This window comes from Oncorhynchus nerka, linkage group LG2, assembly GCF_034236695.1.
Source record: "Oncorhynchus nerka isolate Pitt River linkage group LG2, Oner_Uvic_2.0, whole genome shotgun sequence".
NCBI classification, from domain to species: Eukaryota; Metazoa; Chordata; class Actinopteri; order Salmoniformes; family Salmonidae; genus Oncorhynchus; species Oncorhynchus nerka.
Genome location: NC_088397.1, coordinates 46,448,306 through 47,025,021, shown reverse-complemented (window position 1 = coordinate 47,025,021; position 576,716 = coordinate 46,448,306). Strand labels below are relative to the sequence as shown.

The 576,716-nt window shown below is 43.1% G+C and overlaps 5 protein-coding genes, 3 long non-coding RNA genes and 1 pseudogene across 21 annotated transcripts; 4 read left to right on the top strand and 5 right to left on the bottom strand.

The window, feature by feature from the left end:
- Positions 1 to 38,169: 38,169 nt before the first annotated feature.
- Positions 38,170 to 44,524, top strand: LOC135572580 (uncharacterized). The gene is made up of 3 exons (XR_010464421.1): positions 38,170 to 42,013; positions 43,604 to 43,657; positions 44,349 to 44,524. It is a non-coding gene; the product is annotated as an uncharacterized LOC135572580 (long non-coding RNA).
- A 130-nt stretch (positions 44,525 to 44,654) lies between these two features.
- Positions 44,655 to 49,023, top strand: LOC115145390 (uncharacterized). Of its 3 annotated transcripts, none has more exons than XR_003865952.2 (6): positions 44,655 to 44,747; positions 44,923 to 45,026; positions 45,136 to 45,229; positions 45,374 to 45,461; positions 45,552 to 45,736; positions 45,820 to 49,023. It is a non-coding gene; the product is annotated as an uncharacterized LOC115145390 (long non-coding RNA). The 3 variants fall into 3 exon arrangements; XR_003865954.2 differs by having other exon boundaries at positions 45,552 to 45,927; positions 46,090 to 49,023; XR_003865951.2 differs by having other exon boundaries at positions 45,552 to 49,023.
- Positions 49,024 to 87,458: 38,435 nt separating this feature from the next.
- LOC115136167 (macrophage-stimulating protein receptor-like) lies at positions 87,459 to 107,390 on the bottom strand. The gene is made up of 21 exons (XM_029671691.2): positions 107,231 to 107,390; positions 102,305 to 103,620; positions 94,970 to 95,146; positions 94,551 to 94,673; positions 94,108 to 94,278; positions 93,723 to 93,886; positions 93,462 to 93,597; positions 93,234 to 93,370; positions 92,866 to 93,045; positions 92,298 to 92,394; positions 91,932 to 92,150; positions 91,460 to 91,606; positions 90,598 to 90,754; positions 90,263 to 90,352; positions 89,963 to 90,163; positions 89,609 to 89,695; positions 89,311 to 89,492; positions 89,075 to 89,184; positions 88,798 to 88,963; positions 88,456 to 88,592; positions 87,459 to 88,266 (listed from the first exon to the last, which is right to left on the bottom strand). The coding sequence occupies exons 2-21, from the start codon at positions 103,514 to 103,516 to the stop codon at positions 88,035 to 88,037; spliced, it is 4,125 nt and encodes a 1,374-aa protein (XP_029527551.1). The 5' UTR covers positions 103,517 to 103,620; positions 107,231 to 107,390; the 3' UTR covers positions 87,459 to 88,034.
- Positions 107,391 to 244,954: 137,564 nt separating this feature from the next.
- On the bottom strand, positions 244,955 to 250,701 carry LOC115136160 (PAK4-inhibitor inka2-like). The gene is made up of 3 exons (XM_029671677.1): positions 250,556 to 250,701; positions 250,406 to 250,456; positions 244,955 to 246,031 (listed from the first exon to the last, which is right to left on the bottom strand). The coding sequence occupies exons 2-3, from the start codon at positions 250,406 to 250,408 to the stop codon at positions 245,084 to 245,086; spliced, it is 951 nt and encodes a 316-aa protein (XP_029527537.1). The 5' UTR covers positions 250,409 to 250,456; positions 250,556 to 250,701; the 3' UTR covers positions 244,955 to 245,083.
- Positions 250,702 to 252,199: 1,498 nt separating this feature from the next.
- LOC115136153 (guanine nucleotide-binding protein G(i) subunit alpha-2) lies at positions 252,200 to 419,316 on the bottom strand. The gene is made up of 9 exons (XM_029671664.2): positions 418,617 to 419,316; positions 300,186 to 300,228; positions 288,315 to 288,456; positions 279,399 to 279,559; positions 266,416 to 266,544; positions 258,017 to 258,146; positions 255,108 to 255,261; positions 254,475 to 254,704; positions 252,200 to 252,848 (listed from the first exon to the last, which is right to left on the bottom strand). The coding sequence occupies exons 1-8, from the start codon at positions 418,732 to 418,734 to the stop codon at positions 254,514 to 254,516; spliced, it is 1,068 nt and encodes a 355-aa protein (XP_029527524.1). The 5' UTR covers positions 418,735 to 419,316; the 3' UTR covers positions 252,200 to 252,848; positions 254,475 to 254,513.
- LOC135572484 (general transcription factor II-I repeat domain-containing protein 2A-like) lies at positions 343,359 to 345,610 on the top strand (annotated as a pseudogene).
- Positions 419,317 to 420,875: 1,559 nt separating the features above from the next.
- Positions 420,876 to 491,984, bottom strand: LOC115136143 (sodium-coupled neutral amino acid transporter 3-like). Of its 4 annotated transcripts, none has more exons than XM_065026864.1 (17): positions 491,917 to 491,984; positions 458,567 to 458,777; positions 457,760 to 457,780; positions 457,465 to 457,546; positions 454,974 to 455,089; positions 443,121 to 443,194; positions 442,563 to 442,655; positions 441,097 to 441,178; positions 431,085 to 431,167; positions 428,988 to 429,046; positions 426,301 to 426,483; positions 425,930 to 426,009; positions 425,505 to 425,605; positions 424,520 to 424,644; positions 424,041 to 424,185; positions 423,851 to 423,954; positions 420,876 to 423,649 (listed from the first exon to the last, which is right to left on the bottom strand). In XM_065026864.1, the coding sequence occupies exons 2-17, from the start codon at positions 458,680 to 458,682 to the stop codon at positions 423,545 to 423,547; spliced, it is 1,569 nt and encodes a 522-aa protein (XP_064882936.1). In that variant the 5' UTR covers positions 458,683 to 458,777; positions 491,917 to 491,984; the 3' UTR covers positions 420,876 to 423,544. The 4 variants fall into 4 exon arrangements, with proteins under 4 accessions (XP_064882936.1, XP_029527502.1, XP_029527511.1 ...); XM_029671642.2 differs by lacking the exon at positions 491,917 to 491,984 and adding an exon at positions 491,476 to 491,788; XM_029671651.2 differs by lacking the exons at positions 457,760 to 457,780; positions 491,917 to 491,984 and adding an exon at positions 491,476 to 491,788.
- A 43,582-nt stretch (positions 491,985 to 535,566) lies between these two features.
- LOC115136112 (RNA-binding protein 5-B-like) lies at positions 535,567 to 549,282 on the bottom strand. Of its 9 annotated transcripts, none has more exons than XM_029671555.2 (25): positions 549,148 to 549,282; positions 548,852 to 548,885; positions 546,006 to 546,213; positions 545,732 to 545,890; positions 545,488 to 545,557; positions 544,986 to 545,059; positions 544,051 to 544,134; positions 543,672 to 543,732; positions 543,125 to 543,187; positions 542,860 to 543,020; positions 542,534 to 542,631; positions 542,297 to 542,384; positions 542,133 to 542,204; positions 541,971 to 542,034; positions 541,789 to 541,871; positions 541,552 to 541,672; positions 541,301 to 541,392; positions 541,006 to 541,185; positions 540,675 to 540,815; positions 540,291 to 540,368; positions 539,974 to 540,168; positions 539,747 to 539,821; positions 539,526 to 539,629; positions 536,586 to 536,715; positions 535,567 to 536,219 (listed from the first exon to the last, which is right to left on the bottom strand). In XM_029671555.2, exons 2-25 carry the CDS (start codon positions 548,866 to 548,868, stop codon positions 536,094 to 536,096), a joined length of 2,544 nt encoding a protein of 847 aa, XP_029527415.2. In that variant the 5' UTR covers positions 548,869 to 548,885; positions 549,148 to 549,282; the 3' UTR covers positions 535,567 to 536,093. The 9 variants fall into 9 exon arrangements, with proteins under 9 accessions (XP_029527415.2, XP_029527432.2, XP_029527441.2 ...); XM_029671572.2 differs by having other exon boundaries at positions 540,291 to 540,365; XM_029671581.2 differs by having other exon boundaries at positions 542,133 to 542,198.
- Positions 549,283 to 570,091: 20,809 nt separating this feature from the next.
- Positions 570,092 to 573,860, top strand: LOC115145386 (uncharacterized). Its single transcript, XR_003865950.2, has 3 exons — positions 570,092 to 570,621; positions 572,696 to 573,302; positions 573,439 to 573,860. It is a non-coding gene; the product is annotated as an uncharacterized LOC115145386 (long non-coding RNA).
- Positions 573,861 to 576,716: the final 2,856 nt, after the last annotated feature.

The following is a 576,716-nucleotide window of genomic DNA, read 5'->3' as shown; positions in this document are numbered from 1 at the left end:
CGGACCGCTGATCGTCCTCGCAGTGGCAGACCACGTGTAACAACACCTGCACAGGATTGGTACATCCGAACATCACACCTGCGGGACAGGTACTGGATGGCAACAACAACTGCCCGTTACACTAGGAACGCACAATCCCTCCATCAGTGCTCAGACTGTCCGCAATAGGCTGAGAGAGGCTGGACCAGGGGTGATGGTAGGATTTGCGTTTATCTTCGAAGGACTGAGCGTTACACCAATGCCTGTACTCTAGAGCGGGATCGATTTGGAGGTGGAGGGTCCGTCATGGTCTGGGGCGGTGTGTCACAGCATCATCTGGCTGAGCTTGTTGTCATTGCAGGCAATCTCAACGCTGTGCGTTACAGGGAAGACATCCTCCTCCCTCATGTGGTACCCTTCCTGCAAGCTCATCCTGACATGACCCTCCAGCATGACAATGCCACAGCCATACTGCTCGTTCTGTGTGTGATTTCCTGCAAGACAGGAATGTCAGTGTTCTGCCATGGCCAGCGAAGAGCCCGGATCTCAATCCCATTGAGCACGTCTGGGAACCTGTTGGATCAGATGGTGAGGGCTAGGGCCATTATCCCCAGAAATGTCCGGGAACTTGCAGATGCCTTGGTGGAAGAGTGGGGTAACATCTCACAGCAAGAACTGGCAAATCTGGTGCAGTCGTTGAGGAGGAGATGCACTGCAGTACTTAAAACCTGTTGGGGCTAGCCCTGAATACTGCCCCTTCTGGAGGAATTCGGCACCCATATAAAACATGATACATTTTTGTCAAAAGTTGCTAATATATGCAAATAAAAATTATTATCGAATAGGAAACACTCTAAAGCTTCTAAAACCGTTTAAATTTTGTCTCTATGTAAAGCAGAAGTCTCAGGGCATGCATTCTCCCAAAGTCTCTCTTGTAATGAAAAAAGTTGCCACCACTTCAACGTCATCGTATACACACTTCCCAAGCAGTTATAACCATGGAAACAGTTTCTACGTCTTCAGCGTGAAGCCTGCTTTCGATGAGGCGTGTAACTGTGAGAATCGCGCGCTCACGAGACGTTCAGCGTGCCCAAACGTCCCGGTGACGCAAAAAAAAAGTTTCACCAATGCGAGCTGGGAAATTTCTCTCTCTTTCCCTCAGGATGGATTGAACAACGTGTGTTTCTCTGTTCGCCCTCACGATTGCTGTAGACCTTTATAACATGTTAAGGCTTAATTATAAACATAGTTTGACAAGTTTACTCGAAATATAATGTATACTTTCGACGTTTTGGTGCGCATCCACTTGAAATTTGCATACATTTCGACCGAAAAGTGGCTAGTTTGAGAACGGAAAGACACAGACTTGAAAACTGAACGCTAACTTGGTGAGTATTAACCCTTCCAGGTCTTCTGATGGAAGAACAGCCACGGTAAGGGAATATTTATGTCTTCATTTTGGGTTTCTGTCGACTCCAAGATAGAGGAGTCAGTATGCTAAATGGGAGCGCCGCCTCCCTATTATAGCCTAGTGAACGCAAAATGTAACGTTAAAAATAATTGTAACATAGCGATTGTATTTAGAAGAAGTTTATCTTGCCATACATATGTAAAACATGCATATTTAGTCAAAGTTTATGATGTGTATTCCTTGTTTGCTGACGTTATCTGCCGGAGCTATTTTATTTCTCCTGACATTGCAGTAGCATTTTTTGAACGATGCATAATTGTAAACAGAGATTTATGGATATATATTGCATATTATTGAAAAAAAAATGTACTGTGTAACATGTTATATTACTGTCATCTGATGAAGATTTCAAAAGGTTAGTGAAATGATTTTTCTTTTAATCCTGCGTTTGTTGATTGCATATTTTTTCCTACTTGGCTATGCTAATGAGGTATGTATGCAGTGGTGGTTGGACATAAATATGTGCTATGTTTTCGCCGTAAAACATTTTAGAAATCTGACTTGCTGGGTAGATAAATAACTTCTTTATCTTTCATTTGAGCCATTTTTCAAGCGATTCTGTGGAGGTTAAATATTTTTAGGATTATTTCTTGCGTTCCCTGCGCCACATTACAGCTCAGGGGGGATGGGGGGTGATCCCAAAGGGGATCATGTATCCCCAAAACGTTAATGCAGCCGATGGCCACACCAGATACTGACTGTCACTTTTGATTTTGATCCCCCCTTTGTTCAGGGACACATTATTCCATTTCTGTTAGTCACATGTCCGTGGAACTTGTTCAGTTTTAGGTCTCAGTTGTTGAATCTGGTTATGTTCATACAAATATTTACACATGTTAGGTTTACTGAAAATAGACGCAGTTGACAGTGAGAGTTTTTTTGTTTGTTGCTGAGTTTATGAAAAGAAACCCCACTACGATGAAACTAGGCTTATGTCGCAAGTCACGACTTCACAGGAGAGCCATTTGAACATTTCTTTACATTTTTTATCAAAAGGTGTTTTTTTTTGGCAGAAATGCCTTCTGGAACATATGTGAACTTTCATGTGCCATAACGAAAACTTGTATGCCATCTGTAAATATGAATACAATTGTTAAATTACGAGCCTTGTTAGTTAAGCCACAGAAAAAGTCAGCAACCTTCCCATTAGCCATGATTGGCTGAGAAAATGAGTGGGCTGGACATGCCGAGAGAGGAGTTTGGATTGGTTCTGTCTATTTGAACTGGTCAGTCTGTGTTGGTAATACTGTCGAACGCAGCTTTTAAAACAATTTATTGTGTAGTGGAGCTGCAAAAGTGTTGCTCTCCACTTTCTGGAGGATCGGGTTTTGAAATCAGTGGAATTAGAGTATGATAGCTAAAGAGATGGAGAAAACACCTGTCTCCGGATTACATGTTCAAACTAAGGGCAACCGTGGCATGGCATCCATGACAGGGAGACGCATCCATCATGCATGTTGACGTATACAGGCAAGATAGTCTAGCTAGCTACATTTTCATATATTACATGCTTCTAATTTTGACATAACGATGGTGTGAACGATGCTGAATGGGTGTAGACAAAAAAGAGCTCTTCACTAGATACCAAAACATTCAAAGGCCATTTCTCAAATGTGAGTTTACAAGTTTATCAACTTTCAAAGCAGAATTTCTTTCCCAGTGTTCCTCAAAAATTCAGTGTATGATATACAATTTTCTTGCTCTGAGTCTCTACTTTTATCCAATGTATAAAACACAATTTCAAATTGTGCTACATAAGACCAAATCCAGGTAGTGAGTCACATATGGAGAAACTTTGACCTATGAGAAGGAGAAAATAGCACCTCTTGAGAAAATGCTTTAGACAGTGGGTAGCTTGGTAAAATCATTTGAAATGTATTCACACCCCTTGACTGTTTCCACATTTTGTTGTATTACAAAGATGGATTCAAATGTATTTGATCAACTATCTACATAAAGTACTCTGTAATGCCATTATTTTAATTGATGGAAAATAAAACACAAATAGTGTACATTTTATCAATACTCTGACACACAAATACTGTATAAGTATTCAACCCCCTGAGTCAATACATGTTTGAATCACCTCTGGCAGCGATTACAGCTGTGCATTTTTCTGTTTAAGTCTCTAAGTGCTTTGCAAACCTAGATTGTACAATCTCTCCCCATTATTCTTTTTCAAATTCTCCAAGCTCTGTCAAGTTGCTTTTTGATCATTGCTAGACAAACATTTTCAAGTCTTGACATAGGATTTTAAGCTGATTTCAATTTTCAAGCTGATTTAAGTCAAAATTGTAACTAGGCCACTTGGGAACATTCAATGTCGTCTTGGTAAGTAACTCTAGTGTGTATTTGGCCTTGCGTTTTAGGTTATTATCCTGCTGAAAGGAGGATTTGTCTCCCAGCGTCTGTTGGAAATCAAACTGAACCAGGTTTTCCTCTGAGACTTTGCCTGTGCTTAGCTCTTTTCCATTTATTTTTATCCTAAAAAACTTCAGAACATGATGCAGCCACAACCATGCTTGAAAATATGTAGATTGATACTCAGTGAGATGTTGGATTTTCCCCAGAAAATAATGCTTTGTATTCAAGGCAAAAAGTACATTTCTTTGCCACATGTTTTGCAATATTACTTTTTGCAAACAGGGTGCATGTTTTCTATTCTGTACAAATTTCCTTCTTTTCACTCTGTCATTTAGATTAGTATTGTGGAGTAACTGCAATGTTGTTGATCCATCCTCAGGTTTCTCCTATTCCAGCCATTTTACTCTGTATTTTTTACTCTCACTGGTTTAAAATCACCATTGTCCTCACAGTGAAATCCTTGAGCGGTTTCCTTCCTCTCCATCAATGGAGTTAACCTCTTGCTTCTACTCGGGACGCTTGCGTCCCAACTAGAGCTCTGGAAATGCAAATGCGCTACGCTAAATGCTAATAGTATTAGTTAAAACTCAAACGTTCATTAAAATACACATGCAGGGTATCGAATTAAAGCTACACTCGTTGTGAATCCAGGCAACAAGTCAGATTTTTAAATGCTTTTCGGGGACAGCATGAGAAGCTATTATCTGATAGCATGCACCAATACACTACAACACAAAGGCCACGCAGGGGACGTAAACAAAATAATTAGCATTTCGGCGTTACACAAACCGCACAATAAAATAGAAAACAGTCATTACCTTTCACCATCTTCTTTGTTGGCACTCCTAGATGTCCCATAAACACTATTGGGTCTTTATTTCGATTAAATCGGGCCATATAAAGCCAAGATATCGTTATATGTAGACTGTGTGATAAACGAAAAAAACAGCGTTTTCACAACGTAACGTCATTTTTTAAAATTCAAAAAGTAGACGATAAACTTTCACAAAACACTTCGAAATACGTTTGTAATGCTACTTTAGGTATTAGTAAACGTTAATAAGCGATAAAAATCATCAGGAGGCGATGTAAAAATCATTAGCTGTCGTCTTGGAAAAAATTTCACGAGAGAGCTCTTCCAAATGATCTGGGCGGAGACTGGAGGTAAGTGGTTCCCCTGATTCGGTTCAACCAAGAATCAAAGATGATTCAATTCACAAGACTCTAGACAACATGGGGATGCTGTGGGAGTTGAATCCTCGGTCTTATCTAATTCGGCTCACTGTGAACAATTGCTGGAAGTGGCGCAAGGATATTTATTTCCATTTTCTGTGATCAGGTTTTCCTGCGCTTTCCGATGTAACGCACGTTATGTTATAGCCACAGTCGATTCTAACCATATGAACGTACTATATTCCTGGCATGAGTAGCAGGGCGCTGAAATGTTGCGCGATTTTTAACAAAATGTTCAAAAAAGTAGAGGGTAGGAGCAACAGGTTTTAAGAAGGACGCTTCTATTTGTGTAGCGACTGGGTGTATTGATACACCATCCAAAGTGTAATTAATAGCTTCACCATGCTTAAAAGGATATTCAATGTCTGTTTTTTTTCACCCATCTACCAATAGGTGCCATTCTTTGCGAGGCATTGGAAAACCTCCCTGGTCTTTGTCGGCTACCGCAGCATTCTGCAGCGATACGCCATCCCATCTGGTTTGCGCTTAGTGGGACATCATTTGTTTTTCAACAGGACAATGACCCAACACACCTCCAGGCTGTGTAAGAGCCATTTGACCAAGAAGGAGAGTGATGGAGTGCTGCATCAGATGACATGGCCTCCACAATCACCTGACCTCAACCCAATTGAGATGATTGTGCTCTCTCCCTCTCTCTCTCTGTGTGTGTGTGTGTGTGTGATTGTATGGGCGGAGACAGGTGTGCTGGAGTCAGAGCAGATTCCCACCAGCTGCAACCTGTTCCATAATCAAGACCTCTGCAAATACTCAGTCCTGCCACATCCACACTGCCAGATCGTAATCTCTGTCCATTCAGTCCATGTTTCTAGACGTTTGTTCCTGTTGTGCCTGGTTTCCCTTGCATGACGCTGTTTTCCTATCCGCTACAGTTCTGCCCGCTCTGACTCTGGTCCCTGTCTCCAGTTTGACTTCTCGTCAGTCCTATTACTAGCTTGTTCAACCTCTCTTTCGTATCGTCTAAGTTCCCCAAAGATTGGAAAGCTGCCGCGGTTATCCCTCTCTTCAAAGGGGGAGACACTCTAGACCCAAACTGTTATAGACCTATATCCATCCTGCCCTGCCTTTCTAAAATCTTTGAAAGCCAAGTTAACAGATCACTGACCATTTCGAATCCCATCATACCTTCTCCACTATGCAATCTGGTTTCCGAGCTGGTCATGGGTGCACCTCAGCCACGTTCAAGGTCCTAAACAATATCATAACTGCCATCGATAAAAGACAGTACTGTGTAGCCGTCTTCATCAACCTGGCCAAGGCTTTCAACTCTGTCAATCATCGCATTCTTATCGGCAGACTCAATAGCCTTGGTTTCTCAAATGACTGCCTCGCCTGGTTCACCAACTACTTATTTAGTGTGTCAAATCGGAGGGCCTGTTATCCAGACCTCTGGCAGTCTCTATAGGGGTGTCACAGGGTTCAATTCTCGGGCCGACTTCCACTGGATGTCATAAGGTGAAAGCACCAATTTGTAAGTCGCTCTGGATAAGAGCGTCTGCTAAATGACTTAAATGTAAATGTAAAAATGACTCTTTTCTCTGTATATATCAATGAAGTCGCTCTTGCTGCTGGTGATTCTCTGATCCACCTCTAAGCAGACGACACCATTCTACATACATCTGACCTTTTTTGGACAATGTGCTAACAAACCTCCAAACGAGCTTCAATGCTATACAACCCCCCTTCCGTGGCCTCCAACTGCTTTTAAATGCTAGTAAAACTAAATGCATGCTCTTCAACCGATTGCTGCCTGCACCCACCGCCCGACTAGCATCACTACTCTGGACGGTTCTGACTTAGAATATGTGGACAAATCCAAATACTTAGGTGTCTGGTTAGACTGTAAATTCTCCTTCCAGACTCACGTTAAGCATCTCCAATCCAAAATGAAATCTAGAATCGGCTTTCTATTTCGTAACAAAGCCTCCTTCACTCATGCTGCCAAACATACCCTCGTAAAACTTACTATCCTACCGATCTTTGACTTTGGTGATGTAATTTACAAAATAGCCTCCAACACTCTACTCAACAAATTGGATGCAGTCTATCACAGTGCCATCCGTTTTGTCACCAAATCCCCATATACTATCCACCACTGTGACCTGTATACTCTTGTTTGCTGGCCCTCGCTTCATACTCGTCGCCAAACCCACTGGCTCCAGGTCATCTATAAGTCTTTGCTAGGTAAAGCCCCACCTTATCTCAGCTCACTGGTCACCTTAGCAACACCGACCCATAGTACACGCTCCAGCAAGTATATTTCACTGGTTATCCCCAAAGCCAACACCTGCTTTGGCCACCTTTCCAGTTCTCTGCTGCCAATGACTGGAACAAATTGCAAAAATTACTGAAGCTGGAGACTTACATATCCATCTCTAACGTTAAGCATCAGCTGTCAGAGCAGCTTACCGATCACTGTACCTGTACACAGCCAATCTGTAAATGGCACACCTAACTACATCATCCCCATATTGTTATTTATCTTCTTGCTCTTTTGCAGCCCAGTATCTCTGCTTGCACATCATCATCTGCACATCTATCACTCCAGTATTAATGGTAAATTGTAATTATTTCGCCTCTATGGCCTATTTGTTGCCTTACCTCCCTAATCTTCTACATTTGCACACACTGTACATATATTTTTCTATTGTGTTATTGACTGTATGTCTGTTTATGTGTAACTCTGTTGTTTTTTTGTCACACTGCTTTGCTTTATCTTAGTCAGGTCACAAATGAGAACTTGTTCTCAACTGGCCTAAAGGTTAAATATTTTTTTAAATAAAGTCCTGCTACTCTGTCCTGGATTCCCCACTCTACGCTCCCTTGGATTCCCTTCCGGACCTACTTATCCTTTTACAACACCTCTCGCTCCAGCCTCATCCTCTGCACCTGGTTTCCGGCAACCCGCCCGAGCTTCCCCTGGCCTGCACTCAATCTTCCCCCCATGTTTCAATAAATATGTTGGTTACCTCATCCCAGTCTCCTCGTCTGAGTCTGCTCTTGGGTTCACCTGTTCCGTTTCGCGTGACATGTTGGATCGCAGAGTGAAGGAAAAGCAGCCAACATGTGCTCAGCATATGTGGGAACTCCCTCAAGACTGTTGAAAGCATTCCAGGTCAAGCTTAAGAGAATGCCAAGAGTGTGTAAAGCTGTCATCAAGGCAAAGGGTGGCTACTTTGAAGAATCTCAAATATAAAATAGATTTGTTTAACACTTTTTTTTTTTTTTTTTAACACTTTTTTGGTTACTACATTATTCCATATTTGTTATTTCATAATTTTGATGTGTTCACTAATATTCGACAATGTATAAAATTGTAAAAATAAAGAAAAACCCTGGAATGAATAGGTGTGTCCGAACCTTTGACTGGTACTGTATGTTTGAGGTCCATTTTTGCCGAGAACCCTCTGCGTGAAAGTGGCACATTCGTCAGTGGAGGTCAACGTAGGCACCAAATTTGACAGGAAAATTGATGCGACCATTCACAGCAAACTGCAATTATGTGGAGGTAGATGGAGAGAGTGGGCCAGCGGGGCTTTTAGGCGGATGGCAGGCAGGCAGCCTCTCTCTGAAGCTTTGTATTATATAACAAGTGTCTCTCTCACAAAATGAGTCATCCCGATGAAGGACTTTTAAGGTGACAGGAGAGAGTGGCGGAACACCGTTGACCTGCTCCCCACCCACCAACAGATGCCTCCTACTCTCTCCGCCCTCTGACCCTCAGCCTCGCCTCACCTCCTCTGACTGTTGTGGTTACCACAGCAACGTTCCAAGAGTGGTGTTGTTTTGTTACACAGGTGATTTTTTTTCTCTGCTCTTCATCCTCGTTTACATCCCCCTCTTTGTCCCACCACAGCAGTGCCCACTAAATATGTTCTGGGACAAGATGAGTGGACTTGTGGCCTACACGTGACCCTATTTGTGTTGCTTAAATTATATAGCAATATTTAGAATTCGATGTTCCTCTGCAGATACAACAACCCACCTCTCCTTCCTAAAGTCTGACACCTACTGTATGAAAATACTGACACCAATTCCCTTATTTCAACTGTTGTCCATAGATGGGCACAGGTTGTTGTGGAGGATGTCCTCTTAATTTGAATAGCAAAACAAAGCTACAGTGACATACATGTTTGTAGGCTTTTTCGTCTCCCAACCTGTTGTAGAGTCTGTTTTACTTTGAAGTGAGACACCTCTCTGTTGTTATGCAATCATAACTTACTCCAGGTATGATCTGTTCTTACACCTTACAATCAGGAAGGAAATATCCTAAATGTCTTTATTTACAAAAACAATACAGTGGCTCCCAAAATGCAATACAAAAGATGCAGTAGTTATCAGTGATAACTCATAGTCAAATTGCATTTACAGAGATCATCATCCCTTAGCTATTCAAACATGTATACCACTGAGTGTACAAAACGTTAGGAACACCTGCCCTTTCCATGACATGCCAACCAGGTGAATCCAGGTGAACGCTATGATCCCTTATTGATGTCACCTGTTAAATCCACAGGTCAACGGCATCATGAACCTTACCCAGTACCAGGGCATGTTTGGACCTGATTGTATATGAATATTGATTTCGGCCAAAAAGCTAATAATATTTTACAAAGAATACATATTTTGCAAACCTAGCTAAATTGGTTGTTATCTGCATAACTATAATACTTTTAAAATTATCATTAAGCATATTCCACCATATTCCTTCCGGCGCCGACAGAGATGGCCTCCTCGCTTCGCGTTCCTAGGAAACTATGCAGTTTTTTTTTTGTTTTTTACGTGTTATTTCTTACATTGGTACCCCAGGTAATCTTAGGTTTCATTACATACAGTTGGGAAGAACTACTGAATATAAGAGCAGCGTCAACTCACCATCAGTACGACCAGGAATATGACTTTCCCGAAGCGGATCCTGTGTTCTGCCTTTCACCCAGGACAACGGAATGGATCCCAGCCTACGACCCAAAACAAAGACGTGGTAAAAGAGGGAAACGAAGCGGTCTTCTGGTCAGGCTCCGGAGACGGGCACATCGCGCACCACTCCCAAGCATACTTCTCGCCAATGTCCAGTCTCTTGACAACAAGGTTGATGAATCCGAGCAAGGATAGCATTCCAGAGGGACATCAGAGACTGTAACGTCCATTGCTTCACGGAAACATGGCTCACTCGAGAGACTCTATCGGAGTCGGTGCAGCCAGAAACAAACATCTTTCTGGTAAGAAGAGGGGCGGGGTGGCCTTATGGTTAATGAGACGTGGTGTGGTCACAACAACATACAGGAACTCAAGTCCTTCTGTTCACCTGATTTAGAATTCCCCACAATCAAATGTCGATCGCATCATCTACCAAGGGAATTCTCTGAAAACATGCAGACTCTCCTTCACTGCAGCCGAAGTGAGTAAAACATTTAAACGTGTTAACCCTCGCAAGGCTGCAGGCCCAGACGGCATCCCCAGCCGCGCCCTCAGAGCATGCACAGACCAGCTGGCTGGTGTGTTTACGGACATATTCAATCAATCCTTATCCCAGTCTGCTGTTCCCACATGCTTCAAGAGGGCCACCATTTTTCCTGTTCCCAAGAAAGCTAAGGTAACTGAGCTAAACGTCTACCGCCCCATAGCACTCACTTCCGTCATCATGAAGTGCTTTGAGAGACTAGTCAAGGACCATATCAGCTCCACCCTACCTGAGACCCTAGACCTACTCCAATTTGCTTACCGCCCAAATAGGTCCACAGACAATGCAATCTCAACCACACTGCACACTGCCCTAACCCATCTGGACAAGAGGAATACCTATGTGAGAATGCTGTTCATCGACTACAGCTCAGCATTTAACACCATAGTACCCTCCAAACTCGTCATCAAGCTCGAGACCCTGGGCCTCGATCCCGCCCTGTGGAACTGGGTACTGGACTTCCTGGTGGTGAGGGTAGGTAACAAAATTCTCCACCCCGCTGATCCTCAATACTGGGGCCCCACAAGGGTGCGTTCTGAGCCCTCTCCTGTACTCCCTGTTCACCCACGACTGCGTGGCCATGCACGCCTCCAACTCAATCATCAAGTTTGCGGACGACACTACAGTGGTAGGCTTGATTACCAACAACGAGGAGACGGCCTACAGGGAGAAGGTGAGGGCCCTCGGAGTGTGGTGTCAGGAAAATAACCTCACACTCAACGTCAACAAAACAAAGGAGATGATTGTGGACTTCAGAAAACAGCAGAGGGAGCACCCCCCTATCCACATCGATGGGACAGTAGTGGAGAGGGTAGTAAGTTTTAAGTTCCTCGGCGTACACATCACAGACAAACTGAATTGGTCCACCCACACAGACAGCATCGTGAAGAAGGCGCAGCAGCGCCTCTTCAACCTCAGGAGGCTGAAGAAATTCGGCTTCTCACCAAAAGCACTCACAAACTTCTACAGATGCACAATCGAGAGCATCCTGTCGGGCTGTATCACCGCCTGGTACGGCAACTGCTCCACCCACAACCGTAAGGCTCTCCAGAGGGTAGTGAGGTCTGCACAACGCATCACCGGGGGCCAACTACCTGCCCTCCAGGACACCTACACCACCCGATGTCACAGGAAGGCCATAAAGATCATCAAGGACAACAACCACCCGAGCCACTGCCTGTTCACCCCGCTATTATCCAGAAGGCGAGGTCAGTACAGGTGCATCAAAGCAGGGACCGAGAGACTGATAAACAGCTTCTATCTCAAGGCCATCAGACTGTTAAACAGCCACCACTAACATTGAGTGGCTGCTGCCAACACACTGACTCAACTCCAGCCACTTTAATAATGGTAATTGATGTAAATTGATGTAAAATATATCACTAGCCACTTTAAACAATGCTACTTAATATAATGTTCACATACCCTACATTACTCATCTCATATGTATATGTATATATTGTACTCTATATCATCGACTGCATCTTTATGTAAAACATGTATCACTAGCCACTTTAAACTATGCCACTTTGTTTACATACCCTACATTACTCATCTCATATGTATATACTGTACTCCGTTCTGTACCATCACTCATTCATATATCTTTATGTTCATATTCTTTATCCTTTTATACTTGTGTGTATAAGGTAGTAGTTTTGGAAATGTTAGGTTAGATTACTCGTTGGTTATTACTGCATTGTCGGAACTAGAAGCACAAGCAAATCGCTACACTCGCATTAACATCTGCTAACCATGTGTATGTGACAAATACATTTGATTTGATTTGATTTCTTTTTGAAAGAGTTGTGGCAATGTCAGACCAATCCATTTAAAACCAATGGAGCTGAATGGCCGCCATAGTGGAAAATGTGTGGTTAAATCAGCAACAGCTAGGAATCAGTGTTTCGACTTTTCCAAGGTTTGTGTAAAGTTTGGTGCACTCATTATGAAGACATTTTGTGAAAATGGTTTACCTCTTTGCTGGACGTAATGCAATCCTATGGGATTTCATATAAGGTGCAATGTATGGAGCAGGTTTAACGTTCACATTTCTTGTTAACATAATGTATAGAATCATATTGCATATCATGTTAATTAATAGACGTCAGTGAATGCTTCTCGAACATTTAAGTGTTTTAATGTAATATATTGAAAACAGCTACAAAACTTAGCAATTCGGACAGCTTTTCTGTCAAATGTTTACTTAATTCTGGTAATATTTAGCTAAATACATATAACTGACATACTTGGGCCATCATTTTGTGTTGTCCTCATTGTAAGTTTCCCACCATTGAAATAAATGGTGGCCATCTTGCTGGGACTGATTATGTACAAAATCTAGGATGACTCTATATAGCCCCCCCCAAAAAATCACAATGGTTCTCCTTGTTCTGTGTGAAATGTGAAGTAGTTATCTGATGAAGGGTACCATGTGATAATAGAGTGCATCCCAATACTATTCTGTCTCGATGTACCCCAAAATGCTTACATGTATGACCTTTGATCCCATAGAGGTGGGGCCATAGTGATTCATGACCATTCCAATTGTTTCATATCTTAATTGGTGTTGGATTATGAAGTTCATAACATATCAATTGCCTTATTTTGAGAAGATTGTTGATTACATTTGATACCTTAAATCCTGTTGGTCCAGCTAACGCATAGGGGTCATAACATATAACGCAGTGGTAACCACATTTAGCTACCTCCAATACATGGGTATAATATCAAAATATAACCTAATGACCTTAATGATAATCATCATTCCGCTAGCGGAACCCCTCGACAACATTCCACTGAAAAGGCAGCGAGCGAAATTCAAAAATATTTTTGGGAAATATGTAACTTTCACACATTAACAAGTCCAATACAGCAAATTAAAGATAAACATCTTGTTAATTAATCTACCCATCGTGTCCGATTAAAAAATGCTTTACAGCTAAAGCACAACATATGATTATGTTAGATCACCACCAAGTCGAAAAAACACACAGCCATTTTTCCAGCCAAAGATAGGAGTCACAAAAAGCAGAAATATAGATAAAATGAATCACTAACCTTTGATGATCTTCATCAGATGACACTCATAGGACACAATACATGTATGTTTTGTTCGATAATGTGCATATTTATATCAAAAAATCTCAGTTTACATTGACGCCTTATGTGCAGTAATGTTTTGATTCCGAAACATCCGGTGATTTTGCAGAAATACGCATAATAAACATTGATAAAAGATAGTAGTGTAATTCCCAGAATTAAAGATAGACTTCTCCTTAATGCAACCGCTGTGTCAGATTTCAAAAAAACGTTACGGAAAAAGCATAATCTGAGAACGGAGCTCAGAACCCAAAACAGCCAGAGGAATATCCGCCATTTTGGAATCAACAAAGTTAGAAACCACACCATAAATAATAACTTACCTTTGATGATCTTCATCAGAAGGCACTCCCAGGAATCCCAGTTCGACAATAAATGACTGATTTGTTCCATAAACTTCCATCATTTATGTCCAAATAGCCACTTGTTGTTAGCGTGTTCAGCCCAGTTCCATTACACCCCTTTATAAACATGTCAAACGATGTATGGAATCAACCTTCAGAATGTTTTTAACATAAAACATCAATAATGTTCCAACTGGATAATTCCTTTGTCTTCAGAAAAGCACTGGAACGCGCGTCGGGAACGCGCGTCACGAGGCCAAGGCTCTCTGCCAGACCACTGGCTCAAAGAGGTCTCATGAGCCCCTCCTTTATAGTAGAATCCTCATTCAAGTTTCAAAAGACGGTTGACATCTAGTGGAAGCCGTAGGAAGTGCAACTTTATCCATATCTCAATGTGTATTCGGTAGGCCAAGCTTTGAAAAAGTACAAACCTCAGATGTCCACTTCCTGGTTGGATTTTTCTCAGGTTTTCAACTGCCATATGAGTTATGTTATACTCACAGACATCATTCAAACAGTTGTAGAAACTTCTGAGTGTTTTCTATCCAATACTAATAATAATATGCATATATTAGCATCTGGGACAGAGTAGGAGGCAGTTCGCTCTGGGCACGCTATTCATCCAAAAGTGAAAATGCTGCCCCCTATCCCAAAAAGGTTAGACTTTGCTACCCCAAAGTGGACAAACCTGTGAAATGTGGCCTAATGGCCCATGGACCCACCTACACCTCCCCACTCTGACAAGCATGATCAGGAAACATCAACAGTAAAAATGGCATTGTTCAACGACTTTTGCATTTTTCATCAGGGGACTTAAATAATTTGTGCTGGATATCAACATGTATTTTTGTAGCTGAGCATGTGTTACTGAACGCGTGAACAAATGAAATACTAACTTAATTTCCTGAGCACTTTGAGGCTCCACTGCTCACGGAAACATCCTGGCACATTTGGTCGCTTTGGAAGCATGCTGATGTGATGTGATCCAGCCAAGCTCCAACCAAACACAAACTATTAATACATTTTTCACAAGGTAAATGTAACAGCTTTCTAATGGTGAAGGAGAGTCGGACCAAACTGCAGCGTGTCTATTTCGATTCATCTTTAATAAACAAACGTAACACACAACAAAACACTAACACTACAAAACGATAACCGAAAACAGCCTATACAAGTGTCTACTAACCTCTAACCAGGACATCAAGACACACAGGACAATCACCCACAATACAACCAAAGAATATGGCTGCCTAAATATGGTTCCCAATCAGAGACAACGGTAAACACCTGCCTCTGATTGAGAACCACTTCAGACAGCCATAGACTCTCCCAGAACACCCCACTAAGCTACAATCCCACTATACACACATACCAAAAACCCAAGACAAAACACACCACAATACAAAAACTCTATGCCACACCCTGGCCTGACCCAATACATGAAGAAAACACAAAATACTTAGACCAGGGCGTGACAGTAAAATCAAGTCTGACCTTTTTAAGTAGATATTACAAACTTCAGAAGACTTTTTAAACCTCAAATGCACAAGTTTTAAATGTCCTGCGTTGCAGGAAAGATCTCCTGCGACAGGGTGATCAAATGACATCTGTAATATTTATACTGTTGCTTGTTTGTATAATTCATGACGACTTGCAGAGAGTGATGGTAAATTAACCAGCTGGTTCGCAAAGCCTGCTGGGAGTGAGATGGAGGGTTGGATGGTCTGCTAGCGCAGGCCACCTGTGCAGTGTATAAACACCGTGGGCGGAACCAACGTTGAGGCACATTTAATTCTGCTCTCAAGTGACGCAATCCTCACAGATGGTACGCCTGACAACTTGAGATGGAATTTTATTTCAGGCCATACTCATTTTATAAACAGTATAACCTACATTTGTTGGCCAAAGAAAAGTTATAATTTATTTGCAATTGATCGATTGTAGCAGGTTGAATGTTTTTTTAAATTCTTAAAAAAAAATCTCAACAGTAACTAAAATGCTGTTGGTGGTATTTGTTTTGTATTTGCAACACTGCAATTGATGTTTCAATTCGGGGGGGTGACAACACATTTTGGGGTCCTCTCAAATATGATTGAAATGTTGTTGGTTAGGGGATCGTAAGCAAGCATTTCACTGGAAGGTCTACACCTGTTGTATTCAGTGCGTGTGACTAATAACATTTGATTTGATTCTGTGTCTGACCTTTGGTAAAACAGGCATATTTGAATTAGAACGCCTGTTTCCCAATGTTGGCAGCTGTGCTCGATAGATGGGGATTCAGCTTGAAGAAATACACATTCCATCATTGTCATCCTTACTCTCCTCGTCTTTAATTATTTATTTTTCTATTTTCTTCTTTTTTATTTCCTTCTTTTTTACTTCATTTTATTTTAGGAAACAATCTCTGATGGGTCCCATATTGCTTCATTCAGATACACATTTTGTTTTCTCCTCCGCTCCTAACTGCATATGCTGCCATAGAAATAGAATGAATAGAATGGGCGTCCCCATTCAAGTCAACAAACGTATAATGGGGTGGACTGGTGGCCAAAGCGAGGAGCAAAGCAGGAAGTGTACCCTGTAGTAGTAAGTAGAAGAAATTGTTGTTTTCACATGTTGAGATTACATTTCACGTGAGGAGAATAACATGTTTTTACCTCAAATGCGAATTGCAGTTTCACATATTACATTTGTTGTTTCACATTAAAATCTCACTTTCACATGTAAAACAACTCCCCGTGAGAGTCTCACTTTCACATGTGGATTTGCAACTTCACATGTTAAAATCTAACTTTCACATGTGATTGTTTTTCGCATGTGAATTTGCAAATCCACATGTGAAAGTGAGATTTTCACATAAGTGTTTCATATATTCAACTGCAAATTAGATTTTTACAATGTGATTGTTTTTCACATGTGAAAGTGAGAACGATCTAATTTGCAGTTTCACATGTAAGAAAACTCCACATTTACTCCAATGTTTGTTTGCAAAGTAAATGTCAACAACAAAATCATTTTTCTATCATGGATGGTCAGCGTAGTCTATGGATTTGAGAGTGGTTCCATTTCTCCAGCCCCATCCATCAGCGTTTTACTGAAACTGTCAGAAAGAACACTTTGTTAATGTTTCAGTTAAGGATTTCCAATTTAAACACTTTATAATGGAGTAATGGTCTTACTTCTGTGCCATTAATATCAAACAAAACGTCTGAAGTCGAGAACAAAATTCTTACTATTGCAAACAAAAAGAATGAGCTCAATATTAGGATGGTGTTCCTAATGTTTAGTATACTCAGTGTATATGTGTGTTTCTGTAATACTGTAGGCTATGCAGTGTATATGTGTGTTTCTGTAATACTGTAGGCTATGCAGTGTATTTGTGTTTCTCTAATACTGTGTAGGCTATGCAGTGTGTATGTGTGTATATGTGTGTTTCTGTAATACTGTGTAGGCTATGCAGGGTATATTTGTGTTTCTGTAACACTGTGTAGGCTATGCAGTGTGTATGTGTGTATATGTGTGTTTCTGTAATACTGTGTAGGCTATGCAGGGTATACGTGTGTTTCTGGAATACCGTGTAGGCTATGCAGTGTATTTGTGTGTTTCTGTAATACTGTGGAGGCTATGCAGTGTATATGTGTGTTTCATTAATACAAGTGTAGGCTATGCAGTGTATATGTGTGTTTCTGTAATACTGTGCAGGCTATGCAGTGTATTTGTGTGTTTCTGTAACACCGTGTAGGCTATGCAGTGTATATGTGTGTTTCTGTAACACCGTGTAGGCTATGCAGTGTATATGTGTGTTTCTGTAACACCGTATAGGCTATGCAGTGTATATTGTAAGTCGCTCTGGATAAGAGCGTCTGCTAAATGACTTAAATGTAAATGTAAATGTTAGTAAATACTTTCTTAACACTTAACACATGTGACAAATACAATTTTATTTTATTTGATTGACCGGTAAAAAATGAATTCTACTTTCACCCGTTTTTTTCCTAACGTTCCTATGACTTAAGTCTCACAGTGGTGTTTCATGTGAAAAGTCAGGGTGATGCTTTCCTGCAAATGCCTGATACATTGGTAATCTATCACCATCGATGGGACAGCCCTTTGAGTTACGATACCGATATGCAACTTGTTTCCCTGTGGTTCCTTACACATCATTCAAGTCTCATTCAAGTCTTTTCCCAGCATTTATCCCATGGGTTTCCATGGAGATAACAAAACAAAAAAATCGAATTAAGATGAAGAAGACCCTTTGCTCAATTGCGCCCATTGGGAATAGTGTCTCCATCAATATCCCATGCAGTGTGTTCCTTTAATGTGATCTATATCTGTTAGCTATGAGATGGCTATCTATGCTGCTGGAGCAGCGGACATGAAAGTAGGATCTATCTGCGTCACACAGCCGCTGTGATGGCTAACTAAACAGCTCTGCTATCCCTACAGTACTGTATGTTACCATGGCTGTATACATCCAGTCAATGCAGGCCTTTTTTTCCTTTTTTTACTGCATACCAGTCTATTCATAGTACTGCAAGTTCTTAATTTATTTCATTCATCACAAGATTTGAATTAAATCTGCTCAAATGATCAAAAACGTATGACAATTACAGACACATACAATTGCGCTGCAGAGCAAAGTGGAATTTTCTATTTTTTTGCCCACTCTCACGCTCTCACACACAATGTATTCAAATTGAGCAGAGCTTCAATCTGTTATATTATTCTGAGTGTTTTTCTTCTCTGGGCTGTTATGATGCTCACAGAAGATGTCAACTTCGTTGTCATAAAAACCAATGGTATTTCCCAGTAGCTGTAACTTGTGTGTGTGACGTATAAACATTTCATTTCATTTGATTTTTAATGGAAACCGTTGATTGGTTGAAGCTAGGCTTGTAAAGAACAGGCTTAATGGTGGCCTTCAATGCCATCAAAGCCGTTTCTGAAGAGATAATCCCTGTTTTAAAGGTCATTGCCACTCTGTAAATCCATAAAACACATAACGCAGACAGTGAATCTTGACATTTGATTTGTGAACAGGGAGATATGTGGGTCAGTTCTGTCTGGGAGAGAGCACTTCATTCTTGTGCCTTAATTAATGTATCAGACATACTCATTAAAAATAACATCTCTATATACTGAAGAAAAATATAAAAACAACATGTAAAGTGTTGGTCCCATGTTTCATGAGCCGAAATAAAAGATCCCAGATATGTTCCGTATGCACAAAAAGCTTACCTCTCAAATGATGTGCACACATTTGTTTACATCCCTGTTAAAGAGCATTTCTCCTTTGCCAAGATAATCCATCAATTTGACAGGCGTGGCATATCAAGAAGCTGAATAAACAGCATGATCATTACACAGGTGCAATAAAAGGCCACTCTATAAAATGTGTAGTTTTGCCGCACAACACAATGCCACAGATGTCTCAAGTTTTCAGGGAGCGTGCAATTGCCATGATGACTGCAGGGATATCCAACAGAGCTGTTGCCAGAGATTAGAAAGTTAATTTATCTACCATGAACCATCTCTGTAATGGATTTCCTCCTCTTCGTCTGAGGAGGAGTAAGGATCGGACCGAAGCGCAGCGGGGTGTTCATGATGATTTTAATAAAGAAAGCACTGAACACTGAATCAAAACAATAAACGGTGACATGAATGAACAAAAAACCGAAACAGTACCGTGTGGCCCAAAACACTCACACGGAAACAAACACACACAACTCAAAAGTGAAACCCAGGCTACCTAAGTATGATTCTCAATCAGAGACAACTAACGACACCTGCCTCTGATTGAGAACCATACTAGGCTGAACTCAAAACCCCAACATAGAAAAACACACAGACACTGCCCACCCCAACTCACGCCCTGACCATACTAAATAAAGACAAAACCAATTAAATATTTTTGATTTATTTTACCTTTATTTTACTAGGCAAGTCAGTTAAGAACAAATTCTTATTTTCAATGACGGCCTAGGAACAGTGGGTTAACTGCCTGTTAATGGGCAGAACGACAGATTTATTCCTTGTCAGCTCGTCAATTTGAACTTGCAACCTTACTAGTCCAACGCTCTAACCACTAGGCTACCCTAAAGGTCAGAACGTGACAATCTCCAACATGGTTTTAGAGAATTTGGCAGTACATCCAACCAGCCTCACAAGTGCAGGCTATGTGTAACCACGCCAGCACAGGACCTCTATATCCGGCTTCTTCACCTGCAAGATAGTCTGAGGGGGGTGCTGAGGAGTATTTCTGTCTGTAATAAAGCCCTTTTTTGGGGAAAAACTCATTCTGATTGGCTGGACCTGGCTCCCTAGTGGGTGGGCCTATGCTCTCCCAGGTCCATCCATGGCTGCGCCCCTGCCCAGTCATGTGAAATCCATAGATTAGGGCCTAATTAATGTATTACCTTTTTACTGTAACTCAGTAAAATCTTTGAAATGGTTGCATGTTGCATATATATTAGAAGACATGGAAGCACAGAAGAGACATTAAGACTATTTTCTCCCACAGAAACTGTGATCGCTTTCCTTCACTGTATCCCTGTCTGTGAAACATTAGTCCACGTCTTGATTGATGAACTCCAATTAGTATCTTAAACATGTACCTGTATCAACTCATGTGGTTTAGGTTCATCTTCATTAGAATCTTTGTGCACTGCCTGGCAGTACCTTGTCTCTCTAGGTACATAGCTTGCCACTCTATAATTCATCAATGACTGAATGAGCAGTCCTCCTGGTACTGTAAATCCTTCAGCACTGTTTCTCAACAGTTTTTTCTTTGACACCTTAATTGAACCATTGCCTCAGTCATGGCCTAATGGCAAACGATTTATAATCCTGCATGTATAATAAATTCATAATAAATGTGTTCCTCAAACGTGTCTCATTTGTCCCATTGCAATCCCAACAGAAGCTCTTTTTAAGCTATTCTGAAAATCTGTTATATTCATCTAAGGCATACATGACCTCCCTCTCTCCTTGGGGGGGGGGGGGTACAGATGGGTCCCACCTCACACAGGGCTTCAGACCTCCGTGCCATGTTGGTTAAAGGGTTAGGGTCCCCTGACTGGAATGGACCAAATCTGTGCCAGAGTACACAGTTCAGAGATGGAGGACTCAGGGGAGGAGGCGCAGGCAGCACATCACGGATGATGGCCTCACACTTCCAAAATGAGCAGTTGGTGCTCTCAGCAATACACACGTTGCCATAGTTACCACAACACAGCTAGACCAGATGCCCTAGTTACATCCGATGTTATAACTAGTGGTGGCATATCCATGGTTTTCTTTGTCATTGTGAACATATCCTAAAAGGCAAACAGATCTGTGATAAGAGGTAGTTCTCTTTCAAATACTCATTTAGATGTATCATTGTGGGGATTTGCTCTGCGGCTCTACTGCAAGTAGTCCAGACACACAATGTCTGTTGGAGACAGACAGGTCAAGAGGCAAATGAGGTGAGCCCCTCCCTCTTTATAAGGCACCACTCGCCTGCCTTTTGGTCATTCTCGCCTCTCTTCCTTGCGGAAGTTTCACTACGGCTCCTACGAATCAACTCCTGTCTTCTTACTTAACAGTTCTCAGATGAACCGCAAGGTTAATAATGCTGCTGAACGTAGGACCCCAGCTCCTGTCTATAGTGCTGAGTACTAACTGAAAGGAAAGTTTTGCATCAAATAGAATTTGCTTCAAGTGTCATACGGCTAGCTATCGAGACTTGGTTAGCCCTCGCTGCAAGGCTTAAGCTAACTTGGCCAGCTTGTTGGAAAGCAAGCTAACCATACTCCTACCTGCACATATGGAAGTATTGCTAGCTCCCTTCTTTCATCTACCTTAATCTACAGTACGTTCACTCATTTGTGTTAACTAGATCGACCGGTTTAGCCTCACGGCTCTACGGCCGTGGGAGGACACCTACCCGAAATAGAACTCTGCCACCACCCGGTTCCCTTCAGCTAGCACTGTGCTAACTACAAAAAACCTTAGCCACAGCCAACTCCCACTAGCATCCCTACCTGCACACACAGTAGCATTGCTAGCTACCCTTTCTCACCTAGTTAACCTACATTCACTTGTTGGGTTAGCTAGACTGACAGTTTTAGCCTTTAGGCTTCTTGGTCAAGGGAATTTGCCAACCCTAAGTCTTATCCTGCACCCATGCAGTCCCCCGCATCTAGCACTGTGATAGCTAGAGTGCACCTTATACACAAGGTAGCTGTTAACTAGCTAAACGCCTCACTATCCTGGTGGCTACAGCTTTCTTATTGTGCTCACCCTAGCTAACTATTAGCCTCATGGCTTTTTACCTAAGTAGCTCATGCTTTTTACAGCAGATGTCTCTTTGTTAGCAAACCTTGTTCTTTACAATGGCCACTACTACCCCATCCCAAAATGAACAATGCCCAGCACTCAAACTCCCATGTTCTTGTACTTGCAGCTCCTTCTATGCATTGATTACTTGGGAAGGGAACATGCTGAGGCAGCACTCGATGACCCTGTGAGCAGTGTAAGACACTGACAAGGGCGGGTCTGCTCCGCCGGCCAAGGTTGAGATTCCTCTCCCCACAACTGAGCCAAGCTGGGGCGAGGTTATAGATAGCTTTGATTCCCTCCCCTCACTGTCTGACAACTTGCTGTCAGGGGAAGACAAACTATGTGATGGCGAGGATGACGACGGGATTATCTCATGAGTCGCCTCAAACTTACGTCTGAAATGGAGGGTGAAGACCCTCTCAAGTCTCTACGTCTCCCTGCCCTCAGGACGAAGGAGCTGCTCTTCCCCACTTGAAGTTTGGGTTCTTAGACATTTGCAAGTGAGCCATGGCCAGACTCGACATCAAGTGGCTGGCTCCCTTGGGTTGTCAGAATCCTGAAAGGGACCTGTACGATGGGAAGAGACTCCCTTCCCGTACGTCCCCTGCTAAACAACTGCTTCCGTGGTCCTAGCCTGCCTTAGGGAAGCTAAGGGTTTGTGGGATAAGCCCATCACCAGCAAGTTCCCTGCTAGGAGCTCCCCTTGTCTGGTCATAGAGATATGGGCCCCATGGCAGCCAGTTGGTTCCTGCAACTCGTTCCAGTCCCACAGCCTGTAAGGAAAAACAAGCTGGCTTTGGGAGTCCAAAACCCCCAGAAACGCAGCAGACTGCCAATACCCAGGTTAGGATCCTGAACCAGGGCACACATGAAGGTAAAAAGTATTTTGCTTTAGCTGCAGCAAGGTTCTGCCCTCTTAAACCCCTATTGGGGGGCAGGAGGAGCCGGCCAACTTAAGGCAAAGCCCTGGCGGCTGAGGAGGATAGCGCGCAAAGCCTCCGGCTCCCTTTCCTACCCTCTCTCTCTCTCTCTCTCTCTCTCTCTTGGGTTTATAACGTGAGCCATTCCTCCCTTTCCTTACCCCACAGCTGCACTTACTTAATCTGTCCCCTCGGTATCCCATTTCATTTGTTCCAGCCAGGGGTAGAAGTCAGTATGTCCACTCTCCCTCCGGTCTCTTTTTACAATAAAGCTGGCTGACAGATTGCCATTTATCATCGCCTTCTTGCCATGCATTTTGCCTCAATATGTCTATTGCGTACAAGCGAACACAATGAAACAGAGTCATGAGTGTACCCCCTTGGTTCTCCACAATGGGGTGCCATCACTCTAGGTGAGCGAGGCAGAGAATGAAACCTGGGAACAGGTTTTTTCTTGCTCACTGCGAGACTCCCGTAGCCCACTGGGTCTTTGGGGTTCTTCAGTGAGCCAATGGCAGCTCTGCTCTATCGAGCTAAAGAACAGTCAGTACAGTATTAATTGCTCATACTTTCTGGTTCAATAAAGGGGGAGGCTTTTTCTACTGTTAAGGTTTATTTAGCCTTTATCTGTCATATAGGCTTCGATAATAGCACAGTTGGAAAAACATCCTCTGTTATGTCGTTTCATGAAGGGAGCGCATCACTTACCCCCAGTCTCCAAGCCTTTAGTCCCGTCTTGGGACCTGTTTACTGTGCTTGACGTCATTTCACAGCAGCCTTTTGAGCTGTTCAAAAGCATGAATATTTTACATTTACATTTAAGTCATTTAGCAGACGCTCTTATCCAGAGCGACTTACAAATTGGTGCGTTCAACTTATGACATCCAGTGGAACTGCCACTTTACAATAGTGCATCTAAATCTTTTAAGGGGGGTGAGAGGGATTACTTTATCCTATCCTAGGTATTCCTTAAAGAGGTGGGGTTTCAGGTGTCTCCGGAAGGTGGTGATTGACTCCGCTGTCCTGGCGTCGTGAGGGAGTTTGTTCCACCATTGGGGGGCCAGAGCAGCGAACAGTTTTGACTGGGCTGAGCGGGAACTGTACTTCCTCAGTGGTAGGGAGGCGAGCAGGCCAGAGGTGGATGAACGCAGTGCCCTTGTTTGGGTGTAGGGCCTGATCAGAGCCTGGAGGTACTGAGGTGCCGTTCCCCTCACAGCTCCGTAGGCAAGCACCATGGTCTTGTAGCGGATGCGAGCTTCAACTGGAAGCCAGTGGAGAGAGCGGAGGAGCGGGGTGACGTGAGAGAACTTGGGAAGGTTGAACACCAGACGGGCTGCGGCGTTCTGGATGAGTTGTAGGGGTTTAATGGCACAGGCAGGGAGCCCAGCCAACAGCGAGTTGCAGTAATCCAGACGGGAGATGACAAGTGCCTGGATTAGGACCTGCGCCGCTTCCTGTGTGAGGCAGGGTCGTACTCTGCGGATGTTGTAGAGCATGAACCTACAGGAACGGGCCATGTTCATGATGTTAGTTGAGAACGACAGGGTGTTGTCCAGGATCACGCCAAGGTTCTTAGCGCTCTGGGAGGAGGACACAATGGAGTTGTGAACCGTGATGGCGAGATCATGGAACGGGCAGTTCTTCCCCGGGAGGAAGAGCAGCTCCGTCTTGCCGAGGTTCAGCTTGAGGTGATGATCCGTCATCCACACTGATATGTCTCCCAGACATGCATAGATGCGATTCGCCACCTGGTCGTCAGAAGGGGGAAAGGAGAAGATTAATTGTGTGTCGTCTGCATAGCAATGATAGGAGAGACCATGTGAGGTTATGACAGAGCCAAGTGACTTGGTGTATAGCGAGAATAGGAGAGGGCCTAGAACAGAGCCCTGGGGGACACCAGTGGTGAGAGCACGTGGTGAGGAGACAGATTCTCGCCACGCCACCTGGTAGGAGCGACCTGTCAGGTAGGACGCAATCCAAGCGTGGGCCGCGCCGGAGATGCCCAACTCGGAGAGGGTGGAGAGGAGGATCTGATGGTTCACAGTATCGAAGGCAGCCGATAGGTCTAGAAGGATGAGAGCAGAGGAGAGAGAGTTAGCTTTAGCAGTGCGGAGCGCCTCCGTGATACAGAGAAGAGCAGTCTCAGTTGAATGACTAGTCTTGAAACCTGACTGATTTGGATCAAGAAGGTCATTCTGAGAGAGATAGCGGGAGAGCTGGCCAAGGACGGCACGTTCAAGAGTTTTGGAGAGAAAAGAATGAAGGGATACTGGTCTGTAGTTGTTGACATCGGAGGGATCGAGTGTAGGTTTTTTCAGAAGGGGTGCAACTCTCGCTCTCTTGAAGACGGAAGGGACGTAGCCAGCGGTCAGGGATGAGTTGATGAGCGAGGTGAGGTAAGGGAGAAGGTCTCCGGAAATGGTCTGGAGAAGAGAGGAGGGGATAGGGTCAAGCGGGCAGGTTGTTGGGCGGCCGGCCGTCACAAGACGCGAGATTTCATCTGGAGAGAGGGGAGAAAGAGGTCAGAGCACAGGGTAGGGCAGTGTGAGCAGAACCAGCGGTGTCGTCGACCTTCTTTTCAAAATGGTTGACGAAGTCATCTGCAGAGAGGGAGGAGGGGGGAGGAGGATTCAGGAGGGAGGAGAAGGTGGCAAAGAGCTTCCTAGGGTTAGAGGCAGATGCTTGGAATTTAGAGTGGTAGAAAGTGGCTTTAACAGCAGAGACAGAAGAGGAAAATGTAGAGAGGAGGGAGTGAAAGGATGCCAGGTCCGCAGGGAGGCGAGTTTTCCTCCATTTCCGCTCGGCTGCCCGGAGCCCTGTTCTGTGAGCTCGCAATGAGTCGTCGAGCCACGGAGCGGGAGGGGAGGACCGAGCCGGCCTGGAGGATAGGGGACATAGAGAGTCAAAGGATGCAGAAAGGGAGGAGAGGAGGGTTGAGGAGGCAGAATCAGGAGATAGGTTGGAGAAGGTTTGAGCAGAGGGAAGAGATGATAGGATGGAAGAGGAGAGAGTAGCGGGGAGAGAGAGCGAAGGTTGGGACGGCGCGATACCATCCGAGTAGGGGCAGTGTGGGAAGTGTTGGATGAGAGCGAGAGGGAAAAGGATACAAGGTAGTGGTCGGAGACTTGGAGGGGAGTTGCAATGAGGTTAGTGGAAGAACAGCATCTAGTAAAGATGAGGTCGAGCGTATTGCCTGCCTTGTGAGTAGGGGGAAGGTGAGAGGGTGAGGTCAAAAGAGGAGAGGAGTGGAAAGAAGGAGGCAGAGAGGAATGAGTCAAAGGTAGACGTGGGGAGGTTAAAGTCGCCCAGAACTGTGAGAGGTGAGCCGTCCTCAGGAAAGGAGCTTATCAAGGCATCAAGCTCATTGATGAACTCTCCGAGGAACCTGGAGGGCGATAAATGATAAGGATGTTAAGCTTGAAAGGGCTGGTAACTGTGACAGCATGGAATTCAAAGGAGGTGATAGACAGATGGGTAAGGGAGAAAGAGAGAATGACCACTTGGGAGAGATGAGGATCCCGGTGCCACCACCCCGCTGACCAGAAGCTCTCGGGGTGTGCGAGAACACGTGGGCGGACGAAGAGAGAGCAGTAGGAGTAGCAGTGTTATCTGTGGTGATCCATGTTTCCGTCAGTGCCAAGAAGTCGAGGGACTGGAGGGAGGCATAGGCTGAGATGAACTCTGCCTTGTTGGCCGCAGATCGGCAGTTCCAGAGGCTACCGGAGACCTGGAACTCCACGTGGGTCGTGCGCGCTGGGACCACCAGATTAGGGTGGCCGCGGCCACGCGGTGTGGAGCGTTTGTATGGTCTGTGCAGAGAGGAGAGAACAGGGATAGACAGACACATAGTTGACAGGCTACAGAAGAGGCTACGCTAATGCAAAGGAGATTGGAATGACAAGTGGACTACACGTCTCGTCTAGAATGTTCAGAAAGTTAAGCTTACGTAGCAAGAATCTTATTGACTAAAATGATTAAAATGATACAGTACTGCTGAAGTAGGCTAGCTGGCAGTGGCTGCGTTGTTGACTTTGTAGGCTAGCTGGCAGTGGCTGCGTTGTTGACACTACACTAATCAAGTCGTTCCGTTGGGTGTGATAGTTTCGACAGTGCTGCTATTCGGGGGCTAGCTGCCTAGCTAGCAGTGTTGATTACGTTACGTTGCGTTAAAAGAACGACAATAGCTGGCTAGCTAACCTAGAAAATCGCTCTAGACTACACAATTATCTTTGATACAAAGACGGCTATGTAGCTAGCTATGTAGCTAGCTACGATCAAACAAATCAAACCGTTGTACTGTAATGAAATGAAATGAAAATGTGATACTACCTGTGGAGCGAAGCGGAATGCGACCGGGTTGTTGAGTGAGGAAGTTCAATTCGGTGGACGTTGGCTAGCTGTTGGCTAGCTAGCAGTGTCTCCTACGTTAAGGACGACAAATAGCTGGCTAGCTAACCTCTGTAAATTAAGATAATCACTCTAAGACTACACACTCTAAACTACACAATTATCTTGGATACGAAGACAGCAAAGACAACTATGTAGCTAGCTAACACTACACTAATCAGGTCATTCAGTTGAGTAGCTAGCCATTTCACATCCGTTACACTAACAATGGCCACATCAAGCATTGTGTAACCAATAACAATCTCAACGGTTAGTTTCCTTTCTCCTTACCTTCTTTCATTAATTATATCAATCACTTAAGGTTTTAGGTGTCAAAGGTGGATATGAAAATGACAGGAAATATCGACAGACCTATTCAATGTTTTTCAGTCCTGTTCTAGTCCACTAAACCCATCACTAGCAGACCCATTACAACTAATTTTAGTTGCATCGGATGTGCTAGTGCGTGCTGGGCTAGAGGAAAATATGTGGGTCCAGAATATAAAAATATTGTGGACATTACACCAAAAATAATCACCAAAATGACTCCTGAAACTCAAACATAATGGGGGCTAAAAAAAAGACATGTAAATACTGTCAAATTAGATTTTTACCGGATTGAAGAAGGGTTGCTGACAAGCCATGCTCCAGTGTGTCTGTGCGACTGTTTGGTGAATCTAGAGAGTGCAACACATCGAGGTCCGGCGGTTCTAAATATATCTCCTTTAAAACTGCTTCACTGCTTGCCCTTACATCCACAAAGTGAGTCAGTGAGCCGCACGCCCTGTCAGTTCCCCATTCATGCCTACAATTTCCCCCGGGGTTATCCAAGGTGACCTTGTTACCTAACCCGGCCTAATTTATGCAACAATTACAATTGTCTGGCCTTGGAGCTTGCAGCCTTCCATCCGCCTTCCATCCGCCTTCAATCACTTTTGCGTAGAAAAATGCATCTTCATTGACGCATACCGTCCTCAGTGTCGGATCTCTGAGGGGTGATGCTGTTGGGACTACCCTGGTTTCGGAGAGCATGTCTGCGATATGGGAGTCGGCCATATCCCTATAGTGATACATCGAAACAAGTATTTGAAAGAGAACTAAAAGTTCCTAGTGTAACCCGGTTCTCTGATAATATGAGTGAGATGTATCACATAGTGATGTGCAGTCAGGGTAGGCAGGGAAGGCATTCTAATTTTTAAAAAACTTTTTTTTAATTTAATGAAATGAAAATAAGCTAAAACTTCAGGAAAGGCACCAGGGTATGCACGCCTTCATCCCCAATGTTCCCATTCCATTCATTCCATTGTGATGCGAGAGGAGGTTCATGACTCCAGTAACATTGGTTCACGAAAAAAGACCCCGGAAATTACATGGTGGAACTAATGCTAGCCCTAAACAAAGTGCGCAGCATCGGATTAGCCCAAAATTAAATAGCACATTATCCAAAAAAGGTTGTCGAGGGAAGCATTTAGCATAGCGTATTTGCTTCACACAAAGTCGCCATAAATTCAAAGCGTATTCAAAATTGACACTGCCGGATTGCACACGAGACCCAAATGCAGTTAATAAACCCTACAGGAAACCCTTACAGTAGGCCTACTAAACATGTTGTGTTTAGTAGGCTTATGAGTATTGCCTAAATATGTTGTGTGGGTAATGCCTGGGGTGAGCTGTGCACATTTAGGCATCTATATCATTTGGCATCCCTTAAATTGAACGAAACTACTGTACCTAGCTAGGAAAAACCACCAAACAAAATGGAAACTACTACTGTACTGCACCTCAAATAACTTTCCAAATGTAATTTCCAAGGACAACTTGATATTATTCAGAGAGGGAGACCAACAGAGAGACCAAGATCTCCTGATCTTCATCAGAGGAAGAGAGAGAAAATCATCAGATTGTTTAAACAGAAGTGGTATGAATTAAAAGATTGTCTGTGTGGCTGCGCTACCAGTGTCTGCCTGTACGGTTTTCCCTGCCGGCACTTCTCAACTGGGGACAGCGTTTGGGAAAGAAGGTGTCTACTGCAATCTCAACAAACATGAAAAATATTCATCACACATGTAACACCAGATCACTCAAAAAATGTTTGGGAACGCACGGATCTATTTGGCTTTTAATGAGCATCAAAAACAATCCACAATGCTAAGGTAATGGAAAACTGTGAGATTTTAAAGGACCTTAATAGAAAATCATTCTACCTACAAATATATGATCTTAATTTGATCCTGAAATGCAGGAAATTTAAAACTTGTAGTGCATTTGAGGATTAAAAAGTATTTTGAAGTTTGTAATTTCCACTTTGAAATTTCAGACTTGATTTTCTCATACGGGAAATATAGCAATAGCTACAGAAAAATGTCCATAAATTGTAATCCACATTTCCTGTTGCTGCAGGATTATTTCATTATATATGAATTTAAGATCCTACAAATGTATGACTGAGCAGAACCTCATATCCTCCTTCCCTGTTAAGTCCCCTACTTAGCGGACTTTGAGCAGTTCTTGACTGGTTCCAACTGACGCAGGGTCCAGTGCTTTATAGTGCAAGAAAGCCCAATAAAAAGCCAAGAAAGCCAAGAAACACGAGCAATGGACATGAGACCGGTGGAAATCTGTCTGATGAGTCCAAATGAGAGATTTTTGGTTTCAACCGCCGTGTCTTTGTGAGACGCAGAATAGGCGTACGGATGATCTCTGTATGTTTGCTTACCACCGTGAGGAGGAGGAGGTGTGATGGTGTGGGAGTGCTTCACTAGTGTTAGCAGTTGAAGTTACTCTCCAATAACACAGACCCCAAAGCAAATCAGGGGGAGGAATATAGGTTTATTCAAAGTGGACAGATCATGCTTGGAAGTGGATGGTAGATATTCATGCTCCCCTGTCCTCAGTGATTCTCTTCTGTGGTTCCGATAAGCTAATCAATCAGTTCCATATTCTCCAGGCTCTGCTTTGTCATCAAAATGGACAACCATGCAATGAGTGACATGTATCCATTGTGATTTTTCCCTGGACTTCTACCGCTGACCTCGTTATGAACAAAACTTGAAAAGAACCTTCCCATTTTGGCCCTAATGTCTCTATTACATATTGTGGCAGATGGCAGGGAAAGGTGAGGAGAGATATCTTGGCTCCACCCCCAAGTCTTATATGGACTTCCTGCCAAAACAAGGCGAGGCTGTGGATCATTAAGCCAATGAGTGCTTGGGGGAAAAAAGAGGAAGCAACCTGCACAAAGCGGCAGAGAATGGAGAGAAAAAAAATGTGCGTTACGAAGGGTGGGAGAAGAGAGAACAATATCTGTGTGATAGCCCGTTGTGACCTGGACTGTCGGATTACCCCCCTTGTGTACCGAACCGTATTGGCTGAGGACCCGAGATTACCCCTGGAGAACAGAACGGACAACGAGAACAGCTTGTGGACTGTGAAGTAATTGGTGAATTCCCCTTCTTCCTCAGTGTACAAAAATCCGTAATAAACTCTCTATTTGCATTCTAGTTGTGCTACTGGTGCATGTTTTGTTACTGAACTTGGTGACGTGGAAACCCCACACCCTTGAGCCAGCTACATATGGTGGAGAATGTGGGTAACCCAAACCAAGCTCAATAACTAAACAGACACGGAGCACAATGGAAGCATTGGTGAAAAAGCTGGTGGAGGTGAACATAGCACAGCAGGCTATGCAGAGGGAGGTGCTGTAATAACAGCATCAGCAGACCGCTCTCCTGCGAGAGCTCTCCAGCAGACCGCTCTCCTCTCCTGCCGGCATAGCGGCAGCGCAGCATTCTCTCGTCCCAAACCCAGTAGGTTTAAACTGAAGCTGATGACATCGAGGCTTACCTCCAAGCTATCGAGAGGACGGCAACTAGGGAGATATGGCCCCATGAGCAGTGAGCCACCCTATTAGCACCCTTCCTGTCAGGGGTGGCACAGAAGACCTATCAGGATCTGCCGGTTGACCAGGCAACGCATTACGAGGTGCTGAAAAAGGAAAACCTGTGCCGCTATGGCTACACCCTGATTAGCAGGGCACAAAGATTCCATGATTGGGCGGATGATCTTACACCGTCCCCCGATCACAAATGCATGATCTAATTAGGCTGGCCAAGAGCAGGCTAACTGCTGAACCCCTGACACTCACGACCATCGAGAAAGTGGTCATGGATACATTTATATGCTCTCTCCCGTTCTAAACTAAAAAGTTAGCCAGCCAAGTTACCTGGCAGAGCGCAGATCAGCTGATGGAATTGGTGGAAGGACAACAGGTGACTTTGAAGGTCCTGCGCATCAGACAACCATGGAAGTCTTTACCCTCCCCTCGCCCGAAGGAGCAAAAAATGAAGGAGGACCAAGCTGGGACCCCGGCCAAGGATGGCGAACACCCACAGCCAGCTCCCCAAGATGACGCCCCTTCCAGAACCTGGACAGCAGGAAATGCTATGAGTGTGGCGAGCCGGGACACATTGCACGGAACTGTTCAAACCGCAATGTCCCGATGCCTTCGACCTCAGCCAGTGAGGTAGCCAACGGGTGTATCTGCGGCTTGCTGATGGAATGCTGGGCTAGGGAGAGTGGTCCCGGTAAGAGCCAATGGAAAGGACGGCACTTGTAGACTCTGGGAGTATGGTGACCCTGATCCAACCTGGCGGAGACCCTGGCCGTCACGTGCATACACGGTGAGACCAAGGACTACCCTACCACACTCCTCCACCTACAGACCACAAAGGGTCAACACATGGGACCAGTGGGAGTCGTCCCAAACCTGCCTGTGCCGGTCCTGGTGCATGTTTTGTAATTGTACTTGGTGACGTGTAAACCCCACACCCTTGAGCCTGCTGCAATAATTTTTTTACCATTACCCACTGTCCTGGTACTAAGTCATGTCTCCCCTCTGGAGTTATTCCCCATGCCTCTTTCACTTGTATGTTTGCTTCCCCTACTGCATTAGAGAGATGTAAGCAAGAGTTAACGCTTCAAATGGTCCCAAGTTTTCATACCCACTTCTCGCGGATGTTTCAACGTTTTTGACCATTCATCCAACTGTTTTGGAGATGCTGTTTTATGTGTGATTACTGTCACTGGAGGTTTGTATTCGCTACCTTTTACAGCCTGTGTTCTGGTTGGCCTTGGACATCGGGTCCACTTGTTGGAGCCAAGTCTGTTTTACCGACCCTCTCCTGTAATTGTTGAATCTCGACTTTCAAGGTTTTTATCTGTTCAAGAGATTTCAAACATTCTTTATTTCTCTTCAATGACCTGTCAGGATTCTCCAGAAAGAATTCCTCATCCCGTTTTCTTACTTCAGCTAAAACAGTTAAAGACAATCGTGTCTTTCTCAAGGAATTAGACATTCTCTGAATTTTTCCCTAAGCTTTTTGTATATCAGACATAGTCAATATTCCATCGTTGTCAACAATGACAGAATATTTCTTTATTATCTCTTGCCTACACTTCTCTACTTTGAAATGGTGCCGACAGTGAATTTAAAATATTTTTCATGCTCACATCCAGAGGTGCTGTCCGCCCTTTTCCAGAGTGGTTTTCTCAATTAACAATGGCATATTAATTTCAAAAGTTGTATACTGTTTATTTATATATTTATTTAACACCAAAATATATCCACTTTTGAGGACTCAAACATTTACATTTACATTTAAGTCATTTAGCAGACGCTCTTATCCAGAGCGACTTACAAATTGGTGCGTTCACCTTAAGACATCCAGTGGAACAGCCACTTTACAATAGTGCATCTAAATCTAAACCTCTTCTAGAACACCAATTGTTTCTGTAGGGCCTGGCTACCCATAACACTTATGTTCACTTCAAAAAGCTTGTTGAAGGCTTACATTAACCACACGTGTTAAAGTTGCTACTCAACTAGCAACGCACCTCTATGCATTAAGAAGGTTTCAAAAAAAGAAAGGACTCTAACCTTTTAATGGAGGATTCAAACACCTACAATAGAGAACAAAGACAAAGGCCTCAAACCTTTTCATAGAGAACAAAGGACTTGAACCTTATACATCACGTATCACTCATTGCATGCAGACATTTAAACCTGATTTTGTTCTTTTAAAATGATATTGCTCTAGACTCACCCAGCAATTATGCCATCAATCAAGAGATTAATAGTTAACTCGCCAAAGTGGGTTTCCGCTCAGCCTTCTCTCTTTCTTCTGGATCGACACACAGTTGAGTTTTTCTTGTTATTCAGACCAATTAATCCGGGTCACGGCACCAAATGTTAGCAGTTCAAGTGTCTCTTCAATAACACAGACCCCAAAGCAAATCAGGGGGAGGAAAATAGGTTTATTCAAAGCTGGAAAATCATGCTTGGAAGTGGATGGTCAATGTTTTTGCTCACCGGTCCTCAGTGAATCTCTCCTGTGGTTCTCTCCTGTGATTCTCGCCACAGAACAAAGGCACAGGATGTACTTTATAACCCAGCACTAGCCTGTGGTTGACCAATTAGAATTCATTCCAATAAAACTGGGCCAATTCCTCCCAATTGAGATGATCTGGGGTGAGTTGGACAAGAGAGTGAAGGAAAAGCAGCCAACAAGTGCTCAGCCTATGTGGGAACTCCTTCAAAACAGTTGGAAAAGGATTCCATGTGACTACCTCATGAAGCTGGTTGAGAGAATACCAAGAGTATTATGCAAAGCTGTCATCAAGGCAAAGGGTGGCTACGTTGAAGAATCTCAACTATAAAATATATTTGTTTAACCCTTTTTTGGTAACTACATCATTCCATATGTGTTGATGTCTTCAACATTATTCTACAATGTAGAAAATAGTTAAAATAAATAAAAACCTTTTGAATGTCTAGATGTGTAAACCTTTAACTGTACTGTATATACTGTATATGTATACACTACCGTTCAAATGTATAGGGTCACATAGAAATGTCCTTGTTTCTGAAAGAAAAGCAATTTTTTTTGTCCATTAAAATAACATCAAATTGATCAGAAATACAGTGTAGACATTGTTAATGTTGTACATTACTATTTTAGCTGGAAATGGCATATTTTTTTAAAATGTAATATCTACATGGGTGTACAGAGGCCCATTATCAGCAACCATCACTCCTCCAATGGCACGTTGTGTTAGCTAATCCAAGTTTATAATTTTAAAAAGGCCAATTGGTCATTAGAAATCCCTTTTCCTGTGACATCAGAAGATCTTGTACAAGGCTTTGTACTACTCCCTTCACAGAACAGCGCAAACTGTCTCTAACCAGAATAGAAAGAGGAGTGGGAGGCCCCTGTGCACAACTGAGCATGAGGACAAGTACATTAGAGTGTCTAGTTTGAGAAACAGACGCCTCACAAGTCCTTAACTGGCAGCTTGATTAAATAGTACCCGCAAAACACCAGTCTCAACATCAACAGTGAAGAGGCGACTCCGGGATGCTGGCCTTCTAGGCAGAGTTCCTCTGTCCAGTGTCCGTGTTCGTTTGCCCATCTTAATCTTTTCTTTTCATTGGCCAAATCAAAATCAAATCAAATCAAATTTGATTTGTCACATACACATGGTTAGCAGATGTTAATGCGAGTGTAGCGAAATGCTTGTGCTTCTAGTTCCGACAATACAGTAATAACCAACAAGTCATCTAACTAACAATTCCAAAACTACTGTCTTATACACAGTGTAAGGGGAAAAATAATATGTACATAAAGATATATGAATGAGTGATGGTACAGAGCAGCATAGGCAAGATACAGTAGATGGTATCGAGTACAGTATATACATATGAGATGATTATGTAAATAAAGTGGCATAGTTAAAGTGGCTAGTGATACATGTATTACATAAGGATGCAGTAGATGATATAGAGTACAGTATACGTATGCATATGAGATGAATAATGTAGGGTATGTAACATTATATTAGGTAGCATTGTTTAAAGTGGCTAGTGATATATTTTACATCATTTCCCATCAATTCCCATTATTAAAGTGGCTGGAGTTGAGTCAGTGTCAGTGTCAGTGTGTTGGCAGCAGCCACTCAATGTTAGTGGTGGCTGTTTAACAGTCTGATGGCCTTGAGATAGAAGCTGTTTTTCAGTCTCTCGGTCCCAGCTTTGATGCACCTGTACTGACCTCGCCTTCTGGATGATAGCGGGGTGAACAGGCAGTGGCTTGGGTGGTTGTTGTCCTTGATGATCTTTATGGCCTTCCTGTAACATCGGGTGGTGTAGGTGTCCTGGAGGGCAGGTAGTTTGCCCCCGGTGTGGCGTTGTGCAGACCTCACTACCCTCTGGAGAGCCTTACGGTTGTGGGCGGAGCAGTTGCCGTACCAGGCGGTGATACAGCCCGCCAGGATGCTCTCGATTGTGCATCTGTAGAAGTTTGTGAGTGCTTTTGGTGACAAGACGAATTTCTTCAGCCTCCTGAGGTTGAAGAGGCGCTGCTGCGCCTTCTTCACGATGCTGTCTGTGTGAGTGGACCAATTCAGTTTGTCTGTGATGTGTATGCCGAGGAACTTAAAACTTGCTACCCTCTCCACTACTGTTCCATCGATGTGGATAGGGGGGTGTTCCCTCTGCTGTTTCCTGAAGTCCACAATCATCTCCTTAGTTTTGTTGACGTTGAGTGTGAGGTTATTTTCCTGACACCACACTCCGAGGGCCCTCACCTCCTCCCTGTAGGCCGTCTCGTCATTGTTGGTAATCAAGCCTACCACTGTTGTGTCGTCCGCAAACTTGATGATTGAGTTGGAGGCGTGCGTGGCCACGCAGTCGTGGGTGAACAGGGAGTACAGGAGAGGGCTCAGAACGCACCCTTGTGGGGCCCCAGTGTTGAGGATCAGCGGGGTGGAGATGTTGTTGCCTACCCTCACCACCTGGGGGCGGCCCGTCAGGAAGTCCAGTACCCAGTTGCACAGGGCGGGGTCGAGACCCAGGGTCTCGAGCTTGATGACGAGCTTGGAGGGCACTATGGTGTTGAATGCCGAGCTGTAGTTGATGAACAGCATTCTCACATAGGTATTCCTCTTGTCCAGATGGGTTAGGGCAGTGTGCAGTGTGGTTGAGATTGCATTGTCTGTGGACCTATTTGGGCGGTAAGCAAATTGGAGTGGGTCTAGGGTGTCAGGTAGGGTGGAGGTGATATGGTCCTTGACTAGTCCCTCAAAGCACTTCATGATGACGGAAGTGAGTGCTACGGGGGTAGTCGTTTAGCTCAGTTACCTTAGCTTTCTTGGGAACAGGAACAATGGTGGCCCTCTTGAAGCATGTGGGAACAGCAGACTGGTATAGGGATTGATTGAATATGTCCGTAAACACACCGGCCAGCTGGTCTGCACATGCTCTGAGGGCGCGGCTGGGGATCCCGTCTGGGCCTGCAGCCTTGCGAGGGTTAACACGTTTAAATGTCTTACTCACCTCGGCTGCAGTGAAGGAGAGTCCGCATGTTTTCATTGCAGGCCATGTCAGTGGCACTGTATTGTCCTCAAAGCGGGCAAAAAAGTTATTTAGTCTGCCTGGGAGCAAGATATCCTGGTCCGTGACTGGGCTGGTTTTCTTCTTGTGGTCCGTGATTGACTGTAGACCCTGCCACATACCTCTTGTGTCTGAGCCGTTGAATTGAGATTCTACTTTGTCTCTATACTGACGCTTAGCTTGTTTGATTGCCTTGCGGAGGGAATAGCTGCACTGTTTGTATTCGGTCATGTTACCAGTCACCTTGCCCTGATTAAAAGCAGTGGTTCGCGCTTTCAGTTTCACGCGAATGCTGCCATCAATCCATGGTTTCTGGTTAGGGAATGTTTTAATCGTTGCTATGGGAACGACATCTTCGTTCTAATGAACTCGCACACCGAATCAGCGTATTTCGTCAATGTTGTTATCTGACGCAATACGAAACATATCCCAGTCCACGTGATGGAAGCAGTCTTGGAGTGTGGAGTCAGCTTGGTCGGACCAGCGTTGGACAGACCTCAGCGTGGGAGCTTCTTTTTTTAGTTTCTGTCTGTAGGCAGGGATCAACAAAATGGAGTCGTGGTCAGCTTTTCCGAAAGGAGGGCGGGGCAGGGCCTTATATGTGTCGCGGAAGTTAGAGTAACAATGATCCAGTCTGAGATATGGCTTTTTCTTTGCAACTCTGCATCCCTGAGTCGCCTCTTTACTGTTGAACGGGGAGTGATGACCTCTACAGCAGAGTCTGTTTTTTGCCCCCTCCAAAAAGACAGAATTTGTAGATAATTGGCCCTCTTTCTGGGACTCACCCACAAACAGGACCAAGCCTGGCCTGTTGAGGAGTGACAGACTCCATCCTAGCTGGAGGGGTGCTCTCATCCTATCTATGAACATAGACAGGGCTCTAACTCCCCTAGCTCCACAATGAGATAGGGTGCAGGCCAGGCAGCAGGCTGTTAGCCAGCCTGCCAGCTTAGTGGAGTCTGCCACTGGCACAGTCAGTGTTGTCAGCTCAGTTATCCCCATTGAGACCGTGTCTGTGTCTCGATCTAGGTTGGGCAAAGCTAAACATGGTGGTGTTCGCTTTAGCAATCTCACCGTAATAAAGACCTCCATTCCTGTCATTATTGAAAGAGATTGTGCTATCTAAAAATAGGGCTACTTAATGCTAGATCCCTCACTTCCAAGGCAGTTAAAGTCAATTAATAAATCACTGATCATAATCTTGATGTGATTGGCCTGACTGAAACATTTACTGTGTTAAATGAGGCCTCACGTCCTGGTTACACTAGTGACCATATCCCCCGCGCATCTCGCAAAGGCGGGGGTGTTGCTAACATTTACGATAGCAAATTTACATTTACCAAAAAAAAAAAAAAATGTTCGTCTTTTGAGCTTCTATTCATGAAATCTATACAGCCTACTCAATCACTTTTTATAGCTACTGTTTACAGGCCTCCTGGGCCATATACAGCGTTCCTCACTGAGTTCCCTGAATTCCAATCGAACCTTGTAGTTATGGCAGATAATATTAAAATGTTTGGTGACTTTAATATTCACATGGAAAAGTCCACAGACCCACTCCAAAAGGCTTTCGGAGCCAACATGTCTCCGAACCTACTCACTGCCACAGTCATACTCTGGAAATAGTTTTGTCCTGTGGAATAAATGTTGTGGATCTTAATATTTTTCCTCATAATTCTGGACAATCGGACCACCATTTTATTACGTTTGCAATCGCAACAAATAATCTGCTCAGGCCCCAGCCAAGGATCATTAAAAGCTGTGCTATAAATTCTCGGACTACCCAAAGATTCCTAGATGCCCTTCCAGACTCCCTCCACCTACCCAAGGACGTCAGAGTACAACAATCAGTTAACCACCTGAGGAACTTAGTTTAACCTTGTGTAATAACCTAGATGCAGTAACACCCCTAAAAACAAAAAACTTTTGTCATAAGAAACTAGCTCCCTAGACTTCCGACTTTCACGAGTCCGACCGAGGGTAGTTTCCCTTCCCGGTCGGGTGGCACTCGGCGGTCGTCGTCACCGGCCTATTAGCTGCCACTGATTGTCTTTCCTCCCCCTCCATGTATGTTTATTGGTAGCACCTGTTTGTGATGATTAGTTGGGCTTCTTTAGACAGCCGGCCCGCCTGTTAGTTGTGCGGAATTAATTATTGTAACCTTCGGCTCTAATGTAGAGGAACGTGTTTGTTCCTGGTCGTGATTTTTCAGTTGTACCTTTCTCATTCCCCGTGTTTGGGGCCGTTATTATTGTGAGCACCCTGTGGTGCGTTGGTGCATTAAAGAGCACAGCATTGCACTCTCTGTCTCCTGCTTCTGACTCCACACCCACGACACCCGGAGCATTACACCGACTAGCTTGGAAAGACGGTACGTGCAGTATCGAAGGGCCTTCACTGCCTCTCGATCATTCTATTTTTCCAACTTAATTGAGAAAAATAAGAACAATCCCAAAATAATTGTTGATACTGTCACAAAGCTAACTAAAAAGCAGAATTCCCCAAGAGAGGATGGCTTTCACTTCAGCAGTGATAAATTCATGAACTTTGATGAAAAGATCATGATCATTAGAAAGCAAATTACGGACTCCTCTTTAAATCTGTGTATTCCTCCAAAGCTCAGTTGTCCTGAGTCTGCACAACTCTGCCATGACCCAGGATCAAGGGAGACACTCAAGTTTTTTAATACTATATTTCTTGACACATTGATGAAAATAATCATGGCCTCTAAACCTTCAAGCTGCATACTGGACCCTATTCCAACTAAACTGCTTCCTGTGATTGGCTGTCCTAGGTTGAACATAATAAACATCTCTCTATCCACCGGATGTACACCAAACTCACTAAAAGTGGCAGTAATCAAGACTCTCTTGAAAAAGCCAAACCTTGACCAAAAAATATTTTTAAAACTATCGGCCTATATCAAAACTCCCATTCCTCTCAAAAAATATTGAAAAAGCTGTTGCATAGCTGCCTTCCTGAAGACAAACAATGTATACGAAACGCTTCAGTCTGGTTTTAGAACCCATCATAACACTGAGACTGCACTTGTGAAGGTGGTAAATTACCTTTAAATGCCGTCAGACCGAGGCTCTGCATCTGTCCTCGTGCTCCTAGACCTTAGTGCTGCTTTTGATACCATCAATCACCACATTCTTTTGGGGAGATTGGAAATCCAAATTGGTCTTCACGGACACGTTCTGTCCTGGTTTAGAACTTATTTGTCGGAAAGATATCAGTTTGTCTCTGTGGATGGTTTGTCCACAAATCAACTGTTCCTCAAGGCTCCGTTTTAGGACCATTATTGTTTTCACTATATATTTTACCTCTTGGTTATGTCATTTGGAAACATAAGGTTAACTTTCACTGCTATGCAGACGACACACAGCTGTACATTTTGATGAAACATGGTGAAGCCCCAAAATTGCCCTCCCTGGAAGCCTGTGTTTCTGACATAAGGAAGTGGATGGTGTGAAATGTTCTACTTTTAAACTCGGACAAAACAGAGATGCTAGTTCTAGGTCCCAAGAAACAAAGAGATCGTCTGTTGAATCTGACAATTAATCTTGATGGTTGTACAGTTGTCTCAAGTAAAACTGTGAAGGACCTCGCCGTTTCTCTGGACCCTGATCTCTTTTGACGATTATATCATGTAACATGTATGTAACATTGCAAAAATCTGAAATGTTCTGTACAAAAACACAGAAAAATGAATCCATGCTTTTGTCACTTCTAGGTTAGACTACTGCAATCCTCTACTTTCAGGCTACCCGGATAAAGTACTAAATAAACTTCAGTTAGTGCTAAACACGGCTGCTAGAATCTTGACTAGAACCAAAAAATGTGATCATATTACTCCAGTGCTAGCCTCTCTACACTGGCTTCTTGTTAAGGCTAGAGCTAACCTGCAAAGAATTACATGGGCTTACTCCTACCTATTTTTCCGATTTGGTCCTGCCATACATAACTTCATATACGCTACAGTCACAAGACGCAGATCTCCTTACTGTCCCTAGAATTTCTAAGCAAACAGCTGGAGGCAGGGCTTTCTCCTATAGAGCTCCATTTTTATGGAATGGTCTGCCTATCCATGTGAGAGATGCAGACTTGGTCTCGACCTTTACGTCTTTATTGAAGACTCATCTCTTCAGTAGGTCCTATGATTGAATGTAGACCGGTCCAGGTGTGTGCAGGTGAACAGAAAGTCACTGGAGCAACGAACCGACCTTGCTGTCTCTGCCTGGCCCGTTCCCCTCTCTCCACTGGGATTCTGTGCCTCAAACCCTATTACAGGGGCTGAGTCACTGCCTTACTGGTGCTCTTCCATGCCGTCCCTAGAAGGGGTGCGTCACTTGAGGGGGTTGAGTCACTGACGTGATCTTCCTGTCTGGGTTGGCACCCCCCTCGGGTTCCTGCCGTGGGGAAGATCTTTGTGGGCTATACTTGGCCTTGTCTCAGGATGGTAAGTTGGTGATTGAAGATATCCCTCTAGTGGTGGGGGGCTGTAGTTTGGCAAAGTGGGTGGGGTTTTATCCTGCCTGTTTGTCCCTGTCCGGGGGTATCGTCGGGCGGGGCCACAGTGTCTCCCGGCCACTCCTGTCTCAGCCTCCAGTACTTATGATGCAATAGTTTGTGTCAGGGGGCTAGGGTCAGTCTCTTATATCTGGAGTATTTCTCCTGTCTTATCCGGTGTCCTGTGTGAATTTAAGTATGCTCTCTCTAATTCTCTCTTTTCTTTCTTTCTCTCTATTACTTTCTTTCCTTCTCTCTCTGAGGACCTGAGCCCTAGAACCATGTCTCAGGACTACCTGGCCTGATGACTCCTTGCTGTCCCCAGTCCACCTGGTCATGCTGCTGATCCAGTTTCAACTGTTCTGCCTGCGACTATGGAACCCTGACCTGTTCACCGGACATGCTACCTGTCCCAGAACTGCTGTTTTCAACTCTCTAGAGACAGCAGGAGTGGTAGAGATACTCTGAATGATTGGCTTTGAAAAGCCAACTGACATTTACTCCTGAGTTGCTCACCTTTTGCACCCTCTACAAGCACTGCGATTCTTATTATTTGACCATGCTGGTCATCTATGAACATTTGAACATCTTAGCCACGTTCTGTTATAATCTCCACCCGGCATGGCCAGAAGAGGACTGGCCACCCCTCATAGCCTGGATCCTCCCTAGGTTTCTTCCTAGGTTCTGGCCTTTCTAGGGAGTTTTTCCCAGCCACTGTGCTTCTACACCTGCATTGCTTGCTGTTTGGGGTTTTAGGTTCTGTTTCTGTACAGCACTTTACGCAGACGACACCATTCTATACACTTTCGGCCCGTCATTGGACACTGTGCTATCTAACCTCCAATCGAGCTTCAATGCCATACAACACTCCTTCCGTGGCCTCCAACTGCTCTTAAACGCTAGTAAAACCAAATGCATGCTTTTCAACCGATCGCTGCCTGCACCCGCTTGCCTGACTAGCATCACCACACTGGATGGTTCCGACCTTGAATATGAGGACACCTATAAGTACCTAGGTGTCTGGCTAGACTGCAAATTCTCCTTCCAGACCCATATCAAACATCTCCAATCGAAAATCAAATCAAGAGTCGGCTTTCTATTCCGCAACAAAGCCTCCTTCACTCAAGCTGCCAAGCTTACCCTAGTAAAACTGACTATCCTACCGATCCTCGACTTCGGCGATGTCATCTACAAAATTGCTTCCAACACTCTTCTCAGCAAACTGGATGCAGTTTATCACAGTGCCATCCGTTTTGTCACTAAAGCACCTTATACTACCCACCACTGCGACTTGTATGCTCTAGTCGGCTGGCCCTCGCTACATATTCGTCGCCAGATCCACTGGCTCCAGGTCATCTACAAGGCCATGCTAGGCAAAGCTCCGCCTTATCTCAGCTCACTGGTCACGATGGCAACACCCATCCGTAGCACGCGCTCCAGCAGGTGTATCTCATTGATCATCCCTAAAGCCAACACCTCATTCGGCCGCCTTTCGTTCCAGTACTCTGCTGCCTGTGACTGGAACGAATTGCAAAAATCGCTGAAGTTGGAGACTTTTATCTCCCTCACCAACTTCAAACATCAGCTATCTGAGCAGCTAACCGATCGCTGCAGCTGTACATAGTCTATTGGCGACGAATATGTAGCGAGGGCCAGCCGACTAGAGCATACAAGTCGCAGTGGTGGGTGGTATAAGGTGCTTTGGTGACAAAACGGATGGCACTATGATAGACTGCATCTATCATAGTAATCTATTGGTAAATAGCCCACCCATTTTCACCTACCTCATCCCCACAGTTTTTATTTATTTACTTTTCTGCTCTTTTGCACACCAATATCTCTACCTGTACATGATCATCTGATCATTTATCACTCCAGTGTTAATCTGCAATATTGTAATTATTCGCCTACCTCCTCATGCCTTTTGCACACATTGTATATAGACTCCCCTTTTTTCTCTACTGTGTTATTGACTTGTTAATTGTTTACTCCATGTGTAACTCTGTGTTGTCTGTTCACACTGCTATGCTTTATCTTGGCCAGGTCGCAGTTGCAAATGAGAACCTGTTCTCAACTAGCCTACCTGGTTAAATAAAGGTGAAATAAAAAAAATAAAAAATAAACATCAGCTGATGCAAGGAGGGCTTTATACAATGTTTTGATTGATTGACGTTGAGACTGGTATTTTTTGGGTACTATTTAATGAAGCTGCCAGTTAGCTAGCTAGGTACTGTAACTGTTATTGTAGCTTTCTGTTTGTATGTAGCTTGCACTTCAATGGCATCCCTCGAGGAGATTCTTTTATCTTTCCAACCAGGCAAAGTACTATGAAGGCACCACTGATCTCGACAAGAGTCACACCATTCAGAGAAATTCACAATTCAGGGTAATGGAGTTAATGGAATGGTATCAAACATGTGGTTAATCCCATTCTATTGACTCCATTCCAGCCATTATTATGAACCGTCCTCCCCTCAGCAGCCTCCTCTGATATAGTTATATGTCTGTCATATTGAGGTATCTAGCTATACGTTAAACCTGATCAATCAAATGGATAGGTGTAAGCAATTATGGTAATTCCAAATGCCCTTAACTCGGTGTCTTCTCTAGACATACACAGAGAGAGGAAGAACGTGAGAAAGAAAGGATGAAAGTGAGAGAGGTTGGAAGAGAGTGGAAGACCGACAGAGAGAAGATGGAGAGAGTAGAAACAGAGAGCGAGAAAAGCAGCAATGCAAATGTACTTACACTTGAGTATTTCAACAATTCGTCTCTTTCAACTTGTTAGGCAATCACAGTACCTACGGGGGAAGAATGGCCAGCCACACAGGAGGGTGATTTTTACTAAAGAGGAGAAGGAGGCCGTGCTGACCGAGATGCATGCTGGCCAATTCGGATTGAATAGCATGATTGCCAAAATCAACCTACGCTTCTTCTGACAGGGAATTGTCAAGGTGGTGGACAGCTGGGCAAGTGAAATAACCTTTTGCTAATCAATCACATTCTATTATTCCTGAAATTATTATGATTTAAATTAATGTCATATCAGGGAGCACACAATGTTTAAATGTGTCACTTTTTGCTTAAAGGTCAGTACGCTGTGTAGGGTGCCAGAAGTTTGAGAGGGTAAAGACTGTGGTGCCGGAGTTGAAGCCCATCAAAGGTGTTTCACCATGGCTCATGATCGGTAAGTGTCCCAATTCAAATTCAACTGAAAATAGGTTGTTTTATTTGACCACCGCAGAGTTCAATATTATAGAGTGTGTGTGTCAGTATCCTTACGAATATGAAAATCTGCTTACTGTATGACATATATACGGATAAGAATAAAGTCATATTCTCTCCAACACTTTAAATGTTAGAGGTGGATCTCATCGGACCCTTCACGAAATCCAGTAATGGCAACAGCTGCTGTCTGACGGCGACCGATCACTTTACCAAGTGGGTGGAGGCAATACCCAGTAAGGTCAGTAAAGGAAGAGAACGTACTTAACTCTAAATTCCCTTCTTGTAACCCATTAAAAAGGGTGCGTGTAACCAAAAATGTATTTTCATTTTGTATGATACCCATCAAGGACGAAACTGGCGAGGCCACATCCAAGGCGATGATGGACATCTTCAACACCTGAGGTCCTCTTGAGTGACTGAGGTCATGAACGCTGGATCAAGGTACGGATGTCATAGGTTATATTCTGTCACCAATGGTTTGTTTTATTTTTTACAATTTGTTTTTGTTTATCCATGGTACATAATCAGACATATTTCAATATCTTACATTCTCAATAGATATCGCTTTCCTACCCCCTCCTCCAGGTTTGGTGAATGGACCAACGAGACCCTCAAGACTGCAATGGGCAAGTCCTTTGGCGGGTACCAGGAATGGTGGGAGAACAACCTGAAGGTAATTCACAGCATCGTCCAGGCCTCCACCAAGTAAGGAGGTAAAACATGATATGAAATATAATTGCATTTATTCCTGTTATCAATCAAGGTGAAACTGAACATCGAAAAGGTACAGGAGAAACAGAAGGAGAGCTACCGGAGCAGAATCAAGAAGGGGAACAAGTGATTCGATATCCGGGCGAATTACTTGCTTTGGAAGAAGTAGGAAAGGAAGGCGAGACCTGGGAAACCTCACTGCACTTTCGCTCCTAGCTGGGGTCACCATCTGTCAAAGTATGTTAAGCTTTGGTTGACATTCGAGAAAGCAGGAAATGGTAGTTATGCTGAGCTTATAAAAACTCTCCAAATGGTTTTAGGACCATCGACTGTCCAAGACCCCCAGGAGGTATCCCATCCACCAGAGCCAGTGAGTTCAGATCAGTCTGATTCTCTGTGCTCGTGAGTGTGAGGGGGACCAGCTTGCGGTAGGCTATACCATCCAAAACTCTTTAAAAGTACATACAGCATATGCCATTTATAACACTGCACTTAACCATCAAATATTCTCACAGCAAAGGCTAACTTGTGTGTTTGCTTGTTTACGTCTGTCTCCTACCCTGTTCCCTTTAACTCTGCCCCACACCCAGACATGGATCCACCTGATGTCCTCCATTACCAATCACCCTCCAACGTTTCATTCCATCATCTACAGTTAATGTCATTGTCATTAATTGCTAAGAAAGTTTTCTTGCTCTATCATACTGGGCACAGTACTGAGATACACAGACTAATTAAAAACACTAGCACTGCAAACACTCAGAACAAAGAGAGTAGCAGTGACTGGACTTTGCAGTCTCCCTCTTCAAGTCCCCCATCTGAGACTGGCTGCCTGTGGAGAACAAGTGACAGGCAGAACCTCAAACCCACACAGCAACCACCTCCTCTATATTCCACACACCAGAGTTCAGACTTTTAGTCTAAGATTGAGTGTTCAAAAAAATCAGTGAAAATAAATGAATGACACAACTGTACCAAAAATAATATCTAAGTTTATGTATTACAATCTTAAATATTGCCAGGTTGGTTTTCACAGATGTTGTAAGGTATCCTTTGGTGGAATTGATTTGTTCCACATTATTCTTTGTTGTTTCCTAGGACCTACAATAGATGCATATATATTCAACCACAAGGGTGTACTAATGAGCTATGCGAGATAGGGGGAAAAATGAATCGTAATAGAGGACTACTGAAAATATTATTTCAGTGTAGGGAAGGGCAGGTGAAAATAAAAACATACCAGCCAGACAAGCCAGTGTATGAATCAAACAGATTAGCATATGAATGGAGTGGAAATTAGCTGACTATTTCCAAAAACATAGCACAGTTTAAGACATGGATTTCATGTTAAAAAAGGTGCCCAAAAGTAGTTTGAAGTAATGTTTTCATTTTGTTAGCTAAACAAAACTTGTTTAAACAGCGGAAATTATCACGGAAATCAGCCTTGTTGGTATAGCGATGATGAAAAGAACGTAATTTAGGCTGTAATGATTTCCAAATTCGAATCATTAGGTCATCACACCGTTGATATAGCAACGTATGCTAATAGTTTATCGAATGCCATTGTGACGCACGGGGTGGGGGGGCAATATTTGGGATCACGTGCCCTGCATGTCCTGCCTGGTCAGTATTCGGCCATGATAGCTGGCTAGACTAACTTACCAATCAAAAAACTGTTAGCTGACATGGCTAATTGAGCGACTGTCAGTGACTGACATAATGAGGCAAAACCTTCTGATGCACAACAAAATTTGAGAGCCCGACAGAGTAGAAAAGAAAAAAAAAGCCTCGGGGCCTTTGATTTGTAATCCGACGTTACAACTGGGAGAAGGCATATGAAAAGGGAACAGCCAGCAATTTCATCAACCGTGATCTTGTCTCACTGTGATATTTTTTAGCCCGGAATTGGAACTCTCAACATGAAAAATTACTAAATAATTTAGTCGAATTGAAACGAGACCACTTTCCATTGGTCACAAAGGGACAAAATCACTTCATCCGCAAAGCTGAAGTTGTAACGAATTTGCAGACATTGGAATGGTATCTACGTCACTCAGAGGAAGCCTGGCAAAAAAATGCTTTGTCGTCAGTTGTGTGAAATGGGGCCAAATTTGTACTGTCACTAAATGTGATCATCTTTATTTTACAGTTATAAGAAAGGTAAATTGTTAATAATTTGTTACTATATTTCTGAAGCATTTCAGTCATTTTAAGCCCTATTACCCTTCTTTTGTTGAAAAGGAAAACAATTATAATTTTTTTTTTTACCTCTACTACGTTAAGGCAAAATATAGATGTCAGCGTAAATTGACATACCCTAAAGTAATAATTTTTCATTAGATGGCCATCAACAATAACTAATTCTGCATAGTTCTAGAAAGGTCTGGAACTCACCGTTCTGGTAACAAGTGTTATAAATTGCTGAGGTGTATTCTCTTCTCAGTGCACAAACTCAAGTACATAGTACTAATAATATGAGAAACCTTTGCTATGAGCACAGTGCCTAGACCAGCACCTTGAGGCAATTATGCTGAAGGAGTGACTTCAGCTGTCTGGTACAAGTACGCAATGCAAAAAATATATATATTTCACTGTCCTTACCCAAGACCACGTGAATACTCACAATGCTAAATAAATACTATGCAAAAGCAATTATGAGAACAGACCCACTCAAGTACACCAAACTCCAGTCCCATTGATGGGTTCCAAGTCCATTAGAAACACTTGCCCACTTCCATTATCTTACCTCAAACTTTTAGAAGATATGTAGCATAGCATGCAGTACTGCTGCAATTTCACCCTGGTACAGAACTCTCCTAAGATAGCTCAGTGGTTTGAAGCATCGGTTATCCTCTAAATGTATCTATACATCATTAAACAGATGTGTTTGTAAGAGTTGATTGATCTATCCAATGAACCATCCTTAAGTACTCTGATGGGTACAGAGAGACACAGACACAGAACAAAGGGGCTGCCAGCAGTAAAATGTTTCCCTGTCAAAAGGCTAGATTATGTGTATTGTTATGACACCACATTTCTAAATAAAAGGTATTCTCAGGCACAATTAGATGACCTATTCTCGGGGAAATAAATTCATTTAACGTTGGGATTTAAAAAATATTTTACACGTGAGTTCCTAAGAATTGTTTTATGTTCTTTATCATTTTAAATGTTTACTTGGCAGATCATTGACTTCTTTTGGTTGCTTTGTGTAGAGCTGTAGAAAGGTGACAAATGAAGTACGATGCATTCCTTCCTTGCCTATACACCAACTCAAATACCCACACACTACAATCCCAGTCCATTAGAAAATCATGACCCCCTTTAGTATCTCAGTAAACATGTATTTATTGTGGTTTGCCCGTTTTCAAGTGTCACTTCTGCCTATAGGGGGTCGCCCTCACTAAGCCACACCTCCAATATAATTTTTCAGAATGCCTTGCCTTTTTGAGTGAATTGTACCACCCATGACTGTATTTGTTAGTGTCATGGTTCTTGAATTCATCAGTAAAAAATAAAATAAAACTGGAACAACCATTTCATTAAAAAATATAACAAAATGATTGGATTCGTTTAGAAAAATATGTTATTTATCTTTGTGTAGCGTAAGATTAATCACTCAATGTATATGCAAAAACACAGATTTTAAAAACAATTTTAAAAAATCTACCTGCAGTAGCATGCTGGAAAAAACGTAATTTGTTATCATTAGAGTTGATATGACTCCTAATTTAGTTTTGAGTCAGTACCACATTAACATTTCAAGTAGTAATGCCTTTTCACTGACATTGTGTTCAACTTACTAGAAGTATTTGAGTTTAAAAGTCCTTGGGGATTACAGTGTAAACACCCTTGGTGTCAAACTGAGGTTACCATGGCAACAAACTCACAAGCCACAACAGCGCCTCTGGTAAATGAACACAAATGGCTGAGAGATGCTTTCAGCAGACTGGGGATCGGTGTAATGGAATTACTCTCTCTTATATCCACACTGCTCACACACGTCAATGAATGTCTACTTAGCCAGGCGCTAAAATAGAACTTGGTTCTATTTGTGATGCTTGATGCGCTGCAAGTCCCGCCTCTCCCATCTCCTCATTGGTTTTTAGGAGCATATACCCACGTGGGGGATTGAAAGATGAACTGAGGTGCACACTCCAGTCCAGTTGGTGATGGTAATGCACCTTAAAGTTGGTTGCCAACTGCCATATAAAGTCCAAAGAAGAAGAAGGAAGAAGCCAGAAGGAGGAGATTTTACTAGAAACAAATCCGGTTTACTATTAATTGTCGGAGTAGAGGACCTTGTGCATTTCAGGTAAAATAACAACCCAATGTGTATATCCCAGGACAAATTAGCTAGACATTTCCTGTCTGGAAACACTTCTAAGTCACATAGAAACACACTCACTGAGACTAACACGCTTTAGTTGCATGTTGTTTACACCGTTACATTTGTAAATACATCCTTGCCTATGGACTGATGTATTTAGATCACTTTCTTTGTCACTGCCCTGTGATCGGCAAGATAGTTGTTTTACTATTGTATTGGCTTTGGTTCAAGTATTCTATTCTATCAAAACCTGATTTGTTTTACCTTTTTTTTTCATGGGAGCGAATGTTAGGAATAGGAAGGGGATATCAACCTTCGTTGATCTCTTTAGTTTAGAATATGACGGTGAGTCTTGTAGATATCCCCTTTCTCTTGTTTTTCATTTGAAAGATGGCACAGCACTGTTAGAGTTCTCCCTGATGAGACTGTGAGGAGGATCAGGATACAGGCCTTCTTGACTGAGTAAACACCTCTTCTTTACCCCCTCTGAGTCTAAACTCACGTTGACCGTTTTTAGAGATACGGGTATGAATAACATAACATAATTTGGAATGTTGCTTACTTACACAGAGGCACATCACATACTGTAGGCATGCACTTACATACGCAGGCATGCACACGTTGACACACTGATTTGTGCATTTATGCACAACTAAACACACACCATGGATGCAATCCCATTATTGATCTGCTTTAATGTTAAAAATGAAAACAAACCAAGACTCACAGCAATGAGGCAAACACATCAACACTATTCGGTATGGAACACTAGTCAATGGATCTCATTTGCTGTCAGTCGGTGACTTAGACCATTCATCTATTTCATCCAAATTACTTTGGTGGTCTATCCCGGTTATGTGATTTAGTAGTTCCACCTTAATTGGACTCTACAGAACACAGACAAGACCTCTATCCTCGTCCCTGTTTTAATCATCCCCTTCAGCGTTGAGAGAGTGAATTAAAGTTTCATGATTAAAGTTTCCCAAGTTCCTTCTCAAGCTGAAAAGGGCTTTTACTACTCTCCTTTCTACTGGATAGCTTCTTGGAGCTGTTGAGAGGCCACCGATACTATACACTCAACCATTTAGATTGCACAGAAGACACATTTACGTCAGCGTTCGATAATGGACTAACAAAGTGCTATCCACAGCACTCTGTTCTTGCAGCTCACACTACAATTAAACTCGTAAATGAACACAAATCTGTCACTCGTAGAAAATCCTTGATGGCAAAAAAACGGTGCTTTCACCACAGAGGACCACTAGCTTCAGAAGAACACTGTTTCAACACCATAGGGTTCACTGAATGCAACAGTGAATGTGTCCAGTAGGCAGCTGCTTCCAGGACCTCCATGGTGAGACGTGTGGAGGCTCAGGCTGACTAGAGGCTCTCTGACAGGGGCCATGGTAATTGGAGTAGCTGCTGCTCTCTGGCTCTGGCCCACTTGCTGTTCTGGTTGCCTTGCACAGCAAGCTGATGGGGAATCATAGGCCAGCCTGTCACTGAGGGAGATGCTAGGTCAGGATCGTGCTCAGTGCTTGTGTTGAAAGAAGATGTGGCTAGCTGCTCCTGTATTGCAGTAGAACCAGCCAGCAGTTGGAGGAAACACAAAGAGAGAAAAGCTCAAACAGATCATATCGGCAGAGACATGTTCGCTAGGTGAGGACCTCCTAGAGCCTAAAGGTTACTGAACAACGATGAGGAACATCAATTCTACAGTACAAAATGTGGAACAGAGTGGTTCCTAAGTGGAGGTCAGTGTTACTTTACGCTACACCAAACATGGCTGCTTCATAAGAGGATACATTATATGGAACATAGAGAATCAGGCAAGTTACTGTAATACTAATTCTGCCTCGCCTTTGCTCTGTAATACACTGCTTCCCAGTCCTGGGAGTAGCTATCTGCTATTGCTGTTAGCTTGTTTTGTCTGATATTTGTCCAAGGACTTTCTTTTTTTTGGTGACAGGTTTTACTGGATATATGTCTTTGTTAAGTGGAGATCTTGATTAAAGATCCAGGGACCCAATGGCCCAGCTACTGTAATAGAAATTAATGTCTGTCATGCTGAAAAGATATCGAGGACTTTATTAAGCCCTGCTGACCAAGGGCTTGACTTCATCAAAAGTATCTATTAGAAGGGGATTGAAGTTCAAGAGGAGATATATTAATGAGGGAATATAGCTCGCCAGCTTCTAGTCCTTAAAACGGAAAATTAGTTAGCATTTTCTACCTCTGGTTCGTTTGCCATTCCTATGGTGGAAGTGATTTGGAAAAATAATGGGGTTTTTGGATATTCACCGAAAATAAGGTCATATGGTTAACCCAGGCTTAGGAGATTTTATACGTTTTGTTCTATGAGATAATATCAATCAGTTAACATGGCCTTTATGAATTATGAAGGCTAGCGCTTAAGAGCGTTGGGCCAGTATCCAAAAGGTTACTGGTTCAAATCCCAGAGCTGGAAAGGTGAAAAATCTGTCGGTGTCCTTGAGCAAGGCACTTAACGGTAATTGCTCCTGTACGTTGCTCTGGACAAGAGCATCTGCTAAATTATTAAAATATAAACATAACATGTGCTCAAAATCAATCAGTTGCTAACAAGTCGCTAACTGCCATAGAAATGGAACTACAGCATTAGTTGCAAAATGTTTCACTTCACTACACCGACCACGCAAACTAGTGTACACTACTAACACTAGTCCACCAAAAATCTAGTTTGCTCTATGCTTACTAAGTCGAACGAAAATGCAAGGATGGTACATTGTTCTGCTCCAGGTTGTAACCACATCTCTTCCACGGGAAGTTGCTTGTTTTATTGGTTCTCGAACGATGTTGTCCAGAAGAGACTTTGGGTCTGTTGGATAACGTAAGCTAAGCCTGTTAGCTATACGTCAAAGGTGTAGTTTTATTTTTCACATGCTAGCACTGCGTTAGCTTTTTACTTGTTTTGATTACATAAATGCTTAAAAAAGGTGATGTTAACTGATTAAGATGATCTCATAGAACAAAACATATAAGATCTTCTAAGGATGTGTTTTCCACAGACATTATTTTTTTGGCATTTATCAACAACAAAAAACATTCATTTCCCCATAGCCTTTGGCCAACGAGCCATGGCAGAGATAGCATCTGCTAGTGCCTATAAAAAATGACTATTGCTCTCTATTAGAACAACATTAGCAGAGATTTGTACGACACTTCAAAGCTCAATTAGAAGCCCTTAGTGCAGAAAAGCATGAGCACGTCTCCGTGAATTTCAGGGGTAACAGACTTTTCTTGCTGAAGGGTTTGATTTTGGGAGAGATTTGAAGAAACCTTGTAACAATGATAGAATAGTGTTCTATTTCTATAGTGTTAGATTGAATATAGAAAAGAATGCTGTTAAAAACCCGAGGGACTACTTTTGTTGGTAACGCATGAATGTATTAGTGTAAGTGTTGAGGGTTACCTGTGGGTTGGCGTGATCGTGAGAGAGCTGAGAGTTACAGGTCAAATCGGGTTGCAAGGTTGACTCAGTCAGACACAACATGTTTCTATTTACATTTGGATATTTACTCTTTATTGGTCTATGTTGGAGAAGGTTTTTAATAACTCCACGGTTACAAAATAAATAGGAATAGTCATGCAACAGGGATATTTTCATATCAGAATTTTGGCTAGCGGTTGAACCGGATGGGCTGAGAGGAATGGACTTGATCTTAGCTTAGTTTAAAGAAAGATGAGAGAAGTAATGAGGCTCAATGTGATGGAAACCTGTCATCCTTAAATGAGCCTGAATATGCCTGAAAGGGGAGAAACCTTCAGAAATACAATAGCACAGCAACACGAGTCAGAATGCTTGGAAACCCCGCGTAGCCATTGATTAGCAGCAATCTACTGTTTTACAAGTCCACTATTTCATTGTTTAACACTCAAAAATTATCATTTGTATATTCTCATCTTCCACTTTCATTACAATGTACGAGGAATTCATGGACATTATATCATCAGTGAAGAGAAATAGGCATTTGATAATCATTTGATGTATTATTCACTATAATTGCCATATAGAGATATTAGCAGATTTACCTTTTTTGAGACAGCAAATAAAAAACATCTCCAGGTTTCAGACAGTTGCTTAAAGCGTGACTTTTTCCCATATAACTGAATTGACATTAGGAAACTGAAACCACACCCTCACACACACACATTGACAAAGAAATTGTTACATTGTAACAGCAGACACACATAAAATGCACCCTGATTGACTAAAGAAAATCGACAACCATTCATTATTGCCCTCGTTCATGTTATGTCCTTGGGGATTGTCTGGTAGTTCAACATTTTGTAAGGCATGTAACATGAAATCGTATCACTTTCTCAAGAATCTCTGTACTTTTCTTCGTTCATCTTTCCCTCAACCCTGACTAGTCTCCCAGTCCCTGCCGCTGAAAAACATCCCTACAGCATGATGCTGACACCACCATGCTTCACCGTAGGGATCTTGGTTTCATCAGACCAGAGAATCTTGTTTCTCATGGTCTGAGAGTCCTTTAGGTGCCTTTTGGCAAACTCCAAGGGGGCTGTCATGTGATTTTTTACTGAGGAGTGGCTTCCGTATGGCCACTCTAGATAAAGGCCTAATCGGTGGAGTGCTGCAGAGATGGTTGTCCTTCTGGAAGGTTCTCCCATCTCCACAGAGGAACTCTGGTAGAGTGACCATCGGGCTCTTGGTCAACCTCCCTGACCAAGGCTCTTCTCCCCCGATTGCTCAGTATGACAGTGGCCAGCTCTAGGAAGAATCTTGGTGGTTCCAAACTTCTTCCATTTTAGAATGATATAGGCCACTGTGTTCTTAGGGACCTTCAATGCTGCAGAAATACTTTGGTACCCTTCCCCAGATCTGTGCCTCGACACAATACTGTCTGGGAGCTCTACGGACAATTCCTTTGACTTCATTGACCTTATATAGACAGATGTGTGCCTTTCCAAATCATGTCCAATCAATTGAATTTACCACAAGTGGACTCCAATCAAGTTGTAGAAACAACTCAAGGATGATCAGTGGAAACAGAATGCACCTGAGCTCAATTGAGTCTCATTGCAAAAGGTCTTAATACTTATATAAATAAGGTATTTTTTATCTGTAATACATTTGCAAAAATGTCTAAAAACCTGTTTTCGCTTTGTCATTATGTGGTATTGTGTGTAGATTCATGAGGAACATTTTGTATTTGGTCCATTTTAAAATAAGGCTGTGACATAACAAAATGTGGAAAAGGTCAAAGGGTTTGAAAACTTTCCGAATGCACTGTAATTTCTAATATACTTAAGTATCAAAGTAAAAGTATGAATAATTTCAAAAAAAATCCTTATATTAAGCAAACCAGACACAGCAATGTGTGTGCTTTTTTTATGTGTATGTATAGCCAGGGGCACACGTAGGGTGGCCACATTTAAAATACCCAAATGCGGGACAAAGGGAAGATTTTGCCGGACATTCACGGGACAGTGTAGTCTACATTAATTTTAAAAATGTGTGTGAATTGGATCATTTTCCTGTCCTGCTAAGCATTCCAAATGTATTGAGTACAATGTATGGAGTGCAAAGTACATTATTTTCTTTAGGAATGTAGTGAAGTGAAAGTAAATGTTGCCAAAAATATAAATAGTAATGTAAAGTACAGATACCCTCACAAACAACGTAAGTAGTACTTTAAAATATTTTTACTTAAGCACTTCACACCACTGCCTGAGGGAGATTTGTAACGGTGTCCTGGACTATAATGGAAATTAATTGTAGAAACAAACAGTATACAACTTTAAACTGGTAGGTCTGTATCTAGGTAATTGGCTTTTGATTGTATTTCAACCTATCCACATTTAGCTAGACATGTAGGCATGTATTAAGGGCTGTCTGCTGTCTTATTAAGAATGCAATAAAAGGTCCAAATAGAGAATGACATTCAGATTGCTTTAATATAAAGAAATGGTCAGAAAGAGCATGACTCAATTATTCTTCTGCCAGTACTATGGAGAGTTGGTAATATGCTAAACATTTTAATAGGGCACCAGGGAGAGAGATCTGGAGAGGGCATGGCCAACACTGCCAAGTTTGAAATTGTTCAATCTGTTGGTTTTAGAGAAAAATATTAAGGATCAATGTGATAGGGTTGCATTTCACATCAAGTAGCCGCCAGGGAGCTACAGATGTAGAATCTTAATTTGATCGTCCTGTTGCATGAGCTCTCTTCCTGAATTTGTTTTATCAGCCCCTAAAAAAATGTACATTAATTACAATCCACATAATAATTCACATTTCCTGTTGCTGCAGGATTATTTTCCTGCTGTAGCAACACACTGGTCACAGACATCAGTTCAACATCTAGTTTTCATTTATATTGGTTGAGTTTTCAACTAATGTTAATTCAAGGTGAAATCAACCAAAAATGTCACCAATCTCATTGGATTTATGTTAGAATTTGGTTGAAAAAAGACCAAATGCTCTTACATTGATTCCTTTTTGCAAATTCAATTCGTTTTCCACATTTATTCACTGTCATCACATGCATTTTTGGGGGGTTGAAATGATGTGGAAGTTGTTTGATCCCACAACTTACATATGTAGAACACAACGCCACCCCATACTTCATGGGTCACTTTCATATCATTTAAGAGTTTTTGTGACCTCAAGCCTGTTAATACATAACCCTATGCACAGCCACATCTGGTATGAACACTCCCATGGCACCTCATTTCAGCTGTGTCACAGACAGGGGCTGGGTCACCTCATGATCCTCAAGTCAAATGAAGCAATGTCACAATTACATGCAAAGTGAAGTCCCAGTGTTCTCTGGTTAGTTTGATGACTTCATTCATTTGACTTTGACGGTTATCAAAATAGCACCGTAAAGGAAAATGGAGGCCCAGTGTTCTTCAGATTTGGTGTTAATAATGGATATTGTGCTAATTGACCTATTATGTGCCTGCTAAGACAGTGGTTCTCAAACTGTGGGTCAGGATGCACTTGTGGGTCACAGCAGGGGTCTAGGTCGGTCACTGGATGACATTTTTGTGCATTGCACAAATGTAGAAATACATTTTCGGGATAGAAAAACTCTTTCAGTGTCAACATAAACGACTAAAATGCAATAGAAAGTATGCAGAAAAGATAATGGACCTATATATATTTTTTATAATAGCCTAGAACCTTTGAGAACTTACAATCAAACAAATTAAAGCTAGACAGTCTGGCCCCCATTGATTTTGTTGTAATGTTTGAGCATAAGAACATAGCATCAGCCATATCCTTGTCCCGGACCTGATGTTTTCACTCTCTCTCTCCCCCTCCCTCTCTCCATCCCAGTGGCAACCCGTCATGTTTTGAGCCCCACATTTTTATCAATAAATAAATGAAAATCCAATCCCCTTGGGTGCTGCCATAGAGTTACATTAGAAGTGCCCATGAAGGCTCAAGGTCATTGGCCACAGATAAAATGATGTCATATCACCTTATACTGTATCAACAGTAGTTTTAATTGGACTGATCATGTCAAAATCATATTTCAAAATCTTAGCTAGCAATCATCATCATAAATTAACCATCCTGCTGTGTTCCGGTCGAATTGGACTGATTCGACCGGTTTTCTCTCTGAAAAATGTAGTTAATTTAATCTGATTGTCATAAGGTTCCATTACTTTGTCCACACAGGGCATCTGAACACACAAAATACATTTAAATGATTTTCATTTAACTTTTGTACACCTGTGATGTTCCCGGTCAAAAATGACCGGTCATTAGGATGAATGGGTGACTACAATTAGTGTATTGAATTGAGTTCAGGCACATGTCCATTAATCAGATGGACACACTTCCTCTCCCAGACCCCCACATGCATGTGTGTTTGAGCGCACACACACATACACACCTCACTCCCCTTCTTGGCTTCCATGGCAACCCCCATGGGAATCTTTCCCCCAATATAATTTTTCCCCCACGGAAACCACACCTGTTGGCATTCAAACAAACAATCACAACATTGTTTCAATAATATATAGAACTTTTCTCACAGCTCTGGTATATAAAACTTTTTTGAGACCTTGCTCACAATGTATTATGTGGCAGCACAATGTAATGCTTCTCGTTGGTGGAAGGAGAGGAGGACCAAAATGCAGAGTGGTAAGTGTTCGTCTTGTTTTAATTGAACAAACTGAACACTACACAAAATAATAACGAAGAGACACCGAAACAGTTCTGCCAGGTGAACAGACACTAAACAGAAAATAAACACCCACAACCAAAATGGGGAAAACAGGCTACCTAAGTATGATTCTCAATCAGAGACAACAAACGACACCTGCCTCTGATTGAGAACCATACTAGGCCAAACACATAGAAATATAACAACCTAGAAAACGGAACATAGACTACCCACCCCAACTCACGCCCTGACCAACCTAACACAAAGACCAAAAAAGGGAACTAAGGTCAGAAAATGACACACAATGACCAAATTATATACTGTATGTGAGGCTCTTGATCACATCTTTGATCATGACACTGGTGAGGAGGAGAGAGTCCTTGTTAAACTTTGACACAAAGTAGCCTGTCATAAATACCACAATATGTTTCATCTGAGTATTTGTTATAGTCAAAATAATCCATACATTATGCTTTTTTTTAAACTCAAAAACGAGTTGTATGAGCTCAGGTCAATGAGGCCTACAGGTCATAAATAGCTAATAGAAGTTCAAAACTTGTAATGTTCACAAGACTTTAAGTTGATAAAAAGATCTAACGCAAGATTTGGTAATAATATATGTATTATTATGGATTTATAGTCAGCTATAATGGGCCGGTCATTTTGGACCGGGAACACAGAATTAATTAACATGAAACGAACACAACAGGAGGATTAAATTGACAATCTACTTGCAAATAATTTTTAATCCTTGTTTTATAAAAGAGAAATTATAGATTAAACATATCTGTGCTCATCGGCCATTGGACATAAACATTATGTACACAACAAGTTAGAAATCACAATTTCAACAATGAGTGGTTTGGAAATGGCTAACTGCAAGCATTGCAAAGCACTCACTAGTCTGCTATTCAGTAGTGGCTGTGTGGTCCCAAGTCTGGGTTTAAGGGTTTCTTTTCCAAGCTTAAAATTATAAACATTCAACATTGGCCATGCTGTCAATCCAGCATGATTTCTGCCGCGCTCAAAACAACTGTTAACTCGGAACTGGGATATCTGACTTCAGTGAGTTCAAGACAACTGGGAACTCAGGGAAAAACGAGCTCCGACGAAGGACCAACACCCCACCGTCCTGTTCAAGTGAGCACAGCACAACAAGGCGAGTCCAAAAATGTCCTGTATGCTGATGCGTAAATTATGTAATATGCCAGGGAGATATGTATACTGTAGCTAAGAAAGTAATACTAAGTGCATGTTGTGTAGTAAGCAGTTAATAGCCCATGTGCCTCACCCTAATAATTTAGTCTATTTTCCCCTCTTAATTTCGCCTACTGTTCTGACTTGGTGGTGCACATGTAGCCTATAACCTGTTTTAGAGAAATGTAATCATCAAATATTGCAAAGGCTTTCATTGTATACTTATATGCCCCCTTTATTTATCCTATGGTTCTACCTTGGTGTACAGGGAGAACTGTCGCTGTACATTTTCAAACGTGCTGAACAAATAGTTATATTGACTACGTCCGCCCTAGCTTGCTCAATGGTGTACAGGGAGAACGGACCATGTACTGAATTCTGTCGCTGTACATTTTCAAACGTGCTGAACAAATAGTTATATTGACTACGTCCGTCCTAGCTTGCTCAAAATTACAGATTGCCATAGTTTGTACATATCAATTTGTCAGAAGAAACCACATTTGTTTAAGCAAGTCAGCCATATCAGCTATGTTTTTTAAAAGGCAGTAAAGAGGCTAAATGAACTTTTTCACTGCCAGACAAGGCTCCGCTGATAGCCAGGTGTAGCAGTGGTAAGTTGTTGGGACTGCTGTTGGGACTCTGCTGTTGGGACAGGTTTATGTAGTCCCTATCAGTTTGTAGGCACTGTGTGTCACCGTTATAGTGCAGTTAATGTAGTGTTTAGTGTTGTGTTGTGGCTTTGCAGGGATGCATACCCACCCGCCAAAAATGGTTTGCCCCACCAGGATTTACATGCTAAAATCGCCACTGCTTTCTCCCAACCACACCTGTTGTCTCGACCTCAGGTTTACTCCTGAGGTTGGGCGGTCTAGCTCCCTAGAGCATCCCTCCTGGAGAGGGCATCGGCATTTCCATGGGCTGCACCTGATCTGTGGATGACAAAGAAAGCAAAGAGATGTAAAGATAGGACCCAGCAGGTGAAGCGGGCGTTACTGTACTTTTCCCGTGACATCCAAACCAGTGGTGCGTGGTCCGTTACGAGGGTGAAGTGCCGGCCCAATAAGTAATACTTCAGCGTTTCTAGCACCCGCTTGATTGCTAGACATTCTTTCTCCACCATTGAAGAGAATGGCAACAGCTTCCCGTGGCAACAGCTTCCGGCAAATGTGCATGACTGTGTGTTCCTCACCTTCTTGGAGCTGTGATAGGATGGCACCCACCCTTGTTTCAGACGCATTGGTCTGAACCACCAGTGGTTTAGAGAAGTCTGGTGTCACCAGCATGGGTCAAGAACACAATGCACCCTTTAGGTCCTGGAGGCTTTCTTTGTCTCCTCAGTCCACTTTACCTGGGCGGGCAGATGGCTCCTGGTCAGATCTGTCAGGGGGCTGGCTAGGGAGGCAAAGTGGGGAATAAATCTCCGGTAGTAACTAGTCAACCCCACAAACGTGCGTACCTGCTTCTTGGTGAGGGGGCGGGGCCAGTCCCGAATCGCATCCACTTTCTTCACTTGGGGTTTGACACATCCCCTCCCGATCGTGTACCCCAGGTACTCAGCCTCCCGCAGGCCAAGCCGACATTTCTATGAGTTTGCTGTTAGCCCCGCCTCCCGGAAGGGCTGCACTACCTCGCTCACCTGGTTTAGATGGGTCTGGAAGGTGGCTGGGTCCCAGTGCAGTCCAAATGACAGTTTCTTGTAATGGAACAGACTGTCCGGGTTGGAGAAAGCAGTTTTCTCCCGTGCCTCGTGAGCTAAGGGCACCTGCCAATAACCCTTCGTCAGGTCGAGCGTGCTGATAAATTGGGTGGTCCCTAGCCGTTTGATTAATTAATCAATTCGGGGCATGGGGTAGGTGTTGAACTTTGAGATGTCATTTACCTTTCTAAAATCATTACAGAATCGGATGCTGCCGTCTGGTATCTGCACCAACACGATGGGGCTACACCACTCACTATTCGACTCTTCGATTATATCAGATTCCAACATTGTTTTTACCTGGGTCCTGACAGCCTCTCTCCTTGTTTCCGGTATGCGGTAGGGTCTCAACGTCACCTTTTGTCCAGGTTCGGTGATGATGCGGTGCTGTACCAGATCGGTGTGTCTTGGTTCACTGGAGAACACATCCTGGTTTTGACTGACCAACTTCCTCAGCGACTGCTTCTGGACTTGGCCCAGCTGCTCCCCCATTGGCACCTCCGCCGGCTCGGTCTCTATGGTAGCCTTCTTCGTGAAAATAGAGTCGAGTACATCATGTGCATTCCATTTTTTTTTAGCAGATTCTCATGGTAAATCTGGGTCAGATACCTATCTGTCTGACTTCATCCACCTTCTCAATTACTTTGTGTGGCCCGCTCCATTGGGCCAAAAACGTATATTCTGAGGTGGGGACCAACACCAACACTTTGTCTCCGGACTGAAAGTCCCTTCGTTGTGCCCCTCTGTTGTACACCCACGCTTGGGCCTCCTGGGCCTCCAGCATGTGTTCCCATACCAGGGGCCACAGAGTTGCCTTCATATCTCTCATGTCTCCCACGTGTTTGACCAAGGTCTGGTGGGGCGATGGTTGCTGTTCCCAGGCTTCTTTAGCCATGTCCAGCAGTCCTCGGGGTCATCTCCCATACAGTAGTTTGAAGGGAGAGAATCCTGTTGAAGCTTGGGGCATTTCTCGAATCAAGAACATTAAGTAGGGTAGCAGCTGGTCCCAATTCTTTCCATCAGCCTATATCACCTTCTGTAACATCTGCTTCAGGGTTTGATTGAATCTTCCTACCAATCCATCGGTCTGAGGGTGATACACTGAGGTGAGCAACTGGGTTATTTTCATTAGCTTGCATAAATCCTTCATGATTCGTGACATGAATGGGGTGCCCTGGTCAGTCAATATCTCATCGGGAATGCCTACTCAGAAGAACAGCGTTAACTTCTTATGGCTGCCATCCCGTTAACGGGATAATTGTCATCAACAACCGCTGAATTGCATAGCGCCACATTCAAATCATATTACTAAAAATATTTATATTCATGAAATCACAAGTGTAATATAGCAAAACACAGTTTAGCCTCTGGCTGCCAAAACTCTGTTACGCATACAAAATGCTGCTGGCACCCGGGCATACAATGACGCGATGTTATCTTTCTTGTGCATTTTTCTAAATAAAAGCCTGAAACTATGTCTAAGACTGTTGACACCTTGAGGAAGCGATAGGAAAATTAATCTGGTTGATATCCCTTTAAATGGTGCAAAGGCAGGCTATGGAACATGGAGTTTTCAAAATAGAAGTCACTTCCTGGTTTGATTTTCCTCAGGGTTTCACCTGCAATATCAGTTCTGTTATACTCACAGACGATATTTTGACAGTTTTGGAAACTTTAGAGTGTTTTCTATCCAATACTACTAATAATATGCATATATTAGCAACTGAGACTGAGGAGCAGGCTGTTTAGTTTGGGCAACTTATTCATCCAAGCTACTCAATACTGCCCCCCAGCCATAAGAAGTTAATGAATATGTGGTTGATAGAGCGCTGCGTCACATGTAATGAAGGCTTATTTCCCAGGAGACAGTGAACAAGAAATCATTGCAGGGCTGGGAGTGATTTTTGTAGCGTCTCTGAAATTAATGGGCTCGAAGAGTTCAGTTTGAGTTAAGCAGAAGTGGCAAGAAATGTTCCTGCCTGCATAGAAGTTATTACACAACACTATTATCACATGTCAAACATTAGTTAAGGTGTGGACCTGTGAGGCTCAGTCGGTAGAGCTTGGCATGTACCACACCAAGGGGTTTGATTCCAGCTGGGGCCACCCATATGTAAAAAAATAAAAAAAATAATGATGTGCACACTAAAAGTCTCTTTGGATAAAATCATCTGCTAAATGGCTTATTGTGATGACATTGAATCTTCTGGGTTGATACGGTTATGTTTGATGAGTTTGGGATGCACATGAAAACAAGAGAAGCTGTTGAAGAATACATTTGAAGTGAGACCAAATCAAGACTGTAATATGATATGACATCGACAGCCAATTAACTATCCTAAATACATAAACAGGGTGATGGTTCCCGGGATGATGTTGTTTTACTGTTACCACTTAGGCATGGGAAAAACTATTAGTGTGATAGTTCACTTGACAGTGAATAATGGTGCAAACACAGTCCTAGAAAAGAATAAATGATCACTTACCTTGCATCCATGGTTCAGAAAAAGGTTCTATAGGAACATATTTCCTAGAAATATGGGTTGGTATTTACATCACTGGATACTATCTAATTTAGCTAATGTACCTCATGAGTTGGTAGTGGACTTACAGTATTATAGTGTATGTATTTTGCATAATGTATACTGTGCATGCTTGCATGTGCTGGTGGTAGGTCTTATTATACTTAATTTATGTTTGTACTGCATGTATGTGTATGACTATATGTCTAGGTACTGTAACATGCATGACGTCACAATCCCTAAGAGAAATTAATTTCCTGATGTATGTGTAAAGTCAATTCAATACATTATTTATGCCGATGTAAGCCTAGAGGACTGAGAATCGCTCCGGGCAGAGAATAGCATTTTTTGCCTGTGTGTATCTGTCTGTTTGTTTGTTTGTTTGTTTTAACTGAGAAAACAAGTCTACCTGTATGTGTTATCAATATGGTATGATGAAAATATATGCAATATCCGTTGTAAATATACAGTTGAAGTCTTTAAAACTTGTTTTTCAACCACTCCACAAATTTCTTGTTAACAAACTATAGTTTTGGCAAGTCGGTTAGGACATCTACTTTCTGCAAGACACGAGTCATTTTTCCAACTATTGTTTACAGACAGATTATTTCACTTATAATTCACTGTATCACAATTCCAGTGGGTCAGAAGTTTACATACACTAAGTTCACTGTGCCGTTAAACAGCTTGGAAAATTGTCTTGGCATTAGAAGCTTCTGATTGGCTAATTGACATAATTTGAGTCAATTGGAGGTGAACCTGTGGATGTATTTCAAGGCCTAGCTTCAAACTCTGTGCCTCTTTGCTTGACCTCATGGGAAAATCAAAAGATATCAGCCAAGACCTCAGAAAACAATTTAAGACCTCCACAAGTCTGGTTCATCCTTGGGAGCAATTTCCAAATGCCTGAAGGTACCACGTTCATCTGTACAAACAATAGTATGCAAGTATAAACACCATAGGACCACGCAGACGTCATACCGCTCAGGAAGGAGACGCGTTCTGTCTCCTAGAGATGAACGTACTTTGGTGTGAAAAGTGCAAATCAATCCCAGAACAACAGCAATGGACCTTGTGAAGATGCTGGAGGAAACAGGTACAAAAGTATCTATATCCACAGTAAAACAAGTCCTATATCAACATAACCTGAAAGGCCGCTCAGCAAGGAAGAAGCCATTGCTCCAAACCCGCCGTAAAAAAGCAAGACTACGGTTTGCAACTGCACATGGGGACAAAAATCATACTTTTTGGAGAAATGTCCTCTGGTCTGATGAAACAAAAATGGAACTGTTTGGCCATAATGACCATCATTATGTTTGGAGGAAAAAGGGGGAGGCTTGCAAGCCGAAGAACATCATCCCAACCGTGAAACATGGTGGTGGCAGCATCATGTTGTGGGGGTGCTTTGCTGCAGGAGGGACTGGTGCACTTCATAAAATAGATGGCATCATGAGGAAGCAACATAATGTGGATATATTGAAGCAACATCTCAAGACATCAGTCAGGAAGTAAAAGCTTGGTCGCAATTGGGTCTTCCAAATGGACAATGACCCCAAGCATACTTTCAAAGTTGTGGCAAAATGGCTTAAGGACAACAAAGTCAAGGTATTGGAGTGACCATCACAAAGCCCTGACCTCAATCCTATAGAACATTTATGGGCAGAACTGAAAAAGTGTGTGCGAGCAAGGAGGCCTACAAACCTGACTCAGTTACACCAGCTCTGTCAGGAGGAATGGGCCAAAATTCACCCAACTTATTGTGGGAAGCTTGTGGAAGGCTACCCGAAACATTTGACCCAAGTTAAACAATTTAAAGGCAATGATACCAAATACGAATTGAGTGTATGTAAACTTCTGACCCACTGGGAATGTGATGAAAGAAATAAAGGCTGAAATAAATCATTCTCGCTACTATTATTCTGACATTTCACACTCTTAAAAAAAAGTGGTGATCCTAACTGTCCCAAGACAGGGAATTTTTACTCGGATTAAATGTCAGGAATTGTGAAATTGTTTAAATGTACTTGGCTAAGGTGTGTGCAACTTCCGACTTAAACTTTATACAGTATAACGAAAAAGCTTAATATGTTAGAATATGTCATACCGTTGAAATTCTTCTGTAAGATCTCCACAAAGGACAGGAAATACGTATCATCTATGTAGCTATGTATTTTGACAATGTGACATGAATCCTGAAAGGCACAACATATTTTGAGCATTTCCTTCATCCTCACTGTTGGACATTGTGGCCCAGTGAATTGCAGGATGATAAAAAAACAAATGAACATGCACCGTCCGCTATGTGCCTTGCATGGCCTTGAGTCTCCAAAGCCTCTTTCAATGCTCTGCAAATCCTTTGCTTTTCAATTTCTCATCTGTGGACACATTTACTCTCTATCTCTCTCTCTGTCTCTCTCTCTCTCTCTGACCTTTCAGAGTTTGACATCGTCCCCTTCTCTCTCTGACATTCAGGTGTCTGCTGCTGACACACTAGCTCTAGGATAAATAGCAAATTGATTTCAGAAGACAAGTAGGTGAAGAAGGTTCCAAAGCCCACAGATGATAAGAACTAAAAAGTAAAGGTCTGAGAGAGGAGGCTTCAAGTCACCACTAATATTAAACTGAATGTGCAACTGACATGCACTTTAGTGACTAAAAACTATACTTGTTTGGTGTCCTTTTTCTTCCAAACAATTTAGTTTGAGGAAGTGCAAAATGGATCTTGAAATAGCATGTTCCTTCAGCATGGAAGCAGGCAGAGAATTTTACATTTATGATTCAGCGAGAGATATAACCAACCTGAAGATCAGTGACCCCGAGAGCTCCCCTAGTTATTCAACATCCCTAAATATACTGTATTTCCACTGACGTCATTGTGATCTGACATTGGAAAAATGTAGAGGGTGAATTAAATATTAGCCTTTTGTACCAGTCATGAACAATTACATTCTACAGCCTCTTATGTTTGATATTACAATGGTAGTGGTACACCACATTAAAAGTATGTGTGAGAGTACATGGACATGCATAAAGCATACAGTACAGACGTAGGATCTTAATTTGTTGATCCCTGCCTACAGGCAGAAACTTAAACAAGAGGCTCCCACGCTGAGGTCTGTCCAACGCTGGTCAGACCAAGCTGACTCCACACTCCAAGACTGCTTCCATCACGTGGACATGTTTCGTATTGCGTCAGATAAAAATATTGACGAATACGCTGATTCGGTGTGCGAGTTCATTAGAACGTGCGTTGAAGATGTCATTCCCATAGCAACGATAAAAACATTCCCTAACCAGAAACCGTGGATTGATGGCAGCATTCGCGTGAAACTGAAAGCGCGAACCACTGCTTTTAATCAGGGCAAGGTGTCTGGCAACATGACCGAATACAAACAGTGCAGCTATTCCCTCCGCAAGGCTATTAAACAAGCTAAGCGTCAGTACAGAGACAAAGTAGAATCTCAATTCAACGGCTCAGACACAAGAGGCATGTGGCAGGGTCTACAGTCAATCACGGACTACAAGAAGAAACCCAGCCCAGTCACGGACCAGGATGTCTTGCTCCCAGGCAGACTAAATAACTTTTTGCCCGCTTTGAGGACAATACAGTGCCACTGACACGGCCTGCAACGAAAACATGCGGTCTCTCCTTCACTGCAGCCGAGGTGAGTAAGACATTTAAACGTGTTAACCCTCGCAAGGCTGCAGGCCCAGACGGCATCCCCAGCCGTGCCCTCAGAGCATGCGCAGACCAGCTGGCGGTGTGTTTACGGACATATTCAATCAATCCCTATACCAGTCTGCTGTTCCCACATGCTTCAAGAGGGCCACCATTGTTCCTGTTCCCAAGAAAGCTAAGGTAACTGAGCTAAACGACTACCGCCCGTAGCACTCACTTCCGTCATCATGAAGTGCTTTGAGAGACTAGTCAAGGACCATATCACCTCCACCCTACCTGACACCCTAGACCCACTCCAATTTGCTTACCGCCCAAATAGGTCCACAGACGATGCAATCTCAACCACACTGCACACTGCCCTAACCCACCTGGACAAGAGGAATACCTATGTGAGAATGCTGTTCATCGACTACAGCTTGGCATTTAACACCATAGTACCCTCCAAGCTCGTCATCAAGCTCGAGACCCTGGGTCTCGACCCCGCCCTGTGCAACTGGGTACTGGACTTCCTGACGGGCCGCCCCAGGTGGTGAGGGTAGGCAACAACATCTCCTCCCCGCTGATCCTCAACACGGGGCCCCACAAGGGTGCGTTCTGAGCCCTCTCCTGTACTCCCTGTTCACCCACGACTGCGTGGCCACGCACGCCTCCAACTCAATCATCAAGTTTGCGGACGACACAACAGTGGTAGGCTTGATTACCAACAACGACGAGACGGCCTACAGGGAGGAGGTGAGGGCCCTCGGAGTGTGGTGTCAGGAAAATAACCTCACACTCAACGTCAACAAAACTAAGGAGATGATTGTGGACTTCAGGAAACAGCAGAGGGAACACCCCCTATCCACATCGATGGAACAGTAGTGGAGAGGGTAGCAAGTTTTAAGTTCCTCGGCATACACATCACAGACAAACTGAATTGGTCCACTCACACTGACAGCGTCGTGAAGAAGGCGCAGCAGCGCCTCTTCAACCTCAGGAGGCTGAAGAAATTCGGCTTGTCACCAAAAGCACTCACAAACTTCTACAGATGCACAATCGAGAGCATCCTGGCGGGCTGTATCACCGCCTGGTACGGCAACTGCTCCGCCCACAACCGTAAGGCTCTCCAGAGGGTAGTGAGGTCGGCACAACACATCACCGGGGGCAAACTACCTGCCCTCCACGACACCTACACCACCCGATGTTACAGGAAGGCCATAAAGATCATCAAGGACATCAACCACCCGAACCACTGCCTGTTCACCCCGCTATCATCCAGAAGGCGAGGTCAGTACAGGTGCATCAAAGCTGGGACCGAGAGACTGAAAAACAGCTTCTATCTCAAGGCCATCAGACTGTTAAACAGCCACCACTAACATTGAGTGGCTGCTGCCAACACACTGTCATTGACACTGACCCAACTCCAGCCACTTTAATAATGGGAAATGTTGGGAAATATATCACTAGCCACTTTAAACAATGCTACCTTATATAATGTTACTTACCCTACATTATTCATCTCATATGCATACGTATATACTGTACTCTACATCATCGACTGCATCCTTATGTAATACATGTATCACTAGCCACTTTAACTATGCCACTTTGTTTACTTTGTCTACATTCTCATCTCATATGTATATACTGTACTCGATACCATCTACTGTATGCTGCTCTGTACCATCACTCATTCATATATCCTTATGTACATATTCTTTATCCCCTTACACTGTGTATAAGACAGTAGTTTTGGAATTGTTAGTTAGATTACTTGTTGGTTATCACTGCATTGTCGGAACCTGAAGCACAAGCATTTCGCTACACTCGCATTAACATCTGCTAACCATGTGTATGTGACAAATAAAATTAGATTTGATTTGATTTTGATCACCCTGTTGCAGGATAACTTTTAAAAGTTTTAAAAATGATTCTGAAGTTTTTAATTTCCTCTTTGAAATATCAGACTTGACAAAAATGTATCAACCCCTAATGTCCATTAGTTCTAATCCACATAATAATTCACGTTCAAAATAATTAAATAATTCACATAATAATTCACATCCTGTTACTGCAGGATTACTTTCCTATTGTAACAAACTGGCTCAAATTAAGATCCTACGTTCGCACATGTATAATATTTGCATCCAATAAATCATCATCCCACTTTTGCATCCTCTCCCCGTCTCTCACTCTTCTACCAGACAGACTTATAGACAGAATAATTTTTAAAAGTCTGAGACCGTCAGCGGTGTAGATTTAGTGGCGTTAGAAACTTTCAAGACCACACAAAGCCCAGAGCCTCATACATACCATACACACAACCAACTCAAAGCAGATCCAAGGTGAACCGTAACAAAGGATCTTAAATTATTTTTACTATCTTGAATTCTCCGTAGGGCGTTTCCGTACCAGAGTGGTGCAGTGCAGTACATACACTTTCTGAAATATTTCTGAGCTATACAGTATACCCAACATAACACTGGCCTCCACAGTTTGGACAAAAATACAGTCATGACAATCGTTGAAAATAATTAATAATGTGTTTTTTTCTTCTTATGCTACGTGTACTTCTAAGATTAGTGTCGTCAATTGACCCAGCGTGGGTTTGGACGGTGTAAATAAGAATCATCATTGTAAATCAGAATATCTTCTTAAACTGACTCACCTAGTTAAATAAAGGTTCAATAAAAAATAAAAAATAATTGAGGGTAACACTTTTGTAATGCTCCGGGTGTCGTGGGTGTGGAGTCAAATGCAGGAGACAGAGTTCAATGCTGTGCGTCTTTTAATAGCACCAACGCACCACAGGGTGCTCACAAAAGTTACGTTCCCAACCACAGGGAATCAAAAAGTACAATGGAAAAAATCAGGACCAGGCACTAACACGTACCTCTACAACAGAGCCGAAGGTTACATAGAAATAATCCCGCACAACAACCAGGCGGGCCGGCTGTCTAATAAAGACAAACTAATTAAACATGAACAGGTGCTACCACTAAACATACAAGGAGGGGGAGGAAAAACAATCAGTGGCAGCTAATAGGCCGGTGACGACGACCGCCTAGCGCCACCCGCCCGGGAAGGGGAAACACCCTCGGTCGGACTCGTGACAACTTTATATTACATTATTCAATTATGATGTTCATGATCCTCTATCATGGTGTGTAGTGATGCATCTAGAACTACTGACAAATTATGAAAATAGTGTCATCTTATCTGTTAAATGAAATGATGCTTAATTTGAAAGCAGCATAGGATCTTAATTTGTGCCAGTTTGCTAAAGCAGAAAAATCATCCTGCAGCAACAGGACATTTTAATTATTATATGGTTTATAATTAAATTATTTTTTGTTAGCGTAAATCAAGTCTGACATTTTAAAGTGTAAATTACAAACTTTAGAAGCCTTTTAAAACTGAGATACATTACAAGTTTGTATTTCCTTCTGTGCAGGGAAATTCGCAGCAACAAAAGATGATCAAATTAAGATCCTACATCTGTAGGTCTACTCTACACTGTGCCTTAGGTATCAAATCAAAAGTTTCCCATCCAAACATGACAGCTGAAAAGAATACCAGTGACAAGTAGGTCTAATGAATAAAACATTTATGCATATCATACAATAATGCATTTACCAAAAAAATAACCACCGTACAGTAGTATTTTGACTGTATAACAATGCCTGTATTTTAGTCCAGGCTTGTTCTTGCTCCAGCACGTCTAAAGCAGCCACAGGTGACTCGCTACAGGGCCCCCCAAAGACAGTGGAGGAATCCTCCATTCTTTGGACATTTCTGGTAACCTGAAAGATAGGAAGAAGTATTTTTAGCATTCACCACCAAATCTGCTCCAAATGATTTCCTGACTTACTTAAGAGGTCCTCCTGTGTCAATGATCTGTGAAGTCTACATTCCCTTTAACGTTAGTCTACCTCCAAGCCCTTAACGCTCATGTCTGCCCCTACAGAATGTGTTTAATTTATTTTACTTTTATTTAATCGGGAGCCCAATGAGACCAGGGTCTAATTTTCAATGGTGCCCTGAGGACAACAAATTCAACACGGACATACCAATAAGAAAAACTCTATACATGTTTTTTTCTTCCTTTTTTTACTTCAAGAAATAACTAAGTTAAGTAAGTCGGAAGCTTGTGTCGTGGAGCTGTGTAAACTAAAAGGGAATAGTGAAGTGATCTACAAGACTTTCATGAGGACCAGACAATCTTTTGATGCAGGATGCTGTGATGCATATTAAAACTGTCACCATTGATAAAGCAGAAAAGCGCAATGGTAGATGGCATCCAAATGTTTAAGAGTAGTGGCTACTGCATTCTGGTAAATGGGGTCACCAGAGTCAAGACCTGGCAGGAAAGTTGACTGTACAATCTGCTTCCTGTTGTTATGGGAGAGGCAAGATCTATTTCAAAAAAATAAGCCCACTTTAAAGCTTGGCTTTTTAACTAGCTCATAAGTATGTTTTTTAAACATTAAATCCTTGTCCATCCAAATGCCCAGATATTATATGCGGGAATCCGATCGATGGGAGACACATTCAATGAACAAATATGTACAGTAGTCCATCAGAAAATATTTTGCGAGTATTAGCGACCAAAATATATTTAGTCTTGCCCACATGAAGTACACGTTTTAAACCAACCAGGTCTTTTTGTAAGGCAACAAAGTCAGATTGCAGCTCTAACGACACCTGGTCTACAGTGTGGATAATGGCATACATAATGGTGTTGTATGCATAGAGATTAATACACTCCTCAAAAAAATAAAGGGAACACTAAAATAACACATCCTAGATCTGAATGAATGAAATATTCTTATTAAATACTTTTTTCTTTACATAGTTGAATGTGCTGACAACAAAATCACACAAAAATTATCAATGGAAATCAAATTGATCAACCCATGGAGGTCTGGATTTGGAGTCACACTCACAATTAAAGTGGAAAACCACACTACAGGCTGATCCAACTTTGATGTAATGTCCTTAAAACAAGTCAAAATGAGGCTCAGTAGTGTGTGTGGCCTCCACGTGCCTGTATGACCTCCCTACAACGCCTGGGCATGCTCCTGATGAGGTGGCGGATGGTCTCCTGAGGGATCTCCTCCCAGACCTGGACTAAAGCATCCTCCAACTGCTGGACAGTCTGTGGTGCAACGTGGCGTTGGTGGATGGAGCGAGACATGATGTCCCAGATGTGCTCAATTGGATTCAGGTCTGGGGAACGGGCGGGCCAGTCCATAGCATCAATGCCCTCCTCTTGCAGGAACTGCTGACACACTCCAGCCACATGAGGTCTAGCATTGTCTTGCATTAGGAGGAACCCAGGGCCAACCGCACCAGCATATGGTCTCACAAGGGGTCTGAGGATCTCATCTCGGTACCTAATGGCAGTCAGGCTACCTCTGGCGAGCACATGGAGGGCTGTGCGGCCCCCCAACGAAATGCCACCCCACACCATGACCGCCAAACCGGTCATGCTGGAGGATGTTGCAGGCAGCAGAAAGTTCTCCACGGCGTCTCCAGACTCTGTCACGTCTGTCACATGTGCTCAGTGTGAACCTGCTTTCATCTGTGAAGAGCACAGGGCGCCAGTGGCGAATTTGCCAATCTTGGTGTACTCTGGCAAATGCCTGCACGGTGTTGGGCTGTAAGCACAACCCCCATCTGTGGACGTCGGGCCCTAATACCACCCTCATGGAGTCTGTTTCTGACCGTTTGAGCAAACACATGCACATTTGTGGCCTTCTGGAGGTCATTTTGCAGGGCTCTGGCAGTGCTCCTCCTGCTCCTCCTTGCACAAAGGCGGAGGTAGCGGTCCTGCTGCTGGGTTGTTGCCCTCCTACGGCCTCTTCCACGTCTCCTGATGTACTGGCCTGTCCCCTGGTAGCGCCTCCAAGCTCTGGACAGTACGCTGACAGACACAGCAAACCTTCTTGTCACAGCTCGCATTGATGTTCCATCCTGGATGAGCTGCACTACCTGAGCCACTTGTGTGGGTTGTAGACTCCGTCTCATGCTACCACTAGAGTGAAAGCACCACCAGCATTCAAAAGTGACCAAAACATCAGCCAGGAAGCATAGGACCTGAGAAGTGGTCTGTGGTCCCCACCTGCAGAACCACTCCTTTATTGGGGGTGTCTTGCTAATTGCCTATAATTTCCACCTGTTGTTTATTCCATTTGCCCAACAGCATGTGAAATGTATTGTCAATCAGTGTTGCTTCCTAAGTGGACAGTTTGATTTCACAGAAGTGTGATTGACTTGGAGTTACATTGTGTTGTTTAAGTGTTCCCTTTATTTTTTTTGAGCAGTGTATTATAAGTTTTAACAGATAGACCAATATTATTTACAGTATACATACTGAACAAAAATAGAAATGCAACATTGCAACAATTTCAACGCTTTTACTGAGTTACAGTTTCATATATGGAAATCAGTTAATTGAAATAAATGAATTAGGCTGTCACGTCCTGACCTTAGTTCCTTTTTTTATGTCTCTATTTTAGGTTGGTCAGGGCGTGAGTTGGGGTGGGCATTCTATGTTTTGTTCTATATATGTATTTCTATGTGTTTGGCCTGGTATGTTTCCCAATCAGAGGCAGCTGTCAATCGTTGTCCCTGATTGAGAACCATACTTAGGTAGCCTGTTCCCACCTGTGTTTGTGGGTAGTTGTTTTCTGTCTTTGTGTGTCTGTACCAGACAGAACTGTTTCGTTTGTTCCGCTTTGTTGTTTTTTTGTTCTGGTGTTCAGTTTCTTTATTAAATTGACCATGAACACCTACCACGCCGCACCTTGGTCCTCTTCACCTTCTTCCTCATACGACGACCATTACATAAGCCCTAATCTATGGATTTCACATGACTGGGCAGAGGTGCAGCCATGGGTGGGTATAGGCCCACCACTTGGAAGCCAGTCCCAGCCAATCAGAATAAGTTTGTCCCTACAAAAGGGCTTTATTACAGACAGAAATACTCTCAGTTTTATTGACTGTCCAGCTGGCTGGTCTCAGACGATCCCACAAGTGAAGAAGCCGGAAGTGGAGGTCCTGGGCTGGCGTAGTTACACATGGTCTACAGTTATGAGGCCATTTTGACGTAATGCCAAATTCTCTAATCTGACGTTGGAAGGGGCTTATGGTAGAGAAATTAACATTCAATTCTCTGGTGGAAATTCCTGCAGTCAACATGCCAAGTGCATGCTCTCTCATAACTTGAGACATCTGTAGCATTGTGTTGTTTGACAAAACGGAACATTTTAGAGTGGCCTTTTGAGAGGCCACATTTTATAGTGCACCTGTGTAATGATCATGCTGTTTAATCGGTTTCTTGACATGCCACACCCGTCAGGTGGATGGATTTTCTTGGCAAAAGAGAAATGCTCACTAACAGGGATGTAACCAAATTTGAAAGTGTCCAGATAAATATGCTGTATGAATATATTATCATTATTAGACGATGCTTACCCAGACACACTGGCCGGATTATTACATGACCCATAAAATTAGCAGGTGTGTCTGGGGGTGGTTACGGCCATCGATTGTATTTCATGAATATGTGTACATGTCTAGACAATAGTGACCCATCCACCTTGCTTGATCTGGGTGAGTGTTGATTATAGCATTTCCTTCACGACCCATCAATTTAGACAAGGGTGTCGGTTAGGAGTCATCTAATAACGATACAATTTTTATAAAATATTTTCACCAGGACACTTTCTGTGTGTGAAATTGCAAGTATGCAAGTACTATCACTGTACCGTTTACACCTTCTGTATCCTGTGCATGTGACAAATGAACGTTGATTTTGTTTTTCACGTGGCCTCACACATGAATCCTTAAAAAGGTGGGTGGGACTAAGGCTTAAAAGGGCGTGAACAATGCTGAATAGGTGTAGACAAAGAAGAGTTCTCCAGTAGGTATACCAAAAACTTCTAGGGACATTTTCTCAAAAGTGGGGTTACAAGTTTATCGACTTTCAAAGCAGAATTACTTTCACATTGTTCCTCAACTACTGTGTATGATCTACCATTTTCTAGCTCGGAGTCTCTACTTTTATTCAATGTAAAAAAACACAATTTCATATTTTGCTACATAAGACCAAATAGAGGCGATCGGTCACAAATAACACCACAGTTGTAACTCACTAAACAATGTATGTGACGAACAAACTCTAATACTTGTTATGAGGGCAGCTCTGCAGATTGGTCAACTAGCACAGACACAAAGTCATGAAATCAGATTTTAAACCTAACCTTAACACTATCCTTAACCACACTGCTAACCCTAATGCCTAACACTAACCTTAAAATAAGACCAAAAAGAAAATGTTTGTTTTCATGAATTTTTTTCAATACAGCCAAATTTGACTTTGTAGCTGGTCTAGCTAAGGGGAAATGTTAAGAATTAACACATTCAAAAAAACAAGGGTATGGTTAGGGTACAGTGTTGTTCCCTGGGGTACAAAAAAGGCCAAAGGTTCACTTCACAGCTACACATATAAACGTACATGTTTCATCGACCTGGCCGGGGTGTCCTGGAAGGATATTGATCTCATCCCGTCAGTAGAGGATGCCTGGATATTTTTTAAAAATGCCTTCCTAACAATCTTAAATAAACATGCCCCATTCAAGAAAATTAGAACCAGGAACAGAGAGCCCTTGGTTCTCCCCAGACTACTGCCCTTAACCAACACAAAAACATCCTATGGCGTTCTGCATTAGCATCGAACAGCCCCGTGATATGCAGCTGTTCAGGGAAGCTAGGTTATACACAGGCAGTTAGAAAAGCCAAGGCTAGCTTTTTCAACAGAAATTTGCTTCCTGCAACACTAACTCTAAAAAGTTCTGGGACACTGTAAAGTCCATGGAGAATAAGAACACCTCCTCCCAGCTGCCCACTGCACTGAAGATAGGAAACACTGTCACCACTGATAAATCCACCATAACTGAGAATTTCAATAAGCATTTTTCTACGGCTGCCATGCTTTCCACCTGGCAACTCCTACCCCGGTCAACAGCACTGCACCCCCAACAGTCGCCCAAGCCTTCCCCATTTCTCCTTCTCCCAAATCCATTCAGCTGAAGTTCTGAAAGAGCTGAAAAATCTGACCCCTACAAATCAGCAGGGCTAGACAATCTGGACCCTTTCTTTCTAAAATTATCTGCCGAAATTGTTGCCACCCCTATTACTAGCCTGTTCAACCTCTCTTTCTTGTCATCTGAGATTCCCAAAGATTGGAAAGCAGCTGCGGTCATCCCCCTCTTCAAAGGGGGACACTCTTGACCCAAACTGCTACAGACCTATATCTATCCTACCATGCCTTTCTAAGGTCTTGAAAGCCAAGTCAACAAACAGCGACCATTTGAATCTCACCATACCTTCTCTGCTATGCAATCTGGTTTCAGAGCTGGTCATGGGTGCACCTCAGCCACGCTCAAGGTCTAAACGATATCTTGCCATCGATAAGAAACATTACTGTGCAGCCGTTTCATTGATCTGGCCAACACTCTGTCAACCACCACATCCTTATGACTCGACAGCCTTGGTTTCTCAAATGATTGCCTCGCCTGGTTCACCAACTACTTCTCTGATAGAGTTCAGTGTGTCAAATCGGAGGGTCTGCTGTCCGGACCTCTGGCAGTCTCTATGGGGTGCCACAGGGTTCAATTCTTGGACCGACTCTCTTCTCTGTATACATCAATGATGTTGCTCTTGCTGCTGGTGAGTCTCTGATCCACCTCTACGCAGACGACACCATCCTGTATACTTCCGGCCCTTCTTTGGACACTGTGTTAACAACCCTCCAGGCAAGCTTCAATGCCATACAACTCTCCTTCCGTGGCCTCCAATTGCTCTTAAATACAAGTAAAACTAAATGCATGCTCTTCAACCGATCGCTACCTGCACCTACCCGCCTGTCCAACATCACTACTCTGGACGGCTCTGACTTAGAATACGTGGACAACTACAAATACTTAGGTGTCTGGTTAGACTGTAAACTCTCCTTCCAGACCCATATCAAACATCTCCAATCCAAAGTTAAATCTAAATTGGCTTCCTATTTCGCAACAAAGCATCCTTCACTCATGCTGCCAAACATACCCTTGTAAAATTGACCATCCTACCAATCCTCGACTTTGGCGATGTCATTTACAAAATAGCCTCCAATACCCTACTCAACAAATTGGATGCAGTCTATCACAGTGCTATCCGTTTTGTCACCAAAGCCCCATATACTACCCACCATTGCGACCTGTACGCTCTCGTTGGCTGGCCCTCGCTTCATACTGTCGCCAAACCCACTGGCTCCATGTCATCTACAAGACCCTGCTAGGTAAAGTCCCCCTTATCTCAGCTCGCTGGTCACCATAGCATCTCCCACCTGTAGCACACGCTCCAGCAGGTATATCTCTCTAGTCACCCCCAAAACCAATTCTTTCTTTGGCCGCCTCTCCTTCCAGTTCTCTGCTGCCAATGACTGGAACGAACTACAAAAATCTCTTAAATTGGAAACACTTATCTCCCTCACTAGCTTTAAACACCAACTGTCAGAGCATCTTACAGATTACTGCACCTGTACATAGCCCACCTATAATTTAGCCCAAACAACTACCTCTTTCCTAACTGTATTTAATTTATTTATTTATTTTGCTCCTTTGCACCCCATTATTTTTATTTCTACTTTGCACATTCTTCCATTGCAATACTACCATTCCAGTGTTTTACTTGCTATATTGTATTTACTTTGCCACCATGGCCTTTTTGCCTTTACCTCCCTTCTCACCTAATTTGCTCACATTGTATATAGACTTGTTTTTTTTTTACTGTATTATTGACTGTATGTTTGTTTTACTCCATGTGTAACTCTGTGTCGTTGTATGTGTCGAACTGCTTTGCTTTATCTTGGCCAGGTCGCAATTGTAAATGAGAACTTGTTCTCAACTTGCTTACCTGGTTAAATAAAGGTGAAATAAAAAATAAATAAACATGTGATGATTAGGTACCTTGTAGATATGGGAGATGTTTCACTATAAGTCATTAATATAGGTAGGGGGCAATGTACTGGTTGGGGCGTGGATAAATGTGTGCATTTGTGCCAACTGTCTGTGGAAGTGTTTGATGGTTATGCTGATGCAAGTTGAGCAACTCCTTTCACACTGTTTTGCAAAGTTTGCAAGAGAATGTGCCAGTAATAGCCTGCATTGTAAAGAGGTTATTGTGCATTTTCCAGTCATTTAATGGCCACATATTGCCAGAAGATGCTGTGAATTTGTCATCTTTGGCAGTAACCTACAGTGCCTTCACTGACGTTTCTGTTGACAACATGCACATCACCTGCTGGTTGGTAGCATACTGTAGCAGCGGCAGCCTATCAGAAGATCGCAGAAGTGTCTTATTTGAGGCTTCAGTCAGTTCTTTACTTCAGTCAGCTCTTTTTGCTCAACCATGAGAAGGAATATGGTTAATTTTATCCCAGCTAATGTGGTCTGTTCCTGAATATTAAGCTTGTATACTATCAGTTCTACAGAGTTGTTGAACCTCTTAACAGTGCAGCGCCTGATTGTCATAAGTCCTTGCAAGACTGCAGAACTGATAGTCAAAAGAGATGCTTAACCTTCATCAGCATAACAATTAAACCACTTAAACTGGTACAACACGTACACTAGACCATGCCCCCAAATATGCTAATGAACCCCCGCCAGCACATTGCCCCAGCCTACATTTCAAATTACAGTGATGAGTGTACCTAATCATGCGTTCACAACCAAGTGGGAAGTGGGAATTTATCACATACGACTGGGTAAAATCTCCCTGATCAGCCCTCCAACTGGTAATTACTAGTGGGAAATGCGTTTATCATCCCTGATATATGACACACCGCCCCAGACCACGACGGACCCTCCACCTCCAAATCGATCCCGCTCCAGAGCACAGGCCTTGGTGTTCCTTCGTCGATAAACGCTAATCCGACCATCACCCCTGGTGGGACAAACCCGTGGCACTTTTTGCCAGTCCTGTCTGGTCCAGCGAAGGTGGGTTTGTGCCCATAGGCGAAGTTGTTGCCGGTGATGTCTGGTGAGGACCTGCCTTACAACAGGCCTACAAGCCCTCAGTCCAGCCTCTCTCAGCCTATTGCGGACAGTCTGAGCACTGATGGAGGGATTGTGCGTTCCTGGTGTAACTCGGGCAGTTGTTGTTGCCATCCTGTGCCTGTCCAGCAGGTGTGATGTTCGGATGTACCGATCCTGTTCAGGTGTTGTTACATGTGGTCTGCCACTGCGAGGACAATCAGCTGTCCATCCTGTCTCCCTGTAGCGCTGTCTTAGGCATCTCACACTACGGACATTGCAATTTATTGCCCTGGCCACATCTGCAGTCCTCATGCCTCCTTGCAGCATGTCTAAGGCACGTTCACGCAGATGAGCAAGGACCCTGGGCATCTTTCTTTTAGTGTTTTCATATCTGTGACCATAATTGCCTACCGTCTGTAAGCTGTTAGTGTCTTAACGACCGCTCCACAGGTGCATGTTCATTAATTGTTTACGGTTCATTGAACAAGCATGGGAAACAGTGTTTAAACCCTTTACAATGAAGATCTGTGAAGTTATTTGGATTTTTACAAATTATCTTTGAAAGAGAGGGTCCTGAAAAAGGGACTTTTCTTTTTTTGCTGAGTTTATAATAAAAAACATGGACTTTAAGCATTTGTGGAAAACCCCACGTGGGAGATGCTCGATAAATATACAAAGGCGAAGCTTCTCGCCATTGCAAAGGATCTGGATTTATACTGCTTTGGAGGAGGAGGAAATTCTTTCAGAGAGGGAGGTTGATGAAAAGGGCGCTACAGGTAGTAGAGTACATTCCGTAGAAGTGCAGCTAAGGGAGTTAGAACGAAAGGCAAAGTTGGAGCTAAGAACAATTTTGAGCTTGAGCACAAGGAAAGAGAATGTGAGGAGAGATTGGAGCAACATAAATGAGAGTTGGAGCACAGGGAAAGACGTGGTTCTCAAGAGGTCAAGGAGGATTGAGGATTTAAAGACGCTCATACTTCTTGAGCAGTTCAAGAATTGCCTTCACAAACGGCTTGTGATCTACATTCATAAGCACAAGGATCTCACTCTTGAGAAAGCTGCAGTTCTTGCGTTTGTTTTGACACATACAACTACCTTCACAAACAAAGCACCCAGTAGTTATCCCTATGCAAAAAAAAATCAATCCAGAGAAGTCACCTCCTACTGCGAGGTTTCAGTCCATTTCTAGAGTGCCCAAAGAAAAAGATTGGCAGAAAACTTTTTTTTCGTATCCATCAAGTTTGTCACGACTTCCATGAGAAAGGACACATTGTCTCTCAGTGTCCTAAATTGAGACAAAAATGAGAGAGAATAAAAGCAGTTTCTTCTTGTGGGAGCACTCAAGTCCATTAAGTCTCTGGTTGGGACTGGTGTTTCTCCTAAACAAGATTCTGAATCAGATGTGTATGAACCCTTTGTTCAGGTTCACGGGTTCATGTCTCTGCAGAGTGGCAATGCTGTTAAGGAGCCAGTGAAGGCCAGCATCCTGGAGTCACCTCTTCACTGGTGACGTTGAGACTGGTGTTTTGCGGGTGCTATTCAATGAAGCTGCCAGTTGAGGACTTGTGAGGCATCTTTTTCTCAAACCAGACACTCTAATGTACTTGTCCTCTTGCTCAGTTGTGCACCGGGGCCTCCCACTCCTCTTTCTATTCTGGTTAGAGCCAGTTTGCGCTGTTCTGTGAAGGGAGTAGTACACAGCGTTGTATGAGATCTTCAGTTTCCTGGCAATTTCTCTCATGGAATAGCATTCTTTCTCAGAACAAGAATAAACTGACGAGTTGCAGAATTTCGGATCTCATAACCAAATACATCCGATAATAAGCACCGAGCTCTGTTGACAGAGCGATGCAGCTGTCTTGCAGAAACTTTTGAAAGCTAAATTAGCATGATGAGCTGAATTAAATGTACAAGGCTTTGAAAATACAAAGCTTGTGGTGGTACACTTAGTGCTCCGATGAATTTTCAAAGAGATACATTTGTTTTAGTGAGAAATCTTCAAAAAAGGACAGGAATTTCACATTCATATGGAAAGCCTATACTAAAATAAGAAAATACTACATGTCATCTTTCAAAATCAATATCTATTTCACCTCTACTGTATATCGTTTTATGTCCCATGGATTTGAGAAGAAAGATGACGAGTTCAACGGGAAAGTGAGCCTTAACCTTAATCCTCACACAGCATCTAGCCTAGTTGACAAGAAGCGGTGCAGTTTTCCTTATTTTTGGGTTGGGTTGTGTATCGGAGGACGCATGAGTTTCAACCTTCGTCTCTCCCGAGCCTGTACGGGAGTTGTAGCGATGAGACAAGATAGTATCTACAACAATTGGATACCGCGAAATTGGGGAGAAAAAAGGGGTAAAAACAAACAAACAATGTCTACACTGTATTTTTGATCAATTTGATGTTATTTTTTAATGGACAAAAAAATGTTTTCTTTCAGAAACAAGGACATTTCTAAGTGACCCCAAACTTTTGAACGGTAGTGTATACTTTTTTACCCCAAAAGTTATGAGGTCCAAATGGCACCGCATGGTAGTAATGACCCAGCTAACATTTTTCTGCATAAAGAAATAATTTGAATTTGATTAATCTTCTAGTTTTTCTTAAGTGTGCCTTTAGGTGATGATGAAAGAGAGGGACTCAGCATAAGTTTAATACCGAGGCCCATTGATCATAACAGAATGGATATAATTTCGATAATTTACCATTATACAGAATTCAATTCCCTGTTGCCCTTTTCTTTGCAGCTTTTCTGAGCTTTTAAAAAACCTTTTAGATGGCCTTTTTTAAGTGTTAAAATGTAAGCAGCTATTACCTTTACAGTAAAACCCCATTCATTCAGGTAACATGGTGTTAAATCAATAGTTTTAAGCATTGCTACATTCTTAGCTCGCCCTTCGCAGTCGAGTCCAATCTTGGCTGGTCATTGTAAATACCCCCCCAAAGATAGTGCAGGAGGCTGGATATCTCATCCTGGTAGGGCCCTGACAGTCTGAACACAAGACCCTGACAGTGTTCCTTTCTCCTCCACCTGCACAGAGTAGAGCTGGTTGAGGAGGCTCTGATGAAGACTCACTTCAATCCCAGCTCAGGTCACCATCCACCTCCTACTCCCTCCCGCTCTCCCTGCCTTCCATCCAACCTTTCAAGACCCCCCCACCTGCAAACTAACCTGCTTGTGTTACAATTAGCTACACCAAAAGAACAACACTGAAGAAAAAGCACTGCAGGAGTGATGGAACATTATTCTGCATCACCATTCTGTGGGTGCAAATGGCTTGCTTTCCTTGGCTGCCTAACAGGACAGTTAGTACACCAGTCATTACAGCATTAGCAGGTCAGCCAATTTCTCTGATCGTCATTCCAGATTGAATAAAAAAAAAAACACTTGTCTCAAGGACCATGTACCCACAGAAGAGCATGATTCAGTACTGCAGCCTACAACAACACTGTATAACACGTTTACATAACTGTTTATATAAAAGCCTCTTATACCAAGCTTTACCTATTTTGCATTCTGTCAAAATAAGAAATTGTAATATGATGTACTGTAGTGGTCTCCTCAAACTTTTTCTGTCTGAAGAATACTGAGCAAGCTGAGTGCTCAATTGTAGGGTGTCCACCCACTCTGCCCAGAGTGGTGAAAACTTGTTTTGGTAACGACGTTTCACTTCCTAATGTTATAAAATACATTTTTACCAAGACAAATATGATTATTCATGTTCTGAATAGTTCAGTGGGGTCTTTCTATAACATTTAATTTACAGTATATCCAAACAGTCGGATTTCATAACCAAATACATCCGATAATAAGCACCGAGCTCTGTTGACAGAGCGATGCATCTTTCTTGCAGAAACATTTGAGGATTTTACATGTCTTCAAAGTGGTGTTCGCAGGTCACAAAAAGCTAAATTAGCATGACGAGCTGAATGAAATGTACAAGGCTTTGAAAATACAAAGCATGTGGTGGTACACTTAGTGCTCCGATGAATTTTCAAAGAGATACATTTGTTTTAGTGAGAAATCTTCAAAAAAGGACAGGAATTTCACATTCATATGGAAAGCCTATACTAAAATAAGAAAATACTACATGTCATCCTTCAAAATCAATATGTATTTCACCTCTACTGTATATTGTTTTATGTCCCATGGATTTGAGAAGAAAGATGACGAGTTCAACGGGAAAGTGAGCCTTGACCTTAATCCTCACACAGCATCTAGCCTAGTTGACAAGAAGCAGTGCAGGTTTCCTTATTTTTGACCACTTTTCTTATCTGACAAGAGTTTTGGACCATTGGTTTTCTTCGAGGATTATCTACAAAATTAACATATTATTTTACCCATTGGTCAAAATAATAATTATGTTTTTGATTGAACGCCCTACCAATTGAAAAGGTTAACATTAACACACACACAAACATGCACACACACACTCACGTGCACACACATGTGCGTGGAAAACACACACAATGTGACGCTGTTTATGACATGTAAACCTATCATCACCTCAACAGTGAGAAAATCTCCAGCTCAGCTCAGTGAGAGGCTCAGAGGAGAGAGGTCAGATAAGTCTATGAAATACTTAGAACCCTTCAGTATAAACCACAATCTTTCTCTCATGAACACTATTCATAGCTACTGTACAGAAACCATCTGAGCTTGGCTGTGTTTAAAATCTAATATTTCACTATTCTCATGTTGAAACAAACACTCAGACTTGTGTTTTCAGATTGATGTTTCTAAATCCACCATAAATCCACACCGTTGGAGGTGACTGAATCCACATCTACCGACTGAAATAAAAGAAGAAAACAGAGGATATGGGGAGTGAGATTTCAGTGCCATTTAAGAGACCGACAACAGTCTGCCAGTGCCAAACAAACACCCTTCTCATCACCTTTCAGTTTCATAATCCCGGAGCAGACTGTTATAACAAAGGTCTTGTCTGTACCGTGGTCTCATGAGGTGCAGAATCCTGCAGCATAAGGACTGATGACAAAGGTTTTTACCGACATCTAGTGGTGGTTTTAAAGACTAACAAGCAGTAAGATATGGGTTGCATACTTTTACGTCAGAGTTAAAGGGACATCCATGTATAGTATAAATTTATTTTTTATTTTTCCCCCTTTTCTCCCCAATTTCGTGGTGTCCAATTGTTGGTAATTACAATCTTGTGTCATCGCTACAACTCCCGTACGGGCTCGGGAGAGACGAAGGTCGAAAGCCACGCGTCCTCCGAAACACAACCCAACCCAACGGCCGGCTGCGACAGAGCCTGGGCGCAAACCCAGAGTCTCTGGTGGCACAGCTAGCGCTGCGATGCAGTGCCCTAGAATACTACGCCACCCGGGAGGCCTATTTAACCATGTTTTGACGCTATACAGTGACAGTGTTTCTTTACGATTACATTGTTTACAAACAGTAGAGTAAAACAATCTATTATGGGTTCTGAAGGGGCATAAAAGTTGATCTAAGCTCATTAGTCATTTATAATTATATTTGGGAAAAGTTAAGGTGTTTAATTGTTCATTTAAAAATACACAAATGGATGTACCATTTGCAGATTGCCCCTTTAAAGGGACATTTTGTATCTACTTACCCGGAGTCAGATTAATTTATGGGTACCAATTTTATGTCTCTGTGCCAAGTATGAAGGAAGTATGAGGTACAGTGGGGAGAACAAGTATTTGATACGCTGCCGATTTTGCAGGTTTTCCTACTTACAAAGCATGTAGAGGTCTGTAATCTTTTATCATAGGTACACTTCAACTGTGAGAGATGAAATCTAAAACAAAAATCCAGAAAATAACATTGTATGATTTTAAGTAATTCATTTGCATTTTATTGCATGACATGAGTATTTGATACATCAGAAAAGCAGAACTTAATATTTGGTACAGAAACCTTTGTTTGCAATTACAGAGATCATACGTTTCCTGTAGTTCTTGACCAGGTTTGCACACACTGCAGCAGGGATTTTGGCCCACTCCTCCATACAGACCTTCTCCAGATCATTCAGGTTTCGGGGCTGTCGCTGGGCAATACGGATTTTCAGCTCCCTCCAAAGATTTTCTATTGGGTTCAGGTCTGGAGACTGGCTAGGCCACCCCAGGACCTTGAAATGCTTCTTACGGAGCCACTCCTTAGTTGCCCTGGCTGTGTTATTTTGGGTTGTTGTCATGCTGGAAGACCCAGCCACGAGCCATCTTCAATGCTCTTACTGAGGGAAGGAGGTTGTTGGCCAAGATCTCGCGATACATGGCCCTACATGGCCCCGTCCTGTCCCCTTTGCAGAAAAGCATTTAATTCATGGCAGCGTAGTGTGTTACTAATGGTTTTCTTTGAGACTGTGGTCCCAGCTCTCTTCAGGACATTGACCAGGTCCTGCCGTGTAGTTCTGGGCGGATCCCTCACCTTCCTCATGATCATTGATGCCCCACGAGGTGAGATCTTGCATGGAGCCCCAGACCGAGGGTGATTGACCGTCATCTTGAACTTCTTCCATTTTCTAATAATTGCGCCAACAGTTGTTGCCTTCTCACCAAGCTGCTTGCCTATTGTCCTGTAGCCCAGCCCAGCCTTGTGCAGGTCTACAATTCTATCCCTGATGTCCTTACACAGCTCTCTGGTCTTGGCCATTGTGGAGAGGTTGGAGTTTGATTGAGTGTGTGGACAGTTGTCTTTTATATAGGTAACGAGTTCAAACAGGTGCAGTTAATACAGGTAATGAGTGGAGAACAGGAGGGGTCCTTAAAACTTCTTAGGGACTTGGTTCCTGTGGCGGGATCAAATCAGCGGAAATTTTAGAGCGCCATCTATAGTTTTCGATAAAACTCAAACGTTCATTAAAACACACATGCAAGGTACTGAATTAAAGCTACACTCGTTGTGAATCTAGCCACCAAGTCAGATTTGTAAAATGCTTTTCGGCGAAAGCATGAGAAGCTATTATCTGATAGCATGCACCCCCCAAAATACTGGAACGTCACCTAAAACAACAGATTTTGCGGTAGCCGGCGCTACCCGAAACGCAGAAATAAAATATAAAACATTCATTACCTTTGACGAGCTTCTTTCTTGGCACTCCTATATATCCCATAAACATCACAATTGGGTCTTTTTCCCGATTAAATCCTTCATTGTATAGCCAAAATGTCGTTTTCCTTAGACCGGTCTGATCCAGGAATATTCCATTTTACAAGACGCAACGTCACTTTTTAAAATTACAAAAGTTTCCTAGAAACTTTTACAAATCACTTCAAACTACTTTTCTAAACCAACTTTAGGTATTAATAAACGTTAATAATCTATCAAATTGATCACGGGGCGATCTGTATTCGATAGCAGCAAGTCTTGAAATCATCCTCCATTGTTTTCAATTTCACAACATCCTGTGGTGAGACTAAAACAGGAAAGGCCAAAACGTCATCCAACCAAGGATTAAGTAGACTGGAAATGCCAGTACTGGCGACATCGTGTAGGCGTTTACAGGGCATCCTCATTTATTTTCGGTCGCCTTAGACAATACATTGACTGGCTGATTAATATATTTTTTGTGTTTTTGGTGAACAGTTTTTCGAGGGATTTTTACTCCTAAACACGTTATGTTATAGCCACAGACACGATTTAACCAGTTTTAGAGACTTCAGAGTGTTTTCTATACACACATACTTATCATTTGCATATACTATATTCCTGGCATGAGTAGCAGGACTTTGAAATGTTGCGCGATTTTTAACAAAAATCTGCGAAAATTCGCATGATCCCTAACAGGTTTTAAAGAAAAACTAACAGGTTTGTGAGAGGCGTAATTCTTACTGGTTCGTAGGTGATCAAATACTAATGTCATGCAATAAAATGCTAATTTAATTACTTAAAAATCATACAATGTGATTTTCTGGATTTTTGTTTTAGATTCCGTCTCTCACAGTTGAAGTGTACCTATGATAAAAATGACAGACCTCTACATGCTTTGTCAGTAGGAAAACCTGCAAAATTGGCAGTGTATCAAATACTTGTTCTCCCCACTGTAGTTTCGCAAGCCAATTCTAACTAGCGTTAGCGCAATGACTGGAAGTCTATGTGTATCTACTAGAATGCTAGCAGATAACCATAGACAACGCTAGTTTGGTTCACTGAAATATCCTCTCAGAAGTATCAATGAGAATGACCAGTTCAGTCAATGGCCACATTCAGAACCATACATCAAATGACCATCAACACAAATGACCATCTCTAAGGCATATCTTTGGATGCCAGCAAAAAAAGTGAGAAAAATATGACGTGTGAAAACCCATCTGATTTAACATGACATGTTCAAATCATAGTCCTTAGTTATTATAACACAAACACATTTCAGACATACAGTATACTGTACATTCAGTTGTTCATATTTACAGCTGTGCTTCAGAAATGGAGAAGGTTCACTTGGTGTCCCATTATAAATACAATTTCTTCATCTGAAAATCGTCCTTAAAAAAAAAACACAAGTGCATTGAAAGTATAGACAAATATGATATAGTCATAATTTGTGTACTCACAAGGAAGGGGAAACTACATTGAAATTCAGTGTCAATGCTCACACAAGTCAACACATTTCACAAGGTCTTCTTAGTCAATAATCAATATTCTATTCCTTGTCAATCCAGTCTTGAGTAACAGAAGTGAACAATTATTTCTGTGTACTAATATTGCATTGTGGATGGGAATAGGGGGAGCCCTCCATCTACGGTGAATGGTCATGCCCCCATCCGTGCCCTCTGACCACGCCCTACTGTCCTGGTCTGGTTTGGTCCAGTAAATTCTGGTATGGTATGGACCGGTCAGTTCTGTTGACCCCTGAGGCTCTGTGGTCCTCAGCTGGACACAACGCTGTCTGAGTCAGATCCAGAGGCTTCAGCCTCATCAGCAGAGGTGGTAAGGCCAGGGTAAGGCCGTGGCTGGTCCAGGTTGACGTAGGTCACCTTCAGGCTGATGTAGTGCTCTCCCTCCAGGCAGGACAAGATCTCTAGCACCTCCTGGCCCAGCGTGTGGAAGTCAGGCCTGAGCTCTGGCTCCGGGTCCCAGCACTCCAGCATGATGGAGTACCTGTAGAGAAACAACAGCATAGAACAATGACAACAGCTGTCAACAACCATGACAGAGTTCCTAATGCAACAACAACAGCTATAAACGACTGTGATAGAATAGCTGTAGATCAGGAACGGGAAACTTTGATTGGGGTGATCCGCATGCCGCCGGTTGCCCGTTAAAATGATCTGACACTAGATCACTTACAAAGCATCAGGGCAGAACTGTGGTTGGTGCAGCCTGCGTCCCTTTAATAGAAAGTGAGTGATGTCGTAGGGGTCCACTTCAGGATAGGGGCTCGCTCCTCTGGTCAACAGCTCCCACATCAGGACCCCAAATGACCACTGTGAAGACAAGGGATAAAGAGCTAGAAAACATTTACAAGAACTGGATCTCTAGCAAGTCCTGGACTCAATTAGCAGACGCTCTTATCCAGAGCGACTTGCAGTAGTGAGTGCATCCGTTTTCATACTTTTTTTGTACTGTAAGACAGCTAGCTACAGTATACAATGGCTATAAGAAAATTGAAATTGAGTCATAATCCCTCACCACGTCTGACTTAGTGGTGAACTTCTGTGTCTGCAGGCTCTCTATGGCCATCCACTTGACTGGCAGCTTGGCCTTCCTGTGGTCCTGGATGCTGTAGTACTCCTTGTCAAACACATCTCTGGCCATTCCGAAATCTGCCACCTTCACCGTAAACGTTTCATCAAGCCTAAAGAGACCATAGATAATAGACAGACTTTGTCGATGGCACAGCCAGGTACTGGATTGAGAAATAGCAGAAACAAAACATTAACGAGTGATAGAGCTGCCCTGCACTTACATGCAGTTTCGAGCTGCCAGGTCTCTGTGTACAAACTTCTTCTGGGCCAGGTACTCCATCCCTTTGGCAACCTGTAGCCCAAAGCCAATCAGGTCTTTCACTGTTGGATTCTGGAGGAAGAGAGGTGACACAGGGGTCATTCATGAACAATATAAACGTATATTCGCTCTGACGAACTGACTAGTGGCTATACTTTGTTATTATGAAGTATGAGGAAGAGTAGGCCTTTAACGTACCCTCCTTTCACAGAGTATGAAGTGGCGCAGGTCTCCATGTTTCATATAGGGCAGCACCACCAGGGGGAGCCCCTCCTGAGGCAGCAGGATACCCAGCAGGGAGAGAACATTGGTGTGGTGGAACTCCTTCATCAGGATGCCCTCTCTCAGAAACTGCTCCACCTCCTCCAGGTCTGTGATCCCTGAGAGAGGGAGAATTGAACTATGTGTACCAAGCAGGACATACACCACAGATGTCTAGCACAGTTGTGCTATGGCATGAGAGCTCAGCCCAACAAAATGAGAAGAATCCACTTACTGTTCAATGACTTAACAGCACAGTGGATTAACTGTTCTTGGTTATTGTTGTCTGTCAGGTAGCCGTGGTACACAGTCCCAAAATGACCTGAATAACGACAAAATAACATCCGTGTTTTGGGGGATATGGCGCTAGTCTAGTTACATACTTTAAACGTAAACAAAGAAAAAAAGAATGAACAGGTAAATGAGTGGAAACAGAAATAGATGGATTCTAATGAATGAAGACGGCCAGACCCATTTTGCTTTTCTTAGTCAGTATCTGAGGAGGTCCCGATCTGTTTGGCATGACAATGACCATAGGAGTTGGCAAGACAGCACAAACAGATCTTGGAACGGGCTATCCAGACCATACCTTTGCCGATGATCTGGTTGTGGTGAACGTTGAGCCTGTCGGCTGGGATCAGGACGTCTTTGACCTCCTCCAGGAGCTCAGGTCTCAGGGTGTCCAATGAGATCAGAGGCATGGCTGAGGGGTCAAAGGTGGCAGCGTAGAGCAGGCTATGTAAGGCTATCCCTCCTGAGCCTGTCCTTTGGCTCACCTGGTTGGACCATTCTGGAGTACAGAGGGGACACGGCAAGAGAAACCATTGATTCATTGATATGAATCACAAGATTAATGAACCATAACAAATGTTCACTCCAAGGATCTCACCTTGTCGATAGTCACCTGTGGGGGATTGGTCAGGGTTGCTGCTTATCCGACTGCGGACAAACATCCTTGCTAAACCAGTGTCTACTTTGGCTGAAATGTTTTCATCAACATAATGAATTACATTGCCTTATACAGTATATACTCAAAAACTTTAGATACCTAGCAGAAAATATGAAATGTCTTAAATGCACACATGGTAAGTTATTGCTTACATGACAACAATTGTTAAAGGCATACAAATGTAAGTCTGTCTAACCCGTGCTATCATTTAAGAGTACTGGTAGATGAAAGTACATCTTCTTGTAGCGAATTCCACACACAGTAACGGTTCTCACCTTTCTTCTTCCTCCTCACATGTTTCATGGTGATGAAGGCCATGGCAGCACCAACACACAACGCAATGACAATTCCAAACATGATAACCACTATGTTGGTGGTGTTGTTGACGAAGACCACCGTGCCCACCTCATAGGCACGCCCATTCACAGACACCTAGGACAAAAAAACAGGATATTACTCACACCTTATTCTGGGATCAGTTTGATTATCACTTTCATTTAAGGACCAGTTTACTAATGGATTGATGGTTTGCTTTCAAGGTTAGGGTCAATTCCATTTCAATTCATTTAAGTAAACAGAAATTCAAATATCAATGTCTGTCAGCTCGCACGATTCTTGCCATTCTCCTTCGACCTCTCTCATCAACGAGCTCTTTTGTCCACAGGACTGCCGCTGACTGAACGTTTTTTGTTTGTCGCACCATTCGCGGGAAACCCTAGACTCAGGAGGGCGGCTGTTTTTGAGATACTGGAACCGGAGCGCCTGGCACCGACGATCATACCCCGCTCAAAGTCACTTAGGTCACTCGTTTTGCCCATTCTAACATTCAATTGAACAGTAACTGAATGCCTCAATGTCTGTCTGCCTGCTTTATATAGGAAGCTACGGCCACGTGACTCACTCACCTAATAAACTGGCCACTGAGTGTATATGGGAGTAGTTTAGTGCCCAAAAACGGGGTTATATGGGTAAAGCACACATATATATTTTTTTAAATAATTTCCTGACCTTAATTAAGTCTCTCAGATATAGGAAAGTCACTTTAGAACAAAGTTCCTTTTGATCCCCCCCCCCCCCCCCCCCGGCTTAGACAATTAAGGATTAAGTTCAATTAAGTTAACCATTACAGTAGCTCACCATGACAGGCGAACCTTCCCTGGGGATGATGAGCTCCTTGGGGATCCTGCAGGTCAGTTCGTTGTCCAGCACTTGGACTCCGCAGTCCACACCTCCGATGGTCATTATGATCTCCATGCAGAGGCTCACCATGCTTAGCTTGTTGTGCTGCAGAACATGGGAAAACACTTCATGAGGAATTTATTGGAGCTTGAATATTGCTGGTTGAAATGACATCTTTAAAACCAGATTACACACGATTTCAGTTGTAAACTGGTTGCAATGAAGTCATTTCAACCAGCTTTGCCCACTGGTACCTACGAAATCAACTACTCACACTACTTATACAACAACAATTGTGGTTAGATTTACCCATCAACCAATTGGTTAATCTACAGTTACTGTAATGGTTGAAAACAATGATGATTAATTGACAGACTACGTAACTGGCTCTCTTCAAAGCTGAGTCCTGTGTGTATGATGGTGAACGTACATGCAGTGAAACCTCAGTCTGTCCAGGGCTCAGGCTCAGTACGTTGCCTTCGTACTCAAAGGGGGTGATGCTGGCGTCTGGTTGGTATTCAAAGTTCTTCTTCACCAGATTGATGGCCCCGTCCATGCTGATATTAATAAAGCCCTTGTCTGTCTCGTTTCTGGGGAAGACGGGGGCAAAGCACTCCATGTGCGTGGGGGTTGCTGTGCCGTTGCAGACCTGCGTTATGTTCGACACATCAAATAGTGTCAATAACAGTACTCTGGGGTCATTTAATCAAATGAAATCAAAGACTGGCATTTAATGGATATTACCCTATCATAGGTTTATGAAGCCCAGAGTTGTGATCCCCGCCGGAAAACTTACACGCTGCAGAGACTTCTTCAGTTTGTTGGATTTGTAGTGGATGACAGTGTTGTACGCAGAGTCCAGATTTTTGCCTTTGATGATGATCTTGGATCCACTTAATCACAGGATTGAACAAGGATGAAAACAAACACATAGAGACTCTCGGTGTTAGAGGTCAACGCTGCTGACTGTAGAAACCAGAGAAACCAGCACTATTTGCAGTTTATTCTCTATTATTATTCAAATGGTTGTGCCAGTTTCTGAAATGTGACCCAGAAAAGGCACAGCATTGTTACACAACAGGTCTTTAGCTTGTTTATTTCTGTTGGCTAATCACATCCTCACTTAGGTTAACCTCATTGCCTCTAGAGAGATTGCACATTTCCTGCACAGCCTGTTTTCCCTCAGCTAAATGTGTCGGCACTGCCCGGAATACATTTGACTTATCACCGTCTTCTTGGTCCGCATCAGCTGTGTGCAATTAACTGTTTTCTACAGTCCTATATAGCACATTTGCAGGTCAGTCAGCTAGGCCCAGAAGCACACAGATGATGCCTAGTGGCTAGTATCCATTTGTATGGCCTACCTTCGGAAGCTGCAGGCAGGCCGTATCTCAGTGATCACAGGGTTGCTCTTATAGTGGAACATCTTGTTAGTGGACACCTGGGATTGGTCAATGACAACCCTCACGGGCACCTTCTTCACTGCTGCCACACCTTTAGACCGGCAGACTATGGAGGACGTGGTCCCCGTACCCTTAGAGATGCTGACAGAGACCCAGTAAGACAATAACATAATATTATGTTGATATACTGATATCAACATGATATAGATCTAGACAGAAACAGTAAAAGTCATATGTACTATAAAAAGGCACAGGTTCTACAGTTACAATGAGACACCCAGGCTAAGAGAGCAAATTGCACAGCTGAAAAGGTAGATGCCCATAATTACCTCTTGATGGGGCAGTCCTGGTCTCCTATAGACACAGTCTTAATCATCCCAGCATTCAAGTGAGGCCCTGTCAGTGTGACCAAAGTCCCCCCTACCTGAGGCCCGTAGTCAGGCATGATTTCTGTGATACTTGGCTCCTGGATAGAATTGTAGACATTAGAGTGGATGAAATACATTGTTTTGAATAAAAGGTTGTGTCAACAGTCAAACAAATGTAATCCTCCTCACCACAAAAGTGAACCCTGTAATTTGAGCCTGCCCTTGGATTGAGTAGCGTCCCTCCACCTTCCCCTCATGCACTTCCACGGTGATGTTGAGATCCTGGTATGGGCCTGTAACATTAGGGTGAATGCTACACACCAGCCTAGGAGTGGTCAGGGTGAAAGATCAGTGTTGACTGCAGCCTCAATAATAACAAAACTATGAGGTCATTTGACAGAGTTGATTTGAAGCTTGGATGTCTCCATGCATTCGGTGTCTGTTACTTACTGTGTGCTGTTGCTCTTCTCGGACAGTACAGTGCAGGGGGTCTCTCCCACCCTCACCAGGTGGGTCTCCTTGCTGATGATGGCTGGTCTTATAGGAGACTGGAACTCCCAGCCACACAGCTTAAGCTCTGTCTCGCCATTAGGGGGAGCTGTCTTAGGGAAAAACTGAATCCCCCCATAGAATACGATCAGAAAAACATGATGCAGTTGACATTTCCTCAAATGCTTTACACATTTTCTTCAAATGCTCAACTACTCACTTTCAAATATTCTATTAACAATGTGTCGGTTTCTTCGACCCATGTGGTGGTCGTTGTTCTGACATTTATAACAGAGGGTCAGTTTAAAAAGAGCCACTCCCTACTCCGGCCCCCAAGCAGTCTTACCTCTGTGATGAAGGGATGACAGGACTCATTCTTCCACTGGGCGGGGCACTCCTCCTGCCTGGAGCACACCGCCGAGCACCAGCCACACCCTGTAAACCTGGGCGCCGCCAGGCATGTGGAGCAGGTTAGAAAGTGTTTACATCCGGGCCCTTTAGGAGACACACTGAACATCTGTTACAAAGAAAGAGGAAGAGAGAGAGGTGAAGAGAGGGGTTAGAGAGGGAAGAGAGAGGGGGAAGAGAGGAAGAGAGGGGTTAGAGAGGGAAGAGAGAGGGGGAAGAGAGGAAGAGAGAGAGGTGAAGAGAGGGGGAGAGAGGGAAGAGAGAAAAGAAAGGGAGCGGGAAATAAATTGTTACAGTGTATTCTCTGCCTTTAGAAATCAAAAGTAAAACAAATAAGCAAAGTGGGGGTAATGAGCACTTATGACTGAATAGAAAAGGCACCTTATTTCCAACCACGAAGAGCAAGGACTCGTCGGATTGCACAGAAGCTTTCCTGGACACTTCTGTTTCCTCACCCAGGGAATAGTTGGCAAAGATGATGGGACTTGACCTCCTCAGGATGAGCTACAACAGTCAAAGACACGACAGTTATATCCCTGAGCCATGGCAGACCTGTGAAAGGAATGGATTTATAATATGTTCTACTTAGGTTGGTTAACGTGCTGAGAGAGCTAATGACCTTCATTGAGTCATGCACATGGTACAATTGTTTTTAATATAGCTCAATCTACCACCACTTTTACTGTATCTGAATTCATGAAATAGACACTGTAATTTCATATTCTCCTACTAGACACCTCAGTGACTTTTTACTGTACTGCAACACAAACACACTAAACACATAGACACAGTGAGTGTACCTGCAGCAGCCTGCCGTCCTTGGTGCCAATGTGTGCCACAGTGTTGTCCCCGATGATGGTAACCAACACTGAGGTGAGCAGGACGTTGTTCATGTACCTGTTGAAGAGGTCCACCCTGTAGTAGGGTTTAGACACTAGGGTGGGACTTTCCCTGCACGTGGCATTGTTCTCTGAGCTCTGCACAGACACAACACACATAGAGACAACAACATTACTCATACTGACTGACTGACTACTCCGACATGAGTACTCATTTCACACAATTTCCACTTCCCTTTTTAGATTGGTTGATTAAAATGGTGAATACACTGATTTATTTTACATGACATAGTTTTTCTATTTTTTTTTATTTAGCCTTTATTTAACTAGGCAAGTCAGTTAAGAACAAATTCTTATTTACAATGACGGCCTACCCCGGCAAAACCCTAACGACGCTAGGCCAAATGTGCGCCGCCCTATGGGATGCCCAATCACAGTCACTTGTGATACAGCCTGGAATCGAACCAGGGTCTGTAGTGACACTTCTAGCACTGAGATGCAGTGCCTTACACCACTGCGCCACTCGGGATCCCACTTTGCCTATATTGGTTGTTTGTCATATTCTCCATTAAACCGCAATAAGTTAATCTGATTTGTTTTTGTAGTGTCCTGAACCCACCCTCCGTCACACACACACACACACACACACACACACACACACACACACACACACACACACACACACACACACACACAGAGGAAGAGGCGAGGGGAATCTTCCACTGTGAGGGAGGATGTACCCCAGCCCTGGCTCCTCCAGCCCTCACCCCTGTAACAGAGCATAGCTCTAACAACCCTGACACGTAAAGGAAAACGGCTATAAAACAGTAGTGAACCATGGCTTCACACTATGAAAGTAGAAGGACTCAAAACGCTATCTTCGTGTAGCAAAACCATGAAAAGTAGTTCACCTAACCTAAGATGTGTTTGGAGGGTGGTTGAATGTAAACCCAATGTAATCGTTGCGATACACAGAATGTATTTCAAAACAGAATTGAAGTACCTTGAAACACCAAAAGTAGTTATTCAACCTGAATATTGGTGTTTTTAAGAGTGTTGTGAAACAATAGATAACAATAGTTTTTCCAACTCTCCCACGTGAACTTGACCAAATTCAAAACAGCAATCCTTCTCAATCATTATTTACTATTGTTTTTCCACTTTACTAGTGAAATAGTAATTGAAATGATTGCCAATATTGAAAAGTGTTGTTATAAATGACCCATCAACTTCGATGAACGATGGAGATGAATTGGGTTTTCTGCCCATGATATCATATAAGGTACTCTGGTCTTTTCCCATTGTGTTTTATGTAATTTATCTTGATTTGGTAATGTAATTTCTTATTCTTTTTTAAAGTTTAGTCACAACTAGGGCTGTTATCGTGACCGAATTACCGCCACACCGGCGGTCACAAGTCCAAATTCTATGTGACCATTTAGTCACGGTAACTAGGCTTTTTCAAGCTCTGATCCTGCTGATGCTCATTAGTAGCCTACCAAACTTTCTAAGTGCCTAGTACTCAGTACTCTACTGTCCCTCTAATCACTCTGACATCAATGCAAACATAATAGAAAATCTAATCCAATACTTCATGAGAGGCCATGAGCTCGTGTCAAGCAACATTTCTATAGGCTATGCAATTGCTTGAGAACACAGAGTTCTGACGGCCTCTACTAAAAGGAGGAGGTTCCAATCAGCTTTCTATAGGCTTACAATATTTATTTCTCAACTTTCATAATATTAAGCACATTATTTCGCTTTACAACAGGAGTATAGCCTGCCTGGCATGAAAATGAATAATGAGAAAAGCGTCCTCCATCCGCTATTTAAGTGCATAGATGACATGTATTTTTGTTCCACTTCCCCTGTATTGAGACAGGTGTATGATAATGGTCCATTCTAAATCCAAATTCACACATATATTATTTAGTATACGTAGAAGACAACATTAAATCAAGAATAGTCTAATGGGTGACAATATTAGCCTATCCCTTGTGAATGATATATTATCACTTTTTCAAATCGTAGTCGCACACCTCATGTAGCTTAGCCCATATGCCTATATGTTTTGATAAGGATTATATCACAACTAAAAAAACATAGCAGAGCTCAAGCCTTTCAAGCAACTTTTTTTTAAATCATCATCATTAGAGTCGTATCATGCTGTCTTAGAGTGTATAACAAATAGCCCAACTTTTGTAAAGTTGCATAAATAACTCTAAATTAAACATTTAGGAGGACCTGTTTCTTTGTTAACAGTTCAACACAGAATAGCCTCGTGTCCCTCAAATCGTTAGGATGAAATATCCTTTCTATTTTATTTAGTTATGTTCAATTATATTCTTCATACTATAAAGTAATTTAAAATAATGCCACGGAATTCTAAGAAAATCTGCTTAATGAACTAGTGTCGCCCACAGCCATATGGCACAGACAGATCAGGGCCTAACATAAGGACAACTCAGAGTATGGTATTCTGTTCTTCTGAAATAGACTACATTTTCTTCATATCATGCTTCTTTAGGCCTGTCTAAAATAAATAATGGATTTATTGTTATTTTTTTTGACAATAACCGGCTGACAAAATGTCATGACCGCCACAGCCCTAGTCACAACATTTCTCAATGTATAGTATGTCAACCAATCAGCTGTGCAGCCTGACTTGTTTGCCATCACTTTTGCATCATTTCTTTGAACCATACACTTTTTCAATTCATCATCAGTCCAGAGGACTCTAACAGTTCTCACCGTTAATTTCTTAACAGGTGCATGCTTGTCAACAATTGTCATGTCATTTAAATACTTCCAGTGCTGCATCTGGATTCACTTAATGATACATATCAGACCAACACATTTTTCTTTTAAATACATATTTAACAAAAGTGTCCTGAGGAATTTTTTTCTTCATCATCTCTGATAAATGACTTTAGGTCCACTTTGGCTTTCCTTGTTATTGCCACAATGTTATGGTCACTACAGCCAATGGGACCTGATATTGATTTGGAGCGAAGCTCCTCAGCATTAGTGAAGATATGATCCATGCATGTGGATGTCACAGATCCAACACTACTGGTATCCACTCTAGTTGTTTGAGTGATAACCTATTACAGCCATTAGTCCCAGTTAGAAGCTTCCTCCTGAGAGGACAGCTAGTTGCTAACCAGTCACTGTTCAGGTCACCCAGAAAATGAAGCTCTCCGTTAAGATCACACACTCCATCAAGCATTTCACACACATGATCTACATAGATACTGACTGATAGCCCTTGCTAGCCTACAGCAGCACCCTAAAATAATAGGCTTTAGAGGAGTCAGGTGAACCTGCAATCACAACACTTGACATGAGAACTTCTCTAAGCATTACAGAGATACGGCTCTGAATATATACAGAAACACCTCCCCTATATCCATTCCTGTCTCGTCTGTTGATGTTATCTCCTTGTATTGCTACCACTGTATCATCATAGGAATAATCTAAGGGAGTCTCAGAAATGGGAAATATATTAATATTATCTGATGTTAGCAAGTTATTGATTTCCTGAACTTTATTTCTAAGGCTACATATACTGTGGGGAGAACAAGTATTTAAAACACTGCAGATTTTGCAGGTTTTCCTACTTACAAAGCATGTAGAGGTCTGTAATTTTTTTATCATAGGTACACTTCAACTGTGAGAGACAGAATCCAAAACAAAAATCCAGAAAATCACATTGTATGATTTTTAAGTAATTAATTTGCATTTTATTGCATGACATAAGTATTTGATACATCAGAAAAGCAGAACTTAATATTTGGTACAGAAACCTTTGCAATTACAGAGATCATACGTTTCCTGTAGTTCTTGACCAGGTTTGCACACACTGCAGCAGGGATTTTGGCCCACTCCTCCATACAGACCTTCTCCAGATCCTTCAGGTTTCAGGGCTGTCGCTGGGCAATACGGACTTTCAGCTCCCTCCAAAGATTTTCTATTGGGTTCAGGTCTGGAGACTGGCTAGGCCACTCCAGGACCTTGAGATGCTTCTTACGGAGCCACTCCTTAGTTGCTCTGGCTGTGTGTTTCGGGTCGTTGTCATGCTGGAAGACCCAGCCACGACCCAGCTTCAATGCTCTTACTGAGGGAAGGAGGTTGTTGGCCAAGATCTCACGATACATGGCCCCATCCATCCTCCCTTCAATACGATGCAGTCGTCCTGTCCCCTTTGCAGAAAAGCATCCCCAAAGAATGATGTTTCCACCTCCATGCTTCACGGTTGGGATGGTGTTCTTGAGGTTGTACTCATCCTTCTTCTTCCTCCAAACACGGCAAGTGGAGTTTAGACCAAAAAGCTCTATTTTTGTCTCATCAGACCACATGACCTTCTCCCATTCCTCCTCTGGATCATCCAGATGGTCATTGGTAAACTTCAGACGTGCCTGGACATACGCTGGCTTGAGCAGGGGGACCTTGCGTGCGCTGCAGGATTTTAATCCATGATGGCGTAGTGTGTTACTAATGGTTTTCTTTGAGACTGTGGTCCCAGCTCTCTTCAGGTCATTGACCAGGTCCTGCCGTGTATTTCTGGGCTGATCACTCACCTTCCTCATGATCATTGATGCCCCATGAGGTGAGATCTTGCATGGAGCCCCAGACCGAGGGTGATTGACCGTCATCTTGAACTTCTTCCATTTTCTAATAATTGTGCCAACAGTTGTTGCCTTCTCACCAAGCTGCTTGCCTATTGTCCTGTAGCCCATCCCAGCCTTGTGCAGGTCTACAATTTTAACACTGATGTCCTTACACAGCTCTCTGGTCTTGGCCATTGTGGAGAGGTTGGAATCTGTTTGATTGAGTGTGTGGACAGGTGTCTTTTATACAGGTAACGAGTTCAAACAGGTGCCGTTAATACAGGTAATGAGTGGAGAACAGGAGAGCTTCTTAAAGATAAACTAACAGGTCTGTGAGAGCCGTAATTCTTACTGGTTGGTAGGTGATCAAATACTTATGTCATGCAATAAAATGCAAGTTAATTACTTAAAAATCATACAATGTGATTTTCTGGATTTTTGTTTTAGATTCCGTCTCTCACAGTTGAAGTGTACCTATGATAAAAATGACAGATCTCTACATGCTTTGTAAATAGGAAAGCCTGCAAAATTGGCAGTGTATCAAATACTTGTTCTCCCCACTGTATTAATAAAGCCTTTTCTTGTGTAGCTTATCAGAGATGGACATACTTTTGAAAAGAACAAAAAAAGCAATAGACAAAAAAAAACACTGCTCCGCATGGGGACTGTTGTTGCTAAACACATTGCTCTGGACGCTTTTGTAGCTTTAATAAGGCTTACACAAGAGAAGGAGTTCATTAAGTGCCTATGTATATCCCAAAGTTGGGACAATTACCACATTGTTATAATATTTAAATAACGTTATACTTTTTTTATATTAAAACGTGCAATGTGCAAAAATATAGATTTTTCTTAATTTTCAGTTAACTTAACATGATGAAAAGGAATGAGATTTACTCTCACGGGCCAAAAAGAACTCTGAAACCAATAGGCCACGTTTTTGGATTACACAATTTTACAATTTTCTTAACATTTAATCATCAATTGGGTTTCTATTCACTTTTATGCTGAGTTGACCCAGCAGATGGGTATTTTTTATGTAATCCTTAGGTTATTTTCAGGAGGCGTGGCCTATTGGGTGTGTGGCTTCCAGATAGGTATTTTTGGCCACTTCTTCATGTTTGTGCACTGCAAATGTACCTTTCCCTTCAATATTTTTGCACATTACATAATTTAATAGAAAAAAAAACATGAATAACATTATTTCAACAGCAAAACAAAGTGGTAACTATTCCAACACTAGGATACGCATAGGCCCTTGAAGAAATAAACTTGTGTAATCGACATTGAGATACAAAAGTGTCAGTGCTCAACTTTAACTTGTGTTGACAATATAACAGAACAGATGAAGTGGAATCAAATGTACTCTCACAGTTGGTCAAATATAACAATCTGAAAGTAACTCCCCTACTAAGCCCTGCCTTCAGTCTTCTGATCTAACACAGTGGATCATATCTCAAGTGACCCAACTGGATGGGTCAAAAATAACCCAACTTGTGTTCTGTCCACTTTTTACCCAGCACTGGGTTGTTGTTAACCCAGCATTTTTGTTGAGTACTCATACAAATACTATAATCCATTGAAATGTTTAACATTGACAATATGGCTGGCTGTTTAACTTTTGTAACAGTGTACTTTATTGACTTAAACACTAATGACAGTACTGACGAACGACAGCAGACAACTCATGGCGTCATCCACTTAAAACACCTCAGAGATGGAATAAGTGGAGTATCCCTTCCTGTAAACAGTAACCCTACAAACACTGTTCTTCCTCTATTGGTTGAGTCAGACAGTAAAATGCTTTGAAGTGACACAGCTACTTTAAATGGAGGCCATTCCCCGCTCCTTGCTCTTTCCGGTGCTCGCTCTCCCTGTGTCTGGTGTGCCTGTTTCCATGCACTCATACAAAACGTGTAGGAGCCAGGCGCAGGGATACACTCCCTCCCCCTTCACATTCCGTCTCTTTATCAACACCATTTATAACCTCTGAGTTGGCACACCGTACCTGCAGGTGTATACATCGTTCTATGAGCTCATAGTTTACGAGTCACCACACCTTGACAGCGGATATTACACAGCCAAACACATTTCTTTCTTTTTTTAAATGAATACAGTTTTTTGAATGCAGCTGCTGTCTATTTGTCCAACTATCCATACACTATATTTCCAATTCATCTTCTTCAAACTTTAACCTAGTCATAGTCATAATATTATTAAACAGTTTAATTTGTTTTTGTCAAACATAGGGCATCATACAATAGGTAAAGTCTAACCTAACCTAACATAGTTAAGATTTCAGGAACAGCGATAGCAGGGCTTTCATGTACTAAGGCAGTATCAACATTTCCGACCCTTACAATCATGGTTATTACCATGTGCTGAAACTCAACAGAGCGGAACAACAGTGTGGCAATGTGCTGGTGAGATCTGACTCATTCACCCCTCCCTCCCTCTCTTCCTCCCTCCCTTCCTCCCTGTTCTCACACACCTGACTTCCTCCTCTCATAGTACTGGGACTTCTAATAGACAATGCAATAAGAATAACCTATATCAGTCCAATGTCATTTTGGACTGTTGAATATCAATCAAACTATTACATATTCCTGTCTACCATCAGGCTTCACCAACTACCTAACTGAAGCCCTGGCAGAGCAGAAGAGAGTGGAGTAGGCCTGTCACTGACCTCATGAGGGCAGCTCTCGCAGAGCTGGAAGTGGCAGAGCCCCCTGGAAAGCTGCTCTGGGCTGGAGCTGCAGCAGTCCTCCACTCCCTCATCAATGGCCCTGTTCACGTAGTCAATTGGGAAGGCACACAGGGCTGAGTTACTGTAGGGCTTCCCAGAGTCATCTGTCTCTGCAAACACCCCATAGAGAATGTCATCCTTCTCCCCCACTCCTAGCTCATCTGCCAGCTCCTTCCCGGCCCGGCTGAAGTGGGCCGCCTGCAGCCTGTTATAAACCACGTCCTCGAACACCTTGCTCCCTGTCCTTCTCCTCCTCCGCCTGCGTTTGGACTCGAAGCGACACTCCAGCACCAGCTCACGGTACATCCACACCTCTGTGTCCTTCACCGGAAGACGGCCCAGACGCGTTTGATACAGAGAGGAGTCCAGGAAGTTTTCCCTCTGGACAGACAGAAAGTAGACATAATCCTGTGTGGAGAAGCTGTAGATGTAGTCGATCCGGTAGGAGTTCTGTAGTTGAGGGAGAACGGTCAGACCCTTCATGACCATGTCAAAGCCATCCAGGGTCGACAGCGGCCGGCGCACCGATATGGACAATCTGCCGTACCTCTGTGCCACACTCTCATTGAGTGTAGCCACTACAAAGAAATAGGTTGTGTAGCCTTGCTCCACGATGATGACCTCAGTGCCCAGGGGGCTGGCCAGGCAGTCAGGGCAGTCGGAGGGTGAGTTAGCATCCTGCCTGAAGAGACATTCAGATTTAGGTGGGGTACCGTTAGAGTTAATTTCATGTAAGTAACAGACCCCATGCTGAGAGCTCCCACAGGAGTATAGAGAGGTAAGATAAGATGATGAGTCCAAGAGCAGGACCTCATTGTTCGTGTCCACTGAGTCCTCAGGATCAGCCTCAATGCCACACAGGCCACAGGTCTGACACTCTGGGATGCCCACTGGGCCTGTCCTCAGCTCCCATAACTTACTGAGCCTATCACTCACTGCCTCAATGACATTCTGAGAAGCCACATAAACCTCAGGCTCGTACGGGTTGATCACTATGTTCTGGATGGGTTTAGCTGTCTGGAAGTGGGGTATTGAGTAGCTAACGTTGAAATCCACCTCCTTGCGAGGGGTCCTGGGACAGGTGTACAGTCCTGAGGCTTTGAGGGTTTGTATCCACATGCATGTCACCAGGAAGGTGGCCCAGGGGACCATCGCCACTCCACACCACACTGTTACTGCTACTGTCTGTTACCTACAGCCACGAGAACAGGAGATTTCTCCTCTCCTTCTGAACATTCTGGGGAACAGCAGAAGCTCTGTGAGGAGAGAGAGAGAGAGTTAGAGAAAGAGAGAACAGTCTGTAGCACCCGGCCTCACCCTACTAGAATCTGAAGTCAAATGTCTACTGTTTGCTGATGATCAGCAAACAGCAGCACCTAGATCTTCTTCACAGATTCTGTCAGACCTGGGCCCTGACATTAAATCTCAGTAAGACAAAAATAATGGTGTTCCAAAAAAGGCCCAATTGCCAGGACCACAAATACAAATAGACACTGTTGTCCTACAGCACACGAAAAACTATACATACCTCGGCCTAAACATCAGCGCCACAGATAACTTCAACAAAGCTGTGAACAATCTGAGAGACAAGGCAAGAAGGGCCTTCTACGCCATCAAAAGGAACATAAAATTTGACATACCAATTAGGATCTGGCTAAAAACAGTTGAATCAGTTATAGAACCTATTGCTCTTTATGGTTGTGAGGTCTGGGGTCTGCTCACCAACCAAGAATTCACAAATTGGGACAAACACCAAATTGAGACTCTGCATGCAGAATTCTGAAATAATATCCTCCATGTACAACGTAAAACACCAAATAACACATGCAGAGCAGAATTAGACCGATACCCGCTAATGATCAAAATCTAGAAAAGAGACATTCAATTCTACAACCACCTAAAAGGAAATCGATTCCCAAACATTCCATAACAAAGACATCACCTACAGAGAGATAAACCTGGAGAAGAGTCCCCTAATCAAGCTGGTCCTGGGGCTCTGTTCACAAACAGACCTCACAGAGCCCCAGGACAGCAACACAATTAGACCCAACCAAATCATGAGAAAACTAAAAGATAATTACTTGATACATTGGAAAGAATTAACAAAAAACAGAGAACTAGAATGCTATTTGGCCTTAAACAGAGAGTAAGTACACAGTGGCAGAATACCTGACCATTGTGACTGACACAAAATTAAGGAAAGCTTTGACTATGTACAGACTTAGTGAGCATAGCCTTGATAGCGAGAGACCGCCGTAGTCAGACCTGGCTCTCAAGAGAAGACAGGCTATGTGTACACTGCCCACAAAATGAGATGAATACTGAGCAACACTTCCTAACCTCCTGCCAAATGTATAACCATAGACACATATTTCCCTCAGATTAGACAGACCCACAAATGTTGATAAACTCCCATATCTATAGTGTGAAATACCACAGTGTGCCATCACAGCAGCAAGGTGTGTGACCTGTTGCCACAAGAAAAGGGCAACCAGTGAAGAACAAGCACCATTGTAAATACAACCCATATTTACGTTGATTTATTTTCCCTTTTGTATTTGAACATCGTTACAATACTGTATATAGCCATAATATGACATCTGAAATGTGTACTGTTTATTTCACTTGCTTTGGCAATGCAAACATATTCTATGTATCCTCTATTTAACTAGGCAAGTCAGTTAAGAACAAATTCTTCTTTACAATGACTGCCTAACCCAGCCAAACACTAACCCAGACAACGCTGGGCCAATTGTGCACCACCCTATGGGACTCCCAGTCACAGCCAGTTGTGATACAGCCTGGAATCGAACCAAGGTCTGTAGTGATGCCTCTAGCGCTGATATGCAGTGCCTTAGACCGCAGCGCCACTCGGGAGCCCGAAAATGCCCATTGAACTGAATTGAGACAGAGCAAACGAGAGAAAAAAAGAGAGAAAGAAAGACAGCTAGAGAGAAAAAGAGAAGTGTGGGTGTGAACTAAACAGAGAACTACAGTGGCTTGATGTATTCAGCTTTTTAAACTGAGGGATGGGAGGGATGGGACATTTAATGACCAGTGAGTCACAGTTTTGTTTACTTTGCTCTCCCTACATGTGTTGTAAAAGAGACAGATAGTATTGGGTATTACTGTGGGATGGGAAGGTTTGCTAATTCAATCTGTGGTTGAGAGAGTGGTTTTTTGTACTAACATTTGAAACATGATTTCATATTTATCCAAACAGATTCGTATGCATGACTTAATTGTGTGAGTAGCAGTCCAGACGGAGTCATTCGGGTTGCGCTTTATGGGAAATGCCAATTTGTTCAAAGTTGGACAAAACAAAACATGCACCATGTTGACATAACTGGAAATGTACTGTATTTTTCTGTCTCGTTTTTACCTCAACTAAAAAATAATAACCCGATTTCATACGTTTCATTACATTGTCCGATATATTTCATGTTGGAAAATATCCTGTCAGAATGAAAGCGAGATTTAGTACAGATTTGGTTCAATCGGTCATCCTCAGGAGCCCTTCCCAGCTAGCTAGTTTATGCCGGTGAGCTGGAAACAATAGCAGCATGGGGCTAGTTAAAACTAGTTAACTTGTAGTATTGGTCACCATCTGGATGTCAATTTGGGCACCAGGCGTGTCCATATCGACTCTCCCGTACGACAGAGTAGCGTACCATGCCAATTAACGTAGCTAATGTAACGACAAAACTCGTGGCGAATTACCAATGCAATGGTGTTGGCTGTATCACATGTCATCGGACGTAACGTGGCCAATTTTTTTCCATCCCACTGTATTTCATGTTGATTATGATAGCAGCCTATATTATAATGAACTTGTCCCATTGCATTGGTCGTAAACATGTGGATGTCACCGTGATACAGTATAACGTCGCTGCTCAATGGGGAACGTCTGCGCTGCATGCCGGCGACACAACACCACCCGGCACAGTGTCCTTCACTCCCGTTTAGCGGAGCACTGCTGTTTGGAAGTAACGAGATAGGCTACACTATCACCCCATACAGAACCAATCAGTCGATATAACAGGGTGACAGCTAAAGCACACGGTTTCTTATAAACAGTGGTGCAACATCCGGGAACGCTTGCGAAACAGACCGGGCCAGGGCTTGGGGTTTGAGAAGTCAATGAGATACGTGACAAATTCGCCCTTAGTTGTTCATTTTCTCGAAATCGAAAGGTGCAACCTAGATTCGAGGCAATATCTTAAGTAGTTGAACATGGTGTTACTCCAACCTCGCAAAAAAACTACTTTATATCGAATGAGTGCCTTTGATTCGACGGCCTGGGTATGCTTAGTTCGGTTTACAGCCAACGTCGCCATGACAGGTGTGGTCGGGGATTTCTATTGGGAGTAGCCAATCTAAAAACTGTCTTTGGCTAAAGCGAGATTTAAAAACATTTTTTTACAACTACGACATTTAATATATACATTTTTGTACAAACCATTTTTTTTAAAGAACTATTACTCCGATAAAAACGGAATGATTCTGAACACTCCCAAATCCCAATGTAGGCAGACACGTTTCAAATGATGAAGAATGACTGAACCGAGTCGGTTCGTCCCAACTCTCAGCTGCCTAACATATGTGATCAATTGGCACCAGGCGTGTCCATATAGTCCTCCCCGAACGACAGAGCAGCGTGAGAATTAGTGTGAGTTGCTATTTTGCCTAATACGTCATATAAAAGTACATTATAGATGGAACAATCTCATTCCGTATGAATAGATAACAGAAGGAGAGAAAAATACTACGTATAGCCCAACAGACGATTTATAAACACTTTTTTTTTAAAGCACTGAATTGGTGTAAAGTCATATACCAGTCAGATTGCCATTAACATTTACATACCTGGGTGCATAAATTATGCCGCGCATCCAGTTTAACTGAAACAATCTTGATTCCCAGACACAACACCAGTTGTCTAGTTGTATGTGGCACTATTACACGTTTTTCAGTTCTGTGCGAAATTATGGAGCAATTTCAGAAATTACGTGTGGGACAAGGCAAGGTTCCTTGTACACTCCTCACATGCCCCGCCTACGGCAATGAAGTATGTACTGGTTTTGATTGCACAATCTCAGTTCTGAGGTTTCTTTTCTTTCCTATGTAACATCCAGATTACGTTTTACTCTCATCATCTGAAGTCACTTCAAGGACAACAATTGTCACACTCATGAAAGCAAGAGATCACGCACTCACTCTTCCATGTAACAGGAAACCCAACATTCCCAAGTACAGTATGTCCCAAGCATTCTTGGCAGAAGGAATGCTGCTGTGGGGTAGGCCTGTCTGCATACAGTTCCCAGACATGCATTGCTAACAGAAGAAAGACCAACACATCCCAGGAAAGAATGTGCAGTCTCAAGGAACAAATATATTATTATTTACATGTCAAATAATTATAGTTATACTCACCTCAAATCAACAAGACATTAAAATAATAGCAAGATCAATTACTTCATGGTAAGTGTGGACATTTAGCCACTGACTAGATTTATTAGAACCATGTACTTCTGGGGGACCAGGAACAGATGCAAAAGGCATGGGTCAATGTTGTCTTAAAGGCACTCATGTCTTGGACCCGTTTTAACTTCTTCACTTTCAATTTTTTTTTTTTTTTAACATATCTGCCCACCATGGTGCACATAGTCAAACGTTTACTTACAGTTGAAGTCGGAAGTTTACATACACCTTACCCAAATACATTTAAACTCCTGACATTTAATCCTAGTAACAATTCCCTGTCTTGGGACAGATAAGATCACCACTTAATTTTAAGAATGTGATATGTCAGAATAATAGGAGAGAGAATGATTTATTTCAGCTTTTATTTCTTTCATCACATTCCCAGTGGGTCAGAAGTTTACATGCACTCAATTAGTATTTGGTACCATTGCCTTAAATTGTTTAACTTGGGTCAAACATTTTGGGTAGCCTTCCACAAGCTTCCCACAATAATTTGGGTGAATTTTGGCCCATTCCTCCTGACAGAGCTGGTGTAACTGATTCCGGTTTGTAGGCATCCTTGCTCGCACAGGCTTTTTTTCAGTTCTGCCCACAAATTTTCTATGGGACTGAGGTCAGTGCTTTGTGATGGCCACTCCAATACCTTGACTTTGTTGTCCTTAAGCCATTTTGCCACAGCTTTGGAAGTATGCTTGGGGTCATTGTCCATTTAGAAGAAACATTTGCGGAGTGGTTGAAAAATTAGTTTTAATGACACCAACCTAAGTGTATGTAAACTTCCGACTTCAACTGTTTGAAGCCAAAGTACACTTTTAGGAAAAAAGGTGCTAGTTGACATCGCTACGGATAGTAGGGGTACTGGGGGAGCTGGTGCACCCCCTGAAAAATCGTAATAATAATAATTAAAAAATACATATATTGCGCTGGGCCTTTACTATTATTAGCGGACAGATATAGACAACTGTAGCGTGGGCAAAAACATTTTTTAAGCATCTCCACTTTAGCAAGAAATATAGTGTTATAATTAAGAACAGTATCATTCAGGATTCAATAGTTGGAATTGTAAGAGTTGTTGCCCTGTCCCGTTCTCTGTGATTGTCATTCTAATGGATCCAGATAGAACAAAACCCTGTCCATTTCTCTGTGATTGTCATTCTAATGGGATCCAGATAGAACAAAACCCTGTCCCTTTCTCTGTGATTGTCATTCTAATGGGATCCAGATAGAACAAAACCCTGTCCCTTTCTCTGTGATTGTCATTCTAATGGGATCCAGATAGAACAAAACCCTGTCCATTTCTCTGTGATTGTCATTCTAATTGAATCCAGATAGAACAAAACCCTGTCCCATTCTCTGTGATTGTCATTCTCATTGAATCCAGATAGAACAAAACCCTGTCCATTCTCTGTGATTGTCATTCTAATGGAATCCAGATAGAACAAAACCCTGTCCCTTTCTCTGTGATTGTCATTCTAATTGAATCCAGATAGAACAAAACCCTGTCCCGTTCTCTGTGATTGTCATTCTAATTGAATCCAGAAGGAACAAGTCCCTGTCCTCAAACATGTACATAAAAAAAGGGCAAAGTTATGGGCAAAATCCACATCAAATTAAATATTTTTTCTTGATCAAATAACATGGAAAGCAACCACTTTTTGTGCAGCATTAATTTACCATCCTTATAATCCACTTAATGTAGATGTACATTACTGTATTGTACTGTATATAGGCTGGTCATCTAGGTTTGTACCTGTAGACTTTCCATCACCCTGAAGTAAAACAGTGGACGATACAGTAATTGAGTGCATTGAGACATCAAGTGGTTTTGGGTGATGTGGCTGAGTTGGTAGAGCATGGTGCTTTCAATGCTAGTGTTGTGGGTTAGATTCCAACAGGGGACCTGAATGAAAATGTATGCACTCCCTACTGTAAGTTGCTCTGGATAAGTGCGTCTACTAAAATGAAAATTAAAAAGTAATAATTCATGACAATACAAAGTGATGTGTAACCTGCATTCAGAATGACTTCCAAGGTATGGAAGATTGAATACTGAGACTACCTCAATCATCTAAACTGAAAGAAACATATCAGTATCAGGTGCAATAAATCCAATTACTAACAGAATGGATTAGTTTAGAAAATTATGTGCTATTTATCTTTGTGTAGCATAAAATTAACCAACAAATTAATGTACAAGCATAAACACAGACATTTCAGTAAAACAAACAATTCCGAAAATCTCCCTGCAATAGAGCATGATGGGAAATATTATATATGGTTATACAGTGCCTTCGGAAAGTATTCAGACCCCTTGACTTTTTCCACATTTAGTTAAATTACTAACTTATTTAAAATTGATTCAATTACATTTTTTACTCATCAATCTACACACAATACCCCATAATGAGAAAGAAAAAACAGGTTTTTAGAAATGTTTGCAAATTTTATTGAAAATAAGAAACATAAGTATTCTGTCCCTTTGCTATGAGACAGGTGCGTCCTGTTTCCATTGAAACATCCTTGAGATGTTTCTACAACTTGGAGTTCACCTGTGGTAAATTAAATTGATTGGCCATGATTAGGAAAGGCACACACCTGTCTATATAAGGTCCCACAGATTAACAGAGCTCTGAGACAGAAATGTTTCAAGGCACAGATCTGGGGAAGGGTACCAAAACAGTTCTGCAGCATTGAAGGTCCCCAAGAACACAGAGGCCTCCATCATTCTTAAATGGAAGAAGTTTAGAACCACCAAGACTCTTCCTAGAGCTGGTCGCCCAGCCAAACTGAGCGATCGAGGGAGAAGGACCTTGGTCAGGGAGGTGACCAAGAACCCGATGGTCACTCTGACAGAACACCAGAGTTCTTCTGTGGAGATGGGAGAACCTTCCAGAAGGACAACCATCTCTGCAGTGCTCCACCAATCAGGCCTTCTATGGTAGTGGCCAGACGGAAGCGACTTCTCAGTAAAAGGCACATGAAGGCCCACTTGGAGTTTGCCAAAAGGCACCTAAAGGACTCTCAGACCATGAGAAACAAGATTCTCTGGTCTGATGAAACTAAGATTGAACTCTGTAGCCTGTCTTTTTACTGTTGTTTTATTTATCTACTTACCTATTGTTCACCTAATACATTTTCTGCACTATTGGTTAGAGCCTGTAAGTAAGCATTTCACTGTAAGGTCTACACATGTTGTATTCGGCGCACGTGGGGATGTTTTTCAGGGACTGGGAGACTAGTCAGGATTGAGGGAAAGATGAACGGATCAAAGTACAGAGAGATCCTTGATTAAAACCTGCTCCGGAGCACTCAGGACCTCAGACTGGGGGCGAAGGTTCACCTTCCAACAGGACAACGACCTTAAGCACACAGCCAAGACAATGCAGGAGTGGCTTCAGGCCAAGTCTCTGAATGTCCTTGAGTGGCCCAGCCAGAGCCCGAACTTGAACCCAATCTCTGGAGAGACCTGAAAATAGCTGTGCAGCGACGCTCCCCATCCAACCTGACAGAGTTTGAGAGAACCTGCAGAGAAGAATGGGAGAAACTCCCAAAATACAGTTTTGCCAAGCTTGTAGCATCATACCCAAGAAGACTCGAGGCTGTAATCGCTGTAAAAGGTGATTCAACAAGGTATTGAGTAAAGGGTTTGATTACTCATGTAAATGTGATATTTCAATTTTAAATAAATATCCAAACATTTCTAAAAACCTGCTTTGAGTTATGGGGTATGGGGTCATTATGGGGTATTGTATGTAGATTGATGAGGAGAAAAAAAATATTTGATCAATTTTATAATAAGGCTGTAAATATAACAAAATGTGGAAAAAGTCAAGTTGTCTAAATACTTTCTGAATGCACTGTATGTAGAACCATTCTTGCCTTCCAAAGAATAATCAAAGAACCCTTTCTTCCCAAAATGGTTCTTAGGATGTTAAAAGTTTTAGGTAGAACCCTTTGACTTACAAATAACCTTTTTCCAAGAAGGGATATTCTGATCAAAGCTGTTCTTGGTCACTCTGCAAAGAACCCTTTTAGAACCCTTTTCTCTAACATGCTGACCACACCGCTCGCGTCACGTGCGCGAGTGTTGCAAAATAAATGTAAATGTAAGCCAACAAGCGTCTGCGTTGCCAAGCGCTAAAATAGAAGTCAGTTCTATTTGTGACTCTGAACGCGGTGCAAGTCCTGCCTCATCCATCTCCTCATTGGTTTATAGAAGCTGATGCCCACGTGCCAATTCCTCATTGGTTATACCCACCTGGGTTTTTTTTTGGGGGGGGGGGTTATATGTATAACTTTTTATATGGCTAATTACTACTGCACTGTTGGAGCTAGAAACACAAGCATTTTGCTGCACCTGTGATAACATCTGCAAATCTGTGTACGCAACCAATAAACCTTGATTTTCTAAGTTTGTTTTCCTGATCCCTTAACCACAGGGGGCTAAAAGGGAACCTAGGGCTCCCTTTCTAATGGGTTAAATATGCTTGAAGCAAAGCACAAATAACACAGGATCATATCCTTCACACAGTCATACCACATTCATGCCCCTTGGGTTGCATAAAGGTTAGGTAAGGTGAGTAGTACGACTTTAATGGTGCAGTCATTTTCTAATCTGATCGATAAAACCTTTCCCATTAGCAGCCATCCCACTTTGTGCCTGTCAACAACATGCCTGGCTGTTTTCAGTGCAGCTCTGTTTGACTTGGACTGACTCACAAGTCTGTTTGGAGAGACTTGGCAGTCCGAGAACGAACCTTCATTGGTACAGGAATGGAACCTAGCTGGGAAAACAAACCTTAATCTCTCCTAAATACACCATTGCATGAACTCACCTCCCCTGAAATACCTTCACTTGGGCTAGAAACTCATTACTTCTCACTATAGTTCTATAGTTGTCATGGTGCTCTATTAGCAGCCTAAGCACAGAGCTCCAGTAAATGTGTACATATTTTGTTATTTTTGTAGGCGTTCTAAATTGTTTATTTTTTAATCAGCTCTATTGGTTTTGATAACATTGAGTTTTTATTGCATATATCTGGTGTTTTTGAGCCACGGATTTGCAGATTGACTGACAGGTTAACACTTTTTTGTCTTGGCTAGCTAGCTAGCTGGCTAATGTTTTTGTTAGAAAAATACACCTGGCCACAGAACCAGCTTTTGTTTCACCTAGCTGCGAATTCCCGATCTTCTGAGAACATCATTTGAGGAGTCGCCTGAAGCGTGAGAGGGAATGGCAGATGGAGAAATACAGCAGTGCTGAGACGGAGTGCTCGTAGTTAGGACACCTGGCTACTATTCTGAACTTTGTGTGGTGAGCTTTCTGGCACCCAGAGCTGCTGAGGCATCACCCAAGTGGTGATACACAGAGTGGAAGAGGAGATCTCCAGTGGCTATAAGAGTCATATACTGTATGTAGACACTGGTTTGGTGCTGGAGATGATGAATATGAGGTTAAAAAGTGGTGCAATTTCCTTTTAAACACTTGGTATGTGGTAATAACTGATAAAGTCCTTTCCAATACGGAAGGAGAAACCAGACACAAATATTTATTTTAGAAGTCTATAATTTATTAATATTCCTGAAACAGGAACAACAAGTCAAACTTTACCAAATGATAACCAATGCCTGGGGGCAGATAAATCCAGTTTTCCACTCTGTCACGCATGTATGAATCCTGGACCTCTGCCAGTGTCACAATGGGGAGGAGCGACTTAGCCTCACACCCTTCATTACATCATTACCCCAGACAATGTGCCAATGATCCACAGTATAACTTCCTGCCCAAGTGACTTGTACATTTTCTAATCAGTGATCACGGATTAGTCTCTCTAGGCAGATGGGTTGCCACCCACAATGTCTGGGATTTCATTATGGGTTATTGTGTGTAGATTGATGAGGGGAAAAAAACGATTTAATCAATTTTATAAAAAGGCTGTAATATAACAAAATGTGGAAAATAACCCCTTTCCAAGAAAGGTTATTCTGATCAAATCTGTTCTTGGTCACTCAAAGAACCCTTTTGGAACCCTTTTCTCTGACATGCTGACCACACCGCTCGCGTCACGTGCATGAGTGTTGCAAAATAAATGTAAACATACATGTTATTCAATTATTGCACCCACACTGCTCGCGTGCGCCAACGAGCGTCTGCGTTGCCAAGCGCTAAAATAGAAGTCAGTTCTATTTGTGACGCTGAACGCGGTGCAAATCCTGCCTCACCCATCTCCTCATTGGTTTATAGAAGCTGATGCCCATGTGCCATTTCCTCATTGGTTATACCCACCTGGGTGATTGAAAGTTGAACTGAGTTCGGTCGGTCGTCGTGGTAACTATGAAAGTTACCATATAAAGTACAAATTAGAAAAAGCTTGGAGGGAGGAGAGATGACTACAAACGATTCGGTTGACCGTTTTATGTGTGGATTAATTGTTGGCGTAGAGGACCTTGTGCATTTCAGGTAAAATAACAAATCAACGTTTATATCCCAGGACAAATTAACTACCAACCGCAAGCTAGCTTAATTGGACAAATTAGCTAGCAACTGCAAGCTAGCTAGCCAAATTGCCATAAATGTTTAATGGTTTTCTACCTGTCCCCAAATTAATATAATTGTTTAAGAGTTTGTTTTTATATTTGAACCTGCGTGTTGTGATTGCGTTTGGTGTGGGGGAACAAAGTCAATTTGTGCACTCGACCAGTTTGGATACAGTGTAAGAGTGTGCTGTCTGTAGCAAAATGTTTTTTTTTTTTTGGGGGTTATTATGTGTATAACTTTTTTTTTTACTACTGCACTGTTGGAGCTAGAAACACAAGCATTTTGCTGCACCTGTGATAACATCTGCAAATCAGTGTATGCAACCAATAAACCTTGATTTTCTAAGTTTGTTTTCCTGATCCCTTAACCACAGGGGGCTAAAAGGGAACCTAGGGCTCCCTCTCTAATGGGTTAAATATGCTTGAAGCAAAGCATAAATACCACAGGATCATATCATTCACAGTCATACCACATTCAGGCCCCTTGGGTTGCATAAAAGTTAGGTAAGGTGAGTAGTACGACTTCAATGCAGTCATTTTCTAATCTGATCGATAAAGCCTTTCCCATTAGCAGCCATCCCACTAAGTGCCTGTCAACAACATGCCTGGCTGTTTTCAGTGCGGCTCTGTTTGACTTGGACTGACTCACAAGTCTGTTTGGAGGGACTTGGCAGTCCAAGAATGAACCTTCATTTGTGCAGGAATGGAACCTAGCTGGGAAAACTAAACGTAATCTCTCCTAAGTTGACTGTGCCTTTAAACAGGTTGGAAAACTCAAAACAAATATACTAATACTAATTGAGTGTATGTAAACTTCTGACCCACTGGGAATGTAATGAAAGAAATAAAAGCTGAAATAAATAATTCTCTACTATTATTCTGACATTTCACATTTTTAAAATAAAGTGGTGATCTTTAGCTGACCTAAGACAGGGAATGTTTGCTAGGATTAATTGTCAGGAATTGTGAAAAACTGAGTTTAAATGAATTTGGCTAAGGTGTATGTAAACTTCCGACTTCAACTGTATAATCACGTCACCAAATAATTTATTAAAATACACTATTTTGCAAAGAAGTCCAGCGCTCTGAGCTTGGTGTCGAGCTTGGAGGGAACAATCGTTTTTGAATGCTAAACTGTAGTCAATGAACAGCATTCTTACATAGGTGTTCCTCTTGTCCAGATGTGTTACGGTCGTGTAAACTCAGTAGCGGTAAAAATAGCATTTTCCATGGATCTGTTGGAGTGGTTGGTATATTAGAGCTTGTCCAGTGTGCTTGGCATGCTGGCCATGACTAGCCTCTCGAAGCACTTCATGATGACCGGGGTGAGTGCGATGGAGCGATTGCCATGTAGGTTATGTCACCTTGTTTTTCTTGGGCATTTGGACGATGGTGATCTCCTTAAAGCAGGTGGGGACTAAAACCTGGGATAGGGACAAGTTGAACATGTCAGAGAACAAGTCTCCAGCTTGTCAGCACACACTGAGGACGCAGCCAGGAACGCCATCGGAGTTAGCGGTTTTGTGAGTGAGTATTCACTCTTTTGAGAGTTTTCCCCACGTCAGCCTCACGAGAGCAAAAACACCTGGTCGTCCAGAGCAGTGCGAGTCTTCTGGATGGCTCAGTATTGTCTTCCTCAAATCGAGCATTGAATGTGTTGAGCTTTTCTCGGAGGGAGGCTTCGGCGGGCACCATACAGCTGACTTTTCCTTTGTAGTCTGTGACAGTCTGTAGTCCTTGAAACATGCGATGTCTGAGTTGTCAGACATCAATTTATGTTTGATTTTGTATTGTATACTTTTTGTGTCCCTAATGGATTTGCGGAGCTCGTCACGGATGTTTGTATAAACATGATACAGCATGTTGCTTCCTCTTGTGAGGCAAGAATCATGTTAGTGATATTTGGGAAAAATGTGTTTCAAAAGGGCTTGGTTAAAGTCACCTGCAACAATAAAGACTGCTTCCGGGTTAGAGGATTCTTACTGGCTAATGATCTTGTACAGTTCTCTGAAAGCCGCCTTCATGTTTGCTTGTGACTGTATGTACACAGCAGTGATAATGCCACACGTTAATTCCCTCGCATATAGTGGGATCAGCATTTTATCATCAGAATCTCCAGGTCAGGAGAACAGGTGCTCGAGATGTTTGCAACTTCGATACACCAGGAATTGTTGATGTGGAAACATCCCCCTTACTCAGCTGCCCCCCTACTCAGCTGCCTACTCAGCTGCCATCAATTTGGAAAATGGAAAATCCGTCTGGTTGATTGGACATTAGCCATCAGGTGTGAGAACATAACAGCACGTATAACTTCCTCCAGGTCAGTGACTAAAATAAAATACTAAACTATAGCTATATTTGTTAGATAATGAAAGCAGGATTTGACAGACTTTTTTACATGCATCTTTAGGTCAGGGTCAAAGAAGACAAGGTTTCTGGCTTTGACATTGGTGGACAAATTACCAAGGTCATTTACAATCGGGGTTCTAGCAAGCCAAATAAAACAACTTCTGATTTCTTATGTTTGAGCTGGAGAAAATTGTCAGACATCCAACATTTGATGTTAGCAAGACATGTGTGAAGGGTAGCGATGCTAGCTTGGTCACCTGGTATGATTGGTGCATAGCAGTGAAACTTAATGTTATGATTGTGGATGATGTCACCAAGGGAAGGCATGTTCAGGGAAAAAAGGATGGGGTCCAGAATTGACCCCTGACGGACACCATAGTGAATAGGTGCTGGGGATGGAACCACCCATGCTCACTGAGAAATGTCTGCCACATACATGCATTAGGAAAGTATTCAGACCCTTGACCTTTTCCACTTTGTTACGTTACAGCCTTATTGTAAAATGTATTAAATTGTTTTTTTCCCTCATCAATCTACATACAATACCCTATAATGACAAAGCCACTCCTGCATTGCCTTGGCTATGTGCTTAGGGTTGTTGTCCTGTTGGAGAGTGAACCTTCTCCCCAGTCTGAGGCCCTGAGTGCTCTGGAACAGGTTTTCATCAAGGATCTCTCTGATTGGGGCGGCAGGGTAGCCTAGTGGTTAGAGTGTTGGACCAGTAACCGGAAGGTTGCGAGTTCAAACCCCCGAGCTGACAAGGTACAAATCTGTTGTTCTGCCACTGAACAGGCAGTTAACCCACTGTTCCTAGGCCGTCATTGAAAATAAGAATTTGTTCTTAACTGACTTGCCTGGTTAAATAAAGGTAAAATAAAAAATTTAGCTCTGTTCACCTTTCCCTCAATCCTGACTAGTCTCCCAGTCCCTGAAAAACATCCCCACAGCATGATGCTGCCACCACTGTGCTTCACCGTAAGGATGGTGTCAGGGAGACGTGACGCTTGGCATTCAGGCAAGAGAGTTCGATCTTGGTTTCATCAGACCAGAGAATCTTGTTTCTCATGGTCTGAGAGTCCTTCAGGTGCCTTTTGGCAAACTCCAAGCGGGCTGTCATGTGCCTTTTACTGAGGAGTGGCTTCCCTCTGGCCACTCTACCATAAAGGCCTGATTGGTGGAGTGCTGCAGAGTTGGTTGTCCTTCTGGAAGGTTCTCTCATCCTTACAGAGGAATTCTGGAGCTCTGTCAGAGTGACCATCAGGTTCTTGGTCACCTCCCTGTCCAAGGCCCTTCTCTCCCGATTGCTCAGTTTGGCCGGGCGGCCAGCTGTAAGAAGAGTCTTGGTGGTTTCAAATTTCTTCCATTTAAGAATGATGGATTCCACTGTGTTCTTGGGGACCTTCAATGCTACATAAATATGTTGGTACCTTTCCCCAGGTCTATGCCTTGACACAATCCTGTCTTGGAGCTCAATGGAGAATTCCTTCAGCCTCATGGCTTTGTTTTGCTTTGACATGCACTGTCAACTGTGGGACCTTATATAGACAGCTGTGTGCCTTTCCAAATCCTGTCCAGTCAATTGAATTTACCACAGGTGGACTCCAATTAAGTTGTAGAAACATCTCAAGGATGATCAATGGAAACAGGATGCACCTGAACTCAATTTTGAGTCTCATATCAAAGGGTCTGAATACTTATGTATCTTTTAAAACATTTTTTTTTTTAAATAATTTGAATAAATTAGCAAACATTTCTAAAAACCTGTTTTCACTTTGTCATTATGGGGTATTGTGTGTAGACTGAGATTTTTTTTAGTAAATCAATTTTAGAATAAGGCTGTAATGTAACAAAATGTGGAAAAATTTCCCTAATAACTCTTTACCTGCACACCAAGAAAAATATATCTGAAAAATGATGTGTTTTTAGCCTCATTATAGGCCATAAATTAATAATTGTTATTTGCATTACTTAAACTTTGATAGATAATGCATCGCAAAATAGTTAGAGAAAACAAATGTTGTACTGGAATTTGCATGCACTTTTTTAATCACCCCAAAAGATGATACATGAATTTACATTATGCCTGCTTCATGTACTTATAATGGAAGATAGGCCTAGTTTATGAGGACTGATATCAAGCATTCATAAAATATGATACACTTCTGTGTCAAAATACAAATAATAAAATACATGCAAATTCATGCGTTTACAGTTTATTTACCAGTAAAATAACATGTAGTGAAAAATAATATTGAAGAAAATAAGGATTTTTGTATCTACACAGACAAAATAATCCCATACCAATATTTCTACATTGTCCATTATCACTAGCTTTGACATAATATCAAATCAAATCAAATGTTGGTGGACACATACACATGGTTATTGCGAGTGTAGCGAAATGCTTGTGCTTCTAGTTCCGACAGTGCAGCAATATTTAACAATGCCACAACAAATACCTAATGCACAGATATCTGAGTAGGGAATGCACTAAGAATATATAAATATAAATATATGGATGAGCAATATCAGAGTGGCATAGGCTGAGATGCAATAGATAGCATAGAATACAGTCTATAAACTCAGCAAAAAAAGAAACGTCCCTTTCTCAGGATCCTGTCATTCAAAGATAATTCGTAAAAATCCTAATAACTTCACAGATATTCATTGTAAAGGTTTAAACACTGTTTCCCATGAACCATAAACAATTAATGAACATGCACCCGTGGAAGGGTCGTTAAGACACTAACAGCTTACAGAAGGTAGGCAATTGAGGTCACAGTAATGAAAACGTAGGACACTAAAGAGGCCTTTCTACTGACTCTGAAAAACACCAAAAGAAAGATGCCCAGGGTCCCTGCTCATCTGCGTGAAACGTGCCTTATGCTTCCTTGCAGCATGCCTGAGGACTGCAGATGTGGCCAGGGCAATAAAATGTCCGTACTGTGAGATGTCTAAGACAGCGCTACAGGGAGACAGGATGGACTGCTGATCGTCCTCGCAGTCGCAGACCATCTTTAACAACACCTGCACAGGATCGGTACATCCGAACATCACACCTGCGGGACAGGTACAGGATGACAACAACAACTGCCCGAGTTACACCAGGAACGCACAATCCCTCCCTCAGTGCTCAGATTGTCCGCAATAGGCTGAGCGAGGCTGGACTGAGGACTTGTAGGCCTGTTGTAAGGCAGGTCCTCACCAGACATCACTGGCAACAATATCCCCTATTGGCACAAACCCACCGCTGCTGGTCCAGACAGGACTGGCAAAAAGTGCTCTTCACTGATGAGTCACCATTTTGTCTCACCAGGGGTGAAGGTCGGATTCGAAGTTTATCATTCGAAGGAATGAGCGTTACACCGAGGCCTGTACTCTGGAGCGGGATCGATTAGGAGGTGGAGGGTCCGTCATGGTCTTGGGCGGTGTGTCACAGCATTATCGGACTGAGCTTGTCGTCATTGCAGGCAATCTCAACGCTGTGCGTTACAGGGAAGACATCCTCCTCCCTCATGTGGTACCCTTCCTGCGGGCTCAACCTGACATGACCCTCCAGCATGACAATTCCACCAGCCATACTGCTCGTTCTGTGCGTGATTTCCTGCAAGACAGGAATGTCAGTGTTCTGCCACGGCCAGCGAAGAGCCCCGATCTCAATCCCATTTAGCACGTCTGGGACCTGTTAGATCGGAGGGTGAGGGATAGGGCCATTCCCCCCAGAAATGTCCGTGACTTTTGGAAGAGTGGGGTAACATCTCACAGCAAGAACTGGCAAATCTGGTGTAGTCCATGAGGAGGAGATGCACTGCAGTACTTAATGCAGCTGGTTGCCACACCAGATACTGACTGTTACTTTTTATTTTGAACCCCCCCTTTGTACAGCGACACATTATTACATTTCTGTTGTCTGTCACATGTCACATGTCTGTGGAACTTGTTCAGTTTGTGTCTCAGTTGTTGAATCTTGATATGTTCATACAAATATTTACACATGTTGAGTTTGCTGAAAATAAACGCAGTTGACAGTGAGGATGTTTCTTTTTTTTGCTGAGTTTACATATGAAATGAGTAATGACTAGTGTTCCATTTATTAAAGTGGTCAATTATTACAAGTCTGTATGTAGGCAGCAACCTCTCTGTGCTAGTGATGGCTGTTTAACAGTTTGATGGCCTTGAGATAGAAGCTGTTTATCAGTCTCTTGGTCTCAGTTTTTATGCACCTGTACTGGCCTCACCTGGATTGTAGCGGGATGAACAGGCAGTGGCTTGGATGGTTGTTGTCCTTGATGACCTTTTTGGCCTTCCTGTGACATCTGGTACTGCAGTTGCCCTGGAGGGCAGGTAGTTTGCCCCTGGTGATGCGTTTTGAAGTCCGCACCACCCTCGGGAAAGCCCTGCGGTTGTGGGCGGTGCAGTTGCTCTACCTGGCGGTGATACAGCCCGACAGGATGCTCTCAATTGTGCATCTGTAAAAGTTTGTGAGGGTTTCTCTTCAGCCTTCTGTCTGTGTGGGTGAACCATTTCAGTTTGTCCGTGATGTGTATGCTGAGGAACTTTACACCTTCTCCACTGCTGTCCCGTCGATGTGGATAGGGGGTGCTGCCTCTGCTGTTTCCTGAAGTACACAATCATCTCCTTGTTTTGTTGACATTGAGTGTGAGATTATTTTTCTGACACCACACTTTGAGAGCCCTCACTTCCTCCAGGTACGCTGTCTCGTCGTTGTTGGTAATCAAACCTACTACGGTTATGTCGTCTGCAAACTTCATGATTGAGTTGGAGGCGTGCATGGCCACACAGTCATGAGTAAACAGGGAGCACAGGAGGGGACTGAGATCACCCCCCCGTGGGGCCCCATTGTTGAGGATCAGCGAAGTGGAGATGTTGTTTCCTACCTTCAGCACCTGGGGGCGGCCCGTCAGGAAGTCCAGGACCCAATTGCACAGGGCGAGGTTGAGACCCAAGGCCTCAAGCTTGATGATGAGCTTGGAGGGTACTATGGTGTTGAATGCTGATCTATAGTCAATGAACAGCATTCTTATTGGGGCGGTAAGCAAATAGAAGTAGGTCTAGGGTGACAGGTATGATCCTTGACTAGTCTCTCAAAGCACTTCATGATGACAGAAGTGAGTACAACGGGGCGAGAGTCATTTAGTTCACTTACCTTTGCATTCTTTGGTAAAGGAACAATGGGAACAGCAGACTGGGATAGGGAGAGATTGAATATGTCCGTAAACACACCAGCGAGCTGGTCTACGCATGCTCTGAGGACGCGGCTAGGGATGCCGTCTGGGTCAGCAGCCCTGCGAGGGTTAACAGGTTTACATGTCTTACTAATGTCGGCCACGGAGAAGGAGAGTCCACAGTCCTTGGTAGCGGGCTGCGTCGGTGGAACTGTTATCCTCGATGTGGGCAAAGAAGGTGTTTAGTTTGTCTGGAAGTAAGACTTCTGTGTCTGCGCTGTGGCTGGTTTTCCTTTTGTTATCCGTGTTTGTCTGTAGACCCTGCCACATACGTCTCATGTCTGTGCCATTGAATTGCAACTCCAAGTTTTCTCTAAACTGACATTTTAATTGTTTGATTGCCTTGCGGAGGGAATGACTATTCTGTTTGAATTCTGACATATTACCAGTCACCTGGTCATGGTTAAATCGCTTTCAGTTTTGCGCGAATGCTGCCGTCTATCCACGGTTTCTGGTTAGGGTAGGTTATATCCCAGTCTGTGTGATCAAAACAATCTTGAAGCGTGGATTCCGATTGGTCGGACGAGCGTTGAATAGTCCTTAGCACGGGTACTTCCTGTTGGATTTTCTGCCTATAGGAAGGGAGGAGCAAAATGTAGTCGTGGTCAGATTTGCCGAAAGGAGGGCGGGGGAGGGCCTTGTATGCTTCGCGGAAGTAACAATGGTCCAGTGTTTTCCAGCGTGAGTGCTACAGTCAATATCCTGATAGAATTTAGGTAGCCTTTTCCTCAAATTTGCTTTGTTAAACTCCCCAGCTACAATAAATGCAGCCTCAGGATATATGGTTTCCAGTTTGCATAAAGTCCAGTGAAGTTCTTTGAGGGCTGTTGTAGTATTGGCTTGAGGGGGGATATACACGGCTGTGACAATAAACAAAGATAATTCTCTTGGGAGATAACACGGTTGGCATTTGATTGTGAGGAATTCTAGGTCAGGTGAACAAAAGGACAACATCATATCCCAAGAGAGCCATGTTTCCGTGAAACAGAGTATGCTACAATCCCTGAGATCTCTCTAAAAAGCAACCCTTGCCCTGCTTTCGTCAACTTTATTATTTAGGGACTGGACATTAGCGAGTAATATACTCGGAAGCGGTGGGTGGTGTGCACGCCTCCAAAGTCTGACTAGAAGACTGCTCCAACTCCCTCTCCTCCAGGTCCATTGTTTTGGGTCGGCCTCTGGAATCAGTTCAAATGCCCTGGGTGATGCGGACAAAGGATCTCTTCGGGAAAGTCGTATCCCTGGTAGTAGTGCTGGTAAGTTGGTAGAATCATTTCACTGAGTTTTTTCACCAAACTGGACCTCAGGAGCGCGTAAAATCTGGTGCGTATTCTGGAGGGAGATGAGTGGAAAACGGCGTTTAGTATCATATCTGGCCATTACGAGTACCTCGTCATGCCTTATGGGTTAAAGAATGCTCCAGCCGTCTTTCAATCTTTTGTAGACGAGATTTTCAGGGACCTGCACGGGCAGGGTGTGGTGGTGTATATCGATGATATCCTGATCTATTCCGCCACACAAGCTGCACATGTGTCTGGTGCGCAAGGTACTTGGGCGACTGCTGGAGCAGGACCTGTATGTCAAGGCGGAGAAATGTGTGTTCTCCAAACAAGCCGTTTCCTTCCTGGGTTATTGCATTTCCACCTCGGGGGTGGTAATGGAGTGTGACCGCGTCAAGGCCATGCGTAATTGGCCGACTCAGACCACGGTAAAGGAGGTGCAGCGGTTTTTAGGGTTTGCCCATTACTACCGGAGGTTTATCCGGGGTTTTGGCCAGGTGGCAGCTCCCATTACCTCACTGCTGAAGGGGAGGCAGAAGGGGGAGCAGCTCCCATTACCTCACTGCTGAAGGAGGGGTTGTCTCTCCCGAGCCCGTACGTTAGTTGTAGCGATGAGACAAGCTAGTAGCTACTAAAAACAATTGGAAACCACGAAATTGGGGAGAAAAAGGGGGGTAAATAAAAAAAATACAAAATAAAAAAATTAAGTTAACAACATGAAATACATAATTACATTTCTTGCCCAAATGAGCGGTGTTGTGGCACTGGTTGCATGGGGAACTTGTTTATGACTCTATCACGTCCTAAGTGTCAAAGGAAATGAAAAGGAATGAAAGCATAAACAAAAGGTATACAATATATAGTTATCACACCTTCATGTAATTGGATTGTATTCTATAATTGTCCAAAGTCTTGGCAAAATGACCCTATCATGGCATTGTCTAATGTCATATCTATGGCTTTCATAATTTGCGATGTGTTGCTAGGGCACTACCCTAAGTCGATATCTACATGATAAGTCCACAGGCACCAGCTCCGGCAGTCTACAGGGATGACCTATGGACCTCTCTGGAGAAACTGGTGAGTACTGTAGCTGTAGAGTCAAAAGGCCTAAGAATATATTTTCAACATTACTAAGGCTGGTGTTTTGTTTGGACCATTAAGTGATCTGAGCATAAATCCTTATTAAATGTTCTGTTTACGTGTGCATTTGTGCTTACACAGGTACACATACCAAAGGAAAGAAACCAATTATCCGGGTAGGCTGCAACCTAAAATGGCACCAGAGCAGAAGGCAGATGTTTTACGTGCTCCCAACGATTGTGTTTTTTTGTTTGTTTATCTGCATTGTTTGTAACGTATTTTTTTACTATTTTTTACATAATGTTGCCGCTACCATCTCTTATGAGGAATAGGCAGCGATCAAATAAACCCCCACTCCCCTCAATTCTGCTCGCAAAGATGCAATCTTTGGGCAATAAAATGGATGAGTTATTGGGAAGATTTAACTACCAACTGGACATTAAAAAACTGTAACGTCTTATGCTTCACAGAGTCGTGGCTGAACGACGACAATATCAACATGCAGCTGGCTGGTTATGCGATGTACCGGCAGGATAGAACAGCGGCATCTGGTAAGACAAGGTGCGGTGGTCAATGTATTTTTTGTAAACAACAGCTGGTGCACGATATCTAAGGAAGTCTCTAGCCATTGTTCGCCTGAGGTAGAGTTTCTCATGATAAGCTGCAGGCCACATTACCTACCGAGAGAGTTCTCATCTATATTCTTTGCAACTGTTTACATACCACCACAGTCAGAGGCTGGCACCAAGATAACATTGTATTCCATAAGCAAACAAGAAAACGATCACCCAGAGGTGGCGCTCCTAGTAGCCAGAGACTTTAATGCAGGGAAACTTAAATCAGTTTTACCTAATTTCTATCAACATGTTAAATGTGCAGCCAGAGGGAAAATAACTCTGGACCACCTATACTCCACACAGAGATGCATACAAAGCTCTCCCTCACCTTCCATTTGGTCAATCTGACCATAATTATATCCTCCTGATTCCTGCTTACAAGCAAAAATGATTCATTCACCAGTAACTAGGTCAATAAAAAAGTGGTAAAATGAAGCAGATGCTAAACTACAGGACTGTTTTGCTAACACAGACTGGAATATATTCCGGGATTCCTCCAATGGCATTGAGGAGTACACCACATCTGTAATTGGCTTCATCAATAAGTGCATCGATGACGTCGTCCCCACAGTGACCGTACGTACATACCCCAATCAGAAACCATGGATTACAGGCAGCATCCGTACTGAGCTAAAGGCTAGAGCTGCCGATTTCAATGAGCGGGATTCTAACCCGGAAGCTTATAAGAAATCCTGCTATGCCCACCAACGAACCATCAAACAGGCAAAGCATCAATACAGTCTTACTACACCGGCTCTGACACTTGTTGGATGTGGCAGGGCCTGCAAACCATTACAGACTACAAAGGGAAGCACAGCCGAGAGCTGCCCAGTGACACGAGCCTACCGGACGAGCTAAACTACTTCTATGCTCGCTTCGAGGCAAATAACACTGAAAAATGCATAAGAGCACCAGCTGTACTGGAAGACTGTGCGATCACGCTCTCCGCGGCCGATGTGAGTAAGACCTTTAGACAGGTCAACATTCACAAGGCCAGATGGATTACCAGGACGTGCACTGTGAGCATGCATTGACCAACTAGCAAGTGTCTTCACTGACATTTTTAATCTCTCCCTGTCCGAGTCTGTAATACCAACAAGTTTTAAGCAGACCACCATAGTGCCTGTGCCCATGAACACTCAGGTAACCTGCCTAAATGACTACCGACCCGTAGCACTCACATCTGTAGCCTTGAAGTGCTTTGAAAGGCTGGTCATGGCTCACATAAACACCATCATCCCAGAAACCCTAGACCCACTCCAATTTGCATACCGCCCCAACAGATCTACAGATGATGCAGTCTTTATTGCACTCCACACTGCCCTTTCCCAACTGGACAGAAGGAACACCTATGCGAGAATGCCATTTATTAACTACAGCTCAGCGTTCAACACCATAGTGCTCTCAAAGCTCATCAATAAGTTAAGGACCCTGGGACTTATCACCTCCCTCTGCAACTGGATCCTGGACTTCCTGATGGGCCGCCACCAGGTGGTAAGGGTAGGTAACAAAACATCAGCCACACTGATTCTCAACACAGGGGCCCCTCAGGGGTCCGTGCTCAGCCCCCTCCTGCACTCCCTGTTCACTCATGACTGCACGGCCAGGCACGACACTAACATCATCATTAAATTTGCCAGTGACACAATAGTGGTAGTCCTGATCACCGACAACAACGAGAAAGCCTTTCGGGAGGAGGTCAGATACCTGGCCGTGTGGTGCCAGGACAACAACCTCTCTCTCAATGTGATCAAGACAAAGAAAATGATTGTGGACTACTGGAAAAAGAGGAATGAGCACACCCCCATTCTCATCGACAGGGCTGCAGTGGAGCATGTTGAGAGCTTCAAGTTCATTGGTGTCCACATCACCAACAAACTAACATGGTCCAAGCACACCATGACAGTTGCGAAGCGGGCACGACAGAACCTATTCCCCCTCAGGAGACTGAAAAGATTTGGCATGGGTACTGAGATCCCCAAAAGGTTCTATAGCTGTACCATCAAGAGTGGTTGCATCACTGCCTGGTATGTCAACTGCTCAGCCTCTGACCGCAAGGCAATAAGTACATCACTTCCTGCCACCCAGGACCTCTATACCAGGCGGTGTTAGAGGAAGGCCCTGAAAATTGTCAAAGACTGCAGCCACCTTAGTCATAGACTGTTCTCTATGCTACCACACGGCAAGCAGTACCGGAGCACCAAGTCCAGGTCCAAGAGGCGTCTAAACAGCTTCTACCCACAAGCCATAAGACTCCTGAACATCTAGTCAAATGGCTACCCAGACAATTCACATTGTCCCTCCCCCTACACACCACTGCCACTCTCTGTTGTCATCTATGCATAGTCACTTTAATGAACTCTACCTACATACTACCTCAACTAACCGGTACCCCCCTGTATATATTGATATTTTTTACAACTCCTCTTTAATTACTTGTTACTTTTATCTCTTATTCTTATCTGTATTTTTTTAAACTGCACTGTCGGTTAGGGGATCGTAAGTAAGCATTTCACTGTAAGGTGTTGTATTCGGCACATGTGACTAATAAAACTTGATTTGATTTGAACCTGTTCAGAATGAGTCTGATGTCATCAGATAATTTCCAGGTCATTGCCGAGAACAAAAAGCAGCAAGACAAAATTCATAAAAGCAACAAAGTGTTTCCACACCTCACAAGCTATAGACAACAGACAACATGGAACGCGGCAATACACAGCTAGGGATTATGTTCACAAATCTGATTGACCTTTAGACATGTCTTCATGCATTTTGTGAAAGTGTGATATGTGGTGCAGTTATGTGAGTTTGATGGCAGTGTATTCCAGACATGGGAAGCTCTCACAGAGAATGCGGATTTACTAAAGGTGCTTTTCCTTAAGGGAACTATACGGTCACCTCTCATGGCAGAACTTGTGGATCTGCTGCCATATGTTTGTGTTTTCTGTTTAACAAAAATACTGAGTGGAGGGTGAGCCAGACCATTTAGAATCTTGAATACAAGACATGCGTCAGTGTATTGCACAAGATTTTCCCAACTCAGGAGCTCATGCTTTCTGAGGATGTAACAGTGATGATGGCTATTGGGCTTCCTATCAAGCACTTTGAGAGCCTGATTGTAGGCAGACTGAATAGGTTTTAATGTTGTACAGCAAGCTTGGGCCAAACTAGTCAAGCAGTATGTTAAGTGGGGGAGTATCATAGATTTGAAGTACAGTTTTGCTACCTCTGTAGTCATACAATTTCGTATAAATCGGAAATGAGCTAGGTTGAATTTGGTTATTTGAATGAACTTTTTCACATGCTTTTTAAAAGAGAGGTTGGAATCAAGTATGATGCCATGGTACTTAAAATCAGATACCACCTGGAGCTTCTCCCCTGACACATAGACATCTGGCTCAGTGGCATCTGTTGTCCTCTTTGTGAAGAACATGCAAACAGTTTTTTCACATTGAGTCACTGAGACACTTTGTAACCTGGACCATTACAGTAGTGAGTTCTTGTGCAGCTTGTTGTTTGCTCTTTGCATGCACATATATCACTGTATCATCTGCATACATTTGAACTTCAGACCCAGTACAGACAGTAGGCAGATCATTAATGTACAGGCGGAACAGGAGGGGCCCCAGTATTGACCCTTGGAGCATGCCCACATCATAGCTAAGAGTGGGTGACAGCTCATTGCTCACTCTGACACACTGAGTTCTGCCTTGAAGGTATGATTTCATCCATCTCAAGGCATCGGGGGAAAAATTTAACTTGGAGAATCTCATGGTTAACAGTATCAAAAGCCTTCCTTAGCTCCAGAAACACAGCCCCAACAAAGTCCCCTTTGTCCATCTTGGACTTCACATTTTCCAGAAGAAAGCAGTTGGCCGTTTCTGTGGAGTGTTTCGCTCTGAAGCCAAACTGCATGGAGTGTAATGTGAAGGGGATGTTGTTGAAGTGGGCAATCAGTTGTTCTGCTACACACTTTTCAACAACCTTTGACACCACAGGTAGTATACATATACATATGGGCCTGTAGTTACTCACGTCAGCAGGGTCGCTCGATTTAAAGATGGCCGTTATTACGACTTCCATACCCTTGGAAACACCCCCAGACCAATAGATGTGTTGGTGACCTTAGTAATGGGGCCAACGAGTGACTCTTTGTAGTTTAGAGTCCAGCCCAAACACATCTTTGGCTTTATAGTTCTTTAGTGAGCTAATCACCTTATTCACCTTTGACTCAGAAACCTCCCTTATGATGAAGACAGGTTGAGTGTCATTCACTAGCACTGAGCCCAAGAAACCAATGGAGGGGTTCTGTGTCAGTACCCTGACAGAGTCAATAAAGTAGGAATTGAAGGCTATTGCTATTTCGACTGCATCCTGTGTTAGATTGTTATTCACCATGATTTCTAGTCTTTTTGCAGTGTTACTATGGTCTTTCCCTGTTCACTTTTTTAGATTCTCCCAGATTAATTTAGAATTTCCCTTTGCTTCACCAATTATGTTAATAAAAGAGTTTGCCTTGGCCTGTCTGATTTCTTCCATCACCTTATTTCTCAACATGGTAAATCTATGTCTGCCATGCTCTAATTTGGATCTTAGGGCTATTTTTAGTGCATAATCTCGTTCTTTCATCAATTTCCAGAGTGCTCTTTTGGCCAGGTTTGGCATTTGATTTTCTTTAGGAAACCATTTATTGTAGTCTGGATTGTGGATAGAAAAACCTGACTATCAGCTTCCACTTCTGTATAAGACAAGAGATCATTCCAGTTAATTCCCTTAATTGCGTTTTTCAAAATAGTTTAATTCACTCTTAGGTATTCTTAGTTGATCCGGCTTTCTAACAGTAGAGAGGTTAAACCTGCTCTTAGACAGCTTTCTGGCTATAAGTGTCAGATTATGATCAGATAGTCCAGTAACCATATTGAATGATTTAGTCAATCTCTCTGGTTTATTACTGAACACCAAATCAATCTGTGTTTTAGAGCAACACGTCACCCTGGTTGGCCCTTTGATTAGCTGTGTAAGGTCAAAGGTATTAGTGGTCCGTTTGAGGGTTTTCCTACAAGACTTGTCTTCATATTTAATATTAAAGTCTCCCATTAAGATGACCTCTTTCCCAAAATCACATTCCCTAAGCATGTTATTAAACTGATCAAAAACACACTTTTATTGGAAGGTGGCCTATACATTCCAATAAGGGTAAAAGACATTTGGGGAGACAGTTCAGGCCAATACATTCTAGTTCATTATCACATGACCACTCAATTTGTTTGCATCGGATATATTCTTTAATGTAAATCATCACACCCCCTCCTCTTCCTTCAATCCTGCACAATCACAGCAGCAGATGGAGAGGTTTTATGGAGCCATGTCTCTGAGAGGAAGAAGAAGTCAAGGTTGGAGTCTGTGAGTAGATGTTGAATTTGATCACTTTTTGGAATGACATTATGAATGTTCAAGTGCCCCCCTAGTAGTCCCTTGGGCTTAGCTCGTGGGTCCAAGATGACTCGAGAGTGATTGACACATTGAAAAAAGTTACATTTTCTGTGTTTTCTGATGTCTGGGTTTAGGCCGTTTTGTTTCATTTTGATTAGGGGCAGTTCGGTAGCGCAATTAACAATCCCTCCCGCCTGCACTGGATGCGGGGAACTAATTAAAACAGCTTGCGTACCAGAAGCAGAGTCAGGGATCACATATAGCGACGTGGGTATGTTTGAAGAGTCAAAATCGATCCTGGAGCCGGGTGAGTCGAGAGAAACCATGGGACCATAGCACTCACCCACTTCCACAGCGGCGACGATCAGTGGACGAGGACATCCACTGCTTTCCACTCCGGATGAATATCGCTGGCTCGGTGATGTTAGGCCCAGGATTGAGTTGCACATCCCCGGAGAGCAGGAGGGTAGTGAACAGGTAGTTTAACAGTTTCCGATAAATGTTGGACTTGTCTTTGTTACGCCTAAGCGGTTCAGTGGAATAGGGAGCGAGGTAGACTTGGCCATTATTCAGAACATTATGGTATGCTCTGTACTGCTGTGTACATTACTTTTCACCAATGTTTCTTACTTGCGAAAGTATTCACCCCCCTTGGCATTTTTCAAATATTTTTGCCTTACAACCTTGAAATAAATTCGATTTTAGGGGGGTTTGTATCATTTGATTTACACATGACAACCACTTGGAAGATGCAAATGTTTTTTCTTTGTGAAACAAACAAGAAATATGACAAAAAACAGAAAACTTGAGCGTGCATAACTATTCACCCACCAAAGTCAATACTTTGTAGATGTCACGTTCTGACCGTTATTTCCTTTGTTTTGTCATTATTTAGTATGGTCAGGGCGTGAGTTGGGGTGGGCAGTCTATGTTTGTTTTTCTATGATTTGGGTATTTCTATGTTTCGGCCTAGTATGGTTCTCAATCAGAGGCAGGTGTCACACTTTCTTTTTTTTTTTTTCGTCCGAGATGGCATAGCAGTTCAGACGTCTTTTGTCCTCGTCTTGTCGTGTCGTGTATATATATATATATTTACAACTTTTTTTCACATACATTTTATTTTTATTTTCCATCAACTCATCTTCAATACACTCTCCTGCAACCTGCCTCACCAATTGATATGTATAAATACGTATTATTTACCTCAAATCTGCAATCAAATCTGCAATCCTCCAAGAAGCTAGCCAGAAGCTAGCCAGAAACTCCAAGAAGCTAGCCAGAAGCTAGCCAGGAGCTAGCCAGAAGCTAATCAGAAGCTAGTTAGCTTCTTTACTGGCAACTCGTTCGTATTCAGCTAACCACGGTTTGTGGTCATCTGCTATCCTTTAACTCGAAAATCTATCGCCAGTTTTGTACGGCGCAGCGCGGCTCGGAACGGAACATACCGGACCGATTTTTCTCTCCATGTCCCTGGATTTCAACTGCTCTCTGGACATTCACTCCCGGATCTCACAGCTAGCTGGCTGCTATCCGTGTGTCTATCTGCTTTCGTCGATTCCGGAGCAAACATCAATTACTCCGGAGCTAGCGAGCTCCGTCAACCACTCCTGAGCTCCGTCAATCACTCCTGGGCTGCAGTCACCTATCCGGACCCGTTTTACTGCCTACACGGAGCCCCTCCGGGCCTTCACAACTGGACTGCCGACGTTATCTACCCGAAGGAGATCCGGCTGGCTCCTCCGTCGCGACGTTACCTGAATGCCCATCTGCGGCCTGCTAACCGTTAGCTGTCTTACCGGATGCTCTCAGAATAGACAATCGGACAATTTATTTATTTTTATTATTAACATGTTTCTTCTTGGGCCTCTATAACTATATCTATTGTTTTTATTTTTTTGTTGTTGTGTGATTTGGACTAATCCCCTCTACAACACGGAACTCCACTAATCTACTGACGGAACGCAAGAGGTGGCTAACAACAGACCTCCATCCTATGCTAGCTTGCTACCGATGTCCTGGCTAGCTGTCTAAATCGCCGTGACCCCAAACCAACCTCTCCACTCCCTGGACCCTTTTGATCACTCGACTAAGGATGCCTCTCCTTAATGTCAATATGTCTTGTCCATTGCTGTTCTGGTTAGTGTTTATTGGCTTATTTCACTGTAGAGCCTCTAGTCCTGCTCACTATACCTTATCCAACTTATTAGTTCCACCACCCACACATGCAATGACATCTCCTGGTTTCAATGATGTTTCTAGAGACAATATCTCTCTTCATCACTCAATACCTAGGTTTACCTCCACTGTACTCACATCCTACCATACCTTTGTCTGTACATTATACCTTGATGCTATTTTATCGCCCCCAGAAACCTCCTTTTACTCTCTGTTCCTGACGTTCTAGACGACCAATTCTTATTGCTTTTAGCCGTACCCTTATTCTTCTCCTCCTATGTTCCTCTGGCGATGTAGAGGTGAATCCAGGCCCTGCAGTGCCTAGCTCCACTCCTATTCCCCAGGCGCTCTCTTTTGATGACTTCTGTAACCGTAATAGCCTTGGTTTCATGCATGTTAACATTAGAAGCCTCCTCCCTAAGTTTGTTCTTTTCACTGCTTTAGCACACTCTGCCAACCCGGATGTTCTAGCTGTGTCTGAATCCTGGCTTAGGAAGACCACCAAAAATTCAGAAATTTTAATTCCAAACTACAACATTTTCAGACAAGATAGAACTGCCAAAGGGGGCGGTGTTGCAATCTACTGCAAAGATAGCCTGCAGAGTTCTGTCCTACTATCCAGGTCTGTACCCAAACAATTTGAACTTCTACTTTTAAAAATCCACCTCTCTAAAAACAAGTCTCTCACCGTTGCCGCCTGCTATAGACCACCCTCTGCTCCCAGCTGTGCTCTGGACACCATATGTGAACTGATTGCCCCCATCTATCTTCAGAGCTCGTGCTGCTAGGCGACCTAAACTGGAACATGCTTAACACCCCAGCCATCCTACAATCTAAACTTGATGCCCTCAATCTCACACAAATTATCAATGAACCTACCAGGTACCCCCCAAAGCCTTAAACACGGGCACCCTCATAGATATCATCCTAACCAACTTCCCCTCTAAATACACCTCTGCTGTCTTCAACCAAGATCTCAGCGATCACTGCCTCATTGCCTGCATCCGTAATGGGTCAGCGGTCAAACGACCTCCACTCATCACTGTAAAACGCTCCCTGAAACACTTCAGCGAGCAGGCCTTTCTAATCGACCTGGCCGGGGTGTCCTGGAAGGATATTGATCTCATCCCGTCAGTAGAGGATGCCTGGATATTTTTTTAAATGCCTTCCTAACAATCTTAAATAAACATGCCCCATTCAAGAACATTAGAACCAGGAACAGATATAGCCCTTGGTTCTCCCCAGACCTGACTGCCCTTAACCAACACAAAAACATCCTATGGCGTTCTGCATTAGCATCGAACAGCCCCGTGATATGCAGCTGTTCAGGGAAGCTAGAAACCGTTATACACAGGCAGTTAGAAAAGCCAAGGCTAGCTTTTTCAAGCAGAAATTTGCTTCCTGCAACACTAACTCTAAAAGTTCTGGGACACTGTAAAGTCCATGGAGAATAAGAACACCTCCTCCCAGCTGCCCACTGCACTGAAGATAGGAAACACTGTCACCACTGATAAATCCACCATAATTGAGAATTTCAATAAGCATTTTTCTACGGCTGGCCATGCTTTCCACCTGGCAACTCCTACCCCGGTCAACAGCACTGCACCCCCAACAGCAACTCGCCCAAGCCTTCCCCATTTCTCCTTCTCCCAAATCCATTCAGCTGAAGTTCTGAAAGAGCTGAAAAATCTGGACCCCTACAAATCAGCCGGGCTAGACAATCTGGACCCTTTCTTTCTAAAATTATCTGCCAAAATTGTTGCCACCCCTATTACTAGCCTGTTCAACCTCTCTTTCGTGTCATCTGAGATTCCCAAAGATTGGAAAGCAGCTGCGGTCATCCCCCTCTTCAAAGGGGGACACTCTTGACCCAAACTGCTACAGACCTATATCTATCCTACCATGCCTTTCTAAGGTCTTGAAAGCCAAGTCAACAAACAGATTACCGACCATTTCGAATCTCACCATACCTTCTCTGCTATGCAATCTGGTTTCAGAGCTGGTCATGGGTGCACCTCAGCCACGCTCAAGGTCCTAAACGATATCTTAACCGCCATCGATAAGAAACATTACTGTGCAGCCGTATTCATTGATCTGGCCAAGGCTTTCGACTCTGTCAACCACCACATCCTCATCGGCAGACTCGACAGCCTTGGTTTCTCAAATGATTGCCTCGCCTGGTTCACCAACTACTTCTCTGATAGAGTTCAGTGTGTCAAATCGGAGGGTCTGCTGTCCGGACCTCTGGCAGTCTCTATGGGGGTGCCACAGGGTTCAATTCTTGGACCGACTCTCTTCTCTGTATACATCAATGAGGTCGCTATTGCTGCTGGTGAGTCTCTGATCCACCTCTACCCAGACGACACCATTCTGTATACTTCCGGCCCTTCTTTGGACACTGTGTTAACAACCCTCCAGGCAAGCTTCAATGCCATACAACTCTCCTTCCGTGGCCTCCAATTGCTCTTAAATACAAGTAAAACTAAATGCATGCTCTTCAACCGATCGCTACCTGCACCTACCCGCCTGTCCAACATCACTACTCTGGACGGCTCTGACTTAGAATACGTGGACAACTACAAATACTTAGGTGTCTGGTTAGACTGTAAACTCTCCTTCCAGACCCATATCAAACATCTCCAATCCAAAGTTAAATCTAGAATTGGCTTCCTATTTCGCAACAAAGCATCCTTCACTCATGCTGCCAAACATACCCTTGTAAAATTGACCATCCTACCAATCCTCGACTTTGGCGATGTCATTTACAAAATAGCCTCCAATACCCTACTCAACAAATTGGATGCAGTCTATCACAGTGCTATCCGTTTTGTCACCAAAGCCCCATATACTACCCACCATTGCGACCTGTACGCTCTCGTTGGCTGGCCCTCGCTTCATACTCGTCGCCAAACCCACTGGCTCCATGTCATCTACAAGACCCTGCTAGGTAAAGTCCCCCTTATCTCAGCTCGCTGGTCACCATAGCATCTCCCACCTGTAGCACACGCTCCAGCAGGTATATCTCTCTAGTCACCCCCAAAACCAATTCTTTCTTTGGCCGCCTCTCCTTCCAGTTCTCTGCTGCCAATGACTGGAACGAACTACAAAAATCTCTTAAATTGGAAACACTTATCTCCCTCACTAGCTTTAAGCACCAACTGTCAGAGCATCTTACAGATTACTGCACCTGTACATAGCCCACATATAATTTAGCCCAAACAACTACCTCTTTCCCAACTGTATTTAATTTATTTATTTATTTTGCTCCTTTGCACCCCATTATTTTTATTTCTACTTTGCACATTCTTCCATTGCAATACTACCATTCCAGTGTTTTACTTGCTATATTGTATTTACTTTGCCACCATGGCCTTTTTTTGCCTTTACCTCCCCTTCTCACCTAATTTGCTCACATTGTATATAGACTTTTTTTTAATTTTTTTTATTTTTTTTTTTTTACTGTATTATTGACTGTATGTTTGTTTTACTCCATGTGTAACTCTGTGTCGTTGTATGTGTCGAACTGCTTTGCTTTATCTTGGCCAGGTCGCAATTGTAAATGAGAACTTGTTCTCAACTTGCTTACCTGGTTAAATAAAGGTGAAATAAAAAATTAAAAAAAATTAGTTGTCTCTGATTGAGAATCATACGGGTGATCATACGCGTAAATGTGGGTGATTGTTCCTGTCTCTGTGTTTGCACCAGATAGGACTGTTTGGGGGTTTTCACGTTTCTTGTTTTTGTATTCAGTTGTTCATGTGTACATTTACGTATTAAAAGAACCATGGACACTTACCACGCCGCATATTGGTCCTCTGATCCTTTTCTCCTCTTCGGAAGAAGAGGAGGAAATCCCTTACAGTAGAGCCACCTTTTGCAGCAATTACAGCTGCAAGTCTCCTGTGGTTTGTATCTATAAGCTTGGCACATCTAGCCACTGGGATTTTTGCCCATTCTTCAAGGCAAAGCTGCTCCAGCTCCTTCAAGTTGGATGGGTTCTGCTGGTGTACAGCAATATTTAAGTCATACCACAGATTCTCAATTGAATTGAGGTCTGGGCTTTGCAAGGCCATTCCAAGACATTTAAATGTTTCCCCTTAAACCCATTGAGTGTTGCTTTAGCAGTATGCTTAGGGTCATTGTTCTGCTGGAAGGTGAACCTCCGTCCCAGTCTCAAATCTCTGGAAGACTGAAACAGGTTTGCCTCAAGAATTTCCCTGTATTTAGTGCCATCCATCATTCCTTCAATTCTGACAGTATCCCAGTCCCTACCGATGGAAAAACATCCCCACAGCATGATGCTGCCACCAACATAGCGTTTTCCTTAATGACTAAAAAACAACATTTTAGTCTCATCTGACCAGAGTACCTTCTTCCATATGTTTGGGGAGTCTCCCACATGCCTTTTGGCGAACACCAAACGTGTTTGCTTATGTTTTTCGTTAACCTCTCTGGGATAGAGGGATGCAAATGTCCCACTTGGCCAATTGCCAGGGAAAATGCAGAGCGCCAGATTCAAATAAAATACTATAAAATTACAACTTTAATTAATTCACACATGTAAGATACGAAATTAAAGCTCCACTAGTTGTGAATCCAGCCAACATGTCAGATTTTAAAAAGGCTTTTCGGCGAATGCATAAGAAGCTATTATCTGATGATAGCACAACAGTAAACAAAGAAATAATATTTCAACCCTGCAGGCGCTACACAAAACCTAGGAATAAAATATAAATCATGCCTTGCCTTTGACGAGCTTCTTTTGTTGGCACTCCAATATGTCCTATAAACATCACAAATGGTTCTTTTGTTCGATTAATTCCATTCATATATATCCAAAATGTCCATTTATTTGGCGCGTTTGATCCAGAAAAAAACAGCTTCCAATTTGCGCAACGTCACTACAAAATATCTCAAAAGTTACCGGTAAACTTTGCCAAAACATTTCAAACTACTTTTGTAATACAACTTTAGGTATTTTTAAACGTTAATAGTCGATCAAATTGAAGACGGGTCTATCTGTTTTCAATACAGGACAACAACAAACTGACGCTACTTTTCTAGTCTTGCCCAACTCTCAACAGTGTTCCGCTGTTTCAAGATGGCCGTACTTCTTCATTTCACAAAGGAATAACCTCAACCATTTTCCAAAGACTGGTGAGTTCCAGTGGAAGCGGTAGGAACTGCAAACAAGTGCTTGAGAAATCCAGTTCCCCAATGGAAACTCATTGAATAGATAGTGACCTTATTTTTGTTTGAATAGTTAGTCCTCAGGGTTTTGCCTGCTACATAAGTTCTGTTATACTCACAGACATGATTTAAACAGTTTTAGAAACTTGAGTGTTTTCTATCCAGATCTACTAATAATATGCATATCTTATATTCTTGGCATGAGTTGCAGGAAGTTGAAATTGGGCACGCTATTTATAGAAAAGTGAAAATGCTGCCCCCTATCCCAAAGAGGTTTTAAGCAATGGCTTTTTTCTGGCCACACTTTCGTAAATCCCAGGTCTGTGGAGTGTACGGTTTAAAGTGGTACTATGGACAGATACTCCAATCTCAGCTGTGGAGCATTGCAGCTCCTTCAGGATTATCTTTGATATCTTCGTTGCCTCTCTTATTAATGCCTGGTCCGTGAGTTTTGGTGGGCGGCCCTCTCTTGTCAGGTTTATTATGGTGCCATATTCCTTTCATGTTTTAATAGTGGATTTAGTGGTGCTCCATGGGATGTTTACAGTCTCATATCTTTTTATAACCCAACCCTGATCTGTACCTCTCCACAACTTTGTCCCTGACCTGTTTTGAGAGCTTCTTGGTCTTCATGGTGCCCCTTGTTTGTGGTGTTGCAGACTTTGTGGTGTTGCAGACTTTGTGGTGTTGCAGACTCTGGGGTGTTGCAGACTCTGGGGCCTTTCAGAACAGGTGTATATATACTGAGATCATGTGACAGATCATGTGACACTTAGATCGCATACAGGTGGATTTTATTTAACTAATTATGTGACTTCTGAAGGTAATTGGTTGCCACCGATCTTATTAGGGGTTGAATATATATGCACGCACCACTTTTCCGATTTACATTTTTTATTTTATTTTTTAAAGTTATTTTTTCATTTCACTTCTCCAATTTGGACTCTTTTGTGTATGTCCATTACATCAAATCCAAATAAAAATCTATTTACTAGTTGTAATGCAACAAAATAGGAAAAATGCCAATGGGATGAATACTTTTGCAAGGCACTGTAAACTCGACACATTAAGTAATGACTTTAAGAATGATTACCTGCTGGATTCAAAGACATCCAACATTTGAACGGTCGCTACACTAGCTTGGTCACTGGGTCTGATTGGTAAATAAAGCTGTGTGTCATCCGCACAGCAGTGTAACTGAACGTTATGATTGCAGATGATGTCACCATCAGCAAAATACTTATTTGGTTCCTGTGTTCATCATGGGGGAATTTGGATAACGCCCAGAAGTTTTAGTTATGTTTTAAAGCTAATTTCCTGCAATTCAACTATTTTGCAATGGGGCAGAGAGAACATTTAGCAGTAATAGCTAATCTCTTGCTATTCTACACATTTTGCCATGAGGCTAATAGAAAATGTTGCAGTTTAAAAGTTTGTCATTTTAATGTGATATGGCCATGTTTAGAAGTAGATGACAATGCGTCACACAGTGCAACCAAAACAAAGATCGACACACACGCACAAAGGATTTCTCACACAATACATTTCTGACTTCTCTCTGTTGTAGAACCACCTGCAACTGGACACGTACATTTATAAGATACACTTTTTTTCCTGAATGGAGAATGAAGAAAGTAATGTCAAGACCAGGTTAGTTAAAAAATACATTAGCTAAGGCAGCGTTTCCCCAAACTCGGGACCCCAAGGAGTGCACGTTTTGGTTTTTGCCCTAACACAGCACTGCTGATTAAAATGATCAAAACTTGAAGATTAGTTGATTATTTTAATCAGCTGTGGAGTGCAAGGACGAAAAACAAAATGTGCACTCCTTGAGGACCAAATTCGGCTGTATGGAAGAATTCGCATAACAATGTCATAATAATGTGAAGCCAGGGGTGTCAAACTAATTTTCCCCACAGACCATGTACGATCTGTATATCGAGGGCTTTTATTGTATAGATATGTATAATTGTATATCGACAGGGCTCACCTGTACAAGAGACCTTGGTCTCAGTGTGACTTCCCTGTCAAAATAAAGTTAAATAAAAAATAACAAGATAATTGTAAATTAACAAGATGATTCACATTTCACAGATTATGATGTGTGTGTAAAAGATGACATCCCCTTTCATTTTCCAGGCTCTGATTCCTTCAGTGTTTGCTTTCCTGAGTATAAGAAAGGCAGTGTGGCAACTGAGGTCAAAAAGTCAAGGATACAAAGATCTGTAAGCATTATTGCTTCTTGTTTTTCATATTAATTATACTGGGTTCGGCATTAATCCATATCATAAGAATAATACTCACAGTTTTACTGAAAGTATCACAAAACTATACAATGTTTAAGACAGTGATCTGTTCACTATGCCTTTCTGTTATAACTCTCCCTACTTGTTACAGAAACCCATTGACAAGGCCTTATTTGATACTAGTAATGCCTGATTATGGGAAGATAACAAAGCGCCAGACCCTGCACCTGGCCTTCCAAGCCCTACATTGCTTTGTGAAGAGCAAGGGATGACTGCCCAACGCAAGGTCCCAGGTAAGTGACAGATATGATAAAAAAACATGTATTTTTCTCTTATTGGACATTCATATATTGATATGTATCATACATTGATACATTATGCATTAAAATCTATTCTACCAAGCCCAGAAACGTGCTCCTTTTACTCTCTGTCCCGAACATACTAGACGACCAGTTCTTATAGCCCTTAGCCATACCCTTATCCTACTCCTCCTCTGCCCCTCTGGTGATGTAAAGGTTAATCCAGGCCCTGCAGTGCCTAACTCCACTCCCATTCCCCAGGTCCTCTTATTTGTTGACTTCTGTAACCGTAAAGCCTTGGTTTCATGCATGTTAACATCAGAAGCCTCCATCCTATGTTTGTTTTATTCACTGCTTTAGCATACTCTGCCAACCCGGACGTCCTAGCTGTGTCTGAATCCTGGCTTAGGAAGGCCACCAAAAACCCTGAAATTTCCATCCCTAACTATAACATTTGCCGACAAGATAGAACTGCCGAAGGGGGCAGAGTTGCAATCTACTGCAGAGATAACCTGCAAAGTTCTGTCTTTACTATCCAGGTCTGTGCCAAAACAATTTGAGCTTCAACTTTTAAAAATCCACCTTTCCAGAAACAAGTCTCTCACTGTTGCCGCTTGCTATAGACCACATTCTGCCCCCAGCTGTGCCCTGGACACCGTATGTGAATTGATTTCCCCCCATCTATCTTCAGAGCTCGTGCTGTTAGGTGACCTAAACTCGGACATGCTTAAAAACCCCGGCCATCCTACAATCTAAGCTTGATGCCCTCAATCTCACACAAATGATCAATGAACCTACCAGCTTTAACCCCAAATCCGTAAACACAGGCACCCTCATAGATATCATCCTAACCAACCTGCCCTCCAAACACACCTCTGCTGTCTTCAACCAGGATCTCAGCGATCACTGCCTCATTGCTTGCATCCGTAATGGGTCTGCAGTCACCAGTCGACCACCACTCATCACTGTCAAACGCTCCCTAAAACACTTCAGCGAGCAGGCCTTTCTAATCGACCTGGCCCGGGTATCCTGGAAGGATAAATCCACAATAATTGAGCTTTTCAATAAGCATTTTTCTACGGCTGGCCACGCTTTCCACCTGGCCACCCCTACCCTGGTCAACAGCCCTGCACCCCCCACAGCAACTTTCCCAAGCCTCCCTATTTCGCCTTCAACCAAATCCAGATAGCTGATGTTCTGAAAGAGCTGCAAAATCTGGGCCCCTACAAATCAGCAGGGCTAGACAATCTGGGCCCTCTAAAACTATCAGCCAAAAATGTTGCAACCCCTATTACTAGCCTGTTCAATCTCTCTTTCGTATCATCTGAGATCCCCAAAGATTGGAAAGCTGCCGTGGTCATCCCCCCTTCAAAGGGGGAGACACTAGACCCAAACTGCTACAGACCTGTATCTATCCTACCCTGCCTTTCTAAGGTCTTCGAAAGCCAAGTTAACAAACAGATCACCAACCATTTCGAATCCCACCGTACCTTCTCCGCTATGCAATCTGGTTTCCGAGCTGGTCATGGGTGCACCTCAGCCACGCTCAAGGTCCTAAACAATATTATAACCACCATCGATAAGAGACAATACTGTGCAGCTGTATTCATCGACCTGGCCAAGGCTTATCGGCAGACTCAACAGCCTTGGTTTCTTAAATTTCTGCCTTGCCTGGTTCACCAACTACTTCTCAGACAGACTTCAGTGTGTCCAATTGGAGGGCCTGTTGTCCAGACCTCTGGCAGTCTCTATGGGGGTGCCACAGGGTTAAATTTTCGGGCAGACTCTCTTCTCTGTATACATCAATGATGTCGCTCTTGCTGCTGGTGATTCTCTGATCCACCTCTACGCAGATGACACCATTCTGTATACTTCTGGCCCTTCTTTGGACACTGTGTTAAGCTTCAATGCCATACAACTCTCCTTCCGTGGCCTCCAACTGCTCTTAAATGCAAGTAAAACTAAATGCATGCTCTTCAACCGATCGCTGCCCGCAACTGCCCGCCCGTCCAGTACCACTACTCTGGACGGTTCTGACTTAGATTATATGGTCAACTACAAATACCTAGGTATCTGGTTAGACTGTGAACTCTCCCTCCAGACTCACATTAAGCAAGTCCAATCCAAAATTAAATCTAGAATCGGCTTCCTATTTCGCAACAAAGCATCCTTCACAGCATACCCTCGTAAAACTGACTATCCTGCCGATCCTTGACTTCGGCGATGTAATTTACAAAATAGCTTCCAACACTCTACTCAGCAAATTGGATGCAGTCTATCACAGTGCCATCCGTTTTGTCACCAAAGCCCCATATACTACCCACCACTGCGACCTGTATGCTCTTGTTGGCTGGCCCTCGCATCATATTTGTCGCCAAACCCATTGGCTCCAGGTCATCTATAAGTCTTTGATAGATAAAGCCCCACCTTATCTCAGCTCACTGGTCACTATAGCAGCACCTACCCGTAGCACGCACTCTAGCAGGTATATTTCACTGGTCACTCCCAAAGCCAATTCCTCCTTTGAACACCTTTCCTTCTAGTTCTCTGCTGCCAATGGCTGAAACGAATTGCAAAAATCACTGAAGCTCGAGACCCATATCTCCCTCACTAACTTTAAGCACCAGCTGTCAGAGCAGCTCACAGGTCACTGTACCTGTACATAGCTCATCTGTAATAAGCCCATCCAACTACCTCATCCCCATACTGTAATTTCTTTTTTTTTCTCCTTTGCACACCAGTACCTCTACGTGCACATTCATATTCTGCACATCTATCACTCCAGTGTTTAATTGCTAAATTGTCATTATTTCGCCACTATGGCCTATTTATGGCCTACCTGCCTTATCTTACCTCATTTCACACACTGTACAGTCGTGTCCAAAGGTTTTGAGAATTACACAAATATTAATTTTCACAAAGTTTGCTGCTTCAGTGTCTTTAGATATTTTTGTCAGATGTTACTATGGAATACTGAAGTATAATTACAAGCATTTCATAAGTGTCAAAGGCTTTTATTGACAATTACATGAAGTTGATGCACAGAGTCAATATTTGCTGTGTTGACCCTTCTTTTTCAAGATCTCTGCAATCCGCCCTGGCATGCTGTCAATTAACTTCTGGGCCACATCCTGACTGATGGCAGCCCATTCTTGCATAATCAATGCTTGGAGTTTGTCATAATTTGTGGGTTTTTGTTTGTCCACTCGCCTACAACTTCTCAATGGGATTAAGGTCAGGGGCGTTTCCTGGCCATGGACCCAAAATATCGATCTTTTGTTCCCCGAGCCACTTAGTTATCACTTTTGCCTCATGGCAAGGTACTCCATCATGCTGGAAAAGGCATTGTTCATCACCAAACTGTTCCTGGATAGTTGGGAGAAGTTGATCTCGGAGGATGTGTTGGTACCATTCTTTATTCATGGCTGTGTTCTTAGGCAAAATTGTGAGTGAGCCCACTCCCTTGGCTGAGAAGCAACCCCACACATGACTGGTCTCAGGATGCTTTACTGTTGGCATGACACAGGACTGATGGTAGCGCTCACCGGTTCTTCTCCGGAAAAGCTTTTTTCCGGATGCCCTAAACAATCGGAAAGGGGATTCATCAGAGAAAATTACTTTACCCCATTCCTCAGCAGTCCCTGTACCTAATGCAGAATATCAGTCCCTGATGTTTTTCCTGGAGAGAAGTGGCTTCTTTGCTGCCCTTCTTGACACCACTGTGCGTGACACCACTTCGCCTCACTGTGCGTGCAGATGCACTCACACCTGCCTGCTGCCATTCCTGAGCAAGTTCTGTACTGGTGGTGCCCCGATCCCGCAGCTGAATCAACTTTAGGAGACGTTCCTGGCGCTTGCTGGACTTTCTTGGGCGCCCTGAAGCCTTCTTCACAACAATTGAACTGCTCTCCTTGAAGTTCTTGATGATCCGATAAATGGTTGATTTAGGTGCAGTCTTACTGGCAGCAATATCCTTGCCTGTGAAACCCTTTTTGTGCAAAGCAATGATGACAGCATGTGTTTCCTTGCAGGTAACCATGATTGAGAGAGGAAGAACAATGATTCCAAGCACCACCCTCCTTTTGAAGCTTCCAGTCTCTTACTCGAACTCAATCAGCATGACAGAGTGATCTCCAGCCTTGTCCTCATCAACACTCACACCTGTGTTAACGAGAGAATCACTGACATGATGTCAGCTGGTCCTTTTGTGGCAGGGCTGAAATGCAGTGGAAATGCTTTTTGGGGATTCAGTTTATTTGCATGGCAAATAGGGACTTTGCAATTTAATTGCAATTCATCTGATCACTCTTCATAACATTCTGGAGTATATGCAAATTGCCATCATACAAACCGAGGTAGCAGACTTTTTGAAAATGTATATTTGCGTCATTCTCAAAACCATTGGCCACAACTGTTTATAGACTTTTTTTCTTTATTTTGTTATTTACTGTATATTTGTTTATTCCCTGTGTAACTCTGTGTTGTTGTTTGTGTCGCACTGCTTTTGTAACGGTTTTCTTCCTTTTCTGACGAGGAGTATGAAGGATCGGACCAATGCACAGCGTGGTAAGTGTTCATGTTATTTATTGGAACAGAAATACTAAAAATAACAAAGAGAGTGAAACAAAAACGAAACAGTCCTGTAAGGTGCAGCAACACAAAACAGAAAACAACTACCCACAACCCATAGTGGGAAAACAGGCTTCCTAAGTATGGTTCTCAATCAGAGACAACGATTGACAGTTGCCTCTGATTGGGAACAATACCAGGCCAAAACCAGAAATACAAAACATAGAACAAAAACATAGCCTAGTGGTTAGAGCGTTGGACTAGTATTCGGAAGGTTGCAAGTTTAAACCTCCGAGCTGACAAGATACAAATCTGTCGTTCTGCCCCTGAACAGGCAGTTAACCCACTCTTCCTAGGCCGTCATTGAAAATATGAATTTGTTCTTAACTGACTTGCCAAGTTAAATAAAGGTTCAAATAAAAAAATAAAAATAGAATGCCCACCCCAACTCACGCCTTGATCAAACTAAAATAGAAAAAAAAGGAACTAAGGTCAGGACGTGACAGCTTTGCTTTATCTTGGCCAGGTCGCAGTTGTAAATGAAAACTTGTTCTCAACTAGCCTACATGGGTAAAGAAAGATCAAATAAAATAAATAAATGTTTTGCTCAATAAAAACTGGAATTACTTCCACAAATATTTTTCTGACATCACATTTGCCTGTTTCACCAAGTGTTGTAACAGAAAGCTAAGAAATCCTTTAGAATCTGTGGAAGCCCCTGTTAATAGAGCAAGTATGATATTAATCTCTAAAGAAACTGCTCATACATGTTGATCCATTGCTGGATATTTATTCCCTGCCTGGGTTTTCTAACCACTTCTCTGTTGTAGAGAGGCTTTCGGTATGACTGCTGTGTTTGGATCAGTCTTCCGGAAGAGGCTTGGTAAACAGAAGTATTTCCTTGTGAGTGCACATCTAATCTCTCACCAGCAGGGGGTGACCTCTGCATGGCTAAAAAGGCTGCAGCATCAGTGTTTCCTTCTGGTAACGGGGGCTGCTGTTTGAAAATGACACATAACCGTGATTCAAGTGGAATTTCCCGTTAGAAATTGGTCCTGCGCATGCAGTAACCAGTCAGCACTACCAAGCCCTGCGTCACCAGGCTTCCTTTGTTAGTGTATTGCTCGCTGTGCGTGTGCGTGTGTGTGCTCGTACACACAAAAAAGGTAGGATTCCTTAAGGGTTTGTTGGGAAGGGTGATGGTTTTATCTGGAGCCATAATGACTAAAAAAATGGTTATTTGCTTGTTTAGTGATAATTATAATGTAGGGAAGGTGGCTTATTAGAATATTGTTGGGCATGGTTTTCCCACAACTCCTTTTATGAGCGAGAGTGCCATTACAGTTTATCTAATGTGTTAAGACATTACATTTAACCCAACCCCTCTGAATCAGATAGGTGCAGAAGGCTGCCTTAGTTAACATCCAGGGGTTAACTGCCTTACTCAGGGGTAGAATGACAGATTCTTACCTTGTCAGCTTGGGGATTTGATCCAGCAATCTTTCGGTTACTGGCCCAACACTCTAACCACTAGGCTACACTAAGCATACAAAACATTAAGAACACCTGCTCTTTCCATGACATAGACTGGCCAGATGAATCCAGGTGAAAGCTGTGATCCTTTATTGGTGTTAAATCCACTTCAGTCAGTGTAGATATACTGAGACATGGATTGTGTATGATCATGTGTGCTTTTTAGAGGGTGAATGGGCAAGACAAAAGATGTAAGTGCCTTTGAACGGGGTATGGTAGTAGGTGCCAGGTGCACCGGTTAATGTCAATTACTGCAACCGTGAGTTTTTCACACTCAACAGTTTCATGTGTGTATCAAGAATGGTCCACCACCCAATGGACATCCAGCCAACTTGACACAACTCTGGGAAGCATTGGAGTCAAAATGGGCCAACATCCCTGTGGAAAGCTTTCGAAACTTTGTAGAGTACATGCCATGACGAATTGAGGCCGTTCGAGGGCAAAAGTGGGGGGGTGCAACTCAGTATTAGGAAGGTGTTCTTAATGTTTTGTAAAACTTGTATATGACTATGGCCAGTGAAGGCCAGTGACGGTGTTTTCTGAAAGACTTACATATGGCCTTGTGTTAATTTGAGAACGGTTGACTGAATCAGCCAGTGTTTCTCAATTCTCTCCTCAGGGACTCTAGCTCTTTCAGAGGTAGCTCACTTGACTCAACAACCACCTATGGAATTTTAACAATATAATATGGCTGACCATAACTTTTATGGTTTTTCAAAAGGATCTACAAAAAACCTTTCAGATTGAAAAAGGTTATTTTATAGAACCATTCTTTTTAAATGTTCTATAAAGAACCATATAAAAGGGATCTATATAGCTTCAAAAAAGGTAATACCCATAGGGGAACCCATTTTTGGTGTAGAACCTTTTTTAATAGCTATTTATAGAACCTTAGGAAAGGGTGAGTTTTATTACCATTCAGGTTCCATTTAGAATCTAAAGAGCACGGTTCTTTATTGAACCTTCTTTGTTACAAGCCAAATAACCCCTATCTGGTACTGTTTAGAACCATTATGCTTTGGGTGTGACAACATAACAGCACGTGAGAACATGAGAAATGAATAGATATGAATTAACCATATGAATTAACCATAGAAACAGACTGCTTTATATAAATAATATTTTGTTGTTACATTTAACTGCTGAAAATGCTGTTGTCAAGGTCATTTCCTTAGTAGGTGAGGTCAGAGGTATGTGGGAGAAGTCGGATCTCAGGGATGATAAACACGTTTCCCACTAGTAATTACCAGTTGGAGGGCTGTTCAAGTGGATTTTGCCCAATCGTATGTGGTAAATAATCACTTCCCACCTGGTTACGAATGCAGGATTAGGTACAATCATTACTGCACTTTGAAAAGCTGTTCGGGGCTCATTAGCATATTTGGGGGCATGGTCTACAATATATTGTATTTGTGCCAACCGTCAGTAGAAATGTTGTACCAGTTTAATTGGTTTTATTGATATGTTGATGAAAGATATATTAGAACATGGTCAGTGTGGCAATTGCTGTGCAATTGACTCAATGAAATAGTGTATGGTAGATAGTATACAAGCATAAAGTTTATGAGCAGAATAAAACTGAATACATTAACTGGGATGACATTCCCTGTCATCAGAGACCAAGAAGAGATAGCTGAAACACAGGCTTCAAATAAGCCTCTCTTGCAGTCGTCTGCTACATTGTGTAAGCTACTGGAAAATGCACCAAAAACATCTTTACAGTACAGCTCATTACGAACACATTCTCTTGCAAACATTTCAGAACACTGTCAAAAGTCTTGCTCAACTTGGATCGTCATAACCATCAAATACTTCTCACGTCCACTGACGGTTGGCACAAGTAAACATATTTAACCACACCAAGCATATGCTAATGAGCCCGAACCAGTTCATTGCCCCACCTATATTTTAAAGTGTAGCAAAGATCATACCTTATAATCACAATATTGGGTATAAAAATCTCCCATACCTACAAGGCATCAAACTATACCATGTGAGTTTATGTGTTTAGTTGTGAAATGTTCCTTTGACCTTGTTGTACTGCAGGGAACAACACTGGCCCTAACCTTATTTTTTGAAAGTATGTTAATAAACTCAACAAACGTTCTCTCACTGTCAACTGCGTTTATTTTCAGCAAACTTAACATGTGTAAATATTTGTATGAACATAACAAGATTAAACAACTGAGACAAACTCAACAAGTTCCACAGACATGTGACTAACAGAAATGGAATAATGTGTCGCTGAGCAAAGAGGGGGGGGGGGGGTGTCAAAATCAAGAGTAACAGTCAGTATCTGGTGTGGCCACCGGCTATATTAAGTACTGCAGTGCATCTTCTCCTCATGGACTGCGCCAGATTTGCCAGTTCTTGCTGTGAGATGTTACCCCACTCTTCCACCAAGGCACCTGCAAGTTCCCGGACATTTATGGTGGGAATGGCCCTAGCCCTTACCCTCCGATCCAACAGGTCCCAGAAGTGCTCAATGGGATTGAGATCCGGGCTCTTCGTTGGCCATGGCAGAACATTGACATTCCTGTCTTGCAGGAAATCATGCACAGAACGAGCAGTATGGCTGGTGGCATTGTCATGCTGGAGGGTCGTGTCAGGATGAGCCTGCGGGAAGGGTACCACGTGAGGGAGGAGGATGTCTTCCCTGTAACACACAGCGTTGAGATTGCCTGCTATGACAACAAGCTCAGTCCAATGATGCTGTGACACACCGCCCAAGACCATAATGGATCCTCCACCTTTAAATCGATCCCGCTCCAGAGTACAGGCCTCGGTGTAACACTCATTCCTTTGACGATAAACGCGAATCTGACCATCACCCCTGGTGAGACAAAACCGCGACTCGTCAGTGAAGAGCACTTTTTGCCAGTCCTGTCTGGTCCAGCAACGGTGGGTTTGTGCCCATAGGCAACGCTGTTGCCGGTGATGTCTGGTGAGCACCTGCCTTAAAACAGGCCTACAAGCCCTCAGTCCAGCGTCTCTCAGCCTATTGTGGACAGTCTGAGCACTGATGGAGGGATTGTGCATTCCTGGTGTAACTCGGGAAGTTGTTGCCATCCGGTACCTGTCCCGCAGGTGTGATGTTCGGATGTACCGATCCTGTGCAGGTGTTGTTACACATGATCTGCCACTGCGAGGACAATCAGCTGTCCGTCTTGTCTCCCTGTAGCGCTGTCTTAGGTGTCTCACAGTATGGACATTGCAATTTATTGCCCTGGCCACATCTGCAGTCCTCATGCCTCCTTGCGGCATGCCTAAGGCACGTTCACACAGATGAGCAGAGACCCTGGGCATCTTTCTTTTGGTGTTTTTCAGAGTCCGTAGAAAGGCCTCTTTAGTGTCCTAAGTTTTCATAACTGTAACCTTCATTACCTACCGTCTGTAAGCTGTTAGTCTCTTAACAACCATTCCACAGGTGAACGTTCATTAAACAAGCATGGGAAACAGTGTTTAAACCCTTTAACAATGAAGATTTGTGAAGTTTTTGGGATTTTTACGAATTATCTTTGAAAGACAGGGTCCTGAAAAAAGGATGTTTCATTTTTTGTGCTGAGTTTATATGTTCCAAACAATAAGTATGAAGCTGGTGGCATTGCAGAAATATCCATGCACTCCCAACCAAGTTCAAAACTGCAAAGAATTATTGTTTGCTCTATGGCATGTGTCCTTGAGCACTGCTAGTTTATGTTATACAGTGGTGGTGATAATTGTACAATTTTCTTAACTTGATTCTGGGTAGTGTTTCTGCGAAGTGCTGAAATGCATTCTTGCCAATAAGTCTGTGGCTATATTTAGTTTATGCTCACAGATCTGGTGGTGTAGCTGCACTGAAGCAGGATTTTACAGGTTGGTAATGAGCAAGGGGTCGTTACTTCAAATACCACTTAAGACTGATTTGCAATTTTATTCACGGGACAAAATTATACAAGATTTAAAGTAATTGAAATCAGAATACAGCAGCATACTGTCATTTTATGGAAATAAGACCTTCAAGTTGTATATATTTACTTTATTTTTAATGCAACTTTAGTGCAAGTGCAGAGATGTATTCTTGGCAAAAAAAAAATGATAGCCAATCTCAATTATATCCATAGACCTGGTGGCTCAGCAGGAACTTCTGGTAGTTAGCAAGCAAGAGGTTGTGAGTTTGAGTCCCAAGACAGCAGCATACTGTCCATAAAATAATATCATCTCTGCAATGAGATTTTTTTTTTTTGACATTTCACATGGAAATGTGTTTTTGGAACACTTCACATTTTTCAACACTTCACATGTCACATGAAATGTTTTTTGGAACACTTCACGTGACATTTGATGTGTGAAAACCATGTTTTTGGATAAAAAAAATATGCAATTGCATGAGTTATCTGTGTTCAGCTAAAGTATGGCTGAACCTGAAATTTGAACTCACAACCTCTGGATTTGATGGACACTGACCTTTCTGCTGTGCCACAAAGTCTTCAGCATTCACACATACAGTGGCTTGCAAAAGTATTCACCCCCCTTGGCATTTTTCTTTTTTTTTTGCCTTACAACCTGGAATTAAAATGGATTTTTGGAGGGTTTGTATCGTTTGATTTACACAACATGCCTACCACTTGGAAGATGCAAATGTTTTTCTTCGTGAAACAAACCAGAAATAAGACCAAAAAAAGAAAACTTGAGCGTGCATAACTATTCACCCCCCAAAGTCAATACTTTGTAGTGCCACCTTTTGCAGCATTTACAGCTGCAAGTATCTTGGGGTATGTCTCTATAAGCTTGGCACATCTAGCCACTGGGATTTTTGCCCATTCTCCAAGGAAAAACTGCTCCAGCTCCTTCAAGTTGGATGGGTTCCACTGGTGTACAGCAATCTTTAAGTCATACCCCAAATTCTCAATTGGATTGATATCTGGGCTTTGACTAGGCCATTCCAATACATTTAAATGTTTCCCCTTAAACCACTTGTGTGTTGCTTTAGCAGTATGCTTAGGGTCATTGTCCTGCTGGAAAGTGAACTTCAGTCCCAGTCTCAAATCTCTGGAAGACTGAAACAGGTTTCCCTCAAGAATTTCCCTGTATTTAGCGCCATCCATCATTCCTTCAATTCTGACCAGTATCGCAGGCCCTGCCGATGAAAACGGGATGATGGGAGGTGTTGGATTTGCGCCAGACAGCGTTTTCCTTGATGGCTAAAAAACAACATTTTAGTCTCATCTGACCAGAGTACCTTCTTCATTATGTTTGGGGAGTCTCCCATATGCCTTTTGGCAAACACCAAAACATGTTTGCTTATTTCTTTTCTTTAAGAAATTGCTTTTTTCTGGCCACACTTCCGTATAGCCCATGTCTGTGGAGTGTACGGCTTAAAGTGGTACTATGGACAGATACTCCAATCTCCGCTGTGGAGCTTTGCAGCTCCTTCAGGATTATCTTTGGTGTCTTTGTTGCCTCTCTGATTAATGACCTCCTTGCCTGGTCCGTGAGTTTTGGTGGGTGGCCCTCTCTTAGCAGATTTATTGTGGTGCCATATTCCTTCCATTTTTGAATAGTGGATTTAATGGTGCTCCATGGGATGTTTAAAGTTTCTGATCTTTTTATAACCCAACCATGATCTGTACTTCTCCACAACTTTGTCCCTGACCTGTTTTGAGAGCTCTTTGGTCTTCATGGTGCCCCTTGCAGACTCTGGGGTGTTGCAGACTCTGGGGCCTTTCAGAACAGGTGTATATATACTGAGATCATGTGACAGATCATGTGACACTTAGATTGCACACAGGTGGACTTTATTTAACTAATTATGTGACTTCTGAAGGTAATTGGTTGCACCAGATCTTATTTAGGGGCTTCATAGCAAAGGGGGTGAATACGTATGCACGCACCACTTTTCAGTTTTTTATGTTTTTGAATATAATTTTTTCATTTCACTTCACCAATTTGGACTATTTTGTGTATGTCCATTACATGAAATCCAAATAAAAATCAATTTAAATTACTGTTTGTAATGCAACAAAATAGGAAAAATGCCAATGGGGATGAATACTTTTGCAAGGCACTGTACATTCACTACCTGTACTCTTTTTCACTGGTGTAACACAGTTTCTTCTTTTCTTATAGGTGACATTACCTTATAGGTGACATTAGATTTGACGTTGTTTCAAAGGTACCAATTCAACATATTGCATACAAGGGTTGTCTACGTTTAAAATTGGTTACCATGATGACATAATCTTGTGGACTTTTTTCAAATGTATTGTATGTTCCACGTAGATTCCACATCACAATACATTGACAACATTAATTTACCCAGTTTGTGCCCAGTGGGATACTACAGTGTGTAGTATAGTATTCCACAGTTCACAACAGTATTCTATAGTAAGTACATCGTATTTTTCATGTGAGGAAGCTGTCCACAAGGAAACAACTGCCAATTTCAAACAATTGCTACATTGATATGAGATTCCCGTAGGAATTGATCAATGTACAAAACAACATGTTCACATCTATTTACTTTTCATATTATGTTTCTCAGTATCATCCATAAACAGGAAGATATATTGCTGAGTGGGCAGGTTGTAAAACATGATCCTATTATGTTGATTTTCTTTCAGTCCACTCAGCTGAAATTAATGCGAAACACACACACGCGCAGGCACACACACACACACACACACAAACACACACACACACACACACACACACACACACACACACACACACACACACACAAAATGGTAGAAAAAGGACATAATATGTCTTCTCTAAATCTTAACATACAATAGTTAGGACATGATTGTATGTAGGAAAAATTGTGCCCTCCAAACTGTTACATATAGTGCCTTCGGAAAGTATTCGGACCCCTTGACTTTTTCCACATTTTGTTACGTTATAGCCTTGTTCTAACATTTATTAAATAGATAAAAAATCCTCAGCAATCTACACACAATACCCCATAATGACAAAGTGAAAACAAATTTTTAGAATTTTTTGCAAATGTATAAAATCTATTAAACAGAAATGCCTTATTTACATAAATATTCAGACCCTTTGCTATGAGACTCGAAATTGAGCTCAGGTGCATCCTGTTTCCATTTATCTATCTTGAGATGTTTCTACAACTTGATTGTAGTCCACCTGTGGTAAATTCAATTGATTGGACATGATTTGGAAAGGCATATAAGGTCCCACAGTTGACAGTGCATCTCAGAGCAAAAACCAAGCCATGAGCTCAAAATAATTTTCTGTAGAGCACATAGACAGGATTGTGTCGAGGCACAGATCTGGGGAAGGGTACCAAAACATTTCTGATGCATTGAAGGTCCCCAAGAACACAGTGTTATCCATCATTCTTAAATGGAAGAAGTTTGGAAGCACCAAGACTTTTCCTAGAGCTGGCCGTCCGGCCAAACTGAGCAATTGGTGGAGAAGGGCCTTGGTCAGGGAGGTGACCAAGAACCCGATGGTTACGCTGACAGAGCTCTAGACTTCCTTTGTGGAGATGAGGAAAACCTTCCAGAAGGACAACCATCTCTGCAGCACTCCACCAATCACCAATCAGGCCTTTTACTGAGGCTACTCCTCAGTAAAAGGCACATGACAGCCTGCATGGAGTTTGCCAAGAGGCACCTAAAGACTCTCAGACCATGAGAAACAAGATATATTTTTTACTTAACCTTTATTTTACTTGGCAACCAAGACTAAACTCTTTGGCCTGAATGTCACGTCTGGAGGAAACCTGGCTTTTTTTCAGTGGCAGGGACTGGAAGACTAGTCAGAATTGAGGAAAGGATGAACGGAGCAAAGTACATTGAGATCCTTGATGAAAACCTGCTCCAGAGCTCTCAGGACCTCAGACTATGGTGAAGGTTCACCTTCCAACAGGACAACAATCCTAAGCACACAGACAAGACAACGCAGGAGTGTCTTCGGGGCAAGTCTCTGAATGTCTTTGTGTGGCCCAGCCAGAGCTCGGACTTGAACCCGATCCAAACATCTCTGGAGAAACCTGAAAATATCTGTGCAGCAACGCTCCTCATCCAACCTGACAGTGCTTGAGAGGATCTGCAGAGAAGAATGGGAGAAACTCGCCAAATACAGGTATGCCAAGCTTGAGGCATCATAACCAAGAAGACTTGAGGCTGATATCGCTGCCAAAGGTGCCTCAACAAAGTACAGAGTAAAGGGTCTGAATACTTATGTAAATGTAATATTTCAATTTTTATTTTTAATAAATTAGAAAAAACATCAAATAGTGTTTGCTTCGTCATTATGGGGTATTGTGTGTAGATTGATGAGGGGGGAAAACTATTTAGTCCATTTTAGAATAAGGCTGTAACCTAACAAAATGTGGAAAAAGTCAAGGGGTCTGAATATTTTCCGAAGGCACTGTAGCTAAATGGCTGTGAGCCAAAACTAATGGGTAACCATTTGCCACAGTAATGTTGATTTAGGTTTCCATTCCACTGCATTTGAATGTAGCCGAGTGCCTGTCATTGGCTTTCTTAGCAACTTCCAGATGTCCTTCAGAAGTAACAATATACACGGCTCTGCTGTATCAGATCCATCTATGATGAATGTATATCTCGATTTCTCTTACTACTGTGTAAATATTTGGGTTTTCCAATCCTCTCCGTTTTCCCTACTTTCGTTTTCTTGCCTTGTCCCCTTTCCCACTCGCCCATCATTTTCCCTCTTTTTCTCGCTTTCTGCCTTTTGTGTCTCTGGGTTTGCTGTATTGCACATATTCTTAGTATGGGAGAAGAGCATAGTTAATCAAGAGACTGATTTCTCCTTCACTCACTGACCACCTCTCCTTCCACAGAAGATAGAAGTCAAAAGTAGCAGCCTAGGCGATCAGGGTCATGAACCCCAGCATGAATATCACTGCCCAACAAAACTGCCTGGACCCAGACAGTAAGGAGGTCTGTGCACACACCTGCTTCATGGGGCTGGAGGGAGTGGCTGCAGCTCTGGACAAAGTGGAAGGCAGTCAGTACCAGTGCCTGTAGCACTCCCAGGGTCAATATCATATTATTGATATTACTATTAGTACTAGTGGCAGTATCCATACACTGGCAACACCCACCCACACTACTGTCAATATCATGACCAACACCCACTTCTAGCTGTATTGACACCAATAACATCACTAGTACCACACCAATAACTAATAGTCTCAACGACATCAGTAATAAACACCAATAGAGGCATTTTATAGCACCTAGGCTTACATGTCACCAGTACCAGCACCAGTGTAGTTATCAGCCTCAGACAGTCCATTACCAGCTGCCTGTCTAGTGGCGTTAGCTAGACTATCCTCATTCCCAAGTGTGACTGTGACTCTGAGGTCAGTATGTAACTGATCCTGTAGATAGCTGCTGGCTCAGAGGGATTGTGGGATGCATGGGGTTCATGGCGTGGCCACTGGAACGTACCAGACACCAGAGAGACATAGCATTTTAGTCCTCTATATGTATGGTTTTGGAGCAACATAATACATGCTCCCAAGTGGCACAGCAGTCTGTGCTAGATGTGCCACTACAGACACTGGTTTGATTCCAGGCTGTATCACAAACAGCTGTGATTAGGAGTCCCATAGGGCGGTGCACAATTGGCCCCGCATTGTTAGGGTTTGGCCGGGGTAGGCCATCATTGTAAATAAGAATTTGTTACCTTTATTTAACTAGGCAAGTCAGTTAAGAATGGGGCTCCCGAGAGGCACAGCGGTCTAAGGCACTGCATCTCAGTGCTAGAGACGTCACTACAAACCCTGGTTTCGATTCCAGGCTGTATCACAATCGGCTGTGATTGTGAGTCCCATAGGGCTGTGCACAATTGGCCCAGCGTCGTCCGGGTTAGGGTTTGGCCGCGTAGGTAGTCATTGTAAATAATAATTTGTTCTTAACTGACTTGCCTAATTAAATAAAGGTTAAACAAAAAATGTAAAGTGATTATTTTTTTAATTAACCCAACATGTCTATATGATCTGGCACTTTAAGATGTTCCTATTGTTTTCAGATTTGTGTGCTATTGCTGTCTGTTTGTGTGGACTACAGGAGTGTACCTGGATGGCCGCTGTGTGCCGCACCAGAGGCCCAAGCTGGAGAGACGTACCCTGGGTAGTAAGGGCCATATTCCAGTGGTGGTTCCCCACTTGACTGAGTCCTACGGACCGGCCAAGACCGGCTCCGATAATGCTGTCCCACTGTGCTTGAGGCATGGAACCACAGTCTGATTGTATGTGTTTTGGATCGCATCCCAGTATCCTATCACCATCCTAGCAACCTAGCATCACCCTATCACCATCCTAGCGACCTAGCATCATCCTATAAGCATCCCAGCAACCTAAAATCATCCTAGCAATCTACTGTAGCATCATCCTATAATCCTAGTATATTAAAGGAGTTTGGTTCATGGCATCCCTCTTCCCCACGTGATGCCATTCACGATACATTTTACCCACTTTAAACACTGCTGCTCTCTGACTGACTGACTGACTGGCACGAGGCTGGCGAGCTATCCAGAGCAGGGATTACAATGCTAACCTTCTGTCAACATAACAGAAACGTTTTATCCCAACATTGACTCAACTTTACCCCATCCACACAGTACAGGACTCCATTTATCTCTTAATCCCACACACACAACTCATCTAAAATGCAAATCTTTTTACACTCTTAGCTCTCAAACTTGCCCCAGAATGGATAAAGCTTTTGTGGGTGATTGAGACCAGGCCAAAAGGAAAAGGGTGCATCAGACTTGAGTTCAACTGAAAAACATGGTAAAGCAGATCTGGCATCAGGTCCCTGTCGTGTCTTTGCATTTTGGCCAGAGATCAGTTTGAAGGGCTCTTTAAGCAAGCGGCTGAGAACGGGAATCAGTACTTGAGGTAAGTCTTCTTCAATAACATACTCAGTCAGTTGCAATCATGCACACATGATGAGCAGAAATTGAATGTTCAAATCTCAAATCTCAAATCTCAGCTCATATGTCAGACCGGATGCTCATGCTACCAGTCATACCAGCCATAGGCCAATCATCCAGCCTACCACCATTCCTTTTTGATGCCTTAGTCTCCCCTCATACATAGATGCCCCTAATATGTAGTGAGCCCTACAGATGGTTATGCAATAGTAGTGCTTGTTTGCAAAGAACATACAGTGTGGCAGTAAAGCTCAGGTAAGAGAGGTACTGGGTAAAACCACACTCCCACAAGGAGACGTCTCTCTCATGTGGGCCTCAGAGCGGCTCACCCTCCTGGTGTACTGAGCTGGCACACATCCAGTCAGCTAATTAGACAGAGCGCTCCAAGTCATATACATCCATCTACCAAAAGGCCTGAGGACTAGTTCACTTATTGCTGGTGGAGTAAATGTTAGTTTTTTATGTTCTTTTTACAAACCTTTAAAAATGCAGTTGACGTCTTGCTGTGTTTCCTGTATATTCTGTACATTTCTCTGTGTTTCTTTACCTGCCTGTGGGTCTGTGAGAGTGACAAAGCGTCTCAGTAGGCTCAGCTGCTCCGGAGTCCTGTTAATCCGCCCCAGTAAGAGTCCAGTTAAGAGTCATGGCCTCCCTGTGTTTCCCTACCAGGCTCAGTGTATCTTACTGAGATTTAATGTAAGCCCCTTAAATTGTGGAAAAGCCCCCTGCCTCCTGTGGAGACTAGTATTCCCTGGAGATGTGAGAGGACCTCACCTGACCAGCCCACAGACTCAGCAGAAACCACTGAAATGTCTCAGGCTAAAAGAGTATGAGAGGATGCTATGTAGCACAGGAGATATGCTCTGTTAACTGGACCCAATGTTAAGTGGACCCTCATCCTCTCTCAGGGCCTCCTACAAACTTCCCCATACTGTAGCCATGGAAAATATCCCCACACAGAAACATGGTTTGGTTGTTAAGAGGTTAAGAGGTGATGGGAAAATATGAGGAACCATTCATAGCATTCAAATACATAATTGCACATGTGAAATCATGTGAAACCATGTGTTTTTTGAACACTTCACATGTGATATTTCACATGAAGTTTCAGGTGATCGCATAACCTTTCATATGTGTATTAACGTTTTCACATTAGACTTCCCAGGTGATGACCTGCAAACAAAAATGAGTCTTTACAAGACACACATAGTGCTTTTGACTTACATATTCAACTACATTGTGTGTTTATTTATCCAGTAATTATTATTCAACATGTCCTTGCCTGGGATTTGAACCCACAACCTCTTGGTTCACTGCATTCCAATCTTCTGGCTACATCACCATGTCTGTGTCAACAACTGACTTCACCGGTATTTGTACACTTTGTAATTCTCAGCTTTGTTAAAAATACACTCAAGAAAAATGATCATAGTGTTTCAGGAGTAACATTAAAACGAAAATAGTATGCCACACCAACATTAGACAACTATACAGAAAATCCTCAAAATGCTGAAATATGTCAATTAAATCAAAGATGACAGAATAGTCAGAATAGCTGATAACTAAAATAGCAGTGCAGATGGCACTCTTTTGCTAATTGCAAAAGAGTATCGGTAATGAATGTAAATGAGAATGCTATAGACTTCGTCGTCCAGCAGAAAAGGTCAGTGGACCTATAAGACTGTGAGGTTGTGAGTTCAAATCCCAGGTTGGGTCATTCTTTAGCTGAACAGCAATAACACACACAGTTCCACGTGAAATTCAAAAAACACATATTGTGTTCCAAAAACACATTTTGTCAGGTGAAGTGTTCCAAAAACACATTTTGTCAGGTGAAGTGTTCCAAAAACACATTTTCACATGAATTCACATGAAATGTCACGTGACATGTCATGTGAACGTGTTCCAAAAACACGTTTTCACGTGAAGTGTCCCCAAAACACGTTTTCACGTGAAGTGTCCCCAAAAACACGTTTTCACGTGAAGTGTCCCCAAAACACGTTTTCACGAGTGAAATGTCATGTGACGTGTTCCAAAAACACATTTTCAAATGTGAAATATCCTGGAAAGTGTTCCAAAAACACGTTCTCACACATCGTGTTAAATCGTGTGATTTTCCACGTGTGAAATCATGAAGTTCAACATGTGATAACATGGAACTACGCTGTTAGTCATTGCTGTTTATTTTGCTGTATATTTACTGTGAATCGCAATGCACTCAGGTACGTTTTGGACTGCCCTGCAAATTAACTTGGCATGCCTCAATTGCATTTAAACTTTTGGATGCACACATGGCACAAACTTTATTTTTTTCACTAAGTTGGGTTGAAAATAGTGGAAACAACTTTTAATGTATTTCTACAGCCAAACTGTAATTTTTACAGTAAATATACTGTACAACAACGAACTGTATTCAGGAAGTACACCTAAATTCCAATTATTTTCAATACCGGAAAATTTGGAATTCACAAATATATATATTTTTTCTCCCGTTTTTCTCCCCAATTGGTAGTTATAGTCTTGTCTCATCGCTGTAACTCCCGTACGGACTCAGGAGAGGCGAAGGTCGAGAGTCGTGCGCCCTCTGAAACACAACCCAACCCAACCAAGCCGCACTGCTTCTTGACACAATGCTCACTTAACCCGGGAGCCAGCCACACCAATGTGTCGGAGGAAACCCTGTGCACCTGGCGACTGTATCAGCGTGCACTGCGCCCAGCCCGCCACAGGAGTCGCTAGTGCGCGATGGGACAAGGACATCCCTGCCGACCAAACCCTCCCCTACGCCGGACAACGTCACTTTCTGAATTGACTGAAACTTAAATGGAATTGACCTCAACATTGGTTAACACACTTGGGATGTAACCACACCTAGGATTTAAACTGACAACCTCTTGGATGCCAGCAACTTGAATTTCCTGCTTCACCACCTGGTAAGTGGCCATGACAGAGATCAGCCACTGGTTTATTGGCACAAATACATTTTTGGACTTTGCTAAAAGTCAATAATGGTGCTATTATCTGACAACACCAACAAGAAAGTAGGGACACTTGACATTAAGTTCTAGATTCAATCAGATCAACATCCACATAGCTGGTGCAGATCTGATATAATATAGCCTTAAGTGTGCATAAATGCTCTCAGGTTTTGAACTTGCAACTTTTTGTTCTGGAATGCATTGATGTCTCAGCAGTGCATTAATGTCTCAGTAGTGCCACACAGCGGTTATATGTTACCAAGAGCGTACACTGAGTGTGCAAAACATTAGGAACACCTGCTCTTTCCATGACATTGTCTGACCAGGTGAATCCAGGTGAAAGCTATGACCTCTTATTGATGTCACTTGTTAAATCCACTTCAATCAGTGTAGATAAAGGGAAGGAGACAGGTTAAAGAAGGGTCTTTAAGCCGTGAGGCAATTGAGACATGGATTGTGTATGTGTGCCATGGATGAATGGGCAAGACAAAATACTTAAGTGCCTTTAAACAGGGTATGGTAATAGGTGCCAGGCGTAAAAGTACAGCTATCATGCTTGTAAACAAATTATAGAGTTCAAAAACCGTATTAATAGATAGAATTTTATAAATAATGTTTTGTTGTTACATTTAAGTGCCGAAAATGCTGTTGTCAAGGTTATTTTTTTAGTAGGCGATGTCAGAGGTATGCATGTAGGACAAGTCGGAGGTCAGGGATTTCTCTCAGCCATTGTGGTAAATGCGCACATCCCACTTGGTTACAAACACTGGATTAGGTACAATCATTACTGCATTTTGACATGTAGGTGGAAGCAATGTGCTGGCGGGGGCTCATTAGCATATGTGGGGGCATGGTCTAAAATAGGTTGTGTTTGTGACAACCGTCAGTGGAAGTGCTGTACCAGTTTAAATCGTTTAATCATTATGTTGATCAAGGTCGAGCACCACTTTTGACATTGTGACTGCTGCAAACTTTGTAAGAACATGAAACAATCATGAGCTAATGAGTTAATCTTCAATAATTTTCTTTTAACCAGTTGCATGTGGAATTTACAAAAAATTCATAGTAACTTACTGCAGCTAATACACTGCTCAAAAAAATAAAGGGAACACTAAAATAACACATCCTAGATCTGAATGAATGAAATATTCTTATTAAAGACTTGAATGTGCTGACAACAAAATTACACAAAAATGATCAATGGAAATCAAATTTATCAACCCATGGAGGTCTGGATTTGGAGTCACACTCAAAATTAAGTGGAAAACCACACTACAGGCTGATCCAACTTTGATCTAATATCCTTAAAACATGTCAAAAAAATGATGTTCAGTAGTGTGTGTGGTCTCCACATGCCTGTATGACCTCCCTACAAAGCCTGGGCATGCTCCTGATGAGGTGGCGGATGGTCTCCTGAGGGATCTCCTCCCAGACCTGGACGAAAGCATCCGCCAACTCCTGGACAGTCTGTGGTGCAACGTGACGTTGGTGGATGGAGCGAGACATGATGTCCCAGATGTGCTCAATTGGATTCAGGTCTGGGGAACGGGCGGGCCAGTCCATAGCATCAATGCCTTCCTCTTGCAGGAACTGCTGACACACTCCAGCCACATGAGGTCTAGCATTGTCTTGCATTAGGAGGAACCCAGGGCCAACCGCACCAGCATATGGTCTCACAAGGGGTCTGAGGATCTCATCTCGGTACCTAATGGCAGCCAGGCTACCTCTGGCGAGCACATGGAGGGCTGTGCGGCCCCCTCAAAGAAATGCTACCCCACACCATGACTGACCCACCGCCAAACCGGTCATGCTGGAGGATGTTGCAGGCAGCAGAAAGTTCTCCACGGCGTCTCCAGACTCTGTCACGTCTGTCACATGTGCTCAGTGTGAACCTGCTTTCATCTGTGAAGAGCACAGGGCACCAGTGGCGAATTTGCCAATCTTGGTGTTCTCTGGCATATGCCAAACATCCTGCACAGTGTTGGGCTGTAAGCACAACCCCCACCTGTGGACGTCGGGCCCTCATACCACCCTAATGGAGTCTGTTTCTGACCGTTTGAGCAGACACATGCACATTTGTGGCCTGCTGGAGGTCATTTTGCAGGGCTCTGGCAGTGCTCCTCCTGCTCCTCCTTGCCCAAAGGCGGAGGTAGCGGTCCTGCTGCTGGATTGTTGCCCTCCTACGGCCTCTTCCACATCTCCTGATGTACTGGCCTGTCTCCTGGTAGCGCCTCCATGCTATGAACACTACGCTGACAGACACAGCAAACCTTCTTGCTACAGCTCGCATTGATGTCCCATCCTGGATGAGCTGCACTACCTGAGCCACTTGTGTGGGTTGTAGACTCCGTCTCATGCTACCACTAGAGTGAAAGCTCCGCCAGCATTCAAAAGTGACCAAAACATCAGCCAGGAAGCATAGGAACTGAGAAGTGGTCTGTGGTCACCACCTACAGAACCACTCCTTTATTGGGGGTGTCTTGCTAATTGCCTATTATTTCCACCTGTTGTCTATTCCATTTGCACAACAGCATGTGAAATTTATTGTCAATCAGTGTTGCTTCCTAAGTGGACAGTTGATTTCACAGAAGTGTGATTGACTTGGAGTTACATTGTGTTGTTTAAGTGTTCCCTTTTTTTGAACAGTGTATGTCACACTGACATTAGTCTAGGCAAGTGAATATTACAAAAACACGGTGATTGCTATGAATTAAATAACAAATGGCTATTTTGTATCACATGCAGAAATGTCTGCCTTTAACCTCTAGTGACACCCCATCCCGGATCCGGGAGCGTAATCATCGACTGGCACTAATTAGCATAACGCAACGGACATAAATATTACTAGAAAATATTCCTATTCATGAAAATCACAAGTGAAATATATTGAGACACAGTTTAGCCTTTTGTTAATCACCTTGTCATCTCAGATTTTCTAAATATGCTTTACAGCCAAAGCAAGACAAGCATTTGTGTAAGTTTATCGATAGCCTAGCATAGCATTATGTCCAGCTAGCAGCAGGTAACTTGGTCACAAAAATCAGAAAAGCAATCAAATTAAATTGTTTACCTTTGATGAACTTCGAATGTTTTCACTCACGAGACTCCCAGTTAGATAGCCAATGTTCCTTTTTTCCAAAAATATTATTTTTGTAGGCGAAATAGCTCCGTTTGTTCTTCACGCTGAGAAATCAACTGGAAATTTCGGTCACGACAACACCGAAAATTATCTCCATAATATCGACAGAAACATGGCAAATGTTGTTTATAATCAATCCTCAAGGTGTTTTTCAAATATCTACTCGATAATATATCCACTGGGACAATTGGTTTTTCAGTAGGACCGATTGGAAAAATGGCTACCTCTGTATTTTACGCGAGAATCACTCTGAGAGCCATCAGGTGACCACTTACACAATGTAGCCGCTTACGGGTATTCTTCAACATAAAGGCGTAAAACTACGTCACACTGCTGTAGACACCTTGGGGAATACGTAGAAAAAGTAATCTGGTTGATAGCCCATTCACTGCTCAATAGGGACACATTGGAACGCAGAGCTTTCAAAACATGAGGCACTTCCGGATTGGATTTTTCTCAGGCTTTCACCTGCAATATCAGTTCTGTTATACTCACAGACAATATGTGTACAGTTTTGGAAACTTTAGAGTGTTTTCTATCCTAAGCTGTCAATTATATGCACATTCTAGCATCTTGTCCTGACAAAATATCCTGTTTACTTTGGGAACGTTATTTTTCCAAAAATGAAAATACTGCCCCTTAGGCACAAGAGGTTTCAAAGCTGCAAAACTGACAGTATACAAGCTTAATGTTTATGAACAGAATACAACAGAGCACATTTAACTGGGTTGACAATCAACAAGTGATGACCATGTTGTCAACAGAAATGTTAGTGATGGCACATTAGGTTACTGGTAGTGATATGTTTGATACCAGGGAGCCAAGGCATGAAGCAGAGTTCCTTGTGAAATAATACTCTACTAAAATACTCTACTGTCCAGTGTCTGTGTTCTTTTGCCCATCTTAATGTTTTATTTTTATTGGCCAGTCTGAGATATGCCTTTTTCTTTGCAACTCTGCCTAGAAGGCCAGCATCCTGGAGTAACCTCTTCACTGTTGACGTTGAGACTGGTGTTTTCCGGGTACAATTTAAATGAAGCTGCCAGTTGAGGACTTGTGAGGCGTCTGTTTCTCAGAGCCAGTTTGCACTGTTCTGTGAATGGAGTAATACACAGTTGTACGAGATCTTCCGTTTCTTGGTAATTTTTCTCATGAAATAGCCTTTATTTCTTAGAACAAGAATAGACTAATCAAACCCACAAATGCTGATGCTCCCTATACTCAACTAGTCCAAGGAAGTCCAGTTTTATTGCATCTAATCGGGACAAGAGCTGTGCTAACTTAATTGCAAAAGGGTTTTCTAATGATAAATTAGCATTTTAAAATTATAAACTTGGATGAGCTAACACAGCCATTGGAAGGCAGGAGTGATGGTTGCTGAAAATTGGCCTCTGTATGCCTATGTAGATATTCCATAAAAAATCTAAAAGTCATTTACAACATTAACAATGTCTACACTGTATTTCTGATCAAAATGTGCTTTTCTTAAAAAAACAAGGACATTTCTAAGTGACCCCAAAAGAGATTTTCCTCCGAAGAGGTAGGGTGGTGGAAGAGTTAATAAAAAACATATTTAAAAAAATAAATCATAATTGTTGCAAAATCGAAACATTGCGAACCTGCAGTTTCTGCACTGCAGAAACATCGATGCATTTCCAACCAAGCGATTGCAAATTCTAATCCCCAAAGAATTCTAAGCATCCTTGAGCACTGCTAGTTTAACATTGATGTTACAGAAGCTAGGTGTCCATCCAATTGGTGATGGATTTTCATGCGAATATTCTAAAATCTGCAGAAAAACAAAATTGCACATTTTCCCACCAGATATGTTTTTCCATCAAATTGACTTGTTCTGTGCTTGATTATGAGTGCACATAAAAATACCTTTTGCGGTTAAATTCCCATGTACCGAGTAAAAAATACAAAATAAAATGTGTTTCCATAGCACTCTACTGATGGTTTTTACCATAACTCTTGTGTACTCTGGCAATGCCAAATGCGCTCTAGTCAACAGCTTGCAAATACAGTGCCTACATGATAAGATCAATTTGGAGAAAATAACAAGATTATTTTCATTTGTCAAACTGCAGCCAAGCCTCAATGATCATGTCACCAGAAGGGAATGGAGCAACAAGCTCACCACTGCACTTTCACAACCCTGTGAACTTCATCATCATTTATTTCATCTGTAGCCTAATAAACTGTGTGCTTTCCCGGCGAATCGTGGTGGGAGGACTACACAACATGTCATTGCATGACTCCAAGTTTACTTCAATTTGATGGTTATTATATAAATATTTGCTCATAAAAGCGTTTCCACCGACATGTCTCACGTAATTCATTTTACAGACACATAAAATATCCCACTGTCTAGCATATTTTGTTTCGTCGACATTTAGAAAGTTTACCAGCAAATGATCTGTTTTCATCAGGCTGTCATGACATTTTTTATCCGACATGTACTTTACTCAGATAAAAAGGTTTGATGGAAACCTGGTTAGAGATGGTAAAAATCGTACAATTATTTACTTGATTCTGGGCAGCTTTTAGCAAAGTACAGAAATGCATTCTTGCCAATAAGTCTGTGGCCTTATCTCTTCTATGCTCACAGATCTGGTGGTTTATCTGCACTGTAGCAGGACATTACAGGTTGGCCACGAGTAAGGGGTTATTAGTTTAAATCCCAGTTAAGTCCCATTATTGTTCACAGTGGCTGAAATGTTGTTGCTCCTAGACGTTCCTACTTCACAACAGCACTTAGAGTTGACAGCAGCAGCTCTAAGCAGTGCAGGAATTTGACAAACTGACTTGTTGGAAAGGTGGCATCCTATGACGGTGCTGCGTTGAAAGTCACTGAGATCTTCAGTAAGGACATTCTACTGACAATGTTTGTCTATGGAGATTGCAACGGGTGTGGCTGAAATAGCCAACTCCACTAATTTGAAGGGGTGTCCACATACTTTTGTATAAATAGTGTATATTTTATAGTAAGAATATAATGGAATATTACAGAATACAATACAAATAATATTTTTCCCACACAACTTGTGTTACGAGAACATGTGGAACTGCTGTCATATGAAAAGTGATATTTAAAAACCGAGGCCAAGCCCACGCTTATTTTTCTCCACTGTGTAAGGGAACAGGTGTAGGTTCTTATCTTCGTCACGATAAATTGCCAATAAGCAATGCTATTTTCGAAAGCATGTGGGTCTCAGGTTCATATGTGCTTTTAAAGTTTACTATACGTGACCGAGCTAAATAATAGTCCTACTCTTGGTATCGGCTACATTATTGCATGCTAAATGTTTCTGATGAGTGATCGACGAGCAAATTAATATACAGTGCATTCGGAAAGTATTCAGATCCCTTGACTTTTACCACATTTTGTTACATTACAGTCTTATTTTAAAATTGATTCAATCGTTTTTAGAATTTTGGGGAAATGTATCAAAATAAAAATATCACATTTACATAAGTATCCAGACCCGATTACAGCCTCGCGATTACAGCCTTGAGTCTTCTTAGGTATGGCGCTACGAGCTTGCCACACCTGTATTTGGGGAGTTTGGCCCATTCTTCTCTGCAGATCCTCTCGAGCTCTGTCAGATTGGATGGGGTGCGTTGCTGCACAGCTATTAGGGTTGTTGTCTTGTTGGAAGGTTAACCATCGCCCCAGTCTGAGGTCTTGGGCACTCTGGAGCAGGTTTTCATTAAGGATCCCTCTGCACTTTGCTCCGTTCATCTTTCCCTCGTACCTGACTAGTGTTCCAGCCCCTGCCGCTGAAAAACATCCCCACAGCATGATGATGCCACCACCATGCTTCACCGTAAGGATGGTGCCAGGTTTCCTCCAGATTTTACCCTTGGCATTCAGGCCAAAGAGTTCAATCTTGGTTTCGTCAGACCAGAGATTCTTATTTCTCATGGTCTGAGAGTCCTTTAGGTGCCTTTTGGCAAACTCCAAGCAAGCTTTCATGTGCCTTTTACTGAGGAGTGGATTCCGTCTGGCCACTCTATCATAAAGGCCTGATTGGTGGAGTTCTGCAGATATTGTTGTCCTTCTGGAAGGTTCTCCCATCTCCATACAGGAACTCTGGAGCTCTGTCAGAGTGACCATCAGGTTCTTTGTCACTCTAAGAAGAGTCTTGGTGGTTCCAAGCTTCTTCCATTTAAGAATGAAGGAGGCCACTTTGTTCTTGGGGACCTTAATGCTGCAGAGTCTTGGTGGTTCCAAGCTTCTTCCATTTAAGAATGAAGGAGGCCACTGTGTTCTTGGGGACCTTCAATGCTGCAGAAATGTTTTGGTACCCTTCCCAGATCTCTGCCGAGACACAATCCTGTCTCTGAGCTTTACGGACAATTCCTTCGACCTCATGGTGTAAGGCTTTTCTGACGAAGAGGAGTTGTAATGAAGGATCGGAGGACCAAAATGCAGCGTGGTAAGTGTCCATAATGTTATTTAATGAAGACAATAGAACACTAGAACAAAACAATAAGCGATGACGTGAATATACAAAACCGAAACAGTGCAGTGTGGACCAAACACTCACACGGAAAACAAACACCCACAACCCAAAAGTGAAACCCATGCTACCTAAGTATGATTCTCAATCAGGGACAACAATTGACAGCTGCCTCTGATTGAGAACCATACTAGGCCGAACTCAAAAACCAACATAGAAAAACAAACATAGACTGCCCACCCAACTCACGCCCTGACCATACAAAAACAAACATATAATAACAGAACTAAGGTCAGAACGTGACACATGGATTGTTTTTTACTCTGATATGCACTGTCAACTGTCAACTCCTCCCAATGCAATTCCTCAACCCCTCCTGTATTCCCTGTATTCCCTGTATACCCACAACTGCGTGGCCTAGCACAGTTCTAACTCCATCATCAAGTTTGCTGACAACATGATAGTAGTAGGCCTGATTACCAACAACAACGAGACGGGAGGGTTGAGGAGGAGGGAGGAGGGAGGCACTCTGATGGCGTTGTGCCAGGTGAACAACCTCTTCCTCAACGTTAATAAAACAAAGGAGCTGATTGTGGACTTTAGGAAGAACCAGGCTGGACACGCCCCCATCCTCATCAACCGGCCTCCATGGAGACGGTGAATAACTTCAAATTCTTCGGCGTAAACATCCCAGAGAAGCTGAAATGATCTAACCACACGGACACAGTAATGAAGAAGGCACGACAGCAACTCTTGAACCTCAGGATGCTGAAGAAATCTGGCCTGTCCCAGAGGGCCCTCACAGTGTTCTACAGGAGCACCATCGAGAGCATGCTGTCGGGCTGCATCACAGCCTGGTACGGCAGCTCCACCACAGCAGACCGCAGGGCTCTTTAGAGAGTGATACGTGCAGCCGAGCACACCATTGGGTGCACACTGCCTGCCCTACAGGATACCAGCAAAACCTAGTGTTGCAGGAAGGCCAAGAAGATCCTCAGGGACCCCAGCCACTCTAGCCATGCCGTTTTCCCCGCTTCAGTCACTCAGACGCGGTCAGTACAGGAGCATCATCGCAAGAACTGAAAGACTGGCCAATGGCTTCTACCCTCAGACCATCAGGCTGCAAAATAGCCACTAATAGTCAACTATAGTCTGCACCCACCATCTACTCCCCCTTTGGACCCCCCCCCCCACCTCACATACCCCCTCAACGGTCTCTTACCTTACCTACTGCTCCTCCTATGGACATTTTTTAACCTGCTCCCCCCAACTACATTCATCACTGTTGCAGTAGTTCAAATGTTTATTGTTACTTTTTTATTACACTATTATTATGACATTTTAGTACTTGTTCCCTACACCCCCTCAACGGTCATGATTCTCCCCCTATGGTCATTCCCCCACCGCCTCAACAGTCTTTATTCTGCCTCCAACCCAGTGGACATAATTCATCACCGCCAGAGTTGTTGTTATGTATGTAGTGCTATTTCTATTTCTAATGTTGTTTTTATAACCATTTTCATGATTTTATTTCACATAATCCTGCGTGTTGGCGCTAGAAGCTTAAGGTTTACACTGTACCCTGAAATCACACCCGCAACCCTGTACATGTGACTATTAAACACTCTGAATCTGAATCTGCTTGCCAATGGCGCCTCAGCATTGCGGCAATGTTTCATAATAAGCCATGGGCAGAACCTTACCGAAATTATTACTAGGTCATTTGGAGGAAATAAAAGTTTTGGCTTTGATGCCGGCAATACCTTTCAGATAGAAGGAAAAGGAGGAAAAAATTGGCCGCGTGGTAAAGTTTCCGGAAAAACTTCATAGGGTGCAATTTTTGGCTGGCACTAGTGTCAAACACATGTTAGTTTGCATTTTCGTCATGTAAAAACTGCCACACTGGCATTTTCCAGCCCTAACGCCAGGTATGGCAATTGACCTGTCTTATATCAGCTCGCTTGCGCTCAGATGAGCGGTGTGGAAATATTTCAGGTGTGTCCTCAGAAAAATTAACCAAAGTGCTAATTTCAGGCAGCGCTGATAGGGATATTTAAGACCAACCAAGACCAAAACCAAGCTGGTTTTATCGGTAACACATTTGGTTATGGCATGAGTTTACGCAGCGGACACACAGCCTATCCAACTGTGACACACACTGCCCATATGCGCATGGGACAAGAGTAGCCTAATGTGCTTTTGGTGCCTGTATTCTTCGTATTTACAAACATTTAGCATGCTTAGACGTGGTCTGTTGTGAGGCCAGTTGGACGTACTGCCAAATTCTTCAGTTGGACGTACTGCCAATGACGTTGGAGGCGGCTTATGGTAGAGAAATAAACATTCAATTCTCTGGCAACAGCTCTGGTTGAAATTCCTGCAGTCAGCATGCCAATTGCACACTCCCTCAAAACTTACGACATCTGTTGCATTGTGTTGTGTGACAAAACTGCACATTTTAGTGGCCTTTTATTGTCCCCAGCAAGGTGCACCTGTATAATGATCATGCTGTTTAATCAGTTTCTTGATATGCCACACCTGTCAGTTGGATGCATTATCTTGGCAAAGGACAAATGCTCACTAACAGGGATGTAACACATTTGTGCACAACATTTGAGAGCAATAAGCTTTTGTACATATGGAACATTTCTGGGATCTTTTATTTCAGCTCATGAAACATGGGACCAAAACTTTATATGTTGCGTTTATATTGTTGTTCAGTATAAGAAGAGAGGAAGAGTCAAATGTTCTTTAACAGACCCTCAAACTGCTGCCATGCTTCCTGTTTAGAGCCCTTTAAAGTGTAAGTGTCTGCAGGGGAGTCTGCTTCTACTTCACTCTGCTCGTCTTTCCTCTGCAGCACTGAGCTGTTTAAAGCCAAGAGTGTTTACAGAGGAACTCTACCACTGTCCGTGATACAGGAACCAGGCAGACATGACAGGCTGATAGATACTACTCATGGAGCTCTGCTGCACACCCCTCACACACACACACACACACACACACAAACACACACCGTCACCACACCAACTCTCCGAACACTTCCTTCCCCTCAGATGCAGGGCGACCTCTGGACAGTTTCAAAGGCAACCTCCCTAACCCACCTCTCACCTACTCGCTAACAATACTACCACCAACTGACTCCATGTGCAGAGTTGTTCATCTTCCTGTTAGACAGACAGTAGAAGGATAGAGAGGGAATTAGTGTATCTTGGGTTTGCCATGCACTGACTAACTCATAGGAATCCCCTCAATGTAGTTGTGATAAGCTCAGAGAAATGCAGGTTTTATTTTTTTATTTTTTTCACCTTTATTTAACCAGGTAGGCTAATTGAGAACAAGTTCAACTCGGGTTTGCAACTCGGCATCCGCCTCGGTCTGCAGGTTGTATAACTTTTTCATTACATTTCATTACATTTCATTATAACAACGGTCAGATTTGTCTAATCTTAGCAATGGAATAATCAAAGATAAGTGCGTAAATAATATTTCGTCGTCTCCTATCTGCCCAACACGTTCAACCGTAGCACTGTAGTAACTATCACACTCAACTGAACGACTTGATTAGTGTAAGCTAGCTACATAGTATCCAAGATAATTGTGTAGTTAAGTGTAGTCTTAGAGTGATTATCTTAATTTACCGAGGTTAGCTAGCCAGCTATTTTGTCGTCCTTAACGTAGGAGACACTCCTAGCTAGCCAATAGCCAGCCAACGTCTACTGAATAGAAATGGTAGATCGCTCCACAGGTAGTATCATATTTTCATTTCATTTCATTACAGTCCCAACGGTGTGATTTGTTTGATCGTAGATAGCTACATAATAGCTACAATGTTTCAAAGATAATACTGTGTAGTCTAGAGCGATTTTCTAGGTTAGCTAGCCAGCTATTGGTTCTCCTAGATGTAACCAACACTGCTAGCTAGCCAGCTTGCCCCGAAAAGCAGCATTGTAGAAACTTCACACTCAACGGAACGACTTGATTAGGGTAGTGTCAACAAGCAGCTAGCCTACCTCAGCAGTACTGTATCATTTTAATCATTTTAGTCAATTAGATTCTTGCTGCGGGCTTAACTTTCTGAACATTCGAGGTGTAGTCCACTTGTCATTCAATCTCCTCTGCATTAGCGTAGCCTCTTCTCTAGCCTGTCAACTATGTGTCTGTCTATCCCTGTTCTCTCCTCTCTGAACAGACCATAAAACCAGCATGCGGCCACCTATCTGGTGGTGAACCCACGTGGAGTTCCAGGTCTCCGGTAGCCTCTGGAACTGCCGATCCGGCCAACAAGGCAGAGTTCATCCACTGTCCCTCAGACTTCTTGGCTCTTAAACATGGATTAGCACTCCTACTGGTCCGCCCACGTGCTCTTTGAAAGCTTCTGGTCAAGCGGGGTGGGCCAGATCCTCATCTCTCCCAAGTGGTCATTCTCTCTTTCTCCCCTTACCCATCTGTCTATCGCCTCCTTTGAATTCCATGCTGTCACAGTTACCAGCCCTTTCAAGCTTAACATCCTTATCATTTATCGCCCTCCAGGGGAGAGTTCATCAATGAGCTTGATGCCTTGATAAGCTCCTTTCCTGAGGACGGCTCAGTCTCACAGTTCTACTTTGAGACCTTGACTCATTCCTCTCTGCCTCCTTCTTTACTCCTCTCCTCTTTTGACCTCACCCTCTCACCTTCCCCCTTCACAAGGCAGGCACGCTCACCTCATCTTTACTAGATGCTGTTCCTCCACTAACCTCATTGCAACTCCCCTCCAACACCATACCTTGTATCCTTTTTGTTTTCCAACACTTTGGGATGGTTGGGTCCCAACCTTTTCTCTCCCCGTCTCTCTCCTCTTCCATCCTATCATCTCTTCCCTCTGCTCAAACCTTCTCCAACCTATCTCCTGATTCTGCCTCCTCAACCCTCCTCTCCTCCCTTTCTGCATCCTTTGACTCTCTATGTCCCCTATCCTCCAGGGGCTCGGTCCTCCCCTCCCGCTCCGTGGCTCGACTCATTGGCTCACAGAACAGGGCTCCGGGCAGCCGAGCGGAAATGAAAACTCGCCCCTGCGGACCTGCATCCTTTCACTCCCTCCTCTCTACATTTTCCTCCTCTGTCTGCTGCTAAAGCCACTTTCTACCACTCTAAATTCCAAGCATCTGCCTCTAACCCTAGGGCTCTTTGCACCTTCTCCTCCCTCTTGAATCCTCCTCCCCCTCCTCCCTCTCTGCAGATGTGTCAACCATTTTGGGGAGGCATCCGATCCTCGGTCAAGGGGGGAGTTCTGCTCACACTGCCCTACCCTGTGCTCTGACCTCTTTCTCCCCTCTCTCCAGATGGATCTGTCTTGTGACGGGGCCGCCCAACAACCTGCCCGCTTGACCCTATCCCCTCCTCTCTTCTCCAGACCATCTCCGGTGACCTTCTCCCTTACCTCACCTCGCTCATCAACTCATCCCTGACCGCTGGCTGTCCCTCCCGTCTTACAGTTGCACCCCTTCTGAAAAAACCTACACTCGATCCCTCCGATGTAACACTACAGACCAGTATCCCTTCTTTCTTTTCTCTCAAAACTCTTCTGCCGTCCTTGGCCAGCTCTCCTGCTATCTCTCTCAGAATGACCTTCTTGATCCAAATCAGTCAGGTTTCAAGACTGTCATTCAACTGAGGCTCTTCTCTATCACGGAGACGCGCACTGCTAAAGCTAACTCTCTCTCCTCTGCTCTCATCCTTCTAGAATCGGCTGCCTTCGATACTGTGAACCATCAGATCCACCCTCTCCAGTTGGGCAACATTGCGTCCTACCTGACAGGTCGCTCCTACCAGGTGGCGTGGGAAACGTCTCCTCACCACGTGCTCTCACCACTGGTGTCCCCCAGGGCTCTGTTCTAGGCCCTCTCCTATTCTGCTATACACCAAGTCACTTGGCTCTTCATAACCTCACATGGTCTCTCCTATCATTGCTATGCAATGCAACAATTAATCTTCTCCTTTCCCCTTCAGACCAGGTGGCTAATCGCATCTGCATGTCTGGCAGACATATCGTTGGATGACGGATCATCATCAAGCTGAAGGCAAAAGCTATCTTCCTCCCGGGAAGGACTAGTTCCATGATCTCGCCATCACGGTTCAACTCCATTGTGTCTCCCCAGAGCGCTAAGAATGCGTGATCCTCAAACCCTGTCTTTCAAATAACATCAAATCGTTCCTGTGAGGTTCATGCTCTACAACATGATGAGCCTCACACAGGAGTGCGCAGGTCCTAATCCAGGCACTTGTCATCTCCCGTCTGGATTACACGCTGTTGGCTGGGCTCCTGCCTGTGCCATTAATACAACTCATCCAGAACCCAGCCCGTCTGGTGTTCAACCTTCCCAGTTCTGTGACTCCTCCGTCATCCACTGGATGAACATCCTTTACAAGGATGGTGCTTGCCTGAGCTGTGAGGGGAACGGCACCTCAGTACCTCCAGGCTCTGATCAGGCCCTACACCCAAACAAGGGCACTGCGTTCTCCTCTGGCCTTGCCTCCCTACCACTGAGGAATACAGTTCCCGCTCAGCCCAATCAAAACTGTTCGCTGCCTGGCCCCCAATGGTGGAACAAACTCCCTGACGCCAGGACAGCGGAGTCAATCACCACCTTCCGGAGACACCTGAAACCCCACCTCTTTAAGGAATACCTAGGATAGGATAAAGTAATCCTTCTCCCCCCCCTTAAAAGACCTAGATGCACTATTGTAAAGTGGCTGTTCCACTGGATGTCATAAGGTGAAAGCACAATTTGTAAGTCGCTCTGGATAAGAGCGTCTACTAAATGACTTAAATGTAAATGTAAATGTTCTCATTTGCAACTGGACCTGGCCAAGATAAAGCAGGACACATACAACAACAGAGTCACACATGGAATAAACAAAACATAGTCAATAATACAGTAGAACAGAAGAAAACAAAAGTCTATATACATGGCAAATGAGGTAAGATAAGGGAGTTGCAATAAATAGGCCATGGTGGCAGAGTAATTACAATATAGCAATTAAACACTGGAATGGTAGATGTGCAGAAGATGAATGTGCAAGTAGACATACTGGGTTGCAAAGGATGCAAGATAAATAAATAAATACTGTATGGGGATGAGGTAGGTAGATATACAGTATGGGCTGTTTACAGATGGGCTATGTACAGGTGCAGTGATCTGTGAAAAGGTAAAGGGCTCAAGGGGACAGTTACAGTACAGTATGTGTCCATGTCTGACCAGAACAGGATCCATAAAACCAGTGTTATTGAACAGGACTTGGCTGCTCCTACCACCACTGTTCAGTTGTTAAACAATTAGCATTGGAATTTGAAACAAGCCGGGCCAGAACAATGGGAGTCAATCCTCTACCTCTGGAAGGATCAACCCTGGGAAAAGGGAGAGAGGGGAGTGTGTTATGAGACCTTGAGATGTTTTAAATGAGCTTTAAAGCCCAACTCATCCTGTCCCCCCATCTTACACCATCCCCTATTGTTTTCCTTTGGGTTTGGGTTTTTCTGTCTCTTTCTGGAGAATCATCCTCTTGAAAGAGGATTACATGCCAGCCCATTAGGGGAGGGGTCCTGGTCTAATGGTGTTTACGCCGCTGTTCCCTGCATGCATGCTGCTGGGTTCATGTAGCGTACCCTGGGCCGGGGGGTGGCAGAGCATCTGGTGGTCCTGCAGTGTGTGTGGGGAGGCATGGGAGGGGGGAGGCAGCCCCAAGGCTGGGAGGACTGTGTTGGGTGGGGCCCGACGCCAACTAGAGACCATCTACAACAACAACATTGCGCTGCTGCTACATTGCCTGCACCTCAACGGGTAACAGTAAGTCAATCTCTGTTACATGTGATAGTGTACCTATAGATGATCAAGGCCTATGCCATGTGTAGTGGCAAGAATTCAGGTAATATACAGTAACATGTTAAATAATTGGAAACTCTGCAGCTTTCACTTCTGCAGCTGTCCATTGTAATGTTTTCCTTGGAAGGTATAATGCAAGAATATACAGCCAGCTCTAAATTGGTTAACCAGCGTTATTGAACATAACAGGAAAATATCTTGGGATAGTTAGTATTTCACACCCCAAGACTATGCTATCCTCAAAAGTGTCTATTGGAATCCATATAATCTCCTGTGACATGTAGACTGATGAGAGAGTGGCATCATAATACATGCTGTCACACCTGGGGGACTCTAGAATAATTAGTGCCAACCCATACACTCCCACTGTGACCCTCGTCATATGGATGAACTCTTTACAGGACTCTGACAACCGGACCTGTCTGGCCTGGTCTGATAAACACTATCTCCCCTGCTTGATATAATATGGGTCAATAAACATACCTCTGACTGAGAAAGCTGATTCCATTCTACTCGTATCCTGTTTAAAGCCTTGTTGGTGGGAGGCTGGGTTCGTCTCGAAGAAATACATGGCATTTTTGCTCTATGTCCCATGAGAGAAGCCCTTTTGGTATTGCACTCATTTAGCAGGAAAATGTGTCATGGGTAAACAATGGGCCAGGCTGTGCCTCACATGCTGAGGTTTCTCAAGTTTCTGGGTGTACGGTTCCGTTGAGCAGCTGCAATACATCATGTAAAAGAGTGTAAGTCATACAAATAAAAAAGAAAGATCCTTGTGTGTGTGTGTGTGTGTGTGTGTGTGTGTGTGTGTGCGCGTGTGTGTGTGTGTGTGTGTGTGTGTGTGTGTGTGTGTGTGGGTGTGTGTGTGTGTGTGTGTGTGTGTGTGTGTGTGTGTGTGTGTGTGTGTGTGTGTGTGTGTGTGTGTGTGTGTGTGTGTGTGTGTGTGTGTGTGTGTGTGTGTGTGTGTGTGTGTGTGTGTGTGTGTGTGTGTGTGTGTGTGTGTGTGTGTGTGTGTGTGTGTGTGTGTGTGTGTGTAGCTTATTATTCTGCAGTGGCTCAAGCTTTATGGTAGAAGGAGGCTGGAGTTAGATGTTTTAAAAAGGACTTAAATCCGCTGTTGTTTTCAGATATTTTTGGGGGTTCCTGATTTTCTTTCCCTGTTCCCTCTTTCTCTTTGAAGTCCAAGTGTTGTAAGCCTGTTGGTAGACTTTTGGGACTGTTGGCTAGATCAAAGCTGTCAGGTCCCTCTGTTCTTTTTTAATCAGGACAACAAATGGTGTGGTTAACACACCTGATAACAACATTAGTCTGTCTCTCTGTCTGTCTGCATGGCCACTGGGAATGTGGTGTTGGTATGTCAGATGTTGACCCAGAGAAAGTTTTTGATTAGACATCCATTAAATTAGTATGTGCTAGTCATGCATCTACCAAACATGAGGAGAAAAGGTATGATCCCTTTTTTAATGTACTCTGTAATTATGACCAATTACGGACAATGGAGCTGCTGAGCTGAGCTGCTGAGGTGAAACGTCTGTGACCAAGTGGCTAATATAAACAGTGTTTTGAGTGCTAACTCTCCACACTACTAGTGCCCTGTCCCACCTCTCTTCTCTTATATTTTACATGACGCTCACCTTCTATCTTGACTCCTCTGCTCTCCCTCCCTCCCTCCTTTACAATCCTCTCCTCCTGTCCTCTCCATTCCTCCTCCTCTCACCTCGTCTTTCTTCACATATTCTCTGTTTCTCCTCTTTCTCTCCTGTTCTCTCCTCTATGTTCCCCTCCTCTTTCCTGGAATGAGGGGTTGTCACCTCAGTTTTCCTCAGGTCTGGACCTGCAGCTCTCACAGACAGACAATGGGACAACAGCAATGGTGTTTAGGAATGCTGTTTATCAACAGACTCAATGCACATACTAGCTATGTTTCCATTAACTCATCCAGTGATTATTTTTTTTTACATTTATCGACATTTATCGTCACATTTATCGAGTTTTTATCATAATTTCATTACCTTGGGACAAAACAGCTCTATTGCCACAAAATAAAATTGTGAGAACTGTTTTGTAAGGAATTATTTTCCATAACCCGTACCTCACCTTAAAGGTATCTAAAGTGCACAGTATCAAAATCCTGAAATATTTGTAAATCAGTTTATTTAGGGGGGTGCAATCATAGATAGGTGGTTTCTATCTAACATTTCTGAATTAAACATGTTAAGCTTTTAAGAAAACTGTAGCATAAATTATAGAATAACACTATTTTAGCAAGATATAGTCAGGACACATCATAAAATACATTAATAAATTAATTATAATCATCAGACAAATTACTGTCATTACTGAGCAACAATGTGACAACATCATTTACTTTAAAACTTCTTTGGGGCAGGGGGAAGTATTTTCAAGTCCGGATGAAAAGCGTGTCCAAAGTAAACGGCATGCTACTCAGAACCAGAAGCTAAGATATGCATATTATTAGTAGAGTTGGATAGAAAACACTCTGAAGTTTCTAAAACTGTTTGAATCCTGTCTGTGAGTATAACAGAACTGATTTGGCAGGCGAAACCCAGAGGACAAACCGTTCAGATGGTTTTTTTTTTGAGGTCACTCTCTTTTCAATAGATTTTCATTGGGAATCCAGATTTCTATTCGACTTTCCTGCAGTTCCTATCACTTCCACTGGATGTCAACAGTTTTTAGAAATTGGTTGAGGTTTTTCCTTTGAGAAATGAAGAAGTAACACTGTTCAGAACGAGGCTCGAGTCTAGTGTACTAGACGCTCCACTTTGTTTTCCTCCGGTATTGAACACAGTATATCCAGTCTTCAATTGTATCGATTATTTACATTAAAAAATACCTAAAGTTGTATTACAAAAGTAGTTTGAAATGTTTGGACAATGCTTACAGGTAACTTTTGTGTAACGATTCTCGTCCTCCTCTTCTGAGGAGGAGTAGTAAGAAGGATCGGAGGACCAATGCGCAGCGTGGTAAGTGTTCATTATATTTATTTATAACTCAGAACACTAAATAATAAAACAACAAAGCGAACGAAATGAAACCGAAACTGTCCTGTACGGTGCATACATAAAACACAGAACAGAAAATAATCACCCAGGAAACACAGGTGGAAAAAGGCTGCCTAAGTATGATTCTCAATCAGAGACAACTAAAGACACCTGCATCTGATTGAGAACCATACCAGGTCAAACTCAAAAAACAACATCGAAAAACGAACATAGACAACCCACCCAACTCACGCCCTGACCATACTAAAACAAAGACCTAAATAAAAGAACTAAGGTCAGAACGTGACATTTTGAGATATTTTGTAGTCACATTGCGCAAGTTGGAACCGGTGTTTTTCTGGATCAAACACGCCAAATAAATGGACATTTTGGATATATATCGACGGAATTAATCGAACAAAATGACCATTTGTGATGTTAATGGGACATATTGGAGTGCCAACAGAAGAAGCTCGTCAAAGGTATGGCATGAATTATATTTTTAATTTCTGCGTTCTGTGTCGCGCCTGGAGGGTTGAAATATGATGGTCTGTGTTTGTTTACTGGGGTGCTATCCTCAGATAATAGCATCGTTTGCTTTTGCCGTAAAGCATTTTTTAAATCTGACACGTTGGCTGGATTCACAACAAGTGTAGCTTTAATTTGGTATATTGAATGTGTGATTTCATCAAAGTTTAATTTTTACAGTAATGTATTTGAATTTGGTGCTCTGCCATTTTCACTGGATGTTGTCCAGGTGGGACGCTAGCGTCCCACATATCCCAGAGAGGTTTTAAGATTTCTGACAGTGTTGGTTTTTTGTTTGCGTGCCATTATTGCTGGCTAGACTAGCCTAGACCATACTTAGAGGGAGATGGCAAAGATATGTGTTCTGATTGGTCCATCTGTGTTTGTTCAGGCTTGTGATTGGAATGCAGATAGAATAATACAATGGCAAGTTTAAATGGGTTTTTGCAGATAGAACTTTCTAGTTTTTGTATATTTACTCATTTAAAATGTACTTATTCAAAATCGTAACCCCACAAACATATGTAGAACCATCTAAAGATCAATTGTATGTGACTAACTCATTTTTAACAAAAATGTCAGATAGAACCTTCTAGACCCTAAGGTCTCGATTTTCTGCAATAATGAAAGATCAACAAACGAAAATGTACACCTGTCAAACAGATAAAAATGCTCTCGATCTTTAGAACGTATCTCCTATAGCTGCCGTTTCTGTTATACACGTCGCCATTGCTTTTGTCTAATAAACCTGGGTCAATGGAAATCAGTCTACGGGCTGCTTCTAAAGTAATAGAGCCTATTCATGGCCTTTTAACTGCCATTTAATATCAGTTGTAAGTCAATGGAACCACCCAATGAATATCTCACAATTCTCTGATGTATTCAATGGTAGACATGACTTTTGAAATCTACACGAAGAATCACAAGGGTTTTGTTGGTTACCGATGGGAGTTTTTCAACTGACGTAAATTGCGATTATTTCATGACTTGTAAGTCCAAAAGGTTTTTTTCCCCTTTGGTCACCACCGGGTGACTCTGCTCATAAGCTCATATAGCCCGGTCATCATGTGGTTGCCATATTCCATGAGGAACATCCTGTCCGATGTGAACGTTTTCCACAACCTTTGCTCCCCACGTGCAACTGGCAGTAAATGATAAGAAATAACTGGTGGATTTGTGGATTTTGTTTGAGTAACATATGTGTAACAGAATTATGTATTCTAACTCAGCAGGTCTGGTTCTGAATTCTGTGGGGGGTGGGGGGGGTCATTAACAGTTTCTGCTATCTTGTCATGTATAGTAGTCCACCCATGTAGACTGTGTGGTGGCAGCAGCCAACCTCTATGGGCCGATCTATGGGATCGTGGGTACACAATCTTTGCCATTAAGAGCGTCCTAGAGAGGGTCCATGTATCTGCTTTCACCCCCAGGTCTACTGTCAAGATCCACCGCACTGACAAGGAGATGGAGAGGGAGACTGGAGGTTTGGTGGAGTCAACTCGCCTTCATACACTGAACAAAAATATAACCGCAACTTGCAACAATTTCAAAGATTTTACTGAGTTACAGTTCATATAAGGAAATCAGTCCATTTAAGTAAATTAATTAGGCCCTAATATATGTATGCATCTGTTGGACACAGATACCAGACTTTTTTTTTAGGGGCGTAGATCAGAAAACATGTTAATATCTGGTGAGCTCACTCTTTGCCTCATGCAGCGCGACACATCACCTTCGCATAACGTTGACTAGGCTGTTGCTTGTTGTCCCACTCCTCTTCAAAGGCTGTGTCGAAGTTGCTGGATATTTGCGGTAACTGGAACACGCTGTCATGCACGTCAATCCAGAGCATTCCAAAAATGCTCAATGGGTGACATGTCTGGTGAGTATGCGGGCCATTGAAGAACTGGGACATTTACAGCTTCCAGGTATTGTGTACAGATCCTTGTGACATGGGGCCATGCATTATCATGCTGAAACATGAGGTGATGGAGGCAGATGAATGGCACAACAATGGGCCTCAGGATCTTGTCAATTTGAATCTGTGCATTCAAATTGTTAAGATGCTGGACTGTAGTCAGTTCAAGACCCTGGTGAGGATGACGAGCATGCAGATGAGCTTCACTAAGATGGTTTCTGACAGTTTGTGCAGAAATTCTTTGGTTGTGCAAAAAGGCTTTATTTGGGCTTTATTACAGTCAGAAATACTGCTCAATTCCATCAGCTGTCCGGGTGGCTTTGACCATCTTGCAGGTGAAGAAGCCAGATGTGGAGGTCCTGGGCTGGTGTGGTTACACGTGGCATGAGGTTGTGAGGCCGGTTGAATGTACTGCCAAATTCTCTAAAACGGCATTAGAGACAGCTTATGGTAGAGAAATTAGCATTCAATTCTCTGGCAACAGCTCTGGTGGACATTCCTGTGGTCAGAATGCCAATTGCACGCACCCTCAAAACTTGAGACATCTGTGGCATTGTGTTGTGTGACAAAACTGCACATCTTAAGGTGGCCTTTTACTGTCCCCAGCACACGGTGCACCCGTGTAATGATCATGCTGTTTAATCAGCTTCTTGATATGCCACACCTGTCAGTTGGATGGATTATCTTGACAAAGGAGAAATGCTCACTTGCAAGGATGTAAACAAATTTGTGGCAAAAGATTTAGAGAAATAAACATTTTGTGCGTGTGGAACATTTCTGGGATCTTTTATTTCATCTCATGAAACATGAGACCAACACTTTACATGTTGTGTTTATATTTTTTGTTCAGTTTAAACGTACTGTATGATGTTTTATATGCCTGTTTTGTCAGCCTTATGTGTTACTCACTTTTTTGTTTTCAATTTGAGCAGACAAATGGCGACTGGAGGAGTTGCAGAGGGAGCTGTCCTCTCCTCCTGTGAACAGCTCAGCCGTGCAGATGCACTCCATTGACTTTGAGAAGGTAATAAAACCCAGTTCCGTGCTCGGCATATCTCCACTGCTCACGCTGCATAATGCTAGGGGCCACAGACACATTGGCGGCTGGCCCCTGGGAGGGGGCCACGCTAAACTCTACATCATCTTTGGGTCCTCTATGAACCTTGTCTGTACCAGTCCTTAACAGGGTGTCTAGGAAACAGGGCTGTCCTGTGTTCTGGGGCCTTTCTTTTGCACTGCCACTGCAAGGGGGAGCGTTTTAGAGAGTGCACATCCTGTTAAAAAAAGCCTGGTGAATGAATAGTCAGCAGTGTGAGGAACTCCAGCTCTGTTTGTTAGGCTGTAGGGTGTTTTAGTCACTAAGGATCCTTGTCTGCAGTGTCCCCCCACTCCCTATCTCACATGGTTTACCACCACCATGTCACCCAGCCCTTTGAAGTGGCACACTCACACAGCCCTGAGGGCAGCAGTTCCTCTGTAACACTTCCATTGTGCAGCTATTCACTGTCTCTTTCCTTTCTTTCTCTCATCCCCACTCTTTCTCTCTTCTTCTCTCCCACTCCTCATCGATCACTCTCTAGACATTAAAATGAGGTTTAGAGGCATGTAGTGTAGATGACTGATTTGAGTGTTGTCAGGAGATGTGGATGAGGTGAGTCAGGTGTGTATCAGATGTCATCTATGATTGGAGTGAGACCATCGAAACGGCCATGCTCTTCTTCCTCCTCATCATCCTCTCTACCCCTACTACCTGGCCAGGTCATGTTGCAGATGCCTGGAATGTGTGGAAGCGGATTCCACAGCATCGGGTTGCCAGATGTGACTACCTCACGACCCCTCCAGCTGCCCCTGATTGACTTTTGCCTCACCAGGCATTGTTCAGCTGTGCTGGCTGGCTGAGGCATGAGCTCATAGATAGTGTCGCTCACAGGGTAAATCTGATTTCCATCGCAGAGGGGTGAATAAGTCATGTATTAGTGTAATTAAAGTGACAGACACAAAGACAAAGGCCTCAGAGCTCAACGCAGATGACCCATGGCATCATGGCATTGACTCATTGAGCTTTAATATGGCTAACATAGTTTAGACAGGGATGTGCTGTGAAGGATTCTGTTCCTGGAGTCCTTTGTTCTCATCTTATCTTCATCTCACAGCTGTTGATGTAATGTATTTCAGAATGTTTCTCAATTTGTCTCCTCTTTTAAAGGATGTCCCTCCTGTGGCAGATGTTCCCTGAAAGAAAACACAACAATCTCACTAGGGTCTTTTGATTTCTTCCTTATTTTCCCTTATCACAACGACACTACTGAGAGAAACTGAGAGTTAACGGCAACGCTCTCCACCCCCTCACACACACACACACACACACACACACACACACACACACACACACACACACACACACACACACACACACACACACACACACACACACACACACACACGCACACACACACACACCTACGCTCTTCCCCATCCCCCTCTGCCCTAGTGGCTGCACTTTCTATTGCTGCTCTCACCTGCCCTGAAGACACCGAGCGAGCTTTAAAAGAGGAAAGACGGCCCACTCACTTTTGTTCCTGAGGCCTATAACTAATCACTTTACCTGTTGTCCGCTGGGATGGGTTACCTGAGCTGGGCCCTGCACACACAGACACCCAGACAAATGGGGTGGGGGAGAAAAGGTGTAAAGGGTAAGAGTAGGTAAAGGCTAAAGGTGTATGCATGCTTCCCAGCCCGAAACAGTTCGGAACAGTTTGTGCATATATTATGATGACATTTTTGTGCATTTTGGGGGTTTTCGGCTGTTCGGGCACACAACATTTTTCCTCGAGTCAAGCCGACGTCGGTAGCCGAAGTCTATGCCCCTTCGTCAGTGATTGGTCAACAGTAGGGATTCTTCAATGACGTGTTTGTTGTAATTCAATGACAGATGAATCATTTTTTCACTTGAGGACTTTGAGGATGTATATACTGGCTCCGGCCTCTCAAAAATGGACAAGCAGTACTATTGCCACTTTTTTCTTGTTTTTCAAGTGAAGGTCTTTTTAGGGAGTATGTGAGCACACTCGTTTGGTTCGCTGAAAAAGGGACGTTTCTTTTTTGGCTGAGTTTAGTTAGCTAGCGAGTAGCAACCATAGCATAGCTATTTGACAGCTTTAGGTTAACTGTTGCTAGATAGCTAGTCAAGGTTAGAAAACTAGCTAGCTAGCATGGAGAACTAGCTAGCTTGCATGGAAAGTCTATTCTGTAGAATGTGCTATGGTAACTAGTTCACTAGCTAGCCTAGTTGGTAGGCCTAACAGAAATGCCAGCTAAAGTTTGCTACCTAGCTAGCTATGTTTGCTAGCTAGCTACAGTTAGCCAGAGCCATATATGGCTTTGCAATTAGCTAGCTAGTTAGCCAACACTTGGCTAGGTAGCTGGCAAATGCTAGCTAGATACCTGAGTTCCAATGCTAAATTGTCCAGCAGAATTAATGTATTCCCCCCCAAAAAAGCTAAACAAATTGCATGGAAAATATACTTTCTCTCTACTGTCTTTTTAATTTCGTGGCAATCTATTATGTCTGGATTTTGCACACTGACCTTCTCGACCCTGTTCTTTGCGTACTGTCACATGACGTCAGTTGGGATGCTATCGGCAGTGAAGTAAACTAAAGTACCGGTTCTTAAAGAGGCACTCCAGGATCTTAAGAACAACAAACTTGTAACATACAGTACGAATTGGATTTGTAACATGACATGGAAATTGCAAAAATGTGTTGTTTTTTCCAGGACGTAACATATCATACGAAATGGGTGACATAGTACACAATTTGATGACGTAGTGCACAATACTTGGGGACCACTTTTGGCTCATGAGTACCACTTTCAATACCACAGGCTGAAATCATACAAACGTTTGAGAGTGTATCTTTATGTACAAATACTTTAAAGTACTACTTAAGTATTTGTGGGGGGTATCTGTACTTTACTACTTTTACTTTTACTCCACTACAGTTCTAACGAAAATAATTTAATTTTTAGTCAATACATTGTCCCTGACACCCAAAAGTACTCATAACATTTTGAATGCTTAGCAGGACAGGAAAATTGTTCAATTTATCAATAGAATATTGCTACTGCCTCTGACCTCACTAAACACAGATGCATTGTTTGATAATGATGTTTGAGCATTGGATTGTGCCCCTTGCTATCCATAATATGTTTTTATTGTGCCATCTGGTTTGCTTAATATAAGGAATGTGAAATAATTTATACTTTTACTTTTGATGCTTAAATAAATTTAAAACCAGATACTTTTAGAATTTTACTCAAGGAGTATTTTACATAATTACTTTTACTTTCACTTCAGTCATTTTCAATAATTGGATCTTTACTTTTACTCAAGTATGTCGATTAGGTACTTTTTTCTACCACTGACTATCGGTACCCTATAATTACAAGTAAGTAACCCTCAAGGTACACTTCGTTATAACTTGCCAAATCCTGTGTATCACCTAGTAATTACATTGTACTTATGCAGATATTACATGTACTCTACGGTGTATTAGTAAATTTACTTAGATCTCATTTCCACAAGCTTTAAATTTAGGGCCAGTTTGTCCGGATGGATAATGTACTATATAAGTACAAATTAGTTATAAGTAAGTACCCTTTCAAGATGCACTTTATTTTAACTAGCTAAATCCTGTGTAACAACTTGTAATTATTTTGTACTTAGGCAAACATTACATGTTCTTTGAAATAGTTTCTTATTCCTCATCTTGGATGACACTCGTATTAAATCTGTTTTTGTAAACTCAACCAAGTTAACCCATGTGGTAGACGCTTTATTTGGGGGGAAAGTGCTAGCAACAAAATGTGACTAGAGGACAATATTCAGAAAGTATTTCCGGGGGTGTCCTCGGATGGCCCCTCCTGTCTCAGCCTCCAGTATTTATGCTGCAGTAGTTTATGTGTCTCGGGGCTAGGGTCAGTTTGTTATATCTGGAGTACTTCTCCTGTCCTATTCGGTGTCCTGTGTGAATTTAAGTGTGCTCTCTCCAATTCTCTCTTTCTTTCTCTCTTTCTTTCTCTCTCTCGGAGGGCCTGAGCCCTAGGACCATGCCTCAGGACTACCTGGCATGATGACTCCTTGTTGTCCCCAGTCCACCTGGCCGTGCTGCTGCTCCAGTTTCAACTGTTCTGCCTTATTATTATTCGACCATGCTGGTCATTTATGAACATTTGAACATCTTGGCCATGTTCTGTTATAATCTCCACCCGGCACAGCCAGAAGAGGACTGGCCACCCCACATAGCCTGGTTCCTCTCTCGGTTTCTTCCTAGGTTTTGGCCTTTCTAATGAGTTTTTCCTAGCCACCGTGCTTCTACACCTGCATTGCTTGCTGTTTGGGGTTTTGGGCTGGGTTTCTGTACAGCACTTTGAGATATCAGCTGATGTACGAAGGGCTATATAAATAAATGTGATTTGATTTGATTTCAAAACCCACACAAAGTAGGCTATTTGATACAACGATTCTTACTTCTGTAACAATGTAAAATGTAAACAACCCTTCAGACTATTTCAAAACGTAGATAACCTCTCTCAATAAGATTTAGTAAAGACCTGACACAAAATGTATAAATTGTAGCTTTGACAATAATATGAGCGCTGGCGAACAGGTTGGTGAGCGAGAGAGAGGAGCAACAAATAGCATACAATTGTGGTCAGGAACATCATCTCCCTCTCTCCCTCTCACACATTTTCCCTCTTCCTTCCTCTCTTGTTCTCAACCATACACATACTCTGTTCCTAATTATCACCATTATCACCATTACACACACACACACACACACACACACACACACACACACACACACACACACACACACACACACACACACACACACACACACACACACACACACACACACTCACACACACTGCCCTTAGTGGCCAGATTGTTTTTCAGTTCATGGTGTGCATACTATGTACACTGCTCAAAAAAATAAAGGGAATACTTTAACAACACAATGTAACTCCAAGTCAATCACACTTCTGTGAAATCAAATTGTCCATTTAGGAAGCAACACTGATTGACAATACATTTCACATGCTGTTGTGCAAATGGAATAGACAACAGGTGGAAATTATAGGCAATTAGCGAGACACCCCCAATAAAGGAGTGGTTCTACAGGTTATAACCACAGACCACTTCTCAGTTCCTATGCTTCCTGGCTGATGTTTTGGTCACTTTTGAATGCTGGCGAAGCTTTCACTCTAGTGGTAGCATGAGACGGAGTCTACAACCCACACAAGTGGCTCAGGTAGTGCAGCTCATCCAGGATGACACATCAATGCGAACTGTGGCAAGAAGGTTTGCTGTGTCTGTCAGCGTAGTGTCCAGAGCATGGAGGCGCTACCAGGAGACAGGCCAATACATCAGGAGACGTGGAGGAGGCCGTAGGAGGGCAACAACCCAGCAGCAGGACCGCTACCTCCGCCTTTGTGCAAGGAGGAGCAGGAGGAGCACTGCCAGAGCCCTGCAAAATGACCTCCAGCAGGCCACAAATGTGCATGTGTCTGCTCAAACGGTCAGAAACAGACTCCATGAGGGTGGTATGAGAGCCTGACGTCCACAGGTGGGGGTTGTGCTTACAGCCCAACACCGTGCAGGACGTTTGGCATTTGCCAGAGAACACCAAGATTGGCAAATTCGCCACTGGTGCCCTGTGCTCTTCACAGATGACAGACGTGACAGTCTGGAGACGCCGTGGAGAACGTTCTGCTGCCTGCAACATCCTACAGCATGACCGGTTTGGCGGTGGGTCAGTCATGGTGTGGGGTGGCATTTCTTTGGGGGGCCGCACAGCCCTCCATGTGCTCGCCAGAGGTAGCCTGACTGCCATTAGGTACCGAGATGAGATCCTCAGACCCCTTGTGAGACCATATGCTGGTGCGGTTGGCCCTAGGTTCCTCCTAATGCAAGACAATGCTAGACCTCATGTGGCTGGAGTGTGTCAGCAGTTCCTGCAAGAGGAAGGCATTGATGCTATGGACTGGCTGGCCCGCCCGTTCCCCAGACCTGAATCCAATTGAGCACATCTGGGACATCATGTCTCGCTCCATCCACCAACGCCACGTTGCACCACAGACTGTCCAGGAGTTGGCGGATGCTTTAGTCCAGGTCTGGGAGGAGATCCCTCAGGAGACCATCCGCCACCTCATCAGGAGCATGCCCAGGCATTGTAGGGAGGTCATACAGGCACGTGGAGGCCACACACACTACTGAGCCTCATTTTGATTTGTTTTAAGGACATTACATCAAAGTTGGATCAGCCTGTAGTGTGGTTTTCCACTTGAATTTTGAGTGTGACTCCAAATCCAGACCTCCATGGGTTGATAAATTTGATTTCCATTGATAATTTTGGTGTGCTTTTGTTGTCAGCACATTCAACTAAGTAAAGAAAAAGTATTTAATAAGAATATTTCATTCATTCAGATCTAGGATGTGTTATTTTAGTGTTCCCTTTTTTTTGTTGAGCAGTGTACTGTATGTCATACTGAAGGATAATCAGACAGGATAGAGTACACAAAAAGATGTTCATGAATATGTTCATAGATTGGTCAGATTTGAACCATAAAGGCTATATAGGGTACATACACTTCAAGACCATAGCCAGATTACTTTCATAGATGGTAAGAAGTCAAATTATGTAGCACAACGGTTTACAGATTCAACACACCATCAACTTTTGTTTATTTATTTAGGATGTTGAAAGTAAAAGATTACAAAGATGACACTATGTGCAATTTAGCAAAACAGGTTTAGAATAATGATTAATCTATTTCGATGGGAATAGTTAGCTGGTTGTCTTTGTAGGGAGTGAGTGAGACGAGAAATTGACAGCGTCGCGAGCGAAGCAGAATGGTGTCTCCAACTGTCGTTTTCTTGCCTGACAGACTAACTACAGAGTTTGCCAATGTTAGCTGATTAGTTATGAAGCTGGAACAGTTTCCTAATGAATTGCATCAAACATCGACAACGTCAAACATATATTTTCTGTTTACTTATTTCACTCACCTCGACATCATCGTGAATCCGTATCACCAACCAACATAGGTACAGCCTCTTCCCCAGTGAAAAGTAGTTTCTTTAAGTGATTTTTTAAAACTTTAAAAGTCAAATGACAGCATACCAGCATACCATTTCTCATTTCTGGTTGATGACAGCCACGCGAATACGACAACAGGTTGTTCTCAAGTTCATTTTGTTCAAGTTGATACAGATATTATTGTTAGAATTACAAGGCTGTTTGTGGCCGCTATAGTACTATAAAGAAAGGCTGTTGACGGTCGCTATGGGTTCTAAATGGTTATTAAAGGTTCTAGGTAGAAACATTTGCCTTACAAAGAACCCTTGTCTTCCAAAAAGGGTTATTCTGATCAAAATGATTCTTGGTAGAACCCTATCCTTCCACAAAGAACCCTTTTGGAACCCTTTTTTCTTACTGTACAGTGCCCTGTCAGAGCTCCTCAGGTCGCAGCGCTTCATGTTGTGTGACCAGTCAGGACACACACCCTTAGTGTAGAGTGATGAATGCCATCGGTTGTGGAGAATGAATGGAGTGGAGAATGAAATGACAGTATTTAGGTGGTAAAACAGCATATAACTCTTAACTGCTACAATACCTTTACTTAAAGGAAGACTCCACTCAAAAACTATGTTTTGTTTTTTGTTTCACAGTCCCACATTGTTTTGCATGTCAGCACTCAAGTTTTCAAGATATTGGACTTTAAAGAAGCAAAGTGTCACTTGCCACATTATCACGATGATGCAGAAAACAGTGGACTTATTAAAAAATAAAAATAAAAGATTGTCTTGGGTGGATTTTTCCTTTAAGCATTTAGGTCTAAATATCTTCGGCTTTATAGACACATGAAATCACATCCAATCTCTCTGGAAAGTTAGTTCCTGCAGTGAGTGTTAAAAACTACAGTTAACCTGAGAATCCAAATCCCGTAAGGGAGGTCTTACTAAATTCAGTCTAATCTGAGGGGTGTTAGCATCCAGGTAAGGCAGGGAGTAACTGTATACCCCCCCCCACACACACACACACACACACACACTGCCTGCAGCTGTGTTTGCACAATCCAGAAGTCCTCAATGCATAAAGGCACCCAAGTGTAAAGCAATAGAAAAGCGCCTGTGCTCTAGAAGAGAGAGCTTTCAGTCCCAAATCTCCAGTGGCTTTAGAGGTAATGCCAGGCTTAATGGGTAATATGGAACAATGGCCACACTCTAGAACCTAGAGGAAGAATTTGTGCCTACCAATAAGAAAGCCAAACAGAACTTGGGGTCTGAATTTGGAGGGTGCCTGATGATGAGGCAATGCGACCGCCTCCTCGCAACACACCCTCCTGTCCCTTGAAAGCTCACCTCTAGAGGGGGTCATAGGAGGTCAGAGTGGGGAAACCCTGGTAACTCTGCCCCTTGGGACCTGAGGGAGCGGCGAGGGAGGCTTTGAAACAGTGCAGGTCCGGTTACAGCTGTGGTTACCGCCAAACATACTGTAGCTGTGTGATGGTGTGTTCTGATGACAGGTACAGCTGTGCCTCACTGCCATCCAATGCTGAGACTGACTCTCTCACCAAACCAGTATAGTACTGTACAGAGTGTACAGTCCTCTTTCTCAGTTAAGACCAACCCTGGCCTCTCTTGTTTTGGGATGCCAAAGCTTGTTGAACAACTAGATGGCTATAGCAATATGTAGGCCTGTTTATGAAACCTATGGGAACAATGGGGCAGGGACTATGGCTTTTTATTATGATTAATGTTGGAAATCATGCTTCTTCTCCCTTGTTCTTTCCCCTGTCTAGGGAAGTTCTGCATTTGCTAACTCTTTCTCTCTCCCCCCTCTCCCTTTTACAGACATTCCAAACCTAGTCAGAACTGCATGGAAAAGTTGATTCACCCGTGAATGTTAGCAGTCGTGCAGAGGTAGCGCTTCCTAGAAACAAGGGGGGGGGCTCAAAAATAATTTAGCTATGACCGTCTGTGAGTGGCCTGGGGAAACCTGGTGATGCCAGGCAGGCCAAAACTCCATCCCATCAAAAACAAGCTGACATTTCAGGCATTCTTTTCAAGCAGCTCTTACACTAAACATACATCATCATTATTTTCACAATTTCACAGTTCTTTTCCAACATCATAGTGTGGAAATATACTCTTGAGTATATAAGACATCAGGAACACATGCTCTTTCCATGAAATGGCTAGACTGACCAGGTGAATCCAGGTGAAAACTATGATCCCTTATTGATGTCACGTGTTAAATCCACTTCAATCAGTGTAGATGAAGGGAAGGAGACAGGTTAAAGAAGGATTTTAAAGCCTTGAGACAATTGAGAGATGGATTGTGTATGTGTGCCATTCAGAGTGTAAATGGCCAAGACAAAATATTTAAACGGACACTGGGATTTTGGCAATGATCACATGTATCTACTGTACATCCCCAGATGAATACCATTTTTGTGTCTCTGTGTCCAGTTTGAAGAAAGTTACAGGTACTTTTGAGAGCCAATGCTAACTAGCGTTAGCGCAATGATACCCATATACTTCCAGTCATTGTGCTAATGCTAGTTAGCTTTGGCTCACAAAACTACCTGTAACATAGATCATGTTGAACACAGAGACATACAAATGGTATCCATGAGTTCATCTGACTCTTGGGAAGTAAATAAAGGGCCTCATTGCCAAAAATCCCGAAGTATCCCTCTAAGTGCCGTTGAATGGGGTATGGTAGGAAGCAGCACCAGTTTGAGTGTGTCAAGAACTGCACCGCTGCTGGGTTTTTCACGCTCAACAGTTTCTTGTGTGTATCGAGATCCACTACCCAAAGGACATCCAGACAACTTGAAACTTGACACAACTGTGGGATGCATTGGAGTCAACATGGGCCAGCATCCCTGTGGAAAACTTTCGACACCTTGTAAGAGTCCATGTCTTGATGAAATGAGGCTGTTCTGAGGGCAAAAGGGGTGCAACTCAATATTCGGAAAGGGTTCCTAATGTTTTGTACACTCAGTGTATATAAAATGCAGGAAATCACATTTTTGACTACACTGGGCCTATAAAGATGTATAACACACTACAAAGTAAAGATCTTCTGGTTGTTTCCAGGGGGACGGGGACAACATTTTCCAGATCCCAACTGTTGTGTCAAGTCTCTTTTTTTGTTGCATCAGCATATATTTTAGCTCGGCTTCTCAATAAGTGTCTTCATGTTTTAATGCACAGAATAACTGCAGCCAACGGCTGGGTTGTGTTGATCTCTACTGTTGTGCTGTGTTGGGCTTGGCTGGGCTGTGTTGAGCCCTGCTGTTGTTCTGTGTTGGGCTGGGCTGTGTTGTGTTGAGCTCTGCTGTGTTGGGTTGGGCTGGACTGGGCTGTGTTGAGCTGACACTCCCCGCACAGGAGGCCTCCAGATGGGGAGAACACAGAGAGAGTGTTAGGTCTGGGTGGGCTCTGGGGGTTAGGAAGGTGATGATGACAAGCAGATTGGTGTGACATGAGATATAGTTCTCTGCAGTTCTGCTCTTCACTCCTTGTGTCAGATGTGTAGATTTTATTGTGCACATAAACACACTCACACACACGTGAAATATCACACATGTTTCTTCACCTAAAGACTTGTGTTCCCTTTGTTCACAGCACACAAATAAATGGTAAGAGATGTACTGCCCACATGAAAAAATACTACAGTTTACTATAGAATACTATAGTATTTACTGTAGTATCCCTCAATCATGTGTAGTACTTACTATAGAATGTTGTATTATACTGTAGAATACTATAATAAATACTACAGTATTATCCGCTAAAAACACTGTAGTAAATACTAGAGTAATATTGACAAAAACACTACAGTCCGCAAAAAGACTACACATTTTTAAAACTACAGTATAGTAAATACTACAGTATTTAATTTGCAAATACCCTGCCCATTTCCCTCCCCCATATCGCAATTTGTGCCACCCATAAATGAGAAACATACAGTTGAAGTAGGATGTTTATATACACTTTTAGCCAAATACATTTAAACTCAGTTTCTCACAATTCCTGATATTTAATCTTCTAAAAAAATCCCTGTCTTAGGTCAGTTAGGATCAACACTTTATTTTAAGAATGTGAAATGTCAGAATAATAGTAGAGAGCATGATTTATTTCAGCTTTTACTTCTTTCATCACATTCCCAGTGGGTCAGAAGTTTACATAGACTCAATTAGTATTTGGTAGCATTGCCTTTAAATTGTTTAACTTGGGTCAAATGTTTCGGGTAGCCTTCCACAAGCTTCCCACAATAAGTTGGGTGAATTTTGGCCCATTCCTCCTGACAGAGCTGGTGTAACTGAGTCAGGTTTGTAGGCCTCCTTGCTTGCACACACTTTTTCAGTTCTGTCAGTTCTTGCTTCAATATATCCACATAATTTTGCTTCCTCATGATGCCATCTATTTTGTGAAGTGCAGCAGTCCCTCTTGCAGCAAAACACTCCCACAACATGATGCTGCCACCCCCGTGCTTCATGGTTAGGATGGTGTTCTTCGGCTTGCAGCCTGCCCCTTTTTCCTCCAAACATAACAATGATCATTATGGACAAACAGTTCTGTTCTTGTTTCATCAGACCAGAGGACATTTCTCCTTAAAGTACGATCTCTGTCCCCATGTGCAGTTGCAAACCGTAGACTTTTTTATGGTGGTTTTGGAGCACAGCGATTACTGCGATTACTGTACAGACAAAATATTTTTAAAACCTGCTTGATTAACATAAAATTGGACCAACCCGCAGCACTATAGTTGCTACATTTGTTTTCCAAATTGTCGCTACCATAGCAACCGTCTACAGTTAGTACGTTTACATTTCCACGCTTGCTAGACCTGTAACAGAATATTTTTTGGTGTTCCAGTGGTAGTGTTTTTTCCCCACGTTTTTTTTCCATTTCCATTTCCATTTCCATTTAAGTCATTTAGCAGACGCTCTTATCCAGAGCGGCTTACAAATTGGTGCATTCACCTTATGACATCCAGTGGAACAGCCACTTTACAATAGTGTATCTAAATCTTTTAACTAGTTGCTCCTACCCTCTACTTTTTTGAACATTTTGTTAAAAATCGCGCAACATTTCAGCGCCCTGCTACTCATGCCAGGAATATAGTACGTTCATATGGTTAGAATGTGTGTATAGGAAACCCTCGGACGTTTTTAAAACTGGTTAAATCACGACTGTGGCTATTACATAACGTGCGTTACATCGGAAAGCGCAGGAAAACCTGATCACAGAAAATGGAAATAAATATCCTTGCGCCACTTCCAGCAATTGTTAACAGTGAGCCGAATTAGATAAGACCGAGCATTCAACTCCCACAGCATCCCCATGTAGTCGAGTATCTTGTGAATTTAATCCTCTTTGATTCTTGGTTGAACCGAAAGAGGGGCACGACGTACCTCCGGTCTCCGCCCAGATCATTCCGGAAGAGCTCTCTCCTGAAATTTTTTCCAAGACGACAGCTAATGATATGTACATCGCCTACGGATGATTTTTATCGCTTATTAACGTTTACTAATACCTAAAGTAGCATTACAAACGTATTTCGAAGTGTTTGTGAAAGTTTATCGTCTACTTTTTGAATTTTAAAAAATGACGTTACGTTGTGAAATCGCTGTTTTTTTCGTTTATCACACAGTCTACATATAACGATATCTTGGCTTTATATGGCCCGATTTAATCGAAATAAAGACCCAATAGTGTTTATGGGACATCTAGGAGTGCCAACAAAGAAGATGGTGAAAGGTAATGACTGTTTTCTATTTTATTGTGCGGTTTCTGTAACGCCTGAAATGCTAATTATTTTGTTTACGTCCCCTGCTGTGCTTTTCTGTTGTAGTGTATTGGTGCATGCTATCAGATAATAGCTTCTCATGCTGTCGCCGAAAAGCATTTTAAAAATCTGACTTGTTGCCTGGATTCAACGAGTGTAGCTTTAATTTGATACCCTGCATGTGTATTTTAATGAACTTTTGAGTTTTAACTAATACTATTAGCATTTAGCGTAGCGCATTTGCATTTCCAGAGCTCTAGTTGGGACGCAAGCGTCCCAGGTAGAGGTAAGAGGGGGGGGGGGGGGGGGGGTGAGAAGGATTACTTTATCCTATCCTAGGTATTCCTTAAAGAGGTGGGGTTTCAGGTGTCTCCGGAAGGTGGTGATTGACTCCGCTGACCTGGCGTCGTAAGGGAGTTTGTTCCACCATTGGGGGGCCAGAGCAGCGAACAGTTTTGACTGGGCTGAGCTTTTCCTATGAAGTTGCGGTTTTGTTCTTAATATGAATGCTGGACCAAGCAGCAAGAAACTGAAAATCTACTACTCACAGTGAGTTGGAGGAAGATTATTTTTTCATCACAGCAAATTCCAAATGTGTGTATGCCCACGTGTTCTCGCACACCCGAGAGCTTCTGGTCAGCGGGGTGGTGGCACCGGGATCCTCATCTCTCCCAAGTGGTCATTCTCTCTTTCTCCCCTTACCCATCTGTCTATCGCCTCCTTTGAATTCCATGCTGTCACAGTTACCAGCCCTTTCAAGCTTAACATCCTTATCATTTATCGCCCTCCAGGTTCCCTCGGAGAGTTCATCAATGAGCTTGATGCCTTGATAAGCTCCTTTCCTGAGGACGGCTCACCTCTCACAGTTCTGGGCGACTTTAACCTCCCCACATCTACCTTTGACTCATTCCTCTCTGCCTCCTTCTTTCCACTCCTCTCCTCTTTTGACCTCACCCTCTCACCTTCCCCCTCTACTCACAAGGCAGGCAATACACTCGACCTCATCTTTACTAGATGCTGTTCTTCCACTAACCTCACTGCAACTCCCCTCCAAGTCTCCGACCACTACCTTGTATCCTTTTCCCTCTTGCTCTCATCCAACACTTCCCACACTGCCCCTACTCGGATGGTATCGCGCCGTCCCAATCTTCGCTCTCTCTCCCCGCTACTCTCTCCTCTTCCATCCTATCATCTCTTCCCTCTGCTCAAACCTTCTCCAACCTATCTCCTGATTCTGCCTCCTCAACCCTCCTCTCCTCCCTTTCTGCATCCCTTGATTCTCTATGTCCCCTATCCTCCAGGCCGGCTCGGTCCTCCCCTCCTGCTCCGTGGCTCGACGACTCATTGCGAGCTCACAGAACAGGGCTCCGGGCAGCCGAGCGGAAATGGAGGAAAACTCGCCTCCCTGCGGACCTGGCATCCTTTCACTCCCTCCTCTCTACATTTTCCTCTTCTGTCTCTGCTGCTAAAGCCACTTTCTACCACTCTAAAGTCCAAGCATCTGCCTCTAACCCTAGGAAGCTCTTTGTCACCTTCTCCTCCCTCCTGAATCCTCCTCCCCTCCCCCCTCCTCCCTCTCTGCAGATGACTTCGTCAACCATTTTGAAAAGAAGGTCGACGACATCCGATCCTCGTTTGCTAAGTCAAACGACACCGCTGGTTCTGCTCACACTGCCCTACCCTGTGCTCTGACTTCTTTCTCCCTCTCTCTCCAGATGAAATCTCGCGTCTTGTGACGGCCGGCCGCCCAACAACCTGCCCGCTTGACCCTATTCCCTCCTCTCTTCTCCAGACCATTTCCGGAGACCTTCTCCCTTACCTCACCTCGCTCATCAACTCATCCCTGACCGCTGGCTACGTCCCTTCTGTCTTCAAGAGAGCGAGAGTTGCACCCCTTCTGAAAAAACCTACACTCGATCCCTCCGATGTCAACAACTACAGACCAGTATCCCTTCTTTCTTTTCTCTCCAAAACTCTTGAACGTGCCGTCCTTGGCCAGCTCTCCCGCTATCTCTCTCAGAATGACCTTCTTGATCCAAATCAGTCAGGTTTCAAGACTAGTCATTCAACTGAGACTGCTCTTCTCTGTATCACGGAGGCCCTCCGCACTGCTAAAGCTAACTCTCTCTCCTCTGCTCTCATCCTTCTAGACCTATCGGCTGCCTTCGATACTGTGAACCATCAGATCCTCCTCTCCACCCTCTCCGAGTTGGGCATCTCCGGCGCGGCCCACGCTTGGATTGCGTCCTACCTGACAGGTCGCTCCTACCAGGTGGCGTGGCGAGAATCTGTCTCCTCACCACGCGCTCCCACCACTGGCGTCCCCCAGGGCTCTGTTCTAGGCCCTCTCCTATTCTCGCTATACACCAAGTCACTTGGCTCTGTCATAACCTCACATGGTCTCTCCTATCATTGCTATGCAGACGACACACAATTAATCTTCTCCTTTCCCCTTCTGATGACCAGGTGGCGAATCGCATCTCTGCATGTCTGGCAGACATATCAGTGTGGATGACGGATCACCACCTCAAGCTGAACCTCGGCAAGACGGAGCTGCTCTTCCTCCCGGGGAAGGACTGCCCGTTCCATGATCTCGCCATCACGGTTGACAACTCCATTGTGTCCTCCTCCCAGAGCGCTAAGAACCTTGGCCTGATCCTGGACAACACCCTGTCGTTCTCAACTAACATCAAGGCGGTGGCCCGTTCTTGTAGGTTCATGCTCTACAACATCCGCAGAGTACGACCCTGCCTCACACAGGAAGCAGCGCAGGTCCTAATCCAGGCACTTGTCATCTCCCGTCTGGATTACTGCAACTCGCTGTTGGCTGGGCTCCCTGCCTGTGCCATTAAACCCCTACAACTCATCCAGAACGCCGCAGCCCGTCTGGTGTTCAACCTTCCCAAGTTCTCTCACGTCACCCCGCTCCTCTGCTCTCTCCACTGGCTTCCAGTTGAAGCTCGCATCCGCTACAAGACCATGGTGCTTGCCTACGGAGCTGTGAGGGGAACGGCACCTCAGTACCTCCAGGCTCTGATCAGGCCCTACACCCAAACAAGGGCACTGCGTTCATCCACCTCTGGCCTGCTCGCCTCCCTACCACTGAGGAAGTACAGTTCCCGCGCAGCCCAGTCAAAACTGTTCGCTGCTCTGGCCCCCAATGGTGGAACAAACTCCCTCACGACGCCAGGACAGCGGAGTCAATCACCACCTTCCGGAGACACCTGAAACCCCACCTCTTTCAGGAATACCTAGGATAGGATAAAGTAATCCTTCTCACCCCCCTTAAAAGATTTAGATGCACTATTGTAAAGTGGCTGTTCCACTGGATGTCTTAAGGTGAACGCACCAATTTGTAAGTCGCTCTGGATAAGAGCGTCTGCTAAATGACTTAAATGTAAATGTAAATGTAATGTATGACCTGCCATTCAAACGTAGCTCTTGCTAAGAAGTGAAATGTCGAGAAACATTTCAAAACTGTTCACAAGAAATATGAAAGTGACTTTCCAGCTAAAAGTGAACTATGTAAGAGAAAGGTAAAAGAGTTAACAATTGATCTTTACAAGGCCCAGCTCAAAATCAAAGGCAGCCACGATTGCATCATTCCGGGTGAGTTGCATACTAGCAAAACACAAGAAACCGTTCCAGGATGGAGAAATGATAAATCAGTGTTTGATGATTTCAAAAATAAATCAGAAATAATTTATGTTATTAAGGATGTTCAGCTATCCAGAAATACTGTTACATGGCATTGTGAAATGATGGATGAGGATTTGAGAGAGCATCTTAAAAAAAAACATAAATGAGTGATTGTTCTTTTCTCTTTAATTGGACGAGTCGACAGACGTGATCGACACCTCTCAGGGGTGCATTTTCATCAGAATGGTGTTTGAAGATATAACTGCCAAAGACGAACTGCTCAAAATCATATCATTGAAAGGAAAAAATTAGATTTTTGTGACTTTATTAATAGCAGTCAGTTACCCATTTACAAACTTGTGTCCATAACTACAGATGGAGCACCAGCCATGACTGGCTGTATCAATTGGTTTATTGCCCTTTGCAACAGTGATGATGACTTTCCAGACTTCCTCAATTATCACTGCATGATCCATCAACAGGCCTTGTGTGGTAAAATGCTGAATATGAAAGATGTCATTGATTTCGCGCTCAAAATCATGAATTCAATTCAGGCCAGAAGTCTGCAGACATTTACATTTACATTTAAGTCATTTAGCAGACGCTCTTATCCAGAGCGACTTACAAATTGGTGCATTCACCTTATGACATCCAGTGGAACAGTAGTGCATCTAAATCTTTTAAGGGGGGGGGGGGGGTGAGGGGGATTACTTTATCCTATCCTAGGTATTCCTTAAAGAGGTGGGGTTTCAGGTGTCTCCGGAAGGTGGTGATTGACTCCGCTGTCCTGGCGTCGTGAGGGAGTTTGTTCCACCATTGGGGGGCCAGAGCAGCGAACAGTTTTGACTGGGCTGTTCACCCGCCATTTCAGGACTGTATTCGACCAAAGGCAGAGCGGCGGGTGAATGCCTCTACCATCTGAGGCAGGAGACGAGGAGTGCACAGGAGTTTGCTCTGGAGTTTAGGACCCTGGCTGCCGGCGCTGGATGGAGCAACAGGGCCCTGATCGACCATTACCGCTGTAGTCTGCGCGAGGACGTCCGTCGGGGGCTGGCTGTAGAGACACCTCCCTCACCTTCGACCAGCTGGTGGACATGTCCATCAGGCTGGACAACATGCTGGCTACTCGTGGACGTCTAGATCGGGGTCTGGTTGTTCCATCCTCCCGCACCCTCTCTCCTGTACCCATGGAGTTGGGAGGGATGGTGACCGGAGGGGGTTCCCGCTCGAGCACCATATGTGGTCGCAGAGGTCACACTGCTGGTCGGTGCCGGGTTGGTTCCTCTGTGAATCAAGGCAGCAGGCAGGGCACTCTGGCGTCATGCCAGGTGAGTAGGCACCATTCTCATCCAGAGTTCTCTGTTGCACATATGTTTGTCACTTTTCCTGATTTTCCCCCACGTTCCCAGTTTAAGGCGCTAATAACATTCAGGCGCGGCTGGGAATTTCATTAATAAAAGTTTAGTTCATAGTTTAGGGATCCCCATTGTTCCTGTGGATATGCCTTTCCCCATTCACGCCTTAGTCGACCATTAGGGTCACGGTTTATCGGGGAGGCCACCGCTCCTTTGTGTATTGTAACGCAGGGGGGTCACAAGGAAAATATTTGTCTTTTACCTTATTGATTCTCCTGCATTTTCTGTGGTGCTAGGCCTACCCTGGTTAGCTTGTCATAACCCCACTGTTTCTTGGCCACAGAGGGCTCTCACGGGGTGGTCGTGAGAGTGCTCAGGTAGGTGTTTAGGGGTTTCCGTTGGTGCTACTACGGTGGAAAGTCCAGACCAGGTCTCCACCGTGCGCATTCCCCCAGAATATGTACTTCTGTAAAAAGAAGGCGAATCAATTACCACCCCATCGACGGGGGGATTGTGCGATAGATCTCCTGGTAGACGCTGCATTTCCCTGGAATCACGTGTATCCCCTGTCGCAAGCAGAGACGGTGGCTATGGAGACATATGTCACCGAATCCCTACATCAGGGGTACATTCAGCCCTCCATTTCACCCATCTCCTTGAGTCTCTTTTTTGTGAAGAAGAAGGATGGCGGTTTGCACCTATGCATTGATTATCGAGGTCTCAATAAAATTACGGTGAGATATAGTTACCCGCTACCTCTTATCATTACAGCGATTGAGTCAATGCACAGGGTGCGCGTCTTCACTAAACTGGATCTCAGGAGTGTGTACAATCTGGTGCGTATTCGGAAGGGAGACGAGTGGAAGATGGCATTTAGCACCACCTCAGGTCATTATGAGTACCTCCTCATGCCATATGGGTTGATGAATGCTCCATCAGTCTTCCAATCATTTGAGGATGAGATCTTCAGAGACCTGCACGGGCAGGGTGTAGTGGTGTATATCGATGATATCCTGATATACTCCACTACATGCGCCGAGCATGTGTCCCTGGTGGGCAAAGTGCTTGGTCGCCTGTTGGAGCATGATCTATATGTCAAGGCTGAGAAATGCTTGTTCTTCCAACAGTCCGTCTCCTTCCTAGGGCATTGGATTTCCACGTCAGGAGTGGAAATGGAGAGCGACCGCATTGCAGCCATGTGTAATTGGCTGACTCCGGAGGTTTATCCGGGGTTTTGGTGAGGTTGCTGCTCCCATTACCTCACTGTTAAAGGGGGTCCCGGTGCGCTTGCAGTGGTCAGCTGAGGCGAACAGGGCTTTTAGACACCTGAAGGCTCTGTTTACCTCGGTTCCTGTGTTGGCTCATCCGGATCCCTCTGTCATTCATAGTGGAGGTGGACGCATCCGAAGCTGGGATAGGAGCAGTGCTTTCTCAGCGCTCAGGTACGCCACTGAAGCTGTGCCTTCTTTTTGAAGAAGCTCAACCCGGCGGAGCGAAACTATGATGTGGGGGACTGGGAGCTGTAAAAGCCTTGAAGGCGTGGAGACATTGGCTTGAGGGGGCTAAACACCCTTTTCTCATCTGGACTGACCATCGCAATCTGGAGTACATTCGGGAGGCGAGTACATTCGGGAGCTGGACGTGGGCAAGGTGGGCCATGTTTTTCACTCGTTTTGTGTTTACCCTCTCTTACAGACCAGGCTCCCAGAAAGTTAAGGCAAACACACTGTCCCGGCTGTATGACACAGAGGAGCGGTCCATGGATCCCACTCCCATACTCCCAGCTTCTTGTTTGGTGGCGCCGGTAGTGTGGGAGCTGGACGTGGACATTGAGCGGGCGTCACATGCATAGCCCTCTCCCCCTCAGTGTCCAGCTGGGCGTCTGTACGTTCCGTCTGCTCGTTCGCGACCGACTGATCTATTGGGCCCACACGTCACCCTCCTCTGGTCATCCGGGGATAGGTCGGACGGTGAGCTGTCTTGATGGGAGGTACTGGTGGCCCACTTTAGCTAAGGACGTGAGGATTTATGTTTCCTCCTTCTCAGTGTGCACCCAGTGCAAGGCTCCTAGACACCTGCCCAGAGGTAAGTTACAACCCTCACCCGTTCCACAACGGCCGTGGTGACACCTCGTCAGGCAAGGTGGGCCATGTTTTTCACTCGTTTTGTGTTTACCCTCTCTTACAGACCAGGCTCCCAGAAAGTTAAGGCAAACACACTGTCCCGGCTGTATGACACAGAGGAGCGGTCCATGGATCCCACTCCCATACTCCCAGCTTCTTGTTTGGTGGCGCCGGTAGTGTGGGAGCTGGACGTGGACATTGAGCGGGCGTCACATGCATAGCCCTCTCCCCCTCAGTGTCCAGCTGGGCGTCTGTACGTTCCGTCTGCTCGTTCGCGACCGACTGATCTATTGGGCCCACACGTCACCCTCCTCTGGTCATCCGGGGATAGGTCGGACGGTGAGCTGTCTTGATGGGAGGTACTGGTGGCCCACTTTAGCTAAGGACGTGAGGATTTATGTTTCCTCCTTCTCAGTGTGCACCCAGTGCAAGGCTCCTAGACACCTGCCCAGAGGTAAGTTACAACCCTCACCCGTTCCACAACGGCCGTGGTGACACCTGTCGGTGGAGTTTTTAACTGATCTTCCACCTTCACAGGGTAACACCATGATCCTGGTCTTGAGGATCGTTTTCCTAAGTCCTGTCGTCTCCTCCCTTTGCCCAATCTCCCTACGGCCTTACAAACTGCGGAGGCCCTGTTTACACACGTTTTCCGGCACTATGGGGTGCCTGAGGATATGGTGTCTGATTGGGTTCCCCAGTTCACATCAAGGGTCTGGAATGCGTTCATGGAACTTCTGGGGGTCTCTGTCAGCCTTACCTCAGGTTTTCACCCCGAGAGTAACGGGCAGGTGGAGAGAGTTAACCAGGATGTGGGTAGGTTTCTGCGGTCTTATTGCCAGGACCGGCAGGAGGAGTGGGCGACGTTCGTGCCCTGGGCAGAGATGGCCCAGAACTCACTCCTCCACACCTCCACCAACCTGTCTCCCTTTCAATGTGTATTAGGATATCAGCCGGTTCTGGCTCCATGGCATCAGAGTAAGACCGAGGCTCCTGCGGTGGACAATTGGTTCCGGCGCGCGGAGGAAACCTGGGAGGCCGCCCACGTCCACCTTCAGCGCGCCATACTGCGCCAGAAAGTTGGCGCAGACCGTCACCGCAATGAGGTCCCGGCGTTCGCACCAGGGGACAGGGTCAGGCTCTCGACCCGAAACCTGACCCTCCGCCTGCCCTGCTGGAAGCTGGGTCCGCAGTTTGTGGGCCGTTTAAAGTCCTGGGGAGAGTGAACGAGGTATGGTATAGGTTACAGCTACCCACTAGTAACAGTATTAACCCCTCGTTCCATGTGTCTCTCCTCAGGCCGGTGGTGGCTGATCCTCTCCAGGATGCTGAAGTGCGGGATGTTCCTCTGCCCCCTCTGGACATTGAGGGGGTCCCGGCGTACTCCGTTCGATCCATCTTGGATTCGAGACATCGGGCGAGGGGCATTCAGTACCTCATGGACTGGGTGGGGTATGGTCCGGAGGAGAGATGCTGGGTTCCGGTGGAGGACATATTAGATCCTTCCATGCTGCGAGAATTCCACCGTCTCCGTCCGGATCGCCCTGAACCTCACCCTCCGGGTCTTCCCCGAGGCCGGTGTCGACGCACTGCTGGAGCCGCGCGTCGGGAGTACTGTCACAACTTCTGCCGAAGTCGAGGCCTCTCCTTGTTCGGGCGGTGCTCGGTGGTCGATGTCACCAGTCTTCTAGCCATCATTGATCCATTTTTCATTTTCCATTGGTTTTGTCTTGTCTTCCTACACACCTGGTTTCAATCCCATTCATTGCCTGTTATGTATTTAACCCTCTGGTTCCCCTCATGTCTTTGTCAGAGATTGTTTGTTATTCAGTGTTGTGTTGTTGTTTGTATTGGTGCGCGATGGGTTTTCGTACCCACTTTGTTTATTTGTTTACATTTAGTGTTTGGAGTTTGTTTAGTTTATCGTTATTAAATAACTCCATTACACTCAGTTTGATTCTCCTGCGCCTGACTCCCCTGCCACCTACACACACGACTCTGACACACGCCTCCTGAAAACAACATAAGGATTATGTTAAAAAAAGACCCAGCTGCTAGGTAAATTAACCCATGTTCGGGTAATCCCAACAACCCAATATGTTATTCACGCAACCCAACTGGCTGGATCAAAATAACCCAACATGTGTTCTGTCCACTATTTAACCACCAGCACTGGGTTGCCAAAAAGCCTAAATTGGGTTGTTTTTAGCCTGTCATTTTTTAGACTGTACTTTTATATTTTTAGCTCGGCCTTTATCCCTGCAAGACAGCTGTTAAATTTCCCTGGTGATCTGACGCTGCGTATCAAGGGCTCAACTTACACCTACAGTGCTGTACACCAATCTTCTCATACAATCAGTCGTTTTTTAATATAAAATAACTGGACTAGAAGTTTTATGCCCAGGTGGCCCAGCCAGAGAAAGCCTGGAATGTTATTGGTATTCTGTCAGGTTGACCAGCAGATAACCCCATCTTTAGATCTTTTGTTGGGGTGCAACAGTCCTTCTCTGCAAAAACATGCTCTGTGAGGAGAAAGAGAGAGGAAACACAAGGTTTGGCTAACAGAAAGCCAGCAGTGAATGCCCCATAGAAATGGACCATTACCATCTGGCCATGGAGAGTGGTAGATAGTTATTGCAACCATAAATGTGATGAATCTGAGGTTGTTCACTTTGAATACACTCTTGTTGCGACTGGAGTGGTGTGTCCATCTGGTACACTAACTTGGAATAAGAGCAACGGCATTTTGTGCTGTGTTAAAACGTTTGAGGAAATTGGGCTTTGCTGGCGAACACTTGGAACTACAACCGTACTTTTGCCATTTCAAATTTACAAAACGAATGCACTTTTTTCCCCCCATTTCCCCTGCGTCCCCAGGGACTGTGGACTTTAAACAGCTGTTTCACAAAATAGGAAGCCCTCTCCTGCTTTTCTACTACTGTTGTTATTCTCTCGATAGAGGCACAGAAATGTAAACAAACGTAAGGCAGCCTCCTTCAGCAACACGGAGAGACTATTTTTCCGCTGTTTGATGTTTTTCACTAGGGGGCAGGGGAATAACTTTAGAGAGCACTGAAACATGACGCTGTAACACTGATTCTCATCTATGAGATTGACATGAAGAAATACTATGTCCAAGTAGTACTAGCTAACTTTCCTCGCGTTTTATTCTTCTCTTTTTGAACATGGTTGTTTACTTGGTTTACTTGGCACAGTTAATGACAATACAGTTTAATGTGCCTCTTTAGGACAGTGGTGGTCGCTGGTCACATTCTTGCACTGTGGAGTCATTTGATATTCTATTATGACCTAGAGTGGGAACAGGGCTTACACTCAGCTCTCAATGTTATTGTCCAAAGCATGTTGCAGAAATACAACCCAGAATTCCATATAGTATCAAAGTTCAGTATTTCCAACCAAGTTCTCTTACAATAAAGGAATGTCAGAAATATCACAAAGTTCAGTAGGGCTATTGTATTACTCTAGTCAGTGTAACTGGTGTTGTTATCAGGGCTATCTCTACCCTGCGTGTTGATAGGGGTGTAGGGGCGAGGAGGAGTTGGCCCCTAATGACGCCCCTGGGTGCTGTTAGCTGAAATGGGAGCCACGGGCCCTTAAACCAGAAAAGAAAGGTGTGCAGAGCAGAAACGTGACCCAGTCCTGGGACTGATGGAGGAGTGGAGAGTGAGGAGTCCAGCAAGGTGCCCAGCCGTTCAGTCTAGCTGCCTGACTGGACTCGTCTGCCCTGCCCTGCCCTGCCCTGCCCTGTTCTGCTCTGCTCTGGCTGGTGGTGTCTGCTTGTACTGCTGCCTGCCTGCTGTGGACAGGTCACATCCTGCTTGTATCACCCCCCCCCCTCGTACCTCCTCCCTCCCAACATATCCCCCTGCCGCACCCTGTCCTTGGGTTTTCTTAGTTCTTACTTCCCCACTCTTCCTCCCTCCCATGGTTCTCCTCCTGCCACACTTTGCCCTCTCTCTCTCTCAATTCAATTTCAATGTATGGGCTTTTTTGGCATGGGAAACGTATGTTTACATTGACCAAGCAAGTGAAATAGAAAATAAATAAAAGTGAAATAAACAATAAAAATGAAAAGTAAACATTACACTTCCAAAAGAATAAAGACATTTCAAACGTCATATTATGTATATATACAGTGTTGTAATGATGTACATTACATCTCTCAATTAAATTCAAAGGGCTTTATTGGCATGGGGAAAAATATGTTTACATTGCCAAAGCATGTGAAATAGATAATAAACAAAAGTGAAAAAATTATGTGCAAATAGTTAAACTACAAAAGGGAATTTACAATGGTGTTTGTTCATCACTGGTTGCCCTTTTCTTGTGGCAACAGGTCACATATCTTGCTGCTGTGATTGTACACTGTGGTATTTCACACAGTAGATATGGGAGTTTATCAACATTTGATTTGCTTTCGAATTCTTTGTGGGTCTGTGTAATCTGAGAGAAACATGTGTCTCTAATATGGTCAATCATTTGGCAGAAGGTTAGGAAGTGCAGCTCAGTTCCCATCTCTTTTTGTGGGCAGTGTTCACACAGCCTGTCTTCTCCTGAGAGCCAGGTCTGCCTACGGGGGCCTTACTCAATAGCAAGGCCATGCTCACTGAGTCTGTACATAGTCAAAGCGTTCCGTAATTTTGGGGCAGTCACAGTGGTCAGGTATTCTGCCACTGTGTACTCTCTGTTTAGGGCCATATAGCATTCTAGTTTGCGCTCTTTCTTTGTAATTTCTTTCCAATGTGTAAAGTAATTATCTTTTAGTTTTCTCATGATTTGGTTGGGTCTAATTGTGTTGCTATCCTGTGGCTCTGTGGGGTCTGTTTGTGTTTGTGAACAGAGCCCCAGGACCAGCTTGCTTAGGGGACTCTTCTCCAGGTTCATCTCTCTGTAGGTGATGGCTTTGTTATGGAAGGTTTGGGAATTGCTTCCTTTTAGGTGGTTGTAGAATTTAACGTCTCTTTTCTGGATTTTGATAATTAGTGGGTATCAGCCTAATTCTGCTCTGTATGCTTTATTGTTTTTTTTTCGTTGTACATTGAGGATATTTTTTCAGAATCTGCATGCAGTCTCAATTTGGTGTTTTTCCCAAATTGTGAATTCTTGGTTGGTGAGCAGACCCCTTGACCTCACAACCATAAGGAGCAATGGGATCTATAACTGATTCAAGTATTTTTTGTCAGATCCTAATTGGTATGTCGAATTTTATGTTCCTTTTGATGGCACAGCTTTGTGGAAGTTACAGTACCTGTGGCACTGATGTTAAGGCCGAGGAATGTATTCTCTCTCTCTCTTTCTCTCTCTCCTAATTTAATTAACTGTGTTGGCGTGAAGGCAGCAGATTCCTGTACCCAGTGAAGCTGCTCTCTCTTTAGAAGGACGGCTGACTCTCTCTCTCACTGCTGCTTTGTTAGATGCCTTGCAGAAATTAGGGCTATTTCCTGCCTTCACAGGAAGCGTTGTATTGATACCAGATTTTCCAGTGAGGAGAGGAGAGCACCATGTGATCTGGCTGCTGATTTCCTGTTAATCACTCACAACCACAGCCTCACCTCGCCCAGATAGGTGCTGCATGCTGCAGGGAGAAGCTCTTTGAAGCTCATCTGCCCTGCCTCTCTCTTTCTCTCTCTCACTATCTCACTGGATAAAAAAAATCATCTGTGAAGAACACAGACGGCTTGTGCTTTCTGTTGTTCCTCTTTTCTTTGTTTGGTAGAGGTGTCTTTTTAACAATGTTTTAAAGATCCATTGCAGCTGTTTTTTTAAAATCTCAATATCAAATCATTTCTGGGTAATAATTAAGTACCTTACTGCAATTGTTTTAAATTACAATGGTAGAAAAAAAAAAAAGGCTTCTTAGCAAAGAGCAATTTCTCAAGCATGAATTTAGCTTAAACTGCCTGAGTGGGGAGGGGAAAACTGAAAACTAGCTGTTATTTGCAAAGCGGTTTGGGACTCTCTTTCTTATTGGTCTATTAACTAATTTATTCACAAGGCAGGCTGAAACTGTATTTTCAAACAGTTCAAAAGGGCATTATCATAATGTTCCAAATTCCACAGTATTATCCCAACCTCATAGTATAAACCCTTATGTTTGAATTTGGGTATGTTAGAGTTTACTCATGGGCATTTGTCCACTACACATGGGTGTTGACTTCATCATTACCCAGTCTCACCCTGGTGTGGATTGTCTTCTTTGTTACAGGGTGTGTCACTTAGGCCTACTTCAAAGTTTGTAGCAGCAGGATCCCTCACCTGTGCAGATGTGTCTGTCTAATCTGGTGTGGCTGTCTTGTAGCCCATAACCCATGCAGAGTACAATGGCCAGGAGATTACCATTGAATAGAAACAGCTCCTCGATACACTCTTAGAAGAAAGGGTTCCAAACGGGTTCCCTTGGCTGTCCCCATTGGATAAACCTTTTTGGTTCCAGACAGAACCATTTTGGGTTTCATGTAGAATCCTCTATGAAAAGGATTATACATGGAACCGAAAATGGTTCTAACTGGAACCTAAATAGTTCTTCAAAGGGTTATCTCATGGGGAAAGCTGAAGAACCCTTTAAATGTTCTAGATATCACCTTATTTTCTGAGAGCAATAACTTCACATCTACATGAGTTTAGCCAGTGTAGAGCTGATCTATGTGTTCCATATGTTTAATAACTTTACATATCCTCATTAATTTAGCCAGTAACGTTATGACGCCAGCCCATGAACTCAGCATGCTTACTCACTGTCGGCCAAACCACAAAGCCATGAGGGTTTTCAGTGGGTTTCAATGGCTCCTCTGTGAAATCCATTTTCAAATCGTCTTCCATTCCCCATCTTCAAACCACATTTCTCCAAACAGATTAGACAGATGTAAAACCATGTCGTGGTCTGGTAAAAGAGAACGAGAGAGAGAGATGGAGAGCAGCGGTGATCGCAGGCTATTACTGTTTCTTTGTGGGGTTAACCCTGGATGTTTCCCCTTCGTCAGAGAGTCCCTGCGATCCTGGCGCCCACCCAGATCTCTCCATACACACATATCCCGCCCTGCAGTCTGCTCTGCTCCATAAGAACACTAAGTGACAGTAGCGTACTCTCCCATGTGTTTTCTCTTGGGCCCCTTTGCTAGTTTTTCGACGTAGTTGGTTGCTGAAGGTGGAATTTTAGTCGACCATTGCATAGCTTGAAAAAGGCCACAGATGGAACTATTTTTACAACCTGCTTTGCATCAAGACTCTGTACTCTACGGGACAGGAGCGTTTTACCCGTGATTTTAACCCATGAGTTGAAATCCCTCAAGATGATCAGTGACTCACTCACTGTTCTTTGTGTAATGCTTCCTGATTGGACACGTGCTACTCTGTAGCTGACACTGTGGATGGGCTCTAGTAATTAAATCAGTGGGAGTGTATCTCCTTGTTTTGCCCTTTATTGTCTCAATGTGGAGGGGAATGTTTGGCTCTGAGGCTAATCTGTAGTCATAGTAATAGCATATGTCCATAAGGTAATATATACAGTGCCTTCGGAAAGTATTCAGACCCCTTGACTTTTCCACATTTTAATAACTTACAGCCTTATTCTAACATGGATTAAATAAATAAAAAATCCTCAGCGATCTACACACAATACCGCATATTGACAACGCAAAAATAGGTTTTTAAATGTTTTTAAATAGGTATTCAGACCCTTTACTGTGAGACTCGCAATTGAGCTCAGGTGCATCCTGTTTCCATTGATCATCCTTGAGATGTTTCTACAACTTGATTGGAGGTCACCTGTGGTAAATTTGATTGATTAGACATGATTTGGAATGCACACACCTGTCTATATAAGGTCCCACAGCTCACAGTGCGTGTCAGAGCAAAAACCAAGCCTTGAGGTCGGAGGAATTGTCCGTAGACCTCTGTTACAGGAATGTGTCAAGACACAGATCTGGGGAAGGGTACCAAAAACATTTCTGCAGCATTGAAGGTCCCCAAGAACAGTGGCCTCCATAATTTTTAAATGGAAAAATTTTGTAACGACCAAGACTCTTCCTAGAACTGGCCGCCCAGCCAAACTTAGCAATCGGGGGAGAAGGGCATTGGTCAGGGAGATGACCAAGAACCCAATGGTCACTGACAGAGCTCTAGAGGTCTTATGTGGAGATGGGAGAACCTTCCAGAAGGACAACCATCTCTGCAGCACTCCACCAATCAGGCCTTATGTTAGAGTGGCCAGAAGGAAGCCACTCCTCAGTAAAAGGCACATGACAGCCCGCTTGGAGTTTGCCAAAATGCAGCTAAAGACTCTCAGACCATAAGAAACAAGATTCTCTGGTCTGATTAATCAAGATTGAACTCTTTGGCTTGAATGCCAAGCGTCATGTCTGGAAGAACCCAGGCACCATCCCTACGATGAAGAATGGTGGTGGCAGCATAATGTCCAAGGTATGTTTTTCTGCGGCATGAACTGGGAGACTAGTCAGGATCGAGGCAAAGATGAACAGAGCAAAGTACAGAGTGATCCGTGATGAAACCTGCTCCAGAGCACTCAGGACCTCAGACTGGGGTGAAGGTTCACCTTCCAACAGGACAACAACCCTAAGCACACAGCCAAGACAACGCAGGAGTGGCTTCTGGACAAGTCTTACAATGTCCTTGAGTGGCCCAGGCAGAGCCCGGTCTTGAACCTGATCAAACATCTCCAGAGAAACCTGAAAATAGCTGTGCAGCAAAGCTCCACATCCAACCTGACAGAGCTTGAGAGGATCTGCAGAGAAGAATGGAAGAAACTCCCAAATACAGGTGTGGCAAGCTTGTAGCGTCATACCCAAGAAGACTCGATGCTGTAATCGCCGCCAAAAGGTGCTTCAACAAAGTACTGAGTAAAAGGTCAGAATACTTATGTAAATGTAATATTGACATTTTTTGATTTCTATACATTTGCAAAAATGTCACCAAATCTGTTTTTGTTTTGTCATTTTGGGGTATTGTGTGTAGATTGACGTGGGGAAAAAACTGTAACGTAAGAAAATGTGGAGAATGTCAAGGGGTCTGAATATTTCCGAAGGCACTGAACAGTGTATATTGATATCATAGTAATGATGTTGACATGTATTAGCCAAGTATTGCTCCATAACAGGCTGATAGCCATGGTATACCAATATGCCTCTGACTGTGCCTGTTATATAAATCTAGAAAACAGATGCAAACGTTTCCTTGAGGAATTTTAGTAAGATGACTAAAAACAACTTGGCATCTGATGTGTTATTTTGTTCCAATGGAAATTAGAGAAAGCGAGACCTATTGATATTGGCTGATATGGTATAAACCTATCCATGTGGTATTTGAATGAGACGTTTAAAACTGTATCATCTGATAGTGAGATGCTTTCTCAAAAAGTCCCTTTTTCAGGACCCTGTCTTTCATGGAAAATTTGTACAAATCCAAATACCTTCATAGATCTTTATTGTAAAGGGTTGTAAACACTGTTTCCCATGCTTGTTCAATGAACCATGAACAATTAGTGAACATACACCTGTGGAATGGTTGTTAACACACTAACAGCTTACAGACGGTAGGCAATTAAGGTCACAGTTAGAAAAATTAGGACACTAAAGAGGCCTTTCTCCTGACTCTGGAAAAACACCAAAAGAAAGATACCCAGGGTCTCTGCTCATCTGCGTGAACGTGCCTTAGGCATGCTGCAATGAGGCATGAGGACTGCAGATGTGGCCAGGGCAATAAATTGCAATATCCGTACTGTGAGACGCATAAAACAAGAAAACAAGAAGGACAGCTGATCGTCCTCGCAGTGGCAGACCACGTGTAACAACACCTGCACAGGATCGGTACATCCGAACATCACACCTGCGGGACAGGTACAGGATGGCAACAACAACTGCCCGAGTTACACCAGGAACACACAATCCCTCCATCAATGATCAGACTGTCCGCAATAGGCTGAGAGAGGCTGGACTGAGGGCTTGTAGGCCTGTTGTAAGGCAGGTGCTCACCAGACATCACCAGCAACAACGTCGCCTATGGGCACAAACCCACTGTCGCTGGACCAGACAGGACTGGCAAAAAGTGCTCTTCACTGACAAGTCGCGGTTTTGTCTCACCAGGGGTGAATGGTCGGATTCACGTTTATCGTCGAAGGAATGAGCATTACACCGAGGCCTGTACTCTGGAGAGGGATCAATTTGGAGGTTGAGGGTCCGTCATGGTCTGGGGCGGTGTGTCACAGCATCTTCGGACTGAGCTTGTTGTCTGAGCTTGCAGGCAATCTCAACGCTGTGCGTTACAGGGAAGACATCCTCCTCCCTCATGTGGTATCCTTCCTGCAGGCGCATCCTGACATGACCCTCCAGCATGACAATGCCACCAGCCATACTGGTCGTTCTGTGTGTGATTTCCTGCAAGACAGGAATGTCAGTATTCTGCCATGGCCAGCGAAGAGCCCGGATCTCAATCTCATTGAGCACGTCTGGGACCTGTTGGATCGGAGGATGAGCGCTAGGGCCATTCCCCCCAGAAATGTCCAGGAACTTGCAGGTGATTTGGTGGATGAGTGGGGAGGTGCACTGCAGTACTTAATGCAGCTGGTGGCCACACCAGATACTGACTGTCACTTTTGATTTTGACAGTCCCTTCGTTCAGGAACACATTATTCCATTTATGTTAGTCACATGTCTGTGGAACTTGTTCAGTTTATGTCTCAGTTGTTGAATCTTGTTGTGTTCATACAAATATTTACACATGATAAGTTTGCTGAAAATAAACGCCGTTGACAGTGAGAGGACATTTCATTTTTTGCTGAGTTTACATACATACGCACCTCTCCAGGCAAAGCCACCAGTCCCCCGTGACTGTCTAACTTCATACCTGAATCAACAGACCCTCTCTGTGGGTGATAATGACACACAATAACAGCTCTGTGTCTTTCACGTCATGCTTATTAGGATTTAGGTACAGTAGTGCCTCTGAATAGCCCATATCAGTGAAAATAAACATGAAACTCTCGCCGGTTTCAAAAAAGACTGACTCCTTCACCACAGTATGCATTTCTCTGGTCCTTTCCTCTATTCTTTGTTCAGTTAGATTGAGGGAGAAACATGTGCGATTTATTAAATGTACTTCACCCATTCCCCCCTCGATTTCAATTTCATTTTAAGGGGCTTTATTGGCATTGGAAACACATGTTTACATTGCTTAAGGAAGTGAAATAGACAATTAACAACAGTAAACATTACACTCACAAAAGTTCCAAAAGAATAAAGACAATTTCAAATGTCATATTATGTCTATATACGGTGTTGTGATGACGTGCAAATAGTTGAAATACAAAAGGGAAAATAAATCAACATAAATATAGCTTGTATTTTACAATGGCATTTGTTGCTGCTGTGATTGTACACATTTACATTTACATTTAAGTCATTTAGCAGACGCTCTTATCCAGAGCGACTTACAAATTGGAGCGACGTACACCATGGCATTTCACCCAATAGATATGGGAGTTTATCAACATTTGATTTGTTTTCGAATTCGTGGTGTGTCTGTGTAATCTGAGGGAAATGTGTTTCTCTAATATAGTCATACATTTGGCAGGAGGTTAGGAAGTGCAGCTCAGTTTCCACCAAATTTTGTGGGCAGTGTGCACATAGCCTGTCTTCTCTTGAGAGCCAGGTCTGCCTACGGGGGCCTTTCTCAATTGCAAGGCCATGCTCACTAAGTCTGTACATAGTCAAAGCTTTCCTTAATTTTGGGGCAGTCACAGTGGTCAGGTATTCTGCCAAAGTATACTCTCTGTTTATTGCCAAATAGCATTCTAGTTTGCTGTGATTTGTTGTATGTTCTTTCCAAATGTGTCAAGAATTATCTTTTCGTTTTCTCATGATTTGGTTGGATCTAATTGTGTTGCTGTCCTGGGGCTCTGTGGGGTCTGTTTGGGTTTGTGAACAGAGCCCCATGATTAGCTTGCTTAGGGGGATCTTCTCCAGGTAATTTTCTGTAGGTGATGGCATTGTTATGGAAGGTTTGGGAATCGTTTACTTTTATGTGGTTGTAGAATTTAAAATATTTTTTTCTGAATTTTGATCATTAGCGGGTATTGGCCTAATTCTGCTCTGTATGCATTATTTGATGTTTTACGTTGTACAAGGAGGATATTTTTGCAGAATTCTGCATGCATATTTGGTGTTTGTCCTTTTATGTGAATTCTTGGTTGGTGAGCGGACCCCAGACCTCACAACCATAAAGGGCAGTGGGTTCTGTAACTTATTTTAAGTATTTTTAGCCAGATTCTAATTGGTATGTCAAAATGTTATGTTCCTTTTGATGGCATAGAAGGCCATTCTTGCCTTGTCTCTCAGATCATTCACAGCTTTGTGGAAGTTACCTGTGGCGTTGATGTTAAGGCTGAGTTGTGTATAGTGTTTTGTGTGCTCTAGGGCAACAGTGTCTAGATGGATTTTGTATTCGTGGTCCTGGAACCTGGACCTTTGTTGGAAAACCATTATTTTTGTCTTACTGACAGAATCTGTGCAGAAGATCTAGGTTCTGCTGTTGGCATTCCTTGGTTGAGGACAGAAGAACACAATCATCAGCAAACAGTAGACGTTTGACTTCAGATTATAGTAGGGTGAGGCCGGGTGCTGCAGACTGTTCTAGTGCTTTGTCAATTCGTTGTTATACAGTTGAAGTCGGAAGTTTACATACACTTAGGTTGGAGTCACCAAAATTCATTTTTTTAACCACTCCACGCATTTCTTGTTAACAAACTATAGTTTTGGCAAGTCGGTTAGGACATCTGCTTTGTGCATGACACAAGTCATTTTTCCAACAATTGTTAACAGACAGATTATTTCACTTATAACTCACCTGTATAACAAATCCATTGGGTCAGAAGTTTACATTACACTAAGTTGACTGTGCCTTTAAACAGCTTTGAAAATTCCAGAAAATGATGTCATGGCTTTAGAAGCTTAATTCATTTGAGTCAATTGGAGGTGTGCCTGTGGATGTATTTCAAGGCCTAGCTTCACACTCTGTGCCTCTTTGCTTGACATCATGGGGAATCTAAATAAATCAGCCAAGACCTCAGAAAAAATATTGTAGACCTCCACAAGCCTGGTTCATCCTTGGGAGCAATTTCCAAACACCTGAAGGTACCATGTTCATCTGTACAAACAATAGTATGCAAGTATAAACACCATGGGACTACGCAGCCGTCATACCGCTCAGGAAGGAGAAGCGTTCTGTCTCCTAGAGATGAACGTACTTTGGTGCGAAAAGTGCAAATCAATCCCAGAACAACAGCAATGGACCTTGTGAAGATGCTGGAGGAAACAGGTACAAATGTATCTATATCTACAGTAAATCTAGTCCTATATCGAAATAACCTGAAAGGCCGCTCAGCAAGGAAGACGCCCACTGCTCCAAAACCGCCATTAAAAAATCAGACTATGGTTTGCAACTGCACATGGGGACAAATATCATACTTTTTGGAGAAATGTCCTCTGGTCTGATGAAACAGAAATAGAACTGTTTGGCCATAATGATAATTGTTATGTTTGGAGGAAAAAGGGGGAGGCTGCAAGCCGAAGAACACCATCCCAACAATGAAGCATGGGGGTGGCAGCATCATGTTGTGGGGGTGCTTTGCTGCAGGAGGGACTACTGCACTTCACAAAATAGATGGCATCATGAGGAGGCAAAATTATGTGGATATATTGAAGCAACATCTCAAGACATCAGTCAGGAAGTTAAAGCTTGGTCGAAAATGGGTCTTCCAAATGGACAATGACCCCAAGCATATTTCCAAAGTTGTGGCAAAATGGCTTAAGGACAACAAAGTCAAGGTATTGGAGTGGCCATCACAAAGCCCCGACCTCAATCCTATAGGAAATGTGCGGGCAGAACTGAAAAAGCATGTGCGAGCAAGGAGGCCTTCAAACCTGACTCAGTTACAGCAGCTCTGTCAGGAAGAATGGGCTGAAATTCACCCAACTTGTTGTTGGAAACTTGTGGAAGGCTACCTGAAATGTTAGACCCAAGTTAAACAAGTTCATGGCAATGCTACCAAAAACTAATTGAGTTTATGTAAACTTTTGACCCACTGGGAATGTGATGAAATAAATAAAAGCTGAAATAAATCATTCTCGCTACTATTATTCTGACATTTCACATTCTTAAAATAAAGTGGTGATCCTAACTGACCTAAGACGTGACATTTTTACTAGGATTAAATGTCAGGAATTGTGAAAAACTGAGTTTGAATGTATTTGGCTAAAGTGTATGTAAACTTCTGACTTAAATGTATACGTTGAAGAGGGTGGGGCTTAAGCTGCATCCCTGTCTCACCCCCCAGCTCTGTGGAAAGAAATGTGTTTTTTTGCCAATTTTAACCGCACACTTGCTGTTTGTGTACCCAACACCACTTTCCATCAATTTGTATAGCAGACCCTCATGCCAAATTGAGTCAAAAGCTTTTTTTAAATCAACAAAGCATGAGAAGACTTTGCCTTTGTTTTGGTTTGTTTGTTTCCCAATTAAGGTCTGCAAGGTGAATACGTGGTCTGTTGTATGGTCATTTGTTAAAAAGCCAATTTTACATTTGCTCAGTACATTGTTTTCGCTGAGGAAATGTACGAGTCTGCTGTTAATGATAATGCAGAGGATTTTCCCAAGGTTGCTGTTGACGCATATCCCCCGGTAGTTATTGGGGTCAAATTTTGGTCTCCACTTTTGTGGATTGGGGTGATCAGTCATTGGTTCCAAATATTTGGGGAAATGCCAGAGCTGAGGATGATGTTAAAGAGTTTAAGTATTGCCAATTGGAATTTGTTGTCTGTATATTTTATCATTTCATTTAGGATACCATCAACCCAACAGGACTTTTTAGGTTGGAGGGTTTGTATTTTGTCCTGTAGTTCATTCAAAGTAATTGATTGAATAATCTAGTGGGTTCTAGTAGTCTTTAATAGCTAATTCTACAATTTGTATTTGATCATGTATATGTTTCTGCTGTTTGTTCTTTGTTATAAATCTGTATCCCTCTGTTCACATGGAGGTGTTAGGGTAAGAGAGGTGTGGAGTGGTGGCAGGCCAGTAAAGTGCCCCAGGCCAAGCCTCTCATTAGTGTGCTAATTAGCTTGTCTTCTGCTGCCACAACTTCCAACCACAGCTCCTGGGGCTTCTGATGGGGTTACTGCTGCTTTCTGAGCTCAGCAGTCTGTCTCTGTGTTAGTACATATACACAGCCGGACTTACTGTATGTTATGTGACAGGTGGTGAGAGGCCTCATGCAGTCTCACCCTCAGATCTCTACTCCAGATGAGACGGATTACTCACAGACACACTCAGATCTCCATTGCAGAACAAGGCTAGACAGGCCCGGAGGATAGAAGAGGCTTAACAAAGGCCTTGCTCTTCTTAAGGTTTTGGGCAGTTCAAGATCTGTGCATGAACGTGTGTGTGTGTGTGTGCATTTGTCCCCCTTTTGGAACACCAATAAGTTAATCTTAAAGTTAAACATGCATGCTTAGGGTAGAAAACATGGAACATGTCCAGTTTTGTACTGGAAAATGACTAATAACATGTATCTTTATTGGTCTTAAATTCCACATTAATGTAGTAGTAAGCAATTGGAAAAAACCTGTGGAGGTCTACAGGCTGTGGTTTCAGATGGTATTTACTGCTGCTAATGACCTGGTGTGTTTACGCTGAGAGAGTTAAGAAAGTCTCGTGTGAAACGACATAATGTAAATGACCATCCCCCATGGGAAAAAGCTGAGACGGAAGTAAATCATGTTTAACATTTTCCAACATATAATCCTCCAATATTACAGCAGGCCCAAAGCATGAAAATAAAGTCGGTCTAACTAAATATATAAAAGGTCTCCCTGCGGAATGCCGTCCAATCTGAAGTATCCTCGGTATAACCTGGCCTAATTTTCCTCTGGTCGTCTAATAAATCGGACTTAAACGTGACTTTTGTGTGTGTGCGTGTGTGTCCGTGCGTGTGTGTGTGTGTGTCCTACTCAGAATTCAAATGCCTATTTTTCCTATGGTCAAGATTGCTGTTAAAAGGCAGTAAGTCATAACAACAGGGGGACAGTGTAGTTCCATGTGTCAGCTAAAGAAGCAGCAGGGCAACACTGTAACAATATCCCCCTCACTTGTGGTACATTCATACACCCTCACTTTCCCTGTTGTTACACTGAATAGAATTTGCAGAGGTTGCCCGCAGGATATGGCTTCTGAGGAAGGCTAGAATTTATGCCGCTGGCAAGGCAGCCTTTTGGACTGCTGACAATAAAACACACACACCTAAGCACTTGCACGAACTTGCAGTATGCACACTCCAACTCGATCACACACAAAGCACTTACACGGGTCCTATTTATTTGACTGTGCAAGTGTTCATACACAGCCTAACAATAGTGTCGTGAAACCATGCAGCATTGCCTTGTTTGTGCATAAAAACTACAACCTCATTCGGGTTGACTCAAATCATTCTTGACTGGTTGATAAAGCAGATGTTTTTTGGTGCTTGTGCACGCGTGCTTGTGTTAGTGTGTGTGTGTGTGTGTGTGTCAGGGTTAATCCCAGATAAACAGAGAGGAGGACAGGGAGACATGTGTTGCTGCTGGTCAGATGCCTGCGAGCTCAGAGGTCTCTGGATGTTGAGACAGTCATTCCAAATCCCTACTGTGACATGTATGGCGAAATAAATCATGAAACTGACGACTGTTGCGCCTTCCCCCAAATTTGAGACCCGTTTACACAATTGCTATGACCAAAGCTTTGCTAACCCACAAGCTTTGGTCTGTACTTGGCCCTTCGGATAAAACAGGAGAAGTTTAGATGTTAGTATGGGTTTTATATAACACACATGATGACCTGTAATTACAGTAGCCTGACCACTCTTGTGTTTGAGGGCTTGCACAGGTGTGTGTTTATTTTGGTATCGTCAATGTGATGGTCTGTGACCCTGGCTGCGTATGCAAGTTTTGATGTCCCGCACACCGTCCTCAGTCCACTGTCTTGTAGTTGTAGTAATGAACCATGTTGAGTATCTGTCTGTAACTGACAGGGGAAGTATATTAGGTACGGGTCACAAACTGGCATGCGGGGGCAGTCAACAACAGCATCATAAAGTAGAAAGTAGGAACTCATTTAGATCGAAAAAGGAAGTCCCGCTGTGCAGATAGTTCAATGTGCTGTATTTTAGGAATCCTATGAAAAAAATATGTATTTGTTTTTATGTTGTTATGCATAGTGTCTGTCTGTAACTGACAGGGGACCCCAATGGAAACAAGTCCTATGGCTTTATTGTGTTTATATCCTCAACAGCTTTTGGTGTACGTATCTATTGCCAGGTGTAAAGTGAATGTATTTAAAATGGTCAAAAAATAAAATACAATAATTAAAATCATACTGTAATAAATGGTGACTGTCTTACCAATGAAACTAGTAGGCTGTTTGGTATAACACGCACTTATGTCAGTCTCATTAGGACCACGGAATTGGCAGTGTTCAACCTTGACTTTTAACAGAACACAACATAACAGATGACATGACAATTTGTGTCATGGGAGGCCAAAAAGCACTAAGACAAAGCCACACACCCCAGAACCATCAATTCCAAGTATTCTAATAGGCAATATATTTTGTCAAAATGCATTTTTATTGTACTTGACACATACTAAAAGCACTAACATGCATTAAAAAAAGACTAAAAACCTGATACGTGTATTCGATTGCCCTTCCCTGTTTTTAACTAGTTTCAATCAATCAAATGTATTTATAAAGCCTTTTTTACATCAGCCGATGTCACAAAGTGCTATACAGAAACCCAGCCTAAAACCCCAAACAGCAAGCAATGCAGATGTAGAAGCATGGTGGCTAGGAAAAAACTCCCTAGAAAGGCCAGAACATAGGAAGAAACCTAGAGAGGAACCAGGCTCTGAGGGGTGGCCAGTCCTCTTCTGGCTGTGCCGGCTGGAGATTATAACAGAACATGGCCAAGATGTTAAAACGTTTACAGATGATCAGCAGGGTCAAATAATAATAATCACAGTGGTTGTAGAGGGTGCAACAGGTCAGCAACTCAGGAGTAAATGTCAGTTGGCTTTTCATAGCCGATCATTAGAGACAGCAGGTGCGGTAGAGAGAGAGTTGAAAACAGCAGGTCTGGGACAGGTAGCACGTCCAGTGAACAGGTCAGGATTCCATAGCCGCAGGCAGAACTGTTGAAACTGGAGCAGCAGCACGACAAGGTGGACTGGGGACAGTAAGGAGTCATCAGGCCAGGTAGTCCTGAGGCATGATCCTAGAGCGCAGGTCCTATACGTAAAGAGTAATTGAAGAAGCCGCATTAGGAACCACTTTGGCCAACCTGTAGAGTAGATGTCATAGCCATGCATTTCTGGAATATTGTCAGGCGTCACATGCATTGTCTTCTGTATGGGCTAGTTGCTCCAGTGTCTATACAGTCCCAATGCATTGATCTGTCAAATGTCACACCGACTGAGGGTCGTCAGGGCCAAATATATCTGCAGTATTACATATACAACTGTTTCCATGTGTTGAGCACCGTAGTTGAACATACAGCTGATGATAAGGCTAATGATGAGGCCCTCGTTAGACATAATAACACATGGAATGTTACTGGTGTTTCATAATTGATTAATCTATTAAGTCTTGCGACAGTATAGATGTGACCTCCTGTTGCAATAAGAGTGGATCAATAGAGCCCAGGGGGTAAAAAATATCGGTTGCCCACATTGGGCCGTCCCCTCCAGCTACTTTTATTGGTAAAAGGATCTAGCGACAAATTCAGCTACTTTTCAGAGTTTTGATATCGATGGTTTCTATGATTCTGATAGCATTTAGCGACTTTCCCCACTCAATTCTGCCTCAAACAGAGTGGGAGAAGTTGTCTGTGACAGGTCACAGCAATGGCTCACACACAGGCAGAGAAGGCCACGGGGAGGGGCATAAATGCTATGTCGGGGACAGCAGCTGTGTCGCAGCAAGGCACATTGGTGCTGTGACATGGTTTGGCAACACTGGCTCCAAGGCAGTCCTCAATTTGCCTGAAATAAGCTCACCCTTTTGGATTGGCGAAAAACGTAAAGTCTTTACAGACTTCATCATTGGCAGTGTAGAAGATCAATATTTTTTGACATTGCACAACAGAACACTTACACTGGAACGACAATCTCAGTAACGGTTGTGCAAAAATAATTTGTGAGCTTAGAACTGTCAGGTTCTATCTGAAAAAGGGGCTAGGTCAGGCCGATGTGGGATTGCTGTGTGCTAGCCTGTGCCGGGCTATCCCGTGTTAGGCTGGTGTAGTCCATGTGTGGGCTAGCCCCTGCCCACCTTGCCCACCAAATACCCACATGGGGCCAATGGGGTAATGTTTTCTGTGTTCCACATACAGAATAGCTACTGTTTTAATGAGGTGAGAATATTGGTAACATCCAAATCATATTCAAGCTCAGCACTTGAAAGTGAAAAGCAGGAAAAACCCTGCATGTGATCTTTTCTGGCACTTTTACGAAAGCAGCTGCACATACTTAACTGCATGTGGTGATTGATGAGTTTTCAAAAAAAAGATCATCCTCATAACAAACATGAATCATCGTTGCCTCAAAACAAGTCTTTGGCTTTAAAGTTGCTATAGTATTACTCACAAAGCTCGTTGACACACTTGTTTGTATCAGTGAGTCAGTTCAAACCATTTTCCTACTGAGTACCTACAGGACCCAACCTGTCAATGGAGGGGAACATTTGTGAGGAACAGATTTGACTCAGTCATTCTGCCATAGGTGATCACAGTCGGTGGAGCGCTGCTTTCTGCTCATTTAAAAGACAATCTTTCGGAGCTTCTGTTTGTCTTATCACGTGTCAATAGAGGCTTTTAGAAATGGACTGACTGGCTGCTGCCGCTTTTAGCCTGAGTATTAAATCCCTTGCAGTCTCCTGAGGGATCCCTCTCCATACTGCCCGCCTGCCCGCCTGCCCGCCCGCCTGCCTGCCTGCCTGCCCGCCTGCCCGCCTGCCCGCCCGCCCGCCTGCCTGCCTGCCCGCCTGCCCGCCTGCCTGCCCGCCCGCCTGCCTGCCCGCCCGCCCGCCCGCCCGCCTGCCTGCCTGCCTGCCCGCCCGCCTGCCTGCCCGCCCGCCTGCCTGCCTGCCTGCCCGCCCGCCAATAAAGACCCCAGGCTCTAGATGTACAACACCACCACCAATACAATCGAAAACAAACACAGGTGCATATCTGCGTTATCATCACAATTGGGTAGCTATTATACACCACTTTTAGAAGTAGCATGTCAAAAAAAAAAAAAAAAAATGACTGACTGACTGACAATATGGCATCCCAGCTGACTCTTCACTGGGTCTTGATATTCAGACACATGGGTTGCATCATGTTCCGGCATGCCCTGTGTGGTGTCAGTATGACGTAGAGAGGACGTCAGTGGAGGGTTTGTAATACTGCCATGATACGCACAACGGGGGAGAAGAGGAAATTGATTGTACACTTATTTCTCTGGTTTCACTGCTCCCATCAGCCGGAAGAGAGAACTGCCCAGAGATAGGTATTTCCTGAAATGACTTCTGTCACATTCTGGCTGGGTGTGAGGAGGATATATGAAAATGTCAAAGCTGTCTCTCTCTCTCTCTCTCTCTCTCTCTCTCTCTCTCTCTCTCTCTCTCTCTCTCTCTGATTTGAAACCATGAAATTAAATGAAAGATAAAGACCACAGAAAGAAAGAGAAGAGGGTGAATACAGGATGGATCGCTGTCGTAATGCGATGATCTATACGGCTGCACAGATTGTATCCCATCTGTCTCTCAAAAGCTCACTTTGAAAATGTCCAAAGGGAAAAGGACCCACTTTACCCCCCAAAAAAACTCAAGTCAATTTGGTTTAGTTTCTAAAAGTGAATCCGGTGTTGAGATTTTGGTGCTGCAGGAAGGAGGATTTATCAAGGTTAGCCCCCTGAGCCAGCTTCCTGCCCAGGAGAATGGGCCATTGTGTGAAGGGGCAGATTTCTGCCTTACATCGTAATTACAGTCCCAGTACCACAGCTAACAATGTGGCCTTTTCAAAATGGCCAGCACACACGATTGTCCTCTTCGACAGGGACTCAGGACTCAGGTCCATTCTGGTTGCCTTATCAGTCCGGTGCTGGGGTTCACTAGACTAAATGGCAGAACTTCCCCTGGCTTCCCTGCGAGTTATATCAGCTGTCAGGAGTTGTTGCTATTTGTGGGCTCCGTCTATCACTGAGCTCTGTTATATGTCAAACTAAGTTTGTGTGTGTTACCGTTCATTGAGCCATGTGGTCTGCTAATGAATGGCTTTCCTTTTTTCCTGTGTTTACGTCTGGCTTCATCTGGATGCAGAGTTAGGTGTGTGTGGTGAGGTGTGTGTGTGTGTCTGTGTGTGTCTCTATCTCTGTGTCCTTGACTGTGTATGTGTTTCTGCCTTGTAAATGGCTGTGGATAAACTGGATATATGTACAGTGGTGTAAACGGCTGAATTGAGCTGGTTCTGGGAAGTTGTGTGTTAAAAAATCCCAGGATGTCAAGGTGTCTATAGAGGACAATTCCTGATTTCCTGTCTTTTCCTGGAAGCCACCACTGCCCCAGCCTGGTTTCCTTTTCCTCAGGAAGTAGCAGTGGAGTCTCAGTGGATGTCCCACCCAGCTTCCTGCCTGAGAGAAGAGGAGATCCCTAACAGCACAGCGACATGCGGTTCATGTAGACATCCTGATAGAGAGAGGGAGCTGCCTCAATCTGAGAGGAACATTTATGTCTAGGAGAGGGATCCACTTCTAATCATGGTTATCTATCTTACAATATATATGAAGGGAGGAATGCAGCATGAGGGCCAACATTTTGTAAGCATAGATAATGTTGTAATGTAGCTTCCTCATCTGGATTTTTGATGTGTGTGCATGTGCATAATCCTATGATATACAGTACCAGTCAAAAGTTTGGACACACCTATTCATTCAAGTGTTTTTCTTTATTTGTACTATTTTCTACATTCCACATAGGCTGAGCACTTGTTGGGAGCTTTTCCTTCACTTAGCGGTCCAACTTATCCCAAACCATCTCAATTGGGCTGAGGTTGGGTGATTGTGGAGGCCAGGTCATCTGATGCAGCACTCCATCACTCTTCTTCTCAGTCAAATAGCCCTTACACAGCCTGGAGGTGTGTTGGGTCATTGTCCTGTTGAAAAATAAATTATTGTCCCACTAAGTGCAAACCAAATCGGATGGTGTATCGCTGCAGAATGCTGTGGTAGCCATGCTGGTTACGTAGGCCTTGAATTCTAAGTAAATCACAGACAGTGTCACCAGAAAAGCACCCCCACACCGTCACACCTCCTCTTCCATGCTTCACGGTGGGAACCACACATGCGGAGATCATCCATGCTCCTACTCTGCATCTCACAAAGACATGGCGGTTGGAACCAAAAATATCTAATTTGGACTCCTCAGACCACAGGACAGATTTCCACCAGTCTAATGTCCATTGCTCGTGTTTATTGGCTCAATCAAGTATCTTATTATTATCGGCGTCCTTTAGTAGTGGGTTCTTTGCAGCAATTCGACCACGAAGGCCTGATTCACGCAGTCTCCTCTGAACAGTTGATGTTGTCTGTTACGTGAACTCTGTGAAGCGTTTATTTGGGCTGCAATTTCTGAGGCTGGTAACTCTAATGAACTTATCCTCTAGAGCAGAGGTAACTCTGGGTCTTTCTTTCCTGTGGCGGTCCTCTGAGAGTCAGTTTCATCATAGCGCTTGATGGTTTTTGCGACTGCACTTGAAGAAACTTTCAAAGTTCTTGAAATGTTCTGTATTGACTGACCTTCATGTCTTGAAGTAATGATGGACTGTCATTTCTCATTGCTTATTTGAGCTGTTCTTGCCATAATATGGACTTGGTATTTTACCAAATAGGGCTATCTTCTGTATACCACCCCTACCTTGTCACAACACAACTGATTGGCTCAAACGCATTAAGAAGGGAAGAACTTCCACAAATGAACTTTTAACAAGGCACACCTGTTAATTTAAATACATTCCAGGTGACTATCTCATGAAGCGGGTTGAGAGAATGCCAAGAGTGTGCAAATCTGTCATCAAGGCAAAGGGTGGCTATAAAATATATTTAGATTTGTTGAAAACTTTTTGGGTTCCTACGTGATTCCATGTGTGTTATTTCATAGATGTGATATCTCCACTATTATTCTCCCATGTAGAAAATTGTAAAAACAAAGAAAAACCCTGGAATGAGTAGGTGTGTCTAAACTTTTGACTGGTACTGTACATGCTCTGATATTCAGTTGTTCTGGCAACAACTGTAAAGACGTGTTTGAGTAGAGAGTTATAAAGCAGGCTATGATATGAGGAGAGCAGATAAGAATGTTGGCTGTGCTCCATGGACGGAGAGGGCTGCATGAAAACCTGTGTCCATGACAGACTGTTCTCAACATGGGCCATATGTTGTGGGTGCCTGCCTGCCTGTCTGTCAGTCTGCATGTCTCTCTCTCTCCTCATATATCCCAGCTCATCAGAAGATCCGGTTCTAAACAGCTTTGCACTGACTGTCTCAAATTAGACCAAAGTAGACTTGAGGACAAACTCCAGAGGGGTCGTGTTTGACATGAACTGCACACTCCTGTCCACCATCGGTCCATATTCTGTAGATTCACACTCTGAGATCTCATATGGATTGCTGCTCTCTGGGTGGCAGCCGAACACTGCCCCATCTCAGCACAACACTCTGACAGATTTGGGGTCAGCCAGCATTGAAGACCCTGGTGTTCAAATTTGATTTGACAAGAGGGTGTTTCAATCAATCAGGATTCAAGGCAGTTATAATTAAATCACCGGCAAAGCCTATCATTATGCATCACCAGTAAGTGGAGGCTCTCATGCTTTGTGTTAGTTCCCTTATTGAACGTTCCCTCAAATGTGCGAGTTAATTGAAACCATCAAAGCAGAGACATATGCTGTTGTCCACCATTTTGGGTCCCTTTGTTTTAGTTTACAGTTCAATGGGGACGATTGTGTTTTTTTTTACTATGGGAATTCAAACAGAAAGAAACATTGGAGGGGGGTTAAGTCTCAGAACTTTGTAATTGTTTCCAGCAGCAGCCGTCTTGGTTTTTTCCACCGTTCTTACTTATGTTCTTACTTATAGAGACTGATGGGGTGGCCAATTGGCTGAAGGCTCCTTGTAGAGTTCCTGGAGAGGCCCGTGAGAGAGGAAGGGAGGGAGGCAGAGTAAAAATAGCCTGGTTTATATTCTGAACAATCTACGCAGAAAGGCCTCAATTAGAAACATTGCTCTGGTCCATTCTCTCTGGAAAACCTCAACAAGGCAGTTCTTCACAAAGACGACAGTCTCACAACATCTGTGTTTTTATAGATTTTACAGTCTCTCTGTTAAGTTTAAAACAACCCCTCTTTCTTGGCTCTCCCTCTAATTCATAAGAGAACATCTCTACACACCCAATAAGGCAGCAAACTGCGAGTGTGTCTTCATATCCCTAACCCCACCAGGCATGCAGGCAGGCAGTGGTAGTACGACAGTAAGATACTCCATGACTGTTCCTCTTGGCTGCTGAACCGCAGATAATTGGACCCAGGTTCTGTTATTCGTGTCTCAGGCCAACTTTTAATCTTTCACAAAAACCCCCCAGCCAGACAGATCTTGCGTTTGGTTAGGCCCAGGAAGCGATATATTTTGACACATTCTCGTGTGAGTGGCACTGCCGTGGTCAGGTGACTTGACACTTTCCTTCGGGTTGTGCACATGGAGCCTGAGAGAGGATTAGGATGTTGATGGTAAACCGCTGGGTCACGTGACGCCACTGGAGTCATGTCCATCTGGTTGCAACAGAAGCAAAAATGTTTGCTGAGCTTTAACTGGATTACTATGACGAGGCATTCTCGGACTGTGTTTAGAGTACTGGGATTGATCCTGTTAGAGGAACAGTGGTTGGGGTTAGAGGCCGTCGCAGCTTGACCCTCTATGGCCCTCCAACTAAACTCTGGACCTCGAAGCCAGTTCCACCGCATATTTCATTGTTCCCCTCTAATCAGGGACTGATTTAGACCTGGGACACCAGGTGTGTGCAGTTAATTATCATGTAGAACAGAGAATCAGCAGGCTCCGGACCTTGTAGGGTAAAAGGCGCTGCACGGTCGATCCTACGTCTTTATTGGCCGTGCAGCATTTAGCCCTTCCTCCTACAGCTCCTCCCACCAGCCGCCACTGCACTTAGTGTATATTCCAAACAGCATGTATAACATCACCTCATCTAGCATAGTGTCAAAGCTAGCTCCCTTCGCCGATTGGTTTTGTGCAGTCGCGTCACTGATCATTTGAACTCCTGTCACTGAGATCGTCGTCACTGACCATTAAGTCGCTGGGTGTATCCTTATGTCTGCTCCCCCCATTGAAAATGAATGGTTTGATTGCTAGATGTAGTGCCTGGTATAATCATGGCATAAAACCAGAGGTCTCCCAGCCAACACACCTTGACGATGATGGTGGAGTCACACAAAGAGCTTCATATAGCTCAGTAGAATAGTGACAGAAGCTCTACGCTCTGGCCATTTTAGGGTCATGAAGCCCCTTACTCCCATTAGACAGGCTTTGGTTGGCATTAGTGTTGCATTCTGGGTGTATTGATGACATGCTGTTTGGTACTGAACAAACAGAGTAAAAACTCGAGGACGTCTAGAAAAAGCTCAAACCAAGTTTATTCACCTCATTCGGTCATACAGCTGCAAAGACAACGTACAAGCCACTCAAGCACATCTTTATATCTCACGACTAGGCGGAGTCACCTCCTTGCATATCTAAGATAACCAATCCTTCTTTAGTGTTAGGCAGAAACACAGTAGGTTCCTCTTACTCGTATTGTCATGGCCCTGCCTCAGTCCTGGACCCTCATGGGTGTGTGTGTGTGTGTGTGTGTGTGTGTGTGTGTGTGTGTGTGTGTGTGTGTGTGTGTGTGTGTGTGTGTGTGTGTGTGTGTGTGTGTGTGTGTGTGTGTGTGTGTGTGTGTGTGTGTGTGTGAGAGAGAGAGAGAGAGGGAGATAGGACTGTAATAAGATGGTCTTCGGGGAGGGCCTGTGACCCCCCTCCCAGCAGTGTTCTCTCTTCAACTGTTGACCTTGTCTCGAGTTCTACATCCCTCATGGTCCTGGCTCTGCAGCAACTAGTGTGTGTGTGTGTGTGTGTGTGTGTGTGTGTGTGTGTGTGTGTGTGTGTGTGTGTGTGTGTGTGTGTGTGTGTGTGTGTGTGTGTGTGTGTGTGTGTGTGTGTGTGTGTGTGTGTGTGTGTGTGTGAGAGAGATAGGACTGTAATCAGATGGTCTTCGGGGAGGGCCTGTGACCCCCCCTCCCAGCAGTGTCTTCTCTCTTCAACTGTTGACCTTGTCTCGAGTTCTACATCCCTCATGGTCCTGGCTCCGCAGCTGGCTCCGCAGCAACTGGTCTGCCTTATCAAGAACTGAAACTAGACTGTTGCCTTTAACGCCCTCCTTAGCAACATTCATATTCGACAATAATATATTTGAACAGAAAATGAACTTTCTGCCCTTCCCCTTTTCTCACTCAGTAACTTTCTGCCCTTCCCCTTTTCTCACTCAGTAACTTTCTGCCCTTCCCCTTTTCTCACTCAGTAACTTTCTGCCCTTCCCCTTTTCTCACTCAGTAACTTTCTGCCCTTCCCCTTTTCTCACTCAGTAACTTTCTGCCCTTCCCCTTTTCTCACTCAGTAACTTTCTGCCCTTCCCCTTTTCTCACTCAGTAACTTTCTGCCCTTCCCCTTTTCTCACTCAGTAACTTTCTGCCCTTCCCCTTTTCCCCTCACTCAGTAACTTTCTGCCCTTCCCCTTTTCTCACTCAGTAACTTTCTGCCCTTCCCCTTTTCTCACTCAGTAACTTTCTGCCCTTCCCCTTTTCTCACTCAGTAACTTTCTGCCCTTCCCCTTTTCTCACTCAGTAACTTTCTGCCCTTCCCCTTTTCTCACTCAGTAACTTTCTGCCCTTCCCCTTTTCTCACTCAGTAACTTTCTGCACACCAAGTTCCTCTTTACCCTTCCTTGACCCCCAGCATATACATTTCTTATACATGTAAAGTCCTCACTAAGGTCTGGTACGGTAACATGAATAAGTACATTTCAAGCCAGAATCCAACAGAACGAACACAACTCGATAATTACTCACGTATCCTAACATTCATAATGACACGTCTACTGTCATTTATGTGCAACTCTTCTGTGGTGTTGCAGCACTGTTGTGTTTCCTCTCGAATATGCAGACCTAGTTTAAAATAAGAGTTTAGGGAGTGGAAGCTGGCTTAGAGCCCAGAGTGGACAGGATAAAGCACATCTCTGTCTATCTATGTTTTCCACCCTGCCTGTACCCCTTGGTCTGAGTAAACTGTTCCAGTCCAACAGCCAGACTTAGAGACAGTCTCTTTATGAACTGGCAGACTTACACACTGCTTCAGGAAATACTGAAGGGAAATTGGCCCATAAAACTCTTTACTAAAGCCCCTCACTGTTACTACATTTGATGTGCAGTCTGGCCAAGCTTCTGGAAAATTCCTGTGTTATTTCACAGTAGAAGCAGCAGATTCAGAGTCACAGAGGTGTGGACTTCATCACATTCTTCAACTTTATTTACTTAATTTACTTCATTTTCAGCATCTCAACCATCACCCCAACATCAACATATGTGAAAATGGTGTGTTCATATGTTTTGTAGTTAAAACATATAGAGGAAGATATGTTTCCAATGACATCAGTGTGCATCGTGTGATTTTGACCAATTATGAGCAGGCATTGCTTTCTAATTGCTTACCACTGGTCTACTAATTGGTTGTTGATGTCAAAGGAAACGCTTCTCTTTCTCTTATCTTTTTACCACAAAGCATAGAAACGTGTCATCTTCACATATTTGAATGTTGGGGTGGTGCTGGAGAGGATGAATATGATATTGTGAAATGACCCTTTAAGAGAAAGGGAAGGTATGTACATAATGGGAGGGAAGCCCCGTGTCCAAACTGCAGGTTTTCCATCCCTTTCATTTATAATTTAGCTTTATTCTCCCCATGTGAGATATAATATTCCTCTCTCTGTTTCTGGTTCAAATACCCAAGCCATCAAGGTAAAACAAATCTGGCAATGTGTCCTTGAGCAAGACACTTAATCATCATTTGCTCCAGGGGCACTGTACTACTATGGCTGACCCTGTAAAACAACACATTTCACTGCACCTATCCAGTGTTGGTGATATAAAACAAATATTGTACTTCACATTGCTTCGTTTTATTGGGCAGCTGATCTCACTGCTGAGGTTGGGCTCCCGAGTGGCGCAGCGGTCTAAGGCACTGCATCTCAGTGCAAGAGGCGTCACTACAGTCCCTGGTTAGAATCGAATTGTATTAGTCACATGCGCAGAATACAACAGGTAGACCTTATAGTGAAATGCTTACTTACGAGCCCCTAACCGACAGTGCAGAATCCAGGCTGTATCACATCTGGTTGTGATTTGGAGTCCCATAGAGTGGCGTACAATTGGCACAGCTTCGTCCAAGTTTGGCCGGGGTAGGCCGTCATTGTAAATAAGGATTTGTTCTTAACTGACTTGCCTAGTTGAATAAATAAATAAAATTGTCCATTGCTGCAGTTCTTGTTTTGGGAAGATGTCTCTCCTGACTGATATTCGATGTACAAGGTGTTCTGACTGTGTGTGTGTGTTGTGTCTATTAGCAGGTTGCAGGAAAGGAGTAGGCCTACTTCCTGTGCAATGACTTCCTGGTTCAGGGTAGACGTGACCGTGGAAAGGAAAAACAAATATAGCTCATATATACAGTACGTACTCTATATATACAAAGTATGTGTTCACCTCTTCAAATTAGTGGATTCGGCAATTTCAGCCACACCAGTTGCTGACAGGTGAATAAACTCGAGCACACAGCCATGCAATCTCCATAGAGAAACATTGGCAGTAGAATGGACTTTCCATGTGGCACGTCATAGGATGCAACCTTTCTAACAAGTCAGATCGTCAACTTTCTGCCCTGCTTGAACTGCTCCGGTCAACTGTAAGTGCTGTTATTGTGAAGTGGAAACGTCTAGGAGCAACAACGGCTCAGCAGCAAAGTGGTAGGCCACACAAGCTCACAGAACGGGACCGCCGAGTACTAAAGTGCGAAGCGCGTAAAAAAGTCTTTACTTGGTTGCAACACTCACTACCAAGTTACAAACTGCCTCCGGAAGTAATATCAGCACAAGAACTGTTCGTCAGGAGCTTCATGAAATGGGTTTCCATGGCCGAGTAGTGTCAGCTGGAGTGGTGTAAAACTGTCCGCCGTTGGACTCTGGAGCAGTGGAAACGTGTTCTCTGGAGTGATGAATCATGCTTCACCAGCTGGTCGTCCGATGGACTAATCTGGGTTTGGCGGATGCCAGGAGAACACTACCTGCCCCAATGCATAGTGCACACTGTAAAGTTTGGTGGAAGAGGAATAATGGTCTGGGGCTGTTTTTCATGGTTCCGGCTAGGCCCCTTAGTTCTAGTGAAGGTAAATCTTAATGCTACAGCATACAATGACATTCTAGACCATTCTCTGCTTCCAACTTTGTGACAATAGTTTGGGGAAGGCCCTTTCCTGTTTCAGCATGACAATGCCCAGATGCACAAAGCGAGGTCCATACAGAAATGGTTTGTCGAGATCGGTGTGGGAGAACTTGACTAGCCTGCACAGAGCCCTGACCTTAACCCCATCAAACACCTTTTGGATGAATTGGAACGCCGACTGCGAGCCAGGCCTAATCGCCCAACATCAGTGCCTGACCTCAGTATTGCTCATGTGACTGAATGGAGGCAAGACCCCACAGCAATCTTCCAACATCTAGTGGAAAGCATTCCCAGAAAAGTGGAGGCTGTTATAGCAGCAAAGGGGTACCAACTCCATATTAATACCCAATGATTTTGGAATGAGATGTTCAACAAGCAGGTGTCCACATACTTTTGGTCATGTAGTGTATCTCAGTGATTTAAAAATATGTGACCGTGGACGTGAAATGACCTTGGGAGACCTACTGCAACACATCAAGGTACAATAGTACAGCCTCCCTCCCTACACTGACAAGACACTCCTTATCACTAGATAAACTAGACATCCATGTGCGCACACACACTCTCTCTCACACACACACACACACACACACACACACACACACACACACACACACACACACACACACACACACACACACACACTGGTATAAATATTGTATGCAAGCATCTATGCATTCTATGCATGCATTTTCACACCAACCATTGACAGATGCTGTACACACTCATGAGGCAGAGCAATCATACTACATTGTTCGTGTAGTGATGGCATGTTTGTGTGTCATTGAAAAGTTTGACGTTTGAAAGGTTTCTCTGGGACAGCTTACTCTGACCTCGGCACCCTCATCTCTTCAAACACAATGAGTTACTGAAACACAATGAGTTAAGTGTGGAGGGTGCTGAGGGGAGGGTATGATGGGGTGGCTCATCTGGCCGTCGATGAGAGATGGGAACTCTCAGTCTTTCTTTCACTCCAGATTTATTCAACGCCTTTACTGGTGACTCTTTAGTAAGCATTCTGATCCTGTCTGCACGGGCCCTGTTGTCATTTTGCTCTTTGACTGTCAGCGTCTGACACTTTCCTGAATCGTTCTATTTAGAACGTTCTATTCACACTCTAATCGTTCTATTCACACCCTCCATCTATCCTCTCCCTTATAGCTGCTTAGTGTAGCACGTTATCTGCAATTACGTAGGTCAACTACATGACTACTCTGTCAACACAACAACCATATGGAGTACACATGTCGCTAAACTGCCCTGGACAAAACATTGACTCGTTGATTCCTCCAACTGTTTATTTTGAGGCAGAGAATTTGGCAAAAACAACATTGCTCTCTTTTGCTCCAGTTTTCCCTTAACCTTTGACACCCGGACTCTGAGATCCGCTGGTTTATTTGTGCTGCGCCACTTCCTGAGCTTCAGGGGTTGGTTGAGGTTATAGACTCTATAATCAGTTTTTCTCGATTGCTTGTGCACATTTGTTCAAACGGAGTGGACTTTTTTTTAAACAATGAACACGTAGCCCTAAATTGAAACACGTTGGCCACAATGACCCATGTTTTGGAGAAAGCAGTAAGATTCTCAAAACATTAAATAACGACACGAAATCAACTACTTCCTCCAAAGCATACAACCTTTGATCTAATAAAAAGTTCATTCAATCAATGGTCACACAATGGCCCAATAAATACTAACTAGAGTATAATTAAGCAATTAGGCCCGGGGGGGTGTGGTATATGGCCAAGGGCTGTTCTTAGTCACGACGCAACGCGGCCCTATATCACAAACCCCTGAGGTGCCTTATTGCTTTATTAACAGGCTATTAACGTAATTAGAACAGTAAAGATAAATGTTTTGTCGTACCCATGGTATAAGGTCTGAATTACCATGGCTGTCAGCCAATCAGCATTCAGGGTTTGAACCACCCCGTGGCCACCCAGGCACTTTTCGGTTGCTTAAATATACCCAAACATGGTGAACCCTCTTCTATATGTCTGTGCCATTTGTTGATACTAGACTTACAGTGGCAAGAAAAAGTATGTGAACCCTTTGAAATGACCTGGACTTCTACATAAATTGGTCATAACATTTAATCTGATCTTCATCTAAGTCACAACAATAGACAAACACAGTCTGCTTAAACTAATAACACAATCTTACAATAACATGTCTTTATTGAACACACCGTGTAAACATCCACAGTGCAGGGCGGGAAAAGTATGTGAACCCTTAGATTTAATAACTGGTTGACCTTCCTTTGGCGGCAATAACCTCAACTTCACATTTTCTGTAGTTGCAAATCAGACCTGCACAACGGTCAGGAGGAATTTCTGACCGTTTTTGACAAAAACCATTTCAGTTCAGCAATATTCTTGGGCTGTCTGGTGTGAACCGCTCTCTGGACGTCATGCCACAGCATCTCAATCAGATTGAGGTAAGGACTCTGACTGGTCCACTCCAGAAGGCATATTTTCTTCTGGTGAAGTCATTCTGTTGTTGATTTACTTCTGTGTTTTGGGTCATTGTCCTGATGCATCATCCAACTTCTGTTGAGCTTCAATTGGCGGACAGATAGCCTTACATTCTCCTGCAAAATGTCTTGATAAACTTGATGATTGTCTCCAGGCCCTGGGGCAGCAAAGCAGAAAGAAATGCAGAAAGAAAGTCACACAGGAGCATGAATATCTATCAACAAATGGCTTTATTTGAGCTTTTTCCATTTTACAGTAACTGAGAGCTGAACTATCTTCCTCTATGGGCCCCTCTACCTTTTCCTTTGTCCTTGCCCTCGGCCTCTCACTTGGTTCATTCTTGCAAACGGCAACTCAGAGGTGACCTCTTTCATGCATGAGTCAGAACTGACTGCTGATTGAACAATTGTGCATAGAAGTTTTGCACACGTGCAGAAGAGGTTCATATTCACATTCAGCAATTTGTATCAGCTGTGGCCAAATGTTTTAATTTTGTTTGTCGACTGAGCTTTGCGTCTCCTGTAGAGAGTTGTGTTGACTGTTTTGCAAAATTGTGCTTAGCAATTGCGTTGTGTGTGAAAGCACTGACTTACAGTTTTGCAACAAAAAAAAATAATACCATTGCGCTCATTAGGTAATGATGGAGATCAAGTGGACCCCAGTTTCATTAAAGTGTCAAGTGTCTTGAGAACAATTGTAAGACTCTATTGGATCTTTGCTTGTTATTCTATATGAACTGATTAGGAACTTTATTATGCTCTAATTTCCATGATCCTAAATGCAATGTTGTATTACTGTTCATGTTGCAGCAAACATACAGTTTGGAGATCACCAGCTTCTTTTATGGGAATGCTGTCTTGTACCATGCTGACTCCAATCACAAGAAGAGGCTTGTGAAGAGGTAAGTCCCGAACCCTCTGTGGTGAAACAAAGCTTTTGAGCCAGTAGAGATGTCATCACCATACCTTAGTCTGTCTTCTAATGTGGTAACGTGTGTGGGAATACCTTACCAACAGGGTTGTATCCAAGCCAAGCATCAACACACACAGCAGCCCTGGTGTTTGTTAACAAGGCAATGGCAGGATGAGGTGTTTCCTCAACAGAAAGGGAGTGCTGAGGGACTCATCTCCACACTGTCACGTGCATCAGTGGGCACTGCTGACTGAGATATGGCTCTTCCTAGTTTGTAGGCTTCCTGTGCTCCGTATGGTGAGGAGCAAGATTGAGTAACTGTGAGCAATGCCCTTTTGGCTTGCCATGGCAGTACCTATGTTGTCGAGGCACGCTCATAGCAAAACGCAAAGCAACCCGAAGGCTGGCAATAAATTATGAAGTGACGCTCTTTCTCTCACTCACTCAAAGTCATTGGCACACAGAGAAGAATACGTATCCTCAGGTCCTTACCCCACCCATGTGTTCATAAACACAGTTAGTGTGTCAGAGCTCTGAAACAGGACTTTTAGTATACACCAGGAAATGCTGCTTAGCTTTGTAAAACGACAGCCAATTTCTTGGCTCTCCCCCTTTCCCCCATGTCTATGCATTGTTCTTCCTGACACTCGCCCCTCTACCTCTCTGAACCTGAACCTCCTCCCCCTTCCCTCTGTTCCTCCAGACACACAGCATATGTCTTTTGGGGGCTTTGTGTTAACACCTCAGTCCCCGGAAAGCCCAGTGTTCAGCCCAGCGCCTGGCCTGAGGAAGCTAAGAGAAGACAGGGTGAAGCCAGAGGTAGAGGGCCGTTAGTGTGGGACAGCAGGCCTCGCTTGACAAATGCCCTCTCCAGGAGTCACATCCTGGGATATCAGGCCCCGGCACCAACTCAGCTTCCTGTGTTTACAGGCCTGATGAGTTGTATGTATGGAGGACTGAGATCCAGACGATATGAAGAACCTTCCATATGTATTCTGTCTGATGGCCATTTAGCTATAGGACACAGTCAGTGTAATGGCTGTGACTAGTCAGGAGCTGTTCTTTACCACTTTATACAGATGTGGGGTCTCTTCTGTTGCTGAGAATTATCCTGCACTACAGGAAATGCAAACGTGTGTATTCAAGGTATAAAAAGGCTTCTAAAGTTGGTAATATCCACTTTAAAATGTCAGACTTGATTTGCCATTATGAAAAATGTATCAGCGCCTACAAAAAAATGTATTAATTATAATCCACATAAAAATTCACATTTCCTGTTGCTGCAGAACTACTTTAATTCTCTAGCAAACTGTCTCAATTGAGATCATCTGTAGGACTTCTGATCTCTCTGAATTGCTATAATGTACAGCATGTCCCATATCTTTTACTAGAGGTAAAATCATCACTACTCATTGTTAAAACAATTCTTAGAAGTAAGAACGGAGAGCATTGTCACCTGAACCACCAAGCTGGTGTTGATATGTGTATAATGGATTGTCTTGGCAGTGTGTCTGATGTGGTCGGTCCAGGTGACCAATACACAGATCCCCCAACACCTGCACATTCTGGAGATTTTCCCTTCCTTCGCCAAGGACGAGGACTGTGGGATGTTTCCTCCCATCAGGTAACTGTTCAGATGATGTCATCAAGAGGAGACAGACCTGAGAGGCCCTAACAGTAGAGCCGTACAGAGAGCCACTGTATCAACCCTCCTATTCCAACCACACACTCCTGTCACTTCATATTTATCTGCTCAGATCAAGTGCAGAAGGTAATCCAATAAATTATATTGGTGAATTCAAACAAGCTGCATTTGGATGTTGAAATGTAATATTTTTGCAAAGGGGTGGATTTCTAGAAGCTGCATTGCGGTGATAAATAAACAATAGCTTTCCACTTCTATTATCATACTCCTGTTATTTAAATAAGCAGGAAGAATGGCCTGTTATTTTATTTTGATGAATTATTGACCTCTGTAATGACCTGTTGCAATCACCTGGGATTGGTAACACCCAGGTTCCCGCCAGCCTGTCTTTGTGATTCACAGAGATCCACCCGTGCTTTATCTGCCCATCAGCATCCATCACCATGTAAAATACAGGGGCTCTGAAGGTAATGGCGCACAGAGCAGGTGACTAATGATAATGATCTCCACACCTCACACCCTTGTCCTGTCTGTCCCCTCATACATAACCAATTCAGCCCCCCAGCCTCCAGCCATGTCCCATTAGCCACGCACTGCAATGTTAGTTTCCACATGCAATAGCAGAGTGAGGATCTCATGACATATTCATAAATAGTCATGGCCTCTAAACCTTCCAGCCGCACACTGGACCCTATTCCAACTAAACTACCGAAGGAGCTACTTCCTGTGCTTGGTCCTCCTATGTTGAACATAATAAACGGCTCACTATCCTCCGGATGTGTACCAAACTCACTAAAAGTGGCAGTTATAAACCCTCTCTTGAAAAAGCCATACCTTGACCTGGAATTATTATTTTTTTAACTATCAGTGTATATCAAATCTCCTACTCCTCTCAAACATTTTAGAAAAAGCTGTTGCGCCGCAACTCACTGACTTTCTGAAGATAAATATTGTATCCGAAATGCTTCAGTCTGGTTTTAGACCCCCATCTTAGTACTGAGACTGCACTCGTGAAGGTGGTAAATTACTTTTAACTGGTGTCAGACCAAGGCTCTGCATCTGTCCTCATGCTCCTAGACCTTACTGCTTTTGATGCCATCGATCATCACATTCTTTTGGAGAGATTGGAAACCCTAATTGGTCTACATGGACAAGTTCTTGCCTGGTATAAATCTTATCTGTTGGAAAGATATCAGTTTGTCTCTGTGGATGGTTTGTCCGCTGACAAATCAATTGTAAGTTTCGGTGTTCCTCAAGGTTCCATTTTAGGACCACTATTGTTTTCACAATATATTCTACTGCTTGGTGATGTCATTCGGAAACACAATATCAACTTTCACTGCTATGCGAACGACACACAGTAGTACATTTCGATGAAACATGCTGAAGCCCCAAAATTGCCTTCGCTGGAAGCCTGTGTTTCAGACATAAGGAAGTGGATGGTGATAAATGTTCTACTTTTAAACTCGGACAAAACAGAGATGCTAGTTATAGGTTCCAAGAAACAAAGAGATCTGCTGTTTGATCTGACAAGCACTAAATAAACTTCAGTTAGTGCTAAATACTTCTGCTAGAATGTTCACTAGAATGTTCACTGTTATATCGGGTGTCATTTTCCTGTCTTATCTCGTGTCCTGTGTGAATTTAACTGCTCCCTCCAATTATTGTTCCTGCTCTCCCTCTCATCCCGGAGGACCTGAGCCCTAGGATCATGCCTCAGGACTACCTGGCCTGATGACTCCTGGCTGTCCCCAGTCCACTTGGTCATGCTGCTGCTCCAGTTTTAACTGTTCTGCCTGCTATGGAACACTGACTTGTTCACCGGACGTGCTACCTCATCTGGGACCTGCTGTTTTTGACTCTCCCTCGCTTTCTCTCCCCCTCTACTGCACCTGCTATCTCGACCTCTGAATGCTCGGCTATGAAAAGCCAACTGACATTTACTCCTGAGGTGCTGACCTGTTGTACCCTCTACAACCACTGTGATTACTATGAATGTTTGAACATCTTAAAGAACTATCTGGCGTTAATGGCTGTGTACTCTTATAATCTCCACAGCCAGAAGATTTCTGGCCACCCCTCAGAACCTGGTTCCTCTCTAGGTTTCTTCCTAGGTTCCTGCCATTCTAGGGAGTTTTTCCTAGCCCCCGTGCTTTTTCCTAGCCCCCATGCTTTTTCCTAGCCCCTGTGCTTCCTAGCCCCCATACATCTGCATTGCTTGCTGTTGGGGTTTTAGGCTGGGTTTCTGTACGGCAATTTGTGACATCTGCTGATGTAAAAAGGGCTTTATAAATGCATTTGATTGATTGAGGAATCAAGTTTATTAATTATAAATTACTGTTTGTGTATTGTGGAAAAATGTGCATTTTTTTTCAATAACTCTGGAAACATCATATCCCGAGGCCACATTCCTAACAAAAGAAATGCAAGGAAAATTCTCCCGAAATTCCACCAACACATCTCTTGCCTCACTCGCGGGAGAAATACTTGAGACCATTAATATTCTCCATTCCAAGATGAATAAAAAGCCCTCCTTCGCCCGCCGAACCACCGCATTTAACCCAGGTAAAGTGTCTGGAAACCTGGACAATTACAAACAGACCACCTACGACCTCCACGAAACAATGAAAGAGGCATAAAAACTGTACAGGGACAAATGGAGTCACAATTCAATGGATCAGATATAAAACACATGTGGTAGGGACTTCAGACAATCACGGATTATAAAGGGAAAACCAGCCACGTCGCGGACACAGATGCCTCAATGCCAGAAAAGCTAAACACCTTATTTGCCTGCTTCGAAAGGAAAACAACACAGAGCCACTGACATGGGCCCCCACCGCTCACGAGGACTGCAGGCTCCCGATCTCTGTAGCCGACGTGAGTAGGATCTTCAAGCATGTTAACCCTCACAAGGCTGCAAGCCCAGATGGCATACCAAGCCGTGTCCTCAGAGGATGCACAGACCAGTTAGCTGGAATGTTGCGTCAAGATGGCCACCATTGTTCCTGTATCCAAGCAAGCCAAGGAAACTGAACTAAAATACTATCGCCCCATCATCATGAAGTGCTTTGAAAGTCAAGGACTATATCACCTCCAACATAACAGACACCCTTGATCCACTACAATATGCATACCACCCCAACAGATACACAGACAATGTGATCGCCGTTACACTGCACACTTTCCTATCCCACCTGGGCAAGAGGAACACCTATGTAAGAATTCTGTTTATCGACTACAGTTTAGCTTTTAGTACCATAGTGCCCACCAAACTCGTCATTAAGCCCGGGGCCTTGGGTCTGAACTCCTCCCTGTGCAACGAGGTCCTAGATTTCCTGACGGGCCGACGCCAGATGGTGCAACAACACCTCTGCCACGCTGATCCTCAACACCCCAGAGGTGTGTGCTCAGCCCCTCCTGTAGTCCCTGTTCACCCGTGACTGTGTTTCCATCCAACTGAATCATCAAGTTTGCTGACGACACAACATTTTTAGGCCTGATTACTAAGAACGACGAGACAACCAACAGGGAGGAGGTTAGAGCCATGGCGGAGTGATGGCAAGAAAATAACAGATTTTTCAACATCAACAAAACAAAGGAGCTTATCAGGGATCGTGCCAAAGTGGATGTAGTCAAAAACTTCACGTTCCTCGGCTTGCAGATCACTGAGGACCTGAAATGGTCTCGCCACACTGATATCGTGTTGAAAAACCTCAGGCGGCGGAAGAAATTTGGCATGGCCCCATTCTAGAGATGCACCATTGAGAGCATTTTGTCAGGCTGCATCACCACCTGGTACAGCAACTGCTCCAGACTAAAGAACAGCTTATATTACCAGGCCATCAGACTGTTTTGCAGCTTATGTTACCAGGCCATCAGACTATTGAACAGCTTATATTACCATTTCATCAGACTGTTGAACAGCCATCACTAGCTGTCTACTGGGTGATTCACTCTCACTGACACAAAACACACACACAAGCGATCACACACACTCAAATACACACACACATGCCATTGCTGCTGTTCCATGCTATAGAGACAATGAACCAGTGGTCACTTCCCGTTTCACACTGTGTATTTAAATTCTGTATCCCCAACATATACATCATAATATTTATACTAATGTACATTGTATTTTAGTTACACAACATATGTTAATTATACACTGCATTCTTGACATGGCTTACTCCAATATATCTACTGCTCTACATACATATCATTCTTATTTTACTTATTTTTGTATTTATTGTTTATAGGGGGTGGATCAGGTTTAATATCGCGGATAGATTGTTGCTTCCATCAATGTAATTGTCTGCATAATTTCCAATCCCCCAAATATTTTTGGGGTAAATATATATATCTATATACATACAGTTGAAGTCGGAAGTTCACATACACCTTAGCCTAATATTTTTTAACTCAGTTTTTCACAATTCCTGACACTTAATCCTAGTAAAAATTCCTTGTCTTAGGTCAGTTAGGATCAACACTTTATTTGAAGAATATGAAATGTCAGAATACTAGTAGAGAGAATGATTTATTTCAGCTTTTATTTCTTTCATCACATTCCCAGTGGGTCAGAGGTTTACATACACTCAATTAGTATTTGGTAGCATTGACTTTAAATTGTTTAACTTGGGTCAAACATTTCGGGTAGCCTTCCACAAGCTTCCCACAATAAGTTGGGTGAATTTTGGTCCATTCCTCCTGACAGAGCTGGTGTAACTGAATCAGGTTTGTAGGCCTCCTTGCTCGCACACGCTTTTTCAGTTTTGCCCACACATTTTCTGTAGCATTGAGGTCAGGGCTTTGTGATGGCCACTCCAATACCTTGACTTTGTTGTCCTTAAGCCATTTTGCCACAACTTTGGAAGTATGCTTGGGGTCATTGTCCATTTGTAAGACCCATTTGCAACCAAGCTTTAACTTGAGATGTTGCTTCAATATATCCACATAATTTTGCCTCCTCATGATGCCATCTATTTTGTGAAGTGCAGTAGTCCCTCCTGCAGCATAGCACTCCCACAACATGATGCTACCACCCCCATGCTTCACGGTTGGGATGGTGTTCTTCAGTTTGCAAGCATCCCCCTTTTTCCTCCAAACATAACGATGGTCAACTATAGTTTGTTAACAGAAAATTTGTGGAGTGGTTGAACAACGAGTTTTAATGACTCCAACCTAATTGTATGTAAACTTCCGACTTCAACTGTACATACATATACACACTTTTTTTTAGAATATACCTTTATTATTCCCCGCAACCCTACCACCCCTCCCCCAATTGGAGTAAACTAATAAACAATAACACTTAGGCTTCTACCTTCAGTTTATACATACTATACACATTTTACAGACACAATCTATTTCACATTAGTGATATTTTGTTTGTTTTTAGTCCTGGCCTTCTTCTATTTTTGATTTATGTTTGTAACTGTGCTATTTGACAACATTTCTGAACCTATATACATTTTACATTGGTTATCTTGTTGTTATTAGTCCCACCCTTCAGCTCCATTCAACCCCTCCCATCTATCTCTTAAACACCATCCATTTTGGATTTCTATTTGCCATATATTTTTCAACTCCGCTGTGATGCTTCACAAAAGTACTGAACCTTTCTTTTCTCATATCTTCTACGGATTTTGAAATTAAAGATAATTTTTTTTTGCTAAAATAATTATTCGATTATTGATCGATTGACTATGGCTTTTCAAATCACCCACACATATCATTCCTAGCTGATGTTGTGTAAATTCTCCCAGTGTACATACGTATAGGTTGCATTTGATGACTTGCTAAAGCGCTATTTGGGTTGTTAATCAAATTCATCCCGCCATTCTTGATTTCTTGTCAAAAAAAAGAAAAAAGAATGATCTTACATTTTACTGCATCATTAGGATCTAGGAACATAAGCATTTGGCTGCACCCGCTATAACACCTGCTGAACTGTGTACTCGGCCAAAACACTTTGATTTGATTTTACCAGTGCGAGTCGGAACTCATTGAAATTGACCCACATAGAACATCTGGAAATAGAGAAGCGCGGAGGGATGAAGTAACACATTACTTCCCTAAACTGTCCAAAAATAAACCCAGTCCCCTTGCAGAGGAGGGATTGAAGCGGTTGTAGGGGATCTCTCCGCTAGACCGTGATTTAGAGAGATGCATCTGCTTCTGGCCTCTGCCTGGCAAGCCTTGATTACTTCATTATCTGTTCTTATCAACTTGGGCCTTGGGTAATGCCAAGTGACAGATGCTGAGGCAATGTTTGCAAACATCATTAGATTTGCGTGACTGTGTTTGGGAAGTTGTGCTGTGAGGATATGCCAGGGCATATGGATTAGATGAGTTGGCCCAGGCCTGCTGGGTTGGGCTGGAGTCTGCTGGACTGGTTCCCCGGACTAGTCAGAGCCTCGGCCCCGTGGTCAGCTTTGTGCTGGCATATTGAGGGTCGGGTGAGTAGAGGCTCACTGAATCTGTCACCATCTGGACACAGCTGCCCAGTCCAACAACCCCCCCCCCCACACACACACACACACACACATACACACACACAGAAACCCCAGGGGGACCCAGGCCATGAGCTCATCAACCACCGCGGCAGGAGGCTGTGAGCAGACCTTCCTCTCTGTCCTCAGAAGTAAACATCTTATTCCTGGTCTCGCTCCCTCTGGGATCTAAGATCAGTCTCTCTCTGTGGAGACCTACCCAGCACTATGTCTCACATGCACATGGAGTAATCTCTTTCAAATTAAGCCCCCAGATGGATAGAAGGATAGATCTGTAGGTCTATTCTGAAATACACTACTTTGCTACATGGGCCTATGTTTAGTGATTTGATTTTGTTCATTAGGTGACTGATTGAGAAAGAAAATGTGCTTCTCTGCTTCTTTCCTTTTGTTTCTAGATTCCAATAAATTAATTGATGTGTTCATGTTGTAAATGTAATAAAATCCCTTTGAGTTATTTAAGATTGCATTCACAGTAAACGCTGCAGATGTCGGTTTAATAGGAAATTACCTTTACATTTCTAGCGTGCCTTAGCGATACAGATTGAATAACCCTAAGTGTGTGGCTACATTAAACACTGTACATGTATATGACTGTTTTGACAACTGGTCTTTAGAAGGCTGCACATTTACAGGGCTACTCCCTTTAGATCTAAGCATCATATGACACATCTAAGCCTTCTTTACACCTTGCGCTAACGTGGGAGTTTCGTGATCTGATCAATATGATCCGATCCCTATCTGATCAAGTTTGTCACATCTACAAATTGTATTGAAATTAGTCTGTTATCCATCCACTGTGTCCACTTTGTGACCAGATTAGCTAATGCCCCCCTGTATGCAAATTATTTAACAGATATTAATTCAAAATAATATGATTGTATTTATTTTAAGACAATTACTGATGCCTTAAGTCAGCGGTGCTACCTGTCAATGATTTTAGAGGCCGATAAATGATGATTTAAATAGTTTGACCATCCAGATCCGTTTTCACTTAATTGCTATCCAGAGACAATGTGTGCCTGACTACCTCCAGAGGTGGTCAGGAAGATCAGATCACTATGTGTATTTTAATCGCCTACATCTGTCTAAAAAATGTGGGCACAATCAGAATGTGAACAATATCAGGACAAAGGGTTTATGTTAGCACCAGGTATAAACGGGGCTTAACAACCCACATTTGGAAATATAATGTCCAACTTCCCATCTGACAGTAGAAACACAATACAGCAACACCCACCCTGCTATTTGTATTCAAATAGGCAGGTATTCAAAGGCAAGATTTCTGACTGCCATTATGTTGGTCAGTTGACAGGTCATTTAAAGAATGTGTTAGAGTGTTTATACCCAGATGTAATCGAGAATGTCACTACCTTTTTTACAGCTGAACCTAAACCTAAGCATGCCTTATTATTCCATTAGTCATTTAAGAATAAAACTTAATAGTTAATAAGAAAACTTAATAATAAAAAAGAAAACTTAAAGTTAATAATTATTGCAGTCAACACTTTTTCCCTTTTCAATAAAAAAAACTTTATTATTGTAACAATTTCAACATTATTTCCACATAAAGCGCATATAAAAAATAAAATAACATTAGTCTGTGGTAGGAGTCCGTAGCTGTAACATCACTCAGATCAGATGTACCCGATAATGTCATTACATATGATAGGTTGTCGGCTGCCTGTCTTCATGAGAGCGTTGAACTGGTAGAAGTCCGTCCCCAGTTCATGCAGGCCTGTGTGGGATTGGTGAAAGAAGGGTTTGCGTGGCTGGAAGCCTACAGGGCAGGACATGCGTTTCGGGGCTGCCGCGGCCCTACTGACCCTGGTGGAGTCTGCTGGTCTGGCCCTCATCTCCACGCTTTTTGACATCCCCGCCAGCTTCCTCCTCATGTTGACCAGGAGGTCCTTGGCCAGGCGCCGGCCTGCGTGGGGCTTGAGTTCTGCTGGCTCAGGACACTCTGGCAAGTCCATCCAGTTCTTAATGAGGTCAGCGAAGCTGTTGTCCCCCAGCACCAGGGGCTGTCTGTTCCTGCTGCGGCTCAGCAGTGACGTGGTCCAGTCCTCCGGGTCGCTGCTTGCCTCAAATGACGTCCAGCGCTCCAGACAAGCGTCCGACGTGGACTTGGGCCGGATCCGGTCGGCAGAGCCCACTCCCCGGTTGGTTCGGAGGCAGGCAGAGTTAGACACCCGTACGTTCCTGGTCCTCCTGAGCACCACGCCGTCATCCTGCCAGGACGCCTCTGAGTAGCCTGAGTCAAACTCCATACTCTTCTCACTGCTAGGGGAGCTCTGCATTAGCCGCTCCTGCCCTTCCTCCTCCACCTCTTCTTCCTCCTCCACGGGGCTGGCCAGGCAGCAAGCTGAGTCATAGGTGCTGGCCTCGCTGGCCTCAGAGATGGGTCTACGGAGGCATGTCAGGCGCTCCCGCTGCTGCGCTCCCCGCTGGCAAACGCGCGTCACGGCGTCAGAGCGGCCGGAGGGCTCGCTGAGCGGCCTTCTCATGTGTTTCAGATCCTGCAAGGACCTCATCATGTACTGCATCTGATCCACCAAACAGTCTCCAGAGTCCCGCAGACACAGCTAGAAAGACAGGGAGAGAGATATAACAGGTTGGTTACTGACAAACTGAAAACACTGACTCCTCCATACATGGTTTAAGAACATTTCAGAACAAAAATGTGTAACAGAGCACTTTTACAGAAACGAATGGACCAACTCCTGGTCCAAAAGCTTAAGTAGTTTCCTGTGCTTCTATCCAGCACTGCACCAAGATTCTAATCAGCTGAGATCACACGCTGCAGCCGTACCGCCACCACATATCAAGTCAGACATTCCACCCAAACCTCAGAGCAGCTTTATGGAGAAGCTTCTCAGAGGTATGCTCTGAGTTGATTAGAATATGGCTTGTGGGAACAGGATATACAGGGAAACCCTCGCTGCCTCTTTCGGTTGGACAAACTAGAGACTGATACATTTTTAGAGGCACTCAAGTATTACACATCCTTTACTGCACACAAGAATCACAGGATGCCTTCGGGATTAGCCCATGTTGTCCGGCAGGAAATGACATCACCGTTCTGGAATTGGGAGTAAGAAACCCCGTGTATGAATCATATCAAAGTCATCACCAAATCATCTGAAATATAGAAGTCTGAATGACACAGTCTGAATGACACAAGCTTCCATAGCATTCAGTTGCATTACAACAATATTCTCAGGATGCCTTAACGACCAGATGGTTTGGGAACCACCACTGAATCCATTTTATCACATCAAGGTTAAAAGGTGACAAGGCAACACTTCAAGATCAATCCCATTCACTCGGGTGTTGTAGCGAACAGAACACAGGCTACTGTATGCACAGGACATTTCTTGTTTAAAAAACATTTCCCCCTGTACTACAAATCACCAAAAATAACAGCTTTGGAATGATGCAATTTGTTCAACTTTCATTTGTAATAATCCTACAAGGTTTTTCCATGTTTTGTAGCATGCTTGTGTAGCATGTTTGTGTTTGCTACCTCTCAACCCTGATCCGTCTTAGGCCAGAGTGCTGTTTGGAGGCACAGTGAGGAGACCAAATCAGCAGAGACGATGCCCTGATGTTATCACAGCTGTGGGAACTTAACCATTTGGCTGTAGAGGAGAGCTCTGTTTGACAGAGTGAGACAGGGCCTTGGAGGCGCATTAAACACTGAAAGGTCTTCCATGTGCATTGTCCTTCACAATAGTGTGGAGGTCTGACTCATCAATATAATACCCCGAAAGGCTCGGGTGATAGAAATTGTGCCCTAAACCGAATGTCGGAGAGAATCTGAAAGAGGCACATAAATATGTTGCACATTTCCATAAAGGATTTACCTCTGGGTTTTTTACCCAAGAGGCTCAGACTTTTCGGTTTCCATCTACACGTGTCTCATGGCTCTGGTGGACCCGCTCTAACCTGGGACCAAAGCCAGGCCACCGGTACTTTTAAGCTTTCATTTACCTAACAATGGTTCACTATGAACATCAACACCTTCTCACAAAGCAACTGTTTTGATTCTGCTCTTCACAAGTCCCCACTGTCAACCCTAGATATGGAAACCCAATTTCCCTAGCATAACATTAGAGCGTATAGTGTAACACTGGCGTTACAGTCAAAAAGCAGCAAAACTGTACCCTGCAGCCTTCCATTACTGTGGTGTTATTAAACACCGGTAGAGAGCACCAGTCAGTCATTGGTTAAGGTAAGAGATAATGCTCCAAGGCCAAATCGGAGGGCCTGTTGTCCGGACCTCTGGCAGTCTCTATGAGGGCGCCACAGGGTTCAATTCTCGGGCCGACTCTCTTCTCTGTATACATCAATGATGTCGCTCTTGCTGCTGGTGATTCTCTGATCCACCTCTACGCAGACGACACCATTCTGTATACTTCTGGCCTCTCTTTGGACACTGTGTTAACTAACCTCCAGACGAGCTTCAATGCCATACAACTCTCCTTCCGTGGCCTCCAACTGCTCTTAAATGCAAGTAAAACTAAATGCATGCTCTTCAACCGATCGCTGCCCGCACCTGCCTGCTCGTCCAGCATCACTACTCTGGACGGCCCTGACTTAGAATATGTGGACAACTACAAATACCTAGGTGTCTGGTTACTGTAAACTCTCCTTCCAGACTCACATTAAGCATATCCAATCCAAAATGAAATCTAGAATCGTCTTCCTATTTCGCAACAAAGCATCCTTCCTTCATGCTGCCAAACATACCTTCGTAAAACTGACCATCCTACTGATCCTCGATTTCGGCGATGTCATTTACAAGATAGCCTCCAACACTCTACTTAACAAACTGGATGCAGTCTATAACATTGCCATCCGTTTTGTCACCACAGCCCCATATACTGGCCACCACTGGGACCTGTACGCTCTCGTTGGCTCGTCCTCACTTCATACTCGTCGCCAAACCCACTGGCTCCAGGTCATCTACAAGTCTCTGCTAGGTAAAGCCCCACTTTATCTCAGCTCACTGGTCACCATAGCAGCACCCACACGTAGCACGTGCTCCAGCAGGTATATTTCACTGGTCACCCCCAAAGCCAATTCCTCCTTTGGCCACCTTTCCTTCCAATTCTCTGCTGCCAATGACTGGAACGAACTGCAAAAATCACTAAAGCTGGAGACTCATATCTCCCTCACTAACTTTAAGCACCAGCTGTCAGAGCAGCTTACAGATCACTGCACCTGTACATAGCCCAACCAACTACCTCATCCCCACACTGTATTTATTTATTTATCTTGCTCCTTTGCACCCCAGTATCTCTACTTGCAAATTCATCTTTTGCACATCTATCACTCCAGTGTTTAATTGCTATATTGTAATTACATCGCCACCATGGCCTATTCATTGCCATTACCTCCCTTATCTAACCTCATTTGCACACACTGTATATAGACTTGGTCTACTTTTAGGTATTTTTCTAGCGTCAAGTCTAGGTCCAAAAGGCTTCTTAACAGCTTCTACCCCAAAGACTCCTGAACAGTTAATCAAATGTCTACCCCCCCCACCACTATTTTACTCTGCTGCTACTCTCTGTTTATTATCTATACATAGTCACTTTAACTCTACCTACATTTACATATTGCCTACATGTGCATTGACTCTGTACCCCCTGTAGGGTATATAGCATCGCTACTGTTATTTTACCACTGCTCTTTAATTATTTGTTACTTTTGTTTATTTTCAAAACTGCATTGTTGGTTAAGGGCTTGTAAGTAAGTATTCCACTGTAAGGTCTACCTACGCCTGTTGTATTCGGCACATGTGACAAATAAAATGTGATGTTATGTGGAGCAGAGCAATTCGCCCACCTCAGAGAGACAAAGAGGAGAACTGTCACTGAAAACAACTGACCTAACAAACTTTTTTAATAGAAAGCTCATTAGAGTGTATCATGATCAAAGAACTACTGTTCTCACTCAATACTTTATACACTGCTCAAAAAAATAAAGGGAACACTAAAATAACACATCCTAGATCTGAATGAATGAAATATTCTTATTAAATACTTTTTTCTTTACATAGTTGAATGTGCTGACAACAAAATCACACAAAAATGATCAATGGAAATCAAATGTATCAACCCCTGGAGGTCTGGATTTGGAGTCACACTCAAAATGAAAGTGGAAAACCACACTACAGGCTGATCCAACTTGGATGTAAATTGAATGTATGTTTTGTTTATTCCATGTGTAACTCTGTGTCGTTGTATGTGTCGAACTGCTTTGGTTTATCTTGGCCAGGTCGCGGTTGTAAATGAGAACTTGTTCTCAACTAGCCTACCTGGTTAAATAAAGGTGAAATAAATAAATAAACAAGGCCATATCTGTGCTACAGAAAAGACTCAGAAGGAAGGACTCCACATATATGGTGGAGGGAGGCATGTACAGAAATGATAATGACATGTCTATGACATTATTGATCCTTGATTAATCATCAATAACACATATATAACGCAGCATTAAATATGTCTATTGTAAGTAACCAGGTAAAATATATTCTGATTTCCAGACATTTGCAACTGCATCGGCCAGAAATGACTAAGTAGCCTATGGGAAAAGTAAGCAATAAACAAGACAGTATTTCTCAAGAAAAGTTTGTTAATTAAGGAAATGAATTTAGGCCTTAAAGTTCAAATGGAATAATAACAAGAGTTTGTCATCTTTCCAACAAATTGTCGTCTATATCCTACAATTATTCTCAGCTGCTCTATAATGTATAACTGTCACCGGAGGGGCGTAATGTTATAAGCGCCGAACATTTGGTTTTATTTACCACAACATTCAGCCGCTCACGATAATAACCTCCCCGACTGTTCTGTACAACTGTTAGGAAGAAATGTATAGGCACTTCACACAAAAGAACACATACAATAATCTACAAATAACAATCTGGAAATGTTACAAAATAAACTTACCATTGCTCTTGTCGTGTCTGATGGTATGAATTCCAAATGGATTACTTTATCCTGCAAAAAGACAAGAATTATTCAGCATACAAAATTATGTTCTCTAGCGCTAAATTTGCCTAGCCTATAGGATGCATTTCTCTAGATCGGGCTACTTACATCGGTGAATAATTGACTCCTCTGATAGAACAATTAATCCAAAGCGGTTGAAACTTTCTCAGTAAATCCGATGTCCACTCAACGCCACTCAGACAGTAGAGTGCATGTGTTTGTAGGGCCGGCCGTGTACTTTGTGAGCGCAATCTCTTCCTAGGCAGCCAGTCAACTGCGCGCATCACAGAATGCGCCAATAGCAACGCGCCTGAAATACGACCCAACACCTAAACACCGCGTCAAAACATCTCCCTCACCTGAGAAGGTCTGCTGTATTATGCGTGGAATTAAAACAATTTCCAGGACTTCAGATTTCAGTCATGTGTTAATCATGGACGAGACGATGTTTTTTTATTTTTATTATTTGTCTCAGACTGGGCAAGGAGACACATAGCCCATCAATCGTAGGGACAGGGTCTAGCCTATAACATAGACTACTTATCACCGTTTGGAGTAGCTAAACTATATTGTTTGATGTTTTCTCTATTATCATAGGCTGTTAGCCTACATAGTCCAACAGACAATTTTGGATTTAGGCTTCTTCACCTATGTGCAACTTTTAGTTCAAAGTTGCCGCAAAACGCGCATGATGCTTTGTTGAAAAAGGTCTAGACCTACCTAGTTTATGTAATCAGTTGCATTTCACTATAGAGAAATAATAAGAAAAACCTTTCATTTCGAACACGGTGAATAAAGGGCACTTCTCGTGTGGATGCAGTTAGGCTACATTTGATTTGAAGCACATAGAGACGTGTAGCACCACCTGACGGATTGTTCTGGAACCACCGAACGGCTCAAAGCTTGAACACTCAAACTACCCCCATCCTATTTTACTCCCTGATTTACCTGAGCGCCTGGTACCCTGGGCTGTTGGGAGTCCATTGTTGTCCCAATGCCTACACCATTCGCTGCATTCTTTACTTAATGGCAGTTTTACAGCGCAAATGCTGGAGCTGGACTGTTACATTGTCCCCAATCAATTTATTGGAATGAGCAAGACTGCACATCAGGGTCTGTATAGGCTTAGGCAGATCATGTCCATAGCTCTACATTTGAATGTACAAAAGCCCCTCCTCATCACCCTCCATGGTCTGTTCCTCATGTTTATGAATACTCCATGTAATTGGGGGATGAAGCATTGTTGGCACTGTTGATACATTCTCATTTACATGTGTGTGCATTAGGATGGATGTGCAATGTTTACCTTATGGGGATGTTCTACATACCTTTAAGCCCCTAATTAAATGTGATTAGCATTGCCATGCCATGTTCAAAAGGGCATTCTTACAGTGGAATCTGTGGATAGGTCCAATTATTCTAGAGACACACCAGGAGAATGGTAATTGAGGTGATCCAAACTTTATTTAAATGAAACAACAGTAGGGCTTTCAAAGCATTTGAAATATTTACCAAAACACTATCATTGTTCATTTCTTTCTCATCACTGTGATATATTATGTTTCCTCTTTATACGCCGTGTGAATGGTATGGGAGTAGAAATAGCCCTAATTCACACTATGGAGAAAGCAAGTCTCTAGATGTAACAGGTGTAAACATACATCAAGGCACAAACATACTGAGAAAAGACCTGGGTTGAAAACAAAATATGCCAATGTTAGGAACATACGTATTCAATATTGTTTTTAAAAAAAACTTGAAGGTTTTTAAATCTTCAAATTGAGACTTTTTTCTTTACTCTTTGTAATTGTTTTGGAAGGAATGTTACATTGTGGCGACTAAAGAAGTACAGCTATGATCGTCTACGGACAGTCAAGTGTAATAACGATAATAAGTGATATGATACAGCGTACAACGTTAGTATGTCATGTAAATATTAGCAAAAACGTGTTCCTCTCAACTCATGTTCTCTCTCCATACTTGTTTCCCTTCAACAACAAAAAAGCTTTATGCAATTGAAAGTTTCATAAAATGCCGACATCTGTTAAAGTAAAGGGATAATACTTATAAAACAACAAAGAAAAGAGAGAAAAAAAAATTACATCTGAGATCAAATTCAGACTTGGCAGAAGAAGAAAAAAGAGACCCCTAATCAAATTAAATATCTAACATGCAAAGGAAATAAACAAACGTACACAAGAGGGAGAGGATGGACATGACAGGTGAGAATAAGTGATCATTGGAATAATTCTGCAAGGCTTTTTCTCCCAACTTCTCAGTTTGTTATGTTTTTTCCCCATATTGAAAAGCAGGAGCTTTCAAGGCCGGTACAGTCTGTCTGTGACGGTGGTGTGTCTGTCCACTCTATCCCCCAGGCAGCAGACTCATTGTACAAGCACTCCTGGCGAAGAGAGGCATAAAGAGTAAGCTAGCCCAGACATGGCTGAGCAAATGTGTATTAAATATGAGACGTGTAGTTTGTGTATGTATGTATGGTAATGAGAAAGGGAAACTTTTTTACATGTAAGACATTCAGGGGGTCTATCTATGATGTACTGCTGAGTCAATTTAACCATCAGAAAACAAAATCATACATCATTGTACAGTTAAAGTCGGAAAGTTGCATACACCTTAGCCAAATACATTTAAACTCAGTTTTTCACAATTCCTGACACTTAATCCTAGTAAATATTCCCTGTCTTAGGTCAGTTAGGATCAACACTTCATTTGAAGAATGTGAAATGTCAGAATAATTAGTAGAGAGAATGATTTTTTTCAGCTTTTATTTCTTTCATCACATTCCCAGTGGGTCAGAGGATTACATACACTCAATTAATATTTGGTAGCATTGCCTTTAAATTGTTTAACTTGGGTCAAACGTTTCAGGTAACCTTCCACAAGCTTTCAACAACAAGTTGGGTGCATTTTGGCCCATGACTCCTGACGGAGCTGGTGTAACTGAGTCAGGTTTAAAGGCCTCCTTGCTCGCACACGCTTTTTCAGTTCTCCCCACGCATTTTCTATAGGATTGAGTCCAGGGCTTTGTGATGGCCACTCAAATACCTTGACTTTGATGTCCTTTGAGACATTTTGCCACAACTTTGGAAGTATGCTTGGGGTCATTGTCCATTTGGAAGACCCATTTGCGAACAAGCTTTAACTTGTCTTGAGATGTTGCTTCAATATACCTAGATAATTTTGCCTCCTCGTGATATCATCTATTTTGTGAAATGCAACAGTCCCTCCTGCAGCAAAGCACCCCCACAACATGATGCTGCCACCCCCGGGCTTCACGGTTGGGATGGTGTTCTTCGGCTTGCAATCATCCCCATTTTTTCTCCAAACATAACAATGGTCATTATGGCCAAACAGTTCTATTTTTGTTTCATCAGACCAGAGGACATTTCTCCAAAAAGTATGATCTTTGTCCCCATGTGCAGTTGCAAACCGTAGTCTGGCTTTTTTTTAGGTCTTGGATGATTTCTTTTGATTTTCCCATGATGTCAAGCAAAGAGGCCTTGAAATACATCCACAGGTACACCTCCAATTGACTCAAATTATGTCAATTAGCCAATCATAAGCTTCTAAAGCCATGACATCATTTTCTGGAATTGTCCAAGCTGTTTAAAGGCACAGTCAACTTACTGTATGTAAACTTCTGAACCACTGGAATTGTGATACAGTGAATTATAATGTTCTCAGTTATGACTCGGGCCCTGTGTTTTGTGCAGTCATGTGACATGCCTGGATTGTAAACTTTATTTAAAGATTTTTCAGCCAACAGTCCAGCACCATCCTTAGAATATTTTGTTCGCTTTTGGTGTGATGCTAATGTACGGATAAGGCTTAAAATACAGGATAAGATATTTGCTATGACACATGATTGCGCAAAACACAGGGCCCTGGTCATCACCATACTGATGATTTAGTCCTTTCTAACATGGTCATCTCGTCCCCAAAAGAGATAATGGGCTATATCATCAGCATTGGATTTGATGTTTGGTTTTCCCCTAATCTTTGTCCTCACCTTAGCTCCTCCTCTGGCCTGCCTCCCCTGGCCCCGCCTCTAGAAGAGACCACAGTCCTTCAGGTTGTTCTTGATGATGACGTCGGTGACGGCGTCAAAGACAAACTGGACGTTCTTGGTGTCGGTGGCGCAGGTGAAGTGGGTGTAGATCTCCTTCGTGTCCTTCTTCTTGTTCAGGTCCTCAAACTTAGTCTGGATGTAACTCGCTGCCTCGTCGTATTTGTTGGCTCCTGAGTAGTGAACATAGTCAACATAAATTAAGCATTATAGCATGTGATGAGATGACAGACATTACTGATTGATTCCAAGATAAAAAACACTATTGATGAATTATAACTTGACATCTCCTGGAAATCATCACTGGCGTGCTCAATATCCCCCAATATTCTGCTAGAGCTACTACTGCTGCTGAAATCGCCACAGCCTCAACAATCACAACTATATGATTTCTCTGTCAGAGCGCAGTGCAATCCACTGTATGTCGCAGTGCTACAGACCCACTGGGCACACACTGGTTGAATAAACATTGTTTCCACATCATTTCAATGAAATGACGTTGAACCAACGTGGAATAGACATTGAATTGATGTCTGTGCCCAGTGGGGGGGGGCACACATTGGTAGGATTCTCTACCTGTGTACTCGGGGTAGCAGATAGCCAGGGGGCTGCCTGTAATCTTCTCCTCAAACAGATCCTTCTTGTTGAGGAAGAGGATGATGGAGGTCTCTGTGAACCACTTGTTGTTGCAGATGGAGTCAAACAGCTTCATGCTCTCATGCATCCGGTTCTGGTAGACAGACAGACAAATACTGGGTCCCATCGCATCCAAGGATAAAACATACAATCTGCCACCAGGGGGCAGTAACTCCTCACATTTCAAATCTAGCTGTATAGGGTAGTGGTACAGTATGTATTTTGTGAATGTGTCTATGCTTTCTCCCCTCTCACTGCAGTAGTAGCGATGGAGAAGCTGAGAGTGTGTCTTTGTGTTGGGGATAATGGTTATAGGAAGTATATTGTTCAAGCAGACTGTTACAAATGGATTAATATGCCATAGAAAAAAGGACTGATAAGAAGTAAAAACAGGTGAACGTCTCCATAACATCCATAGATATACAGCAATGGTCTATTTGGTCTTAATAATTAGTGAGATATAACTGCTTGACAAGACGATTGAATTAACGTAAGATGCTACACTCTCTAACAAAATGCAGTGTCTGTGAAGTAGGATGGCTCCTCCCATCTTATTTTTCCCGGACTTAAATAAGTGGTGTATTGATTGGGTGCTTCACACCACAGTGAGGGAAACAAATGGCTCATTGCACAGCAGTTTGATGATATCTCAGCAGCTTCAACTGCTCTTCAGGTTATTAAGTCCTCAGCCCAAACTTACTCTAAATATTGTGTGAGCGGTATATCAGTGTGGTGTCAGGACAACAACCTCTCCCCCAACGTCAGTAAGACAACGGAGCTGATCATGGATTACAGGAAATGGAGGGGTGAGCACTCCCCCCATTCACATCGACAGGGCTGAAATGGAGTTTCAAGTTTCTCAGAGTCCACATCACTAAAGACCTATCAGGATCCAAACACACCAACACAGTCGTGAAGAGGGCACAACAATGCCTCTTCCCACTCAGGAACTTGAAAAGACTTGTCATGGGCCCTCAGATCCTCAAAACGTTCTACAGCTGCACCATCGAGAGCATCTTGACTGGCTGCATCACCGCCTTGGTATGCCAACTGCTTTGACCGCAAGGTGCTACAGAGGGTAGTGCATATGGCCCACTACATCACTGGGGTTGAGCTGCCATCCAGGACTTCTATACCAGGTGGTAAAAGAGGAAGACCCAGATAATTGTCAAAGACTCCAGCCACCTAAGCAACAGACTGTTCTCTCTGCTACCGCACGACAAGCGGTACCAATTTGCCAAGTCTGGAAATAACAGGACCCTGAACAGCTTCTACCCCAAGCCTATGCAAGACTTCTAAGTAGATAATCAAATAGATACCCAGACCACCTGAATTTACCCTTTTTTTGCACTAACTCTCTTACATGCAATCTCCATAGACAAACATTGTCAGTAGAAAGGCCTTGAAGAGCTCAGTGACAGTCAACGTGGCATCGTTGTAGGATACCATCTTTCCAACAAGTCAGTTTGTCAAAATTCTGCCCTGCTAGAGCTGCCACGGTCAAGTGCTCAGCCGCGAACGGCTCAGCCGCGAAGTGGTAGGCCACACAATCTCACAGAATGGGACCGCCAAGTGTTGAAGCGCGTAGCACACAAATATCAGCTGTCCTCGGATGCAACATTCACTATCAAGTTCGAAACTGCCTCTGGAAGTAATGTCAGCACAAGATCTGTTCTTCGGGAGCTTCGTGAAATGCGTTTCCATGGCCGAGCAGCCGCACACAAGCCTAAGATCACCATTCACAATGCCAAGCGTTGGCTAGAGTGGTGTAAAGCTCGCCACCATTGGACTCTGGAGCAGTGGAAACACGTTCTCTGGAGTGATGAATCACACTTCACCATCTGGCAGTCCAATGGACTAATCTAGATTTTATGGATGCCAGGAGAACACTACCTGCCCGAATGCATAGTGACAGCTGTAAAATTTGGTGTAGGAGGAATAATGGTCTGGGGCTGTTTTTCATGGTTCAGGCTAGGCCCTTTAGTTCCAGTGAAGGGAAATCGAAACGCTACATTCAGCATACAATGACATTCTAGACGATGCTGTGCTTCCAACTTTGTGACAACAGTTTGGGGAAGGCCCTTTCCTGTTTCAGCATGACAATGCACAAAGTGAGGTCCATACAGAATGGTTTGTTGAGATCGGTGTGGGAGAACTTGACTGGCCTGACCTCAACCCCATCGGAATCCTTTGGGATAAATTTGAACACCGACTGCGAGCCAAGCCAAATCGCCCAACATCAGTGCCCGACCTCACTAATGCTCTTGTGGCTGAATGGAAGCAGGTCGCCGTAGCAATGTTCCAACATCAAGTGGAAAGCCTTCCCAGAAGAATGGAGACTGTTATAGTAGCAAAAGGGGGACCAATTCCATGTTAATGCCCATAATTTTGGAATGAGATGTTCAACGAGCAGGTGTCCACATACTTTTGGTTATGTAGTGTATGCAGTATATATATATATATATAATCTTATCTTTAACTCTGCATTGTTGAAAATGAACCCGTAAGTTAACATTTCACTGTTAATCTACACCTGTTGTCTATGAAGGGTGTGACAAATAATATTTGATTTGATTATCAATTACATTTACACCCCTATAAAATAAATGAATGACCCCATTTACATCCATACCCTTATAAAATAACTAATCTAATCTATCTAATCAAATAGCCTACTCCAGTGCACATACAGTATATTATGTAGACATATGCTTTATAATATGTACAGTATATGGATGTTCTGTGTAACCCACATCATAATGACATGATGACCAGTAACGTGTGACCAGTTGAAAATGTGTGGATCATAGAAATATAGTAGGATAGGATAGGTGACTCTTCCTCCTCACCATCTCCTCATCCTCAGCCAGCACCAGGTCATAAGCACTCAGCGCAACACAGAAGATAATGGATGTGACTCCTTCAAAACAATGGATCCACTTCTTCCTCTCTGAGCGCTGGCCGCCCACGTCAAACATCCTGCAGGAGAGAGAGGGAGAGAGAGAGAGAGAGAGAGAGAGAGAGAAGGATGGGGGGAAAGGGGGGAGAGTAAGAGAGAGAAAGAAAGATGGAGAGAGAAAGAGAGAGATGAAGGTTGTAAACACCAAAATAGGTAGCTTGAAAAAAAGAAAAGGGGAGGGATGTTGATAGAGGAGAGAAGAAAAAGGGATTGGGAATAGGGGGGGGGGGGGGGAGTGAGGGAGACATTCCGTCCCAGGCCATGCATTAACATTTCATGAGATTGTTCTCAGAACAAAGGCGGCTCGGGAGAGAGACAGAGAGAGATCCATTAGAGATGCTGGGCTGTGATAAAAGACCGCAGGGCCAACACAGGAAGCCCTCAGGGGCCATATGTATCAAGCATCTCCTCACAATTGGAGTTGTGATCTAGAATCAGCCCCCCGCCCCTGTCCATATAATTACATTCATCGTAATTTAAAAGGCACAGAGGCAAACGCTTGAATTTGACTCGGAGTGGTCAGACGCTTGACACCTAAACACTGTAGACACATTACACTGTAACAGAGGCTCTACCAGGTGAACACGCCACACAGCGTGAATACACTGGTTATCAGGGGATGCTGAGGTTATACACCTGCTCGAGCTGTTCTTCCCGCTAACAACACAGCCTCTCTATCACACATTAATGACAGAGGGCTTCAACCTGCACACATGGGTTTTTGCAAGCTTAGCCACACAAGATGAAGATGATCCAGTTTAGAACTAAGTGACAGGTTCGACTGTCCCGTGGCTCTGTCAACAACCAAAATGTGAATGACTTGGCATGGAATAATCTGTACCCCTGTAATATTATCATCCACAGTCCTTGACGATGAGCTTGACATTTCCACCGTGAACAAGTGTTCATGTCCCATGTACTGGTCCACAAAGATCAGTGTGTATATAGAGGGACTGAGTCCAGTATGCTTCATTAGTTTGAGGTAGTACTGTAAATGCTGCTGCTGTTGCTGTTCTGACTCTCTGGGGCATGGGCACAGGGAGAGAGTGGAGAGGTTGGAGAGAATGACATCACTCAACAGGGTCACGGGAATGGGGAGAGAACCACGGCTGCTGAGACTGCTGAGAGGCATGGTGGTAGAGCAGAGAGTGGAGCTGAGGAATCTGGCAGCCAAAGTGACAGCCAAGTAGAGGAGCTGAAGAAAGAGGTAATGGATCAGAGTGAAGTGTGTGTCACTAAGAGTGAACTGCACTTCTACAAGAACAAAGTAGAGGAACTGAAGAGCAAAGACGCAGCCCAAACAGCAGAACTATTCACCATGGGCCCGATTCAGACTTAGGAAACGTACGCCTTTCTTTTGCACAACTTTCCTATGCACTTCTCAGTAGTTGGTATTCAGACGTGGTTCCCTTGCGCGCACTGAATATATTTAATTCAACAGCTGCTCTCTATATCCCCCCACAATCGCATAAAAGAAACACACAGACCGGACAAGAGCCTTTTTATTTCTCTATTTGGTTAGGTCAGGGTGTGATTTGGGTGGGCATTCTAGTTTTCTATTTCTTTGTTTGCTGGGTATGGTTCCCAATCAGAGGCAGCTGTCTATCGTTATCTCTGATTGGGAATCATACAGGCAGCCTGTTTTTTTCACGTCCTGACCTTAGTTCCTTTGTTTTGTCTTTTGTTTTAGTATGGTCAGGGCGTGAGTTGGGTGGGTTGTCTATGTTAGTTTGTCTATGATTTTCTATTTCTCTGTTTGGCCTGGTATGGTTCTTAATCAGAGGCAGCTGTCAATCGTTGTCCCTGATTGAGAACCATATTTAGGTAGCCTGTTTTCCATTGTGTTTTGTGGGTGGTTGTTTCCTGTTTAGTGTTTTTGTTTCACCTTTCAGGACTGTTTGTTTGTCGTGTTTGTTGTTTTGTCTAGTGTTGCATATTTCATTAAATAATATGAACACTTACCACGCTGCACCTTGGTCCTCCTCTCCTTCCCCAGATGACAAGCGATTTTCTAGGTTAGCTAGCCAGCTATTGTCGTTCTCCTAACGCAACGTAACGTAACCAACACTGCTAGCTAGCCAGCTTGCCCCCGAAAAGCAGCATTGTAGAAACTTCACACTCAACGGAACGACTTGATTAGGGTAGTGTCAACAACGCAGCTAGCCTACCTCAGCAGTACTGTATCATTTTAATCATTTTAGTCAATTAGATTCTTGCTACGTAAGCTTAACTTTCTGAACATTCGAGACGTGTAGTCCACTTGTCATTCCAATCTCCTCTGCATTAGCGTAGCCTCTTCTCTAGCCTGTCAACTATGTGTCTGTCTATCCCTGTTCTCTCCTCTCTGCACAGACCATACAAACGCTCCACACCGCATGGCCGCGGCCACCCTAATCTGGTGGTCCCAGCGCGCACGACCCACGTGGAGTTCCAGGTCTCCGGTAGCCTCTGGAACTGCCGATCTGCGGCCAACAAGGCAGAGTTCATCTCAGCCTATGCCTCCCTCCAGTCCCTCGACTTCTTGGCTCTGACGGAAACATGGATCACCACAGACAACACCGCTACTTCTACTGCTCTCTCTTCGTCCGCCCACGTGCTCTCGCACACCCCGAGAGCTTCTGGTCAGCGAGGTGGTGGCACCGGGATCCTCATCTCTCCCAAGTGGTCATTCTCTCTTTCTCCCCTTACCCATCTGTCTATCGCCTCCTTTGAATTCCATGCTGTCACAGTTACCAGCCCTTTCAAGCTTAACATCCTTATCATTTATCGCCCTCCAGGTTCCCTCGGAGAGTTCATCAATGAGCTTGATGCCTTGATAAGCTCCTTTCCTGAGGACGGCTCACCTCTCACAGTTCTGGGCGACTTTAACCTCCCCACGTCTACCTTTGACTCATTCCTCTCTGCCTCCTTCTTTCCACTCCTCTCCTCTTTTGACCTCACCCTCTCACCTTCCCCCTACTCACAAGGCAGGCAATACGCTCGACCTCATCTTTACTAGATGCTGTTCCTCCACTAACCTCATTGCAACTCCTCCAAGTCTCCGACCACTACCTTGTATCCTTTTCCCTCTCGCTCTCATCCAACACTTCCCACACTGCCCCTACTCGGATGGTATCGCGCCGTCCCAACCTTCGCTCTCTCTCCCCCGCTACTCTCTCCTCTTCCATCCTATCATCTCTTCCCTCTGCTCAAACCTTCTCCAACCTATCTCCTGATTCTGCCTCCTCAACCCTCCTCTCCTCCCTTTCTGCATCCTTTGACTCTCTATGTCCCCTATCCTCCAGGCCGGCTCGGTCCTCCCCTCCCGCTCCGTGGCTCGACGACTCATTGCGAGCTCACAGAACAGGGCTCCGGGCAGCCGAGCGGAAATGGAGGAAAACTCCGCCTCCCTGCGGACCTGGCATCCTTTCACTCCCTCCTCTCTACATTTTCCTCCTCTGTCTCTGCTGCTAAAGCCACTTTCTACCACTCTAAATTCCAAGCATCTGCCTCTAACCCTAGGAAGCTCTTTGCCACCTTCTCCTCCCTCTTGAATCCTCCCCCCTCCCCTCTCTGCAGATGACTTCGTCAACCATTTTGAAAAGAAGGTCGACGACATCCGATCCTCGTTTGCTAAGTCAAACGACACCGCTGGTTCTGCTCACACTGCCCTACCCTGTGCTCTGACCTCTTTCTCCCCTCTCTCTCTCCAGATGACATGACATCTCGCGTCTTGTGACGGCCGGCCGCCCAACAACCTGCCCGCTTGACCCTATCCCCTCCTCTCTTCTCCAGACCATCTCCGGTGACCTTCTCCCTTACCTCACCTCGCTCATCAACTCATCCCTGACCGCTGGCTACGTCCCTCCCGTCTTCAAGAGAGCGAGAGTTGCACCCCTTCTGAAAAAACCTACACTCGATCCCTCCGATGTCAACAACTACAGACCAGTATCCCTTCTTTCTTTTCTCTCCAAAACTCTTGAACGTGCCGTCCTTGGCCAGCTCTCCCGCTATCTCTCTCAGAATGACCTTCTTGATCCAAATCAGTCAGGTTTCAAGACTAGTCATTCAACTGAGACTGCTCTTCTCTGTATCACGGAGGCGCTCCGCACTGCTAAAGCTGACTCTCTCTCCTCTGCTCTCATCCTTCTAGACCTATCGGCTGCCTTCGATACTGTGAACCATCAGATCCTCCTCTCCACCCTCTCCGAGTTGGGCATCTCCGGCGCGGCCCACGCTTGGATTGCGTCCTACCTGACAGGTCGCTCCTACCAGGTGGCGTGGCGAGAATCCGTCTCCTCACCACGTGCTCTCACCACTGGTGTCCCCCAGGGCTCTGTTCTAGGCCCTCTCCTATTCTCGCTATACACCAAGTCACTTGGCTCTGTCATAACCTCACATGGTCTCTCCTATCATTGCTATGCAGACGACACACAATTAATCTTCTCCTTTCCCCCTTCTGACGACCAGGTGGCGAATCGCATCTCTGCATGTCTGGCAGACATATCAGTGTGGATGACGGATCATCACCTCAAGCTGAACCTCGGCAAGACGGAGCTGCTCTTCCTCCCGGGAAGGACTGCCCGTTCCATGATCTCGCCATCACGGTTGACAACTCCATTGTGTCCTCGTCCCAGAGCGCTAAGAACCTTGGCGTGATCCTGGACAACACCCTGTCGTTCTCAAATAACATCAAGGCGGTGGCCCGTTCCTGTAGGTTCATGCTCTACAACATCCGCAGAGTACGACCCTGCCTCACACAGGAAGCGGCGCAGGTCCTAATCCAGGCACTTGTCATCTCCCGTCTGGATTACTGCAACTCGCTGTTGGCTGGGCTCCCTGCCTGTGCCATTAAACCCTACAACTCATCCAGAACGCCGCAGCCCGTCTGGTGTTCAACCTTCCCAAGTTCTCTCACGTCACCCCGCTCCTCCGCTCTCTCCACTGGCTTCCAGTTGAAGCTCGCATCCGCTACAAGACCATGGTGCTTGCCTACGGAGCTGTGAGGGGAACGGCACCTCAGTACCTCCAGGCTCTGATCAGGCCCTACACCCAAACAAGGGCACTGCGTTCATCCACCTCTGGCCTGCTCGCCTCCCTACCACTGAGGAAGTACAGTTCCCGCTCAGCCCAGTCAAAACTGTTCGCTGCTCTGGCCCCCAATGGTGGAACAAACTCCCTCACGACGCCAGGACAGCGGAGTCAATCACCACTTCCGGAGACACCTGAAACCCCACCTCTTTAAGAATCTAGGATAGGATAAAGTAATCCTTCTCACCCCCCTGACCTAGATGCAATTGAGTGGCTGTTCCACTGGATGTCATAAGGTGAAAGCAAATGACTTAAATGTAAATGTAAATGTAAATGTAAAATGTTACAGTTTTCCACCCTAGTTTGTGGGATGTTGTTTTTGCACAGTAGCTGTATAGCCATGCAGAACTTAACGTTTTTTTTTTCTCTTCTCCTTTGGTTGTTTTTTGGTGCTCATTCTAATAAAGTACGACGAACACTTTCCACGCTGCGCTTTGGTCTCATTCCGACGATGGATGTAAGAACAACTTAACTATGTAGAATATTGTCCTGTTGGAAACTACAACTCTTATCTCTACAGAAGCTGTGCAATGTGCACATTAAGCTCACATAACAAAATGTATTTCAAATAATTACACCGACTTGGTCAATTAACTGTTTAAAAACAGCAATGTGCACATTAAGCAATTAGAATGATCACATGGATATTATATTATATTTATAACAAAATGTATTTCAAATAATTACACCGACTTGGTCAATTAACTGTTTAAAAAACAGAACATTACAGGATTTCGCTGTCAGTGCGCATGGATTTAGATAAATTTACAGAAGAAATGAACAACTCCCTGATCAAATTCGTAGGTCACCCAGTGGGTGTGTTTTCTGGGGTTGAATTAAAGGCATTCAGTGTGCACAAGGGAGCCACAAACCTTGTTACTCATCTCCATAAGGTAAGTCTGAATACTAACTACTGAGAAGTGTGTAGAAAGGTGTGCATAGGAAAGGCATACATTTCATAAGTCTGAATCAGGCCCACGGTGAATAGATCTGTTGTTTTGGGCTGCATCCTTGCTCTCCAGTTCTTCTACTTTGTTCTTGTAGAAGTGCAGTCCAGTGTTGAAGCTCAGCTCCATTCTCTGATCCATCACCTCTTTCTCCAGCTCCTCTACTTGGCTCTCACCGGCTGTCACTTTGGCTGCCATGTTCATGTAACGACCCAAGCTGATACGTCGGAAGGCATGGGGTTCTCTGAGCTTAAATTGTTTCTGTATATGGAATCAGAGATACCGACACAAAACAAACAGACATAGCTAGTGAAAAAAAGTATTCTTTCTTCTTTCATTTTCTCTCTAATGTACCACATCTCTTTTTATTTTTTTTTTTTTCTTCTTTTTTTTCTTCTTTTTTCTCCAATGGTGGAACAAACTCCCTCACGACGCCAGGACAGCGGAGTCAATCACCACCTTCCAGAGACACCTGAAACCCCACCTCTTTCAGGAATACCTAGGATAGGATAAAGTAATCCTTCTCACCCCCTCCCCCCTTAAAAGATTTAGATGCACTATTGTAAAGTGGCTGTTCCACTGGATGTCTTAAGGTGAACGCACCAATTTGTAAGTCGCTCTGGATAAGAGCGTCTGCTAAATGACTTAAATGTAATGTAAATGTCTTTTCCTTTTCTGTTGCCGTTGTCATTTTTATGCCATTCATTCTGTTGGTATTTTCCTGGAGATTAGTTGCCATAGCTACAGTCGACGGGATGGAGATAAAAAGAAGTGTCTTTTTTTCTCTTATCGATTGTCCCCATGTATTATTCATCCCTGACATCGTGTCTGTGACAGAAGGCAAATGTCAGCCAGCCCAGTGCTCTGAGTTTAGCTGGAACCATGTCACTGTGGACTCATGTCAGACCTCTTACACAGACAGACAGGAATGGCCTAATTATCACCATGTTTCTCATCGTCTATCTGGCTGTTTGAAGCACATGTGAACCATGCCACTGAAACTTGAATGGATCTGCCACTGTATCAGGTGTGGTGATGTTATTAGTTGACGCTACAGTTGTCAGCAACACAGTGACAACCAAACTGTAACAAGTCTGATGGAAGTATGAGATGTCTTAAAGAGATGTGCCTGGGTTACTGTCATCTCTGAACCTTGACACCACGACGTGCACCTCATACTAGACCAACTAGCAGCTCTCTCTATGTTCATGTACCAGTGCTTTCCAGTAGCATCTCTGCTATCAACATTGTGTAAATTACAGACAAGTCCAGATTTTACTCTGAAATCAAATTAATGGTGATACAAATAGAGCTTTGATAAAAAAAAGTGTTGCGTCCCCCTCAGGCTGTTCAGAGCCAGGAAGGCAGAGGGGGTCTCACAACACTTCCTGGTCAGCCAGAGGTCACACACTCATTCAGTTGCAACACAAACATGTAGGACACACACAACCACATACACTTCGGACATAAAAAAGCAACGTTTGGAATGTGTTCTACCCTCTTTTGGCTTCAAGTCTCGAGTGACTCGTGTTACGGAGAGACATTTTAAAATGTTGTGATTGGCAGAACTACACATGATAAGGAAGCAGCACACATCTAAAGAAGGTTAAAGATAAGGGGGGGGGGGGGCAGAAAGATAGACCAGGGGCTGGTATGTTTATATTTGTGCAATGAATACATTTTCACATTAATGTAATAATGTAATGCTATAGTCCTCCCGAGTGGCACAGCGGTCTAAGACACTGCATCGCAGAGCTTGTGGTGTATCTACAAACCCGGGTTCGATCCCGGGCTGTGTCGCAGCCGGCTGCGCCTCGGAGACCCCATGAGGCAGCACACAATTGGCCCAGAATCGTGTGAGTTAGGGGAGGGTTTGGCAGGCCGGGATGTCCTTGTCCCATCTCGCTCTAACAACTCCTGTGGCAGGCTGGGCGCCTGCACGCTGACATGGTTGCCAATTGTAAGGTGTTTCCTCTGACACATTGGTGCGGCTGGCTTCTGAGTTAAGCGAGCAGTACGGCTTGGCAGGGTCGTGTTTCGGAGGACGCATGGCTCTTGACCTTCGCCTCTCCCGAGTCCATACGAGAAATGCAGCAATGGGACAAGAATGTAACTGCCAATTGGATATCACGAAATTGGGGAGAAAAAGGGGTGAAGAGTAAAAACATATATATATATTTTAATAACAATGTAATGCTCAGTTTGCCCCAATACACAAAGCCATACAAATAAACACTAGTCAGGTTGCCAAGTTTGTTCTGAGAGCCCTTACTTGAAGTGCAAGTCTTTGAAGGTGAAGTGTGTCTCCACGATGCCAGTGGTCTTGACTCTGGTCCGCAGCACGTCCTGCTGTGTGGGGATGTAGTCTGATTTGGCTATCCTCTCCATTTCATTCAGGTAGCTGCGGCAAACACACACATAATTATGAGGAGGGGAGACACTCACACACACTGGCAAGACAATAACACACACCCACACATCCAAGCAGAGACACCACCCACAGATGTTCTCTGCTGTTCTGTTTTAGCACAACAGTGATTCTGGATTGGTTCTGTTAATCACGCACGGCCACAGAGTCTGTGTGTGCTGTGTTTTTCTACATTTGTTCTAGGCCATAAATAGTCATGTTAGATCACCTCTCTCTCTCACTCCCTCTGCTTTTCGCAAAGGGAACATTTCTATGGCAACGGCACTTTCCCCCCCGCTTCACTTCAATGGGTTTTTACGCATGATATTTTAAGCATTATGGAAAGCAAAATTGGTAGTTTGAGCTGTAATCCACGATGCGTAGAAATCCCAGAGCTGTCGCTGGGAGTTAAGATGAGATCGGCCACTCCACATGCTATTCAGTTGTATGTGAGGTGACATGAGATAAGAAGCTTCACATTCCATGTTGTCATTCAGATCAATATGTGTCAGGGACATCAGGGCTAAAATCAGATCTCTATAATGCAGAGCCATAGATCAGGCACCCCGGATGCGACACATACACCGTGTAGAACATCTCACTCTCTCACTCTTCCTCTCTCGCTCTGCTTCCCTCCCTCCCTGTCTATCTCTCACTCTGTTTCCCTTTGTGATGTGGGAGGGCCGTAGCACTCTGTCTATAATTCTGTTCCGTACTGGACACAGCCTGTCTGCTCTACGGATTGAATCATCAGCCAGGGCCAGAGCTAGCTGGTACCCCAGCCAATAGTCCATGAACACAACACCGACAGGGATACTGACTGACATGCTCAGAACATCAGTAGAATGGATTTGGTTTTCTCCACTGGACCATGTAGGTTTCCGCTATACTCCTTAATCACTGTGATCCTGGCAACGTCTATAGATATACAGTATCCACGCTTTACCAAGATCACATTGATAAAGGGGTATAAACTACTACATGGTATGGTGGAGCAAACCAAATCCATTCAACTAGCATTCCAAGCAGAGCTCTATTCTTTATGATCAGAAAGTAGAGTATTGATCAGAGTATTGACAATATAAACCCTTCTGCTCTGATGTTACAGACAGACAGACAGACGCAGACAGACAGACAGTGACCATATAAAACACACTGTATGTAAAATAACTCATGTACACTGTAGCCTTGTAAAGCAGCAGGGATCCATTCTATAGTGTTCATCCTCATGGCCATAGATTCCTCATTTCCCTAAATCAGTCAATACCTCTGTCAATAGTGGTTTCAGCTATGGGCCTGTGCTCCTGTGCCTTGAGACAATCGTAGATCCTCCAGCTCATTGTCACAAATGAGTTCATTAAGGAAAGGTGTCTGGTTGACTATCAACTTTTGAGGAGAGGAGCTCAATCAATGTATGAAGAAAACCAACAAGGTTCCAACTGATTCTGGATTGGATGGCGCTTCTGTCACCTTCAGAGAAGGTCACATACTAGTTGTTATTTTCTGGTATAACTAATAAGAAATGCACATTATATTATGGTCCTAATACAATATATCATTTTAGGAGGGTTGAGCAATGTGTAAGTTAACTGGTACTGGTATCTCCAGATCTCTTCAGCTAATTAACCAACGAAGTACTGAGGGCTGCACTGAAAATGGCAAATTTTTCAATGCCGTTAAAATGATCAAAAACATAGTCCTTTATTGATCGTAGGTCCATTTTTTACGGATTGGACCCCCTCGCGTGTTTGATACCCCTGGTGTAGGGTATATATTTAACTCAGAGGGTGTCCTTAGTTTTCTGAAATTTCTCCTTTTCGATTTGCCAGGGTCGACTGCAGTCAGTCGTGCCCTTATGGGTCCCATGGGGTACACGTTTGGAAAGGCACCCAGTGAATTTTTACATTCTCTTCCAGAGGTTTTGTATCAGTTATGTACTCTCATCTTCAATTACTAAAGCAGAAAGATCGTTTAATGGTTAACGTATATGTAAAGGATTTTGCTTGATGATGATGCTATTGATTGGGAAAATGACTGGGAGAACATATTTCCCTCAACAAAGAACCACAAACCATCAGTGAATTCATTTTAAGCTCTGTCGTAGGTCGTACTGGACGCCACTTGTAAGATTTCAGGCAAAACGGGATCTAAGCCAAAACTGTGACCTATGTTCCTCCAATACACTTGGCACATACAAACAGATGATATGGGGTTGCCCTGAGGTTTATAGGTTTTGTTAGGAAAGTCGCGTCTATTCTCTCTGACACGATTGATAAAACTGTACCCCTTTGAACCAATTCCTCCTTCACCTAACGACGATTCAGGTATGCAGCTGAATGAGAAACAGTGTAAAGTGAAGTAAAAAAAAAAAACACATTGTTCCAGCGCTGGTTGCCACCTCATCACCTTCATATAAGGAAATGGCTGGCATACTTTCAGGACGTAGTTATGTTGGAGTTATCCCCCGCCCGCACGAATAAAGCTAAACATACTCCTATAGAAATGTAGAAAGTAGTTGCCTCAATTATCTCCTGGTGATGTCATATGGGTAAACAATTTTACTGGGTGTCATGTTTGGGATGGGGTGACTGGGGTTGGGGTGCCGCCAGGGTTATGTTTGGGATGGGTGACTGGGGTTGGGGATGGGGTGCCGCCAGGGGTTGGGGATGGGGTGCCGCCAGGGGTTGGGGATGGGGTGCCGCCAGGGTTGGGGTGCCGCCAGGGTTATGTTTGGGATGGGTGACTGGGGTTGGGGTGCCGCCAGGGTTATGTTTGGGATGGGTGACTGGGGTTTGGGGTTGGGGTGCCGCCAGGGTTATGTTTGGGATGGGTGACTGGGGTTGGGGTGCCGCCAGGGTTGGGGATGGGTGACTGGGGTTGGGGATGGGGTGCCGCCAGGGTTGGGGATGGGGTGCCGCCAGGGTTATGTTTGGGATGGGTGACTGGGGTGCCGCCAGGGTTGGGTGACTGGGGTGCCGCCAGGGTTATGTTTGGGATGGGTGACTGGGGTTGGGGATGGGGTGCCGCCAGGGTTGGGGATGGGGTGCCGCCAGGGATGTTTGGGATGGGTGACTGGGGTTTGGGGTTGGGGTGCCGCCAGGGTTATGTTTGGGATGGGTGACTGGGGTTGGGGTGCCGCCAGGGTTATGTTTGGGATGGGTGACTGGGGTTTGGGGTTGGGGTGCCGCCAGGGTTATGTTTGGGATGGGTGACTGGGGTGCCGCCAGGGTTATGTTTGGGATGGGTGACGCCAGGGTTATGTTTGGGATGGGTGACTGGGTGGGAATGTGGGGTTGTTCAAAAAGGGGGAAATTCTTTTTTGTTCTATTGATTCTATTGTTTTATTGATTGTAATTGCCTTTGTGATCCAATACAAAAAACAATAGAATAATTAATTCACTCTGTGCTCTTGAAGTGAATGATGCATGCTAGGACATTCATCAACCTTGATATATAATCATTAGTGTGAGAGTGTATGGAGAAAACAGCATATGAAAACCAATGTAAAACCTAAGGGAATCTGACTCTCCTTGGAAGTCCTCCTAGAGGTCATCCTTGACCTTAAGGCTGACCCCTGCAGCTTGACCCAGCCCTGCAAGAGAGTCCTAATCCTGGGGCCTGCCAGGATGGAATCTCAGATAACTAATCAACACGTTATCATTCTTATGTTGTCCGGACAGCCAACCAGCAAGACAGAGCCATATGAGAGAGTCAGAGCATCAAAGCTAGGAGGAGGATCATGATTTAGAGAACGTTTCAGAGATTTGTCTGCTGATGCTTCCCCCTGTGGAGTAATGTGACAGGTTTCACACAGCAGCAGATGGGAGAGGAGATGAGAGCAGGAGAGGAAAGGAGAGGAGAGTGAGGAGAGGAAAGGAGAGGAGAGGAACACATTACCACCATACATCAGTATAATGGGAGGCTGGCCAGAGGTATTACACAATCCTGAGTAAACCTGATATGATACACACAAGAAATCGATCAATCCAACTGCCATTGTTATACCATCATGGTAAATACCCAGCCTTCTTCTCTAGGAAGAAATGAATGATCCCTATGTTTCTGCGATGCTATTAAAGAGGAAATTGGCAGACAAAGCTGAGTTGTTAAGCTGTATGCAAAGTAGATGGGTGCTCGTTTTCCAGTTTGAATAAAAAATCAACTAGCAGCAGGAGGGGATAGCGAGATCTAACTGGTGGCAAATGTTGGCCTCCTGGTGTGTGTGCAGATTGCATACTGATTGTAGTAGAGGAAGGGAAGGGATGGAGGGAGGAGTTGATATTGAAAGTCTTTGTCACACCCTGATCGGTTTTACCTGTCTTTGTGCTTGTCTTCACCCCCCTCCAGGTGTCGCCCATCTTCCCCATTATTCCCTGAGCATTTATACCTGTGTTCTCTGTCTGTTGCCAGTTCGTCTTGTCTTGTCATGTCTTACCAGCATGCCTTCCCGTTTTCATGTTTCTCAAGTGTTTGGTCAGAACCGGGAAAACTAGGAAACATTCTGCCTGCCCTGACCCCGAGCCTGCCTGCCGTCCTGTACCTGCCTGATTCTGAACCTCTGCCTGCCCTGACGCCAAGCCTGCCTGCCATCCTGTACCTGCCTGACACTGACCTGATTACAAACCTCTACCTGTCCTCGACCTGCCCTTTTCCCTGTGTTAAAATAAATGATTGAGAACTGCACTTTCCGCCTCCTGTGTCTGCATCTGGGTCATATATTGATAGTACAAACTGGCCATAACTGACCCAGCAGACTCAGACCAGCTCCACAATACTGTCTCCCGGCAAGAAGCCACCATTGGAAGACATGAGGAGTTACTGCAATGTCTTATGGAGGGACTCCATATCCTGGCACAACGCCATGACCATGCGTTCGATACATTGCTGGAGCAATTCTGTGGATTCCCTACAAGGCAGCAAGCCACACCCGTAATCTCAGCAACACCACCACCAGCGGCACTTGTTCCCAGCATACCACAGTGTCCCGAGAACCCCGCCTACCTCCCCCGGCGTGCTACACTGGAGATTCTGGAACCTGCCGGGCCTTTCTCTCCCAGTTCTCCATCATCTTCGAGCTACAGCCTTCGTCGTTCCTTTCGGACCGCTCGAGGACAGGGTACCTCATAACGCTGATGTCCGGGAGGGCACTCGCCTGGGCTACGGGCGGTGTGGGAGCAACAGTCCGCCGTCTGCCTCAGTCTGGAGGAGTTTGTGGCGGAAGTAGGTGTTTGATTCTTCATTGTCCAAGAGAGAGGGTGCTCGTAAATTGCTCCCGTAGTGTGGCAGACTACGCAGTGGATTTTCGTTGGCGACTGACAGTGTCGGCTGACAGGGCCTGGAACACGGAAGCATTTTTCGACATGTTCCTTCACGGATTATCGGAGGTGATCAAAGATGAGTTTGCAGCCCAGGAGCTGCCCATGGACCTCGACTCCCTCATAGCCTTGACCATCTGGATTGATAGGCGGCTATGAGAACGTAGGCGGGAGAGAGAATATGTTCCCTGTCGCCCTCGCTCACCCTCGCTTCTCGCCTCGCTTCAGAGGAATCCCGGAAACACTCAAAGTCATTTACGAGAGAATCCGATGTCACGCCGAGGGTGCTCGACTCGCCTCCTCTAGAGCCCAAGCTACCGGGAAGGGCTCAATTGTCTCCAGATTAACATTTACGCAGACTGAACACCAGGAGCTGTCTGTATTGCGGGACTACAGAACATTATATTTCCACCTGTCCATTAAAAAGACCAGGCTCATCAGTAAGTACGAGTACTCTGGTGAGCCGTACAGGGATTTTCCAATCTCCCATTACTCGCACTCATCTCCATGCCACCCTGTTGTGGGGTGACCGGGCCAAATCACTCCGGGTGCTCATTGACTCTGGGGCCGATGAAAGCTTTATTGACGCTATCGTGGTGTCGGAGCTGGCCATCTCCACTCAACCCCTCTCCATTCCCATGGACGTCAGAGGGCTGGATGGGTGCTCTATTGGCAGAGTCACCCGCACTACGATTCCGATCGACCTACGAGTATCAGGAAATCACACAGTGCATAGAGTTCTTGCTCATAGATACTCCCCACGTACCCGTGGTTTTGGGATATTTATGGTTCCAGAAGAACAATCCCCGATTTACTTGGCTACTGGTTCTATCGTGGGTTGGAGCCCGTTCTGCCATGCTCATTGTCTTAAGTTGGTCCAGCCTGCCCCGGGATATCTACCTGTAGGCTTGAGAGAAGCCTCGGATCTCTCTGCCATTCCTGCGGAATATCTGGACCTCCGGGAAGTCTTCAACAAGGCCCACGCTACGTCTCTGCGCCATTGTCCTTATCCCGGGTGGCTTTACTCCCTGTCGGGTCCAGAGACCAAGACTATGGAGTACATTGAGAACTCTCTCACTGCAGGGAGAATTCATCCATTGGCCTCTGCCGCCGGCGCAGGGTTCTTCTTTGAGTGGAAAACAGCCTTTAACATGGCTAGTGGATACTATGAGTACTTAGTTATGCCATTCGGACTGACCAACACTCCCGCAGTGTTCCAGGCCCTGGTTGGTCAACGATGTGCTCTGGGACATACTAGACCTCCTTGTCTTTCCTGTTCAGCTCAAGAACACGTCCTCCACGTCCGACAAGTCCTTCAGAGTCTCCTGGAGAACCAGCTTTTCGTTAACTTCTTTTTCGTCAACCCCAGCTGAATTGCAGAGCGCCAAATTCAAATTAAATCACAAAAAATATTTAATATTCAAGAAATCACAAGTGCAATATAGCAAAACACAGTTTAGCTTGTTGTTAATCCACCTGTCATGTCAGATTTCAATAAAGCTTTTCGGCGAAAGCATACCAAGCGTTTATGTAGGCACATCTCTCTCAGTTGGAAAAATATTACAAACAGCTAGCAGTAAAGTAGATTGGTCACGGAAGTCAGAAAAGCAATGAATTAAATCACTTACCTTTGATGATCTTCGGATGTTTGCACTCACGAGACTCCCAGTTACACAATAAATGTTCCTTTTGTTCCATAAAGATTATTTTTATATCTAAAATACCTCCATTTGGTTAGCGCGTTATGTTCAGAAATCAACAGGCTCAAGCGGTCACGACATCGCAGACTAAAATTCCAAATAGTATCCATAATGTTCGTAGAAACAGGTCAAATGTTTTTTATAATCAATCCTCAGGTTGTCTTTACAATATATAATCAATAATATATCAACCGGGAATGTAGCTTCTTCAGAGAGAGAGAGAAAATGGATGCTCCAAGCTATTGTGCATACAAAACGCTGCTGTCACCCAGCCATACAATGATGCGGTGTGATCTTTCTCGCTCAATTTTCCAAATAAAAGCCTGAAACTATGTCTAAAGACTGTTCACACCTTGAGGAAGCCATAGGAAAAGGAATCCGGTTGATATTCCTTTAAATGGAGGCAAGGCATTCAATGGAACAGAGAGCTTTCAGGAAAAACAGCACTTCCTTGTTGGATTTTCCTCAGGTTTTCACCTGCAATATCAGTACTGCTATACTCACAGACAATATTTTGACCGTTTTGGAAACTGTAGAGTGTTTTCTATCCAAATCTGACAATTATATGCATATTCTAGTTTCTGGGCCTGAGAAATAGGCAGTTTCAATTGGGTATGTTTATCAGCCAAACACGAAAATACTACACTCAAGAGGTTAAAGCGAAGAAGTGTGAATTCCATCGCTCCATCATCTCCTTCCTAGGATACGTCCATTGCTGCAGGGTATATACAGATGGATCTCGACAAGGTGATCATTCAGGGTGCAGCTGCAACATTTTCTGGAGTTTTCTAATTTCTACCGCCGATTCATCCAGGGTTACAGCATCCTGGCTTCCCCCCTCTCAGCACTCACCTCTCACAAGGTTCCGTTCACGTGGTCTCCAGCAGCTGACCAGGCGTTCTTGGACATCAAACGTCGATTCACTACAGCCCCCATCTTAATCCATCCGGACATGCCCTGTCAGTTTGTGGTGGAGGTCGTAGCCTCAGATGTCGGAGTGGGGCCGTCCTGTCCCAGCGTTCTGCCCAGGACCAAACACTGCACACCTGCGCTTTCCTCTCCCATCGCCTCAAATCTAGGCAGGTTCGTTGGGCCCTGTTATTCTCTTGTTTCAATTTCACTCTCTCCTACTGCTCGGGGTCCAAGAACATGAAGCCTGATGCACTCTCACGGTTGTATTTCCCCGCAGCTACTCCATCTGACCCGAGAACATCCTCCCTAGCTCCTGTCTACCGGCAGTCGTCTGGGGTATAGAGTCTACCGGCAGTCGTCTGGGGTATAGAGAGCCTGGTCTGTAAGGTGCAGCATTCCCAGTTGGAATCCGAGGGGGCTAACCGGATGTTTGTCCCGGACTCTGCCCATTCCCCGGTCCTGGAATGGACACATTCCTCAAGATTGACCTGCCATCCAGGCTCCCGTAGGCCCCTGGCTTTTGTCTGCTTCAACCACTCCCTTGTTCCTCACCGCCCTTGGTCCCATATATCCCTGGACTTTGTTACTGGGCTTCCCGGCAACACTACTATCCTGACGGTGGTGGATAGGTTTTCTAAAGCCGCCCATTTTATTCCCCTTCCCAAGATACCCTCAGTCAAGGAGACGGCTCAGCAAATGGTGCAGCACGTCTTCCGGATCCATGGACTTGCGGTTGACATTGTCTCTGATTGTGGTCCCCAGTACTTGTCCTGGTTCTAGAAGGCGTTCTGCACCCTCATTGGGTCGTCACCCAGCCTGTCCTCTGGTCTCCACCCCCAATCTAATGGCCAGTCGGAACGAGCCAATCAGGACCTGGAGATGGCCCTTTGTTGCCTCGTCTCCGTCAACCCCACCACCTGGAGCCAGCAACTCATGTGGGTGGAATACGCCCATAACACCCTTCCCTGCTTGTCCACTGGTCTCTCACCCTTCGAGTGTTCCTTGGGATATCTGTCCCCACTCTTCCCTGAGCAAAAAGTCAGCATACCATCTACCCAGATGTTCATCCGCCGCTGTCACTATACCTGGAAGAGAGCCCGGGCTGCTATTTTTGAAGACCACGTGCAGGTATCGTGACAAGCGGATCGCCACCAGACCACTGCTTCCCGCTATCGGCATGGGCAGAGTGTATAGCTGTCCACTCGGGACCTGCTCCTCTAGGTGGAGTCCTGTAAACTTTACCCCTGTTTCATCATCACTGGAGATTCCCTTTCCCCATCTCTAAAATCCTTAGCCCCTTTGCTGTTCGTCTTCTGTTGCCCCGCACCCTCCGTATCCATCCTAAGTTTCATGTGTCCAAGATAAAAACCTGTGTCTCCCTGTACTTTGTCTTTTGTACTATCGCCTCCTATGTCTGCATCTGGGTCATATCCTGAGTCGTGAATACTGTTCCCTGAAGGAGGGAAACGAGGAACAAGACAGCTATGGGGAGTTTGCTCATCAGCGCCCTCTACTGAAGAACATTAGAATCACGCACGTCAAGAGCAATGACTGGTGGGAAGTCAATGACCTGAGAACGAGGGCCCCCCCCCCCTCTAGATAGCAGATCCGCTCCCGTGGTGAGGCGCCCGGTAGGGGGAAAGTGTGCACCGCTCCACAGAGGTATTGAGTGATTCAAGGATAAGAGAGGGCAAGACCTCACCCCTCCCTGTATGTTGATGTATACCACCACTGTCCTGCTCTTGGTCCTCAACTATCACATGCTGGCCTGCCAACAATGGGAGAACGTGCCTGAGCGCTATGTACACCGTCAAAAGCTCCAGGTTAATGATGTGCAACGCACTCTGCAACACTGCCCACAAAATCTTCCCTTGGGGACATGTCATGATCACCTTGCGGGATACAACTCAACCCATGGGGGTCCGCAGCATCAACAGCCACAGGTCCCTCCACCGAGCTAAAGCCCATAGGCATGACAGGGACACCTGGAGTGACCGGTTTAGGTGGCGCAATGCGTCCATGTGTGAGTCTTTCACTCACTGCTGGAAGGGTCGCATGAGCAACAGCCCGGGGGGAAACACAGCCATCATAGAAGCCATCATCTTATATAGGCGCAGACACTGGCGAAAATGGACCAAGCAAAGTCAGAAACTGGCCTCCCTCTGCAGGGACAAGAATGCACGATTCTCGACTGAGTCTAAACGGAATGTGCTGAGATGGAGTCAAATAGCTCTTCTCTTGATTCACTATGAAACCCAGAGACTGAACATGGGAAACCAGCATGGTGTTACACCACCTGCTCCCTCGACTCCGCTACCACCAGCCAATCATGCAGGTAGTCCAATATCCTAAGCTCCAGACACCACAGAGGTGCCAAACCCGCCTCCACAACTTTGGTGAAAGTGTGAGGCAAGAGTGAAAGCCTGAAAGGGAGGCCCATGGACTTGTAGACCACAGCCTTGAAATGGAACCTCAGGAACTTCCTGTGAATGGAATATATGGCCACAAGAAAGTATGTGTTTAACAATGTTTTAATATAAGAGCTGACGTTTGCCCTGTCCACTCTGGGTTTGTGGCCTTTATTTAACCTTTTTTTAACTAGTCGAGTCAGTTACGAACAAATTCTTATTTAAAATGACGGCCTACCAAAAGAAAAAAGGGGGACAGTGGCTGGGATTAAAAATATATTTTTTAAATAAAAATATAGGACAACACACACAACACGATAAGAGAGACACCACAGCACTACATATAGAGAGACCTAAAACAACAACACAGCATGGCAGCAACATATGAAAACCTAGCATGGTAGCAACACAACATGACAACAACAAGGTAGCAACATAACATGGCAGCATCACAACAAGGTAGCAGAAAGATTTAGGGAGTCCCATTGCAATAGGTCTTGGTCAGGTGGTTTAAGCATGTCCCAGTTTAGGTCACCTAGCAGGACAAATTCTTAGCGTAAGGGGCCAGGAGAGAGCATAGGGCATTTAGGGTACAGGCCGGTAGTGATGATGGCTGATAGCACCCAGCAACAGTCAACAAAGAGTTATTTGAAAGTTTAATGTGTAAAACCAGCAAATTGAATTGTTTGGGGACAGACTTGGTGGAGACAACTGAAGGTGTTCCTTGGTAACGATTACCACTCCACCGCCTTTGGAAGATCTGTCTTGCCGAAAAAGGTTATAACCAGAAAGGTTAACATCAGTGTTCAAAACACTCTTTCTTAACCATGTCTCAGTAATGACCAACACATCTGGATTGGAGCTGTGAATCTACACTTTCAATAGATCAATTTGAGGTAATAAGCAGAAAACCCAGGTTTTTATGTGAGTGAAGTGAAGCAGATATCAGAGCACAAGTCAGAATTGGGGCTAGCAGTGCCACTTGGGGGTAGTTGTCACAGCAAACATCTGGGAAGGGGGGCAAGGGGGGGACCCCAGCCAGTGCCACCTCCCCTTTCAATGCGCTATGTGTGCGGGGGTTGCACACATTAAGAATAAACCCAGGAAAAAAACTTTATCATGGAGGTGATCATGCCCACCAGTAATAGGTACCGGTGACACCGCACCTTGTAACCCAGCTAGAAAAGGGACGGACAGCTCTGAAAAACAGACTCCATCTGTGATAACAGACAGGGCCATTCGTAATTAAATCTAACTCCCAGGAACAAAACGCGTTGAGCAGGAGACAGACATCTCATCTTGGAGTTCATATGAACCACAGAGACTGTGTGTGGGATAAAAGCACGATTGCCAATCGCCTACCGAGTCCATGACCTATACCACTAAGTACCTCATAGGGACCAGTGAGCTAGAGGGAGGACCCAGCAATGAATCCCAGTAATAAGTCACCTACAGAAAGGGGTACCCACTTGTGGTTACCGAGCACCTACTGAGCACGTTGTGCTTCCGTGGTACTGTATAGGCCACCATAGCCTGGCACTTTTATAGGCACAGACAGAGGCACTTTTGTCACAGTACTGTATGCCAGCCGACATCCACATGCAGCTTATCAGTCTTGCTACCTGGCATTATCCCCGCAGGATAGCACTAGCCACAGTACAGTCAATTTATAATAACTAATTGACTGAATGCTTCATATGCTAAATGAGAGAGCTACACAAACACATGGAAGCACCAGTGGCAGTACGCTAGCTAACTCGCCTTGATGAGTTAGCTATACAGCGCTGTTTAACTAGCCTGATCCCGTCCACATAAGAGACGATCATCGACCAAGTCTGGGAAGAGAGGTAAACGGGGCTTGACTGAGGCAGGACACAGGCGGCAGGGCACAGGCGGCAGGGAGTGCCCACCGACCTGGCCCGACCTCTCCCTTCAAGTCGCCTCCCTTAGCCAGCGACAGAGCGCACATCAACCAGGTTAAGCCAGGGAGACTTTTGCATGCCTCAGCCCGACAAGACACTTAATCCTACCAAATTCAAACTCACGAAACCAGTTATCGAGCTTTAACACACAACATCCAGAAGGATGAGCAGGCACTCCTTAAGTGGGATAGATAAGTTGGAGCAAAGCCGGATAGATTTTGTGTTAATTTTTTTGTTAAATGTGTGAAATTGTTCCGCTAAGCTCAAGGTGAAGAACATTGAAGGAATGAGTGCTTTGGCCTTGTCAAACGTGATTCTAATGTTCTTCAGTAGAGAACGCTAGCGTGCAAACTCCCCATAGCTGTGTTGTAATGAGTTGACCGACTGAAAGGGAACCACAGAGAGTTTTATATCCTCATGAAGGGATGTAGTCTAAAGTTATAGAGCGTCTTTTACTGTATCACTAACCATAGCCCAAATAAGATGGCCCTCCCATACCGCTCTTTGCTGCAGCAAACAAACAAACAAACTAACTAACACAACAAAAACCACACAAACAGCCAAACACACACACACACTATGCCTACTCACTATGCGGCTGAGTCATTGAGCTGGTATTCTCTGGAGCGTGTGAAGCAGCTCTGCACCCCGCTGTCGGACCACAGGCGGCGGATCACTTTGGACAGGTCATCGGGCAGGATGCCCTGCTCCTCAGCAGCAGCCGACAGGGCAAAGAGCTGGCGGGCGTCATCCTGCAGGGGTGGGAGCGGACAGGAGAGGGCCATTATGGCCAGGGCTAGGAGGTTGCAGGTCAGACATACTACAGAATAGTCCTTGCCAGAGACATCGCAGAGAGTGAGGGCTTATGTTTAAATCTCAGGAGGGAGAACCCACATTATCAACAAGCAAACACATCTGCTGTGATGAGGTAAGATCTTATCATAAATAGTTAAAGGGTCTCTCTAGCAATGATTGAGTGACTCAGATAAAGCTAATAAATATTGATTTGTTTTGACAGGTGGCCAATGGCCCAAGGTCAATTGTGCCACAGTTTAAATACGTAGCTTTATATATTGTTATGTCATCACTGGGGACCTGTCATAACCAGAGGCCAGGCAATCTACACTGTGTGGATAGCTAATATGGGAGATATATTAGTGTCTGTGGACAAGGTGTCTGGCTGATAAATAATGCACTGTTGTAATAAAGTGTGACAGTGGCAGCTAGTGGCAGGCAGGAGATAGATATACAGTGGGGCAAAAAAGTATTTAGTCAGCCACCAATTGTGCAAGTTCTCCCACTTAAAAATATGAGAGAGGCCTGTAATTTTCATCATAGGTACACTTCAACTATGACAGACAAAATGAGAAAAAAAATCCAGAAAATCATATTGTAGGATTTTTAATGAATTCATTTGCAAATTATGGTGGAAAATAAGTATTTGTGTGAATAATGAATAATCAATCAATTTGGTGAAGTGGAACAAAATTGCCATAGATATACAGTTCAATTTAAGACTGGGAGTGAAGCAATGTTATTACAGTAAACTAAAACTAAAATGAAAACTGAATCGTTTTTTCATGACTAGTGAACTGAAATAAAATAATGAACAGACTTGTTTGAAAAACAAAAACTATACTGAAACTCAGCATTATTGCATTAGTTGCATTATTTTCCAGAGAGGCTATAATTGAACACATTTCCGCAAGAAATGTCGAAACGTGTTCAACATCCACTGAAGTAGCTAGGAAGTTTACTAGCTTAGCTACAGTAGTTGCCTTGGTAACCAAACACAAAGAATTGCTTGCTTAACTAACCAAACCATCAGTCCTGGCTTGCTATTATGAAAACGAAAATTGAACAATGCCAATCATGTTTTCAATTAAACTTTGGCTTTCAAAAGCAGCTCAAACATAGAACATGTAAGAATGAACTTCATAGTCATTGAATTATACTGTGCATTATAGGGAATCAAAAAACTGGTTGTTTGGATCCTGGAAGCTGATTGGACAAGCAGCGTTCCAAGCCGTGCTGTATTGGCCGTCACAGGCATAGCATGCCTGCAAACTGTTCCACCTGAAAATTATCACTGCTCCCCTATAACAATATCATGTTCATGTTGCTGTCCGATTCATCTCTTGTATTTATCTAAACTCGCACATTATTTCCCTTTACTTCCTGTCTAGCATTTAGTTTGGTACAAGCAGGGGTTAATATAAGCCCCACTGTCTGCCTGATCTCTGTACCATTGACGCCTTTCTGTGTTTACAAACATTGTCGCAGGAGGGCGATGCGTGCAAATTGGTGGCAGAACAAAGTTGGGTTCAAATATAGAACACCAGCAAAAAAAAGCCTCTATTTACATGTTTCTTATGAGTGCATTTCACACTACTTTTGGATTACAATTGAATGTTTGTGTTATCATCACAAATCAACTGCATTCTTTAAACACTTCAAACCAGTAAAATGGCTCTTTGGCTAGCTTTTGCTACAGCCTATGTCAATGAGCGTTAGCATTATAGCTAACAACTGCTGCATCTAAAAATAGTTATTTTGCAAAGGTCACATCCAAATATAATCTTAGCGAATGTTCAGGCACGAATCAAAACGTCATTGCAAGCATATGAGAACCCCCAAAAGTTATTTTGTAATGGAGCGTAAATCTAGGCTATGTTGAATGGGCACAGATGGCGATGGCTTTCTTACGGCTGCAAAAGAGTTGCACGCATCTGTGCATTACATCAGTGTGTCGTGTACTGGAAAAGGGTCTACACATAGAGAGTGAACAGTGCCCAGACGAGACAACTTTTTCACACATCACCGTCATTGTCATGGACATATCCAAGTAAATGCCTAATGAAAAAAAGCTCACCAAACAACAATGCCCCTATAGCATACTGCCATTCCAGGTTCAATGTTTGAGGTGACTGAATTAACTGAAGTTTTATTTAGCTAGCTAGCAAATGTGAAGAATGTTACCGAGCCTGCATAGCAACCATTTTGTTGGGAACGGTTGACCACTCCTTTTGCATAGCAACTATGCAAAAATGATTAACGATTGGGTCTGTAGCAACATGACTAAAATAACTAACAACCAGATTTTTGTCCGGACTATATCTTTTGGTGGAAGAATGAAATTGTATTAATTTACTTATCAAAATAACACTTTAATTAAAATATGTACAGTAAATCATTGTTATTTTAATATGTTGTTAACAGTTTTATAAAAGCAATAAGGCATGCGAGGCAGTGCTGGGGCTCCCGAGTGTCGCAGTGGTCTAAGGCACTGCATCTCAGTGCTAGAGGCGTCACTACAGACCCAGGATCAATTCCAGGCTGTATCACAACCGGCTATGATTAGGAGTCCCATAGGGTGGTGCACAATTGTCCCAGCATCGTTCGGGTTAAGGTTTGGCCAGGGTAGGCCGTCATTGTAAATAAGAATTTGTTCTTAACCGACTTGCCTAGTTAAATAAAGGTTAAATAAAATTTTAATGAATAAAAGTATCATGAATACAGTCACAGGTAAATTGCGTGAGGCTGAACAACGGCATTTACTTCAGACTGTATTCATGATGCAGCACTGCCTCTTGTGTCTTATTGGGGGCAAAATCAAATTGAAAAAGCTTTTTTTCTAATGGGGTTTTCAAGCTTCTGAATCTAGCACGTCACATTGAGAGGTAAAAGTAGACTCAGCGAGATAACGTTGCCACGAGCAGCACCACAGATATTGGGGGCGTTTGAGTGGTAAGGCTAAAGCAGCTGACAGTAGACTAGAGTCGAGGAGTGAAGTCAGGAGAGGTGCATCTGTGATACCCGAAAGTGGCAAGAAGTGACATCCCCAAAAACACCAAAACTATACAACACATTCATGGCTACTACCCTCCCATGCATAGGCTACTTTATGTCCCTAACGCTAAAACTAAAACTAAATCATATAAAAACGTATTAGAAATGTCTTAATAAAACTTAAACTGGAAACAAACTGAAACTAAACAAAATTTCAAATAAAATCTTAAAACGAATAGAAATAAAAATGAATATAAAACACAAGACTACAGTTTAATAGCCTTGGAGTGCAGTTCACAGAGGATTTTTTGCCTGTGTTTTGGGCATCTTTCTCTGATATGAAATGGCTAAGCAAATGAAATGAAATAACACAGCATATGGAGGCAAGATCTCCTCTCTTCTGCATCCTCCCTGGGCACTGGGCTTAGGATGACTCACTCAGCCAATTCCGGGCACAAGTATGTGTGTGTGTGTGTGTGTGTGCGCGTACAAGTGTGTGTGTGTCTATGCACTGTTCTCTGTGTGTTCTTGTGCATCACTGACTATGCGTAAATGTTGTCTGTTGTCTGAATGTACTGTATGAGAGCATGTTTGTGGCAGCCAGTGCACTAATTGCCTGCATAGGAGACAGTAAGTATCACTAGGTCCAGCGACACACTGTATGAAGGATGGTCTGAAGACACAGAGGAGCGTACCCATCCATCCTCCCTTAAAAACCAAGGCAGCCTCTCTACTCATCCCTGTTAGACCCTCCCCTCAGGCCATGTGAAGATGAGAGTACAGTTATAAAGCACATCCACGCATCCTACAGCTACAGACCCAAGCCCTCTAATATATACGGTCATACACTGGAGCTTGCTCTCTTTGAGGAACACACTGACAGTTTGTTCACAGGCTGAGCCCTCTGCATGGTACCACTAGACTGGATTTTCTTTTACTGCAGACTCATTGGTTGTGACAGGTGAGACCAGCGAAGCTGTGTGTGAGTGTGTGTGTGTGTATGGGGTCTGTAAATAAGAAGAAAGACTTGAAGATGGGTTGGGAATTAAGCCTTCCTTATCAGCCTGAGGTAGTCATCGTTTGATGTTGGTGAACAGCAAACTCCAAGTTTCCAGATATATCGATGAAGTAAAAAAAGATCAAACTGAAGCAAACTACTTCTATCCTGCACTGTCTGGGCTGCATGATGCATTTGCAAGTAGCAGCAGCAGGGTCGTTCCACGAAATGAGGACCTTTTGCATCCCTTTGATATTTTAAGTAGACATGGTGCACAAATATTTAATTTGAAAAGCCTGTTATAGTAAATTAATTGCCCTTTAATATAGACCACACGAAAAAAGATATATACACTACATGGTCTAAAAAGTATGTGGACACCTGCTTGCCGAAACTCTCATTTCAAAATCATGGGCATTAATATGGAGTTGGTCCCCATTTGCTGCTATAACAGCCTCCACTCTTCTGGGAAGGCTTTTCACTAGATGTTGGAACATTGCTGCGGGGACTTGCTTCCATTCATCCACAAAATCATTAGGGAGGTTGGGCACTGATGTTGGACAATCAGGCCTGGCTCGAAGTCGGCATTCCAATTCATCCATAACGTGTTTGATGGGGTTGAGGTAAAAGCTCTGTGCAGGCCAGTCAAGATCTTACACACCGACAAAACATTTCTGTATGGACCTCACTTTGTGCAAGGGGGTATTGTTATGCTGAAACAGAAAAAGGCCTTCCCCAAACTGTTGCCACTTTAGTTGGAAGCACAAAATCATCTAGAATGTCATTGTATGCTGTAGTATCAAGATTTCCCTTCACTTGAACTAAGGGGCCCGAACCCAAACCATAAAAAACAGCCCCAGACCATTATTCCTCCTCCACCAAACTTTACAGTTGGCACTATGGATTGCATAAGGTAGCGTTCTCCTGGCATCTGCCAAACCCAGATTAGTCCGTCGGACTGCCAGATGGTGACGAGTGACTCATCACTCCAGAGTCCAATGGCAGTGAGCTTTACGCCAGCTGATGCTTAGCATTGCGCATGGTGATCTTGGGCTTGTGTGTGGCTGCTCGGCCATGGAAACCCATTTCATGAAGCTCCAGATGAACAGTCATTGTGCTGACGTTGCTTCCAGAAGCAGTTTGGAACTTGGTAATGAGTGTTACTCCTAGACGTTTCCACAATAGCAGCACTTACAGTTGCCCGGCGCAGCTCTAGCAGGGCATTTGACAAACTGACTTGTTGGAAAGATGGAATCCTATGACAGTGGCTTGTTGAGAGTCACTGAGCTCTTCAGTACAGACCATTCTACCGCCAATGTTTGTCTATGGAGATTGCATTGTTGTGTGCTCAATTGTATATACTTGTCAGCAACGGGTGTGGCTGAAATAGCCAAATCCACTAACATGAATTGGTAGCCACATACTTTTGGCCATGTAGTAATGTATAAATAAAGACAAAATTCAGTATTTCAGCGTCCCTCTGTGCATCCTCTGTGACTTCTGGGAGGATTTTAACCCACTTATTCCCAACATTTTCACCATCATTGTAAAGCCCTAGTTATTTTGTTGCTTTGACAAAGTCATTTCTAAAGATTATTATTTATTTCATGTGATTTAGTGATTCATTTTATTAAAGTAAAAAGAACAACATGTCCCCAATTTTAAGGTCAACCCTGTTACGTGAACTGAACTCTAGTTTTAATATGGTGAATCTATTCCTTTTTATAATATTTTTTTCAAAAGAAAGATGAACATCTATTAGTCAAATCCTAATGTAAAAGCAGGTGAACTGGTTCTACTCTTATTGCCAATTTATATTTATTTAACCTCTTGAGATGGGAAAAAGGTTTAAAAATATATATTTTTTTACACGATTCAATATGCAACTAATTGGTGGAACCACCCAGCAGCAGTGTTGTTTTTGAGGTGCACAGTGCTGACACACTGCTAAGGAAATCTGCTTGTGAAATTTGTCCTGCCAGCAGTTTTAAATAAACCCATTCCAATAAACAGCCTAGTCCGAGTGCCACCTTTTCCTTTTTCAGCACACTTCATGTTTCTTCATTATCAAGCCTGCATGGCCCTCATGGAGGCAGGAAAACCCACTCACAGTCTCAAACTCCTCTCTCTCAATCACTCTCTAAACTTCCTCACGCTCTCTCTCTATCTCCCTGAGCACTGTGTGTGTGTGCACGATGCACAGGACATCCATTAATAGTTGTCCATTGTCGAGGCAATTCTAACTAATAAAAATGCTATATCAACCAAAGCGATGTTCGTAGAACGTTGAAATTTAGAATATTTGGTTGATTAGAGCAGCAGCGGTGATTTGAAATCCATTCTATTTCTTTCCTATGGCGATTCAGTTCAATATACTTACAGTACCAGTCAAAAGTTTGGGCACACCTACTCATTCAATTTTCACGTTGTAGAATACTAGTGAAGACATCAAAGCTAGGAAATAACACATATGGAATCATGTAGCAAGCAAATGTGTTAAACAAATCTAAATGTATTTTAGATTCTTCAAAGTAGCCACCCTTTGCCTTGATGACAGCTTTGCACACTCTTGGCATTCTCTCAACCAGCTTCACCTGTAATTCATTTCCAACAAGGAGTTCCCACATATGCTGAGCACTTGTTGGCTGCTTTTCCTTCACTCTGCGGTCCAACTCATCCTAAACCATCTCAATTAGGTTGAGGTCGGGTGATTGTGGAGGCCAGGTTATCTGATCCAGCACTCCATCACTCTCCTTCTTGGTCAAATAGCCCTTACACAGCCTGGAGGTGGGTTGGGTCATTGTCCTGTTGAAAAACAAATGATAGTCCCACTAAGTGCAAACCAGATGAGATGCCCATCGCTGCAGAATGCTGTGGTAGCCATGTTTGTTCAATGTGCCTTGAATTCTAAATAAATCACAGACAGCATCACCAGAAAAGCACCCCCACACCATCACACCTCCTCCTCCATGCTTCACAGTGGGAACCACACATGCTGAGATCATCCATTCACCTACTCTGTGTCTCACAAAGACACGGCGGTTGGAACCAAAAATCTCACATTTGGACTCATCAGACCAAAGGACACATTTCCACCAGTCTAAAATCCATTGCTCATGTTTCTTGGCCCAAGCAAGTCTCTTCTTATTATTGGTGTCTTTTAGTAGTGGTTTCTTTGCAGCAATTTGACCATGAAGGCCTGATTCACGGAGTCTCCTCTGAACAGTTGATGTTGAGATGTGTCTGTTACTTATTTGGGCTGCAATCTGAGGCGCAGTTAACTCTAATGAAGTTATCCTCTGCAGCAGAGGTAACTCTGGGTCTGACTTTCCTTTGGTGGACCTCATGAGAGACAGTTTCATCATAGCTCTTGATAATTTTTACGACTGCACTTGAAGGTCTTGAAAGCTTCCGGATTGACTGACATTCATGTCTTAAAGTAATAATGGACTGTCGTTTCTCTTTGCTTAGCTGTCATAGGCTGGCTACTTTCAAGAATCTCAAATATAAAATAAATGTTTATTTGTTTAGCACTTTCTTAGTGATTCCATGTGTGTTATTTCATAGTTTTGTATTATTATTCAACAATGTAGTAAAAATGGAGAAAAACCCTTGAATGAGTAGGTGTGTTCAAACTTTTGACTGGTACTGTACCTTTGAATATGTTGATATCACAATTGAAAAGAGCAACTTTACCTAAGCAAAGTCAAGGGCCGAAAAACCGTGCCAATATATCCTCCAAACACCGGCTTTGACGGCATTATCACTTTTATACAACTGGTTAGCAACGTTTTCAAATAATGATTGACATATTTGCATAATATATTTGCATAACATATGTGTAATTTATTCATACTATTTCATCCTTCCACATGATATAGTCCCGACACAAACAGTCGCTAACTTTTTTTGTTCTGTATCTATGGACGTTCGTTCTAAATGTTCAATTGCCATACTGGCTGGCAACCTTCTTATTCATTGCTTGCTACTGTAGCTAGCCAACTACGGCTAACCTTTCAGGCACGTCAAAGAGTGCAGCCTGAATAACAGTAAAGAAGCTGCGTTTGCGTTTGTTTAAGATGTTTTCTTGTGACATTTTTTTCGATACATCCATAACATTGAGCTAATAATGCACGGCATAGATGCCTGGCATAGAAAATGTGCTCTCTTGTCAGGACAATGTTGCTGCTGAGGAACTAGCCAAGAACACAGCTAAAATAATCAATTCAAACTGAAGCTGTAAAGACTGCAAACTAGCTGCATTTAGATTAATTTTCTTTTCTTTATTTTTTCTTCTTCAAATTAAGCACTTATTTATCTATCTATATCTTTATATCTCTGGGATCTATACAGGATCCAGCTCCTGTGGAATCAACTCAGTCACCTGGGGAAAAATTCTCATGGAAAGTTGCAAGGCCTTTGTGTGCTCATTAATGGGGGGGCCAGACTGAAGGGTGGGGTATGTCAATGGCTGCATAATGGTACACACAATTTCCTATTGGCTGTTCTTTTCAAACTGTGTTAGTACATGAAATGGCTCCTTGGATCAAGCATGGGATTATGGATGATAGTGACTAACCTTGTCGTTAAGGCCCAGGACATGGTAACCCAAGAGCTCTAGTGGATGTGTAGAGGCAAAGCTGGAGCTCTTCTCTAATTATCTGACTGCAGAAACAGAGGAGCCTAAAAAACATGCCCAAATGTGTGTGTGTGTGTCTTACCTCTCTGGCGGCTTCTGTGTAGTCGATCTTGAGGTTGCCCATAGCCTTGATGATAGCCATGATGGACTGAATGGTGTTGCTGTAGACCACAGCTATGTACTGCTTACACTCATCTTCTGAGTAGCCATCCTCATGGATGATCCTGATCGGGAAGGAAAACAAACCTGAGCATTCTTCTGATGTCACACAAGTCAGGAACAGTGTTGAGGGTAACGTGTTACGATGACAATGACATCAGTGGTGCTGACAGTGTGGCGTATTGACAACTCTTTAGGTGCTTAGAGGAACGTTCATGTTTGAATATCCCGTGATTTGTAAGCCATTATAAGGTAGTGCGCTGGGTTAAAACAACCCAATTTGGTTAAATATTGGACAGAACACACAGTGGGTTATTTTGACGCAGCCTGTTGGATCACTTACTTGGGTTGTTTTCTTTTAAAAAAGCCAGGTTGGGTTGTTGATGCTGCATGGTTTGTTGCGCTATGATCCACCGGGTCAGATCAGAAGACTGGAGGCGTGGCTTAGTAGGTGGCGTGGCTAAAAATGCATATTGTTTTGCCTTGAGAGTAAATACCATTCCGGGTTCATTTGTTCTGTTGTGTCGTCAACATATGTTAAGGGTGAGCACTGATGCTTTTGTAGCCGGTCCAACTCAAGGTGTCATAAACATTGTTTTTTATAATGCACCTCCCCTCAACATTAACAATACTTTACCATGACCCTCCTCTTGTACTGTAAAACGTATTTAACACACACCCCCCTATTATAATTAACTCAAAATAATGTTAGAGGACAAATAATAATAACTTTAGCAACCCTGTGTTTATAAATGTTGATATCGACTTTGTCACTTCAGTATGCTTTTGTGGCACAGTCGATCCCACGCAGGGCTACGGGCCAGAAGTTTGATGGTTCGCTGACACTACGACCAATCTGATATTCTACATTTTGATGCCATATTTAAAATTATATAGAATATATGCAACACATTTTCCACCAACAGGTTTCTCTGCCAATGCACCACATAACCAATTAACAAAGCATACTGACTTAGGCACTTCATTATCATGTTCAACACCACAATAGACAAAAAATGCTGGTTGGAGGATTCCGGATATCCTGCTTATTCCACCTTGATTCCCATGAACCGAATGAAAAATACAAGTTTTCGCATCGCATTTTCAACTCTAGGCCTACTGATGGTTTTGTCCGATTTTTTTTTTTTTTTTTACATATACACTTGAAGTCGGAAGTTTACATACACTTAGGTTGGAGTCATTAAAACTTGTTTTTCAACCACTCCACAAATTTCTTGTTAACAAACTATAGTTTTGGCAAGTCGGTTAGGACATCTACTTTGTGCATGACACAAGTAATTTTTCAAACGATTGTTTACAGACAGATTATCTCATTTAAAATTCACTGTATCACAATTCCTATGGGTCAGACGTTTACATACATTAAGTTGACTGTGCCTTTAAACAGCTTGGACAATTCCAGAAAATGATGTCATGGCTTTAGAAGCTTCTGATAGGCTAACTTCTCTAGGATAGGGTGCAGCATTTGGAATTTTGGATGAAAAGCATGCCCAAATTCAACTGCCTGCAACTCATCCCCAGAAGATAAGATATGCATATTATTAGTAGATTTGGATAGAAAACACTCTGAAGTTTCTAAAACAGTTTGACTCATGTCTGTGAGTATAACAGAACGTATATAGCAGGCGAGGTCACCCTCTTTTCAATGAGTTTTCATTGGGAATCCAGATTTCTAAGGGACTTGCTTGCAGTTCCTACCGCTTCCACTGGATGTCACCAGTGTTTAGAAATTGGTTGAGGTTATTCCTTTGTGTAATGAAGTACGGCCATCTTGAACGAGGGTCACTTCATGTGTACTGTTTGATAGAGGCGCATGACCAGAAAGCATGCTAGAGTTTGTTTTCTTCCTGTATTTAACACAGATCATCCCATCTTCAATTATATCGATTATTTACTTTAAAAATACCTAAAGTTGTATTACAAAAGTAGTTTGAAATGTTTTGGCAATGTTTACAGGTTTTTCTGGATCAAACGTGCCAAATAAATGGACATTTTGGATATATATGGATGGAATTAATCGAACAAAAGGACCATTTGTGATGTTTATGGGACATATTGGAGTGCCAACAGAAGAAGCTCGTCAAATGTAAGGCATGATTTATTTTGTTATTTCTGCATTTTGTGTGTTTATGGAGGTTTATGGAAAAGCCTTTTTGAAATCTGACATGTTGGCTGGATTCACAACACGTGTAGCTTTAATTTGGTATCTTACATGTTTGATTTTTATAGGAATTTATTTGAATTTGGAGCTCTGGCTTTTGGCCAAGTGGGACGGTACCGTCCCACATATCCCAGAGAGGCTAATTGACATAATTTAAGTCAATTGAAGGTGTACCTGTGGATGTAGGTCTACCTTCAAACTCAGTGCCTCTTTGCTTGACATCATGGAAAAATCAAAAGAAATCAGCCAAGAGCTCAGAAAAAAATCCTTGGGAGCAATTTCAAAACACCTGAAGGTACCACGTTCACCGGTACAAACAGTACGCAAGTATAAACACCATGGGACCACGCAGCCGTCATACCGCTCAGGAAGGAGACAGATTGTCTCCTAGAGATGAACGTTCTTTGGTGCAAAAAGTGCAAATCAATCCCAGAACAACAGAAATGGACCTTGTAAAGATGCTGGAGGAATCAGGTACAAAAGTATCTATATCCACAGTAAAACGAGTCCTATATTGACATAACCTGAAAGGCTGAAGCCACTGCTCCAAAACCCCATAAAAAAAGCCAGACCACAGTTTGCACTGCACATGGGGAAATTGCACATTGGAGAAATGTCCTCTGGTCTGACAAAACCAAAAAAAAATGACCATCATTATGTTTGGAGGAGAAAGGGGGATGCTTGCAAGCCGAAGAACACCATCCTAACCGTGAAGCCCGGGGGTGGCAGCATCCTGTTGTGGGGGTGCTTTGTTGCAGGAGGGACTGGTGCACTTCACAAAATAGATGACTTCATGAGGAAGCAAAATTATGTGGATATATTGAAGCAACATCTCAAGACATCAGTCAGGAAGGTAAAGCTTGGTCGCAAATGGGTCTTACAAATGGACAATGACCCCAAGCATACTGTAACGGTATTCTTCTGTTGAAGGAGAGGCAGACCAAAACGCAGCATGGTTATTGTGATACACCTTTAATAAAGATGAAAATAGAACAATATACAAAAAAAACAAGAAACCGTGAAAAAAAAAAAACAGCCCTATCTGATGTAACAAACACAAAGACAGGAACAATCACCCACAAACCCCAACACCAAACAGTCTACCTAAATATGGTTCCCAATCAGAGACAATGACTAACACCTGCCTCTGATTGAGAACCATATCAGGCCAAACACAGAAACAGACAAACTAGACACACAACATAGAATGCCCACTCAGATCACACCCTGACCAAACAAAACATAGAAACATACAAAGCAAACTATGGTCAGGGTGTGACACATACTTCCAAAGTTGTGGCAAAATGACTTAAGGACAACAAAGTCAAGGTAGTGGAGTGGCCATCACAAAACCCTGACCTCAATCCCATAGAAAAATTGTGTGCAGAACGGAAAAAGTGTGTGCGAGCAAGGAGGCCTACAAACCTGGCTCAGTTACACCAGCTCTGTCAGGAGGAATGAACCAAAATTCAGCTAACTTATTGTCAGAAGCTTGTGGAAGGCTACCCAAAACGTTTGACCCAAGTTAAATCACTTAAAGGCAATGCTACCAAATATTAATTGAGTGTATGTAAACTTCTGACCCACTGGGAATGTGATGAAAGAAATAAAAGCTTAAATAAATCATTCTCTTCTATTATTCTGATATTTCACATTCTGAAAATAAAGTGGTGATCCTATCTGACCTAAAACAGGGAATATTTACTAGGATTAAATGTCAGGAATTGTGAAAAACTGAGTTTAGATGTCTTAGGCTAAGGTGTATGTAAACTTACGTCTTGAATTGCTCACAACATCCCTGTTAGGGAGCAACTCTCCTTAGCCAAGATCCACCTGACAAGTGTGGCATATCAAGAAGCTAATAAAACAGCATGATAATTAAACTTAAGCTCCGCCTTATCTCAGTTCACTGGTCACGATGGCAACACCCATCCGTAGCACGCGCTCCAGCAGGTGTATCTCATTGATCATCCCTAAAGCCAACACCTCATTCGGCCGCCTTTCGTTCCAGTACTCTGCTGCCTGTGACTGGAACGAATTGCAAAAATCGCTGAAGTTGGAGACTTTTATCTCCCTCACCAACTTCAAACATCAGCTATCTGAGCAGCTAACCGATCGCTGCAGCTCTACATAGTCTATTGGTAAATAGCCCACCCATTTTCACCTACCTCATCCCCATACTGTTTTTTTTTATTTATTTTTCTGCTCTTTTGCACACCAATATCTCTACCTGTACATGACCATCTGATCATTTATCACTCCAGTGTTAATCTGCAAAATTGTAATTATTCGCCTACCTCATGCCTTTTGCACACATTGTATATAGACTCCCCCCTTTTTCTTTTCTACTGTGTTATTGACTTGTTAATTGTTTACTCCATGTGTAACTCTGTGTTGTCTGTTCACACTGATATGCTTTATCTTGGCCAGGTCGCAGTTGCAAATGAGAACTTGTTCTCAACTAGCCTACCTGGTTAAATAAAAAAAATAAAAAATAAAAAAACAGGCGCACCTTGTGCTGGGGACATAAAAAGCCACTCTAAACTGTGCAGTTTTGTCACACAACACAATGCCACAGATGTCTCAAGTTTTGAAGGAGTGTGCAATTGGCATGCTGACTGCAGGAATGTCTACCAAAGCTGTTGCTACAGAATTGTTAATTCCCTACCCTAAACCACCTCCGACGTTGTTTTAGAGAACTTAGCAGTACGTTCAACTGGCCTTAGACCACGTGTATGGTATCATCTGGGTGAGCGGTTTGCTGATGTCAACATTGTGAAGAGAGTGCCCCATGGTGGCGGTGGCGTTATGGTATGGGCAGGCAAAAGCTACAGACACAATTGCATTTCATCTATGTCAATTTGAATGCAAAACAAATACAGTGACGAGATCCTGAGGCCCATTGTGAGGCCCATTTATTTTGTATGTATCTGTGACCAACAGATGCATATCTGTATTGCATATCTGTATTCCCAGTCATGTGAAATCAATATTATTAGGGCCTAAATGTCTGATTTGCTCATTTCTGATTTCCTCATTATGAACTTCAACTCAGTAAAATCAATGAAATTGTTGCACGTTGCGTTTATATTTTTGTTCAGTCTGCATTCTGAAAGTATTCAGTTCCCTTGAATTTTTCCACATTTTGTTACGTTACAGCCTTATTCTAAAATGGATCAATAGTTTTTCTCCCCCTCATAAATCTACACACACTACCCCATAATAAAGCAAAAACAGGTTTGTACAGATTTTAGCAAATTTATTAAAAATAAGACACTGAATTATCACATTTACATAAGTATTCAGACCCTTTACTCAGTACTTTGTTGAAGAACCTTTGGCAGTGATTACAGCCTTGAGCCTTCTTTGGTATGACGCTACAAGCTTGGCACACCTGTATTTGGGGAGTTTCTCACATTCTTCTCTGCAGATCCTCCCAAGCTCTGTCAGGTTGGATGGGGAGCGTTGCTGCACAGCTATTTTCAGGTCTCTCTAGAGATGTTTGATCGGATTCAAGTCTGGGCTCTGGATGGGCCACTCAAGGACATTCAGAGACCCGAAGCCACTCCTGCATTGTCTTGGCTCTTTGCTTAGGGTCGTTGTCCTGTTGGAAGGTGAGCCTTCACCCCAGTCTGAAGTCCTGAGCGCTCTGGAACAGGTTTTAATCAAGGATCTCTCTGTACTTTTCTCCATTAATCTTTCCCTCGATCCTGACTAGTCTCCCAGTCCCTGCCACTGAAAAACATCTCCACAGCATGATGCTGCCACCACCACGGTTCATCGTAGGGATGGTGCCAGGTTTCCTCCAGATGTGGCGCTTGGCATTCAGGCCAAAGATTTCAATCTTGGTTTCCAAAGATCTTGTTTCTCATGTTCTGAGAGTCCTTTAGGTGCCTTTTGGTAAACTCCAGCGAGCTGTCATGTGCCTTTTACTGAGGAATGGCTTCCGTCTGGCCGCTCTACCATAAAGGGCTGGTTGGTAGAGAACTGCAGAGATGGTTGTCCTTCTGGAAGGTTCTCCCATCTCCACAGAGGAACTCTGGGGCTCTGTCAGAGTGACACTAGAGTTCTTGGTTACCTCCCTGACCAAGGCACTTCTCCCCCGATTGCTCAGTTTGGCCGGGCAGCTAGCTCTAGGAAGAGTCTTGGTGGTTCAAAACTTCATTTAGGAATGATGGAGGCCGTTGTGTTCTTGGGGACCTTCAGTGCTGTAGAAATGTTTTCGTACCCTTCCCCAGATCTGTGCTGCGACACAATTCTGTCTCAGAGCTCTAAGGTTAGGTAGAGCTCTAAGGACAATTCCTTCGACCTCATGGCTTGTTTTTGCTCTGACATGCACTGTCAACTGTGGGACCTTATATAGACAGGTGTGTGCCTTTCCAAATCATGTCTAATCAATTGAATTTACCACAGGTGGACTCCAATCAAGTTGTAGAAACATCTCAAGGATGATCAATGGAAATGTGATGCACCTGAGCTCAACTTTAAGTCTCATAGTAAAGGGTCTTAATACATATGTAAATAAGGTATTTCAGTTTATTTTTTATGAATTTGCCAACATTTCTAAAAACCTGTTGTCACTTTGTCATTATTGGTTATTCTGTGTAGATTGATGCGCAAAATGTTTAAATTAATCCATTTTAGAATAAGTCTGTAATATAACAAAATGTGGAAAAAAATCAGAATACTTTCCGAATGCACTGTATATCTGTCACGTTCGTCATAACGAGGAGACCAAGGCGCAGCGTGATAAGAATACATGCTTCTTTTATTGAAGAATAAACACTGAAAAAACTATACAAAACAACAAAACGAATGTGAAGCTATGAGACACGAGTACTGACAGGCAACTACACCTATCCCCCATTAAATTACACTCTGTCCCTTTGAACAGCAAAATTATTATAGATGACGTCACAGACGCCGTTGAATGTGCGCAGGGTAACCTTTTGTCTTCCATCAAAACCAATACAGGTGGTTGGTGGACAAAACAAAGCTTCTGATGAAGTGATACACACTGTCTCGACGTAAAGTGCTTAACGATTTTGAAGCATGCCTCGGAGAGCCAGTATCAAATGTAACATGACTAAGGATAGTCACCACTTTCTTATATTTAAATAATAACGTTATACATTTTCTATAAAAATATCTAATAGGCAGAAATATTGACAGAACTGAAATTTGCAGTGTACAAACTTGATGAACAGGAATGGCATTTACTCTCATGGGTGGACAAAAATAACTATCTGAAAGCCACGCCCCCAATAGGCCACACCAAACATGTTAATTTAACCATCAGTTGGATTTGTATCCACTTTCATGCTGGGTTGATGCAGTAGCTGATTTAAAAAAAAATAGTATGGGGGTCTCTTTCAGGTAGTTATTTTTGGCCACCTGTGAGAGTAAATCTAATTCCTATACATGAGGTTAATAATACCCTGAACAGATTACATTTACTATCACCAGTGGCCAAACATAATTATCTGAAAGCCACATCCCTACTAAGCCACGCCTCCAGTCTTCTAATCTGTCCCAGTGGGGACATAGCTTAATAACCCAACTAAGTGACCCAACTGGCTGGGTCAAAATAGCCCAATGTGTGTTCTGTCCAATATTCACCCAGTGCTGGCTGGGTAATTTTTTGGAGTGCAAGGTGCTACGTTTAGTTGCTAAGAGTTTGGATATTCAGTCAATGACCGTAATGTTCAGTAGCATATTAGCTCTGTTACTCTGCAGTCCTGTGCAAATCTCCTCTGTGTGTAATACATCTTGTCTCCCCTGTGTGTTGGTATCTGATCCACTTCTCAGCTTGTCATGCACAAGGGAACGCTCTGCATGTTAAGTGTGTGTGTGTGTGTGTGTGTGTGTGTGTGTGTGTGTGTGTGATGCTAGGGTCCAGACTTCATCAGAATGCAGGAGGCAGTGCAGAGAGAGCACAGGAGCACCAGGACAACCGCACATGAATCCCAACGCAATATATCACCTCATAGGAAAAGTACAGGGATTTAACCCAGTTAGTTACCTATGAAATTTTGTAATTCTATTTGAAGGTGTTGGATAAAGCAACCATTTTTACTGCATTTTACTGGTCTCCCTGGCCTCCTTTTTATGTTGACACATGATCTCTGTGGTAAGAGACGGAGCTAATGCTTAAAGAGCTGGGACGGCTTGTGTGTTATGAGTGTATGTCTGTCTCCCAGGTACTGATTTCCCTATGTGGCCGTGTTACAGTAGTAACCTGGGCTAAGAGCTACAGTCTGTACTCTACTCTACACTCATGAAAAATAGATTTATCGCCTGGCTAGCACACAGGAATGTGAATAATTAAACCATTTGTGTGCGTGTGTCAGATATAGACATACACATGTTTTGTATACGTCATTGGTGAACGTGTCCCTGTAATTGAGTGTCGGTTTGATCAGTCATTACAGTAACCACAGGGCTAGAACTAGAGGTTGACCGATTAATCGGTATGGGAATTAGGGCCGATTTCAAGTTTTGATAACATATCGGTAATCTTCCTTTTTGGATGCCGATTATGGCCGATTACATTGCAATCCGCGAGGAGACAGCGTGGCAGGCTGACCACCTGTTACGCGAGTGCAGCGTCAAAAGGACCTTGTGGCTGCAAGGAGCCAAGGTAAGTTGCAAGCTAGCATTAAACTTATCTTGTAAAAAACAATCAACCTTCACATAATCACTAGTTAAATACACATGGTTGATGATATTTCTAGGTTAACCTCTTAAGTCGACCCTCTACTTTTTTGAACATTCTGTTAAAAATCGCGCAACATTTCAGCGCCCTGCTACTCATGCCAGGAATATAGTATATGCATTTGCTTAGTCTGTGTGGATAGAAAACACTCAGACGTTTATAAAACTGGTTAAATCACTGCTGTGGCTTTACCAGAACGACATTTACATCGAAAAGCACAGGAAAAACTGATCACTGAAAATGGGAAAATATATCCATGCGCTACTTGAACCCATTGATAAAGGTGAACCACAATTAATTGACTGAGGTTGCAGTACCTACAGCTTCCACACGGTGTCTAGAGTCTTGTCATTTCCCTTCGAGTTTTTTCTTGGTCAAACACATGCAGGGCACCGTATCTCCTCTGGTCTAGGACCGGATATTTTCGTTGAGTTTCTAGCCGGACATTTTTCCAGACGGACAGCTAATGATCTTTACATCGCCTCCTGATGAATTTTATCGCTTATTAACGTTTACTAATACCTAAAGTTGCATTACAAACGTATTTCGAAGTGTTTTGTGAAAGTTTATCGTCGACTTTTTGAATTTAAAAAAATGACGTTACGTTTTGAAACAATGTTTTTTTCGTTTATCACACAGTCTACATATAACGATATCTAGGCTTTATATGGACCGATTTAATCAAAATAAAGACCCAAATAGTGTTTATGGGACATCTAGGAGTGCCAACAAAGAAGATGGTGAAAGGTAATGAATGTTTTCTATTTTATTGTGCGGTTTGTGTAACGCCGAAATGCTAATTATTTTGTTTACGTCCCCTGTGGGTCTTTTGGGGTGTTACATGCTATCAGATAATAGCTTCTCATGCTTTTGCCGAAAAGCATTTTAAAAATCTGACTTGTTGCCTGGATTCACAACGAGTGTAGCTTTAATTCGATACCCTGCATGTGTATTTTAATGAACTTTTGAGTTTTAACTAATACTATTAGCATTTAGCGTATTGCATTTGCATTTCCAGAGCTCTAGTTGGGACGCAAGCGTCCCGAGTAGAAGCAAGAGGTTAACTAGCTTGTCCTGTGTTGCATATAATTATTGCGGTGCCTGGGAATTTATAATTTAATCACAGCCTACTTCAACTTCGCCAAACGAGTGATAATTTAACAAAAGCGCATTTGCGAAAAAAGCTGCACAAATGTCACTGCACAAATGTACCTAACCATAAACATCAACGCCTTTCTTAAAATCAATACACAGAAGTATATATTTTTTAAACCTCCATATTTAGTTAAAATAAATTAATGTTAGCAGGCAATATTAACTATGGAAATTGCGTCACTTTTCTTGCGTTCAGTGCAAGCAGAGTCAGGGTATATGCAACAGTTTGGGTCGCCTGGCTTGTTGCGAACTGCGTGAAGACCAGTTCTTCCTAACGAAGACCGTAATTAATTTGTCAGAATTTTACATAATTATGACATAACATTGAAGGTTGTGCAATGTAACAGCAATATTTAGACTTAGGGTTGCTAAATAGATAAAATACGAAATGGTTCCGTATTTCACTGAAAGAATAAACGTTTTGTTTTCAAAATGATAGTTTCCTGATTTGACCAAATTAATAACCTAAGGCTCGTATTTCTGTGCTTATTATGTTATAATTAAGTCTATGAATTGATACTTGATAGAGCAGTCTGACTGAGCGGTGGTAGGTAGCAGCAGACTCGTAAGCATTAATTCAAACAGCACTTTCCTGCGTTTGCCAGCAGCTCTTAGCAATGCTTGAAGCCCAACGCTGTTTATGACTTCAAGCCTATCAACTCCCGAGATTAGGCTGGCAATACTACAGTGCCTATAAGAACATCCAATAGTCAAAGGAAATGAAATACAAATGGGATAGAGAGATGGTCGACACGTCATAATTCCTATAATAACTACAACCTAAAACGTCTTAACTGGGAATATTGAACCACCAGTTTTCATTTGTTCTTATGTTCTGATCAAGGAACTTAAACGTTAGCTTTTTTACATGACACATATTACACTTTTACTTTCTTCTCCAACACTGTTTTTGCATTATTTAAACCAAAATTGAACATATTTATTTGAGACTAAATAGATTTTATTCATGTATTATATTAAGTTAAAATAAGTGTTCATTGTTCAGTGTCATTATATTGTCAAATATATATATACAAAACTAATAGGTCTGTGACAGTCGGAATTGTTACTGGTTGGTAGGTGATCAAATACTTATGTCATGCAATAAAATGCAAATTAATGACTTAAAAATCATACAATGTGATTTTCTGAATTTTTATATTAGATTCCGTCTCTCACAGTTGAAGTGTACCTATGACAAAAATTACAGACCTCTACATGCTTTGTAAGTAGGAAAACCTGCAAAATCGGCAGTGTATCAAATACTTGTTCTCCCCACTGTATATATATACAAATCGGCTGATTTAATCGGTATCGGCCTTTTTTAGTCCTCCAATAATCGGTATCGGCGTTGAAAAATCATAATCGGTCAACCTCTAGCTGGAACATTCGGTGCACTGAGACTCATGCTTTCAGTAGCCAAAGACAATTATGGGCAGGAAGATGAGAGGAAGCCAGCCCAAAAACCACAGCCTGGAAGACAAGTGGATTTGCCCTCCATGTATCTACCTTAAAAACAAATGAATATGCCTATGTTCAACATGCCTGACTGTCTGCCAGGACTGAATCAGCAATGTATCAGTAGTACTGTAGACCAATCCCACAAGGAGTGAGGAGGACTGGCTGACTCGGACCGATGAAACCAAAGGAGGATAGAGTGCCTCATCTATTAATATTAAGGGAGTTCATGATGTGCCCTGATCAGTTAGAGAAACTGCTGATTAAAGATGTCTGTAACTCACTTCATCTGCTTGACAATGGTGCTCTTCCCCGACTCCCCCGCACCTGTAGGAGGAACAGGAAACACACAGGTTAGAGTTGAATCTGCATCGGACTATTATCTCTATGCAGACTGTGTGTGCGTGCGTTTGTGTGTGTGTGGTCTTGCATAGGGCCGTGGCTGTCACAAAATTCCGTCAGCCGGGGATTGTCAAGCAAATAACTGTCGGTCTCACGGTAATTGACCGTTAATTAACATAAACACATTTAGCATTTGTCCCTTCCGTCAGGTCCTGATCTGGCTATGCCAAATGGCTGTGGGCTACGCTAGCTCATTTAGTAGACAAGGTTTGCTTAGAATTCCGTGGCATTATTTTATAGTATGAAGAATACAATTGAACAAAGCTGAATAAAATAGAAATGAAATTTTCTACCAAATGATTTGAAGGAGTGTGCACATCCGACTATTCTGTGCTGAGCGGTTACAAAATAAATAGGTACTGCTATATGCTTAATTTAGAGTTATTGAGGTAATGTGAGTTTTTCTACAAATGTTGTGCTATATGTTTGTATTTTTAATACATTCTAAGGCTGCATGATGCGACTCTAATGATGATTTGAAAAAAGTCGCTTGAAAGTCATGAGCTCTGCTTTCTATTTTTTTGCGCAGGCTGTTCACACTTTATCAGTCTCTCACTCACAATTGGACAAGCACTTGACAATGCCTCAAATTTCACGACGGCATCCCCTTTGTGTGGCCGTAATGCACCCTAAAAAAAAATCCATGCCTTTTGCAGCCGGTGGCCATTGTACCCTTGGCCCGTAGTGCTGCGTTGTGCTCTTCTCCCTGAGTGCTCCGCTCTCTGAAGCTCCTCTCACGCACATGGTTCTCCATCACGTGAGTGATCAGGTATTTTTCACAGGCTACAAGTGAAGACAGGTACATCGGGGACACAACTGCGAGCTTCCTTATCCAATTCCGAGGTGCATATTGAAGATATTGGAAGAACTGTCCACATTTACTTTTCGTCAAGATGAGTAGGCCTAACGAGCAACAAAAGCACTAGTCTATGTCAATCTACCATTCCCCATAATACAAAAATTTACCTATTCTGTTCTGTGTGAGGAATAAATATTCCAAACATAGTCTGGGACAGTTGTGGGATGCGATAGATCCCAAAGTAATACATTAAAAAAAACTTTTGTACGCAATGTGGCTGACGCAACAGATCAGAACGTTTAGCTTTAAATGTTGATAAACTATTAGGCTATTTCTTCACATTATAAGCGCAGCAATACGCACATGGCAGTAGGCTATAAGTATGAATGTTCCATTAGGGGGAAAACACCATGATCAAAAGTGACCCCAAATGTGATTACACATGTAATGCTTTTATTATAAATGTGCATTTTTATGGTTAAAAAGATCTTCCCCAAACTCGAAACTCACCTGCTGCGTATGTATGCCAGTTAGGCTCTACACCCCTTGTAAAGCGGATTAATGTGCTTCATTTTAAGAAGTTATTTGGCCACTTTAGTTGTGTTACAAACCTTTTCAAAAGATATAGGCGTATGGGCAAGTCAACATGAGGTGTGCGGCTATGATTAAAAGAAGTCACAAAAAAAGGCTTTGTTTCTTGCCTTATGCTGTGCATCGTTTACAAGTGATAATATAATTCACAAGTGATCGGCTTATATTGTCACCCATCAGACTATTCTTGATTTAATCTTTGCATACACTAAATAATATTTGTTTGGATTTAGAATGGACCATTATCATGCACCTGTCTAGAAACAGGGGCAGCGGGACAAAATACATGTCCTCTATGCACCTAAATAGCAAATGGAGGAAGATTTTCCTGTAGATCATTTTCAGGTATTTTGTTGTAAAGATAATCAATTTGCTAAATATTAGGAAAGTTGAGAAATAAATATAGTAGGCTGATGGGACTCCCCTCTTTTTAATAGAGGCCATCACTCTGTTTTCTCGCCCAATTGCAAAGCCTATAGAAATGTTGAGCTCTCATGAAGGGTTTGATTAGATTTTCGATTACATTCAGGCTACGAATGACCATCAGTATCAGAATTGGGAGAAAGTAATTATCGTGACTAAATGGTCTTCTGAAATTTGACTGCCTTCATGACTCGTGATCGCCGGTGTGGCGGTTAAATGGTCATCGCAACAGCCCTAGGCTTGCGTGCATCCGCTGAATCCTAACTGAACTCTAGCCATAACCATTCCTCTATCAAAAACTCGTGACCCTCTGACAAACTCAGACAGTCTACCTCACCTTTCTCTCGCTGCACTGTACACAGGGTTGTTCATTAAATCAAATCTCATTTTATTGGTCACATACACATATTTAGCAGATGTTATTGCGGGTGTAGCGAAAGGACATGCTATATAGAGTGGGGATATTGCATTCTAAACTCAGCAAAAAAAAGAAATGTCCCCTTTTCAGGACCCTATCTTTCAAAGATCATTTGTAACAATCCAAATAACTTCACAGATCTTCATTGTAAAGGTACAGGATGGCAACAACAACTGCCCGAGATACACCAGGAACGCACAATCCATCCATCAGTGCTCAGACTGTCTGCAGTAGGCTGAGAGTGGCTGGACTGAGGGCTTTTAGGACTGTTGTAAGGCAGGTCCTCACCAGACAACACCAGCAACAACATCGCCTATGGGCACAAACCCACAATCGCTGGACCGGACAGGACTGGAAAACAGTGCTCTGTTCTGGTTTTGTCTCACCAGCGGTGATGGTCGGATTCATGTTTATGGTCAAAGGAAGTGACGTTACACCGAGGCCTGTACTCTGGAGCAGGATCGATTTGGAGCTGGAAGGTCCGTCATGGTCTGGGGCGGTGTATCACAGTATCATTGGACTGAGCTTGTTGTCATTGCACGGCAATCTCAACGCTGTGCGCTACAGGGAAGACATCCTCCTCCCTCATGTGGTACCCTTCCTGCAGGCTCAACTTGACATGACCGTCCAGCATGACAATGCCACCAGCCATACTGTTCATTCTGTGCATGATTTCCTGCAAGACAGAAATGTCAGTGTTCTGCCATGGCCAGCGAAGAGCCCGGATCTCAATCCCATTGAGCATGTCTGGGATCTATTGGATTGGAGGGTGAGGGCCGTTCCCCCTAGAAATGTTTGGGAAATTGCAGGTGCCTTGGTGGAAGAGTGGGGTAACATCTCACAGCAAGAACTGGCAAATCTGGTGCAGTCCATGGGGAGATGCACTGCAGTACTTAATGCAGCTGGTGGCCACACCAGATATTGACTGTTACTTTTGACCCCCCCCCCCTTTGTTCAGGGACACATTATTCCATTTCTGTTAGTCACATGTCTGTGGAACTTGTTCAGTTTATGTCTCAGTTGTTGAATCTTGTTATGTTCATAGAAATATTTACACATGTTAAGTTTGCTGAAAATAAACGCAGTTGACAGTGAGAGGTCTTTTTTTTGCTGAGTTTATATTCACTCAGAGGTTTATTTTTCACTTTAATAAAGGATCCATCTGTGGCTAGTCTTTAGTTGGTGTTGGTGGCGTTGGTGCCTCTATGACAATTAAGGCAGATATCAGAGAGCCTTTTTAATGAAGAATGTGTTTGTTTCATATGACTGTGTTTCGCTTTTCATGTTTTGTGTTTTCTTTTCATGTATTGTGTAATTGATGTGTATAGATATGTATAGTGAATTGTTTTTTTATGTGTTCATGCAGGGCACATCTGCGGCAGAGACCGTGGTCTCAGCATGACTTCCTGCTTAAATAAAGGTTAAATAAATAATTGTGGAGTACATTCCATTTCATGGCCAGTTAACACATTGGATAGCAACAGATCTTTACTCATTCTTTCTCTGTAGGAAGTATTGTAAAGACTCTGCTAACACCCAGGAGAAGAGATAATAATTAAACCCGAAGTGAGTCCTGCAAACCAAATTGGCCAGTTTTGATTTCTGTGTGTAACATTTCTAGTGTTGATTCAGGAGTTAAATTCACTCCGTAAGAGTGAAATCAACACTCAGTAGTGTAAAATAAAGGGAAAGGGGGATACCTAGTCTGTTGTACAACTGAATACATTCAACTGAAATGTGTCTTCCGCATTTAATCCAACCCCTCTGAATTCAGAGAGGTGCGGGGGCTGCCTCAATCGACATCCATATCATCGGCACCCGGGGATCAGTGGGATAACTGGCTTGCACAGGGGCAGAATGACATAATAACCCCCAGTGTTGGTGTTAATAACCAGAGTTATTGTTTTACACTTTGGAGAGTAAAACAGTCCCATCAAAACCACCCCCATCATTAGTATATTTCCCAGCATTCTCTACTGGCAACTAGATTTTGTAGGATTGTTTTTAAATATATGTGTTTTTGCATGTACATTGGTTAAACTTGTGCTTCACATAGATAAATATCATTTTTCTAAACTAATCCGATCAGATTTATTGCACCCGTTACAGAAATGGTTGTTCCAGTTTAGGTTGTGTTAGTCTTCTTATACATTTTAATCACTTTGGAAGTCATTCTGAGTGTAGGTTGTTGGTGAATAAAAATTCCAGGAAGAACCCTCCAAAGTTAAAAGGGTTTTCAGATGGTTCATAGATGGTTCTAGGAAGAACCTTCAAATTATAAGAAGGTTATTGGTATGACCCTTCATAGAGGGTTCTAGGTAGAACCACATACAAGGGGTTATTTGAAGAACCCTACAAAGAGTTCTAGATAGAACCCTCTGCAAAGGATTCCCCTAGGGGAACAAACCGAAGGATGGTTTGGTTTACTTAGCACTTTTTTACTAAGCGTGTATGTGTGGGGTTACACTATTATTGTACACAGAGTGAGTTCATGAACTCATTTAAGCTTGCCATAACAAAGGGGTTGAATACTTATTGGCTCAAAACATTTCAGGTTTTCATTTTAAATGAATTTGTAAAGGTTTTGAAAACATAATTCCACTTTGACATTATGGGGTATTGTGTGTAGGCCAGTGACAGAAAATCTCTGTAATAAAAACAGAATGTGGAAAACGTCAAGGGGTGTGAATACTTTCTGAAGACACATAACTTTGACACTTCCCAAGTTAAATATACACCATTGATTTTGCTGTGTGCTCTGGGGAGAAATGATCTCAGAGATTTTGTGACAAGACAAGACAATGCCCTTGAGGCCTCAAACCTCAAATCTGACTGCTATGGTTTTTATTTACTCTGACGCAAGTTATATTAAGCCATATGAACTGTTAGTGCTGTAGTGATTCAGCTCATTCTCACTCGTGTGCTCCTGTTTGGAGTGCAGGTCCCAGGCCCGGGCTCTTTTCCCAGCCCCTATGCTGTCAGCGCTAGCTATGCCACTGTGTTGTGTCCCTGCACTCCACCTGGCCTGGCCCTGTCACGGTGCATCAAGCCCTGCCATGACAGCCCAGAGGGGCCAACAGCACTATTCCAGCCCTGGCCTTGCCTGTCACCACCACTCACACCTCATCACGAGGGCACTCGCGCACATAAACACACACACACATAAACACACACACAAACACACACACACACACACACACACACACACACACACACAAACAAACAAACAAACAAACAAACAAACAAACACACACACACACGCCTTCCAGAGAAGGTGGTAGTGATAGAGAGAGAGCGAGAGCGAGAGAGGGGGGATAAAGTGGGCGTGAGAGACTGCATGTCCTCAATCACTAATGAAAAGCTAATTCCTCCTCCACCAGTCCGTTCTGTTCTGTTTGTGTGTGTTTGCTGACAGACACAGAGGGAGGGCAGCATCTAATGCAAGTTGAAATGTGGGTAGGACTCAGTTGGTTGAGAGTCGTGACTTTAAAGGCGAGCCCATCACAGAGACGTTCTGCTCATCCATCCATGTGGATGACCTCTTTCCCATCCCTGAGGCCTAGTCCATTCAGGAATGCCTTGGTGTCTAACTCCATCCCTATTTTTTAAGTTTAGGCCTGCATTCCGAATGGTTAAAGTAAGGATTAAGGTTTGGGACAGGTTTAAAACATTCAGGCACTCATTCCAAGAGGTTAAGGTAAGGGTTAAGGTTTGGGATAGACTAAAAAGTGTCCACAGCTGGGATTGAACACATAACCTTCTGATCCAGAGTCATGGGATTACACCCATCCACAACGCCAGAGGAAAACCCAAGTCTACTTGATGGTAATAGCGCTCACTGTTGCCCCTTTGAAGCTATTTCCCAGACATCCTCAGGACATGGATAGACGTCCAATTTCGACATCAATCTTGAATCTCCCTGTTCTTGCACAGCAGATCTGATGATTTGATCATTTGATAAACGTGGCCAGTCCTCACAATTAGAATACCGAGTAGCAAGAGACAGAAAACAATAACAAAGCCAGATGGCCTACTGTTCCATCTTTCATTTGAATAAGCTCTCAACCCTAAAGATGCACTCACATCTCTTGACTCTCACTGCCAAGGGTTCTCTCAGACTGGAGAGTCTTGGCCCTGATCCTGCTGAGTGGGTTGGTGTTAACGTAGCATACTCTGAGTCTGTATGGGTATTTGGGCAGGGGGTGGAGGGGTTGACATGGAGAATGGTTTATTTATCTGAAGGGACAGACCATCTGCTGACAGAGCACAGTAGGTCAAACATGAGGACGTCACGGTGAAGCTAGAAAATTCTACCCTTCTCAGATAAAAACACACAGAGAGCAGCAATCAAAAGACAACTCCTGAAGTCTGTTTTGAAAAAGATAAAAACAAAAAAACAAACAATGATGGATTTTCTACTTCATGACAGGAATTTCTAGTGAGCCACAGAGATAATTCTCTGGCTTCATAGTGGAAGTCTAGTTTTATTCTCCATCGAGCAAAAACAATAGAACGATCTGGTGAATAATTTACTACTTCCTTTCCCTTTATAAATTATAAGGCATGTTGTTTCCATGACCTAAATGTGGTAAACTTAAAGGTTTTACTGAATTGTCTCAGAAATATGGGTCCATATTTAGTGCAGAATGAATTATGTGTCAAAACGTATCAGCTGACAGAAAATGGATATACTGTACCAGTCAAACGTTTGGACACACCTACTCATTCAAAGGTTTTTCTTTATTTGTATTATTTTCTACATTGTAGAATAATAGTGAAATCATCAAAACTATGAAATACCACCTATGGAATCATGTAGTAACCAAAAAGTGTTAAACAAATCCAAATCTATTTTAGATTTGAGATTCTTCAAAGTCTCCACCCTTTGCCTTGCTGACAGCTTTGCACACTCTTGGCATTCTCTCAACCAGATTCACCTGGAATGCTTTTCCCAACAGTCTTGAAGGAGTTCCCACATATGCTGAGCACTTGTTGGCTGCTTTTCCTTCACTCTGCAGTCCAACTCATCCCAAACCATCTTAATTGGGTTTAGGTCAGGTGATTGTGGAGGCCAGGTCATCTGATGCAGCACTCCATCATCCTTCTTGGTCAAATAGCCCATACACAGCCTGGAGGTGTGTTGGGTCATTGTCCTGTTGTAAAACAAATGATAGTCCCACTAAGTGCAAACCAGATGGGATGGCGTATCGCTGCAGAATGCTGTGGTAGCCATGCTGGACCAGTTGAAGCTATGGGGGCGCTATTTCATTATTGAATTAAAAAACGTTCCCGTTTTAAGCGCAATATTTTGTCACGAAAAGATGCTCGACTATGCATATAATTGGCAGCTTTGGAAAGAAAACACTCTGACGTTTTCAAAACTGCAAAGATATTATCTGTGAGTGCCACAGAACTCATGCTACAGGCGAAACCAAGATGAAACCTCAAACAGGAAATGAGCAGAATTTTTGAGGCTCTGTTTTTCTATCGTCTCCTTATATGGCTGTGAATGTGCCATGAACGAGCTTATGCTCTCTGCCGTTCGTCCAAGATGTCTGCAGCATTGTGACGTATTTGTAGGCATATCATTGGAAGATTGGCCATAAGAGACTACATTTCCCAGGGGTCCGCCCGGTGTCCTTTGTCTAAATTGGTGCGTAATTCTCAGCTGCATGCATTTTCACATGAGATACAGAGGTGAAAGCACACTTCCACGAACGATATATCTTTGAAGAGATATGTAGAAAAACACCTTGATGATTGATTCTGAACAACGTTTGCCATGTTTCAGTCGATATTATGGAGTTATTTTGGAAAAAGTTCGGCGTTTTTATAACTGAATTTTCAGGTTTTTTTGGTAGCCAAACATGACGCAGAAAACGGACCGATTTCTCCTGCACAAATAATCTTTCAGGAAAAACTGAACATTTGCTATCTAACTGAGAGTCTCCTAATTGAAAACATCCGAAGTTCTTCAAAGGTAAATTATTTTATTTGAATGGTTTTCTGGTTTTTGTGAAAATGTTGCCTGTTGATGCTAACGCTAAATGCTAATGCTAAATGTTAACGCTAAATGCTAGTTTTGCTATGGTTGAGAAGCATATTTTTGAAAATCTGAGATGACAGTGTTGTTAACAAAAGGCTAAGCTTGAGAGCTAGCATATTGATTTCATTTCATTTGCGATTTTCATGAATAGTTAACGTTGTGTTATGCTAATGAGCTTGCGGATAGATTTAAACAATCCTGGATACAGGTTTTTTTAGTAGCTAAACGTGACGCACAAAATGGAGCGATTTCTCCTAAACAAATAATCTTTCAGGAAAAACGGAACATTTGCTATCTAACTGAGAGTCTCCTCATTGAAAACATCCGAAGTTCTTCAAAGGTAAATTATTTTATTTGAATGGTTTTCTGCTAAGCTTGAGAGCTAGCATATTGATTTCATTTCATTTGCGATTTTCATGAATAGTTAACGTTGCGTTATGGTAATGAGCTTGAAGCTGTATTCACGATCCCGGATCCGGGATGGCTCGCCGCAAGAAGTTAAGTGTGCCTTCAATTCTAAATAAATCACAGACAGTGTCACCAGCAAAGCACCCCCACACCATCACACCTCCTCCTCCATGATTCACAGTGGGAACCACACATGCGGAGATCATCCGTTAACCTACTCTACATCTCACAAAGACACGGTGGTTGGATCCAAAAATCTCGAATTTGGACTCATCAAAGGACAGATTTCGACCGGTCTAATGTCCATTGCTCGTGTTTCTTGGCTCAAGCAAGTCTCTTCTTATTATTGGTGTTCTTTAGTAGTGGTTTCTTTGCAGAAATTTGACCATGAAGGCCTGATTCACTCAGTCTCCTCTGAACAGTTGATGTTGAGATGTGTCTGTTACTTGAACTCTGTGAAGCATTTATTTGGGCTGTAATCTGAAGCTGGTAACTCTGGGTCTTCCTTGCCTGTGGCGGTCTTCATGAGAGCCAGTTTCATCATAGCGCTTGATGTTTTTTGTGACTGCACTTGTAAATGTTATTGTACATGTTCTGCATTGACTGACCTTCATGTCTTAAAGTAGTGATGGACTGTTGTTTCTCTTTGTTTATTTGAGCTGTTCTTGCCATAATAAGGACTTGGTCTTTTACCAAATAGGATTATCTGCTGTATAGCAACCCCTACCTTGTCACAACACAACTGATTGGCAATGATATCATCAACATTCTCCTCCACAGAGCTATATCAGCTTCTCAACGTTAGACTGTTCTCATCTCTCCTTCCTCTCTCTACCTTTGCAAGAATAACGTCTACTGTGGAGTCTGAGTAGTCTGTCAACCCTCACCCCTTTGCTTTTGGTTGGCTTCTCTGTGAGAAATGCAAAGTGGAACAATGACCAAGGTATAACACTGGACGTGACCTGAGTACAAAATATAATTTGTTGAAGAACCTTTGGCAGTGATTACAGCCTTGAGTCTTCTTGGGTATGACGCTACAAGCTTGGCACACCTGTATTTGGGGAGTTTCTCACATTCTTCTCTGCAGATCCTCCCAAGCTCTGTCAGGTTGGATGGGGAGCGTTGCTGCACAGCTATTTTCAGGTCTCTCTAGAGATGTTTGATCGGATTCAAGTCTGGGCTCTGGATGGGCCACTCAAGGACATTCAGAGACCCGAAGCCACTCCTGCATTGTCTTGGCTCTTTGCTTAGGGTCGTTGTCCTGTTAGAAGGTGAGCCTTCACCCCAGTCTGAAGTCCTGAGCGCTCTGGAACAGGTTTTAATCAAGGATCTCTCTGTACTTTTCTCCATTAATCTTTCCCTCGATCCTGACTAGTCTCCCAGTCCCTGCCACTGAAAAACATCTCCACAGCATGATGCTGCCACCACCACGGTTCATCGTAGGGATGGTGCAAGGTTTCCTCCAGATGTGGCGCTTGGCATTCAGGCCAAAGATTTCAATCTTGGTTTCCAAAGATCTTGTTTCTCATGTTCTGGGAGTCCTTTAGGTGCCTTTTGGTAAACTCCAGCGAGCTGTCATGTGCCTTTTACTGAGGAATGGCTTCCATCTGGCCGCTCTACCATAAAGGGCTGGTTGGTAGAGAACTGCAGAGATGGTTGTCCTTCTGGAAGGTTCTCCCATCTCCACAGAGGAACTCTGGAGCTCTGTCAGAGTGACACTAGAGTTCTTGGTTACCTCCCTGACCAAGGCACTTCTCCCCCGATTGCTCAGTTTGGCCGGGCAGCTAGCTCTAGGAAGAATCTTGGTGGTTCAAAACTTCATTTAGGAATGATGGAGGCCATTGTGTTCTTGGGGACCTTCAGTGCTGTAGAAATGTTTTGGTACCCTTCCCCAGATCTGTGCTGCGACACAATTCTGTCTCAGAGCTCTAAGGTTAGGTAGAGCTCTAAGGACAATTGGAGTCTGAGTAGTCTGTCAACCCTCACCCCTTTGCTTTTGGTTGGCTTCTCTGTGAGAAATGCAAAGTGGAACGATGAACAAGGTATAACACTGGAGGTGACCTGAGTACAAAATATAATTTGATAGGAAAAATGAGGGGGCAACGTCTGAGACGAGAATCTTTGTCCACATTCCACAGAGGTCACCTTCCTTCCTAGAATCCACATTAATATTTCAAGGCCAAGGGGAGAACTGGCTGAACACAGAGTGTAAACAATATGAACAAGTTACTCTTTCTCTGATCATGAATTGGCTTGGGTTAATGAGCTGTGTTACTGGAGTGCAGAGCAGATGTGGGGGAGATATTGCTGATTGACCTTGCGCTACGTGACAGTATACAGTAAACTCCCTACGGGAAACAGGGATGATTATATTAGGTTCGGCTTATCTCTGTGACCAGCAAGCCGGATTCCATTTGCTCAGCCTCATGATTGCTCTAAAACGCTACCAACATAAATGAGATGAGCCAGCAAAAAATAGATACACAAAATCATGGTAAGACTATAGAACAGAGCAATGCATTTGGACTGTATGGATAGCATGAAGAGAAACACAACATGACACAAAGAGGAGTACCTGGCCCATGGAAAACAAGCATTGACTTTGGGCCACTCAAGACAAAATATTTACCAGCAAGTGTGCACAGTTGCAGGGTGGATAACTAACACCAGCATAAGAGTAACAGTTCCTCTCTGATGGCCAGGTTTGCTCTCATAATGCATCCTAATGGCATACAATAGCGGTCCCGTAATTGATCCCTGAGGGTCACCACAGAATAACAATCCAGTTATTTATTCAGGTGTGCAGTTCACCTTAGCTCAGAAACAAAGCTCAATCATCAAGAGGACAAGAGGATGTCCTTGCTATGGTGCGCACAAGATAAATCAATTAAAACTTAGTAGGTTATCATCAAAGATGTATGAGCCAATAACAGGGTGCTTAAATTGAACACATGTGAGAGAAGGAGTGTATTGAAGGCTGTGTCATATTAAAACACACTACAAGCTGCCATTCAGCTCATTAAGGGAATCACATGCAGTAACAGAGAGCAGAAAACTCCATCGTAACAATGTAAGAATTATTATTAAACGTACACACGTGTAAACAATTACATCGTTTACTAAGTTTACTTTGTAGTGTTCTATCTTCATTCACAAAAAGTGTTTCCAAGTTCTAGACAATTAGACAAGTAAGTCCAAACCCGAAAATGAGTGTATCTGGAGCAGTCTCTGTCAGCCATGAGCCAAACCAAATGAAGGAAACAAAATGTATTAGCATAGACAAGACATCTGTACAAAAAGTTCTATATCCAATTAGGATTGAAGAGTTGAGTGGCTATTCCCAGGAGAAAAGAAGCAACTGCTGTAATTTATAGGCTACTACAACTGTTTAGTGTATCATCACTAAAGGGAGCAAAACTCTTCATATATATTAGATGAGTGTTTTGTTTGATATTGTATGTTTGAAGTTGTAACTATGGTCATCTAAATGGTAACACCCCAGAATGGTGGGATGGAGCCGATACATGGCTGGATGATGGAGTGGAGGAAGGATGCTTATTCAATCTGTAACCTCTGGCTGAGGTTACTTCATCCTTAATAGCCAGTTGCACAGGGGCATGAGGGTGTGTGTGTGTGTGTGTGTGTGTGCAAAAATGTTCAGTGTGTGCGCACAATTTTTTGTATTTGCCAGTTGTTTTGTATTTGTATTTGCCAAGGCAGCAGCTACTCTTCCTGGGGTCCAGCAAAATTAAAGCAGTTTATACAATTTTAAAAACATTACAATACATCCACAGATTTCACAACACACTGTGTGCCCTCAGGCCCCTACTCCACCACTACAAAATATCTACAGTACTAATTCCATGTGTATGTGTGTGTATAGTGCATATGTTATCGTGTGTGTGTGTGTGTGTGTATACACGTGTCTGTGCCAATGTGTGTGTTGCTTAACAGTCCCCTCTGTTCCATAAGGTGTTTTTTAAGCTGTTTTTTAAAATCTAATTCTACTACTTGCATCAGTTACTTGATGTGGCATAGAGTTCCATGTAGTCATGGCTCTATGTAGTACTGTGCGTCTACTATTGTCTGTTCTGGATTTAGGGACTGTGAAGAGACCTCTTGCGGCATGCCTTGCGGGGTATGCTTGGGTGTGCCAGTAGTTCAGACAGACAGCTTGGTGCATTCAACATGTCAATACCTCTCATAAATACAAGTAGTGATGAAGTCAATCTCTCCTCCACTTTGAGCCAGGAGAGATTGACATGCATATTATTAATATTAGCTCTCTGTGTACATCCAAGGGCCAGCTGTGCTGCCCTGTTCTGAGCCTTTTTTGTGGCACCTGACCACACGACTAAACAGTAGTCAAGGTGTGACAAAACTAGGGCCTGTAGGAACCTGCCATGTTGATAGTGTTGAAGGCAGAGCAACACTTTATTATGTACATACTTCTCCCCATCGTATCTACTATTGTATCAATAGGTTTTGACCATGACAGTTTACAATCTAGGGTTACTCCAAGCAGTTTAGTCATCTCAATTTGCTCAATTTCCACATTATTTATTACAAGATTAAGTTGAGATTTAGGGTTTAGTGAATGTTTTGTCCCTGATGAAATGCTTTTAGTTATAGAAATATTTAGGGCTAACTTATTCCTTGCCACCCACTCTGAAACTAACAGCAACTCTTTGTTAAGTGTTGCAGTCATTTCAGTCACTGTAGTAGCTGACATGTATAGTGTTGAGTCATCTGCATACATAGACACTCTGGCTTTCCTCAAAGCCAGTGGCATGTCATTAGTAAAAATTGAAAAAAGCAAGGGGCCTGAACAGCTACCCTGGGGAATTCCTGACTCTACCTGGATTATGTTTGAGAGGCTTTCATTGAAGAACACCCTCTGTGTTCTGTTAGACAAGTAACTATAAATGTCAGTTTTCTTTCACTGTTTTTGCACATTACATATTTTAATATGAAAAGAACACAATGTTTTTATTTTACACCACTGAGTGTTAATATAACTATTTACAGTGTTCATTTAACTTTTGAATCAACCATATACATGTTTCACTGAAAAAATCCCCACACGCTAACACTGGCCAATTTGCTGTGTGCTATGAAAGGGATACATCTGCAGGCTTAAATACATTTTAAGAACCTTTTATCCTTCTGAAGAACCGTAGAGGCCATGTCAAGAATCCCACTGGTTCTTTATCGGGCAAGAGTTCTCCAAGGAACCATTTTTTCCCAGTGTATTTCACAAAGACCCCACTCTTTCTTGCACCAGTAAAGGGGATAGTCAGCCATTTTATTAAATAAATTATATAACTGGCCCACTCGGTCATGCTGCCTCCATGGCTGATGACGGGGTATCATTAAGTGGTGGTGATGCATCTTGTGGCTGTCGGCGGGGGCGTGCCATGAGAGAGACTTGTGTGGTCATAATGATGATGGATAGAGTAGTTTCACTGTTAATCACAACCCCCCCCTTAATTTAACTTTAATTGCGGTAGCGCCTCCGTGTCAGTACCAGTCACACTGGCAGACTCTGTGTGTTAGAACATGAGAGCCACTGGTCTAATTCAGACAAGGCAGATTCCCTTTGACAAAATTTCTGGCCAGCTTTAAGAGGCGACTACACCAAGACAGAACAGAGAGCACACCCTCTGTAGAGGAGCTCAGAATTGCCTCCACCTAACACCACCTCTACTCACCTTGGGGCCAACCAGTCCATGAGATAAATATTGGAGTGGTGGGATGGAGGTGGCGTGCTCAGGTAGTGTGTGTGTGTGATTAGATAAGAGGGAGGGTTAAGGGGAAGAAGGTTGAAAAAGAAAGTGGGAAAGAAAGACGAGGGGAAGCCTGTCACTTCACTCTTCTGCCAGCTTCATTACCTGTGAAGGCAGACATGAGCATCTCACAGCACAACAATGATAATGGTCTGCATTTTGGGGACACCCCCTCAAATGGTCCCCCATTAAGGGACCCATACTGTAAAAATAGAAAGACTCAAAACACCATGATTGTGTAATGAAACCACGAAATGTAGCACACTATATCAGCGTTGTCTGTCGTCCCTGGTTACCCCAGCCACAAAGTCATTAACCCTGCCAATTTCTACAATTTCTCTTCTTAAAATGTGATCTTAAACCTAACCCTAATCTTAATGACACTGCTAACTTTATGCTTAACCCTAACCTTAAATTAAGCCCATTTTAACTATGTGGTTGTGGTACTGAAACTAGTGGAAACAATTGTGCCTGTTGTTCACATGTATATCTGCCCTCTCATTGGCTAGAATGGTCCCACCTGACCTTTCCTCCTATGTACTACTCCTCCCTACATGTATTTCCATTGTTAGAGCAGTCACTAAGAGTATCTGGTCAATTTAATTAATAATCTGTGCTTCACTTTTCTTCTTTAAGTGTGAAGTAATTGGTAGTTTGGTAAACTATGATCACAAAGTAACTTCCCAAACACTGGTTCCAGCTTGCTGAGGACCTCTCTCTCTCTCACCTGATGCACCGCTAAATTAACCAGTTAATGCAATTACCTCACAAGTACTCCTCTACTTACAACACTGGTAACAGCAGGGGTTGAAGGAGGATGAGAAATGTGTGTGTGTGTGTGTGTGTGTGTGTGTGTCTGGAAAGGGGGGGTGTAGGGAGATAGAGAAAGAACATTAGAAAGAAGGAGAGATTTGTGAGAGGAGGAAGGAGAGGCAGAAAGACAAGAGATTGGCTATTAGAAAGAGGCCTCGGTAATAGCATAAGCGTGTCCACTGTCCACCAAGGAGCTGTTGAATTCATTATGGTATAACTCACCTCTTGTCTCCTTGAGTGTTTGATGCCCAAATACACTTATGGTGAGATGACTCATGGATTTGAGCAGAGGAGGACAAATAACACGAGACAGACACCAACCCATGAGAGAGAGTGCGGGAACAGGCCAGCAAGAAAAATACATGAAATACTGTAAATGTATCTGGTTGTATTAACCTATACTGAACAAAAATACAAATGCAATATGTAAAGTGTTGGTCCCATGTTTAATGAGCTGAAGTAAAAGATCCCAGAAATGTTCTACAGTGTATGCACATAAATCGTATTTAGCTCAAATGTTGTGTAAAACTGTCTCCTTAGACAAGATAATTCATCCACCTGACAGGTGTGGCATATAAAGAAGCTGATTTAAAAAAGCACGAGTTGTACCTTGTGCTGGGGACAATAAAACGTCATTCTAAAATGTGCAGTTTTGTCACACAACAGAATGCCACAGATGTCTCATATTTTGAGAGAGCGTGCAATTGGCATGCTGACTGCAGGAATGTCCACCAGAGCTGTTGCCAGATAATTTAATGTTAATTCCTCTATCATAAGCTGCCTCCAACGTAGTTTTAGAGAATTTGGCAGTACGCTCAACCAGCCTCACAACTGCAGACCACGTGTATCCAGGCCAGCCCAGGACCTCCACATTTGGCTTCTTCACCTCCAGGATCGTCTGATACCAGCCATCTGATACCAGAAACTGTGGGTTTGCACAACCGATGGAATTTCTGCACAAACGGTCAGCAACCGTCTCAGCGAAGCTCAACTGCGTGCTCGTCGTCCCCACCAAGGTCTTGACTGGACTGCAGTTGAGCGTTGTAACTGACTTCCGTGGACAAATGCTCACCTTCGATGGCCATTGGCATGCTGGAGAAGTGCGCTCTTTGCAGATGAATCTTGGTTTTAACTGTACCATGCAGATGGCAGACAGCGTGTATGGCGTCGTGTGGGCGAGCGGTTTGCTGATGTCATCATTGTGAACAGAGTGCTCCATAGTGGCGGTGGGGCTATGGTATGGGCAGGCGTAAGCTATGGATAATGAACACAATTGCATTTTATCGATGGCAATTTGAATGTGCAGAGATACCGTGACGAGATCCTGAGGCCCGTTGTCGTGCCATTCGTCCGACGCCATCACCTCATGTTTCAGCATGACAAAGGATCTGTACACAATTTCTGGAAGCTGAAAACCTTATAATGGAGGAAGGCAAATCATCTTTAGTATCAACAGCACATTGAGTGACCCCTTAAATAGCAATATGCAGAAATCTCTATGCCATTTCCCTGTTGCTAAAATTCTAATAGATTGCCTAGTTTCAGTTTATGTGACAAAACAAGCAGTCATTGTGTAGAGAATCATTGTACCATCTACATTTCTGTGATATTTGCTTTCCATAACCAAAAATAGTGTATTTTCAGCTGTTTGAAGCTTGCGTACAAAACCGAAAATTAAAGACACAAAAACAAAACTTTAGAACGGGAAGCATAGAAATAGCACACCAAGAACAGATCTACTGCTTCTTAGACTTGCTTTATTTGAGAATGACAGACCTATAACTTACATATCTACAGTATGTGAATTTGTTCGGGTTGCCCAAAAAGTTACATACAGTATTGCAGCTTTAAGATGGGGTGTTTGGAATTTTAGAGACTAGCTCAGGGGTCTCAACCTCCTGGCCCGGGGATCACAAGCTGCTTTCTCGTGGTCCCCAAACTGATCTCTAATTCCTATTACCAATCTGTGTGTGTCGAAAACGAATCAAACCCACAAATGTTGATGCTCCAGATACTCAACTAGTCTAAAGAAGGCCAGTTTTATTGCTTCTTTAATCAGAACGACACTTATCAGCTCTCCCAACATAATTGCAAAAGGGTTTTCTAATGATCAATTAGTCTTTTAAAATGATAAACTTGGATTAGCTAACACAACGTCCCATTGGAACACAGGAGTGATGGTTGCTGATAATGGGTCTCTGTATGCCTATGTAGATATTCTATAAAAATAAATCTGCACTTTCTAGCTACAATTGTCATTTACAACATTTACTTTTCTTTCAAAAGCAAGGACATTTCTACATGATCCCAAACTTTTGAACAGGAGGTGTGTCTTATTAGATGAAGACAGAGTGAGAGAGAAAAAGAGAGAGAGAGAGAATACAATCAAACAATGGATTTTTCCTAAAGAGAGATTTCTTCTAGACAGCCGGGATCTGTGAAGCTAGCTTTCCATACCAATATGAGCCACCCAATTTAGATACTGAAGGGAGAGCCTAAATTAAAGAATTTACAAAAAGTGTACTCAGGAAATGCCAGAGATACTGCCTGGTTATTTTCTGTAAGACGTTTACCAATGTGTGCTGTGGTAAAGTGGAGCTGTTTTGTTAAAAGAACATTTCGTCCTATGCCAAATAAGTATTGATTTCAATGTATGTATAAATCCCAAGACAGTCTTTCACAGTGTTTTTGAGACTCACATGGATGACGATACTAAAGATCTATGGTGGACAATAATATGCATTGTGAACAATAAGATTCGGAAGACAAGATGTATGATGACTATAAAACAACTTTTTGTCCCATTGAACATCATTTTTTAACAAATCAAAATGGAATAAAAAAAACAAACAAGAAAGCTTGACCTACTAAAAACTTCCATGGACACTATTACATATGTAAATCGTGTTAAGTAGGCTAATAATGAACCCATGTATTGATGTGAAAACATATTTCTATTTATAGGAATTAATCTATTAGGTTTGTAAAAATGTGAGATTTTTTGCATAAAGATTATAAAAGTAAAATAAATAAGCAAAAGCACATAGCTGTATTTGTTTTTACCCACTAGATGGCACTGTCCCCTTTAAGAGAACATCAAATGTACATGAATTGTGGCAAAGTTGGTTCCTGTTTCAGTCATGTCTTTGGTCACCTTCGTGTGGGTCAAACAAAAACACCCTAATGATTGATTGACAATAGATCCTCCCACAATGCATGTGATGGCTGCAGGATGCTGTTGGTAATGAGCAAGACAGCAGTGAAAACTTCATGACCTTGGATCACGATTTTTGTAATGTTCTAGGCGCAAGTCTGACAATTTTTTTGACTATGATGCAACAAACTTTGAAAGGCCGTGACCAACAATGGTCATCGACTTGACAAAAGTGATCAGCTCAAACACATTTCCAGCCAAGCGAAAACAAAACATTGGCATCCATATTACATTTTAATTTGGGGGGGATAACATCTAAAAGCTTACTTGAATAGTTTCTTGTTCACTGCTAGGCGATGCAAATAGCGATTCTCTAATCAGAACCGTCTACCAATTATGGATATAGCTTCGGACGCAGGACACATGCTCCTAGCAGGTACAGTCATTGGACCATGAGTCATGAATCTCCAACGCTGTCGCTATGAAATGCCCTTAAACCTCGTCTTACTAATGAATTAAATAATTAATCAGAGGTCTAGTATTGGGCTACATTGAGGCCATCTCCACTTTGAAGTTGTCCATTTTCTTCTTCTACTACTTCTATGAAAGGGTGCATTCTGCCAAATGGAGTTTGTTGAGTGAACAGGTAAAAAGCCACGGTTGGCGATGTACTGCCACCTGCAGTTATGGAATGTTTGCTCACGAGCACAATTCATTGGCTGATCCCTCCTGATGACCTTGATGGAATTATTCTATCCTTCCGTAAAGCTGGAATTGGTAACTTTTTGGGCGGCCCAACCAAATTCACATATAAATGTGAGTTAAAGATCTGTCATTGTCATTAAAAGCAAGTCTAAGAAGTGGTAGATCTGTTATATGTGCATTATTTCTATGCTTCCTGTTCATAGGCTTTGTCTTTGCATCTTTTACTTTCAGTTTTGCAAACCAGCTTCAAATAGCTGAAAATACAATATTTTTGGTTATGGAAAATATATTTCACATCGGTTTAGATTGTACATTGATTCTCTACACTATACTTTCTTGTTTTGTTACATAAACTGGAATTAGGCGAACTATTAAAATTTCAGCATCCAGTAAATGGCGGAGCCATTTTTTTTTTTATATATATTTTATTTGTGCATTTTCCAATTAAGAACATTCAAAACAAAAGTGAAGAAAGTGAAGATATTAGACAACGATAGGACAAAGTGACAGTAACAGATGAGCGTAACAAAAAAATTAAAATAATTATAATTATATATACAAACATACAATAAGAAAAAAATTATAACGAGACATTGGATCACCTGCCGTAGGCTACATATTATTTTGTATTTTATTTTTTATTTTTTATTTCACCTTTATTTAACCAGGTAGGCTAGTTGAGAACAAGTTCTCATTTGCAACTGCGACCTGGCCAAGATAAAGCATAGCAGTGTGAACAGACAACACAGAGTTTCACATGGAGTAAACAATTAACAAGTCAATAACACAGTAGGAAAAAAAAGAGTCTATATACATTGTGTGCAAAAGGCATGAGGAGGTAGGCGAATAATTACAATTTTGCAGATTAACACTGGAGTGATAAATGATCAGATGGTCATATACAGGTAGAGATATTGGTGTGCAAAAGAGCAGAAAAGTAAATAAATATAAACAGTATGGGGATGAGGTAGGAAATTGGGTGGGCTATTTATGATCAGTGAGATACACCTGCTGGAGCGCGTGCTACGGGTGGGTGTTGCCATCGTGACCAGTGAACTGAGATAAGGCGGAGCTTTACCTAGCATGGACTTGTAGATGACCTGGAGCCAGTGGGTCTGGCGACGAATATGTAGCGAGGGCCAGCCGACTAGAGCATACAGGTCGCAGTGGTGGGTGGCATAAGGTGCTTTAGTAACAAAATGGATGGCACTGTGATAAACTGCATCCAGTTTGCTGAGTAGAGTATTGGAAGCTATTTTGTAGATGACATCGCCGAAGTCGAGGATCGGTAGGATAGTCATTAGCGGCGTGAGTGAAGGAGGCTTTGTTGCGGAATAGAAAGACGATTCTAGATTTGATTTTAGATTGGAGATGTTTGAGTCTGGAATGAGAGTTTACAGTCTAGCCAGACACCTAGGTACTTATAGATGTCCACATATTCTAGGTCGGAACCATCCAGGGTGGTGATGCTAGTCGGGCGTTCTGGTGCAGGCAGCGAACGGTTGAAAAGCATGCATTTGGTCTTACTAGCGTTTAAGAGCAGTTGGAGGCCATGGAAGGAGTGTTGTATGGCATTGAAGCTCGTTTGGAGGTTAGATAGCACAGTGTCCAAGGACGGGCCGGAAGTATACAGAATGGTGTCGTCTGCGTAGAGGTGGATCAGGGAATCGCCCGCAGCAAGAGCGACATCATTGATATATACAGAGAAAAGAGTCGGCCCGAGAATTGAACCCTGTGGCACCCCCATAGAGACTGCCAGAGGACCGGACAGCATGCCCTCCGATTTGACACACTGAACTCTGTCTGCAAAGTAGTTGGTGAAGAGTCGAAAGCCTTGGCAAGGTCGATGAAAACGGCTGCACAGTACTGTCTTTTATCGATGGCGGTTATGATATCGTTTAGTACCTTGAGCGTGGCTGAGGTGCACCCGTGACCGGCTCGGAAACCAGATTGCACAGCGGAGAAGGTACGGTGCGATTCGAGATGGTCAGTGACCTGTTTGTTGACTTGGCTTTCGAAGACCTTAGATAGGCAGGGCAGGATGGATATAGGTCTGTAACAGTTTGGGTCCAGGGTGACCCACACTTTGAAGAGGGGGATGACTGCGGCAGCTTTCAATCCTTGGGGATCTCAGACGATATGAAAGAGAGGTTGAACAGGCTGATAATAGGGGTTGCGACAATGGCGGCGGATAGTTTCAGAAATAGAGGGTCCAGATTGTCAAGCCCAGCTGATTTGTACGTGTCCAGGTTTTGCAGCTCTTTCAGAACATCTGCTATCTGGATTTGGGTAAAGGAGAACGTGGAGAGGCTTCGGCGAGTAGCTGCGGGGGGGGGGAGCTGTTGGCCGAGGTTGGAGTAGCCAGGAGGAAGGCATGGCCAGCCGTTGAGAAATGCTTGTTGAAGTTTTCGATTATACATTTACGTGTGAAACATTATGTGAGGATTATATATAGATTCAATCAATGAGATGTGGGGGGAGATTCTCCATAGAGTCAATAAAAGGTTGCCAAATTCTGTAAAATGTCTTTAACTTATTCCTCAAGCAGTAAGTGATTTTCTCCAAAGGGATACAACTATTAACTTCCGAATAGCCACATTGCAACTGGCAGGGAGGAATCCAATTTCCATTTCAAGGCAATACATTTCTTGGCAATCGCTAGCAATATTTCTGTTAGCTTTATAGTATGGCTTTGCCTAAGATAGGTGTTAGTAAAGTTACCCAGTAGACAGACCTCCGGTTCTAAAGGGAATGCAACCCTGTGAATTGAGGATATGGTATCGCATACCCCCTGCCAGAAACCGTGTAGTTCTGAACACTGCCAAGTGGAATGGAGGAATGTTCCTTCATCTGAGCCACATCTAAAACATAGGGAGGAGATATCTGGGTTGAACTTGTGCAGTCTAGATGGGGTGATATAGAGCTGATGGAGGAAATTAAACTGGATCAGTCTGTATCTGGAGTTCAATGTGGATGTAACACCATCCCTGCATAGGTCACTCCATAGATCCTCATCAAGATCAATACCCAGATCTTTTTCCCATCTAAGTCGGGGTTTATCTAGCCCAGGCAGTGTTAGTCCTAACATAAGAGCATCGTATGGTCTTGAACAGTGGTTGGTCTGCGTGGCAGAGTTGTTCAATAGGTGACACCTTAGGTAGGTTCCATTGTCCCTTGAGAGTCACCCTAATAAAGTTTCGTAGTTGTAGGTAGCTAAAGAAGTCCCTGTTAGGCAAGTGGTATTTCTGTTTCAGCTGGTCAAAAGACATAAGAACTCCCTCCTCGTAACAATGTTCCAGAAGAGTGATCTCCTTATCAGACCATGTTCTAAAGTTACTATTCTGGAAAAACATAGGGATCAATCTGTTGTTCCATAAAGGGGTTTTAGGGGAAAGGAATCCCCCTCGTCCGAGCAGCTCATGCAGTTTGCACCATGCCAGGACAGAATGTATGATTAAAGGGTTGTCTGTGATGGTTTTATAGATTTTCTGTCCCATTTGTAAAACAATTCTGCCCCAGTGTCACCATTTACCTCAAGCTTTTCAATGTTCAACCATGAGGGAGAGGGACCATTGTCAAACCTCTGAGCCAGAAACCTAGACTGTGCAGCCCAGTAGTACATTCTAAAATTGGGGAGGTTTAAGCCCCCTTGACTGTAATCAAGGGTCAGTTTATCCAGGCCAACCCTAGGGGTTTTGCCGTGCCAGATAAACCGTCTGGTCAGCTTGTCGAGAGAGGAAAAAAATGCTGCGTGAACAGGGATAGGGAGAGATTGAAACAGATATAGAAATCTGGGCAGGACATTCATTTTAATTACATTGATTCTACCCAGTAGAGTGAGAGGTAAGTCCATCCATTTACAAAGGTCAACCTCCACCTTTTGCAACAAACTGGCCAGATTGAGTTTATAGAGGTTGTTCAGATTACCATCCACCATTATACCCAAATATGTGAAGCCCATAGGCGACCATCTAAAAGGAAACTTGTGCTTGATGGTATGATGGTCAAAGACAGACAACGGTAAGATTTCGCTTTTATCAAAATTGATCTCATATCCAGAGAAAGAACTATAACACTGTAGTAGGATCTGCAAGTGAGAGAGGGAGTGTTCTGGGTTTGTTAGAAATAAGATAAGGTCGTCCGCAAAGAGTGATAATTTATGGGTATGGGGGCCCACCTCAAAGCCATGTATGTCAGGGCACATTCTAATAGCCTCAGCCAACGGTTCGATGGCGAGGGCAAAGAGGTGGGGGCTAATTGGGCAACCTTGTCTGTTCCCCCTATAAAGAGGGAAAGGGGAGGAAGTAATCCCATTGGTAGCAATCCTAGCTTTAGGAGATTTGTAGAGTGATTTTATCAAATTTACAAACACGGTACCTAAACCGAACTTTTCCAAGACGCAAAAGAGGTATGGCCATTCAACCCTATCAAAGGCCTTTTCAGCGTCAAGGGAGACTATGACACTAGGTATTTTGTTTTTGTTAGCAAGGTGAATTATATCAAAGAAACTTCTGAGATTATTGGAGGACAATCTATTAATTATGAAGCCAGTCTGATCTGCGTTGACCAACCGGGGAAGACATGACTCCAGTCTCTTAGATAGCATCTTGGTGACCAGTTTACAATCTGTGTTAAGGAGAGAGATTGGTCTATAGGAGGCGCACTTTGTGGGTTTTTCCCTTTCTTGTGGATTACAGTAATCACTGCTTGAGAGAAGGACTCTGGAAAGCAGTTGTCTTCTCTGGCTTTTTTAAGTACCTCCATAAGGTAGGGGACCAACAGCTCCCTAAATTCTTTATAGAACTCTGGAGGGAAGCCATCCTCCCCAGGAGATTTGTTAGAAGGTAAGGATTTAATGGCCTCCAACAATTCAGGAACTGAGAAGTGTTCACTCAGGAGCTCACTGTCTTCCCCTGACAGGCATGGGAGGTTGAGAGAGGAGAGAAAGGAGTCGATCTCTGATAGATCATCGCTTGATTGGGAAGTGTAGAGGTCTTCATAGTATTTCTTAAAAGTATTATTCATTTCAGTAGGGTCGAAAGATATCTCATTAGTAAGAGTTTCTATGGCATTAATTGTCCTCTTACTTTCCTCTGCTTTCAGTTGCCATGCCAATACTTTGTGAGCTTTCTCTCCAAGCTCGTAATAACGCTGTTTTGATTTAGTGATGGCCCTCTCAGCTTGATATGTGTTCAGAATATTATATTTAAGTTTTTTATTTACCAAAAGCCTGTATAGATCTTTAGTCGGGCCTCTTTGGTAGGTTTTCTCTAGCTCTGAGATTTCAGATTCAAGGGCACTCATTTCCGCACCGTGTTTTCTCTTCAGCCCTTTAGTATAGGAAATAATCAGTCCCCTCAGATAAGCCTTCAATGTGTCCCAAAGAATGAAGCTGTCAGGAGCGGAGGGTTTGTTTGTCAAAGTAAAAATGTTGATCTGCTCTTTGATGAATGCACAAAATTCAGGTTGCTTTAGTAGTGTAGAATTTAGTCTCCATCTATATGCTCCATTTACCTTGGTAGGAATGGAGATTTATAATACCAGAGGAGAATGGTCACTAAGCAATCTGGGGAGATACTCAACATCTAACACTCTATGAAACAGTTGTGTCGAAAGTAAAACCTTATCTATGCGTGTGTGTGTCTTGTGTGGGTGTGAATAAAAAGAGTAGTCCCTATCCTGTGGGTGCAACTGTCTCCAGATGTCTAGTAAATTGAGATCTTTCATGAATGACATGGTGAGCTTGCCGGCTTTGGTAAGAAGTGAGGGTTTATCAGAAGACCTATCAAGAACTGTATCTAAGCAAAAATTTAAATCTCCTCCAACCTGTAGCCATCCTGGTGGTGCTTGAGCGACCTGAAGGAAGACATTCTGAATAAACATATGGTCATCGAAGTTAGGAGCATAAATATTCAATAGGGTCCAAGACTCTGAAAACATATGCCCCTGCACCAAAACAAACCTGCCAGAGGGATCAGAGATGGTGTTGTTGACGCAGAAGGGGATGTGTCTACTTGTCAAAATTGCAGTTCCTCTTGCTTTGGAGTTAAAAGAGGATGCAAAAACTTGTCCTACCCATTCCCTCTTCAATTTCTTGTGTTCACTGGCTGTAAGATGTGTTTCTTGTAAAAACACAATGTCAGCCTTTAATTTCTTAAGGTATGTATAGACTCTTTTCCTTTTAATCGGGCTGTGATAGAGGAAAATATGTTTGAAATGACTAATTATGTATACATTCCAATCAGAAACTGACTAGTCCAAATGCTATAATGTACTGTCCCTCTTGCTCCCTTTCACAATTGTATATAATGTAGTCAGGAAGTTTAGTAACAATGAAGGTCTGTTCTTTAAGTTCATTCAGTTGTACAAATCTCCAGGTGGTGGGAACGGGCCATCTCCAAAATGGTCGGGAATGTTGATTTATGCTGACTGGCCTTGACTTCGTGCTGATAACGCGGAGGCTTGAGAATTAGAGGGGCCCTCTGTTTGTGAAACGGAACGTTTGGAAAACGCTGACGTCATTTTCAGTTTATAACTTGTGGTAATGTGTGTAAGCATTTAGTACTCTCTGGAATTAAACGCTCTTTACCTGGCTTTTAAGACTGGTCTCGATCTACTTCATGCATAATTAATGAACTTACACCTCATTAATGAATAGAAACGAGTGTGAAATTGGTTTTGGCAATTAAAGCATAGAGTAATTTAGAATTTCTCTATCAGCTGTTAAGACCTTTTACGTTGAATGTGACATATATTAGTGGATTAAGCATAGGTTGGGTTTCAAATATGTAACTGAATAGAAACCTATCATATGCAGATAATTAGGAAATGTTTCAACTTTGGTTTGAGCACAAAAGTGACCTATGTGTCTCTTTAGGAAGGAAACAATAAACATAGAAATAAGGAAGAAAAAGATAATAAAAATCCCGCCCACCCCGATTGTCAGACTAAAACAACAATCCCAACAATCAAACATGAATACACTTGTAGAGATACGTTGCTGCTCGCTTTCCATCTTGCTCTTACTAGCTAAACCTTGGCGTAAAATAAAACCTGCGAGCTCTCTAAGTTAAAAACAAACTTTGTGAATATATATTTATGGCTGAATATTTACTGCCCACAGTAAGGGCTGCTTGAGTCTCTTTTCGAAAGATTAACATAAATGAGGGGGAAAGCAGTGGACCTAAGCCCACTTATTGCTTCGCCCAGTGGATATGGACTAAACCAAAATATACTCTCCTGTAAATCTAATAGAACTCACCCCGGAAAGATACGGTTAGTTGAAAATGTACAAATCAATTAAAGTGACCGGGAGATACCAGCAGTTCAGTCCGGATAAGAGAAAACAAACAAAATGCATTTTATATCCCCAGAGAGACCGTCCTGGCTCAGACGTGGCTCAGTTCTTTGAGAAAAGTGTGCACTTCTCCCGGTGTGTTGAAGAGATGGCTTCGGCCTTTGTACTGAACTTTCATCCGGGCAGGGTGGATGAGGTAGCCGGTGATATTCTTCTCCTTTGGCGGCAGGTCTGAACTGCTAGCGACGTCTGGCGAGATCCACGCTCATATCTGGGAAAAGGCTGACCCTCTTTCCATCGATGGTGATGTTCCCTTTGGCTCTTGCGAGTTGCAGTATCTTCTCTCTGTCTTGGAAACGGAGGAACCTGATCAGGACGGCTCGTGGGGGCTCATCTGGCCGGGGTTTCGGCGCTGATGTTCTGTGGGCGCGTTTGGATTTCCAGCGGCTTGGTGAAGTTGATTATGCCTAGGTCCTCCGGGATCCATTGAGTGAAGAAACGGACCGGGTCACGGCCCTCGCTGTCCTCTTTCAATCCCACCACACGGATATTACTAAGTCTACTCTGGTTCTCCATCTGATCTACCTTGTTTTTGAGGTAGGCATTGTCCTTTTGCAGTTGTATCAAGACCTGGTCATGTCGAGCGATGGTATCTTCAACTGTGTTAATGCGCAACTCTGCCTCAGTCGTTCTCAAAAGGAGATCATTCATGGAGGATTTCAGGTTGTCAATGGAAGAATGGAGTTCAGCCGATTTCTTATCAATTTTCATAGAAAGACCTCTGTTACCATCCTCTATTTCCCAGAGGAGAGTAGCCAGCATGTCAGCAGGCTCGCAAGAGGCTGAGAGCAACAGCCTGGAACTGTCGTCTGAGTTATGAGGGCTAATGCTAATCTTGCTAGCTGTAGCGTTATCGTTAACTTGGGAATCAACAACGTTTTGGTCGTCCTTCTTGCCTCTCGGTCGGAGGTCCATGGCTCTTTGACTGGTACTTGACAATTTATCAGCCGATGTTAGAATATTGTTTCAACGTTGTTATTTAGGTAAAAATAGAATAACTTTGAAGAGCTCGGTTTGTCAACGTCTGCTCAGCTCCGCGGCATCACGTGCTCCTCATGGCGGAGCCATTTAACCCATAGGTTGTCCCACCAAGTTGACTTCTTCAAAATGGTGAAAGTCCTTATTGATGCTGCCCATGCTAAAACTAGCTTTTGGTCACTCGAGTTCTCTATCATTATCTATGGTCGAACTGCTGTTCAATGTGGGGTTAGGGTATCAAGTGGACCAGAGATAGTCAGTATTTCTATTACATTTATTTGAAATACGTATTTTAATTACTTCTGAGTATTTTGACATTTGAATTACACTGGGCTGAACTACACTCCAACGTATTTTCATAATACTGTAATTTGTATTTTCAAAGTACTAAATACTTTTATAAAAACATTTTTATAGTGGTTTACATTTCCTCCCTTTCACCTTGCATTGGTATCCTAAGTCTGATAGCACTATGGTGTGATAAGAGCGTCTGCTAAATGAACTAAATATAAATGTACTGTATATGTCAAAATTAATAATTGCAAAGCACGCTGAGTATTATTTTAATGAGTTCCGCCCCGAAACAAGGCCAATAATAATACCCAGTGTGCTTTACAGTTCATTTTGGTATGTTCATCTTCACATATACATTTACTTATTGGTAATTTAGCAGCCACTTTTCTCCAGAGTGACTTGCTCAACTGAGGTAGATAAACAACAACATATCATAGTCATTGCAGGTAAAACCTTTTTGTAACTGTTACTGAGAATGTTGTTGCTGTTTGGGCCGGCTACTTGCAAATCTATTTTTGTATTTTAATATACAAAATACATGTATTTTAATTTGGTTTATTGTCATTTGTACATTTTGTACTTAGACATTGGAAATGTTAGATTTATATTTCTAACTGTGAACTGTGGATTTATGTTTTCTTGTTTTCCCATAGAACGCAGAGCCACTACCGTTTATGCAATTCACTTTGCACATACTGTACTTGACCATAGTTTTTTATGCACTTTACTCAGACATTTACTTTACTAAGTTTATTGTGGTTAGTTATTCAGAGATGGCCGCCTCGCATCGCGTTCCTAGGAAACTATGCAGTTTTTTGTTTTTTTACGTGTTATTTCTTACGTTAGTACCCCAGGTCATCTTAGGTTTCATTACATACAGTCGAGAAGAACTACTGAATATAAGATCAGCGTCAACTCACCATCAGTACGACCAAGAATATGATTTTCGCGACGCGGATCCTGTGTTCTGCCTTTCAACCAGGACAACGGAATGGATCCCAGCCGGCGACCCCCAAAAAAAACGACTCCGTAAAAGAGGGAAACGAGGCGGTCTTCTGGTCAGACTCCGGAGACGGGCACATCGTGCACCACTCCCTAGCATTCTTCTCGCCAATGTCCAGTCTCTTGACAACAAGGTTGATGAAATCCGAGCAAGGGTAGCATTCCAGAGGGACATCAGAGACTGTAACGTTCTTTGCTTCACGGAAACATGGCTCACTGGAGAGACGCTATCTGAGGCGGTGCAGCCAGCGGGTTTCTCCACGCATCGCGCCGACAGAAACAAACATCTTTCTGGTAAGAAGAGGGGCGGGGGCGTATGCCTTATGACTAACGAGACGTGGTGTGATCAAAGAAACATACAGGAACTCAAATCCTTCTGTTCACCTGATTTAGAATTCCTCACAATCAAATGTCGACCGCATTATCTACCAAGAGAATTCTCTTCGATTATAATCACAGCCGTATATATTCCCCCCCAAGCTGACACATCAATGGCTCTGAACGAACTTTATTTGACTCTTTGCAAACTGGAATCCATACATCCTGAGGCTGCATTCATTGTAGCTGGGGATCTGAAAACAAGACTCCCTAAATTGTATCAGCATATCGATTGCGCAACCAGGGGTGGAAAAACCTTGGATCATTATTACTCTAACTTCCGCGACGCATATAAGGCCCTGTCCCGCCCTCCTTTCGGAAAAGCTGACCACGACTCCAGTTTGTTGATCCCTGTCTACAGACAGAAACTAAAACAAGAAGCTCCCACGCTGAGGTCTGTCCAACGCTGGTCCGACCAAGCTGATTCCACACTCCAAGACTGCTTCCATCAAGTGGACTGGGATATGTTTCCTATTGCGTCAGATAACAACATTGACGAATACGCTGATTCGGTGTGCGAGTTCATTAGAACGTGCGTTGAAGATGTCGTTCCCATAGCAACGATTAAAACATTCCCTAACCAGAAACCGTGGATTGATGGCAGCATTCGCGTGAAACTGAAAGCGCGAACCACTGCTTTTAATCAGGGCAAGGTGACTGGTAACATGACCGAATACAAACAGTGCAGCTATTCCCTCCGCAAGGCTATCAAACAAGCTAAGCGTCAGTATAGAGACAAAGTAGAATCTCAATTCAACGGCTCAGACACAAGAGGTATGTGGCAGGGTCTACAGTCAATCACGGACTACAATAAGAAAACCAGCCCAGTCACGGACCAGGATGTCTTGCTCCCAGGCAGACTAAATAACTTTTTTGCCCGCTTTGAGGACAATACAGTGCCACTGACACGGCCTGCAACAAAAACATGCGGACTCTCCTTCACTGCGGCCGAGGTGAGTAAAACATTTAAACGTGTTAACCCTCGCAAGGCTGCAGGCCCAGACGGCATCCCCAGCCGCGCCCTCAGAGCATGCGCAGACCAGCTGGCTGGTGTGTTTACGGACATATTCAATCAATCCCTATACCAGTCTGCTGTTCCCACATGCTTCAAGAGGGCCACCATTGTTCCTGTTCCCAAGAAAGCTAAGGTAACTCAGCTAAACGACTACCGCCCCGTAGCACTCACTTCCGTCATCATGAAGTGCTTTGAGAGACTAGTCAAGGACCATATCACATCCACCCTACCTGACACCCTAGACCCACTCCAATTTGCTTACCGCCCAAATAGGTCCACAGACGATGCAATCTCAACCACAATGCACACTGCCCTAACCCATCTGGACAAGAGGAATACCTATGTGAGAATGCTGTTCATTGACTACAGCTCGGCATTCAACACCATAGTACCCTCCAAGCTCGTCATCAAGCTCGAGACCCTGGGTCTCGACCCCGCCCTGTGCAACTGGGTACTGGACTTCCTGATGGGCCGCCCCCAGGTGGTGAGGGTAGGCAACAACATCTCCACCCCGCTGATCCTCAACACTGGGGTCCCACAAGGGTGCGTTCTGAGCCCTCTCCTGTACTCCCTGTTCACCCACGACTGCGTGGCCACGCACGCCTCCAACTCAATCATCAAGTTTGCGGACGACACAACAGTGGTAGGCTTGATTACCAACAACGACGAGACGGCCTACAGGGAGGAGGTGAGGGCCCTCGGAGTGTGGTGTCAGGAAAATAACCTCACACTCAACGTCAACAAAACTAAGGAGATGATTGTGGACTTCAGGAAACAGCAGAGGGAACACCCCCCTATCCACATCGATGGAACAGTAGTGGAGAGGGTAGTAAGTTTTAAGTTCCTCGGCATACACATCACAGACAAACTGAATTGGTCCACTCACACATACAGCATCGTGAAGAAGGCGCAGCAGCGCCTCTTCAACCTCAGGAGGCTGAAGAAATTCGGCTTGTCACCAAAAGCACTCACAAACTTCTACAGATGCACAATCGAGAGCATCCTGGCGGGCTGTATCACCGCCTGGTACGGCAACTGCTCCGGCCACAACCGTAAGGCTCTCCAGAGAGTAGTGAGGTCTGCACAACGCATCACCGGGGGCAAACTACCTGCCCTCCAGGACACCTACACCACCCGATGTTACAGGAAGGCCATAAAGATCATCAAGGACAACAACCACCCGAGCCACTGCCTGTTCACCCCGCTATCATCCAGAAGGCGAGGTCAGTACAGGTGCATCAAAGCTGGGACCGAGAGACTGAAAAACAGCTTCTATCTCAAGGCCATCAGACTGTTAAACAGCCACCACTAACATTGAGTGGCTGCTGCCAACACACTGACACTGACTCAACTCCAGCCACTTTAATAATGGGAATTGATGGGAAATGATGTAAAATATATCACTAGCCACTTTAAACAATGCTACCTAATATAATGTTACATACCCTACATTATTCATCTCATATGCATACGTATATACTGTACTCTATATCATCGACTGCATCCTTATGTAATACATGTATCACTAGCCACTTTAACTATGCCACTTTGTTTACATACTCATCTCATATGTATATACTGTACTCGATACCATCTACTATATCTTGCCTATGCTGCTCTGTACCATCACTCATTCATATATCTTTATGTACATATTCTTTATCCCCTTACACTGTGTATAAGACAGTAGTTTTGGAATTGTTAGTTAGATTACTTGTTGGTTATTACTGCATTGTCGGAACTAGAAGCACAAGCATTTCGCTACACTCGCATTAACATCTGCTAACCATGTGTATGTGACAAATAAAATTGGATTTGATTTGATTTCACGCAGACCTTACATCACTATTGTCATTTACCTTAGTGGGTTTCACTTTGCTGCGATTCATATTATCTCATTATTTTTTACTTTAAATCTTTGACCGAATAAACAACCTCAAATTAGTTGTGTCCTGTGCTGGGTTTACTTTCGCCAGGCTACATGTATCCTTTTCGAATGAGAGCAAGGCGTGCCCTGCAGCCCTTTTTAACGATTCTGCTCGTTCTGCCCACCAGTAATGGAACTTGGCGGAAACAAAAACAACTTCTCTTATCAAGGCAGAGAGCAATAAATATAGACATGAAAACCAAAAGTGCTACTTCAGGTCATCCAAATGTTTTTCCATTACAGCAGAGCAATGACTCCCTAAAATCTAAACAATGGATACTACCTGACTTTTTCCAGCATACAGTATCAATTTCAAAGATGTTATGAAGACTGTGTTTCCCTGCTGACTCCTGTCCAACACAAATGCAGCTGCTCCTGTGTAGATAGTAGAAGGGGGGGGGGGGGGCAAGGGGTTGATACATTCAGGTCAGAGTCAGCAGTGTGTCTTGGTTTGGGTTGTGTTTCAAGAGCTGGCTCAGAGAGAGAGAGAGAGAGAGAGAGAGAGAGAGATGCTGGCCCTCCAGGGCCCCTGGGTTGAAGCGAAGAGACAGCTCACACTGTGCAGTCTGCAAAGAAAAAGCTCCACATCCAACTTCATCAAAGGCAGCGCAAAAACTAAGATGACGCAGTTCGCTCTTTTAAAGCAGTTGCCTCACAGCCTCAAAAGGTGCGTCCCAAAAGATTGGACATATTGGATGACTTAGTGAGGGCCTGGACCGCCTGTAGGCACAACATAATTTGTGAGTCTGAAATCTCATTACCGGCTGCTGCATTCTGGCCAGGCCTGAAAAGGGACTGGTGTGTGGTCAAACTGCTATTACTACTGAACTGACTTATCTCTGCTTGGATGGAGTCCTAGAGCTGGGAACCAAGTTCTATATCGTTACAAACAGGTGTTTGGCAAGACCATTGAGGCTTTTCCCCTCCAAGCACCATTTTTCCTTACTCTCTACATTTTATGATATTCTCCCCTCTAAAATGTATTTCAAATACATCTAGATACATTTAGCATCTTTTCTCAAATGCATGTACCACCTGACAATATTCCAGAAATGCATAGCTACTCTACAGGTTGGCCAAAGTGGTTCCTAATGCGGCTTCTTCAATTACTCTTTACGTATTGATCAATAGAGATCATGTTTGGGCCCAACAAGCCTAAACATGGTGAATTAAAAAGAAATGGAACATTCTGTCATAATTATCACATGTTCAACTTTGTAAAAAACATGTTTTCCTACTCTAGAGGTTAAAACATTTACAATAGTAAAAGCCTCGCTTCAACTTAATTAAATAATGACAACAGTGTTTTTTAATACATTTTTTTTATTGATATAAACACTGGTACTGTACGTATACTCTACCGGTCAAAAGTTTTAGAACACCTACTCATTCAAGGGTTTTTCTTTATTTTTACTATTTTCTACATTGTAGAATAATAGTGAAGACATCAGAACTATGAAATGACACATGGAATCGTGTATTAATCAAAAATCCAAATATATTTTATGTTTGACATTATTCAAAGTAGGCACCCTTTGATGACAGCTTTGTACAATCTTGGCATTCTCTCAACCAGCTTCATGGGGTAGTCACCTGGAATGCATTTCAAATAACAGCTGTGCCTTCTTAAAAGTTCATTTGTGGAATTTCTTTCCTTGATAATGCATTTGTGAGAATCAGTTGTGTTGTGACAAGGTAGGGGGTATACAGAAGATAGCCCTATTTGGTAAAATACCAAGTCCATATTATGGCAAGAACAGCTCGAATACGCAAAGAGAAACGACAGTCCATCATTACTTTAAGACATGAAGGTCAGAATTTCAAGAACTTTGAAAGTTTCTTCAAGTGCAGTTTCAAAAACCATCAAGCACTATGATGAAACTGGCTCTCATGAGGACCGCCAAAGGAATGGAAGACCCAGAGTTACCTCTGCTGCAGAGGATACGTTCTTTAGAGAGTTACCAGCCTCAGAAATTTCAGCCAGAATAAATGCTTCAGAGTTCAAGTAACAGACACATCTCAACATCAACTGTTCAGAGGATACTGTGAATCAGGCATTCATGGTCAAATTGCTGCAAAGAAACCACAACTAAAGAACACCAATAATAAGAATAGACTTGTGTGGGTCAATAAACACAAGCAATGGCCATTGGACCGGTGGAAATGTGTCCTTTGCTCTGGAGTCCAAATTGGAGATTTTTGGTTCCAACCGCAGTGTCTTTGTGAGACACGGTGTGGGTGAAAGGATGATCTCTGCATGTGTATTTCCCACCATAAAGCATGGAGGAGGAGGTGTTATGGTGTGGGGTGCTTTGCTGGTAACTCTGTCTGTGACTTAACCAGCATGGCTACCACAGCATTCTGCAGCGATACGCCATCCCATCTGGTTTGCGCTTTGTGGGACTATCATTTGTTTTTCAACAGGACAATGACGCAACACACCTCCAGGCTGTGTAAGGGCTATTTTAGCAAGAAGGAGAGTGATGCGAGTGCTGCATCAGATGACCTGGCCTCCACAATCCCCTGACCTCAACCAAATTGAGATGGTTTAGGATGAGTCGAACTGCAAAGTGAAGGAAAAACAGCCAACAAGTAATCAGCATATGTGGGAACTCCTTCAAGACTGTTGGAAAAGCATTCCAGGTGAAGCTGGTTAAGATAATGATAAGAGTGTGCAATGCTGTCATTAAGGCAAAAGGTGGCTATTTGAAGAATCTCAAATATAAAACATATTTTGATTTGTTTTACATGTTTTTGGTTACTACATGATTCCATATATGTTATGTTATAGTTTAGATGTCTTCACTAGTATTCTGCAAAGTAGAAAATAATAAAAATAAAGAAAAACCCTTGAATGAGTAGGTGTTCTAAAACTTTTGACCGGTCGTGTGTGCATGTGTGTATATCTATATATTAGTAGTGTTATATACTAGGTGTAGGGTTTGTCAGTGGTGCAATTTCTTCCTTTCCCCCTTTTTATTTTTTTGTATCACAAAATGTACCGTGATCGACTACACACATAGTAGGTAGCGTGATGCACAAACAAATGTGTGAACGCCATGATACCAAAACAGAAGAAGAAGATTAAAGATTACGCTTGTACACTGCCAGTTCTGCAGTCTTAATGAGTATGACTTAAGTGCATGTGATACCAAAGAGCCGACTAAAGTTTAACTGTTACAATATGATTTGGCAAATGTTTTATATTTGCCATATATTTTAACAAAATATATATTTCTTACAAAATACTATCAAATGATAGAGACGGGAAGGTCGGCTCTTTTTACTACAAAAGTGAAAATATATTCTTAAGTACATTCTTTAATGTATTTCAGAATTCATTTTTAAATACATTTTCCGATGCATTTAACCTATAATGTGATATACATTTGAAATACATTCCTTAATATAATACAATTGAAATAAGACAATTATTTTGCCAATGACATTTTTTTCACATACTGTATATCCTACATTTTGTATCTAAAAACATATTTTAAATGTTACTTTTTCCATATGGGCCCTCTTGTATACGTTAACAGTTTCCTACTGTTGAATGCATCTCCTAAACACAGTTTACTTCACTCCTGCTCTGAATTTCACATTTTCTGTCTCAGAGCAGACAATCACAACACTCTCGGCACCTTCACCCACCTCTCCCCTCATCTTCAAAAAGGACTTGTAGTACAACACCTGTGTCCCAGAAAACTTTAACTGTCCTCTCATTGTACACAAGGAGCCCTGTCTTTCCTCTGGTTAAAAGAAATCGGAGCGTCACAACTAGGGCTGAGCCCATTTAGTCGACTGGTCATTTGTTTGCTCGATAGGCTGTTGGTTGATCAAGATTTTTTTAGTCAAGCAGTCACAAATATATATACTTTTTTATGGCACACGAGACACCTGTCTGATTCACGCCTGTCTGAGTGGACTAATCCATTGCAGAGGCTGCGGAGATGGCACACTAGTAGTAGGCCAGTTCATTCCCATAATTTCTAATCTACAATGTTTGTTTAGTGACAGTAATTTCTATTTATGCATTCAATATATTATTATGACAGTCTTAACATTCTCATTGTTGGAGTAGACAGGTTGTTTGCAGAGCACACAGCCTAGGATACACTTGTGAGAAACAGGTTTTGGTTTATTTCATTCCATTTACAAGTTGTCAGTTTATTCATTGTCTTTGGTTTGGAGCTCTACTGTAAATCTTCAGAAAGGAAACGCACCTGATTACGTATAGAAGTAGGTCAAAGCTACCTGGCCTGTGAGCAAATGTAGGCCTATGAATGTGTCCACCACTGTGGAGCTTCTCAAAGTAATTTTTCACCTCAAACAGCAAGTGAGCAAAGTCTGTTTTTACATCCATTGAGAATGACAATATTTCCTCAATGTAGCCTATTTGAAAATGATTTCCAGCTCTCTCCCTTTCGATGCCCACTCAGCATGAAAGGGGAAAAAAATGTCATGCTCTGATCCCATGTAAACGTCATAAAACAGGCCTACCTAATTACTTCTTATCCCTTGCGCAAAAAGCCTACAGCTAGGCCTGTCAGGAGCTTACGGGCACGGGAAACTGAGGGATCAATATATTTTATATAATGTTGTAAGTTTGCTAGCACCAACTTAGAGCTGGACCAAGTTGATAGCTGATACAATGTTTCAAGTTCCTTGCAGACAGGCCATGCACAGCCAATATGATTTATAGAATATTTTTATCAGGATATTGTCTACCTGCAGGGTGCAATGTTTTTATTTGTTGGCTTTATGTAGGCAAATTGTACATATTGGCAATGGAAATAGAAGTTACTTTTAGATTTGTATTATTTTCATTTCGAATTTTGATGAACCACCTGAGTCGATTTTGAGATATGAAGACTTTATTATAAATTAATTGAAACTGTCCCGCGAAAATGTGATTATGAAAATCGTAACTGGCACGCAGTAGAAATGGTACGATAAATTAGCACTCCAAATGGAAAAGGTTGCCGCCCGCTGGTGTAGCCCATTACCAGCAACTTCAGGAGAAAAACAGAAGGCTAGCAGCAGCGGGAGGAGGGGGAAAGATCCGACAAACTCAGTAGCCTACATGTATGTTGATTTTATTAAAACATAGGGTGTGTCTTCCCCTACCCATGATTGGCTGAGATAATGAGTGGACTGGACATGCCGAGAGATGAGTTTGGATTGGTCTGCCATAAAGCATGCTTCTGTCTATTTAATCTGGTTAGTATGTCTAGGTAAAGCTTTTTTTTAAATGTATCATGTAGTAAAACTGCATAAGTGTTGCTCTCCACTTTCTGGGGGACCAAGATTTGAAATCAGTGGAATTCGAGTATGATAGCTAAAGAGATGGAGAAAACACTTGTCTCCGGATTACATCTTCAAACTAAGGGCAACCATGGCATCCGACAGGAGATGTGTCCATCTATGATGTATACGGGTAAAAAAGTCTATCTAGCTATATTTTGAGATGTTACACATTTCTAATTTGGAAAGAAAGTGGTTTCAAGTTAGTGTACTGTTAGCTAGCTAAAGTTAGTTGGCTGTCTCACTAGCTAACGTTACGTGGATGATTATTCGTATCTCAGAGCCATTTGCTTGGCTAGCTATAGCCTAATGGTAGCTAGCTAAAATTGAACCTGGTTGGTTAGCTGCCTGCAGATTCATGCAGGGTAGTAACGTCATGAGGTGGGATTATGGTTAATTGTTTAGCTAGATAGCTATCTACATGTTTTAATAGACTCCACTATGCAAGTAACCATTTTGGGAGCGTTCGTAAATTCAGTCTGGCCATCTACTCCGATTTCAGAGCACTCTTGTCTGAGTGTGCCAGAGCGCAGAAATACTGATGAACTTACGAAAGCTCAACACCTGTTGAATATGGCCGGTGTCAGTAAACGTCGGCAATAAAGTAATTAAAATGTTGCCAGCAGCACAGTTACAGTTACCATCGCTCTGGATAACATGAAAACAGCCGAACCAGTATAATAGTCAGAATGGGGTGTTCAATCATTTGTGTCTGGAAGTAGCTAGAAAGCTAGCCAATGTTAGCTAGTTAGCTTGGGTGCTTGACTTCCGTTGTGAGGTCAGAACGTTCGGATCAACGGACAATCTGACAGCACAGTTGCAGTCACCAATGCTCTGGATAACATAACTCTGCAAGTAATTTGTGTACGGAAGTAGCTAGCAAGTTAGCTTGGGTGCTTGACTGCTGTTAGTCCAGAATGCTCGGATCAACCCTTAAAAAGAGATTGGTGGGGCTAAAGCTTAAGAAGGTGTGAACGATGCTGAATGAGTGTAGACAAAGGGCTCTCCAGTAGTAGTAGTGCCAAAACATTCAAAGGACATTTTCTCAAAAGTGAGTTTACACGTTTATCAACTTTCAAAGCAGAATAACTTTCCAATTGTTCCTCAAATGCAGTGTATGATATACCATTTTGTAGCTGAGTCTCTACTTTTATCCAATGCAAAAAACACAATTAAATGTTTTGCTACATCAGACCGATTTGAGCTAGTCGGTCACATATGGCACTATCATAGACACATGAGGCTGCTGAGGGGAGGACAGCTTAGTGTTGTTACGGTGACTATATTACTGCCACACCGGCAATCACAAGTCATGATCAAATTCCACGTGACCGTTTAGTCACAATAACTAGGCTTCGCCAAGCTCTGATGCTGCTGATGGTCATTAGTAGCCTATCAAACTTGCTAACTGCCTGGTACTCAGCACTCCATTGTCCCTCTAATAACTCTGACATCAATGCAAATGTAATCGAAAATCTAATCAAACAATTTATTTCTCAATTTTCCAAATATTAAGCACATTGCCTCTCTTTATGTCACGGCTGTTGAAAGGAAAGAACCAAGGTGCAGCGTTGTGAGAGTACATTTTCTTTTATTTAATCAAAATGATGCCGAACAAAACAATAAACACGACAAAAACAAACCGTGAAGCTCAAAGGCTATGTGCCCTAAACAAAGTCAACTTCCCACCAAGAAAGGAGGGAAAACGGGCTACCTAAGTATGGTTCCCAATCAGAGACAACGATAGACAGCTGTCCCTGATTGAGAACCATACCCGGCCAAAACATAGAAATACAAAAATCATAGATAACAAAACATAGAATGCCCACCCCAAATCACACCCTGACCAAACCAAATAGAGACATAAAAAGGCTCTAAGGTCAGGGCGTGACACTTTACAATAGAGTATAGCCTACCTGGCTGGCATGAAAATCAACCACAGGAAAAGAGTCCGCCATTCGCTATTTAAGTAGATGTATTTTTCCCCTGCTCCTGTTTTAAGACAGGTGCACGATAAGGGTCTATTATAAATCAAAATTAATTTCGCATATATTATTTAGTACATGTAAAGACAAGATTTAATCAAGAATAGTCTGATGGGTGACAATATTAGCCTATCACTTATGAATGATGCCCAGCTTGAGTGCAGTAAGGGGACTTTTTCTAATCATAGTAGCACACCTCATGTAGCCTAGCTCATACAGTAGGCCTATATGTTTTTGATAAGGATTAATCCGCTTTAAAACGGGTGTAGAGCCTAACTGGCATACATACGCGGCACGTAAGTTTAAAGTTTGGGGAAGATCATTTTCACCATAAAAATGCACCTTTATAATAAAAGCATCACATGCATAATTGCATTTGCTGACTCTTTTGAGAAAGGTGTTTTCATTCCATTTTGGAACATTCGTGCTTATAGCCTACTGCCGTGAGTGCATTGCTGTGCTTATTGCAACATTTTAAGCTAAACGTTCTGATCTGTAGCCTCATTGTATTTTTTTTTTAAAGTTTTTTTTTTGATAGTGGTTGTATTAATTTGGAATCTATCGCATCCCACAACTGTCCCAGACTATGTTTTGAATATTTATTTTTCGCACAGAATAGGTCAACTTTTGTACTATGGGGATAGTAGATTGACATAGGCTAGTGCTTTTGCTGTTCGTTAGGCCTACTTATCCTGTTGGCTGACGAAATGTGGACAGTTCTTCCAAAATCTTCAAAATGCGCCTTGGAAAACAATAAGGACACGTGCAGTTGCATCCCCGATGTGTCGGTCTTCACTTGTAGCCTGTGAGAAGGACCCGATCGGGTGACGGCATTGGCTGGTAAGAATTGAGATATCTGAGAGAGCCAAAAATCAAAGCAGAGCTCATGCCTTTCACGCAACTTTTTTTCAAATCATCATTAGAGTCGCATCATGGAGCCTTAGAATGTATTCAAAATCAAAACATACAGCCCAACGTTTGTATCGCAACTAAAGTTGCATCAATACCTCTAAATGAAGCATATAGGAGGACCTGTTTCTTTGTTAACCGCTCAACACGGAATGGCCGCATGCGTGCACTCCCTCAAATCGTTTTGAGAAAATATCCTTTCTATTTCATTCAGCAATGTTCAATTTTATTCTTTATACTATAAAATAATATAAAATAATGCCATGGAATTCTAAGCCAATCTTCTGCTAAATGAACTAGTGTAGCCCACAGACATATGGCATATCCAGATCAGGGTCTAATATAAAGATGAACTCATGCTCTTATGTCCTTCTGAACTAGACTATATTTTCTTCATATCATGTTTCTTTAGACCTGTCTAAAATAAATCATGGATTTATTATGATAGTGTAGGCTATTTAAATGGTTTTATTAGACATGCTCAATGTGTTTATGTTAATTGGGGAGAAATTACCGTGACACCGGCAGTTATTTGCTTGACAATCACCGGCTGACAGAATTTCACGACCGCCACAGCCCTAGGACAGCTCATAATAATTGCTGGAACGAAGAGAATTAAATGGCATTGAACACATGGAAACCATGTGTTTTGATGTAGTTGATACCATTCCGCTCCAGCCATTACCCCCAGCCCGTCCTCCCCAATTAGGGTGCCACCAACCTCCTGTGATTCATAGCCTATCATAGTCTGCTGTCTTCCTAGTCCCCCAGTCCCATCCCACCCCTCCCTACCCATCCAGCCCCACTCCCAGCAGTGCAGCGTTTCACGACTGCTCACATCCAGCCTGGCTGTTATTGCTATTAAAGGTTAACCACCTCCAGGGGTTTGTGACATTGAACAAGACACACAACAACAATGACGCCATGGCTATTTGCTGCTCCAGGCAGGAGAGACTAACACAAGTGGTCGTGACATTGTTTACAGCAGTTAGAGTTGTAAGCATAGTTGTTTTTCCCTCTATTGCCGTGAGTATCCCTGACGAATAGAAAGAGTTTTTAGTGAGGTGGAGAAATATATATTAATGACTACTTCACACTTTGTTTTTACATAGCAACATGATGCAACACTTATTGATGCTCACAGACAATAATCCAAATAGCCTGCTGAAATAAAATGTGCCTGATGGTTGTGCTCAGATGAAGTAAGAGAAAATACTGTATACTCAGCTCTCCAGATGAATAATTTGGCCTCTAATAAATCTGAGAATTGTTCAAGTCTATGTCTGACATCCCTCCACTTTTTATCCACATTGTCACAGGACCTCGCTTTGGCACAGACTAAACATAAGGCAAATCCCTCTGTATCCATCTGTCACACACACACACACACACGCACACACACACACACACACACACACACACACTTCCCTTTCAGACGCACCAGACCACACTAGCTAACATAAGGGTCGTTCTTGAATTGCGGTGGCATTTGGGCATGGCATTTTGGAACAAAATGAACTTCTTTTTTCTAGTATGTATTTGGGTATATCTTCCCAACTAATATGGCAGTTTAATAACTTACTTTTTTTACCATTAGGATAGCATTGTGTCACCAGTAGCAGTAGTAACACCAATGAGATACTGTATTTTAGGTTATTGAGAATTTTCTTGAACGGAGGCCACAGGTCCTCAAATCTATTATTTACAGTTTATTGATTTATAATTTTGCTCACAATGTGCAAATTAAATTGAGTAACACGAAGTGACACTTTGGATTTAGACACTCTGAATTATCAATGGAATCCAAAAAATGTATGACATACTAAACGGGTGTGATTAGCCAATAATTGTCTTTATTATAAAGCAGGTTGGTTGGATCCTGGATGCTGATTGGATGGGCAGTGTTCCAAGCCGTGCTGCATTAACTGACACAGGCACACCTATGCCTTTGTAACAGGGGGGAATGTAATCTTCATCATCCCCAAAAGTGATTATTTATTATTCATGAGAGGGTTATAAACAAACACTAGTAATGCTGCATACTCCAAGAAAGGTTAAAATCTCACCTTTCTGGAAAAATTGTTATAAACTCCTGAGGCATAGTCACTTTTGAGGCCACAAGCTCAAGTACACAGTACAAATATGATAAGAATATAAAAAATATGAAATATTTTATGATGTATTAATTAACAAAACTGTATCAACAAAACTGTTTGAATAAGGCTTGAAATGACTTATATGTTTTCCAAATATAGAAATTGAGCAATAATTCGTTTTTCCAAGATTTCAAAGAAAAGGAAAGTAGACAATGAATGTAGGGTGTTCCAGCAAGAGTGGACTTCGAAATATTTCTTTATTGAGGTACCAGTGAAAGCTGTGCACTTAGTGTGCAAACAGAGCATCGCTGGCTTGAAAGACTGCAACTTGTCCCGACACTTCCAGACGAAGCATGCAGAGAAATATAGGAATATGTCTTCTGAGCAGAGTGCAGGTGCATCGAAAGAGTTGCTTTCTCAGTTGCAAAAGCAGCAAGGACTTTTCACAAAATTGCATTCAGTAAACAATGGAATTGCGAGTGCTAGCCATGTACTGTCCCACAAAATTGCTAAACATAGCAAGCCATTCACAGAGGGCAAATTCATTAAAGAATGTTTAATTGACTCTGAAGCAATACTTTCCCCCGACAAGAAAGAGCTGTTTGAAAATGTTTCCCTGTCAAGACGAACAGTGACATGGCATGTTGAGGACATCGCAGAAAAAATGGAACAACAGTTGAAAGACAAGGTAAAAAGATATATATATTTCTCCTTGGTCCTGGATGAGAGCAGTGACGCACGTGACAAAGCGCAGTTGTTGATATTCTTACCAGGCATAACCACAGACTTTGAAAATACAGAGAAGATTTATTGGAGGAGGTTAATAAGTGTGTGGCAAAGCTGGGACTAAGTTTTAAAAAGATGTCCAGTGTGACCACTGATGGGTACCCAAACTTCACAGGAAAAAACATTGGCCTTTTGAAAAGGATACAAGATCAAGTAGCTGAGCTGAGCTGAACCCAGATCAGAAAATTATTTTCCTGCATTGCATTTATTCATCAGGAGGTGCTCTGTAAATGTGTTCTGACAATGAGCCATGCTGTGTGATGCAGTCACTAAAGTGTGTAATAATGGAGCTGTGAGTCGGGAAGCAGGTGCAACGTTCAATAAAACAACAAAAACATGAACGAGACAATTCCATGTGGCTACACGCCAGTACACAAGAATAACACCAACTGGTGAGTGAGCATAAGAGAGTGATACATAAAGAAGAGGAAATGATGAAGGTAATGAAGTCCAGGTGCAAATCATAATGATTAACAGGTGTGTGTAATGATGAGTGTCCGGTGTGCGTAATGATGAGTGCCAGGTGTGTGTAATGATGAGTGCCAGGTGTGCGTAATGATGAGTGCCAGGTGTGCGTAATGATGAATCCCAGTACCGTTGGTTAGTATTCCAGCGACGTCTTACAACTTTATAAGAGCAACATTTTTAAACCACAGGCAGTTTGTCTCATTGTTGGAAGCGACCGAGTCGGGTGATGCAGATCTCCCCTACCACACAAATGTGAGATGGCTGAGTTCGGGAAGGTGCTTAAAAGGTTGTGGGACCAGAAGTCGGAGATTGCAGAGTTTTTGCACATGAAATGAAAATATGTGGATTTCTAGACTTTTCTGTGCTTCCAACTTTGTGGCAACAGTTTGGGGAAGGCCCTTTCATGTTTCAACTGCAAGATTTAGAATGGTTGGCTGATTTTTGCCTTCACTGTGGACATCATGGCCCTCATGGAATAACTGAATTCCAAACTACTGTACAAAAAGGGAAGGGCCTTTTTGAACATCAGATGTACAGCCTTGTCAAAGCCTTCAAGGGAAAATTACTCCTCCTGATCCGCCAAGTAGAAGCCAACAATATCACTCACCTTCCGAGACTACTAGTCTGTTCCCTGTCAGATGACCGGCGGGAGAAGTATACATCGCTGCTGCTTGCTTTGAATGGTGAATTTTCTCATCGTTTTAGGATTTCAAAGTGTTTGAAAATGGCATGCTGTTGGTTTCGTCTCCTTTCACCTTCAATGTGGATAACGCTCCCACTGACCTGCAACTTGAACTCATTGATCTTCAATCTGATGCAGTGATTGTTTTGAATAGTTCTCCAATGTCACTGACAAGGTTCTATGCCTCTCTTGATGAACAACTTTCCGAAGATTAGGAGTCATGCTCAGAAGATGTTTGTACTGTTTGGGTCAACCTATGTATGTGAAGACATTTTCAGTGATTAAATATAACAGGTCAAGGCATAGATCATCTCTTACTGACTCACCTCTTAGCAATCCTGCGCATAGCAAAAAACTATACCGAAGTTCACTACTCTAGTCAATGCCCATCAGACTTCACTCCTCACACTTAGTAGTTTAAATGTAATGTTGAGCTCTCTCTTTCTTGTGTGTTTGTGCATACCTGTTAACAAGAGTTCTGTTCGTGGTGCTGAATGCAAAGTGTAATTTTCCCTCTGTGTACTTTGCATGTTTTAATAATGAAAATGCCTACCAAAAGGAGAACATGGATGTGGCTAATTTCTGTGAATGTTAAAGTAAAATAAGTAGCATGTCTGGATGTCATTTACAGTAGACATGTCATACAGTCATGCACATGATGTATAATCCTGTAATGTGATTCTGGCAAAAATATATTATGTGGCCCTCAATGGAAAATAATTTCCCAGGCCTGGCCTAGAATGTCATTGTATGCTGTAGCAATACGATTTTGCTTCATTGGAACTAAGGGGGCGACACTATGCATTCGGGCAGGTAGCATTCTCCTGGCATCCGCCAAACCCAGATTAGTTTGTTGGACTGTCAGATAGTGAAGCGTGACTCATCACTCAGGAGAACGTGTTTCCACTGCTCCAGAGTCCAATGGCGGCGAGCTTTACACCACACCAGCCACTTCGCGGCTGAGCCGTTGTTGTTCCTAGATGTTTCCACTCTACAATAACAGGACTTACAGTTGACCGGGGAAGCATTAGCAGGACAGAAATTTGATGAACTGACTTGTTGGAAAGGTGGCATCCTATGACGGTGCCACGTTGAAAGTCACTGAGCCCTTCAGTAAGGCCATTTTACTGCCAATGTTTCTCTATGGAGATTCCATGGCTGTGTGCCCTATTTCTTTTTACACCTGTCAGACACAGGTGTGGCTGAAAAAGAAGAATCCACTAATTTGAAGGGGTGTACACATACTTTTGTGTATATTTTATCATACTGTTGTTCACTTTCTAGCATTCAAAATAATATATCTCTAAATTCCAAAACATGTCACTACAACTCTGCACCCCTACTGGGACAAGCCAAGTTTCTTACCTAAAGTACTTTAAACAATGCATAATGTTATATCATTGATAAACAGTTCAACATGAACTCAGCGAAAAAATAAATGTCCTCTCACTGTCAACTGCATTAATTTTCATCAAACTTAACATGTAAATACTTGTATGAACATAACAAGATTCAACAACTGAGACATAAACTGAACAAGTTCCAGAGACATGTGACTAACAGAAATGGAATAATGTGTCCCTGAACAAAAGGGGGTTCAAAAGTAACAGTCAGTATCTGGTGTGGCCACCAGCTGCTATAAGTACTGCAGTGCATCTCCACCTCATGGACTGCACCAGATTTGACAGTTCTTGCTGTGAGATGTTACCTCACTCATACACCAAGGCACCTGTAAGTTCCCGGACATTTCTGGCGGGAATGGCCCTAGCCCTCACCCTCCGATCCAACAGGTCCCAGACGTGCTCAGTGGAATTGAGATCCGGGCTCTTCGCTGGCCATGGCAGAACACTGACATTCCTGTCTTGCAGGAAATCATGCACAGAACGAGCAGTATGGCTGGTGGCATTGTCATGCTGGAGGGTCATGTCAGGATGAGCCTGCAGGAAGGGTACCACATGTGGGAGGAGGATGTCTTCCCTGTAACGCACAACATTGAGATTGAAAGCTTAGTCCGATGATGATGTGACACACCGCCCCAGACCATGACGGACCCTCCACCTCCAAATCGATCCTGCGCCAGAGCACAGGCCTCAGTGTAACGCTCATTCCTTCGACGATAAGCACGAATCCGACCATCACCCCTGGTGAGACAAAACCGCGACTCATCAGTGAAGAGCACTTTTTGCCAGTCCTGTATGGTCCAGAGACGGTGAGTTTGTGCCCATAGCTGATGTTGTTGCCAGTAATGTATGGTGAGGACCTCCCTTACAACAGGCCTACAAGCCCTCAGTCCAGCCTCTCTCAGCCTATTGCGGACAGTCTGAGCACTGATGGAGGGATTGTGCGTTCCTGGTGTAACTCGGGCAGTTGTTGTTGCCATCCTGTACCTGTCCCGCAGGTGTGATGTTCGGATGTACCGATCCTGTGCAGGTGTTACACGTGGTCTTCCATTTCAAGGACGATCAGCTGTCCGTCCTGTAGTGCTGTCTTAGGCGTCTCACAGTATGGACATTGCAATTTATGGCCCTGGCCACATCTGCAGTCCTCATGCCTCCTTGCAGCATGCCTAAGGCACGTTCACCCAGATGAGCAGGGACATCTTTCTTTTGATGTTTTTCAGAGTGAGTAGAAAGACCTCTTTTGTGTCTTAAGTTTTAATAACTGTGACCTTAATTGCCTACTGTCTGTAAGCTGTTAGTGTATTATTGACCGTTCCACAGGTACATGTTTATGGTTCATAGAACAAGCATGGAAAACCCGTTACAGTGAATATCTGAAGTTATTTGGATTTTTACAAATGATCTTTGAAAGAAACGTCCCTTTTTCAGGACCCTGTCTTTTTTTGTTGAGTTTAGGAGTTAAATTGGTACAGCATTCTTACTAACGAGTGCAACAAATATAGTTTCTTACAAGGCACACCTCAATGTGTTAATGAGCCAGAAACAACAATACCATGCACCCACTACTGGTCAAAATGGGTTTTGGCAAAGATATGGTACTGTGAGGATGAATTACAGTACCATTCAAAATACAGCAATTATTTCCCTGCCCACATTTTCCCACAATGCACTGTATGATGCAGTAAAACGTTTGAGTATTTTACTGTTGATAATACAAAATAATCTGTGTACATTTCTCACATTGGTTCCACTCCAAGATTATGATGCACAGCATACATCCAACCCTCCCTGGTCCTCTGACTTCTCATCTCCTTCCCACAGTGCACTGCTGTGTACGTACGGGTAGGTGGGCGGCTATGGCCTGAAACACACGTACTGGCACGGCATCATCTGCCTGCAATGACAAGCTCAGTCCATCTCAACGCTGTGCGTTACAGGGAAGGCATCCTCCTCCCTCATGTGGTACCCTTCCTGCAGGCTCATCCTGACATGACCCTCCAGCATGACAATGCCACTAGCCATACTGTTCACTCTGTGCGTGATGTGGTAGCAGAATCTGAATTAGTTAGGTAACATTGATAAATAACATGTTTTATCAATTTTCATAAGTATGCTTATGTGGGAAAGTTACTTGGGCCCCAGAGAGGGGAGAGGTCAGGCTTGTCTTCATATGTCAATGTATAAACCATGTGATGCTATGAAGAATATCAAAAGGGAAGGAGGACAGAATGGAGGCTTGTCTTCTTATGGGAAAGTGTCTGTAACTATGGTATGTCCCCTCTGAGGTTGCCCTTATCTTGATCTAGTATATGACCTAAGAGGCTGTTGGTTCATTGATTGTGCAGTGCATCTTACAATTTTATTTTGAATACCCTAGTAATAGTGCATATTTATATTTCCATAATTGGGTGACAGCTATACAGAATCTCATCACCATGCGTTTCCATATCCTCTCTCCTTTAATCCATTCTCAAGTGCGCAGACGGGCTGTCAACAGTTTAGTGAAATATGTTTCGTTGAGAAAACATGTTACTATCGATGTTTTTTTATTTAAAAAATAATAATATGTAATAAAAAATCAAATAAAAAAAGACAGCAATACTAACAATGACATTCATTGTACTGTTGAATGGGATGGCCAATTTAGAGGACAAAACAAAACTTAACTCACACATACACAAAATAAAACAAAATCCTATTAGGTGGTACATGTATAAGAAGACAGCATATAGTCATTACAAGCAGTGTAGTAAAGCCAAAAATAAATGTTGAGTGGAGTACAGCACAGAGTAGCAGCAGATCGTCAACCCAGTTATGAAGCGGGACTAGACCATTTATCCAGTTTCGGCTGCCATATTTTGTAAAACATTGAACTTCTATTGGAGGTATTGTATCGAATCTTTTCCATATGTATTACGAGCCCCTTCTCCCTCCACTGTGAAAACACCACATCATCCAATGCGGGGTGGAAAGCATGATTCAGGCAAACGGGCTGTCAATGTATATAGTGGGTATGTTAAGAAAATACCTAATCTGTTTCCAGATCCTAAGCGTATGACAAATGACTGGGTTAGAGTCATAAGTGGATTTTTTCACATATGATGGGCTATTAACAAGTGCAGGGAGTGAGGAACGTTGACAGGAGGCCTGCTCAATCAAAAGCCATGAAGGCATATCCTTCTGTCTCATCGCAGGTAAACTTTCCCTCCAGAAAGACACAATGTTCAGATTAGCAGCCCAATAATACAGTTTAAAGTGAGGAAGGCCAAAGCCCCCCTCTATCTTGTACTTGCATAAATGCTTCTTTGAAATTCTGGCTGCCTTGTTATCCCATAAGAATTGAGTTACTATTGAATCCAGTTTCTTAAAATAGCTTTGTGGTATGAAATTGGGTAGACATTGGAAGAGGTAAAGAAACCTGGGTAGGACAACCATTTTAATAGCGTTTATACGACCAACCAAGGAGATAGGCAGAGTTTTCCAAAAATCTATATTTTGTTTAAGCTGATATATTTTCATGTCCCAATTCGCTTTCAATAGCTGATCAAGGTCTCTTGTCACTACAATGCCAAGGCTTGTGAACTTGTCCTTCACTGTTCTAAACAGGGTAGATTGCAGAAATTGCATATCCACAGGCCGTGATATTGGCATCAACTCACTTTTTTTGCCAGTTTATCTTGTTGCCAGAGAAGGAGCCAAATGTGTTTATCAAGTTAAGTAAGGGTGGAATAGAAGTTTTAGGCTTGGACAAAAACAAAAGAACATCGTCTGCATATAGGGAAATGTTGTGCTGTGTGTCCTTTATTTTAACAGAGGCTATATCCGCACATGCCCGAATGCAAGTAGCAAGGGGTTCCATGGCTATAGCGAAGAGAGCAGGCGAAATAGGGCACCCCTGTCGGCACCCCTTGAACAAGCGGAATGACTGCAACATTTCTTGATTGGTTACCATGGACGCCATTGGGTGTGCATAAATTATTCTTATCCAATTAATAAATTCCTTTCCAAACCCGAAGTGCTCCAGAACCGACATCATATACTTCCACTCAATCCGATCAAACGCCTTCTCTGCATCAAGAGCTGTTACCACTGCCTCAACCTTATGATCGTGATACATTACGTTGAAAAGGTGTCTCAAATTGTAGTATATATGTCGGCCCGGGATAAAAACCTGTCTGGTCAGGGTGTATGATGTCGGAAATGTATGTTTTCAATCGGTTTGCCAATATCTTTGTCAACACCTTGTTTTCTATGGGGAGTAACAACACGGGGCGATAAGACGACATCTCCATGGAATCTCTATCTTTTTTCAAGATCAGTGCTATTGTAGCCTCACACAGTGTTTGCGGGAGTTTGGCATTTTCTTTGGATTGTTTGAACATTCGCAACATAAGTGGAGATAGAATTCTATAAGAAGTACTGCGCCAGTCTATTACATATCCATCGGGCCCAGGGGTCTTGCTGTTTGGAAATTGTGCTATCGCTGTGTTCATTTCCTCTAAAGTTATCCCTGCATCGAGTGCAGCAGCTGCCCCCCTGTCTAGTTTAGGAAGTTCACATTCAGCGAGAAAGCGTTCCATAGTTTGTGGATCAGTAGCATCGCATTTTGATTGGTATAGCTCTGAGTAAAACTGCGCAAAGCATTTATTAATATCCTGTGGATCTGTTACTATTTTACCCTTCTTGTCTTTTATTTTGTGAATAGCTGTAGATGCCTGTACATGCCTTAGCTGTCTTGCTAATAATTCATGTGGTTTGTCACCCAGTTCAAAATAACTTTGTTGCGTTCTAGCAAGTAAAGAGTCCACCCGTTTCGAAAGGATGGTATTATGTTCATATTTTAACTTTGTGATCTTCTCAAGGACTGTAAACGAGGAATTCGTCCTAAAAACGTTCTCCTGTTCCCCTAACTCTCTTTCAATTTCTCTCAGCCTAGTATTGGCGCGTTTCTTCCTCTCTGATGTATAAGAAATAATGTAACCTCTAATCACAGCCTTTAGAGATTCCCAAAGGGTGGAGTCGTCAACATCCCCCGTGCCGTTAGTTCCGAGGAAAAAGGCAATCTGCTCCTTCAAATACTGACAAAAAGCCTCATCTTTCAGCAGGTATGCGTCTAAGCGCCACGGTCGCCGACCTGTCTACATATTGTCGAGTTTCAGCACCATGGACACAGGAGAGTGGTCCGTAATTAGAATAGGGTGATAGGTAACCGACTCAGCTGCTGAAATTAGTTTGGAGTCCAACAAAAAATAGTCAATTCTGGAATATGATTTATGAACTGATGAAAAGAAAGAATAATCCCTGTCTGTTGGGTGCGTCAGTCTCCAAATATCGACAATGTTAAGGTTTGTCATCAATGTATTTAGACAGACACTGGCATTTGATTGTTGAAGTGACCTTGATATCTGTTTATCTAAAAGAGGATCTAACGTACAGTTAAAGTCCCCTCCAACAATAACACTTGTATCCGAGATATTTGGTATGTCCTTAAATACCCTTTGAAAAAATAATGGATCATCGAAGTTGGGTCCATATAAATTGACCAAGGTTACTGGTTTCGAATTCAGTGTACCAGCCACAATAATATACCGACCATTAGGATCTGAAATGGAGGATGAGTAAACGAAAGGAATGTTTTTCCTTATCAGGATTGCTACCCCTCTCGCTTTTGCATAGACTGGTATATCTGACCGATCCAGCTGACTCGTAGCTTGGCCTGAGCGGAGCGTTTAATATGAGTTTCTTGAAGAAGCACTATGTCAGCACCCAGTGATTTAAGATGAGAAAAAAACTTAGCTCGTTTCACCACATGCCCTAAGCCATTACAGTTCCAGCTGACTATCTTTATTCCACCTGGTCTACTCTGTGCTCTGTCACTATGTGGCATTTCTTATTTTAGAGCAAATTGTTGCTGTCATACAAAACTCAGAAGAAAAACGTCCCGCCGTGCGGGAGCTTATCATGCCACCTGTACTAATAATAAACGTGAACATAAAACACAGACCCCATCCCCCCTCCCCTCCTTCCCTCCGTCCCTTTACTGAGTGACTTCCCCAAACGAAGCACTCCTTGGCTAACACACAAACCTTAGGGTGTCTAGACATACAGCTTGAACATACTCGTCGTCTATAGATGCTCCGCACATACGCTAATATTAAATAACATTTAACACTTAACTCTCACGTTAGGGGGTGAGTGGAGCTAAAACATGATGTGCTAAACAATGCTATATTAGCCACAACATCTCACCTATCAAAGTCCCAATTTCTGATCTTCTAATCGAAAAGACATAGGCCGGAAATTCAAACACATTCCTGGCCTGTATTTGGTCATTTAGCCGGCTGACGCAGCCGTTCTGTATCCTCAGCCAGGGAGCTTGCTTGTCAAGAACAGATTGGCCTCTTTTGGGTTGTCAAACGTACGTGTTGATCCTTCAACTGTCACCTTAAACCGGGCTGGGAAGAGGAATCCATATCGGATGTTGGTCGCCCTGCATTTGTTGCGTACCTCATCATACTCTTTCCGTTGATTCCTCACCTCCAAGGTAAGGTCTGGGTAGAAAGCCACCCTGGCTCCGTTGAAGTTAAGGGGGAACTTTTGACTAGCCAGCTTGAGGATGAGATCCCTGGTCTGGGGATAGTGCAGCCGTACAATGAATGGCCTTGGTGGCCCGCCGTTGGCCGGCTTCGTTGCCTGAGATCTGTGTGCGCGGTCGATCAGGATGGCTGTGTTGAAGTGTTCACTCCACAGCAATGCCGGTATCAGCTCCGAGACAAATTCAGTGGGTTTCCCTTTCTCAGTGTCCTCCTGGATCCCAAATATTTGCATGTTCTGGCGTCTTGAATGCGACTCGAGCATTTCCAGTCAGGCTTTCAGGGTTTTGTTGTCATTTTTTAACGTTGCGCACTGTTTCTCTATGTCCTGTAGCCTGGCCTCGTGATCGACTGTCGTCTGCTCAACCTCCTGCACCCTTCCCCGAGTTGCCTTCACAGTTTCGGCCAAAGTCCCAATACACTTTGAGATATCAGCCAACTTGTGTCCACCTTCTTGCTTGGTGAGTTTATGGAAGCCAGTATGTCACTTTGCGTAGGCTCTGTGGGGAACTCTTGGAAGCTAGCCTCTTCAGCTAACTCCTCTTGGGTCGGCGACGTTGAAATTGGTTTGTTGTCTATCTCATTCAAATTATCTTGTTTTAGCGCTCCCTTTTTTGGTGCCTTTTCCCTTTGTCATATTTGTTTGAAGTTATAGGTCGTGAGAGGTTAAGATAAATACTCATTTGTTTCAAAATAGAGCGGAGCTCTAGCAAAGCACGTCTACTCCATAGCACGCTCTCTAGCACCTCGTTACTATCGATGTTACCGAACAGATTTCACTTGGTTCCCAAATTAAGCACTGGGTAGGTACAGGAACAAGGTTGGAGTGCCCGTGGCATCCAGAGTTTGGCAGAATATCATCTGTCGGGGCAGCGAGACCATGCTCCTAAAACGGTGGTTGATGTGTGGAGTGAAATAAGTCTTATATGTCAGCTGCTCATATTAAGCACCATGCTCAGCTATAAAAGCGAAGTGGCCTATAAAACGGACTGGTGAGAGAGCGTGCGGCTTCCATTCACTATTTGTGCAATGCAGATGCCATCTGTCCCCCCCCCTGTTTCTGCCCATTTCATAATGCATCATTCAAAATTGATACTAATTTGACATATTAATAAATACGAGATTCAATTGAGAATAGTCTAATGGATGAAAATATGATCACTTGATGAGAGAACAGCTGTGCAGCCTGAGGCAAGGAACAGAACGCAAGCTTTTTTTGCAACTTTTTCAAATCAATAGCCTATAGCTGAACCATGCAGCCCATATGTTTTCATTCCTAAGACATTCTAAGGTTTGTATCATTCACAACTAAAGTTACCAAATAACTCTAAATCTAGCATATAGGACCTGTTTCAAATTCTCTTTTATGCTCAACATAGCCCCTTCATAGGCGCAATGGCTGCCAAATTGAAAAAATATCATTTTTACTTGTATGTGTGGAGGCCTGGAGATGCTAAATGTGTTTATGTTAATTAATGGTACATTACCGTTAGACCAGCAGTCTTTGACCAGCTGACAACATTTAGTGACTGCAGGAAACAGCCCTCACCTCGGGATAGGGTGACATTACCTTAACTCTCATTTTAATTCACTAATGGTAACTTGATCTATTCTTACCACATTTTAATAAGTATCGCCTTGTAACCAACATCGGAGAAGGTGTGTTTGCGAAGGGGCGTGGTTTATATACTAGATAGCTACTCTATTAGTGCCATAATTTGACTGTAGAGTGTCAGATCATATAATAAAGTTTACGCTTAATCTATGGCAAAGATACTTATGTCTCCCCTTTCATCGGTGTCTGGTGTTCCCTAGGTACTGGCTAGCTAGGGCTTCAGCTAACATGGAACAAAAGGGGGGAAGGGACGTTCAAAACTCTGACACAGTTGTCATGTCAACACATCCATCAGTACTGCTGTGAGTCGCATTACAAAAGACATGCCAAATAGGAGATGTGTTTAAAAAAAGAGCCTATTTTACATCAGAATGACTATTCGGGACCTTTTAAACCTTAAATGATTGAGCATTTACATTTACTTTGCCATGTCCTTCTGGTCTGTTTTGCCCTGTAGTTGCTGCCAGTTTGGAAGCCCGTTTTATTAAACACAAAATCCAAATGAATATGCTGTAATGTTTCAACACTTTACCTAGCAGCCAAAGAGCTTTCACCAATCCCCACCTTGTAATTACAGTAAAATACTGTGAATACAAACCCGTCCCTCAACGAATGTCATTAATTCATCCATTTATTAATACATTCATTCTGATTATGGTAGCATTTTTTTTCTCTTAGAGTAAATGTTATGGTATTGTACTGTCATTACACAGTACTTGCTTTGATACAGTAGTAATATGAAATACAGAATTTGACTTGCCACGAGCTGCCTGTAAGCTACTGTCAAGTTTTCGCTAACCCCTTTTAAAGTGGAGGTCAACAGCCTCCCAGGGCCTGATAGTGCAGTAGCTGATTCCACTGCTCTGCACTACACAGTGGTGTGGCTTGGCAATATGATGTGAAGGAACCACTCACTTTGAATCCTCTATCCCAACATCACTCACATTTCTGTCATAAATATATCTGACAACTCCGAGGCAGGCTTGTCGTCTAGGTAAAGCGTGGCTAATACTATTTCATACAGTGGATGCACACAGACGAAAAACGCAGTACTTGGGTCTGTGCATGACGGGGCCAGCTCTGTGCTTTAAGGGGGTAGTGTACAACATTAGCATCCAGTGAGGATAAGGAAGTACAGTAAGTCAATGGCTTGCCAGTCACATGAGCAGGTCTCTCTCAACCATATTTCTTTCTCTGGATTATTTATATCATCCATTTTAACAGGGGGCTTAAACGGCATTAGGACTAGGGGTTTAAATCGAGCCGGAGCTACCCGGAGCCGAGCACCAGGATCAAAGTACTAACCCTAGAATGGTAATACATTAAAGCAGTACAATCGATTCCTAACCCCTAGCTTCATGTTCAACCCCTCGCCATAACCCTAGCTTCATGTCCACGCTGTTTCAACCCTAGCCATAATCCTAATCTTGACGTTGTTAGATATTACTGCACTGTTGGAGCTAGAGAAACAAGCATTTCGCTACACCCGCAATAACATCTGCTAAACACGTGTATGTGACCAACAACATTTGATAACTCTAACCCTAGCCTTATGTTCACCACTTACCCTAACCCCTCCACATAGTTATCCCCCACCTCTGAATTCCCAGTTGAACCCCGGGTTAGGACACTACACGGAGGGAGTGGTGTGTAATAAATGCACCACAGGTGTACAAAGCACCAAAGACTGTCGTAGGAGGCATGACATGTCCTCCAGTGTCAGAGGGGGAGGGAGAGTAAATGAGAACTGTTTTATATCTCCTTCTATTACCACGTTAAACCTCTCTCAATCTGCTCTAAACACTGAGTGAATATAAGGTAGGAGGACCGAGTGAATGAGGTCTTGAACTGCTTCAGAGAACCAATTGCACTAGAAGAAACCAGGAAGACCAGGTCTATTCCTACAGTGTTCTGCATCAAGTATTGCTTTCAGGGCCGTGATATACTGCAGCAGCCTAAAAGACCTCTACATGATAGTCAGATGCAACTCATGGGTTGTGTAATACAAGAAAGGCTTTTCCAAAGCAGACCCGGGTTTTTATATCTTCAATGTAGCCAGACCTGTTTTACTACACAGCTATTCATAATGGACTATCACTGCCCCAAATGTGCCATTTGTATCTACTTATGTCAGCAAGTTGTGTGTTACATAACGAATGTGTGTAGCCCCAGGAAAAGCCATCTGTTCAATAATTACCCTTTAAAGGCCTTGGAAATAAAAGATCTGGACACATTTCATTAGATTAGCTGGAGTACTCATAACATCTGTTTTGCTCTACGTGGCCCGTGCCAGGGATGCAGAGGTTTAGCTGGAGTACTCATACCGTCTGTTTTGCTCTACGTGGCCCGTGCCAGGGATGCAGAGGTTTAGCTGGAGTACTCATACCGTCTGTTTTGCTCTACGTGGCCCGTGCCAGGGATGCAGAGGTTTAGCTGCAGTACTCATACCGTCTGTTTTGCTCTACGTGGCCCGTGCCAGGGATGCAGAGGTTTAGCTGCAGTACTCATACCGTCTGTTTTGCTCTACGTGTCCCGTGCCAGGGATGCAGAGGTTTAGCTGGAGTACTCATACCGTCTGTTTTGCTCTACGTGTCCCGTGCCAGGGATGCAGAGGTTTAGCTGAAGTACTCATACCGTCTGTTTTGCTCTACATGGCCCGTGCCAGGGATGCAGAGGTTTAGCTGGAGTACTCATACCGTCTGTTTTGCTCTACGTGGCCCGTGCCAGAGATGCAGAGGTTTAGCTGAGGTACTCATACCGTCTGTTTTGCTCTACGTGGGCCGTGCCAGGGATGCAGAGGTTTAGCTGAAGTACCATGCCAGGTTCCAGAGAAGTGGTTTTAACTTATGAAACCATTCCTTCACCCTGATGGTCTTTCCTAAACATCGATGGTTCTGTACCATTCACATTACAATTAGTTTGCTCTTTACATGTTCAGACTAGCCCTCATGTGCTCTACCACCACACACACACACACACACACACACTATCGGCAACAATACATCTTCATCTCTCCCTACAGCTCCCCTGGTAGTCATAAATTATCCACAGGATTCAGCTGCAATCAGTGTGTAAAGTAGAGTGGTGGCTACTCTGATGTTAAAGGGACATTAGCACCCTCACTCAGAGAAACAAACACTCTGTCATCATCCCAAATAGCAACATATACTCTTTTATAGTGCACTACTTAGGACCAGAGCTCTATGGTCCCTGGTAAAAAGTAGTGCACTATATAGGGTGTGATTTAGGACACATTCTGTCATGTCATACTCCAGTGCAGAGTCACACACACATGAAGAGTTTCTTTCCAAAACACACATCCATTTTCAGAAATGTTGGCAAATGATCTTTTTGTTTTTAAAGAACTTAGTGGAAAAAGCATAATCTCTAATCATGGTATGGGGTTGTTCAATGACAGACATGTACTTGTTTGAAATCTATCATTTGACGGTTCATTTCAGAGACAAATCATTTTTTATTTTCTTGGCCAAACGCTATATTTCCGGCTCAGAGAGATAAGTAGCAGTGCTCGGTTTTACAGTCAAATGTAACAAATAACGACTTTTTTTTAAAGAACTGTACAAATTCTACATTTTACATTAAATTAATCGATACAGTAATTGAGATTTGTATTTTGGAAACAGCCATGCATAAGTCCTGCTGCTGCTAACAGCCTTGTGCTAACCACAGATCTTTGTTACTATGGCGACAATGATATAAAGATAATTCCACCTTTCTTTCTTTTTTCTTTTTTTTTTACAGCCAACTGACAGAGGATGTTTTTGCAGATGTTACCACAGAAAGAGAGCCCCTGTAATGTGGAGAGTGAAGCCTGATGATGTCAAACTGTTACAGTACACCTCGATCTTCCTTTTTTTACATTTCAAATTCTCTTTGAATGGCTCTTACTGTAATCATGAAGCTGACCTTGCATTTTTAGTCATTTATCAGATGCTCTTATCCAGATTGCTCTTGTAGGTCGATTAGGGGTAAGTGTCTCGCTCAAGGGCAGATCGACAGATTTTTAACCTAGTCAGATGGGGATTCTACCTTTTTTCTTTTTGTTACTGGCCCATCGCTCTTAATGAAGGATCGTTGTATTCCCGTTCAGTCTTTATCTGCCATTTGGCGTCACAGAGACAATTCATGTCTTTCTTTCCAAATTGCTGGGTTTAGCTTGGGAGGGGAGTGACATTTCAGAGAGGGAGACAGTAGGCAGAGCGAGCCGCTCTTTCCACACTATCGGCAGGTCGTATCTGTAGCTTTTTTTGATACAGTACTTTATGCTCTACTGTTATGAGCACTATAATGAATAGCAACCCCATATCAAGTTCTGCAGTGGTTTTGGAGCCGCACGTTCCAACTGTATGGCTTTTTTATAGTTTTTGTTGTTGTTTTTGAACAACCCATTAATTGCGACCGTCTCGTGACCCTTTAACATTTAACTAAAAGTGTAGTGCAAATTAACTGATGACCACTTACGTATTGTGTTGGTGTGCAATAATATACATGCCCGTGTCCTTCTCGTAAGAATGCGTATGTTCAGTAAACCTCCCGGTCTGTGTTCTATGTGTCCATGTACTGTGGAACTGAAACAAAGTGGATCGTTTAGCGACGCTACACCAAGCAAGGACAACGCTGGGTGAGTGGGAGGAAGTAACTTTATCTGGGCTTGGCTGTAACAGCAGTGGTGGAAATAGCTCTGTTTTGAGGGGGCAGGACAAACGTTGATATCAAGGGTGAACAGTCAGAAATGTTCTCTGTGTAACCCACAGCATCCCTGTGATGTCACTGCCTACTGACAATGCAAAAATCCTACTGCTGTGTCCAGATACACAGCAGCGATGGTAGTCTTGATAGATGTGATAAAGAGATGGGCAACTTTGAAGGCGGTGGGAGCCACAAAAAAAAATCTGAACTCACGAAGGGCCACAGTTGATTGCGGGTCTGCGTACCCACATCTAATTTTGTGAAATTATTTCTACTCGTTTTGCCATGGAGCGGAAAGGAACATCTGCTGTTTTACAGCTCATTTCCTGCAATTGTACACATTTTGCCATAGGGTAGAGAAAAATGTTTGCAATTTCTAATATTATATTTGAGTGAGACTAACAAAATCAAATTGGGGGACCCCGGCAAGTAAGTTTAGATTGCTACATTTGTTTTACGGCCAGCTATCAAATTTTTGTAAGTCAATAAGCCCATGTCAGCTATCAATGATTTACATAAGAGAAACTGCTGATGCACAACCACATCTCATCTCGAAATTGCACCTTGTGTATTCTAACTCGCTTGAGTAACTTTTGGGGAAATTGTTCAGAGGGCCATCAAAAGAGGTGGCCCACCCTTCAGTTGCCCACCCCTGTTGTAGATGTGGGTCATGTTGGTATGTGATGAGATTCCTAACTCCAGACATGAATTGGAAGGAAATATAACGATCCCTTGTGTTGTGTGACAATTCAATACGAGAGGATTATAATAGCTAGGCTCTTGGACACAACTATTGGGCGATTCTATGATGGTGAAAGAGGATTACATCTCTTCCGTTCTCTGTGTGGACTATCTGTCTCTAACCTGATTCTCTCATCTCTGCTCTAGTTGCCAGAAGTGGGTAGTACAGTGAACTGAGAAATGTTTGACACAAACCGGAGGACTATAGCAAGTTCAGCTTTAGGTCTACTTGTTGTTTCTCTTTCGTCTCTTAGGTTAAGTGGACATTGAGCTGGTGAAACAATTTACACCTCCAATGATTCTCCAAGACCTCAGGCCCAAGTGTTCTGAACATCATCACAGCCACTGACTTAAGATCTGCATAATTCAGAGATGGCGATCGTAGCCATTGTCTTACTTTAGATGGTGTCACTCCTATGCCACGTCCGTCCTTCAACCGATCTGTCTTGTAGGACGTGAAACTCGTCTTAAAAATAAATTGAAAAAAATCTTGATTTTGCTCATCCACTTAACACTAGTTTGTTATTCTGAAAATCACTCCGCTCTCCATTGCTGACACATTGAGCATGGTTTGCGTAGTAGCCACTAACCAAACAGCTGAACAAACTTGCACCAGCTTGCAGCCTAGTGTGACCTTGTTTGAATGGATACTTCCTAGCCTTGTTGAGAACCAGGCTTCCCTAATTTAAAAGCCTGGTAAAAGTGCATTGTTGAAAGTAGCTACAAAAGGGTGGAAACCAGTGAACCCTCACAACACATCAAACCAATCAAATGCCTTGCTTGGGCAGAGCTTAAAAGGTGGCCATTAGTGCCGTAGGAGCAACAGCGTGTGAGGATGGCTGGGAAATTGCAGAATAAAACCCCATCAAAACAAACACAACTCGCAACACCTCTTCTACAGGCATATGGGGGAGGGTTGAAATGTAACATCCAATCAAGATGTAGCTGCTGGAATCCAGCACATCATTCTAGCTGTTTCAGCTAATACAACATTTTCCAACAACGGGATTTGGAGGTATGGTTATGTGAGACTTGATACTTCCTGTCCCTGCAGCCTGTTACACCCAGAGTCCCTCTCCCAGTGGTCCTCTGTCCTTACCCTAGGTGACAGACAGGTCCTGTCTTTCTCTGTCTCTGTGTGTTGCCTTGAGAACATCACAAAGTACATAGTTACACACCCCAGATTTGTCAGCCAAATGTTTGATACCGCGTGAGAACGTTGAATGGTTCCTATAAAGAGAGACCATTTGAATGATGTTATTTTGGAAGTTGGTGGTTTGTGAGACTGAGGAAGCGGTAGTAGTCAGTCATTGGCAGTGGGATGGCCAGTTGTATGGTGCTCTAATTACACTACTCTGCCAAGCTGAACCCAGACAATTAAGGAAAGAAAGACATGAAACGACAGACAAAGACTGAACAGGAATACAACGACCCTTCATAATGGATTCATTATGATTGTAAATGCATGGTGGTGGGACTGGTTGCTTGTTAAGTGACTTCCACTCAAAGGCAGGCACTGTTTTATCAACCCCTGCTAAAGTAGACTAACAGGGGACAGACCTAGCAGCTTGATCTCTCTCTCTCTCTCTGCTATGCGTCTGCTTTAGCCTCAATGGAAACTGACACAGGGTGATGGAGATGGCGGGAGTGAGAATCATCAGCCACTAGTGAATATTGTGTGGTGTCTGTCTGTGTACAACCAGGCTAATAAAAGAGAATATAGATGAGCTCTGTGGAAGCTTTTGTTAAATGTAAAGGTCACGACCAAGAAGCCATTTGAAAGTGACATTTTACAAATGCAGGGGAAAGAGGAGCATCTAAAAGGCAATTACATCAGTCCACGGAGATGCGTGGATGACGGTTATGGGTCAGCCAAATGACCACGGTCACCGATTTGAATGGGAAAATTCAGTGTGTTTAAGACACATTTTCTCCTTTCCTCCGCTCCTGGCAGCATGTGCTGCTGCTGCAGGAAGGAGGGTGTTGCCTTGTTTGCTACAAAACCTAGCTTGTTTCAGCAAGGAGCAACAAAGTATCATCTCTCTAACACAGCATGTCACCCACCTCCCTCAGTTTACACACCTGGTGCTGTATTCAGCAAGAGAAATGAGCTAAGGCTAATTTTCTCATTTAGAATCCTACCTGCTGCTACCCAGCTGTGCTGCTGGCTGCTAACCCACAGATAAGAACTAGTATTGCTCAGACCAGGAAGGGGAGGCCAGGGATGTATGGAGCCCAGGTTGGGGCCTGCGTTCCCCATCAACTGACCCTGCTGCACACAACAGCACCACCAGCCCAGATACACAGCAGCATGCATCAGCAGGTAGCCATGGCTACCACCACACTTCTCTCTCCTTTCTACTCATGCCAAGCAGGGGGGGGGGGGGTATTAACAAACACCTCTCATTGAAACTAATCTCACACCAGTGAGGAACCATGAGGTAGAGATCTGCACAGGACTGATTCATCCTAAGAAATAGGTTAAATTACCAGAGATTCAGAAGTGGCCATTATATCAGCCAAATATGCTAGACGTAGTTTGAAGAGAGCAGAGTTGGGGAAGGACTTTACTTTTCAATACGTAGCTCAAGAGAAACTGCAAGAGTGCAATGCTTACTCACCACGGTAGCCTGTGCACGCGTTGTGGCTTTCCTTTTTCAATGATAATCTTTTTTTTTTGTATTGCGCCTTGACTCACGTTTTGTGGCGCTCCCTCCACTATAGTCTAATCATTTTTGAAAGTTAATTTCCTTGGAAAGATAACTGCCACGTGATTATCCGCCCACGCATAGGCAGCCTACTCTATTTCAATGAGACCGAATACAGTGGCAAGAAAAAAGTACGTGAACCCTTTGGAAATAACTGGATTTCTGCATATATTGGTCAGAAAATTTGATCTGATCTTCATCTAGGTCACAACAATGGACAGTCTGCTTAAGCTAATAACATAAACCAATTATACGTTTTCATGTCTTTATTGAACACACCGTGTAAACATTCACAGTGCAGGGTGGGAACAGTATGTGAACCCTTGGATTGAATAACGGGTTGACCCTCTGGCAGCAATAACCTCAACCAAACGTTTTTTGTAGTTGCGGATCAGACCTGCACAGCGGTCGAAATTTTGGTCCATTCCTCTTTACAAACTGTTTCAGTTCTGCAATATTCTTGGGATTTCTGGTCTCTTGAGGTCATGCCACAGCATCTCAATTGGGTTGAGGTCAGGACTCTGACTTGGCCATTCCAGATGGCGGATTTTCTTCTGTTTAAACCATTCTGTTGATTTACTTCTGCGTTTTGGGGTTGTTGTCCTGTTGAGTCCAACTTATGTTGAGCTTCAATTGGTGGACAGCCTTTCGTTATCCTGCCAAATCTCTTGATAAACTTGAATTCATTTTTCCATCTGATAGCAAGCTGTCCATGCCCTGAGGCAGCAAAGCAGCCCCAAACCTTGATGCTCCCTCAACCATAGTTGAGATGAGGTTTTGATGTTGGTGTGCTGTGCCTTTTTTTTCTCCACACAGTGTTTGTTTGTATGTGTGCATGTTCCTTTCAAACAACTTAACTTTAGTTTCATCTGTCCACAGAATATTTTGCCGGTAGCGCTGTGGAACATCCAGGTGCAGTTATGCAAACTTCAGAGGTGCAGCAATGTTTTTTGGGGACATCAGTGGCTTCTTCCGTGGTGTCCTCCCCATGAGCACCATTGTTGTTTTACTTATCGTACACTCGTTAAAGATTCCAGGCATTTCTGTAAGTCTTTAGTTGACACTCTAGGATTCTTAACCTCATTGAGCGTTCTGCACTGTGCTCTTGCAGTCATCTTTTCAGAACGGCCACTCCTAGGGAGAGTAGCAATAGTGCTGAACTTTCTCCATTTATAGACAATTTGTCTTACCGTGGCCTGATGAACATCGAGGCTTTTATAGGCTGACCACACCACTCGCGTCGCATGCATTGCAAAATAAATGTAGAAATCCATGTTATTCAATCATTGCTCCCACACTGCTCTCACGCGCCAACGAGCGACTGCATTGCCAAGGGCTAAAATAGAAATCAGTTCTATTTCTGACGCAGATCGCGCTGCACGTCCTGCCTCTCCCATCTCCTCATTGGTTTATAGAAGCAGGTACCCACATGCCATCGCCTCATTGGTTATACCCACGTGGGTGACTGAAGACGAACAAGGTCAGTGGCGGTAATGCACCTAATTTATGAAAGTTGCCAATGTATAGTCAAGAGAAGAAAAAGCCTGGAAGGAAGAGATGACTAGAAACGATTCGGTTGACTGTTTTATGTGTGGATTAATTGTCGGAGTAGAGGACCTTGTGCATTTCAGGTAAAATAACAACTCAATGTTTATATCCCAGGACAAATTAGCTAGCAAGTGCAAGCTAGCTAGCTAAATTGGCATACATGTTTAATTAATGCTTTTCGACCTGTCCCCAAATTAATGTAATTGGTTGAGTTTCTTTTGATGTTTTAACCTGCGTATTGTGATCGCGTTTGGTGTGGGGGTACAACATTTATACATGATGGCGCGCAGCCGGTTTGGGTTCCGTGTAAGAGATACCTTTGATACCAGCTTTATGCAAGTCAATCATTCTTCATCTTGGGTCTTCTGGGATCTTTTGTTCGAGGCATGGTTCACATCAGACAATGCTTGTGAATATAGCAAACTCAAATTTCCAACCTACACTGTGAATGTTTAAATTATGTATTCAATATAGACAAGAAAAATACAACTTGTTATTAGTTTAAATACACTGTTTGTCTATTGTGACTTAGATGAAGAGCTGATCAAATTTGATGGCCAATTTATGCAGAAATCCAGGTAATTCCAAAGGGTTCACATACTTTCTTGCCACTGTATGTACTAGGCGCATTTGATCTCGCACGCCAAACTACACTAATAGGAAAAAAGGGTTCCAAAATAGTTATTTGCGGAGGGATAGGGTTCTACCTAGAACCTTTAACATTCAACGAACCGTTTTTGAAAGGCAAAGGTTCTTCATAAAACAATGTTAAATATTTCCCAGCATGCTCTATTGCTGGGAGATTTTCTGAATTGTTTGTCTTACTGTAATCTATTTTTTTTTATATTTATTTTTTTTAAACTCTGTTTATTAAGTTTTACACACACACACACACAGACAAGACAAAGCAATATTAAATAATATTTTTGCATGTGCATTGATTGGTTGATTAATTTTATGCTACACAAAAATATGTTTTCTAAACTAATCCAATCTGTTAGTAATTGGATTTATTGCATCCGGTACTGAGATGGTGGTTCCAGTTTAGATGATTTAGGTAGTCTTAGTATTCAAGCTCCCCTACCCTGGCAGTTTTTCTGAATGCAGGTTGCGAGTGATTAACAATTCCACTTGTTGGATTTCCCCTCCCGCTCCGTGGCTCGACGACTCATTGCGAGCTCACAGAACAGGGCTCCGGGCAGCCGAGCGGAAATGGAGGAAAACTCGCCTCCCTGCGGACCTGGCATCCTTTCAATCCCTCCTCTCTACATTTTCCTCCTCTGTCTCTGCTGCTAAAGCCACTTTCTACCACTCTAAATTCCAAGCATCTGCCTCTAACCCTAGGAAGCTCTTTGCCACCTTCTCCTCCCTCCTGAATCCCCCTCCCCCCCTCCTCCCTCTCTGCAGATGACTTCGTCAACCATTTTGAAAAGAAGGTCGACGACATCCGATCCTCGTTTGCTAAGTCAAACGACACCGCTGGTTCTGCTCACACTGCCCTACCCTGTGCTCTGACCTCTTTCTCCCCTCTCTCTCCAGATGACATCTCGCGTCTTGTGAAGCCTCTGGAACTGCCGCCGGCCGCCCAACAACCTGCCCGCTTGACCCTATCCCCTCCTCTCTTCTCCAGACCATCTCCGGTGACCTTCTCCCTTACCTCACCTCGCTCATCAACTCATCCCTGACCGCTGGCTACGTCCCTCCCGTCTTCAAGAGAGCGAGAGTTGCACCCCTTCTGAAAAAACCTACACTCGATCCCTCCGATGTCAACAACTACAGACCAGTATCCCTTCTTTCTTTTCTCTCCAAAACTCTTGAACGTGCCGTCCTTGGCCAGCTCTCCCGCTATCTCTCTCAGAATGACCTTCTTGATCCAAATCAGTCAGGTTTCAAGACTAGTCATTCAACTGAGACTGCTCTTCTCTGTATCACGGAGGCGCTCCGCACTGCTAAAGCTAACTCTCTCTCCTCTGCTCTCATCCTTCTAGACCTATCGGCTGCCTTCGATACTGTGAACCATCAGATCCTCCTCTCCACCCTCTCCGAGTTGGGCATCTCCGTCAGGCGCGGCCCACGCTTGTCAGATCCCTCCTCTCCACCCTCTCCGCCCGAGTTGGGATTGCGTCCTACCTGACAGGTCGCTCCTACCAGGTGGCGTGGCGAGAATCCGTCTCCTCACCACGTGCTCTCACCACTGGTGTCCCCCAGGGCTCTGTTCTAGGCCCTCTCCTATTCTCGCTATACACCAAGTCACTTGGCTCTGTCATAACCTCACATGGTCTCTCCTATCATTGCTATGCAGACGACACACAATTAATCTTCTCCTTTCCCCTTCTGACGACCAGGTGGCGAATCGCATCTCTGCATGTCTGGCAGACATATCAGTGTGGATGACGGATCATCACCTCAAGCTGAACCTCGGCAAGACGGAGCTGCTCTTCCTCCCGGGAAGGACTGCCCGTTCCATGATCTCGCCATCACGGTTGACAACTCCATTGTGTCCTCGTCCCAGAGCGCTAAGAACCTTGGCGTGATCCTGGACAACACCCTGTCGTTCTCAAATAACATCAAGGCGGTGGCCCGTTCCTGTAGGTTCATGCTCTACAACATCCGCAGAGTACGACCCTGCCTCACACAGGAAGCGGCGCAGGTCCTAATCCACTTGTCATCTCCCGTCTGGATTACTGCAACTCGCTGTTGGCTGGGCTCCCTGCCTGTGCCATTAAACCCCTACAACTCATCCAGAACGCCGCAGCCCGTCTGGTGTTCAACCTTCCCAAGTTCTCTCACGTCACCCCGCTCCTCCGCTCTCTCCACTGGCTTCCAGTTGAAGCTCGCATCCGCTACAAGACCATGGTGCTTGCCTACGGAGCTGTGAGGGGAACGGCACCTCAGTACCTCCAGGCTCTGATCAGGCCCTACACCCAAACAAGGGCACTGCGTTCATCCACCTCTGGCCTGCTCGCCTCCCTACCACTGAGGAAGTACAGTTCCCGCTCAGCCCAGTCAAAACTGTTCGCTGCTCTGGCCCCCCAATGGTGGAACAAACTCCCTCACGACGCCAGGACAGAGGAGTCAATCACCACCTTCCGGAGACACCTGAAACCCCACCTCTTTAAGGAATACCTAGGATAGGATAAAGTAATCCTTGTTGCAGTTTTAAAGCATAAATTTACTTTCTGAAGGCAATGTAAATATTGAAACTATCAATACCACTAGACCTTTTTCTACATTTTGTTGTGTTACAGGCTGAATTTAAAATGTATTTAGATTGAGATTTTGTCACACTGGACTACACACAATACCCCATAATGTCAAAGTAGAATTATGTTTTCAAATGTATTAAAAATTAGGTGCTGAAATGTCTTGAGTCAATACATATTTAACCCCTTTGTTATGGCAAGCCTAAATAAGTTCAGGAGTAAATGTGTTTAGCAAGTCACATAAGTTGCATAGACTCATTCTGTGTGCAATAGTATTTAACATGATTTTTCAATGGATACCTCATCTCTGTAACCCACACATACTGTACAATTATCTGTAAAGTCCCTCAGTTGAGCAGTTAATTTTTAAAACAGATTCAACCACAAACCATGGGGTTTTCCAATGCCTCGCAAAGAATGTCTTATTGGTATATGGGTTTATTTAAACAAATTAAAAAGCAGACATTGAATATCACTTGGAGCAAGGGGAAGTTAGTAATGAGGCTTTGGATGGTGTATAAACACGCAGTCACTACAAAGACACAGGCGTCCTTCCTAACTCAGTTGCCGGAGAGGAAGGAAACCGCTCAAGGATTTCACCATGAGGCCAATGTTTAGTTTAATGGGGGAAAAACGAATGTATAAACAACATTAATTACTCCACAACGATAGCCGAAATGACAGTGAAAAGCCTGTTCAGAATATAAATATTCCAAAACCTGCTATAAGGCACTGAAGTAATACTGCAAAATGTGGCAAAGAAATGAACTTTATGTCCGGAATACAGCGCGTTATGTTTGGGGCAAATCCAACACAACATATTAGTGAGTACCACTCCATATTTTCAAGCATGGTGGTGGCTGCATGTTATTAGTATGCTTGTCATCTGCAAGGACTAGAGTTGTGCTGGATAAAAATAAATGGATTAGAGCTAAGCACAAGCAAAATCCTAGAGGAAAACCTGGTCCAGTCTGCTTTCCAACAGACACTGGGAGATATTCACTTTACAGCTGGAAAAAGTGACCATCTACCAATGATCAACACCAACTTGACAGAGCTTGAAGAATTTAAAAAATATTGTACAATCTAGTTGTGCAAAGCTCTTAGACTTACCCAGGAAGACTCACAGCTGTAATCGTTGCCAAAGGTGATTCTAACATGCATTGACTCAGGGGTGTGAATACTTTATGTACAGTATGAGATTTTTGTTTTTCATTTACAATAAATGTGTACAAATATTTTCACTTTGTCATTATGGGGTATTGATGAGTTAATTAAGAAACAATTGAATCCCTTTGAATTCCAGCTATCACAAAACATGTGGAATAAGTCAAAGGGTATAAATACTTTCTGAAGGCAAATGTAAATAGTATTCAAATTATATTTTCAATGGTATTCTGATTTAATCTCTTCAATTTGTGTTGGAAAGGAAAGGGTTAACACTAAAGAGCAATATCCAAAGGAGGATTTTCTTTGGCGGTCTCTGGGGAGATAAATCAAGCTAGCTAAATCAGGAACTCAGAAGCTAGATAGAAGGCATCTACCAATCAACTGTATTAGGGCAGAATTTTGGAGTGACAGTGGAATCAACAAATCACATTTTGACGTGCAATGTGATTGGTGGGACCACTTTTACAAAAACGTATGGAAGGCCGACAGGTCGCAATAGCAAGCAGTAGTGTACATTTCATAGCGGTCTAATTAGCTAGAGTTTGTTGGCTAGTTAAGTGCGTAGCGGCTGCAATGTGTGTTATCGGAGAGGATGTTAATTTGTTAGCTTCACCGTTTTCAAGATTAACTTTCAACAAGAAGTTCAGTTTCCAATGATCAGCATCTAATGAGTGGAACTTTCTTTTTAAAAATGGTATTATTATTGCAGCTCTTGATGTTAGCTTTCTCTTTGCAAACAAAGTTTATCGGTGAAACATTGAATTTAAACTGCTGAATGTGAAGGTTTTTGGTAATGGGAAGTGATTTCATTTTTTATTGGCACTATTTGTTTTACAATGTGCGCTTTTCCTACATTGAGTGTGCTGGTATTACTGTTGCTGTCACTTCAGCATCACGAGCCTGTCAGACTTGTCACTTGTCGCTTTTGGTAATAGTGTGATAGTGATGGTGTACGGCTACCATGGGTTGTGTAAGCACTGTGGTTGTTGTTGCTGTTAATATTATCTGTGCAGGTGCTGTCTCCGTGTGAGTGGCAGCCTGAAGTTTGGCTCAGCCTCAGCCCTGTTTTGATTTAGTTGGTGCATTAAGCGATGTTTCTGTTATTTTTCACAATAAAAAATGGGTTTGGTACAACATTTTGGAAGACACCCCCCTCCCACTGAAGGCCTAGGTCCAATAGCCACAATTCGCCACAGTCTCACACTAATCACTCAAAACACAAATACACATAATGATGATTACTGTTCTACTTTCCACTCAAACACACTTTGGGACACACTCATGTACAAACATGCAAACACCCACGCTGAAGGGGAAAAATGATATGGCTCTATGCTAACAGCTCAAGTGTTTCGCCAATCAATTTCAGCTCCACAACAAATCCTGTGCTTCAGACTCGCTCCCTATTTGCCTAGACATTACCTGAAAGCAAGAGTATTGACTCGATTGAGAGTTCTCCTTTCCGTCTCTCTGCCCCAATGGTTTGCTCTTTTTGATGGTGTGGAATAACCTCTGATAGGGCGCTACTACTACGTGAAGACCAAATGAATAAGAGTGCCTACATGACAAACACACACTGACCATAAATGCTTACATACGGTCTTGTAGGAAGGCCATTCTGTTCCCTGCAGGGGGTGTGAGGAGGAATACTTGGAAACTGTCTCGAACCATCAGAGTAAATCCTTTCAAGCAGTCAGCTTATCCCTCCTGGTCTCCGTACTCTCCACATTTCTTGGTTCTCTGGCCACCGTGTCTGTCAGCTTTGTTTGCCTGTGTTCAGCACCACGCCTCTGAATCAAGCCTCTGCAAATAATCTAAAGTGAAAACTGACAATAACCACAGGCTTGTGCCATCAGTGGCAATTACCCAGGATTCCTCACTCATCAGGAGCTTGTTAGAAAGGGCAGGGCTACAGAGATGACAGGAAAAGCAGATCAGACCTCACCAGGCCGGATATATCCTCTCCCTATCCCTGCCTCCGGTACTCCGCTATAACCATGTCTCTTCTGAACCATAGTACTGCGCGTACTGACAGTATTGTATTGATAACGGTATTGGTATTGGTATTGGCTTGAGGGGCTGAACTGAAGCTGAGCCACACTCATGTTGTCGTTCTGTCTCTGTTCTCCCTTCATTTACAGTAGGGTTCCCAACTGGGAGATTTTATTTTGCCCCCAAGTTTTCTGAGAATGTATTTATTTAAAATTTGTGGACATAACACTGGGAGGAAAAAAAAAACAGCAAATCAGCTCCAAGTGATTTTTAACTTGGGAAATCTGTTCTAAAGTATTCCCACTCATAATAGAGATATAGGATTGTACACAAATGTAAGCAAGGTTTGAAATGATTTAGTCAAATGTATTATGTTTGGGCTTCTTGCGGTCAATTTGCAGTCTTTAAAAAATATATATAATATTTAACTAGGTAAGTCAGTTAAGAACAAATTCTTATTTACAATGACGGCCTACTGGGGAACACTGGGTTTAACTGCCTTGTTCAGGGGCAGAACGACAGATTTTTACCTTCTCAGCTCTGGGATTCGATCTTTTCGGTTACTGGCCCCAATGCTCTAACCACTAGCCTACCCGCCACCCCAAATTACAAATGATTTGTAATTATGTTTCGGCCCCCTGACCATCCGCTCAAGAAATTTGTCCCTTGGCTGAATTTAGTTGATGATCCCTGACTTAAGAGCGTGTGTGTATTTAGAACCCTTGACTTTTTCCACATTTTGTCACATCACAGCCTTCTTTTAAAATGGATTAAATCGTTTTTTCCCCCCTCATCAATTTACACACAATGGCGCCGGAGGAGATAGGAGCCCGTAAAACGGCAGCTAACCAATTTTTATATTTTTTTTATTGAACCTTTATAAAACTTGTGCTATTGTGTTTTTTCGTGTTATTTGTAGCTTATTTTGTACATAATGTTTCTGCCACTGTCTCTTATGACCGAAAAGCGCTTCTGGATATCAGGACAGCGATTACTTATCTCGTACTGGACAAAGATTTTTTTTCTTTAACGAGTCGGACGCAAAGGATTTACTTCAGATACCTGACAAGGCCCAAATCCCTGTCATTCGCATGAGAAAGAGACGGAGATATCTGGGACGTAGGTCGGGGTGCCTTGTAAGGATCTGATGGCGAGTGGCTAATATCACTGGGGCCAAGCTTCCTGCAATCCAGGACCTCTACACCAGGCGGTGTCTGAGGAAGGCCCTAAAAATTGTCAGACACCAGCCACCCTATCATAACTCTCTGCTATCGCACAGCAAGCGGTACCGGAGTGCAAAGTATAGGCCTAAAAGGCTCCTGAACAGCTTCTACCCCCAAGCCATAAGACTGAACAGTTAATCAAATAGCTACCCGGACTATTTGCATTTTTACACTGCTGCTACTCGCTGTTTATTATCCATGCATAGTCACTACCCCTATCTACATGTACATATTACCTTGACTAACCTGTACCCCCGCACATTGACTCGGTACCGATGCCTCGTTATTGTTGCTTTCCTTTTTTCCTTTCGTTTTAGTCCATTTTAACTGCATTGTTGATTTAAGGGCTTGTAATTAAGCATTTCACGGTAAGGTCTACACCTGTTCCATTCGGCACATGTGACAAATTACATTTGATTTGAGGAGAAGGAGGACAAGAAGAAAGGTAATACAACAGATGGGAGGACAATATGGAAGGTAAGACGAGGAGGACAAGAAGGCTGAAGGAGCTAAAAACAACAGTTACAGTATTTGAAGTATTTTGTAGAATAAAGGTAACCAATCTCAGACAGTTGGAGGTCAGGGGGGTTAGAGGTTGGGTTCATGTTATGTGGGTGTCGAATCACATTTTATTTGTCACGTGCCAAATGCAACTGGTGTGGACTTCACCGTAAAATTCTTACTTTTTTGAGACCATCCAAAAACTCTGCTATGGATGTGCTGTGTCCAACACCATCATTCACAGGGATGTGATTCAACCCCACTATAAGGCACTTTAAACACGTCTGATAAGAAACCTCAAATCAAATCAAATCAAATTTTATTTGTCACATACACATGGTTAGCAGATGTTAATGCGAGTGTAGAGAAATGCTTGTGCTTCTATGATTGTGCCTCCAACAAATCTTCTGTTTTTATAATTACAGTAGTGATTTTTCAATCAAGTGGCTCCTTTAAGTCAATTATGTAAAGCCTAGTTAATGGTATCATATACAGATAGGCTGGCTCCCACAGTGAGACGCACTGATGGCTGGGCTATCATCAGATTTAATTCAATATTATTTCAGATTCCGCTTAGCCACATAATTACTTCACAGTGGAGTTTGTGTGTGTGTGTTCCTCTGTGTCACCTCAGGTCAAAGACACTGAACAATACCAGAGTGGTTTAAGCCTGACAGTGAGCTTCAGAGGTTATGATGAGAGCATAATGACAGGGACTGACTGACTACTGATGTCAAACACTGGCTGATGATGGTAATCACTCTCTCTCTGAAACGGTACTTTCCAGTTTTAAGGCAGAGACAAATGTAGAGTGAAAAAATTAAACGTCATTATCAATCTGATGTAATCAAATGGTTAATAGGGGTGGGAGGGGGGTGTTCAAAGTGTACTGAATAATATTTGATGTACTGTATATACCATATACAGTGCCTTCAGAAAGTATTCACATCCCTTGTCTTTTTCCCAGATTTTGTCACTGCCTGAAATTTAAAATGGTTTAAACTGAGATTTTGTGTCACAATACCCCATAATGTCAAAGTGGAATTGTTTCTAGAAATCTTTACAAATGAATAAAACGTTTAAAGATTACATGTTTTGAGTAAGTATTCAACCCCTTTGTTACGGCAAGCCTAAATAAATTCAGGAGTAAAGATTTGCTTAACAAGTCATATTAAGTTTCGATAATGGGGTTTAACATGCTTTTTGAACTAATAGCTCATCTCTGTACCCCACACATACAATTCTGTAAGGTCCCTGAGTTGAGCAGAGAATTTCAAACGCATACTTAATCACAAAGACCAGGGAGTTTTTCCAATGCCTTGCAAAGAAGGGCACCTATTGGTAGATGGGTAAAAAACTAAAAAGCAGACATTAACTTTACTATCCTCAAAGGAACATTCATTCATTACACTTTGGATGGTGTACCAATACACCCAGTCACTACAAAGATACAGGCGTCCTTCCTAACATCGTTGTCAGAGCGGAAAGAAACCGCTTAGGAATTTCACCGAGGCCAATGGTGACAAACAATTAGAGAACTCAAACTGAGGATGGATCAACATTGTCGTTACTCCACAATAGGAACCTAAATGACAGAGTGAAAAGGCTGTCCAGAATACAAATGTTTCAAAACATCCATCCTGTTTGAAATAAGGCACTAAAGTAAAACGGCGAAAAAAATGAGGCCATTTTGTTTTTTAAACTTTGTCCTGAACAGAGCATTGTTTTGGGCAAATTCAACACACCAGTACCACGCTTCATATTTTCAAGAATGGTGGTAGCTGCATTGTTATGGGTATACTTGTCACTGGCAAAGGATTATTTTATTTTTTTAGGATCCAAGTAAATCCTAGAGGAAACCTGGTTCAGTCTGCATTCAGCAGGAAAATAACCTAAAACACAAGGCCAAATATACACGAGTTGCTTACCAAGACATTGTATGTTCGTGAGTGGCCTAGTTACAGTTTTGACATAAATCAGCTTAAAGATCTATGGCAAGACCTGAAAATGGCTGTCTAGCAATGATCAACAATCAACTTGACAGAGCTTGTAAAAAATGTGCAAATATTGTACAATGCAGGTGTGCAGCCGGAAAGACTCACAGCTTTAATCGCTGCCAAAGGTGATTTCTAAAGTATATTGACTCAGGGGTGTGAATACTTGTGTAAATCAGATTTTATTTTCAATAAATGTGCTAATTCCTACTAACATTTTTTAAACTTTATTATGATGTATTTTGTGTAGATGGGTGAGAAATCAAATATATTTAATCAAATGTTTGTGCTGTAACAAGAATGTGGCGTAAGTCAAGGGGTATGAATACTTTGTGAAGGCACTGTACATGTACATGCAAGAAGAGCTGGACAAGAAATGACAAACATAGTTGAAACCACTGAGTGGTATTTTTGCAAGGATGAGTGGAATTAACCACTGACTTGCGATGACGTCACAGAGGATAGTAGAACACACATTAGTCATGCAGAGAAACTTTGTCAAATCTTTCATCAGATCTGCATTGGGTCAATGTATGGCCACACAAACAATTTGGTCATTGTCGCTAGCATAGCCTATGGTGTTCTTAGATGGCATTAAACGATTCCATGGCAGCCATGTTAGTGCTTTCAGGGCAATATTGACCAACACAATTTTACACCAAGCTTAGCATGTCACTCAATAGAATGACAGGACAAAATGCTGAGAAGTAGCAACATTGTTTAGAAGTTTCATCCAAACTTTCTATGACTCAATCAGGATTCACTGTTACAGCAGACATGTGTGGGTTGGTAAAGTGCCTAAAATGATAACACAGAAATTGTTGACCTGAGGCCCACTCCAACATCCCTATGAACATCGGCCACCCGTCAAGTACAATAATCAGACTGCCACACCCATTGCTGACAGGTGCATAAAATCGAGCACACAGCCATGGAATCTCCATAAACAAACATTGGCAATAGAATGGCCAATGTGACTTTCAACGTGGCACCGTCATAGGATGACACGTTTCCAACAAGTCAGTTCTTCAGATTCTTCCCCAGCTAGAGCTGCCCCGGCCAACTGTAAGTGCTGTTATTGTGAAGTGGCAACATCTAGGAGCAACAATGGCTCACCTGCAAAGTGGTAGGCCACACAAACTCACAGGACGGGACCGCCGAGTGCTGAAGCGGGTAACTGGTAAAAATCATCTGTCCAAGGTTGCAACACTTACTACATAGTTCCAAATTGCCTCTGGAAGCAATATCAGCACAATAACTGTTTGTCAGGAGCTTCATACAATGGGTTTCCATGGCCGAGTAGCCACCATTGGACTCTGGAGCAGTGGAAGCATGTTCTCTGACGTGATGAATCATGCTTCCACATCTGGGTTGCCAATGCTATCTGCCCCAATGCATAGTGCCAACTGTAATGTTTGGAGTAAGGAATAATGGTCTGGGGCTGCTTTATCATGGGAAATCCTAATGCTACAGCATACAATGACATTCTAGACCAGAACTGGAAAATTATTTTCCATGGAGGGCCACATTAGAATAAATGTTTGCCATTGCGGGCCAGAATCATATTGCCGGATTATACATCATGTGTATGACTGTGTTGACAGATACAGTGGGGCAAAAAATTATTTAGTCAGCCACCAATTGTGCAAGTTCTCCCACTTAAAAAAAGATGAGAGAGGCCTGTAATTGTCATCATAGGTACACTTCAACTATGACAGAGAAAAATGAGAAAGAAATATCCAGAAAATCACATTGTAAGATTTTTAATGAATTTATTTGCAAATTATGGTGGAAAATAAGTATTTTTGTGCAATTTCTAGCTAGCTATTTGTAACTGTGACGTGTGTCAGCCTGTCAGTCACCGTCTGTCCTTGTGCAGTTGTTGTTTATAAGTGCCTTCAAAATAAGGGGTGGGAATGTAAATCATTTACACAAAGGCCAGTATTCATTGGGCTTTTTAATTTGAATAACAAATACGTTTTTCAAAACTTTACTATCGCAAATTCTTTGATCTGACCATGATTCCGCAGGCCATATTGAATCAGGCCCCCGGGCCGGCCTTTGCCCAGGCCTGTTCTAGACGATTCTGTGCTTCCAACTTTGTGACAACAGTTTAGGGAAGGCCCTTTCCTGTTTCAGCATGACAACGTCCCCCGTGCACAAAGCGAGGTCATTGAACACATTTGGGATGAATTGGAACTAGGGTTGTACATTTTGGGGAATATTCAGAGGTGGAAACTTTCTGTGGGAATTAACAGGAATATATGCCAATTAGTATTAATACCATTTTAAATGAAGATGTTTTTTTGCATTGGATATATTTACCATAGTATATGGAGACAAACATAAACCTTTTACCTTATCATAAGTAGACATATTTGCAAATAATTAAATCCTTCCTAAAAAAATGTTAGTTACGAATTGAACTTTAATTAAATGGGTTGACTCTTCACAAGGGATGATTTCACTGAACAAAAAGGGAATATTGAATGATCCATCACATCTCCCAAAAGCAATCTGTAAAATGAAAGTTTCTAGACTAAAGCTTTGGTTGTCTTCCTCTCAGGCTTTACATGTCTTCTCCCTGGTCCTCCTCAATGTCCACCTCTTGAACATCAGACTGAGGCGTCATCTTCACTGTCATTTTCCGACCTTGTTGAGAATGGCTTTCAAATTTGCCTGGATGGCCACCCATTTTTCAACCCTTGTATTGGTCAGCCTGTTGTGTGCTTTGGTGTGTGTGTGTGTGTGTGTTCCCAAACAAGGACCAGTTGCTCTCTAAGTTGGTGGGATTTGGAGGATGGTGGAGGCAACAGAGGAAGGAGCCTCAGATCCACAATGTCATTTCCACCAGGTGGCTGATGAGATATGTTGGCATGACTGCCATATTGCATCTCCATTCCAAAGCCCTTGATTGGAAGTGTACTTAGCCAGACTGCCAGGAACCTTGCCCTCATCCAGGCCAAGGTGGTGAGACACGGTAGTGATGACACCATAGGCCTTGTTGATCTCTGCACCAGACAGGATGCTCTTGCCAGCATACTTGGGGTCCAACATGTACGCTGTGGGGTGTCTGGGCTTCAGGCAAAAGTCTTCACGCTTTTTGATGTATTTCAGAACTGCAGTTTCCTCTCCTTGGTGCAACAGTGAAGTGGGCAGGGCAGTATGGATTTCTTCTCTTACATCTGTCTCCCTCAATCCGTGCAAAGGCTACTGCTATAGGTTTCAGGAGTTTCTGGCTGCTTACCACTCTCTCCCAAAATACATAATCCATGAGGATACTCTTGTTGGGGCTGTTCATATCGGCACACTGTTATATGGCTATTTCTTGGAGAGACTCCTTCCCCTCCAGGAGACTGTCAAACATGATAACACCACCCCAATGGGTGTTGCTGCGCAGCATCAATGTGGTGCTCTTATTCTTTTCACTTTGATGCTATAACTTGATGACCCTTCACATACCTAACCATTTCCTTGGCTCTCTTGTAGTGTATCCATTGTTTTTCAGTGCTATGATGTCCTTGAGGAGCACATTCCATGCATGAGCAGCACAGCCAATGGGTGTGATGTGAGGGTAGGACTCCTCCACTTTAGACCAAGCAGCCTTCATGTTCGCAGCATTGTCTGTCACCAGTGCAAATACCTTCTGTGGTCCAAGGTCATTGATGACTGCCTTCAGCTCATCTGCAATGTAAAGACCAGTGTGCCTGTTGTCCCTTCCCTTGTTTGTGCTCTTGTAGAATACTGGTTGAGGGGTGGAGATTATATAGTTAATGATTCCTTGCCCACGAACATTCGACCACCCATCAGAGATGATTGCAATACAGTCTGCTTTCTCTATGATTTGCTTGACCATCACTTGAACTCAGAACTCTGCATCCAGCAAATGAATAGATAAAGCATGCCTGGTTGGAAGGGTGTATGCTGGACGAAGAACATTCAGAAATAACTTCCAATACACATTGCATGTGAGTATCAGAGGTGAACCAGTTGCATACACAGCTCGAGCAAGACATTTCTCTGACTACGTTCCTTAATTGAGTCAAAACAACTTCTGATTACAGGAGGACCATGAGTTGTTGCTATCGATATGGTGTCTGATTCATCATTTTCACCTCAAATAGAATTAGAGGCATTTTTGTCAGAGGTTGCTTGTTGTGAGCGCTGAGCACTGAGGGAACTTTATGCACTTGGCCAGATGATTCTGCATCTTTATTGCATTCTTCACATATGGGCATGAGATGATACAATGTGACCCGCCCTGTGCAACTGGGGCCTACTCTTCCTGATGGGCCGCCCCCAAGCAGTGAGGGTAGGAAACATCTCCACCCTGCTGATCCTCAACCCCACAAGGGTGCGTTCTCAGCCCTCTCCTGTACTCACTGTTCACCCATGACTGCGTGGCCATGCACGCCTCCAACTCAATCATCAAGTTTGCAGACGACACTACAGTGGTAGGCTTGATGACCAATAACGACGAGACGGCCTACAGGGAGAAGGGGAGAGCCCTCGGAGTGTGGTGTCAGGAAAATAATCTCACACTCAACAAAAGAAAGGAGATGATCGTGGACTTCAGGAAACAGCAGAGGGAGCAGCCCCCTATCCACATCGACGGGATAGTAGTGGAGAAGGTGGAAAGTTTTAAGTTCCTTGGCGTACACAATCACGGACCAACAAATGGTCCACCAGCACAGACAGCATGTTGAAGGCGCAGCAGTGCCTCTTCAACCTCAGGAGGCTGAAGAAATTTGGCTTGTCACCGAAAACACTCACAAACTTTTACAAATGCACAATAGAAAAGCATCCTTTCGGGCTGTATCACCGCCTGGTACGGCAACTGCGATGCTCACAACTGTAAGGCACTCCAGAGGGTATTGAGGCCTGCACAACGCATCACTGGGGGAAAACTACCTGCCCTCCAGGACACTTACACCACCCGATGTTACAGGAAGGCCAAAAATATCATCAAGGACAACAACCACCCGAGCTACTGCCTGTTCACCCCGCTATCATGCAGAAGGCGAGGTCAGTACAGGTGCATCAAAGCTGGGACCGAGACTGAAAAACAGCTTCTATCTCAAGGCCATCAGACTGTTAAACAGCCATCACTAACATTGAGTGGTTGCTGCCAACATGCTGACTCAAATCTCTAGCCACTTTAATAATAAAAAATTGGATGTAATAAATGTATCACTAGCCACTTTAAACAATGCCACTTTATATGTTTACATACCCTACATTACTCAACTCATATGTATATACTGTACTCTATACCATCTACCGCATCTTGCCTATGCCGTTCGGCCATCGCTCATCCATATATTTTTATGTACATATTCTTATTCATTCCTTTACACTTATGTGTCTATAGGGTAGTTGTGAAATTATTAGATTACTTGTTAGATTTTACTGCATGGTCGGAACTAGAAGCACAAGCATTTCTCTACACTCGCATTAACATCTGCTAACCATGTGTATGTGACAAATAAGTAAAATATGATTTGATGTGACTGCCTGGCTGAGATGGAGAGACGGTGGCATTGCTGACACTATCTGTCTGAGAAAAGGGGAGTGTGTGTGTGTGTGTGTGTGTGTGTGTGTGTGTTGTACAGTATGCGTGTGCAGGACACATAGCACATTTTCTCTGGCGACTGCAGATTGTTTTGTACCTTTAACGTGAGCAAACCAGAGGAAATGTCCCAGCTAAACTTCTATTACCTGAAGAGGAGGTGATAATATCATTTGGCACAGTATTTGCAAATGTACACAGCTTTTCCTTCTACATTAGCTGCAGTGAAATCAGATAGTGCCCATGGCATTTTCCTGTAAAGATTAGATTATTATTTATTTTTAAAACAAATCAAATTCCATGTACAGATAAATAGTTAAGCAGTTAGATTAAACAACTCCTTTGTAAGATAAATGTTTTAAAATTAAACCTGTATGGAAACAGGTGAATTAACACTACTCAGTTAGCAGGCTCAAGCAAGCTAAAACCCACATGGTATCAAAACTTAACTAGCAGAAATTGTTAAGAGTAGAAATGAATTAAACACACTTTGTTCTAGGCTACTATTTACGAGTTAACAAAAAATTGTGTATGTCATAGAAAATATATTCACCCCACCCAGAATTGTAATCAAAACTTACCAGAAAGCATGCAGTGTAGTAGTGTGCAAGATCTTGAGAATCAGCTGTACATGTGATGGAAGAGTGCACTGTGCATGCAGAGGGTTGCAATTCCTCTGAACTGGGGATAGTTTAACCAAAATATGCCACTTGACCTAGAATTGCGTAAAGTTTATGACCCTTTGCAAACCTAATTGGATCTCCGACTGCGAGCCAGGCCTAATCGCATGACCTCACTAATGCTCTTGTGGCTGAATGGAAGCAAGTTCCCGCAGCAATTTTCCAACATCTAGTGGAAAGCCTTCCCAGAAGAATGGAGGCTGTTAAAGCAGCAATGGGGGGGGGTCCAACTCCATATTAATGCCCATGACTTTTGAATGAGATGTTCGACGAGCAGCAGGTGTCAATACTTTTGGTCATGTGTATTTTCAACACAATTGACTTGAAAACCTCAACGCTTCAGGAAGCTTAATTTCCCCATCACCACATGTAATTCCAAGAGATGGGGATACAATTTTCCTGAAGCATGGTGCGTGTGGGTCTAGTTTAGAAAAATGTATGTATCTGTTTGTGTATCATAAGAATAATCAACCAATCAATGTACTTGCAAAAACGAATGTATTGACACAAACTATTCTGAAAATCAACCTGTAATAGAGCATGCTGCGAAATATGATAATGATGGGTGTGTTTTTGAGTAAACATGAATTTGTCATTTTACTCAATAAGCTTGTTCAAATTCAGCTCACTTCGAACAGTTGAGTAAACAAACTATAACACATTAGCTAAAATTATTTTTCTTTTGAAGTCACTCAACTCACAGAATAATGCTGATTGGGTAAGTTTTTTTTTTACAGTGTGTGTGCCAGCCAGCATGCACGAGTACAGTGCCAAGACGGTACCACTGACGCTCTAAATACGGAAGTGGTCCAATGAAGCGGATGCTAAGCTACAGGACGGTTTCGCTAGCACAGACTGGAATATATTTTGGGATCGATGGCATTGAGTTTACCACATCAGTCACTGGCTTCATTAATAACTGCATCGACGACACTGTCCCCACAGTGACCATACGTACATATTCCAACTAGAAGCCGTGGATTACAGGCAACATCCACACTGAGCTAAAGGGAACAGCTGCCACTTTCAAGGAGCAGAACACTAACCCGGACACTTGTAAGAGATCCTGCTACGCTCTGTGACGAACCATCAAACAGGCAAAGCATCAATACAGAACTAAGATTACATAGTCTGACTCTCTTCGGATATGGCAAGGCTTGCAAACTATCACGGATTACAAAGGGAAATCCATCCGCAAGCTGGCCAGTGACATAAGCCTACCAGACAAGCTAAATGCCTTCTATGCTCACTTCGAGGCAAGCAACACTGAACCATGCATGAGAGCATCAGCTGTTCCGGACGACTGTGTGATTATGCTCTCTGTAGCCAATGTGAGTAAGACCTTTTAAACAGGTTAACATTCACAAGGCCGCTGGGCACAGACTGCCAGGGTGTGTACGCGGAGCATGTGCTGACTAGCTGGCAAGTGTCTTCAATAACATTTTCACCCTGACCCAGTCTGTAATACCTACATGTTTCAAGCATACCACCATAGTCCCTTTGCCCAAGAATGCCAAGGTAACCTGTCTAAATGGCTATTGCCCCATAGCACTCATATCTGTAGCCATGAAAAGCTTTGAAAGGCTGGGCATGGCTCACATAAACGCCATCATCCCAGACAGAGATAGGCAGTGTTTCTGTTCAAAATATTTAAAATATGTGCAGTACCAGTCAAAAGATGACACACCTACTCATTCCAGGGTTTTTATTTGTACTACTTTCGACATTGTAGAATGATAGTGAAGACCTCAAAACTATGAAATAACACATATGGAATCATTTAGTAACCAAAAAGTGTTAAAAAAAATCTACATGTATTTGAGATTCTTCAAAGTAGCCACCCTTTGCCTTGATGACAGTTTTGCACAATCTAAGCATTCTCTCAACCAGCTTCATAAGGTAGTCACCTGGAATGCATTTCAAATAACAGATGTGCCTTAAGAACAGCTCAAATAAGCAGAGAAAAACAACAGTTCATTACTACTTTAAGACATGAAGGTCAGTAAGTCCGGAACATTTCAAGAACTTTGAAAGTTTCTTCAAGTGCAGTCGCAAAAAAGATCAAGCGCTATTATGAAACTGGCCCTCATGAGGACCATCACAGGAAAGGAAGACCCAGAGTTACCTCTGCTGCAGAGGATAAGTTCATTAGATTTACCTGCCTCAGAAATTGCAGGCCAAATAAATGCTTCACGGAGTTGAAGTAACATAAACATCAGCTGTTCATAGGAGACTCCGAGTCAGGCCTTCGTGGTCGAATTGCTGCAACGAAACCACTACTAAAGGACACCAATAAGCAGAAGAGACTTGTTGGGGCCAAGACACACGAGCAATGGACATTAGACTGGTGGAAATCTGTTCTTTGGTCTGATGAGTCCAAATTTGAGATTTGTGAGAACCGCAATGTCTTTGTGAGATGCAGAGTAAGTGAACAGATGATCTCTGCATGTGTAGTGATGCTGCTTTGCTGGTGACACTGTCAGTGATATATTTAGAATTCAAGGCACACCTAACCAGCATGGCCACACAGCATTCTATAGCAATACAGCATCCTATCTGGTTTGCGCATAGTCCCACTATAATTTTTTTTTTTAACAGGACAATGACTCAACACACCTCAGGCTGTGTAACGGCTATTTGACCAAGGAGAGTGATGGAGTGCTGCATCAGATGACCTGGCCTCCACAGTCACCTGACCTCAACCCAATTGAGATGGTTTGGGATGAGTTGGATCGCAGAGTGAAGGAAAAGCAGCCAACAAGTGCTCAGCATATGTGGGAACTCCTTCAAGACTATTGGAAAAGCATTCCAGGTGAAGCTGGTTGAGAGAATGCCAAGAGTGTGCAAAGCTGTCATCAAGGCAAAGAGTGGCTACTTTGAAGAATCTAAAATATATATTTTGATTTGTTTAACACTTTCCTTGGTTACTACATTATTTTCCATGTGTTATTTCATAGTGTTGATGTCTTCACTAGTATTGTACAATGTAGAAAACAGTCAAAATAAAGAAACCCTTGAATGAATAGGTTTGTCCAAACTTTTGACTGGTACTGTACATACACTGTATCTACCTCAATTACTTCATACCTTTGCACATCGACTATTGAGTGTTTAACTTTTCTATGATTTATCCCTTTTCTTTCTCTCTCCATTGTTGGGAAGGGTCCGTTACCAAGCATTTCACTGTTAGTCCACACATGTTGTTTACGAAACGTGACAAATGTCATTTGATTTGATGGATTGGTTGATTGATTTGATATAGACTGTAATCAGAGTGAATTTGCAATAATAGACCCGACTGTGAAATTGAAACAGACAATGACAAATACCTTTTTACAACTACAAGAAACAACAGGGGTCAAGCAAAGGCTGGAGTCCACTCAGCAGAAATGTCTGATTGGGGCTAAACTGGATTGGTCGTCTCGGGGCCGTAGCTCTAACAGTGAATATCAATATATCAAGCTCTGCAAATGCATGCAAATAGTGCAATCCATCTTCTCCCCCCTGGGGACTGGATACACACACAGCACTGCTCATGCACATGAATCCATTTACATTTCAAGTTTCACGTTTTTATTCGTCGTATGTACGGGATACACATCGTCCAACAAAATACTTACTTGCAGGTTCCTTCTTGACAATGCGACAACAATAAGAAATGATAAAAGATAAGAACATAAAGTAAATGGCTTGGTAGAATAGAATAAACATTTTAACATGAGCATAATACAGGAAGGAACAATTTATAGTCCAATATTTACACGTTTTGAGGAAGAGGGATTGAGGGGGGAACGTGTTTAAATTGTGCGGTATCTCGCAATAATAATAGTGGTCGTAGACTGGGAGTGAGTGCGGAGAATCAGAGCCAGTGGTCAGTCCTGTTCAAGTGTTCAGCAGTCTGATATCCCACATGGAAAATATCTAATTCTGGGAGAATCAGACAATTTGTGTAGTTGTACGTGTGTTATCAAGTGTGTCACATACACACAGCCCTAAATGAGAGGCAAGGTACACAGTACATTTTCCAATATTAAATCAACACTTATTTTATTTTAACACTAGCTATGATAACATATGGTCCCACTCTACAGTGTGTAAAAAGTACTCTGATTATAGTGTTACATTTTGAGTGTTAATGTAACACTTTGTAATGGAAAACATTAACACATTACAATTGCCAGTTACACTCCCAGCGTTATTTCTATTCGACATTAGTGTTAATCTAGTGTTAACTCCTTTAGTGTTATGCAAAAACAATGTTACTATAAGTGATTTGGGGTGTTTTTAAAACTATATGGCATAAAGCCTAATTTGCCTTTTCTAGTGAATTGTAGAGTTACCACCCATGAATGTATTTGTTAATGACAGACATGGTTGTTGAATGCTTTCCTTTTTAAAGGCCTCTGGCTTTCACCAAATGAGTACCAAGGTGAATGTTATCATTTAAAAAAATGTAACTTCATGAGATTATGTTACATACATCACGAGGCCTTACTTGATGGCCTAGTTTTACCCTAACACAGTGGTGTTAGGAAAATCCTGGTTTACAAATTACAGGCCACATCAGGCCTGCAAGTCACATTTTGCTGGCAGGCAAAGTGATGTGTAATTCCTTTTGGAATCCAGCCAGAGTTCATTAAGATATCTATCCTGCATTCAGAATGACTACCAGGGTTCGCAACTCTAGTAAAGGAGACTACCTCAACCATTTAAACTGGGAAAAACCATTTCCGTAACGGGTGCAATAAATTGATTTGGATTCGTTTCGAAAAATAGCCAACAGTTAGATACTTCTTCAGCCGCAAACTGCATTCATAATGACTGTTCGGGTTAGGAACATTGTGAGGGGACTACCAACCATTTCAGTGACAGGTACAGGTGCAAAAATATGATTGGATTAGTTTAGAAAAATGTATGCTATTTATCTTTGTGTAGTTGGAGATTAAATCAATCAACCAATGTACATGCAAAAACAATCCTAACAAAAATCTACCTGCATAGTATGCTGGGAAATATGATAATGATGGGCGTGCGTTTGATGGGACTGTTTAGCTCTCCACAGTGTAAGACAATAACTCTGGTCATTAACACCAATACTGGAATTATTTTACGACACTGAGTGTTCATTTCACTAACAGAGTGAATTTAACTCCTGAAACAATACTAGAAATGTTACACTGAAATCAACACTGGCCAATTTGCTGTGTAGGCTAAAAGCCAATAAACAGAAACTAGCGAAGCATTTTAATGCCACAGAAACACAATGATAACTGGTGTGGCCACCCATATCATTACTGGTCAGATAGTCTGTTACTGCACAGGACTTTGGATCAGCAGTCATTCTCCAACTAGTTAACCTCTTAGAGCTCCCCCTCTATACTGCCCCTGTTGGAGAAAGTGCGTGCCCATAGTAAACTGAAAATATTTTTCCCCAAAATTGCTAATATATGCATATAAAAAAATATTATCGAATAGAAAACACTCTAAAGCTTCTAAAACCGTTTAAATTTTGTCTCTATGTAAAGCAGAACTCTCAGGGCATGCATTCTCCCAAATGCTATCTTGTCATGGAAAAAGTTGGCCCAACTTTGACGTCATCTCACACGCACTTCCCAAACAGCTACCGCTCTGGGAACAGTCTGTACGTGTTCAGCGCGAAGCCTGCTTTCAATGGGGCTTCTCATTGTGAGAATCGCGAGCTCACGGGAGTTTGAGCGAGCTAAAACCTCTCGGCCAAGCGAAAAAAAAAGGTGACTGTTACGCGCGCTCTGGCCGGGTGATGTCTTTCATTCAGGATCGATTAAACGACGTGTGTGTTTCTGTTCGTCCTCACGATTTCTGTGCACCTTTATAACATGTTAAAGCTTAATTATGAACATAGTTTGACAAGTTTACTCGACATATAATATATAATTTCGACGTTTTGGTGCGCATCCACTTGAATTTTGCCTACATTTCGACCGAAATGTGGCTATTTTGAGAACCGAAAGACACAGACTTGAAAACTAAACGCTGGTTTGGTAAGTATAATCCCTTCCAGGTCTTCTGATGGAAGAACAGCAAAGGTAAGGGAATATTTATGTGGTAATTTTGGGTTTCTGTCGACTCCAAGATAGAGTAGCCATAATGATACCTTTGGAGCGCCGACTCCTAGTATAGCCTAGTGAACGCAACCTGTAACGTTAAAAATAAATGTAACACAGCGATTGCATTTAGAAGAAGTGTATCTTCCTATACATATGTAAAACATGCATATTTAGTCAAAGTTTATGATGTGTATTCCTTGTTAGCTGACGTTATCTGCCGGAGCTATCGGCATTTCTCCTGACATTTTAGTAGCATTTTTTGAACGATGCATCATTGTAAACAGAGATTTATGGATATATATTGCAGATTATTGAAAAAAAATGAATGTACTGTGTAACATGTTATATTACTGTCATCTGATGAAGATTTCAAAAGGTTAGTGAAATGATTTTTCTTTTAATCCTGCGTTTGTTGATTGCATATTTTTTCCTACTTGGCAATGCTAATGAGCTATGTCTGCGGTGGTGGTTTGACATAAATATGTGCTATGTTTTCGCCGTAAAACATTTTAGAAATCTGACTTGCTGGGTAGATAAAGAACTTGTTTATCTTTCATTTGAGCTATTTTACTTGTTAATGTGTGGAGGTTAAATATTTTTAGGAATATTTTTTCGCATTGTGCGTTATGCTAATGAGCTTGAGCCCTAGTCACGAACCCGGATCCGGTATTGGTGGACTATGAGGTTTTAAAAAATAAAATAAAAAATATGAGCATGGCCCTATTTCTATTACAGCATATTGGATGACTGTCATTCATATTCCATTCAGCCAGCTCAATGTAACATTGATAGATTTAGGCTACTTCATGATATTTAAATGTCCCTATACCCATCATGAGGTTGCAACCAACTAGACTATGAATTAAAGTTAACAACGTAGGTGCACAGGTCGAATTCTTTGTAATCAAGGTGACAGACAGGGACACATTCAATACTGCCTTGCACAGTCTTGCCTGCATCTAGCTGTTAGTCAAACAGCTGCAAACAAGAGTTTCTATTGGACAAATTCAGGCATGTTTATCCCTGTTTCGTTACATATGCTTCCGTTTTAAGAAATGTTTTTAAACCGAGTTGGCGGAATGAATACACCCTTGATGACATGCAAACATAGTTCACTTTAATAGCAGTCACATACAAACCGCACGATCACTTTGCTCGTTGTAATTCCTTCTTGCATCTACGCGCTCTCCTCCTCTCACCTTTTCCATTCGCTTGTGGACTTCAACACACAACACGTCAGCTGTCTGTGACCAGGAGAAAAAAACTTTCCAAGCCAAACCATATCATAACCTCTAACCTCTACACACAGCCTACATAGTTGCCACCATATTATCTAACGTCATAGTGAACATAGCTAACAGAACTAATGCATTAGTAAACCTGCTACAATCAGGCAGTACAGTGTACAGTCAGCAAGAACTTTAGCGGTTACACCGGCAGTCCCCAGTGGCAATAAATTAATAAAACCAAAAACGTACCTTGATTTGGAAGAGTTCCAGCGTTGGATAGCCATTGCTAGCTAGCTAACAAAGCATCCCTCTTGGATTGAGCTAGCTATTTTGTGTAGGCTAAACCAGCTAAGCAAGTAAAACAATACTGTGAAATATAGCTAGGTCTCGCTCTCCCTCTTTCTTGCATCCTTCATTTTTGAATACATTTATTTGTGGAAAACTGTTCAACTATTGTCTTTCTCTCTCTTGGAGTCAACTACTCACCACATTTTATGCACTCCAGTGCTAGCTAGCTGTAGCTTGTGCTTTCAGTACAAGATTCATTCTCTGATCCTTGATTGGGTGGAAAAAATGTCAGTTCATGCTGCAAGAGCTCTGATAGGTTGGAGGACGTCCTACGGAAGTTATCATAATTACTGTATGAGTCTATGGAAGAGGGTGAACACCATGAGACTCCTAGGTGTTGTATTGAAGTCAATGTACCCAGAGGAGGACGGAAACAAACTGTCCTCCGGCTACACCTGCATTGCTTGCTGTTTGGGGGTTTAGGCTTGGTTTCTGTACAGCACTTTGACATCAGCTGACGTAAGAAGGGCTTTAAAAATACATTTGATTTCAATTTGATTGACCATTGTGCTAACCTATAGAGTGATGTTGAGGCTACTGTAGACCTTTATTGCAAAACAGTGTGTTTTAATAAATTATTTGGTGACATGAATATATTTTAGTATAGTTTTACCAAAAACTGCTAGCTTTTTCCCCCCGCTTATTTATTTCATTTTTTACTGAGGAGGATGGTCCTCCCCTTCCTCCTCTGAGTTGCCTCCACACACACTGGATGGCTAGGCCTGGCTTCTTATCTCCAGGCCAAAAGCATTAGATGTTAATAAATGGCTTGTAACACTGCGGAGTTCCCAGCTCCACAACACAACCACATACATTCCATAGCTGAATATATCTTGACATGAATAAACCAATCCTTATGCCTCTTAATGTGCTCTGTACACATTTTAGTATGGAATAGTACACTTCACAACATTTCTATGAGTATGGAATAGCAGTCTGTGTAATGTTAGTCAGATCCATGTCTGGGAGGCAAGTTCATAAAAGCAATTAGGTTCAAGTTCATAAAAGCAATTAGGTAAATGCAGTTACATTAACTAGAAAGATAAGGTGTGCAGTGACCTGTTCACGGTGGACAGACCGGAATGCACTCCTTGGAAGCCACCCAGCCGTCGAGCCACAGGACCTGAGTCACGTCTGTCTCAAATCGACAGACATACAGAAAATCCTCCAGTGTTGAATCAACACTGACAGTGATACATTTAACACTGGCCCAGTGTCTATACAGGTCCACACTTTTCAGTGTTAAATCATCACTTTGCTTAGTGGTCACGTTGTCTCAATGTTAATTAACACTTTTAGTGTTACGCAATAACACCTCATATTATTTTTAACAATAGGGCGTGTATATACTGTAGGTTACATGCAATAACACCTCATATGGTATTTAGTACTTGAGCAAAAACCAAAACGTGCACCCAGGGGGGCATTTCACTACACCCGCAATAACATTTGCTAAACATGTGAATGTGACCAATAACATTTGATTTGAGAGAACCCTGGCCAAGAGGTCCGTATCTCTTGACAAGGTCACTTAGCATCGTGAGATTATAATATTATTTTGAACTTTGTCACGCGCTCTTATGAAAGCATTTACAGACTTCAGAACTGACCGCAGTCATGCTAACATTTAATTTACATAACCATAGACCACTTAAACTGGTATAACACTTCCACTCACGGGTGGTCAAAAATAACTAACTGAAAACCATGCGTCCACTAAGCCATGCGTCCAATATAATTTGTGTTCCTTGCCAACCACCAGTGTTCCTTGCCTTTTCAAGTGAATTGCAGAGTTGCGACCCATGACTGTATTTGTTAGTGACCGACATGGTGGTTGAATGTGTACATTTTCAATCTTGTAGCCTTCACCTAGTGAGTTTCTAGGTAAACGTTATTATTAAACTGTTTGACATATCTCATTTTGCTTAGTTTTATCCTAATACTGTGTACTGAAACTACTGGTTTACGGGCTGCATCTGGCCTGCAAGTCACATTATACTGTTTTGCAAAGTGATGTAATTCTTATTGTTACTCTCTCCATTTTTACAAATGATTTGCCACTGGTCTTACACAAAGCTAGAATGACTATGTATGCAGATGATTCCACACTCTGTCAGCACCCAAATTCTAAATAAGGAGTTAATTAGTATCAGAATGAATGATTCATAATAAACTGGTATTAAATACATATAAAACTAAAAGCATTGTATTTGGTTTAAAACATTATTTAAGACCTAAACCTTAGCTGGAGTTATACTTAAAGGGTGTGACCATTGAGAACGTTGAGGAAGCTAATCTCCTAGGTATAACATTGGATGGTTAATTATCATGGTCAAGTCATATTGACAAAGTTGTTGTGAAAATGGGGAGTTATAAAAAGATGTTCTGCGTCTTTGACACAAATCAACTGCACTACTGTAGTTATTCAGGCTCTGGTCTTGTCCCATCTTGATTACTGTCCAGTAATATGGTCAAGGGCAGCAAAGAAAGACCTAAACCTGCGGCTGGCTCAAAACAGAGCAGCACACCTTGCCCTTAACTCCACATATAGCACTAACATCAACAACATGCATGGCAGTCTTTCCTGGTTGAGGGTTGACGAGAGATGAACCGCTTCTCTTCTAGTATTACTGTAATGAAAATTCCAGATTGTCTGCATAATCAAATAACATCCAGCTCAGACACCCATGCATACCCCACAAGACATGCCACCAGGGGTCTCTTCACAGTCCCCAAGTCCAAAACGAATTCACAACAACGCACAATATTATACAGAAACATGATCGCTTTGGAACTCAAAATTACCTTAAGATTAAACAACATTTCATGGAACGGCAAAGACTGCGAGGGGACACACAATGTTTTTAATTCTATTGTTTGTAGTGTTTTGTATTTTTATAATTTTTTTGTTTGTATATCATTGTACTTTTTATTTGTGTGACAATCCTTGTCTCTGTGTTTTGTTACTTGTCATGTTTTGTGTTTGTTGTGGACCCCAGGAAGAATAGGTGCCACTTCGGCAATAGCTGATGGGGATCTGAATAAATCAATAAGTTAATACATGCAAAACACTGTCACGTTCTGACCTTTATCTCCTTTGTTTCGTCATTATTTAATATGGTCAGGGCGTGAGTTGGGGTGGGCAGTCTATGTTTGTTTTTCTATGATTTTGGGGAGTTCTATGTTTCGGCCTAGTATGGTTCTCAATCAGAGGCAGGTGTCATTAGTTGTCTCTGATTGAGAATCATACTTTGGTAGCCTGGGTTTCACTGTTTGTTTGGGGGTGATTGTCTATGTCTAGTTGCATGTTAGCACTATGTTTCATTAGCAGTCACGTTCGTTTGTTGTTTTGTTAGCTTGTTCAGTTTACGTCGTGTTTTTCGTCATTCAATAAAATAATGTGCTTTGGTCCGCTTCATACGACGATTGTGACAAACACAGATAAAAACATTTTTGATGTGTGAGTTCCAAATATCTTTAAAGGTCACCACAGCGTGAGTTTTTTGTGTGTGTGTGATGTCAGAATGCAAAAACTCCAAAATGTGATATGTTACGCAACAGGACAGTTTACCCACACTGCCCTCAAACCAAAGCCTGTTAATTACAGAGCCTTATTCTAAAATGTATTAAATAGTATTTTTTTTCTCTCTTCAATCTACACACTACCCCATAACGACAAAGCAAAAACAGGTTTTTAGAAATGTTTGCAAATGTATTTTAAAAAATGGAAATATCACATTTATATAAGTATTCAGACCCCTTAATCAGTACTAAGTTGAAGCACTTTTGGCAGCCATTGGTTTTTGCTTTGACATGCCCTCTCAGCTGTGTGCCTTTCCAAATCATGTCCAATCAATTGAATTTACCACAGGTGGACTCCAATCAAGTTGCGGAAAAATCTCAAGGATGATCAGAGGAAACAGGATGCACCTGAGCTCAATTTGAAGTCTCATAGCAGATGGTCAGAATACTTATGTAAATAAGGGATTTCTGTTTTTCTATTAATACATTACTAAAAATATCTTTGACCCATCACGCTCTAGCGACTCCTGTGGCGGGCCAGGCGCAATGCACGCTGACACGGTCACCGGGGGGGCAGGTAGCCTAGTGGTTAGTGTTGGGTCAGTAACCGAAAGGTTGCTGGATCGAATCCCCGAGCTGACAAGGTAAAAATATGTCGCTCTGCCCCTGAGCATGGCAGTTAATCCACTGTTCCCTAGGCGCCGAAGACGTGGATGTCGATCATGGCAGCCCCCCACACCTCTCTGATTCAGAGGGGTTGGGTTAAATGCGGAAGACACATTTCAGTTGAATGCATTGTTGTACAACTGACTAGGTATCCCCCTTTCCCCAGGTGTATACTGTTTCTTCTGACACATTGGTGCGGTTGGCTTCCGGGTTAAGCGAGCATTGTGTTAGGAAGCAGTGCGGCTTGGTGGGGTTGAGTTTCTGAGGACGCACGGCTATCGATCTTCGCCACTCCAGAGTCCTTATGAGAGTTGCAACGATGGGACAAGACTGTAACTACCAATTTAGATGTCATGAAATTAGGGAGAAAAAAGGGGTAATAAATAAAGTAACCTGTTTTCGCTTCGTCATTATGGATAGATGAGGATTTCTGATTTATTTAATCCATTTTAGAATAAGGCTGTAACATAACAAAATGTGGAAAAGGTCAAGGGGTCTGAATACTTTCCAAATGCATTGCATGTATAGGCTATATTTCAAATAATTATTTTCTAACAACAGTTTGAATTGAGGTGTGCTCAGCCTCTTCATTAATTCACATAGAAGGAGCCCATTTCACTGTTGCGGTCAATTTATGTTTGAGGCTTTACTGAGCTGGGACAAACTTCTCTCTTCGACGAAAGACCAAGCACTTCCCCCGTGTTTACCCAGATTAAGTATGCAAACATTTAAGCATCTCCAGTCAGAAAATAACTTGCACAAAGAGTTTCCCCCTGGCACATTTTCCGGTTGGCACCCGCATTGGCTTCATTGCTGTTTTCCTTACTAATAATAACTTTGAACATGTGTGCATTCCTATCAAATTAAGTGTCTACTACGTCATCATTATAGTTTCTGTATGTCGTGTTGTCTCTACAGTAGCACACCGTATGTATGTATTGAGCATAATGTATTTACTGTTTTATTAAAATGTTCAAGTACTGGGGACAAATCATGCATTCCGATTCTTGCATAGACTGTAATGGACACATATGATGTGTGTAAAATACTTTTTGGAAGGTTGTACTGATTATGATGAGCTAATGCTAAGATAAACGCCAGCTTGTGTGGCACCATGTTTGTTGACGACATACAATGCATTCTGGTTGTCACATAAACACCTGTCAGACCAAATATGTTATAACAAAATGAGGTGAAGGGATGGTTCACTCGACTGACTTAGATTGTAACTATCATTACTCAGGGTTACCAGCTCTTTATTTTTATTTAGCTTATAAACTCCTGTGTTTTCATCCCAATTATTGATAAATCCCCCATCATAGTAATATCTCCTGCATCATCTACCCCCACGATACCTTCCCTCATTTCTACCCCCCCCCCCAAATAATTCCCTATAAATAGCCTACTGTTTGAAATCATTTTCAAATACTTATTTCAAATATTAAACTCAGCAAAAAAAGAAACGTCCCCTCACTGTCAACTGCGTTTATTTTCAGCAAATTTAAAGTGTAAATATTTGTATGAACATAACAAGATTCAACAACTGAGACATAAACTGAACACGTTCCACAGACATGTGACTAACAGAAATTGAATAATGTGCCCCTGAACAAAGGGGGGGTCAAAGTAACAGTATCTAGTGTGGCCACCAGCTGCATTAAGTACTGCAGTGCATCTCCTCATGGACTGCACCAGATTTGCCAGTTCTTGCTGTGAGATGTTACCCCACTCTTCCACCTGCAAGTTCCCAGACATTTCTGGGGGGAATGGCCCTAGCCCTCACCCTCCAATCCAACAGGTCCCAGGCGTGCTCAATGGGATTGAGATCCAGGCACTTTGCTGGCCATGTTAGAACACTGACATTCCTGTCTTGCAGGAAATCACACACAGAATGAGCAGTATGGCTGGTGGCATTGTCATGCTGGAGGGTCATGTCAGGATGAGCCTGCAGGAAGGGTACCACATGAGGGAGGAGGATGTCTTCCCTGTAAGGCACAGCGTTGAGATTGCCTATAATGACAAGCTCAGTCCGATGATGCTGTGACACACCGCTTGTCTTTTCAAATAAAAATCTAATTCAAAGAATACATCTAAATACTTAATTACAAGTGTCTTTGGAAGTAATTGAGATACCCTAAATGTTATTTGAACCCAGGTCCAGATGGGACAGAAGCCCACATGTTTTAAAGTCACAGAGACCTGGCTAGGGGCTAACCTGTCACAAATGAAATAACCCACAAATTAAATGACCCCCCCCCAATAAAAAAACTCTAAAATGGTTTCAAAGAATTTAACTGCAGTTAGCTTAGCAGACACGCATCTCTTTTCTAAACAATATTACATGCTCACCAGAGATGTGGTATATTGTAAACAAGTCTAGCTGTTAAGTCGCTAACAGTTTTTTTTTGTCAGCGCAACATGTTATTTAGACTGGTTTATGGATTGAGTGTGGCTGTGACGCTTGGATGATGAAGTTTACATTTATCTTTTACAATAACAAGGTGAAATTGAGGAATAAAGTTGTGAAGACCTCATCAGTGCAATATATTGTTGAGATGCTTTTCAGGCAACAATGCTGTATAAACGCATTTGTTGCATCATATGTTCTGTCGCTACTGTTCCAATCACATATTTGCAACGGTACGGTACAGGGACCATTCAACAATGATTACAAATATGTGATCGTACACATCAAAGGGTTAAAAACACCCAAAATGCTCTACCTGCAGCAGAGCATGCTGGGAAATATGATCATGATGTGTGGTTTTGATGGGAATGCTTTACTCTGCACTGAGTAAAACTGGCACAATCCCACTCAACTCTGGTTAGTAGCACAAGCACTGGGTTATTTTACACCTCTGAGTGTTAATTTCTCTTAGAATTCATTTAACTCCCGAATGAACACTAGAAATGTTACACAAAATCAACACTAGGTAACACTGGCCAATGTTCAGTGCATACTTGACATGGCTGACTCACCACAGGCTCAGTTACATTCCCCTGAGTAGCTTTTGTTATCCTTCTATCTGAGTGTACATTATGTACTGTATACTGTATGTGGTCAACTAAGGGTATTCTTGATTAAAGTGTATGCGTTTGAGCCTATTTTCTACAGTATTGAACGTGAGTGCATGTTTGTGTTCTTTGTCGAGGTATCTGTGAGTGTGAGGTCTTCTCTCACAGGAAATGACATCAAGCACCCAGACATCTGTCTCTCAACTGTCAATGACATGTCAGCTTAGTGCTATGTGGCAGCCAGGTCTCAAGGTCTCACACAGACACGGAATATTTCGTAGTCAGCAACCAAACTAGTGGTTTGGTTGAGGGATCAATGGAGTTAGAGGAAGTTGTGTTGTGCCGTGTTATTTGGTTTCGGCATGTGCCATTTACTGTTCTGTCTTTGCGGTGACTATGTGACTAGCTTGGGGTTTACAGTGATGTGCCACCGCACAACGCTTTGCTCTCGAGGTAATTGTGTGTGCGTTAGCACTCGCTGGGTGCGAAAATCAACACAGCTATTTAAGTCTAAGACTTGTCCTTTCATGTCAACAGAATTGGGCCAGACTGATTACTGATGCAAAATAAAAATGGCACACCACAATCCTAAACAGTGGCGTAGAGCCAGGTCTGAGCAAGCCTTATGACTTTTTTTTAGGAGGGGGGGGACAGCTAACTTCCTACAATTCTACACATATTTCCATGGGGCAGAGAGAAAAAGGTGCAGTTTAGTAGCTAATCTCATGATATTCTACACATTTTGCAAAAAGGCTGAGAGAATTTGAGATTTTTAAAGCTGATTTCCTGTAATTCTCATCTAGCTGGCTCCAACTTCGAAGCCACAGCTCTGGTGTGTGGCACGATCAAGCAAGGTTTCCAGACAATGTTTTTTCTGTTTGGTAACACAGACTAGTTCTAGTCGGAAACTGATGTCAATAATAATTCTTGAAAGCTCAACCTATTCAGAGAGAACGCAACAAATCAATCAGTTTAAATTGGTACTACGCTAAAATGAGTTGCAGAATGTTCTTAAACAAGATAGCACCTTCCTCCTCCACTTCTCTGAACTTGTTGTTTTTTAGTAGCAGTCCAACCAGTCAGTTCTTAGTCACTGTGGGTACTTATTCTCTGGTCGGTCGATACATCACCGCTTCAGCCAGCCTAGACACAGAGAGGGCTTAGGGCTCCGATCAATACCTCTGGGTGTAATTCTGACTATGTGGTTGTCAGCCGTCATGACTCAATTTACTGATACTAAGAAAAAGGAGCGGGCATTTTATTCTCCTCGCTCGGTCGTATTGTATCCTTTCCTTCATGAAAAACGAGTCAGTGCACTGCATACACAGAACTCTATTCCACATCAAGTAACTCATGCAAGCTGTAAAATCGGATGAAAAAACAGAAAAATACACCTTATGAAACATGAAGTGAAGTGACACACACACATACACACACACACACACATTCATTGTGTGTTGTAGATATGTGGTAGTAGAGTGTTGTCTTCATTTTGCTAGACCCTAGGAAGAGTAGCTTCTGCCTTGGCAGCAGCAATGGGGATCCATGACAAATACAAATAATACACTGTATCTAGTCGGGAAAGTCTGGCTATGGGTTCAGGACTGATTTCTGAGAATAATAATGTATTAACTTCATCTGTCTGTTCACCTGTGGAACTTAGCTAAGTTCCAACTCTGTGATTGTCAATTAAACTAGCAAGTAGTAGATAGCAGGCACATTGAGAAGCCAGGCCACAATCAGCTTATTAAGTCACTGGTGAGTGGCAACATGTGTGTGTGTGCTTTGATGCTGTTTATTTATTTGACAACTTTCTCACTATCTATTACCAGAGTGTGCATCTGTATGACAGTATTTCACAGTGAATCATGTTACTAAACAGGTCACGGGAGGACACAAGATGCTCGCGAATGGGTTTTGAATTTTTGAATATTGACAAGTGGCAGTTGGGATTCAAGTGCACTCCGATCATCTCAATTCTCATTTTGCCCAAAACAGTGTCGTGCTCGAGTGATCACTATGAAACACAAGTGATCACTTCCATAAAGGGTTTAGGGGCCAAGTGTTCTTTCAACATAACATTGGTGACGTGTTGTCTTATGTAAACAAGTCAGAGGCGCTGCGTAATGGACGAGACTGGCCGAGACTGACTTTATGACCAAAAGTATCCTCTTTATACTTTTTAGTCAATTTTGAGACTAGAATAAAAATCTCGGACAAATATCGATGCCACGGGCCGTTTCAAACCAGACAATTTGTTTATTGCCTTCAGTTGCTCTTTTAAATAGTTCAGATGATGATGGTATCCTTACATCGTTAAGTAGAGAGTTGTCAATTTCAAAAAAATCTAAGCAACCAGCTGCAATACTATTTCTAGTTTACTCAACTTTGGCAAATGTGTTGAGACAACTCAATAATATGTGTTAGCAGAACATTTCTGCAGCAAAGTTGAGTGAACCAGAAATCGTATTGCGTCTGTTTGCCTTGATTTTTCTATATATTAATTCATTAAAAAAAAATATGGCAGTGGAGTAGACATTGAGGTAGAGTTAGGGCAGGAAAATAATATGTGGTGTGAAACTGAGCTCAGGGTGTAATCACAAGATTATAGATTATAACATGATTTCTGGATTACAGGCCTGTAAATCTAGCTCTTTAGTGTTGTGTTTGAGAGCCTACTGACTTCACAGAGGGTGTTATTCACATTTCACATATACCCAAATCCCTCTGGGTAAATAACATCGTTGATATTTGCACTGGGACCATTAGATTAGTGTTTCAATTGATATGAAACAGATCAATGTTCATGATATGGGTTAGACGTATCATTGATTTAACACTATAGTCTAATCATCATCTCTCTCATCAGGATTGCATGCTGGATTTCACTGAAAAACCCTAGCCAATAAAACATATGAAATGACAGACACTTTGTCATAGCTGCAGTAGTATCTCTGTCACTGGCATGGGATGGAACTAGACCTCGGTTCAAATACAAGTGTATTGGATTATTTACATAAATATTGATTTTCTGTGTATTTGAGTATTGTGGCCAAATCAACTACTTCTATTGGAAGTATTTGAAAATATTTGAAAATAATTTCCTATAAATAGCCTAATATTTGAAAGTCTTTTCAAATACTTATTTCAAATACTAATTTCGAATGCATGGGTTAAATGCATGGGAGATTATTTGAGTCACTGTAGTCAACACATTCCAATATTCAACTACTTGTCTTTTCAAATAAAAATCTAATTCAAGGAATACATCTAAATACTTCATTCCAAATGTCTTTGAAAGTAATTGTAATACCCTAAATAGTATCTGAACCCAGGTCCAAATGCCCACATGTTTTACAGTCACAGAGACCTTGCTAGGGGCTAACCTGTCACCAAGTCCCAAAACAAATGGTTTACCTGAAAACACTTTAGGGGAGAGCTAGATAAATGCCCTTTGGTGTGTCTATGAAAGAGAGTAGAGCATTTGTTGACATCAAAGAATAGATTAGTCACATTCAATTAATCTTGCGCCATTAACCTGGAGGGACCGTCAGGGCTGAGAGTGAATTGTTTTTTTAATCCACTCTGATGGCTTTACCTTTCTTTGTTCACAGAGAATGGGAAAACCTTGACCTCCATGTTATGACAACCTTTCTTTAAGAGCATGTGGCAATGGAACAGTTGAAACATTTACTTGAAACTCATTCATTCAAAGGTCTAGGTTCTCTCAGGCTATAATAAAGTTTATCCTCCTGCATCCCAAGAGGTACCCGAATAGGGGCACGGGATCTTTATAATGAGAGCTGTACTGATTCTCCCGAAAAAATAATTGGTGGAGATAGTTTTTGTAGCCAGGATCAGAACAGAGTAGAATAGGCTTGTCTTAATTTGAGGCTTGGAAAAACCCTGCTCTGGTATTTCCCACTGGTTCTGTTTAGTCATAAGAACCTCAAGCCAAGGAAACATTACAAAGCCTGATTTCTATCATCTCTCTATTACTGTTTCCTAACTCCCACGCTTCACACACTAGTTTCCTTCCCACTCTTGTCTTTTTCTGTAATTTCCTGAAGATGTCAAACAAAGGAAGTTATATTTTGATGAATTAAGTCTCTGTCTTTGGCTCTGCTGGTTCAGTGTGTGGCTGTAACACCTGTCCCCTCACAGGGGCTCTCCGAGCATGACTGTACTGTCACAAAAAGCAGCTTTGACAGCCAGGACTCCAGCTGCTGTCACTGAGCTTGATATATTGCCACCACCTATGGTCGTGACACAATAACATTTTATACAGCAGGCACTTCAGAAAAAAGATAGTACAGTATAGGCCAGATGCAACCTGCGGGGAAAATGAGTTTGACAGCCCTGAAATAGCCCATGTTAGCTGGTTAGCGTAACTAACCTACCTAGCTATCTAAATAGCCTGGCGATCATAACCACACTATGTCCCCATGGGGGTCCCCAAAGATGCTGAGTCATGGACACTCTTACTGACAGTTGTGGCTGCTTTTTGCGTGATGTAATGTCATCTCTACCTTCTTGCCCTTTGTGCTGTTGTCTGTGCCCAATAATGTTTGTATCATGTTTTGTGCTGCTGCCATGTGTTGCTACCATGTTGCTACCATGTTGTTGTAATGTTGTGTTGCTGCCATGCTATGTTGTCTTAGGTCTCTCTTTATGTAGTGTTGTGGGGTGTCTCTTGTCGTAATGTGTGTTTTGTCCTTAAAAAAAAAAGTCCTTAAAAAATAAAATATCCCAGCCCCCATCCCCGCAGTGGGCATTTTGCCTTTTGGTAGGCCGTCATTGTAAATAAGAATTTGTTCTTAAACTGACCTGCCTAGTTAAATAAAGTTTTAAAATAAAAATAAAATTCTGTCTGCTTTCCACCAGACACAAGTAGTATTCATCTCCCAGTGTCTGGTGGATAGCAGACAGAATTGTATTTTTACAGCAGGACAATAACCTGAAACACAAGGCCAAATCTGCATTAGTGTTGCTTACCAAGAAGACAGTGGATTTCCTGAGTGGCTTAAATTTGACTTAAATCTACTTGAAAATCTATGGAAAGACCTGAAAATGGTTGTCTAGCAATGATCAACAACCACAGAGCTTGAATAATTTTGAAAAGAATAATGGGCAAATGTTGTACAATCCAGGTGTGGAAAGCTCTTAGGGACTTACCTAGAAAGACTCAGCTGTAATTGCTGCCAAAGGTGCTTCTACAAAAGTATTGAGTTAGGGCTGTGAATACTTATGTAAATTAGATTTCTGTATTTATTTTTCTTTAAAATGTTCCATAGATTCAATTTTTTTCTTTTAAGTTTTCACTTTTGTCATTATGCGGTATATTTACTCAATTTTTAATTATTATTTTATAAAAATGTGACCTTAACTAGGCAAGTCAGTTAAGAACAAATTCTTATTTACAATGACAGCCTACCGGGCAACAGTGGGTTAACTGCCTTGTTCAGGGGCAGAACGGCAGATTTTTACCTTGTCAGCTCGGGGATTCAATCCAGCAACCTTTCTGTTACTGGCCCAACGCTCTAACCACTAGGCTACCTGCCGCCCCAAAGGCTATATCACAACAAAATGTGGAAAAAGTCAATACTTTCTGAAGGCTCTGTGTGTCCCTAGAGGTGTAAAATGTGTGATAGCAGTGCAGCAATGGCAGCTGTGTTGTCACTCTTTCTTTCATCCCTGCATTCCATACTTTTTCCCATAGGGATTTTACCATACACTCTCAGAAATAGAGGTTTAGATTTTTCCTAAAGGGGTACCAACCACTTGTCACTGTGGTGGTACCCTGTATGGTCCTCCTTTGTACTGTTAGTTATAGGTACATAATTGTACTCCAGTTCATAACTCAGTACCTTTCTCCACATTTAAAAAAAATAAGCAAGCTTTTTGCCTTCATAGAGTACTACCTCAGTGAAAAAGTGGCAAAAAATGTACCTCTACCGTAGAACACTTAAACTGGTACAACACTTCCACTGAAGGGTGGCCAAAAATAACTATCTGAAAGGCACGACCCCACTAAGCCACGCCTCCAATATAATTTCCCAGTGTGCCTTGCCTTTTCGAGTGAATTGTAGAGTTACCAGCGATGACTGTATGTGTTTGTGACAGAGACAAGGTTGTTGAATTTGTTCATTTTATTTATAAATGCCTGGATTTTTTCAATTTAGGTGATGCTCTTATAAAATAGGTAAAATATAGCAACCCCAGGTGTAAAATAGTAAATAGCGGCTACTTCTCAGAGTTTTGAAGTATCAAGGGTAGTTAAACAAGGGTGTCCGCTGTCACCATATCTATTTGTTATGGGCATTGAATTGCTAGCTATTAATATCAGCTCAAATAACAACATTAGAGGATTAGAAATCAGAGGCGTCCATGTATACCGATGACTCTAGTTTTATATTTAGTCCGCAAGCTCAATCCCTGCAATGTCTCATTGAAGATCTAGATCAGTGGTTTCCAAACTTTTTATAGTCCTGTACCCTTTCAAACATTCAACCTCCAGCTGCGTACCCCCTCTAGCACCGGGGTCAGCGCACTCTCAAATGTTGTTTTTTTGCCATCATTGTAAGCCTACACACACTATATGATACATTTATTAAACAGAAGAGGACTGGCCACCCCTCAGAGCCAGGTTCCTTTCTAGGTTTCTTCCTAGGTTGTGCTTCTACATCTGGATTGCTTGCTGTTTGAGGTTTTAGGCTGGGTTTCTGTATAGCACTTTGTGACATCGGCTGATGTAAAAAATACATTAGATTAATTAAACATAAGAATGAGTGTGAGTTTTTGTCAAAACCCAGCTCGTGGGAAGTGAGAAAGAGCACTTACAGGACCAGGGCACAGATAATAATATTATTATAATCAGTAATTTTGCTCTTTATTCAACCATCTTACATATAAAACCGTATTTGTTAATCGAAATTGTGAATAACTCACCACAGGTTAATGAGAAGGGTGTGCTTGAAAGGATGCACATAACCCTGAAATGTTGGGTTGTATTGGAGAGAGTTTGTGCGCTTCATAACAAGCGCACTTCTGTATGTTGTAGAAGTGTTACATGGTCGCTGCCCATATCGTTCCATAGTGCAGAAAATATACGAGAGTTCAGGGGCCTTGCTTTAACAAAGTTAACCATTTTCACTCCACTCCAAAACGTCTTTCAAGCTGTCAGGCATTACCTTGGCAGAAAGAGCCGCTCGGTGGATGCTGCAGTGTACCCAAATGGCGTCGGGAGCAACTGCTTGCACGCGCGTTACCACTCCACTATGTCTCCCTGTCATGGCTTTTGCACCATCAGTACAGGTACCAACATGAGCAACAGCTACGTTGGCAACTTATGAACTGATTTTCAATTAGTTTTCCAAAAAAAATTCAAAGTATCTCTCTTTTTCAAACAAGCATTGCAGAGCTGGTTACAATTTCAATTTCATCCCCCTGAAAAGATACAACAAATATTACAACGGATATTATGGTTGAACTCAAATGTGCTGGTTAATAAAATACCTGTATTTATGTCAAAGATGTTTCAAAAGGGTATTTTGTTTTAAATTCTATTGTAAATTGGAATGGTAGAGTTATGTCTTTCGTGGAGAATCAGAATTGTACGGGAAGGTCTGCTCAATCCAAGATTACAACCAATTGATTACAGCATTACCCCAAAAACAGGTGGCAAAGGGAGGAGTTAGGGAACTGGTCTGTCTGCCCAATATAAAGGATCAAAACTGGCGGAGGAATAAAATTAGCATCATTAGGAACGTTTACCAGTTTAATTTGAGGACCAGGATGTTGACAGCTGTGCCATGCAAAATAGTTGGGAAGAGATTTGATGTACCATGAGTTGATATATAACATGACGCAAGTTTCAAGACTTCATGCTTTTCAGCTAAAATTATTATATAGAATTCTTGCCACCAACAAAATGTTGAATATGTGGGGCATACAATCATCAAAGCTCTGCAGATTTTGTTGTGAGGATACAGAATCAATAGACCATTCATTTATTTTGGTATTGCCCTCAGGTAGCCCGTTTCTGGTCTCCGGTTCAGGAATGGCTGAAAATGCATAACATTGATCTAGAATTGACCCTAGAATTAGTACTGTTGTGAGATCTGGATAGACCAGGTCAATTACTAATATACGAATACTCTTAGTGAAAGTATTTATCTTCAATTCGCAATCTGTGGATTCTATTCTAATAGATTGGGGCGGCAGGTCGCCTAGTGGTTAGAGTGTTGGACTGGTAACCGAAAGGTTGCAAGATCGAATCCCTGCGCTGACAAGGTAAAAATATGTCATTCTGCCCCTGAACACCCCAGTTAACCCACTGTTCTCAGGCCGTCATTGAAAATAAGAATTTGTTCTTAACTGACCTGCCTAGTTAAATAAAGGTCCAAATAAAATTGTATGTGAAATATCACAGCATAGTTGAAAGATACATGGTGCGTAGAAATCCGAAGCGCGTGGCCAGCAGAGACAGGTGGGATGGGCTGAGGGTTGGGATGTGGAATTGGAGACAACTGGGAGTGGAGTTGCTGGGCGGGAGTAAGTAAAAAGAATCAAACATAACAAAAAAGTATGTTTGAATGACACTGAGGGGCAATGTTACAACTAATGCCGGTTTGGCAGATGCCGTGCAGGTGTTTGTACACATGCATATACACACACATTCATTAAAATGCACATATGTAAATTGTGCATATGCAGTTTTAGTGCATGTATAAAACATACCTTGTTATTATGATTTGTGTAGTACTTGATTATATGGCTTCCAACACTCTACTGTCAAAGGCACAATATGGGCTACATTTTTTTTTACAAAAGTTGTATGTGGTGCTTTCAAAGTGAATTATATGATATAGACTTTGAAAGGTGACATTTCAGAACCACTTGTCAAACAAAGTTTAAAAGGTATCAGGGTTTCCTCTTAAAAGGAATTTGTACAGGTAATTCTGATATGTACCATAGCTGTCAAAGTCCTGTTGACCTGAACTTTCTGAAAATGTGCCTTTATGGATAGCTGTGAAACTAGGCTTTCCAATGATAAATTATTAAAGGGTACACGCGAGCAAGAACTTTTTTTTTATTCTGACGCTGATTGTCATAGGGTATACACACACGTAAACATGGATTTTGTATTGAAGATATGTGGTAGTGGTGGAGGTAGGGGCCTGAGGGCAGACAGTGTGTTGTGAATGTGTTGGAATGTTTTTAAAATTGTATAACTGCCTTAATTTTGCTGGAACCCAGGAAGAGTAATGGGGATCCATAATAAATACATTCAATGCATTATGAAATAATGATATTAAAATTATTTTAGAGCTTTAGAATGGAAAATCCAACCCCCAAAATAGTGAACATTAAGTTGCTAAAACATAGAAAATATTCCATTGTCTCGGTCAGGTCCACATTGGGTAGACATCAATAGAAAAATAAGAAATTACTAACTGAAATATTGTATTTATATTTTATTACTTAAGTTTTTATGAGGACTTTAATTATTATTTTTCTATTCCTTAAAGTCATCATCTCATCTCTGCTCAGACAGTAGTAGCCAGCCAAAGTTATATATGCACTCCCCATACTATCTTGTACTGTCCTAGATTATGGTCATTGTAGTTAATTACCACATTTCTGAACTACGTTGAATATTTGCTTAATGAAAACTACTCCCTTCAGCACAGCGTCCCACATTGTTCTTGACTTGATTTCTTGTGAATTATTTGACTTCCATCTAGAAAAACAGCATGTTGGGCTCACAATAAATAAATAAATAATATAATTCAAGTAATTGAACCAACATAGGTCAATTAGCTGTTTAATAACCGGGAGGGAAAAAACTACATTTCCGGTAATCGCTCAGCACTAGAGATTTCTCATGTTTCTTCTCTTTCGATCTCTCTCTCTCTTACACACACACAAACACACACACACATAATGGGGGAGCGCTTAGAAGACATCCACTCAGCTTCTGAAATGCAAGAGGCTTTACAGAAATTGTGGAAAAGTGGAATTGAATAGGTAAGAACAGCTGGAGAAAAGTTGCTGTGAAAACAGTTTATGAAAGGATTACCTATAGGGCAAGGTCTGAAATAGAAAAACATGTTGTTAAACAAAAGGCCAGGACCGGAGATTACCAATTTCACCAACAGAGCAATCATGTCCATCCTCCGAACAGTTTGGTACGACAGAGAAAGTATGTATGGGGACAGGTTACACTGTTTTGTTAAAAACTGATGGATTGATCTGCACGTGATCGATCCCATCTCTCTTTTTAAAGCTCCATAATGGCCATCAAACGCATATTTCTCCTGAGTTACTGCATGACGGTGAGGTGCCTTAGATGGAGGGGATATTTTATGCTATCTACAGTGTGTACTACAGTGTGTACTATTCATGCTATCTACAGTGTGTACTAACACACAATTGTATAAGCAGTCGTCTATCAAATCAGAGACCTGTCCATCATACGATGCATTCGAAAAGTATTCAGACCACATTTTGCTACGTTACAGCCATATTCCAGAATTAAATCCATTTTCCCTCAATCTACACATAATACCCCATAATTACAAAGCAAAAACAGGTTTTCAGAAATGTTTGATTAAAAAAATATATATACAGAAATATCCCAGTTACATAAGTATTCAGACCCTTTACTCAGTACTTTGTTGAAGCACCTTTGGCAGTGACTACAGCCTCGAGTCTTCTTGGGTATGACGCTACAAGCTTGGCACACCTGTATTTGGGGAGTTTCTCCCATTCTTATCTGCAGATCTTCTCAAGCTCTGTCAGGTTGAATGGGGAGCGTCGCCGCACAACTATTTTCAGGTTTCTCCAGAGATGTTCGATCGGGTTCAAGTCCAGGCTCTGGCTGGGCCACTCAAGGACATTCAGAATCTTGTCCCGAAGCCACTCATGTGTTGTCTTGGCTGTGTGCTTAGGATCGTTGTCTTATTGGAAGGTGAATCTTTGCCCCCAGTCTGAGGTCCTGAGCCCACTGGAGCAGGTTTTCATCAAGGATAGCCTAGTGGTTAGAGTGTTGGACTAGTAACCGGAAGGCTGCAAGTTCAAACCCCCGAGCTGACAAGGAACAAATCTGTCGTTCTGCCCCTGAACCCACTGTTCCTAAGCTGTCATTGAAAATAAGAATTTGACTTGCCTAGTTAAATAAAGGTAAAATAAAAAAAGTTTCTCTTGGTACTTTGCTCTGTTCATCTTTCCCTTGATCCTGACTGGTCTCCCAGTCCCTGCCATGGAAAAACATCCCAGCAACATGACGCTGCCACTGCCATGCTTCACCGTATGGATTGTGCCAGGTTTCCTCCAGACGTGACGCTTGGCATTCAGGCCAAAGAGTTCAATCTTGGTTTCATCAGACCAGAGAATCTTGTTTCTCATGGTCTGAGAGTCCTTTAGGTGCCTTTTGGCAAACTCCAAGTGGGATGTCATGTGTCTTTTACTGAGGAATGGCTTCCGTCTGGCCACTCTACCATAAAGGCCTGATTGGTGGACTGCCCATCTACACAGATAAACTCTAGAGCTCTGTCAGAGTGACCATCGGGTTCTTGGTCACCTCCCTGAGCAAGGCACTTCTCCCCCGATTGCTCAGTTTGGCCGGGCGGCCAGCTCTAGGTGGAGCCTTGGTGGTTCCAAACTTCTTCCTGTTAAGAATGATGGAGGCCACTGTGTTCTTGGGGACCTTCCATACTGCAGACATTTTTTGATACCCTTTCCCAGATCTATGCCTCGACATAATCCTCTCTCGGAGCTCTATGGACAATTCCTTTGACCTCATGGCTTGGTTTTTGCTCTAACATGCACTGTCAACTGTGGGTAACTTATATAGACAGGTGTGTGCTTTTCCAAATCATGTCCAATCAATTCAATTCACCACAGGTGGACTCCAATCAAGTTGTAGAAACATCAAGGATAATCAAAGGAAACAGGATGCATGCAATGTTTAGTCTCATAGCAAAGGGTCTGAATACAGTGGTCCCTCCTTTAAAAGTTGCGTCATACTGCGGCATGCCTTGAGTGCTGCTGCGGCACGTCATTTAATTCTCAGGCATTTTTTTCTGTTACTGCAAGATATTGCTAGTTTGACCACCAGAGGGCATCTTTGAGAAGTATTTGATAGTATTCCGTATTGGCATTACCAGAGAATTTAAAACCTTTTTTGTAATAACATAGTATATGGGATTGATTTTAAGAAATTTGGCTTAATTAATTTGATTCATATTATGGTGTTTTTTATTCAGAGAAAAACTAAACCCTCAGGGTTTCTATGCGCTGTACGTGATGTCGGGAGTAGGCTACAGGATTGGATGATTCTAAATGGTTTGCCTTCATTAGACAACTTTGTTACAATATTTCTGTAAATCAGTGATATTTATTCCCATAATAATTCGTTATGGATCCATAACTAAATCAACATCTGCATTTTGAAAGAGCATTTTTTTATCATTATTTTATTAATGAAATGTGTTATTGGGCAACTTTGCAGTCTACCATACATACTGTAGTAAACATGGGAAAGTGCCTAATTCCTTACATAAGGGAGAGCAGGCCATGAATGCAGGGCATGCGGGAGACCGGTGTTATGTAAATAAGGTGTTTCTGTTTTTTATGTTTGATAAATGTGCAAAACTTTCTAAAAAGCAGTGTACTAATTATTTATAATTACTTATATATGTATAAGCCCCCCGACCATCCGCTCAAGGAAAAATCAGCCCACAGCTCAATATAATCGCGGTACCCTGGTCTACAGTGTCCAAGAGAAGAAGCATGCCTCTACATTGTTCTGTAATCGGAGAATCCTTTTACACTAGACTACGCAACACTTACTTCCACAGGGCAATTCACCTTTCAATTCATCCTTTCTTGGAGCTTGGCCGTGAGGACAATAGAAGAGTGACATTGACACTCGGTCAAAATATTATATTTAATCTCCCTAAACACCTTTCCCTACCTCCAGATACCTGAGCAGGCACAGCGTTTTAAAAACCTGTCATTCATCAGCTTTCTTTGCCATTAGGTGCAACATATCCGGTTAGTGTTTGTCACAGCTACCAACACCAGGAAGCCAAAATAAATGTGCTTACTGCCCATATACTACATAGCCACAATGTGTTACTAACCACAGAGAGGTATTCTGATACTTTTGTAAATACAGTGTATGTGGACACCCCTTCAAATTCGTGGATTCGGCTGGTTCTGCCACACCCATTACTGGCAGGTGTATAAAATCGAGCGCACAGCCATGCAATCTCCATATACAAATATTAGCAGTAGAACGGCCTTACTGAAGAGCTCAGTGACTTTCAACGTGGTACCGTCATAGGATGCCACCTTTCCTTTTCAGTCAGTTGGTAAAATGTCTGCCCTGCTAGAGCTGACCCAGTCAACTGTAAGTGCTGTTACTGTGAAGTGGAAATGTCTAGGAGCAACAACGGCTCGGCCGCGAAGTGGTAGGCCACACAAGCTCACATAACGGGACTGCTGAGTGCTGAAGTGTGTATCGTGTAAAAATTGGGTAAAAAAATTAAACATGAGACATGAGGTTTGGACCATTAGTTTTCTTAGAGAATTATCTGCAAGATAAGTTTGTGATTGGACACCCTAGCAGAAGCTATTTGACTTCCACTGAGGATTTAAATTAAACATAGCCTTGCCTGTTGACTTTGACTAGACCAATGTCAAGCTGTTCAGATTCCATGCACTCCTTGTCCTGCGCTGAGAGTGGGTTGTTTGTCTGGGTAATCTATTTTTTGCCTCTTATCTGACTGTGTCCCTGTAGCACAGGCAATTACTGCTGCACAATACACAATGGGCAGAATTCCATCTGCAGAGAGCTTATTCAGTTCTTATCCACACTAGCTATCTTTGTTTCCTATCATGTCCCCCTGTAATCTGAAGGTGTTCAGCCTGGTGCTGACATAACTTGTCTCTCTCTCTAGGCTCTATTTTAAAAAACAACAGAATGGTAAATCTTAGCGCTGGCAGTAGGGTTATAGGTTGGAGAATTTTTCACAACTGAAATTAAGGGTGCAGTAGCTGGCCGTGGTGTGAAAGGGCTGGGTTTTGATGAATAAACAAGTTGTGGGTGTGTCAAGGCGTGGCTCCTCACTGGCCAATCAGAACGTGCTCCATGGCTAAATATGTTGAGTATTTACTGAATTTTATGTATTGCTTTGTCATCAACTCCAATTCCAATGTAAGTCCATTATAGCCTAGTTCATTAAACAGCCTGCCCCATATTTGCTAAATATGTTGAACAGATTTGCAGTACACATTGTTCTAATTGCATTGCGTCAATATTGAAATACATTGTTAAACATTGGCCAAGATATAATGCTACATGCTATGTTCTGACAGAAATACTGTGTGTCTGAATACAGAAAACCTCCATCTTGCTCCCTGAAAAAAAGGGCCAAAGTTGAAAGACCGAGAAAAAAACGGGAATGTTTTGCTAGTCATGATATTTTAATAAAACATTGGTTATGGGTCTTTCGATAAAGTAGGGCACCAGTGTTTCCTATACTGGACAACTTGTTACATCTGTTGATAAGTCACTGATAATAGTCTGCCAATCTTTATCATGTCATTACATTAAGATATAAGGTCGGAATCATAGCTAAATTCAATCAAATTCACGACTTTTTAAAAACTACAGTATGTTTAACCCTTTATCATGTTTGGCTTCTTGATGGATTTGTCCAAAATCTTATAAAACATTACTTTTCTGTCCGTGTATTTATGGCAGTGTAAGTTGCCGTTTTATAAAATATTAAGCATGAATTAGTTAAATTAGACATTGAACTTGAACCCTGTAAGAATCCTGGCTCTAGCTGTCGGACAGTTTTTTTTCTGCGTAACATTTAATTTCTCCTTATGTTACATAGTGAAAACAGTTTCCATAGGCACACTAATTCAAAATCATAAATGCGATAGCAAAATCAAATGCTTCTAACAGAAAGAGTCACCTTACCTGATACTTAAAACCTAAATCGATACTGTCATTAACTTGGTTCTTCAATAATCATGCATAATACTGGACAAGCATTTGGGTTCCAGCTGATTAATTACACCGTGATATTTTCACACATCATCATCTGTTCCAGGAAGGAATTTTCTGAACGACAGTCAAGTGACGAACAGCTGTTGTGAACAGCCCAAGTGCTGGGAAAAACGTGATTCCTATTAATTATTCTGGATATAATGACAAAAAATGACAGCCTAGTGGGCTTATTCACAATATGATCTGGTAATGAAATAACATGATAAATACATATTTAAACAATACTACAAGAGGCTTGAAGTAGCTTACTTGAACTTTTGAGCTCAGAAATTCAAGTACCGGAAAATCTAAATTTTCACAATTTGGTGCGTGAAAAGTCCTTGTAATTATTGTAGCCAATTTATAAGTTTGCCTGCTCCCTTATAATTATCCATGATAAAAAAATATGAATCCGTTTTTGTGAAAAATGTGGCCACTCATTTGTTTCCCGCCACTTCAATTGAAGGATATTGCGGTAAAACCACGTGTGCTTATTATGACGACATCTAATGTTGGCTTCAACTTGGCTTTCCATACAAATCCTTCCATTAAAAACCGATCACTTTCTCATGATAAAAACAGCGATGGTGACATTCAAAGGGTGAGATTAATGCTACTGTTATTAATATAGTTGGTTCAGAGTTTTAGTTTAGCTCCCCAAAATGTAGTTCTTTCAACTTTGGCCCTTTTTTCAGGGGGTGAGAGGGTGTGCAAATTGAGGATTTCTGTATTCAGGCACACAGTATTTCTGCCAGAACATTGGCCAAGATGACGAAAGAGGTACTGTACAGCCAAGCTTTGTCAGCAGATGTTACAGTAACATCTTTACGCCCATCACAGGGCATAAGACTCCGCTGTTGTAAGGGATTTCCTCCTCTTCTTCCGAAGAGGAGAGGCGAGAAGGATCGGAGGACCAATATGCGGCGTGGTAAGTGTCCATGGTTCTTTTAATAAGAAATACAGACGGGAGACTCTGGTGGCTCATGACAGACGGGAGACTCTAGCATCTCTGGACAGACAGGAACACCTGTAGGGAGGAGACAAAGAGACCTGGTGCGTGGGGCTGCCACAGGACCCACCAGGCTGGGGTGACCTCCAGGAGTCTTGGTGTTAGGAGGAGGCACCTGAAGGACCGGGCTGTGGGGGAGCACTGGAGCTCTGGTGCGCAGCCTTGGCACCACTCCCCCAGGCTGGATGACTACTCTAGCCCGGACCCTCCAGAGTGCAGGCACAGGTTGATCTAGTGCCTACTACGCGCACCTCTCCCTTAGGCTCCACTCCCACATTTGCCAGGCACAAGCGGAGCACCCTCCCAGCGCCCCCGGAGACACAGCACGCAGAGCCGGCGCAGGATACCCTGGACCAAAACGCTGAGCAGGCACCATACGCCCTGGTTGGATGCCCACACTCGCATGACACTCTCAGGGGGTCGCCCTATAGCGCACCGGGCTATGGGCACGTACTGGCGACACTGTGCGCTTAACCGCATAACACGGTGCCTGAACAGTAACCCACTGCTTATAATAAGCACGAGGAGTGAGCTCAGGTCTGTTACCTGGCTTAGCCCCACACCTTGTGTTCCCCCTCCCCCAAAATAATTTGGGGCTGCCTCTCGTACCTGTCGCGCTGCCGTGCTGCCTCCTCATATCGCCGCCACTCAGCTTTCGCTGCCTCCAGCTCTGCTTTGGGGCGGCGATATTCCCCAGCCTGTGCCCAGGGTCCTTCTCTGTTCAAAATCTCCTCCCATGTCCAGGAGTCCTGTGATGCTGGCCGATGTTGTTGCTGCTGCTGCTGCTGTCGTCGCTGTCTGTTACCACGCCGCTTGGTCCTTGGTTGGTGGGTGTTTCTGTAAGGGATTTCCTCCTCTTCTTCCGAAGAGGAGAGGCGAGAAGGATCGGAGGACCAATGCGGCGTGGTAAGTGTCCATGGTTCTTTTAATAAGAAATACTTAACATGAACACAACTGAATACAAAAACAATAAACGTGAAATGAACGAAAACCAAAACAGTACCGTGTGGTGAAAAAACACAGACACGGAAACAAACACCCACAAACAAACAGTGAAACCCAGGCTACCTAAGTATGATTCTCAATCAGAGACAACTAATGACAGCTGCCTCTGATTGAGAACCATACTAGGCCGAAACATAGAAATCCCAAAATCATAGAAAAACAAACATAGACTGCCCACCCCAACTCACTCCCTGACCATACTAAATAATGACAAAAGCTGTGGGATATCTCAGGACATATGACTCCAGTGTGGAACATCACAGGACGTAAGACTCCGCTGTGGGATATCACAGGACATAAGACTTCAGTGCGGGACATCACAGGACATATGACTCCATTGTGGTTCCCTCTGCAAACCGGGAACGTATGCGACTCAGGGCCCTGGGAAGTAATTTACTCCATATTTCCATATTTTCTTTGGCTTTGTTTTGAGCACCTTGAAGGGTTCCAATGTAGATCATCATGCAAATAGGCATGTTCAGCAGAAGTGAAAACATTGGTTGTTTTTGTTTACAGCACTGTGATTGGTAGGAATGTGTGGTATCGTAGATACAGTACTTTGTTTTGTTGAGTCTCCTGCAAAATACTCAATCTCTACAAGTTAGCGTGCTGTTGTTCTTTCAGCACTGCAGTTGAAAGGAGTGAGTCATCTTGTAGTGTACCAACAAATTTGAGGTTGGGATAAGAATCAGCAATAACAGGCCTCCTGAGTGGCGCAGTGGTCTAAGGCACTGCCTCGCAGTGCTAGCTGTGCCACTAGAGATCCTGGTTCGAGTCCAGGTTCTGTCGCAGCTGAGCGTGACCGGGAGCCCCATGAGGCGGCGCACAATTGGCCCAGCGTCGTCCAGGTTAGGGGAGGGTTTGGCCAGCAGGGATGTTCTTGTCCCATTGCGCTCTAGCGACCCCTGTGGCGGGCCAGGCGCAATGCATGCTGACACAATCGCCCAATGTACAGCGTTTCCTCCGACACATCGGTGCGGTTGGTTAAGCGGGCGTTGTGTCAAGAAGCAGTGCGGCTTGACTGGGTCGTGTTTTGGAGGATGCACGGCTCTCGACCTTCGCCGTACGGGAGTTGCAGCAATGAGACAAGACTGTAACTACCAATTATATACCATTAAAAAGGGTTAAAAAAAAAAAAATTAAGAATCAGCAATAACAAGAAGGTTACCCAGGGTAGGCTACTGTTATTGTTCACAACATGCATTGATTCTATTGTATGGCCATGATGTCATCTTCCCTGGGACCAGAATACTTTACTGATGGTTCAATTTGGGGTTTGAGTGCTAACAGGAGGGTAGTATTGAGATCAGACATGAGAAAAGTACAAGCTAATTATGATATGACACAGATAACATGGGATTCAGAGAGTATGTGGCCACACTGTGCATGTTGGAATAGCCTACTGGATAACAATCTAATGGCACTACTAAGACAATGAAGCCAAACATACACTATATATACAAAAGTATGTGGACTCCCCTTCAAATTAGTGGATTCGGCTATTTCAGCCACACCCATTGCTGACAGGTGTATACAAGCGAGCACACAGCCATGCAATCTTCATAAATCTCTAAGATCTGTTCGTAGGGAGCTTCATGAAATGGGTTCCATGGCCAAACAGCTGCACACAAGCCTAAGATCACCATGCGCAATGCCAAGTGTCGGCTGGAGTGGTGTAAAGCTCGTGCCATTTGACTCTGGAGCAGTGGAAACGCATTTTCTGGAGTGATGCATCACGCTGGGTGTGGCGGATGCCAGGAGAACGCTACCTGCCCCAATACATAGTGCCAAATGTAATGTTTGGTGGAGGAGGAATAATGGTCTGTGGGTGTTTTTCATGGTCCAGGCTAGGGCTGTGGTGGTCATGACATATTGTCAAGCAAATAACTGCCCGTCTCATGGTAATTGACCGTTAATTAACATACACATTTAGCATCTCCAGGCATCCACGCACAGCCTACAAGCCACTGATGCAGACCTTTGGAACAGCTACATTTAAAAAATGTAGTCTATTTCAGAAGAACAGAATAGCATACTCCTTGTCCTTATGTTAAGCCCTGATCTGGCTATGCCATATGGCTGAGGGCTACACTAGTTCATTTAGCAGACGAGATTTGTTTAGAATTCCGTTGCATTTTATATTAATTTATAGAATGAAGAATACAATTGAACATAGCTATATAAAATAGAAAGGATCTTTTCTCCAAAAGATTTTTGAGGGAGTGTGCACAAACTTCTATTCTGTGTTGAGCGGTTAACAAAGTAACAGGTCTTCCTATATGCTTAATTTAGAGTTATTTATGCAACTTTATTTGTGATTAAAAACATACAGCCAAACATTTGCATTTTCAAAATAATGTTTATTTGACCCCCTTTTCTCCACAATTTTGTGGTATCCAATTGTTAGTAGTTACTATCTTGTCTCATCGCTACAACTCCCGTACGGGCTCGGGAGAGACGACGGTCGAAAGCCATGCATCTTCCGAAACACAACCCAACCAAGCCGCACTGCTTCTTAACACAGTGCGTATCCAACCCGGAAGCCAGCCGCACCAATATGTCGGAGGAAACACTGTGCACCTGGCGACCTGGTTAGCGCGCACTGCGCCCGGCATAAGAGTCGCTAGTGTGCGATGAGAAAAGGATATCCTTACCGGCCAAACCCTCCCTAACCCGGACAACGCTAGGCCAATTGTGCGTCGTACAACGGACCTCCCGGTCGGCTGCGACAGAGCCCGGGCTCGAACCCAGAGTCTCTGGTGGCACAGCTAGCACTGCGATGCAGTGCCCTAGACCACTGTCCCACCCAGGAGGCCAATGTTTGCATTTTTAATACATTCTACGGCTGCATGATACGACTCTAATGATGATTTGAAAAAAGTTGCATGAAAGGAATGAGCTCTGCTTTGTTTCTTGCGCAGGCTATACCCACATCATCAGTCCAAAGTTGTGGCAAAAGGGCTTAAGGACAACAAAGTCAAGGTATTGGAGTGGCCATCACAAAGCCCTGATTTCAATCCTATAGAAAATGTGTGGGCAAAACTGAAAAATCGTGTGCGATTAAGGAGGCCTACAAACCTGACTCAGTTACAAGAGCTCTGTCAGGAGGAATGGGCCACAATTCAACCAACTTATTGTGGGAGATTTGTGGAAGGCTACCCGAAAAATTTGACCCCATTTAAAGGCAATGCTACCAAATACTAATTGAGTGTATGTAAACTTCTGACCATACTGGGAATGTGATGAAAGAAATAAAAGTTGAAATAAATCATTCTCTCTTCTATTATTCTGACATTTCACATTCTTAAAATAAAGTGGTGATCCTAACTGACCTAAAACATGGAATTTTTACTCAGATTAAATGTCAGGAATTGTGAATAATTGAGTTTAAATGTATTTGGCTAAGGTGTATGTAAACTTCAGACTTCAACTGTACATGAGGTGTGCGACTATGATTCGAAAAAGGTCGCAAAAAAAGGGATGCACAGTTTCTTGCCGTACTGCACACATGCTGGGCGTCATTCACAAGTGATAGTTTAATATTGTCACCCATCAGATTGTTCTTGATTTAATATTTTCTTTACATATACAATATATACAGTACCTATGGAAAGTATTCAGACCCCTTGACTTTTTCCACATTTTGTTACGTTACAGCCTTATTCTAAAATGTATTAAATAAAAAATTTTACCCATCAATCTTCACGCAATACCCCATAATGACAAAGCAAAAACAGGTTTTTATACATTTTTGCTAAATTATAAAAAATAAAAAATGAAATATCACATTTACATTAGTATTCAGACCTTTAACTCAGTACTTTGTTGAAGCACCTTTAGCAGCTATTACAGCATTGACTCTTCTTGGATATGAACTCCAAGTGGGCTGTCATGTGCCTTTTACTGAGGAGTTGCTTCCGTCTGGCCACTCTACCATAAAAGCCTGATTGGTGGAGTGCTGCAGAGATGGTTGTCCTTCTGAAAGGTTCTCCTATCTAGCCAGCTCTAGGAAGAGCCTTGGTGGTTCCAAACTTCTTCCATTTAAGAATAATGGATGCCACTGTGTTCTTGGGGACCTTCAATGCTGCAGAAATGTTTTGGTACCCTTCCCCAGAATTGTGCATTTACACAATCCTATCTTGGAGTTCTATAGACAATTCCTTCGACCTCATGGCTTGATTTTTGCTCTGACATACACTGTCAATTGTGAGACCTTATAGGTCAGGTGTGTGCCTTTCCACAGGTATGTGCCTTTAAAAAATCATGTCCAATCAATTGAATGTACCACAGGTGGACTCCAATCAAGTTGTAGAAGTATCTCAAGGATTATAAATGGAAACAGGATGCACCTGAGCTCAATTTCCAGTCTCATGGCAAAGGGTATGAATACTTATCTAAATAAGGTATTTTTGTTTTTTATTTTGAATACATTTGCTAAACTTTCTAAAAACATGTTTTCGCTTTGTCATAGTGGGGTATTGTGTGTAGATTGATGAGGGGGAAAACTATTTTGTTTGGGGTAAGTTTCTCAAAAACAAGTGAAATCTGAAAAAGAAGTGTCTGGACCTTTCTATAACATGCCATTTACATCAGAAATAGAGATTTGGCTGTAAAAATAGAGATTTGGCTGTAAAATAGAGATTTGGCTGTAAAATAGAGATTTGGCTGTAAAAATAGAGATTTGGCTGTAAAATAGAGATTTGGCTGTAAAAATAGAGATTTGGCTGTAAAAATAGAGATTTGGCTGTAAAAAAAAAGAAATATTTTCCATTAAGCTACCCCAGTAACCCCTTAACCACTTTGCTTTGAAAAAGAAGGCCTTTCAACACAAATGTTTTGAAACCTTTGATTGATTGGAATACTTGATTGGTTAGAAATGCAGCCTTCTGCTTCTCCTGTAGACTGTATGGAAGACAACACAGAAGAAACAGTAAGGACACATTGATCAGCACCAGGTACACAAATTAGAAGAGAGCTCTGAACTCATTCTGTGACCATGAGAAAAACGCTATGCGCTAAGCTACTAGGGTGTCTTGGAAGAGTTTTAGTAGTAGTGTAGGGCCTTGGAGACATTGTAGAGCAACTGCAAACTGAGATTCAGGAGAGGCGGGAGTACCTTGATTTCTTCATGGCAGTCACTGCATTTTTAGGTTAACAACCAATTTTGCAGGTGAGGTGAAAAAGACTGAAATTACTATCAATTTTCTTTTATACGTTTGCAATTTTTACACCCAGGACAGGATGAGAGAGGAGGTTAGACAAATGATACAGCAACATAGAAGACTAAGAGACAGCAACGGAAGAGGGCAGACAAGAAAGACAGCAACAGACGACACAGAGAAAGTGATGGAGAGAGACAGAGGCGGGGTGAGCACAGAGTAGACTGTATCACTTAACGCCGCTCTATGGATTCTAATTACTGCATGGTGTGTGTTTTTGTGTCCGTGTGTGAGGGAGAGTGTGAGGACATTCTGTGGGATTCTTTAATCAGTTTGGCTCTAAAAGACAGGTCAGAGTCTGTTTTAAATTGTTGAGTAGTATGAAGGTTTTTGGCAATACATTTTAGATGCACTGAATGTGCTCCAGAGTATAGAGAGAGACCCACAATAGCTACTGTAATTTATTAGTGGCAGCGTATGCTGTGGTAGGTGGGAAGGTGCAAGTTTGCAAGTTACCTGAAAAATATCTAATCTCTCAATGTTTTAATCTCTCAATCTCTTTTAATCTTTAACTATTGAAATTCCTTTTTTTTGCCAGGGGAGGATGCCCCCGGAGGCCCCTACTGGCTTTGGGATAAACCATCAATGTCTTAAAATCCTAGCAACTACCCTGCTGTCAATCTGTAAAATTTCTGACAAATCCCTGTTAAAATCACTCTCCAGCATACATACTGGTTGTGTGATAAAGCTGTTCTGAACATAATATTGATTGACTTGATGACTCATCCATGTTCATTTTTACCTAAGCAGATTCAGAACCACATTGATGAATGAATGGACTTGATTGAAATATTTGCTTGATTGAAAGCTCTATTGCACTAGGATAATTGCTTTTGGTTCCCTGCTACACGAATTATGTTATTTATGCAGCGTTGGCAGAGAAAGCTCAGCATCAGAAGACAGTCGACCACACAGCAGTTTACGTAAATAAAAAAAATGTGCGCGCTGCTGATTAACACCCTACCCGTGGCAAGAGACCAGGTGGTGATGGATTTGCGATGCTTGTTTGGTGTATGACAATTAAACCCATTACGCTACCACATATCAAATTGCGGTAAAATCTAATAAAGAGTTTGAAGCACTCAGTCTAGAAACAGAGCTCAACAAGGAACGCACACTGGCTATCCGTCCATCCGGACAAACAAAGGATTGAGAATAAACGGCAACCCTTACCTAGTAAGAGCAGTTTTACCTCCCTTGCTGCCTTCTCTCCATCCTCGCGGAGATTTTTATCAATCATCTTTGATCTCTCCACAGCAGCTTTGTCTTCTGCACTTAATGTACAACCCATGTTTCCAAAAGCACGCGCGCACTGACGGCCGGCGCAAGGATTCTTGAACGATTTCGTCTTGACTTCTGTTTGATATGCCTACACAAGAGAAACGGTTATCCAAAATACTTGCCGGCCCGTTCAAGAGACGTGATTGTGCGAATTTGCTATACTAAATAGAGGATGTCTAGTTTTATGGCACGCATAAAATGTCCAGAAAAAAAGTCAGTCCTCGGCTGCGTTATTCTGAGTGATGTAAACTAACGTTCCATCAATATATCCTGTCCGTCGCAGAGCAATCTTCTTGGAGGTCAAAGAATGCCGCAGAAAGTTGCAGTCAAATCTCGAGTGGCTACGCGAATTGGTTATGTAGTGTTGACCGTTTATAATCAATATGATCAATTCTGACAGCCTCACCGATACAATCAATCTTATTCCTCGTTCCTACGTTTCTTCCGACCAAGTGAAGGTAAGGTGGAATCCAATCACATGGACGAGCGACTGCGCTCCCAGACTCACCCGCGCAGTCAAGTAAACATAGCTATCCAGTGGAAATCTGGAGAAACTGCTGGTGCACTTCAGCTGCCAACCTGCCGCCTGCTTTCTAAGGGGATTTGTTGGCACCCTTTCTGCTCCCAGTTGATATGTGACGTCGTAGATCTTAGATAATTGTTATTGTCTAACCACCCGTTGTGAAGTTTTCTGCAGAAATGCAATAGGCCTACTGTATTTAAATGTCCAACGCATCTGTTTGTATCTCAATATCAAATCATTTCTGGGTTGTTTTCATTGAAAATTGTCAAAAATAAACCAAAACAGCTTCTTCGAAGGGCAATTTATCAGGCAAGAATTTAGCAAGGACTGTGTCTGGGTGTGGTCTGACTGGGAAAAGGGCGAACTGAAAAATAGCTGTTTTTGGCGGAGAGGTTTAGAACACATTATTTTTGGTCTATTAACTAATTTATTAACTAAATGACTGTTTAATAGGCCTGGTTATCTAGGAATCCAGGTGTTTCTCTCTCCAGATAACTAAGAAATGTGTGCATATATGTAAATGAACATGGGATGTGATGACAACAAAACGTGTGCACTGGCTATAGACTGCACTAAAAATAGACATCTCACTTTACATTAAGTGGCCTACAATTGTATTGTAGGCTAGTTACATAGGCGTTATAGAGTGTAATACAGTGCAGGCTAATATATAGGCTAATGGGTACATTGATGGATTTTGACAGTGTTATAAGATAAGTGTAATAACACAAACAACATTTTAAACTGATGGATGTATTCTTCTTGGTTTCTTTGGTATCCAAACTATTCACATATGATTTCATATTCAAAAGCCTATTCATGAACACACATTTTATAACATCACTAACTACTTAACAAGATAACACCCTTTCATACTGCCATCAGCTAAGAAATGCTCTGTTGAAGGGACCCTCAAGCTGATTTTAGTCTGTTTCATGTGGGCCTACAGGGAACAGTTTGTCCTCTCCAAAATTTGTGTCGTTTTTAATAGTGATTAAAGAAGATTTATGTTTCATATGAATGACTACAGTGTCTGAAATGTTTGGATGGTGTGAGGAGGTTTACTTGAGCCGAAAATACAGCATATGACCTCTCAAGGAGCTTCAACTGCCCATTCATCTGAGAATAGTAGCAGGAGTTGAAAATTTATTAGATTTACACTGAACATGGCACTAAACCTTGGAACATCAAAAGGGAGCATGTTATTTTCTGTACTTGCTCTACTGAAGCATCCGAGAAGACACATTCTCATAGCACAGTGCACAAGACTACATTATGGAGTGGTTTGTAGTGCCCTCAAGTGTTGGAAATTAGTAACAATTCTCTTGACATGAAGGGAAAATCGGACCTAACTGGAATCTGCCCAGAAAATGCCCCCTAGTTGTCCCATAAACATTTGAGTTGATATTACCTGTACAGGTTAAGCAAGGATTATCAGTAATGATCTAGGCCAAGTTCAGCTGTGCAGTAGTTCCTCTGGTCTGCCATGCTGGTCAAGGCAATGCTAGATTATTATACCCCTGTCCTTGTCTAACCTGTACAGGTCCATGGATCATGGAGCAGGAACACTTAAGAGTAGCTCTAGTAGACAGGGGGCAAACAAACAAAGGACATAAGTGACACAGGTGTAAAAAACTTCTACAATTGTTTTTTAATTGTCAGACTAAAACTGTCCCAGCTATTTACACTATACAAGCTAGATATGCATCAAGAATATAAAGGGTTTACATTTATATACATTATTTATATAAGCCGCTTTATAAGCCCAAAATTCATATATAACTTGTTATTCACTCACAGTCCTTTAATTTCCTTAGAAATAAATTGCAAAGGTAAAACAAGAGCTACAACAACAGGTTAACTGGCTGGCATAGTTTGGGTATGAGAGAAAAGAGGCAAAATGTTGAGAATGTTGCCTCTGACATTATGATAGGGGTAGCAAAGCTCTAAAGTTGAAGAGCAAGGCCTCTCAGAGAGAAACAGTTCGGTAGTAGCTAGATATGTAGACACAATCCCAGACAGAAGAGGCCTAATCCCAGTCTATGGCAAGCTGTTGCCTCCTTGACTGGTCTTGACCAGGCATTCATTTTTACCACAACCACTGCCTCAAGACCAGCAAGACCAGGAGAAATATAGGGTTGAGTCAGATACATGCAATAACCTTTTAGACGTTGATGAGTAAAAGAAACAAGCTCAATAACATTCTATTGATTACAAATTAAAAATCAATTAATGTACACAAGAGAAAGCAACACCGGCTGCAGTGTTTTAGAATAAAATAAGAAAGGAACCATTTGCTGGGATATATTGGAAACAATGTTATTACAATGCTATTTATGTTTTTTGAGAGATACGATGTCACAGTGTTGAATGTTGCACTACACAATTGAGAAGCCTTAAGAAGGGGCATTGCGCTATCGAATCAAACTAAATCTAACAATCACAATTCACTTTATTGTCAAACTGTACTTGATCACAAGAGCCCACTGTTAGAGACCAGATACGTTTTGGAAATAGAGCCCAAACATCAACGTATTATGGATTGAATATCACAGTAGTTACGGTAAATTAATGAATTAAATCAGCCAATCACCAGACAGACTGGACAGGTGACACATCAGCTTTCCTTCACTAAAACCACAAGATCAATCACAAACAAGTGGAAAAGAGATATTAAAATACAATATAGAGTAGTTCAACAACATGGACATGTATGTCACAACTAACACACAACTAAAACACGTTTCCTCCATATTTTGTCATGCCAAAAACAGTAAGCTTAACCATTCGTAGTAACTGAAAGGGTTCACCTGAACTGTACTGAATTTAAACAAGGGTTTCCAAATTAATTGTAGAAATGTAAGTATGAGTGAAATATGTGCTATTAGTGTTAAAAAGGCAAGTTTAAGTTGTTGATCTTAATTTAAAACACAATTGATCATAAAATCAGTCAATTCTGTATCTAGGATGTCAGTTGATCATCTAACTAACATGAATGTAAAAGGCTCTATATGTTTTTCTTTCTTAATCAGCTCAGTGCCCTATAGCTCACCTCCTACACATTCAACTGTCACCTAAACCCTCCAATATGCAAAATCATCGAATATAGACTGCGCATACCATCTATAAGGTCTATCAAGATACCTGATCATATAGTTAAATACTTTGTTCTGAGGTCCATTAGCTCACTTGTGAAATTAAAAAAAAACATGGATATAGCTAGTTAAATAAATATACATTACTGTTTCAACGAAAAGGCTATGTGTGTGGTTGGTTGAACGCCACGCCTCCATTATCTGAGTGTACTGTATGTACCAGGGATACAGCAAGAGTTAAACACCATAATGCATCATGGGACATCAGCCTGCACTGAGCCCAACAACCACAAACCACATTCAACCTTAGCTTTGGCACATACAACAGCTCAGGCTAAATGCACTCTTGTAAGAAAACATGGGAAACTATACTGTATTTTTGTGTGCTCGTGCCAATAGAATATTTGGAAAAGCCTACTACCCTTTGATGGTTAAGTTGAGTGCTACTGGCACAAAGTGATAGACAGGATACAAAGACAGCCAGACTCTTTGTTTTACAGCACTCACCTAATCTATAGATGTAGCTATTTCTTCTATTGACAAAATTTCCGATTTTCTCATACAAAGATGCCAAATGACATGTAATGTATAGATCATGTGCTTTCATTTCCTTCCTTTACATAGCGATTCAACCATATCTCCATCGGTGCTTCTTCTGCACAGCACTAGCTGCAGTTGACATGAATTAAGGCGTCGGAGGGAAAGAAACAGGCAGATGGAAAAGAGATAAATAAGGATGGGAGGATGGATGAAGGGAGGGAGGGGGGAAAGGAAGGGAAGCCATGAGTTTCTTCAGGATTTTCCATTATGGATTGACTAGGATGCACTATCCCACTCATAAATAACACATTATCATGATTTAAAAAAAAGACCATGTCTAGTGCTGATGATTCATATAAAAGCACTCCTCTGTGCAGGGCTACATACTGCGTTACTGTAGTACAGACTGTTTTGTCGAAGTCTTTCGTCTCAAGAAGACTGAAATGCTCAGTATGGTTTTGCCCAGCAAGTTGATTCTGTCTTCCCCTCCTTACCCCAATCATCTTTGTCCCTTAACCTCTAACCCTTGCTCTACCACAGAGGGGATAGTGCATCAATTACATTAAACAGTTCTAAAAAACACACACACACTCCTAGGCATCCCCTCAAAGCCCCTGCCAGCCCCTTGCCGACCCCGGCCTGCACAGTGCAGAGGGCGGCCTCTAGTGGCCACCGCCAGAGTTGCTGCTCCCCGTTGTCCAATCGATGATGATGAAGCTCAAACTCATGATCATGAAGGCGACCCCCAGACCAGCGAAACAGGCAGCCTGGGAGGACAGAGGGAACACCATCATTAGAATGTATTTTAATGGGGTAACCATAACCTTACAGTAGCCTTAAGGACACAATACTAATCCTAAAGATCATATTACAATTATCGTGGAGAAGCTTGGAAAGATGCCATCACAATATGGTGATATAGCGTATGGCTAGGGTGAAACGGGGGAGAGGATGAGATATGTGCTCACCAGTATCTTGGGGATGGAGTGCATGGGTTCCTGCTCCTTAGGCACAATGCGGATGTAGAAGATAGCAGGGAAGATGAAGATCAGACAGGGGGCAGATGTGGCACCTGGAGGAGGAAGAGGATGGAGGAAGGGTGGAGGGTGAAGAACAGGGCTACAGTTTACACTTCTAGGTTTAATCTGTGCAACTAACCGATGAAGCCGAAGATTCCCAGGATGTTGGGGGCGAAGATGACCAACATGTTGATGAAGGAGAGTAGAGTGACGGCAATGGCCACGTGACGAAGCCAGTTAAACGACTTACTGGCGAAGAACATCTGATTCAGAGCCCTCCGCACCTGAGGGGATAGATAGAGAGTGAGAGAGATGGAGAGGGGCAGAGAGAGGAGGGAGGGCGGGAGCGATAAGGAGGGGAAAGGCACTAAATTAAAGGAATCTGTGAGCTGCTCTCAGAAACAACAGGGGTCATTCAACTTCAAATGAGCATCTCAATTCAGCAAGCCACGACACCAATAATTTCAGATTAAGACATGAGGAATCCAAATGATTGGTGAAAGCCGCCCCCCCCCGCGCAGACCCCACGCCAATCCCACCCCAACGACTAGTATACAATATCAGTTCTCTGTCTTTTAGAGGAGGAAAGAGTATATAGTGGAGGGGGGTGTAACTTACTGGGAAGAGCACAATGGGGACGGTCAGTGTGACAGCGGTGAGGACAGCCAATCGCACGCACAGGATCAGCGTGTCATAAGGGTCGATCCTGCTGTATGTGTGCAGCAGCTCTGTCTCAGTTTTACCTGTAAAGGTAACGTCAGGGGGAACGTCAAGAGGTGCAGTATTATACACTAAAACCCCAGACTAAGCCGTACTTGTGTTGACGGAGACATTGATGTCTGCCGTTCCTCATTTAAACGCATAATCCAACGTGTCACAAGGTATTGGGGCGGCAGGGTAGCCTAGTGGTTAGAGCATTGGACTAGTAATCGAAAGGTTTCAAGTTCAAATCCCTGAGCTGACAAGGTACAAAATCTGTCGTTCTGCCCCTGAACAGGCAGTTAACCCACTGTTCCTAGGCTGTCATTGAAAATAAGAATTTGTTCTTAACTGACTTGCCTAGTAAAATAAAGGTTAAAATAAAAAAATAAAAAATAAAACCATAATAGTAGTGTAGTGTGCAGTACTACATAATGACCACAAGGGAGAGTTATGCTCCTACTTCCAATAGACTGAGGCAACTGGCTGCAAACAAGTGTTTGGGTAATAATAATATACTATTGTAATTTCCATTCAACAAAACTGACATTGCAACTATTCAATATGTTCATGAGGGCACAGGGGAGTATCCCGAAAGGATAGAATGTTTCTGTTCAATACACAGTGCGGCATTCATTTTGTATCTTATGCATGCTAGCTTGTTGCAAGTCAGATTTTAGTTTCGAAACACTGTCGCTTTGCAACTCCACCCATTCAAAATACTTGATAGGTTTCCATCTAGATATTCAACCCACGTTAGACTACCTTCCGAGGAGAACCTCCCCGGGTTTTCGAACGTAACGTGAGAAGCCTGGGCCTCCGGAGGCTACAGCACACCTAATCATGAGTACGGTATATTTCAGGCAGAGGAAAGGGCATGGGGTAGTGAAGTGAAAGTGCTCACCGTAAAAGGTCAGGTAGCCGAAGAGAGCAGCCAGGAAGTACATGGTGTACATCACCAGGATCGAGAGGTTGGAGACGTGCTGCATCCTCCTCTGAGTAGGGCTGGATAACACACACACACACACACACACACACACACACACACACACACACAGGTTAACGTCACAGCCAGCACTGACAATCCAACGGCTCAGTTGGTGCTCGCAACAAGGTCTTGACGGGTTTGAATCCCACATGGGGCCGCATATACTATATACACGCGTGTCATGCCATTCCATTCGCTCCACCCGTTATTACGAGCCGTCCTCCCCTCGGCAGCCTCCTGTGATACACGCGGGAGCCTATGAGCAGAGGTTTCGTGCTGACATTAGGGAGGAACTGTGTGGAGAAAGACGGCGCAGGGCAGGAAACGGCAGGCATACTCACTTGCGGAGCTCAGTGTAGATAGGCAGAACCTCAGGATGACACACAAAGGCAAAGGCCAGGATGGGGATGGTGTACGCGGTCTGTAAAGGAAACGCACGCAAACGCCCAGTGTTACCATAGACCACTGACCTACCTCAGAGGGGCCGCTCATTGACTCATCTACTCGACTTACATGGCCTGCACCTTTGCAGTACATAGGTGAGCAAAGGCCGCGTTTAAAGTAGTACCCTATTCCCTATGTAGTGCACTACTTTTGACCAGCTATGGTCAAAAGTACTTTACAACGCAGGGAATGGGGTGCCATTTGGGACACAGGCAAAGTGAACGAGGGTAATGGTGAAACATTGGGCCTCGAGTCTGGTGTGCTGTACCTGAGAGTTCATGGTGAACATACGGGCACCGCAGTGGGAGTCATCCATCTCATGTACCAGACCATTATCATGGGTAGCATGGTTGTCAGTGATGTTTAGGTGAATGTCGAGGTGAGACACTGTGTGATTGGCTGCCGAGAACTCCTCGAAGGGACAGGGGATCTGAAACTTCTTATAGATCACCTGCAGGGAGAGCGAGGAAGAGGAAGGAGAGAGAGGAGGAGGATGATGAGAGAGAGGGAGAACGAGAGAGAGGTAGGATACACGTTAAGCAATGCAGCAACAGGTCTCAGAGATCAGTGTCATATGAAGAAACAGGAGGACTGGGACGAGAAAGATGGGGAAAGAAGGAGGGAAGGAGAGATGAGGAGGGAAGGAGAGGGAGTATCACGGAGCCCAGAAAAGCCATTTCACAGTAGATTAGAGTGAGTCAGTCTCTAAGGACTTTGGTTGAGCTCTTTCCCTTTGATGTGTTTACTGCCATCAACACAAAACATTCCCATTCATATATGAAATACCTATGAAATAGATACAGGGAGAGTGGAACCGATAAGGAGATCTGAGTGACAAATCACATAAACCTTCATCCACAGATGATGTGAACTGACTTTTTAAATAGTTCCTGTATATAAACTCAGCAAAAAAAGAAACATCCCTTTTTCAGGACCCTGTCTTTCAAAGAAAATTAGTAAAAATCCAAAAAACTTCACAGATCTTCATTGGAAAGGGTTTAAACACAGTTTCCCATGCTTGTTCAATGAACCATAAACAATTAATGAACATGCACCTGTGGAACGGTCATTAAGACACTAACAGCTTTGTGTCGACCCTCCCACTCGGTCTTTCTCTTTGCTCTTGTTTTCCTGATTAGGATGTCGGTGGGTGGAGCCGGGAGGGTCGTCAGCGATATGGGACACATCTGGGCCCGGGTGTGTCCCAGGATAAATACACCTCTTCCCCATTCATTGAGGAGACTCTTTGGTTGTGGCATGGTTTTTGTGACAGTTTTGTTTGTTTGTTTGTTTGCTTGCTTGGGCACCTTTCAACACCCCTCATGATCACATTAAAGCATGCAACCACTCACTTACACTACTGACAACACACACCAATGTTAATTGTATTTACGTTACTTCAGTTAACAAATATATTTTTTGTTATTCCTAATCTCCACGTTGTCTCCCTTTTTGTTACGGACTTCGAGCCGGTTCGTGACAGCTTACAGACGGTAGGCCATTAAGGTCACAGTTATGAAAACTCAGGACATTAAAGAGGCCTTTCTACTGACTCTGAAAAACACCAAAAGAAACATGCCCGGGGTCTCTGCTCATCAGCGTGAATGTGCCTTAGGCATGCTGCAAGTAGACATGAGGACTGCAGATGTGTCCAGGGCAATACATTGCAATGTCTGTAATGTGAGACGCCTTAGACAGCGCTACAGGGAGACAGGACGGACAGCTGATCATCCTCGCAGTGGCAGACCACGTGTAACAACACCTGCACAGGATCGGTACATCCGAACATCACACCTGCGGGACAGGTACAGGATGGCAACAACTGCCCGAGTTAAACCAGGAACACACAATTCCTCCATCAGTGCTCAGACGGTCCGCAATAGGCTGAGAGAAGCTGGACTGAGGGCTTGTAGGCCTGTTGTAAGGCAGGTCCTCACCAGACATCACCGGCAACAACGTCGCCTATGGGCACAAACCCACCGTCGCTGGACCAGACAGGACTGGCAAAAAGTGCCACGGGGTTGTCCCACCAGGGGTGATGGTCGGATTCGCATTTATTGAATGAATGAGCGTCAAACCAAGGCATGTCCTCTGAAGCGGGATCGAATTGGAGGTGTAGGGTCCGTCATGGTCTGGGGCGGTGTCACAGCCTCAACGGACTGAGCTTGTTGTCATTGCAGGCAATCTCAACGCTGTGCGTTACAGGGAAGACATCCTCCTCCCTCATGTGTTACCCTTCCTGCAGGCTCATCCTGACATAACCCTCCAGTATGACAATGCCACCTGCCATACTGCCTGTTCTGTGCATGATTTCCTGCAAGACAGGAATGTCAGTGTTCTGCCATGGCCAGCAAAGAGCCCAGATCTCAATCCCATTGAGCACGTCTGGGACCTGTTGGATCAGAGGGTGAGGGCTAGGGCCATTCCCCCAAGAAATGTCTGGGAACATGCACGTGCCTTGGTGGAAGAGTGGGGTAGCATCTCACAGCAAGAACTGGCAAATCTGGTGCAGTCCATGAGGAGATGCACTCCAGTACTTAATGCAGCTGGTGGCCACACCAGATACTGACTTACTTTTGATTTTACCCCCCTTTGTCCAGGGACACATTTCTGTTAGTCACATGTCTGTGGAACTTGTTCAGTTCATGTCTCAGTTGTTGTTATGTTTATACAAATATTTACACATGTTAAGTTTGCTGAAAATAAACACAGTTGACAGTGAGGGGACGTTTCTTTTTTTTGCTGAGTTTAGTATGCATACTTTGTGTATTTCATATTTCTTGCTCTTAGTTCTCGTGTGCCTTTTTCTAGTAATACGTTGCCATTGATTATTGTACTGTTGCGTTTTGAGAAAGGCATATCACTGGACTTGTGCACATGGCATAACAAAAATGACACTTAACAAGATGAACTTAACGAATGGAGAGAGAGGGGATGGAGAAGACGCAAACGTACCGCACTGAGGAAGAAGACCATGCAGCTAAGGGAGAAACCACTGGTGTAGCCCAGGTAGCCTGTAGAGCACAAAACAATGACAAATGTTATATTAGAAACAATGGAGTAGAATTGTGAGTTCATTGCCGTTCAACCCACATCTGACTCCTGGAGTTGCAATTTACAGGGAGGTTTTCTACAGTGTTATATGGAGATGGGTGATCACACTAGAATTGGAGAAAGGCCACTGCCGATTACATGTCTTTAACATGGACATGAATACCAGTGTAGACTGAAAGGAGGGGATTGATGTGCTTAATTTCTTGAAAATAAATCAGTGTGATGCAGGTGCATGGAGCCACCATAATTGTCAGTGCATGCAATGTGTGTGTGATGCATGGTCTTATGTGTTAGTGTTGTCTTTTGCTTGTCTACTCCATGTTTCTGAGCTCCATGGAGGTATGAAGATAATTGGGCCTCTGACATTTCCACGTCAGCACCAATACCAGGACAGGAGAGAGGGAGCGGTGTGAGGGTCTGATAGGCTGCTGTGTTACACGACCCATGAGTGTTGGCAATGCTGTCAGGACCTCCACATGTCAATGGGAACCTTATCACACCCCTCTATTCCTCCATCTCATAATTTAAATCACATACACTACCGTTCAAAAGTTTGGGGTCACTTAGAAATGTCCTTGTTTTTGAAAGAAAAGCACATTTTGTCCATTGAAATTACATCAAATTGTTCATAAATACAGTGTAGACATTGTTAATGTTGTAAATGACTATTGTAGCTGGAAGGCGTAGGCGTACAGAGGCCCATTATCAGCAACCATCACTCCTGTGTTCCAATGGCACGTTGTGTTAGCTAATCCAAGTTTATCATTTAGCTAACACAACGTGCCATTGGAACACAGGAGTGATGGTTGCTGATAATGGGCCTCTGTAGCTGGAAGGCGTAGGCGTACAATAGTCATTTACAACATTAACAATGTCTACACTGTATTTCTGAACAATTTGATATTTTAATGGACAAAAACATTTTTTGCTTTTCTTTAAAAAACAAGGACATTTCTATGTGACCCCAAACTTTTGAACGGTAGTGTACATTAATACAGTACAAGTTAAAAGTTGACACACCTCAAAGGTTTTTATTTATTTAGAATATTTTCTACATTGTAGAATAGTAGTGAAGACATGAAACTATGAAATAACACATCTGGAATCATGTAGTAACCAACAACAAAAAAAGTGTTCAACAAATCAAAATATATTTTATATTTGAGATTCTTCAAAGTAGCCACCATTTGCCTTAATGACAGCTTTGCACACTCTTGCCATTCTCTCAACTGACTTCACCTGGAATGCTTTTCCAACAGTCTTGAAGGAGTTCCCACATATGCTGAGCACTTGTTGGCTGCTTTTCCTTCACTCTGCGGTCCAACTCATCCCAAACCATCTCAATTGGGTTGAGGTCGGGTGATTGTGGAGGCCAGGTCATCTGATGAAGCACTCATGACTCTCCTTCTTGGTCAAATAGCCTTTACACAGCCTGGAGGTGTGTTGGGTCATTGTCCTGTTGAAAAACAAATGATAGTCCCACTAAGCGCAAACCAGATGAGATGGCGTATCGCTGCAGAATTCTGTGGTATCCATGCTGGTTAAGTGTGCCTTGATTTGTAAATAAATCACAGACAGTGTCACCGACAAAGTCTCTTCTTCTTATTAGTGTCCTTTAGTAGTGGCTTCTTTGCAGGAATTCGACCATGAAGGCCTGATTCACACAGTGTCCTCTGAACAGTTGATGTTGAGATGTCTGCTACTTGAACTCTGTGAAGCATTTATTTGGGCTGCAATTTCTGAGGCTGGTAACTCTAATGAACTTTTGGACAGCCGTGTGTGTACTTTTGTAGTGGTGGTTCAGTGATTAGTAACCTTGCCGGAGACCTTAAGACCTTAGCTCCCAGAGCATAATGGCTTGGTTTTAGCTCTGTTAAGTCAAACAGTATTGAGTTGTAACAAACCTGTGTTTACACCTGGTTGGTCACACATACAAGGTTGATGTTATTTTGAGGGAAAACAAAGAGGTTAGAGGAGAGGAGAAGAGGTGCAACTTACCGAGCTGCTTCATCAGGGCCAATGGTAGGATAACGCCAATAGAGACCATGACCACCAAGTAGTTCCCATTCAAGTACCACAAACTAGTGAGAGAACAGAGAGAGTGAAAATAAGACAGAGGAGAGAGGTTACTTACAGCAGGGATTTTCAAACTGAGGTCCACAGGGTAGGGGGGGGTAGGAATATATTTTTTATTAATAATATCGCTAGCTGCAACAAAATACCACTCTGGATACTGTTTTTATGTCTCCAGGTCCAGTATGAAGGAAGTTAGAGGTAGTTTCACGAGCCAATGATAGCTAGCATTAGCGTAATGACAGTTTACAGCAGGGTTCCCCAACTGGCGGCCCACAGTTGATTTTATTTGCACCCCAGTTCTCTTTTTATTTTGTTGTTGTGGGACATAAGACTAAAAACACCAGCAAATCAGCTCCAAGTGAGTTTAATTTTGGAAATCTGTTCCAAAGTATTCCCACGCATAGAGAGATATGTGATCATATACAAATGTAAGCAAGGTTTGAAGTTACTATGTTTTAGTCATTAAAACCTATCCAAACCAAAAAAAAACATGGGTAGATGGCAGCATTCGCACAAAACTGAAAGTGGATACCACCGCAAAACGTTAGTACAGAGACAAAGTGAAGTCACAATTCAATGGCTCGGACACGACTCCAGACAATCACGGATTATAAAGTGAAAACCAGCCATGTCGCGGACACCGACGTCTTGCTCCCGGACAAGCTAAACGACTTCTTCGCTTGCTTCCTAGGGAAACACAGTGCCGCTGACCTGGGCCACCACAGCTCTCGTGGACTTTGAGCTCTCATTCTCAAAATCAAATCAAATCAAATTTTATTTGTCACATACACATGGTTAGCAGATGTTAATGCGAGTGTAGCGAAATGCTTGTGCTTCTAGTTCCGACAATGCAGTGATAACCAACAAGTAATCTAACTAACAATTCTAAAACTACTGTCTTATACACAGTGTAAGGGGATAAAGAATATGTACATAAGGATATATGAGTGAGTGATGGTACAGAGCAGCATACAGTAGATGGTATCGAGTACAGTATATACATATGAGATGAGTATGTAGACAAAGTAAACAAAGTGGCATAGTTAAAGTGGCTAGTGATACATGTATTACATAAGGATGCAGTCGATGATGTAGAGTACAGTATATACGTATGCATATGAGATGAATAATGTAGGGTAAGTAACATTATATAAGGTAGCATTGTTTAAAGTGGCTAGTGATATATTTACATCATTTCCCATCAATTCCCATTATTAAAGTGGCTGGAGTTGGGTCAGTGTCAATGACAGTGTGTTGGCAGCAGCCACTCAATGGTGGCTGTTTAACAGTCTGATAGCCTTGAGATAGAAGCTGTTTTTCAGTCTCTCAGTCCCAGCTTTGATGCACCTGTACTGACCTCGCCTTCTGGATGATAGCGGGGTGAACAGGCAGTGGTTCGGGTGGTTGATGTCCTTGATGATCTTTATGGCCTTCCTGTAACATCGGGTGGTGTAGGTGTCCTGGAGGGCAGGTAGTTTTCCCCGGTGATGCGTTGTGCAGACCTCACTACCCTCTGGAGAGCCTTACGGTTGAGGCGGAGCAGTTGCCGTACCAGGCGGTGATACAGCCCGCCAGGATGCTCTCGATTGTGCATCTGTAGAAGTTTGTGAGTGCTTTTGGTGACAAGCCGAATTTCTTCAGCCTCCTGAGGTTGAAGAGGCGCTGCTGCGCCTTCTTCACGACGCTGTCAGTGTGAGTGGACCAATTCAGTTTGTCTGTGATGTGTATGCCGAGGAACTTAAAACTTGCTACCCTCTCCACTACTGTTCCATCGATGTGGATAGGGGGTGTTCCCTCTGCTGTTTCCTGAAGTCCACAATCATCTCCTTAGTTTTGTTGACGTTGAGTGTGAGGTTATTTTCCTGACACCACACTCCGAGGGCCCTCACCTCCTCCCTGTAGGCCGTCTCGTCGTTGTTGGTAATCAAGCCTACCACTGTTGTGTCGTCCGCAAACTTGATGATTGAGTTGGAGGCGTGCGTGGCCACGCAGTCGTGGGTGAACAGGGAGTACAGGAGAGGGCTCAGAACGCACCCTTGTGGGGCCCCGTGTTGAGGATCAGCGGGGAGGAGATGTTGTTGCCTACCCTCACCACCTGGGGGCGGCCCGTCAGGAAGTCCAGTACCCAGTTGCACAGGGCGGGGTCGAGACCCAGGGTCTCGAGCTTGATGACGAGCTTGGAGGGTACTATGGTGTTGAATGCCGAGCTGTAGTCGATGAACAGCATTCTCACATAGGTATTCCTCTTGTCCAGGTGGGTTAGGGCAGTGTGCAGTGTGGTTGAGATTGCATCGTCTGTGGACCTATTTGGGCGGTAAGCAAATTGGAGTGGGTCTAGGGTGTCAGGTAGGGTGGAGGTGATATGGTCCTTGACTAGTCTCTCAAAGCACTTCATGATGACGGAAGTGAGTGCTACGAGGCGTCGTTTAGCTCAGTTACCTTAGCTTTCTTGGGAACAGGAACAATGGTGGCCCTCTTGAAGCATGTGGGAACAGCAGACTGGTATAGGGATTGACTGAATATGTCCGTAAACACACCGGCCAGCTGGTCTGCGCATGCTCTGAGGGCGCGGCTGGGGATGCCGTCTGGGCCTGCAGCCTTGCGAGGGTTAACACGTTTAAATGTCTTACTCACCTCGGCTGCAGTGAAGGAGAGACCGCATGTTTTCGTTGCAGGCCGTGTCAGTGGCACTGTATTGTCCTCAAAGCGGGCAAAAAAGTTATTTAGTCTGCCTGGGAGCAAGACATCCTGGTCCGTGACTGGGCTGGGTTTCTTCTTGTAGTCCGTGATTGACTGTAGACCCTGCCACATGCCTCTTGTGTCTGAGCCATTGAATTGAGATTCCACTTTGTCCCTGTACTGACGCTTAGCTTGTTTAATAGCCTTGCGGAGGGAATAGCTGCATTGTTTATATTCGGACATGTTACCAGACACCTTGCCCTGATTAAAAGCAGTGGTTCGCGCTTTCAGTTTCACGCGAATGCTGCCATCAATCCACGGTTTCTGGTTTGGGAATGTTTTTATCGTTGCTATGGGAACGACATCTTCGACGCACGTTCTAATGAACTCGCACACCGATCAGCGTATTCGTCAATATTTTCATCTGACGCAATACGAAACATGTCCCAGTCCACGTGATGGAAGCAGTCTTGGAGTGTGGAGTCAGCTTGGTCTGACCAGCGTTGGACAGACCTCAGCGTGGGAGCCTCTTGTTTAAGTTTCTGCCTGTAGGCAGGGATCAACAAAATGGAGTCGTGGTCAGCTTTTCCGAAAGGGGGCGGGGCAGGGCCTTATATGCGTCGCGGAAGTTAGAGTAACAATGATCCAAGGTTTTACCACCCCTGGTTGCGCAATCGATATGCTGATAAAATTTAGGGAGTCTTGTTTTCAGATTAGCTTTGTTAAAATCCCCAGCTACAATGAATGCAGCCTCCGGATAAATGGTTTCCAGTTTGCAAAGAGTTAAATAAAGTTTGTTCAGAGCCATCGATGTGTCTGCTTGGGGGGGATATATACGGCTGTGATTATAATCGAAGAGAATTCTCTTGGAAGATAATGCGGTCTACATTTGATTGTGAGGAATTCTAAATCAGGTGAACAGAAGGATTTGAGTTCCTGTATGTTTCCTTCATCACACCATGTCTTGTTAGTCATGAGGCATACGCCCCGCCGCTCTTCTTACCAGAAAGATGTTTGTTTCTGTCGGCGCGATGCGTGGAGAAACCCGTTGGCTGCACCGCATCGGATAGCGTCTTCCCAGTAAGCCATGTTTCCGTGAAGCAGAGAACATTGCAGTCTCTGATGTCCCTCTGGAATGCTACCCTTGCTCGGATTTCATCAACCTTGTTGTCAAGAGACTGGACATTGGCAAGAAGAATGCTGGGGAGTGGTGCGCGATGTGCCCTTGTCCGGAGTCTGACCAGAAGACCGCTACGTTTCCCTCTTTTTCGGAGTCGTTTTCTTGGGTCGCTGCATGCGATCCATTCCGTTGTCCTGTTTGTAAGGCAGAACACAGGATCCGCGTCGCGGAAAACATATTCTTGGTCGTACTGATGGTGAGTTGACGCTGATCTTATATTCAGTAGTTCTTCTCGACTGTATGTAATGAAACCTAAGATGACCTGGGGTACTAATGTAAGAAATAACACGTAAAAAAACAAAAAACTGCATAGTTTCCTAGGAACGCGAAGCGAGGCGGCCATCTCTGTCGGCGCCGGAAGTTACTCCGTGGCCGATGTGAGTAAGACATTTAAGCATGTTAACCCTCACAATGCTGCTAAATCTCTCCCTATCCCAGCCTGCTGTCCCAACTTGCTTCAAGATCGCCACCATTATTCCTGTACCCAAGAAAGTGAAGGTAACTGTACTAAATTTCCCATAACACTCACTTCTGTCATCATGAAATGCTTTGAGAGGCTAGCTAAGGATCATATCACCTCCATATCACCTCTACCCGACACCTTAGTCCTACTGCAATTTGCAAACCGCCCCAATAGATCCACGGATGACGCAATTGCCATCGCACTGCACACTACCCTATCCCATCTGGGATAATCAATTTTAGAATAAGACTGGGGTCTGAATTCTTTCCGAAGGCATTATATATATACAGAAGGAAAGTACTCAGACCCCTTGACTTTTCCACATTTTGTTACATTACAGCCATATTCTAAAATTGATTACATTTATATTATCCCTCAATCTACACACAATATCCCATAATGGCAAAGCGAAAACAGGCGTAGAATTTTTTGCAAATGTATTTTTTTTTTTAAAGAGAGAGACCTGATCTCCCCAAATACAGGTGTGCCAAGCTTGTAGTGTCATACCCAAGAAGACTCAAGGCTGTGATCGCTGCCAAAGGTGCTTCAACAAAGTACTGAGAAAATGGTCTGAATACTTATGTATTCAGTTTTATAGTACATTTATTTGTGGAAAATATTCCATAACCTGTTTATACTTTGTCATTATGGGATATTGTGTGTAAAGCTGTAAAGTCAAGGGGTCTGAATACTTTCTGAATGCTCTGTATGGACAGTACATGGATAAAATATATATTTATACTCGTCCTAATATTTCTATATTCCTTAATTCCATTCTTTTACTTTTTAGATGTGTTTATTTTTAGATATTACTACACTGTTGGAGCTAGGAACAAGCTTTTTGCAACATCTGCAACAACATCTACTAAATATGTGTACGCAACCAATAAAATTGGGTTTGTTTGGTCTTTTTGCGGTCAATTTGCAGTCTACAAATGATTTGCAATTATGTTCCGGCCCCCTACTTCAGGAAACAAAACGGTGCGTGGCTGAATCTAGTTGATGATCCCTGGTCTACTTGAACAGTTAGCATGCTAGCTGTTCCTGTTCATCCGACTCTGGGGAAGTAGATAAATAGGGCTAATTACAGGGTTTTTTCTGTATAGAAAATTGTTCTGCGGGCCATCTTAGTGGTCATTTTCGGAATAGAAAAACAATTTCAGTGTCAACGACCAAAATCAGATTGAAAGCATACAAAAGATTTTGAACTAATATATATATATACTGTATATTTAAACAATACCATCTTTGACAACTATCAATCAAATCAAAACTAGACAGTCAGGGAGAAATTGGGCATTCAAGGCACATGCCCATTAACCAACTGCAAAATTGTCTATTAGCTCCATGCCAAACTGTGTAGAATTGCTGGAAATGAGCTTCAAAACTGAAACATTTTATCTATGCTGCCAAGATATCTTTCAAGCAAATAGACTATGGGGACTGTGGGGAGGTCAAAATAATGAAACTGTAAACCAAATCTATTCATTTAAAAAAACGTTGATTCCTTTACTTTCCATTATCATTCATCTGATGACGGCATGTGCTGACTGGTCGGCTGAGTCGCTGCCAGTCAGAATAACAGTCTGCTCTGTCCTGTTCTGTGAGAGCCATAGAAACAGCCTTGATTTACAGTAGAACGCCTGTAGAGCTTATTGGGGAAATATGTCCATTTCTAACCGTTGTTGCTGCGAGACGTTGCTCTTTTCATCTGGCACGCGGGTCTAAGCCACTCTCTTATGTACGGCTACTGATTTATGTTGACGTTTACAGTTCCAATAAGGGTGGCATATAGGGACCTAAACAGCACTGAGGTTGAACTTCTCAATAAGTGAGAATCGCCCTGTTCCCACGCCATCCCGCTTGCTCTTTTGGCAGCTATCTCTCTCCTCATATCTGTGTCCCTCTAGTAACCCCCCAACCAAAATACCCTCAAGTACTAACTACCCCTCCAACCCAAACACACTTCACTTCAACCTCCCCAGTCCCACACACCCACCCCCCTCCCCTGACCCAAACATACTTTCCTTCCACAGGGCCTTGGCCTGAGCAGTGCTCCAGTACGTGTGAGGAGCAGGTCTGGGCTGGGAGATGCTATTCTTAGCCTGACTCCCCCTCCATCCCTTTCCCTCCCTTCAGCCAAACACTGGCTAGGCCCCTCTACAGGCATCTCCAATACAGTATATGGGAAACACACGTCCTCTCATCAAAACTGTGATTTGCCTCTCATAAAAAATGTAATTGGATTCGAGGGTCCTAAATAGCCATAAACAGTACATACTGTACCTATAACGGTCTGCATGTGTTCACATGTGCACTTCATGCATTTGTGCACGTCACCAGGCATTGAGATGTGCTACATGTCGCATGCTCAGTGTTGAGAATGTTGGCTACAGGGTTTACCCCATGGTCGGATCACATGGTGGCTTGGGACAGGTTGAGTGCCACTTGCTGTTTACGCTGGGCTCAGTCTGAGACAACCATTCCTGAAATCGAATTGACTTTTAATTGGTCTATGTGAAACACCTCAGGCCTGATTGGCCATGTCCTGCTGCTGCCACTTTGCTGCGAACAAGCTACTGTAGTTACATTAGCACCACGGTGAAATCAGTGGCAGGGCGGCTAAGTGGTACACCAAAATACAATCACAGTCTGACACGCTTTCCAGCGAGAGGGTCTTTGAGCCCTTGTATCCTACAACCTGGGTATGAGAGGCTCTTTCAGACATATAGGCTCCAGGTTAAGCTGCTACGGCTGTTATTCTTAACCCTCTCTGCGAGCAAGACCACACAACAGACAGGGCTGTCTGGTCCACGGCCTACAATGGGCTTAATGCACTTCGTTACAGATCAGGGTCTAGGGGGCCCTGGACCCTACGTCAGTCCCATGTGTGATCCACCTGTCCATCTCCCTCTCTGTCTCACTCTGAGTGTTGCAGATTCACAACACCTCATTTCACCAATAGCGTTCAACAGTGATATTCATCTTCTACATACAGCATTCTATTCCCTGTATTCAAACCCTCTCCTCTATCCAGCTGCCAATTACCGATTGTACTGCTCTTCCTTAGCATGTAGCCCTCTACCCATTCAACTCCTGAAACTCCTATTAGCTGTGTTGTGCTTGCTTCTAAATCAAATTTAATGTATTTTTTTAAAGCCAGCCGTTCTCACTAAGTGTTTTACAGATACCCAGCCTAGAACCCCAAAGAGCAAGCAATGCAGAGGCAGAAGCACAGTGGCTAGGTGGCACAGTGGCTAGGAAGAAACCTAGAGAGGAACCAGGTTCTGAGGGGTCCTCACAAGGATAGTAAAACAAGGATAATTCAGACAAGTGGAAACATTTCACGGGTCCCCAAAAGGAAAAAGGCTATTTTAGGCTTAGGGGTTAGGGTTACAATTAAGGTTAGGTTTAGGGTTTTGAGGTTAAGGTTAGGGAAAATAGGATTTTGAATGGGAATCAATTGCTTGGTCCACACAAGGATAGTAAAACAAATGTGTGTGTGTGAATCCAGCCGTCAGACACACTGTATGAATCACTGTAAACCCAACTCTATTTAAAGAGCCCGAGGCCATAAACAAACCCCTACCAACCTTTGCGGGAAAACTGGTGCGTGCGCACGGAAAAGACTAAAAAGACCAGTTTTCCTGCAAAGGTTGGTATTTAGACATTTCGAAATTGACTGGAAAGTGTGCGTATCTCCACGCAAATCTCAGACCACGCTTAAGCATAACTACTAGTGGTTGAGCAACTGTATTGCAAGCAAATATTGTTCTTTTGGGTGAAACGGGGGGTGGTGTTTGATGCACAGGAATCATAATAATGGTATGCTAATAAAAACATTCAAGCGTAGACCTAATGATAAAACAAATGCATTTCCCATTGGTAAGAAGATCACATAGCAGCATGTCTCCTATACATTTGACTTTTATTGCACAGGCCTAAATCATAATCATATTGCAGGGCATGTCTCTCTTTTCTGACAAGTATTAGGCTACCATTTTTCAATCGCTCATTGAACAGACAACCATGCATGACAGTAAATAGACGGTAGCCTATGACAGTATGCGGTAGGCTACAGTATTGCTGTGCGATAGGATGCATGACATAGCCTGTTTAATCTCAGAGCCTATACCAAGGCAGGAGATAGAAACACAATCATGTATTGATAAACAAAATGTTGATACGCACACTTTCCCGTCAATTTCAAAATGTCTAAATACCAACCTCTGCGGGAAAACGTGCAAAGTTGAGTGTTTTCTGTGCGCAAGCACGCACCTTTGATTAATGAAACCAGAAAACTGAATGTTACAAAAGTACCCACTGCTGGCCATTGGACAGAGAGAGAGAGAGAGAGTGAGTCTATAGAACCTCTGTAAGTGGGTGGATGTCTGGGCGTCGAGAGCCTTATTCATGTCATGTTTGGGCCTGGGCTGACAATACATTGAGTGTGGCCTCTTGAGGTTGGCCAACTGTCAGCTGTCACATGAGCGTGTGTGTGCGTGAGCCAGCATACTGCTGGTCCTACCCCCAACACACACACACACGTCACAATTTGAATCTGTCACACCCCTCCTCATCAACACAAAGGGTGCTGACAGGCCTTCAAAGAGCTCTAAAATCCCTATGGAGAAATCTCTGCACTCTCCCAGAAATGAAACACACACGCATAACTGCAACTCTGAAACACTTAGCTACAGGACACAAATAAACACAGACAGGAGGCAGAACATCAGGCCGGATGACAAACAGGGTTCAGACCCAGAGCAGAGAGAACGGATGGTGAAGTCGTCTCAACACCATTGTGATTTAATATGAGTCCATTTTACTGCTCTTCTAGCTGCACATGTATTTCATGTATTCAACTCCCCCGTGTCAACTATAACCAGTGTGCTTTGATGCAGGGCTGAGCCCTTTGGACAGACTAACAGAGAAGGAAGTTGTGGAATGACGTTTCCTAGAGCAGCCTGCCTGGCTGGCTGGTTGGGTAGAGCAGGACAGGGCTCAGCTCTCAGCACTCCCTGTCCTCTCCGGTCTAGTCCAGAGTTTGTTTTTAGATCCGGTCAGGGGGAGTAGCAGAGCAGGAATCCCGTTCTTACCGCCAGAGACTGCAGTTGTGCCCCAACACACCACCCCCATCACCACAATACTGCTGTTTGTAGCAGTTGTCACCTCAACCTGGCGGGTTGGACCGGGAGAAGAGGTGTGTGCTAGCCATTCCCCTTTGTTCTGTCTAGCCAATAGCAGACTCACGCCCCTGCCCCACCCCTCCCCTGGAATACTAGGCCAAGGCCACCAGGCCACTGTACACGGCATCAACCTCTGAGGACACCACCCCACAGCTCATGCCAGTTGATCCTGGGTAATGGTACAAGATCAGCTACCAGCTAAAGCTACACAAGGCAGAAAGGGCCGTCTCTAGGCAGTGGCCTACATCTGAACGTTCAGCAGAGCACAACGGTGTGGAACCGTTGCCTCTGACATGTAAAATAAGGAATCACATCGACTCTACTCATGCATTTTCTATGTGCAAACATTCGCCTACTAAACGTGGGACTGGAATGTAGAGAAATGTTCAGGTAGATCTAGTGGATAGACCAATGAGTACTCACTCAGCGGTGGGGTCCGCCCTACTGAAGGCCTGGATGACCAATGGGAACTCAGACTTGACGATGTACAGGTAGCTGGACATGGCTGTGAGGGAATAGAGACAGACAGAACTATGAGTGACACAGTCAGTAGCTAGGTTTCCATTCAACTGGCAACAGATTTTCATGCGAATATTGTTGGGGATAAAAGGCTGTGCGGGGTGACATATTGCACATTAAAATAACTTAATACAATTGAAATGGGATTCCATTGCAAACCAACTCTACTGATGGTTTGGTCCCAAAAAAATGATTTGGTCCCAGAAAATGCATATGTGCCAACTCTGGTCTTGGCGCGTGTGCTCTACCCAACAGCTGGCAGATACAGTGCGGGTAGGAGAGGCCTACAGGATGAGACTATTATGGACAAACGAGCGATAATATTTTTATTGGTCAAACGCCAGCAAAGCATCGATCGTCATGTCTCCGGAATAAGACCCCTCGACATTTATTGGAAAGGAGCATCAATCACCGCTTTCACTTTCACAACCTGGTAAAGTTAATCATAACTTAGTTCATCTGTAGCCTAATAAACTGTATGCTTTCCTGAGTCGTGGTGGGAGGACCACACAACATGTCATCTCATGATATGACGGTTATTATACCAATACTTGCGCATAAAGGCATTTCCATATCCATTTCTTGCGTTCTTAATTTTACAGACACAAAAAGATCCCACCTTATCTAGCGAGCGAGAAAGAAATACTTACAGATATCTAGAAAATAATACAGTGTGGAGAGTGGGTTTCAAAAGGCATTCGTTGTAAATAGATTTAGAACAATTGAAAGCTATTTATCAGGTCCCAAAACAAATCAAAGATTGGTGACATGGTTTCTGACTACTGCTGACTGTGTCTGTCGCAGCCAGGGATTTGCCCAAGTACGCACACACGCAGCCAGCCAGGCAGGCAGCCACTGCACTGTTCAGTGGTTGTTAGCAGTGTGAGGGAAGTCTAACCAATGCCAACACACCACCACATCCACGGCAGCAGCTGTTTGACTGTTTGACTTGCCTAGTTAAATAAAGGTTCAATAAAAAATATATATAATATATGCTGGACGGCTGGCTTTAGGTCCTAAAATACTCCCCTATATCATACAGAGAGACTAGAGATGGGGAGAGAGAGGGAGACAGACAAAGAGAGCTATTTCCCTCAAATGTCTACTGTCATGTTTCCCAGACCAGCATATTGAAACCATAAGGGTTAAGTTAGGGCTGTATTAGCACTATGTAAATATGGACTGGAGTATATAGGTGGGTAATGTGAAGGACTGCACTCCAAGTGGACAGTTTTAGGTGAATCGAACAGCCAGGAAGACGAGACAGTCTGCTGCTGAGCTTTGTGATTTATAATAGCACCATACACTCTACAAACACACAGAGATTTGTGTTGTGGGACACTAGACCAGTGACCACAGTGACTTCTCACCTCCGATGTTCTGCAGTGTGATGGCGATGCCAGCGGCCATCTTGCCTGGGGTGCCAAAGGCTCTGTAGCCAAGCTGTTCATAGGCTCGGATTCCTGGGAGAGAAAGTGGGTTGCGCAACATCATCATTACACAACTTTTACAGGGGGACACCCAGGTAGTAAGTTAAACAACACTTAGTTAGATAGTCAGTGTAGAATCTCCTGGTTTTTCATGCCGGGCCTCTATTTCCATGCTAGGCACCTACAGCTGAATATGAAGAACAATATATTAGGTTTTGTTAAACATCCTTAATGCTGGGCCATTGGGGAACTATTCACAGAATTACAGGGAAATACCAAATTAATCGAGACATGCTAACGCGGCAAATATGCAAGCCATTATATCTTTCTCCATCTGGCCCAATCCCTGTGACTTGACACTGCAGCGGCCCCCAATATGTAATACCATCATCTCCTCTCAATGGTTCAGCAACAGTGTGACCCATCCCTACGGGTTACAGTGTTGTTACACATGCACTATTGAAGCATGAGGTCAACTGAAGACGCGGGCCAGCTTACCCACAATGCCAGAGGATTTGAGCAGCAGGTGAATGGAATAGCAGGAGAGGACCGCCACAACAGTCAGAAGAAACCTGGAGGAAGGAGGGAAAGAAAGTACAGTTGAAGTCGGAAGTTCACATACACTTAGGTTGGAGTCATTAAAACGTGTTTTTCAACGACTCCACAAATCTCTTGTTAACAAACTATAGTTTTGGCAAGTCGGTTAGGACATCTACTTTGTGCATGACAGAAGTAATTTTTTCAACTATTTTTTACAGACAGATTATTTCACTGTATCACAATTCCGGTGGGTCAGAAGTTTACATACACTAAGTTGACTGTGCCTTTAAACAGCTTGGAGAATTCCAGAAAATTATGTCATGGCTTTAGAAGCTTCTGATAAGCTAATTGACATCATTTGATTCAATTGGAGGTGTACCTGGGGATGTATTTCAAGGCCTACCTTCAAACGCAGTCATCGGAAAATCTAAAGAAGTCAACCAAGACCTCAGAAGAAAAAAAATTGTAGACCTCCACAAGTCCGGTTCATCCTTGGGAGCAATTTCCAAACGCCTGAAGGTACCACGTTCATCTGTACAAACAATAGTATGCAAGTATAAACACCATGAGACCACGCAGCCTTCATATGCCCAGGAAGGAGATGTGTTCCGTCTCCTAGAGATGAATGTACTTTGGTGCGAAAAGTGCAAATCAATCCCAGAACAACAGCGAATTACCTTGTGAAGATGCTGGAGGAAATGGGTACAAAAGTATCTATATCCACAGTAAAACGAGTCCTATAACGATGTAATTGAAAGGCTGCTCAGCAAGGAAGAAGCCACTGCTCCAAAACCGCCATAAAAAAAGCCAGACTTCGGTTTGCAACTGCACATGGGGATAAAGATTGTACTTTTTGGAGAAATGTCTCTGGTCTGATGAAACAAAAATATTACTGTTTGGCCATAATGATCATTGTTATGTTTGGAGGAAAAAGGGGGACGCTTGCAAGCCGAAGAACACCATCCCAACCGTGAAGCACAGGGGTGGCAGCCTCATGTTGTGGGGGTGCTTTGCTGCAGGAGGGACTGCTGCACTTCACAAAATAGATGGCATCATGAGGAGGAAAATTATGTGGATATATTGAAGAAATGTCTCAAGACATCAGTCAGGAAGTTAAAGCTTGGTCGCAAATGGGTCTTCCAAATGGACAATGACCCCAAGCATACTTCCAAAGTTGTGGCAAAATGGCTTAAGGACAACAAAGTCAAGGTATTGAAGTGGCCATCACAATGCCCGGACCTCAATCCTATAGACATTTGATGGACAGAACTGAAAAAGTGTGTGTGAGCAACGAGGCCTACAAACCTAACTCAGTTACACCAGCGCTGTCAGGAGGAAATGTGCCAAAATTCACCCAACTTATTGTGGGAAGCTTGTAGAGGGCTACCCGAAACATTTGATCCAAGGTAAACAATTTAAAGGCAATTCTACCAAATACTAATTGAGTGTATGTAAACTTCTGACCCACTGGGAATGTGATGAAATAAATAAAAGCTGAAATAAATCACCCTCTACTATTATTCTGACATTTCACATTCTTAAAATAAAGTGGCAATCCTAACTGACCTAAGACAGGGAATTGTACTAGGATTAAATGTCAGGAACTGTGAAAAACTGAGTTAAAATGTATTTGGCTAAGGTGTATGTAAACTTCTGGCTTCAAATGTACATGATAAGACATGTCATTGCCTCATTTCAATGCAATAAAAGGAGGTTAGTTGAGCATAGCAACTAACAAGCTCAGAACTAGCTGTAGTAGTGAAGGCCTCAGCTCCTCTCTATCAATATGTAAGAGTAGCACACACACATTTCTATGACAAACCCTTGCACTTAGTGGCTTGACTTATAAAACCAAAATAAATTAGTTTGAGATTACTGCCTCAGTATAATTCCAAAAATAAACTTTCACTGAAAGGGCATTAATTGTATCCTGAAGGGAAAGTGAAATACACTAGCTAGAACAAATCCGACTGGCTGGTTAACTACCAACTGTAGCCATGTGATCTCAGGGCTCAAGCCCAGAGAGTTAATAAAGGCAAGTGCTTTCTCAGCAGACTCTGAATGTTATGAGAATGCTAATAATGTTGCCAACAGTCTGAGAAGATCATGTTGGACTAAGAACCCAGTAGCGAGGTGTGTGTGTGTGTGTGTGTGTGGGGGGAGGGGGGTAACAAAGGACATAACTCTCCTTCCAGCAATCATGGCCCAGTGTAATCTGAGAGAGAGCGTTTCCCCACAACCCATCTCCCTCTTAGACCCCTGTGCCCGAAAGGGAGACCAGAGAGTAGCTGCTGTCTGCCTACAGTAGCACTGACCCCTGAGGAAGGGAGCTGAACATTCCCCAGTCAGCATTCCTAGATGGTCAGAGGGCACTCCCAGTACCATCACCTTTCCCAGACCTCAGAGTCCGGCCCCTGCAGCCAGATGGAGGCCCCTAGACTACTGACCACAGTAGAGGTAAGGATCCTAGCACCTGGCCACAGTGTGGGCACATAGGTTGAGGCCTGACATTCCAGCACTCAAAAAATTGCTGTGTTGAGAACAACCCAATTTGAGTAAATATTGGACCAAACACACATTGAGTTATTTTGACCCAGCCAGTTGGGTCACAAACAACCCATTGTTTTCTTTAAGTTGGGTTGTTGATGCTGGGTTAATGAGCTATGATCCACTGGGTCATAGCAGAAGACTGGAGGTGTGGCTTAGTAGGGGTGTGGCATTTAGGTAGTTATTTTTGGCCACCAGTGAGTAAATGTAATTTTACTTTGTTAATAGTTTCTGTTGTATTGTTAGCAACGTTAAGGTTAAGCACTGACACATTAGTAGCTTTAATACATAAGAGTCGGGCAGTTATCCAGAGCCGTATGGGCGTTGTGCCGTCTAACCTGAACTGCCTGATGAAGGCCACCGGGAATAATTTGAAGTTAGTTTCAAGGCCCCCAATTTGGGTCATAATTCAGAAAGTGCAAAGATTCAGCCCTGTGTAACAAACTCTGTGTAATGATTACTCAGGGAGAAAAAGTGGTAGATTCACGCACAGAGCACGGCAGGTGTTTATTTTGCCTTCGCAGAAGGCAGGAATCGTGGTCACAGGCAGGCAATGGTTATACACAGGTAGGCAAACAGGCAGGTGAATCAAAACTAGGACCGAAGGTTATAACTGGTTCTCACAAACGAGCTAGAAAAAGGCTTGGTAGAGACAAAACTAACAATACCTCACAAAGGCACAAACAGAATGAACTGAACTAAATAAGGAGCTGAGAGACCAGGTGTGTAACTAACGCAGGTGAAATCAATGAACAAAAATGAAAGACAGGGCTACGTTCAAGAACACAATGAAACAGAACACAAGGTTGACTAAGAAAATAAATACAGAACCTTACAGTACCCCCCCCCCCCCCCCTCATTGGTCCCGAATGACACGAGGCAGAACTTTTTGCAGGGGAGGCGGAGCAGGATGTCTCTGGTAGAGAGCGACACACACTGTCCGGGGTGAAAGAGTGGCATATGTCAGCGGCGTCTGTCGGCAAAGCATTTCTGGGTATTAGAGGCTTCCTGCCGATGCCGGTGAGCGGTCTCCCATACCAGCTCACTACGCCGAAACCAGTCATCGACAGCTGGGACAGTACCAGGCTCCGGCTCCCAGGGTAACATGGGGGGTTGGTAACCAAATACACACTGAACGGAGTAAGGCTGAGCGATGAATGCATGGGTGAGCTCTGAGCGTATTCGGCCCAGGCCATATACCGACTCCAGTTGTGTGGAGAGGCAGAACATTGTTGGCGGAGGTACTTCCCTATTTCTTGGTTCAGGCGTTCTGTCTGCCCGTTGGTCTGGGGATGGTACCCGGAGGAGAGGCTGAAGGCGACCCCAGTCGATCACAGAAGTCTCACCACACCCGGGAGACAAACTGGGGCCCACTGTCAGAGATGATGTCTACCGGAATTCCATACAGATGGAACATAAACTCAGCCAATTCCATGGCGTTAAGTAAATGAGGAAGAGGAATCAGACACATTTTTTAAAAATGGTCTATGACAAGGATGGTGGTGTTACCAGAGGATTCAGGAATGTCTGTGATGAAGTCAACATCTATGTGGGACCAGGGTCTGAGGGATTGGCAAAGGTTGAAGTTTACCAGAAGGGAGATGACGAGGGCTTTTGTTTGGGTGCAGACTGGACAGGAGAGTACGTAATCCCTTACGCCGGATGCCAATGAGGACCACCAGAACTTACGGGCTAGAAGTTCAGTGGTTTGTGTAATGCACGGATGTCCTGACCCCAAGGACGTGCATCAGTTGGGGTCTAAGAGCTGCTGGTACGTAACTCTTCCCAGCTGGTGTCTCAGGAGGAGCCGGGTCTGAGGCTAGGGCTTCTTGTATGGCCGAGTGAACCTCCCACTGTACCGGTCTCATAATGCAAGAGGAAGGGGAAGAATGGGTGTAGGGTCTGAATTACTGGTCGAAAGGTCAAACTGTCAGGAGAGAGCATCAGCTTTTACGTTTTTCTTCCCAGGGATGTAAGTAACATGAAAATGGAAGCATGTGAAGAGAGCCCAGCAGGCTTGCCTGGAGTTCAACCTCTTGGCCCCTCTGATATATTCCAGATTACGATGATCTGTTAGGACGAGAAAAGGATGTTGTGCGCCCTCCAACCAGTGGTGCCACTCCTCGAGGGCAAGATTGATGGCGAGGAGTTCTCTGTTCCCCACATTGTAATTCCTCTCAGCGGAGGATAACTTCCTGGAGAAGGCGGCACAGGGATGTGATTTTGGAGGTGGTCCCATCCACTGAGGGCATGGCTCCTACTCCTACTTCGGAGGCATCCACCTCCAGGGTGAAAGGCCGGATCAGATTGGCGAAGGACAGGAGCTGAGGTGAAAAAATGTTTCAAGTTGTTGAAAGCAGGTCTTTTGGCTGGTAAGGGCAGTGAGGGGAGCGGCAGTAGAACTGAAGTTCCAAATGAACCGGTGAAAGTGGTTGGAGAACCCAATGAAATGTTTGAGTTCCTTAACGGTGGTGGTTTTGGGCCAGTTACTGACAGCGGTGACTTTGTTCTCATCCATGCTGACCCCTCCAGGTGTCAGTACGAAGATGAGGAAGTTTACCGAGGTTACATGGAAGGTGCTCTTTTCAGTCTTCACATAAAGGTTATGGTCAAGGAGCCGTTGAAGAAACTTTTGCACATGCTGTATGTGTTCCTTCAGGGAGTAGGAGTAAATCAGGATGTCATCAACGTAGACGATGAGAACGCTTGATGATATCCTGGAAAACCTTCTTCATAAAGGATTGGAAGATGGCGGGGGCGTTAGTAAGGACGTAGGGCATGACCAGGTATTTGTAGTGCCCTCGTGCAGTAATAGAGGCCGTCTTACATTCATCGCCTTCACGTATACGGACAAGGTTATATGCACTTTGCAGGTCGAGTTTTGTATAGATGTTGGAGTGGACCACTTGTTCAAGGGTCGCTGGGATCAGAGGAAGAGGGAAACGATTCTTGACCGTGACGTCATTCAGGGAACGAAAATCAATACATGGATGGAGACCACCGTCCTTTTTCCAACGAAGAAGAAGCTGGAGGCAGCCGGGGAAGAAGAATGAATGAAACCGTTTGAGTGATTCATCAATGTAGTTCTCCATTGCCTCATTTTCCGGCATAGATGGGGGGTGAACATGGCTCTTCGGTGGGGACACTACAAGGAGTAGGTCAACAGCACAGTCCACTGGGCAATGTGGTGGCAGAGTGGAAGCCTTGATTTTGCTGAAGACATTGCTGTACTGGGCGTATTCAGATGGTATGGTAGGTGGCACTGCAGAGGCAGAGTCCTCGATGGTGGTGGCTCTGCAGGGTATGCTGGGACAACTGGTGAAGCAGGTAGAAGACCAGGACAGTAGTTCACTTTGTTGCCACGAGATGGCAGGCTTGTGTCAACAAAGCCAGGGGTGTCCGAGGATGAGTGGCTGTTTGGGGGATGAGAGTTCCATGAGTTGAATGGTTTCGGTGTGGAAGACTCCAATCCGGAGGGTGACGCTCTGTGTCAGATGCGTAATGAGGCCAGTGCCCAATGGTTATCAATACTGGGATGGAGAATTGCTTCTGGGAGATATTTAGACATATGGACACTCCTACCTGCATGGCAGTGGAGGGACCCTTTTCATCTCTCCGTGGGGGGCGAACAGGGCAATGGCTGAGTAGATTATCTTTCCCTGCACCGTATAGGCAGAGCCCTACTTGGATCCGCCTTTGACGTTCGATACACGGGAGAGGAGCATGGCCCAACTGCATGGGCTCTGGAAGACTCGGATGGGATGACGGAATCATGGAAAGACAAGGTTCCGTGTGCCTGGGTGGCAGAGTTCTTCGGCGATGAGGTGGTCGATGGAGATGGACATAAGAATATATTTACTTAAATCCTGAAGGTCATCTCTACAGGCCAGCTCCGCCTGAAATTCCCTGTTGAGTCCTCTTCAGTAGACGGTAAGTAAAGCAGCCTCACTCCATCCACTCCCTGCAGCCATGGTGCGGAACTCGAGGGCATCCTCGGCAGCTGAATTGTGTCTTTGTTGAAGTTCTATGAGGAGGTCTTCTATAGGACGACCGGAAGGAGAATGATTGAATACCTCTTTGAAAAGGGTGTGGAAATGGGTCTCGAATCCGAGTTCTGTGCTGTTAGCAGTCCATATGGCGGTGGCCCAATCCATGGCTTTGCCTGTGAGTAAAGACAACAAAATCCACCCTGCTCTTGTCAGTGGCGAAGATAGTGGGGTTGTGCTCAATGTATTTGCTGCATTGCATCAGAAATCCCTGACATTTCCCAGGTGAACCGTCATATCTTCCGGGCATTGATATGAATGAAGGAGGGCTATGAGTTACGATACCTGGCATTGGAGGAGTAGGGATAGGTTGGCGGAGAAGATGGCAGATTTCCTCCATACGCTCCTCTTGCTGGGTTAGGCGCTGCTGTAGCTCCGCTGAATCCATTCCGTTTTTAAGCGAGGTATTCTGTAATGAATACTCAGGGAGAAAAAGGTGTAGATTCACGTGCAGACCGCGGCAGGTGTTTATTTCGCCTTCGCAGAAGGCAGGAATCATGGTCACAGGCAGGCAATGGTCTTACACAGGTAGGCAAACAGGCAGGTTAATCAAAACTAAAACTGAAGGCTATAACTGGTTCGCACAAACGAGCTAGGAAAAGGCTTGGTAGAGACAAAACGAACAATACCTCACAAAGACACAAACAGAATGAACTGAACTAAATGAGCTGAGAGACCAGGTGAACTAACTGACACAGGTGAAATCAATGAACAAAAATGAAAGACGGGGCTACGTTCAAGGACACAAAGATACAGGGCTACGTTCAAGGACACAAAGATACAGGGCTACGTTCAAGAACACAACGAAACAGAACACAAGGTTGACTTAGAAAATAAATACAGAACCTTACACTTTGAGCATACCCACTTTCTGCCACAGAATCCAAGATAGTTACAGTATATTTTAACAAGGAATGCATCCAAAACTAGGAAATAGAAGTTTGGTTAAGCAGGTTAGCCACCCTCAAGTCAGTAGCTAGGAGGGTCCTGGACAAAGACCGCGCCTGGACTGGGGCACGAAAATGGCAGGTCCTATTATGACCGGACTCAACCGGAGTGGGCGGAATCCAAAACCTCCCCAGTACCATCACACTAGGAAACAACAGAGGCTATGCTCCGTCCACTACTTAGTGACCCAGATCCACCTCCCTTAGCCCTCCCCACCCCACCCCACCCCTGATCCTGCACAGCAGCAAGCCAGCCAGCCTCAGTCCAGACCCCACGGACCCTTCGAACCGGACCCTCCAAACCGCCTTCACCCCTCCAAGAACCACCAGGGCCACCAGGTAGTCAGGAGGCACGGCAAGACCTGTGAACCTCCAAGAACCTACTCAACAACACAAACGACCCCCTAGAAGCCCTCGTCCTAATCTGTAATTAAATTATCAGACCTGGACCCCCCAATAACCCATCATCATGACCCTCACAACACACTCCGAACAGAAGGACCTTCCTCAGGCGGCTGTTCATGGTTGCCTCCCCACTAGGGAATCCATCTACAGACGGCACAAGCTACGTACAGAGAACTCCCCCTACATTGGCGCTCGCACTGAAGTCACCCACCAGCTGTTTGGGAGTGCTCCGTGGACAGGTGGGTGTGGGCCCTTTTTGCTCCCTCTGTGTTCCAGCGTCCAGCCTTATCGCCACACCGCTCCTCCTCCAACACCAGCCCAGACTGATGAACATACCCTCCATCACCCCCACCCTCTGATCCCTCTCCATCCATTTCCCCCTTTCTCCCATTACACTTATCCCTCTCACAAGAATCAGGAACCAGTCATCACCACACCAGAGGAAAGACCAAAGATCTAGACCTACGTGAGAAAGCCACAGGGGAGTACCATCACTTCCAGTTGTATCTGCTTGTCCTTCCTCCCCTCTACAGATCCAGCACCAGACCCAGTCACAGCAACAGGACACCGGCAGAGACACGGAAGAGGGACCAAACACCAGACCTTCACCCGTAGCGAGCGGACCACAGGGGAGTGCCACAATAGTCTAGGACTCCCTTGGGTGTCTGCTTGCTCCCCAGGTTGTATTTCCTCCCTTCTGCAGATCCAGTCCCAGCACCAACCCAGTCCCCGGTTTCCAGTGTCAGCCCAAGCATCAAACCACCAGACGAGGCATGGAGGAGGGACAAAATATCTTCAGCCAAGCAGCCCACAGGGAAACAGCCCACGGGGAAGTACCACCATTGACCTCTGGGTCTAAGGCTCCATTGTGTGTCTACTCGCTCCTCAGATTTTCCTTCTTCCCCTCTACAGATCCCGACCCAGCACCAGCCCCAGTTCCTGGTTACCGGTCCTGTTTTCCCCAGTCCCGGCACCACCCCCTTATATCCAACCCAGCCCAAACACTAACCCAGGTTTTCCTGGTCCCAGTCATAGCCCTAACACCAGCAACAACCCTGGACACAGCACCGACCTGCCACAACTACTACATCTATCCAGCAACTGCCAGCCCAGTCCCCACCACTTTCCCTCCCACAGCACAAAGACACTAACACACCGTCAACCACTCCTACAGACTGACTGACTGATTAACTAATTGATGGACTGATTATTGCTACCTGTTTTTTTTAATTGAATGCAGTTTTTTTAAATAACATTATTATTTAAACATCATAACACAGTGGTACCTATCCCAACATTGGGATATGCATAGACACTTGAGGAACTCATACGCTTGTGTAAGCCTTATTAAAGTTACAAAAGCGTCAGTACTCAATTGTGTTGACAATGCTGAATGACATTTATTCTCACGGGTCGACGAAAATAACAATCTGAATGCCACACGCCTACTAAGCCATGCCTCCAGTCTTCTGATCTGACCCGGTGGGTAATAGCCAGGGATGGGTTTAAATTACAAATTACAACTATAAAATACCCTAAAGACAATGTATCGAAATAAAATATATGATAACGGTTACAGAAACATCTTACTTGCTATGACTGTGATATGTTGTTTATCTACCTTGAATGCACTGTCACTCTGGATAAGAGCATCTGCTATATCAGGGTTTCTGCTAAATCCTGGGGCCCCCTGGGTGCATGTTTTGTGTTTTTTTGCCCTAGCTCTACACAGCTGATTCAAATAACCAACTCATCATCAATCTTTGATTATTTAAATCAGCGGTGTAGGCCTAGGACAAAAAACAAAACGTGCACCCAGGGGGGGCCCTCAGGATCGAGTTTGGGAAACCCTGTGCTAAATGGCCAAAATGTATATGTGAAAATGAGCAAATGCAAAGCACACTGGGTATTGTCATTAGACTTGTTTCGGGGCGGAACTCATTAGAATTTTACATTGGCATGCTTTGCAATTGTTTATTATTTACATATACATTTATATTTAGTTCATTTAGCAGACACTCTTATCAACACCATGGTCCGATCAGACTTCTAATACCAATTTAGGGTGAAAGGGGGCCACAAAATTGTGAACCACTATAAAGAAATGGTATAGAATTTTGAAAATACAAATTACAGCTTTCAAAAGTATCTTGTCACAAAATACATTGGAGTGTAGTTCAGCCCAGTGTAATGCAAAATACTCCGACGTAATTCAAATATGAATTTTAAATAAATGTAACAGAAATACTGCCCATCTGAACATAGCTCAATAACCCAACTAAGTGACCCAAGTGCTGGGTCAAAAATAACCTGACATGTGTTCTGCCCACTATTTACCCAGTGCTGGGTTGCTTTTTAAACCAGCAGTTTTTAGAGTGCAGGAGTCACGAGAGCCATTAGGAGTTGCTTAATGGTTGATTTGGTTCATTGTCCAGGAAATGTCACGTTGTGAGCGTGGAATCTGAGTTCTCAGGTCTTGTGTTTAAATGACGTTTTCAGAGCTCTCTCCGCATCCCATTGGAACTGCTAGGGTGTGATAATATGCTGAGGGAGGTAGAGAACATCTATTTAGGTCTACCTTGAGAAACCCTGTATTTTGTACAGTATGTTACCCTCGAGAGACAAAGAAACCCCTGTGTCGGTCACACCCGCAATGCAACCAATATCCAATATGGTTGCTAATATAACATGATCTGTTTTTCCATGGGAAAAGATAGAGGACTTGGAACAAGGACTTCAAAATTTGATCACATCTTGCTTGCTACAGGAATCTAGACTTATCAGCTTACTTTTACCAGAAGACAATACTTTGAGTCCAAAGTCGATAATACTGTACTTGGATGGAAAGAAAAATCCATGGGGCAAAATACACAGTAAAAAGAATCCATGTGAATTGATTCCTGCTTCTCAAAGTCCAAACAAATAGATCTGTCTAAACCTTTTGAACCTAAGCTCTCCTGTACTATAACCTGGAGTCACAAAAGCGATAAACAGGAGCTGTATGTTTCCATGAGAAGCTGTATGTTTCCATGAGAAGCTGTATGTTTCCATGAGAAGGACGGGGGGGGGGGCAGAGGGAGGAGGGACAGAGCAAGGAGAGGGGAGGACATGTCCAACGCTACAGAGGGGGCCAGTGGCGTGGGGACTGGCAGGCGGGGGGCTATTCTGGGCTGTGGCCTTTCTGGGGCCTGTATGTGCCCACAAGGGCGGGGACAAGGGTTGGAGAATACTGGAGGATGGGAGGGAGGGGATAGTGTGGATCATGCCATGAGAAGTGTCACGTCACCACAGACCCTTACCCTGCCTCCAGCCCCACCCTGGCCCCTTATCACTCCACCCAGGCACAGGACCCTTCTTGAGGCAGGCAGGCTGGGGCTCTGGGCAAATAGCATTCCTGGCTGTCCCAGCTCCCTCCTACAAGCGAAGGTTGTGGCTATTTTCAACCCCCACCCTGGCCCTTTCCACTGTGTGGACTCTATGTGCAACCTAAAGGCTATAACTGGGACTGGAGAGCACGTTCTCTACATGCACTCTTGTTAAGCAAAGGGATATCATATCACAACAAGCTGGCAGCGCTACTATCAACAGAGACCAACCAATAGCTAATGTGTGACTCCTACTGTATCTGTGCTCAGTGTGTCAGTGATTTGAAAGTCAGTGTGTTGTTTTGCCGTTTCCCGGGTTTTATGAGAAGAGGAAGGACAAAAACACTAAGCCAAGTGGGGAATGGAAAGACTAGGAGACCGTTAAGAAGCATGGGCAGGATTTGACATTTTGGTACTTTAACAGACGCTCTTATCCGGAGCGACTTACGGTCATTATTACAGACATGTAGAGACATGTAGAAAGCTGACAGTTTGACTTACAGGAAGAGGAGTATGCCAGTGTTGGCCATGGCATAAGCCAGTCCCAGGATTCCACTGCCCATGATAGCATTCCCCAGGTTGAACACAGACATGCCGAAAGACGTCTTTCCCTCAAACTAATCAAAACAAATACAACAATCTCAGATTTAGTTAATTCAATAATAATGTATAGCTGAAAAGTTCAGATTTTCTTACATTTCAAAATTTGTGTTCTTGTCAAGTGCAATGTGACAAGCCGAATGTGTCATTAGCAAAGTGTCTGCTTCCCAAATGGCACCCCACATTGACACCCTATTCTCTACCCAGCTAGCACATCATTTTCTGATAACCATATGTTTCTTAGAGCTTGGTGTGAGTGTGGTTGTCCTATGGTTATTTTACATACAACTTTTCAAGAACGTTTTGGGATTGGTGCAGGATAGTTGCTTGGCCTTGGAACATTCTCAGCACATTTAAGGAACTTGACAAAAATAACGTTATTGATCTTGGTATTTCATTACTTTAACAGAACTATTACTAAACGTTCAAACATGGATACATTTAATTACATTTGGGTAATGTTCTAGGAACGCACTCCAACTGGTTTTGACATTGGGAATATTCTCTAATAGTTCAGAGAACGTTAAGAAACAACATTCTCCTGTGGGAATTTCAGTACTTTAGCATAACGTTTTCTGCAGGAATACTCATGGCTCCATCTAAAGTCATGTTCTCAGAACCTGCCCCGCCCCTTTCCACGGGGCGGGGCAGCAGGTAGCCTAGTGGTTCGAGTGTTGGACTAGTAACTGAAAGGTTGCTAGATCGAATCCCCGAGCTGACAAGGTAGAAATCTGGCATTCTGCCCCTGAACAAGGCAGTTAGCCCACTGTTCCTGGGCCGTCATTGAAAATAAGAATTTCTTCTTAGCTGACTTGCCTAGTTAAATAAAGGTAATAAAAATGTGAAAACACAAGAAAACATTAGTAATGTGCAAATAACGTTCTAAGAATGTTATTGAAAAAAATATATATTCCGTTCTCAGCTTCAACAAAACTATCTATCCTTGATCTTGTGAGTTCAGGTATGTTAGCCTCGCCCACTAATTGGCCACACCTAATGTTAATGAATGCTTGTTTGCTTTGACATGGGGTCTGTTTGAATAGACTAAAATGAACAGTTGTGTACAAGTTTAAAAAAACATGGTATGCTAGTTCCATCCTGGTGTTACAGTGGACTAATTCCATGGATAGACATCAGAATATAGGTTTGAATCTTACTGATGCCGTGCCACAAAAAAAAATGAATGTGTTTGAATGACTAATGCCTAAGCAAATTAATTTACATGTGTCCTATCTGTGCTTGGAGTTCAAGAATGTTGAAATCATTTTCTGTTTTACTGGTCAGGAAACGTATTGCTTCGTTCCCAGAACCAAAGGGAAACCAAAAAGTTACGTTCCCACAACTTCGAAGGAACCAAATGTGCTAGCTGGGTACACTCTTAGAAAAAAAGAGTTCCAAAAGGATTCTTTGTCTGTCCCCATAGGAGAACCTTTTTGGGTTCAGGTAGAACCCTTTTGGTTTCCATGTACAACCCTCTGTAGAACGGGTACTACATGGAACCAAAAAGGGTTCTTCAAAGGGTTATCCTATGGGCACAGACAAATTTAAAGAGTAATTTTCATAGAAAATAAATAAATATTAATAATCGAAAACCAGATGTTTTAGGCTTAGTTTTAGCGAAACATGTCAATTCTAGTCTTAATTTTTACAGTTTGTTGCAAAAGTGATATATTTGGTATTTTAGTAGTTAATCTAGCTCTTTTTTGGCCCTAGCGCATTTGTATTCAACTCTTGCCCAAAGAGGTCCGGAGTCTGCTGGTTTTCTGTACCTGATAATTAATTGCACCCACCTGGTGTCCCAGGTCTAAATCAGTCCCTGAGTAGAGGGAAACAATGAAAAAAAGCAGTGCAACTGCCTTTGAGGTCCTGAGTTGAGTTTGAGGACCCTAGCGGTTCAACTCTACCATTGACATCACCTTGAGAAGGTGCCTCTACGTCATCCCAAGGGAGGAATTCGGTATGAAATACACTCCCTTCTAGATGTGCTGGGCGGTACCACTGTAGGCTCATTTACACTACCTCAGGGCTTACTAAAAAAGCCAGTGACAGTGCTCCTCATTTGGCAATGGTCTTGGTAAGTGGAGTGTGGCCAATATATTGGTCATGATGCTTCCTTGACTTGACCACTGACGTTAAACAAAATTAAAAAGGCAGAAAGGCACATTTCTGCATATGTTTTTTGCTTACAGTTTCATGCACATCTATGTGCTTTAACAAAGAAAAAAAAAGACATGTAGGCTATGAGCGACATCCATCATAACAAGAAATAGATGACAATTGTGGCCATGTCAACTTGTCCTATGGGCTAGACATAGGGAATAGGGTGCCATTTGGGAAACAGCCCAGTGAGTAATATTTCAGTTGTGGCGATAGTAAAGTCAGTCACACTCACGTCTGTGAAGCGCATGGGCTTCGTCCCATCTCCGTTGGGCAGAAACTCCTCACTCTCCAGGATGCCATCGGGATCATCAAACCTGGGCGAAACAGAAAAGGACATTACAATTGATAGTCCCTAAAAACCGGCACCTTAAAATGAGGGACTCAAGCTACACAGATAGAAGGGAGTTTATTGTCAAAACAGTGGCAAGGTGCTTCACTGAAAAGATTGTAACAATGTTACATAGTCAGTGAGCCTACTAGATAAGAGATTGTGTCTGTGTGACTGTATATCTGAAGTATAAACATACCTGGCATTTTGAGTACCATTTCTGTGTGGCAAACAAAGGATCCAAGGGCGACGATGGGACAAAAACAAGGCAAACATGCACTTAGGAAATCAGTTATATTGTCTGTTCAGACGTCATTCACGGCGTATAAACGCTTCATCCTCATTGCTGATGTCATACACATGTCATAGCAAGGAGGACTGGGCGAGCAAAGCACAATTTGCATGGCGGAAATAGAAACAGGGTTTTAAGAGTTCTGTCTGTAAAATGATGTCTGTATTAGAGGGTAAGTCACCCGCTTTTGGATAGAATCATGTGGATGAATATCAGGGTTGAAATTAGAATGTCAGTTCATATCCAGAATTGATTGAATTGAAAAGGAATTGACCCCAAAACCTTGATGAACAACAGGCTACTGTATTTTTTTTAAAAACACAGATGACATTTACAGACTGTTAAATGGGCTTTGGTTTCCATACTGGCAGGTAAATGACGACAACACGTGACACGTTCACAGTTTAACCCAACACGGCACAAAACCCATTACTCTCTCCAGTCTATGGGCCGGGCACAACAGCGGGCTAAATGCCACCGCCCTTATGCAATAACAATATCAAAGCATCAGTTCAAAAACAATTGGAATGAAATTCATTGTATCGCATTGTATTGTTTCTGTGGTGTAGAGGCACAAAGACAATCAGGTGAGTGTATAGAACGTTTCAGATGCTTATCAGACAGATATGCAAAGCCTTGATTCTGATTAGCTGTGGCTGTTTCGCAATACAATTATGTGACAACGATGTACATGTACAGCAAAAAGAAACTCACGTGTCTAATTCCTCTGGCATGGTCTTCATAGGCACATACTTGTCATCTCCTAGGTTGTGACCTTTCCCATTGGTCGAGCATCCCAAGATGCTCATCTCTGATTGTGCCGGCTCCATACTCTAGTCAGCAGTTATCCCAGAAGTCTGTTTGGCTCGTGTGGTGTCTGTTCACTGGGTGTGGTCCTCTCAGTCTGCTCCCTCAGATACTGTATCTAGAGGAGAGAGACGGAACGTATTTCATTGACACAGATCCCATAGCTACTCTTCTGTCTGTCTTTCTACTGGATACGACCATTTGGGGACACTTGTGTATGTTAATACTGCATTTCTGTAAATACATCCAACTGAATTCCACAATACACCCGAACAGCGAGTCTCTCTCTCTGCTAATGACTATTTGGCTACTCTTATTTACACAGTAAACCTTTCACTTCAACACCCAAGATATGACCTGTTTCAAACACTTCCTGCATACATTGGCTGTGTTTACACAGGAAGCCCATTTCTCAGCTGCCCTTACAAATATTTGCGTTGGTACTTTTATTTATACCATGGTACTATTATGGTACTTTCACATATAGCATGGTATAGTCTGAATCATGGACATGTACCATGGTTTTAGTCTTGAAGTATGATGGTAGTACCATGGTACTGCCATTGTACCTAAATATTACCATGGTATTGCATTTATACCATGCAAAGATCTGAATCATGGAAATGTACCATGTTTTTAGCTTTAAAGTATGATGGTACTTCCATGAACCTATATAATAGGTATTGCATCATTTATACCATGGTATAGATGTGGATCATGGAAATATCATAGCTTTAACCTGCATTCTACATTATTGTTTAATTTATTTTTAATTGAACCTTTATTTAACTAGACAAGTCAGTTAAGAACAAATTATTATTTACAATGATGGCCTGCCCCAGCCAAACCCTAACCCGGACGATGCTGGGCTAATTGTGCACCGCCCTTTGGGACTCCCAATCACGGCCGGTTGTGATGCAGCCTGGAATCAAACCAGGGTCTGTAGTGACACCTCTAGCACTGAGATGCAGTGCCTTAGACCGCTGGGCCACCCGGTAGCCCATGGTAATGCACAACTATGATAAATGGTACCAAAAAATATATTTTATGGTACAACAACCTGCCCGCTTGACCCTATCCCCTCCTCTCTTCTCCAGACCATCTCCGGTGACCTTCTCCCTTACCTCACCTCGCTCATCAACTCATCCCTGACCGCTGGCTACGTCCCTCCCGTCTTCAAGAGAGCGAGAGTTGCACCCCTTCTGAAAAAACCTACACTCGATCCCTCCGATGTCAACAACTACAGACCAGTATCCCTTCTTTCTTTTCTCTCCAAAACTCTTGAACGTGCCGTCCTTGGCCAGCTCTCCCGCTATCTCTCTCAGAATGACCTTCTTGATCCAAATCAGTCAGGTTTCAAGACTAGTCATTCAACTGAGACTGCTCTTCTCTGTATCACGGAGGCGCTCCGCACTGCTAAAGCTAACTCTCTCTCCTCTGCTCTCATCCTTCTAGACCTATCGGCTGCCTTCGATACTGTGAACCATCAGATCCTCCTCTCCACCCTCTCCGAGTTGGGCATCTCCGGCGCGGCCCACGCTTGGATTGCGTCCTACCTGACAGGTCGCTCCTACCAGGTGGCGTGGCGAGAATCCGTCTCCTCACCACGTGCTCTCACCACTGGTGTCCCCCAGGGCTCTGTTCTAGGCCCTCTCCTATTCTCGCTATACACCAAGTCACTTGGCTCTGTCATAACCTCACATGGTCTCTCCTATCATTGCTATGCAGACGACACACAATTAATCTTCTCCTTTCCCCTTCTGACGACCAGGTGGCGAATCGCATCTCTGCATGTCTGGCAGACATATCAGTGTGGATGACGGATCATCACCTCAAGCTGAACCTCGGCAAGACGGAGCTGCTCTTCCTCCCGGGGAAGGACTGCCCGTTCCATGATCTCGCCATCACGGTTGACAACTCCATTGTGTCCTCGTCCCAGAGCGCTAAGAACCTTGGCGTGATCCTGGACAACACCCTGTCGTTCTCAAATAACATCAAGGCGGTGGCCCGTTCCTGTAGGTTCATGCTCTACAACATCCGCAGAGTACGACCCTGCCTCACACAGGAAGCGGCGCAGGTCCTAATCCAGGCACTTGTCATCTCCCGTCTGGATTACTGCAACTCGCTGTTGGCTGGGCTCCCTGCCTGTGCCATTAAACCCCTACAACTCATCCAGAACGCCGCAGCCCGTCTGGTGTTCAACCTTCCCAAGTTCTCTCACGTCACCCCGCTCCTCCGCTCTCTCCACTGGCTTCCAGTTGAAGCTCGCATCCGCTACAAGACCATGGTGCTTGCCTACGGAGCTGTGAGGGGAACGGCACCTCAGTACCTCCAGGCTCTGATCAGGCCCTACACCCAAACAAGGGCACTGCGTTCATCCACCTCTGGCCTGCTCGCCTCCCTACCACTGAGGAAGTACAGTTCCCGCTCAGCCCAGTCAAAACTGTTCGCTGCTCTGGCCCCCCAATGGTGGAACAAACTCCCTCACGACGCCAGGACAGCGGAGTCAATCACCACCTTCCGGAGACACCTGAAACCCCACCTCTTTAAGGAATACCTAGGATAGGATAAAGTAATCCTTCTCACCCCCCTTAAAATACCTAGATGCACTATTGTAAAGTGGCTGTTCCACTGGATGTCATAAGGTGAAAGCACCAATTTGTAAGTCGCTCTGGATAAGAGCGTCTGCTAAATGACTTAAATGTAAATGTAATGGTACCATCTTTATTCATTGTGGTTACCATGGTACAATGGCAGTATAATGCATTAAATAAATAAACCCACCAAGGTCAAAAGAGGTTGGTTGGTATTATACTGATGCATTTATATACCAGCATAGGCACGTCTCTGATAAGAGGCATTAGGCTGCCACTAGTTTGTCTTTAACATCAATGAAAAAGGGAATAGTTGCTGTCAAAAAAGGGGTAATACTTACTGTATTAATAGTCTTGTTTTTTGCTCATGTTTGGGGTCCCTGTATTGCCAACCAGAAATGTGTGAGAATGTGAAATATACAGTATGGTAGCCTAACCTTTGCAAGCCTATGCTTTTCTACCGATTTAAGTATTTTGGTTTTTGTCCTCAGATGGAAGGAATAAATACGGTAGTATGAACTTTCTTATCAAAATAATGTGCAGAACACATTACAGACATTACATAATCGTTCTTGACCCAGTTTCACACGGGCTATTTTGGCACTGTGTTTATGGGACTAACACTGAAAAGTCAGTGCTAACCCTGCTCTGGAGCAGGGCCAGCTAGCCCTGAGCTAAGGATGGTGCTAGCTTACTTTAGAATGTGTAAGTATGAACACTCGCTTAGGAGGCTCTTAGCCCTGGACTAATGTACAGTGTGAACACCCCTAAGGAGTCATTTGAACGAGAGACAACTGAAAACTGAAGAGAGAAGCACCAGACAAAACTATTATTTTAAACCTTATCTTCACAGTGAGCGAGTTATAAAGCATAGGATATGAAACACCAAGTTAAGCAGAGTGATAATATATTATTGTAATTTTTTCTATGATGTTTTGATAGTTTAATGAATTTATAAGAATCCGTTAGCATAGAAGCTAACGTCAGCTAACGTTAGCTCCAGTCAAGCTAGCCTCTCGTAGTCATGGCGACAGAGTACTCCAACAAAAGTTCACACAGAGAGTGTAAACAAAGGGAAACATTGTAACTTGCTGTTGTGAGGTATGGCATGTTAAAAAAACATGAGCTGGTACACACCCAGAAACATTAGTTTGTGTGGAGGTGCTGACTAACTGCGGATAAAACATAAACTATCAAAATAAAGAAAGTCGCACACTCCTTATATAAACTCCCAGCAATTTAATGGGTATTTACCAACATTTCGGCATCACTGTGCCTTCCTCAGGGTAATGTCATGAATACTTGAACCAGGTTATGTAGACAAACAGTGTAATTAGTGCAACCAATGTCAAAAGTGAGGGGTGTGTCATAATGATTAAGTTAATTAAAATGAATTAGTGAAACGATAAAAAAAAAAATAAGAATAGTTTATGGCATATTAAATATATTACGCTTGTCACGTCCTGACCATAGATTTCTTATTTTCTATGGTAGAGTAGGTCAGGGCGTGACTGGGGGGTTAGTCTAGTTAATTATTTCTATGTGGGGTTCTAGGTTTGTTTTTCTATGTTGGTGATTGTGTATGATTCCCAATTAGAGGCAGCTGGTAGTCGTTGTCTCTAATTGGGGATCATATTTAAGTAGCTGTTTTTCCCACCTGTGTTTATGGGATATTGTTTTGAGTAAGTGCACGTAGCATCGCTGTTGTCACGGTTCGTTGTTAGTTTATTGTTTATTTGTTTTTGTCTTTGCTTAGTTTCACGTTCTATTAAATAATGTGGAACTCAACATCCGCTGCGCCATGGTCCGACATTTATTCTAGCGAACGAGACAGAATATCCCATCACAACAGGACCAAGCAGCGTGCCCAGGAGGAGAGGGATACATGGACTTGGGAGGAGATTCTGGATGGGAAGGGATCCTGGACTTGGGAAGAAATCCTGGCAGGACAGGTTCTCCTAAGCAAGGAGAGAATGGAGAACAGCGACGACGCCGGGGGTCGCGGCCACAAGGAAAGCCCAAAAGACAGCCCCCCCAAAAATTGGGAGGGGGCACACGGGGTGGTCGGCGGAGCCAAGGTGTGAACCAGTGACAACATGGGAGGGGGTAGAGAGGTGGTCGGTCGACCCAGGGAGAGTGCCAGAACCCGCCTGGGAATCAATAGAATAGTTTGAGGGATTACCGGGGAGTGGAGATGGCGAGGGGTATGCGGCAACGCAGGAGTTTGGAGGAGCGTGTTACCAGTCCGCTGCAATCTGTGCCGGTCCCACGCATCAGGCCTCCAGTGCGCCTCGCCAGTCCGGTACGTCCTGTGCCTGCTCCTCGCACTCGCCCAGATGTACGCCTCCACAGCCCAGTACGTCCTATGCTAGCTCCTCGCACTCGCCATGCGAAGTGTGTCATCGTTCCGGTACAATTTGTGCCGGCTCTACGCACCAGGTCTCCAGTGCGCCTCCACAGCACAGTGCGTCCTGTGCTAGCTCCTTGCACATGCCGTGCGAGGTGTGTCATCGAACCAGTACCATTGATGCAGGTTATACGCACCAGGTCTCCGGTGTGCCTTCACAGCCCAGTATGTCCTGTTCCTTCTCCCCGCCCTCGCCCTGAAGTGCGTGTCACCAGTCCGGAGCCGCCTGTACCAGCCCCATGCATCAGGCCTCCAGTGCACCTCCCCAGTCCAGTACATCCTGTGCCTGCTCCTCGTGCTCGCCCTGAGGTGCGTGTCACCAGTCCGGTACCACCAGTGCCGGCCCCACGCACCACGCTTCCTGCGACGATCCCCAGTCCAAATAAAGATTTGTTCATAAAAAGGGCCCGAGATCAAAGCATTTCAATTTTAGAATTGTATACGAGTAGCCTAGTCAGTTAAGGAGAGAGAGAGCCAACTGAAAACTGTATTGATGAGAGAAGCACCAGTTAAACTAATTATTTTAAACCTTATCTTCAAAGGTGTCAGACTCCTTTTACTATTTTCACCATACCCTATACGGTTCCCAAGGATTAAGAGGGTACGCTACACTAATAGACCATGTGTGTTGTTGTTTTTCACTATGAGCTAAAGGGGTTTAAGAGGGTACACTACACTACTAGACCATGTGTGTTGTTGTTTTTCACTATGAGCTAAAGGGGTTTAAGAGGGTACACTACACTACTAGACCATGTGTGTTTGTTGTTTTTCACTGTGAGCTAAAGGGGTTTAAGAGGTTACACTACACTACTAGACCATGTGTGTTGTTGTTTTTCACTGTGAGCTAAAGGGGTTTAAGAGGGTACACTACACTACTAGACCATGTGTGTTGTTGTTTTTCACTGTGAGCTAAAGGGGTTTAAGAGGGTACACTACAATACTAGACCATGTGTGTTGTTGTTTTTCACTGTGAGCTAAAGGGGTTTAAGAGGGTACACTACACTACTAGACCATGTGTGTTTGTTGTTTTTCACTGTGAGCTAAAGGGGTTTGAGAGGGTACACTACACTACTAGACCGTGTGTGTTTGTTGTTTTTCACTGTGAGCTAAAGGGGTTTTAGAGGGTACACTACTAGACCATGTGTGTTTGTTGTTTTTCACTATGAGCTAAAGGGGTTTAAGAGGGTACACTACACTACTAGACCATGTGTGTTGTTGTTTTTCACTATGAGCTAAAGGGGTTTAAGAGGGTACACTACACTACTAGACCATGTGTGTTGTTTTCCACTGTGAGCTAAAGGGGTTTAAGAGGGTACACTACACTACTAGACCATGTGTGTTTGTTGTTTTTCACTATGAGCTAAAGGGGTTTAAGAGGGTACACTACACTACTAGTCCATGTGTGTTGTTTTTCACTGTGAGCTAAAGGGGTTTAAGAGGGTACACTACACTACTAGACCATGTGTGTTTGTTGCAGCAATTTCTTTACTTTTGATATTTGAGTATATTTAAACCCAAATACTTTTAGACTTTTACTCAAGTAGTATTTTACTGGATGACTTTCACTTTTACTTGAATCATTTTCTATTAAGGTATTTTTACTTTTACTCAAGTATGACAATTGGGTACTTTCCCCACCATTGGCTATGCTTTGCCATTGCAGAGCGAGAAGTCAATGTTGCATTATTTGTACCATACTATGTTTTTAGTCACTTTACCTGAAAAATAGTGGGACATAGACAATCATCATAATACATTGGAAACAACTACCATGCTTTCATGTTGCAATACATGCTGCTAGTACAAAACCATGGTATTTTCCTAACGTGGTAGTGACCAGAAAAACGTACCACCCTAGTACATTTTTGTGACATTGTAATACAATGAAAAAAATACCATGGTCCTACGTTTTTCTGGTCACTACCACATTAGGAAAATACAAACATATTGCTGCAAATACCATGGTATTTTCCTGCCATGGTAGTACAATGAAAAAAATACCGTGGTACTATTGTGTTTTTTTGGTCACTAATGTGGCACGAAAATACCTTGTTATTTGCAACATTACCATGGTATTTTCCTGCCATGGCAGTGACCAAAAAAACATTATAGCACCATTGTATTTTTTTTCATTGTACTATGAAGGTACATTTTTGTAAGGGTGATCACGAGGTTCAAACCAAACCCTCTGTTGAACAGTTAATCGAATGACTGTCACACCCTGACCATAGTTTGCTTTCTATGTTTCTATGTTTTGGTTGGTCAGGGTGTGATCTGAGTGGGCATTCTATGTTGGATGTCTTGTTTGTCTATTTCTATGTCTGGCCTGATATGGTTCTCAATCAGAGGCAGGTGTTAGTCATTGTCTCTGATTAGGAACCATATTTAGGTAGCCTGGGTTTCACTGTGTGTTTGTGGGTGATTGTTCCTGTCTTTGTGTTTGCACCAGATGGGACTGTTTTAGGTTTTCTCACGTTTGTTGTTTTTGTTAGTTATTTCATGTGTAGTTTCTTTATTAAAGTACAATGAATAACAACCACGCTGCATTTTGGTCCGCCTCTACTTCACCTAAAGAAAATCGTTACAATGACTACCCGGGCTATTTACATTGACCCCTTTATTATTTATTTAACTTTATTTTTTGAACACTCCACACACACACATGCATATTGATGCTACGCGCACACACACACACATATAAACACTTTCACACTCTTCACATATTCTGCTGCTACTATGTTTATTATACTGAACAAAAATATGAATGTAAAGTGTTGGTCCCATGTTTCATGAGCTGAAATAAAAGACTCCAGAAATGTTCCATACCCACAAAAAGCTTATTCCTCTCAAATAATTTTGTGCACAAATTTGTTTACATCCCTGTTAGGTATCCCAGTTTATTGTGCTACTATTTCCTTTTTTATTCAGCAAATATTTGTCTTACTTAAATATGCACTTCTGGGAATGGGCTCTTAAGTAAGCATTTCATGCTAAAGTCTGCACCTGTTGTATTTGTCGCATGTGACCAATAACAATTATTTAATTATGTGCGGGAGTTATCTTTTCTACGATGATGGTGTAGTTACTCCCCACTGGGTTGCATGACCTCAGTGACACCGATTTACCCCATTTCCAATATCCTCTGTGAGATCAGAGGCCCCGGGGGAGTCCGTTCCACAGACAATGGGCTGTTGTTGTTATCTAGCTGCTTCCTGGGTGGAGACAGCAGCCCCATTGTGTCACCACAACAAGTGTCACCCGGCCTGGCAGAGCATCTTTAGCCGCAGCTCTCCACACAGCTGGTAATGGATCACCCACCACCACTCCAGTTTTAAAGTGAACAATACAATATGTGATTAACATAAGGAAACTGAGCCGCAGTGAGGTTCATTGGAGACCTTGAATATCTCTCAGCAACTTCGAAATGAGGGACATATGAGTAAAGGTTCAAATGTAACATTCATTCATTTGAATCTGAAAGGTTGCAAAAGATCAATCGTTCATCTTCCCTCTCTGACTTGGTGGGGTGCAGTGCTGCCTGGCAGGAGCTGGATCAAGCAGTGAGGAGATAGATCCAGAATTTGTTCTATCAAAGGTTATTAAAGATCAGATGAGGCAGCAGAAGGCTGAGTGTCTATTTAGGCCCCATTTTATATCTGTGGCCTTGGCTGATGATCTAGGACACTGGCAGACCACACTTTTTGGAAGACGTGAGATGGTCAGTTCAGGGTCAAAGAAAAGATGACACCCAATTTCCACGAGACAGATGAACACAGACAAAAAGAGAGACACACAGAAAATACACATGGACTGTACCTATCCCCTTGTGGGTGAGAAATAGACTATGGAATGTGAAGATCTCCCTCAATAATAGCATATTGCTTCTGCTGAGTTGCTAGGCCACTTTAGTGTCCCTGGGGACATAAATAACATTATAGTTGAGTTCAAGAAATATTAGCCCACTACATCAAATACACTCTAATTACCAAAGTATCCTCATCTTTCATTTTGAGCATGGGAATATTAAAGCAATGTTTATTATCCTACCTGTCACTGACTGAATTTGTTTCCGAATGTTTCACTGTATCTCAGGCCTCTGGAGACTCTCTCATACTGCTGTCTCTCTTGCTCTGCACCTTTAGCCCCCAGTCTCTGTATGGCCACCATGTGCATTTCCTGTCTCTATACTTTATTTGTATCATTTTCTCTTCTCATTCACTTCCTCAATGCTCTCTGGTGCGGTTCTCATTGTCAGGCCCAATGTAAATATTTGAATACGTATGGAGTTTATTTCCCAACGTAAACACTGTATTAAATGAAAACGATATGATTGGATAGGGGTGTTAAGTCAGGAAGATCCCAGTACATGCATTTATTACCGTTGTACTAATGGAGTAGCGTCCACTCTTTACAACCGTAATCATTGACTATGGCTTATAAAAGCAACACGTTCCTTTCTCTGTGACTCATTGTTAGTAAGTACATCGCAATTGATTTTCTGAACTATACAAGCGTTTGCCATAGGCTTCTCTGAATCAATTTCAATCATGTTGTCCCCTTGGATTTGGTGAATTGTTCCCAGAAAGCTCTGCACTCAGGAGAATATGAACGCACATGGAATCATTATGTGTGTGTGTGTGTGTGTGTGTGTGTGTGTATTTATAGAGCAGCTGGCTGTACAACCTGTCTATGTCCTTTACTTGTAGTCCTCTTGTTACCGAGATGGGTCCAACGGTAAGACGTCTCACAGAATCCACTTGTTAGAAGAGTCCACTTCGATCTTTACACAGTCAGACACACACACATCTTTCAATGTTTGTATATTTATCTTGGGTTGTTATAACCCCTTATTTACTCTGTACTGTATGTGTCACTGTGCCCACCCTACCCAACACAATCCAACACACAGACCAGGAGTGTATTTACTAGGAACCAAACCAAAGCAAACAGATGAAACGTTGTAAGCCATTTTTTGTTGATGTACTTTTTCTCCCCAATTTCGTAATATCCAATTGGTAGTTGCAGTCTTGTCCCATCGCTGCAACTCCAATACGGACTCGGGAGAGGCGAAGGTCGAGAACCATGTGTCCTCCGAAACACAACCCTTCCAAGCCACACTGCTTCTTGACACACTGCTCGCTTAACCAGGAAGCCAAAGTGTCAGAGGAAACACCATACAACTGGCGACAGGAGTCAGCGTGCAGGCACCCGGCCGGCCACAAGGAGTTGCTAGAACGAGATGGGACAAGGACATCCCGGCCGGCCAAACCCTCCCCTAACCCGGACGAAGCTGGGCCAATTGTGCTCCGCCTTATGGGTCTCCCGGTCATGGCCGGCTGCAACACAGTCCGGGATCGAACCCCGGTCTGTAGTGATGTCTCTAGCACTACATAGCAGTGCCTTAGACCACTGCGCCTCTCGGGAGGCCCCAGACAATGCATTTTTAGTTGCAAAACGTTTTCTGTTGGAAGATGTCTTACTCGTCTTCTACAATGGCATCCCTGAGTTTACTCCTGTTAAGCAGGGGGGGAATGAAGCTGAGTGGGGACCATTAGTGGCCGTGGGTAGCTTCTGCTTTTACACCAAAGTCAACATAGTTAATCAGCCAGTATTGACCTGCTCTGGTGACTTGTAAAACATTTACACCTGCTCTGGTGACACACAGAGACACATGGCATAACAAACAAACATCAGCAGCACCCTGCCATACAGCTGCTGCTGACCCTGGGAGAGGAACAGAGTGAGAGGAGGAGGCCATATTAGTAAGACAGGGCCAGGCCGCTGAGGCCTACAACCATAAAAAGCCCAAGATTAGGTCCTGTCAAGCAGCAAAGACACACCATCAACGGCCTGTTATCTTCATATGAGGCAGGTTTAGAATTATACTTTAGTGTAAGACTTACCCGGGGGAAGTCAAGTCAGTTAAGAACAAATTCTTATTTACAATGACGGCCTATGCTGGCCAAACACTCCCCTAACCCGGGCGACGCTGGGCCAATTGTGTGCCGCCCTATGGGACTCCCGATCACGGCCGGTTGTGATACAGCCCAAGATTGAACCCGGGTCTATAGTGACACCCCTAGTGACACTGTGATGCAGTGACTTAGACCGCTGGGCCACTCAGGATCCCCAAACTATGTTGATACAGGCATCAACTGCTGTCTCTGCAATTCTGCATGTGTTTTTGAAGCTCCTATCCCAGCTGTCTTAAATAGCCAGCAATACCTTCTGACATACCATACCATGTACCACATCCGCTTCACGAGGGGTGTGTATTCCACACCATGCTCCTCATCCACTTATACAGTCAGGGGACGGTTCGGGCCCGTTGGGGTCGGTTGGGGGTGGTTGTTTGTTTTTGCTATAACACACCCCTGCCCTCACCCCAGTATGTATCACATTCTACAGGGTATGACCACATGTGTCACACCATGCTACACAGCAGGGTCATCCTTTAACCTACGGTTCCATGGTGCTGTTATGTAACCCATTAGCCACACAACCACCTGAGAGTTCCTTGTTGCCGTCTCAATCTGACTCGAAATAACCCCCTTGAAAAGTTCATGAGGTGAGTAAAAACAGGCTGAGTGGAAGGAAGCATTTTCGTCAGCTCTATTAGTGTACAGCGGATCCTATAGCCATCCTCAATGTGACTGACCTTACTATAAACACCTTGTCGACCTAGCCACATCTGTCTGGAAAACACTTCAGCGTGTTAGCTTTTTCCATTCTTTATTCTATGACTTGGTTGATTTCTTAATCTTAACCCATCAGTGTAGCATGCTGTCAATTTAGTTCCATTCCCTTGGACTCAGAGTCTCCACCTGTTGGCCAGGGGGGGAAACAAGGCTGGCACAGAGCCGGAGCAGGCAGTGGGCACATGTGGAGGGATGAGGAGATGCCCCTGCCCAGTCCGTGTGTCGGTACATCAGGAGAAGCCACCACAAGATACCAGCACAGACAGCCTGGAGGTGCTCGCTCCTCACAATCCTAAGCCAAATGTCCATTAAGCGCTTAGACACAAAGGGAACATCTCCAGTCCACCTTGGCAAAGATGACAACAATGTGTGTGGGTGTGTGTCTGTGTGTGTGTTAGGACTGGGAATTTACAGGGACAATACGATATTACCACAATACTTTGGTGCCGATTCTATATGCATTGCGATTCGATACTGCGATTTTATTGAGATTTGAACATAATGCTCACTATACAAGTAACTGCAAAAATAAAGGAAACACCAACATAAAGTGTCTTAATAGCGTGTTGGATCACCACGAGCCGCCAGAACAGCTTCAATGCACCTTGGCATAGACTCTTCAAGTGTCTGGAACTCTATTGGAGGGATACGACACCATTCATCCACAAGAAATGACATAATTTGGTGTTTTGTTGGTGGTGGAAAACGCTGTCTCAGGTGCCACTCCAGAATCTCCCATAGGTGTTTTCATCCGACCTCAACCCAATTGAGATGGGATGAGTTGGACCGCAGTGTTAAGAAAAAGCAGCCAACAAGTTCTCAGCATATGTGGGAACAAGCAAAAAAGTGTTAAACAAATCCAAATATGTTTTAGATTTTAGATTTTTCAAAGTCGCAAACCCTTTGCCTTGATGACAGCTTTGCACACTCTTTGGATGTTCTCAACCAGCTTCATGAGGTGGTCACCTGAAATGCTTTTCCAACAGTCGTGAAGGAGTTCCCACATATGCTGAGCACTTGTTGGCTGCTTTATCTTCACTCTGCGGTCCAACTCATCCCAAACCACCTCAATTGGCAAAGCAGAAATCTCATATTTGGACCAAAGGACAGATTTCCACCGGTGTAATGGCCATTGCTCGTGTTTATTGGCCCAAACAAGTATCTTATTTTTATTGGTGTCCTTTAGCAGTGGTTTCTTTGCAGCAATTCGACAATGAAGGCCTGAGTCATGCAGTCTCCTCTGAACAGTTGATGTTGAGATGTGTCTGTTTATTTGGGCTGCAATTTCTTAGCTGAAGCTCGAATGAACTTATCCTATGCAGCAGAGGTAACTCTGGGTCTGCCTTTCCTGTGGTGGTCCTCATGAGAGCCAGTTTCATCATAGTGCTTGATGTTTTTTGCGACTGCACTTGAAGAAACTGTTAGGAGAATTAAGTTATCATGTTCTTTAACCAATTCAATTCAATTAGTCTGTTAAATCAGGATTTGTAGGATACTGATATAAATTAAAACAGACAGAGACCCAGTCTACAATAGTCAAATGTTTATTCACGGGAACGTTCTCCCTATCATTTCCGGTACATTGGTCTATATACCTCACATTTCGTCATAAATGTCCCTCCTCCTCTCAGATACTATGGCAATATAGTTCACAAGCCTTCTCACATTGTCTGCCACCTGTTAAATAATCTACTACAAGCCCAAGGTCTCTCCCCTCCCTAGGTGGGGACAGAATGTCATGTCAGGAACACAGTATTCCAGCCGGTCTGACGATAACTCCATTCGTTTCTAACAAGGAACAGAAAGTCCTTGTTCTAATTCAGAACTAAAACTACACACATTATATTCAGTATTATGATTATAATAAGATTCATACATTCATACAGTGACAGAGTAGTATTCTGTTTAGTTATAGTTCTACGTTAAATGTATACATCATTTAGTCATTACAACCCTACCTTGTCACAACACAACTAATTGGCTCAAATGCATTAAGAAGGAAAGAAAATAAACAAATGAACTTTTAACAAGATACAGCTGTTAATGGAAATGCATTCCAGGTGACTACCTCACGAAGCTGGTTCAGAGAATGCCAAGAGTGTGCAACGCTGTCATCAAGGCAAAGGGTGGCTACTTTGAAGAATCTGTTTGTTCAACACTTTTTTTGGTTACTACATGATGCCATATGTGTTATTTCATAGTTTTGAGAACTTCGCTATTATTCTACAATGTAGAAAATAGTTTTAAAAAATAAAGAAAACCCCTTAAATTAGTAGGTGTGTCCAAACTCTTAACTGGTACTGTATATACACGGAACAAAAATAGAAGATCTCCGCTATACATAGAATCTCTCTGTGACCGCCGATAACTTCAGTACAAAATAAGTTTCCAATGTCTTTGCACTTGATACAAACAAGTGACATATAACAACATGCTTCAAATAAAAACCGAGATGACTGCATTAAAATATAAACAGTAGGCCAGGGATACTCAACTCTGACCCTGTGAGGTCCGGAGACGGCTGGTTTTCTGTTCTAACTGGTAATGAATTGCGCACACCTGGTGTCCCAGGTCTAAATCAGTCTCTGACTAGAGGGGAACAATGAAAAAATGCAGTGGAACTGGCTTCAAGGTCCAGCGTTGAGTTTAAGCGCTGTGGACATTTTGACCCCCATTTTCATCTTTGATCCTCCATCCCGTTCTCACAGTACCAGGGCCATCGTGGATGCGTGCCGACGGGAATGGGGTGCCTCTGTGCCATGGGCAGTCAGTCCACGTTGAGATGTAGAGCTGATAATCTCAAGTGCAGCTGTTCCACTCGGTTACACCACGTCTCATCAAATTCAGCCACGTCAGGCGACAATCGTTATAGCTTGCTGGAAACCATTGAAATGTACTGAAGCCGGGGTGATATTTGATATGTTACCCAGTGGTCTCACTGTAATGGAAAACCATGATACTTTACATAGACCATTAGATAGAATGGTGTAATAATACACCCCCTAATGGCTAAAGCTCTGCGACAGCACACTGTATAGAACGTGAAGTATACACGCAGTAGGTTAAAAAAGGCTGAGCGTCATAAGAATATCCCTAGAATAGGGATGCCTCGTCAGTTGCACAACTGAATGTATTCGACCTCAAAAACCAAGCAAACACAGAGCAACCAAAAGCATTTTCAAACTCGGTAAAAAAACAAAACATGTGAAAATGGTTTTACGCAAATTAACCCCTTCCTTTCAAATCCTGGTTAAGCAAAGCCAACACAAGCCATTTAGTAATGCAAAACCCCCCCTCTCCTCAATGGTCTGGTTCGGACATAGAGCCAAAACCAATTTTGCAGGCACAAGAAAATCCCTCAGCCTGAGGGAGTCGTGAGGAAAACATTGAAACATTGTTCTTAGAAGCGACAGGGGCGAAATGTCAACTTACTGCAAAGTGAGTAATCAACCTACATGAAAGGACTGGTATACGAAATAAAATGTCAGTGGCACTGAAATAAACACATACCCAGCTGAGAATTTTTATGAAAGAAATAAACCTCCCGAGCTGACTTCATTATAGAGGTTACATAGAGGGAACATTGCTCTAAGTAACAGCCTGGCAACAGAGTGTTAGCCACAGAGCCACTTTGCAATTAGGCTCCAGGCGCTACTTCGCTTCTTCTGACACTTGAGGCACAACTTTGGGTCTGAGCCCAGGTCAGGATGGCTCCATTGGCTCTGCTTACACTTGTGACTTCACAAGCTACTAGTGATGTGCAGTTTACGAACGATTCATTCTTTATGAAAGACTCTTTACTGACTGGGGAGTCATGATTTATTTTTCTGACGGACTCGTTCAATTTCGCCGTTCATTTGACCTGCTAGTGCCTGCCGCAATGAGTCATACAGCAGGATTAATCCTGCTCCACCAGGCTCAGCGGCTCCAGAGACATGCTCCAACCACCAAGTGCCAACTGTCCGTAATATGCGTGCGGGGGAAATAGATCATGAGCATAAAGAAGAAAAATACATGTTTAGAACTGATAATTGATCACGTTGCAAGAATAAATTAAATTAATTGCCAATTGAATGTTATGGACACAGCTTTGTAGAACCAAAACATACACAGCCTCTGCTCAACAAACTCGAGAACAAATCGTTTTGGGGGCTGTAGTTCGCGAACAACTTTGCTTATCAGCCTCGCGGCAGTCAAGTAATGTATTCCGTCAACAGTCGCTCAAAGTTTAGTTCAATCGTGGCCACAACTAGACCTTGTTAATTTTGTCATTCTTTATTTAACCTTTATTTAACTAGACAAGTCAGTTAAGAACAAATTCCTATTTACAATGACGGCCTACACCGGCCAAACCCTAACCAGGACGACGCTGGGCCAATTGTACGCCGCCCTACGGACTGATCACGGCCGGTTGTGATACAGCCCGGGATCGAAACAGGGTCTGTAGTTTCAAATGTATTAAGAAATAATCGTATTTGTATGCCTAGCAATGAACACATGTACATGATTTAAATCACAAGTTTACGAGTCTATCACAAATGACAGCTCAAATAAGTCCTGTATGGTGAACGACATGTGAACGAGAGGCTAGTTCATCGTTCACCGATAGGGGTCCTGAGTGCTCTGGGCATTATTGACTCTAATGAAAGAAATTAGTTTATTTTAACTGAAATTCCCATCACTACAAACTGAGATGTAGGATCTTAATTTGATCGCCCTGTTGCAGAAGAACTTGCAGAAGAACTCCTGCAATGCAGGAAATCTAAAACTATTGTCTATTTAAAATGGCTTCTGAAGTTTGTCATTTACACCTTGAAACGTTGGACTTGTTTTTCCCTTACGAAAAATGTATCAACACACAAAATTTGCCATGAATTATAATCCACATAATACTTCACATTTCCTGTTGCTGCAGGATTATTTTCAGTAGCAAACTGGCTCAAATTAAGTCCTGACATACACAACTCTGTAACATCACACAGTGTCTGTATCGGTCTATTTGACTTTTCACTGCGCAACACTCTGATTTTACTCCCCTTATTCAAAGCCCCTGTCAAAATAAACACCTGCATCCATTACAGTGAGCTCATTGGTTGACGGTTGTTGTGTTTTAATGGACAGAAACTGACAAAATAAGGGAAACACCAACATAAAGTGAATTGACAAAATAAGGGAAACATAAAGTGTCTTAACAGGGCGTTGGATCACCACGGGCCCGAACAGCTTCAATGCGCCTTGTTGACATAGATTCTACAAGTGTTTGGAACTCTATTGGAAGGATGCAACACCATTCTTCAACGAGAAAATCCATCATTTGGTGTTTTGTTGATGGTGGTGGAAAGCGCTGTCTCAGGCAGCTGCTCCAGAATCTCCCATAAGTGTTCAATTAGGTTAAGATCTGGTGATGGAGACGGCCATGGCAGATGGTTTACATCGTTTTCATGCTCATCAAACAATTCAGAGACCACTCTGGGAATTGTCATCCAAAAAATTGGCAGACTCCAGCCACCCAAGCCATAGACTGTTCTCTCTGCTACCGCACGGCAAGCGGTACCAGTGCACCAACTTTTGAACCAACAGGACCCTGAACAGCTTCTACTCCCGGTACTGGGGTAGAAGCTGTTACTCGGTATTGGAACTCTCTGTATATAGCCATGGTATTTTTGATTTGTTATTGTTATTTATTCCTCGTGTCACTATTTCTATTATTTATTTGTATTTTTGTGTGGTTCTCTCCAAGATGGCGTAGCAGTCGGACGTGTGTTTTGTCTTGTCCCGTCCTGTATAGTGTAAATATAGTTTTTCCTCGTTTTTTTCTGTATATATTTCGTACATATTTTAATCTCACTTTCCAACTACAGGCTGAATATACTCTCCTGCAACCCGCATCACCCAATGTGGTACGGATCTGCTTTTTCTATACTTTAGAATCGGAACCCTCATCAGAAGCTAGCCGCTAACTAGCTACTAGCTAGCCACTGCTAGCGGTCTTCAACGCTAACTAGGACACCAGCGCGACATCTACCCAAAGCATATCAGACTGCTTTTTCTCTACCACATCTCCGGATTCCTACCGCAAGCTCTGAACCTTTATACCGGATCATCGTAAATAGCTAGCTGCAATCCGAGTGGCTACTCCTGGCTAACGTCTCTGTCCCAGAGCAAGCACCAGTTAGCCTGGAGCTAGCCTCGAGCTAAGCCCATCTCCCGACTAGCCGAAGAGGTCCAAAGATACCTAATTTGCCAATTGGCCTGGACCCTCTACTGCCGACACGGAGCCCCGCCGATCCATCACGACTGGTCCGCCGACATAATCGTCCGAGGGGGTTCCAACAGGCTTTTCCGCTGCGACATCGCTAAAGATCCATCTGCTGGCCAAGGCCTGCGAGCTTTCTGAATCGCTGCATCTCCAGCTCACCGCATGAAGAGGAATAAACAGACTCCCCCCATCGCGACGTCCCCCAAAGGTTAACTCTCTAGCCCTCGCTATCTCCCTGCTTGCTAATTCGGCCTGCTAACGGCTTGTCAAGCTCCGGTCCGCTAACTGCTACCTTGTCTAGCTCGGGCCTACGAACTGTTAGCTTGTTAGCACAGGCCTGCTAACCATCTGAACCACCGCGTCCCAATCACTCTCTGACCCCATTTACTTTCTATCTCTTTTTGATTTTTAATTTGTTTATACCTTCCGGAAACCTGCCTCACCCAATGTGATACGGAATCGCTATTACTTTTACTTTTATGACACACTCAAGAACCTCCAGACGCTAACCAGCTAACTAGCTACAAGCTAGTTAGTCATTGTTAGTTTAAAAAAAAAAAAAAAAAACCTGGATAACACTCGCCAGCCCATCCCCCTGCCCATCCACCGCTGCCCCCTGGACACTGATCTCTTGGCTACATAGCTGACGCACGCTGGACTGTCCATTATTCACGGTACTCCTTTCTGCTTGTTTGTCTTACCTGTCGGCCCCGTTGCCTAGTCAACGCCATTTTACCTGCTGTTTGTTGTGCTAGCGGATTAGCCCCGCCTACTGTTTTTAGCTAGCTTTCCAAATTCAACACCTGTGATTACTGTATGCCTCGCTGTATGTCTCTCTCAGATGTCAATATGCCTTGTATACTGTTGTTCAGGTTAGTTATAATTGTTTTAGTTCACAATGGAGCCCCTAGACCCACTTATTCACGGTACTCCTTTCTGCTTGTTTGTCTTACCTGTCGGCCCCGTTGCCTAGTCAACGCCATTTTACCTGCTGTTTGTTGTGCTAGCGGATTAGCCCCGCCTACTGTTTTTAGCTAGCTTTCCAAATTCAACACCTGTGATTACTGTATGCCTCGCTGTATGTCTCTCTCAGATGTCAATATGCCTTGTATACTGTTGTTCAGGTTAGTTATAATTGTTTTAGTTCACAATGGAGCCCCTAGACCCACTCTGCATACCCCTGTTACCTCCTTTGTCCCACCTCCCACACATGCGGTGACCTCACCCATTACAACCAGCATGTCCAGAGATGCAACCTGTCTCATCATCACCCAGTGCCTGGGCTTACCTCCGCTGTACCCGCACCCCACCATACCCCTGTCTGCGCATTATGCCCTGAATATATTCTACCATGCCCAGAAACCTGCTCCTCTTACCCTCTGCCCCCAACGCTCTAGGCGACCAGTTTTGATAGCCTTTAGCCTCACCCTCATACTACTCCTTCTCTGTTCCGCGGGTGATGTGGAGGTAAACCCAGGCCCTGCATGTCCCCAGGTACCCTCATTTGTTGACTTCTGTGATCGAAAAAGCCTTGGTTTTATGCATGTCAACATCAGAAGCCTCCTCCCTAAGTTTGTTTTACTCACTGCTTTAACACACTCTGCTAACCCTGATGTCCTTGCCGTGTCTGAATCCTGGCTCAGGAAGGCCACCAAAAATTCAGAGATTTCCATACCCAACTATAACATCTTCCGTCAAGATAGAACTACCAAAGGGGGCGGAGTTGCAGTCTACTGCAGAGATAGCCTACAAAGTAATGTCATACTTTCCAGGTCCATACCCAAACAGTTCGAACTACTAATTTTGAAAATTACCCTCTCCAGAAATAAGTCTCTCACTGTTGCCGCCTGCTACCGGCCACCCTCAGCTCCCAGCTGTGCCCTGGACACCATTTGGGAATTGATCGCCCCCCATCTAGCTTCAGAGTTTGTTCTGTTAGGTGACCTAAACTGGGATATGCTTAACACCCCGGCAGTCCTACAATGTAAGCTAGATGCCCTCAATCTCACTCAAATCATCAAGGAACCCACCAGGTACAACCCTAACTCTGTAAACAAGGGCACCCTCATAGACGTCATCCTGACCAACTGGCCCTCCAAATACACCTCCGCTGTCTTCAACCAGGATCTCAGCGATCACTGCCTCATTGCCTGTATCCGCCACGGAGCCGCAGTCAAACGACCACCCCTCATCACTGTCAAACGCTCCCTAAAACACTTCTGTGAGCAGGCCTTTCTAATCGACCTGGCCCGGGTATCCTGGAAGGACATTGACCTCATCCCGTCAGTTGAGGATGCCTGGTCATTCTTTAAAAGTAACTTCCTCACCATTTTAGATAAGCATGCTCCGTTCAAAAATGCAGAACCAAGAACAGATACAGCCCTTGGTTCACTCCAGACCTGACTGCCCTCGACCAGCACAAAAACATCCTGTGGCGGACTGCAATAGCATCAAATAGCCCCGTGATATGCAACTGTTCAGGGAAGTCAGGAACCAATACACGCAGTCAGTCAGGAAAGCTAAGGCCAGCTTCTTCAGGCAGAAGTTTGCATCCTGTAGCTCCAACTCCAAAAAGTTCTGGGACACTGTGAAGTCCATGGAGAACAAGAGCACCTCCTCCCAGCTGCCCACTGCACTGAGGCTAGGTAACACGGTCTCCACCGATAAATCCACGATTATCGAAAGCTTCAATAAGCACTTCTCAACGGCTGGCCATGCCTTCCGCCTGGCTACTCCAACCTCGGCCAACAGCTCCGCCCCCCGCAGCTCCTCGCCCAAGCCTCTCCAGGTTCTCCTTTACCCAAATCCAGATAGCAGATGTTCTGAAAGAGCTGCAAAACCTAGACCCGTACAAATCAGCTGGGCTTGACAATCTGGACCCTCTATTTCTGAAACTATCTGCCGCCATTGTCGCAACCCCTATTACCAGCCTGTTCAACCTCTCTTTCATATCGTCTGAGATCCCCAAGGATTGAAAGCTGCCGCAGTCATCCCCTCTTCAAAGGGGAGACACCCTGGACCCAAACTGCTATAGACCTATATCCATCCTGCCCTGCCTATCTAAGGTCTTCGAAAGCCAAGTCAACAAACAGGTCACTGACCATCTCGAATCCCACCGTACCTTCTCCGCTGTGCAATCTGGTTTCCGAGCCGGTCACGGGTGCACCTCAGCCACGCTCAAGGTACTAAACGACATCATTACCGCCATCGATAAAAAACAGTACTGTGCAGCCGTCTTCATCGACCTCGCCAAGGCTTTCGACTCTGTCAATCACCATATTCTTATCGGCAGACTCAATAGCCTCGGTTTCTCGGATGACTGCCTTGCCTGGTTCACCAATTACTTTGCAGACAGAGTTCAGTGTGTCAAATCGGAGGGCATGCTGTCCGGTCCTCTGGCAGTCTCTATGGGGGTGCCACAGGGTTCAATTCTCGGGCCGACTCTTTTCTCTGTATATATCAATGATGTTGCTCTTGCTGCGGGCGATTCCCTGATCCACCTCTACGCAGACGACACCATTCTATATACTTTCGGCCCGTCATTGGACACTGTGCTATCTAACCTCCAAACGAGCTTCAATGCCATACAGCACTCCTTCCGTGGCCTCCAACTGCTCTTAAACGCGAGTAAAACCAAATGCATGCTTTTCAACCGATCGCTGCCTGCACCCGCATGCCCGACTAGCATCACCACCCTGGATGGTTCCGACCTTGAATATGTGGACATCTATAAGTACCTAGGTGTCTGGCTAGACTGCAAACTCTCCTTCCAGACTCACATCAAACATCTCCAATCGAAAATCAAATCAAGAGTCGGCTTTCTATTCCGCAACAAAGCCTCCTTCACTCACGCCGCCAAGCTTACCCTAGTAAAACTGACTATCCTACCGATCCTCGATTTCGGCGATGTCATCTACAAAATGGCTTCCAACACTCTACTCAGCAAACTGGATGCAGTCTATCATAGTGCCATCCGTTTTGTCACCAAAGCACCTTATACCACCCACCACTGCGACTTGTATGCTCTAGTCGGCTGGCCCTCGCTACATATTCGTCACCAGACCCATTGGCTCCAGGTCATCTACAAGTCCATGCTAGGTAAAGCTCCGCCTTATCTCAGTTCACTGGTCACGATGGCAACACCCATCCGTAGCACACGCTCCAGCAGGTGTATCTCACTGATCATCCCTAAAGCCAACACCTCATTTGGCCGCCTTTCGTTCCAGTACTCTGCTGCCTGTGACTGGAACGAACTGCAAAAATCGCTGAAGTTGGAGACTTTTATCTCCCTCACCAACTTCAAACATCTGCTATCCGAGCAGCTAACCGATCGCTGCAGCTGTACATAGTCTATTTTTAAATAGTCCACCCATTTTCACCTACCTCATTCCCATACTGTTTTTATACTGTTTTTTTTATTTATTTATTTACTTTTCTGCTCTTTTGCACACCAATATCTCTACCTGTACATGACCATCTGATCATTTATCACCCCAGTGTTAATCTGCAAAATTGTATTATTCGCCTACCTCCTCATGCCTTTTGCACACATTGTATATAGACTGCCCATTTTTTTCTACTGTGTTATTGACTTGTTAATTGTTTATTCCATGTGTAACTCTGTGTTGTCTGTTCACACTGCTATGCTTTATCTTGGCCAGGTCGCAGTTGCAAATGAGAACTTGTTCTGAACTAGCCTACCTGGTTAAATAAAGGTGAAATGAAAAAAAATATATATATATATTTTCTTTTACTCTGCATTGTTGGAAAAGGACAAGATATTTCCCCCATGCTTCCTGAAGCACCTCCCACAAGTTGGATTGGCTTGATGGGCACTTCTTAAGTATCATACGGTCAAGCTGCTCCCACAACAGCTCAATAGGGTTGATATCCGGTGACTGTGCTGGCCACTCCATTATAGACAGAATACCATCTGACTGCTTCTTCCCTAAATAGTTATTGCATAGTTTGGAGCTGTGCTTTGGGTCATTGTCCTGTTGTAGGAGGAAATTAGGCCCAATTAAGCGCCGTCCACAGGGTTTGGCATGGCGTTGCAAAATGGAGTGATAGCCTTCCTTTTTCAAGATCCCTTTTACCCTGTACAAATCTCCCACTTTACCACCATCTAAGCACCCCCAGACCATCACATTGCCTCCACCATGCTTGACAGATGGAGTCAAGCACTCCTCCAGCATCTTTTCAAATGTTCTTCTTTGTGATCCGAACACCTCAAACTTAGATTTGTCTGTCCATAACACTTTTTTCCAATGTTCCTCTCTCCAGTGTCTGTGTTCTTTTGCCAATCTTAATCTTTTCTTTTTATTGGCCAGTCTGAGATATGCCTTTTTCTTTGCAACTCTGCCTAGAAGGCCAGCATCCCGGAGTCGCCTCTTCACTGTTGACGTTGAGACTAGTGTTTTGCAGGTACTATTTAATGAAGCTGCCAGTTGAGGACTTGTGAGGCGTCTGTTTCTCAAACTAGACACTCTAATGTACTTGTCCTCCTGCTCAGTTATGCACCGGGGCCTCCCACTCCTCTTTCTATTCTGGTTAGGGCCAGTTTGTGCTGCTCTGTGAAGGGAGTAGTATACAGAGTTGTACAAGATCTTCAGTTTCTTGGCAATTTCTTGCATAGAATAGCCTTCATTTCTCAGAACAAGAATAAACTGACGAGTTGCAGAAGAATGTATTGTTTCTGGCCATTTTGAGCCTGTAATCGAACCCAAAAATGCTGATGCTCCAGATACTGAACTAGTCTAAAGAAGGCCAGTTTTATTGCTTCTTTAACCAGAACAACAGTTTTCAGCTGTGCTAACATAATTGCAAAAGGGTTTTCTAATGGTCAATTAGCATTTTAAAATGATCAACTTGGATTAGCTAACACAACGTGCCATTGGAACACAGGAGTGATGATTGCTGATAATGGGCCTCTGTACGCCTATGTAGATATTCCATTAAAAAATCAGCCGTTTCCAGCTGCAATAGTCATTTACAACATTAACCATGTCTACACTGTATTTCTGATCTATTTGATGTTATTTTAATGGCCAAAACATTTTTGCTTTCCTTTCAAAAACAAGGACATTTCTAAGTGACCCCAAACATTTGAACGGTAGTGTATATTAACAGAATGTGACAAGGTTAGGTCTGAAGGGGGCCTGTCTGGCCCAGATAGAGAAAGGACTGGGATAAGAATGAACTCCACTTTAACGGAGCCGGATGCTTGGCTCAAACAGAACTATTCACAGGGCTTTTCACTTCAGACTGACAGGAGAGCACAGCTGGGCCCCTTTCCCATCCAGCCTGGTCCCCAGCCCCCCACCAATCACATCTTGAATACTGAGCCAGGTCAACCAATCATCTACTCCAGTGGTCACCAATCGGTCGATCGCAAGGCCTTCCTAGTCGACCATCAAACATTTCTGTATTATTCTTTTTTCCTTTTAGCGCTGTTGGCGGTAGGTGCACTTGATTCAACTGCCCTAGCACCGGGATGGGAAAGTGTTCCCATTTTTAACCATTTCATGTGTCTGAAGGTGTAACTCTGCAAACCCAGCAGGCCCAGAGAGCAAATCATGTGCACCTATAGGCCTACTACTGGCCAATCAGATAGCTCAGACGACCGTGTCTGCACAGTTGTCCCAAGCCATAGGATGTAAAAAGAAGCCTTGAGCGCACAGCAAAATTGATACTGTGAGATTTCGAAACGTTTAAAACCTTGACTTGACCGAGACGCAATGAACAACAAAGAGCTGCTGTTTTTATAAGTAAGTTCCTGTTTAAGTTGTTATTCAGCACTGTCAACACTTTGTTCAACAATTTTATAAGCCATAAAATGCTTGTTCTCCCTACTTCCACTCACGCCACAACCAGAACTGAATGAGTACAGCAAAGTGTTCCGATAAGCTTGCGTGGTTATTAATATCAAGGAATATTTCACTTTGTCTGGTCATATGAATAACAACATGAATTGGTGCATGAGGCAGAAATAATGCAGTGCGACTTGAGTTTCGCCATCAGCTGGAAGACTGTGTCCCCTTTCCACAGCGTAGGGAGGGACAGCGGAGGGACGGTTAGTCAGCCTCACCGATGCAGATTCATTGCTGCTCTCCCTTCCTCTCTCCCTTCAGACTGACCATCAGATGCAGGCCATCAGTCCAGTAAAAAAAAATTAAAACTAATTATTACACTCACTCAGCTGTGCCTCACATGTAATACAACAAATTATCTACTACCAGTGTGATCATATACCTACAATTTTGAAATCATTTCTACATTGTCTGAGAAGAACAACATTGGCAGGGCAATTCAAGCATAGCCAATATGCTGTGATAATGAATTGGGCCTAAAGCCTACCAACAAACTCTCACAGTCTCAGGTCAGAATTAGATGCTTATCCATGTTTCTTAAACGTCACATTTCGAAATTGTTTCAAATGTCACATTTTGAAGTGAAGGTGAGTTTAGGCATTAACTCTAAATGGTTAAGGCAAGGGTTAAGGTTTGGGATAGGCTAAAACAAAAATCTCAAAAACAACTTTCTATTGCTGGATTCAAACACATGCAACCTTTTGCACCAGAGGCAGATGCTTACACCCATCCACAACATCCACAACACTCTAGCAAAACCAAAACCTACTTGAAGGTAACATCGCTCACTGTTGCCCCCTAGTTGCCAATTTCCAAGTCATTTACCGATATCCTCAGAATTGGATGAACTTCTAATACTAACTTGTATAATGGGTGACCTGGCTGGGCCTACTGCACAAACCTCATTGTTACGGAACTGTTTTTTTGTAAAGTTTTTTTTCCAGCTTTTTTTTCGTGGTATCCAATTGTTTAGTAGCTACTATCTTGTCTCATCGCTACAACTCCGGTACGGGCTCGGGAGAGACCAAGGTTGAAAGTCATGCATCCTCCGATACACAACCCAACCACTGCTTCTGAACACAGCACGCATCCAACCCGGAAGCCAGCCGCACCAATGTGTCGGAGGAAACACTGTGCCCCTGGCAAACTTGGTTAGTGCGCATTGCGCCCGGCCCGCCACAGGAGTCGCTGGTGCGTGATGAGACAAGGATATCCCTACCGGCCAACCCCTCCCTAACCCGGACGACGCTAGGCCAATTGTGCGTCGCCCCACGGACCTCCCGGTCGCGGCCGGTTACAACAGAGCCTGGGCGCGAACCCAGAGTCTCTGGTGGCACAGCTGGCGCTGCATAACAGCGCCCTTAACCACTGCGCCACCCGGGAGGCCCTTGAAATGTTTTTAATAGGTTAGTGTTGCATAGGCTTCTGTTCTTTAAATTATATCTGTTCAAATAATGTAATCTGAGCGGTAGATCTTGGGCCTGCTTTTGGACTCAGAAAGTGATCTTGACTCAGAAAAAGTTGGTGACCACTGATCTAATCCAATCCGTCATGCCATAGCTGGGGGATCATTGACCGTGGCCCTGCTTATCTGCCCTGTTCTCCAGCCTCATGAACCCTGACCCTGCTCCTCGTGTTGGTTAGTAGTGTTTAGATAAAGGCCAAAGTCGAAAGCATCACACCCCAGCTCCTGTCCCGGGAAATCATGGATGACACTCATGCAGGTCTAGAGTCAAACTCCACCAAAATAAATATGTGCCCCAGCTAGCCAGAAACACACAAATCTACTGGTCCACACTGAAATGTACTGAAATGTCATATCAACCGATTATGTTAAAAAAAATACCTTTCAATGGTCATTTCAAGGGCAGTAAATAAGAAGACTTGACACATGGCAGACTGTGCTCAAACTAACCTAAGTGGAGTGAGCATTAGTGTAACATTAGTGTCAATTACCACATTCATTTCGGGATTTATGACAGATTTCTTGAGTGATTTTAGATACATTCAGACTATTTTGAGGCGTTTCAAGACAGACAAAGAGTACTAATTGCTGCTATTTTCAGGTTTTTTAGCCACTAGGCGCCAGCCGAACCGAAGCCTTTAAGCTATAACCAATTATTTTTTATATATATATAACGGACTCTCCTTAACTATCTTGTTATCTTGTGTTCTCTCTTCATTCAATAGGCTACATCAATATGAAGGCTACGATTCATTGTATTACGCATGGCTTTCTCCCGATCAAATAATGAATGTAACAGAGTTCCATCTCAAATCAAATCGAATCAAATCTATTTGTCACATACACATGGTTAGCAGATGTTAATGCGAGTGTAGCGAAATGCGTTTATGATCACTACACTTGATGTAAAGCTACAAGATGACATAGCCTCATTCTGTTCAGAACAACCCAGGGTACGTTTGTTGTGTTGTGAAGAAGACTTGCCGCGGAAGTGTCTTTGCTTTAGTTCCTCAACGGCACAGCTAGGAGAGCTCATATTGCACGTTATAGTTAAAGATTCATCTCCGAGTCATAAAAGTACATTGAAATTAGGAACTATGCAAACTTTGGAGCGTTGTGTGGCAACTTGGAAACATCAATTAGACCTCTCACTCAAACCCGTCTCGTTTTTTTCCCCCGTTGATTTTGTCTTATTCAGTGAAGGATTTTATTTCCAAACTCACATATTCAGTAGGCTATGGTGGGTTATACACTGTTCAAATTGCTTTGTAACACCAAACTAATGGCAACTGAGCTGCCACCAAAGTGAAGGAGACAAAACCTTAAATTTGTTGGAGTATTGAAACACATCCTGAGCTATTTTGAAACCTTACATGGTGTGCTGTAACACCACTTAATCAACTGTTGTGCAAAACCTTGCCAGGGACTGGGAGCACTGACGGAAATGGTCGAAAACCCTATTTTGGTGTTTCGAGTTCTGTTCAGCACAGAATTAGATACTTTATTTTTTGATGTTGCTTCCTCTCACTGTAGCTTCTAAAAACTATAATGGTGTTTCAAATCATGTCTACTGCAGAATGAGAACTCTTCTTCTAGAGTGTTTTCATGTATAACATGGATTTATGTGTCTGATCATTTGCCAGTTTAACCCATTTTGGCAGACATTGTTGCGCAACGTTCTCAATAGACCAGCAGTAGCTAGAAGTTTGCAGGATACTGTATTTGCTGACACCATTAAAAGTTGGAAAAGCGGGAATGGGTCGACCTCATCGTTGTTTTGATATCCTTTGGTTATCCTCATAAAATATACTTACATTTCGAGCAACATATTAAGTTGGATTTATTCTTAAATGTTTTTGGTCAAATGAAATGAACAAATCATTGAAATGACTTGCATTCAGTAGATTTTTTTTTTTTGTCCATTTCAATTCACCCCAGAATTATAAAAAATGTTTGCTGTGAAATGCAACATGAAATGTAACCTACGATCGGGGTTTAATTCCCGCTTCCACCTGTCCCATTTTGACTCCTTCTCAGTAGCGGTGCGTGGGTAAAATCCCTGGGGAAGCCAAGCCAGGGGAAAAAGGCCATATTACAACCTACGTGTTGTGATAATTCAGTTGTTTGCTCTATAACCTGTTAGTTCATATGCCTTTCCACCGTGATATACAGGCCTAGGCCGAGACAATAAGAAGTCACAGTGGCAGAATAAATTCAATCACACCTTTGTTTTATCACAAAACCGGAGAGTCCACAAAGCATATTGCATTTAACAAACAGTTACATGACCTACAGCATGGTCAATCAAGTTAATGTTTCCGACATATTCGGACTTCTAAACAACTATTGATTTAGAACACCGGATAATTACTGCAACTCGCAACCAAATCAGGAGCTGTCACCACTAGCACCATTTCAACTTTTGAACATCATCACCTATGCTTAGTCTAATACAGTGACAACTAAAAGATTCCAAAAACAATTTAGTCCAATCAATGTAAGGTAGATGTGATGTGGCTTCCCATGGTACTGATTTCTTTTGTGTGTGTGTGTGTGTGTGTGTGTGTGTGTGTGTGTGTGTGTGTGTGTGTGTGTGTGTGTGTGTGTGTGTGTGTGTGTGTGAAAACAAGTAGAAAACATGTTGACTCACCTGACTTATAGAGAAACGCCAATGCCCTCCCCTCTCTTTCATGTTGCCAAAAAAGTCTATGACTGTCATACAGTACACGCTTTTAGTTTTTGTTGTCCAAGTCTACCTGGCTAAAATGCTTGCTCGCTACCCTAACTTCCTTTCATGTACAACGATTGGCCAGCTGGTTGACATTAGTCTACATCTAGCTACTTCCATCCTCTCTGGCCAGAGGCACAATGTAGGAATTTTAATTAATTAAAACCACAAGTCCAAATCCCTATCTCCATCCATGGCTAATTTAGGAAAGGGTCCATTTTAGCTAGCTAGCCACCAGAGGACAACAACACAACGAGATGCAACAATTCAAAAAAAAAAATCTGTCAAAGACGTTTGGCTTGATGTGCTGGGAATGGTGACACTTTTTTGGTACGCCAGGCCCATTTACAGTTGAGTGCACTCAGTTTAGCTCAACGCTGAGTGGTTATTAATGTTGGGGGAGGGGGGGTTATCAAGTGAGGCTAAATGCTACCGGCAGCAACAATGTCATACTGTTTTTGACCAGACAGAATTAGGCAGATGGTTGATGATATAACTAGATATTATCTATATTATCTGACTGAGCATACAAGCATACAAGTATCTAAGTATCTGACTGAGCGGTGGTAGGTAGAAGCAGGCGCGTAAACATTCATTCAAACAGCACTTTTGTGCGTTTTGCCAGCAGCTCTTCGTTGTGCGTCAAGCATTGCACTGTTTATGACTTCAAGTCTATCAACTCCCGAGATGAGGCTGGTGTAACCGAAGTGAAATGGCTAGCTAGTTAGCGCGCGCTAATAGCGTTTCAAACTTCACTCGCTCTGAGCCTTCTAGTAGTTGTTCCCCTTGCTCTGCATGGGTAACGCTGCTTCGATGGTGGCTGTTGTCGTTGTGTTTCTGGTTCTAGCCCAGGGAGGAGCGAGGAGAGGGACGGAAGCTATACTGTTACACTGGCAATACTAAAGTGCTTATAAGAACATCTAATAGTCAAAGGTTAATGAAATACAAATGGTATAGAGGGAAATAGTCCTATAATTCCTATAATAACTACAACCTAAAACTTCTTACCTGGGAATATTGAAGACTCATGTTAAAAGGAACCACCAGCTTTCATATGTTCTCATGTTCTGAGCAAGGAACTGAAACGTTAGCTTTCTTACATAGCACATATTGCACTTTTACTTTCTTCTCCAACACTTTGTTTTTGCATTATTTAAACCAAATTGAACATGTTTCATTATTTACTTGAGGCTAAATTTATTTTATTGATGTATTATATTACGTTAAAATAAGTGTTGATTCAGTATTGTTGTAATTGTCATTATTACAAATAAATATTAAAAAATTGGCCGATTAATCGGTATCGGCTTTTTTGGTCCTCCAATAATCGGTATCGGCGTTGAAAAAGGGGCGCTGTTTCCCTGGCTTGGATGCTTTCTCCAGTGAGATACATTCAGAGTTTGCCAAAAGGTACCTAAAGACTCTCAGACCATGAGAAACAAGATTCTCTGTTCTGATGAAACAAAGATTGAACTCTTTGGCCTGAATGCCAAGCATCACGTCTGGAGAAAACCTGGCACCATCCCTACGGTGAAGCATGGTGGTGGCAACATCATGCTGTAGGGATGTTTTTCAACGGCAGGGACTGGGAGACTAGTCAAGTTCGAGGGAAATATGTCCAGAGCAAAGTACAGAGAGTTCCTTGATGAAAATCTGCTCCAGCGCTCTCAAGACCTCAGACCCAGGCGAAGGTTCACCTTCCAACAGGACAACATGTGCTAAGCACATAGCCAAGACAACACATAAGTGGCTTCGGGACAAGTCTCTGAATGTCCTTGAGTGGCCCAGCCAGAGCCTGGACTTGAACCCGATCGAACATCTCTGGAGAGACCTGAAAATAGCTGTGCAGCAACGCTCCCCATCCAACCTGACAGAGCTTGAGCGGATCTGCAGAGAAGAATAGGAGAAACTCCACAAATACAAGTGTGCCAAGCTTGTAGCATCATACCCAAGAAGACTCAAGGTTGTAATCGCTGCCAAAGGTACTTCAACAAAGTACTGAGTAAAGGGTCTGAATACTTATGTAAATTTGATATTTCCGGGGTTTTTTGCAAAGATTTCTTGATTGATGTGGAGAAAAAAAATCATACATTTTAGAATAAGGTTGTAACATAACAAAATGTGGAAAAAATCAAGGGGTCTGAATACTTTCCGAAGGCACTGTAAATTATTTGATATGTTTTTGGCATCCATGAATACACACCACTGCTCCTTCTCCATCTCCTCCTGTTCCTCATCTATCAGTGGTGGGAAAAATACCCAATTGTTATACTTGAGTAAAAGTAAAGTTACGTTAATAGATAATGACTCAAGTAAAAGTGAAAGTTACTCAGTAAAATACTACTTGAGTAAAAGTCTAAAAAAGATTTGGTTTTAAATATACTTAAGTATCAAAAGTAAATGTAATTGATAAAAATGTACCTAAGTATCAAAAGTAAAAGTATAAATCATTTCAAATTCCTTACATTAAGCAATCCGGACTGCACCATTTTCTAGTTTTTTATTTATTTACGAATAGCCAGGGGCACACTCCAACACTCAGGCATAATTTACAAAAAAAGCATTTGTGTTTAGTGAGTCCGCCAGATCAGAGGCAGTAGGGATGATCGCCAGATCAGAGGAAGTATGGATGATTTTATAAGTGCGTGAATTGGACCATTTTCTTGTCCTGCTAAGCATTCAAAATGTAACAAGTACTTTTAGGTGTCAGGGAAAATGTATGGAGTATAAAGTACATTATTTTCTTTAGGAATGTAGTGAAGTAAAAGTTGTCAAAAAAAAAAAAGTAAAGTACAAAAAAACGACTTAATTAGTACTTGAAAGGACTTTTACTTAAGTACTTTAACACCACTGTAATCTATAAAGCATAAAAAAAAGGGTGGAATGCCACCCAAAAATATTCTCCATAGAGAATGGAGAATTCATAGAGATCTCCATTCTCCATATCGTCAATCAATATTTAGACGAAAAACCATTTGCAATTCTTAATCATTCGATTGTAGCAGCTACAGTCTGACATTTTTTTTAAACATATATTGTGTTTTGATGGTGCCTTTTACACTCACTTTCACAAGACTTAAAAACAACCGTATTCAGATTGAAGAACCACTTTGGATGTTTCAGAGTACTTCCATTCTGTTAAAAAACTTTAAAAAACTTTCTGTGTATCATAACACATACATTGGGTTTAGATTCAAACACCCCTCCAAACACCAAATACCAGGCTAGGTGCACTACTATTCGTGGTTTCATTACACAATCGTGGTGTTTTCAGTCTTTCTATTTTCACAGTGTACTATTATTTTGTTAATATCAGGGACCATAGCATTTGCTATCCGACAATTAAACTTGAGTCATCGCACATGGAGTGCACAAAATATATTGTGAAAGGTGGATCAAATGAAAATGTGAGTGTTATGTAGTCTTCAAATGACAAACAATGAAATTAACTTACAATTGACTCCTTCGAAGAAGGCAGATGGTGGTGAAATTTACGCGTCGCGGAAAATTAAGATGATCAAAATAAATACAATAAGGATAAATAGACAAATTAAATCGTGCATATGATATCAAGAAATTGTTCATTCATGTGAATAAGGAATGGCTATTAAACATTTTTATTGTCTTTAACAATGTGTTGACGCTCACTTAGGTTTATTTCATGAATGCAATTCTCGTGCTATAAAAAGTTTGTATTAATTATGTTGGCTAGTAAATTGTGGAACAATCGATCAAAACTTTCGAACATTTCACAAGTCACAGGAATATGAAACACTGGAATATGCTTAAATCTTACCAGTTGAGTCGAGTGCCACGCTGGTTTCGAATGAATTCCGCGATTAATGAGACATTTTACACGTGTACTTTATCTCGATACTTTCCTCTTCTGTTTCTTGACTCCTAGGTCTCTTCTCTGTATACGCTCTTCGGTAAACGCGCGCACTCAATTATCTCTCGTAGTAGCCTAACAGAAAATTGTCGATTGAGATATTAACTGCATTTGTACATGGTCTACTTTATGGCTGAGCTGTGGGGCTCGTTTAAGTTCCGCCTCCTTCCCTAGATACTGTTCGTTCATGCTTCCCACTCTCTGCGCCCGGTGAGAAAATGATACCGACCGTGGACTACGGAAAATTGGCTCTCATTTCGCTCATCACTTTGCTTTCATGTTCTGCCTGTAACACGAACACACATACACACACGTGCACACAAAACATGCACACAATTGTACACTCACCATATGCTTCTGCTACTCTGTTCTTTATTGTACTCTTGTTATTACCTATCCCCATGCCTAGTCACTTTACCCTGCTTTCATGTAGGCCACATATCTCAATTGGCTCGTACCCCTGCACATTGATCTGGTACTGGTACACCCTGAAGGCTAGCTCCATACTTGTGTATTTGAGTTGATTCCTCTTGTGTTACCATTCTTGGTAACACTTCCTTTTAAGGGATCCTTATTACAGTGTAATTACATGTGTAATTACACGGTAGCAAGTATTATAGTTAACAGTAACAACTCATAGATACTTAAGTGATAATGCCAGGGAAGCCGGTGTTTGGAGGATAACAATGGGTTACCAACATATTCAAATAATGATTGACATATTTTAATAAAAAACTTTATTTTGATTAATTGATTCATACTATTTCATCCTTCCACAAGATATAGTCCCAACACAAATCTAGCGTTGCTAGAGACGCAACTCAGTCGTTCAGTCTTTTTGTTCTGTATCTATGACTGGCAACGTTCTTATCCTTTGCTTGCTAGCTAGCCAGCTACGGCTAACTTACAGTCACGTCAAAAGGCCAAAATAACAGCAAAGTAGCTGCATTTGCATTTGTTTAAACTGTTTTCGACCCATTAAGCTGCTCCCCAACCCCTCCTGTCTCAACCACCAGCATTTATGATGCAGTAGTTTATGTGTCGGGGGGCTAGGGTCAGTCTGTTATATCTGGAGTATTTCTCCTATCTTATCCGGTGTCCTGTGTGAATTTAAGTATGCTCTCTCTATTTCTCTCTCTCTTTCTTTCTTTCTTTCTTGCTTTCTCTCGTTCTTTCTTTCTCTATCTTGGAGGACCAGAGCCCTAGGACCATGCCTCAGGACTACCTGGCCTGATGACTTCTTGCTGTTCCCAGTCCACCTGGCCGTGCTGCTGCTCCAGTTTCAACTGTTCTGCCTGCTGCTATGGAACCCTGACCTGTTCACCGGAAGTGCTACCTGTCCCAGACCTGCTGTTTTCAACTCTCTAGAAACAGCAGGAGCGGTAGAGATACTCTGAATGATCGGCTATGAAAATCCAACTGACATTTACTCCTGAGGTTGCACCCTCGTCAACCACTGTGATTATTATTATTTGACCCTGCTGGTCATCTATGAACATTTGAACATCTTGGCCATGTTCTGTTATAATCTACACCCGGCACAGCCAGAAGAGAACTGGTCACCCCTCATAGCCTGGTTCCTCTCTAGGTTTCTTCCTAGGGTCAGGCCTTTCTAGGGAGTTTTTCCTAGCCACCGTGCTTCTACACCTGCATTGCTTGCTGTTTGGTGTTTTAGGCTGGGTTTCTGTACAGCACTTTGTGACATCAGCTGATGTAAGAAGGGCTTCATAAATACATTTGATTGATTTTCAATTTACATTTATTTGTATATACCCATAAAAATAATTCCATCTGATTCATGATTTCGACTGGCTGAGAAATGCTGCCTGCCTATCTATCTCGTCCCAACTCCCGACACGTTCATTACTATTTTGACAGCAGGAGATCTAATTTGAATATTGAAACAATGTTGCAAATGTCAGAGAGACAGAAAGCAAGGTTTATACAAATCTCAGAAATGTTTGTTTAAAATAAATGTGAAATAATGTCTAGATGCTTTTTATAGTGGAGTTCAAGTTTATAAATTGCCTGGCTGGGCTGAGACAGTGGATTGTGCAGTCAGATTGAACAGAGTAAATGGCATTTTAACATCATAGATTTAGCTGGTGGAAACTTGTGGAATAGACACCGGCTGGAATGCGGTTTTAACCAAGCAGCATTCAGGGTTAGACCCACCCATTGTATAAAATTTGGTTGAGTTTACGAAAACAGATTTATTACGAATGTAATCCCAGATGAAGAATAAAACACAATTTCAAAGCACATGTAATGTTTGCCTAAGTACAATGTAATTACTAGTTGTTACACAGGATTTAGCTTGTTAATGACGTGTATCTTGAGGAGTACTTACTTGTAACTAATGTGCACTTAGGCTCCCGAGTGGTGCAGTGGTCTAAGGCACTGCATCTCAGTGCTGGAGGCATCACTGCAGACCCTGGTTTGATCCAGGGCGGTATCACAACTTGCCATGATCGATAGTCACATAAGACGGCGCACAATTGGCACAGTGACGTCCGGATTAGGGTAGGGTTTGGCCGGGGTAGGGCATCAAAGGTAAAATAAGAATTTGTTCTGAACTGACTTACCTAGTTAAATAAAGATTAAATGTAAAAAATGTATGAATACTTATGCAGAACATTACCCATCCTGACAACCTGGACCTCATTTTAAAGCTTCTGGAAGTACGATCCAAGGGGGTGGGGGGGGGCACACTAGTACACCATAGATTATATGTACAATGTACAATGTAATTACTAGTTGTTACAAAGGTTTTAGCTCATTTTACTTACTTGTAATTATAGTGTACTGATAGCCAGTAGTGGGAAAAGTACCCAATTGTCATACTTGAGTAAAAATAAAGATATCTTAATAGAAGATGCCTGAAGTAAAAGTGAAAGTCACCCAGTAAAAAACTCTAAAAGTATTTTGTTTGAAATCAACTTAAATATCAAAAGTAAAAGTATAAATAATTTCACATTCCTTATATTAAGCAAACCAGACAGAACAATAAAACAATAAACAAATATAATATATTATATACTACTATAATATATACTGAGTCCACCAGGTCAGAGGCAGTAGGGATGACTAGGGATGTTCTCTTGATAAGTGAGTGAATTTGAACATTTGCCTGTCCTGCTAAGCATTCAAAATGTAATGACTACTTTTGGGTGTCAGGGAAAATGCATTGAGAGTAAAAAAGTAAATTATTTTCTTTAGAACTGTAGTGGAGGAAATGTAAAAGTAGTAAAGTACAGATACTCAAAAAAAACAACTTAAGTTTTTTTACTTGAAGATCATCTCAATTTGTTATTTTTTTTCAGCCAGTAGTTTTGAAATGGTGCTCATGAGTGTTCCCCATTTTTTGCTTACTACATCGTCAAATTAAGTACTACGTCATCCATTTTGTATGATATGTTACATCCTGCCACAAAGAAATTGTGTGTGCAATTCGTAAGATAAGTTTACGAATCCAATCCGTTCTATATGTCACAAATGTGTTGTGCTTAAGTTCCTGGAGTGCATCTTTAAGTTTCGGTACTTTTGTTTACACCACTGCCGATAGCATTCTAACACACCATATTTCAGCCTGCACAAACCCTGTGATATGTGTTAGCCAACTGAGAACCGATCTCCTCTGCTTAGATCACTCTCTCTCTCTCTCCCGCTCTCACACAGAGAGCTATGATTCCGTGACTTCTAGCCCCTGCCTGGGACACTGCGGCCTGTGCCTTACAACGGCTACCTTTTTTTCCTCATGCTAGTCTCCAGCCTCCAGGTTGTAATTTAACTTTGTTAGTTTTGTTGACTAGTTTAGCTAGCTGGCTTTTGTTTACTAGCTGGCCAATGCTGTCGCTGCTAGCAAGTACTGAGCTAGCCTAGCTCGCTAGCTAGTTGGTTAATAATGTTAAGTATACATACAGTACCTTTGTAATCTGTTAAATAGATGATACATTGAATTTAAAGCCCTCCTATTTGCTTTTCAGGACTGATATAGTGGCCCAAGCAATTTTGTGAACATAGTTTATGATCAACTTTGGCAACTCCCGAAGGCACTGAGAGAAAACAATTTTCAAGCACTTCTTGGCTGCTCCGGAAATAGTGGTGACTGCTTAGAGTTTTTAAAGGGCTCTGGAGTCTGATTTCCAGGCCCAGGTCAAGCTTTTGTTTCAAATTCATGGAATCTTATGAGCGCATTGGCAAAAACAGGGTCACAAATGGTTCACATCAAAAAATAGTTAAAATTATTAAATTTGATAATGGGTCAAGTGCTTAAAAATCAGTTAAACATTTTTAGACACATTAGTAAACAGTTAAGGTTCAAATTGTGAGATAGTAATTTGTGTTTGCCAAAATGTAAGCTTGGTTGAATAATGGTTTATAAATGCACTTAAAATGGTCAGAAAACAAACTCTTATTCCATTATGTAACCTTGTACTGTTGAAGAGCATTCTTACTTTTGGATGTCATGCATTGGTGCTATTATTTATTTATCCCAAGAATTAAGGCATTTCAAGGAATTAATGCTTAATGTCTGCCCATCTGCTCAACACGCTCTAAAAGAATAATTACCTTAAACGTGTCCCCTTGTGCGAAAGAAAAAAAGTGTTATAGACGAGACAAAGTCAAACGTTTGCTAAGTCAAACGACACCGCTGGTTCTGCTCACACTGCCCTACCCTGTGCTCTGACCTCTTTCTCCCCTCTCTCTCCAGATGACATCTCGCGTCTTGTGACGGCCGGCCGCCCAACAACCTGCCCGCTTGACCCTATCCCCTCCTCTCTTCTCCAGACCATCTCCGGTGACCTTCTCCCTTACCTCACCTCGCTCATCAACTCATCCCTGACCGCTGGCTACGTCCCTCCCGTCTTCAAGAGAGCGAGAGTTGCACCCCTTCTGAAAAAACCTACACTCGATCCCTCCGATGTCAACAACTACAGACCAGTATCCCTTCTTTCTTTTCTCTCCAAAACTCTTGAACGTGCCGTCCTTGGCCAGCTCTCCCGCTATCTCTCTCAGAATGACCTTCTTGATCCAAATCAGTCAGGTTTCAAGACTAGTCATTCAACTGAGACTGCTCTTCTCTGTATCACGGAGGCGCTCCGCACTGCTAAAGCTAACTCTCTCTCCTCTGCTCTCATCCTTCTAGACCTATCGGCTGCCTTCGATACTGTGAACCATCAGATCCTCCTCTCCACCCTCTCCGAGTTGGGCATCTCCGGCGCGGCCCACGCTTGGATTGCGTCCTACCTGACAGGTCGCTCCTACCAGGTGGCATGGCGAGAATCCGTCTCCTCACCACGTGCTCTCACCACTGGTGTCCCCAGGGCTCTGTTCTAGGCCCTCTCCTATTCTCGCTATACACCAAGTCACTTGGCTCTGTCATAACCTCACATGGTCTCTCCTATCATTGCTATGCAGACGACACACAATTAATCTTCTCCTTTCCCCCTTCTGACGACCAGGTGGCGAATCGCATCTCTGCATGTCTGGCAGACATATCAGTGTGGATGACGGATCATCACCTCAAGCTGAACCTCGGCAAGACGGAGCTGCTCTTCCTCCCGGGGAAGGACTGCCCGTTCCATGATCTCGCCATCACGGTTGACAACTCCATTGTGTCCTCGTCCCAGAGCGCTAAGAACCTTGGCGTGATCCTGGACAACACCCTGTCGTTCTCAAATAACATCAAGGCGGTGGCCCGTTCCTGTAGGTTCATGCTCTACAACATCCGCAGAGTACGACCCTGCCTCACACAGGAAGCGGCGCAGGTCCTAATCCAGGCACTTGTCATCTCCCGTCTGGATTACTGCAACTCGCTGTTGGCTGGGCTCCCTGCCTGTGCCATTAAACCCCTACAACTCATCCAGAACGCCGCAGCCCGTCTGGTGTTCAACCTTCCCAAGTTCTCTCACGTCACCCCGCTCCTCCGCTCTCTCCACTGGCTTCCAGTTGAAGCTCGCATCCGCTACAAGACCATGGTGCTTGCCTACGGAGCTGTGAGGGGAACGGCACCTCACTACCTCCAGGCTCTGATCAGGCCCTACACCCAAACAAGGGCACTGCGTTCATCCACCTCTGGCCTGCTCGCCTCCCTACCACTGAGGAAGTACAGTTCCCGCTCAGCCCAGTCAAAACTGTTCGCTGCTCTGGCCCCCCAATGGTGGAACAAACTCCCTCACGACGCCAGGACAGCGGAGTCAATCACCACCTTCCGGAGACACCTGAAACCCCACCTCTTTAAGGAATACCTAGGATAGGATAAAGTAATCCTTCTCCCCCCCCTTAAAAGACCTAGATGCACTATTGTAAAGTGGCTGTTCCACTGGATGTCATAAGGTGAAAGCACCAATTTGTAAGTCGCTCTGGATAAGAGCGTCTGCTAAATGACTTAAATGTAAATGTAAATGTACAAAAAATGTCAAGACAGGAGAGAGAAAGTAAGTTTTCCATGCAATTTATTTCGTTTTTTGGGGGGAACCATGATTTCTGCTGGGAAATTTTGCATAAAACGTTAGCTATCTAGCTAGCATTTACCAGCTAGCTAGCCAAGTCCCCCATTGAAAGTGACTCAGACAGAGCACACCTAGCATGTTAACGTTAGATCTACGTGTTCCTATTCAATGTAGCTAAACACTAGCTAATTTCTAGGCTACTCACCATTCTATAGGCAACAGATATGAGTCACCACAAAAATAGTTATTTTTATGTTATTGATCTAATTAATCACATTATTAATCTAGCAATATATTTTGTAAGAAATGTAAGGTATTTTTACATGTTGCAATAAAGTTGACTAAAGTAGAAGCTCATCTATTGTTTGTTGGCATTTTCACTTTGTAATGTGTTCTAGTCCTACAGTAACTAATTATATAGAAATTGGTCACTACTGTGTAACACCTAGTAACTACATTGTATTTATGCAGATATTGCATGTACTCTGTGGTGTACTGGTGTGTTTATTTATCACATGGATTTCGCTTTCAGAGGCTGACGATTAGTGTACATACTTTGTATGTACACTAGAATTACGAGTAAGTACCCCTCAAGATATACTTTATTTTAACTAGCTAAATCCTGTGTAACACATATTAATTACATTATGCGTATGCAAATATTACATGTACTCTACTGTATACTTGTGTGTGTATTCTTCCACCTGGATGGTATTTCCAGAGACTTAAAAAATGAGGGCCAGGTTGTCAGGATGGGTAATGTACTGCATAAATATATATTTTTTTATATATATAACCTTTATTTAACTAGGTAAGTCAGTTAAGAACAAATTACACATTCATTACAAGTACCACTCAAGATACACTGCAGTTTAACTAGCTAACTCCTGTGTAACAATTAGTAATTACATTGTACTTAAGAAAACATTACATGTACTATGCTTTGAAATAGTGTCTGATTCCTCATTTGCGACAACACTCATATTAAATTTGTTTTCGCAAAGTCAACCATGTTAACCCAGACTGTACGCTATATTTTGGGGGCAAGTGCTAGCAACAACGTTGACTGGAGATATATTTTGAAGAGTGCACATTCATGGTTAAGTAATTGGAGCCTATTGAGCATTGGCTGTAATCTCTCAGACACGCATCCACAAGGGAACCCAACCTTTGTCACAGTTGTTAATGAATCGGATGCAGCAGAGAAGAAGCGAAACAATAAGTTGGTGAATTTAGTGGAAACCTGACCAATCAAATTGAATTGATTTATAAAGCCCTTTTTACATCAGCAGATGTCACAAAGTGCTTATACATAAACCCAGCCTAAAACCCCAAACAGCAAGCAATGCAGATGAAGAAGCACGGTGGCTAGGAAAAACCCTAGAGAGGATTCAGGCTCTGAGGGGTGGCCAGTCCTCTTCTGGCTGTGCCTGGTGGAGACTATAAGAGTACATGGCCATTAAGGCCAGATCGTTCTTCAAGATGTTCAAACAATATTAATCACAGTGGTTGTAGAGGGTGCAACAGGTCAGCACCTAACGAGTAAATGTCAGTTGGCTTTTCATAGTCGAGCATTCAGAGGTCAAGACGGGGTGCAGTAGAGAGAGTGAGAGAGAGAGAGAGAGAGAGAGAGAGAGAGGGAGAGGAAGGGACAGGGAGGGTCGAAATAGCAGGTCTGGGACAAGGTAGGATGTCCAGTGGAGAGTTCCATGGTCACAGGGAGAACAGTTGAAACTGAAGCAGCAGCACAACCAGGTGGACTGGGGACAGGGACAGCCAAAAGTCATCACCCAGGTAGTCCTGAGGCAAGGTCCTAGAGCTCAGGTCTTCCAGGAGGGGAGAGCGAGAGATGAGATAGTTAGAGGGAGCATTCTTAAATTCACACAGGACACCAGATAAGACAGGAGAATTTCACCAGATAGTACAGACTGACCCTAACCCCCGGCGCCTAGACTATTGCAGCATAGATACTTGAGGCTGAGAAGGGAGGGTCAGGGGACACTCTGGCCCTGTCCGATGATACCCTCGGACAGGGCCAACCAGGCAGGATATAACCCCACCCACTTTGCCAAGATTATTGTGTATAGTCAGATTAATATAATAATTTTATTGAAACATTTACATGCTTTGCAAGAAGAACGATTTCCCAAATAATGTTATTCACATGAAACATCTGAAATCAGGCTACCTGATGGAATTTTGATCAACGCATAGAATCGCCATTCAAAATAAACATTCTACCATTTTTTGGGAAGTCTACTTGATTCTGAGTTCGGACATACATTTTGTTACGTGAAAACGATTACTAAAATGCATACTTTCAGTTATTCAGTTGTCATCTAGATTTTAACTTGGCAACATCGCACAGTGTGGCATAATAATCGTAAAAGACTGAATCCTATGTACAGTGTGAGAATTCCTTAAAAATGCACGACTAAGACCTCCTCATCAAAAACTTAGATTAATTCAGACTATTTTGAGGTAGTGTATACTGGCTATTTTTCAAATGAATGTCTTTTAAGGTAGTACGCAGGCACAGATGTTTGCTTCCACTAGCTGAGTTCTACCAAGGGCAAGCTGAAGTTAGAATACCCATTTTTGTTGCCTCAGGGCAACGTTGTGCAGTTAGGCTACTTTTCAGGGCAATTTCATGCTCAATGAAAGACATGTGAAATTATGTAAAATGATGGCCTTGGTCAATGTTTTTACCAAAACATCCACTGACATTCACAGGCAATGGACACAGGGACATTCTATAGGCCAAATGAGCCTAATCGAGCAGTTAGGATCCTTCCCTCTTTAGGACAATGACAGCAAGGAAGAATGGACCCCAGAATCAGGTTTGAGAGGCAGTGAAATGCTTGCTTATGTCCAACTTGTAATTTTTTAAAGAAAAGAGTGCTTACATGTTATAGCCACTATGCTACATTAGTTCATCAGGTGATAATGCTTATTGCTAATAGAACATCTGATCATATAGACCATGCGTAAGCATGGTCCAATATGTTAAAATCATAATTTTTACCAGTATGTCATTGGATTCATTTCTGGAGGTGGAAATAATATTTTAGATGGTGTCAGCATCATTTTATTTTAATTCATTTTGGAGTATAATGTCCTTTTAAAAAGTAACCAGAACTGAGCTTCTCAGTCCTTCTACATAAAACTTATCCCGGGGAGGATCCAGACAACCCCAAGCAAGAGGACTGGAATTGGTCAAACTAATACATGTACAAAATGTTCCCTAAAAGCATGATGGTCATGACTTGACTTTTTGTTTTATTCTCTGCATATAGGATATGTTTCTTAATTTGTAGCGTTATGTGGCAATTTTTTTCCAGCTATCCATCCAGGTAAAAAAGTATCTATATTTACAGTAAAACAAGTCCTATATCGACGTAACCTGAAAGGCCGCTCAGCCCACTGCTCCAAAACCTCCATAAAAAAGCCAGACAACGGTCTGCAACTGCACACTTTTTGGAGAAATATCCTCTAATCTGATGAAACAAAACTTTCGTGGCCAAAATGATCATCGTTATGTTTGGAGGAAAAAGAGGGAGACTTGCAAGCCGAAGAACACCACCCCAACTGTGAAGCACGGGGGTGGCAGCATCATGTTGTGGGGTAGCTTTGCTGCAGGAGGGACTGCTGCACTTCACAAAATAGATGGCATCATGAGGAAGCAAATTTATGTGGATATATTGAAGCAACATATCAAGATATCAGTCAGGAAGTTACAGCTCGGTTGCAAATGGGTCTTCCAAATGGACAATGACCCCAAGCATACTTCCAAAGTTGTGGCAAAATGGCTTAAGGACAACAAAGTCAAGGTATTGGGAGTGGCCATCACAAAGCCCTTACCTCCATCCTATGGAATATTTGTGGGCAGAACTGAAAAAGTGTGTGCGAGCAAGGAGGCCTACCAACCTGATTCAGTTACAACAGCTCTGTCAGGAGGAATGGGCCACAATTCACCCAACTTATTGTGGGAAGCTTGTGGAAGGCTACCCGAAACGTTTGACCCAAGTTAAACAATTTAAAGGTAATGCTCCAAATACTAATTGAGTGTATGTAAACTTCTGACCCACTGGGAATGTGATGAAAGATATAAAAGCTGAAATAAATCATTCTCTCTACTATTATTCTGACATTTCATATTCTTAAAATAAAGTGGGAATCCTAACTGACCTGAGACAGGGAATTTTTACTAGGATTAAATGTCAGGAATTGTGAAAAACTGAGTTTAAATGTATTTGGCTAAGGTGTATGTAAACTTCCGACTTCAACTGTATCTTATATGGGCAGAAAGCTTACATTCTTGTTAATCTAACTGCACTGTCCAATTTACAGTAGCTATTACAGTGAAAACATACCATGTTATTGTTTGAGGAGAGTGCGCAGTTATGTACTTGAAAATGTATATATTGTCCAATTAGGCACATTTGGGCAGACTTAATACAACTTTTTGAACAGAAATGCAATGGTTCATTCGATCTGTCTAAAACTTTGCACATACACTACTGCCATCTAGTGGTCAAGATCTAAAAGCACCTAGAGTCCTAAGTCAGATGATGACTTTTTTCTCTTGCATTTCAAAGATGATTGAACAAAATATTTTTTTATGAGATCCAATGTGTTATATTATTCTACAATTAATTTCGCATTTCCACAAACTTCAAAGTGTTTCTTTTCAAATGGTATCAAGTACAGTGGGGCAAAAAAGTATTTAGTCAGCCACCAATTGTGCAAGTTCTCCTACTTAAAAAGATGAGAGAGTGTCACGCCTTGGTCAATATGTTTTGTGTTTTCGTTATATATTTTGGTCAGGCCAGGGTGTGACATGGGTTATGTGTTGTGTTTCGTATTGGGGTTTTATAGCATTGGGATTGTAAATGATTAGGGGTGTGTCTAGTTAGGCTTGGCTGCCTGAGGCGGTTCTCAATCAGAGTCAGGTGATTCTCGTTGTCTCGGATTGGGAACCGTATTTAAGTAGCCTGAGTTTCACTTTGTATCTTGTGGGTGATTGTTCCTGTCTTTGTGTTGTATTCACCAGATAGGCTGTAATAAGTTTCACGTTCCGTTTGTTGTTTTCGTAGTTATAAGTTATTTCATGTATCATTCCGTTTTTCTTCATTAAAGTAACATGAGTAACCACCACGCTGCATTTCGGTCCGACTCTCTTTCAACAACAGACGAACGCCGTTACAGAGAGACCTGTAATTTTCATCATAGGTACACTTCATCTATGACAGACAAAATGAAGAAAAGAAAATCACATTGTAGGATTTTTTATTTATTTATTTGCAAATTATGGTGGAAAATAATTATTTGGTCAATATCAAAAGTTTATCTCAATACTTTGTTATATACCCTTTGTTGGCAATGACAGAGATCAAACGTTTTCTATAAGTCTTCACAAGGTTTTCATACACTGTTGCTGGTATTTTGGCCCATTCCTCCATGCAGATCTCCTGTAGAGCAGTGATGTTTTGAGGCTGTTGCAACACAGACTTTCAACTCCCTCCAAAGATTTTCTATGGGGTTGAGATCTGGAGACTGGCTAGGCCACCCCAGGACCTTGAAATGCTTCATACGAAGCCACTCCTTTGTGGCCCGGGCAGTGTGTTTGGGATCATTGTCATGCTGAAAGACCCAGCCATGTTTCATCTTCAATGCCCTTGCTGATGGAAGGAGGTTTTCACTCAAAATCTCACGATACATGGCCCCATTCATTCTTTCCTTTACACGGATCAGTCGTCCTGGTCCCTTTGCAGAAAAACAGCCCCAAAGCATGATGTTTCCACCCCCATGCTTCACAGTAGGTATGGTGTTCTTTGGATGCAACTCAGCATTCTTTGTCTTCCAACCACAAAGAGTTTAGTTTTTACTAAAATGTTATATTTTGGTTTCATCTGACCATATGACATTCTCCCAATCTTCTTCTGGATCATCTAAATGCTCTCTAGCAAACTTCAGACGGGCTTGGACATGTATTGGCTTAAGCAGGGGGACACGTTTGGCACTGCAGGATTTGAGTCCCTGGCGGCGTAGTGGGCTACTGATGGTAGGCTTTGCTCCTTTGGTCCCAGCTCCCTGCAGGTCATTCACTAGGTCCCCCCGTGTGGTTCTGGGATTTTTGCTCACCGTTCTTGTGATCATTTTGACCCCACGGGGTGAGATATTGCGTGGAGCACCAGATCGAGGGAGATTATCAGTGGTCTTGTATGTCTTCCTAATAATTGCTCCCACAGTTGATTTCTTCAAACCAAGCTGCTTACCTATTGCAGATTCAGTCTTCCCAGCCTGGTGCAGGTCTAGAATTTTGTTTCTGGTGTCCTTTGACAGCTCTTTGGTCTTGGTCATAGTGGAGTTTGGAGTGTGACTGTTTGAGGTTGTGGACAGGTGTCTTTTATACTGATAGTAAGTTCAAACAGGTGCCATTAATACAGGTAACGAGTCGAGGACAGAGGGGCCTCTTAAAGAAGAAGTTACAGGTCTGTGAGAGCCAGAAATCTTGCTTGTTTGTAGGTGGCCAAATATTTATTTTCCACCATAATTTGCAAATAAATTCATTAAAAATCCTACAATGTGATTTTCTGGATTTTTTTTCTCATTTTGTCTGTCATAGTTGAAGTGTACCTATGATGAAAATTTCAGGCCTCTCTCATCTTTTTAAGTGGGAGAACTTGCACAATTGGTGGCTGACTAAATACACTGTATATGCATATCCTTGCTTCAGGTCCAGAGCTACAGGCAGTTAGATTTGGGTATGTCATTTTTGGCGAAAAGTGATTATTTGTGCATGTATCTGGTATCCCCTTAATCATTTTACATATACAGTACTAACATATCTGTTATCTTAGCCATGATTTCTGCCTTTCAAATAGTATTTTCTGTGATTTTATTGAGCAGAGAGTACGAGAATAGAAGGGAGTATGAGTGAGCCAGCAGTGTGTTGTATGGTCCAATTAATCAAGCAACACAATAGTGATGACATACTGTGTGAGTAGCTTTTTAATTACAGATCCAAAGGCCTACACAATGCAACCCTGCATAAAGCAACAAATCAAATCAAATCAAATGTATTTATATAGCCCTTCATACATCAGCTGATATCTCAAAGTGCTGTACAGAAACACAGCCTAAAACCCCAAACAGCAAGCACCACAAAACAAATGCTGGGTTAAATATTGGGTAAATATTGGACAGAAAATACTTTGGGTTATTTTTGACCCAGCCAGTTGGGTAACTTAGTTGGGTTGTTTTGGCCACTCGTGACAGTGAATGTCATTCCAGTTCATGTGTTGTATAGTCATCACATGTTAAGGTTGAACACTGCCACTTTAGTAGCTTTAATGAGGCTTACACAAGAGTATGAGTTCCTCAACTGCCTATGCATAGCTCAATGTTGGAATAGTTACCACTTTGTTACAATATTTAAACAATAATGTTTTAAATGTACATTAAAATATGTCATGTGCAAAAATATTTAAGTTTGCAGTGTAGAAACTTAACATATTGAACAGGAATGACATTTACTCTTATGGTGGCCAAAAATAACTATCTGAACGCCCAATTAAAAAGATACCCAGCATGAAAGTGAATAAAACCCCAAATGATGGTTAAATTAAGCCATGATTGGATAATCAGTTATTTTTGGCCACATGTGAGAATAAATGTCATTCCTGTTTATCAAGTTACGTTTGTATACTGCAAATTGAAATTGTCCTTATTTTACACTTTACACATTTTAATAAAATGATTAAAAAAATTATAACAAAGTGGTAACTATCCTAAAATTTGGATATGCATAGGCACTTGAGAAACTCATACTCTTGTATAAGGCTTACAAAAGCTACAAGATATCAGTGCTCAACATTAACATGTGATGGAGATACAACAGAACATGAACTGGAACGACAAAAATAATTATCTGAAAGCCACACTCCTTCTAATCCACACCTCCAGTATTCTGATCTGACCCGGTGGATCATAGCTCAATCACCCAACTAAGTGACCCAACTGCTGGGTCACTTAGTTTTAAACCCAGCATTTCTTTGAGTGTAGGGTCCAGAGTTTTACCTGGTTAGGTTAGCCAGAAAAACTCTAGACCCCAGGAAAACACTCCTGTGTTGCCACCTCTGGAATCATCACATAATATTACAAATTTATAAACATGGCCTCCCGAGTGACACAGCGGTCTAAGGCACTGTGCTAGAGGCATCACTATAGACCCGGGTTCGATCCCAAACTGTGTTGCAGCCGACTGGGAGACCCACGAGGCGGCGCACAATTGGCCCAGCGTCATCCGGGCTAGGGAAGGGTTTGGCTGGCCGGGATGTCCTTGTCCCATCGCGCATGCACACTGACTTTGGTTGCCAGTTGTACAGTGTTTCCTCTGATGCTTTGGTGTGGCTGGCTTCCAGGTTAAGCGAGCAGTGCGGCTTGGCAGGGTTGTGTTTTGGAGGACGCATGGCTCTCGACCTTTGCTTCTCCCGAGTCCGTACGGGAGTTGCAGCGATGGGACAAGACTGTCACTACCAATTGGATATCACGAAAAAGGGGTAATAAATTAATTAACATATTTTATAGGTATGGTCTACTATCTCAAAAGTCTACAATCTCAAGAGTTAGTAACACGAAATACCCCCCCCAAAAAAAAAAACATTTGACTTAGAATGTCAAAATGTTTAGATATTATGTAGACATTTTGAGATAGTATCAACATTTGAAAAATGTTGGGGTGGCGGGAAAGAGTTCCATAGGGTAGAAAGCAATATCTACCCAAAACGTTATTCTTACTCTTCATGCAAGGCACTTGGACTTGGATCTGGAAGGCACGCCGACTACTCCCATATTTGCCAGTCACATCAGCAAGCCTAATTGGTTACCATACAGTACCATAGAGAGATTTGACACCAAGGTCTCTGATGTGAGGATGCTGTGTCTCTGGAACAGGAAGTGGAGCAGATGCCCCATGGTGAGATGTGAGAGAGAACAATAAGGCTAGAGAGCCAGAGGTGGAGAGGTCACCATTTGGGCTGACAGATGAATAGTCTGGCTGTGTGACACTTCACTAATGAATTGGATTTAATTGATTGGTTCCGCAGCAGGCTTGGTTGGATTATGCTGCCACACTTGCACTTGTAGGTTATTTTGGTTAACAACCCTAAAACATACTAGTCTGTGTGTGTGTGTGTGTGTGTGTGTGTGTGTGTGTGTGTGTGTGTGTGTGTGTGTGTGTGTGTGTGTGTGTGTGTGTGTGCGAGCGTGTGTGTGTGTGCTGAGAATATCTGGTAGGGGGGCTACTTAGACCCCAGAGCCAAAAGCTCTCCAGACAAAGAGCTTAGACATTGCTGTGCTGATGACATTGCTGTGCTGATGATGTGGTTTTAATGTGTGATTTTCTAATTAGACGAAATAATGACCACTGAGTATTTGTTTCAGAAGTCTTGATTGGAATGGTTTGTCGTGTTGAGCTCTATTTTACAGAGGGAAAAGTATTATACTTGATGTGATGAGGATATTATGAGGAAATGGAAAAAAGTTACATTATTGTCACTTTATTCCATGAATACTTTATCTGCTTGAAAGGAGTAAATAATCATCCAGTATGAGTGTTTGATACGTAAAAAAAAAACAATGGGTTTTCCCCAAAACATTGTCTTCCCTCCCCACTGAGTTTGGCCTCTGTCTCCATCCTTCAGTCGGATCCATTTTTCCATTCCCGGCTTATCGATCATTGCCATTGGTCCTCGTGTAACGGATTGAGATGGTACAGGACTAAATCAACTACAGCTATCCATTGAATCAGATACTTTTCAGTGGTGCGACTGGTTTGGGCATTGACAAGCAGTCAGACGGAAGATGTCTTACCTATATATTAACTGACATGTCTGAAAGACAGATCAAATGACACACAAGTGTCAATGATAACAGGAATGGAAGATTTGTCTGTGGTAGTTGTTATAGGTTATGGGCTAACAAACCCCAAACCCTTGACTGAAATATAAATCAAAATGGGAAGGTGTGGTAAAGAGCTGTGGAGGTCAATGATCCTGAACGTCTATTTGAACCACTTCCACTTGGATATTGTTCATTGGCACAGGAGTAGTGCTTCATCTTGTACTTTTAAAGACTATTTGTCCTGCCAAAGACCACATAAACGCACCAAAGTCAACATGTCTGAACAGCAAGGGCCCTTGTATGCCCCATGAGAGGCCCTTCTTCTGGATACACCACACCAATACGGTCAGCAATGAAAATTTAAATCCAGATGTTAATTTCGGGTGCGACAAATAGAGAAATGTATTTATATTCTATGAGAACATGGAATGAAGATGTTTTGTTCTTCTTTTACAGTACTTTGATATACACTGCGTGTACAAAACATTAGGAACACCCGCTCTTTCCATGGCATAGCCCTGAGTTGTCAAACTCATTCCACGGAGGGCTGAGTGTCTGCAGGTTTTTGTTTTTTCCTTTCAATTAAAACCTAGGCAACTAGGTGAGGGGAGTTCCTTACTAATTAGTGACATTAATTCATCAATCAAGTATATTTTACATAGACTGACCAGGTGAATCCAGGTGAACGCTATGATCCCTTATTGATGTCACCTGTGAAATCCACTTCAATTAGTGTAGATGAAGGGGAGGAGACAGGTTAAAGAAGGATTTTTAAGCCTTGAGACTATTGAGACATGGATTGGTAAATGGGCAAGACAAAATATTTAAGTGTTTTTGACCAGTGTCTTGACTGTCTTGTGAGGATCCAAATGGGTCAGATCAGCTTGGCAACGGTTGACAGTAACCAGACCCTCTCTCACCCACAGAGGGGGGAGAGGGAGCTGGTGGGGGGTTGACAGCTCACACCCTATCGTAAATTAAAGGAGAGGAGATCTTGGGTCTCCCTCTCCAAAATCCACAAAGGAATGTGCTTTGTCTCAAGAAACTTTCCCACGTTCAACAGCGAATACTGGAACATTATTTATAACATAAGAATGTGGGGAATAGTCAGAGGTGATCTAAAGAATAATAATGTCATATGGGTTGTTATTTTGTCATTATAAAGGTATAATGGAAACACTATAACTTGAAAGTATATACACTACATGTACTGTGACGACCCTCCCACTCTGTCTGCCGTATTCTCTCTTTGTTGTTTCCTTATTAGGATGCTGGTGGGCGGAGTTGGGAGGGTCGTCAGCTTCATGGGAAACACCTGGGCCCGGTGTCTCCCAGGATAAATACACCACTTCCCCATTCATGGAGTAGACTCTCTCCATGCAGACACCTTTATAGACTTTGTTGTGTTTCTTGGTGGTTGTTTTGGTTGTTTGCTTTAGCATCTTTCAACACTCTGCATTATCACATTCATGCATGCAAAACACTCACTTACACTACTGATTACTGATTACACACACCATTGTATATTATACTTAGTTACTTATTTAATAAATATATATTTTGTTACTCCTTATCTCCACGTTGTCTCCCTTTTGTTACGGGCTTTGAGCCGGTTCGTGACAGTACGAAGTCTCGATCCTTTACGTTGTGCATGAAATATTAACAATTATGAAAGTATTTCTGTTAAGATAGGAATGCGATTTAGGAGCCATAAGAGATAATTGTCTCCTATAGTCTTTGCACAGTAAGTAGCCACGCACGGAGGGGGGTTAGAGAGCGTCAGCCTGACGGAACCGTCCCTTTCAACCAGAGTGCATAAAAGGATCGGTAAAGAAATGAACATTTAGACCAGGAAAGACAGGAAGCTGCAGCCCATGTATGAAATGGTTTGAACACGAGGAAGAGGCGAAAAGCTCACCTCCCGGAAAGGGTATGGTAGTAGGTTTGAGTGTGTCAAGAACTGCAATGCTGCTGGGTATTTCACGCTACAACAGTTTCCCGTGTGTATCAAGAATGGTCCACCACCCAACCAGCTTCTGACTTTTCTGGGAGAAATTATATTAAACAATGCATTTTAATGTCCAATATTGTTTTCCCAGCAGTCTAGCCAACTGCACTTCAGGAAAGGTGTGAGAATACTTGATATTGAAATATCTTAATTTAATCTGATCAGAGCCTATTATAGGATAAGGAAAGTAAACAGCAAAGTGATTCTGTGAATTTTAGTCCATTAATCAATCCCTCACCAAGGGTCAATTGGATAGATCAGACATGTTTTCCTCTCCTCATGGAACCATCCAACAACTGTAATGGATTACCTATGATGGAGGACACCATTACGCTGACTCTACTGTACACTGTAAACCCCAATATGTTGTCATTACCCCAATTTTTTTAAGAACAGTTACTTAAAGTGATTTTGTAGTCGTTACTCAAATCAATAGAGTCACTGTGATTCTGTAGGGGGTCCAGATGTGAGTTGTATCAACTTGAAAATATTGAGTAACGCCCTCCACTAAGCCACACCTCAAATATAATTTGTGTGCTTTGCCTTTGCGAGTGAATTGTGGAGTTACCACATGACTATATTTGTTAGTGACAAAGACATGGTTGTTGAATTTGTTCATTTTCAGTCCTGTGGACGTCATCAAGTGAAGTCCTAGGTTAATGTTATCATTATAATTAAACTGTTTATGACAATGCATTATTACATATCTCATAAGGCCTTATTTTATGGCCTAGCTTTACCCTAACACAGTGGTCTGAAACTCATGGTTTAAAGGCCACACCAGGCCTGCAAATAGGGTTGTAAAACTTTCATAATGAGTTCATAATGACTGCTAGGCTTAGGAATCGTGTGAGGAGACTACCAATTTCAGTAACAGGTGCAAGGAATCTAACTAAATGATTGGATTAGTTTAGAAAAATGCATGTTTTGTCACACCCTGACCATAGTTTGCTTTGTATGTTTGTATGTTTTGGTTGGTCAGGGTGTGATCTGAGTGGGCATTCTATGTTGGATGTCTTGTTTGTCTATTTCTATGTCTGGCCTGATATGGTTCTCAATCAGAGACAGGTGTTAGTCATTGTCTCTGATTGGGAACCATATTTAGGTAGCCTGGGTTTCACTGTGTGTTTGTGGGTGATTGTTCCTGTCTCTGTGTTTTGCACCAGATAGGACTGTTTTAGGTTTTCGCACGTTTGTTGTTTTGTTAGTTTATTCGTGTACAGTTTCTTTATTAAAGTACAATGAATAACAACCACGCTGCATTTTGGTCCGCCTCTACTTCACCTAAAGAAAACCGTTACAGAATCACCCACCACAACAGGACCAAGCGGCGTGGTAACGGGCAGCAGCAGGAGCAGCGTAATAAGGACTTCTGGACTTGGGAAGAAATCCTCGACGGGAGAGGACCCTGGGCAAAACGGCAGCAGGAGCAGCGAGAGGAATGGACATGGGAGGACGAATTGGACGGAGAAGGACCCTGGTCTCAGCCTGGAGAATATCGCCGCCCCAAAGAAGAACTGGAGGCGGAGAAACTGGAGGCGCTGGTATGAGGAGGCAGCACGGCGGCGTGGATGGAAGCCCGAGATTCAGCCCCAAAAATTTCTTGGGGGGGCTCACAGGAAGTGTGGTGAAGCCAGGTAGGAGACCTGCGCCAACTTCCTGTGCTTACCGGGGGGCTGGAGAGACCGGGCAGGCACCGTGTTATGCTGTGAAGCGCACGGTGTCCCCAGTGCGGGTGCATAGCCCGGTGCGGTACATTCCAGCTCCGCGTATCGGCCGGGCTAGAGTGGGCATCGAGCCAAGTGCCATGAAGCCGGCTCTACGCATCTGGTCTCCAGTGCGTCTCCTTGGGCCGGCTTACATGGCACCAGCCTTGCGCACGGTGTCCCCGGTTCGCCTGCATAGCCCAGTGCAGGCGATTCCACCTCGCCGCACTGGCAGGGCGACCGGGACCATTCAACCGGGTAAGGTTGGGCAGGCTCGGTGCTCAAGAGCTCCAGTGCGCCTGCACGGTCCGGTCTATCCGTCACCACCTCCATGAACCAGCCCTCCGGTGGCAGCCCCCCGCACCAGGCTGTCTCTCCGGCTCATCCTTACAGAGGCTCCCGCCTGTCCAGCGCTGCCGGAGCCTTCCTCCTCTCCAGCGCTGTCGGAGTCTCCCGCCTCTCCAGCGCTGCCAGAGCCTTCCTCCTCTCCAGCGCAGCCGGAGTCTCCCGCCTGTCCGGCGCTACCAGAGCTCCCGCCCCTCAGTCCAGAGGCGCCAGAGCTACTCAGTCCAGCGCTGCCAGAGCCTTCCTCTCCAGTGCTGCCGGAGTCTCCCGCCTGTCCGGCGCTGCTGCCGGAGTCTCCCGCCTGTCCGGCGCTGCTGCCGGAGTCTCCCGCCTGTCCGGCGCTGCTGCCGGAGTCTCCCGCCTGTCCGGCCCTGCTGCCGGAGTCTCCCGCCTGTCCGGCGCTGCTGCCGGAGTCTCCCGCCTGTCCGGCGCTGCTGCCGGAGTCTCCCGCCTGTCCGGCGCTGCTGCCGGAGCCCCTCAGCCCAGAGGCGCCAGAGCCCCTCTGTCCCGAGCTGCCAGAGCTTCTGCCCCTCTGTCCCGAGCTGCCGCCCCTCTGTCCCGAGCTGCCGCCCCTCTGTCCCGAGCTGCCGTCCCTCTGTCCCGAGCTGCCGTCCCTCTGTCCCGAGCTGCCGCCCCTCTGTCCCCTTGCTGCCGCCCCTCTGTCCAGTGGGGTCATTAAGTGGGGTCATTAAGTAGGGTCGCCATGGCTAGGAGGCCACGGAAGCGGACACGGTGGGGGCCACGTCCAGCACCAGAGCCGCCACCGCGGACAGATGCCCACCCAGACCCTCCCCAATAGGTTCAGGTTTTGCGGCCGGAGTCCGCACCTTGGGGGGGTGTACTGTCACACCCTGACCATAGTTTGCTTTGTATGTTTCTATGTTTTGGTTGGTCAGGGTGTGATCTGAGTGGGCATTCTATGTTGGATGTCTTGTTTGTCTATTTATATGTCTGGCCTGATATGGTTCTCAGAGGCAGGTGTTAGTCATTGTCTCTGATTGGGAACCATATTTAGGTAGCCTGGGTTTCACTGTGTTTGTAGGTGATTGTTCCTGTCTCTGTTTTGCACCAGATGGGACTGTTTTAGGTTTTCGCACGTTTGTTGTTTTGTTAGTTTATTCGTGTACAGTTTCTTTATTAAAGTACAATGAATAACAACCACGCTGCATTTTGGTCCGCCTCTACATCACCTAAAGAAAACCGTTACATGTTTTTTATATTTGTGTTGCATTAGATTAATTAATCAATCACTAAATGTACATGTGAAAATACAGATATTAGAAATAATTCCCCAAAATCTTGGAAAAAGTACTCAATTGTCATACTTGAATAAAAGTAAATTCTAGGCATTAAAGTCCTTATATTAAGAAAACCAGACTGCGTGATTTTGAATTTTTTTATGGACAGACAGAAGCACACTCCAACACTCAGACGTCGTTTACAAACACAGTATTTGTGTTTAGTGAGTCCGCCAGATCAGAGGCAGTAGGGATTACAACGCGTTGATATTGAGCATAAAAAAACAATCATTGAGAAAAAAACATCAAATATGTGCATTTATCCTGTTTTTACCAAACAAATGTGTACCTTTTACCCTTTTGGGGGAGGGGGCTTTTCATATTTGGCTTTGTTTATTGGATTATCACAAGGCAGGCATTGCCTACTGACTGGACGTCAATGCCTGAAACAGTGATTCAACAGTGACTGCAGATTCAAAACAGTAAAATATTTCATTCAAGAGCACATTTCTTTTTAAAGCATTTGAATTTAAATGAATACAAAAATCTACAAACTCTTGTTTAATTTCATTTCCATTCGACTATTGGTGAGGAAAATCTCACTTCTGTGTTTTGTATTAAATCAATCCATAATAGGACCTTACACAGAGCTGACATATTGAAATCGATTCAACCCAGTTTCTTCAGCCAATGTACGTACACTCGAAATAATGCTGGGTTGTTTGGTTGACCCAACTGCTGGGTTGCCGGCGTTGGGTCACTTAGTTGGGTTGTTTTCTTTAAAAAGAGCAATGTTTGGTTGTTGATGCTGGGTGAATGAGCTATGACCCATGGGGTCAGAGGACGACTGAAAGCGTAGTTTAGTAAGGGGCGTTGGTTTCAGATAGTTATTTTTAGCCACCGGTGAGAGCAAATGTCATTCCTGTTCATCTGTTATGTTCAAACATTGACAATTATGTAGCTTCAATAAGGCTTAGAGGACTGTGTGACTTCCCTAAAAGCCTATGGAAAGTCAATTGTTGGGATGCAATATGGTGATAAACCTTATTATAATTAATAATCATAACATTCTAGAAGAATGTATAAAATGCTAAACAAATGAAGGAACACCTACGTTTGTCGTATGTAAACTTAGAATGATGAACAGGAATTACATTTACTCTCACGGGGCGCCAAACATGCTAAGTATTACGTTCAACAAGACTTAGATGCTAGGCAAACACAGCATGAAAGTAAAAAATACCCAAATGATGGTTAAATTAATATGCTTGGGTAATCCCAACAACCCAACATTTTGGGTTATTCACAGAGCCCAACTGGCTGGGTCAAAATAACCCAGCATGTGTTCTGTCCAATATGTACGCAGCGCTGGGTTACCAAATAACCCAAATCGGGTTGTTTTTAATGCAGCATTTTTTTAAAGTGCAGAGCTGTATCGTAAGTCCCTCTCCCTACGTCACCCTACATTGTGAAATCGATCTTTTATCTCATAATGACTGATTTTATTTGCTCACTACGTCATGTATGTTCTGTACCTGGGAAGCTGAACTGAAGGCTGATGTACATACATGCATTACTAACTAACTGGGTCAGCTAGGCACCAGGATTTGACCAATCCCGACTACTGTAAACAAGGTGAAAGTGTTGAAAGTGACTGCTGAAGGAATGTGGAAAATTTGTCTCATAATGGCACGCAATGGCACACAATGCAGGGCTCAGAGATGTGAGGCACCAAATTGGCCACATTGTTTCCTATCAAAACCCTAATTTGCCAAATAATGATAATTTTGGGCCAAACGCCCAATTGACAGGCAGGCACACTGGGCTAAATAGGGAACAGCCAATTTGGGATTTGCCAGAATTTCCCTATGGCCAGTCCGTCCCTATTTGCGAAGACAGTAATTAACTTCCTATCAAGTACAGTAATTGACTTATGTAGTATTTCACTGTACTTTGTATCTTTGTATGTTTTAGTTTGTCAGCAATGCAAATAGCCTGATTGAGGTAACAATTTCAGTCAATGTATTTAACAGTTTATTGCTTATTCATGAACTATCTATAAACGCATAATTAACCGCTTATAAACTACTTATAAACCTCTCTATGAATGTTTTTTAAATAAACCTTGATGTAAAGTGTTGATTGAATTTGACAGTTGACTTCTTGACCTGCTGCCAGATTAAATGAATCTCAGACTCCAACGTAAGTCCTAGATGTGTAACCATGCGGCATCACCATGTTGATGTCTTAATTGAGAGTTGACAAATCATCATGGAAAATGTAATTGTAGTAATATGATTGTACGAAGGGACTTAATTACATCCTCACTCTGTGTACCCGATGACGTCCCTGATTTCCCCCCTGTCTTAGTGTTGGACCAATCTCACAGGGGCTTACACAAAGCCTTTGTGGTGCTAGCAGGGGAAGGAACCATCACACAAAGAGGGGAATGATCTTCCATGGGATGCCAAGCACCAGCCATGCCACTCTGGATGGACTCAATCAGTGGAGTCTTGAAAAAGCATGCCTTGCCTGGTTATAAAGCTCCAGAACATACCATTTTGAGCATTTCTGGACCGGTTCCGACTGACATTTTGGTGTAAAGAGCGCTCTATGAAAGTCGTAGGGTCCAGTGCCTTATAGCGCCAGAAAGCCCCATATGTCTGCTCTCTGCTGTCACTCTGTCAGTGGAGCTGATGGGAGTGATGTGTCACATTTTCTGGTCTATCCAGACAAAGAAACAATTTCCTCTGCCTCTAAGCGATGGAGACAAGCCTGCACTTTAAAAAATGATTGGTTGAAAACAACCCAATTATGGTAAATATTGGACAGAATACACATTGTTATTTTGACCCAGTTGTTGGGTCACTTAGTTGGGCTGTTTTCTTTAAATAAGCACCAGGTTGGGTTGTTGATGTCATTAACATGATGACCAGTAATGACATGTAATTTCATGGGGTGGCCAAAAAGAGCTATACGAAAGCCACGCCCCTTATTACATTAAAAAAGACCCAGCAGCTGGGTCAACCCAGCATGAAAGTGAATTAAAAACCCAACTGATGGTTAAATTAACCCATGTTAACCCACAATTCATGTATACAGTGGATATGTACAAATGTATGTGAGTCTCTCTCTCACATTTGAGTAATTTAGCAGCAACTCTTATCCAGAGCAATTAGGGTTAAGTACCTTGCTCAAGTGCACATCAGCAGATTTTTTTAACTAGTCAGCTTGGGGATTCAAACCAGCAACATTTTGGTTACTGGTTCAACGGTCTAACCGCTATGCTACCTCACCAATTGAATGTACACACCTATTTTCAATTTGTGTGTGATATGGGGTTGGAGACATGTTTATTTCAACATTATAAAGAACTACTTTTATAAACAGCCTTGAGGTTGAAAAACCGAATCAATGTCCGACTTTCAGCTGTGGCAGATGCACCTCCCCCAACTTCACTCCTCGACTTTCATCTACAGTCGGTTGCTTTCGCTTTACCACACAAACGAGCCAAACTTCTTTCGCCAATTAGCTTCAGCTGGCTGGTGTGGAATCATGGCAAAGTTGGTTTGTCTTTGGATAGGCTATCTCTGAGGCTCGTTAGGGACTGTCAATAAACTATGCAATGTAAATGGAACAATATTTTAATGTTACACATCTTTTATTCGTCTTAGTAAATTTGTTCAATATTTGTATATGAATTTCTACACTTTATAATGGGTTTGAGGTTTTTAAGTCATTGAAATTTGGAGCTATTGACCATTTCAGATATTGTCCTATGTACATTGTAGATAAGGATAACAATATCAAATGTTCATGGTCAATTTGGTTTGACATTCGATATACTTATCCTTATCAGTTCGCATACAGCTGCACTCGCCGAATTGATGATTATTTGGGTCCTGCCAGCTGTGGGCATGTAGGCAGGATTGAAACAAGCCCAAACCGAGGAAAACTGTTACGGTACCCTTCATTCCGTGACATACCATTTTTTCCTATCATCTCTCAAATCTTAGTTTTGGACCAGACTGACTTTATGATAAAGAATATCCTATTTATACTTTATAGTCAATTTATGACACAATAATAAATGTTTCGGACTCATATCGATGCCACATAGGCTGTTTTCAAACAATAAGTTAAGGTTAGTATTTGATGAGTTTATTTCCAAAATTATACATACACCAATTTTCACGTTTGTGGTTTTTCATCAGAAATGATTGCTTATGTGTGTGTAAAATATTACTATTTTTAATGTGTTCCTGTAGTTTGGTATACTCAATTGTTCAGTGCAATGGAATGTTTACATCCTGTATATTTGATATGTTGTCTCACCTAGCTTGAAGGCACATGCCAAAATATTTCAACTTCATATTCATCATCTCCAGCACAACCCCAACATCAACATATGAAAATGACGCGTTTCTATGCTTTGTAGGAAAAAAGATAAGCCTTTCCAATGACATCATCAACCAATTAGTAGACAATTAGTAGGAAATGCCTATTCACAATTGGTCAAAATCACACACTGCAGACCGATGATGTCATTGGAAACACTTATTTTCCTCAATCTTCTTTACTACAAAACATAGAAACGCACCATTTACACATATGTTGATGTTGGGGTGGTGCTGGAGATGATGAACATGAAGTAGAAACATTTTTACATACTGTATGGTGAGGACTGTATCGGACATTTGCTCAATTGGAAAACCTATTGAGTAATCATCATGTGGCCATGCACTGTGGTGTTGAGTTCACTGACGGCTTTGGGTTTATCTCTATCATACTACAGTAGTACAGGAAACAATATCGAAACAGTTTAAACGAGATAACTTTGAAAGCTATGGGAGATGCATCGTGGGAACCCAACCATTCTCGATTCTTCTATCTAGATCCTTAAGAAAACAGACACACCCCTCGTCCTTCCCGGCGTGGCTCCTCGTCCCCTGTGCAAACCAACATGGTGAACAGAGAAGCTCTTTGTCCAGGTCTCTCCGGGATGTGCCTACCCGCTGTTCCCTCACATGGGCCATGTGTCCCATACTCCCTGGCCAGGTCCTGCTGCTTCAAACCTGGACCAGAGTTGGACCAGAGTCCATGCCATTCAATCTCACTCTGTTTGTTTGGAGAAATAAGGCAGTGTAGAGTATCTTCAAACATTTTGAATAGGCAGATGGGGAAAAGGTTCTATGGCTCACCGTCCTCTTGTAATATTTCCTGGGATTGGGAATGTGGAGGGAGAGAAGGAGGGAGAAAGAATAACAGACCACTGATTATAAAGAGGTGTGGCAAATCCCAGGGTGGGCTGAGAAGCAAGTCAGCACATTGTGCCTGAGAAGGTGTAATATCAGGACAATATCTGCAGCCCATCGGGACTTCCAAGAACTGTCATTCGCAAACTCAAGACAACTCAAGAATTGCGAGAGCCCATGTCGAGAATCTTGTCCCTGCCACCTTTTCTGTCCATCTGTCTGTTTTTCCTTTTTCTCCCCATCTCTAACACACAAACAGACGCACAAACACAGACCTTGATCTCAGAAACCCAGAAAGCAATGATAGAAGAGTAAAGTCAACAGTAGTTCTCTCCCGACTTCCAAATCAACTTACAAACAAGGGGCTCCCCAAACATGGACCGTGACTTGTCACGAGTCACGTGTTCCAGGGTTTGACCAAATAAAAGTGATTACAAAACTTAACTGTTTAAAAATATATATATATATATATATATTTACACACACACACACACACACACACACACACACACACAGTACCAGCCAAAAGTTTGGACGCACCTACTCATTCAAGCATTTTTCGTTATTTGTACTATTTTCTACATTGTAGAATAATAGTGAAGACATCAAAACTATGAAATAACATATGTAATCATGGAGTAACCACAAAAGTGTTAAACAAATCAAAATATAGTTTATATTTGAGATTCTTCAAAGTAGCCACCCTTTGCTTTGATGACAGCTTTGCACACTCTTGGCATTCTCTCAACCAGCTTCATAAGATAGTCACCTGGAATGCATTTCAGTTAACAGGTGTGCTTTGTTAAAAGTTCATTTGTGGCATTGCTTTCCTTCTTAATGCGTTTGAGCCAATCGTTGTGTTGTGACAAGGTAGGGGTGGTATACAGAAGATAGCCCTATTTTGTAAAATACCAAGTCCATATTATGACAGGAACAGCTCAAATAAGCAAAGAGAAACAACACTCCATAATTACTTTAAGACATGAAGGTCAGGCAATCCCGAAAATGTCAAGAACTTTGAACATTTCTTCAAGTGCAGTCACAAAAACTGCACTCACAAAAACCATCAGGCGATATGATGAAACTGGCTCTCATGAGGACCACCACAGGAAAGGAAGACCCAGAGTTATAAATTCACAGAGTTTAAGAACATCAACTGTTCAGAGGAGACTGTGTGAATCAGGCTTTCATGGTCAGATTGCTGTAAAGAAACCAGTACCAAAGGACACCAATAATAAGAAGAGACTTGCTTGGGCCAAGAAACACAAATCAATGGACATAAGACCAGTGGAAATCTGTCCTTTGGTCTGATGAGTCCAAATGTTTGATTTTTAGTTCCAACCTCCATGTCTTGTGAGACACAGAATAGGTGAACAGATCATCTCCGCATGTGTTGTTCCCACCGTGAAGCATGGAGGAGGAGGTGTGATGGTGCTATGCTGGTTACACTGATTTATTTAGAATTCAAGGCACACTTAACCAGCATGGCTACTACAGCATTCTGCAATGACACACCATTATTATTTTTTATTTAAGCTTTATTTAACCAAACAAGTCAGTTAAGAACCCATTCTTATTTACAATGACAGCCTAGGAACAGTGGGTTAACATATTTTTACCTTGTCAGCTCAGGGAGTCGATCTAGCAACCTTTCGGTTACAGGCCCAATGCTCTAACCACTAGGCTACCTGCTGCTTTTTCAACAGGACAATGACCCAAAACACACCTCCAGGCTGTGTAAGGGATATTTAACCAAGTAGAGTGACGGAGTGCTGCATCAGATGACCTGGCCTCCACAATCACCTGACCTCAAACCGATTGAGATGGTTTGGGATGAGCTGGACCAGAGTGAAGGAAAAGCAGCTAACCAGTGCTCTGCATATGTGGGAACTCCTTCAAGACTGTTGGAAAAGCATTCCTCGTGAAGCTGGTTGAGAGAATTCCAAGTGTGTGCAAAGGGTGGCTAATATACTTGGTTACTACATGATTCCACATGTGTTATTTCATAGATTGTCTTCACTATTATTCTACAATGTAGAAAATAGTAAAAAAATAAAGAAAACCCCTTGAATAAGTTGGTGTGTCCAAATTTTTGACTGGTACTATATATATATATATATATATATATATATATATATATATATTCACATTTAGTAAGCAACTGTGGTGTCACAGAGCTGCTTATGTCTAGTTTGGTAGGATGACATCAATTCAATTGGTTTTATTTATTTATTTTATTTTATTTTATTTTATTTATTTAACAAGGTAGGCAAGTTGAGAACAAGTTCTCATTTACAATTGCGACCTGGCCAAGATAAAGCAAAGCAGTTCGACACATACAACAACAAGAGTTAAACATGGAGTAAAACAAACATACAGTCAATAATACAGTAGAAAAATAAGTCTATATACAATGTGAGCAAGTGAGGTGAGAAGGGAGGTAAAGGCAAAAAAGGCCACATGGTGACGAAGTAAATACAATATAGTAAGTAAAACACTGGAATGGTTGATTTGCAGTGGAAGAATGTGCAAAGTAGAGACAGAAATAATGGGGTGCAAAGGAGCAAAATAAATAAATAAATACAGAAGGGAAAGAGGTAGTTTTTTGGGGCTAAATTATAGATGGGCTATGTACAGGTGCAGTAATCTGTGAGCTGCTCTGACAGCTGGTGCTTAAAGCTAGTGAGGGAGATAAGTGTTTCCAGTTTCAGAGATTTTGTAGTTCGTCATTGGCAGCAGAGAATTGGAAGGAGAGGCAGCCAAAGGAAGAATTGGTTTTGGCTGTGACCAGAGAGATATACCTGCTGAAGCGTGTGCTACAGGTGGGTGCTGCTATGGTGACCAGCGAGCTAAGGGGGGACTTTACCTATCAGGGTCTTGTAGATGACCTGGAGCCAGTGGTTTTGGCGACAAGTATGAAGCGAGGGCCAGCCAATGAGAGCGTGCAGGTCGCAGTGGTGGGTAGTAAATGGGACTTTGGTGACAAAACGGATGGCACTGTGATAGACTGCATCCAATTTATTGAGTAGGAAGCTATTTTGTAAATGACATCGCAGAAGTCGAGGATTGGTAGGATGGTCAGTTTTACAAGGGTATGTTTGGCAGCATGAGTGAAGGATGCTTTGTTGCGAAATAGGAAGCCAATTCTAGATTTAACTTTGGATTGGAGATGTTTGATGTGAGTCTGAAAGGAGAGTTTACAGTCTAACATGCTCACCTAGGTATTTGTAGTTGTCCACATATTCTAAGTCAGCCGTCCAGAGCAGTGATCGGTTGATGAGCATGAATTTAGGTTTACTTGTATTTAAGAGCAATTGGAGGCCACAGAAGGAGAGTTGTATGGCATTGAAGCTCGCCTGGAGGGTTGTTAACACAGTGTCCAAAGAAGGGCCAGAAGTATACAGAATGGTGTCGTCTGCGTAGAGGTGGATCAGAGACTCACCAGCAGCAAGAGCGACATCATTGATGTATACAGAGAAGAGAGTCGTTGAACCCTGTGGCACCCCCATAGAGACTGCCAGAGGCCCAGACAACAGACCCTCCGATTTGACACACTGAACTCTATCAGAGAAGTAGTTGGTGAACCAGGCGAGGCAATCATTTGAGAAACCAAGGCTGTCGAGTCTGCCGATGAGGATGTGGTGATTGACAGAGTCGAAAGCCTTGGACAGGTCAATGAATACGGCTGCACAGTATTGTTTCTTATCGATGGCGGTTAAGATATAATTTAGGACCTTGAGCGTGGCTGAGGTGCACCCAGGACCAGCTCTGAAACCAGACTGCATAGCGGAGAAGATATGGTGGGATTCGAAATAGTCGGTAATCTGTTTGTTGACTTGGCTTTCGAATACCTTAGAAAGGCAGGGTAGGGTAGATATGTCTGTAGCAATTTGGGTCAAGAGTGTCTCCCCCTTTGAAGAGGGGGATGACCTCAGCTGCTTTCCAATCTTTGGGAATCTCAGACGACACGAAAGAGGTTGAACAGGCAAGTAATAGGGGTGGCAACAATTTCGACAGATCACTTTTTAGAAAGAAAGGGTCCAGATTGTCTAGCCCGGCTGATTTGTAGGGGTCCAGATTTTGCAGCTCTTTCAGAACATCAGCTGTCTGTAGCATCAGTTCTGTGGCACTCACAGATAATATCTTTGCAGTTTTGGAAACGTCAGAGTGTTTTCTTTCCAAAGATGTCAATTATATGCATAGTCGAGCATCTTTTCGTGACAAAATATCTTGTTTAAAACGGGAACGTTTTTTCATCCAAAAATGAAATACTGCCCCTAGTGTTCCAAGCACGAGCTCTGAAGATAGATGGGGGACAATCAGTTCACATATGGTGTCCAGAGCACAGCTGGGGGCAGAGGGTGGTCTATAGCAGGCGGCAACGGTGAGAGACTTGTTTTTAGAGAGGTGGATTTTTAAAAGTAGACGTTCAAATTGTTTGGGTACAGACCTGGATAGTAGGACAGAACTCTGCAGGCTATCTTTGCAGTCGATTGCAATTACCGCCCCCTTTGGCCGTTCTGTCTTGTCTGAAAATGTTGTAGTTAGGGATGAAAATTTCAGATTTTTTTGTGGTCTTCCTGAGCCAGGATTCAGACACGGCTAGAACATCCGGGTTGGCAGAGTATGCTAAAGCAGTGAATAAAACAAACTTAGGGAGGAGGCTTTTAATGTTAACATGCATGAAACCAAGGCTATTACGGTTACAGAAGTCATCAAAAGAGAGCACCTGGGGAATAGGAGTGGAGCTAGGCACTGCAGGGCCTGGATTCACCTCTACATCACCAGAGGAACAGAGGAGGAGTAGGATAAGGGTACGGCTAAAAGCTATGAGAATTGGTTGTCTAGAACGTCTGGAACAGAGAGTAATAGGAGGTTTCTGGGGGTGATAAAATAGCTTCAAGGTATAATGTACAGACAAAGGTATGGTAGGATGTGAATACAGTGGAGGTAAACCTTGTTATTGAGTGATGAGATATTGTCTCTAGAAACATCATTGAAACCAGGTGCTGTCATCGCATGTGTGGGTGGTGGAACTGAAAGGTTGGATAAGGTATAGTGAGCAGGGCTAGAGGATCTACAGTGAAATAAGCCAATAAACACTAACCAGAACAGCACTGGACAAGGCATATTGACATTAAGAGAGGCATGCTAGAGAGGCATGCTAAGTCGAGTGATCATAAGGGTCCAGTGAGCCGTGAAGCTGGTTGGGGTCACGGCGATTCAGACAGCTAGCCGGGCCATCGGTAGCAAGCTAGCATAGGATGGAGGTCTGTTTTTAGCCACCTCGTGCGTTTGTCTGTAGATTAGTGGGGTTCCGTGTGGTAGAGGGGATCAATCCAATTGGCAAAATAGATATAGTTATAGTGACCCAAGAAAATTTGTCCGATAGACCTATTCAGATAGTAGCCGATAAGACAGCTAACGATTAGCGGGCCACAGATGGGCGTTCAGGTAACGTCGTGACGGAGGAGCCAGTTGGATAACTCCCTCGGGCAGATTACGTCGGTAGTCCAGTTGTGAAGGCCCGGTAGGGCTCCGCATTGGCAGTAAAACGGGTCAGGATAGGTGATTGTAGCCCAGGAGTGGCTGATGGAACTCTTCAGCTGGCTAGCCCCGGAATAATTGATGTTTGCTCCGGGATCGACGTCAGCCAATAGTCACACGGCTAGCTAGCTAGCTGCGAGATCCAGGTATAAATGTCCAGAGCTTGCGGTTGAAATCCGGGGATATGGAGAGAAAAATAGGTCCGGTGTGTTCTGGTCTGAGTCGCGTTGTACAAAACTGGCGATAGATTTTCGAGCTAAAGGATAGCGGATGACAACAAACCGTGGTTAGCTGAATACTAACTTTAGCCAGTAAACTGGCTAGCTTCTATTGTGGATTTCAGATGAGGTAAATAATACTCTATTTTTTAAATTGGTGAGGCGGGTTGCAGGAGAGTGTTTTGAAGTAGAGTTTTTGGAAAATAATATATATATATATATGGGACAAGACGAGGACATCTGACTGCTATGCCATCTTGGGATATATATTAGTGCGCAAACAAATTGTTTGGTTCTTCGCTAATATTAACTCTTTCTATTCATGTCTTTATTGAAGGGGTTGATTATTGATTGGTTAACAATTGTATGGTCTAGGTGCAGACCATACTGTGAGAATATTTCAACCTTATTATTCCTCTTCCAGTGAAACAGGGGACAGGTTTCTACATGGCTCTTATTGTGCATTTGAGGCCTGGGTATTGAATGCTGGGAAATGCAGCAGATTGCCTTAGGGATACACACCAAGGTAGCTGGCGTGAATAGGGTTAACCCATTTGGTGGGAATTGTAACATGGCTCATTAGTGAGGATCGCTACACTGCCCCCTGCGAACTGAAAGGCATGTGCTTATGACCACTTCAGCCTCCTCACATATCCGGCTGTGTGTTCAGATGGCCTCACTGCCGCCATCTCACTTCTGAAACGAATGCAGTGAATGGTGAGACAGGGATGCATACCCTGGTCATTGTTTGCCCTTCATTGGCGTGAAGGGCAAACACTCTAGGATAATGTGCCAATAGGGATAACCCAGTTGGTGGGAATTGTAACGTGGCTCATTTGTGTTGGTCAATAGAATATAAAGCACTATAAATGTGAATATGCTCTCAATCAACTTGCTAACTCACGTGCTACACCTCTGAACCCTTTTATGAAACCCAGGATGGTGCATTCCATAGTCAATATGTTTATTTTGTTTCCCAAGACTGAGTATAAGAGAGCGTTTTCACAGAACCCTCATGACCTTGCTTCACCACATCCAGGCTTCAGAGTAAACCGGCTTGTACCACAGCAGTGACAGCGCGCTGAGACCTCTGGGAAGAATGAAGCCATGCAGGAGAGCCTATTAAAATATAATGGGAACATGAACTGGAGTAAAGAGAGAGGAAGATACGATAATGTCTCGTTATGAAGTTAAGTCTCTAAATCCCCTTGGTCAATTCCTTTAAACCAAGGCTCTCCCACTCTGTTCCTGGAGAGCTATCCTCCTGTAGGTTTACGCTCCAACCCCAGTTGTCACTAACCTGATTCAGCTAACATGCTGACCAGACCGGACATGTCGTGTGCACAAGCATTGCAAAATAAATTTAGAAATCCATGTTATTCAATTATTGCGCCAACGAGCGTCTGCGATGCCAAGCTCTAAAATAGAACTCATTTCTATTTCTGACTCAGATCGCGCCGAAAGTCCTGCCTCTCCCATCTCCTCATTGGTTTATAGAAGCAGGTACCCACGTGCCATCTCCTCATTGGTTATATCCACATGGGTGAATGAAAGACAAACTGTTTTGCCGGTCGTCGTGGTAATACTATGAAAGTTTAGATGCCGATCACCATATAAGTTCAAAGATGAAAAAGCCTGGAAGGAGGAGAGCTGATTAGAAACGATTCGGTTGGCCGTTTTAAGTGTGGATTAATTGTTGGAGTAGAATACCTTGTGCATTTCAAGTAAAATAACAACTCAATGTTTATATCCCAGGACAAATTAGCTAGCAACAGCAAACTAGCTAAATAGGACAAATTAGCTAGCAAGTGCAAGCTAACTAGCTAAATTGCCATACATGTTTAATGCTTTTCGACCTGTCCCCAAATTAATGTCATTGGTTCAGTGTTTGTTTTGATATTTTAACCTGCGTGTCATGATCACGTTTGGGGGACAAAATACATGTATGCACGATAGCACACGGCACGCACGCAGCCGTTTTGGGTGCCGTGTAAGCAACCAGCAAATTATTAGAATCCGGTGTTCTAGATTAGGGTTGGAGTGAAAACCTACAGGACAGTAGCTCTCCAGGAACCGGGTTGGAGAGCCCTGCTTTAACATATTCACGTATGGCCCTGTAGAATAATGTTGGCTTCAGACAATAAAGACCTCAAGATAATCAGATCACTAAAAGATAAAGCATGTGCAATCAAAATGTTTACATGTCATGCAATAGGAAGAATGAAAAGGCACATGCGCAGCTCAGTGGGTTTAAAAACAAGTTACATTTCAATTCAAAAATGAAAAAGTTAACAAATCCCCATCAAACTCTTACTTCATAAGTGCACACTGTCCTGCTTCCTGGCAAATTGTATTGTACTATACACAACATCTTCTGCAACTTGTATAAAAGGCAACTAACTTTACTGTCCATTTCAAAATTGCATACACAAAAGAAAGTCAAGAGAATTTAGAATGCCAACAGACTAGGTATTGTCTCAGACCACCCTTCATGTATTTAATAACTGTTTCTCAAAGCCGACAATGTTGTCTCTGTGGATCCCAGATGATCTGGATGCACACAACATCCTTTAATACCATGTGAATCATCAGAAGCAGGTGTTCAATCTCGAGCAAGGGTATTCAGCTCTTACCCTGTGAGGTCCAGAGCCTGCTGTTTTTTTTGTTCTACCTGATCCTTATATACACCCACCTGTTGTCCCAAGTCTGAATCAGTCCCTGATTAGAGAGGAACAATGAAAAAAAATCAGACAAACTGGCTTTTTATTTATTTTTTCCCCTTTATTTAACTAGGCAATGAACAGGTAAAATATTAGTAGACAACATGTGTAAGGGTCTCTAGACCCCTTGTAAAACAGGGGTTGTGTGTCTAGACTTATAGCTGTAACCTGGAGTCTGGGTGGTAGGTGTAAATGAGGAGAAATGGGGGTGTTAAATGTTAAAAGTGGCTATTGTCTGATGGTACCAATGTTGATAACCAGGGCCAATTCCAGGCATAAGTGTGTGTGGGAGGGGGGGGGGGGGGACGACACTCAGTGGGGTCTAAACTTATTCTTAATAGTAAGAATAGATTCTGAAAATGAGATCCAACAAGAACATCAAGGACTTAGAAATCCAGGGGATAAACAGTGTCAACGTATGTCTATGACTCGTTTTTTCTTAAGTCCGCAATCTGGATCCCTACAGTCTTATTGAGATCTTGATCACTTTTCTAGCCTCTGGATTAAAACCTAATTATGACAAGTGTACCATATTACATATTGGATTGTTAAATATAAAAAAGGGTTTACACTACCTTGTAGTTTACCAATAAAATGAGCGGATGGTGAAATAGACATACTTGGTATTCACATCTCAAAAATATAAATTCATTTAACACAATCAATTTCAATAGAAAGTTAGCAAAATAGATAAGATTCTGCAACCATGGAGAGGTAAATACCGGTCTATTTATGGAGGGGGAAAAAAAAAATCACATTGAATAACTCTTTGGTCCTATCACAGTTTACTTACTAATGCTGCTGCCTACTCCAAACGACTCGTTTTTTAAAATCATTTGAGAAAAACATCAATTTTATCTGGAATGCTAAACCAGACAAAATTAAACGTGCCCATTTATATAATGAATATGAGTTTGGGGGGCTAAAATTATTAAATATTAAAGCTTTAAACCTCTCACTAAAAGCTTCACTCATACATAAGTGAACTTAAACCCAAAATGGTTCTCCAGTAGATTATTAAGAAAGGCTCATCCGTTAAAAAAAACTGCCTTTTTTCCTTCATACAGTTTATCAAAATGAAATTGTTAAAAGTATCATCCTTTCTTAAACAAGCCATACAAAGCTGGTTACAATTTCAGTTTTATCCTCCAGAAAGACTGAACAAATATTACAAAAAATGTGGTTTAAACTCGAATATACTGATTAATTTAAAAAACAAACATTCATGGATTTTTTTTTAGAAAATTGTATTTATTAATGATATTATAAATAGAAACAGGAGTTATGTCACATATGCAGCTATCGAAAATACAGTATATGGGAATATCTGCTCAATCCAAATGTACAAACAACTGATTGCAGCATTAGCACACAAAAAAAAGGAGGCACGTGGAAAAGGGAGGGAACTTGTTTGCTTGTCATATATTAAGACAAATTGGCTGAAAGAAACTGGCATAAATAGAAAAATATACCAGTTTCATTTGAGGACAAAAATATTGACTGCTGCGTCATACAGGCTGTAAAATAAATGGGAAGAGATTTGATATACCAATTCCATGTCACATGGTTAATGAACTGGTACAAAGAAACTACACTTGATTCAGCACTTAGAATTTTTTAAATTTAAATTATATAAAATTCTTGCCACCAACAGAACGCTATATGTATACAACATACAACAATCTCAGCTCTTTAGATTTTGCTGCGAAGAGACAGAATCAATAGATAATTTATTCTGGTATTGCCCCCATGTAGCTTGTTTCTGGTCACAAGATCAGGAATTGTAAAAAGGATTCACAACACACTTAAAATTAACCTTACAAATAGCAGTGTTGGGCAATGCCATAGTCAATCAATAATACTCATAGGAAAGGTTCTCATCTTTATGTTTATGTAGCAGAAAAGATGTAAAAAATAAAAAAAAATAAAAAAGTTGTGTCATCCGAAGGGAAGGGTTAATAAAAAACATTTTAAAAAATAAAAATAATAGTAGATGTCTTTCACTAACAGTCATGTCATGTCAAGGGGTGGAATTGATCGAGCCAGCTATCATATGATCAAAAAACAGCTGGGAACACACAGCACGAACCAAAGAGCCCTGACCTCCAATGAATAATCAGTCAATGTGTCCTGAGCAAGGCACAAAACCCTAATTTCTCCTGTATGTCACTCTAGATTCGAGTGTCTGCTAAATTACTCAAATGTAAAATGTAGATGGGGAGAGGGGGGGGGTGTCCCAACCAAATCTCGCTTAGGGCCCCCCAAAAGGCCCCTGTCGATAACCTCAAAGACTGAGTTCACGGAATTGATTGATGTTGTTTAGGCCACTTGTTCAGTGCACCAAATCACTCTTTCAATTTAGATACTTATTTCATCTAGGTATCTTTTTTTTTTAACAATACACTTATCACTTAATCAAACTGCTCAAAACTAGTAACTACTGAACCAAAATTATGTAGTTCATATATAGTTTGATAACTGCTGAAAACTGTACATTTCTATATTTTTATATAAATATATCAATTTGACATCAATTTATGTTGGAAGGTAAATCCAAATCATATATGGATGTGGCTATAAAAGCCACATCATTCTCCATCAGCCAGTGTGCTTCAATAGGATTAAGTGGGAAAGAGTCACTATGTGCTACCATTTGGAATTATAGTGTAGTGTACAATGCACTGCTGAAATACCTGGGTTATACTCTACCTTTTTTCCACCCCCAATATTTCATGGATTGAATTTGACTATGACAACTTTCAGGATGAATCAAACATACATTTTGGATTCATCAATATATTTTGTGCGTAAAAGCTCACCAAACCTGTTTCGGTAATGATTCAAACATATTTCCTAACCCCAAAATGGGCCTAAATAATAATACATTCTTTTTTAAATCTACCCCTTTGGTGCTGAAACAGAGACCAATATGCATGTCTTGCTTTCATTGATCTCTATATTCTGAAACAGTTCTCTATGTATTCTAGTGAGTCTGATAAAATCAGTTGGCCAGCAAGTGGGAGGGTTTTCAGTACACAAGGGAACCAAGCCTGCAAAGCATGTTACACACCTGGATAAGCTAAGTCAATACCAACTTCTGAGAAATACGTAGGAAAGGCGTACATTTTCTAAGTCTGAATCGGGCCCTATGTGAATAGTAAATGCCTTATCAAAATACCCTATCACGTATTAACTGAAAGCTCTCTCAAATTCACAGAGTGATGCCAAAAACAACAGTGACTCAAACAAGCAGCCTTGATCCCCTTCACTGAACTGCTGATGTAACTATTGGAATAGGGATGGAGAAAGAAAACAATTGAGGTATTATAGAGAAAGAAAAAGGCTAAGTTACTTGTGTGTTTGTCTGAGCGTCTTTCTCTACGCCATCATTGACTGATATAGAGAACCGTCAGTAGCTTATTGAATTCTCTCGCTCACTGTCTGTCTTCACGACATACACACACTCCGGATGACCTGTGAAAAGACCAACCGTGACGGTCACGATGACACACCAAAATCACAATGATTGTCTGGCACTGCACTCCTCCTTGAAATGGGCAATTACTATACAAATTAGAGTGGGATTCGCCCCTTTTTTCAATTTTCGTGTAAAATGACATACCCAAATCTAACTGCCTGTAACTCAGGCCCTTAAGCAAGGATATGCATATTCTTGTTACCATTTGAAAGGAAACACTGGGGTTTGTGGAAATGTGTAAGGAATGTAGGAGAATAGAACAATAGATCTGGTAAAAGATAATACAAAAAATATATATATTTTGTATTTTTTAGTACCATCATTGAAATGCAAGAGAAAGGCCATAATGTATTGTTCCAGCCCCGGTGTAATTTAGATTTTGGCCACTAGATGGCAGCAGTGTATGTCAAAGTTTTAGACTGATCGAATCGCATTTCTGTTCAAAATTTTGTATCAAGACTGCCCAAATATGCTAAATTTGTTCATTTGTGAAAAACTACGCAATCAAACAATAGCATGGATTCTTTCACTGTAATAGCTACTGTAAATTGGACAGTGCAGTTAGATTAACAGGAATTTAAGCTCTTTTTACCCCCTTTTTCGTGGTATCCAATTGTTAGTAATTACTGTCTTGTCTCATCACTACAACTCCCGTACGGACTCGGGAGAGACGAAGGGCGAGAGTCATGCGTCCTCCGAAACACAACCCAACCAAGCCGCACTGCTTAACACAGCGCGCATCCAACCCGGATGCCAGCCGCACCAATGTGTCGGAGGAAACACAGTACACCTAGCGCAATGAGACAAGGATATCCCTACCGGCCAAACCCTCCCTGACCCGGACGACGCTAGGCCAATTGTGCGTCGCCCCATGGACCTCCCTGTCACAGCCGGCTGCAACAGAACCTGGGCTCAAACCCAGAGTCTTTAGTGGCACAGCAAGCACTGAGATGCAGTCCTTTAGAGCACTGCGCCACCCGGGAGGCAGAATTTAAGCTTTCTGCCAATATCAGATATGTCTATGTCCTGGGAAATGTTCTTGTTACTTACAACCTCATGCTAATCGCATTAGCCTACGTTAGCTCAACAGTACCGTGGAAGGGACACCGATCCCGAAAAAGTGTTAAGGAATACCATCGCTTCCCCGTTGCATAAATTGGGTAATCTTCACACAAAGAGTCATGGCAGTCATATGCCCTAAGAAACATCTATTGGTAGTTAGTGATCAACAATGAATAATGCAATAGACAGGTTATTTAGAATTATTAAACAATTGTATTGGTGAGTAAGCCATGGCTTCTTGCAAATACATGCAAAACTGTCGCAAATAAAATAACTAAATGAGACATCCAGATATTAAGACACTTAAGAAAACATTAAGAGATAATGACAAGGGGCAGCAACTTAACTTCAGTCACCAGGATTCTGGACCTACCCAGGCTGTGAGCCTCATGCAGTAACTGTCTGGGAGCTGCATGTGGTCAAGACCAGAGGAGATCGTGGTTCTTAATCTCCTCTGGTTTTACCTGACAGGTATAAATACTGAGGCGGCAGGATCCAAGCAGGATGATCCAGTCTGAGGCAACCCCGCCCCCTGCTGCTCCCCACCACCAGACCTCTCTACAGAGCACTAACAGCTGCCACCTGGGCCCTGCCGCCAGCTTGGCCCTCAGCACCCTCCTGTCCCAATTATCACACTCATTTTAGTGTCTCAGACTAGACGTAACATAGTAAATGTAAATCCATGAGACCAGGCTGCAGCTAAAAGTCCCGAAGCTTCTGCATATGTGGGAGATTCTCTACTTGTTGAGAACAGGCTACGCTGGCATACGGTGCCCTTTTAATAGATCAAAGCTTCATCAATATCTGCAGGATCAGATAATGATAGTACTCTACATAACAGAACCAAATATAAACGTTAAGACAAAAAAAAACTAAAAACTAAATTCTTATTCGATTTTAGAATTCGCATTTCTGTAGCCTATAACTCAAAGAGATCTAAAAGCATATCCCAATGAAACTGATTGAGATCAAATAGTTGGTATGCAGATGGACATTTCACCGGTAAAACTCACAAAAAAAAGTAGCATTCACAATTGACAGTGGGAAATGCACACGGGAGGTTCTCTACAAGTAGAGCAGAGCCTGAGTAAAGTAGAGAATCCCACACATGCACAGAAGCGTTGGGACATTTAGCTGTCGAGAAGAAAGGTCCAGAAAAGTCGGATGTGCAGTCTCGTCCTTTTCAATAAATCACCAATCACCATTTGTGCACTCCCAACAAAGTTGAAATCCCCACCTACATTATTGAGAGCCAATGATTTGAAACAGATCAGATTATTTACTGGGTTACTTTGATATAAGAGAAAATCTCAGTCTGCTGAGGGATAGGTGCAGCATCTGACCTGTAAACTCCTCTTTCAAGCTTTGTCCATCTTGACCCCCACCCCATCTCTCTCCCTAATAACACACCTGGAACGACCTGTCGAAAACCACAGCCATCCCCCAGAAAGAATAACAGAAATTCAGAGCCTAATCATGTGGTTGAATTCAAATATACTGATAAGTGTTTCTGGAAAAGGGAATCTTATATTTTTGTTTTTTAAATCATTGATAGTTATGGTAATTTTATTTGATTTAAAACACACAATGCATGGGGATACTACACATAGTGTACAAAACATTAGGAACACCTTCCTAATATTGAGTTGCACATCTTTTGCTCTCAGAACAAACTCAATTCGTCAGGACGTGGACATTACAAGGCGTCAAAAGCATTCCACAGGGATTCTGGCCAATGTTAACTCCAATGCTTCCTACAATTGTGTCAAGTTTGCTGGATGTCCTTTGGGTGATGGACATTCTTGATATACACAGGAAACTGTTGAGTGTGAAAAACCCAGCAGCGTTGCAGTTGACACTCAAACCGGTGCACCTGGCACCGACGACCACACCCCATTCAAAGGCACTTCAATCTTTTGTCTTGCCCATTCCCCCTCTGAATGGCACACACAATCCATGTCGCAATTAAAAATCCTTCTTTAACCAGTCTCTTCCCCTTCATCTACACTGATTTGAGAAGTTTTTAAAAGTGACATCAATAAGGGATCATAGCTTTCACCTGGTTAGTCTGTCATGGAAAGAGCAGGTGTTCCTAATGTTTTGTACACTATGTACAAATCATAATTAATCAGTTACTTGCAGAAATTCTAACAGAAGGGAAGAAAAAGTTATGGGAAATAAAATAAACTTTTTTATTTTATTTTTAGACCTCATTAAATCTCACAGATGGTTAACTAGAGAAAAATCAATAGACATGTACAATTTTCATTTTGGAAAATAAATTGTCTGCCATCCCAAACAGATTCCACTCTTATAGCAGTTTGATACTCCCATCCCTTGCAAAGGGATTTAGTTTAGTTTGATTTATAAAAAACAGACTCCACTATCCAAACGTTTCAGTTGAAGATATTGTCCACATTTCTGGCTACTAACAAGATGTTGCAAATATGGATTATCGAAGAATCCCCTTCGTGCTATTGTCGTCATGTGGAAGTGGAGGATGTTACACATTCTGGTATTGTACGTGTTTACTCCCTGTTTTACACAATTTTATTATCTCTACATAAGGTTGTATTGGGTGACTAAGGGACAGATGCAACACGATATACAATCTCTTGATTCTGCTGGGGAAGGTTAGATTTATTTATTTTTTTACTCAGAAAACAAATGTGTTAGTACTGGATTCTTTCAAAATAACTGTCAAACACTATTACACACTAGGATTGACTGCAAAAGAAAGTAAGAGGTCTCAAGATTTTACTGATAAGTGGGACCAAGTAACTCGTGTTAAGAGGTATGGGCCAGATTTTAATATACAGGGAAAGGTGCTCCTGATCGCCAGTCATATGACAAATCTAGTTGTTTTTAGTATGTATGCATGCATTTTAACGTAAATCCTGCTTGTCTTTTTGTAATTTTTGGGGGAAATTTATGTTTGTTTGCTTTTGTGGGTCCTGCACACCAAAGTAGTGGGCTGAAGAGGAGGAGATCGTGTGGGGGACCCTGAACCTTAAGCTCCCACTTCCTTATTTTGGGATGGTTATTTGTAACAGCTGTCAATGGTATTACAGCTCCTTGCAAAAATGTTTTAACATTTTAAAACATTTTTAATATTAAATAGCATCCCCAGCAGCTCCTTGCATGTTTCTAATAGTGCATTGTGACTTGGCTTTAGTTTATCAGTAACTGAACCAGTTCTATGTGCTTCAACTAATGACAACTTCATTAAGCAAATCTGCAAACTATTAGAAAACGTGAGACCGCTATGGAACGCTACCAATATAGATCACTACTGTAAGACAGTTGTCAGACAACTTTTCCAAAATGGTTATATTATTTTGCATACAAGGAGACATGGTTCTCTTATTTAGAAGATGATTCCGACGGTCAAAAAAAGGATTACAATAGAGCACAGTTCGTAATTAATTCAATGTTGCCTTCGATCGAAACGACTACCACTTGTCAGTGCTCTTGTTCCAGCTGTGTGAAGAATGGGACCTCTTGAGTCTTTGGAACCAGACTCAAACTACAGCGCAACACTAGCCAGTCCATTGGACAGCAAGTGATATAAGCAAAGACAACTATCTAGTCAGATCCAGAAGAATAAAAGGGAGCTGTAATGAAACATCCTTTCAACAATGCTAAACATAGTAAATTAGCTCCACCAGGTCGCTTACCTCATACAGTGAGACAACAGGGAGGTCCTAATGGCAAAGGGGTAGTCTGCAGTACTCTACATCTTAATTCTGGTAGAATGGCCATGCCTGTGGGAGGAAACTCAGGGAGAGGGGTCGACTGTATCTGCAAAACATTTATTTTTAGGTTGAAATCAAATGAAGGGGCCTTGCTTCAGATGTTCGACCCAAGATGATGGTAGACTGAAGAGCCCACAAACTATAAACAAATGCCTGAGTTTCTCAATGTTATTTTATTACTGACCGACACCCAAGTTTGGTATGAGGGCGAGCTAAAGCAAAGTCTGCAATTGAACAGCTTGTTAACCTAGAGATTGTACAAGTCATGGAATTATGCTCAGCATTCACAATGAAGTCCACATGAATTGGTTGATCAATCTCATTTAATATTTTCTGTACAAAATGAGAACGCATACCATACAAACTGTACATTTATAACATGCCGACAAAATACTATTGCCACAGCAAAAAGGGGGGGTGGGGAAAGAATGTGCCCATCTTCAAATTCTTACACAATACAATATATACAAATCATAACCTACATAATTCATAGTTTCACATTTCTCCAATAGACAAGTCCTTTCTACGTTTTCCTATTCTCTAGCAGACGGATGACAACGTGACGGCACTCAGAAATTCATCCAAAGAAACGCAAATCTTTTAGCAAAGGAAGGCCCTCCCTCCAATCCCCCTTAATAAAGCATGTAATCTCTGCAACTTCCCCATGCTGCCATTACAATCCCTTTATCTCAAGGTGTCCGTTTATGGATGAATGTAGGGAGAGATGTTAAGATGCCCGGGGACGGTGATTTCTCCCACACAGAAACCCAGGGAACAAAGCACCAGGTCAGTAGGATATGGTTGTTCTTGGGAGGCAGGTATATTTGGCAAATCACTCCATTTCAGTGAAGCGGGCAAACATGGCTTTGCGGACAGCGTCTTTGTAAGTGTCTGAGGCAGACAGGCCGTAGCTGCTGCCTTTGGTTCCCAGACCAGCTCCCTTCGCCCTCAGCTGGGCCTGTAGGGAGGTGACAGCAGGTCTGAGATAAGTAAAGCCGTTCAACACTGGCATATTTAAAAAAAATATATATATATATATATATATCATAAATAAATAGAACGAAATTAAATATATAAATAAATAAATAATTAGGTGGGGAGACAGTCAAGAGGGAGAAAGTGGTTAGAGTGTACCCAAAAACTGAACCCTGGTCTCCGGTGCATATGTGAAGTGTTACCATATTAGAGTGTTACCACTACAACGCGGTTCTGCACTTAAACGAGAAAATGTAACAGACTTCGTTGTATATGAAAGATATCTTCACAGGTTTTGCCTTTGGGTTGAAGCAGCACTATTCAATTATTTTAACTGGATGAGATTCACCTCAATAGGTGCAGTGATGCCCTGCTGGTTGCGGCCCAGACCTCTGCCTTCCTGCCATCCCATGGCCTGCAGCATCTTGTTCCCAATGTTGTCACTGTTCAGACCGTCTTTGGTGGGTTGCTCATAGTTACTGCAGAGGAGAAGTGGGAAATGACAACACAATCATTGTTACAATCTCACGTCACAGAAAATCAGTGTACATTTATAACATGCCGACAAAATACTATTGCCACAGCAAAAAAAGGGGGGTGGGGAAAGAATGTGCCCATCTTAAAATTCGTACACAATAAAATATATACAAATGATTGGATAACAATGATAATAAGAGTAAGCATGATTTCTCCCCTTACCCATCTGTCTATCGCCTCCTTTGAATTCCATGCTGTCACAGTTACCAGCCCTTTCAAGCTTAACATCCTTATCATTTATCGCCCTCCAGGTTCCCTCGGAGAGTTCATCAATGAGCTTGATGCCTTGATAAGCTCCTTTCCTGAGGACGGCTCACCTCTCACAGTTCTGGGCGACTTTAACCTCCCCACGTCTACCTTTGACTCATTCCTCTCTGCCTCCTTCTTTCCACTCCTCTCCTCTTTTGACCTCTCCCTCTCACCTTCCCCCCCTACTCACAAGGCAGGCAATACGCTCGACCTCATCTTTACTAGATGCTGTTCTTCCACTAACCTCATTGCAACTCCCCTCCAAGTCTCCGACCACTACCTTGTATCCTTTTCCCTCTCGCTCTCATCCAACACTTCCCACACTGCCCCTACTCGGATGGTATCGCGCCGTCCCAACCTTCGCTCTCTCTCCCCCGCTACTCTCTCCTCTTCCATCCTATCATCTCTTCCCTCTGCTCAAACCTATCTCCTGATTCTGCCTCCTCAACCCTCCTCTCCTCCCTTTCTGCATCCTTTGACTCTCTATGTCCCCTATCCTCCAGGCCGGCTCGGTCCTCCCCTCCCGCTCCGTGGCTCGACGACTCATTGCGAGCTCACAGAACAGGGCTCCGGGCAGCCGAGCGGAAATGGAGGAAAACTCGCCTCCCTGCGGACCTGGCATCCTTTCACTCCCTCCTCTCTACATTTTCCTCTTCTGTCGCTGCTGCTAAAGCCACTTTCTACCACTCTAAAGTCCAAGCATCTGCCTCTAACCCTAGGAAGCTCTTTGCCACCTTCTCCTCCCTCCTGAATCCCCCTCCCCCCCCTCCTCAGATGACTTCGTCAACCATTTTGAAAAGAAGGTCGACGACATCCGATCCTCGTTTGCTAAGTCAAATGACACCGCTGGTTCTGCTCACACTGCCCTACCCTGTGCTCTGACCTCTTTCTCCCCTCTCTCTCCAGATGAAATCTCGCGTCTTGTGACGGCCGGCCGCCCAACAACCTGCCCGCTTGACCCTATTCCCTCCTCTCTTCTCCAGACCATTTCCGGAGACCTTCTCCCTTACCTCACCTCGCTCATCAACTCATCCCTGACCGCTGGCTACGTCCCTTCCGTCTTCAAGAGAGCGAGAGTTGCACCCCTTCTGAAAAAACCTACACTCGATCGCTCCGATGTCAACAACTACAGACCAGTATCCCTTCTTTCTTTTCTCTCCAAAACTCTTGAACGTGCCATCCTTGGCCAGCTCTCCCGCTATCTCTCTCAGAATGACCTTCTTGATCCAAATCAGTCAGGTTTCAAGACTAGTCATTCAACTGAGACTGCTCTTCTCTGTATCACGGAGGCGCTCCGCACTGCTAAAGCTAACTCTCTCTCCTCTGCTCTCATCCTTCTAGACCTATCGGCTGCCTTCGATACTGTGAACCATCAGATCCTCCTCTCCACCCTCTCCGAGTTGGGCATCTCCCGGCGCGGCCCACGCTTGGATTGCGTCCTACCTGACAGGTCGCTCCTACCAGGTGGCGTGGCGAGAATCTGTCTCCTCACCACGTGCTCTCACCACTGGTGTCCCCAGGGCTCTGTTCTAGGCCCTCTCCTATTCTCGCTATACACCAAGTCACTTGGCTCTGTCATAACCTCACATGGTCTCTCCTATCATTGCTATGCAGACGACACACAATTAATCTTCTCCTTTCCCCCTTCTGACGACCAGGTGGCGAATCGCATCTCTGCATGTCTGGCAGACATATCAGTGTGGATGACGGATCATCACCTCAAGCTGAACCTCGGCAAGACGGAGCTGCTCTTCCTCCCGGGGAAGGACTGCCCGTTCCATGATCTCGCCATCACGGTTGACAACTCCATTGTGTCCTCCTCCCAGAGCGCTAAGAACCTTGGCGTGATCCTGGACAACACCCTGTCGTTCTCAAATAACATCAAGGCGGTGGCCCGTTCCTGTAGGTTCATGCTCTACAACATCCGCAGAGTACGACCCTGCCTCACACAGGAAGCGGCGCAGGTCCTAATCCAGGCACTTGTCATCTCCCGTCTGGATTACTGCAACTCGCTGTTAGCTGGGCTCCCTGCCTGTGCCATTAAACCCCTACAACTCATCCAGAACGCCGCAGCCCGTCTGGTGTTCAACCTTCCCAAGTTCTCTCACGTCACCCCGCTCCTCCGCTCTCTCCACTGGCTTCCAGTTGAAGCTCGCATCCGCTACAAGACCATGGTGCTTGCCTACGGAGCTGTGAGGGGAACGGCACCTCAGTACCTCCTGCTCTGGCCCCCCAATGGTGGAACAAACTCCCTCACGACGCCAGGACAGCGGAGTCAATCACCACCTTCCGGAGACACCTGAAACCCCACCTCTTTAAGGAATACCTAGGATAGGATAAAGTAATCCTTCTCACCCCCCCCCCCCCCCCTTAAAAGATTTAGATGCACTATTGTGAAGTGGCTGCTCCACTGGATGTCATAAGGTGAATGCACCAATTTGTAAGTCGCTCTGGATAAGAGCGTCTGCTAAATGACTTAAATGTAAATGTAGTAGCAGCTTACACGACTGGTGCTGGCTGTGCTGTGAATTTCTTCTTTTTGGGTGCTGGGGGTTCAGGGATGCCGTATTTCTCTCTCCTCTCTGCAGCCCGGTCTCTGTACTTCATCTGTTCACAGGGAGGGAAATAGGAAATTAATGTAGAAACAAACCTGACAACAGGGTTTCTATTAACCAAAAGTCAATCAGTAACATTAGACCAACAGTCTTTATGTCCGAGTCTCACCTCGGTCTCTTTCCTCTCCAGCTCTTCCAGCTCAGCCTCACTCAGCTTAGATCTGCGGTGGACCTCCAGGTTTTGCTGGGGAAAGACGACAAGTAAAGATTAAGACCCCGTCACACTGAATTCATACATAAAACAAGCTCCAAGGTTCACATAATAGATGTTCATTTTCATAACAGTTTAGTGAATAGACTAAAGTGGGGTTCTTCCTGGGCGTCAGGGATCAGCACCTTGTGAAGGTCAGAGAGCTGCTGGTGGCGCACCAGGCCGTCCTTATTGGGGAACTGTCTCCTACACAGCAGGCAGGCCATCTTCTTCCAGTCTGTCAGCTGATCCTGGCCCTGCTCACCACCATCGCGCTCCGGCTCTGCTGCACCCCCCTCCTCTGGGTCACTGTCCCCACTGTAGGCTGCCACCAGACCAACCTGTGGAAGGACACAACCAGATAGTTTACCATCCAACCAAGTAGGTACCATACAAGACTGGAAGGTAAAAATGTATGATGTCATTTCAGAGCTTACATTTGAGTCTAGTATCAATAGCTTACCTTGGCTGAGTTGGTTGGGGCCTGCTCCTCTGGGCGCTGCACTGCTTCTGACATGAGCATTTCCAAGCTTCCAGCCTGCTGCAAAGTCACAACACTAGTCACTGCCATCAAGTCACCTCGTCAATCTGACGCCATCAAGTCAAAAGTGGCACTGGATGAGTCCTCTAAATCAGCGTTTCCCTGAACTCAAGTCCTTGGGACCCCAAGGGGTGCACGTTTTTGGTTTTTGCCCTATCACTACACAGCCTGATGATTACTTGATTATGTGAATCAGCTGTGCAATGCTAGGGCAAAAATGTGCACCCCTTGGGGTCCCGAGGACAGAGTTTGGGAAACACTGCTCTATAGGATTCCAGCCATCATGGATAGACCTAAAATGGCTACCTTCTTCTCGAAGAGTGTGAAGCCTGCGTCGGCGGCCGCGGCCTCTTTCCTCTCCTCCTGGCTGACGGGCTGGAAGCTGCTTTTGAAGTTCTCCTTCTGCTTGTTCAGACTCTTCGCCCAGCGCTCCATGTCCTTAGCAATCTGGAAAGAGCATGACAACTCAGTCAAACTACACACACTTTAATACAACACCCCTTGACAGCAACAAGAGTTTCATGACATTGTCCTGATACCAACAGAATGTAGAGACTGCAACGCCCCCCCCGCCCCTTTTCTCATATACAGCTGTACCGCCTTGACATCTGAAGCAAACCCGGTCTCCTCTGCGTACCTGTTGAGCCGTCTTGCTCTTGGGCTTCTCTTGTTTCCTCTCCTTGGATTCCTTAGCCTCTTTGCTAGCTGCTGCTGCGTTTGCCGTCTGCTCAGTTTGGTCGGCGGCTGAGGCAGGGACGTACGTCTGCTTCTCGCTGTCCCAGTACAGGTACTGCTGTGTTTGGGAATTATAGTAGTACTGGAGGAGAGAAGGTAACTGTCAAAAACACATACCCCTTTCAGTCAACTCATGAGGCACGGTGGAACCATTCAAAATGGCAACAGAAAACATTGACCGGTGTGTGGGTACTTACATGGGTATTTGGGTCGTAGTAGAGGCCAGTTTCAGGGTCGAAGTAGTAGCCCGAGGACTCGTCATAATGGTAGGTGGAGGTGTCGGGAACAGCTGGGGATGAAGACAAGAGCATGGAAGATTACAAACAATCAAAAACCTGGCTTGAATAGAGTAGATCATTTTACATCTAAAAACGTTCCATTAAGTTTTTATGTTTCATTCTGCACTGGAACTTGCAGAGCCAGTTAGTCAGGAGAGGGAGGCTCCTACCAGTGTCTGTGGCCAGTCCAGAGAGTGTCGCTGTTGCTGTGGAAACCGGCGCTGTAATGGTTGCAGCTGCAGAGTGAACTCCGGTCTGTTTTGCTTCCAGTTGCTGGGCCAATTGCAGTGCCTGCAGAGACAATTGGCCATTGTGGGGAATCTTTAGGGCAAGCATACTGTCCGTGGTGCAGTAAAGGCGACAGTGTGTGTATTGCCAGTCCCATAGGTTAAAAGACAAAGACTCACCTGTGTGGCAGTGTGACTGATTAGGCGGGGTTGGTAGACCTGTGCAACCTGTGAGATCACCACTCCTGTAGCAGCTGGGGCCGCTGTGAAAAGACACCCAGGCTTAATTACAAGTGTTCTCCTCAAACCAGAAGGCTGTTAAAAAAAAGGCATGGACACTGAATGCAAACATTGCCTCTCACCTCCCAGTATTCCGTTCCCCTGGGAGAGGTCTCCTGCTGCCTGCTGGTAGTAGGCCTGGTAGTCCTATCGACACAGCAGGGCACAGTCAGTCACACACATTGAAGCGGCAGCGTCTGCAATGCATCCCAGGTATTTACAGACTGGGGTAACCATCACCGTACCTGTGTGTAGGGAACGTAGCCCTCCTCTAGGTAGCTGTACTCCGACAGCTGTCCTTCAGCACCCTGCTGTGGCTTGGAAGGAACACACTGACGGTTAGAAGGTGCATCGGGAAAACAAAACGTCACCGGTGACTGTGAGGAGATGTGGGTTTGTGTGCGTTTACCTGGCTGGAGGACCACTGGGCAGCAGCGATGGCTGTGCTGGCCACAGAGAAGGCACTGATCCGGTTACAGTCAGGGAGCAAGAGATCCCTGAAGAGACCAAGGAGAGTAGAGATTAGGGAGACATCTCCATCCCTATGCCCTCTTGAGGACATCCTCCACTGGAATTATGCTGAGAACACTATAACCCTAACACCTCTTAAACCTAACCACGGACAACGCTGTGACGGGACACTCACTTCCTGGCACTCTTGGCATAGTCCACACCGATGGTCTTCCCATCCAGCTTGAGAGGGGGCTGCAGTCCTTGTAAGATAGTTAGGAGCTGAGAAGCCTCCTGTGATGCAGAAACAACAAAGCACTTAAGCCTAAACACACTCATTTCACTTACAGAGAAAAGTTCATACAGACTCCACTAAATCAAGCCAAGGATGAGAAGCACCAGTTGACCATTAACAATCAAAAAAGGGGAAAGTCACTGAAGAGACAGAGGTCGCTCTGTAAAGAAACTCAAAAACATTTATTTTTTTTAAATGTTGAGAGCTCTGCTGAAAGGCTGGCATACCAGAGGGGAGGAAAGCTGTACGAAGGTGAAGCCTCTGTTCTGGCCCGTCTGTTTGTCCTTGATGAGACGGATGTTGCTGGTTGACAGGTTGGCGTAGGGGGCCAGGGCAGTCATTATGGCCTCCACAGTGGTAAGGGGGGCGATGTTCCTAAGGATGATCGCTGGAGAGGACACACACATTCAGTATAAATTATCCCATTGGCTCTCAGACCCCCCTCAGGTCATCTGACAGGACTTATTTTCATGACGGCGGAGGGGTACTCACTGTCGCCGTAGTAGTCTCCGCTCTGCTGGGTCTCTCGGACTCCAGTGGTGTTGGTTTCACACTCTGTTGGGAAAAGCAGGAAGAATGAGAGGGCATTAGCGTCGCCTCACCCTCAGTACCCATGAAAGAAGCCAGGACATGAGTTAGAAAATGTTCCTGCTCCACAGGGATTTGACATCCTCGCTATTCCACCTGTCAATTCTCACATACGTTTTCAGCCAAATCTGGTTTGTTCACAATACTAAGAAATATGATTAGTCAGGGCTCTACGTGGACATTTTTTTTTTTTTACAAGGAGCACATGTGCTCTAAGTTAAAAAATGTAGGCGCACGCAAAGAAATTTAGTAGCACAATGACAAATATATTTTTTTAAATTCCAGGTCGCGTTTCAAAATATTTTGGCACATATGAGAGTAGAATGGTCGCACTGTAGAGCCCTGTATTTGTATTCTCTATTGCGCCTGCACCTGTGCGTAGTCCCATGGCATTGTCTCAGGCCATCCAGATGGGTGCAAGCAGTGGCTTCCTGATTCAGGAACTACTTACCAGCTTTGGATGCTCCGCACCTGAAGCACTTCAGCCTCCTCCGGAAATTGTACAGGCCGCACTGCAAGCAACCGGTCACATTTTTTATTGAAAATACAGCTACTTAGGTCCAGGACACCGCTGCCTCAGATGAATAGCAAACTAAAAGCAGTGCAGCAACGGGTGCTTACCTGAGCCAAACGCTCACACTGGCAACTAATGCAATCAGGCATTCCTACACCTAACAATGTGCTCAAAGTCATTTGGCAGGAGCTCATTCTGGACTATAAGATAACAATTGATTGCCTAACATTGTCACTACAGAATTTCAGATAGGAGTGGAAGGGGGAAACAGTGTAGGCAGGGTGGGATATGGAGTCAAGCCACAGGAGAAACTTACAGTGTTGCAGAGCCAGTCTTCAAACTTGTGCCGGGGGTTGCTGTAGTGCATGGCCACACTCTTGCCTTGGATGACCAGGAGTTTCTGTAAGAGGGGGGACAAAATGTTGGTCATTTCAAGGTTTCTTGGCTGGTGCAGGTCTCACTCTAGCTGCACCCAAAATACAAGCAGTGTTGGCAAGGAGGGAAGGGGGAAAGGGACCCCCGGTTGGCGCTTGTGTCAAAGACAGACGGAAGGATGTGTATGTGAGCTTGTGTACAGAGGGTTCTTAAGGTGTTTGGGACCCGAGTGTCCAGACTGAGCCGGAGCAGAGTGTATGCTAACATGATAGAGATACTTTGATCGGCTTCCCTAGAACCAGGGATGTGCTTCCAACAGACAAATTAAATTTGCTAAGAAGTACAGCATGAATCAATCACTAAAAAGAAAAAAAAACATCAACTGACAAGTAAGTGCTCAAATTTGGAGGACAGTAGGCTAGGAGCCAGAATTCCTTATTTTCCCCGATGGCCTATGACTATCTTTTATCAGAAAAATGTCTTCCTGAGTTATCTTACCAGTCAGATTGCAAGGTACTATAATCTCAAAGTGTTTTAAGGTAAGTTTCCGTTAAATTAGGCTACATGGCTCAATTCTATTGACGTCGAACGTCTTAAAACCTTAGTCTTACACCCTGAAAATATGGGGGGAGGGGTGGTGAGATTAAATAATTATCAGTGAAAGGTTAAATAAACCCCTAAAACCATGCAGTCTTTATGGATACCATATTAAGATTACAATATAGTATTCTCCAACTAAATTCCAACTTAAATCCACATTTCCTTCAAATCATTTTTTGTTCTTATTCAGTTCACTTTGGTTGCCATTTGGTTCTCTTTTTTTTTTCTCTCCCAGATCTCCAAGGTAAAAACTAGACTTGGCGATTGTGAAGCAACCTGATTGGTCTCCATCCATCGGGTAGCATCTTGCAAGTGATAAAACTCCACGAAGGCGAAACCTCTGCTTATACCTAGAGACAGCATTCAAATATAGACGGGAGGAGTGTTAGTCAGAGTCCATGGGCACAACATTCAAACTCTGTCACAAACTGCTTCAGGACCCAATATGGCAAACAGTGGGCCCTTCATTTTGGGTTTTGCCATAGCAAGAAATCCTGCAGGATGACACTGGAACGTGCACCCTCAGTGTGCCTATATGCATTATTTTATTCTTTCATTTGAAACAGCGCTTGACTGGCTGATGCTCTTACTTACCTTTTCACTCCATATCTAAACAGAACGTAAAAGATTGTTTCTTCGCTTTTGACATTAATTCATAACGATTTCAGATTTTTTTTTTATGTTGCTATGGCAAAACTGAAGCCAATTGAAGCAGATTGGCCCTGTGGTCAAAGATGGCGGGGGAAAGGAGGGACTCCGTGGAACGCCTGGGTCTCACCTGTCCTCTTCTTCATCAACCGGACATCTATTGGCTGGGGTCCCTCCAGCTGGTCCAGGGCAGCTCGGATCTGGAAGGCACAAGAACATTTAAATCCGTCGCCCTCAGTTCCGCAACGCGCTTCAGTTGACATTATACAGTTGCTAACGTCTCCTTTAGTTTCACTGTATAGTCTACTCTTCTTTGCACAAACCACATTACTGACCCGGTGGTGGGTCTAAAGCAGAGAGAGAGAGAAACTTACGTCTCCCTCTGTGACGTGAAGAGACAGGCCCCGGAGCATGATGGTTTTACTCTCCTTCTCCTCCCCTGGCTCCCCCCTGTAGTCCTGCTCCGGGTAGTCTCCATCAGAGTGGTAGCCTTCTTCAGCTCCATCGTTGTTCCGCCGTTTCCTGTCTCTCTGCTGGCGCGGATAAAACAGCGTGGATCAGTGTATTCTCCTAGTCGTCAACAAGATTGGTTTTGGCTGCACTCCCTTGCCAAGTCATGTCAGACGCCCAGTGACTAGGAGCACATACCTCTGGACTGGCTCTGTTCCCCCGGTGTTCCCCTCCATCGTAGCGTTCGATGCGTCTCTCTTCACCCCAGCGTCGCGTGACGTGCTCTCGTTCCTGGTCTCCTCGCTCTCGCCTCTCACCCCGGCCCTGATTGTTGCCGCCGTATCTGCCACTACGCTCTGTGCGACTCACCCTGTGCGCACACAGGCAGAGACAGTCAAACGCAGACCTAATTTTGACACACAAGGAATAACAAAATGGTTTCCAATGTAATTACATGGCTCAAGATAACCTCCAAGTAAGTACTATGATTTACAATTTTAACATAACCCTTACAATTATGTTTTTTTCAAGCAGAAACAAATCTACTATTGCATTGTTGTGTGGGATTTAGTCTGTGTTATCTTGCAAGCCACTCTGCTTCCTTATACTGTGAATGCCACTGAAACTCTGCCTAACGCCCTAACCAGTTTATATCCTGTGCAAGTCACACATTCCTACATCATACTTCAGTGTTCATGTCCCTGGTGTTTTGAATGGGCTTGACCATTACATCAAATTCATTCGTATTTATGGATGAATTTACTTCTGCCAGATGCTAGGGATGTAAAGAGTCACCGATATGCATTGGTCCCCGGTTCAAATGATTAAGAAATGAGTGCATCAGTCCGCAGGACCCAAAACAGATCCAAATGTAGCAGGCATCGGTCAGAAAATCGATTAAAATGTTACAAATCGCCAGTTCACTAGCATTTTTTTATTCTCCAAAAATGACTTACTTTCTACCTTCCGAAAACACCTCATCTTCAGTGTTGAACTGAGCATGTCATTATGTTGACAATCGTTGATCTACAAGTAATTTTGGATGCCGAACAAACCCAGGCTGTATCAGTAGCCTAGTCAAACTGCGCGCTGTGCGCACTAGCCAAGGGGAGGTAGGCCTATTCTTGCATTCAAATGTTTGTCAAATGGCTGCTTGCACAATGTTAGGATTAGATATCGACCGATTATGATTTTTCAACACCGATACCGATTATTGGAGGACCACCATGAGCAATACTTTTGCTTTAAACATTCAGTATATATGGTCCTTTTTTAGATAGGGTAAAGTTGATCATTTCATAAAGAGGACTGAAATCACTTTTGCTACACGCAAAACTTCCAAACGGTCGAAACAATTCAATTATGAGACCGGAGTGAAATCCAAAGTTGTGCTACATATTCATTGGTGATGTCATAGCTATTTTTAAAGATAAATATTGATACATTACTAACACTTTTAATCTGAAAAAAAATGTATTAGTGGGTGATGGTGATTTCAGATGAAAAGTGTGTGTGTGTGTGCGCGGGGGGAGGGTGGGGTAGATGCCCAGTTTATCTTATCGCTCAGCTCAGGTGCCTACATACACCATAGATGTCAGTGGTTGAAAAACAACCCAGTTGTCATACTTGGGCAAAAGATAGCTTAATTTTAAAAGAAATACTCAAGTGAAAGTCACCCAGTAAAATACTACTTGAATGTCTAAAAGTATTTGGTTTTAAAGATACTTAAGTATCAAAAGTAAATGTATAAATAATTGAAAATTCCTTATATTAAGCAAACCAGATGCCACCATTTTTACAGATAGCCTGGGGCACACTCCAACACTAATTTACAAATGAAGCATGTGTGTTTAGTGAGTCCGGCAGTATAAAGGCATTAGAGATACCAAGGATGTTCTCGACAAGTGCGTGAATAGGAGCATTTTCCTGTCCTGCTAAGCATTCAAAGTGTAACAAGTACTTTTGGGTGTCAGGGAAATGTATGTAAAAAGGTCATTATTTTCTTTAGGAATGTAGTCAAGTAAAAGTAGTCAAATATAAATAGTATAGTACAGATACCCCAAAAAAACAGCTTAAGTAGTACTTTAAAGTATTTTTACTGAATTATTTTACACCACTGATAAGACATCATTTACACACATGCACAGAAGTCAGCTCAGAGGCCCAACTCATGAACTCCATCAGCATCAGATTTTAATTTAGAATGGAAAATGAATGTGTTTATGCAACAAATGTTGGGGCACCAAATCATATCGCACCAAATTGCATCGATTCATTTCTCTAATCAAACAATCGCACTGAATCCTTTTAAACAAAAACATATAGTGTATCGGAGCCCATGTGGCCATCTAGATATGGATCAATTCATGTTGAAAGGGTAAGATGCACATCCCTACCAGATGTCTTTCATTGCGTTTAAGGAGGGAGAGTTGTTTACTCTGTAGTGCTAGTAAAGGTGGAATGGTAATGTAAGCAATACATAGTGTTATAAATGTTATAGCTAGTTAGCGAGCTACTTGCCAGAAGATACAGACCCTACCAAAACGCTTTTTTACACTAACCAAACAAAGTAGGCGTCAAAGGAAAACCTGAACGTAGATCCCCCTACATATTTGGTCTTGACGAGGGAAAAAAAACTGTCAGGGTAGATTCTCCTCTGCACTTCTCAACCAATCCAGTAAATGTGGAGGAGGGGGTTAAAGATGGAGTGTCGCCTTGTTAAGGTTCAAAAGCGTAAGTCGCTTTTAAGTGCCTTGCTCAAGGGTACGACAGACGTTTCACCTAGTTAGCCCGGGGATTCGAAATAGCGACCTTTCAATTAATGGCCCAAAGCTCTCAACCACATGTTGTTACCAACCTTATTATAAATGAAAAAAAACGAAACATTAATATATATATATATATATATATATATATACAGTGTTATGTAACACTGTAAATAGGAATGCGTGGTTTTGGGTGGATTTTTCCTATAATGTAACGATTGTGTTCCGAACTCAGTGCAGTTCACTAACGTTATATTGTTATGTCAATTTGTTACTCACCGCTTATCAGCTCCCATTTCAATGGTTGTCACGACTATCAAAGATTGGGGGGGGGGGGGAAGAGAGAGAACATTTTTATTACTTTCACGTCAGCGAACTTAACTAGCTATTTGGCATGTCTGCTAGAAGCAGAAGCTATATGGTGACTCATAAGACAGTACTCTATCATTGCTAAAGTTACGTTATGGCTAACGTTAGCTAGCTAGCTAATGACCTAACGTTACGATTTAAAACGAACCATCTAGTTAGCTCAAGAACAAACAGTAACACAACAGTACAGAAGCATATTAACTCACAATTTAAAAAAATGTAGGAGATTCCCGATGATAATCTGTTTGCTAAATAGGTTTTGCAAACAATTCAAGTACTTGCACATTTCACATGAAAAATGGTTGTTGGTCTTCAAGCACCTTCTTCTTCCCAAGATGCTTAGCGGCGGGTACGTGGTAAACAAAATCACAGAACAATGAGCCAGATGTTTCACAGGATGTATAAATCTGAAGCATCCGGTTGGTATTTCCACTCACAACCACAAATGGGGATGAGGAAGCCCAGTGGGAGAAGATAGATCGAGATGGATTTTGGCCAACATTCTGCACATTTTCTCATCGATGACACATTTGAGCTCAATAGAGTTTCTCTTCCCAAAACTAAAATATGTTATGAACAGTGGACAAAGTTTTGTAGACTTTACCCTTTGCCAAAATTGTTTTTTTTTTTAAATGGCGTCGTTTAGGAGTGCAAGGGCAAGTTGAGTTCACTTCAAAATAGGCGTTCCCTAATGGCAAATGCAAATATATGCTAGATCGCGCCAATAAGATGTCGCTAGGTCGTGCATGGCTCTGCCCGCCTCTTTGATTGTTTTGACCAGTATGATTCATTTGCGCCCATTGTAAATGACAGGTTGTGGTTTATCTTGGGTTATAAAAATAAATAAAACACTTTGACAATGTTCTCTTATTCTATAGTTTAATGACGTTGACACACATTTTACGTGCAATAAACCACCTACTGTATGGGTAGTAAATAATATCAAACAAAGTTTAACAAATAAATAAAAATATACACTGACAGGGGGATGTTTTTTTTTATGTGGGGGAAACATCTTCATTCAGTTTTCTCTACAATGCTTCAGCTGTTAATTCCTGCAGACCCAACAACCTTTCAGCCGCACCTACAATTATGTCCCCTCTACAACTTCTTGTTTGTTTGAGCAGCGTAATAAACACCACAAAATCCACGTCATTTACAAGCAATGTATCAGTATCCCTCAACTGTTGAGCGACATTCTGAACAGGCTGCCATCCATAAATATAGACTTGGTTTCCTCTATCATAATCGCTCCTCTTTCACCCCTGCTGCCAAAACTAACCCTGATTCAGATGACCATCCTACCCATGCTAGATTACGCAGATGTACTTTATAGATCGGCAGGTAAGGGTGCTCTCTAGTGGCTAGATGTTCTTTACCAAGCACACACATCCCTGGGTTGCTCGTCTTTTCAGTTCACTGCAGATAGCGACTGGAACGAGCTCAATAAACACTCAAAGACTCAATCATGGACACTCTTACTGACAGACGTGGCTAATTTGCGTGATGTATTGTTGTCTCTACCTTCCTGCCCTTTGTGCTGTTGTCTGTGCCCAGTAATGTTTGTACCATGTTGTGATGCTGCCATATGTTGCTACCATGTTGTTGTCATGTTGTGTTGCTACCATGCTGTGTTGTCATGTGTTGCTGCCTTGCTGTCCTAGGTCTCTCTTAGTGTAGTGTTGTCTTGTCGTGATGTGTGTTTTGTCGTATATGTATATATATATATAAATATACATGAGGCCCATTATCAGCAACCATCACTCCTGTGTTCCAATGGCACGTTGTGTTAGCTAATCCAAGTTTATAATTTTAAAAGGCTAATTGATCATTAGAAAACCCTTTTGCAATTATGTTAGCACAGCTGAAAACTGTGCTGATTAAAGAAGCAATAAAACTGGCCTTCTTTAGACGAGTTGAGTACCTGGAGCATCAGCATTTGTGGGTTTGATTACAGGCTCAAAATGGCCAGAAACAAAGACCTTTCTTCCGAAACTCGTCAGTCTATTCTTGCTCTATGAAATGAAGGCTATTCCATGCAAGAAACTGAATATTTCATACAACGCTGTGTACTACTCCCTTCACAGAACAGCGCAAACGGTCTATAACCAGAATAGAAAGAGGAGTGGGAGACCCCAGTGCACAACTGCGCAAGAGGACAAGTACATCAGAGTGTCTAGTTTGAGAAACAGACGCCTCACAAGTCTCCTCAACTGGCAGCTTCATTAAATAGTATCTGCAAAGGCCTCCCGGGTGGCGCAGTGGTTAAGGGCGCTGTACTACAGCACCAGCTGTGCCATCAGAGACTCTGGGTTTGCGCCCAGGCTCTGTCATAACCGGCCGCGACCGGGAGGTCCGTGGGGCGATGCACAATTGGCCTAGCATCATCTGGGTTAGGGAGGGCTTGGCCGGTAGGGATGTCCTTGTCTCACCGCGCACCAGCTACTCCTGTGGCGGCCTGGGCGCAGTGCGCGCTAACCAAGGTTGCCAGGTGCACAGTGTTTCCTCCGACACATTGGTGCGGGTGGCTTCCGGGTTGGATGCGCACGCATGACTTTCAACCTTCGTCTCTCCCGAGCCCGTACGGGAGTAGTAGCGATGAGACAAGATAGTAGCTACTAAAACAATTGGATACCACGACATTGGGGAGAAAAAGGGGTAAGATGTAAAAATAAAAATAATAATAATAATAATAATATCCGCAAAACACCAGTCTCAACGCCAAAGGTGAAGAGGTGACTCCGGGGTGCTGGCCTTCTAGACCTTCCCCCGCCATCCCTTCCGGAAATCAGACCATAACTCCATTCTGCTCCTACCCGAATATAGGCAGAAACTTAAACAGGAAGCTCTCGTGGTACGTACGAGTGTTGGTCTGACCAATCAGAATCTATGCTTCAAGATTGTTTTGATCACACAGACTGGAAAACGTTCTGGGCCGCCTCAGAATAATATTGATGTACAGTCGTGGCCAAAAGGTTTGAGAATGACACAAATATTATTTTTCACAAAGTCTGCTGCCTCAGTTTGTATGATGGCAATTTGCATATACTCCAGAATGTTATGAAGGGAAAGTCCCCAAAACTGAATCCCAAAAAACATTTCCACTGCATTTCAGCCCTGCCACAAAAGGACCAGCTGACATCATGTCAGTGATTCTCTCGTTAACACAGGTGTGAGTGTTGACAAGGCTGGAGATCACTCTGTCATGCTGATTGAGTTCTAATAACAGACTGTAAGCTTCAAAAGGAGGGTGGTGCTTGGAATCATTGTTCTTCCTCTGTCAACCATGGTTACCGGCAAGGAAACACGTGTCATCATCATTGCTTTGCACAAAAAGGGCTTCACAGGCAAGGATATTGCTGCCAGTAAGATTGCACCTAAATCAACCATTTATCGGATCATCAAGAACTTCAAGGAGAGTGGTTCCATTGTTGTGAAGAAGGATTGAGGGCGCCCAAGAAAGTCCAGCAAGCGCCAGGACCGTCTCCTAAAGTTGATTCAGCTGCGGGATCAGGGCACCACCAGTACAGAGCTTGCTCAGGAATGGCAGCAGGCAGGTGTGAGTGCATCTGCACGCAGGGTAAAGCGAAGACTTTTGGAGAATGGCCTGGTGTCAAGAAGGGCAGCAAAGAAGCCACTTCTCTCCAGGAAAAACATCAGGGACAGACTGATATTCGGCAAAAGGTGCAGAGATTGGACTGCTGAGGACTGGGGTAAAGTAATTCTCTCTGATGAATCCCCTTTCCGATTGTTTGGGGCATCCGTAAAAAAGATTGTCCGGAGAAGACAAGGTGAGCGCTACCATCAGTCCTGTGTTATGCCAACAGTAAAGCATCCTGAGACCATTCATGTGTGGGGTTGCTTCTCAGCCAAGGGAGTGGGCTCACTCACAATTTTGCCTAAGAACACAGCCATGAATAAAGAATGGTACCTACACATCCTCCGAGAGCAACTTCTCCCAACCATCCAGGAACAGTTTGGTGACGAACAATGCCTTTTCCAGCATGATGGAGCACCTTGCCATAAGGCAAAAGTGATAACTAAGTGGCTCGGGGAACAAAACATCGATATTGTGGGTCCATGGCCAGGAAACTCCCCAGACCTTAATCCCATTGAGAATTTATGGTCAATCCTCAAGGCGGTTGGACAAACAAAAACCCACAAATTCTGACAAACTCCCAGCATTGATTATGCAAGAATGAGCTGCCATCAGTCAGGATGTGGCCCAGAAGTTAATTGACAGCATGCCAGGGCGGATTGCAGAGGTCTTGAAAAAGAAGGGTCAACACAGCAAATATTGACTCTTTGCATCAACTTCATGTAATTGTCAATAAAAGCCTTTGACACTTATGAAATGCTTGTAATTATACTTCAGTATTCCATAGTAACATCTGACAAACACATCTAAAGACACTGAGGCAGCAGAGATTGTGAAAATTAATATTTGTGTCATTCTCAAAACTTTTGGCCACAACTGTATACACTGACTCGGTGACGGGCTCATCAGGAAATGCATAGAGGATGTTGTTCCCACTGAAGATTAGAACTTAACCAAACCAAAAATGTGAATAGACGGCAGCATTTGTGCAAAACTGAAAGCGCAAACCACCGCATTTAACCATGGCAAGGTGACTGAGAAGATGGACATGAACAAACAGACCCGCTGCAACCTTCATAAGGCAACCAAAGAGGAAAAATGACACTACAGGGACAAAGTGGAGTCGCAATTCAATGGCTCAGACACAAGATGTACATATGTGGCAGGGACTCCAGACAAACATGGATTATGAAGCTCAAGCCAGCGACGTCGACTAGAGCTCAGCCTTCAGCACCATAGTACCCTACAAGGTCATCACTAAGCTCAGGGCCCTGTGTCTGAACCCCCCTGGTGCAACTCGGTCCTGGACTTACTGACTGGCCGGTCCCAAGTGGTGAAGGTAGGAAACAACATCTCCACCACGCTGCTCCTGCCCCCTCCTGTACTCCTTGTTCATCCTTGACTGCGTGACCGCACGTCTCCAACTCGATCATCAAGTTTGCTGTCGACACAAGGGGTAGGCTGTCTCAACATCGATGAGACAGACTACAGGGAGGAGGTGAGTGCACTGGCAGAGTGATTGACAGAACCGCAGTGGAGAGGGTCATTAGCTTAAAGTTCCTCGGCGTGCACATCACTGACCATCACTCACTGATTCAGACGCAGGCCCCTGAGCTTAGTGATGACCTTGTAGGGCATTATGGTGTTGAAGGCTGAGCTCTAGTCGACATCGCTGGCTTGACCTTCATAATCCATGTTTGTCTGGAGTCCCTGCTACGTAGTACATAGTCACTTTAATAATGTTTACATACATATAGATACTTTTGTACCTGTTTCCTCCAGCATCTTCACAAGGTCCTTTGCTGTTGTTCTGGAATTGATTTGCGCTTTTCACACCAAAGTACGTTCATATCTAGGAGACAGAAGGTGTCTCCTTCCTAAGCGGTATGACGGCTGCGGTGTCACATGGTGTTTATACTTGCGTACTGTTGTTTGTACAGATGAACTTGGTACCTTCAGGCGTTTGGAAATTGCTCCCAAGGATGAACCAGACTGGTGGAGGTCCACAAATTTTTTCTGAGGTCTTGGCTGATTTCTTTTGATTTCCCCATGATGTCAAGCAAAGAAGCCTCCAGTGATGATCCATGGCACGAAGCCTCCAGTGATGATCCATGGCACGAAGCCCCCAGTGATGATCCATGGCACGAAGCCTCCAGTGATGATTCATGGCATGAAGCCTCCAGTGATGATCCATGGCCCGGAGCCTGCAGTGAGGATCCATGGCACGAAGCCTCCAGCATTGATCCGCGGTCCGGAGCCTCCAGCGACTGTCTCCAGTCCGGAGCCTCCAGCGACAGTCTCCAGTCCGGAGCCTCCAGCGACGCTCTCCAGTCCGGAGCCTCCAGCGACGGCCTCCAGTCCAAAGCTTGCAGCGACGGTCTCCAGTCCGGAGCCTCCAGCGACGGACCCCAGTCCGGGGCCTGCAGCGAGGGTCCCCAGCCTGGGGCCTGCAGCGAGGGTCCCCAGTCAGCGGCCTGCGGCGAGGGTCCCCAGTCCGGGGCCTGTGGTGAGGGTCCCTGCACCAGAGGCGCCACCAAAGTGGGGTGAGCCAGAGGTGGAGCGGGGTCTACGGCCCGCACCGGAGCCGCCACCGAAGTAGATGCCCACCCAGACCCTCCCCTATAGAGTCAGGTTTGCGGCCGGAGTCCACACCTTTTGGGGGGGTACTTTGACGCCCTGGCCATATAGAGGATTATATTCTCTATTTTGGTTAGGTCAGGGTGTGACTAGGGTCGGCATTCTAGTTTCTTTATTTCTATGTTTTCTGTTTCAATGTTTTGGCCGGGAATGGTTCTCAATCAGGGACAGCTGTCTATCGTTGTCTCTGATTGGGAATCATACTTAGGCAGCCTGTTTTGCCACCTTAGTTGTGTGTAGTTGACTTTGTTAGTGGCCTGTATAGCCCTAGTAAGCTTCACGTTCGTTCTGTTGTTTCTTGTTTTTGTTGGCGACATTCATAATAAAAATAAATGTACGCTCACCACACTGCACCTTGGTCCGGTCATTTCCCTGACGACGTTCGTGACACTTCTGACCCATTGGAATTGTGATAGTGAAGATGGCCCTGCTCATCCTCCCAGGGAAGGTCTGCCTGCTGTCCTTCCAGAGTGCAAAGAACCTTGCTGGACAACACCCTATCGTTCTCTGCAAACATCAAAGCAGTGACTCGCTCCTGCAGGTTCATGCTCTACAACATCCGTAGAGTACGGCCCTACCTCACACAGGAAGAGACGCAAGGTCCTAATTCAAAGTTTTTCTATGTCACCATGCTCCTCTGCACACTTCACTGAATTCCAGTCAAAGTTCGCATCCACTACAAGATCATGCTACTTGGCTACAGAACAGCAAAAGGAACAGCCCCTCCCTACCTTCAGGCTACACTCAAACTGTACACCCCAACCCGAGTACTCCGTTCTGCCACCTGTGGTCTCTTGGCACTCCCACCCCTATAGGAGGGCAGCACCCGCTCAGCCCAGTCGAAGCTCTTTTCTGTCCTGGCACCCCAGTGGTGGAACCAGCTTCCCCCTGAAGTTAGGACAGCAGTGTCCCTGCATCTTCCAAAAAGAACCCTACCTTCTCAGAGAGTATATCTTTAAATAATTGCACAATGTTCTCCTCTACACTGTTTCAGGCTTGTAGGAGACAAGGTCTAACTGAAGCCTTGCAACCGTGCAATGGAGGATATTACAGCACTAGTTATTTCTACACCTTCTTCTCTTGATCAGTCCAGTAAGGACTCACTCAGTCACCCACAAACAAAGCTCCAATTTGAGGAACAATATTTCAGGTATAGAAATTAAGGAAACTTAATTACTAACCTATAACAAGGTTATGTTGAGTTCATTTGAAACGTCATTCAAAAGGCAAGAGGAGTAAAAAGGCATAAAAATGATTTTGCACTGTCAAGCAAATCCAAAGTTCCATCCCCTAAAGATCAACTTGAAGTTCTAGGTCAGTATTACCATTTGTGATGATCACACACGGGTGCTTATTTTTCATTTCGCCACATTAAACAAAATGTATGTTTAAGGTCAGTACTTGTACTAGTTTAGAGACACAAAGCTATTACATATAAAGGAAACCTTTCCCGCTATCTCTCTCAGAATGACCTTCTTGATCCAAATCAGTCAGGTTTCAAGACTAGTCATTCAACTGAGACTGCTCTTCTCTGTATCACGGAGGCCCTCCGCACTGCTAAAGCTAACTCTCTCTCCTCTGCTCTCATCCTTCTAGACCTATCGGCTGCCTTCGATACTGTGAACCATCAGATCCTCCTCTCCACCCTCTCCGAGTTGGGCATCTCCGGCGCGGCCCACGCTTGGATTGCGTCCTACCTGACAGGTCGCTCCTACCAGGTGGCGTGGCGAGAATCTGTCTCCTCACCACGCGCTCTCACCACTGGCGTCCCCAGGGCTCTGTTCTAGGCCCTCTCCCTATTCTCGCTATACACCAAGTCACTTGGCTCAGTCATAACCTCACATGGTCTCTCCTATCATTGCTATGCAGACGACACACAATTAATCTTCTCCTTTCCCCTTCTGATGACCAGGTGGCGAATCGCATCTCTGCATGTCTGGCAGACATATCAGTGTGGATGACGGATCACCACCTCAAGCTGAACCTCGGCAAGACGGAGCTGCTCTTCCTCCCGGGGAAGGACTGCCCATTCCATGATCTCGCCATCACGGTTGACAACTCCATTGTGTCCTCCTCCCAGAGCGCTAAGAACCTTGGCGTGATCCTGGACAACACCCTGTCGTTCTCAACTAACATCAAGGCGGTGGCCCGTTCTTGTAGGTTCATGCTCTACAACATCCGCAGAGTACGACCCTGCCTCACACAGGAAGCAGCGCAGGTCCTAATCCAGGCACTTGTCATCTCCCGTCTGGATTACTGCAACTCGCTGTTGGCTGGGCTCCCCTGCCTGTGCCATTAAACCCCTACAACTCATCCAGAACGCCGCAGCCCGTCTGGTGTTCAACCTTCCCAAGTTCTCTCACGTCACCCCGCTCCTCCGCTCTCTCCACTGGCTTCCAGTTGAAGCTCGCATCCGCTACAAGACCATGGTGCTTGCCTACGGAGCTGTGAGGGGAACGGCACCTCAGTACCTCCAGGCTCTGATCAGGCCCTACACCCAAACAAGGGCACTGCGTTCATCCACCTCTGGCCTGGCCTCCCTACCACTGAGGAAGTACAGTTCCTGCGCAGCCCAGTCAAAACTGTTCGCTGCTCTGGCCCCCAATGGTGGAACAAACTCCCTCACGACGCCAGGACAGCGGAGTCAATCACCACCTTCCGGAGACACCTGAAACCCCACCTCTTTCAGGAATACCTAGGATAGGATAAAGTAATCCTTCTCACCCCTTAAAATATTTAGATGCACTATTGTAAAGTGGCTGTTCCACTGGATGTCTTAAGGTGAACGCACCAATTTGTAAGTCGCTCTGGATAAGAGCGTCTGCTAAATGACTTAAATGTAAATGTAAATGTGAAACCAGTCATCCACTCAAAGCTTGCATTGTGTCCCCTGAAAAGGGACTTCAGATATCCAGCCTCTGGAGGATCTAGTGGCTAAACTGGAGTTTGAGAATAAGCTGAACCATGTGTGGTGATTAGGACGTAGAAGTGGAGCTTCTATCACCACAGACAGTACGTACGGCTGCCGGTGTGGCCATGAGGTGGGGGTAAGATGGTGGAACAGGGGGAAAAAAGGAGAAAAGTGGAACATATTATAAGTAAATATGGAATGGAGGAATGCACAAGCATTCTGGAAGATCTGATGAAGAAGAAGATGGCAGACAGGGAAAAAAATGGGAACATGTTTTGAATGAATACAGAGGAAACTGAACGTGACGAGAGTGAGGATGAATTTACTGTGATGGCAGGTACGGTGCAGACCGCAGAGTTTGAGCCTCGTCCTGATGATGACAAAGATGAATCTGGAGTGAGATTTTGGGAGAGAATGGATCCTTGCCTTCTGGCAGATCCATATGTCGTGTCAGGTTGGGTGGAGAAGAGGTTGGGGAATGTTGGGTCAGTGAAAGTGACTCGAAGTGAAACCGCATCGTTCTATTTTTTTCTGCCGTCCATAAGGAGCATGTGCTCCACACCATGTGATTGGGGAGATGAACTGTGACTTGCTTTCCTCTCCGGAGCAGGGCGCCGTTGAATGGAGTGAACTGGAGTGGTGTTAAATGTTGAGGAGGATTAACTGCAGTTTAAGATTCCCGGTGTCTGTGACGGCTGCCGTTTGTTGCGACGTAGACCTGGTGGAGAGTGTGGAGAAACAGAGAAGACACTGTCTCTACTATTGAGTTTTGATGCAGAGTCTTTACCAGATAAAGTAAAGTTAGGATGTGTCAGTTATCCCGTGATAGCTTTTGTCCCGAATCCATTACGGTGTTTTAGGTGTCAAGCTTGTAGTCATGTGGCAGCAGTGTGTAGGAGGGAGATTCTGGGATGTGATAAGTGGGTAGGAGGACATGAAACAAAGGAATGTGTAGTATCAGTGGAAAAAGTAGTTTTTGTAAACTGTAGGGGTACCCATGGTGCTGGTTTCCGGTGAGAGAAATGCAGGTTGCCAGGATCAGAGTAATGCAGAAGGTGTCGTATGCTGAGGCAGTGAAGAGAGTAGTAGAGGAAGATGGGTCCATGGTGAGGGTTCTTTAAGAGTATCCCTGTTAGTAGGCCGAGGCCAATAGAGAGTGATAGGAATAACATGAACTTCAGTAAGGTTGTTCTTTTGGCGGTCATGGCCAATCACAGAGGATAGATGTGGTGGCAGCTGCGAAGAAAGTACTTGGGTGTACAAGATTTTAGTGCAGAAGAGTTACAAGATGTTTTGAACGATAATGTCTTGTCCTCCCAGGCTGCTGGCCTGGAGTAGGATCAGATAAGGCCAGAATAGTGGTGAGGTTTTAATGTGTGCAGTGTTAGTTGGTAAGGCAATTTTTCACAAAGTGTAATGAATTCATACTACAGAATAGTAGACTGATACACAGTCAATACAGTAGATGGCGGCATGCCCCTATAATACATGCACCTATAATACTTGAGTCCAGTTCATAAGAGGATAACTACACGTTAGAAATTGTGTTAGAAATGTCGCGGGAGTATGATCTTTCTGTTCATTGCAAAGACTTCTTTCGTCAATGAGAGGTCCCTTATTCAGTCACAGCTGAATAACTCCTCAGGAAAGACTCAAACTGTGCTCAGAACGTAAAACATGCCACTTGTAATGAATTGTTTGGTGACTGAAAACAAGGCAATATAAAATGTCATGTTTCTTTGTCAAGGGACATGTATGCACCACAAATTCAGTGGGCCTATATATAATTTATAACTAATATTAAAACTCTTTTGATTGTACTATAAAACTTTGCTCTGTTGCAAAAACGGATCTTTGATTGTACATCAATATTCAACCTGTCAACTGGCAAGCTTAATTACTCCCAAATGAACTCATTTCTGTAGAGTTGCATTAAAAATAAAGGAAAAGCAAACCAATAAACAATTCCATAATATAATATTTAGTTTTCTGCTCATTGCAACACATTGCTGTACACTTACAGCAAAACGTTTAGTTAGCTACTGTAACTCTATATTACAGTACAGCATTAGCATATTTCAAGGTGTGCTTTGTAAGAGGCTCTATTTGTTTCGCCCGTTAGTGAGAATGCTGTACCCCACATAATAAATCTACAATCATTTACTGTATATTGTGCTGCCTGTAATTTACTGTAGTTCAGTACCAGAATACAGTACCATACTGTATTTTTCGAATCTAAAAACCTTTTCCTGTAAATCTGCAGTAATTTTCTGTCTGCTATGCTGCCAGTAATTTACTGTAATGCAATACCACCCCACAGAATACAGTACCATACTGTAATTTTGGAGCGCCAACAATCTTTTCTGGGTGCATGGTATTGTTGTGGCTTATTAACAAATTGAGGAATGCCTTGTAAGAGGCTATACTTGTTGCACCCATTAGTAAGAGTGCTGTACCAATTTAAGTGATATGTGGTAGTAGTTCCCTAACAACTAAATGCATACAGAGGACAGATCGGTGGCAGCAAGTCTCAAACCTTTAATGGTTCAGTGTTTAGCAATGTCCGTTTGATCCATTTCTCCCTGCAGTCTCTGCCAGTTTAGAAGACTTTGTTGAGGCCTCTACAGGTGCTAGTGATATAAAACGCCAAATATTAATTGGTATGCTGTAAATTATAATGACATATTGTCACGCCCTGACCTGAGATATCACTGTGTTCTTTATATTTTGGTTAGGTCAGGGTGTGACTAGGGTGGATACACTTGTTTTTGTAATGTCTAGGGGTTGTGCATTGTCTAGGGTTTTTGTATGTCTAGGGTTTTGTAGGTCTAGGTATTTGTATGTTTATGGTGGCCTGATATGGTTCCCAATCAGAGGCAGCTGTTTATCGTTGTCTCTGATTGGGGATCATATTTAGGAAGCCATTTCCCTTTGGTGTTTGTGGGTTCTTGTCTATGTGTAGTTGCCTGTCAGCACTAATTTGTATAGTGTCATGTGTCGGTGTGTTATTTTGGTTAGTTTGTTCCGTGTTCATTCTTTTAATAATAAAGAATCTACGTATAACACGCTGCGCCTTGGTCCGATTCATACGACGAACGTGACACATATTCACTGTTATATATATATTTTAAAATTAATAAAATACAATTTAATGTTAAAGTACTGTTTAGCTGTATATTTACCCCCGGCATTCTGTAAATTCAGGAAAAATTTACTTTGAGGGGAAAGAATCGCTGGCTCATTAAAATATCTCGATGTGTGCCTTTGTAAGTGGCTATATTTGTTGCACCCATTACTGAGAATGCTGTACCAATGTAACTGATATGTGGTAGTTGTGCCATAAGTTAATGTATATAGGGGACAGATCAGAGTGTAAATTGGTCTTAAACCTTTTAACACACTGTCAATCAGGCCCATGACTGACCTATTTTTATTTTTATTTTTTATTTCACCTTTATTTAACCAGGTAGGCTAGTTGAGAACAAGTTCTCATTTGCAACTGCGACCTGGCCAAGATAAAGCATAGCAGTGTGAACAGACAACACAGAGTTACACATGGAGTAAACAATTAACAAGTCAATAACACAGTAGAAAAAAAGAGAGTCTATATACATTGTGTGCAAAAGGCATGAGGAGGTAGGCGAATAATTACAATTTTGCAGATTAACACTGGAGTGATAAATGATCAGATGGTCATGTACAGGTAGAGATATTGGTGTGCAAAAGAGCAGAAAAGTAAATAAATAAAAACAGTATGGGGATGAGGTAGGTAAAAATGGGTGGGCTATTTACCGATAGACTATGTACAGCTGCAGCGATCGGTTAGCTGCTCAAATAGCAGATGTTTGAAGTTGGTGAGGGAGATAAAAGTCTCCAACTTCAGCGATTTTTGCAATTCGTTCCAGTCACAGGCAGCAGAGAACTGGAACGAAATTAAAGGATGCATAATTGTTAAATTTTATTTGATTGAATGCATTTTTTTGGGGGGGGGGGTTGATTATTTATTGTTTGAAATGGTTATTATTTTGAAGTTTTTAATTAAATCAGATTAGAAATGTAATGAATTTTGGAATAACCAAATTGACCTTGAATGGTTGAATATTAAGCCATGCCCCTTTGATATGTTTTTTCCTTGTAATCACACCCAGTTTGGAAGCTTTTGTTTAGGCCTCTAAAATTGCAAGTGATATAAAACACCAAATATTTATAAATACGCTGTAATTATACAAATACCGAGCAGCCAACCTGCTTGCACAGATCTCATATAATTACAGTAAAATACCAACATGATTACAGTAGCATTTACTTTCTTACAGTATAGCAGGCTAATTTTACAGTATTGTAAGGTCGTTGCTCTGTATTTTCCAGTAACTTACAGGATGCTGGTGGTATTACATTAATGTAATACAAAAACTAGACAGTTTTTCTTTTTTTCAGGATTAAAGAGACTGGCTTTCAACTTACTCTTGAAAGTTGTAATAACAGAATGCACAAGGTGTCATTTCCAAATTGGGTAGTGCATCATCAGTTTTCATCTTAGAGAGCTACAGTGCCTTCGGAAAGTATTCAGACCTCTTGACTTTTTCCACATTTTGGTACGTTACAGCCTTACTCTACAGTGGATTAAATTTGTTTTTCCCCTCATAAATTTACACACAATACGCCATAATGAAAAAAACTAAATAAGGTTTTTACACATTTTTACACATTTTAGTAAAAAACAAAAACTATACCTTATTTACACAAGTATCCAGACCTAGAAATTGAGCTCAGGTGCATCCTGTTTCCATTGATCATCCTTGAGATGTTTCTACAACTTGATTGGTGTCCACCTGTGGTAAATCCAATTGATTGGACAGGATTTGGAAAGGCGCACACACCTGTCTATATAAGGTCCCACAGTTGACATGTCAGAGGAAAAATCAAGCCATGAGGTTGAAGGAATTGTCCCTAGAGCTCCGAGACAGGATTGTGTCGAAGGCACAGATCTGGCAAAGAGTACCGAAAAATGTTTGCAGCATTGAAGGTCCCAAAGTGCACAGTGGCCTCCATCATTCTTAAACGGAAGAAGTTTGGAACCACCAAGACTCTTCCTAGAGCTGGCCGCCCGGCCGGAATTGAGCAATCGGGGGAGAAGAGCCTTGGTCAGGGAGGTGACCAAGAACCTTATGGTCTCTCTGACAGAGCTCCAGAGTTCTTATGTGGAGATGGGAGAACCTTCCAGAAGGACAACCATCTCTGCAGCACTCCACCAATCAGGCCTTTATGGTAGAGTGGCCAGACAGAAGCACACCCTCAGTAAAAAAGCACACCTAAAGGCCTCTGACCATGAGAAACAAGATTCTCTGGTCTGATGAAACCAAGATTGAACTATTTAGCCTGAATGCCTGTCAGATGTGTGCGTACTGGTAGCGAAGTCAGGTGCAGGAGAGCAGAGATTTGTGAACAGGCACACACTTTATTTAGGCAAAAGTGCAAAACGCCAAAACAGTCACAAGAATTATATTTAACAATAAACGTCTTGGTGAAAAATATCACGGAAAAAACAAGCCAGTCTTGCGCGTCAACAATACACATGTAAAACAAACAATCTTACACAAAGACATGATGGGGAATAGAGGAATAAATACATATAGATTGATTGGGGATTGAAAACCAGGTGTGCAGGGAAACAAGACAAAACAAATGGATACATGAACAATGGTTAGGCGATGGCTAGACAGCCGGTGACGTCAACCGCCGAATGCCGCCCGAACAAGGAGAGGAGCCGGCTTCGGTGGAAGTCGTGACAATGCCAAGCGTCATGTCTGGAGGAAACTTTACACCATCCCTGCGGTGAAGCATGGTGGTGGCAGCATCATGCTCTGGGGATGTTTTTCAGCGGCAGGGACTGGGAGACTAGTCAGGATTGAGGGAAAAATGAACGGAGCAAAGTACAGAGATTCTTGATGAAAACCTGCTCCAGAGTGCTCATGACCTCAGACTGGGGCGAAGGTTAACCTTCCAACAGGACTATGATCCTAAGCACACATCCAAGACAACGCAGGCCTGGCTTGGGGACAAGTCTCTGAATGTCCTTCAGTGGCACAGTCAGAGTCCAGACTTGAACCAGATCAAACATCTCTGGAGATACCTGAAAATAGCTGTGCAGCGACGCTCCCCATCCAACCTTAGAGTTTGAGAGGATCGGCAGAGAGGAATGGGAGAAACTCTCCAAATACAGGTGTGCCAAGCTTGTTGCGTCATACCCAAGAAGACTCTAACCTTTGATCGCTGCCAAAGGTGCTTCAACAAAGTACTGAATAAAAGGTCTGGATATCTATATAAATGTGATATTTCAGTCATTATGGCATATTGTGTGTAGATTGATGAAGGAATTAAAAAAAAAAATCAATTTTTGGAATAAGGCTTTAACAAAATGTGGAAAAAGTCAAGGGGGTCTGAATACTTTCTGAATGCACTGTTTAACTTGTCAGAAATGTCCAGATCAACTAACCCATGTCAGCTAATGTTTTTTTGGCTAGGTTTTTTTGGCCCATTTAATTTGTTGTAATGTTTGAGTCACTCAAATATTACATGAACACATATTAGAATAATTTGTTGTAATGTTTGAGTCACTCAAATATTACATGAATACATATTAGACATGGCAAAAATGTATAGAATTGCAATACAATGATTTTTAAAACCGCACGATGTTCCCTGCACCATATGACAAAATGTGTAGAATTGCAGGAAGTAAGTGTTGGAATTTCCACAATGCTGGAAGGAGGGCCTGAGTGTAAAAAGTTTGGGAACCCCTGTGCTAAATGACCAAAATGTAAATAAGAACAAAATACAATTTGCATAGCACACTGCTGGCTATAATCCCTCAAACGATTTGTATTTTGATCAAAATTGGCCTGGTTTAGAATAATACCCAAGAGTGTGCAAGTAATCATTTTTACATTTTGGTCATTTAGTAGGAACTCTTATCCAGAGCGACTTACAGTCAGTGTATTAAACTAAGGTAAACAAGAATATACCAGTCATAGCAAGTAAAAAATATTGTTACCATTACTGGGAATGCTTTAGTTAAGTGGGCTACTTAAGTATATAATTGTAATGGAAAATACAAAACACATGTATTCTAATTCTGTTACAAAATAGGCTAAGTGAATTGTAGTTCAGGCCAGTGAAATACAAATGACAAAATAGGTATTGAACGTATAGAAGTACATATCAAATACATGTAACAGAAATACTGCCTGTCATTGGCACTGTAAATCTGCAATCGTTTACCACTGTGCTTCCAGTAATGCACAGTAAATTCTACATTTACATTTTACAAGGAACCCACCAGGTACAACCCTAACTCTGTAAACAAGGGCACCCTCATAGACGTCATCCTGACCAACTGGCCCTCCAAATACACCTCCGCTGTCTTCAACCAGGATCTCAGCGATCACTGCCTCATTGCCTGTATCCGCCACGGAGCCGCAGTCAAACGACCACCCCTCATCACTGTCAAACGCTCCCTAAAACACTTCTGTGAGCAGGCCTTTCTAATCGACCTGGCCCGGGTATCCTGGAAGGACATTGACCTCATCCCGTCAGTTGAGGATGCCTCGTCATTCTTTAAAAGTAACTTCCTCACCATTTTAGATAAGCATGCTCCGTTCAAAAAATGCAGAACCAAGAACAGATACAGCCCTTGGTTCACTCCAGACCTGACTGCCCTCGACCAGCACAAAAACATCCTGTGGCGGACTGCAATAGCATCGAATAGCCCCCGTGATATGCAACTGTTCAGGGAAGTCAGGAACCAATACACGCAGTCAGTCAGGAAAGCTAAGGCCAGCTTCTTCAGGCAGAAGTTTGCATCCTGTAGCTCCAACTCCAAAAAGTTCTGGGACACTGAAGTCCATGGAGAACAAGAGCACCTCCTCCCAGCTGCCCACTGCAGATGTTCTGAAAGAGCTGCAAAACCTGGACCCGTACAAATCAGCTGGGCTTGACAATCTGGACCCTCTATTTCTGAAACTATCTGCCGCCATTGTCGCAACCCCTATTACCAGCCTGTTCAACCTCTCTTTCATATCGTCTGAGATCCCCAAGGATTGGAAAGCTGCCGCAGTCAAGTCAACAAACAGGTCACTGACCATCTCGAATCCCACCGTACCTTCTCCGCTGTGCAATCTGGTTTCCGAGCCGGTCACGGGTGCACCTCAGCCACACTCAAGGTACTAAACGATATCATAACCGCCATCGATAAAAGACAGTACTGTGCAGCCGTCTTCATCGACCTCGCCAAGGCTTTCGACTCTGTCAATCACCATATTCTTATCGGCAGACTCAATAGCCTCGGTTTTCTCGGATGACTGCCTTGCCTGGTTCACCAATTACTTTGCAGACAGAGTTCAGTGTGTCAAATCGGAGGGCATGCTGTCCGGTCCTCTGGCAGTCTCTATGGGGGTGCCACAGGGTTCAATTCTCGGGCCGACTCTTTTCTCTGTATATATCAATGATGTTGCTCTTGCTGCGGGCGATTCCCTGATCCACCTCTACGCAGACGACACCATTCTATATACTTTCGGCCCGTCATTGGACACTGTGCTATCTAACCTCCAAACGAGCTTCAATGCCATACAGCACTCCTTCCGTGGCCTCCAACTGCTCTTAAACGCGAGTAAAACCAAATGCATGCTTTTCAACCGATCGCTGCCTGCACCTGCATGCCCGACTAGCATCACCACCCTGGATGGTTCCGACCTTGAATATGTGGACATCTATAAGTACCTAGGTGTCTGGCTAGACTGCAAACTCTCCTTCCAGACTCACATCAAACATCTCCAATCGAAAATCAAATCAAGAGTCGGCTTTCTATTCCGCAACAAAGCCTCCTTCACTCACGCCGCCAAGCTTACCCTAGTAAAACTGACTATCCTACCGATCCTCGACTTCGGCGATGTCATCTCCAAAATGGCTTCCAACACTCTACTCAGCAAACTAGATGCAGTCTATCACAGTGCCATCCGTTTTGTCACCAAAGCACCTTATACCACCCACCACTGCGACTTGTATGCGCTAGTCGGCTGACCCTCGCTACATATTCGTCGCCAGACCCACTGGCTCCAGGTCATCTACAAGTCCATGCTAGGTAAAGCTCCGCCTTATCTCAGTTCACTGGTCACGATGGCAACACCCATCCGTAGCACGCGCTCCAGCAGGTGTATCTCACTGATCATCCCTAAAGCCAACACCTCATTTGGCCGCCTTTCGTTCCAGTACTCTGCTGCCTGTGACTGGAACGAACTGCAAAAATCGCTGAAGTTGGAGACTTTTATCTCCCTCACCAACTTCAAACATCAGCTATCCGATCGCTGCAGCTGTACATAGTCTATTGGTAAATAGCCCACCCATTTTCACCTACCTCATTCCCATACTGTTTTTATACTGTTTTTTTTATTTATTTACTTTTCTGCTCTTTTGCACACCAATATCTCTACCTGTACATGACCATCTGATCATTTATCACTCCAGTGTTAATCTGCAAAATTGTATTATACGCCTACCTCCTCATGCCTTTTGCACACATTGTATATAGACTGCCCATTTTTTCTACTGTGTTATTGACTTGTTAATTGTTTACTCCATGTGTAACTCTGTGTTGTCTGTTCACACTGCTATGCTTTATCTTGGCCAGGTCGCAGTTGCAAATGAGAACTTGTTCTCAACTAGCCTACCTGGTTAAATAAAGGTGAAATAAAAAAATATTTTTTTTTAGCACAGTGGCACAGTGAATGTATAATTTCGAAATGAGATCAGTTCCTCCTATCATGTTAGTCATTGCGTACCTTAGAAAGCTATTTATTACTTGTCGGAAATGTCCAGATCAACTAGACCATGTCAGTTAATCATTTTTAGGTATTTGTTTTTAGCCCATAGATAGTTGTCATTTTTTTGTCACTCAAATATCACATATCACATGAATACACATTAGACATGGCAAAATATATAGAATTGCAAGAAAATTTGCTTTAAAACTACAAAATGTTGTTTCCACCCCATGACAAGTGTGTAGAATTGCGGGAAATAAGCTTAAAAACTGCTAAATTCTATCCACCAACAAAAGGGGTGTGAACAGTTTGTGTCATGAACAGTGCTTGTGCCCATAGAAATAGACATGGTGCATGTGCGTGCCTGCAGGGGCAGTACGGGATGTTCCCCAATGCTGATAGGGGGCCCCGGGTGAAAACGTTTGGGAACCCCTGATTTAGCAGACACTCTTATCCAGAGTGACTTACAGTTAGTGAATTCATCTTAAGACAGCGAGCTGGGACAACCATATATCACAGTCATAGTAAATACATTTTTCCTCAATAAGTAGCTATCAGCAAGGTCAGAGCTAGTAAGGGGGTGGGAGTAAAGTATCAGTGTTAGTTCACAAAAGCTTTTAATTTATTTATTTTGGGGGGAGATGTGGTACGGGGGGGGGGGGGTATTTAAGATTATCTTTGAAAAGGTAGTTTCAAATGTTTTTGGAAGATGGGCAGGGACTCTGCTATCCTAGCTTCAGGGGGGCTGGTTCCACCATTGGGGTGCCAGGACAGAGAAGAGCTTGGACTGTGCTGAGCGGGAGCTGCCCTCCCGTAGGAGTGGAAGGGTCAAACCAAGGTTCTTTGTATTCTAAGAGGGGCACACCGTGGAGTTGTCAACCGTGATGGAAATACAGAATGTTGCTGTAGTCAGGTATTCCAGTAATACGTTGTACATTTGTGTTGCATTAAAGGTTCTGTAAATCTGCAGTAATTTACTAGCTTCTGTGCTGCCAGTAATTTACTGTACATTTACAGTAATCTACTATGCTACTAGGAATTTACTGTAAAAAATTACAGGATTTTTTAAAACAGTGTGGTCTTTGCTATACATGAGTAATACACTACTGTTAGATTCAGGCCTTTACAACTTTATTAAAAACCCTTTACAAAAAAGGCTTTAAGGAATGTCTTCATTCTGTAGAGTCTAAACAACAGCAGTGTCCTGCGAAGGAGAGCAAAGCCAATTGAAACAAATGCAGCAGGCATATTCCTAAGGAGGCAGAGGCTAATAGCAAAAGCAGTTAGTACCGGAGAGGGGATATTGTAATAAAATATGAAGCAAATGTGTGACTGGAGAGTGAAGACACTATGTTATCCCTGTGGTCAGGCTCTCTCCATCCTTATCAACACCAACACTGTAAGAGCTCTGCCTGAATTTATTTCACCTTGAGGAGCTCCTTAATATATCCTCAATATCACTTGTAAGGTTCCCCATCAGGACCGACCAGGAACTTCTCAAAGTTCCAGGAGATGTCATTCCTGTAGACAAGGCTCCACATGATGAATTTTTGGTCGCCCATGAAGGCCATGGAGTCACCGCTGGGTAATGTCAACTTCTCCTAGAGCTACATTCACATCAGTGGGAATTTTGTCTCAAAGCCATTTCCTGGGTCTATATACTTCAGGAACGGAAGGATCTCATCATTCTTACAATTATCCTGTTTAGACAGAATCAAAATCATTAAATAATCAATCAGTTTAAGCAATTATCTTAATTAAAGAATGATAGAAAGACCAGAAAAACAACATTTTGTGTTATATGAGTCCCAAAAGTATCACACAGATAGAGTTTAACAACGGTGTTTATCACCATGGAATGCGTTTCCAATCTACAATGTTGCAACAATTTGGCCAAATTACCTTTGAACTCTCTCTGATAGGTGACCACGACTTGACCACTACATTTCAAATATGGAAAGAAAGAATGGTCTGCAATGTTTAAATCTAATTTCTTAAAACCTCTTTCCTCTACCCTTTTGAACATTCTGTTAAAAATCGCGCAACATTTCAGCGCCCTGCTACTCATGCCAGGAATATAGTATATGCATTTGCTTAGTCTGTGTGGATAGAAAACACTCAGACGTTTATAAAACTGGTTAAATCACTGCTGTGGCTTTACCAGAACGGCATTTACATCGAAAAGCACAGGAAAAACTGATCACTGAAAATGGAAAAATATATTGCTTGCGCGACTTGAACCCATTGATAAAGGTGAACCACAATTAATTGACTGAGGTTGCAGTACCTACAGCTTCCACACGGTGTCTAGAGTCTTGTCATTTCCCTACGAGTTTTTTCTTGGTCAAACACATGCAAGGCAGCGCATTTCTTCAGGTCTAGGACCGGATATTTTGGTTGAGTTTCTAGCCGGACATTTTTCCAGACGGACAGCTAATGATTTTTACATCGCCTCCTGATGAATTGTATCGCTTATTAACGTTTACTAATACCTAAAGTTGCATTACAAAAGTATTTCGAAGTGTTTTGTGAACGTTTATCGTCGACTTTTTGAATTTTAAAAAATGACGTTACGTTTTGAAACGATGTTTTTTTCGTTTATCACACAGTCTACATATAACGATATCTAGGCTTTATATGGACCGATTTAATCGAAATAAAGACCCAATAGTGTTTATGGGACATCTAGGAGTGCCAACAAAGAAGATGGTGAAAGGTAATGAATGTTTTCTATTTTATTGTGCGGTTTGTGTAACGCCGAAATGCTAATTATTTTGTTTACGTCCCCTGCGGGTCTTTTGTGTTGTAGTGTATTGTTGAATGCTATCATATAATAGCTTCTCATGCTTTCGCCGAAAAGCATTTTAAAAATCTGACTTGTTGCCTGGATTCACAACGAGTGTAGCTTTAATTCGATACCCTGCATGTGTATTTTAATGAACGTTTGAGTTTTAACTAATACTATTAGCATTTAGCGTAGCGCATTTGCATTTCCAGAGCTCTAGTTGGGACGCAAGCGTCCCGAGTAGAGGGAAGAGAAAGGTCATGAACAGACAAAATCATGTTTTCATGAAATTGAGTAACATATGTATGAAACCAGATAAAAGTATGATCACCAAAGTATGAAAAATGATTTTTCCCTCTACATTGATAAAGTTTGATCATAAAGTTACTGGTTGCCTCCCCCATATCAAATCCTTGGATTGAGGAGGCGGGATTATTAAAGGGATAGGGTGACATTACCCCAACTCTAATTTTAATATACCAATGGTAACATGATAATCTCTTATCTAATTTGAATAAGTATCGCCTCGTAATCAACATCGGAGATGGTGTGTTTGCGGAGGGGCGGGGTTTACATAACGAAATAGCTTCTCTGCTGGTGCCAAAATGTCACTGTAGGGTGTCAGCAAATAGAATTACAAGTTTATACTCTTCATCTATTGCAAAGATACTTATGTTTCCCCTTTCATCTGTGTCTGGTGTTAGCTAGTTACTGGCTAGCTAGGTCTTCAGCTAGCATGGAACAAAAAGGGGGGTCGTTCAAAACTGATGCAGTCACGTCTTCATCCGTCAGTGCTGTTGTGAACCGCAGTTGCCAAACAGGTGATGTATTAAAAAGATTGACATCAATGATGCAATTTCAATGTTACTTGAATTGCTTTGTGTATCACCAAATTAGCTTGAGATGATTTTACTGCAACACTTCATCCAAGTTTCTTGACATACTGTAGGTGTTTCAAAGAGCTGTCAGTCAAGGTGAGTTTATGAATATAAGCTCCCTGCCCACTCAGCCTGTCTTTTCAAACTTCCTGGTAGTTAGCCATGACAGAAAAATCATTTCTATCCTCAAAAAATATTATGGGTGATATTTCAGTCACTCAAAAGGCTATTTTACATGGGAATTAGAATGACTGACTGTTCAAGCCCTTTTAAAGAAAAATTAAGTAAATGCCTACCTGATGGCCAAACCGGTTCCTGGGCACCCCCAGAAACACGAGCCCCTGTTCGGAATACTGCGAATGGAATACATTACATTACATGATGACCAAACGGGTTCCTGTGTGCGCCTTCATGCACATGTTGATTTTGTCTATCACCACCAGATGCATTCATGACACACAGGTTAAAATGCCAAAATCCACTGTGGACCAACTATATTCAATTGGAGAGAGGTCGAAACACATTAAACATTCATGGACATTTAGCTAGCTTGCCGTTGCTAGGTCATTTGTCCTGGGAGAGAAACATTGGGTTATTTTACCTGAAGCGCATACGGTCCTTTTTTTGCTGGATCTTTGTAGAATTTATATTGATTTTGAGTCACACAAAATCATGTGTTACCAACTTTAATGTGCATTAGTGCAGCCAACTGGACTGGAGTGTAGACCTCATTCATCTTTCAATCACCCACGTGGGTAAATACTCCTACAAACCAATGATTAAATGGGAAAGGTGGGACTTGGGAGAGGCGGAACCAAGTTCTATTTTAGTGCCTGGCTACACAGAAGCTCATTGATGGGTGCAGGCAGTTTGGATGAAATTATTGAATGACATGTAGGGTATCTAGCTACGTTTTTAAGAGAGAGCTTAAAAACGCTGCAGGTTAATAATAATACTTTGAGTCAGGTGGTTTGAAAGAAACTGGCTTGTCTTAAGGTTCACAGTCCTGTGTTGGGTGGTTAGGGTAAGGGGTCATCTGTTAGATTAGGGGTTAGGGTTAGGGAGGGCTTTGGGTAAGGGTTAGGGGGCCATCTGTTCCTATTATAATTTCAGGTTTTTATTTTCAGATGAGAAGATATGAAGAAAACAGACCGTGGAAGCTATGGCTCTGAGAGCAATGAGAAGATACGAAGAAAACAGACCGTGGAAGCTATGGCTCTTCAGGGCAGTCTTCTCTTCCACGTCTGAAAGTGACCTTGTCAATCACATTCAACAAATGGAAAGAGCCCTATTTGGCCTAACATCATGGGACGTGAGAAGACTTGCCTTTGATCTGGCAGAGAGGATGGGAATTAAGCACAGGCTCAACAAAGGAAAGGGGTATGCAGAGGTGGATTGGTTCAGTGGCTTCATGAAGCACAACCCTCAACTGTCAGTAAGAGTATCGCAAGCAACCAGTCTTGTGAGGATCAAATCAAATTTTATTTGTCACATACACATGGTTAGCAGATGTTAATTAATGCGAGTGTACTGCGTTTGTCGTTTTATTTTCAATGCAAAGAATCCATTCAGCCGCAGTGCTCTATTGCCACCTCTACCGATGCGGCCACCAGCTCTACCGTCGCCATCTCTAGCTCTACCTCCACCGCCACCAGCTCTAACTCCAAAACCTCTACCTCCACCACATCTACCTCCGCCACAACCTCCACCCTGCAGCCTACCCTTGCTCCAAATGTTAGTAATAAAATAATCAGCATTCATTTTAGGGAACATATATTTGCATATAGTGATTAGAAGTGTTTATTGTACCAATACTCATGTGTTTTTGTTTGTTTGTTTGTTTGTTTTTGCTTAAACCAACAACCAACAGCTGCGGCAGTTCTATTGGAGTTGTGCCAAGGCTCCAGGAGGCGAGGCCGAGGAAGAGGAAGGCAGAGTCTGCGGCTATGCTGATAGCCTCACCTTACAAAAGGTTGCTGGAGGAAAAGGCCTCATAAAGAAGAAAGAAAGAGAGAGAGAGTAGGAAAACAAATCAAGTTCTTCAAAGAAAGGGTGCCTTAAAGAAGGTTGTTGCAACACAATAAGCCACATCAGTCACCAAAGGGGATGCAGAGTGTATTTTCTGTGAGGAGCTGTTTTCAGCCACAGGTTGGACTGGATTAGGTGTGAGTAGTGCAGGAGGTGGGCTTGTGAGTTATTCCAATGTTATTTCATGTTATTAGTTATATTCCATTCCAATATTGTATTCAAATGAATATTTTTTTTGAATGAATTAAAAACAACTATTGAAAACCTTTTGCCCCTGAATGTCATTTTAAAGACTGCAGAGATATACATTATTGCATTATTCCTATAATATTTAGTGCAATTGTACATAATGGATTGTAAGGAAAATGAACAACATCGAGAAATTAAAGAAAATGTATGTGCAGGTGAGTTAAAAAGAGGGACATCAAATCTCCACATAGTGCAGATATTAATAGTGACATATGTAACACCATTTCCCCCCCATATTGTATTTAAATAATTAAACTAAGACAACTAGACTTAAAAGCGAAGTATTATTTACTAAAGACTTTCTAAATAAAACTGATTAAATGGATTTTAACACACCTATGCCATAGTCTTCTACCCCCTGGGGGCCAGTTACCCCGGAACTTTTAAAAAACGCCCCTTTTCTAAAAACATAATTTCATAAAATAACTAAAAAAGTTTCAACTGTAGCCATTTATTTCCATTCATGAAGGACATGATTTATACTAATCATGTCCTTCATCCACACACCAATTATTTTCCAAACACTGATTTTTTGTGTGTCAGCAATTAGACATTGTTCTTAGGGGGGCTAGTTACCCCATAATACACTGTGTACATTTATTTTTGCAACGCTTGAGCGGCAACGCTTGAGCGCGCCGCAACGCTGGCGGTCTGGTCAGCATGTTATGAAGCTGTCTCACACCGAACTAGTCTACGTGAGTTAGATTTGCTGTCATCTAGTGGCTATGTCAGAGAGGTTTCTTTTCCCCCTGGCGCTGGATGAATTCTATCCAGTCACAAAGAACCCTAATCAAATTTCTATGGCCCAATCTGTAAAAATCTATAACATATACACACACACACACACACGATACAAACATAGACAGTTAACCGTTAACAGTTAGTGTGAATATAATCCATCTTCATATAAACAGAGACACTGTTTGTCCCCTCAGAGTAAGATATTACAATGTTCAGATAGACACAGAATTGCAGTCAATTAGCTATCTAAAGGCCTATTCTTCTTTTTGATGCTTAAAGTAGTCTGCCACTGAAAAGACATCTGGGCTAATACACGTCTTGTGAGAACGGTTGATTTGAGAACGAAACAGGTGTGCTGAGGTGGGCGATGAACGACGCAGATCACGTGACTCAGACGCGTGGCTTCTCTTCTGCCTCCCCCCTGTTACTCCTGCAAATTCTAACAGGAAAGAGGAAGGATGAGGAAGGACTTCGAGAGCAAAATAGGGCAAAACCAACAAGCCATCTCTATAAGCTATACATCACAATAAGGAGCACCGGGAACTGTGTGCCGGTCAGATTCATATTCGTCGGCTGGGCCTACTGTGAGTGGCTTTTACGTTTTCAGAAGAAAAAAATACATTGAATTGCGAGAAGTGGACACCTTGGTCATTGCATGGACCCGGTGTCCGCTAACGGGATGTGACAATAGACAGCGAGACTGTTATCATAATTATGGGGTTTCCACGCACGGTCAAGTGTTAGCTAGTTGAATTATAAACGTGGCAGCTCGTTATGGGGATGTGTCATAGTTTTAGATCTAGGATTATAGGACCCCACTCGTCGATAACCTACAGCGGGCGAACGGGTGCTAATGCTGGGCTAGATGGCGAGCCTGGGCAGCAGGACAATTGTTCCGACCTGGGGCTTCGGGATCAACGCAGAGTGGAGGAGAAAGCACGCATCAAAGCGGAGATAAAGAGAAGTCGGAACATAGACAAGAGTCTGAAAGCAGAGAAGAGAGAATACAAGCAGACCCATAGGCTTCTGCTATTGGGTAAGTTAACCTAATTTACAGCCTTGTCCTCTGCACTGTAGGCTATATTTGGCCATATATCCATAAGGGTCTCAGCTTGGTGATCATTTGCCAACAGGACAAGGAACCTATCAACTATGACTGCATAAGCTAGTTCTGTTTCAGTGGGAGGGTCCCCTCTGTAATGTAATATTAAGGTACCCTAGCCTATATGTTATTTGACCTATTTATTTTTCTTTTTTTTTACCTTTTATTTAACTAGGCAAGTCAGTTAAGAACACATTCTTATTTTAAATGACAGCATAGGAACAGTGGGTTAACTGCCTGTTCAGGGGCAGAACGACAGATTTGTACCTTGTCAGCTCGGGGATTTGAACTTGCAACCTTTCGGGTTCCTAGTCCAACACTCTAACCACTAGGCTACCCTGCCGCCCCAAGACAAATACTTTTTTAATTCCATTGGATATCAAATTGACTGTCTACATTGATACATTTTGATTGAACCTTTATTTAACAAGTTGCCTATTCTACACACCAGTGTGGGTGATGTTATTGATGTCCAAACAACACATTATTTTGAGGGACAGTGTGTATTAGAAAGTGACATCTACAGCCCTATTCATTGCTTGTTATTACAAACACATTACTTATTGTAGCCTATAGTTTATTTGGTGGATGAAAAAAAGATGAAAAAAAGAAGACATGCTGCCTTGAGGGTAAATGAGAACAGGCTGATTCTCAAATGCTTGCTATTTCAGCAACGAGAACAAAACCACATCAATTTTGACCCACACACACACACACACACACACACACACACACACACACACACACAAACTAACAAAACTTTTTCCATGACATGGAGGCAAGGGTTCTGCTATTGGGTAAGTTAACCTAATTCACTGTGCAGTCCTCCACACTGTATTTGGCTATATCCATAAGAATCCATAAGAACAAGTAATCACTGCTTATGTCTTCTTATAACTGCTTATGTAAGTATTGTGTTTTTCCCCTCAGGAGAAGACCACTTTTTTTCATCTCCACTTCAGTTTTTTCCTGTGGAAGGGGTTATTTGCTTTGATCAAGTGAAGGAGAACAGGTTTTAATTTATTTTA

Bases quoted from the DNA above. Each gene is read 5' to 3' on its own strand.
- LOC115136167 (XM_029671691.2), bottom strand. From the start codon at position 103,516: ATGGTCCCCTGGGCCACCTTCCTGGTGACATGCATGTGGATACAAACC. The intron at 91,607-91,931 runs GTACGTTCACCA...CATGTTCTGCAG, and splicing joins AGACTGAGGTTTCACTGCAT to CACAACAAGCTAAGCATGGT. The intron at 90,755-91,459 runs GTGAGCTACTGT...TTTTTGTCCTAG, and splicing joins GGGAAGGTTCGCCTGTCATG to GTGTCTGTGAATGGGCGTGC.
- LOC115136153 (XM_029671664.2), bottom strand. From the start codon at position 418,734: ATGGGTTGTACATTAAGTGCAGAAGACAAAGCTGCTGTGGAGAGATCA. The intron at 288,457-300,185 runs GTGAGTTACAGA...CTTCCCGATCAG, and splicing joins ACCATTGTCAAGCAGATGAA to GATCATCCATGAGGATGGCT. The intron at 255,262-258,016 runs GTGAGGAGGAAG...TCTGTCTACCAG, and splicing joins TGGCTGAGGATGAGGAGATG to AACCGGATGCATGAGAGCAT.
- LOC115136143 (XM_065026864.1), bottom strand. From the start codon at position 458,682: ATGGAGCCGGCACAATCAGAGATGAGCATCTTGGGATGCTCGACCAAT. The intron at 443,195-454,973 runs GTAAGTCAAACT...TCCTTCCTCCAG, and splicing joins ACTGGCATACTCCTCTTCCT to GTTTCTTCTGACTGTTGTGG. The intron at 424,645-425,504 runs GTGAGCACTTTC...TTACCTTTACAG, and splicing joins CGGCTACCTGACCTTTTACG to GTAAAACTGAGACAGAGCTG.
- LOC115136112 (XM_029671555.2), bottom strand. The intron at 545,060-545,487 runs GTGAGACCCAGG...TGCTGTCTCTAG, and splicing joins GTTGATGAAGAAGAGGACAG to GTATAAGCAGAGGTTTCGCC. The intron at 542,035-542,132 runs GTACGGTGATGG...CTGTGTCGATAG, and splicing joins GCTACGTTCCCTACACACAG to GACTACCAGGCCTACTACCA.